Genomic DNA, 517,176 nt, shown 5'->3' with positions numbered 1-517,176 from the left:
GTGTTTGCAGAGACAAAAAAAATGAAACGTGTATAATCTGAGGCCTCTGTTGTATCCTGCCTGTTGCCTGGTTATCTGTCTTAGCTCCAGCTATAAGGAGGACAATGGTTGTGCTGTTGTCTAATCTCAGTTTCTATCTCCTGTCAAGACTGCTGTCATGTTTAATAGACTGGCAGGTTTGTTTCATTCAGAATTGTGTTGTGGTTTTTTTCATTCTGGGCTACAGTTCATTTTTCTTTGACTGCAATAATCCAGGTACAGTCATTTAAAGCAATTTTCAATCACTATGAAGTGTATAGTTTAATTATTTTTTTAAAGATTCTTTTTTGGGCTTTTATTTGATAGAATAGCTGACAACAGGGCAGCCTCTAGCTCACCTAGTAAGAGTGTTTGCCCCATGTTGGCTGAGTCCTGCAGCGGCGCAGGTTCAAATCTGACCTGCTTCCCTTTGCTGCGTGTCATCCTCCATCTCTCTCCCTTTTGTGTCTATCCATTGTCACTATAAGAAAGGGAAAAGCCCCAAAAATATAATCTTAAAAAAAAAAAAAAAAAAAGAATAGCTGAAGACAGAAAAACGGGGGGGGGGATGAACCCGAACCTGAGCCACTGTGGGAAGGATTGAGCTTTAGTATACGGGGTGCACGCTCAACCAGGTGAGCTACCAGGGCACCACTGTACTTTTATTCCAATAGATCTTTAGTTACTTTTATATAACAAAGAAATGAACTGACACTACTAACAGAAAAGTGTATTCTATGTTCAGCCTGTAAATAATTACAGTGTGGGATAAAAGAATAGAAATAAATAAAAAAACTCACTCCCAACAAAAAACTACAGTAATGCAATATACCAGAAAGATCATTGGAATTAGGAGGCCACATGTTTCTTTAGAGTTCACCAAAAACAAACCGTCATTTCCTTTTTTTTACTGTTCAGTTCTCTTCAGTTCAGAGTTGAGCCTGTTCATCACACCCTGTTGAGCAATGGATGAAGTCAGTCCCTATCATCACATCAATCATAGGGCATTGTGTGAAGGATACCCGCATGGGGCCCACTCTCCAATATGTTCAGGAGCAGCCCAACAGGTGCTTTTTCCAGCCTCCGAAATGAAGCTCTGGGCTGTCTGTTTTTGTTTTGTTTTTTACTGACAGGATGTGGCGTAACCTGCTATCCAATATGTCTGTCAAACTGTATTCCTCAGGCCTGGGTACAGTGATGCAACACACATACAGGGATGTAAAAGGTGAACAGGTGTTTAACGTAAATGAATAACAGAAAGCAGACAACACATTCAAAGAATCAAGTACCCAGTGCATTTGAAGAAAACCTATGATTGGTGTCACATACTCAAGACCATTAACCACAGGGTGTGGTATAAGTGACACAGTGATGTATCATTTACTAGATACAAGTTAATTAGTGTCCCTAATATGAAATGCCAGTGTTTAGTAACACTATGTTTTCAGGTGACATCACAAGTTCGTAGGGTTGGTGTGGCCAGGTTTGAACCTGAAAACATTTTGACCTGTTAATTTAGTACATTTTTAAGTAACTGGAAGTCTGTTTGACAATGAGAAATAATGTGTTTTGTTGATTTAACTCAATTCAGTAACTCTCTACATTTCAGAAATACTGTAGTTGTTACTCAACTACATACGAATGTGTCTCTAGCTTGAAACAAGCTAGCACAATTCGCTGATTAGCTTATAACGCTAGCCTTCGGGGCAGAGGGTAAAGTAAAAAGAAAGCTATTTCTATACCACTAACGAGGCTCAAAATAGCACCACACTTCCACAGTAGCATAATGAGGGTCCCTACATGTAAACCGAAGCATTGAGAACTTTGTAAGTGTACAGACAGTTTGATTAAAAGATAGATTATAAAGACTGTACCTTCACGTATACAAGCAGGCGCCATCTTGGGAAAACGAACGCCGTGCAACCAGTAACATACTTCAAACACGCTTGATAGTGTTTTAAGCCCCCAACGTCTCCTTCCAAGCAGCGCTGCGACCGTTGACTTCAAGGCACCTAATCCTAACCTTAACCCTAACCCTAACCATTGCCTAATCCTAGGGAAGGAGACGTTGGGGGCTTAAAACACAGATAAACCTCAAACACAGTGTTCGTCGTTTGACTGGTCGTGACTGTTTTCCCAAGATGGCGCCTGCTTATATACGTGAAGGTACAGTCTTTCTAAACTATGTTTTTAATAAACTGTCTGTACACTGAACACAAGTTCTCAATGCTTCGGTTTACATGTAGGGATCCTCATTATGCTACCGTGGAAGTGTGGTACTATTACTTGTAACCGAGTATATAACAAATTGTGGTATTTCTACTTAAGTTAGGGATTTGGGTAACACTTTGCTTTGACCCCCTTTTTAGCATTTATATATCATGTAATTAATAGGTTTTAATGCTATAAATGCTTGAAAATCTAATCTAATAAAGCAGGTTAAAATAAAGTGGTACTTCAATACTTCTCCCATCACGTTCTACATAATCCTATATATTATAAGGGCTGAGCAGTAATGCGATGGATGAATAAGTGTGATTACCATTATCTAAAATACTTCAGCAGTGGCAACCTAATTAACGAAATGACCTTTAAAGTTGTATTCAATATGATGCATCTATCACACACAACATTAGATGCATCTTAAAAAGATATATATGATACAATATGTCATAGTTTTTACAGATGACCATACAACACAGCACTATACTAGACTCAGCTGCTATACATTAGCTAAAAAGAAATGATGTGATAACAGTTTCTTATTTAGTGTTGTGTGGAGACGGCTGAGTATTTGTTATTGTCTCCAAGATTGCCTTCCTTCTTGTCATACGAGGTGTCTGGTTGCTCCTTTGTTTGAGTGTTAGGGACTTTTCAGTTTGGCTGAGTCACACCTCACTGCTCTGACCGACCAACAACAAAGCCTTCATGAACCACAGAACATGCTGAAGTGATGCAAGGATCTTATCAAGATATAGTAGATAAAAAGGTGGATTAATGGCTATAATCTCTATAAAGGGAACAAAAATCTAAGTATATCTTTCAGAAAAGTATTGATTTATTTTGTTATTTTTTTCATCACCCCACAGCGCTCTTCTTTCATTTTCAGTTGCAGATGAGCTGAAAACAAAAGCAGCAGCCAATATCTGTGACTGGTTAGAATAGAGCTCATACGCCTCTCATTTGTACATTATTTCCATTCCTTATTTTTGTTTTTATACTGTAAAAAAGAAGCACTGTAATAACAATTCTTTAACTAGATTGTTTAAATTAAGCTTCATAATAAAAATATTTGAAACAACAATAGAATAGAGCTCATATACGCTTAGAGCCCAATATGCTTTGGGCTGTTAAACTCCCCACTCTTTTTTATTTTTTATTTTTTTAACTTCTCCCCTTATTTTAACCTCACCAAACTCGCTGAACAAGATCTGAGGCAAGCTGCAACATGTGGATGCAGCGTCAGGGTGAAAACATGGATGTGGGCGCACTCAGCATTGATGAACTATAAGATTCATGGTTAACCCAGCGAAAGGTGGATACACCACTGAAATGTCACGGAAAGTAATTCAATGATAGACATGAGAGGCAGATAGTTTAAGTTGATTAAGAAGAGCAAAGTATTTTTTTATATATAAATATATTAGAATCAGAAAGGAGTTTATTGCCACAGTAAGTTACACCTACGTGGAATTTGCCTTGGTGAATGGTGCATACATAAACAAATATATTAAACATGAATAGGAAATAAACAATAAATACAGAAACAAATATATATACAAAACAGCAGTTTAGCATAAAAGGGAGGCTGAATGGGTTGAGTGCAAAATGCAAAACATATATAGTGATATATTAGTGATGTTATGTAGACATCACAGAACTGGCCAATTACATTTTTTTTTTTTAACAATCACTAAAATGATAGATTTGACTTTTTGTTAGGGGTGCTAAATTGGTTGTGTAATCAAAGTGCATTAGGAAGGATAAGTAGATTCCTGGAAAGGTGAAATCATAACATAATCACTGAGTGTAGTAAGGTTAAAGTCCACACTGAGGGGGAGCAGGAATATTATTACACAGTAACCAGTGTATCGCAACTGTGTCAACATGTGTCCCTACTGGTCTGGATCTGTTTCCAGATGACATCAGTCTTGGCACCCTTGGCTTCTTCGGATGGTAGTTGGGCTCACAGCCATGTATTAGCATTAGCTTTATTAGGACTAGAATCTGTTTGATAGCAGCTTAATTCTGGCAGCCAGCATAAGGCCCCTGTGTGTAATTGTGTGAAGGTGGTTTCAGCTGCCAGAGGGCCACACAAACTATCCTTGACTATACAGATAGTACAATGTGACCATGTAGCCTGCCTAATGGCTGTGTTTCTGCCCTCTGCTCCAGGACAAGTAGGGGGGCGGATGTGGCGTGCAACACTTTTAGTGTGTAACATATGGGAAGCAGTCGTATTGTGCAACTATTTCTCTTTATTTGTTGGTAACATGTCAAGGTAGAGACAATACAGGGAGAGAGAGAGAGAGAGAGAGAGAGAGAGAGAGAGAGAGAGATTTAATTACCTTTTGGGAAGCTTTTTTTTTTTTTAATTGCCATGTTTATTGTAAGTTTGTGATCACTGTAATGGGTCTTTAATGCAAGTTTGGGTGGTAGTTGTACTACTGCTCTTTGTCCAAGAGATGGCACAAAGTCTTTGTAAGCTTGTATAGAGGCTCATTACTGAGTCACATTCCTTAGTCATAATCCAGCACAGTACAGTAGCATTATGATGACCTCCTTCAATGTACTTTTTTTTTAATAAACTGTTTCCATTGATGATTTGCGTTTCTTTTTTAAATCAACAACAACAGTTTATCATGAGTGGTTGTCATAGTTAATATGATGATTTAATGAGGTAAAAATCATTCAGAGGACAGCTCTTGTATGCCCAAGGAGAGGTGTGGCATGTTGATTGCATAATGCTGGCAGTCTAGCATGTGTTATGATGCAGAGTGGCCTTATTTGACATTACCATCTGTTAGCTAGATCATCCTGAAATACAACATCAGCTCATGATACACACAGGATAAACTGAACAGACAAACTGCAGTCTGGATGAAACACCACTGACACATGCATAATGTTGTAGCCTACAGTAGCCTGCCATTACAGAGGCTATGGCTATACAAATTAAATGGCAGTTCCCCGGGGCTATGCAGATCTTGCACAGCTGAAAGAAATGCATGGCCTGTCTGTAAAATACTGACTGATGACCTGACTGGAGTATATGTGATAGTGGCGCAGTCCATGATTATGCAGAGGCATTTCCTTTCAAATTTTATTCACGTCCTAATCAGACTGCTCCCTCACTCAATAGAAAAGGTCATTTTGTTGTTTATGATACAAAAAAAATTCAAATTAACAGCCATTTGAAAATAACATTTGGAAAATAAATCAGAGCCTTGTTTCTTATGGGGTGTCATGTGGGCCCAGCAGCAGCATCAGAATAAATGATCAGTGCATAGATGACAACCTCGGACAAGGTTGCATCTGCTGTACTGTTGTGGCTCTGAATTGGAGACCTACTGACATTTAGTCATTTTAGAATTATAAGACTTTTGATGGCCAGTATAAGAGTTTACCTAATATCTGACAGAATTCTCACCTCGTTACACTCCATTTCAATCAGTCAGTCAACTCTGTGGAGTGGGTGGATTCAAAGGTCTGAACCTTAGACTGTAAAAAGTAGGGCTGGACTATAGACTGTATAAAGTAGGGCTGGACCACAGACTATTCTATTGTCTGGACCATTGCAACAACACAGAACCGAAAAGCATTGTTCTGCTATAGTCAGGCTTACATCACAACAAGTGATGGGTTATGTTCCAGTTCTAGCTGTTGTTGTTTGTAATGAGAAAGTAAAGTAATTTAGAAATGCAGTCCCAAACTCCAATTAAAAAATATTTTAGCATCAGTGTTTGTTTTATTAATATGTCCTTGGATGTGGTTCTACTTTTATGTAACTGTTTTACCCTTGTCTTTTAGCCTATGTGGAATATGTTTAATGGATGGGTGAAAGCCCAATGCAAATTTCCTACAATGTGGGACAATAAAGTAAATCGTGACAAAGGCACCAGAAGAACAATGTATGCTAAATCAGCTAATCCCAAATAGCAATGGCACAGTTACTAGTAATAGATATAGGCCTACTAGTAATTGGCTGTTCCTGGATGTGGCTTCCAATCGGGCTTTCGTCTTTCGCGGGAATTCCCCACGTGTGACTTCATGTGAAGGAGAACAGAACCGAATATGCTGAAGATGGAAGAGTCGTCTGAAATACAGGTCTGCAACCTCATACAATTTATACAACAAGGGGGAAATGCTTTTCTGTTACTATATTGTATTGATTACTTTGTGTAGGTAGGCTATACCATAAATAGAATTCGTCCTTTCTGAACGATAGGGAAATATTTTTATCATGGTTTTGATGACGCTAGGAAGAATTAACTTAATTCAACCGTAGGGGTATATTCCCGGCTACTGCTCTCAGAGGCGTCTTGTGTAATGAAACCAATCTATTTCCATGAAGTAATTATACGTATTTCCTCGACCAATAATTTATATGTGGTTTGTGTTTTACTAGGGGCAGAGTCGTGGGTAATTTATCTGTTGATGATTCTTGTCACCCCTTAAAAATAAACTAGTGGGTCATTCCGCTGAGAGGGGAAAGAGGTTCCTGTATCTTGCTATGACGCGCTCGCGCTGATGTTTGTGTGTGCTCACTGTGGCGAAGGAGAACCGAGGGGTCCACAGTACACAAAAGGAATAGCTGTCCGCAGACGCAACGTTAACGCTACTCTTCAAGATAACGGTGAGTTTCACAAAAGTGGTGTCTTGAAGGTGGCACCTTTATTTTGTTGGATACCTCGCTGTTTAACACAGCCAAATAACGGTCACGAATCAGCCAGACTAGAGTAACGTTACTCAGATGATGCCAGTGGGCTGCTAGCTTAACTTCTTGTTAGCAAGCATTTGTTTAACGGTATGTACATAGACACTCGGGTTACTTCAACTCCCTTGAGCCGAAATACCTTTCTACACACTTTAAGTCAATTAAACTGCCGACAAGAAGAAAAAATGCGTTATGGCCAAGGTTAACTGTATATGAATCCAACGAAATGAAAAGTTTAAGTGAAATCCGAGCCCTGTTATCGTTGTCATCTGGCTATTCTTCACTGTTGAGTGACAGACTGTTAACGCTAGTATTAATATAACGTATTATAGTGTTTTAACTTGCATTTCTTGGATTTGGAGCACTGAAAGCTTGTAAATAGGGATAATATAACCCCCAGAACAGTTAAAGAACTCTGTCAAATGTTGTTTCGCTGTGCTGCTTCTGGCTTAAAGGGCTTCATGTTCTTAAAAACCGCAGGCAACCAGAGCTCTCAATATGACTCAGAACTGTTATAACCCGCGCTCATTGACCTGTAGCATCCTTGAAATGATTATTGTGGCATGTCACAAGGCAGGGGTGAGAGCGTGTTTGGCTTTTGAAAACAGTTGCACTAAAAAATGTCTTTCTTTAAATTAATTAGTCTGTTTTTCTTTTCATTTTCATTTTGTGGCAAAGCTTTGTCCTTTATAGTTGTCATGGCCACTGGTGGAATTCATTTCCCCAAGGGAAGTCAACAACCTTGAAAACCTTTTTTATCAGCATTGATAAAGTAGGACAAGTTGCATTTTCTAGAGAAACATTAAACTTAACGTTACTATAGTCCCTAGTTTCTCAAATCCAATTAAAAGCATTCTAACGGTATAGGGTTGTATATTCTGATTAGTGGTTGACAAATGAGTGTTACAGATAGCACTACATTGTATCTTGCGGTATGATATTGCCACACTGACACTCATATTACTAAATGTTTTGTGGGGAAACCTACACCAGAGCAGATGTTTATCTTTCCTTTAGTCTTTAGTTGCTTCTGCTTTCTGACAGTTAAAGATTTTTGCCAGTTTATGGATGTTATACAGCTGACCAAATGTGTTTCCCACAGGTAGTTTTGGTTAATCTTGGGCTTTGGGTAGTTCACATACTGTAAAACCAGAATAGAGTTGCACACAGCAGTCATTTTTCTTTTCTCTACTCTCAATCTTTTGAAGTAAATCCTACTTTCCGTACATGCCACCTTTCATAAAACAAAGTCATCAATACTTGAACGGTCTTGAAATGTATGCTATTTTCCCATAGAGAAAACGTTGTTTTAAGATATGACTGCTAATGTTTGGATAGTTGTTTCTGTGCGTGGGTGTCATCAGATTGGGTTTAACACCATGGGATCAAATAGCATGTTGGCACAGTGATTAGTGAGAGACTGATCGTCCTGTTCATTCTGCTGTGTCAGCAGTTAGCTGTACCATTTCATCAGCTTGTCTGGTAATTTATCGATAACATATAGGACACTGCCTCTTTTACTGTATTCTGGAGCAGAAACAGTGTGTACCAAAATATATTCCCCCTCTGACACTACCGAAAATGCATTTTTAATAGGTTTATTTGAAAATGTTACCCAATTAACAAAAAAAGCTTGGTGGTTTGCAGTCTATTGGTGGTTTGCAGGTAGTTAGCCATGTGCCCTCTTTGGGGTGGCAGGGGCTCAGTCTGTAGGGCGTTGGGTTGGGAAGCGGAGGTTCAAGTCCCCATACGGACCTGGTAGCTGGGCACTGCCAAGGTGCTCTCGAACAAGGCACCGAACCCGCCTGTCCATCGACAGCCATTAGTGCATGTATAGGTATTGAGCATGTGTGTGTATTTCAGGCCTGTGTGTAATATGTATTCTAATAACAGAGTGAAAACATTGTAATTTCCCTTTGCGGTATTAATTATTATTATATTCACTGGCTGTTTTTTTCCCCAGAAGCACAATGGATGAAGAGGAGCAGTTTGTGAACATTGATCTGAATGATGACAATATCTGCAGTGTCTGCAAGCTAGAGACGGACACAGGGACCATGTCATTCTGCCATGTGTGCTTTGAACTCAGCATTGAAGGTAAGACACAGGATAAGGGGTGACTATTGCTTGTTTTGTTCATTAGAGTGAAGAGCAAACAAAGTGATGTTGAGGGCCTCTTCACATACAGCTCATATTGCTAATGTTTTAAAGCAACCCGCAGGTTACAGTATGCAGTGTAGCTTCTTACAGATTATTCTTTTATTTTTAACCACAGCATGACCTTTCCATACAGTATTTTTTATCTCCTGAACACCCACACTCAAAGATGTCCTTCTGATGGGATTAGGATTTAATATTCATCTCAATCTCCAGCAGTTTCACATAAAGCGTTTTTCCACTACATGGTACCTGCTCGACTCGCCTCGACTCTACTCGCCTTTTTAGGTTTTCCCTTATGATAAAAAGTCCCTGGTTCCTGCCGAAAGTCCTGGTTCCTTTTTTTAGTATCACCTCCGTCGAGGTTCCAAGCGAGCTGAGGTGATACCAAAAGGTGACGTGAAAACCTGCAGACTACTGATTGGTCTGAGAGAATCGTCACTAATCACTGCGTCATCATTGCTAGCGACAGACGGGGGTGTCCTGAACAAAACCGCCATTTTTAAATAGTTTAGCCAGCAGGGTTTTTTTTTTTGCTGCCTCCAGCTTCTTTTGAAACAAAATTTGTCTTCTGGCAAACAGCCACATGCCGAGAGTCAAAAACAACACACCTTCGACGTTGTGTGTGTGTGTGTGTGTGTGTGTGTGTGTGTGTGTGTGTCGCGTTAGGTCATGGCAGTTTCCTGCAGCGTCGTTATGACACTCCCCCAAAAGGATGCGGTACTAAATCTGCAATGGAAAAAGGAGGACGGGGCACCGCGGTCGAGCAGTGGGTAATTTGATGTGGATAGATCAGAGTCTCCAGCATTTGAATCACACAATAAATCAGTTTTGCAGAAACATCCAGATTCTTTTTGATCATCAGTTCACATGATAGCGAATATGCACTTGCCACAAGAGGTGCAATACAGCCCCAGAACCTTTCCGATTTGTTAATGTCTCATATGATTGCCCTCCACAAACACTTCTTTTATCTTCTCCAGCAACAACATATAGGATATTTGTAGGGGTAATAGGCCTGTAGGACCAAAGCCCTCTTTAAAGCAGGGCATTGTGGTTCTCCCGTTTGATGTGCCACTCTAACTCAAGAGCATGCGTTTGAAGTTTTTTCATCCCTTAATTAATGAGTGGCCTATTTGAAGAAGAATCTCATTTGGCACTCCTCTCATAGATCCACAAAGGCTCTTTTCTGCAAGAAGTGTGTGTGTGTGTGTGCATGATTGTGTACGACTGGTAAAACGCCGCAATATATCTGTCTAAGAGCTCCCAGAATGAGTATATAATTCTGTTGACAGCCTATGCATATGCATTATTTTGTTATGGTATAAGGGAACTGAGTATGAGGGGTATTGATTAATCACTCTGCTCTTTATGTGCTGTAAAAGAGTCTTCAGCCACAGTCTCATACAAGCGTTGTTAGAACAGTACTTAAAGTTGTGTTAGTAAGTGTTTGCAAGTTCATTAATCCCCATTCAGCAGAACAAATAATGTAAATAGGATGCAGCCTGGGTTTGCTAGCATGTACAGTACATACAGTAATGTCAAAAGCCTAATTATAACTGATATTATAAGACTTTCTAAAACAGCCTTAGTAGAGGAGTGATCAGTGTAATATGTAGCATGTTTCATTTGTTTACACATTTATCCCTGCTGTTGCATGTTTTAAAACTATATATTATAGTATATATATTTACTGTTTCAGCCAGGATGCTCTGTGCAGGTAGAAAAAAAGTCAGGTTCCCGGTTCCCTAAGCTTTACATTTTTCAGACAAAACAGAGGCACCCTAGGTACCAGTTGTGTCAGACAAGACTTCTCAAACTGCATCAATACCATTGTGTTCTTCTGGGGGTACAGGTTTTGATATGGCATGTATGTAACTATTAGTGTCTAGGGGAGAAGAGGGGGGGTTTGCAGACAAGCATGTGTTTCTGATGCAGCTCAGCATTTAATTGGTGGGAGGGGAGCTTGCCATCTGAATGTTGCTACTTTAGGCATGGCTCAGTGGAAACTAAGGCCAAGCCGTGTGCCCGCTGACTGCTCATGTAGACTTAATAGCCATAGTACTCATTCATCCTGTGCATCCTTCGTTAAAGGAGAAGAGAACAAAAGTCTACACAACGGTGTACAAAACATATGAAGGGGAGAAGATGGTCTTTATCTCCCACACAAACACACCTTCCTAATGCCTGCCTGTTCTTAACCACATCATGCTATCTCAAGGGTGAATTGCTTCTCCTGAATATTCATTGCCTTCTTGCTATATGCTTGTTTTGAATATTTAATAGAAATCTTGTTTTTTAGTTAGAATATACCAAGAGCTGTGAACTGTTATCAAGTCCATTTATTGCAGTAGTTTGGAAAATGTCATCTCCCTAAAGAACATCTACAATACTCTTTTTCTTTATTAATTGGTGTACAAAAGGCAGTACTTCTAGATACTTTAAATAATACTTAGATTAATCATACTTGTTGACTATTTGGTAAAAAAAAATTTGTTCCGGGTGTAAATGTATAAATATAGTACAGTACTGCTTTTCTGCCAAGTGGTGCTGAAGATGAGCCAACGTGATTGTCAAAATATGTCTGTTTAATGTAATCAGTATTGTTTGTAAAGAGAAACAAACGGTTCATGCGGGACATGCAATGAACTGGATTTCTCGAAGTGAACCAGGTAGGTAGTATTTGTTTTCACCCATTATTATAAGGAAAACCCACCCAAGCATATTTGATGCATTGCTGTTTTTATTAAAATCACATCAGATTCTGAATGTCCTTGTGAAAGGGGTACTCCAGTGATTTAGTATTGCACTTCCATAAATCAGTGGGATTTACAAGATACAGATTAACAAAGGAATGGTGACAATTGGAGCAGCAGAAGCAGAAATATCTTGTTTTTTAATCCCTGGGATCGAATGACATCATCAGGATTATTTTTTTCCAAACCTTCTCCTTCCAGAGTCACAAAACAACTGGTTTCACAGGTTGAGTAGCACCCTCAGTGGAGGGCCCCTGTTTTTTTGTTATTTTTAAAATAACTCTAAACGCATTGTTGTTGGTGCTGTGATGCTCACCAACCACTGGCCACTGCAACGGTGTAGCTTTGTCACGGGAGAGAGCAGGCCCAGTATGAGTTAATTGCTTAATCTTAAATATTCATTTCCACCCACATCCTCCCTCCGCTCTGCTTGGAGGCTTGCACGACATGGGGTTGTTCAGACATGTCTGTTTAAACGCTAGACACACAGTTTTCACAGTTAAAATGTACTTACTCAGTACTGTTCATCAACTTAAACACAAACAAGATCCACCAATAATCAAATAATTTGTCATCTTCAGATTTCAATAGATTATATACAGTCGTGAACAAATTAGGACACCCATGCTAAAGACTAAAAAGAGGAATAAAAAAATCATCTTTTGGAAATTGCTCTTAATGCCTTACTTAAAAAAAATGAGGAAAAATCCAATCTTTAAGGACACCAATTTTCTTTGTGAATGAATAATGTATCGTAAATACATAAATGTTTTTCCTTAAATTACAGGGGGCATAAGTAAGTACACCCCTATGTTAAATTCCCATAGAGGCAGGCAGATTTCTATTTTTAAAGGCCAGTTATTTCATGGATCCAGGATACTATGATCCTGATAAAGTTCCCTTGGCCTTTGGAATTAAAATAGCCCCCCCACATCATCACATCCCCTTCACCATACCTAGAGATTTTCATGGGGTACTTTCCATAAAATCATCTCTCAATGCAAATCAAACCAGCTGTTAGGCTAACTGAAATAAAACCATGCCAATCTCTAGATGGCATGTGATGATGTGGGGCTATTTTAATTCCAAAGGCCAAGGGAACTTTATCAGGATGCATAGTATCCTGGATCCATGAAATAACTGGCCTTTAAAAATAGAAATCTGCCTGCCTCTATGGGAATTTAACATAGGGGTGTACTGACTTATGCCCCCTGTATTTTAAGGAAGAACATTTATTTATTTACGATACATTATTCATTCACAAAGAAAATTGGTGTCCTTAAAGATTGGATTTTTCCTCATTTTGTTAATTAAGGCATTAAGATCAATTTCCTAAAGATTATTTTTTTATTCCTCTTTTTAGTCAACTTTAGCATGGGTGTCCTAATTTGTTCACATGACTGAATGCTATGTATGGGCTTGGAGCCAGGTGCTTGTGTTGACAGGGTGCAGAGTTGTTTATCAGCAAGGCTTCAGCCCACAGTATCACCAGGTGCAGATTGCAGAAGTATGTGAAGGCTGTTTGTGGCAAAAGCATGAGCACAGTTCGACGCAGGATGAATGTTCAGGAAGTGCGGTCTTTGTTGTAGCTCCAAGTGGTTGTTTCCTAAGGAAACTGCTTTGGCCTGTGTGTGCTGTTTCAATCAAAAAAATACTGAATAGAAATTGTGTCTATTTATATATTGCTCAACCTCTGCCTGACAGGGCATTTCTTCTTTCAGACCTTTCTTTTCTTTTTGCTTACTGCACCATCTGAGCTGTGGACTACACAGCCTTGAGTGTCAACACGGTACAACAGAAAACAAGAGAGCTAGTGCAGAGGCCATACCAAGAGCCAGTTCAGCCACTCTCCAATCATTGGTATTCTTCTTCACATGAGTAGGTACATGTGCAAAAGTCATTATAAAGAAATAGTGGGGCCCCTAAAATTAAATTAGCCTATTATCTATTTTTATTAGACGGCTTGGTTAAATACTTGATTCTTATTGGTCAATCACAGCATTCTGCGTCTGTTATTTCTCATACCACTGATCAGCAGATCACAAAGGGAGAGAGAGGGGGGAGGAAACTGGGCTCGCTAACACCGCTGATGGCATCAGTGCAAACGGAGCATTAGTTAGCTCCATGTTTAGCTCACTCACCTGGGCCACCTGGCTTCCAGTTGGTCCCTGCCTGCTGTTCTGGATATTGATAATTGTCAATAAAGATTCATTTGAAAGCTGCAAGGCATGTAAAAGTTTATTTGCTCAAAGAAGACGTATGTTTCATAGCAGAGGTCTGTTACCACTAAAGTTCACAATGCTAACAAGCTCTCTCTCTTCTAAGTTTTTAAACCATCAAAAATGGCCAAATTAATGACCGTATCACATATTCATCAGACTTTACTGTTTGAATCTGATTGCTCAGTGCAGCATATTTCAAACCAGGCAGGGCTTTTTGAACCGGCCTTATTGGATGTGACAAGCTGTGCTATGTAAACACCTGAGGGATTTGACACTAGTATTGTAACCTCCAGCCTCTCACACAGTCTTTTGGTCTTCTCTGGCTCCTTGTCAGACAAGATGTCTGCTGAGCTGCCAGGTTCAAGCCCAGCACCTTTAATCCTTTATCTGCTCACATAATACAGGCTGATTTTTTGCTGAGACCCGGTAGCATTACCAGCTGGGTTTGGAGTGAGAAAAACAGAAAATTCCAACAGGCAGAGGCTGAATAATGCAGCTGGTGCTGATTCTGGTTGCTGCTCTACAGGGGCTATTGTAGCTCATACATTGTTGGTGAACTCTTCACCCTGGGATGTACAGAGGACTAATTATGTTGCTGCCTGTGGTAGCTGTATGTTTGAGCACAGTTGGGGTCCAGAGATTTGCTGAACCTACTGCATGGTCCCGGTTATGTACATACTGCTTTCCGTGTGAATCTATCATTGGTTTGAATAAATAGCCCCATTTTCAAAGTGTATTCCCTTCATTAGCCTCACAAGTATGTTAATTGTCTCATGGGGTTGATATTTTTTATTGTTTATATGTGTTCTGTGTCTAAAATAATTAGCTCGTTCACCATAGGTTTGTGAAGCTCTAAACTAAGGCCGGGTTCACATAGCTTCGGGCTCTTCGGCGAAAATTCCTGTCCTGCCATTCTAAATGTAGGCGTAGTGCGGGGGGTTGTGGGGTTAGTGCATTGAGGCCGCGCCGGTGGGGGCTGCAGGATGTGCCGAAAAAACAAAATTTAGATAGAATCTACTTTTGGTAAAATGCAACCCGACGTCATGCTGCGGTGGCCAATTATGTAACCAGCAATCAGACGTGTTGGTCCGTTTTGAGGCAGTGCGCAACCCGTACAGTAAATAGTAATCATCCCTGCCAGAAGAAAGTCTTAAAAAAAAAATCACAAGCGCTTAACTGCTCAGGAGTTTGTGCAACAGCTAATTGTTTCCTGCAAAAAGCTCCAGCACAAAGCACAGTCCCTCCATCTCTTTTCTTTTTCTCTTTTTCCATGAAATGAAGCTGCCTTCAAGTGCGGTCAGAAAACAATAATTGTGAAATAAAGTTTACCTTTCTTCAATAAGACAACAGGACGTCACACCAATGGGCCATTTAAGTGACACTCCCACACCGCTTCACAACCCTGCGGCAAATCGCCGGAGCGCCTTAGGCTATATCAATGCAGCCTTACTCATTCACATCATCTAAACCACTGAATGTGATAGCAGAGCAACTACTTCTATAAAGACAATTATTTTCTGCCACCTTGGAGTGATGTACATTGAGGATGTGAATGTCAGACAGCATCCACCGCAAAGGTAGCCATGTACCATCTCTGTTACACTATCAGTTTACCAAAGGTTGACTGTATCTAGTCTACCCTGCAGAACACAAGCAGAGGACAAGGTAGCCTTAACGTATAAGCAAGCTCTTGTTTGTGGTTTAATGTGCGTCTGACTGAAATCAGTTTCATTGAACTGGCTTGTTGGTAGTAACAGCAGTGTTAAGATGCATTTTGCAGTAACCTGTGACTTGTAATACAGGGTTCTTCTATTTGCCAATGTCTATGTTAATAGAGCCTTTGCATAATTGTAACAGTCTGGACCTTGTATACAAGGTTTCCTACATTGTTTGCTATCATGACTAACAATTATGCCTTGATAACTCAAATGTATGATTTGACTTTAAAAAGGGAAATAGTTTACATTGCTCTTCCTTAAAGAATAAGTGTCACTGACACTTACTACTACTGTACACAGTTATACACCACATCTGAAGGTAGCTGCCAGTTGGGCTTTTACAAGTACAGAATATTACTTTTTTTCAAAGTTAATAAAACATACATTTGTTAGTATTTGAACACTGTATGCAGTGGCACTCATACGTTTATGAACCCATACTAAAGACTAAAAAGAGGAATAAAAAAAAAAAAAATCATCTTTTGGAAATTGATCTTAATGCCTTAATTAAAAAAATGAGAAAAAAATCCAATCTTTCTATCGTAAATAAATAAATGTTCTTCCTTAAAATACAGGGGGCATAAGTCAGTACACCCCTATGTTAAATTCCCATAGAGGCAGGCAGATGTTTATTTTTAAAGGCCAGTTATTTCATGGATCCAGGATACTATGATCCTGATACAGTTCCCTTGGCCTTTGGAATTAAAATAGCCCCCCCCCACATCATCACATCCCCTTCACCATAGACCACTAGAGATTGGCATGGGGTACTTTCCATAAAATCATCTCTCAATGCAAATCAAACCAGCTATTAGGCTAACTGAAATAAAACCATGCCATGGGTTCATAAACTTATGAGTGCCACTGTAAATCATGTTTGTTTCCATTCATAAGTGGCTGGAATTATTTACTTATTCCATAAAAGATGATTTCCATTGTAAAAGTATTAATTATGTTATGACAGGATTAGCCTGATTTATGATAATTACATTTTTAGATCAATTATATGTTGTTATGCTAAGTCTGTCATATAATGGTTAACTTTTGTTATCATTTTTTATGGGGAATCTCCTTTTCTAATAATTTATTAATAGCCTGTGGATTATTATGCTGTTGCAGTGTTTCCTCTATGTTGATTTGACCGTGGCGGCCCCCTACGGCAACATTTCTGCCCCCCACGGTATCAGAAATAGGGCTGCATTGTTAGAGTGCATGTCGGAGAATAGCGCGGATACACGAGGATAACTAGCCATTTGAGACTGTGTGTGTAAATCCTTGAGAAATGTAACTTATGTTGTCAGTGCATTTAAGCCTGGTCTTGCATTGTTTATATTCTTGACCTGCGAGCTAAATTTCACGTGGCTGTTGATTCGATAGCGATTGATCAACGCCCTCGCCCACGTTTGTATTTTAGGTGCATTATTTATATTATATTTATATTATTATTTATATATGGGTGCGGACCTGCCCCCACTGCTAAAACAAATCCTAAAGGAAACACTGTGTTGAGTTGGAAGAGTTTCTTTGGTTACTTTACAATTATTAGTATTATCCAACCTAACAGGCATCTTTCTACCTCTGAGTTTTAGTGCTGCTCCACCAGTTTCTAAACTTTTCCATACCAAAATTCTTACATTTCCTTTGAAATGAGATTTTTATATTTTTTTGTTTTCAGTTCACCTGGAATATAGCATAACCCTTAATTTGCAGATAAAACATAGTCAAAGATGCTCCCTGTTAAATCCCTGACTTAAGACGTAAGCATACTTATAACATTGTTTTCTTTTCATATCAGGAGTTTGATTTCTGATTTGATCAAGGCTCTGGCTCTTGTGATTTAAGTGGTGTATAATTATAATTATGTACATATGCTCTCTGAAACAACTGAAAACAATGAATAACACCAGGGTGTTTATATTTTAAGTCAAACCTAAGCATGCGTCTGTCATTTAGTGAAACGAGAGACAAAGCACAGACTTGACTCATTGGTCGCCAGTGTTGTTGTGCTTAATGTCTCTAGCTGTCACAGCTGAACAATGTGGATTCATCTCCTGTGTGTGTGTGTGTGTGTGTGTGTGTGTGTGTGTGTGTGTGTGTGTGTGTGTGTGTGTGTGTGTGTGTGTGTGTGTGTGTGTGTGTGTGTGTGTGTGTGTGTGTGTGCTGCCATGAAAGACCCTAGTGCTAAGCTGCTTAGCTGGAGTGAGGTCTTTGGCTGGTAGTGCACTGGCCTGGTTGTGGGCCAATGATTTTTCTGCTAGGCAAGTGGTAGTCAGTGTATTGTTATGGTAGTCTAAGGACTGAGACATAGATTATAACATGGCTGTTTCTCTTTGATAGCCAGAAAGCTCCTGCAGCTATTAGTAAAGCATCTGGAGGTTTATTGGCCAATCAACAGGTATATCTTCTCACACATGATGCCTTATAGTTCCCTTACAAGACTAATCTCTTGTAAAGATGTTTTTCAAGGCACTCAGGTCTGACCACAGATATGCAAAAGCTAAGAATAGACCTCTGTGTACACAGTTGTGTAATGGTCTAAAACCTTCCTATGTTCTGAGGCATATAAGATAAACCTACTGACCCACGTTAGGTATGGACTATTTGCTTTGATCCTGCAGGCATACAGCAACTTTTCAAAAGACATGTAGGGAAATGACATGGGACAGAAATATCACAAGACATTTGTCTTTACAACAAATTTGTACTTAAAGGAGGTTTTACATGTTTAATAAAGGCCCTGCAGACCACACTAAACATGAGGGCTCTGTGTAGTAATGTCCTTGTGCTAATGTTCCTGTGCTCATACGTCTGCTGGTGAAGCGCTGAGAGATGCATGCCAGCTAAACTTGCCCAAGTGAGCTCTTAAATCTATGGACAACAGTGATTAATCTCCTCACCCCAGGCTCCAACACAGACGTCTGTGTGCTGAGAAATGCAGGCTGTGAAAAGAAGGCCATCACTATCTCTTGCGCACACAGTTTTCACTTTCGTTCTCTTTCACCTTCAGCCTCCCTTTGTTTATCTAGATCTGGCCCATTTTACTCAGAGGTTAGTTCCTCTGTGCATGCTAAAATGGTTCCAATGTGACCTGTTTCTGACCAGATCCAGTAAGCACTTGTTCTTCCTGTAGAGGTACTTTCAAGGGATGTAGTCTTATATAAAACATCAGCCCACGTACTGAAGTTCTTATCCTGCTTCCTTTTAGACCAGAAAGGTCTGGGACCCAGGTTAAAACTGGCTCATATATAAATACTTAGGTCTTTTATATGTTTTCACACAAACAATTATTTTCATATAACAATAAGAAAATAATTTGCATCTTTCTTGTTGTTTGACAAGTACAGGTATATTAAAAAACTGATCATTTCATTTGAATGAAATGCTGCTTCATGTGGACAGAGACACTCGGTGCACCTTCCTTTCTTCCGTTGCCTAGTAAAAATGTTCAAAATATGCTTTATGTGTTTGCATTGAGACTGTGTTAATCTGTTATCCCTGCTATCTCAACGCTCTCCTGGCTAATCCACTGCACACTAAGCAGCTTTCACAGAGAGATTGCGATAGGTCAATCTGCTAGTTTAGCTTGCTTTCATACTGGTTTACTTTTGCTGTGGCAATAGGTCAGTACTGTTGTTGTTCACTTGTTGAGATCACTGCTTTATTTCTTGTCAACTATTTTATAATCAATCTTTTTATGGATAAAGGACCCTGCATCTTGGAGTTCACTGTAACACTCATAACATTGCCAAACGGTTTGTGTGGCTGTAGCCTTCAGTTGTATTGTACCTATTGGCTCATTGCTTTCTTTCTGTATGAATGCAGGTGTCTCCTCTGCTACCTTGTTGCACTCAAAGTCCTTGCGCGGCCACAGAGACTGCTTTGAGAAATGCCACCTCATCGCCAACCAGAAGCTGTCACGTTCCAAAGTCTCCCAAAGTGCCTACGAGGGCATGAAGCTGGCCTTCAGCCAGAAATTGAACCGCATCATCCAGTATGCCCAGAACAAAGACTCTGTCTCCTCCAACGGCCCCAGCAGACGAGGGGCCAAGCTTCTTTGTTACAGCCAGCAGAGTGACCGCAAGCTGCTGCCCCAGTCGGATGCCCAGGTGCCCCGCTACACGCCCTGCTGGGACAGGGGCAAGGCAACAGGGCTGCCTGATTACACCATGAGGATGTTGGAGTGCCACACAGTGGAAGAGCTGGGGCTGCTGCAGGAGTCACAATCCGATAGCTGGAAAGGTCTACACAGCAGGAACCAATTGTCAGGAGGAGGTCAGAGACAGCACAGGCACCTGGGCCACAGCAGAGAGGAATGTGAGCACATTTAAGTAGTAACTTCAGTTTTATCTGTGTGTAATTGAAGCAGCAGTGGAAGGTTTGATTTTTTTTAGTTTTTCTTCTTTTGAAGGAAGAATAGTGTCGACAGTATGTCTACAGAAATGTGTTCTCTGTGCCTTTCTTCTCTCTGACTCTCTTCTCTTAACTTAAATGTTCAGTGTGATTTCTAAAGCCTCTGAACATGTATTAGTTCAAAAGCAGCAGACAAATCCGTAAGACAGGAATAGAAAATTGATTCTTTTTTTATCTGAATGTATTTTATTGAGCCAAAGATTATTGTACAGACAGTACCATAGTCAAATCAGTGCTCATTTTTGTAGAAAAGTGGAAGTATATATAAAACATTTGGTACAAAATACATAATTTAAACAAACGGAGCAAAAAGAAACATAAAATAAACACAAGAGACCTTCATTTCCCCATACCCTTCCCATTCCTCAACCTACTAGTCTTACTCATCCAACTCACTAAAGAGATACAACATATGTATTCTACAACTTTCACTGTGACAGGTATGGCACAAAGAGCTGCCAAGCTAGTTTGTCCTTCAATAGAAAATACATTCTTACTAGGTCTGTCTCTTTGCTGAGACGATCACTCCAGAGTTAATTTTCCTATAACCTCGAGATAAAGTATGCCCTTGGCTTTCTCAAGTCTTGTCACTACTAAAGCTGCTTGTGACTTCAGACTGCAGAAATGTGAGAGAGTCTTCCACTGGTCCCTATTTAAAATGCTGTGCTTTTAAATTAAGGTATTTTACATGTATACAGTTTGCACATATTTGTTTGCATATCTTATATATCTTGCGCTTAGATATTCCTGTATACAGTATGCCGGTATTGGCTATTAACTTTAAACGTAATTTTTAATAATCACTCTCAGCAGTCATTGCCAAGCTGCCGAGCTACAGATGCAGAAAAAAATTACTTTACAATCACGGCAGCGTCGCACAAAATAAGTCAAAATACAGGTTATTAATGACAGCAGCTGTGCTGTGAGATCAGCTATATTGACCTTTTAAAATGACGGATGGCGAGAAGGTCATCACTCATTTAACAACTTTTATTATAAATGTGTCTGAAGACATATCCAGTGACTGAGCTCAGTCAGATGCATGTAGTCCTTACACTGTCTAATCAAAACGGTTTGTTTTTCTTTTAGTGACTAAAATGAGTGTGGACGAACTCCATCAGCTGAACTCCCAGCTACTGATGCAGATTCAAAGTATGTGTTTTTTTTTCTGGCATTCTGTTTTAAGTTGTGCAATACAGCAGATTGAAGGGAAAACAACCCTTGGCATAAAGTTCAAGCATTTTAATCATCAAAATTTTCTTTTTGTCTTTTTTTGTCATCTTATCTGCAATGATTATCTGTAATAAATCCCCATATTAGATTATTGTTGCCCTCTGGAAAATAGCTGTATTAGTAGAAAGTGTTATGACTTGCAGCATACACAGACTCAATAAAGCAGGGGCTAATATAGACTGGAAGGCTTCTAGAGTCAACACATTATCTCCTTCCATGTGACCAGCTGTGTTGAATGGGGCCCTTTGTTGTGTTTGCTCAGGCATTCCCTGACTGTCTGTCCACTCCAGTCTTTATCAGTTAGACCTATTGTTTGCTACACACAGTAACACACGTCTCTTCTCAAGCAAGTTTAAATTTGACCTCCGTATGGTCAAGTACCCACTAGACCATGGCGAGGCAAATGTAGCAGTGTCATAGAGAGTTCTGTTGTTAGTGATTAAATGAGCCAGGTTGTCTCTCTGGCCAATGTCAAGAGCGAAATGACATGAGCTGATGTGAGATGTCCTCCGATGAAGTGAAGTTTAGTGGGTGGCCTACACAGTCAGCAGTCAGTTCCACATATTTTCATGACTGTACTCAAAACAGATGGGGAGGTTATTGCTCCTATATTATTTAGGAGCAATGCCCAAGATTTGTATGATGTAAAGAATTATTTTCTATTAAAAATGTTTCCATGTCCATAAACCTGTTTTAAATTAGTGTTCCTCAGCTGACACACTGACATCCTTGACTGAAGGTCATTTTTTGGTCATGTTGTCTTTGCTCTCTGCTCCTTCAGTAATCAGTATTACTTAACTTTCTTTGTCTCACTTGTTTGCCACGGATTCCCATTTTTTGCATCGCTCTCTCTCTCTCTCTCTCTCTCTCTCTCTCTCTCTCTCTCTCTCTCTCTCTCTCCACAGAGGTCTTCGAGGAGCTGACTGGGGCAGTGCAGGAAAAAGACTCGTTGGCATCGGAGCTGCACGTGCGTCACATCGCCATCGAGCAGCTCTTTAAGAACTGTGCCAAACTGCCCTGGCTGCACATTAGCAGGGCTGGGGTCAAGGCCAGCAGCAGCAGCAGCAGCAGCAGCAGCGGCCCTGTGGAGTGAGGTGGAGCTTCTGTTCTGTCTCTGCAGCTGTCCAGGAAGCTAGACAAACACTTCAAAGAGCCTTTATGTATATTGAGTGACTTTTACGACACTAATGTGACGTTGAGTTCTTAGATCTGCTTTAGAGCAGCATTTAGGGCTGGGTTGACATGGCCTCTGTTCTCGTGGTTGCAGTGATGATGCAAGGATTAATGGTGGTTTGCAGTACAAAACTGATTGCTGGTCTGGCATGCGGCCTGAATCCCACCCATCTCATGTAGCCAGGATGCATGTTAATACCAAGTGGAATGGGGCTCAGAGTTTCCTGGCCCCGGTACACGGTGAGGACGTGTTCATATTGGGCATGATCCATATAGAACATCTCTTAAGATTTACCTTAATATAGACTGAACAACACTTTGATGGCATACTTTTACAGAAATGGTTGCGGTTTTTGTTTTATTTTGTTTAGTTTGCTGTTGAACATTTCTGTTTCAGTTGTTTTCATTTTCTGTAGATACATTTTGAAGTTTTTTTTTTTTTTTTTTACCTTCCCATGTCAGACGTGGATATTCAAATATTGGTTTTAGCACTGCTTAATACTCCTCTGTATGTCATCTGATGGTTCTCTGTAGAAAGTGGTGAAGTACAGTATTTTATAACCTGGCTTAGTGCAGAATACTTGATGCAGATTAGCTGGATGATGTCTGTCGTATTTATAGCACCAGCCACTGCCAGCAGTAGTGTCTAGTTACTGCTTTAGATTACTGCTTTAATGTAAAGCATGAATGAGGTTTTAGCTTTTTCTTGCAGCTGCACACTGGCAATATAATGGTATGAAACACCCGTTTTTGACTTGCCTTCAAAGTGCCCTAATATGACTTGATAGTTTATGAAAACTGTGGTGATCAGACCAATTCAACAGTAAAAAAAGGACAAAAAGTGCAAGACAACACCCTTAAGTACCCTATAGCATCTCTGCAACAAAGACCAATCAAAGTGTGAACGTTAAAAACAGGCTATACTAGCTTTGCAGGGTTTCATTTGTGTGGGTGATAACTATTTTGGAAGTGTCCATAAACCAATACTTTGTAACAGCTGGTTGGCAAGCAGCAAGTGGAAATATCAGTTAATATACCTGTGGCTTAAAGTGATAGGTATTTTGTTTTTAGTTCAACTTTTGGATTTCTAGTTACTATTATTGCTGGTGAGATTTACTTGATTTTTAGCACAGAGCTGTCTGTTATATAGCTGTAAAGCACAAGTCGTAGGTATGGCTATACACTGAATGAGGGCTATCGGAAGAAGAAAGGTTTAACTATTGGGGGAAAAAAAGAATCCAGCTGCCAAACCAAAGTCAGTATTTGTTCTGTATCACATGTGAAGTAAAAGCATTTGACTATTTTCCATTAGCAGAGGAAGATGCAATACCAAACTGATTTAAAATCTATGTTGCTTTTGTGGTTTACTCTTATGTTTGGTTCAGTGTGTGTAATAATGAACCATAGATTTTTTTTCTCTAACGGTGTTGATGTGGAAATGAATTGTTTTCAAGGACACACAGCGTATGTTATATGATTTGTTTTATTTACAGTTTTCCTTTTTCTTTAATGTGCAGTGTTAACTCTCCTGTACTGATGTGTGAGAGCTAAGTTGATGTTACAGCAATACAAACAGGATAGTTAGATTAACTGTGCCTCTGGAGGTCCCTGACTATTGAACAAAAGGAGACATAGGGGATGGTATTAACAGTCATGTTCAGGAACCCTATGCAAGAAAGAAACAAATAAATCCGAAGCCTTATTAAATAGGAAATATCTAAAAGAATATTGGTTATCTGAGTTTTCCTCAGAGGAGTCTGAGTTACTCGAGTATAATAAAGCTGGGGAAAGACAAGGTTATATTCAGATTAATGTTTAAAAAAACTCAGAATTGTCACCATCTCTTTTGCTCTCTTTGTAAGAGATTCAATGAATTCGACCCCTTTTAGGGTTTCAAGTTAAAGGTTTTAGCTCCATTTTAAGCTCATGTCTTGATTTCTTTGGATAACCGTATGCTTGTGCTTGAGTGTATTCAGGTTACTGGTCCTTAATGTAAGTCACTCAATCTTCAGTTGTATGTTTTTTTATTTATGTTTTAATTATGAATGCTGTGTCTTTTTGTATACTGTGGAAACATGCCTGGGCCTATGCCTCTGCACAGCAGAAAATCCAGACTGCCTGCCTGGATTTGGTTGGCTCATGATCTTTTACTGGAGATGTAAGCATACCTGTTACACTTCCCTTGCTCTTCCTTCATTTGTTTTCTAATGTTGAGCAAGGCTGCATTTGTGTTGTGTGATGAGTATTTATTGTGTGTGTTCATGGACCTTACACATGCTGTGTGATTTGTGCTTAAGTGACACTTTGTATCTTTTTGTAAAATATTTCAATAAAATTATTTTTACTACATACTGTGATATGCTGGAGTTTTCCCGATTGTGGCCTCGGCTGCGGGGATAAGAACGATGGTATGATTGATATTCACATTATTATAAAGGAATGTACCAGCCACTAAATGACTACTTCTCCACATGGCCGATTGACAAAAAAAAATGTAAAAGGAGAACAGCAGCAACTCCTCCGAATCAACTGCAACAATTTATGTTCAAAAATACTGAAGCATTTCAACATATCTTTGTCAAAAGCTTGAATAATGTAGCCACCCATATTTCAGTTCATTTATGATTGGCTGATTAGTACCAGGTGTGCTGACATCATGGATTTACTGGCATTGTAAACTGTATAAAGTGAAATGTTGGCCTTACAGTATATACAGTCATGCGTTACATTAACGCACACCTTTACTATCTCCTCACATGCACATATTCTTTGTACTTTATACTGTGAACATTTGCACAACCCCAGTCAATATTCTACACATTCCTGGACAAAACTGTACAGCTCTTCCAGCATTTCCTATATATATTTTTTACATTTTCTGTTGTAAATGTTTCTATTTTATATAATGTCTCTTGAATTTTGCACTGTTTATTGTTGTGCACCAAATCTCCAAGACAAATTCCTTGTATCTGCAAACCTACTTGGCAATAAAACCCTTTCTGATTATTGTGATGCACATTTAAGAATCAAACTGATACTATGATTGATAATATTGTAAACGGGCAACGCAAAACATGACTGCAGGCACAGAATACGTGCTAAATCCACCATCATTTAACCTGATTATGACCTAGTTGTTGACTTATTGGGTTTATATTTACAGATGGACTGCACAATTATAACTATAGACTGTTTACGGTGTATTGTGTGGTAGATGGAGGTTGGGTGCCCCCTTGTGGACTAAATGTGTTTATACGTGAGCCTAGTTGTAATGAGAGTTATTTCCGGGTAACTATGCACCCTGCTATGTGTTTAACTTTTAAGGATCCCATAGCCCAGCAGGGTGAACAGACTGTAGCTGTGGTGGGTGTTGTCTTTTAACATCTGTTGGACTCTGTGCAGGCCCCTCCCCTCACCAATACCACTGATATATTCTGATGTTGGTGTTGTTATATATATATATATATATATATATATATATATATATATATATATATATATATATATATATATGTGTGTGTGTGTGTGTGTGATGGCTGAGTGGCGGGGAGTGGAGATGGCATCCTATGTGGATCTGTTGGCTCTGTATGCAAACTGGTGAGGGTCCAACACAATGTTTCAAGTCCATTTTGTCAAAGGGACTTGAAACATTGCCTTGTTCTGACTATTATAATTGCAAGTTGCCAGTTGATATTAGGCTAGTTGTTATAAAAACTTTAGAATTAGTTGTAAAGGCTTAGCATAGTAATGAAAACGTGATAGTAGTTGTTATAAAAACTTGGGAATTAGTTGGAGGGACAAGTTATTTTTGTACCCTCAACTATTATCGTTACGTTGGCAGCACAATCCAGAAAGAGTTGTGAAAATAATAAATAATTCATGCAACTAGTTCACTCTTTTACGGTGGGTGAGTGCCACAGGGCAGTAGTCGTTTAGACTAGACACTGCAGACCTTTAGGGTACAAGGAGGATGGGGGCTGTCTTGAAGCAGGTGGGAACACTCTCCTGTGACAGCGATATGTTAAAAATGTCAGTGATGACATCAGCTAGCTAGTTGGCACATGTTCTACATGGCCAGGGATGTCATCAGGCCCAGCAGCTCTTTCCTCATATTCACTCTCATCAGGGGTTTACGCACATCCGCTGCTGATATATTGTTGGTTGTGGACATGTTGGATCTTAGGTAAATCGGTCCCATTGTAACCAGCAGTTAAACCAGAAAGGAGTTTGTTAAAAGTGGTATATCAGAATCAGATGTATTGCCAAGCAAGTTTGCACTTGCAAGGAATGTGCCTAGGTGTATAAGGTGCATACAGTAAACACTCAACATATTAAAAAGGGAATAAACAATAAAACAAAGTACTGCTACAGTCAAAACATAAGTGATGTGCAAAAGTTTTTTATTTTTTTATTTATATTATATTTATTTATATATATTTATATATATATATATATATATATATATATATATATATATATATATATATATATACATACATAATTGTACATCTTCAACAAACTAAAAACATGCTTGACGCTGTGAGTCATAACAGCAATGAGTATGACTCACGCCACGACGAGCTTATGCTCGACCAATAAATGCGCAATATTTGTCTGTTTGGAACCAATAAGAATGATCGGTGGGCGGGAGTTGTATTTATGTAAAAGGCGGGGTTAATAGCAGACCTCAAGGATTCTTGTGTTGACCAACTTCCCATTCTCCTTTTTTTTTTTTTACTCACACGCTGGAGGAGAGCACAAGGAACGGTAAGTCAAGATGCACACATCCTCTTGTCTCACCATAAAGTGTCTCTCAATGTGATGTTATGTAAATGTATCACCTTTTTAATGACAAGTTCTAACGTTAACTTTTACCACGATAAAGGGTTGCTGTGTTAGTTAGCCACATAAGGCTGTAAGCGTTAACTTAGCTAGTGCATTATAAAGCTAATGCTAATAGCCTTATGTGACTTTTGTGCACTCAGCATGAGGCTGGTTTCAAATGCATTTCGGCGCGATATAGCTAGACAACATGATGTTAGCTAGTACAGTTAGCCTAACTGACGTTAGCTAGCACGTTAGCCCATGCATGGCTGATAATCTCGAGCTCATGTTATGGGGTGGTGATGTGTGGATAACCGGAAAGTGTGCGTCACAGCCCGCCTTTCTGAGACCGCTATAATGGCTAGACCGTTAACTTAACTAAAGTCAACAGGTTCAGATCACTAAAGTGTATTAGTGTCATTTCTTTATTCATTCAATCCTTTTAAACAAAAATAATGTCGAAAACAACATTCGTTTCCAAGGTAACAGATTGTAGTGGATAGGCAAATCCATAGAAATAATTTCTATGGCCAAACCACTAAGAGTCTTAAGTGCAGTTAAACCTTGAGTCAGGGAGTTTCAGAGGTATTCAAATGTGTAATAATGTCAGTGCTACTTATCATCAGAGACACACAATGGGAAAAGAAAATGGTTGCATCTGGAACTAAACAAGACAACTAGCTACTGACTCTGACCTCACAAAGCAATTTGTTAATGTTTGACACTTAAAGAAACACGCCGACTTATTGGGACTTTAGCTTATTCTTAGCAGAGAGTTTGCCTGGAGTTCACTTAGGTGCGAGCAAATCACTCCGCCCAAGTAGCAGTGCTTCGCCTTTCTGAGAATATAGTTCCCAGTGTATATATACGGTTAGAAGATGGCTGTGTCTCATGTGACCTTGTTATTTGTACACGCTGTGACTATACAAATCACAACATGTAAATAGGAACATGTTGGCGTTATTTTGTCACTTATTGGGAGCAGTAGGCTAGATGGAGCCAGTTACCTCCAGGATCTGTGCTAAGCTAGGCTAGTAGTAGGGGCATCAGACAGAGTTACAACACGGACGGAGATGAGAAGGGTATGTATGGACTTATCTAACTCTGGGGGATAAGGTGAATAAGCTAAAGTCTCAATAAGTCAGCGTGTTCCTTTTAAATCAACTAACATTTTACTATAGTAGTGCTTGTCATACTTTGTGTCACTTGGTTACTGCTGCCCATCTGACTAAAGTTAATTTACTTACAGAGGCTGTAAGAACAATTATAAAACATATGTGAAATATGAGGAGAGAAATTGCAGCTGTGGTATTCCTCCTGAAGAGGCTTTTGAAAACGGGGGAGAAGTTGGAATCGCACAAGATCGATCTGTTTGTTGAGAGGTTGGCTGTTGCACTGCAGGAGAAGTTCAAGGGGCACTGGTACCCTGAAAACCCCATCAAAGGAGAAGCATACAGGTGCTGCTCTCTGTCCTTTTCCCATTTTTATTAGCCACTATTGCTATGCAACACAACGTTTTACGACTGTTTTCAATCCGGTTTGTGTGCTCTGCAGGTGCATCCGAGTGAACAGGTCCCAAAGGCAGGATCCTGAGCTCCTTCGGGCCTGCCAAGAGAGCGGGATTCAGTATAGTGACCTGGAACTGCCCCCTGAACTCACATTGTGGGTTGACCCTGGGTCGGTCTGTTGCAGGTGAGACTTTGAGTGAATTTGCTGTGGATAGTGGAAACATTTCAGAAGTTCTTAGTTCAACAAAAACGATAACAATGGTTTTGGCATTCAAAACTGGAGCACTTTAATAGTTTAAAAGTTTGAAGGACTCATTTGAAGTGTAGTGGTAGAAAGCTAAGAAAAGCAACCGGTATATTGTTAGAATAATTGTTGAAATTTGAATAGTATCTGCTAAGGGTGTCACGATTTTAAATTGAAATTGGGTCACAATCTCGAATTTCGGGGGGAAAAAAATTGAATCATCGATGCTGCCACGCCCCCATGTCACATCCGGTCGGCTTGCCAAGCAGAAAAAAAACCTTCTCGAGGTAGTCCATTTCCTGATTGATTCTACCACCATTCCAGTGGAGGCGCTAATGAGCTAGATTACTACACACACAGTAGCAGAAGAAGACCAGCTACACACAGTAGCAGAAGAAGACCAGCTACACACAACGGAGCATTCATCGATCGCACTCAGCCTGAGCAAAGCGCTGCTGGCACGAGTGAGGTAAAAAAACAGGAGTGAGTCAGTTCATTGTCCCGGTTCAGTGACACTACTCGGGTTAATTAACGGCTCTTCGGTCAGTTCGTCAGCACTAGTGTTAAAGTGCTGCGAGTCAGTCAACCTCCTCTGACTTGGCTACAGCCAGTCAAAAGAGAGCATGGCAACTGCAGCAGGAGACCCATCGACAGAACTTGAACCGCCTCCTCTTTCACTGAAGTCGCCGGTGTGGAAGTATTTTGGATTTCGAGTGAGTTATGTTGACAACGTTCGCGTTGTCGACAAAAAAGCCACAGTTTGCAAGCTGTGCTATGTGCGTGTACCATATTCTTCCACCGGCAGCACGACTAACGTGGCAGTTAATCTGTGTGGTATGTGTTCAACTGTTCAGAAATAGTTTGACACTTAATTGTTCAGAGAAGACTATGGACATGGCTAGGGCTGCACGATATTTAGTTTCATCGTCTACATCGCGATGTGCGCATGCGCGATAGTCACATTGCGACGTTGACGCTACAACTTCTTTGCTGCTTAATAAAAAAGTAAACTCTCACCGTTCTCCTTTTCCATGATTGTTACCGGCTGACCCTTCCCCTTTAAGACAGGTGGTCATGTGACGTAACGTTAGTCCAAGGGGGGGGTGTTATGGGAAGTGAGGCTCTCCCATGTATAGAAAAGTACCGTAAGCGGCCGCTGACACAGTGATGCACATGCTTTTCCATGTAGTGAAGCTACAGTAGTCAGTGTTTTATGTTCGCTGCAAAGACAAACTAAATCACCTGATTAATGCAACGTAATCGCGACGTCTCCTGGCCATTTTTCACCGCAGAGAGCTGCTACCAGCCATGCTAAAGCTAACATAGTTAGCCTAAAGAAACGAGGCTTCTGTCCCAACTAACATGGTTCTGAGCTGCGACGCTGGAAACGTAACACTAATCTACAACAGCAGTCTGTTTCTGATATAACGTCATTTACACTGATCTAAGTGCTCTTGGATACAGTTTGTTGAAGAGTGTGACATGCAGGCTCTGCATGCACAGCTAACCAACAATCATGATCAATTTTAATCAATTCATCAAACAACCAAAGCAGCCCCGCTAGTCGACCACAACCTGACATTTAGAGGAAGCAACATGCATGCATTATTAATATTCACTTTAGCCTGGATTGATATTATATGAATACAATGGTGTCATGTCAGTAAACCAGTGTATTTCTTCCTAATTTCCCTCTCCAAAATCACTTCAGAAGAGTAATCACAGCCTTACTTGCTTTGGTTTTTGTAAAGCATTAAAGTTCAACAAAGACTGGTTCACATAAGAACATTTCCTTTTTCATTTTTATTTTCTTTGTAGATGCACTCCTACAAAATCACCCCAGTAGTTGAGAATGATTTAGTATTTCTAAATAGGGCTATTTATGTCCTCTTGTAAAAATTAGTCTTTTTTTCATATCGCAGGGGGAAAAAATATTGCAATGTAAGTTTTTTTCCAATATCGTGCAGGCCTAGACATGTCTGTTTTTATTGTTTTTTGTTTGTTTTGTTGTGAACTTGAATGTCATCTTCTGTGAAGAAGACTGCAGTTACAAAAGAGAAACTAGATGACAGGTTATAGATATATAAGTTATTGTTACATTATGTTGTTAATAAATGTTTTAAATTTCACAATGTAGTGCGGTACATTGCGAATAAAGATCAGATATTATATTATTATTATTATTATAAAATGGCATAGCAACCTGTGCTTTAAAAAAATCGAGAATTGAATGGAACCGTGACCTTAGAATCAAAAATGTAATGTAATGGAGGATTTGGAGAATCGTGCCACCCCTAGTATCTGCAGCCATTGATGTCCATTGTCAGGTATTAATGGATGCAGCAAGACGTGAACCGTCCGATGTGCAGCGAATGTTCACTTGCTAAATAACATGTTTTTAAAACCATTATTTTATATTTGAATGCGTTTTACAATCAAAATCTAAAGTTTTTCTAAACAGTAACTCTGTTTCACTGGTTACACCTGAGGGTTTGACTAATACCTGGAACAATCCTTCCCATCCCATCAGGCCTGTATGCAATGCAAACTAGGTTCACTGCTTCAGTAAATATTACGGGCCTTAGATACGACTTGCCACCCTTAGCAACGGCAGATATTTATAGTCCGCTCGGCTCGTAGAACCCTTCAGCCCAGACAGCTACGAGCCCGAAAGCTAACGCTGTGCTAGCAAGATTCAAAGTCAATAACATTGTGTACGGTTGGCAATCGGTAAATATAATGTGACAGTATGTTTACCAACAAGACAAGCTAGCTATCCAGCCATGTCATTGTCCCCAAAACAATAGAACTATTTTCACGAACAAATGATCCACGATGTGTAACGTTACGGTCAGCCGCAGCCTGAAGTAGCGACCTGAACAGCGAACGGGATGTGAGCTAACATTATTCGCTGTGAAACAAAGTCAGTTCAGAGGGGCAGTGTAACTTACTTCCGACAGCTTGTGTGTTAGCGCCATCCTGTGGTGTTCAGAGGACGAGGCACTGAAGGACTACAGTGTTGGAAATAACAGATTCACTTTTTCTTTTAATGTAGCGCATTCATTTAGAACGGTAAACTGTCAGTTTCACCAGAACTCCTTTTAGTAGGTGTCCTATAACACTTCTTTTTTTATGGACACGTTGCAGCCAATCAGAATTGAGTATTCACCCAGACCATGGTATGAGAACAGAATAATCCCCCGCTAATTGCCACATTATATACTTTTTGTGTTGCTCCAATCCTGTACTTCTCAGGATCATTTTTGTTGCATAACAAAAATCAAATATAGTACAAAAAAAAATCAACTTAATCTTCTTCCAGCCCAACTATTTGAAGTTGTAAACAGATTCCCTGCTACGTGTGTTTACTCTCATGAAACTGTTGATGTGATTTCCCTCTATTCCCATTTTTAGGGTCGGAGAGCAAAATCCTTGCTTCTCAGTGGCCAGTTTCTCTAACGCAGAAGAGGAGGACAAGGATGTTGCAAAAGTGACTAGTGCTTTGGAGAGGGTGACGTCAGACTACCACTCGGGTTCTTCCTCTGATGAGGAGAGCACGCGCACTTCCCCCTTCACTATCCCCAACAGCCACTGTGCTTACCAGGTATTGCACAATACATTTTACAATTCCCATGACTAAATAACCTATGCAGGTTTAGAGAAGAATGGAAAGGTACTCTGGCGCCCAGTGGTTTATATTGTGTTCAGATGAAAGTCTTATCTTCAATGTCTGATGATTTCTTTTCTTTTTTTCTTCCAATAATTGGGAGTCAAATGCTTCATGGAGTCAAGGGCTAGGGTTGTTTGTATTGCAGTTGATGGCAGATTGTATTTATTTGTTTCCTTTTTAAGGCTACGTGGCATCCTAAGAAGATTCTACCAGGGAAAGCTTTCATCCATCCACGGCCTCACTACAGCTTCAGGCCTCGCAGCAGAGCGGCCCACACTTTAAGGCCTAATCTGTGGGTCGCTCCTGGCTACGGGAGAGGGCGTGGGTACTGGGACACAACACAAGATGTGGCACATTGTTACATTTAGGAATCATGGTGCTTATTGTTCATTAAACCTGAAGACAACTTTAAAATGACTAATGAATAATGTTGTTTTTTAAACATGAATTTTTTATAGATTACTTGTTGTTTTTGACAAAACTCTTTTTTTGCACTTTAGACTATTTGTTATACTTATAAATCACTTGTATTAAATTAGATATTGAAATTGCAATACACATTTTGAAGTACTGTATTTTTACAATGGGAGACGTTCATGTATGCCACCTACTTTGTCCTTTGTGATAAAATGTTTTATTTATTCATAGTGCAGAATTGTCCGATGTATAGACTCAAAATTATGGAGTTTTATTAAACACAATTTTCAAGCACCATGTTGCTTTGTGTATTATTTTGTTTAATGGGGTTAAAGTGCCCATATTACGAAAAAATCACTTTCTGGGATTTGGGGTGTTATTTTGTGTCTCTGGTGCTTCCACACGCATACAAACTTGAAAAATAATCCATCCATGCTGTTCTGAGTGAGATACGGTTTCTGAATGTGTCCTGCCTTCAATGTCCGGGTGAGCTGTTCAAAATCTGCACTGCTTTCAACGTCACTAGCCGAGACGAGAGGGCTAACTGTTAGCATGCTAGCTCGTTCTCAATTTCAAAACACTGCTGCAACACACAAATTCACCCTAATCTACAAAATAAATTGTATAGAACTACTTGCATGTCCCTGTTCTGCAGGTATTCCACGCAAAGTTGGAAGTGCGCCCTCGTTTAGAAGAAGTCTCCCGGCTAATCCTGCCTTGTACAGGCCGAAGTTGGAGCTAGCTCATGTAATCCTTACCTAGCTACTGCGCATGTGCGACTGACAACAGAGCTGTTACAGAAGTTAAGAGGTCTCACTCTGTAGCTCAAACAGAAACCTGACAGTGTGTGAAAGGAGGCGCTGCGGCAATGTGCAGTAGAACAAAAATATGGTGTTTTTTGAAAATTAAACCATGTAAATCTATTCTGGTACAACATGAAAATACAAATATGAACCCGAAAATGAGCATAATATGGCCACTTTAAAGTGTAACATTGGTGGGGTTTTTGTTTTTTCGGTTTTTCTTTTGGCATTTGCTAGCTGACAAAAGAGACCTAAGTATAACATGAGACGAAGGGAATCAAACCAGGGACGTTGTGGTTCTATGGTGTGTTTAGTGGTAATGTTTACTGTAGCTCAGAGGGTCAATTGACCCAAACCATTTTATCAGCAAAATCTAAAACTGCTTTGATCAGCAGATCAGAATTGTATCACACCTGTTTGTGTTGTGGCAGAGATCTTGTCAAATAAACTATCTTCATGGTTTGATATCACCAGTACCACCAATACTTTGTCTGTGGTATTTAAGCTATAATGTAGTTTCATCTATAAATAGGCCCTCTTGAGAGATTCAGTGTTAAGTTTAAGGTACAATGGATGCCTAACGGCTAAGACAGTTCCTTCAAAGGATTGGTCAACTACAATGTATAAAGGTGTTTTATCATCCATAGTGTTGTGAAATATTATTTATTGGAACAAATTAGAGGGGAGCTAACAGATGGGCTATGTTTGAATAACAATATGTGTAGTGTTTGTCTGGGAAACAGCCCTCTAAGGTGTTTTCACTGTTCTCTGTCCTGGCAGCAAATGAACAGTACTACCCGGGATTAGTTTAAATCCACAACAAGCATCACTACAATGGATTATGTGTAAACTGGATTTATATGGTCTACAGTTTTAAAAATCTAGCTTGATAAATAGGTTTTCCATTGATTTTCAAGACCAATATATTATTTAATAAATTAAAAGTGCATAGGCTGTGGCCGGGTTGGTTTGTGGGTAGAGCAGGCGCACATATACTGAGAGGTTTATGCCTCGACGCAGAGGTCCAGGGTTTGAATCTGACCTGTGATGATTTCCTGCATGTCTTCCCCCTCTCTCTCCCCTTTCTCACCTAGCTGTCCTGTCAAAAATGAAGGCGGAAAAGCCCAAAAAATAATCTTGAGGAAAAAAAAGTGCATAGGCCTACATAGAAAATGATTATCCATTTATACTCATATTTTTTAAACACAAGTTGTAAAACAATCTCTAAAAATGATTTACAATTGAACCTGGTCCTCCCAAGTTGCTTAATTGTCATGTATTGTCTTATATGCCAGTGACAAATTTCAATTTTATGCAGAACTAATGGACAGTAACATAATGTGAATCTGAACTGTTTTGAAATATAGCATCATCTCTCCCCTCGTGCTCTTGAAAAAAGAACACAAAATAAGCCTTAGTTAGATGCTTCAGTCTTTGCAGAACTACTCTCAAGTTGCTCAGATCATGACAGTTTGGGAAATAAATGGCTGGGAAATAGGTGAGAAACGTACTTACCCTTTTGCTGTTGTCCTGCGGTTTTTAGGGTGGGAGGGAAAACCACCCTGAAAGTTATACAGTGGACCCCATATGAGACGGACGAGAAAGTAGTATTTGGGTGGAATAAACCTTTAAAACTATAGGAATGTGGACAATAGATGTTACAGATGTCTAAAAACAAGGACTAGTAGATTTAGGAAAAGCTTCTTTCCCAAAGCAATAACAGTCTTAAATGAAGCTAAACTTTTTTAATGATTCAATTTGCAGTGTTACTCAGCACTTCACTAGTATTCACTAATATTCTATCCACATTAGAATATTTATTATCCACTTAGTGTGAGAGTGGGCAAGTTGTGTTTTTATGTTATGGTTAGGATGTGCTTGCAGGAAAGATGAGTGTTTGCTATGAATGATGGGTGAGATGTATTCGGTATGTGTGTGTGTGTGTGTGTGTGTGTGTGTGTGTGTGTGTGTGTGTGTGTTTGCAATGAATGTTGTGAGATGAGTTTATATATATATATATATATATACACAATTTGATGAAAGTGATGCTTTTGAAAACATGATATTTCTGACAATAACTGAAAGATTTTTGAAATGGCACGTCTGTTTTGTCGGAACAATACAATACAATACAATACAATGTGTAATCAAGTGATGACTGATTAACAGTAGTGTAAATGCTAAATGCCCTAATACCTGTTGATACTACAACAATGCAAAGTATAAGCTCTTAACCTTGCAGTTTTGCACCTATCATGTAAAACTCCATTTCTCCATTTCTTTGCACAAAACTCTCCAGAAAGTGCCATTTAATGGTTTATTTTTCAAGAAAACTTCGCGGGGGGGGGCATACCTCCGGACCCCCCCCCCCCTAGGGAGAGCCCCCCCACATAACAAATCCCAATTTAACCCCTGTATGATGTACAATGATGATGCACCTTACTAGAGTGGCTCTACAGTTTCATTGTACTTAAATGCAGTGACAATAAAGGCATTCATTCATTCATTCAAAGGTAGTATTTGGGTGGAATAAACCATTAAAACTATGTGTACTTGGACAGAATAGTATTTGGGTGGAATTAATATTTAAAACTATAAGTACATTGACAGAAAGTAGAATTTGGTCCTAGAAATGCGGTCCTGACATTGCAGTCTCCGGTACTGCAGGAACATACTATTGGACGAGAGACGCTCATAGGCACCACGAATCCTGGGAAGCTCCTTGTTCATACCGACAGAGGGCAACAATGGATCTCGTTAGGGAAAACCCGCCAGTCACGTGATAGCCTGCGGCGCGCTCCGCTGTGCACCTGCAGAGAGAAGAGGAGAAGGAGGAGTGGAGTTTGGATGCCTCGGTCGAGCTGGACTGCCGCTTTTCACTCGAACTCAGCATAAGTTCTCCAACCAAGTTTTACTGAAGAAGTCGTGGAATAGCTGGGACAGGAATGGAGCTTTCGTCAGGCCGGTTTTGCTGTGTACTGTTGAGCCTCCTTGCAGGTAAGTTTTCCGACACCAACAGTCGGTGAGCTTCTTTGATTCTAAAACGAAATACAGTCTGTGGTCAGCCGTGCGGCGTTACAGTAACGTTAACTGTTGACGTTAACACGGAAACTTGCCTGCTTCGATGAGTTAAACATGCTGAAAACTTTAGGTTACGTTGTAATACGTTAAAATATTAATGAATAATTAATAGTTAGTATGGTTACCATTTAACTGGCTCAGCGGTTAACCTAACCACATCTGAATCCACGTAGCTAACAGTTAAAAGAATGTGCTTCCAGTAACTCTGACCCAAGGTCAGTTTAGTTAGCTCGCACACCAGAACAAGCGTCCGTTTAACTACATCTACTTCAAGTTATTTGTAAACGTCAACAGATAATTAAAGTTTTGTAACGTTATTTTTTAATCTTTATCTGGCCTACACATTTTATCTCAATGTCCAAAAAAGTGGTAGTGGTTTGGTTTACATTTTTATCAGATAAACCCTCGACTACTAGCTAGCTAATTGGCTGTTTTGAGGTTATTTTTTAATTTTTATTTTGAATGAATATTTAAATTTAAAGCATTGTGTTTAAGGTTTCCACAGAAATTAGGTGGAAGATAATTTTTATGGATGTTTCTCGATGCCAAAACTGTGGGTGTATATATAGCCTATTTCCCTCTGGTGTTTCCGTGTGATATCTTTTGCTTTGTCGTGGTGGTTTAACACAATAGCTTGATCCGCTCTTAAACCTGTAGCTACGGGACTTCAAAGTGCGGCCTTCTTGTCTGCCATCTGCCAGCAGTGCTGAACCCCCCCCCCCCCCTTCCCCAGTCCGAAATCCTAGGTTATCACATATAACTTTAACCATATGTTTGCTCCTGTTGACAGCTTTGTGTATGTTGGTGTCATTTAGCCTACTTATTTAAACCTTTCGATGTAAAAGACCCTCGTTTGAGGAAAGTTAGGTCCTTACCTAAATGTCTTTGTTGTTTTGTTACTGTAGGTGGGTAGATAACAGTTGGGGCTGTGGAACCTTTGATCAAAGTGGTTACTTTTAAACCTTCCTTGCTTGTGCTAACTTATAGTCAGTGAATTAAGGGTGAAACTGAGATGTCCTTAATTTAGCTGGGAACCCCCAAAAAGGACATTAAGCCAAGTGATGCATTTTAACTCTAGTGTGGGTATCACTGGAAGCATTAGTCCGTAATAATGCAGTTGACGGGTCTGAATGAGAAATGGAATTCAAAGTAAAAACTTGGTGGTTTGCTCTGTTAGTGTGTCATCAGGGAAATAAATGTTGAAAACATTGCCAAGTTATTTATTGATCAAAACTATATGATAATAATTTGAATAGTTATTTATCTTAAATGTATATGAGTATTTATTTACCACAGTTGTTTTGTAAGTTGTAGCAAATGCACGACTCGATTGTATGCGTAGGAGTGTATCTTCTTTGGAATTTGTACTGTAACTAGCAGATCACTCCTCCCACTCCAAACAATAATGCAAAACTGTTCCTCTAATTCGAAAGGATCCTCTGTTGGCTTCAATCAGCGACATACCATGGCAGTTATTGAAATGTTTTGAGATTTTGATGGGAAGCCACAGAGCCATGGTCAGGGCAATGACATTCCAGTCTGCTGATTAGTGAGAAACCGTTTGCAATAAAGAAGTGTTTTGTTTAGGATCATCCAGCACATCTCTCTTACTCTATGTAAAAGCTGGGGCATTGAGTCTAATATAAGGTTTGTATATAGTGTGTTGTTTAGCCTTCTTTTGTCTCATGATTTACATTGTTTTGTACACTGGTTTGGGCTCATTACCATCTTAATGGCATCATGGCCTCGTCATTTGGCCGCTGTTCCACTTCAGCGGACAAGAACAGTATCTGCCAGACTCGTGGCATTCTTTTAACGTGGCTTAGTAATACACAATAATATGCTATCCTCTCTCAAATGGCAAGATAACAAATAGGGTCTTTCTGCTCCATTTTCTTTGCTCTATTTGCCCACAAAAACCACGTGGAATATACAATGTTGACAAAAGAAATACAATTGTAAGAAGAATCCTTGAAAGTGATTCAAAGTGAAGTCAGTGTTTCAAAGTGCAGACAGATTTCATCCAGCCTTCACACTTGATGCAAGGCAAGGAAAAGGAAAATACTTTCTGGGGTTGTGAAAATGCTTCTTTGATGGGGACCCCCCTTTTTTTTTATTCTTTGAGGCAATGCTTTTTTTTTTTAAATGACAATGTTATCAGAGACCAACTGCTGTGGGGTTGGCTGTTACTCTGAACAATTACACCAGATGCTTTTACACACACCAAAACACTGCACCATGCAGTCTGACAGGCTGACACACAGCAGTAGTTGTGCTTCTCACATTTTCAACGTATTTAAAGTTTATTTGAATGAAAAGAGTCCACCACCCCAGTTTTTAAAAGGAGGCAACATGCTCACTGCTCTAGTGACCCTGGTGCCAACTAATCTGTTTCTTACATCTATCATCAAAGAGCTTGTCCAAGAAACGTGTTTGTCGACCATTAGACACTGGTTAGCCTTGCATGGCATGTCTGTCCACTTCTTCCCTTTTATTAATAGACACCTCTTGACTTGTCCGTACTCTATACGAGTCCTCACATAGGACCTGAACATCAACCATCATTGAGCAGGTCATTTTCCCTGCTAAAGTGCTGCAGGACCTGTCCTGGTGCCCCATCCACTCCTGGCTGTTTGGGTCACTGACCTAGTGAACACTGTGAGCAGGCACAGAACACAGTTACCTGATAAGCCTACAATCAAAGGCCCTGGCCAGGAACTGGTTGCTTGGTTACCTTTTGAAAACAGACACTCAGATCCAGGGAGTGTGTGTGTGTGTGTGTGTGTGTGTGCGCGCGCGCACTGGTTGCTCTAGAAAACTACCCTCCCCCTCACTTGCATGGATGTGTTAGTTCTGTTTTTTTGGCCTTTTTTTCATCAGAAAAAAATGTCCTTATTTTTTTTGCACAATAGCTGTTGAAGATGTATTCAATATATTGATACAAAAAGAATCCATACGAAACGGTTTGATCAGTAAATCTTGTTAGGCAAACAACTATTGTCACTCTTACAGCTACGTTGTGTATTGATAATGTGTTGAGGCCTGTGAAGAAATACCTCCAACCATTAAAAAATGGGTGGAGGCATGTACACCACATCCTGGGCCATTTTCGTTGGCCCCAGGCAGACAGTAATGGCTGGAGGTCACATTCACTTGTCATGACCCAGCAGTTCAACGCCACTACTTGCCTCCTGTTGGCTGAAACATGTTGCGGCCACAGCTTCACCTTCAAGCAAGCAGCCGCCCACTCCGCCCAGAGCCCACTGTCCTTGGAAATGAAGCAGGAACATGTAGAATCAGATTACACTCCAGGGACACTGCTTTGTCCTCCACAATCTCGATGATGGGGACGACCGCGCATGAATATTCACAGCCACAAGCGTTAATATTTTAGCATGCCAGCGCTGCACAAGCCCTGTGCCAACTATTGTTCACCTACGTATATGAGAGTGTGAAACGCTGAACCCGCCTTTACCTCGCCACATTACCCTACCTCTTCCCACTTTTCCCCCTTCCATTTCATGTCTGAATTACTGAATGAAGAAATTGCTGCCTGCTTGAAAATGAGTGATTAATAGTGGTGCTTGTTTCTGAGTCCTATTAATGGCTGTGCAGCCACTCTGTATTCAGAGCTCGTTCTTTTTCACAGGTAGGGACTCAAACTGCCTTCTGGGCTGCTGCCAACGCATTCTTGTGGGAAGATATATTGGCAAGATTAAATGTGAACCCCTTGGTCATAAAGTCAATGTTACATTGACAGATATTTCAAGTTTGTATGTCTTCTAACTTCGATAACACTTTGGCCACAGTATTGGCTTACTGACATACCAGGTCCCTAGAGGCATGCAAATGATGTCCTTAATTTTTACAATAACTGAGCTCTGGGGCAGTTTTGCCTTAATGACACAAATTAGTAGCTGATTAGTTCATAAAGGTCATGCCAAGTGTGTCTGGGGGACCTAGGGGACCACAATATATTGGTCAGCTTTAGGGCTGCAGCTATCGATTATTTTAGTAATCGAGTATTCTACCAATTATTCCATCGATTAATCAAGTAATCGGATAAGAAATACTTTTATACGTACTTTATATGTTTTTTTAAAGACAACATTTTCTGAAATGACATCAACCTCACACTAAGGCATAGGCCTACATTAAACATACATAAACATTGTGTGCAACTTAACTTTCAGAACTACAAGATTCATCCTGAGACTGATCTGTATATAGGCCTATATGTATATGCAAATATGAATTATACTCAATCTATTTTAATTTATATATAATGTATAAATTAAAATAGATTGAGCTCTGTTACACTTATGCTAGTAGATCGCTGATCAGCTGTTTCTCCATGAAGAGAGAGAGTGAGAGAAAATGGTGCCCGACAATCAGCTGTTTTTTCGAAGGGATGGTCAACAAGTCGGCTCTTTAGATCAAATTGTGGTCACCGCTACGTATTTTTTTGTCTTTGGTTTTGGTAGTTGGTGTAGTTTCATCGCCCATACAACTCCGTGATTTACTTTTGTCGGGTCCGCTTCGTGGAATGGATGAGAAATGTTTTCTGTTGAGATGCTGAAGCATCGACGTTGTGTTATTATTGTGATAATCTAGTTCGGTTTTTCAGTAGACACACTGTTCAGAGTTGTCGTTTTCTCCAGCCTGTCTCTTCTCTTAGCCCCTCACTATTTATGCTCTGGCATGTGCCGCCCGCAGACTTAGCAGCGTCTGGTGTGCGACAATAATAATGATCCGTGTGGAAACACCGTCCGTCAGCAATACAACGTTGGTAACATTGATTTAACGAAGCTTTGAGGCAAATCATTTTGCATCGAGGATTTTTTGTAATCGAATTATTCGAGTTATTCGAGGAATCATTTCAGCCCTAGTCAGCTTGCATGCTTGGTCAATTTGCTTGATTTGTCCAACGAGCTGTCTATAACCCAAATGTATTACAATAATGTGAAAGCAGAGAAATGCAGCAAATTCTCTCATTTGGGAAGCTGAAAACAGCAGTTTGGATTTCTTATTTGATAACTAACTTAAATGATAATTTTGTGTTTTTTAAATAACAATTTTCTGCAGCAGTTTTAAAAATGTCAGCCCTCGTTGTCACTACAACATGTATTGGCAAAACTATTTGTCATGAATGCATGGCTTGGTAAGCAAGCATCAATATGTGGTGAGAGAGCAACATTTTAGTGATCAATTGACCAGCCACTATACTGTATTACGGTATTCCCTCAAATAGTGATTGTACAATTATTGCTTAGCATGCGCAACTAGGCATGGCAGCCCTGTCAAGGTTTGGATTTATTAACATACCAAAGTGGTGAGCATGTGGCTCTAGTTAGAGTGGTACCTGGTATCTAAAGAGTTTGGAGAGCAGAAGGAGCAGACGTGTAAGTAGAGATGGCCCGATACCATTTTTTGCTTCCCGATACCGATTCCGATACCTGAACTTGCGTATCGGCCGATACCGAGTACCAATCTGACACCAGTGTGTCATATATTTTATTATGTTTTAACAGCTGTATACTACTATCTCTGTATGGATGTGATATGATTTCTATCTTTGTTGGTCTGGCTCAGGTTAAACTCTTTGTGAAACATGAACAAACACAAACCATGAATGCCACAGAACGTTCTTTTATTATCCAGTTTGACAGTCAGTTATAACGGAAAAAGAACATAAATAAACTACTTCAACGTAGATTTTCTTATTTTTTTCGCTTTATTACGTGGTATCGGATCGGTACATAAACTCTAGTACTTCCCGATACCAGCGTTTTAGGCAGTATCGGAGCCGATACCGATACTGGTGGTATCGGAACATCTCTATGTGTAAGGAATGGATTAGACATCGGCTATGTACGAAATCATTCTCAAAGTAAGCGTCGGACAGAGATGGTACTAAGCAAGATACATTTCTTCTGCTATTCATGTAACCTATCTGTTCAAACAAGGTCGCTGCAGTGCTGATTGTCCCTGCTCTCTTGAGTCCATCGGTCATCATCACTGTGTCACGCTGATAGGGCGACACACACGGCCAAAGCTCATTCATCACATAGCCACTTGATGGCCAGCACTGCAGCACCCACAACACCCTCTGCTCCTAATGAGGAATAATGGGCCCTGTGACAAATAAGCTTTTCACCGTGATGATAATAAAGGTTTTAATGTAACTCGTATCTCAAATGAACATCGCCAGAATACATTTTTCTGTAGATAAACGGCATAGAAGCAGAGAAGATGCTGCACACCAGGCAGTGAAGGAGATTTGAAGGTTTTTTTTGTTGCAAAGTGCTGTATAATATTTGGAAAAAAATTATACTGGAATTCACTAAACCTTCAAAATAATGTGGGTGCTATGGTTAAGACACAGCTGTTTTGTAAACGAGGCTAAGCACTATTAAAAAAGAAATGTTTGGCATTTATTTCTTCATTGTAATTGTCATTGTTTTCAAATGGTAGATGTCTCTTACTGGATTTAACGGCTCAGACTAGAGCTGGGTGATATGGAGAAAATCAAATGTATAGAACAGAATAGTTTTGACCAAATACATTGATATTGCGACAATATTGTAGGGCTGACTATTGCTGCTTTCACAAAATATTCAAACAATGACATTTTTGATAAATTATCATTAGTAATGTGGAAATAATGACTTGGTGGATAAAGGCAAACACAGTTATAGAACAGGACAGTCTGGTAAGTTCAGAAAATGACATCACTTTACTGTAATGAATGAAATGCAAAGATTAATTGTCATATTACGATATCCAAAATTTATGACGAAATCTAGCCTCATATATCGATATAATATCGATATATTGCCCAGCCCTATCTCAGACTGTAGACAATGGCACACAATGCATTTTGCTTCTTGAATGGAGAGACTTATCCATTTAAACGGATGTATGTAATTATAAAACATTCCATAGCCAGTATCCAGGTCTGTGAAGCATTACTCTACTTCTGGTTCTTCCTCTTATGACTATGTATTGTGGTTGTTTTTGCATAATATTCTGACGGCATCTGAGCGAGCCATCTCAGTGTGAGGATACACAGTGTGGCAGGCAGGTCCCCAGGGTGCTGCATCTGCAGGTGCTGGTGTGCAGTCTGCTCCTGCTTACCTGCTAGGCAGGTGTCAGCTCAGCTCTACACATGCTTGAACCTCTGTTAGATTATCCTTTGTGCAATGTTAAGAAAGGGCTTAGTTGAAGGCTACACATGGGGAATAACTCACTTTATCATGTAAAACAGACCTGACAATTTATTCTGAAAACAAATCTATTGTTGCCACTTCTGACTTTATTGCATGCATCATTTTTGGTGATAAGCATTGCATATTGTGTTGTGCGTGTCACATTATTATCAGCTAATGTTCAGGCATTGTCTAACACAGAGCTGAGTTGTGGGGAGATGATTATATTTTGTCCCCCAGCAGTAATCCCCCACTCTCGCAGCTAAGAACATTAGAGTTAATTGTGTGTCTAATCTTGAAAAATATTATGGCTCAGGAAATAAGGGACATAAGCAGAAGGTGGGGGGAATTTTGTGAGGAGGAGGGGCAAAGCAGCTGTTGAATGAGCCATTTCTAGCACCTCTATCTCATTGAAAAACATTACACATTTTAGACTGCCGGTATAGTGAAAAAAGCAAATAAGTGTTTGTGTCTAAGGAAAGCCTCTTTCTTGATTCAGTCCCGCTCGATTTTGCTCCCTGTGGTATTGATATTCAAGTCAGGCTTTGTCTGTCTTAGTCTGATGTTTAATCATCATGTCAAATTATATAGTTATGCTAATAACTCCTGTCCATAGAAAACAAGGGATTTGTTATGTTGCCATGCACAAAATCCTAGTCTGAACAATTTTAAAGGGGTATGATTGCGTGCATTATAGATTTTGGAATTATATTAAAGCAGTTGTAGTGAAATGTTATGATGCCAGCCGAATCTTGTTAGGAACGTTAAAGGAGTATTGATACAAGGCGACATAGAATTAGACCCAGAAAATCCCATTTCTTGTAACATTTGTTGCTTCATAATCAACTTAGAATTTGGAATCTGCAAGGGGGTCAAATATTAAATATAGGTTAACCCAGACAGGTTATGCAACTGTATCTGTTACATCTGTCCATTCTTTATATAGCATCAAGGGAACCTCACCGTTTCGCTGATGTGAATACATTTCAGTGTTGGATAGTATAAGCTGCTATGGATATGTTTGCAGGTGTAGGAAGATGTAAAGAGAGGAAAGCTATTGTATACAAGCTGTAGCATTTTTGCAAAATATCATTAATCTCCTTTTGAAAATATGAATGCAAGGAAACACTTGTTTTTATGAAAAAGCATTATATAAGATTAGATGAGATGAAAGCTTTCCCCATTGGCCATTGCCGTAAAGTGATTAGAAAATATACCTCTCCCATTTTGGGCTAACTTGAAAAAATAATAATAAACAATGAGAGAATGCATTTGAAGTTTCATAATTAAATGGTCTTTGTTTCATAAGGGTTAATGCAGTGTTCTCATTTTCAAACTAGTCAAGTCAGCCAAAAAAGTCGGTGTTCTTTTATGTTGAGGCAAGTTGGGAGAAATTAATTTGAGTGGAGTGCAAATGTGTATTGCAGTATATACATTTGAACAGGTATTCACTACATTCAGATGGCTTCCATTTACTTACTATGGTTTTACAACCAGGTGTCCAAAACGATTGTGTGTCTGCCACCTCCCATCTCTCCCATTAACATTCATTAAAATGGTCTTTTCTCTAAAGTTATTACTCCTGGGTCGTTGTTAGATCTATAGGTATGATGGCCCGGCAATTACAGTTGGGTATAGAAAAGGCTCAGCGCCTGAACCGCAGCAAGGTCAGCAAGCCACAACAGACATTTAATTACCGTAGTGCATCTCGCCGCCATGTGAGGAAATCGGCAGCTGGCCCAGTCGCCCTCCAGAGAGATGAGATTGAACTGAAAATAGCTCTGTGACTGGCTGGTTTATGACGGTCCGAATGAACGCACGTTACTGCACAACCTTAATCACAAGTGCTGCTGTTTTAATAAGCCGGCACACAGGGGCAACCAGGCTGCAGTTGTTGGCGGTAAGTTCCTGAGGAACCAGCTGTTAGTGTCTTAATGGAGCCCATGTATAATTCATGGGCACACACAGAGCTGTGTGGCTGGCTGGCTGGCTTTCTCTGAGTTGTTGATAATTGGAAGGAGAAGAGTAAACCCTCACCCCATCTCCAGTCTCACTGCCACCCGCAGCACCCAGTTCTTTTCACACCTAGGTAAACATCTGCTCTATATTTAATTCCTCTGTGACGGCACATCTAAGTGATAGTAGTAAAGGGGTGATTTATCAGCAACAGCTAGAGCTGTAACACAACTCTACAGCTAGAGTTGTAGATGAATGACCTGTGGACGTATAGAAAAATCTTACTGCCTACAATGACTACGTTTACATGCACATAATACTCCGGATTTTGCCCTTATTCCGAAAAAGACGATATTCCAACTAAGCTGTTTACATGGCTGATGAAAGTGAATATTCCTCTAATATTTCCGTTTACATGCAGCCGTGCAAAACACGATTCTTTCAAAGTTTTCCAGTGGTGGCGGACTTATTGGACCGTGCGAACACAGCGTCCCTCTTTCATTCCTTCAACCAGCTTCTTGAAACGGTCGCAGTAGCAAGGTCAAGGCAGCTTTATTAATACCCGAAGGTAGATTTGGCTTACAGTGGGTGTTCAGTGGGTCACACACACATACACATACACATGCACATACAATCAGCAGCAGACTGTAGGATATAACGTGACAAAGGAGACATCATTGCTCATTACTAATGAAATACAATAAATCAATAGTTTCGCAGACACAAAGAAAAAATAAATAAATAAATATATGGGTTAATAAAAATAAATAAGGCAGCGGACCTGTATTGCTACTACTTATTTAATATACGTATAGCCACTGGGACAAAGCTGTTTCTGTATCGCTTAGTTTGTGCATATCCAAGTCTTTGATAAAAGTAGCTGGTTGGTTTTTGTACAGCAACCATAGCAACGCACGGAGCTGACCATAAGCCTGCAGTAAAAACCCTGATTGAGACGTATTCCAAATGTGCAGTATACATGTCTAAAGAATGCCTCTAAAACCTGAATAATACCGGAATATCCCATGTCTTAACTGGAAAATGCTATATTCGGAAAAAGGCCTTATTTGGAATATCCAACCGGAATATGCTGTTTTATGACCTGTATCAAATTGGGAATATTGTCATATTCAGAATAATAGTGGAATATTGGTGTGCATGTAAACGTACTCATTGTCACTTAGCATTTTATCTAAACTACAACATCTATCTTTAACGGTTATTAATCAGCCATTAGCGTGTTGGGTGGTACTGTAGCCAAGAGCTTAAAAGACCTTGTCAAAAAGATATGTGAATTTAGTTTGGACATGAAAAGTCCCTGCTAATCTATCTGCTGTACGATACAGTGTGGGGAAAAATGAGCTGGCTGCCCTTGACCTGGATCTAAGTGAACAGATATTAATGTAAGACCCTGTGGGATGTGTGTATCAAGTTGGACAAGAAATCGCGAGCTGCTATCAATACAAACCCAAAACATCACCACAGCACGCTTCCTACGTTGTCAGGTCGGGTCATGCAGTGCTTTCCCCCATCAGGATTCAACATTTTCAACCCGTATCAACAGGGAATCTTTTATTTTCATGTGAAAGCCACGTCCCGTAAGGTGAACAGTCTCCATTGTGCTGTGCCTCAGACTTTCACTGAGATTATATACTTGTCAGCCTGGTCCAGGATGCCATATAAGCAATATTTGCCTGCATGTCCAGACTACTCTGGGGTCAAACCTTTTTTAGATGTCATTAAAGCCATCAGGGAGTTGGCTTGTATGGCAGGTATTAGGCAAAAGCACTTTACTACTTCCACTAAACACGCAACCGCCAGACAACCTTGCTGATCTTTTTAAGGTGCCAGGCTATTTGTGAATGCCCTTTATTTTATTTTTTTACTTTTTGCCATATATGTTAAATCAAACATGATATTGTTTGGATAAGGCATTCATCCTCTCAGTCATTTATTAATGGAATATTTGACCTTGACTAATGTAATGATTTTACTGACAACAAAGGTGCTAGTTAAAAACTTAAAAACTTGCTTTTCTTGTTTGCTTCAGATAGCATTTCCATTCCCTCTCCAAGGATTATGGTGACTGTTGAATATCCACACAGTTTTATTGAATACATTATAATCCTTAAGATTTCCATGAAATCCAACCCCATTTTTGATACACTTTTTAGATCGTCCTGTATATACCAATGGGAATGTCTGACCAGTTTGATAATGTAACGAACAGCGTGCAGGAAAATTAGAGACCGTCTTTTACAGAAGTCTGACAAACACCGGCCGCTATTTATGTTGTGGTGCTAATTGGAGCACAGCTCTGCGATCAGCGGGTATAATAGTCAGGGTGACTGGTCAGAATGTGTTGGAATTTGTGTTTTGTTATTACATCAATCAATTACATCATCAACAGAAGGCTCATTTGGTTAGGTACACGCTCCGGTTTACCATGACATGGACTTATTGTGTTGCAATCTTATTACTACAAATTTGGGATGTTAATGATTAACCGTTAACCAACAATAAAATGTTTGGCCGATTAACACTAAGTTAAACAGTTAAGCAAAGATAAAAGAAAAATAGGCTATACAATATTTCTAGGGCTGTCAAAATAACGCATTCATTTCGATTAATTAATCTGAGAAAAAATAACGCGTTAAAAAAAATAACGCAGATTAATCTATTCCATATTGACATTTGACCCGGAGCCGTTCTAGCACCATTGGACTGTAAAATGAAGGAGGGAGACGAGAATGTTCTGCCTGGATCATTAATTGGAACATTTACTTGTAAAAATCTTCTTCCTGCCAACCCTGCTACCGAAATCTGGTGCCACTGATATGTCTGCGCTTCTCTCTGATGCTCTGAAGACGATACAGGCAACACAAACACCGCTGCACGTGACGCTAGTTAACACTATACTCGACAGCAGCTAACGTTAGCCTACCGCTAGCTAGTAGCTGGATTAAACACGGTTAAAATGCTAACAGCTAACGCTAAACGGTGTAAAGTTTGACTGTTTCACTGTAGAGGATTCAACACCGGGATGAAACAACACATACGGTGCGTTCAATGAAACTGGTAAACTACAGCCTCATGGTGCTTGAAGTTATTGTAAATGTCCTTTTCCCATCTGGTGGTTGTTTTTGTCGTTCAACAGCAATTTACTAGTGAAAGTTATTGTTATACATTATTATTAAATCATTTCATTTTGACCATATGGCCTTAGCAATAAACAAGCCGTTCTTTAATGTCACCAACTGTTGTTTAGTACCCTTTTCTTTTTTTCTTTTCTTTTTTTACTTTCTTAAAAAGTATCGGTTCAGGCATCGTTAATTATGTATGCGATTAATTTCGATTAATTAATCACAGAGTATGTAATTAATTAGATTACATTTTTTAATTGATTGACAGCCCTAAATATTTCTTAACTGCTAGTTATTATGCTAGTGCTAACTTTACACTATAGCTGCTAAAGCAGGTTGCGTTTTAAGCTGCTCGTTTTTTTTCAGCTTGAGGCTCTCTACTGGAGAAAGGAGAGCTATGTGACAGGACTGGCGGGTTAAATCGCCCTCCTACATACAGAGTATGCCTGGCAGACACACAGCTGACTACCTCGCAGGGGAATGTGGTGGAGATGGGCTCAGACCTACACGCCGCAGAGCGCTATGGACAAAAAAAAAGAAAAGTTTTAACTCATGTTGGTATATCATATTCCGTATGATCTCAACATTGAGAAATGTATGGTAGGCTGTGTGAACAGGATCAGGACCATATTTTAATTATTTTTTTTTTGTATAGCCAGCAATAGCAACCAGACATTAAGATATAAAACTTGAAGTGGAACAAAATGAGCTGGCTGCGTAAGGCCAATATAGTCATTGTCAATAGTGCCATTGTTGTGCTGGATTCAGATTGAGAGGGATTCACAGGGAAACCATGCAGTATCGCAATCTTATTTCATTGATATCAGCCTTACTGTTGCTGTTACCTGGACCGCTGTGGTAAGGCCATAAGGGTTGGGGCGCCCTGAGGTTACAACGTTAATGACTTAATTGCTCTCTTATTAAACTAAATGACAATATTACAAACATCGCAATACAACCTGTTGACATAAAGCTCATGTTAATTTGTTTCTTGTTGCCTTCATTAGAAATAGATGAGGGAAGATGTTGTATGTGCAATTGCTTTTAACTTGGCTTCTGCTCTTCGATTCAGAAGCAATTTCATGCTCTGGAGTCCAATTTAATGTGGATGTAACATATGTTGATGTACACTGTGCTTAATGTTTTCTAAAGGAATTTGTATCCAGTTTGCAGTGATCAGCTCTCTGAGGTTTATTTTATTTGTATTTATTTTTAACAGATGCTTAGGTTGTTGAGATCTAATTAGCCCACGAAGGCTATAGTCAAAACTCCTAGAATCTTGATTCCCCTTATGAATCTGAGCTCTGCGTCTTTAAATGGTTACTGCATGTATTTCTACTGTCTGGACTCGGCTCTGTTTTTTGTGTCTGACAGCCCCATCTCATGCACAGTGAAAGAACACAACCTGGAGAATAAATACTGTCCTCCTATGTCATAACCGAAATTGTAGAATTTCCTCCTTGTGCAGGAAAGCTAACCTAGTGCAGCGGAGTTATTTTTAACATTCCCAATCGCATCTTGTCATTTAACGTGGTATGTAGACCACGTTATGGTTGTTTGGAGCTTTCCCCTCATGTCTATGCTGAGAGTGTGAGCTGGAGGCACGAATAAACCCAGCACTGCCGGTTAAGCTGTAACAACCACTGACAGTCTTGGCCTGCAGCTTCCTACAGGGCTCAACACTCAGGTGCATTACAACACCTGCCTTCAAGAACCTCGGAGTGAAGAAGAGACAAGAGCATTGAAAAATCGGGCATGTTTCACTGCCTGTGTGCGCAGCGAGAAAAAGAGGAAAGAAAAAGGATTATCCATCTTGTTATCTTTTTAACAGCAGTCTTATCTTGATGTCCTGCTGTAGTGTCTCCCCCACACAGAGGACAGGAAGGGACTGTCTGTGTTGTTACACTTTCACAAAGACCTCATTCTGCCTGGACGGGAGTGCTTTGGACAGGATGAGAGGGTTTAGCGAGAAGGGATGTTATAAATGCATTTGAAAAGGAATTGATGTTTTAGCAGTTATTACTCAGTACTCAGTCAATACGTCATTTTGGTCCTCGGGGAGCTTTCAGTGGCAATCGGATATCTTTTTACTCAAATAACCCGTGTTTGGTCCTTCTTGGCGGCACACTCTGGGCATAGAGCACATATAGTCCTGTCTCCTGTGTATTTTCTCCAAAGTCCAGGAGACCAGCATCATGCAATGTCCTTCAGGCAGGGAACCTAATTTTAGACCAGAGCCTAGAGGAAACGGCGTGAGGGAGGCAGACTCATTGACTGCCTCCCAACCAATCTAGCTGACAGCCACACATGCCTCTGCACTACATTGAAAATAGGGTACTGTGTAAATCTACCATAGGCGGAGGTAATATTTTAATCTGCAGGACTTGGCCTTCTGCATCCTACACAAAACATGAGAAAATCAGCTGTAACAGCGGTTACTGCCTCATTTCGTAGCAATGTTTAACCAGAACACTAACTCAGATTCAAGCAAAATATGTCAGCTGAAATTGGTTACTTTTTCATTATTTATTTATTTATTTATTTATTTATTTTTTATCTTTTAAAGGCAGAGAACTTCAACAGGGGGTCCTCAGAGTTACTGCAGGGGGGCCACCAAATTATATTTTTTTTCCAAAAACGAAAATGTCTTATGAATCCAACAAATTATTAGCAAATATAAATCAGCCTATTTGTGGAAAAAAACAACCACTGATGCTAGGCTTACTGGCCTATAGGTAAGGAAATCACTAAGATAGTCACCCACAGATACAGTTCATCCTAAGGATTCACTGTGCCACATGTATGTTTGATAATAAAACACAAAAATCATGCCAACAATTATTATTTTAATAGCTTAGTATTGTTTACACTAAAAAGGTATGTATAAAGGCTTTAGGCTACCCTACATGTTATTGTAGGCCAAGTTTATCATGCAACTTCATTTTTTACAACATATGTAGTAGGGGGTCCCTGCTCCGTCTCTCTTTCAGTTAAGGGGTCCTTGGCTTAAAAAATGTTGACGACCCCTGTTCTAAGGATGATGTAGATTTTGATGAATCAGTTCGAAGTTATTTCAAATAGTGGGCAGGCTTTTTAAAATATGCTGCAGTCTATCTAAAGGAACAAGGCAGGAACCCAGGAATTCACTGCGAGGCGTTTTTTGTTGGAATTCTTGATACCTTTATACTTGCCTCTGTCTGCAGTCTGGCCCCACACGTTAATCCTTTTAGTGGTTTGGCAGTGAGCCATGAGAGTCTTTACCTCTCCGTAGGTGTTTACTTTACAAACATTGTATGCATATATGACTAGATTTACTACCTAGGTGACATTTGTTTTCTTTCTTTTTTAAAGTTGAGTGAAAAAGAGTCCTCAGTTGACTGGACGAGAGAGTTGTTGGTGTCAGTGATTAGTTTCAGATGCTATGATGAGAAAGTCGTTTGTTATGCCTGAGAAAGGCAAATCTGACTAAACCCGCCCTTTTTCATTCTCACAGCCACTATTTCAGTGAACATGGTGCAGGGAAACATTCAGCCCACCTCAGACTGAGCTGAAAAAATTGCTGAGCTCTGGAAATTCCAGAAATGTGAAGTTGTTTCCCCTCCTGAGGAGTTTCTGAGTTTACACTAATGAACTTGTTAGGAGCTCCAGAAAGAGCTTCTAATCCCTAATTTTCAAGGGGAATGTTCTAGCATGATATTCACGCTCTATTGCTTTAAGATGACTTCTTATGTGTTCACCTCTCTGACATGATTAAGCACAGTCGTGAGAAACCGTTGTTTGCGTCTGTAAACTCGCACATTTAGCTTGTCTTCTGCATTGCACATGTGAATTTGAGTTTGTATGTTTCTCTAAAACCCATATGATCTGGATCGACTCTCCAACATGTCCTGTCCCTCAGTTGAAACCACTCTGTGAGAGTCCATCGTCAGTCTGAATGAAGTAGCTGCACTCTGCGCCAATTGTGTCTCAGTGTGTGATCAGCGGCGCTGCCTCCTGATCAGTGTTGGCATTGTGCCTTGGGGCCCGGACAAAGGCTGGGGCTGGGGCGCCGGCAGGGGCCTGGTCTGTATCAGACACTTTATTTGTTTTGGACGATAGGGGGGATAGGACAGGCAGCAGCATGGCTGCCTCCCCCTCAGTGAGGAGAAACTCCTGTGTCGAGAGAGAGAGAGAGAGAGAGAGAGAGAGAGAGAGAGAGAGACCCTGTGACTACACCCCACTGAGACATTTGGCTTTCATTTTTTTGTTTCATAGTAAGCTGCTGGAAGCTTGGAACACGAATACACGTCTGTGATAGACATGATGTCTTTCAACAGCCTTACCCAGTCCTCATTTGTTTTGTATTTCATCAAAAATATTTAAAAAAAAAAACACCTAGTGTGACACCTCACCTATTTAAGGTCACTGCACTATTCGAATATTGTATACCCTATTATTTACCCGCTTTCTACTCTTTCTGCTCGACATTACATGCCTCCTGTGGGATCCTGTTATAACTAGAAGAAAAAAAAAAGAAAAAATAGCAAAAGGCCCTGTACTAAATGACTTTGATTTGCCAGACCACCTAGGAAGTGGTCAGAATGCATTGCATCACATCAGCAACATGTGATTGCAGCGTCTGATCCTCTGTGCAGATTATGTGAATCAAAACTTATCGTGAGTAGGGATGTAACGGTATGAAAATGTAACCTCACGGTTATAGTGACCAAAATTATTACGGTTTTCGGTATTATCGCGGTATTTTTAAAAGTGTGTTCAATATGTTCAGAAAGCACTGATAGGCCTACACAAGCTGAAATAGTTTCAAAAAGTGTAACAGTGTTTATTATATTACAAAAATATAGGCTATAGGCTTGTAAAAACTATTGAAAACTGACTACTGAAACACCGGCCCGCTGTAGGGGGTCCGGTAAGAACTTGAACCACAGATGTCTGATTTACAACTCCAACATGTAGTTAACTATGAAGTTGTATTTGACGTTACATGTGTTGGATGTGGTTCTGAAATATAAGCAAATAATAATGCACATTAATAAGCATCTGACTTACTATGAACATTATTTACCAAAACTAAATGTTATAGCCACCAGCATATAACAAGAAACAATATGTGGCTGCACAAGTAATATTAAACAATCTGCACATCTATCAGCTGTGCAATAAGAAACACAGCAACAGCAAGATTCTCTCTCTCTCTCTCTCTCTCTCTCTCGCTCTCTCTCGCTCTCTCTCTCGCTCTCGCTCTCGCTCTCGCTCTCTCGCTCTCTCTCTCTCTCTCTCTCTCTCTCTCTCTCTCTCTCTCTCTCTCTCTCTCTCTCTCTGACGAGGCAGTAAAACCCATCACCGTTTAGCAAGCTACAGAATAGTTTTAACTTACGTTCTGGGCTACACACATGACTTCAAGTCCGAAAACGGGAAAGGAATGATAAAGAAAAGTCCATTTACAGCCGTTGTTCTGTCCCCTTCTCCTGTCTGAGCGCAGGTGATTGGCAGGAGGTCAAAGCGATGACTCTCGTCACCGATTGGTCAATCATCTCAGGAGAGAGAACAAGTCTTACTATGGCCTTTTTTACAAGGCTGACAAATATCCTGAGCGCTGTCATCTCCTCCTTACCCCATGATTCCAACTTCAAGAGAAACACTGTAGGCCACGCAGTGTGCCTGCGCGGCGACTTCAGGAGACTCGGATGAAGCTGGGAACACGCGGTTTCCACACCGTGGTAATCCACCGGGACAATAATGATATTTTAAATGAAAACGGTAATTGTTATCTTCAACATTTTTACCGTGGTTTACCGTTATACCGGTAATCGTTACATCCCTAATTGTGCGCAGTGTCGACCAGGATATTGTGGCACGTCGGCTAGATTGGATTGTCTGATGTGTATGTAAAAAGTTAGATGTCTAATAGTTAAACATATTTGGATGCAATCTAATGATGATAGCTGTTGGGCCAACAAATACCTGACTGCTGTCTCACCCTCTGTTTTTACTTTGGCATAGTCTTTCTCCATTAATCAGCGGCTGATTAATGGAGCATATGAATGGATATATATAATGGAATATATGAACCTCTACTTGATCCACTGACCCTTTCTTCCTGTGATGGGGATTAAGTGGCAACAAATACACAAATGTGTGTATTTGTGAGGCATATTTCTGTTTTACAGCATTTTCAAGGCATGCAAACTGCTTTCACGTGTACACTAATTGCTTGCAGGGAATTGCTTTGTGTGTCCCCCCCCTTGCAAAGTGATGAGGGCATGATTTTATACTTACTCTGGCATCTCTGACTGGAGAAAACACTCCAGCTGTTTTATGTTTGTATCTCCTCTGTGTCACAACTACATAATCTTTTTGTTATAACAAGGCAAACCCTATGTATCTCTGAAACACGTCATGTTTGGCACCTTCTTGTCCTTTTGCCTCTTTTCTGTTTTCATTTCCTCCTCACATGACTATATTGGCACATTTGCTGTTGTTTCCGCGAGGGTGTTATCAGCCGGCTATCTGTGTGCTGCTCCTCGGACTGGCGTCTTGCCTATCGGCTTCACGGCACAGCCAGCCCCCACATTGTCACCATCTCACTTTGTCCCTGGGTTTTAAACCAATCTTGAGGGATACATGTGTGTGTGCGTGTGTGTGCGTGTGTGTGCGCGTGTGTGTGTGTGTGTGTGTGTTTCGGCAGGTCTCCGAGACACCGGGGGGTCTTATCTGACTCTTCAGGGTTCTTTAGATAAATTTGCCTCCACTCACAGGGATGGGGGAAGGGATGCATGCCATTTTTGGCCAGGGCTGCCTTTAGTGGCTTGTGTTTAGCTTTAGAACAATTAATGGTGGCACAGAGGTTAGACAAGCAGCATCTGCTTTAATCCACTCTCCTGCACCTTGTAAAATCCTAATTCTATAAATAAGAAGTACAAATCCCAGGGCCATGAGACAGAGTCTCTGTGATGAAGACTCTACCTTTTTGATTAACAGACCATTAAGGAACAAGCCACCATTATAAATTTCCTCTTTACTTCCTGTAATTCTTTTTCTTCCCTCAATTGCTTTAATTGAGACAATGTGGTGAGATTACAAAACTAATTTGAATGTACATGAAATGTATACTCACAGAGAGAGAGAGAGAACCCCCCCCCATAGGCTCGTATAAGAGCTGTCAAATGCTCAGGCTGTCGAGTTAAGTGCCTGTCATTCGTCACCCATTCATCATTTAATGTTAAATTATGTCAAAACAGCCTTTAGGTCATCTGCACTGGGAATTGATGGCACCTCTGTGTGGCAAGTGGAGCTTTCAGGCTGCATTACAGCACAATCAGTATGGTTCAACAGTCCCAGCCCTCTGCAACACTATATAAACCACGGCCAAGCTCGCTTTCGGGGTATACCACATTGCTTCAAATTGAATAGTTCCTGCGGGGGCACTGGGGCGAGCACCCAGAGTCTGCTTTCTGAGCAGCAACCAAAGTATGAAGTTATCCTTTGCTGTGCCCGAAATAATTGATGTTCTTCGGCATGGTCACAGGGGATTAGCTTGAGTGTTTGATGATGGGGGTCTGTGCTGTTTAATTTGCTCATTCCAGAGTGCCCCCCCCCCCAGACTGCTTATTATAATGAATCACTAATGTTCATCCCACCATCATTGCCCATCCAGGAAAATGTGCCACACTTTTCAAAAGCTCTGTCACTATTTTTTTGTGTGGTTGTTTGTTCTTATAAGTGAGAGTTAGGCTTTCTTCTCACTTGGTTGAAAAATAATACTACTTTCAAGATTGTTTACGGTGTGTTTTTATATTATCTCTAAAAGCAAGGAAACTGAACATATTTCCACTTGCTGTGTTTATGAGAAAAAGATGTAAAATCATACTGTGATATCTTGCTACTTTAGAGCCATACCGTGCGCACACACTCGTACATTTCTTTATTAGTAGCTATTTGGCTGAAATACTTCAAATTTGACTGAAATACTAAATCAATGTGTTCACTGCAGACTTGCATCAGACCGAATGCAAGTGTAACTGCATTGAGCAAACCTTAAAGAATGTAAACGTCATTCACCTCAGGCTTTTTCTTGTTGCTGTTGTTGCGTTGTGAGCCTGAAATAGCTGCTGCCTTTATCTCCCCATGGTAAGACTTGGCTTTTCAGACTTTACTTCCAAGGATGCTCAGTGAAGTCAAAGGGTGGAGAAAGAGGCTTACGATCCACTGTGACCCCTGCCAAGGCTCTGAGGGTCTTTAGCTGGCTAGCACAAGGGTCAGGAGAGGTTAGCTTGTTAAATTATCTCCTGGTTTCAGGGTTTATTGTCCTTACACTTACAGCGTAACATCATGTCTGCCTAGAAGACCTCTGACAAAACGTAAATGGTATTCATGTAATGTCACTGCGAAACTAATCCTCCTGGCTACAAACTAGAGCTACAGTAGACCGATGAATTGGCCAAGCTGATATTAGCTTACCGCAGATACGGTATATTGGTATCAGTGTAAATTAGGGATGGCCATGAGGACTCAAGTCCTCGATTTGGACGTCTGCAGTCCTTCAACCTATCTTTTTCATTCGAATGAAATGACATAACGTGAATAAGTGTGACTAAAAGTAACTTTGTCAAAAACTCAATTTGGACCCTATTCCTACGTTTAGAGCCATGTTGCTAGTACTAATTTAATTTGAGTACTCAAATATGGAAATTACTTAAATTGCTCATCCCTTGTGTATATGTCGGCTGGTAAGTAACGAGAAATTGCAGCACAGCTTAGTGCCAGCCTAGGTTTGAAATAATTTGGTAACGGTGACATCATTAGGTACACCAGAGAGCACTGACAAGTTAATGTTTCAACTGTTTAATGTGCAATTCCCCACAGTTAACAGATTTTTACTTTGTTTGGCTAAATGGTTATTAAGCTCATCATTTTAATCAGCAAAATAATTTCAAGCAAAAAATATGCCTGTGTTTACAACGTGCCTTGGTGTATGAAACCATGTGGATGTTTAGAAAGATGCTTCACCGCGACCTGTTTGAGCTGGAGTTCTTTTTAACTTCCACAAATGCGATTTAATGACGAAGTAACATTAACTTTCCTTTTCATAACTCTCCCTTTTGTCTCCACCTACTTAACCTCTTTCTCCCTCTCTGTCTATCTAGCCTTTCTCTCTCTCTCTCTCTCTCTCTCATGCCGTCTCTTAAGCGCCACGGCAACCTTCTCGGAGGGATTGGTTGCCAGGAGACAGGATTGGCTCCCCATTGTATGCCAACAAAGGTGGAGGGGGTGGGTGGTGGGGTTTACAATCAGCAGAACCTGAGAGAATTGGAGGCCTAGGGGACCAGCACTCCACAATCATGGGTGTGGAGAGGAGGACAGGCATGCAGGGAGGGATGGAGAGGTGGGTGGGTGGGAGGGTTAATGAGTGAATGGCAGTAGGGGTATTGGGTGGAGCATGCTGACACCCTAAATTCCTCTTGTTCATTCCCGGTCTCCCAGTAGCCACGCTGGGATGTGCTGTGTCAGACAGTGTGGTGGAGACTGGAGGGAAAGAGACGCTCACAGAGACACAGGCAGCCATGAATAGTTATTAAGACTTTTTAATTAGCCAGCGTGCCCTCCCCCACTGCTCGGTTCCCCTACGACGCAGACACACACACACACAATTTCGCATTTTCCGATTAAGACGTGGGATATGTTGGTATTATTCAGGTTTTAGAAGCATTTGTGGGACATGTACATGTATACAGCGCATTCGGAATCTGCGTCTCAATCAGGGTTTTTACCACAGTTTACTGCCTCTTGCCTGTTTTACGGCTCGCAGTCAGCTCTGTGTGTTGCTATGGTTGTTGTACACAAACCAACCAGCCGACAGTTTGCAGGGCTGCAGTAGAGTTGCATGGACAAAAGAAAAGAAGCCGACTTTTAAACATTATGGCAGGTTTTTGGATATGTACAAACATCGCAGCGCCGATTTTTTTCAAGAAGCTGGTTGAAAAATGAAAGAGGGACGCTGTGTCCGCATGGTTCAACAAGTCCGCCACCGCTGGAAAACTTTGAAAAACTCCTATTTTGCACGGCTGCATGTAAACAGGAATATTACCTTTCATTAGCCATGTAAACAGCTTAGTCGGAATATTGTCTTTTTCAGAATAAGGGCAAAAACTGGAATATTATGTGGATGTAAATGTAGTCATTGAGCTCAAGGAAGTTGCGTGTGGTGTATACGCTTGACTGCATGAACCAACAGTCTATTTGTCATTGTTTTCCTTGGACTGTAATGATGGTCTGTCTTATCAGCCGATTATATTACCTTGGAGGAAGAAGGCCAGTTTCCTTTAGCCCTGGTGCCATCAGTCACCCTTTATAAGCCAGTAATTATATGGAGCACTCGCCTACCGTGGCAGAGACTTTGAGCTCAGTAAGATAATTTCTGCTTTGAGTCACATGCTCCAGAGTTCATACACTGTATGTACAGTATGTGTTGATAGCTGATAGTTACTGATTAACACTGTGAGCTGCTTTTTACAGGTGACAGGGTTATTTGGGTTACTCCACTATGAGAACATAGTGGCAGGGGATGATTTTTTTTTCAGCCAGTTATGTTGAAATCCTTAATCACTCATTGAAATTGCCATATCTAGGTTAGTTTTTAATTAGGGCTATTATTTTTTGATAAATATCATGGTAATTTTGGATTTTAAAGGCCTGAAAACCAATTTCTCATTCTCTACATAAACCCACATTTCCTAAAGTGTGAACAGTTTGGGTTATTTTCTGTGAGAGATTTCCTGTATTTTGTATTTTCTCTGTGGTGTTTTCACTTATTAAAGTGGGCAGGAGTTGGGGGGGGTGATGTCATGTACTTGCATTCACCAATCAGGTTTCAGCAACATTTTAATCCATTGTTGTGGTTTGTTTGCTCATGTTACCATACCACTGCCAATCAAACCACACCCGCACAGTCCTGATGATGCAGATTAGCTTAGTTTTGGTGTTTTTAAACTTCAGTATTATTACCTAAGGATGTTTAACTTTGACGGTTGCACACTAAGGAAAAATATCCAATGCTGTAAAGAAATACTGAAGATTGGAAACCACGTTTTCAGGGGCTTCAAAATGAAAATAGCTTTAGGGTTTTGTGTGAATCAATCTTTGTCAGTTTACTCTTTCTTGGTTATTTCCCGTTTATTCCTAATGCAACGTTGTTGTTGTTGTTGTTTAGATAGCAGCCACTGATGTGCTGGGCTTACCTGGTCACATAATCTTCATCAGGACTCCTTTCCTTTCACTCTGCCCTGTTTAGAGGCCCTGCTTTTTATATTAAAATGATTATTTTTACTTCTATCGCCATTATAGTGATTTGTATTTCATGGAAAGGATGCCATCTGGTTGCTTATACATCAAGTGTAAAAATGTGGCACTTTTTTCCCCCTCACAAATGCCTTTTATTGTGAAGGATGAGGATCATACATAATTTAAGGGCTGGGACATGTTTGATGATGTTACTAGAAGGCTTTGTTGATGGTTATATGTTTGGGCTCGACTAACTTGTAATTAATCTTTACATATTTCTCTACAACCTTGAATATTCATGCCTTAATAAGCAACAATCAAAAAAAGAAACGTGCCTAGTTTTTATTTGTTGAGTTTCATGGTTTCAGGACTGTATGGGTGTGATTTGATCAGGTGTAACAGTGCTGGAAACAGAAGAAAACAGACACATAGTTCTCATCGCATTTTGATTCAAATGTTGCTAAGCCTTCCAACCAGTGAGGGGGAAAAACAAACACACAATCTCTCTTGAGAATTAACCCAAACTGTTCAGACTTTAGCAGAAAACATGGGTTTCTTTATCCGTCACTCATAGTAAAAATAGCTTTAGATTTTTCGGGCCTTGAACATCCGCTTGCTTTGCTATAATTGCAGAGTTGCTGTGACTTTAAATAAACTAACCTAATTATTTAATTTACGTTCACCACGACCTTATACGTGCAGTAGATGGATTAAACAGGTTTATAGATTTCTGTCTGTTGATTAAATGTGGAATGAACCTTTAGATCAAGGGTCTTCAACGTTTTTCAAGCCAAGGACCCCTAACTAAAATGGAGATGGAGCAGGGACCCTCCACTACATACGTATATTGTATACATTGAATTTGCATAATAAACTGGGCCTACAATACCGTTTAGGGGGACCTAAAGCCTTTTTTTTTTGTATAGAACATTAAGCTACTAATAATTGTATGCATGATTTTATAAATCATGTTTTAATGTTAAACATACAGGTGGCACAGTGAATCCTTAGGATTGACTGTATCTGTGGATGGCCTTAGTGACTACCTTACCTATAGGCCATCAAGAAGTGGGTTATATTTGGTCAAATATGGGGCGACCTCTAGCTCACCCAGTAAGAGCGTGCACCCCATGTAGGCTGAGTCCTTTGCAGCGGCCAGGGTTCAAATCCAACCTGCAGCCCTTTGCTGCGTGTCATCCCCCATCTCTCTCCCACCTTTTCTGTCTATCCACTGTCTCTCACTCTGAAATAAAGGGGAAAAAGCCCCCCCAAAAAACTTGGTCAAATATGTTGGATTAATGTTAAGACTTTTGAAAAAACTTTCAAAAATGAACAATAATTTGGAGGCCCCCATGCATTGACTCTGAGGACCACCTAGGGGTTCCGGACCCCCTGTTGAAGACCCCTGCCTTAGATTACACTCATGGTGTTCAATCATTTGCCTTGGCACTGCTATCACTGGAGCCACCACACAGGCAGGTTTATAAGCAAACAAATCTGTTTGCCAGTGGAAAGGATGATATCCTGAAATGGCACTTTTTCCCATTTGTGTGGTGCTGAATGGATGAGGCCTCTGGCTGAACTGTAATTTAAACAAATGCTGTCTGAGTCCTCAGAGGTCTGTCATTGATTTAACGGATACATCAGACAGTGTCCCTCATTACCCGTCAGAGAAGCCACCAGTCTCTCTGATCAACTCTTCCAGCTGAACACGTTCTTTTTCTCACAGAATGCAGTTTTCTCCCCTTTCTAAGCAACTTTGTGAAATGCCCAGGCTTCTTTAAGCGCTTGATGAATTGACACAGCTTTCCATCACGCAGATGCCAAGCTGTGTATCCGTTTTGACAGTGATAGACACATATCTCCGTTCTCTCTATATTGCTCCCTGTTTCTCTTGCTTCTGCTGAAGGCGATAGATCGCTCCCATCAAGGCCGTCTGTCAAAATCTGTGGGCTGAAACGACCAGCTGCAGCACCGACGGATAGGGAATAAAACTATGCTTGTGCTTTGCAACCATATCAAGTGCTTACAGGCTCTGGGCTTCAACAATAGTGTGTGTGACGCAGACTGTCACTCTCTATATGTGTGTGTAAGCCTCTGCGGTGTATTTTCATTCAGTTGTCTGCCACAGCACAAAGGGAAGTGAGGTTGGAGGCTGAAACAGAGCTGATGGACATGGGATGCGGCAGGGACCTACACCTGTAGCCCACACCCTTCTAACACGGAGGATCAGGGTCTAGAAACTTCCCTCACATAATCAGCTGGCAGCATCCTCTAAGTCTCAATATCCCAATCAAAAGGAATATTTCCATTTTCATGATTTAAGTTGCATATGTAACCCTATCTGTCAGGCCGCAAGCCCCAGCAAAGTCTCTGCTTTGTGTTTAATGGGATGTTGGATGTACCAGGGCATGTGGAAGGGACAGGGAAACAGGAGTCCAAATGGTGGTTCTTTACACATATATCCTGTCACCTCAACCTCGCCTCTACCGTTTGTAGATTTGTTTGTATACAGAGTTTACAAGGGGGATTATGGCCTTAGTACAAATGATCTGCACCACAGTACAGCATGCACTTTTATATCCCTTTGTGGTTGTGTAGATGCATGTACTCTTGCTTGTTTGTCTTTTATGGAAACCTTGTAATCAAAAGAGAAACCTTTCCAGGAAGAGAAAATAGGGCAACAAAGTGTTCACAGTTACCGTGTTTGGCTCCTTTTTAACCAATTATCTTTGAGTCAGCTCCATCTGCCAGTTGGTGTAAAAGCAGTGAAATGAGATGCAGATGTAGCTAAGGAAAACGCTATGGTTTTTATTTTTTTTAGATGGAGAAAAATTCTTTTATTATCAGCAGAAAATTTCAGTTACACATTTGGTGTAATTTGTGGGATGTGAAATTTTCACACACGCTTTTTAACCGCAACATACTGTGGTGATTTCATTTTTTATTTTTTTTTTAAGCCCCCCCTTTCCCCCCCCCAGTTGACTGGAAGGTGGCAGGCTGTCAGAAGGATTTTAATATGTCGAGGCAGCATGTGACAACTCCATTCTCTATGGACTGTGTTCCATGCTGCGGCTTAAATCTCTTATTGAATGGAGAATCTTAACCCAGTTGATGTCACCAGGAAATTATGTTTATTCGTTCTAAGAATAAATGCTTAAGAGTCTGCTCCAGTTTGATGATAGGCTACAGTTTCTTTTTTTATTATCACCCTTCCTTTAGCTAAGCTGTGTTCTGCTCTATTAGTGTCTCTTTTTTTCACTGTGTGATTTACACTATGCATATTTTAAGAGTTACTTCTCAAAAGACAGAGCCATATTTATTTCACGAGTGACACATTCCCTGAATCCAAACATTTGACTGCTGACTGAAAGGGTTTCTGTACAGCAAGTCACTACAAACAATTTTCATCAACTCATCTGTGGTCTTCTGTCAGTTGTTTTGCACAATGGAAAAAAAATAAAAAGGAACATTGTCATTCACCAAAAATAAAGAAGTAAAAAACTGAACCTGGCTGTGATTGTGTGATCTGGTGGTGTGTCAGTATTATCACAGGTATCTCTCTCTTTCCTGAAGCTCACTGCAGCTAACATTACTATTAATGGCCTTATGGTGGACAAACTTGTGAATAATGAATACGCTTCAAAACAGTTAAAGCAAAGGCTATGTATTGCTGCCAAGGCTAGAGAGGAAAACATGATCAGATTGCGTGAAATGTGCTGTCTGGTAAGATCATTCTGGCCAAAACTTTGCACTTACAAATTAAGCAGGACCAATTACCCGGGACCAAGCAGGACCAATGTGTGCCGTAACGTAAAAGTTATAGCACACATCATTGTCTCACAGAGTCAAAGTGATTTTAATATTCATATTGTCACCTCATATTGTCCTGAGCTGCATTAACGAATATGAGTGGAAAAGTTGTCTAAACATAATCAATCTATAACCCTTATCACTCCTCAATGAGATGAAAAACGATTTATTGAGAAACGTTTGAGTGCCTGCAGACTTAATAATCCTCACAGTCCAAGGCTAGTACAAATCCTAAGAGTATGCACTGCCTGAGGTCGTCTGAGCTCGCCCAGGTGTACCAACGTGTGTTCCACCACCTACTAAAGCCCTATTCACTGATGCTCACGGCTTCCCAGCTGCCCCGGGTCGATGAGTCTCTAGCTCTGTATTCGGGGTATCTTCCCGCCTTGAAAAGCATTTCATTCAGTTTCCTCCAAAAAGGCCTTCGGTTTCAAGTTATTAAAAAGTTAATTTAAAATGTAATGTGTCAATTGTAAAATGTTTAATGTCTGATGCAGGCTGTTGGCAGATGTTTCACACATAAACTGAAAGTGGGATTGTTGTGATAGTGTACTGTGCTGTAGAAGTCTGTTCAGTAGTTGTTTTTTTTTGGCGTTTCAGTCAGCATCATCAGACCTGTAGCAAGCTCCGTCACTACTGCTCTACATTAGCTAGGACGTTCATCATCTGACAATGGGCAAGTGTTGATTTCAGCCAAATCCGAAATAAACTTTTTAGTTGGTTGAGACATCCATCAATTTTCTGCCGCTCATCTGGATTAAGGTCACATTAATTGATTAATTATATTTTTTAGGAATTGTACCGTCCTAAACAACTTGTGTCTGCTAACAAAAATGTGATATAAATGTCATTAAATGAATGTCCTTAATAAATAATTGTTGGATTTATTATCCCTACTGGGTTTCCGTCATTCTTTTACCGGTATGATAGTGAAACCGGTATTAAATTGCATTTAATGTTTTATTATTATGCCTGTTGCAGTGCATTAATTCCCTCTCTTTCTGTGTCTCTGTCCAGGTTTGGCCTCTGGTCTAGAGATCACGTCTACGGCGCCAACATCCATAGAGAAGGCCAGCGGGCAGAGTGTGAAGCTGGACTGCCAGTTCACTCTGGCCCCGGAAGATTCTGGACCGCTGGATATTGAATGGAGCTTGTTGTCCTCTGACAACCAGAAAGAGGACAAAGTGGTACGTTTTTAGATGTTCCCCACAAACATTAGAAATACAGTTTTATTTTGAAGACGGCATATGAAAGTACATTTGGCATTTGTTCTCTGATCGACTTTTATTTAGCATATCCATTTTATTTATATGTTCAGTGAAGCTAAGCGTTGTTCTTGCCTTTTTGCTAGGTAGTTGATGGCATCTTTTCCAAACCTGGCCTTCTGTATGCCGCTTTAGAAATTCTTTCACAAACTCCTCAATAATGCCTTAAAAAACAGAAATCAGTGTTACTATTTTTTTTTTTTTCAAAGCTTTTAAAGACTTTAAAAGTCCCTCGTCATTTGTTTGCAGTGTGTGTGGTTTTGCACTTAACTGTTCACTTGTGGTGTGTCTGTGTGTTGAAATGCAATACAGGCTCTATGCTAGGTGTGCATTTCCTTGAGTTGTTGCAGTGAAACATAGGAAGTATTATACAAGACAAATGTAATTGGAGCCACATGTACTTGTATTGAGCATTTGTTGTCCGTAGTGTTCTCACAGACGCGTTGTGGGAGCGATGGGAGCTCTCTTTATCCCAGGCAGTGTCTTTCCTTTCCAGCATGGCCCTCAGCCATGGAAAGGCAGGACTACACTACTCAACAGGATCTATACACGCCCTCAGGGCTTTCACAGCCATAGAGACCAATTCTTGGTACAGATCGCTCCAGTGGTGGGAGTCTCTCCCATGGCTCTCTACTCTCCCACCTGTCACAAAGCCTTCTCCTTCACTCCCTTTTTTTGGCCCGAATGTTAGGCATTGGTTACAGGCTCATCATTAGGCTTCTCTGTTTCTGTCATCCACCCACTGTCTTCTGTCCACTGGCCCAACAGGTCCTCCTCTCACCCAGGTAGACCTCTGTACTCCTGCTTCTGGTCTTGTGCCATTACGGAGACACCAATTACCCCCGTTCTGTTATTTGACCTACTTTACTCTGAATCATTAACTGGACTAGTGAAGAAAAGGGAGGTGGAGTTAGCAGTTTATTCTCAATATATCAATGGTTCTTATGATGAAATATTGATTACAGAGCTTTTTAAATTCTTACATTTTTCAGTGTCTCAATAATGCTACAAGGGAGGACAGAATTCAGTGTGGGTGGTTCCCCGGTAGGGCCTCTTCCTCTTCATGTGCGATTGCAGCTGTAGAAATCTATCGAATGTTCCCAAATTGCATCTGGTTCCACAGTTTATTTACTTTATGTGCCATTTTGATGAGGTCAATCTGCAAACCCATTCATTTTAAAAACAGGCCAGACTCTCTCTGAACATATTTGTTCCCCTTGACCTATCAGATTTTGCTCGCTATATATACACACGCTCACATTCATAGCCTTTAACCAATATGAAGTCATGCTCAAGAGTAAACTCTTTGTAATTAGCGTCGTATTAATCCCAAGGGGCTGCTTTAATATATGTGACAGTATTAAATGGGATTAGGCCGATCTGAGAGGACCAACGCTACTAGGTCAGGCAAAGGAGATGAGAATGAAGGCTAAACTTTATAGCCAGAGGCTCCCAGATACTCAAAGACCATGGTGAACCTCTGCTCACATGCACATGAGCAAATCCAGGCTGCGCTTAAAGGAACAGCCACTATCAGATACTTACAACAAGTGCTAGAGAGAACTAGTCAACAGGATTGGTCCACAGGGTCATACAGCTGGGAACTCAAAGCGCTGTTTTAGCAAGCAGGGAGATGGGTTGTGTGGTGTGCCTGCCTGAGCACTTAGTTCATATTCTTGAACCATATTATTCCAGTTTTCTTTGCATTGATGCAATCAGAAGTAATGCTACAGCATTATCTATTCAATCCAGAATCTGCTGGGGAATGATGGCCTCCTTCATCTGACATATCCCACATATCATCAGGGTCTGGGTGGTGAACCATAGCTAATGCATGTTGCTTTGTTGGGCTTGAATGAGAGATGCCAGGCATGCCTACAGAAACAGTCATTAGCATTTGGCTCTCATTGCCTGGCTACAGATTAGCTGCAAGGAGGGTGTGCCCTGAGTGCTCACCACCACTGTGAGAACAACGAGGAAAACAAACATGAAAAGTAAATCTGAATAGTGTGAACAGGAGATATATGTGCTCAGAAGAAAAACATTAAAAATTGCATAGCCTTATCTTGTATCATACAAACTGTCTTATTTGTCCTTGGGCGCAGCGGCAGGGTCTTTTGTTTGCTGTACTTATTGCGGCAGGAATTTGTGCATGTTGACAAAGTAGGAGGAGCCTACCCTCTATAGCCTCCATGTTGAAGGACACTGGATCCGTTTTCAGGTGGGGATTCTGCTTTAACCTTGTGAAGCAGTTTGGAGCAGAGCTGTTGCTGTGAAAGCATGTGGCAGCAGCACTCCCGACTCATTCAAGTTAAACGCCTCTGTGGGAGCGCAAAGACTCGATGCTGCACTCCCTGAGCTCCGCAGGTTGTTTAGAGTACACAGGTGTTGCAGCTCTCTGCTTTGCCTCTCAAATGATCTGCAGCTCTTCCTCTTCCCTTCCTGAGCATCACATGACAATGACCTCATCTTTCTGTGTCAGATGAAACCTAAGCCCGGCCAATAGAGGACTGCTACCTCTGCAGCATGATCGGTCCACTGAGATTGGCGGGGCCAGGTGGCGATTGTATCACTGAATATCCTACCTGTTATGAAACGCAGCACACAGACAGTGGTGCTCTTCTGTCCTCTCCAGCCCCCGCCAGCTTGTCTAGTCATTTGCCCTTTTCATTTCCATTCCCCAGGCTCTTTATGGGATTTATTTTATTTTTTTTTTTTCATTGGATCATGATTCTCAAGGTTATTGCGCAGTTCAGATTATTTTTTTTTTTTTGTTAGAGGTGTGCATGTGTGTAAACAGTCCCATCTGTGTGCCTGTTAAGTGGTTGAGCACAAGTGAGCGTTCTTGTCTGGCTGAGCTTGGGGCAATTTAATTTCCTCCGTGCTCTCATCTCGCATATTGCTGTTATTACTGCTGATGTTCTGATCCTCAGTGAAGTTAGAAGGCTAGGTTTCCCTCCCCTGAGAGCCAGGTGGAATTCTAACTACATTACCGGTTTACATGTCAAATATGTACAAGATGAACGTGGCGGCCATTGCAAGCACGCTCCAGGAACTAGCCTTCCATTGGAAACATTGGATACATTGGAAATGTAGCAGAAAGGCAACTTGCTGTAGACACACCAGAACATCCCTGACTCTTTGTACCTTTTTTGTTTTGCTCGTCTCGTGCTTCCTTTAAGTGCTCTGCCTCCTCTGATGGGTTCATTATTCTTCCTCTCCTCCTGCCATCTTTAGTTTTTTTCCTCTCTCCTCCTCTCTACCCAGAGGTATTGCTGTGCGTATGCCTGGTGTTGATCGTGGCACAGAAAAGCCTGCCGATGACTGTCTCCATGGAAATGTGGAAGAATATGCCAGTGTCTATGAAAGAGAATGAAAACTCTTTTCATTGTTGTTTGCTTTTCTTTTCTTTTTTTAACCCTCCTCGTTGTTTTCCTTGTGTTTTTGTTCTTTCCCCTCCTCCATCACCGCAGCTACTAGCTATGAGGTTTCTTGTTGGCTCCACCTGGCCTTTATTTCTAGGCATTTCCTGTGTGTGTGTGTGTGTGTGTGTGTGTGTGTGTGTGTGTGTCTGGGTCTGGGTCTGGCAACAGAATTGGGGGGCTACTGCTCTTTGTTGACACAGCAGGTGTTGATTTGGCTCCACAGTAGTCGCTTTGTTTGTTCCACCTTCATTCTTGTTGAGCACAGAAAGGGCAGAACAGCGCAGGCTGCCAGGCTGAAGGGCATTGCCGAGATAAAACGGAGGCTGCTTTCTATCTTCCATATATTTAGTTTGGTTCAGTGAGCAAGGCCTTAGCTTTCAGAAAGCCCACAACTGTCATTTCAAGGCCTTTTGTTTTATTGGTTTTCTAGAAGGACTTTTATTTTCATAAACGGATAATTGCATCGCTCTATGTAGCTTTAGGCTAACTCAACCTCTCTTTCCTTCACTCCCTTTTCACATCCAGGTGATCCTGTACTCTGGCGACAGGTCCTACGAGGACTACTATGACCCAATGAAGGGTCGAGTCCACTTCAACTCGGCCGACCCCAAGAATGGCGACGCCTCCATCAACCTGACGGGGCTGAAGTCGTCCGACTCGGGCACCTACCAGTGTAAGGTGAAGAAGGCTCCCGGCATCCGCAGCAGGAAGATGCTGCTGATCGTCATGGGTGAGTGGAACCGAACTGAACACACTCTGGTGTGTTTGTTTTTTCCCCTCACAGGGTACATTCTCTCTCTCTACACATGCACCAAATCACACGGCCTTTGCCCTCCTTGGCTGTTTTGATGTAATCCCTTCCAAAATCGAGTGCATGACCTTCCCGGAGGCTGTGGAGCATTGCCCCCTTTGTGATACAATTCTGTATTCATCTTCGACGCTCTGATTATGTCTAAAATGATTTTTTCCACTTAATATTGCGGTCATGATTTACAGCTTGTATCTATATTTCTATTTAGTATTAGTCTTGGCGAACAAAATTATTTTATTGCTTTTTTTCGTCAATCACAGCTCCCATTTTAAATTGTTTTAATGTTCGTATGCAAATGATGCAGATATTTACACTATTAGCTATATTCTTAGACTATTAACTGTGAAAACTACAATAATATCAAATCATTACACATTATTCATTTTGAAACCTTACACACCCTAAATAGTACAGGCAAAGGCAATTAAACAATATGACATAACTTCCAAAGTGCACAATGTAATCCTGTCTTTAAAAATGTGGTCAAACCTCAGCAATGGCGTTGCACTCAGCTGGCTTTTTATTGCACAGGGTGAGATGGGTGACACGTCAGAGTTGCACAAGTCAGATGATTCACTCCCGAGGCAAACACACACTCACACAGAGTGGCCTTGCTGGTCGGTCAACTGACTAAATGATGTCGAAAGGGAATCGCCTCCCGAAACCCAGCCTGGTATTTGCATATGGGAAAAACAACCCACGTGCACTGCACTAGTGCGTTGTGGGAGAAGCTGCATATTGTGCTGTTTTCGGAGCCCTGTTATCGGAACGGTTTCTCCTTTCTAAAGTTAAGGCAAACTCCAGAAAATGGCTTGTTGACATGATATCATGTGTACAAAAATGACTGCACTGCACCAGAAAGACATGAGCGCTTGGGAAAACAAGCAGGCTCCTCAGTAGCTATGTTGTGGCACCACTAAGCAGTTATAAAGTGATAAAAGAAATGAATGGCCAGCCACAGATAATCTGACCATTAACTGTGACTACAGCTGACGCACGAGCCACTGATTAAGTCTTTGGAAGGCTACTTTTACATACATATCTGACAAGAAGCAACTTAAACAACGAATCACCGCTTAAGTCATTGCTGAGTCATACGTATGCTTGTACATTTCCGGTGACGGCTTCTCTTCCGTAGAACACCCTTCGCATTCCTCACCAGCGAGGAAGGATTCATCAGTTGTTTTCATGCCTATTTTTAAATGTCGGTTAATGTCATTGTTAAGTTTATCATTTCATCAAAGCCACCTAGTTAACAAATCCCATCTAAAATAGAAACAGCATCTAGGCTGAGGTTTGCTGCACAAGCAAATACCAGTTATATGGGCGCCCAGATAGCTCAGTTGGTACAGCAGGTGCTCATATATAGAGGTTTACTCCTCAACGCAGCGGGCCCGGGTTCGACTTCGCCCTGTGGCCCTTCACTGCATGTCATTCCCCCCCTCTCTCTCCCCTTTCATGTCTTCATCTGTCCTGTCAAAAATAAAGGCCGAAAATGCCCAAAAAATCTTAAAGAATTAAAAAAAAAAAAAAAAAACAGTTATATACATATATACAGTTTTACATTCTATTTAACATAGGGGTGTACTCACTTTTGTTGCCAGCGGTTTAGACATTAATGGCTGTGTGTTGAGTTATTTTGAGGGGACAGCACATTTACACTGTTATACAAGCTGTACACTTAATACTTTACATTGTAGCAAAGTGTAATTTCTTCAGTGTTGTCCCATTAAAAGATATAATGAAATATTTACTAAAATGTGAGGGGTGTACTCACTTTTGTGAGATACTGTATATCATATATGATCATTCCAGGGTTACTGTCGTATCTACTGTCGAGATGTTATTTCTGGTGGTTCTTGTGCTCTTTGTGTTGATTGTCTGTCTGGTTTCATTTGTCCATCGTATCCTGCTGTGGATAAGAGCATCAGCTAGGTGACTACAATGCAAATCCATCTTTCATTCTGGTTGTCTTTATCTATAGGGTGCATGAGAGAGAGGGATAGCTCTAGGCTACAGAAGCTGACAGGCTGCTAGCTATTGACCCCAGGGGCAGGGGTGTTCTTAGCAAAGAAACATTGACAAGGAGAGGGAAGGACATCCTGCCTGCTCTGCATTCCACCTTCAGGTCGATCTTGTCACAAGGTGGATGGTCCCGAGAACAGGGGAGACGTGCATGCATATGTGTGCACAAACATAAACACACCTCAATTTTATACACTGGGTGTTGCTGTGGCTTGTCACACGCGCACACACACACACGGCCATATGCAGGCATGCACACGTGCTGAAACCTGCAGTGTCCAGCTACTGTACAGTAGGTAGCATCCCTTGTTGTGTATTCTCCTCAGGTTGCACCAGGACATTGAAGTTAACAGGAGGAGAGTACCCACCTGCAGTCCGCCACTGCATGTCAGCAACTCTCACAACTGTTTGTGACACCCCCCCACCTGTACTCTCAACAGCCAATCATTTAGCTCTGTCTGCCACAAGTCCAGGCATTCCTAATCGCATCCAGGATCTCACTGAAAGCCCAACAGCCAATCTTTCATTCTTTCTGCCCAACTTTAGTGCCCACTAGTCGCTTATATTTCACTTTATCGTTCAACTATCAGTCGTCACTCCTCAAAGTTGTGCGCGTCTCAACTCCAATGAATACCACAATCTAGCGATCCCTTTCTACTTATCTTGGCCGCAAGATAGCCTTGTGCAACTCATAAATCTCAATTCATTGTTCGTTTAACGGAGCCAGGTTAGCCGCATCGCTCTGCCCTTTATCTCTCTGCGCTCTTCCAGCCTCTGTCACCTTCTTCTTTGACCTCATCTTTCAAACAAATAAATCTGCTCATCGGACAGCAGTCCTAATAAGAGGAGCTGTGTGTTACAGCCCTCAGACGTGTCGAGTTCACCTTTTAAAAAGATGCGCTCAAAATGTCATAGCTCTCTGACATTTACTGTGTGTTATGTGAATGTGTGTGTAGGTGCAACACAACAGCAGCAAAGAGCAGGCCGGTGAGTGAGGAGCTGCACAGCCTTGGCCCCCATCACTCCACCATCTGTCCATCAGCGCTCGCGTCATTTTTGCTCTCCCCAGCTCTCGGTTTTGCCCCCTCCGTCCTGACGCCCTGTGTGTTTTATTAAATTAGCAGAGCACTCAGTACCGTTAGTCTACTGTTAATCCTTACGGTTATGCCTGCTAAGCTCCCCCCCCTTTCGTCTGACACCTGGTTCAGATCTGGAGATCCCCGCTCCAGGGTTTTGTTCTTACAGAACCCATTATTACCACACCATGATGTCAGCGTTCTCTCACTGAACGCACAATACTTGGATTGTGGCCTCAAAAACATCACCTCTCATAGTTTCTCTTTTTCTCTCCCTCCCTTTTTACCCCCCACACCCCCACACCCCCCAATGCCTGGCTGACTGTGTGTCTGGGTTTCATTGGAGTTGGCCTGCTTTCAATTTGAAGCTCTGTTTGTTTTTGTATCCCCCATCTCATCTCCTGCCAGCGCTCTGACTGACCCGAGGAGTGTTTGCACACGTTTGGCTTTAAGACAGAAAGCTTAGCCTCCATCCATCCTAACCCTGAAAGCTACGTGCACATGTGTGTTTGTGTGTGTCCGATGGCAGGCGACTCCCTTCTTTTTTGTGATTATCCTGAGCGACAGCTCCTGTAATGACAGCAGCTGTATCAATTACTCTGATTACGCCTCTCATTACACCGATGACTGCTGCTTTGAGCAAGGGAGGAGGTGAACTTCAGGAATACACGATACACATGCACACAACTTGCCACAAGATTTAAAAATAATAGGGTTGTAGGCAGGAGGGATGTGTTGTTTCCGAGGCCACCTGGTTGCGTCTGTTGTTTTTCACCTCTCTCAATCACTTTTCTTTCGTTCTTTCTCTCCACAGTGAAGCCATCCAAGCCCAGGTGCTACACCGAAGGCCCCGCACAGGAAGGCAAAGACATTGTGCTGAGGTGTCTATCTAACGAGGGCACCAAACCCCTGCAATACAGCTGGGAGAAGACCAGTGACAGCAAGCTGCTGCCCAGCTCTGCTGTGATGGGTAATGGACCCTCTCACAAGCACTCCCAGACAAATGGAAATCAGTTTTTTAGGTCCCACACACAGGTCTTCTTTCTGTTTAACGCTGCCATCTCTTCATTGGTGTGTTCTTTGCCCTCCCTACAGATCCAGTGGGAGGCACCATTAACGTGAGGAACGCATCTGCCAGCACATCTGGCACCTACCGCTGCACTGTCAATAACCGTGTTGGCTCTGACGAATGTATTCTGTATCTCAACGTGACACCTCGTGAGTACCCAACCAACTTCACGTTGATGCACTAACCTGCAATATCCAAATAGTTGCTGATGAATTTTCAATTGACTAATCATTGTAGCCCTAGTTGAGATATTTAAGACTGGATTTAAGCGGTGGGCCGATCAACAGGCCGACCGTCGTTGCAATCCATGAAGCCATGCCACTAGAGTGGCTAGTAATCTACGTATGGGCTGCTGTACCTAAGTAACTGTACAAGTTCAGGCTAAATTAATACACTTTTTTTTTTTTTTTTTTACCCTATACTATCAAGAGGTGTGCATGTGGGATCCATTAGGTTATTGCACATTTGTGAAAAATTCACTTTTCATTAAAAAAAACCCAACTTTTCCTGTACCTGTACTGGTGGTACATTTGTCAGTGCTAGAACACATACAGACAAAGCTCAGTTGTGTTCAGTCTTTCCTCAACAGATCTGCCACTTTCTCACAACTAAACATAGCATTGAGAAGTGGAAAGTCCTACTGAAGATTCCAATGTATTGAGAAAGATAGTGTACATTTGATTTACGAGTGCCATGAAAAAGGTTTGAGGATTCAGTCAGCGTCTTGAGTAGTAGAAGCTGTGGTACCGCGGTGTATCTATCATACAGGCACAAGGATACTTTTACCTTTCTTTGGTCTTGTTACTGAGTACGGTTTATTGATCTCAGGGCCACTATTTTGTTAATGTGCTCATAAGCTGCTGTACTGCAGAATGTGCCAGATGTAATCATTCTTGCCCTGACACTCTTCTTTGACCCAGCTTCCGTTTTAAACTCACCCTTATACTCCGAAACGGGCCACAGTTCTGTTTACATTAGATATAGTGTCTGTGCATACACAGCAGTTAGCAGATGACGAAATGTGCATCACAGAGACCCCTTTGGCTATGTGGACGCAGAATGTTTAATGCACACTTTAGTGGTATGAAGATGTCTTGAGTGACATTGTTAATTGCACTGAAATGTTGAACTGTTTTCAATGTGATAAGCTGAAAAAAGGTGCAGGATGCAAAAAAACCCCCAAAAAACCTGTCACTCACTTATGGGTCATGAGCTCTCAAAGCCATGGTCAAAGCACCACTTGGCCTCAGATAATCCAGCACTATATTTTGAGGTCTTTGTTGGACGCAGACACTTAGTTATGTTTAAGTCACTGCTACCCAAATTACATTTACCAAACCTTCCAACCCTTTTCCTCCTTGTGTTGTGCAGCCCCCAACACTGCAGGCATCATCGCAGGAGCCATCATTACTGTACTCCTGATCCTCCTCATCATTGCCATCATCCTCTTCTGCTGTTGCCGTGCCCGTAACAAGAAGAAGTATGAGAAGGAAATCTGCAATGAGATAAGGTACATTCACTAAAACATCAATGACACTTGGCTCACAGATACCCAGCGCTCCCTTTTGATAGAAGAATATTTTGTTAAACTGTGTAGGTTTTGCTATATACTGGGAAATATGTCTCAGGTTGTATAATACTGGAAAAATGTTAGCATAAGAAATGCTAGAGGTTACATGTAATTATTACTCTCAGCTCCCTGTGGTCAACACACACACACACACACACACACACACACACACACACACACACACACACACACACACACACACACACACACACGTCACCAACAGCCACAACAACCATGAAAATGTTTTTTTCTCTATCAGCGTTTTTCTTTTTTTAACCCTCCTCAAATAAACAGCTGTGGTAATCAGTTTGAAAGCTTTGTTTGCTCTGTGGATCCTGTGTCATGTCTGCTGCTGGCTCGCCCCCCTCACCCCACCCTCCAGCCACCTACTCTAACCCCTCCACACATCATCCAGCTCTCCATCAGGCCCACAGGCTCTGTACAACCCCTGGGCTTACTATCCCTCTGCTGCGGACTGAATCTGTCTAAGACCACAATGTGACACTCGCACTGTAGGACAAAGCGGATTAGACCACTGGTCCTGTCTCGTAAACACAGACACACGCATTCGCTGAAAGACCACAGCATGCAGCTATAGACTAAACAAGCTGGAGCCCCTCAGGCTCCGTTTGATTGAGCATTTAACTGGATTATTGCTGCTTATTAGTTGTTAATGTGGTGGCAGAGGGAGTAGAGGGCATAGCTGTACTTGGTTGCTCAGCTCAATCTCTACAGGCTATTACACGGTCAGTGTGGCTGAGCAGTGAGCAGACACCGCCCTAACCATTCAAACGGGCCAACTCCAATTATTTGTCCCTCTTTTGTTGAGTCAAATCATGTTTCGCTCTTGAAATGACTCATGCGCTTAAGTATTTATTGTTTTCCTCACAGTGGGCCGCAAGTGCCAGACATTCCAGACTTGTGTCATCAAACTTCATTATGGTTTCATAGCACCTTAGAAAATCATTTTCAAAATTCCAAATCTCTGACTTGACACTCAGGTAAGCTAATAAAAGTGAGTTTGCAGTCTTGTTGTCTAAATGTGCTGCTGTCTCTGTCTTATCTCAGAGAGGACGTGCCCCCTCCTAAGAGCCGTGTTTCGATGGCGCGCAGCTTCACCGTGGGCAGCCAGCGCTCCTCGCTGGGCTCCATGTCACCCTCCAACCTGCATGAGTACGCCCTGAAGCCCCAGTACGACAAGATTCCCTCGTCGGAGGAGTTTGAGAGGCCTCCGAGCCACGCCCCTCTGCCCCCGCCCACCGCTGCCAGGATGGCTGGCCCCAACCTCAGCCGCATGGGGGGCATCCCGGTCATGATCCCTGCCCAGAACAAGGACGGCTCAATTGTCTAGCCTGTCCTCGAGAAGTGGCCGTGCAACGAGGGGATGGATTGGAGGACGGGAGTAGGACACAAGCCACTGAAGATGGAGCAAGAGCTGGGATAGGGCTGACTCGCCTGACGTTTAGCTCTTCAATATTTACAAATGGGAGTACACTCCTCTTATAAAGGCCTGGCTCTGCTTTGGGGGCTGAGAAGAGAAATTGAATTGTACTGGAAACACAATAGAGCACATTAACTTTTTATCAAATATAAATACAAAAAAAACTTTTATGAATTTTACTTCCTGGACTTTCTCACTGAAAAATGAATTGGGGTGGATATAAAGCAGAATGGTCAATATACAAATGATATTGTACATAACGTGAATGCATGTTTTTTTTTTGTTTTGTTTTTTTATTATATAGATGGCCCTTGCGGTAGAGATACTCTATGTTCAAAACAGATCCAGGCCCCTAATTGGCCAGCTTTACAGCTGTATGCATGTATGTATAAAATTGCAGCTGTAAGCATGTGTGTGAATAGAAGTGTATGTTTGTGAATGGGAGTTTTGGAAATGTATAGTTCATTTATCGTCTTTTAATGCCTACATGATGATCATTGGTCAGGAAATCCAGTCACTACTTGTTTTTCTGACATCTTTAATTCCATAAATGTATTGTATATGACCTTTGGGAAAATGGAAAGACAGACTTATTACAAGAAAATTCACCAATTTGAATTAGTCCTTCAACTGAGTTGAAAAAGGTCTGTTTAGGTCAGCCATTTTCTGTTGAACCGTTTTCTGTTTGAATTGGCTGAACAGGATTGGCTGGTGGTGAGGGGAGGGTCAGACCGCAACCTCTTGTGATTGGGTGGATTATTGCTTCTTCACTAAGCTTAAAAAACAAGAAGCGCCATCGCTCCTCCAGAGATCTTAGAGGAGGTAGTGTATAGGGAAATAAGGGAGGCAGCTGGACAGCAAGGTTCACTGAGCAATCCGCTTTGATTGTGTTTGACTGGCCCCTAAGCCCTGTGACCACCAGAACATCCTCCCTAACACACACACACGCACACACACCCATACACCCCATATTAGCAGGACAAGAGCACCCAGTCTTAATTCATCATCTGTAGTATCAGTCGTCACTCCCCCTCCCTCTCAGATGGCCAGCATATGTAATCCTCCTTATTTTTAGTCTCATTCCAAGGGGCCAATATCTTGATTAACCTTCTCTCTGTGGTCAATGTGCAAGCTTTCATGGCTTCTGTAGCATTAATTGGACCTTTTAATGAAGGATGTTAAGCCGGCCTACATGAAGAAAGGGCCCACAAAGAGGACCAAATGAGAAAAGCCTTAGTGTATTAGCCTTAGTGAATTGTACTGCTCTGCATTCATTTTACAACCCCTTTGGTTTGAGTTCATTGTGCAGTCTCAGTGCTGGATAATATAAATGTCCTTTCAGTCAGTCAGTGGATGTTTCTGTAGGTGAGTCCTTGCCGTTTGTGGGTTATTCTACTCTTAAATAATGCCCTTTCTTCCATTGTTTGCAAAACTGTTGGAAGCCCAATATCTAATCTCGTCTGCTACTTTACAAAGAAAACCAGTATGAATACTTGGAGTGTGTTTCTTTTTTGCTCCAGCGCCTTATTCTATTCCTTATTGTAGCCTTACCCACCTCCCCTCAGTTCACCTCTGCACAGCCCTCACAGCTACTTCTATTGTGCCTTGTTGCCCCAGTTGAGTTGTGTCGTAGCATATCCTCCAACGTGCGCTGTGCTATGTGCAGTAGCATCATCCCAAATGGCCATCGTAGCCCACGGCCTCTAGAACAACATAATAATCAGTCAGTACACAGTGAGCCTATTGATTGTTTTCTGTTGCCTCGATCAGGTCAAGTCTAGGATTTACACCCACTCACTGCATACAAATTCCCCCATAGCTTAACACAACTTTTATCATTGTCTCGAAGCTTGGGTTTTTTTATTCCATAAGGTGACCATTGTTTTTAAACTTTATTTAAGATAAATTGATGTGCTTTTTTTGGTTCTGGCTGTATGTATAAATATCCTGTCAAAGTAACCTTATATAATCACAACAGTTGAATGATATAAAGATGATGGCGTTTGTATGTATATGTGATGCTCTGCCGTGCTGTGCTTGGCAAATCTATATCTAAAACAAGAGGAGGGGCGGTGTGGGTCTTTTCATCACAGTTTAAATGTTCCATAGTATGATTGGAAATTTCTGGCAATGTGTGAGTGTTCTGTAACGTTCTGTGTGAATTCTGGGATCTGGGGACGTGACTGCTAAGACAAAGAAATTACATCTGTCAGTTTCTCTTAAGTGTGTGTGTGTGTGTGTGTGTGTGTGTGTGTGTGTGTGTGTGGTACATGAAGGGAGTTTGCTGTCAGGATGGGCCCCTGTAGAAGTCTAGTTAGATTTCCTGCTGACAAACTGTACAGAGCTCTAAGAGAGATGGTCCTGTTACTGTCCCTCTGTGTGCTCAGAAGATTAACTACTAACAACATTAACTGTAGCTCTGAAATTAGCGTACTAATATTGTATGAAGATCTCCTTTGAGGTTTGCACACTGTGTGAAAACCAGATTTTCTTTTTGAGTGTATTTTTTTGTGCTGTTATTTTTGAATAATAAAAGTCCATGAAATGAAGAAAGAATAGGCAGCCACGATTGTTTATTTACTGAAGCAGTAGCAGCTTGTTGACATGAGCGGGAATAAAACTCAATTTCTCTGCTCTCCAGCGGCGTGTGTTCTCTGGGGGACTAGGCTTCCTGCAGCTTTTTGACTGTGATTAATTTTAACCAGCCAACGAATTCCACCCCTTACACCAGGTGAGGTGACTTTCTAACCACTTAATGACTGTAATTAATCAATTAAGCGGGCAGGCACAATCGCCCTCTGCAGTCTCCAATGCTCACCATTCAGCTTTAGTGTAAACACACAAAGGTTCGTGACCTGCCTCGCCTACCAGCACCGTTTTACCACTCGCCCTGTAGGCTTCTTAATGACTCATTGCCACCCCCCCTCTCCCCCCACTGCACTGCATTGTCCGTAGCATCGTGGCCATTTGAGTCACCATTTGTGTAGCTTTTTTTTCAATTGCAGCCAATTTCCCCCCCTTTTAGTTAATGTGGTGGGTAACGACTTCCATTGCAAACCCAGCACTAATCAAAGTTGTACAAAACAAGCTTTCTAATGAAGTATGCTGAATGGTGTAAAATGCCTAGTTAATGACAGAGGGACAGATCGTGCTCATGCTGATGTAATATGTTTCTATTTTGACTCCTCACACTCTTTATACACTCGCCGACATGCTGGTGATCTCGACATGTGGATAGGTCGATAGCTGATTATTAGCCAACAGCTCCGCTGTCTGCAGGCTGTTGACAGGTAGTCAATAAAAAGACTAAAGCACTTAGTAGCAGTGCTAAGCGGACGTCCATTGCTATAATTGGATGTCAGTAATAGATAGGGCCCCAGAGCATTGATCTGGGGCTAGGCAAAGTCCCTCGTAATGGCTCCCCCAGCAGCTCTGCACATCAGGGGGTTCTCTTTTGCGCCGGGTGTGTTCAGCCGCAGTTATACCTGCACAATTGCAGCCGTCCTACAAATGGATGCGGCGGGACGTAATGGCACTTTTATGGCCGAGCATTTAAAAACATTCATTAAAATGACATTAGAGATGTGTCCTAGTGCACGTGTGCAGATTACATTTATGGACTAAAGGGCTGTTCTCATTGAATTAATGTTCAATGAGTCATACATCATCCCTCAGTGTCTTCCAGTCCAATATCCATTTGGGACATGGTTTTTTTTTAATTTTTTTTTTTTATACCTCATGTCCTCATTCACATAAGGGAGAGAGTGGGGTTGTGCTAAGCACCTGGGGATTTGTGCCTGCCTCCCACTTCCCCGGCTCCCTCCCTCCTGCCTGGATAAGGTATTAATTGTTTGCACGGATCAAGGAGGTTGGTATTGCAAAAAATAAATAAATAAAACCTCATTGGTTCTCCAGGAGGGTTTCCTTGGCAACCTTATCTGGTTGTACACAGTCTAAGCCGGCTGCTAGCGGAATGATTTATCTTGTAAAGAGTGATTCGCTCCCTGCTAACAAAAGAGGCCTCAAAAAGCATGAGGTCTCATCAAAGTCGCTCTCCTCCAGCATGACGTCTGCTCTCACAGGCGTTAAGCTTTCTGCCGTTTTTAGAAACCTCAGTCAGGTTGGGAGAGGGTTGCAGGGGGAATTCTGGGTAGGATAGTGGAATATGCATATGCATGAAGAGCGAGCTCCATCAACTCCGTTGGCACAGCAGTACATTAACATTTCGGCTCGGCGCTCTGAGCACTTTGGGTGTAAAATGACACAGATTGTGATGTTAATGTAAGCTTTTACAGCTACATTGAATAATTCACTGAGGAGCCATAGCCATTTTTGGACATGGTCCCTCTTGTTTTCGGTCGCAGCAGTATTTAGAGATGGATACAGGTTAACTCCAAAAAGCTCTGAAGTCCTATATTTGGACAATGCAACCAGTCTGTCTGAGACTACTCTTAAATTAAAGCTGACAGTCTGAACTTTAAATGCACAGTCATTGTGCCATGTGAAATGAAAAGGAATCGGAGAAGGAGGCACAGCATCAATGTGTCACCATGCAAACACTCACGGCACTCAACCGTATGTCGCCTTGAACAACCTGCATGTTGCGGCTGGAGACGGCGGAGGTTATTCTGCGGAGAGGCAGTCGGGTCCAAACCTGAGCCAATCATCCCACTCTGTCTGCTACGCCTGCAGACAGCCCAGATTTCTCAGGAGGCTTACCAAGCTGCTGTGCACTCATTTGTCAGTCTTCCTCATCTCCCAGTCTGGGAGGAGGAGAGCTCTGGCATCCGACAGCCCTCCCCACCTCTCCCGTCTTCCCTTTTGGTCGATATATTGAGTCATCTGTTAAGGGCCGACCTCTACGCCCGTTCGCATCTCAGCATCGTTTTGGGTCACTATTCAGACCCCACGCTGCTCCCATTTCTATGACTAATATGTGACTTTTGATGGATGACCTTCTCCCTCTCTGGGGAGAAGTGGGGAGAAGCGGCGGATGCATGCTGAGATTATAGGCCTACCTCCAGTCCAAGATATACATGTCATACCGAGATCCCCCTCTCTCTGGCGGGACTTTGCCTGGTAAACTTCATGGATCAGTGAGGTGATGCTCATCAGCAGATGTGACATTTTATTCACTGGCAGAAAGATTGCGTGTAGCATGAGCAAAATAGAGAGCAAGCACTTAAGCTCCTTATCAGAGGAGACACACCGCGTGTGGGGGGGAAATTAACGTCATCAGAGTTGCTTCTCGACCTTCTTCCATATGCCGCTGGACAAGAGAAGAGAGGAGGGAATACAAGAAGGCAGGACACCTGGTTTAATATCCTCTCCCAGTGTAGCTTCACACACACACACACACACACACACACACACACACACACTTTTTTATCTTTTGTCCCAACATTGTGCTCTGTTATCACATATCTTCCTTGAGTCAAGCTGAGAGATTGGAACCGGGGAAACACTGTGGTTTAAATCTCACAGACCAAGATGGAGGTTACACAGTGCAGCTCAACTCAGTCGTTTACAATTGGATTTGTACTTTTAATCTGCACCTCGGCTGGACTCTATTATAGGTGATCATCCTCCAATGCCATGTCATCAGGAGGGCACAATGGAGGCCGGCCATAAAATGTAGTCTTGGCAAGGGAATGGGGCTCAGTTTCCCTTTTTCTCCCTCTGATGATTGGGGTCATCTCTATTATTACCACAGCGATGTCAGTGATACACCAACATGCGCGTCTCTCAGCGTCGGCCCATGTATGTGTACATACGTGTTAGTGCTGGTCGCGTGTATTATCCGTGTGCAGTAGCATCACCCTGAATGGCCACAGAGAGGGCAAAGGTCAGGGTGGTGATTTAACAGGATGGGGCAACACCGCCCCCCCACCCTCCAGCTGCCACAGGTGTTAAATGAGACACAGTTCAACATAGAAATTTCATTCAAACTTCAAAATGTTCAGCTCATTGAGCATATCATCGAAATGACTTTTGGTGTTAGCATCGTTCATTCTTTCTGTCTAGCTTCAACCTACAACACAGGTGTTACTTACAAAGATGTAAACATGTTTAACCAGAACTATTTCAACAGTGCAGTTTAGCTCTGACAGTCCAGCAATGCTGCAGCTGCAGCTTTTCAGCGGCCAGCAATCCCGCAACTATTTCTTCAGAAATTGCATTCTCTTGCTGAAGAAGAATAATTGAAGAAGAATTGATGTGCTATTCTCATCAATCTGGATTCGTATGTGCAAGAATTTCAGTCTAAAAGAATTTATAGAATATTTCATAGTGACATTTCGTTGCCTCAGACATCTCCTGTTTCCCAATTCCTTCCTATATTCTTTTTTCTAGGAGGTTTCACAAATGGTGTTGCTTAGGGATACTGAGAAGGTTTCGCATGTAGGTACAGGGGGTAGACCGAATAACAGGAACACCTTACAATAATGTTATCCAATACTGCACTGCAAACTATATATACACACTTGCTATATAAAAATGACCATGATGTTTGAATAAAATATTAAATAGGCTATTATAAGCTTTGCAATTTATTGGTTGCCGGTCTACTATAAGACCTAAATTGTTCCTGTTCATTTTTCAAGCCCTGTATATTACGTTAATGATGGATCTAGGCCTGAGACACACTGGGTTTTTATAAGACCTCCAGCTGATCCTCAGAATAGATGGTTATGTCGGCCATCCTAATGATCTTGTCCTAGTTTACAACACAAGTCATCTCAGATGGATTTCATTGGACAAAAGTCCTTGACTAAAAATCTGTCTGAGCCCCAGCATTAAAACCACATAATATGATTTCTCTCTATATCTGCAATTAAACATGTTTTGTTTGTGCGTCCATGCACCAGCATTTGTTGGCTGCAGAGAGTTTAGGGTCCTGATAGGAAAGTGAATCCGATAGGGCCTACGTCATCACTAGCAGAGCAACAGAGTTGCAGTCAGGCAGACTATGTGGTCTACTGTCTAACAGCAAAGCTACTTTTTTCTTATTTTACGGTTGCGGACTTACAGAAATAATTATTAACTTAACAAACCATGCTAGTATTATACATACATACATACATACGTAGGCCTATACCCAACGCAAATGTTACGCGCGGTATATGAAACAACAGACACAAACATGCACGTTTTCCATGCTGTGGAGGCCCAGGTCCAACTTTCTCCGTCGAGATTCGGGGGACTCCACTTCCCTTCACCTTGGTAAGTGTTTGCTGCTTGCGCTTTAACATTATGTGTTGGCTGTTTGTCACTGCTTGTGTGCTATCATTATTGCTGCTGGGTATATTTCTGCTGTGACTCAGACTGCTGGAAATGTCGTAATTGCTGTCTGCTAGCTATGCTTTCTGCTGTAATTAGGGCCTGCAGGATTGGGCTCTACAAGAAGTAAGTTATTGTAGCGGTTGAGCTCGTTTTCTTTCTTTTTTTTTTTTTGACAGGTAGCCTGCATTGTGACGTTTTCATGCTGTTGGTAAATGTACGTCGGTGCTATAAATACATGGACTGAAATTAGTTTTGTGGCTTTAGTTGTTGGTTTGATAGGCTCTAACCCAATATTAATGGCTTAAGGTAGGTTGCATCTACCTTAATTAGCACCACCTGGCGAGCAAGGCTCATGGTGGATCCTCCGGCGGTGAGGCCTTTCAGTGGGACAGAGAGGCTGAGTGGACTGGTTATAGTGGGACAGAGAGGCTGAGCGGACTGGTTATAGTGGGACAGAGAGGCTGAGTGGACTGGTTATTTTATGCTTTAAGAATGAACAACCATATTGTTGAGGACTTGCAGAATACTGAACTTCAGACACTTGTTCTCCAGATGAGGTGTGTGAGAGAGTGTGTGAGCTATGCAGTCTCTCCTTTGCTGTAATATGTGTGTTTGTGGCAGCAACTGCTGTGGAGTTTACATTATACGTGTTGTCTGCCTGTGTCAGGTTATTTAGTTCATGTGGTTTAATAATGCTTGTTGCACCAGCTGCGGTGTCCACTGTCTACACTTTTTATTTATTGTCGGCCACTTTTTTTTTTTTTTAAAGTTGTCTGAGTTTTGTCTCTTTTCTGGTTAAATCTAGTGAAGCTTCACTGATGAAGCCAGTTGCATGTTTCTAATTGATAGAGGATTTTCACCATAGACTGTATATAGTATGGACCAACAGATCCCGTTGCTCTGGACGGAGACCAGTGAGACCGTTTACGTTTAATTACTAATGTTAACTAGCATTTTAGTTAGCAATAATTAGCCTGTGTCCGTGTTATCTCCTTACATATACCTACGCTCTCCATCTCTGCAAGATTGGGAATGATTGAGATTTCTCTTGGCACAGCTACCAGAAGACTTCCAACTTTCAGACAGGTTGCTCATGTCACATTTACGTCGTCTCTCTCAGTTGGAGGCTGCGCAGTAACGCTCAACGTTCACCGGAAAAGTGCTTCTAATATCCTTCACTGGTCTCCATCCAGAGACACGGGATCTGTTGGAGTATTGTGCACTTTGGATACTTTAATACTTTACGTCTAAACAACAGAAAAGCTCATCAAAACGCGTCCAAGATGCAAAGGCATGGAAGGACTTGGACCACAAAAAAGGCGCGATATTTTGAGAAATTACAGTTTACTGGCGGTGCAGATCCCTACAAGTTGGCTCCCTCTTCTTGGATCCATGGCGACCCGGTGATTCTTCCTTCAGTTGCATATCCCGATATAGTCAACTACCTGGTTTTCTCGCCGAGCCCATACACAGCGGAAGACCTTAAATCTTACAAATGTTTGGAGGCTTATAACCAGATGGTGTGTGGATGGGTGAGGGAGACGCAGTACCAAGTCATTAACGACCAATGTGTTGTGAAGGCCAAAGTAAGTAATGCAATAACGTCTTTAATCAACCTAACCTTAACTGTATGATATCATTGTGATACTCAAAGTGACTCTCAATCGTTTTTTTTTTCATTTCAAAGACCGAAACAAGACAGCGTTTTCCCTCGTAGATCCTGGTTGAGCTTTGCCAACCACAAGCGCCTCCTTTCCTCTGATAACTTCTGGCATTCCTCTCCCTGGTTTTTAATAACTTTTGGAAGTCGATAATATTCCAAATGTTTTTCTCGGTATGACCTATTGGTACAACCTAAAACACGGCAATAATTAACAATTTTCCTTGACGCCGTTCGGGATCTACTTCAGTGCCTGTGCTTTGTTGTGATGCGGAGTACCTCCAACATGGCGACTTCCAGTCTGATGACGCGTCGTGAAAACCCTCTATAGTCAGTTGTATTGTATTCACAGGCTACAAAGAGCCGTGAAAGGAATTTATTGTTGGTTTGGACACAGGGGCTTATGTTGCTCCACTGGTTGACATTTACCATGTCCATATTTATTTTGTAGCCTAAAGAGCATCATATACCACCATAACTTCCCCTTCCCTTTTTAAAAATGGAACGCAGTGATGTCTTTTACTTGAATACCATAGTCTAGTACTCTTTCCACCTGTGAATAATAGCTGGATCCTATTAGAGTGAGCCTTTCAGGACCTTGGTATTGTGCATGCTGGCTAGGGCTGTAACGATATGCGATATGAAACCAAATTCGCAACACTCAGACCCACAAACTTGTGTCACGGTGTGAGAAAGCAGAATCGCGACACACCCCTTCCAACTCCCAGAGTTATCCTTCCCGTCCAGATCCAATGCTACCACATCTTTAAATTACTATTAGTATTAGTTGTTTTGGTGCCTTTTCCCTCTTAAATTTAGTCTGTAAAACATTCAATTTAGCTAACTGTAAAGACAGCTAAACGCAAAGGGGGGGGGTGCGTGTGATGTCAAAATGACGTAGATCTCGCTGGCGCGCCAGGATTTTGAGTGTGCGAGCAGAGGGTGCGCACCACTCCATTTTTGTCAGCGGCGCACAGGAAGCCAGGACTCTCAGAGTGACTGCGAGTCTCTCTTGTAAACTTACTGGGTTAGGATGAGTTCTTTTATGGCGAATGAAAGGCTTGATCCGACGAAGTAGGTCATCGAATCAAATCAAAGCATTGACGTCAATGCTGCTGCCAGTTCTGCCGTTGTTTACCTTTTTCTTCTTCTTCTAGTCCATAGAAATAGCAAAGTCTAGTAGCCTGGTAGCCTTTCCTCATTAGTGCCACCTCTGTTCAGGAGAAGACTGCAACTAGTGTTGCGACCACCACGCGCGAGTATGAATAGTTATGGCGCTCCCATGACGTCACATTTGCGTGCGCCAGGTCGGCTGCGCCGAGTATACCGCACATTTAACGTTACGAATGGCCGCTGTTCTGACTCGGGTGCCTGGGTCTGTTTCCCGAGGTTTCAGTAAACTGCTGTTAGCGTCCTTAGCACCGGAGTTAAGTGGTGACCGGGTTTGGATTGCTGTAATGATAGTGGCTGGCTGCTAGCTGGCTGGGGGCTGACTGTGGATGTGTCCCTGGGCCGGGGCTGTTGTCAGCTCTCATCCCGACCGAAGCCTTGCAGCTGGGAGGAGGCCTCGGGGGAGACCCAGGACTAGGTGGAGGGATTATATCTCCAACCTGGCCTGGGAACGCCTCGGGATCCCCCAGTTGGAGCTGGTTAATGTGGCCCGGGAAAGGGAAGTTTGGGGTCCCCTGCTGGAGCTGCTACCCCCGCGACCCGATACCGGATAAGCGGATGAAGATGGATGGATGGATGGATGGATTTTTACAAATTTTGTAAAAATCGGATGAGCAATTCATGAGATATAAACTTTTTGTACTTGTAGCGCCCCCTAGTGACCAATTTTCATAAAATGCGTGAGCGACCTCCAGAGGGTCACGACAAACAAGAATCTAAAGTTTGGCGTTTATAGCATTTATTTTGGCCGAGATATGGCAAAGTTGGTGTTTTCATAGTTAGCTACACAAATTTGTTTGTGCGTAATATGCGCAATTTTCATCCTATCAAAATATTTTTTATTAACTTTTTGTCCGGCCCATCTGGAGATGCCAAATTTTGTGCAAATCAGTCGCACGGTCTAGGAGGAGATCGAAAAAGTAGGTTTTTGATAAATCGCGATTTTTCACACATTAAAAGTCTAGGTGGAAATGGATTCCAACTGAATCACGTGATTCAGTTGGATCCAGGGAACGCGTGGATACATGGTTTTAAAATGTCCAGTGTAGTCGGAGTTTTAGGCGGAGAAGAATAATGAAGAAGAAGATGATTAATCAGTAGAAAAACAATAGGGTTCCACAGCCCTGCTGTGCGAACGGCATAGCTTTGCTATTGCCGGTTCTTGCAGACTTGGGCTTGGACCCCTAATAATGATCTACTCACTTGTCTTGCCTGCTGCTGCATAATATTTTTTTAATTTCATGTATTTTTGTAAGGGATTATACTAAATGAACACCAACCTCATTATTCTGTGGGGTCGCGACTTGAAAAGATTGAGAACCACTGGTCTGAGGTACCTAGCAGGGGTATGGCCAATTGTTGTCCACTTGAATAGATCGTGCTCTGGATCTAATGTGCCTCACTCTGGGCTTGGGGGTGTGTGCTCCTGAGAAATGAGAAGGTCAGAGCTTAGACACCAAATATCTACTTTGTACTAGGGGTACTAGGGAGGGTAGGGTATTGAGAAATATTTGTGTTTCCAGACTTTCTACCATACGTTGTTCTCTAAAATATAAAGTTCAGCCAAAATGCTTAGACCAGGGAGATTTGCATTTTTAGCGAGGCAAAAGACGTACCACAATGCAATTTGGGGAAGCCTATGCTGTTTTAGCAAAGGGTGTTTTTTGCTTAGCTCTTCAGTTCACTACCAACAACATAGCAGGTTCCGTAGAGTAAATTGTTATGTTAGTTCGTTCAGAAATAGGCTACAGGCTATACTTACTTTGGTCTTTCTCGTATAGCTTTGTTACTGTGATAAAAAAATATGCATGAAGTGGGATGATTAGAGAAGTCTACGAGCAGTAATCTGACTTTAGCTCGTTGGGCTACACATGCGACATTACTTTTCATCTACGCAGACCTTAAAGCAAGGGTCTTCAACTACATACGTATATTGTATAGATTGAATTTGCATAATAAACTGAGCCTACAATAACGTATAAGGGGACCTAAAGCCTTTATACATACATTTTTTGTATAGAATATTAAGCTACTAATAATTGTATGCATGATTTTATAAATCATGTTTTAATGTTAAACATACATGTGGTACAGTGAACCCTTAGGATGACCTGTATCTGTGGATGGCCTTAGTGACTACCTTACCTATAGGCCAGTAAGAAGTGGGTTATATTTGGTCAAATATGTTGGATTCATGTTAAGACTTTTGAAAAAAACTTTCAAAAATTAACAATAATTTGGAGGCTCCCCCTTGCATTGACTCTGAGGACCCCCTAGGGGTCCTGGGCCCCCTGTTGAAGCAACACTAAATAACTTTTCCTGCTTCGGTCCCCCTACAGGTTGGAAGTGTGTGTGTGTGTGTGTGTGTGTGTGTGGTGCCTCAGTATTTAAGTGATAGGATATGCTTATGGCAGAAGGAGAGACAAACAAGAGACACAGAACGTTTGTGATTAAATACTTTACATGTTAATATAAGTTCTGTGTTAAGTTTAAAAACACATTATCTTAATATATGTAATTTTACTTTTTTTTAGTTTCTTACAACAAAGTGGTCAGCTCATTTGACTTTATTTTTAGTTTCTATAGTTCATAGTGAACAGTTTTCTGTTATGTCATGTTTGACTAATTTCAACCCTAATGCTAACAGTTAAATTGCACGGTTCATTGCTGTCTGAATAAAATTCTGTGCATTGAACACGTCTGGGTTTGGTTTAAATTGATTTGTATGAGCTATAGTAGTCTACCTACCCACAGGGGTGCTGCAGAAATGTTGGGCTGTACTTAATACTATGGTATGCCATGTGTTAACAGTTGGATTTTCAAAAAATTAATTTAAATAATTAAGTTATTATTTGCACGGTGACATCCACATAGTCTGGAAATATAAGTATGGAATTTTGAAATGGAAAATGTGTAGGAACCCAGTGCTTCTGTTTCACTCACCTCTGAGTCTGACTTGATGTCCCGCCCACAACACCATCTGACTATCTCTTACTGTGTATTATGTTGAAAGTTTGTAATTTATTAAATCATTTCTTAAAGGATTTAAACTAAGTTTTGTGTTGGAGTTTGTAACATTCAAAAATCTTAATTTAGACTTAAAGATTTTCATTTTCACTGTAAAAGCATATCGGTTATCGGTGTCCTTAACTACTAATTATCGGAATTGATATCGCCCCTCGAAAAACCAGTATCGGTCGATCCCTACTCTGTACATACTCTGTATTCACATTATAATGTGTTCCAGGTGAGTTGGCTGACTGAAATGTTGCGGTGCAGGACGAAGAACTGCAATAATTAGAGTTTGCCTGTCTGAATCTCACGGCCAACAGGGGCCTGCTCTCGGGTGTGTGAAGGTCCTCCTGGTGAAGATGAAATACAAAGAAGACTTTAGGATTAAGTTGAATTGTTTTGTGGTTTAATAATATCTGGGTCAGCATGATGCGCCTCGACTATGTTGTTTGAGAAGCAAGAATACATAACGAGTAGGAGTAGTAAAATGCAACATGTCTTTAGGACACCAGAGTGCCGAAAGGCTGTTGCCTTAATCAGCTGTGAAAAACAACAGCTACCCTCTTGAAGGTCACGGCTATGAGAACATTCCTGTTTTTATCCCCGCCTAACAGACAGGCAGCGCCTAAGTGTTTTTCTCTCCCGGCTTTATGTATTGAAGTACGTTTGACACACGGCTTCTTTAATGTATTTCCGGCCTCTTACTATAGCGCGCATCGTGACATCTTCAGATACTCCAGTTTTCCGTCAGTGCAGCAAGTTATCGCTCGTGGGCCTAAGGCATCCTCTCAATTACCTCAAATATCACACAACACGTGTACGGAATGGAGAGTGACTTGGGAGGATCAAAAGATTCTGTTGGAGTCACTAAAACAAATCTGTATTTTGGAAAGGGGCGTACAGCTGCAGTCAGCTTGAACCTGGTGTCAGACTACGTTTACATAGCGGTTTAAGCAAATATGCTATCTTACTTCTCACCTTCTTCTCAGAACGAGGCTATAACTGAGTAGCCTGACCAGCTCGTCTCATTCTAACCACTGCGAGCTGTCGGCATGAAAGATTATCGGATACATACGTCTAAAGAGTTATGCTAATGTCCTTGGGTTCAGCGGAGGGCTGGATCCACTGTGCACTAATACAGCGTTTCATATTTGAGGCCAGCTCTTGCTCTTTTGATCTCATCTGTTTCCAGAATTTAACATTAAACGATTCAACTAACGATGAACGAACAAAGTCTTGTTTGCGAGGCCTGAGCATCGGCTTAATCCCAGTAGAGGAACCGACAGCGGTACCGGTAGGCTTGTGTTTATAGTCTTTTTCTCAGGAGAGTGGAAACGCCAAGGGAGTTTTACCACTGCGAATGGGATGCCTTCCCATTAATAAACAGGAAAGTATTTTTAGGAGCGCCTGAGTGCATTTGTTTGGATGCGATTAGAACTGTTTTCAGCGGGGAGAAAAGACTATGAGCATTCCCACATAATTGCTTTTTTTATTCTCAGGAAAAACAGTGGTGTATTAGCCAGTGCATTGTGCAACATAAGATTATGGTGACGGAGGACATGTACAGTACATCGATTAGGAAGGGATAGTGAATATGTGCAGGTGTGCCCTAGCTAGTTGGGTTCCTCTTTTGGTATGTGATCCTCTGTGTTATGCATAACCCAGAGACTAGTCATTTCCCAGAGACAGGCTTTGTTTACAATAGCATTGAGGCGTCAAGATGTTCTTGTTTGCTGATATTATGTGAGCTCAGAGGCAGAGAGAGAGGGTGTGCCACCAGGTATGGGAGGAATTCCAGGCTCCAAGGTTCATACAGCTGACTAGTGAGGAGCGCAGCTTTATTTGCCTCTCAGCTCAACTCAAACACAAGAATGAAACGCCCAAGGATTGTCGGGTCTAGCCATGCTGCTCTTCCAGTTTGACAGGGTGTGTGATGACTGTGTTCCCTTCAATCTAAGTAAATGCCAAGCATGTGATGCTGGTCAGAGGAAGTCAACCTGCCAAACTGGTTCCCCTCTCAGGTCACTGTGTACTACCCGCTGTACAGCATCCATCCACCAAAACTGTTTTTGTTGGTTCTTTTGTCTCCCCTTACAGTGTAGGCGTGTACGCTGATGCCATCTTGTGTTCAGAAAGCGATTTACATGATTAGAAGTAGTACGTGGGTGTACAGGTGTCAAAGTAAATAGGGTTGTGATTAGGTTTTCAGGTTTTAATCAGGTCATGGTCTTTTGATAAAAAGATTAATAATTTATCTCAAATGTCTTTTTATTGAGCAGTTATTTTTCACATACAGCACATTACATTTGTACATTCAAAGCTCTTTTTCAGATAAAAGATTAATAATTTAGGTAAGCTTTCCAAGTGTGCATATATGCGGGTTTTCTTAGTCTTCTATGACTGCAAAATGAATACTTTTGGTGTTTGGACTGTTGGCGGGACAGAACAAGTCATTTGAAGATGTTACCTTGGGCTGTGGAAAAATGCGATGGCCGTTTTTTCATAATTTCTTAGACCAAAAAAAATCAAATCATAACAAGTCATTCCAAGACTCTTTACAGATGGAGTAGGTCTAGACCACACTCTATAATTTACAAAGACCCAACATGTCCAGTAATTCCCCAAAGAGCAAGCATTTGCGACAGTGGTGAGGAAAACTTCCTTTTAGGGAGAAACCTGGGACAGACCCAGGCTCTTGGTAGGCGGTGTCTGATGGTGCTGGTTGGGGCTGTGATGAACAGTGGCAATTATAGTAACAATAAGGATAATGGAACTATGACTAGAAATAGTAGTTGTAGTAGTTCATGGCGTAGCAGGGCACTGCAGGGTGTTACAGGGTGTAGCAGGGGCACTGCAGGGTGTAGCAGGGCACTGCAGGGTGTAGCAGGGCACAGCAGGATGTAGCAGGGCATAGCAGGGTGCAGAGCAGGACCACAGCTAGAGCTGCAACCATGATTTAGGTGCCACCCTAATTCAAGGAAAACTGCGGGGCGAGAAAACATAAGGACTCCGGGGAATAAGCTCCCCAGAGCTAAGTTAGTAACACACATTTCTGGGACACGGATGGAAAGAGAGAGGAGAGAGGAGCTCAGTGTGTCAAAGGAAGTCCCCCGGCAGTCTAAAACTATAACAGCATAACTAAGAGCTGGTCCAAGGCAAACCCGAGCCAGTTCTGTAAGGGTTGGCAGAGGAATCTGATGACGGTCTGAAGCAGAGAAGAGAGAGCCTCAATAAGATTTGTATTCCCTTTTCTCAAGTGCATTCGTACAGTACGGTCATCAGCTCAGAGACACAACACAGGGATAAATGTCATTCATTCTCAAAAGAGTATAGGGATGAATATTGACACGAACACCCAGAAAACAAATAAATATACATTATAAAGCAAACTCAACAGCAAAAACATGTAGCGTTCACATCTAAATAAGGACAAAAGAAGTCCAGAGGAATTGTTTCACTGTCTTAGATAACAGTTGAAAAAGTATGAAATAATTTAGTCAGGAATACGTCTGTTTTTAATTGTAATCTTGCGGTTATGTTTTCCACGTAGTTAACATCTTAGGAAGCCTCAATAACATTTAAAGTATCCTGGCCAAGAAAGGCAGTGAGAACAATGAGTTATAAACAACAAAAGACAGATAACACTAGACACAGTACACCCTCATTTTGGCATTAGAAATCATGAATACAATGTGTAATATACAAAAGACTACACAACCACCAAAATGGCATCTTAAAACAACCCAAGTTCTCTCTAAAACGATAACAATGAATAACACCCAATCTTAAACAATGTTTTCAAGATTCCAAAATGTCCAAAAGAAACATTGGCACCCTGAAGAGAGAACACCCACTTTTCTGCAGCAATGCTTTGAATTCACAGAATGTAGCAATGCATATCTAATTGCAGATAGGTTCCTCTAAAGAATTGACTAATGAATTAAGAAAGTAATTGGCCGTGATATTGCTAATAAATGATTATCTGTTTTGTAGTGCAGTTATCAGTTTAAAAAGTTAATTGCAAGTTTTTAATTGGATCAGTGTCAACTTTCATTCCATGAGAAAGCTCTGTATTCCATGGAGTAAAACCAACCGTCACTACTGAGTAGCTGACTGGCTTTGTTGTGTTTTTGTCTCATCAGTCCTCTCTGTTGTGGTTGTTGTTGTCAGTAGTCAGTGTGTTGTTTGATAAAGAAGTTGCATTCACAGGATCCCATTTGCACTGAAACCCCATCAGACACCGTGCTGTCAGACCTCATTAATCAGAAGCCTCTGTCTATCAGCACAGTGGATAGTCTCTCTCTCTCTCTCTCTCTCGCAGACTAATGCTTCTCTATTGCTTTCAGGCAGTAACTTCATGTGATTCTTGATAACGACTAAATCTGGCTGCAGTTTAGGGCAATTATAACCACTCTGGCTGATTGCGTAGCTTTGGGACAATTCAATTGGTGTGAATACACTGCCTGGATGCTCAATTTGTGCACCTTTTCCACAAAAATGATCAGAATTTTCCAGTAGTTATTTGAATCTCTGAGTTGGCTTCAAGTGCAACAATCCATCCATCCATCTTCATCCGCTTATCCGGTATCGGGTCGCGGGGGTAGCAGCTCCAGCAGGGGACCCCAAACTTCCCTTTCCCGGGCCACATTAACCAGCTCCGACTGGGGGATCCCGAGGCGTTCCCAGGCCAGGTTAGAGATATAATCCCTCCACCTAGTCCTGGGTCTCCCCCGAGGCCTCCTCCCAGCTGGACGTGCCTGGAACACCTCCCTAGGGAGGCGCCCAGGGGGCATCCTTACCAGATGCCCGAACCACCTCAACTGGCTCCTTTCGACGCAAAGGAGCAGCGGCTCTACTCCGAGCTCCTCACGGATAACTGAGCTTCTCACCCTATCTCTAAGGGAGACGCCAGCTACCCTCCTGAGGAAACCCATTTTGGCCGCTTGTACCCTGGATCTTGTTCTTTCGGTCATGACCCAGCCTTCAGTGCAACAATATCCACTGTATTTTTCGTGCACGGACATTTCTTAACGTTTGTTCACGAACATATCTCCAGCCCTCCGCTGTCTCTGCGATGTAGTCGAGGCACATCAAGGCAAGAAGCTTAAATACATTCAACCTGCAGCGGAGGCCGAAAAGCCAGGTTCTGTCCAGCGAGGAAGGATTTATTTTGTAGCAACATCCAAAAGCAGTTTACTCAGACAGTTTAGGATTTTGCTGGTCGGTGCTTAGATTAGGCGGTTCCAGAAATAGCTGCTAGAAGCAGGCAGCAGCTCTGACTGAAGGGAGAACACACTAGCTGTAGAGTTTGGATCACAAGATGACTAAGGTAAACGAAACGCCCACATGTAGTTTCTGAACTGCTGACCCGACTGGAAGAAGTTTTTTTTTTTTTTTTAAGTAATCACTTAATGATCTAAAGTCAACAGATGGTTTCTGGTTCCAGCTTCTGAAATGTGAAGATTTGCTACTTGCGTGGCCGGGTTAGCTCAGTTGGTAGAGCAGGCGCACATATATAGAGGTTTACTGCTCGACGCTCTTTATTTTCTATGATAGTAAACTGGTTTTAAACTGTTGGACATGACAAGCTAATTGAATATGTCAGCTTAACTCTGGGGACATTATAATCAGCATATTTACCCTTTACTGATTATTTATTGCCTAAATGTATTTTAATTATATAAATTATTGGCAGATTAATCGCTAATGGAAATTTGGGCTGCAACCAATGATTATTCTCATTATCCATTTACTGTAGCCTACTGAATATTTTCTTGATTAATTGATAAATAGTTTGGTCTGTAAATATATTCAAGTTCCCAGAGCCATTCAAATGTCTTGTTTTGTCCAAAAATCCAAAGATATTGAATTTACAGTGATATAAATAAGAGAAATGCAGCAAATCCTTTAAGAAGCTTCAACCAGACAATAATGGGAGCTTATTTATTGTCTATAATCAATAAAGAGTAAGACTACCAGAAAATATTCACATTTGAGAAGCTGGAATTGCTTAAAACCCCCCAAAAACAAATAGATTATTTAAATTGCTGCCGATCGACTAATCGATTGATCGGCTAATCGTTGCAGCTTTAATAAAAATAACTCTTACTTGCAGACCAAGGTTAGATTGTCATGTCGTCTCCAGTTGTCTTGTAGCAGCTGAGGGCCTTTGTGTTACAAATGTGTATTTCTAGCAGTTTGGCTCCCTCTCCTGGTCCACAGCCTGAGGTACAACACCCTGAACCACCAGAACTCTATACATGCCGGTCTGAAAGGAAAATTAGTGTTGGTCCCTGGAGCAGGAGGCATTTACTTGGCAGGAGGAAATGCAGGCAATCCACAATTCCCACCAGTGTCGGATTGAGCCAACATTTGATTGATGCGTGACCTGGGTGCTTCGGTGCTAAACATCAATCAGAGAAGGGTGCGCGAATGCTGCGGTTATTCAGTGTAATGGGAATGTCAATAACTCTCGCAGTCTCTGACGAATACACAAGTTCCGTGCCATAATTCACCAGCGAAGGCTGCTGATGTTTAAAGTACCGTTATCGAACCGAGCACAAGCCCTCACTTGTCCAAGTAGCTGATGATATTTCCATGGCTTTAACCGTTACCGAGCAACTTTCTAGTAAGTCGGCACCTGCCGGTGCTGCAGCAGGGCTGTGAGAAATGAGACATTTTCATCATGTGTCTCTTCAGGCGAATGATAGAAGTGAGCGCTATTTCTTAGTCTATGGCGAAAGACTTTTTTTGTGTTACCTCTACAAACATTTGAGGAGCTTTTTTTGGGCAAGAGTTTCCATTTAATATGTTGCTTTAAGTAGTTTTAGGTTGTTTACAACATCAAAAGAAATGTAGCCGTAACTGACTTCTCACTCAGTTTGCACTTGTTGATTTTGCTGACACAATAAAAGGAAACCTTAATTGTAAGATGACTCTGTAAGGAAAACAGGGCTACTCTTGGTTTTCTTTTGCGGTAGGGCACTACTGCTCTGTTGACCAGTGGGGCATCTCATAATGTAAATTTGTAATGTAAGATCTCAAACAAAAACACTGTGCTGAATATTGTAAAGGCATGTTTTTATTTTATTTCATATGTTGATAAACTATATTCTAAAGTGGGGACCCCTACTTCAGATATATGGCCTATTGTATAAAGTTAAGTTGCAGCTTAAACCGGGCCTACAATAACGCGTAGAGTGCCCTAAAGCCTTTATGCATACCCTTTTTGTGCATAGAATACTAAGCTATTAAAATATTAACTGTTGGCATAATTTTATTAATCATGTTTTAATGTTAAACACACATGTGGCACTGAGAGAAGGCACAGTATGTGTATACGGTGACTGTTGTGACAGTTGGGGGTGGCGGTAAGACTTTATTTTTATTTAGTTTTTTAATTTGTGTGTGTATATATGCGTGTGTATGTATGTGTGTGTATGTATATGTGTGTATATATATATATATATATATATTATTTTTTTTTCTCTTTTTTTTATGCTACCTTTTTATTTCTTTTTTTTCTTCTTTTTTTTCTTTAACTTTTTGGGGTAAGGACAGTTGTGAGCTACCTGCAGTCATTTTGGTTTGGATGGTGGTTTATCTTCCTTCCTGTTTTGATATTTTTATGAACACAGAGAGCACTTGTATGTTTGTTCTATTTCGATAAAAATTAATAAAATCTATATCTAAAAAAACATACATGTGCCACAGTGAATCCTTAGATGAACTGTACCTATCGTCAATGTGTTTTTTTTAAATCAATGGAGAGGCTTATGATAGACAGATGTGGATCAAATGTTTGCTTACACAAAACAATTGTTGTACAAGTGATGCCATATCAACAATAATGCACCTCACTCTGAAGCACCTTGAATGTCTTGTTGCATATGCCAGACTGCTTTTTGTTGATTTTAGTTCTGCCTTTAACTCAATCCAGCCAGATATCATGCTTAGGAAACTAGTTCAGTTAAATGTTAATCCCTTTTTAATCAGGTGGTATCACTCCTTTTTGTCAAATAGGCCACAGCAGGTGAAGTTTAACTCCGTCCTGTCTGATCCAGCAGTGTGCAGCACTGGCGCCCCCCAAGGGTGTGTCAGTTCACCTCTTTTGTTTACATTGTACACCAATGACTGCATCAGCTCTGAGCCAAACCAACATATAGTAACATTTTCAGATGACACTGTCCTTCTCAGTTTGCTTACTAAAGAAAGCAATATAAGCGTCCATCAAGTTGCTGTGGACAAGTTTGTCAACTGGTGTGATGCACACCAACTTCATATTAACACAAGCAAAACTGTGGAAATGCTGGTAGACCCCAGAACAGCTGGAGATCAGAGCCCTGTGGCCATCCATGGTTATGACATCAAGCAGGTGTCCTTTAAATATCTAGGAGTATATATTGATAATGACCTGAGCTGGCGCACACATGGAACAAATGTCTGTGCCAGAACTCATCAGCGTCTTCACTTTTTGCGCAGACTTGGAGTGTTTGGGGTCTGTAAAAATATGTTAATCTTCTATAGAGCAACAATAGAGTCAATTCTTTGGTATGGTATTACCAGCCGGTTTGGGAATTTGACCGTCAAATCCAAAACTCAGATTTTCGATCTGGTTAGACGGCAGGCTAAATTATGGGAACACCTGCACCTCTCAACCTGCAGGAGCTTTTTGATCAGGCAACACTCAGGCAGGCTAAGACCATTCTATCTGATAGCTCTCACGTGTTGTCCTCAGAGTTTGAGCTATTGAACTCAGGAAATAGGTACAGGGTTCCTTTGTGCAAATTTAAAAGGTATAAGCACTCATTTGTTCCTCTCTGTCAGCTCATTAATGACTATGACTTTTTAATGTAGATCTGTGACAATGTATGTATGGATATGAATGGAGGAATGAATGTTTATTTATGACTGAATGCATTGATGCTTATGGAAGTAGGAATGAGTGTTTGTAAGGCGTGTGGGAGAACAGAAGAATGCAGGAAGGATGGCTTCTTTGCACAAGTATAGAAAATGGTCATTTGCAATTTGCATAGCTCTTTGAGTAGCCCAAATGTTTACTGTACATTTGTCTTTTAATTGTTTTAACCCTGTGCTTGTTGTTTGTCTCTGTCGTAACTCTCGCAGCAATTTCTCTGTGTCCAAAACAAATTTCTCCTTAGGGAGACTAATAATGATACTTTGGTTTCTTCAGGCATAGTCAGGATGCGCGTCCAAGGGGCAGTATCAGCAAAATATATATATATATATATATATATATATATATATATATATATATATATATATATATATATATATATATATCTATATATATATCTATATATATATATATATATCTATATATATCTATATCGTGATAACTTTTTTTTTAATTAGAAGCGACTCTATCAGATGACACAACTTGTGTAGCAAACACCCAAGGTAGTTTATCCTCCACTGGAGTCTAATGTGGAAAGTCATTAACTGTGTAAGCTGGTGTCAAATAGAAATATATAGCCCGTCTACTCAGCTAAGTAGGTGGAGGAATAAAAGCCCCACAGACAGGGTTAGTACACATTTTTTAATAACATGGCACAATTTACATAACACAAGTTTAAATGAGGAGCATGCTGAAGATTCAGTCGCTTCATTTTTTTTCCTCATTTTTGTACACGATCTAGAAAGACTTTACTTTTTTCCCCTGTACACGGTTAACAGCAAAAAAAAAATCTCTCAACAATCTTTTTGCAATACGCATCGACTAACCACTATGGCTCCGGTGGACATTTTTACGTTGGATTGAAAAACACTGCACGACATGATATCACAGAGTTTGAAGCGCACAACTAAACCTTCAGTGGACTACTAAAATAGATCTCTGCTCATTAGAAACAAACTGTCCATAGTTTAGACTTGCTTTTTTGTCTTTTGATTTTGTAGTTTTTACAACAACTCAAGAAAGCACTTTAATACACTGTTTGACCAACAGAACCTATTTCCAAAACATGTACTTTACTTTGCTGTCACGGTGTTTAATGTGCCGCATTCTCCCCAGAACCAGACTGGTCAAGTGTGGGAAAAAAAGAGTTTGTGCTGCTAGCTCTCAACATTGAAAATCTTTAAAATGCATTTCTAGGATTGTCGCCACAATTGAAAAAGTAATTCTCAAAACATTACTTTTTTTGTTTAATCCGAATTGCTACCTACAACCCCCGCGCGGATCAGTTAAAGCTTGTATCTGTTTGCACGGATCCAACGCGCGTCTGAGTCGCGGAGAGAATACAGCCGTTTGTCCTTAATTGTTACACAGTCGGTAGTGGTGAGAAGGCCAGCTTTCAGAAAGGGAGCCCAGACATTTGTTGCATAGTTGAATACGGGGTCTCTGGTACAATGCTAATCGGCTGCGTCAACTGAAAAAAAAACGAAACAAAAAGGAAATGGCAAAAAGCACATTCTGAAGCACTGCTGTAATACTCTTCTATTTACGTGTGTTCAAAGTAAAGCTTTCCAAACACCCTTTTGCATATTTGTACCATGATTTTTAATCCATACAGGGTGAGCACAGCGACCGTATACACTTTGCTGTCTGTCAGTGCTAGAGTACCTGTACATTCCAAAATTGTTCATTCTTACTTTGCTATACCAGAGAAAGAATGCACACAAAAAGTTGGAGCAAACGGGGAAAAAAAAATCTTTTTGTTTTGTTCCACGATTATTTGTCTCTTTCTAGTTTTATACAAAAACAATTCATTGTGCGGGCACATCTCTGCCCCACATAAGTTATTCACAGCTATGTTACAGTCTTGCTTTGCCCAAAGCTAAGTGCTCGGTGCGAGTTCAGTGTTAGCGAGGCCGTCGAGTCAGAGCTCACCGCGCCTCGATGTCTTTGTGAGCCGCTCTGTCTCTGATATCTGCGGTCAGGGGAGTAGTCCGTCTGGGTGAGCCGGGCCTGGTGCCCAGTGTGGGGATGAGAGGGGGCGGGGCGCTCAGAGAGGCGGCAGGCGGCGTTTTGTTAAGGATACCGTTCTGATGGGCCGCAGCCGAGGGACTGACCCTCGAATAGTGCATGCCCGGGAGTCCAGGGGCCATGAGGCCCTGGGCGGGGTGCGGGAGGTGTCCGTCTAGGGCGGGATGGTGCATCGCGGGGTGGAGCCGCCCATGCTCATAGTCCTCCCTGAGCATGTTGAGGCGCTCGCGCTCCTCCAGATGGGCGCGCTCATGCTCCCTCCTCTGCTCCAGGGCCAGAGGGTGGATGTGATCACGATTAAAGTCGTGAGGCTCACGGTCCCTGTAGGAGCGCTCAGCCTCGTAGAGGCGAGGCGCCGCCAGCCGGTGCAGGGGGTCATTCCTTAGCAACAGGTCCCGTCTGTGAATGTCCAGGCCCCTGTAGGGGTCCCTCATGGGGTCCCAATGGAAGGCAGGGTAAGGGAACCTGTCAGCTCCCGGGATAGGGCTGATACCCATGAAGGGTGCCACCACTCGAGTTCTCTCCAGACTACTGATGCTGTTGATGGGGTGAACGCCAGCCATGCTCATGGGCATGGGCATCGAGGAGGGAGGGTGAAGGTTTGGTGTGGAGGGTGCATGCGTCGGGTGCTCGCTCGCCCTCTCTGTGGCTCCATCCTGCTCCTCCTTCCTCTCCTCCTTTACCTTCACCTCGCTGTTCTTCTTCTGGTGCTCGTACGGCAGCTCTACCTTTTTGTCCAGAACCTCCCTGCTCAGCCCGCCGTTGGGACGCTCAAGGCTGGTCTGCCGGACATAGGGTGACGGCGTCCCCCCGTTGGACGCTTTGTCCTCTGACGCTCGGCCGTCACGGACGATGGGCGCGTCCTTGTCGCCGTGCTTGCGGTCATCCGTGCCATTGTCTTTCCAGGAGTCTGGGTGCTCCCTCTCCCGGTCTTTGGCCTTGTTTTCCTTATCCCGCTGAGGCTCTCCAGAAGCGGGGGGCAGGTGGTTCCTGTGGTGCTCGGGGGGCCGGGCGTGGCCGAGGAGACCGATGGGGTTGACGGGAACCGGGGACGGATGGCTCGGATGGCGCTTTTCCACAGAGTCCCTAGAAGCATAAAGAAAGTCCCCCCCCCATCAGTACTAATAACTTTAAGTGACTATCAATTTTCCTAATTGAAATGAGCTGAACACGTGGAAGATTGTAAATATTTTATTAGATATTGTTTTGTTAAGTCTTGTCTGTCATATATATATAGTAGTGTGTGTGTATATTATATACACACACATCGCTCACCTAAATGATTATTAGGAACACCTGTTAAATTTCTCGTTAATGCAATTATCTAATCAACCAATCACATGGCAGCTGCTTCAATGCATTTAGGGGTGTGGTCCTGGTCAAGACAATCTCTAAACTGAATGTCGGAATAGGAAAGAGAGGTGATCTAAGCAACTTTGAGCGTTGCATGGTTGTTGGTGCCAAATGGGCTGGACTGAGTATTTCACAATCTGCTCAGTTACTGGGATTTTCACACACAACCATTTCTAGGATTTACAAAGAATGGTCTGAAAAAGGAAAAACATGCAGTATGCGGGAGTCCTGTGGGCGAAAATGCCTTGTTGATGCTAGAGGTCAGAGGAGAATGGGCCGAGTGATTCAAGGTGATAGAAAATCAACTTTGACTCAAATAACCACTCGTTATAACCGAGGTATGCAGCAAAGCATTTGTGAAGCCACGACACGCACAACCTTGAGGCGGATGGGCTACACCAGCAGAAGACCCCACTGGGTACCAGGTGCCTAGCGAGGTGTCCTGTCAGCGAGCGGAGGAGTTCCTCTTTGAGCCAAAGGCGAGATGGAAAATTACGATTGATATAAAACTATAAAAACTCACTTGCGCATTGCTGTGTTTCAAGGTAATACGATTAAGGTATGTGTCGAAATACGTATTAGGCCATGCTAAAGCTAAAATAATATAATTCAGTTTGAATTATAATCTTTTGATATGACCCGTGTGGGAAACGGCAGACAATTTCTTCTCTACCGAGGCCTAATTTCATAGATAGGCTCTAGTAGTTTAATGAACTAGTAAAGTGAAACCAGAAAAATAAAACAATTTTTATACGTTCTCGGGGAGAGATAATGGGACTCGACTAGAGCAGTCACTTTTGGCAACACCTACCTGTCTTTGTCGTCTTTACCGACCGAGTCCCGTTTGTCAGAGTCTCGGTCCCTCTCGTGCGAGCCGGCCGAGGCGCTCCTCTCAGAGTCTCCGGGTTTCAGCCAGGGCGGCGGCGTGGGGAAGGAGGGCGGCGTGCGGTGCAGGCGGTTCCACGGCTCCTGGTGGCCGCTGCCGTTGAAGTGCTGCTGCGTGTTGGGGCCATCTTTATGGCCGAACACCGAGTTGGCCGCTGTTAGGGATTCAACACGTGGAAAAACACAGGCAGGACGCAAGTTAAATGCGTATCTCGACAACTCGCGCGCCAAAACTGCATCGTTCCCAAAGTTAAAACTCACTTAGCGCCGGATTGCCCAGTCCCCCGAAGGCCGACGAACTGAGGGATCCCAGTCCTCCAAACGACGCGGGCCTACCGAAAGGTTCTGGAGGAAGACACCACATGTTACCACGCGTACATTGTAATAACGACATCTTCATTTTCCCATTTCAGGAGACGGAGAAGAATAGAAGCGAAGGGCGGTCTTACCCAAGTGAGATGCTGGGGCGAGGAAGTTTCCAGGATGGTGGGGCGGATGACCGAAAGGACCAGCCGACGGGTGCGCGGGACCTGAGGAGAGAGAGACGGAAGGCATCACACAAACATCCATTGACAAAACCATCTCTACTCAAAGCTTGTTGTAGGGAAATTTCGAATCGGTTTTATTTATTTACTTTTTCTAAACCCTTCAACTAGAGCCCGACCGACGCAGTACGACGAGACTAAGGGAAAGCTTAGACAACATGGGTCATTTACAGGTCAGAGGTCGGGGGACGAGAATAATATTTTGTCTCTCTACAGATTCAGGGAATTTCTTGTCTCAGGACTACCGTCTCCTTTTGGAGGTGGGATAGGCTGCGTTTGTAATTAGTTTTTCAACACGCCTTCCTTCACTTCCCCTCGGTATGGCATCACAGCGCACGGAGGCCATTTGGAGAGCAGAGGGAGAGCGGGCGGGGCAGGACCGGGGGAGCGAAATGGAACGCGCCTGCCCTCGTTCACTTTCAGCCCAAACTATACGGATCGACCGCCAGTTGTAGGCTTAGCGCTACTGCTATCCATTATTTTCTATGCATTCTATCCACGTCTGCTTACGTCACGCATTTTCCTTATTGTACAGTAGACCTATTTGTTGCACGAAAGGCGCAATACAAATATTTGTAAAAATTATCGTTACCGCATTTTGACGAGGCTTGGTAAATGAGCCGCACGAGTTTCAGATTTTGAAATTTTGATAAATGATAATGCTTGCATCTGGCAAAATCTGAATTTCTTTCATGTTGGAATTAAAGAAATCACACATAACTGAGCATAGTATCAAGCTAACAATGAGGAAGCTAAAACATTGAAATGTATTAATCTTGTGTTGAGCAACAGGTGTTTTAGCGGTTTTCACTGCCACCTAACCGCAGATGTATTTTCTTGCACAAAATGCATAACTGCAATGCATTGAAGCTCACATCCATCTTGGCCTCAGCCCTCCGAGGGTCGATCTCACAAAGTTCGTACATTAGTTAGCTCGTTAGCTTAGCTGGGAGCTTCACGGAGAAAGCTAAAGTTTGCGTTAGCTGCCCTACAGCTGTCAGAGTTAGCTTCGACTTGATATATTACCTTCTAGTAGCAAGAAACGGGTTGCTTATAAATCACTAAAATAGTAGCGACAGCACTGTTTTAGTTATTAATGTCTTTAGCGTCATTTGGTACTTGGTTTATGACAAATCGTTTCGGCTGCGCTTACTGAGCGCCGTTAGCCTTTACAACAGAGCGGTATCGCTACACGCGTTAATTCTCTGTTGATTTGCGGTTGTCCCTGCGGCGTTATTACGGAACCCACGGAACTTCTAGGTAAGGCCCGCCCAAGTAGTGTAGTACATATTTAACAGGCTGCTTTTGAGCATTAAAAAGTAAATAAAAAAAATATGAAATTTTCCATCAAAGTTTCCTTCACATAACCTGATAATCATTTGAATTAAAATAATGTTCTGCGCTCACCGCAATAATTCTATCAACAATCGGGTGACATGGAGAATGGATTACATGAAGCCTATGGGAAAGAGAGCGCAGCGCGATAAACGTTTGTCATTTGTCGTCAATGAACTTACCAAAGCCCTCAATAAGATTCCCAGCAACAAATCTCCCAGACCAGATGGATTACCAGCCCAATTTTACAAACACTTTTGGAACACATTATCACCGCTATTCAACAGAGTCATTATAGAAATAAAAACTTCCTCCACCACACATGAATACAGCAGCCAAAGACCCATCTCACCCCTCTAGCTACCGACCTCTCTCACTATTGAATACCGATTTGAAAATGATTACCAAAGCACTAGCAACCAGAACAGAAACACACTCCTTCATCCAGATCAGACAGGCTTGATACAAAATAGACATGCCACAGACTTTTCAACCTATTTATTATATCGCAAAAAAAAATTTTCGATCAGGTAAACTGGTCATTTTTATTCAGTACGCTTCACTGGTTTGGTTTTGGAGATTAAAACGCTGTTTTACCACTAACGGAATCACTTCACAGAGTTTCACACTGCATCGGGGTGCCTTCCCTCTTTGCCATTTTCATCGAACCTCTCACAGCGGCAATACCACAAAACGCCGTAATCAAAGGAATTCAGGTAGCCGACGTACGATGCAAAATCATTCGTTTATATGCAGATGATCTTTTACTTAATTTACAGAACCCACAGGTATTCAAGAAACTCAATATCGTCAACAGATTTTCCCATGTCTCACATTACACTATCAACTGGAATAAATCAATTTTGGAGCTCAGGACACTTCCCTCCACCTTCACATGGGCAACGTCAAGTACCTAGGGATTCAGATTTCCCCCAAGCTGTCAGAGTTTTTCACCCTCGACTATACTCCCCTCCTCGGTAATATCAAAGACGAATACAAACGCTGGTCGAAACGCCCACTCGCGCTCGTCGGAAGAATAGCTGCAGTCAAAAGGAAAACCCTACCCCAGATTAACTACCTTTTTTTCTATGATCCCCATCACTCCTACAGACAAATGATTCAAAACTTTCAATTCATTAACAACACAATTTGATTGGAAAAACTAAAAACCCAGAATATCACTCTCAACACAAAAATAAAATTAAAAAAAAATCACACGGTGGGCTTGAGGCACCAAACTTCCATCACTACTTCCTGGCAAATCAATTACAGTACTTGGTTAAACAGATCAATATACACAAGCACAATTACCCGTGGCTGGAACTGGAACAAAACCAATGTACAAACATCCCAATTGCAGATCACCCCTTGCTCTCACAATCAATCAAGAAATCCAACTTCTGCCAACGCATTACCATCTATTCAACTCTGACAGCCTGGTGGAAAACGAACCGAATCACAAAATCATCACTAGAATTAAAAAAGTTCACCCCACTCTGGCACAACAAAGTGTTCATGTTACAGAACAAACCTTTTTACTTCTCCATACGGGCACAAAAAGGAATCGCACACCTTCACCACCTATTCGAGAACAACCATTTCATGTCATTTAACACACTCACACAGAAATATGGGGTTGGGAGAGAACAATTCCTTCCATATAGACAACACGTTACATCCCTCTCAGCTTATAGAAGAACTTGTGAAAATTAATAACTTCAAAAAACTGACCTCCCGGCTATGATTTCCGAAATAAATACAACAATGACACTCCCGACGACCAAGTGGGAAGCTGACCTGTCCTTCTCTCCCAACCCTGATTACTGGGAACAAATCTGTAAGAATACATTTTCCGTGACCGCTAACACAAACCTGCAGCTTATACAATATAAAGTCATTCACAGAACTCGCATCACCCAAAGTAAAATGTTGCAAAATGGGCCTAGCAAACACTGGTTTCTGTTTACAGTGCACTTTAAGTAGCACAGACGACTACCTGCACGCCACGTGGCTCTGTCAACCAGTTTGCTCTTTCTGGATCCTTGGTGACATCTCCGAAATCCGCATCCCGCAAAAATTCTGAAATCAGTTTCTCATTTCTCTAGCTGTCGCTAAGAGAGTAGTCCTCCAAAACTGGAAATCAAAGAAATCTTGCCACATCAGTCACTGGACAAATTTAATCTCAGAATACATTTCAATGGAAAGACACAATGCACACAGAGGGAAGCAAATGTCAGCCTTTGAAGACACCTGGTCGTCATTTCTAACATTTCTAAATTCAACAAAAACGGCTGTGTACGTTACCAGACGTATACCTCCCTCCTCCATTCTGTTATACCCCGCCCTCCCTTTTGCATTTATATTATGTCCTTTCTTTTCCTTTTCCCTTCTTCTTTTGTTGCCCCTGCAGTTATCCACTTTACTCGTACACATAGGCACACGCTATTTGTCAACTGTCCGGTCCCGATATCGTCCCGTCTCACTTCCCTCTGTTGTCTCTCTGTCACCTTGTCGCGTTTTACGTGTTATGTGTTACGCTCCATACGTAGTGCTTTAATTCCCTCTGCCCTTATATGGATCCAGGGTCTCACTAAAACAGGGTGAATGGTTACAGTAGGACAACAGTAAATGTACTGAATGTAAATCTGAATGTAACATACTGTGTATATAAAAATATATCACTTTATAAAAAATAAAGTTGTCATCCGAAGAGGGGGGGTTGGTGGTGGTGGGCCAAAAAGAAGAAAAAAAGAGCCTGGGTCTGCCCAAAAGGAAGTTTTCCTCACCACTGTTGTTACTATAAATAAAATTGAATTTAGCTGAAAGTGAATTAAATGGCTTGATCATATTTACTGATACAGACAAATAGAACAGAATGTGTCTTATTTTATCAGTAATTATGATCAAACCGCTCAAAAGGTCAAACAAATGCTATGACAGAGAAACTGTAAAACATAATCTATGTATATATGTAAATCATTACATATACAACCAAATGGAAATGGCCAAAAACTGAAAACATGTCATTTCACTGAGTGACATGACATTTTATGCTACTGTACTGCAATTTATATGGAAGGAGAATACAAACAAACCATATGGTCCATCCTCCCTGTCATCTTCATCTGCATCCTCCTGATCGCTCCCTGCCTCTGTCCCTCTCTCTGAATCTGAAGCCTCCTCTTCATCCCTCACAGTCGATTCTTCCTTTCCCCCTTCTCTTTCACTTATTTCTGCATCTCCTTCTGTGGTCTTCTCCTGCTCTGACCCGCCTGGTCTCTCCAGTTTTTTTTTACAAGCACAGTTTTTTGAACACCAAAGTTAGGGGGGCAGCTGGGGGGGCAAGGCCCTATAGTGGGGGGTCAGCCGCCCCCCCTTTCGATCCATCTCTGCTCTGTTGTACCCCTGAGATCTTGCTGCTCACTTTCGCTATCCTGGATAGTGCGTTTTTAACGGCTTATGCTTAAAATCGATACTCGTATCCTTAATTTTTGTCGCACCCCAGAGTCGTCTGCGAACCCTGAGGGGCCCCTGTGGATGAACTTAATTCTCCCGATGCACACGATTGCTGGATATACCAAACTTACTTTCCTGGAGCACGTGCAGAAACACTTTAGCCGAAAGGAACGTCGCGACCGTTGGGCTAAAAACGACTGTACCTCGAATGATGAAAAAAACAATTGCGCTTTCACGTGGCTCTTTGTAATATGGTTTATTTAAAGCTAATGTACTTACGCTTACTTCTTGCCGTTTGTACCTTCGAGGTTGAAAGCACTTGACTGAAAGTTGCTTTGGGTAAAAGTGTCAGCTAAATGACACGTAATGTCACGTGATGTAATGTAGATCTGACACACACTCACCTGTGGCGGAGAAGAGCGTGGCAGGCCGCGCCAAATCGCTGGGGTGATGGATGGCGCCGAAGAGGCTGGGGCCCGGAGGTCGACTCAGGAACTCGGGCTTGAGGCCAAAGTCTAGTTTGTGAGGGTCGACCTGCATCTGCTGCTGGAAGACGGCAGAGTGACATAGAGAAACATATGTAAAACCATTTAACACGCTGTTTATTTAAAGTAAACTACTGTAAGCGAGCAACTAGATGGTTGTCTTATCCGAGGACACCGTTTGAGGTGTTTCGGGGATGAGAGTCCCAGTCCTGGTTGCCAGGCTACACTGAATCTAAGAAAAGCTCTCCTTTTCCAAATGATTGGAAGTGATTATGGTTATGACTGCTGATGCCATACATACCTTTTTTATTATTTGAACAGGCTTTTGTAAAGGGATTTATAGTCAGTGAGTTACTTTCAAAATATCTTACGGGTACAACATTTTGCCTTTGTCTTTAACATTAATTTGATCACAGAATTACCATTTACTGACAATATGCTGAACAAAAAATAAAACGGCCTACCACCGCTTTACGAAGAGAAGTGCTAATAGTGATTTTTCCAGAGGAGAAACACTAGAACTGTGTTCCAAATCCATACTGCACACTAATTCTTAGCAACTTTTGAGTGTGAGGGGGGAAAAGTGACAGAACAAAGTTTAACTGTCGGTATGGATACTAACAAATAACCGATTTCAGTGTGATTTCAGTCTATTTTCCTACAATTCATTGCATGAAAGAAATGGAGGAGCTTCTCAAAGCTGGAAAAAAAAACTAATTGTGGAGAAAGAGCTCCAGGAACACCTCAGAAAACAACTATTTATTGAAAACGGTAGCCGTCTCTTAAGTTTAACTGGCACGGCCGTTCTAAAGTTGCAGTTTGATGGCCTTTGCACCATTTCAAGTACAAAACTGTAAAGATTAGTATAGAAATGGGGCACAGTTAACACTAGCTTTGGTGTAAAGCATAGAGAGAGGAATCCTCACCTTTACTTTCTGTTGGTGGTGGTATATCTGCCAGGCGATGTGGACGTGCATGGCGCACCACTTCCCTGGTTTCTGTAGGTACAAGACAAAAACATGGTGCACAACATTAGTCTTTAACGAGCACGGCAATACTACGGCCAATTAACATATTCAACGGTTCATTTTGTGGTGGTGTGTAGGTTTTTACATCTAAAATAAATAAAAAAAACTCTAAAAGCTCTGGTATATCCACAGTAGTGCTTAATAATATGAAAGTGCCTGAAAACGCAAACAAATATGGATCACATCGGTCCTGTTGTACAAGGTAATTAGATTATTTAATGGATATAGTGCTATTTTGTCAATGTGCATCGTACAACCATCGTGAATAGTCAAATGACACGAACACAGCATGCCCATCTCATTTATTTACAGTCAGATCACCTGAAAATGACATACTGATAAATTAAATATGGTACACGTGGAACCGTTAATCACATATTACTTCAAGGTATGGTCTGTGATGGCGATAGGGCATGTGACAGAGGAATACATAGTAATTATAGCTGTGATTTGAATGCATCTCTACGTTCTCCAAAATGAGCTCTGTTGTGGTATAAACGAGACTCGCGCTAACACTGCTGCCTCCACTGATCCGCTGATTTAATTAAAGACACTATCTACTGCATTAGCAAAAGCCCTTCAAGGCATTGTGGCTATTAGTGTGTGTGTGTGTGTGTGTACGCGAGTGTGCGGGAGACTGAGACGCTGCAGGGAGCGAGCACTCACCCTGAGAACGGGCCGAAATGGATCTGTTAGCTACAGGAGGGAGAGGGAATAAAAGAGTTTGAGTTATTTTGCTGTCAATCAAATCACTTATAATTAGTGTGTGTGTGTGTGTGTGTGGCATTGATTATGAACCAAATTAAAATTTTAACATGTCCCATTATTAAATGAAGGTATTGTAGGAGTAATTAACACATATGGGTTACTCCTGTGTGCCCCTCTGCATACAGACGGATACGGCAGCTGAGAGGAAGGCAGTCTGTGTTGCCTATAATCTAACTGCATGTGAATTCTGTACGATGACATCGTTTGGTGTTGAAAACCTCCATCTGGTGACTCAAAGACTTAGGCAACATGTACAGAGGATCTAAAGGTTACCTCTACACTGTGAGCGTTGTCTGTCAGTGTGTGTGCTCTTACCCTGGGGTCCTTCTGCAAGAATGTGTGTGGGACGCCTCCAGGTCTTGTGGCCACATCGAGTGGATTAGAGGTCTAGAGAGCACCAGACACACATCGAAAAAACAACAATCTCTGTAAATAACTAATTTTCTGTGTGTGTGTGTGTGTGTGTGTGTGTGTACGGTGGTGTCCCTGTGTAACTTACCTTGGGCTGAAAGGCGCCCTGCAGCGAGCCGAAGGGTCCGGTCGGGGGGATGACGGGAGGAAGGCCAGACATGGCCGGTGGGTAGGAGTGAAAGAGCTGAGGGAGAAAAAAAAAGAGGAGGCGGTGTGAGGATGGTTGGGTTTGTCAGGGAAATGCAGGACAACAGCTTCACGAGGCCGTGGAGATGGATCAGGTTATTGTGACGTATGAACCTCATCAACATTCAATCTTTTTCCATTTTCCAAGACTGCTTAGATTGGGAAAGTTACAAATGATTGCCTACATGTTTCACAAACTGAGTGTTTATCAAATATTCCCTGCTCATTCCCAGTGGATTTAAATAAGGGAAAACACTCCTTTGATGTGAAAACTAGAATGTCGTAATTCAAGCAAAACACACGGAAACCAAACAAGTGCTCAAGGCTTCCAGTAAACTATCCTGTGGAGAAACATGTAATCAACCACTCGCTGTAATTGTTCTTGTCAATCATGTTAGCCTTAGTGGAATTAGAGTATGTTTTTCATGTTTATGAACTTGCATGCTTGCATTGCTTTAATTATGGTTGCATAATGGATGGTGCAGAATTATTCAAACTTGGGTTGCCAGGATAAGTTACTAGAAGCGCTTGAGGAGATGCTGTGAGGTTTTAAATGCAACTTGTGTTTCTATGTGCATCGTGTTTTGAGACGTTAGTATGTTTTATAGAGAGGAAATGGCTTCGGGGTATTTGCTGCTACCATAATAACAGCGAGGAAATGCTAAGAATCCAAAATGAAGCACTTAAAAACAAACTAGCAACATTCTGCAACATCTGTTTGACCCAGGGTAGGCCTAAAGTCAAATACATGATTTTTTCTAATATTAAAATCCTCCTTGTAGCTCAGTGTGTAGTAGAAAAAGCACACTTGCGCAGGTACACGCAGCAGGTGTCTGGACGCTTCAGCAAACATGGTTGGAGAGTGGGGTCCAATGTTTCAAATACGTGTAAAATAACTTTAGGGAGTAATAATCATGAGCAAGCCACTGCTGTTAGCAGACAAATACAAATGAATAGTAGTAAGCGAGACAAAGATATAGTATTCCTCTGGCGGTAATGCCAGCTACTGTCTCTTTCTGTATTAATTTGTATGCACAAAATTTTTACCGTTGCATGCGTGCACAATAAATCTTGTGCTCCGAGATCTAAGAGTCCAGCACCATTTCATTAATCACAACATTTGCCGGGGCTGAAGGGTGAAATTGTACAGCTAGGATGCTTACAGTGTCCATTAAGAAGCAGATGAGCGATTGCATGGAAGTCACACACACACACACACACACACACACACACACACACACACACACACACACACACACACACACACACACACACACAGCTATAACACAAACTCGCATGGGCTGGAATGGCAAAATGGGGAAGTAACTGCTCTGCAGGCAGTAGGGAAACTCACACTGTGTCTGTAGAAGGGGTCAACTTTTGTTGGGTATTTTTCAAACTGTAGGAGAAATGAAGTACAAAGATGTAGAAAAAACATGAGAACCTTCACATATTTGCTGTAGCAGGGTTGACATTGGCCTCTTTAAGGGTCATTTCAGGCCAACGCAAAATGCATCACAAAGTGTATTTCAAGACTATAAACATGCTTACAGATTGAAATTATGATTTAAGATCTAAAATGTCAACTGAGATTCAAAGTTCAACCACTTCCCCAACCAGACTGTTTTCATCCTCCCCTTTTCGTGACATCTGAAGACCTTTTAAACTAGCGTGGGTTCTGTGTCTCATTTGGTCTCCTATTAGCGGTGCAGCGCAGGCTCAGGGCGAACAGTTCCCTCGTCGAGACTAAACACTGCAGCCGTAAAGAGCCTTTTTATGGCCTCATTAGCTGTCAGAGGCCTCGCATTGCTGCCTTTAAAGTATCATCAGAGCCAAGCGAACCCTCTATGGGCCAGGCAGTTACGAATGTGTGCGTTTGTATGAGTTTTAGGTCCAGCCACCCATTGCCTGTGGTTACCCCAACAAACAGCGGGGCTCTTAACGCAAGGCATTTGCCAGTAATGAAAACCCCCAAATGGGACCAAATGATGTCATTAAATTCAGAATGAATTAAGTGTATTATGTTCTGAGAGCTGGCTCTGAAGTTAACATGCTTTGGGCGAGTTATTGCCAATTTAGAAAATAATAGGCGACTCAAGTCTGGAGTCCTAGAGTATGCCAGAGAAAACACTAGAAAGGCTTTCTGGGAGAATAAAGGCATGATTGTAGCGTGGATGGACACACGCGGTCATCGTTGAGAGGCCGCCACAGAAACCCGCGGGCTACAGGGTGCTGCTCGCACACACGTGTCCAACTGTGGACAAGTCTTCACTCTCACAACCACATGGTAAAAAAACATTTCAGTGCCATGTCCGCTTTCTTCACATGTAAAACTCATTTTTTAGAAGACGTGAATTTTCTGCTACCTCGTTGACCCACTCCACCCTCTCCAACCCATACAGGTGTGTTCTACTTATCCTCACATTTCTGGCAGGGGTACGCACCATGGGCGGTGCTGGGGTGGGCATGATGGCGTGGGGGAAGGGCGTGAAGGTGTGCTGGTGGGTGTGCTGGTGGGTGTGTTGGTGCTGATGCTGGTGCTGATGCTGATGTTGGTGCTGGTGGAACTCTGTGCGCAGGTAGGGCGGAGGGCCCAGCGAGGCGCCACGGTCGGCGTTCTGGGAGGCCAGGAAACGGGTGTTGAGCTCCTGGCGCAGAAGGTCTTGCTCTGGAGAAAAGCGAGAGGGAAGGGAGGATTAGGACGGGGTTTGTTAATGAGTGGAAGGGTTTCTCAAGCTTTTTGACGCAACAGACTCTGAACGTGCTCAATAACGGCCACTCGCACCTTTGTGAAAGGTTTTCTCCCAGGGACGTCCATATGGTAAGAACGTTGTAGTGGTTGATTAAGATGTTCATTTATTTACAGTGAAAGCCCTTCAGAGACGCCCGGAGAGCCCTGGACTCCAATGCGAGAGCGACGTACGTCATTGAAAAGGAAGCCGTGTCAAAGTTAGAAAAAAACTAAACAACCAGGAAATGGCTGCGATTATCAGCATGTCATTTTAAATTTAAGCGCGGCTCGAGATTATTCAAACTGTCTGGAACTGTCGAATGCCGTGATTTGATACACTACGGCCCCACTGAGACGACATCTGTTGTTCTAATAACCTCTGCACAGCCTGTGGAGAAAGAATGGATTTCAAGTAATCGCTGGCTGGCTTTTCTTCTAAATTCAACAAAACGTGCCACGAGAGATTATATCTCCTCCAGAGTAACCTTATCTTTCCTATTCCACAGTGACTCTCTAAAATATTTTCTGCATTTATTTTAACCTTTATTGGGCTGGGAGTAGGGGTGGAATTTTCTCTTCATAAAAATGTCATTAGTATCTTTAGAAGAAAATCCAGCTCGCTCCGTTCCATATTGACCAAATTGATTTCTTGCACGTGAACGGTATTCAAGGTGAAAATGGAAGTTCTGGGAACACTGCTAAAGGTGAAGCCCCCCCTTCTCTTCACACACTGACCCTGACATTTAGCTTGACGGCACTGGGGGGAAATGTGCACGGGGTCTGTAAATCGCTTTTGCAATGTGGCCTGACATGCTGGTGGATATTACTGGAGAGTCCATCAATCACGGCGTGACAGAAAGAGTGTGAACTTGAACTGTCCACACGCCTATAAACACACACGACCCCGGGCGTGGAGTACATGTGGATTATCTTGGACTCAGTTACTTGTTGCTTTAAATAATTACAGGGTAACATACTGTCTGTCTCTGCATCTCAAATGCTTTCCAATCAAACGCTGCTGAAATCATTCCTCGTGTCCTTCTCATATGTCTCAACCGGCAGGCAACCTGACGCACCACCTGGCTAAAATAAGAGTCGGCTTTTTTCGTCAGCTGAATGTGCGATCCTCTGCGGGATGTTTCCGAGCAGCTCTTTTACCTGAGTAGGCGCTCCCAGCAGCAGGATGTCCGGGGACTGGCAGGGTGCTAGACGTAAGTGGTGGTGGTGGAGGCAAGGCCGCTGGAGGAGCGAACATATTGGGGTGGTGTGGGTGCGGCGAGGACTGCAAGGCAGGGGGGAAGCTGTTGGGGGTGTTCTGGTTAGCCGCCAAGGGCAGCGGGAAGGTGGAGGCTGCTGCTGCTGCTGCTGCTGCGGCAGCAGGAGGAGGCGGGTGGTGGGGAAGGTGTAAAGAGGGAGCAGGGGGCCCGTGGGGCTTGGTGCCTGGGGTGCTGCTCCTGCTGCTGCTGTAAAGAGAGAGAACAAAAAGAGAAAGATGAAGGAGCCAGGTTAAGCCAGGCCTGATCAGTCAGAATTAACACTTGTTCCTCCACATCCCCTCATCTCCATCTGCTCCGACGTTCAATTCCCAGCACAGTGTTTTCACACCTCAACTGTCCTCCATTTACAAACGCCTCCCTGCCTCTCCCTTGTGCTTCACAGAATCCAGGGCAAACACGATCTGTTAAAACGCCACGTTCACAACACCCTCGGATGCAAATAAACCACTGCTGGCAAGCAGAACCGAGTGCGCGTCTTTGAACAGCTTCTGTTAAAGGCACTTCCTCCAGAGCCAGGTAGTGAACATGTGCATCGGAAATGGGATGAGAGGGAGAGAGAGTGTGTATGCTTGTGTAAGCAAACAGTCTTTTGTAGTGTGTGTGGGTTTTCCTTGGGGACAGTCACAGAGCTTGCGTCTCCACAGCTCCGCGCGCTAAGCCTAAAAGCTCATTTGCAGTGCCCGCTCTTTGCTGTGGGCCCCGGCTGTGATTATTCACAGCGGGTGCCAGTCTCTGTTTGCGCACTGGCAGACTGACAGGCCTGGCGCAGGAAGACGGAGGCAAAGCCAAGTCCTGAGAGCCTGCAAGGCAGAGCTGTTGTTGGGACTGAGTGGATTCTGAAGGAGCTATCCTGGAGTCTTAAATTAATGTAGAGAGCCTCCTAGGCCTTAGTGCCTCTCAACAGAGATGGGACAGAACAGACCAGCTCATTGTTGTTATTTTTATTAATATATAAAAAATAACTGTGATCATGGTATATTTCATCAGACAAAGTGGAATTCTGCTGAGGAATTATTTAAAACTTAACAAGAATTGACAGTCCTCTGAAGTATTTAAGATTTTTCTAGGTCCATTTTCCTCCTGTTCTCATGCACAAACAACCTCTCATCATTACAATTCAAGGTTGTACTAAACTATTGCACACACAGCCGGTATAATTAGTGAGGGCTGGAATCTCTACAGAGCCCCCGGTGACGTGGGTGGCTAATAAATCACAAGCACTCTGGGCACAGTTTAACCCTTTTATTCAGCTGTTAATAATCAGTGCTTGTGTTTGGCTCGGAACCATCAAGCTCTCCCTGATAGCAATTTACATACTGATCGGGCATTGTGCGTTCCAGCTCATGAGATATTCTAGTATTTTCAAGTGTGTGTGAATATGGAGGTTTCGTCTGTACTGCACTGTACATAATTATCAGAGCGCACGCGGACATGTGAATGTTTTTCATAATGAACTGATGTGTCGATGTGCGAGGGTGTCTGCTTTTAGCCTTACCTGTGACCGTTGAGGTGGAGGCCGTTGTAGGCAGAAAGGGGCCGGGGGTGGCAGCGCGACGGGGGCCGGTGGGGCCCGGCCTGACTCGGGTGCTGTTGGTGAGGGTGATGGGTGGGGAGGGCAGGCGATGGCGGGTGGGGGTGAAGGCTGGCCGTTGGCTGAGGCCGGGGGTGGGACAGCAGTTCAGGCTGGTGCTGGGGCCGGGGAGGGGGGGGCGGCGACGGCTCTTGGCCCTGGGCGAGAGGCAGGGCTGCGGGCGTCTGAGGCCTGGGGAGAGCCTCTGAGCGTGGGGGCAGGTTTGTGGAGGCCGGAGCCTGGGTAGGGCAGTTTGTCTGGGTCCGATGAGGGGACAGGGGCTGTGGGACGGACGGCTGGGGCAGGGCTTTAGGGGGCAGAGGCTGACTGCGGGTGCTGGATGCAAGGGGTTGGGGGTCCCTGCAGGCCTCCTGGCTCCTCTCCTGACTGCGCTCTAGGCCTGACACCTTGAGGAGGCCTGGGCCATGAGGCTCCTGGCTGTCATTGGTGGAGAGCACATGGATGCCAAAATCTGGAACTGTGTAAAACAGAGAGAAAAAAATATTTTTAGTTTCCGAGCTGACAATCCATTTGTCAACAAAAATTTTAAAAACAGTAGGAATGTACATTCACTGACACGAGACCCAACAAGAGCATGGCTTTCAGTGTACATACACCAAGCAAAGATGCTCGGCTCTGTGTATACACCATAATGACCTCCTTTCCTCAGGTAAAAACACTGCAGTTGAACATCTCCAGCCCTCACAAAGAGAGAGAGTGTGTGTGTGTGTGTGTGTGTGTGTGTGTGTGTGTGTGTAGAGCATTGTCTATCTAACTGCCACCTCCCCTGCCATGCTTAGTGTGTGTGCTTTGAGCTGACAAACAGCCACACAAACTGACACCATTTTTTCTTACTCTTCCTTCTCATACTGACACACCCTGCCGGGGTTTGCAGCTGTGCCAGCACAAGCACCAATTCCCGAGCCCTTTCACGCAGCCTTTAACACTGTCCCTGGGGACAAACTACACGGCTGAAAGATGTTTTTCTTGTTCAGGCTAAATCAGTTCGTATCATACACAAAACTACATCACCTTCATTTCAAGGTTGCTGTTTTTTTGTTGTTTTGCCTGGATGGCAGAGCTACAATTTGCTGGACAAATTTAATGTATTCTAGTCAGATTTGTTAATGAAGAACAAATTTTTGCATGTACCTAACACTGGCTGACAGAACTGAGATATATTGTGTATAGAAACCAACTGTAGCTGAATTGTGCAAACAGGAAACAGGTTTGCATGGACATTTCAATATTCATCTTTACCACATGCAAACAGGCTTGCGGCTGATGACTGTTAGAGCATATTAACACGGCAGGATAACAACCCTGCATTCATTAATTCACTTTCACACAGAGCGTGAAGGACGGGTGTGCATTTAGCTTGCTTGGTGAGGACTCATTTGATGGACTTTCAGTAATTGCCAAAAACCAACCATTACTTGCCATTAGAAGCCCTGCTGGGCTCCATTATGTACAAAGTGTGAATTAATCCAGAGAATGAATAATAACCGCTGTACAATGTTGGAGTCGCACAGAACAATAGCTAATAAGCTCTGTCCAGGGTATTCCTCTGCAGGGACCTCCTACAGAACAAAGTGCTCAGACATCAGCAGTCGGCTCAGCTGCTCCAGAGGCAAAGAGGCTCATGGGGGATGACGGTGTATACGTAAACTGTAATTAACTCTCCCCAGGCCTTAGGGGGGTTTAGGGGCAGGAGTGAGGGCGCCTCCTCCCCCTTAGGGAAGCCAGTTAAATCCTGCCAAAGAGGTGTAGATGGGAGCCAGTTCTCCTGGGCTGAGACCGCAGCAGCCTGTCACAGCAGGCTGCCATCTCCCTGACACACTACTCCCTCCAGACCAACTCCACCGGGAGCCGGCTCTACGAGAACCTTTACGCATTAGCATTGAAAGGCAAAGGGAGGTATTAGCAACGGCAGGTGCACGTTATGTCTTAGTTTTTTTTTTTTTTATTTATTTATTTATTTATTCGGGACAGTGCACATTAATGAACAATCTAACATTTCTGTACAGACTGGAAATGAGCCAGGTTATAGCATAAATGCTAATTTTCACCTGTAGTCCCGAGGCAGGAAGACAACCACATACAAGATAATACAACACAAAAGAATATGACAATATACAATATCAAGCAAGTTAAGGGTCAGGGGAGGTAATTCCTGGTACAAAATTACAATCGATATACGCAATAACAGCTATTGACTCCTGCTCTCTGTGTGGGACAGCTTACTGGGACATCAGCCCGCCTGTCATGAGACAAAAGGCACACTTCCAGGTTGAAGTGTTTTGGTAATAGTCTCTGTAAGTCGTCTTTGGGCAAGCACAAATAAGAGATGCCTCTTTTCAATGCCAACTTATCCTTCCAGAGAAACTATATCTCTTGAAAGGCAATCTGCACACATCCCTGTTCCACACACATGTGCATCAATGAACAAGAAAGCCCAGCAGCCCTTAAATCCATCTCCCTCGCCATGTCAATCTTCTTCACTTACAGACGCTATTACTGGTCAAGAGAGACTGCTGCTGGCAAACAACTTCACCGCAGCAGATGGGGAGAGGAGAAATTCCCAATTCTCATGGCTCCTGCTGCACCTCTCAGTCCCTGAGGTCCACGGCTTGTTTTGAGAATGTGCTAACACGCTAAAAAAAGAGGGTGTCTATTCTGGTCATAATGAAGACTCCAGGGCCGGGCGGAGCGGGGAAGAAGAGAAAAGAAGGATATACGCCAGCTTTCCTCCCACGAGGGTTCATTTGTCAGTCTTCTTCATCCCTGGAAACAAATAGCACAATTCCCGCTTGGGTTCCTCAAAATGTGGAGCCCTTCTGTTTCTCAATGTTTCAGTAGTATTGCGGTTTCTAACTAGTGTGCGTTGCTCGGTGAAAAATAACAGAGAATGAGGCCTGTGGTTGTGTCGGTTAGTCGGGGATGCGAAAGCTAGAGGCCAGATTTAAGAGGTGTGTGTGTGTGTGTGTGTGTGTGTGTGTGTGTAGGAAAGCCATTCATTAAGGCTGGATGTCATGGGACCCAGCGAGGGGCTTAGGGGGATAACTCATTATCCCAGCATGAGCCATCTCCAACTGTTCACACACACACACACACACACACACACACACACACCCACACCCACACCCACACACACACACACACACACACACACACCACCTCTCCTGATTTGTATCTCCCTCCATGGTTAATGTACACTGCAGCATGTAATCATTAGATTGGCTACAACTCTGATCTGGCTGAATATAATGTGAGAACATGAAATTGTAACATAGTATGAAAAAATGTGGATGAAAAACCTCCTCCATCCCTTGACATTGTGAATAAGAACTGCCATAAGACATGATATAACAGATCATTGGTATGCAGGCCTCTTTCAAGCTCGGTTTTTCATCTCACCTTTGTTGTTACTGTCCTGCAGTGGACCGCAGCTCATTAGCGCCATGCAGCTGGATTTATTGTTAGCATTTTTTAATGTGCTGCTAATATCACATTGAGCCTGCAGGGATAACAGGCCTGTGTATTAGTTGCTTAATGGACCTTCATCAGCAAGGTACTTGGATTGGTACAGCCATGTGCAAGACAAATGGCTCAGATCTTTGAGTGTACTGCGCTAAGAGCTACAGAGGGAGTGACAGGAGGCCTGGCAAAGTGAGATGCAGAACATTAGGAGGTTTATTATGGTGTTAGGTCATTACTGCGGAACTTAAGGGGATTTATTTAGCATACTATATTTCAATGTCATCCCTGGATACAACCTGGCCCCGTATAAATGATTAACAAACAAGCGCCAACAACATCATCTTTTTAAAGCTTGACTGGCAGACCAGCACCTGTCCTATTGAGAAATACATTAGCGCCCAACTCTTGCCAAAATCACTTTGCTAATCTCCCTCTCTCTCTTTCATGTGAGTGGATATGACAGCCTACACCCGGGCCTGGAGACATCCTGACAAATTGATGGCTGTTGAGACCTCTGCGACATCCCGAGCCTCTGCCCCTTGCCATCACCCCTTCCATCTCATCCTCCTCGAAATAGCACCGCGACGGCATTCTAAACCTTCACACTCATTTATGGGATTTCATCCAGGCCGTGGTCGCATAGCTCCAATTACACAAAACGTGTGTGTGTGTGTGTGTTCTGAGCAGAGGCAAAATGCAGAGAGGGCTGAGCCTGAAGCTGAGACCATGCCACTGTTGGTCAAACTACCAGAATACAGCATCAATCAAATATGCTAAGCCGCAGAATATGGACGGATGGATGGAAAATGTCTTGCAATCAGAATTGTATGTAAGCATGTAAGTACCACCTAGAAAATATACTTTAAGTATCAAAAGTAAAAGTGTATTTTATCGATGCATTCATGTTTAAACAGCATTTTGCTACAGCCAATTTTAATAACTTTCTATACAGTTAGGTAGTAAAAGTTATAACACTGCAATATGTTCTATGAGGAAATTACAGTTTTTTGTCAATACGTTGTCTGCCTTGTGATGATCGCCAATTTCAGGTAATCACCTACCAGTCTTTAATGTAGCAACACATCAGTGCCTGTGACCTTAGTGTTATTAAACTGAAGACACAACAGCACCCAAAATAGTAGCAGAACAATAGCCAACTTTGACTGCTGACATCTAGACGGCCATAAAGAGAAGGCAGGTCAGAGGCTGTGACAGCTGTGTAGCTGCTGACAGCATCTAGGAAACAGGTGCTAACAGGGAGGGGGGGAGCAGCCTGCTCTGCATTATGGCCTCAGGGGCACCAGATGATGCAACGACAGGTAACCTCTGACTGCAGGTCTATCCTGTCCCAGTGCCGTGCTGCAACACTAGCTGTTACTGCTGTCATTATCGTGTGCTGGGGACCGGGGTTTGTTCTTGTAACCAGCAACCAGACTAAGAGCCTACAGCTAGTGAGGCTGTACATATTCACAGTGGTTCTTTGTTCCAAATTCTAATGTCAGCATGCTAACATGCTGATGTTTAGCAGGTGTATTGTTGACCATGTTCACCATCTTATTTAGCATGTTAATATGCTAACATGTATTAATTAGCACTAAACACAAAGTACAGCTGAGGCAATATGTCATTAGTTTTTGGTCACACACAAGTAGTGGATTCCTTAAAAACCTGACCTGATGATGTTGCTTGACGAAAAAGATAAGGGATCAACGGAGTTATTACAGTTCATATTGAGGGGAACATAACATATATCATGACAATACATCTAATATTTGTCGAGACATTTCACTCAAAACCACAAATGTCAACTTCACATGGTGGCGCTAGAGGAAATGTCAGGGGATGACCTCAGTCGTTAGGATCCATCATTAAGGAATCATGAATGTCTGTACCAAATTTCATGGCAATCCATCCAGTAGTTTTTGAGATGTTTCAGTTTGGACCAAAGTGCAACAATGCTGTTATAGCGTAGCTAGAAAACAACAGAGGTGAGAACACAGGAACATTTTGTATATCATATTAAACATATGGATTTTATTTTTTTATTTGCTATTTTGACTGGCAAGCCAAAATATGTACTTTAGCAGCGTTTAGCTTGGTGTGAACGGGGATGGAAAATGTAGCCTGTAGGCACTGGATCTACAGCCTGGAATAAAAAAAAAAATAAAAAAAAGTATTTCTAAGGAGAAGCGCTGACATCTCCAAAACCCAGAGCTGTCTGTCACAGCTGACAGAGACTTTCGAAACTGCACTCACTCACTGTCGCCCCTGCAACTCTTTTTCTCTATCTGCGTCTGCTATTCTCCATTCTGTTCCCTGCTGTGCGGCAGTAAGCAGAATCATGCCCAAACCTCTCACAGATCACATCGCTCTTCCAGAGGCAACAATTTTACCACAGTCTAGCCGACACAGTGCATTTGTAGAAAACAAACGCACCACGATACCGGTGAATTGTGACAAACTATTTAATTTGGTCCAGAGACATTCTTCTAAAAACTGTGTGGGCTGGTGAGGATGGACTTGCAACAGCAGGTAAACAATGGCGGGGTTGTTGGCAGGAGGCTACAATTTTCTGCCCTTCATTTTGTCCTCTTCCCTCCGCACACATCATCATCACCCTGCATCTCCTCAGAAAACAGACAATACACAGTAAATACACAGAGGGAGACAGACTGTTTGCTCAATTGAATCAATTAAAGTGCACACTGTGCTGAACAAGGATTTGTGGCCCTCATTAAAAATTCCATCTTGCATTGGTATGTCTCAGTAAACATTAATTACAATCAGGATCTCTGTGCTGAGCTGAGCTTTCAGAAAGCTGGCAGAATAAAATCCCCCTTAAAAATATTCACAGTCCCCAGTTATGCACAATGTTTAAAAAGACAGTTTCCCTCAGGCCTTAGTCTGGAAACCATTTAGTCCCTGAAAAAAAGAAAGGAAAACACCGCAAACTCGCTCCACTTCTATCTCCATATTTAGTTTGACAACAGAATTAGAGTTGTAATTGAGCAGCAAGTGTTGACAGCGGTCTGACCTCAGGAGTGGTTTAGACAGCATATGTCTAAACCACTCCAGCGGGACCAGGCTGTTTATTTGTTCTTAATGAAGCCTGCAGTCGCATTAATGGCAGACAACTTTAACAGATCTCCCTCCCACACAGAAGAGACCAACAAACAGCAGGCCGCTCGTTTCTGTCAGAGCTCGCTCTCAATCCATCGTGTCCTCGCTACATAACACACTGCCCTTCCTTTTTGTGTCTGTCTTTGAAACAACTTGCCAGTTCATTAAGTACCACTACACATTGTAATGCAGTGCAATACAACTGCCCTTTAATGAGTACTACCTGTGTGAAACTTGCAATGACCACACACTCAGGGCAGGCTGTCTTTCTCCAGTTTGTCTCTTTCTTCTCTGGAAGTTCAGTGGATTATACCCTGGAGTTTGCATTAGTAGACGACATCTGAGCTCAACTGTCACGTCTGTGGGACTGGAAGACGTTCTAATACTCCTCTCTGGTACCCGAAATGGAGACAATCCATGTCGCCCAAGTCTGCACATTAACCAAGGGATTATATCCTCTACTGCAGAGACACTGCCCCACAATGCACCTCTGCAGCGGTATTACGTGACTGTCAGTTTGGAGTCTTGCTTAGAAGGTGGTTAATTGGTTAAAAGCTATAGGCAAATGTTTACAAATGTAATGTTGAGTAGAAGAGCTAAGACTTGCACTTTGGTCTAGTATCAGTTCACAGAGAAGATGTGTCGGTAACCTTAGCTGGGGAGGCTTTCTCCCTGATCTCATAGCCAAAGCCTCCAGAGGATCTCCAGTCTATTAGCTCCTTATCCCTCCCTTCTTCAGCTCGGAAGACTAACAGCATTAGCTGCTCTGAGACCAGTAACACCACACTGTGTGATACCCTCTCGTGTCTCCAGAGTGTCGGAGCACCTCGCAGCAATGAGTTCACAGCTCGCAGGCATGCATGTTGGACATGCCCCAGATGGGAGCTCAGGGCACTGGGGCCTGACAATGATGGACGCTCCCCTGCTGGCCCTCCCAGACTCTCTCTGTCAAGTCAGCAGCTCTCTAAAGCTAGAGCCCAGAGAGGGGTGTTGGGTTACACTGCCTGGGCTTCCCGCCGTGTGGAGGGTCTTGGACTGGAGCTGTTTTATTAGTGCTAGACTCCCAGGGGTGGCTGGGGAAGGGGAGTGGGAAGCTAAACAGAAATAAAGGTGGGGTTAGGTGAACAGGCCAACTATTCTGGCTGCGAGAGCATGATCAGTGAGATTCAGTGAGAACACCACAGCGTGCCGATATCCCATCGCAGTAACTCAAACCGCCACTTTAACAAGCAGTGATTGAGCAAAAGGCCATAAGGAGGCGGGAGGCAGGGGGAGAGTCGTTAAGTCGCCCCTTTTAACATCTATATTTGATGCCTGTCTCGTTTGGTTTATGAATGTTTTAAACAATGAATGTATTACAAGTTGTGAAGTCAAAGCAAGAGCGAACCTAAATATAAATAGTGTGTGTATATGCAGTGATGTCAGAGAGCGTGGTGCGCGCTTAACCCAGACATAAACCCCTGACTTCTCTTCGAAGATAGACTGTATGTGACTGTGATCCTCTGTGAAATTGTAGCAATCTGGGGGTAATTGGGCTTAGTAAGCCACTGAATGTTCTGACAGATGCAAGGCCATAGAAGAGCGGCTGCCAGACCACCGAGAACACACAATTACACATGTTTACAGTACAACCGAGTGCAAGAGAGAAAGGGAGGAGGAGGGTAACACAAGTGACAGAAAAGACTAGAAAGGGAAAGAAACTTGCTCTGTCCTGTCTCCTACCTTCGCTAGTATCCATCCGTGCTCCATTCATACTCTGTCTGGTAGAGCCAATGTGCTCTGTCTCGTCTCTCTTGTCATAATAAAGCCATTTACTAACAGAGAGCTGCAGCGGCGGCACTCTTCCACCCACAGTAGCTCCGATTACAGCTGCTCCTGTAATGGCTCCTAACAGGTTTCGCTCTCACCCTACCAGCATGTGGAGAATCTGCTGCCTTAGACAGCTCATGAGGCCTCAATGTTTGGACACCTTGCCTCCCCCCCAAAAAATAAAAAAAAACACCATCACCATCTTTTACATGAGGATGTATCGGTGGGATCAGTGGCAGCAGGGTGTCCCATTTCCAGCTCGCCTTTAGAGAACACATCTTTATATATCCCTGAGGGTATGAGGCCAGGCTGGAGGGAACGTAATGGGAGAAGTGTTGGGTCAGGGACTCGACGACGGGCATGCTGGCACAGGTGACCACCAGAATGGGTTGGGTGCAAAGCCGGCCAAGGGGCCAGACTCCACCTGCCCAGGCCTGTGCAGGGCATCCCTCAGGGGGGCACTGGTTGCCCGCGGCTGACAGATCCTCTGCGGGTTCGGCTGTCGTGCCCAGGCTCACTGAGGCTTTAAAATAACAGCAGCGTGTCATGAGGATCCATCCAGTCCACAGCAATTGGTGGTGTAAAACTACACCGAGAGACAAGGCAGCTGTGGAGCGAGTCACAACCATTTGACCTCAAACATGTCACATGTACGTAGGCCGGCTGATGGGACCTCTCACAGGGCCTGATAGCTCTACTAGTGAGGAGTGAGAAATGGTAGGTCTTCATTCTTTGTGTGTGTGTTGTTCCCTGGAGAGAGGCACAGAAGTCCCTGGTTGAGGATGTGAGACGCTTGCTGACATGTACTGTGGGCCTCTCAGCAGCCCCTACACTCACCCCTGACAGTTCAACATCATAGCAGTGTGCACGTTTGACCAATAACAAAGTATCACTGTGGATTCAGCCAGTATGCTAAAGTGCTCACCAGGTTTTAGAGTGTGCACATCTTCAGTGATTGTTCTCCCCAGACTAAAACACATTGTGTGTATCCTTGAGTTCTAACAAACATGCCGATTGTACTGTATTCCCCTCCTCATGAAACAATGTTTTTGAAATAGATTTCAAATCAATCATTGTTTACATCCCTGTTTGCTACAGTAGCTTGCAGTCTTCATCTTTACTGCCCTCATGGGCCAATATATGTCGATCAGCAGAATGGCATGAACCCGGCAGTAACCGAGGCCTCATAAAAACATCGCTCCATAACCCTAGCAGTGATCAAAAACTCACTTACACAGGGTACCTTTAAGAGGTAGTATTTGCTACCTGAAGTAAAGAGTGTAGAGTGCCCACATCCTAAAAAAAATTCTACAATACAGGTGTTGGGTAAAAAAATAAATCACTGAAATCATTGGTACAATGATTTGGTTGTTTGGCAAATGGATGTACCGTGCACCCTGTAACCCTGTGTGTGAGGGGTGGGTGGGAATAGGGTATTAATCTTGTTAAAAATCAATAAAACATACATACTGAAGGCACATCGCTGTGAAATAACAAAGATCTGTTTGATCAAAACTTGATTAAATGTATATGCTGGGAGGTACAGTAGCAGTACAGTGCAGATCCTGCGAAGTGCAGACTTGTGCAAACAACCAAACAACTGTTCTACAACTTGTTTATAATTTTAAATCCCTCATCCTCACATCATTCTATGTGCAGACATTTACAGCTGAAAGCCATTGCAGACTACCCTGGAAATCCAGAGTTCTCACGAGAGCACAATTTGAATTGGCTCAGCGAGTCACTCTGGCATTCAGTAATGATGCTCATTAACTATGCCCTTGTAGCCAAGTTGCACCAATCACATCGGTGTATCTGATATAGGTGGGCCAGAGGCGAGCTAAACAGATGACGACAGTTTAATTAACAGTTAGCTCCGCTGGTAGCTAAGCGTATGGGGCTCTGGATACGTCACCCTGTGTATTGTTGTGATTGGTTGTAGTGTTATCCAACTGCGTGCAGTGAGATTTTCAAATGCATGCTTGGTGCCGTCCCTCGAGTTGGGCGACTTTCATTACTCAATGCCAGATCTTAATCCTTTCGGATTTGGGTCTGGATTTCCAGGCTAATTGCAGACCACAACTCAAGGCATAAACCATCATTGACTCCCGCTCGAAAATAAAGGCGCTTAGCATGCTTTGTTGCCATTGCACAGCCCAGCTGCTTTGATTTGCATTTCTGCTCCAGGCTGGACAATAGAACTGTGTCTGTCTCTTTCTTATTTTTGTGTTGAATTTCACCAAGGTGACTAGCCAATCTCGGCCTATCCCTTCAATAAAACAGGGTGCTTTGGAAATTCAAGCAGAATTAGGCGACGGGCAAAAAGCTTTGACTAGAGGTTGGTATGTGATGGGAATTCTAAGACAATGCTGTTATGATCCAACATTGACTTGCGCTCCTGGCCTAAACACAACTTCATATCCTGCAGTATCAAATACACTCACCACAGGCATCATGTCACCCAACGGGTGCAATGCACAGGCACCTTTTCAGCACAGTGTCGGAACAATGTTAATTAAACTATCGTGTCAAATCACTAACCCAGAGCAAAAAAGAAATGAGTCAGAAAACAACCACCAGAATATCAGAATACTGAAAGTTCAGCACAACTTAAGCATGTCACAACAGACTGGCTGGCACTGCAACATGTGTTTCTTGTCAGTCACTGTGGCAGCTCAGAGGAACAATAGACAATCGCCTATTGAGCCAACAAACTTCACAGACATGCTTAAATCTCAATTACAGTCATATGCTCATAAAAACCCACACCCACTCATAAACACTTTCTCTCACTCTTTTTCTCTCTCTCTCTCACACACACACACACACACACACACACACACACACACACACACACACACAAACTCTACCAGTCAACAGGTCCAACGTGACTCTGGTTGAGGCTCATTGTACTGCAGCTCTACTGTATGTCTGCTACCTGGATGTTTTCTAGTGTTGGCCTGTCCTCCATGAAGCCCTGTCAGCCTGTCAGCTAAGCCCAACGGACTGTACCAAACCAGCCCATGGGGGTAGGGGGTGATCGGTTAATTGTACAGCTGGCTCCTCTGAGGTGATAGACAGCCTTGGCTCTATCCTTTTTCCTTTTGAGACTCTCCAATTGCATCAATGGGTGTTGATGCTCTGCTCACCCATTATAGTGTCAAGTGTAGAAAAAGCCCTCTTTCTTTCTTTCTCTCTTGCTCCTGTCCCCCCCCTTCAGCCAGGAGGCAGAGTATGAGAGTAACTGGCTTGCAGCAATAAGGAGAGTGACAGCTCGAGCTGACACGCTGACACCACCATGATTTCACCGGGGAGAGAGGCGTGGAGGGCTGGAAAGAGAAATCTGTCCCCAGAGAGTCATCAGTCTTGGCCTCTTTCACTTTCTTTCAAATGGGGCCAACTGGTTTTACACACATACACGGCTGCTTGCAAGGATCAGATTCAATACAGCCTACCCTGAGTGTTCAAACGGTAAAAGAAAAACTCATTCCAGAGGGGAAAGAAGAATGCATGGATCAGATGTCTTAAAATCTGGTGAAGTATAAATTTGCATGTAGCCTTTTCTCTTCTTAAATCTTCTCCAGCATTACAGGAGCGGCTGATGCGTCTCCGTGCATGTGAGTGTGAGCGTGTCAAGTGCTGTCTCATTACCCCCTTGCTCAGGTTTCACTGCAGTTGGATTAGCAGGACACCCGGGGCAGAAACGAAGCTGTTAATGGCCGTCTCTCCTCTCCTATCCACTTGTACCCCCCCCCCCCCCCTTTAGCCTAGAAATGCTGTGTGGTCTGTTGATGTGGTGGTAAACCTAGCCATCGCTCACAAAAGGGGAAGCGGGGAGATGTAACCAGGGCTAAATTCTCACCCTCTTATCTTTGCTCGCAGCCCCCTTTTTCAGGAAACCTCAGTGCAGCCACATCAACATGCTTTTCAAAATAACACCACATATTAGCTGAGAGCTGTTGGCAGGCTTCAGGGTGATGAGCTATGGCTGTGGGGCTGCAATACTTGGCGGGTTAGTGTAGGGGAGGCAGGTTGGGATTTGAGCTGTTTATTTGAACTGCACCGTCGTCCAAACAGTCAGCTGCCTCTCTGCTCCCTCGTCAAGCCTCGGAGCTTAAGCTGGGATTGTGTTGTTGGTGGGGAGAGAACAATTTGATATCCCCCTTTGGGCATCGGCCGCCCTGAGCTTGGGTTACTTTAAGGGAACAATGCGGCCTCTGTCCACGGCCTCCTACTCGGCGAAGACGGGGGCTCAGACAGGCTCGCTAGTGTCAGGCATGGCCAGGGGGTTCATACATCACATCACCACACTGAACACTAACTGAGCGTACGGTTTAGGGAAAAAGCTTCCAAACACGGCTTCCCAGCTTTGAGCCTCTAAATGGCCCAGCAGAGCCCCCGTCTCAGCAAGCTAAGAGCTAAACCAGACGTTTGCTCTTGGCTTGAAAGGCCTGAAAAGCAATCCCTTCTGAGATTTTGGTTTTTGTACAACAGTGTTTACAGTAAAACCTGACACGTGGAATAAAGAGGGGATGCTGGAACCCTGAAATCAAACAGCCCCCTCCAGGAGCAGCTTAATCTGTAACAGATGGTGACAGTCCGATGGACGTTGATGGTTTTGGGCAGCCTTCTAAGAACAGTGGCCAAAAGCCAGAGATGATGCACCAAAGAATAGAGATAAAATTGAACATTATGTTACACTTTGTTTATATCAAATGCACATGTTTTCAAATGTCTTTTCCAGGATATGACTTTACCCACCACAAATTAACCATGTCCTCTCCACCTGCTATACTAAAAGTCTCAACCTAGCTTGAGATCACACCTAACACCAGGGGGCGATGTTGCACTAAAGGTCGGCCCCATCACATCTTCCCAGCACTCCTAGTCGTAGTTAGTAGCCTGTGGAAATGGGGTGAGACAAATGAAAGCCAGGCAATGTGTGTGCAGAGCAGAAACACATGCAAGGGATCTGAAAACGTCTGCTAACAAACCAGGATCCTGCTCTATAGTCCTCTCTAATCTGCCCTGCGGCTCATCGGGGCTTTTTTTCTGCCCTGCATATTTATGAGGCTCAGAGACGGTGAGAGGGGAAAAAAAATAACCTCTTTTCTTGTGGGAGCAATTAAAGCCTTGCTATCATCAATCCTGCTCAGAGTCCTCATGCTCTGTCTCTGCTTTTTGTGTTTACACTTTCATTTCCACAGTACTGACCCTTGTATGGCACTGCAGGAGTGGAGAAGGAAACAGACTCCTTTTCCCAACCTCTTCCCTTTTTTAAAAAAACAAAACAAACACTGCAGCTTTAAGACGGCAGACACAAAGTCAGATTTTAAGAATCCTTATACACGATTCCTACACTAACAGTTGAGGATTACACAGATTACAGCACTGGTCATTTATTTGATGCAGGAAAAACATAAACCTTAAACATGATGGCAACGCCTTGCAGTGTCTGTAGAATCCAAAAAATTATTTAATGCTTAACATTGAAACATCGGTGGCCTTCTGGCATCGGTGGCCATATCATCCTCCATCCTCCATATCATCCAAAATGGGTGGTGCTATAAACTTTGCTCATCAGGGGTATTTATTATTATTTTGACCAAATCCTACTTCATGCTGCTCAAAGCAACACCAACACCTCTAGGGTGAATCGTTTCCCAGTGAACAGTTACGTTTTATCTGCTGTGTTAATCCCATCTCCTTTTTAGTGCATGTGTCTGCAAAGCTGCTATGCTGCATTTCTGGGACACAGGCCCTCAAGTTATTCACCAGAACCAAAATGTATTTGCTACAATGAGGCAGCAACGGTTACTTTAAAACACTGAGATTTGGAGAGGCGGCGAGGTGGAAATGACTGGGGGGGGGGACCTTGAGAAGGGGAAAGGCAGATAGAAGAGTAGATGGTTCCAGACCAGCACTCCTGCTGTTATGCATGCACACATGTGCTCACACACTAATGTGCACATACACCTCTAAGCCACCATGAGGCCTCATACAGTGGTCTGCTCTCTCTCCCTCTTTGGCAATGTCACCTCTACCACAGGGACTAAAGACTGACACAGGCATAATTGGCCTGAACACACTAACAGTGCACTGGGAATGGCTGAGTCTTGATGTATGTGTGTGTGTGTGTGTGTGTGTGTGTGTGTGTGTGTGTGTGTGTGTGTGTGTGTGTGTGTGTGTTCGGCTGGTGTTTTGACCCTGTTAATGCTGCAAAGTTGGCAGGAGAGTGGCTGTTGTCACTTTGGATCAGTGGATGCTGGTGAAGGACCTCTCCTGGGAAGAGACTGGTGCTTTCAACACCTCCATCCACTTTCACTGGTCCATCGTCAACATATGTCAAGGACATGGTGCCAGTAAAACACCTAAAAAAATGCATGATGCTTGCTTTCAAAAAATACTTACTAAAATACAAACTAGTATTTATCTGTTTGTCTACAGGACCTGCAGCTTTGTCACAACCCTTCATTTGAAAAACTGCATGTAGTAGAAGCCAAAACATCACAGTAAAAACTGGGTTTTTTTAATCAGCAAAGACAAGCAAGACAAGAAATATTGTGTCTTTATCATTATAATCCTCAATATTGTCTTGGTAGCCAAGCCAGATTCAATAAACTGAGCATGCTTACATAAATCCTTCTACTTTACCTAGAACAACAAAAAATATGCCACAGAGCGTTCCATAGAGACGTGAGAGAAACAGACATGTACAGTATACAGATGCTCGCCATTCAACCTTGACTGGCTGCTAAATCGCCACATATCTCAGTGTGGCAGACACAAGGGGGCCAGCAGGAAAACTAAGACCTTTCACTTTGATCTCTGGAGTGCAGCCCATTTAAATGTTTGTGTTTGAGATGTAGACCTTTAATTTTGGCCTGATGGGTTCCAGGCTCTTTGGGTTTAGCGTGGCATGTCGGATATCAGAGTGTTTACACAGTCTCCCTCCAGCTCTCCTGGTGCTGAAATAAGTGCATTAAGATGGATGGATTTACTTAGTCTCTAACCTCGCAACTCGGGGAACAAACTCTGAATGACCTCTTTGTGTTGCTGGAGTGGAGGGCAGGAGACTGACCCACACTGCTGTATGTGTGTGCACCAACAGACCCATTCACAACATCTCCTTAAAAGTGATCCTCAATCAACAAGCTTCTGCCAAGTGGGCACCAACTAGACCCGTGGTCTCACATTCAGCATTTACGTGACCGAGGTATCTGCCACATATTCCAGAATAGGACCTGATTGCATATGCTATGACTGTAACAGGTGACGGAGGAGAAAAAGACAACACCAATTGTGGTAAAAGAAAATATTAATCAGGATACACGGTGGTCTGATTGTGCTCTTTCTTGGCAACAAACCTGACTGACAAATCTCTTTGTCACAGAATCACTAAGTAGAGTCTATTTGTTAGGCTAAAACTAAACAAAGAAGTCTAGAAGACCAACTCTTTGCAGCTTAGACCAGGAGTAATGGGATCAATACGTTTAAATGTGATTTTTAAATATGTACAGTTGGAAATGTTGCCATATTTCTCTGCCTGCGGGCAGACAGTAAATGTGAGCTGTAGACATGGGGGCTGGGCCGTTGTTTGCCACAGCGAGGCAGTAAATCAGCCAGGGCTATCCTTGATTTGTTAACCTTTGTTTGGCTGTGTCAGCAGATGAGGCATGGCTGGAGCGGCCCCTTTCATGCTCATGAAATACAGCCTCTCTCTCTGTGTTTACAGCCAGGAAGGGGGGGGGGGGGTCAGGCCTTCACTCTGTGCAGCACAGGATATTGAGCTTCCTTTACCCCTTAGAGAAACATTAGATGCTCCTAGCAGGGGATGAGTAACCAACAGAAGCAAAGACCACTGGGGGAACGCCTGGAGTCTGCTTCAGTGATGCATCATTCAGACTCAAATCCTTCAGATCCCTGTCTTATTTCTAAAAACATGCAGGGTTATTAAATATCAAAAGAGCATTTTTGATTTGAATTAAAGCTTGTGTTTGAGCCAAAACAACACAGCTTTATTCCAGCAGTTGTGTCTGGAGGGAGGAGGCAGCGACCTCTCTGGCCTCCCGGCTCCTGGCGGGGAAAAAAAGACCGTCCTTGACTGCACCAGTTCATCAGGACGAATGAAAGGCCAATGGTAGTCAGGTCATCTTTCCACTGTGCATAAGGTCAAGTTCCACAGGCCGCCCTGATTCCCTGACACACAAACCCACACAGACGGCCGAGGTCAGCACGGGGGCAGTGCAGGGAGCTTGGGGCAGAAATCCAACACTGGTGCTGTGAAAGGCCAACCTTCTCTTTCCAGTCCGCTGAATGATTTAGGGAGCTGCCTGGGTGATTTGTGCCGTGATTGTTGCTCTCTATATCACTTGAAATTACAGCAGGTGGCGGTCCAACAGCCTGGAAGTACACACAGCTCCATCACCAGTCCACCTCTCAGGAAACATAGAGAGAATGAGGCGGAGAAAAAAACAAGCTCTCAGCTCCCTCCCACACAGAAGTATTACACTCACAGGCAATTTCGCTGCCAGCGGAGCTCTCTATGACAATCCGGGGAGCTCTTCAGCTCTGATATCTGCCAGAAAAGTTCACCTCCGCTTTTCTCTTTACACTATTTTCTTTTAACAATGCCATCAGCACTGCCAATTACACCTTCCGCATCGCACATTATTCTCTCCCCTGGTGACAGACGCACTCAAGCCCAACACACTTCACAGGCGGTACTCTTCACGCTGGCACCAGCCCTGGGTCTCGCTGTAGCACCGCTTCATTTTCACATTAACTCCAGTAAAGCATGGTGAAATCAGCATTATGCAGGGGGTTTGAGAATCACTACACTGTGCACCTCAATTCACCCCCGCACTGTACATCTGAGACACAGCTGCAGGAGATGTCTCATGAGGGACTAGCTTCTCCAATATATCTACCAAATGAAAATCTACAGTGCTCATTCGCTACACCCTGAAACTGAAAAATGTCAAATCGTGAACGCGGTTTGAATGTGACTTTGATAATATGTAATTAAAAATGCTTAAAGATTGTAGCATTACTTAATCCATTGTCTAGTTTTTTGCAGTTTTAGTCCAAAACATCTTTTCTATTCTAAGTAGATTCCACACACCAGACTCCACAGTTCACCGATTAGAACATTTTCAAGCCTACTCTTGATAAATGCCACTGCGGAGCTTTTTAAATGTCATCCAGCATTATCTTAATCTTCGCTCAACAAACAATGCGCAGTGAGCTTAGTCTATGCTCTCCAATGACTGCACTAAGTCCCTGGGACAGCTTGTGGATTGACAATATCATAAAGGATGGGAATGTACCCGGGTGACAAGATATTACTGCCCTGGGACACAGCTTTAATCATTTGATAGATCTGTCTGCGGGCCTTTGTGGTGACACGGTTTGTCATCCTCAGTATCTGCGCAGCCCAGCACTACAATCCACTCCCTGGACAGCAGTCACAGCCTTAATAAGGCTTGGTTACCAATTTCTACCTGTGGCGCCTTGGAAACAGCTAAGCCTTTATTTCACTGGTGGCAAATAGACTACTCCACGTCTTTTTTTTTGACTGGTGCTTACTCTCCTGCAGAGCAAATGAATCAGGTTAGCTGGCTGACACCTGCGGGCACATTGACAAGCGCGGTAATTAGAGCTAACATTTAATGACTCTTAGTTAATGGAATCCATTCCTGGCTAAACTGAACCCAGAGTGAGCAGGAAGCAGGGAGAAAAACAGCAGTGAGTGATGGTGACTTCAAGCTCCACATTAGACAACTATGCAGAGTTGACACTGACGGGGCCCGAGGTGCAGCCGACACAAGAGGGGAAGAAAACAAATCAACGTTTGATAACACAAAAGCCACATTCTCATCAGATGGATTTTCTTTTTAAAATGCAGTGTAGGCCTCAGGCGGAAAGGGAAAAAAAAACATCATGGCTCTTGAGCATGAAAAAATACACTGTAATTACTGAGTAGGTGAGAAGGATGTGAGATTAAAAGATGAGGAACCAGCACTAAATCTTCTAAGAGACCTGAGATTGCCCTGGGCTTGTTTCTAGTCTTGCTGCAGAGAATAAAAGCCAACTGTCAGTCATTACCAAAGCTACACATCAGCAGCTGAATTACAATGGCCTTCTCATACCTTGGCTTAAGGTATCTTCATGTGTCTAACTTTTGTCCCAATCAGCCACAATGGGAGAGGCTGAACCCTACAGCCCAAAGAGCACTTTATGCGTATCAACAAGAAAGCACACACATAGTCAAACAAACGGATTCTTTTTGCATATGCCTTTTGGCAAATATTGACACTCCTCATCCCATAAACGAGCCTCTCTCCCCATATCTGTTGGCGCTGTTGCTTGTTCTGGGGTTGGATTGCATGGGAGTAATGGTAAACCTCTCCAACAAATACCCACCCGACTCTTTGAATTTCAACACCACTCTCCATTAAAATACCAGTGGTCCCGCTTCTCCCTGCACCTGGATTCTTTTACTGGCCTTTAGCAATAGCGGCAAGCATTAGCATATGGCAGGAGAGGAGGAGGGGACAGAGATGGTAAAAGGAAAGAAAAGAGGCGCTATTTAAATGGGGATAGGGGTGAGAGTGGACTATCATGCAGCAGAGAGAAAGCGTATTTTGTGTACTGTTTCCCCAGTCAGGTCCTTTCATAGAGGGCAAGAGAGGGGGGCCCTCTGTTGATTTAGGCTGCACAAAGGGGGCCTTAATCCTTTCAAGGGAACCAAATCAGTCCACAGAGAAGCACGTTCAAAAGGAAACCTCCCTGTCAAGCATGGCCATTGAGCCCTCCCAATGGACGCCACAAATCAAGCCCTGGAGGGAATCAAAGGCCAGAATGTGGGAAATGTGTTTGGAGGTCTGTGTGGTGGAGAGTGCAGGGCTACGAGGAAGAGAGAGAGAGAGAGGGGTGGGGGGACCTCTCATCAGCAATCGTCCCTGTTCCTGCCACAGCCCTGAAGGGATCATAACCCTTGTCTGCTAGCCTCCCTCCTGCCCTGCATGGTAACTCACCCCCATTACAGAGGAATGTCCATTCACGCGGGGCACCTCCATTATCCCTAAGCCAGAGAAAATGGGGCTGCTTTTAACAGCAAATTAGTGACTTGATAATGAGGTCACATGTGGTGTTGGCACACAGAGGCCATAAACAGATGCCTCTCCTGCACTTACTTCAGTCCCTGCAGCATTAGTACATCCTCCTCCTCCTCTGGCTGCAGCACAAGCCCTGGTGCATCTCAGCACATTTGCAACAAAGTGTCACCAAAAACATCTTACATATATGTAACGACAACAGCCTAAATTACCTTTTGAGTTTGCACATTTTAATGATTCCATCTCATGAAACACTGGCAGAGAGATTTTCACGTCTGCTTGGCGAGAACTATATATATATATATATCATACTGTATATACTGTATATCATATATCATACTGTGCACCTTAGGTAAATTGAATCAGCTTTGTGGGTGTGATGTGTTATTGCTGTTGCATTATCTTAAACCACCGTACATAAACATGACAATCGCCACACTGGGACAATGCACACCAGTTTCAACATGGTAATACCACCAGGGGAATAGCAATACACCTGCAGCGTTGTATTGACATTTCAGCACGGTAAAACGAAAAAATGTCTGTACCTTTAACTGCAGCTGTGCTGAAAAATTTCTCTGAGCTGGCATCGGAGACCTGGAAAAGAGGAGATTGGAATTAAAAATATAACACAGTACTATATCATTTTCCACCAGAATGTCCAAACCCGCTGCTAGATAGCATGTCTGGGGACAGTGCAGAGCAACGACTGCTCACTGAGAGGATAGTATCAGGTTATGGTAAATAATTATTACACTTACGTCACCAAACTTTCCTTTTAAGGGGTAGGTAAAATTTATGATGTGGTTTAAATATAGGCTATATCTTATGATTTGTACTTGATCTGTGCTCTCAATTTTAACAATCTTCAAGATCAAAATTTAATTCATTTTAGGCCAAGACATATCCAGGGTCGGTATCCTGTCATGGTTAAAATTATCTCTATCATTTTTTGGGTAACCAGGGCATCATGATCAAACCCAGTCTGAAACTAAACAAGCGGCTCTTCATATTCCCGCCACTTGGTGGCACTGTTGCTCCGTGACAACACAGCTCCATCCTCTGCACAGCACCAACGGCATCACTCAAAGGTGCCGTGATGGGATTTATACATGAATAACAAAAGGCTTATATAGGTGAAAATACTGAGTCGCAGATTAAATATATTTCACGACATTTAGGTGAAAGATTAATGTATTACAAAGTGACGAAAGAAACAGGACAATACCCGCTGAGCTGCACATGACACAGGTTTCTCTGAATAAAATGAATGTCTAAGAACTGGCTATGTGGATTTCCTCACCTCGGATTTTTTTTTTTATGCTAAATTCGGGTAGCAGGGTTCCATTTCCTTGTGATATAATAACCTTAAGCGTCCAGTGATAGCTTAAGTATGCGACTCATGTCTGTTATCCCGACGTCTGTCTGTTATTTAAGGCTGCAGAAGACGCGAAGTATTGTAATAACACAAATACAACTAAAAAAAGTGCTAATGAACATTTAAATGCATGTTGTTTTATTGTTAGATAAGCAACCTTGTCATGAAGCTCATCAAGGTTCACTCACTAATGCAACACTGACAGCATGTAAACAATGAAAGCTGCAGAATAAATGACAGCATAAGAGAGGTGGCACGGAAATGGTTATCATTCTGAAAATTCCACTAAGACCATTCTGCTCACGATCACACACAAATATGAATATTATAAGCGCCTCAGAGCCGGCGCGCATACCTTAGATGTGGCAAGGTTAGCAAGAAGGCAAATAAGTCGGGATATTACTTCTCAGTCTGGTAAATATGGCCGCGTCTCACATTCTGCTTTTCAAATAATATAATCCACACAAGAGGCGGCGAAGTCTACTCCGTTCAAATTGAGGACAGCCATGCGGAGAGAGAAGAAACCTTTCCAAGAAAAACACAAAAAATCCAAAGCCGACCACAAAGCTACTGCGCCTTTTGGACAAAGGGAACCATGTGTCTCGCCACGGAGAGCTTCTGCAACAGCACTGAGGCGGCGAGAGAGAGAAAAAAAATCCCCTGATCCACCTTTTTTTCCTTCCTCGGGACACAGTGTGATTTTGTGCACGAATATTCTCCTGTCGGAAACATCCGTCAGAGGTAACCAACAGGATCCGGGAGGTTTTGTGTGTCGGTGCGCAGGGAGAGAGAGGGGCTGCGTCCGACGGAGCGAACCAATCCAACAAAGCGCACGGCCAGTTTCCTCTGTAGAGACAGAGACGGAACCAAATCACACAAGCTGTGAGCAAAACTTCACAAGGTATAAGCCCGCTGTCGATGTGTGTTCAGCTGCAGAGCCTGTCTTCCGTGCTCTCTCTGAAGGATCCCGGGTCGTGGGCACACAAGAGCCTCTCCCCATCCGCTACCAAGCACCAGACAAACTCCCATTCATCCAGCGACTGGCTGCCTGAGTGCTGCTGCTGCTGCTGGCTTCACGGTCGGGTCCTCCCACTTCCTGATTTACAGGCGGACTTGGATATAACCTCAGTCGAGCTCCTTCAGAAGACAAACACACGTATGTCTTTTGGGGTTCTGGACCACTTGGAGTTCGGCTGCAGAGGCGCACATCTGCGCTTTTACCTTTTGCGTAAATGGCGCGCAAAAGGAGAGACAGCAGCGCACCAGAGCCAGATAAGAGGGAGAGGAAGGAAGAGAGCGAGAGCGAGAGAGAGAGCGAGAGAGAGCGAGAGAAGAAGAGAAAGGAGGGAGGGAGGGGAGAGCGGAGGCAGAAACATATTCTGTCTTCCACTCTGTACTGAGTGAGATGATGTCAGCCCCTAATGAATTCCCCAGTAGGGTGCTGCTTCTATGAGGGGAGGAAAAACAAAACGCTCCTCTATGAGCAGCATGCACCTCCTCACAGCCCACAGGCTGGTCTTCCTGTTGGATCAACTCCCACTGCACTGGCCTGAAGGGAGGTCAGCTGGTAATATAAAAAGCACTTTGGGTTCAGCCTTCAATTTGAGCTTTGAGCTCTCTGTGGCCCACCCTGACAGACCTAACAAGCCACTTCCACTGACCACTGACACTGCCGACATAAATCATGACTACCACGTTTATAATTTTGTGATCACTTTACCAAGATTTTTTTTTTCTTAGTTTGCCCACCCAGGGTCACAAAAAAACAGCTGTGCAGGAGCTGGCAGGGCTCAGCGTCTTGCTCTCAGGGTCTCCTACTAGTTGTTTCCCAGTATTAATGCCACAGAGTGTGTATTTAAAAGGGATCACACAGATTTAAGGTGGAACACTATCCTGTTAAGATTCACACTGCAGGCCTGAAAGTAACATTAACCCGAGAAGCAACAGCGCTCATCGTTCTTTGCTTCGATTTCTCATATTGGGCGAAACCTGATCCAATGCTGGAAATTCCTGGAAAATCCTCTTAATAGCGCAAACCCTCGCATCGTTTGTCTAATGAGCATTAACCCACTGGCTGGGAGGTCAATGAATGTACAATGAAAAGTCTTTCCTTGACAGTTCAGCCCAAGCAACCACAGAGCAGGAAACAGACTTAGCTCATAGCTAATCCGTCCCTCGGTAACAGAGAGACAGAGGGTCCGTTGGCGGGCTGGGACCGGCCAAACAAACATGAAGTCATGGGAATGGCATATACAGTCGCCTGTGACTCAGAGTGGCAAAACAAATCCTCACACATCAACACAACAGCACTTTCCTCCAAACTGCAGTTAGATGCTCACGCTGGTTAAACTGACAAGTTAACATTTGGTGGGAAATGATTTATCCACATCAAGTTACAATGGGCTTGGCATAGCTATTCGTGGACACACTGATGACATACAGAACAAAAAAATGTTAAGTACCATCAGGGGGGTGGGAGGGATTGGCCTCAGGTGGCTGGTAAGTCTAGCAGCCACTTGGTTCAGTTACAGAGGATAAAGGCTGTGGTCACAAAGGGCCTGGGAGAAAGAGCAGCCTGCATTACCATGTGTTCATCAAGTTAGATGTTCCTGCTATGCACCCTTGTATGTTTCACAGATGTATGCATTGAACAACTTCAACTAATAAAGTACTTAACCTCTGGCTTACTGTTGCTCATAGGCTGTGGGAAAACATCTTTGATAACTACATTATGTAGAGTGCCACGGTTCATGCAACAGAAACGCAGTAAATCATGTCTAAAATTAGTTGCAAATGTACCAACTGTGGGTACATGTAATTAGATCAAAGGGATTCTTATGTTTGAAGCGGTGATTGTGATGAAACATTAAGAGCTTGTCGTGGTTCGGCTTCAAAAGCATGACATGGCTGGCTTCAAGATACTGTATGTATTTATACGACTGCCGGGCGACAGAAAATGGCTACCAGTCGTTTTCAGGGGCCTGTGCAAGAGCGGCCATGAACGAGCCGCTGTTCTCCATTTTAAATGATCATTATCAGATTCGAGAGAACCACAAGTCTGGGATTACAGCCACACTGCCAAACAATCGGCGTCCGGATCTCTCACGGCACATTATTTTTAATTCAAATGAACCGAGGACAGAGATGAACTCAGAAAAAAAAAAGAAAAAAAGAGAGAACTCTGCACAGCTTCTCGTGGAAAAACATCGTCTGTGCAAGAGAATGAAGCACCGAGATCAAACACCATGTCTTGATGTGTGCTATGTATCTCAGTAATTGCTGTCTGGGCACGTAAATTCTGTCTATAGACCATCAGCCTCACATTGACATTTTGTCATCTTTTATTCCTTTTTTTGGACGCTGATTCTCCACTTCAAAGAAACCAGAGGCATGTTTGTCTCTCCCCACACAGCCATGGTTTAATTTTACAGGAACTCTCTCTTCGATTACAATCACAGGGGACCGACTCGCTTTTATGAGCCTTCCTGCCATTATGCCAAATCTAGCCTCGCTTAAAATATTACTGGTAAGTGTAACATGAGTAGTGGCAATGTAATATGTTAAAAGCTCTTATTACGTTTGCCTGTTGACTCAGAGCACTGTCTTTGCTTGACACGATTCAAACAAGGATAGGATGCAGAGGCCAGGAAATGGAAAGGGAATGTTCTGAATGACACTGAACAATGTCGTCATAAGTGGTGAACAGCAGTCATCTCAGGTGGGTGAGTATTTCAGAAACAGTTTCACCTTAGTAACATCTTTGTGAGAATGAAATACTGTAACTCCGGAGCCAGACAAAGCACTACAGGGTACGGAGGGGAACATGGATGTGTGTATCAAACATCATGGTGAATCACCCTCTAATTGTTGAGACTTTTCACTCAAAACCACAAATGTGAACCTCATGGTGGCGGTAGGGGAAACATCAGGGGGTCACCGAAACCATTGTGATTCATCTTCTGGGGACCACGAATATCTGTATTAAATGTAATGGCAATCCATTCAATAGTTGTGGAGACATTTCACTAAAAATATAAATTGTCAACCTAATGGTTGCGCCAGATAAAATTGAATACGTGTTGAGATATTACAGTCTGGACAAAAAACACATTTTCCATATTGGTTTTTTTCCATTATTAGTAAAAACACTAGGAATTTACAGATACATCCAAAGTCTCTTAAAATGTCTTCTATCATTCATATTGTATTATTTTACCAAATGGTTATACACCAGACACATCATTTGATCTAACACCTTAAAGACTTGGTTATAATATGGTTACATAATGGCCACTTAGCAATACATATTTGATCAATTTTCAAGTTTCATGTGGGAATTTTAGTACAGGTACACCATAAACATAATAACTGGCAGTATATCCCAGGCAGGCAAACAGTGAAAGATCATGTTTCATTATGTTTCAGTGGAAATTTACACACAATAATCAGACTATTGGAATTCACAAAATAATGCTTGTATTAAATAAACATGTACTGCACACAGTTCAAATGAAATAAAACCTGTTTTACATAGATTTAAAAAAATAAAGAGGAGGGGTTGGGATTAGATCACACCCTCCTTGTTGCTGAAAACATGCAAAATGTTGCAGTGCAATCTAAGAACTGTGAAATATTTCCCATTGCACACACATAAACCCCCACACATGGAAATGCCAACTTTTCCTCTTCTCAGTGCCTTTCGAGGGCAGAGTGAGGATGTTTTTTTTGAAATTATTATAATTATAATTTTTTTTTTTTTTTTACAGTCATTACATCCAACCTTATCTCTCAGAGCCTGCACTGGGTTGTCAATGACAAATGGCTCTAATCTCTACCCCCTCCTGACGAGCAGCACTGACAGGCCCTTTCTTCCCAATTCCTCAGACACGTAGCCAGACATAAATTAATCTGTCACTCATTGCTGGGGATGACACACGGCTGTGCATGCAAACACACACAAACTTACACACACACAGAGACAAAGACAAGCATTAAAAAACGTTATACAAACTGGGACACCATAGCATGCCAAAAGTGGAAAAAGCCTTTGGAAAAGCGGACAGTGTTTTCTCTTAAACGGCATCAATCAAATATCCTGACAGAGAATGAGGGATTTAAGGACTTGAGAATTTCCATCAGCAATGCCACAGACATGCTTTTCAATATTAAACCTGTAAATAACAATGGCAAACATGAATCTCTACTTTGCATATCTTTGCCCACTCAATTCACCCAGTGCTTAGCAGACAGGACCTGATTGGCATTCTGGGAAAATTTCGGAAGATTGACGGACGCAGGGATGAAAGCGTCTATCTGATCCGATGACGATACCTCTAAAAGCAGATCCTTTTTGTTATAATAAAGCTTCCTGAGCTGAGAGATATGAAACTCACATCATATGTCAGCCGGGGAAGGAGCGGAAAAGTATTCCTTCCGGTTGTTAAAAGCCTGTAGAGACTATGTTATCTGCTTATCTCCCCCTGGTCTCTGAAAGCAGGCCGGGGCCATAGAAGTTCTAGATAAATGGCCTGATCAATGGCAGACATTATCTGGATCTGGTAGGCAATAATCAGATCCAGTTGACATTGCGGGCGCAGAAATAACTGGCCTGTCAGCGGTAACAGACCTACTTCACCGGCCATCAGTCTAATGTCGCTGCCGTGGGACTCACTTTGGAAAACAATGCAGACAAGAAAATTGGTTTAACCTTCCATGCCTCAAATGCTTTAGTTACATCCCTAATGCAACCCCCTCCAACACACACACACCCTCACCACTACTCTGCACAGTCACAAGAGAAATGGGAGACCCTTTTGCCTAAATTACAGACATTGCCATGGAATGTGGGCTGTGGACTGCGATGCCGTGGATAATTTCAGACCAGTCAATCACTCCCTCCCCTTCCAACAGAAAGGAGCATATGTGCTCCCCGCCTCAAAACACACACACACACACACACACACACACACACACGTTACTAGTTGTTACAACAGCATGTGAAAAAAACTACAAGGTTTGCTACGCTAAAAAGAACGTTAATCTTGCGATAAAAAAATGTATGCCGTTAAAATAGGTTTCGTTAACGCCTTTAATAACGCGTTTAACTGACAGCACTAATTTTAAGAGATTATTTGTTTGTGATGTTAACTTTCATCTCTACATTACATCAATGTCCGTGTAAACCAGATTCAGTGATGCTTGTCATACAAATGCATTGATAGGCTTATTTAATATAACCTCAACAAGCTGCAGTGTCATTTGAACTCAATGACAAAAAAGGAGGATTATAAGCCTCTTTTAATTTGACCCCCATTTTCTCTCTGAAGCTTTACAGTGGAGCCATATCCCAGACAGACAAAACATTCCTAACCCGCTGCATGACGAACCCCCAGCTTTAATTTTTCTCCCTAATCTGCATGTCTTTATATTTTTATATTTGCGGATACCCAGCAGACATCTACAACCAAAGAACCGTGGCGCTGGAACCCCCCATGAGGCCTCGACTTAATACTAAGCAAAAGCAACTGCGCTGGCAGGGATAATATTTTCCCTTTTTGTTTCTTTCTTCTTAGTGGCACAATGGGAGCGAGGACACTAGGGGAGGCAGGGAGATAAAGAAGGAAGAACTAGAGAGGAAGAGAGTGGGAGAAGAAAACAAAACAGGAGGAGACGGGGAGACAGACAAGACGAAGAGGGGGAAGGAACCAAACAAGGAGGGGAGAGAAACAGCCTGCTGTGTTATTTAAAAGAAATGAGTATAGGAAAGCACTGAGAAAATCACCACTAAGGCGTTGTATTAAAACCTGTCTGACCCTCTGCAGACCCCCCGAGCGATTCGCCTGGCTGGAGGAGTATGGTTGGAGGGATTAGGCCTCTAAAACGCTCCGTCAAGACCATTCTGTCAGGCACCAACAGAGACAGCCCCAGTCATCCACCCGCACCCCCCACACTCCACTCAAATATGCCTCTCCAAGGCTCTCTCTGTGCTCAACAGCTCCGGAGTGAGGGCCTGATTATAGGCTCTCTAGGGGGACACAAGATGGGCCTAGAACATCAAAAGCCAGCAGGGTGACAGACAGCAGGGAGGTCTCTGCCCGCCTTCCCCCAGCCTTCCCTTTTTGCCGCTGTCCGTTTCCCTCTTTCTCATCCCAGGCCCCGTCTAGCCATTGAGGGGTTTCTAATTGCATTTTGCAGGGCCTGAGCGTCACAAGTGAGGGAGAGGATCAGCGACCCATCTCAATTAAAATAGAATGCTGATTTGGTTTTTAGTTGACAGGTGATCTGTACTGTGTGCCCTCAAGAGTTCCTCAAAATAGGTTCACGCTCTGCAAAAAAACCTGAATGCCAGGAGCCTTCCATACTTCGAGTATCTCTGTGTAAAAGGGGGCCTTGTGGTTGGAGAAGGCTGTGTGTGTGTGAGCATTTGTGCTGTAGGGATCTGAGCGTCTATCATGCGACAGTGTTTTAACATGTCAGACTCCACTGAGACAGCGCTGGGAAATCCTCCCTGACCTCGCTGCCCCTCTGCTACTCATCTCCCCCTCTGTGTAACACTAGAACATGGGAGAATGGTTGAACAAGAGGAAGACTGACTGTGCGTGTCCATGTGAGTGGTGTGTTTGGAGACAGGAGAAATTTCATCTGTGAATCCCCTCCATACCGCAGTAGAGTGAGCTGGTGGTTTGTAACCTACATGTGGAGCAGGTTGAGGGCCAGATACTGGGGCCATGACTGGCCCACAGGGGGTCTGTCTGTTGACAAGAACAGGTAGCCTCTTCCGCTTTGAAGCCCTGTATATTTAAATATTTCATGACCCCCTCATCTCAAGCCCCTTTTATCAGAATTGCGTTCTGGCTCGTGGCTGCCTTTCATTTATAGCACAGCAAGAGGAGTTAGTGTCGCTCTAATGACCCCATCAGCGAGGCAGATCTGAGGGTGTCTATCCCATACTCAGGCCCTTTTGGCTCTCTGCATATCTGCAAAACGATCTTGTTAAACGCTAGTAACAATTACACCAATTACAGATAAGCCTAAGTGTGTCAAAGCCACAACATGATGTTTACAATGATTACCATGCGGCCTTATCAGCAGGGATGGCAATCAACGCTAGTGCCTGGTGCTTCACAAGATCACAGGGCTCTTTATCTGTCACTATCGATAAAAAGGCCACCGGCTGCAGTCAGACCTGAGCGTAGCTGTCATGTTTGGCACCAGATCACGCTGCTGGTACCCAGCCTCAGTTAAAGTAAACCAGGTTTGACAGAAGACTTTACAAGATGTCACAGAAACAGAACAATGATATCACAAGGCTTGAGCTAACTTTTTTCCCCCAAGGAGCATGTGTGCACCTAAGTTGAAAAATTTAGGAGTGTATAAATAACTTTAGGGGCACAATGAAAATGTATCAACTGTGTTTTTCCTTGCATGTAAACATGGCCTACTTATAATGCATAAATAAGTTACTAAAATTTGCAAGAAATATCTCTATATAACCATAAAATGATATTCCAATATATCATATTGGAATATTCGCCCACCTCTAATTCGCATATGTGCTCCTAAATCGCAAATGCGAGTGAAACACTCGCACTGTAGAGCCCTGTATGAATAAAACAACATCACAGCTCGCCACATCCTTATTTCTGTTGATTATCATTAAAGGCATCACGGAGAAACCCTCTTAGGATCTCACTGAAGCACTCATGACTCTACTCTTGCAGTAAACAATCCTGGTTATCAAATCAGCTGAACGATGTGTGTTTCCAGCAGTGAAGTGGAGCGCAGCGTGGGCCAGTAGATTTCCACGAGGGCGCGTGCTGGCATGGCGCAGGGCACCAGTCTGGAAATATGTCTCTGAGGCTGGTGACCATGACATAAGGCCCCACTTGTCTGCTTGTAATAGAGATGCCTTTGAGAGAGGCCTGCATCTGCCCGCGGGACACATTCCACGCTTTCCTCCATAAACTCTGCACCGCCGTCAGGCTCTGGGTCCTAAATGTGCACATTGTAAGGCTGCCCCGCTGGCTGCCTGACAACAGCACATTCACCATGGGGTTATTTGAGTGGACCCAGGCTCCCAGGGTGCAGATAGAGCGTGTTCTCTCTCTGGAAGTGTCTGTGATCCTTTGTGAACGGGTGTGTTGTTTGTGTTTATGTAATTGTGCTAAATGGTCCACCTTAATTATGTTTTTGCAATTAAAGCGACACCAGGAGAGGCATAAAGAGGTGCCATTGTGTGTGTGATGAAAGAGTGACGTGGACTTAGATCTGCAGTTTCAGCATGTGTGTGAGTTTGTGTTTGTGGCCTGGTGTCGGTCAGGGCCACAGGGGACTATTAGGACTAAGGGCCACCCAGGCAACAGCCAGTACTAAGCCCAATCATCACTGCCTGTCTCAGCTGGGCTTATCATGTAGTGTGTTTACCAACACCAAGCTTCAAGATGATCTGGGGCAGCGTTCTCTCTCTCTCTCTTGCTGACACACACACACACACACACACACACACACACACAAACAAACACACACAGCCTATAAGAGGATTTGCACTAGCGACAGGGACTGGCTGTGTTGCTTATCCAGAGAGAAAGCTGCAGCAGCACCACATACACAGCTTGAACGCTCCTCACATGCCTGAATACACAGGTAAACATACACACCATTTCCTGAAGGAAACGGCGCTGTGGCTCGGCCTTTGCTGAGCCCACTGACATAGGGGTAAACAGTTTGTTTTATAATAAAGTTTTTAATTCACTTTGGCTGAATGAACAATACTGCGGTCCACATTGATCAGACAATTTTAGGCAAACTAAATGCTCTAAACTCAACAGTAAAACAGCAAACCCTTATTACCACTGTAATTAGACTGTTTAGTTGAAATAATTCGGCTATTTATTTATGTATGCACACAGACTTTGCACGATGAAAGACATATCAAGCTTCTAACTCACTGTCTGCTTTTCTAAATTCATTGCTGCCTGGATTGCATATGAAACCAATAAACATCACATTTTTTACGATGGGTTTTTATTGCGTTGTCATTTGAAAGCCTGTTTGCAAGCTTCGACAATGAGGTTTTTGAATGGCATTGTTAATAGAAGCAGACCTGGCTGAGTTTTCCTCTGCTGTCTACTGATTAGTCTGCTTCGATGGCCAGATTGTTACGTGTTAACAGAGGGCGGTTGGCTGGCTGGCCCTGAGGAGGCCATTTGGAGTGAGTTCACTGACTCTCTGACCAGGGATATTAGAGGAGCGTCTTTTAGTCCAGGCTCTGACTCCACTAAAGCCTCTGGTCTGCAGGGGAATCTAACAGGGCCAGAGAAGCCTGCAAACACCTGTCATCCACTAACGCTCCAGGCACAATAACACCTGACAATGCCCATGACTTCACGCATGGAGGGGCACACCTACAGCACATACATGACATACCAACCAGCGGGTTCTCCTATGTAGAGCCACTCGCTGTTGATCTGCATGTAGCACTGAAAATATACACAACTGACACATGCGATACGCACAGTGTTGGGGAGTAACGGAATACATGCGTTACGTATTCAGAATACAAATTATGAGTAACTGTATTCCGTTACAGTTACAATTTAAATAGTTGGTATTTAGAATACAGTTACATTGTTGAAATCAATGGATTACATGACGATACTTCTCTGTTTCACGAGTTTATTCACTCTCGCAATTGCATTTCCCAGAAGCCCCAATATGAAAACGAAAAAGTGAGCTATTTGCGTGATCACTGATAGAGGTAGAGATGGAGCCGGAACCGGCACAACAGAGCCAGGGCAGGAATGCATTTCTATCTTGGAAATTCAAACAGCATTTCACATTAAAGAAAGAGAAGAGAGAATGAAATATAACTGTGCAGTGCAACCTCTGCTTGCCAGCAACCAACTTCTTTTCAGCGTCCACATTCCTCCACCTCCAACCTGAAGAAGCATCTTAAAGTTAAAAGTTTTTTTTTTTATTAGCCAAGGGTAGTCGTCTGCTGTAGTTTTACTGGTCACGCTATTTTGTAGTTGACGTGCGACTTTACATTCTCCTATATGCTGATTTACTAGCCCCAGATCCGTTGAAAGACTGACTATCCCCGTTTGACATGCTAGCTAACGTTAGCTAAAATTAGCTCGTGGTAGCTTAGACTGCGGTTAGATTTTTGTAGTATGCAGTTCGGGACTACAAATACAACAATCTATCTGCTTGTTTAGGTACACATTCAGCCAGTTGGAACAGAAGAACACACCAGAATAGGCCTGTTTAGTAAGCTGTATGTGATGGCCACATTCCTACACTTATAAAATGCAATTCAATGTGGAAGTAATCCAAGTATTCAGAATACGTTACTCAGATTGAGTAACGTAACGGAATACGTTACAAATTACATTTTTGGGCATGTATTCTGTATTCTGTAACGGAATACGTTTTGAAAGTATCCTTCCCAAAACTGGATATGCAATTAATCACACCATCGCAAACACACACACATAATCACTGCCTGCGGGAGGTGTTCTCCTGAGACCCCTGAGGTGACAGATGTGTCAAAACAACATATTGGTTTCGCTCCTCTTTGCTGTGGTGTTGCTTTGTTCCTTTACCCTAAAAAAAAAATACATTGGATCTGATTTGCTCTGCATACTCCTGATGCATTTTTCACGAGTTACTCTAAAACACCATGTACCTTGACATTAAAAAGCAATTTAGCACTCTCAGGATTAAAAGCGCATGTTAAATTGAAGGCTACACTTGGTGTGGGCATGAAAAATTGAGTGGCTCCTTATATTAACCGGGTTGAGCGCTGCACACAGCATTTAGACAGACGAAATGGAATCTTTTAGCATTACTAATTCATCCACAGGAAAGCTGTGGCTGAGACATTGTGCACGACACCACGGTAACACTGCTGAATACAAACATTAGCCAGCTTGCGGTTGAAGCTGTGCTCTGTCGTGTGAATACCAAGGTGGATGTCTACTTTGCTCAGTTCTCTTTCATTTCAATTAAGCTATGCTTCTTCTGTTCCCTTAGACAAGCTGTGAACTGTCCTTCAACCTTTATTCCACAAATTCACATACTGTCTATACTTTTATACTTTGCTGACAGAAGTAGAAAAACACTCATATTCTACTATCAAAATCTGTAATCTCCTTCCAAACTGATTTGAACCACAGCAGGGTGAAGGGCTTTTGTGAGACCTGGTTAAAAATGAATGAAGGAGCGGTTGGCCTGTGGGAAAAAGCAGACTAGACACCCCTGTTTAAATTGGCCCTGATTCCTCAACGTCCTCTAATGTTTCCTCTCACTACACTGAGAAAGCAATGGAAAAGAGCAGATAAAAAGAGCAGGATGGACACCCGTTTAGTGGACCATGGCCCCACTTAAACATAATGATGGATGCTAATGATGCCCATAATTACCGTTTCTAAAATGGTGATAATTAGAATTCTTTCATAGCTCTTTAACCGCAGCCGATCTTCATAATGATTGTCAGAGTGATAAACAGTGATTGCCAGTGTTTGACCTTTTAAAGCACCAACAGAACACATAAAGCACTCCTGGACGAGTGCTTGTAACTAGGACTTGCACAATAAACACATTGCGAAAGACACTAAGGAATATTTTTGGTAGTTGAAAGATAATCAGTAGAAAACTGCACTTTAAAATGTAACTATCATTCTTTTTTTAAATGGTGCTTGTTGTGTTTAGTTCAATGTTAAATTTGTTCAGAAGAGGAATGTTGAAAATAATTTCCCTTCAGTTTTTTAATTCAACAAGCAATTTGTGGTGTCTTAGCAATATACTGAAAGCAGCAAAAAGGCAGAACTGAGTACATTTTAATATCTGTTTATCGAAAGAAATATCATTATTGCTATATTCAACAACGTTGTGGCATTTTTTCCTCATATCGTGCAGTCCTACTTGTAACAATTACTCTAAATAGTGAGAAAAGTCATCTACAGATGCTTGTATATAATCTCATTACATAATACAAAAGGACTGATTGAATATCTATGTTCGACATACTTGAACCTACATGAACTGATTTTAGGATACTTGGGAACAGGGGAAACAAGTTGTACAAGCACAACAATGATTCTACAAGACTAGTAAAACAAAATGTCACTTCAGTCAGAACTATCTCCAGTGTAGTAGATTTAGTAAATTACATTAGAATCTGCACAGGGAGCAAATCAAGCCCAGACCTGATATCCACGTCCACTCTCCCTCCATCCAGCCCAGTGCTGTAATGCTGGCCTGGCTTCACTGTTACATGGCACAGATTACGCCTGTGTTACACCAAATGCCTGATAATGCAATCAAGCAGCTTTGAAGCTTGGTGATTCTCCAGTGCCTGTTGTAATGAGGGGAAAATGAAACCGTTCCCTCAGTGTCTGACTAACCCTCTGATGAGACCTTCATCAGACACAGACAGACAGAGAAAGAGGATTTCAAATGAACTCATCCATCTTCAGCCATGACCCCAAACAGGCTGAGGGGACAGAGCAGAACACCACTTTTGGAACCACATATGGCTTTTTGTGCACATGTAGTGTATCAATCCAGGTGGGATATTATGAAATTTTGTGTTTTCTTTGTCATCACTGGGCAGTGTTGGGTGTAACGCGTTACAGTAACGTAACTACTTTTTCAGGTAAAAAGTAGTGTAACGCGCTACTACTGAAAATTTGGTAACGAAACGTAGTTCCTTTTTCAATTCGGCGCAACGTTACTTTTCACAGGAACAGATTTGACAGCGACACTGCCTTCTCAGCTGCGCGCTCACAAGCTCCACACGGGACGTGACAGAGGCTGGTAGCAGAGCAATCATGGCAAGCGAGAAGCAGCTAACTTTTGAGAGCTTTTTAAGCCTTGTGGCTTTTTGCTGGACGGCACCAGGCAGACACAAAGCTGACAACCTCACAGATGGATGCGGTGGAGATGGCCTCATACATACATGCAGTGGATCGCTGTGGAGTTGTGTCAGTTGCACTGACACGCAAGGTTTTCCAGAAAAGAGGCTGTATGTGTCTACGACGACACGCTGTGCGAACGGTACAAGTCGATACAGACATTACATAGTATACACTAACACGTGTAACGCCGATGACCTGCTGATGTGCATTCAACCCGCGCTGGACTCGTTCATAATGAATCAGCCATCACTCTGTGAGTAGAGAATCCAGTCTGCAATGGAGTTCAGACACTTCACTGATAAACCAGAGATTGGCTTTATGGTCAAATATAGTTTTTGTATATTTAACTTCAGTCTCTGCCAGAGACGCCTGCTTTTAAAAGTAACGTAAAAGTAACGAGTAAAGTAAAAAGTTACTTTCCATAGGGGGTAACTAAGTAAAGTAACGGATTACTTTTTTAAGAAGTAACAAGTAACGAGCAAACACTACTTTTTAAAAGTAACTTCCCCAACACTGTTACTGGGACAGAAAGTTTGCATAGCCGGCAGTGATGATATATACTGTATAATGCTAAACCTGGCATTTCATACCTTTACATTATATTTTAAAGTGGTGCTTCTACTGTATGCACTAAATATGTAGTAATATGCTATGAGCAGTTTGTCCAGTTGCTATTATGAACCAATCTCGGAATCCATTGACTATCAGTCTGATAATGATTTAGCCTCTGGGGGCAACGACCAATATTTCGGTGGTTCGGGTGTAGCTAGCGGATATTCGGGCCAAGACTTCCTCTTCCATGTGCCGGTCATTGTTTACAGTCCGAATTGATACTAGTTCTCAGGTCTCAGGTCCAGATGCCGTTTTGGCTAATCTCTAAAAAAGCTAATAAAAAGCTGCATACGATAGCCAATGGGTTCTGAGATTGAATTTCATCCAATGCGTTCCGCCTTTTTTGCTCTCCACACGGACTGTTTACCAGCATGCAACAAAAGCCTGTTCAAACGTGATTGGTCAGTACTAATGGGATTACAAACGGACTACCAACAGAAACCAGAACACCTCTGATATCAAAATCTTGTGCCTGCCTACAGATTCTGCATTCATATACTATATATATACTGTATCTGTTTATAGAGATTAAAAGTAACTAACCAGCCAAGTAACCTAGTGTTAGTGTATTCTACATGGAAAAGACCAGGGTGGCTTATCAACTAGGGAGCCACAAAGCTTGTACAAACTAATTGTAGAAACCATATAATGAGTTCTATATTGCACTGGAAGATTGTAGTACATTTTTAACATGCAGTGTGTGCCCATTTGAGGGCCTCTGCCGTGTCTTTATGTGCTCATGTTACTCAGAGAGAGAGAGATGGAGGTGACTGCTGCCTTCTGCCTGCAGCTCAAACTGCCAGCTACAGTCATAACCTTTGACCATGGGACAGATGTGTGCATCCACCATCTAGACTTCTATTTCTTTCATCACTCTCCACTTCCTTAATGCAACATACTCGGTGGCTCTAATGCCTCGTCCTTCCAAGAGAATACTCATTTTATTACATGAATAACTCTCAGTCTGCACTTGACCTCGTCTTTCATTTGAACCACTCTGGAAATAAAGATGTACGCTTTATGGGCAGAGATGGGCACAGTAGATTTCACGAAGAAGACCATTTGGATTTTAGAAATTACGCTTCCTACTGGGAAATATACAATGCAATGAGCAACTTCCAGGTTTCACATTTGAATGAAATAGAGCGTAAACTTGATTATGGGGAGTGTGGAGGCGAGTGTCCGAGAGCTTAATATGGGCAATGTTTTTTTTTTTGTGTAGCCATAGCTGGGGAGGGAGAGCAGAGCAATATGTCTGCTAGGCTGCATTAAACATGTTAAAGGTCTGTGTTGGGAAACAAATATGAGCCAGCGGAAGTCTGTGATGCCTTCAGGTGGCTCCTCATCCAGGTGTTTGCAACTCATCAGAAGCATGAGCTGATCTGTGCTATTTACTTAAAACATTCAAAGCAACTGATTGCCTTAAAGAATCTAAGTAATTGTTAACGGAGGAACTAATTTGTTTGAGTGAAATTGACTACAGATTGAAAGTAACAAATTCAGTTTGAAACACAAAAAAGACAACTTATTTCTACTTAAAGTCTGCAGTAAAATAATCATTTTAAATTACAATGACTAGATTTTCCACTTAGAGTTCTTTATTATTCATGTATACCGAATTATACAGAATTTGGGGATCAATAAAGGTTATTTAAGTTTATTACCTTTAAGTTTGATTTAAGTTATGACGACTCAAAATGTGCATTGTGCACTAAAACACACAAAATGCAGTACATTTATAAAAAATGTTGGTCCATATTTGTCCAAAAATGGTGAAAAAAAGTTAAAGAGAGAAATTGGCGATGGTTTTTACGCTGATATTTCGGCTTCGACAAATTATCCACTTCTGATAAGGCCTGTGATCAGTGGCGGCTTATCAATAGAGAGTGCTAGGGCGCCGCCCACATCAAATTCCAGAAATATAAATGTATACAAAAATGATATAAAAATGAAATAAAAACAAAAAATAAAATAAAATAGTTTACTCATACGATGGTAGTAAGAGCCTCAGCATTTAATAAAAACTGGCTTAATCAGTTAACTCTTTTCTATGTTTCAATTAGGGTTGCACGATATTGACAATGTGATATTGCGATATCGATTATGAATATTGTGATATCGATACTAATTTCAGTATTTTTAAACATTAAAACAACAAACAACAAATTTCAAAAGTTACGGGAAAACACATAAAAATAGATTCATAACAAATTAAACAAGTTTTCTTACAACACAAGGTTTATTTCAACTGATGGTCATATTGGACTGGTCCAACATGAATAAATAAATAAGGACCATGTCTACAGAACAGGACATGTTCTACTGGTTGGACAGTATAAAATATATAAATAAGGACCATGTCTACAGAACAGGACATGTTCTACTGGTTGGACAGTATAAAATATATAAATAAGGACCATGTCTACAGAACAGGACATGTTCTACTGGTTGGACAGTATGAAATGTATAAATAAGGACCATGTCTACAGAACAGGACATGTTCTACTGGTTGGACAGTATGAAATATATAAATAAGGACCATGTCTACAGAACAGGACATGTTCTACTGGTTGGACAGGATGAAATATATAAATAAGGACCATGTCTACAGAACAGGACATGTTCTACTGGTTGGACAGTATGAAATGTATAAATAAGGACCATGTCTACAGAACAGGACATGTTCTACTGGTTGGACAGTATGAAATGTATAAATAAGGACCATGTCTACAGAACAGGACATGTTCTACTGGTTGGACAGTATGAAATGTATAAATAAGGACCATGTCTACAGAACAGGACATGTTCTACCGTTTTGTAGTCTCCATTTCTTCACTTACTCTGTCACTCTGTTGAAATACACACACGTGGTATGCTCCATAGGGTTTGTCACGTAGTGGACCCATACTGTCCAGGATAATAGACTGTGTGACATTTTGTGGTGCGGACAAAAACAACGTGCAGAAAAGATTTTTTGAGTTCATCCCTCTGCAGTCAGCTACAGCTGAGTCCATTGCTACTGCACTATCAATACTGTTTTTGAGCACAGAGAGGATCTCATTCACTGTTTTGCGAGCATACAAGACTCAGGTGACTTTGACCCCAAATACTGTCAGAGAAGCAGGAGCCCTGGCCATGCTACTGGAGGATCAGGATTTTAAGTTCTTTCTGGAACTGTATCACCACATCATGCCACATGTAGACTTCCTCTATGCCAAGCTCCAGAAGAAGAACATTGATTCGGTCCATATCAAAGGGAACATCCAACAGTTCCAACAGAAAACTGTAACAGGTAACTGTATTCCTGTAATATGATCATTATTTACTTTCTCTCATTATTAACTCTCTTTCTCTTTTGCCAATATTATAATAAATTATCTTTGTCCATTGCAGAAACTCTCTCCATTCCATTGGTGAGCAAAGCAGTGGTTCTCGGCCAACAAAGAGGCATCGGGCGCTCAGTCCAGAAGACCGTGAAAGGATTGCAGCAGAGGTGAGTTTGTTATAGAAATCAGTCAAAATACCATTTTACATTATTGTTGTGCTGCAGAGATGTCCTGCCCATATATCATATTCTACAGACTCAAGAATGTTTTGTTTGTTTGGTATAAGTCCTTACAAAAATCATAATTTTACTATTATACAACAGCATCCTGAAATGAATAAATTGGCAACATAAAAATAAATAATCAAATGAAATATGAAGTCATAAACTACCCACCAAAAATAAATAAATAAATATATATATATAAATTATCTCTATAGGTCTGTGACACCGGTTTCTCCTTCACAGACCACCTGGTCTGTTCCACCTTGTTGTCATTACCACACCCATGACCAGATGTGCTTCTCAACCTTTAAAAGAATAAAAACTTTTCTCAGAAACACCATGACCCAGAAGAGGCTGAATGCACTGGCCATGCTGTCCATAGAAAAGACACTTGTTACTGAGATGACTGACTTTAATCAGAGAGTCATTGAGAAATTTGCTGGCCTGAAGGAAAGGAGAGCAACATTTATGTTCAAGTAGTTAACATGCTTTTTGGTAGTGGGTGGGAGGATATAGTTAAAAAAAAACTCAGTCAGAGTCAATATCTTCTGTTTGTAACTTGAATCTTGTATCATATTGTCTTACTCTTCTTAAATACAAAATACATAGTTGTTTAAATAAAGTAGCGCTGGCTGTTTTGCCCAGTTTCAAAGTACTGCTATGTATTTATTTAAAAAAAGCCCCCCCCCCCACCAAAATAATTATCACCAGCCGCCACTGCCTGTGATACAGACCGACAATGTAAAAAATGGTGAAGAAAGCATGGTTGGTTTCGTTGTCATAAAACAAGCCTTGATCATGCCCAGATAAGTTGAGTGAAATGCCAATTAGAAGCTGGCAGGGCTGCAGTGCTGATGAGGGGATGTGGTCCTGGCTAAAAATGGATGTATTTAAAGCCCCCTCCAGCCTTCATGTTTAATGGTTGATGTACTTTCTCAAACAGAGAAGGGCTGTGTGAATAATAACCATGCCAACCAGATTGCAGCTACAGCATCTCAGAAAACAGCGATATGGCACTTAATTTGATGAATTTACTGTTTAATAGACCACAAATGAGACAAGGATTAGCCTAACACAGAGAGTCTCTCTCTCACACTCGTCTCCTTCTAGCGAGGTGGCTGTTTGGTTGCTGCTGGCCTTTCAGACAAAATGTGGTTTGAGCTTCACTTGCCGCTTGGGTAGCCTGACAAGCCAGACCCACATCCAGATGTTGGGTCTGGGAACTCACCATTGGCAGGGCTCAATCCGAGGGGCGGGATAAACGGTTGTTTTTCAAATTTCCTCTGCACGCAATAGGATAGAGCTACAACTAGGCAGAGCAATGCTAGTTGATAGATTAAACCTTTGCCGTATCCGTAAAATTCTGAACACATCTTCCTTTTTTAAGAATGACTTCAGTGCCGTTCTTTGTTCTTTTCTCAAAGAAAAGATTAACTCCAAGTCTTCCAGAGTCGCGGCCAAAGCCGATTCCAAAGACCGCTGTTAGCCAGCAGCAGCCATCTTCTTTGTTCTCAAGTAGCAGGGAATCCACGCGGAACCGTCGCAACTCTGCCGTCATTATGTTAAGCCCGCCCACCTACTCTATACACAATGTGATTGGCCCAACAAGAATTTGGTTTTTCCACCTCGCAAGCCAATGGAGAGTTGCTAGACCCCCTGGCTGCAAATTACATTTTCTGCCACTAGGGTGCGTCTAGATTTCTAGGCTAGTCTTTGGGCACAGCGACAAAGACTGGCGGCGGAACGCTACTGCTGCGCCTGTGCTTTGCTCGACGCAGCAAAGCGGTGTTGTGGCGTGGTGCAAGCTACTGGAAACAATGGGTTTCAGAGTGCAGCGGCGCTATTGCTGCCTTTAGTCTGAAAGGCAAAGCCATTTTTTGACAAAGACATGGTTGGCCTGCGATGTGATGAGATAACACTGAACAATCATTCTTTCATTTCATTCAGCGCCAAACCAGCCATCACAGACACATCCTGCCAGGTATTGGATTACATTATATCCTAAAGTGTTCCTGCTACTGTGTGCATCCCTCGTATATAGTGTATATAATGGATATAAAATCTATTATCTTAAGCCTTATTTTGTATCGACACCAGTATTGTCAAATTTTTTATTGCTAGGATGCTAAAAGCTTATTTTCTGTGTCAAAGTCTGACCGTTCAGTCCAGATCACTCCAGGGTAATAACGCCCCTCTGTAGCTGCGAGGCCTGATATCACCCATCTAAGCAGGGATAGCTATCATTGTTGCTGATATAACCACACAGTATTTAACCACCTACACACACACACACACACACACAACTTGAAGTCACATCATGAGCTATCCTCTTCTCTGTCTGTCTGTCTGTCTGTCTCTCTCTCTCTCTCTCTCTCTCTCTCTCTCTCTCTCTCCATTCGGCAGATGATTCATGACTGCTGATCGATGGCAGCTCCTGTGTCATTTCTAACAACTGTTAACTTGTGATTATTTTGCTGACACCTGACAGGAGGCAGCCCCCGGGGGAGGAGGAATTTGGACGTGGAAGAGCAAGGAGGACACTGGCTGCCTCCCACATGAAAAGCCAAGAACAAAGCTGGCAGTCTGCCCTTCAACTGAATCAAATGTTTGACCTCAAACTCCCACTGAATACAGAGCTAACGGCCATATACTCATTATCGTTGCACAAGTGAATGTAATTGAGGAGCTTACAACTCCTACTGGAGGCAGGAAGAAACTTTAATCACACATGCACGCACACACACACACACACACACACACACACACACACACACACACACACACAGGTTGGAGTAGCCACTTTCATCAACCTTATATGAGTGATATGACGACTGTGAAATGAAGGCTTTAATCAGTAAAAAAGACCAGAGTAGGCCTTTCTAATGCAGATCTTGTTGACTTGCCAAACCTATGTGTAATAACATTAATAATGGCTGTGTTCCCAAGACTATTTGTTCTGGGTGATGGGTCAATCCTAAGCAGGATGGACAAGCACAAAAGACTAGTTTACTGATAGCCAGAAAGATTCTTTAAGAGGATGGAAGAATGAAGGGGCGCCTTCAATCTAGGAGTGGGCTTGTGTGATGGCTAGGGTGGCGGCGTTTGAAAATATGTCATAGTAACGGTTTGTCAGGTGGGATGTCTACACTAGAAAATGGGGAAAGTACCTGAACTTTCTGGAGCGCTCCTAAGAAGCTTTGTGCTGGGGTGAGGCGTATACTATGTGCTTACTATTGTGTCACATATACAGTCATGTGAAAAAATTAGGACACCCATGCTAAAGTTGACTAAAAAGGAGGAATAAAAAAATCATCTTTATGAAATTGATCTTAATGCCTTAATTAAAAAAAATGAGGAAAAATCCAATCTTTAAGGACACCAATTTTCTTTGTGAATGAATAATGTATCGTAAATAAATAAATGTTCTTCCTTAAAATACAGGGGGCATAACTAAGTACACCCCTATGTTAAATTCCCATAGAGGCAGGCAGATTTCTATTTTTAAAGGCCAGTTATTTCATGGATCCAGGATACTATGATCCTGATAAAGTTCCCTTGGCCTTTGGAATTAAAACAGCCCCCCCACATCATCACATCCCCTTCACCATACCTAGAGATTGGCATGGGGTACTTTCCATAAAATCATCTCTCAATGCAAATCAAACCAGCTATTAGGCTAACTGAAATAAAACCATGCCAATCTCTAGATGGCATGTGATGATGTGGGGCTATTTTAATTCCAAAGGCCAAGGGAACTTTATCAGGATCATAGTATCCTGGATCCATGAAATAACTGGCCTTTAAAAATAGAAATCTGCCTGCCTCTATGGGAATTTAACATAGGGGTGTACTGACTTATGCCCCCTGTATTTTAAGGAAGAACATTTATTTATTTACGATACATTATTCATTCACAAAGAAAATGGTGTCCTTTTTCCTCATTTTTTTAATTAAGACATTAAGATCAATTTCCTAAAGATGATTTTTTTATTCCTCTTTTTAGTCAACGTTAGCATGGGTGTCCTAATTTGTTCACATGACTGTACATATGTTTATTTGGTTTACAGTATGCTGTCTATTGTGTTGTCTTGAATGTTATGGTTACTATGTCATCTTTTCTTGATTTTTTTTTTCTGGGTGGGTGGTGATGACGAATGGGGGGTTCTGGGGGGAGCAGGAGATGTGTTTATGTTGTAAATTGTATGTTTTGTATACCGTTAAAGGTCCCATGGCATGAAAATGTCACTTTATGAGGTTTTTTAACATTAATATGTGTTCCCCCAGCCTGCCTATGGTCCCCCAGTGGCTGGAAATGGTGATAGGTGTAAACTGAGCCCTGGGTATCCTGCTCTGCCTTTGAGAAAATGAAAGCTCAGATGGGCCGATCTGGACTCTTGCTCCTTATGATGTCATAAGGGGAAAGGTTACCTCCCCTTTCTCTGCTTTGCCCGCCCAGAGAATTTGGCCCACCCATGAGAGAGAGGCATCATGGCTTTCAAACGAGCAAAGTGGCAGTTGGTCAAGGCCACACCCCCACCCTCCACCTTGCCCCCCCTCTCTCCTCCTCAATATGTACAGACACAGAAATGGTACATACTAAGGAAAGCTCATTGTGGGACTGGCTCTAGTGGCTGTAATTCTGCACCAAGGCTAAATTTCGGGAAAGAGACTTCAGATACAGTATTAGGGGACCACTAAGGTCTATATAAAAGAGACTTCAGATACAGGATTAGGGGACCACTAAGGTCTATATAAAAGAGACTTCAGATACAGTATTAGGGGATCACTAAGGCCTATATAAAAGAGACTTCAGATACAGTATTAGGGGACCACTAAGGTCTATATAAAAGAGACTTCAGATACAGTATTAGGGGGACCACTAAGGCCTATATAAAAGAGACTTCAGATACAGTATTAGGGGACCACTAAGGTCTATATAAAAGAGACTTCAGATACAGTATTAGGGGACCACTAAGGCCTATATAAAAGCATCCAAAGAGCACCATGGCATGGGACCTTTAAACAATTTTTTTAGCTGCTTTAATTTTCCTATGAAAAAGGACTAGCAAGCTTTTGGATCATAATGAAGCCTTTTAGTAGCCATACTTACAGTACCTAATTCATCATACTAACCTCCCCGATAATTACATTTCCAGCAACATATTATTATATTTTATTTCCTGTTGTTGTTTTTTAGACTCATACTGCCATACAGTTTTCCACAATATTTCTGTCCTCTTTCAGATTAAGTTCTGTAAATCAGTTTTCTTAGCTTGTCATCTTGATTTTATTGTTTCTTTGTTTGTTTTCTGCTTCATTTTGCTTTGTTTTGGGATGAAATGTTTTTATTCCCCGCAGGATAAACTCATCTGCACAGCAACAATTAACAAGCTGCACAGCGTCTGTGTTTTTTTTTTTTTTCATCATCGTATTTTTTTATTACACCGTTTTCTTTTATCACTTTGATTCTGTTTTATCACTCTGCAATTGAACAAAAAATGAATTATACATGTGCTGCAACCAGAAACTGTGTATAGATTAGGTACATGAAAGGTATATAATATAATAAACCGGCCTAGAAACATAGAAGTATGACTATGGCAATGGTTCTGAAATAATACTTCTTTCTTTTTTTCCTCACACTTTTTCAAGACTGAACCATTGCGTAGGTTAATTTTACAATCATTTATTAAAATGCAAGCAGAGCAGGCGAACAGGTGTCACACATACAGCTCTCTACTACAAGTAGAGGGGCTCATTCTACACTTACATAAAATTATGATAGCTTCAGACAAAGCTACTGCATACTGTGCATACCTTACAATAACCATATCACTTTAAACATCATACTGTACTGTAGCTGCAATGCAGCCTTTTATCCTGTTTGCTTTACTCACATCCGGTCTCAGATGTTGAGGCTTGAACAGTCCAGCTCCAAAATCCTCTTAATTAAGACTAAAAACAATAGTAAAGTTTTGAAGGGTTTGATCAAGGCTGTCAATCTGTGCAGCTACATCACATAAAACAGAGCTGCTTTGTAACACAAGAGTTTAAATGGCTTCAATCTCCACAGAAGTCCTGAAGAGGAATGGCGTTAATTCTAATACATCTAAGCTATCAAGTGACTACTGTTCATTCAACGTGGTTCCCCTTTGCCACCGGTGAGCACCACTCCACTGCACCGCACTTCATTAAGAGGCCAGAGCTTATATCAGCCAGAAAAGAAACGGCAAATAAATGCAAGCGCTGGGTGTTGAAAACAAAAAGAAGCACGGCTCAATGTCCCTTTACTTCAGACGGATGCAATTAAGTTTCCATTTAGAGGGATGACAAATTGATCAGAGCAGAGAAGTCACATGCCAGCATTAAAATCAGCGACTAAACACTCCTAATCTGATGCTCCATCTCTCCATCTCCCAACACTCACACACAGGCACTTGACTGGCCAATCATTTCTACTGGTACATCTACTGTATATCTCTGGGTATAGAAAAGACTGCTGGGTATAAATGGAACCTTTGTTTTCAGGAGGGAAAAAAGAACTGTATTTAAAGTTATTATTCCACATTAACAGCACAGAGTAAAGTGAAGCTTTGCATTGTTTTGCAGACAGAAGTTGGGGCCGGGGGAGGTGCTGAGTTGGGAGTCTCATGTCGTTAGAGCTTGAAATAATGACGACAAAATCTCTCAGCAGAAATGATTTGATTAGTGTGTTCAGGTCTGAAAAGGAAACTGGATGCGTACCAAATGACTGTGGAGAGGGAAGGTGCGACAGAGCTCTTAATTGCTGGAACTGCAACGAGAGACTTGATGATTTGTGACATCTTATCCGGTGCTCTGCGCTAACACTAATAACTGTTAATTAACTGCAGCAAGGATGCCAGAGAGGAGGAACCAAGGGAGGGGATGCGCACACACACACACACACACACACACACACACACACACACACACACACACACACACACACACACACACACACGGCCTTGTGTGTTCTCTAGATTAAAGGAAAAAGCATCAGGGATGTTTATGAAATGGAGCGAAGATGTTGTGGAGGTCAGGGTGCTAGCTGTTCTGTAATGCTAATGGGCACAATGGAGCCACACTGCTATCAAACGAGAGAAATAACAGCGATGCAGTTATTGTTTTCACATTGTAAATCTGTTAGTCCTAATTGGCCCACGAAGATGGAAAACAAAGTCAATGTTCCGTTCCAAGGCCAGCTTCAATTTCCAAAGCAGATGTTCACAGATGTCGTTTTTGTCATCGAAAGCGTCGGCATCTGCAATCAAGCTCTTTAGTGCGATGACAGGGGAACGCATGTGTTCAGTGCTATCCTCATTAAAAGCAAAGTGCCTGGTGTGGTCTCTCTCCCTCCCCCCGTGTGGCTGTGCATGTGGAGGAGCCATCCTCCACTGGAAACAGCACCGGCATGCACGGCCCTGTGAAATGTTTGTTTCGAAAGCCAGGCCACATTCATGGTGATTAATGATAACTCATACTGGGGTCTCATGAGTCATTAGATTAGAAAATGACACAACATGCTAATGCCAGCTAATGCTAATAGTGCTCAACACTGTTCCCAACTGCCTACTGACCCATTTCGTTCATTCTAACTTTACAGGCCTTTAGGGTTATTAAGTACAGAACAGTAACACTGTTGGCAAACAACAATGGGCCACAAAATATCTAATAGGTTTTTTAGATGAAGATGCATCTTTCAAGTATTGATCTAGAGTTCTGCCTGGAATCCAAACCTAACCCATACCCAAAGCTATATTTTTTGCTTTATTTCAACTATTTATGCTGCTGCCTGTCTTGGCCAGGTCCCCCTTGAAAAAAGAGATTCTTAATCTCAATGGGACCCTACCAGTTAATTGAAAAAAATGTTTGTGACCATTAGCTTATGAGACATACGTGATTATGAGAAAATTGACAACCCTACAATTAAAAATGTATAATTCTAAAAGTCCAGCTGAAATGATTAGATGATTAAAAACCTAGTTAAAGCGACTATATGTAACTTTTTAATGTTTCTGAAGCTTTGTAATTTTTCATACATGAAATGTATGAATAATTTTTCATACTCAAACAAGACTGAACAGTGAAAAGAAAGCGATTTTTATATTGTTTTTAGTAAAGCCTCTGCCCGGGTCCGATTTTTTCAGCAAAGTCACACAATGATTTATGGCAGGTAGACGGCGCTACAGTAACACATTCTGATGGGTCACAGATTTCTTTGTAACACCGGACAAGCCTGTGTTATTGTATCCAGCCAGGTAAAAGGAAACAGGAGATTTCTTTATATAGGCCTAATTGTATTTTATACTGGGGCAGGACCATCAACAGATGGAGACAATTACGGGATTGAAAATGATTCAAAAATCGACCCCGAATTGGCCTTCAGGTATGTAATAAGTCTATTTCATTCATAAAATAAATTCAGATTGCGTGATGTGGTTATATGTCAGTAGCCGACATTACATTACGTCGTCCTTCCATTTAGCGCGGACGTTTTATTCCTTTTAGTCCGGGTTTGTGTTGGCCTACTATTTTCTTTTTCCTTGTTCCCCTATACTTGTGTAAAGCGTCCGTGGGTTTTACGAAATGCAATATATTAATCTAAGTTATTATTACGTTTGTTGCTACAACAATCTTCTAATGTTATGGCTCGTGACACAGTGAGAGTGACACTGATGCATCTGTAACTTATTCTTTTATTGTAAATGAATGATTTTCTGTCTGAGCAAAATATTCATTGACCTCCCAGTAACGCTAACTCAGTAATCTACATTGTGTATTCAGCACCATAAAGAAAAGACAGCAGGTGTGGTAAAAACCCTAGCGCTTTTGTCCAAAGCGGACAAATAGTTTGATAGTTTCCAGTTTCTAAAATGGGAGGATTTTATTATGCATTGAGTACTTTTACTTTTAATACTTTAAGTATATTCTCCTGGTGAAACTGATATACTTTTACTTAAGTAATATATGCAATGCAGGACTTTTACTTGCAACAGAGTATTTTTACAGTGTGGTATTTACTTTTAGTAGTTAGTACTTTTATTAGTATTAGTACTATATTATTAGTGGCTATTGCGGCTACTGTTAACTGATCACACTAAATTCATAAGGAGGCTTTTACACATTTGCTGCTGAAAAACCACAACTTTGACCTCTACTTGTGTAGCTTTTCATCTGTAGCAACTAACTAGCTAGCAATGCCTTGCCACAGTCAAGAGTTTGCTGTGCACATCTACAGTTTAAAGACATACACATTTTACATTGAAACGGCATAACAAAGTGTATGTCAAGTTCTTTAGGAGTGAGGTTGAAGGCTGATTCTCTATTTTCTTCCCCATCTAAACAGCTGTCATGTTTCATGAATCCAGCAATGCCCTCGCCTGGAGAGCTGGAGCTGTCTTGATAAACAAACACGACCCCACTGTTATTACCACGTTTCCATCCCTCCTCCAGTGCTTACTGCTCTGGTAACAGCTACACAAAGAGACATGAAGAGCGTGGCCCTGGAGTAGATAAACAAAGAATGCCATTGCATGTCACTACTGCTTGGACTGATGCACTGGCTGGAAATTGAGGGAGTTGGAGGGATGGCTGGGAGGCACAGACACACTTATACATACACACATACACACACACACACACAAAGGCATGTCTCCAGTAATAGCTTTTCATTTGTCCCTGACATGCCTCGGTCGAGCCATCGCCTTCAGATGTCCTGTGTTAAATACCTAGGGCGAGCAAGGTTACACATTCTGATGGGCAAATTCACATTTTCAATTGAGACCTCTACAGTCTATTAAGCTCCAGGATACAGTGCGGCCTAGAGTGACGGAGAATAGAGGACAGGAAATGGAGGGAATAGACTGACAAGAAGGCAAGTCGCTCATTGTTATTTTACTGGGGCCTCGGTGTGCGCTTGTCACGGTGTTAAGCCTCAGTGAAGGACATGGAAGATCACACTGCTGTCTGCTAATCAGAGGAGGGCAACTGTGTGTTTTGTTTGGTTCTGTGGTACCTCACGTCTATCACACATCAAGGCAAGACCCTGGAGCGCTGTTTGAGCTATGCAGGTGGGCAGCAATTCTGCTTCCCACGTTTCAATTTGACAACACAAGCGCTCCAGGGCCTTCGAAAAATTGTGGATACTGTCATTGTTTCAATAACATCAGCAGATAAGCCATGTGATGAATGGAAACATGACTATATTCAGAGCTTGGGGTCCTTTAGAGATTACAAGCCAAAAGAAAGAAGAAGAAGAAAAAACTTTTCCAAGGAACATGGCACAGTTGTGTTTACCTAAAATCTAATTTCCTTGAAACAGCACTGTGACAGGCCTTTCTGCTGCAGTGTGATCTGGAGTGTTTGTACACAGTGTTGAACAACTTTCTGGCATGTGTCCCTTTCATTTTTGCGATCAGGCTGACGCTTTGACAGATGAGCGGTGCCGTTATGCAGCCTGTCTGCAAACCAAGCAGCTCAGAGAGATGGGGAGATTATTCCTTACAAAGCCAATTAAAGAATATTTAATGAAGATAGGCTACACCTATCCTCCTCTCCGTGCTTTTGACAAAGCACTTTAATATGAAAGAGTAGTTGTCAATTTGGATGAAAGGAGTCTATCAAAGAACTGGTGTCTAAAATAATAGATTTTATAGAGTAAAAAAAAGGTGTTAACACATTCTTGACACCCTACTGTTGTCTTGCCATTTGTATCTAATGCCGGAGTCATGAGAAACTAATTGAGGACTGTCAAGATTCCATTAAATGTCACTTTAAACACCCCACTCATTGTGTCAACGTGATGTTATATTGATCTACACTACATTGCCTCCAGCTGTACTCCAGGAAATATCCACAGTCCAAAAACTCCTTTCTTGAGAGCAGCCAAAGTAAGAATAACAATGGCTTGCTTTTGTTTTTCTCCCAGGCAATGTCTTTCAAGAGTGAAGCACAACTGTGACAAAACCCGAAGAGAAGCGGCCAGATGTGCTCATTGTTCAAGAACCAAAAAAAGTCCAAGGTAAGTAACCTCAAGAGGGTCTGTGTCTGAGGGGAGGGCTTCTCTCGTCAATCTTCCTCTCTCTCATCTTTAGCCCCTCTCTTCCTTTCATAGCGTCTATCCTGTGTGACCTCTCGGTGAGGAGGGTGACCTAAGTCTTACGTATAGACCTGACAACCACTGACAGACGACTAACCCCTGAAAGGTCAGCGCAGACGAGGCCGGGAACACCTGCTTCTCAACAGAACTAACACTTCCCTAAGTGCTCAGAGGAACTGTGGGAGCATGGATCAAGTGTTGTGGATGGGCAGAAACACCGGAGAGCAAATCAAAGTTGTTGTCAGTCAAAAAGAAGTTGAAAGTAGCAGTTAGGAAGATAAACACGTAGATGGAAATTCCTTTGCTGGGCCAGCAGGAGATAAGACTGGATGGGGTCACAGGGGTCAGTTTTAGCATGCCAAGGTCTGGTGTGCTACCAGTAGTTTGAGATCTAATCTTGTATTATTAATATTTATAGTGGAAAAGTACAAGGAGGCAGAACTAGTTTTGAAGCTTCTATCTAAATCTGAAAGTGTATATGATATCTTTGGAATAAACTAAAGCTTGTTGACCTACTATATCGCTTGAAGCTAGGTTAGGTCATCACATCCCACAGTAGTATCTGGTCAGCCATCATTCATTGCTCTATCATCGCCAGTCTATTTATATAAGTGTTTTTTAGGAATGGATATAAGCTGCAGGCTTTGAAATATTCAGTGTCCCAAGGTTGGGTACACACAAAGCAAACCAGACACAGCTAAAACTACAAGCAAAATGAATGGATGATGTACTAAACCGGTATTAATCTGTGTTCCTGTTAGTATAAAACTGAACTCAGGAAAATACTATGAGCTTAAAAGGAAAAGCCACACATTCCATGCTAACATGCCAGCTTATATCTGGCTCAATGCAGGCACAAGTTTCTAATCTTCAAAAGCCGGTTTTATAAGTGCGTAATGAGTGAGACCACAATAGAAAAACAAACCATTTATTTTCCTCCCCCGGAGAGTAAGTGGAACCATATGGAACAGTGCGGAGCCAGACCCCAACATCTGGGCGGCATGGGAGAATCAAAGCCAAGTGGTGCTGTGGACCCCAGTGAACCACAGCAACCCTTGCCTGCCCTGACAGAACTTTACTCAATGGAAACACAGGTTGGAACCATGTTCTCCTGTGCGCCTGAGTTTCCCCTCGCCTTTTTTCAGGATAATTGCTAATCAAAAGGGGACCGTTAGCGAAGCTCCGGGCACGGTCCACAGCAGTAATCATTGGCAGCTGGGAGAAAACAGCTGGAACAGGCCATGGCAAATTCCTGTGAAACACTTTCTTTAATATTGGTTGGAGGTCACAGACAGTGTCATCCTGGGAGGGGATTTGTATTGTCGGAGTAAGACATACCTTTAGGTAGCTGTTTCGGAATATTACCATGAGAGTGCACAAAACAATATTTATTGGTTTGTTTGACTGCTGAACACTATTCAGACTGTGTTACTGTTCTGAATGCACAACAGGGTGATGGAATCTACTGATTAACAACACTCAGGCAAAGCTTGGTTTAATAGCCTTTAGCTAGTCTGCATTACTCTCCAACCAACAACAAAGAAACACTCTTATCAGAGCAGGCAGGCTGAGGTTAAGAAGCTGTACCACCTGAGGGCTATGTATTTTAGCTGGGGATTTAACGTCTTATACTAAGCCACCTTCCTTCTTGCTCTCATTCTCCTTTCTCAAGGGATCCCTTTCTCCCTTGGATCACATTCAGCCACCAAACAAACAGGAGGAAAATGGCTCTGGAGACAAAAAAAATTTTTTTTACGAGATCAACTATGCTTATTAACTTACAAACAATATCTTGCTTTGGAATGGTTCAGCTGCAGAGTTTATGATCTATGAATACTGGGTGGATGGCAGGATGAACACACACAAAGGACAGATTGTGTGCATGCCCTGGAGGTGCAATCATGTATTTTAATACTCAACAAAGATAAGGTTGAGCACTGAGTATACTTGTCCTCTGGGAGGGATGAGGGGTGGAGCCGCCTCCCTCATGTCCAAACACATTATGCCAGAAGGTTTGTGGCCATGCTAATTTATTCCTGAGTGGTCCTTAGGGAGAGTGTCTAGTCATAAAGACTCTGTCAGCCCCTCCCCTCAGTGGGCACCACAGTCTGCAGACAGAGCCTCTTGGAGCGGTGGGCCCTGCAGGCATATTCTACAAAGGGATAATGCCACTCTCAGCTGTTTGGGCACCTTGAAGTTTTAAGCCCAGTGCAGAAAAGGTTGGCATGACTTGACACATGACATAATCCATGTTCAGGTGGGGTTAAGGCTGCAAATGGAGGATGGATGCCTGGCTCTGTCCTTCCATTTCCTCTTTTACCAATGCTGACTGTGTAATGGCTGCTACACAGTATAGGCTCTAATCCTGGGAGGGAGACAGTTCCTCATTACAGCAGCCCTAGGAGGGAGTTGCTGGCTTGTCAACATGGAGCCATGGAGGAGGAAGGCTGCTTGCTCCATTCAGCCGCACTAGAATAATGTCAAATGAACTAACTGCTGGGAGCCTATGAGACACCCAAGGAACCACTTTATCTTCTTCATTAAAACCAGTTTAGAGAGAAAGTGGGGAGGAAAAAAAAATCCATTTTCCTTAAAAGTCTCCAGAACAGACGGAACTAAATTAATTGCACCATTAGGCCCCCAATAGACAATGCTGGTGTGGTTGTCCTTCGCAGATGCATGTGTGCCTACACACTGTCCTAAAAAGGCAATTATGGCATAATTTTACATAAAAAAATAAATGGGCAATAAACACAGGTAGGAGACTGCATTACACCAAAGAACCAGAACTTTTTCACAATTTAGGGGCACAATTGTAAGCGCGTTTGTGTCTTGAACATGGCTAATTTTCTCTAAGGGTAGAACATGGCTCATCACAGGTACAGCACATCAATATAACCTCGATATGAAACATGATTGAAAAACACTACAGGGGAATAAAATGAACACTGCAGTATTCTGTGCTTTATAACTAATTGCCAATGAGCAATAAAAAATAAAATGTGCACGACAACTAAGAGAGCAGATTGGCTTGCGAAAGCCTTTACATTACCTGTTATTTCCCCTTAAATAATTGTACTTGTTTGCCTTTGACAAGTAATAAATGGGCTTTCATCTGGTGATTAAGTGCTACTAATGTACCTTACAAGAGATCTATACATGAGAGCTGCACCGTTTCAGCCTGCAAGGCCCCCTGCACAATACTGACTCACTTATCCACTCTGTTCTGATAGAACGTAACGTGAGGTACTTTCACTGGGCACTCATGGGAGCGGTCAAAGGTAGGTAGTCCCACGATAACTTGTCATTTAAGGGGATGTAGCAGCGATATATTTTTCCACTTGTCTCATGTGCATAGGATAATGTCAGATGCAGTGCAGTGAGAACATTGGCAGCATGTGTGGGTTACATTGGGATTACTCTGAGATCAACCAGCATGGTAGGCTTTGGAGAGGGTATCACATCTTGCACTAGGAAACCTTTGCTACAGAATTATGTTGATCGATGGACCTGTCTGATTGGAGCTTAGTACCCTGGTGCCTCACCAATGAGAAAACATATCTTCCTCCCCAATCTTCAACCTCCCTCCCCCAGCCCCAGTGCTCTAAGCCATGTGCACCCACTGACCAGAATCCCAGCGTGTGATCTGAGGGAGACTGAATCGTACTGAAAGATTAAGGAGATGTAGGTGCATGGGGGGTAGGGCCTGCTGGGCACAATAGCAGTAAGGGCTCCCCAGGCCATTAGCACAGGTCCCCAGGACACGGCGGTATTGTAGGCCCCTGCAGAGGAGAGCTCAGCTGGAGCTTCACATCTCACTGCTTCACAGCCAAAGACCCCCCCGCCCCCTCCCATTAGAGTAGATAAGGTTCCTGTCGGCAAGTAGCACATAAACACACTCACATTCACATTCAAGTGTATGTTCGAGCCACACAGAGTAATGTCTTTGCCAGGAGTCATGGGGCGGCTGCAGACACACTTCAGTATCTGGAGTTGTTGTGGTTGTTTTGTCAACAGTTTCACTTTCTTTGAGAGAGCATTGTTTGTGATTTATAGCCAGCAGCAAAGCAGAAATATTAAACAGAGTTATATTGATTTCTTTTTTTTACTGTCTCTGTGCATCATAACTTTTTCCTGGTTCCACACAAAATGTGAAAATTAATACAAACTGTAAAGTGACTTCGATTTGAACTCTACTCTTGCTTGTTATTGCTTGCTTTTTTCATAAGCAACCCCACTGGCCTCCAAAACTAAAAAGGCATTTGGGGAATCATATCATCATTTCCCAAGATGATGATATTTCCCAAGATGGCGCCGCAGAATGGTGACACGGTGTGTTGGTCCGCTCTGTTTTGTTTTGTTTTGTGTTTTAACTTTGCTTCTTGCGATGGTACCCGTATCTCATTCACCAGTGAAGAGCTCGTGAACTTCAGGGGAACAACACCATCGGACTTATTTCCCACTTTTCTTCTCCCTTCACTGGAAATTTTAGACATTCTGGTCAAAGGTGCGCTCACCTTTGCTCACGCAGCGAAATGCCGGAGGAGAGGGAAACGGGCCGGTGCGCTTGTGCGTCTCCGCCAGCTAGGATTACGCACACCGTTCCCGGGAATATTCCTCTCTAACGTGCGTTCACTGCCCAACAAACTGGAGGAATTACAACTACTGTTGGTGAGAAACCGGGACTTTTCTTCATCTGCTGTTTTGTGCTTCACGGAGACGTGGCTCTGTGGATTAATACTGGACTCTGCGCTGCAGCTGGCAGGCTTCCAGCTTTTCAGAGCGGACAGAGACACGGACCTCTCCGGCAAAACTAAAGGTGGAGGAATCTGTTTTTACATCAACAGTGGCTGGTGCAACGACGTGACAGTGATCACTCATGAACTCCCTAAATATAGACAGCATATTAAATGCCCGACCAGAGAGGAGAACATTCTGGATCACTGTTACACCACAGTCAGGGATGCTTATCACGCAGTCCCCCGTGCTGCACTGGGTTTCTCTGACCACGTCATGGTTCACCTGATCCCCGCGTACAGGCAGAAACTAAAGCTCTGCAAACCTGTAGTGAGGACATCAAGGAAGTGGACCAGTGAGGCTGTGGAGGATCTCCAGTCGTGTTTGGATTCTACTGACTGGGATGTGTTCAGGACTGCTACCAACAGTCTGGATGAGTACACAGAGGCTGTGACGTCATACATCAGCTTCTGTGAGGACTGCTGTGTTCCATCAAGCACCAGGGTGAGTTACAACAATGACAAACCCTGGTTCACAGCCAAACTCAGAAGGTTAAGGCTGACTAAGGAAGAGGCGTTCAGGAGTGGGGACAAAGGCAGATTTAAAGAGTCGAAGTACAAGTTTAGCAAGGCAGTAAAGGAGGCTAAACGACGGTACTCTGAGAAGCTCCAACGCCAGTTTTCAGCGAACGACTCTGCGACTGTCTGGAAAGGACAGATCAACCACCTATAAGCCTAAAACCCCCCACTCCTTCAATGACCGACACCTAGCCAACGACCTGAACGAGTTCTACTGTCGATTTGAAAGACAAAAGGACAGTCCTGACACCTCCCTACAGCTACAGCCACTGTGCTTCACCTCCACCTCCCCGACCTCAGCAGGGTCCTGGGCCTCCCCACCAATGCCCTCCATAAAGGTTCCCCCCTCCACCCCCCACCCACCTCAGTGACGACTCTCTCCATCCATGAGAGGGACGTCAACAGACTCTTTAGGAGACAGAACCCCAGGAAAGCTGCTGGACCGGATGCTGTCTCCCCATCCAGCTTGAAGCACTGCGCTGATCAGCTGTCTCCAGTGTTCACAGACATTTTTAACACCTCACTGGAGACATGCCACGTGCCAGCCTGTTTCAAGACCTCAACCATAATCCCTGTCCCCAAGAAGCCAATTAATGACTTCAGACCCGTCGTCCTGACCTCTGTGGTTATGAAGTCCTTTGAGCGCCTTGTGCTTTCACACCTCAAAGACATCACCGACCCCCTCCTGGACCCCCTGCAGTTTGCCTACAGAGCCAATAGGTCTGTAGACGATGCAGTCAACCTGGCCCTCCACTACATCCTCCAGCACCTGGACTCCGCAGGAACCTACGCCAGGATCCTGTTTGTGGACTTCAGCTTTGCCTTTAACACCATCATCCCGGCTCTCCCAGCTTGGTGTGCCTGACTCCACCTGCAGGTGGATCACTGACTTCCTGTCTGACAGGAAGCAGCATGTGAAGCTAGGGAAACACGTCTCCGACTCACAGACCATCAGCACCGGATCGCCCCAGGGCTGTGTTCTTTCCCCCCTGCTCTTCTCCCTGTACACCAACAGCTGCACCTCCAGTCACCAGTCTGTCAAGCTTCTGAAGTTTGCGGACGACACCTCCCTCATCGGACTCATCTCTGATGGTGACGAGTCCGCCTACAGGTGGGAGGCTGACCACCTGGTGACCTGGTGCAATCAAAACAATCTAGAGCTCAACGCTCTAAAGACAGTGGAGATGGTTGTGGACTTCAGGAAGAACCCAACCTGCCAAAGACAATGATGGTGCACTTCTACACAGCCATCATTGAGTCCATCCTCACATCCTCCATCACCATCTGGTACGCTGCTAGCACTGCCAAGGACAAGGGCAGACTGCAGCGTGTCATTCGGTCAGCAGAGAAGGTGATTGGCTGCAATCTGCCACCGCTCCAGGACCTTTACGCCAACAGGAAAGATTGTGGCCGACCCCTCCCACCCCGGACACAAACTCTTTGAGACACTCCCCTCTGGCAGGAGGCTGAGGTCCATCAGGACCAAAACCTCACGTCACATGAACAGCTTTTTTTCCTATACTTATATTGTTTCATATTCATGTGTAACGTGCACCAACAACACCAAAACAAATTCCTTGTATGTGTTAAAAAACGTACTTGCCAATAAAACCCTTTCTGATTCTGATTCTGATAAAAGATGCTATAATGGATTTTGACCACAGATTTCTTTCCCTCTGTCTAAACCAGACTTGGGCGAATACAACAATTATGAAAACACTGCATGGGCCTCTATTTTTTAAAGAGGTAGTTTCACTAGACAGCACTTCCTTAGGAAGAAAATGGGCCCATTCCTCCTCCTTCTTTAGTCTGTCTCCCTCCTTCCTCCCTCCCTCTCTTTCTCTCCAGCACTCTCTGGATCCCTCCCATGGCCCTGCACGCTCCTTTAATGAGTAGCTGGAAATGACAGCTTTAATCACTGCCTGTGGCCACGGCGAAGGGCCCGTTAATGATAGAAAAGAACAGAGGGCCATTTGCATCAATCAGTCCTAAATCACTTTTTATGATAATGCTGTAGAGAGGGAGGAGAGGCTATCCAGATGACTCCTGCATGATGATGATGAGGCTCTTCTCTCCCTACCCTTGTACCCATGGAGATTTCTTAAAGGGATACACCAGCAGTAGTACTAGACTGCTCCTCCAGTACAGTATGCTCTGGCATGGCTATCAGGAAACCTATACTACACAGTACTTGGGCCATCCTCCGCAGATACTGATCCAAGATGGCAAGGACCACCAACTTGGACTGTTTTAGAAAAAGATTAAATACTTGCTGTAGGCAAGAAAACAGCCTGACAGGTTCAAAACAGGTTAGGAATGTGTCTTTGAGCTGTACAGGCCAGATTAGCCAAAATACTTACTATGCAAATCAACCAAGATGGTAAGTAGTGATAAATAGAAGCGGTGACATTTTTAATTGTTGCTTTGGGGTGTAAAGCTCTACCAGAAAGCCTAAAGGGCAAAAGTGACATTGTATGCTTTTTTGCTGATGTGATATAGGTGCTCATCACTTACAGCTATACAAAAGCTCATGTCTAAAGGGCAAATGTTACTCAGAGTAGTTGAAAAAAAAGGAATATACTTGCAAAGGTAGTACATATTATTAATGATATTTCGGTGAACATTTTCATCTGTATAGAGTCTAGTTTTAAAGTCTTACTTAAAAGTGTTTTAGTTATTGTTCAGTGTGTTGCTGTCCAGCACAGCGTTGTTTTTCATATTACCACTGTGGGGAACACAAGATATATTCTAATTCTACACATAGTGGCTTTAAAGCTCCATTGTGTAATTTTTTTATTTGATTCTTAGCAAAAACCCCTTTGTTCTTTCACAAATATAAAAAAAACTAATCAAAGTATTCTCGTACGCGTAGACTCTGCCATTCAGATTCATTCAGCATACATACCAGTGACTCGCTCGAATGCGGCCGCCATGTTGCGCCTCCATCTTTAAAATACATTAGCCAAAGAGGGACATACCTCCGCCTTTCGCGCTTTTCACTCAGTGAGCCTGACTGTGACGAACACCAGGGAGGGGGAGAAGACTGCCGGCCGATTTGAAAGCCTGTTGAAAATGGAGGATTGCGCCTATTCTCTAGGACATGTAACAGAGTCGCCAAGGAAGTTAAAAAGAGAATTAAAACGACAACGCCACAGGCAAAGCAACAAGACCAAAGTTAATATTGGGGTGGCTTTTCCAAGATGGAAAGAGATCATAAGGAGCAAGGATTTTAAAAGCAGGCAACAAAGTTTGAAGTTTCTTCTCGACAGGTAATTCTGCCTATTTGTGTAAATTCAAAGTCTTATAGTTGCTACTTGCTTGGCTAACTATAGCATGGTTGTGCATAACGCTAGAACGAAGTCTAGGATACTTTTCCTCACGTCGATGAAAAAGGATTGTCTACCTTGTAACATGATTTCCCTGGCAGACAACTCATGTAATGGAGTTGTAACACAAACTAGCTACAGCTAGAACAGCTGAGTGTAAACGATGGAGGTACTAAGAGCTAATTTTGGTTTCATTGACATTGTTCATACTGCTCAGAGAAATATATTAAAAACACAAACCTCCGTTGCTTCTCTCCTACGCTGTAAACATTGCCTTACACTATTAATCTCGTACAATATACAGAATAACGATAGCACTGATACTTTATTAACATTAGCTTGCATATGTTTGGCAACCTGATAGCTGATGTTAGCAAGGAAATGGTACCAAAACAACGTAAAACTATTATTACACTGGAAGGAACACTCACGGACGAAGTCGTACTGCTTGGAATAATACGGCCACCGTAGGAGTTAAAATGTGCTCGGAATGGGGAGGGCTAGAAAGTAATATTCAGTCATATACAATTTCACTGCTAGATGGGAGAAATTCTTACACAATGTAGCTTTAAGGATACAAAACAACAACTTTAAAAGAAACATGTTTTGTATTGGGTTACTGTTGATTCTCCATAGTTGTGTTGAATTTACAGTCTTGTAGATATTGCAAAAATAGGATTTTAAATGCATTTTGTCGGGGGTATTATTTTCTAATGCAATTGAAAACAATCCTGCATTCTGTGCTGCTGTAACATTGTTTTGGTATGTAATATATTTCTAATTGTTTGTGTACAACACAATAATCAAAATCTATTTGGTCACAGAAATGTTATTAAAGAAATGGACTTAAATAAGAAGAAAAATAGTAACATTAGAATATTTTTTTTCAGTGAAATAAATAGTGACAATATTTCGGTTAAGAATAAAGACATAACAATTGACATAATAAACTACAATAAGGGTATTTCATTGGGCACGACATGTCACTAAGTGGGTTAAGTAATTGAATGAATCCAAGACTTCTGTTCTTTAAACAAGATGGAACAACTGTGCAACAGCTGACACCTCTCTGTGTGGGTTCAATCAAACCATGACTGCTTTCAGAGCAGATAAAGCAGGCTGACATTTGACAGACTATACACTCCACACAACCTGCAGAGAAGTACTGATATACTTCACATACTGGAATGAGTAAAACAAGCATTGCTATCTTTTTCATTTAGTCAACAAGCTATCTACTGTTTAATTACAAGTGATGTGACGTTCTGTGTTTCTATAATTAATTCAGAAGTGCTCTGATTAAATGCAATCAATTTGATTGTTAACACAGCAGGGCTTTCTGAACAAAGATCATCTGTGGAAATATAATGAATGCAATCAAATGACATAACATCTCATTTGCATGCTGTTGTATTGACACACAAGGAGGATATATAAAGCCTGATTAAACCATATGCTTTCTATGTATGTATAGTCATCTGCTTCAGGAAAATAGGCATTTCAAATGTTACTTAATAATGACACTGCATAAGGAGCTGCGTGTTAATAAACACTGGATTCACAAAGCCATCAGGGGAAAGTTTTCTTCACCTGATGCTTGCCTCATACAAGCCAGAGTATTTCCATCAGATCCAGTGAAAGATGATTCAAAACAATGATGAAAGAAAGTGTACACTTACCTCAGACACCACTAAACCCAGTCTGAGTAATGCTAATCCTGGCCTCTGTGCCGAAGACAAGGTGAAATGAATATCAAGGCGATACTCCAGAAAGACATAAACAAAGTAAGACTTCCCTTGGAAAAAATAAATAATAATAATTCAAATGTCCATGAATGCTTGAATAATTGGCTGAAAGGCTTGCCAGTGCCTGGCAGTTTAAAATGGCAGAACAAAACATACCAATTTGTCACAAAAGGAGACTCTGACAAGCGCAGAATCCTCACCAACACACAGACAGGCATGACAATGCCCCTTCAGGCTATTGCCTACTTCTGCTCTCTCTCTTTCTCTCTCTCTCACTCTCTCACCTACTCTCTCTCCACCACAGATGGTTTCTTGTGAGTGCAGGGGAGGGCATGGCTGTTCCACAGTAATCCCCAGCCACACAGACGGAAAGCTTGTTAGAGCACTTGCTGATCACCACAGAAAGTCAAACCCGAGCCAGGGAAAGGTCACCAGGAATTAGGCTATGTTCAAACTCCAAAGGCTTGCCTAATTCCCCTGATAAGCCCCTTTGAAACTCAACCTGTTCTGGCTGTGCCATGGGCTCAGCCTTGCCTAAAACTAAATCCCTCTACTAAATCTAGCTCGAACTCATTTACACAGAGGAGCACACACACATACCCACACAGGCTCACAGCTGCACACACCACTGACGGAACAGGCAAGGCTTTTCCCGATGACTAGACTAGAACAATCGACCAAAGAATCAATGATTCCCAACGTGTGTGAATGGAATTGAAGCTGCCTAGACGCAGCACCGGGGCTTTAACACTGAGCTCCTTTGGACATGAGGAAGCTTTGAAGCTGGAATGGGTCTGGGTTTGGACTTCATGCCGCTGTTGTTGTCAATTATCCACTTTAAAAAGGACACCAGAGAAAAAAAGTGAAACTAGCAGAGAGTGAAAACAGACGTGTGGGGCATGAACAGTTGAGTTATGTGGAATGTCTGAATTTAATCGGTCCTTAGCTTCAGCTGTTCTGAACCAAAACACATTAAACAATATGTGCTGGATTTTTAGAAAATACAAGCGCTCAGGCAAACAAATGTAAACTGTCTAACCATACTCTTTCCTCTCTTTCGCTTTCTCTGTAACACATGTACTCAAGAGGTAAATAAGAAATCCTCCGGAGGAAATTTGAAGTAATTTAACAAAAAAAGAGGACTGCTGTTTACATTTAAAGAGTGCTCTTGGCTTTATTCTCATAGAAAAAGCTCTTAAATGTGACACTGAAAAAGGAAAGTGGAAAGGCCTCGACAGTCCAACGGCTGATCGCATTGGCATGCTAGTCCACTTGTCTTTTATTTCCTAAGCATGCCTAAGGGTGTTTTTATATTAGGTACCATTGCTTCGTAGCATACCCGAGTACGATTTTTCCACTCCCCCGCCGCTCAGCTTTCACATTAGTAATGTTGTCCCGTACACGAGTACAGTTGCACGCACATCTTCAACGTGAGATTTGTTTATGTTGTCGTCAGCGTAGAAAAATGCACCAATGGCAAGATCCCAAGTCCATACAATGGAATCAACCTTCGTATTATGCCGACTATTGTTTATATTTTGGAGACAATGTCAAGAACGACCCTCCCGCCTGCCTTCCTATGCTCAGAGGATGAGATCCCCGCGTATGCAGATTTCGGAGGAGATGGGCGGAGTTGAAAAAATGCCTTTGAAACTCTACTCGCAGACTGCTACTCGTGTTAAATAGCAGTCCACTCCCGTGTTTTAGTGCAGATGGGTTTTACTCCTGTTGCTAACGTGCACAAGAACCAAACTGAAGACCACCTTTTCAAGTGGACCCGGGATCGGCAAACTGTGCCTGGGTACCTTACAGTGTTCACACTAATCAAACGGATTTGGACTTTGGGGTCAAGTGTACTCAGATCCCGGCCCGGTTCCCCGATGTGAAAACCTCCAAACAGTGTTATTGCCATTTTCATCTTCTAAAAATTCCTCCATTTCCAGCACTGCAAAAAAGTGAACTGAAATACAAAGAGTGAATTGTTGCATTCTTTATCATTTCACATCTGAAACTAACACCTATTTCTGTCAACATCTTAATTATATACTACAAACCCAACACTTTGCTCAAGTGTGGAGTTTACTGATGGCTATGGCACTGACAGCCAATAATCTGGCTGTTGTGATGGTGTGACGTGCAAGCTGTTTGTCCCTTGGCGCCTATCTATGGAATGATGAGAATACTTGTTTTTATTGTCATTGTAGTGAAGTATCTCTCCCCCTGTTGTGTCAAACTTGATATTAATCACCAGCATGGCCATCAGCTTTGCCACCAACTGACATAACAGTTGTGACAAGAATGCAGCATGCAGCCCATGAGCATGGCACACACTGGATTTACTTTATCGCCTGTTCCATAGCATAGATTTGCTGTTCCCATGTTTATTTACCAAAAAGTGTAAAAAAAAAATCTGCCTACATTCTAATTCTACATCCACATTTGGGTTTTTCACTGGAAAAACAACAAATCCACTACATGCACTTTAGACCCTTTGGCAGTTCATCCATACAAACTCATATGGTGCAGCCTATTATTGTTCAAACCCAAGGGACATTTGAATTTCAACTAAAGATCCAAAAGTATCAAAAGATACCAAATTTGGTCTGTCAAGAATTTGTCAAAGAAAGTCAACTCTAGGAAAAAGTGCACAACATGTTGAACAAGACATCTGGAATATACAGTATATATATATAATGCATCCAAAACATAAGTTGCTCTCAACACAACATAATGTAGTGTAACAGAGTTGCTCTCTCAACCAGCGTAGAAAGTGTGGCCTCAGGTGTTACGTGATTGTCCTTAACCCAAGGTGTTACTAAACCCTGGCCCTTCTTTTTTCTGTGCTTCAATTGGCACACTGTTATGGTGTTTACTCAGCTTTAAGTGCTGCCACACTTTGCCACCGTGCAAATGAAGTGATAGGAACTCCAGTGCTAAGTGAGCATCAGCCTCTCCATAACACAAAAGCTGTTTGGCGTAGGCTGGTGAGGCAAAGGGAAAGGCTGGTGATTGCATTTCAAAGTCAGAGAGGATGAGAAATACACAGTAAAAGGTGAGGTAATAGACAAATAATATCAAGAGGAGAATGAGGCAGCGCAGTGAACTGGGGATGTTTGTTTGCACTTGTGAGTGGGTATTGGGGGGAAACTATCAAATGAAAGCAATGTTATTTGATATTATCAGAAACAAAAATCTGGTGCAAAGGCAAGCATCTTTAAACTAAAATTAGGTATAAATAGTACTTATAGCTTCACACATCACTGCAAACCTGAAATTATCTAGACATTACCCGATGGCGCTGTACGTGAGAACACAAATGTCTGAATCATTTGGATCGGACATCAAACGGTCTTTACCATGCCAGCTCCCGAGTACAAAGTCTGTGTATTCTCCGATTGAGCCCAAAGTGTGAGAATTTACAGTGAGCGAATGGGCGTGTTGATGACATTTCATGCGGCTCGCTCAAACTGGAAGAAAACAATCATCCGACGGTGAAGACAAAGACGGCAACACCATTTCTACAAATTTCGACAAATTCTAAAAACGGCAAGCGTCATGTCCTGACTGCTGCATGCTCTACCCAGACGCCAACCCTCCTCTAAACCAAAGTATTTCCAGTAAGTCAGATTGCGTCTAAAAGACAATCTCCTGTTGTGTGCTACATGTGTGAAAGGGAAACTCCGAACTATGTCTGGACCTGATTCCTCGGACATTGTCCGGAGTTCACAGGTGAAAACGGCTTTAAAGTGTGATTTGGTGAGATTACAGTGAGCAGACCTAGCTATGCAAAAGAAGGAGCGGGGCATCCTCACTGAATCCTGCAGCCCCTCGTTTCCAGCCAGTGGCAGTTATGGCTTTGCATAACAGTTAGCCATTGGGGCTAAGGCTTCAGGCACCTGTGCCAACGTGGAAAGAGAGAACGTGCTCACAGCTTTGCTGCAACCTGCCCTTTCCGTCACACGGCCAACAGGTTCAGCAGACACCTCTTTCCTGGCCAAGTGCAGGTGAAGCACACAGTGATGGCTGGCCATTATGGTAATAGGGGAGTAGTCTGCCAGGGACATGTCAATAGCAAAGAACAGAGGTCTCCTGCATGAGGTTGTGTGAGGTTAGCCAACCAAACATAAGCATATCACCTGGGAAATGGCTTATTAAAATATGCTGCTCTATGTTATGCTCTGAGGAGTGTAAATATGCTGTCGCTGTCAAAAAACAGCCAGATTTAATTTGCAACTAGCATCGTTTCATTGTTAGTAAATGGTGTGTATACATATGTAACTAAATGTGTCAGCATGTTTGTATATGTACAGTATGTATGTCCGTTTGCAAGAGATAAAGCGCTGCGGTGGCTGATGGCGGCAGGCCTAGGCCAGGGCCTTTCTTCAATGCTCCTCATTAACAGCTCATAATGGCTGGCAACGTCCTCGCGCCACCCTGGCTCACTCTCATTAGCAGCTGGCAGCGAGGCAGGGAGATGAGTGGACGTTGGCATCAACCCATCGGCACTCAAGTACAGCATGGGAGCGAAGCAGGGAATGGGGAACGAGGAGGAAAATAGGTGGCACGAGAGGGAAAAATCCTCATCTCAGTAGATTTAATTAAAACTGGGGTGAACAGATGGGGAAGATGGTGTGAAGTCCAACAGGAGACAGCTTATCTGTCTGGGTTTCCACATTTCTCTTTCCATCCCTCTATTTCTCCCCATCCGACTCCCTCACTCTCTTATCTCTGCACTGGCTTCAAGAATGTCCCAATTCAAAACATCCACACTGGCAGTGTGACAGATGAGAAAAACAAGGGAGAATAAAAAAATCTGAGGGCTCTTGAAGAAACGTGGGCCTTTATTTTACTGTGGATAATTATGGGCTGGGCTAGTGCCGGCCAGCCCAGCACTGGGCCCGGGATGTTGTGCTTAGAGTGGTTAAGCCCTTATTAAAAGGTAATCCAGGCAATCCCTGTGTAAAATAAAAGAGCTATTTGTTTAAAATAGAGAACCACCAACCACAGATCCAGCCAGACAGAGGGGAAGGTCACTCAGTGTAGGGTTTTAGATCAGAAAAAAAGATCAAGCCTGCCTGTGGCTCTTTTTTCTGCTCTGTCCCAGAAGAAGTCGCTTTTCATTCAAATGTAATTATCACCGCGCAGTAATATGACCTTCATGGCTGCATGTTAAAAGGAGCAGAAACAAAGCATCCAGCTCCTTCAGTCCCTGTGGCCATCCCAGAGTATACAGAGGGATCATAGAGACAAGTGAAAAAAAACACTAAATGAATTTTAAAGCATTGTATAATAATGGCCCTTTCACTCTGCAGAGAAATGTAAATGCACATGCAGTGCATGTGTGTTAATCGCTGCTGCCATTTCTGCTATTTTTACACCGTGTTTGACATACTGTATCTTTGATTGACATTTGCTGCTGAAGCATCACATAATATCCTAGCAACCACAGTAGGAATTACACAAACATAAATCACACAAGGGAAAAAAAATCCTCACATCCACCTCGTGTAACAATGCCACTAGTTTTGCATTTTCTTCTGAAATTTTTCTGCCTTAGCTCAATTCCCCGCTACATTAACCTCATTATCCTTTGAACCTTTTCACTGTTAATGCCAAATGCAATTTGTATTCTGAGGCCAGGCAAAAAGCTCTAAACTGATTATCCCAATTTGAACCGTGGCAGTCTTAGATATTGTTGAGTCTGAAAGGGCCATCTAGCTGGTGAATGGGCTTCTCATATGCCTTCTGAGTTTCATGACACAATGTTGCGTCTGCTTTGCAAGGGATAAATTAAGCGTGTGAAAGTCTAAGCAAAGCCCTCATTTTCCAGTTAATCAAATCTTCCCCTAATCAAATTAGCGCACATAATTTCTCTGGATGCGTGGTACAAAAACAGCATTATCCCCCTCTCCGGAGCTGAAAGGCAGGGAATCAGCGTGGTGCCTCTCTCTCCTCTGCATGAGCGGACCTCAATGGAAGAGGAGGGCCAGGGTGAGGTGGGGGGTGGAGGAGACCAGGGGCGAAAGGGGAAGGCACGGCTCTTCCCAGTGGCCTAACAGAGAAAGGCAAGGCCGGGGTAAACTTTGGCAGCGTTTAAGTTCCCAGCTCATTAAAAAGCCTGGCTCAGTGGCCACCTCCAGGGAGCACTGGAGCGTTGGCTAATGAGGTACTTGTTTAATTTTCTTTCAAAGGGCTGGACATCTGTGACACCCCCCCACACTCCCTCCCATTTCTCCCCTCAGCCTTCAACCCCCATGCCTCATCTTTTTTCTTAAAACCCCACACAAAGCCCATCTATCAATAGGCCGCAGGGCTCTCTCTGGTTTGATGAAGTGTCTCTCATTGAATAAGGCAGATAATACATTTGGAGGAGTGCAGAACAATCGCCATTAACTCTGATCTCTCCCTCTGAACAGTCAAAGCCCATCATGGAAATTCAATAGTGGTCAAGCTAAATGGATAAATGTTCACAGTCCACCGTAACATTCTAATTGATTTCCCTTCATGAGATAATCCACTCTCCTCAATAGTGGTCCTCGCCACTCCCTTTCACCCCTGCCACCCCTCTGTGGAGATACTGCAAATACCTCAGGGCGGAGAAAAAAGGGGAATCGCTGATATGTATTCATCTATTTGAGAAGTGGCAGGTTCATCTCGCCATTTTGATGTAGAGAGGCTTGAGTTCATTTTCGTGACCTGCCAACCTCTGCCACACTGACCTTTATGTGAGGCTCGGTCTCCATATCTAAGCCCCATAACACCTCAATAGACATTCAAAGGCACCTCTCTCTCTCTCTCTCTCTCTCTCTGTAATTGGAATTCAAAGCAGCTAGTGCCATGTCTCTCTTCATTGGTCACTTCCACTTATTTCATAATGCGTCTCGATTCTTTCATTATGAGAGCTGTCTGACTCATATTTGCACCTTGATGCCCTCATAATGTCTAAGAACATGGGTAGAATACAAATGTGCGCCTCCTCTAAATTTCCTTCCATGTGATCCCATGTTCAGCTAACAACGTATTTAAAAAAAAAAAAAGGATATGAACTAGTTACAGAAGAAGTAAGAAAGGGAGAGGAAAATGATGGAGCGAGCATGTCAGAAACATGTTGGGAGCCAGTTAAAAGGCCTCATGAAAACATTTGTCAATTTGCACGATGTAAACAGGCCGTAACAATGTGTCTAGGGGTCAGCAGGTCAAACCCATGGATCATGCATCAGCTGGCGCGTGGTTATTGTTCCACTCAGCCTGTCAAAGCAGGGGCACAGGGTGTGAGCTTGAGTGTGTGTGACAGAGGGAAGATGTGGAGAAGAGGCGCAAAGGCCTTTGGGGTGATCAGAACTAAACCACCGTGCTATTATTAGAATGCCACTAGAAAGCACCATCTGGGTTGTTTAATGAGCCTTTACCACCATGTTAAAAAGAGCCTCAGGTTAATTTCCTGAAACAATATGCTTATAAAAGACTAGGGCAGGTTGTAAACCAAAAGCATTGTGCATTAATAAAGCACTGCTATTTCTAAAAGTCACAATGTAGCAGCATATAGCTTTCATGAATATCATCCAGCAGGCAGCACTGTCGTGCACATTTCACTTTAACTGTCAGGAACTTTGGTGGGTTAGAATGAATTGTGTTTTTCACTTTTTTTAAATAGATAGCAGCTGCAAATTCACAACAGGACATGTGACTGTCATGTACAGTATGTTGGGAGGACTGGACTGAATGTAAGAAAACACTAAGAAGCATTCAGCTACAGTACCACTGATATGACCGAATTATTTGTGTATTAGATCAACTGTTTTGTATGATTGAAACTGTTTAATCATCAACCAAAAGAGTGGGTGTAAAATACAAATGATACGATCTAACATAATAGCCAGCTATGTCAGCACGTAGCGGAGTCCTTAGCCAGTGGCCAGAGTTGGTAATGTGGTGCAAACCAAATGCGACAAGGTCTTGACAGTGAGGGTGTTGTACATGTCTACTGTACTGGCTCATAGTGACCCTTGGCCCCGGGTTTCACCATGCAACCTGATTCACCAAATGGCTGTGTGAAGTGGCAGCAGATGCTGCCCGTGGAGCTGGAGGTCAGCACCGGGGTGATGGTTGTCAGGGCAAGAGTATGGGGGTGATGTTATCTATCGCCCTCCGACAGCCTACAGGCTTTCCATCAAATGGGTTGGCCCATATGGGTCAGACTGTAGGGGAGCTGTTCCAAAACACTTCAGAGGAGCCACAGTTACACACATTATCTATGGACGAGGTTAGGATGAGAGATCAGACAAGACGACAGTTTAACCCACAGGGAGGAAAAATCTTGAGTGGCTGATCGATGTCTGCACAACTACCTATTACACGTGTCAAACAGTAAGCATACTCAATGTGACTTTGGGCAAGGAAAAACACTCATCCACCATGTTTCTGAGTATATCAGATGGAGTTGTCAGCAATTATATTGTGTTGAGAAAGAATAAACCCGTCAGTCAACAGGTCAGGAGCTCCCAGACGGCATTGTGAGCCGGGGATGTTAGACCACTACCATGCTTGATCAGGGCATTGCCTTCAGCTACACTGCTGCCCAGAGCCAACCTTGATGGTGGGAGGAGATCAGTTTGTGTTTTCGGGGGGCTTGATGGGTGGTAAAATAGTCTTCTGGATACCTGCCAACCCTTCGACTGACTCCTCAGCAAGCACCCAGGAGGAGACCTTAAGACAGACAGAGCCTTCTTCCTCTCATGCCTCAGATCAGAGAGTTTAGCCATGTAAGATTGTTTTCTTGCGTTTTATTGCCTAGGCTTTCCAAAACTCCTGTAGGCATCATGTAGGCAATCATACATGACACAGCCTGAGGCAGCCACGTGGGTCCAGCACTGAACCATAAGCCCTTGGAATCCATGTCTCTATTTGAGCAGACTTTATTGGACCAAACAGCATAGGAAAGCCTTGTCAGATACCTCAAAACAAAAAAAAGATGCCGCATGAAAACAAAACACAGTCCAAAACAAAGCTAACCACTTGCGCAGAGATGTATTAAAGATGCATCACAGTAACATTGTGGTTGAGAAGTTGGCAAGAGAAGGAGCAAAAGCCACAATGCTGAGTTTCAGAAAATATGTCCTCAATTATGTCCAACCAAAGCCAATCATCAAACAACCTCAAACACGTCATTTCATATTTGTCTTTCTTGATGCTGAGTGACAGGCAGAACAATCAAATTAAGTTCCTCTCAGCAAACCCACAAGTGTAATTATGCACTAAGTAGGAACAAATCAACACACACACAGTGTAGTTGTATAGTAATATTGACACACAGTACTTACCAAAGAGAGAGTGAATAGAACATAATAGACTCTGAAAAGAGCAGTTGTCTTTTCCACTGTCAGTTTCAATTAGTAATTTAAGGAACAAGCCTCTTTTCATGAATAAGAATGAATATTAAAAACTGTTAACTATAATATGAAAAGAACACAGCTTTGGTTTCTATTCTGAATTGAGAGTTTACATTTCCTTTGTAAGGACCCTTTCTTTCTCATTTAGTCATACCTCATTTCAATTTTCATGTTGGTATTTGTACTGTTTGTAGTTTAGTGCTAATGATATACTGTATCTGAAAAGTGGTAGATGGAGAGATAAGGATTATGACCAGTACATATACCACATTGTGCCCAGAACATGGTGGTAATTGCAGCAGCTGCAGTTATGTTTCAAATGCTGTAGTAGCCCTACACTCAAAAACTCAACCATAGGTAATGCCACAGAGAGACACAGGAAGTGGGTCTAGCTAACATCCACAGTGCCCAGCTCCAACCCAAGGAACACTTAAAGGACAATTCCGGCGCAAAATGAACCTAGGGGTTAATAACAGATGTGTACCCACTCTGTCGCTCTCTGGGACATGTTTTCATGCTAATCGAATGTGTTTGTAGCTTGAAAGAAGCTAGCACGGAGCGCTGATTAGCTTACAACGCTAGTATTCGGGGCACTGGGAAAGTAAAAATAAATCGCTCTTTTGTACCACTAAAAAGGCTCAAAATATCACAAAACTTAAACGGTAGCATAATGAGGGTCCCTACATGTTAACCGAAGCATTGAGAACTTTGTAAGTGTACAGGCAGTTTATTGAACGAAGAGCTGCGGGAGCGCCGTGAAAGGGCTACGAGAGAGAGAGAGAGAGAGAGAGAGAGAGAGAGAGCTACCGGTAGTAGTAGTAGCTAGGTAAGTACAGCCCTGTTTATCAGAGAGGGGAAATCTTCAGACTACAAAACACTGCATCTCTTGGGTGTTGCGACGCAACAGGTCCCACTCCGTGCAACACAGACACTCCTGTTCGGTGGCCATAGCTTCACAATGTCTGCAGGTACACCACCAGTTTCCCGAAGTACGAGGCTGTGTTGCGGCATTGACTACCGGTAGCTCTCTCTCTCTCTCTTGTAGCCCTTTCACGGAGCTCCTGCAACTCTTCGTTCAATAAACTGTCTGTACACTTACAAAGTTCTCAATGCTTTGGTTAACATGTAGGGACCCTCATTATGCTTCCATTGAAGTTTGGTGATATTTTGAGCCTTTTTAGTGGTACGAAATAGCGATTTATTTTTACTTTCCCTGTGCCCCGAATACTAGCGTTGTAAGCTAATCAGCGGTCTGCGCTAGCTTCTTTCAAGCTACAAACACATTTGATTAGCATGAAAACATGTACCAGAGAGCGATCGAGTGTGACACATCTGTTATTAACCCCTAGGTTCGTTTTACGCCGGAATTGTCCTTTAAATTGGTGAAGCAAGATGATGTGTGTGTGTGTGTTTAACATGTTTTTATATACAGACAGCAATGTAAGAACAGTAAAGAAGCTGTACAGTTAAATGAGCAGAGAGTAACTGCCCATTCATAAAGCTCCAAACAGTGTTATTCAATCTAGCCAAGAGACAGAGCCAACTGAAACCCCTTGAAATCCATTGTAACTAATATGATTGCATGCTGACCACAGCCACACGGGTCAGAGAAGGACAAAAAATAAAAACGGTTTGATAATCAGATTGATTTTGGATCTGTATCAAACTGAAGCGTAATAGTTACGTGAGTTTTAAAGACTACTGTAAGGGCCAGATCATACCAGAGAAGAAGTGGTTTGAATGGTGTGTTGTTTATAAGGCGTGTTGTTTGTTGCCCATACCTGATGCAAATGTCCACAATGGAAGGCAGGGTAAAATGCCAGACGTCATAGAGAGGGGGGAGATGGGATATTGTTTAAATATGGGGATAATGACATCTTTACAGACAGTCACTCTTGGAAGACTTTTACAGTGTTGAACTTACACAAAAAGTCTCACAAAGAGTTGTGTAAGTAACCTGCATATAATAAGTTCATATTTGCATTTGTTTGGAAGGTTTGACTCTTTTATAGTGAATGGAAGCATTTCTAATGTTCGATATGTCTCATTATTAGGACTAAAGTTCACACCAAGTCCAAGTCCATCTACTGCAGCAGTCGATATGAAAAACAACACGATTTGGAGAAAATCACTAAATAAACATGGCAGAGATTAGTTCCATGTCAATAAATACACACCTTGTAAAACGCAAAGTTTAGGTCAATGTTTTTGAAACACCGACCCACCATGTGTACCTGACGGGCTCAGAGGGTGTCAGCGGCTTCTCAGCAGGATCATTTGCCATCTGTACAGGAATGCGTTGCGTTGCTGTGTTGTTCCTGCTGTTTAACACAGCCACTAATTGCAATGACACTGAGTTCTGAGGGTCTCTTCAAGTACTGCTGTACACCAGGAAGAAGACTTGTGACATATTTCAAATGTTATCTCCATGAGTTCAAAGTAAAATTGTTAGGCAGAGCCTACTGTTGTGACACAGATCACTGTGAGCATATGTTCAGATATGCAGCTGTATTTACTATATAAATACCGCATGCTAATTGCTTGAGCTTCTAAGTACAGTGTGTTTACACACACTACTAACTGGCAACGATAGGGACATAATAGGAGCATGTAACATTATATTTAAGTATAAGCACTGGGATTTTAGCCACTTATCATACATTTTAGACTATTTGTACCTTAAGAATATATATATTTTAAATGGTAATTTCTGCTTCAGTCCAAACATATTATACAGATGATATAATTGCAGTTTATAACTGTCTCACCTACATCGAAAGGTGGCCACAGTGACAGGGTAGGGTAGTGACGTGATGAATCAAACGGCGGGTGCAATCATTGGAAAATTCCCCTGGCAGATGTGGTTGTGTGCGCATCTTTGATTAACTTCATTAATATACATGCCTCGCTCTGATACACAGGCAGTGGCATATGGTAAAAAGCAGGAACAGGAAATAAGTGATTTGCTGTTTGCTCTGGAAAACAAACAAGCCAACAGGTCCTAGCAGATGGTGCTGTGTGCAATGCTGGTGGGAGGCAATGTGCTGCACCGGCGCTGCCGCCAAGCAGGAGCTCTCCTGTGGATGAAGAGAAGTCTGATGCCCTCGGCCCGCCGCATGGTAAACAAATAAAGCAACCTTCTGCTTTCCTGTGTGTTGAGCTTTTTATCCTGCGTTGATCTTACCTCCTGATTTCAAAGCACAAAAAAGAGCTTGTTTTTGGCAAGTTTAAGTGCTCTAGGCTTGATGCTCCTCAGAAAAGCAGCTTAAAGAAGAAATGTGTTTATTAATGGCTTGTTTGTGTGCAGCTCTCATTTCCCTCTGCTCCCCTCGTCTTCCCTCAGCATGCCTGCAAGCGCACTTTCCACTTTGTTCCCATTTAAATAGGAAAGTTGGCGGCTCATTTACATTGATAATAGATGTTGGTTATGCATCAGCAAGAAACCACAGTTCAAACAGGGTTGTACCTTTCCCTTTTATACCACATGTATCACACAAGGAACTAACAAAACTAATAAGAATATGCAGGAAATTAGAAAGTAAAATAAATAAGTATGCAAAAGATCAAATGTATACTTAAAGAGATGGTGCATTTGCCATCTGGTTACATCGACCCTATAGCTAGCTATTTAGCTGGCTAGGTAGAAACTACGAAGAGAAATCTACCTTCATATCTTGTTGAAGCACCGCCACCAAAGTCTAATTTTATGTTGGCCACTTTATGATCAGTGACCACAGCATCAGGCATAGTGTTCTCTACCTCAATCTTACCAAACAATATATGACAAGTTTCCTTGTGGAAGAAATCTTTCATCAGAAATCCACTATTTGTGGCCGAAAGCTCTATTAAGTCACAGTGGTTTTCAGTGTGGCTCACTCAAACAATCACTGTGCAACATTAGTTCATATCAGTGATCCTTTACCAACCAAACCAGGATTCATAAAAATATCACAAACTATTCAGTCATTAACCCTGTATAGTACAGCACACTGCACTCCTACAATACGATTCAAAGCTCAGAGTACAAGTTCCATTAAACATATTTTGATTCAACTATGTTTCACCTTTGCTATCCAGAGCAGAGGATGGGCCAGGTATGTGAAAGAATCAGAGGGGAAAGGGGGTGGCAAGAGAGAATGAAGTGCTTAGTTGGCCGGTTGTTCAAGTGTGACCATTATCATTAGTCCCAGGTCTGTAGAGCCTGAGGCCCAGTCCTCTAATGCTCTCCCCTGCTTGCCGACCTGCATATACCTTGCCCCAAGCCAAAACGTTCCTATAGAGCACAGGATGCCAGGACTGATGTGCTGAATAATTCAAAGAATGGAGAAGATGGTCAAATGAGCTGATTGTGGTCCTAACAGGAGTGGGTATCTTTACTCTGCGTTGGAGGTGTCACCATCTGTCACAATGACATCACATCAAGGACACAAAAAAGGCCAATAGGGCAGAAGATAAGTGGTAGCAAGGTAGCGACCTATTGGTAGACATGTTATCAAAAGGAAAAGTATTTGGCTGAACAGACAATATTAGAACATGGTAGACAAAATTATGGAAGCACTTATTGAAACGGATCCCGATTAACTTTGAAGTGAATTAAAATGCAAACAATGCTAAAAAAAGGTGAGTCGCATGAATGCCTACTATAACTTGAACTATATACAGAGCAGACTATAATTCACACTTTTGTTTTGTATCTGCTACCTATGTACTTCAGCCCTCTGGATTTCCAACAAATCATGACTATGTATTAAACTGCTGCCTTTCAGCCTGAATGTAAGGGGTGTTTACATCCATATTGTTTAGGAATTGCAGGCCTATCATGGCCAAAAAATCTGGGGACTATGTGTGATCTCTAGAAACAGATACAGTACTTGAGTATGAATGCAGAATCTGCAGGCAAAGGGACAAGGTTTTGGCTTACGTTTATAGTCCAAGTAGTATTGATGAATCACATTTGACTGGGCTTTGGATGCCTGCAGGTACATCTGGTCGTAGACGTCGTCTTTCAACTCCAACTCCATTCTCGAGTTTCAAGTTGCTAATCAACTGTAAAGAATGACCGACGCACGGAAGAGGAATAAAATCTGAGGGAGAATTCCACTGTAAGTATATGCAGTATGTGTGCTTGTGCATGTGTAGATTACTAGTGTATCGGTCAATGCATGTCTGTATATATACTCGTATTTAGAAACATTGTGTGTGGATAGATCTGTATATTAAGTTTGTAATTATTAGGCAGGGCAAATAGGAGGATCTTTAATCTTGGGCTCAAGCATGCATGAAATCAGGTTCTTCTGCAGCCAATTTTTTCTGAGAATCAGAATCAGTAAGTAGTACTTACAAGGAATATGCCTTGGTTTTTGGTGCATACATAAACATATTCAACATACTAATGCAATAAACAAAAATAAATTTACTATTTAACATTAGAAAAAAGAGGCTAGTTAATAGGAATAGTAAACTAGTTAGTTGATTTCTAATCTTGTTTATGCTGATGACTGCAATACATGCAGAAGTGAAGGTTAACCGATTCATTGCAATATTATCTTCTAGTATTGACCACATGTAAAAGAAGTAACGGATGGGGATTAATGGGAAGTGTGTTATTCCCTCCTGACTCAGCAGCTACTCCATGTGTAAAGTGTGTACAGTGTATTAATCAGCTGTGTTAAAGGACAGTGGGTTTTGTTTGTGACTATCACCACAGCTAATGAACAACTGGACACCTCATTTTCTCATCATGGGTTGTTCATGCAATTTAATGGTTTGGTAAACTCCTCCATATACAGTATGTTGTAAATGAATGTGTGAACAATCTACACATTTTTTTTTTCCTTTCTCTGAACTCCATTTCAAGTTGAAATACATGAAATAATGATCTCTTCTTGAGATAAATGTGGTTTTCTACAAAATAAATGTATAAACCATCTTCTTCTCATGGGATGTAAGTGGTTTTGTTTTATGTGTGGTGGGGTGGGATTAATGCATAAGAAGAAGCTTTCGGAGGCTTTTATGTTTCCTGTGTGTTCGATATCCAAGGCTGCGATTAAGATACGGTTGCTTTTGTCTAGAGCCTTGGTAGTGTTAATTTCATCATTTGCACTTAAGATTGCCTATCATCACCTTGCACTATGTATCAATTAACATACATCGTTTGCTGATGTTAATGATTAAGAAAGTTGCAGGCGCTGATTAAAATATTTCCCCTTGATTAGTGAACGGTAAACAACTTAGTGCGGCCCATTGCTGATGAACGTGTTGCTGCAATCAGTTGCTGACAGAGGAGGAGAGAGAGATAGAGAGAAAAAAAACAGAGGGAGTGAGGAGAAAAAAAAAGAGCAGGAGCCACAAAACTGAAGGTTTGGAGTCCATAATTAGGCAGCAGTTTTTTCCTTTCTAACCATTTTCCCAAAAGAGAAGAAGCCTGACTACTTAATTGGAGGAATCAAATTTAGTCAAGCGCCCCGTCGGCTCAAACCTACATCATTAAAGTTGCCAGCTAACAAACATCAAACACGAGGCAGCATTAATGAAGCAGATGTATTAATTTTCCATTTATGAGCAGCTAAGCAACTCACTGCCGCTCCCCGCACTCCCCCTTTCTCCCTCTCTTTCTCTGACAGCACTATTAATGATCTTTAATGCCCCACAGGCAGTAATAGGCCCCACTGGGAGAGCCGAAACACTGCGATTTGTATTGAGGATTTAGACATAACGGGGGGGGGGGAGGGAAAAGAGTGAGATCTTGGGGACAGCTCAGAGGCGCTTGATCAGGCCCAGGCCTCACAGGGGCGGCTGCCGCTCCAGAATAATAAATGACAGCCTCACGATTAAATCAAACCTTCTGCTCAAAAGGGCCAGAGCGGCTGATTGTCACTAACAATCGAGCTGCTTTTTTAAACACCTCTGGGAAAATAAATCAAAAGCAGACAGCATGGAAAAAAACTTCAACGGCAGTTTGGCTCTCGACACCTGACAGTTAACGCGCATAGGGAGAGACAGACCAGAGCCGATGAAGACCAGTCCAGGGAATGAAGACCTGTCACTGGCAAATCTCAGACCAAACTCATTATGGCACTACCCAAAATGCACTAGCTGGAACCTATGATTCTACATCATGCATCATTAGCATTATGCATATAATAAGCAAATACATTTTCCAGTCTAAGTGGCTATTTGTTTAGGATTTGCAGCACAATATCACAACCTTTATTAGATTCTCAGCTTTGCAAGTATGACATTCAATGTCAGCAAATGAAATAATAATGAAAGCCAACCATGGCAATCTCCCTTTAATATAAGTCTAATGTTCAAATATGGACAGCGACTCTACAACAGGCTCCCTTGACATTAAAGGACAGAAACAATAAAAGTTACAAATGCCAGACACAAGCAAGGCCTCTGTCGACATTGTCCCTAATGCTGCATGTGCACATCTCATTATTTGGAGCGGAGGATAACCCAGATAAATAAGCCTGCACCGACATTAACCTACAAATTAGATATGCTATGCTTTCCAGACGTGATCTGAGGCTCACCCCTAAAGCAGTTTGTTTGTTTCTTCATTAAGCTCGTTTACAGCTCTCTAGAGACTCAACTGGATTGAATCTTGTTACTAGTATGTGTTTGTGAGAGAGACCAAATGCTGATGAATTCATTATACGTATACTGTAAATAATCAGCTTTGCCTACTGCATAGAGTCCAGTATGTAAACCACCGCTCCATCTCACTTAAGCTGTTTCCCATATGAACTCTGAACAATGTCAGGAGAATCACGTGTGGACATACTCCGGAGTTTCCCTTTCTCACATGTAGCACACAAGAGGAGATTCTTCAACAAATGCGTTCTCAATTATCTCAATCTGGAAATACTCCCTTTGGTTTATACGAGTTGTGGGCTCGATGGTGTTTTAAGCCCCCAACGTCTCCTTCCAGGCAGCGCTGCGACCGTTGAGTTCAAGGCACCTAACCCTGACCTTAACCCTAACCCTAACCATAGCCTAATCCTAGTCCTAGAGACGTTGGGCGCTTAAAACACCGATAAACGAGTTGTGGCGCCAGGGTAGAGCATGCAGGTCAATCATGGTGGAGGCTTGGCAATGCTAACCATGGCACTGTGTACATTAAAATAGCCGTGGACTTGATTTTAGTGTTTCCCATGCTTTCATCTTAACCTTTGACCCTCTCACCGTGTGTTTTCACTTCATCAAAGTTAATTGCAACATTTTGGTCGTCTAAAAATGTCTGGTTCAGCATTCTGCCAGTCAAGGTAGTTAGCTGGTAACTTAAGGGAAAGTTTGCCGGTTATGTACCTGAAGGTCCGCGATTACCTGCCAGCAAAACTCAGTTGGATGACTCGCGTCTGCCGTTAGCTTTTAGCTTAGCGCAGCACCATTGAAACCATACACCACACTGGCTTAGCAGCGTCATCCTCCCCAGCTCCACCCTCTCGTTTTAAAACAGCAGATTTTGTGGGATATGATTTACTTCTGAGTCAATGTTCAGTACCAATGCAGGAAGTAGTACAAAGTTTAAGTAGTGTGGAAAAAAAGTCATTATTTTGCAAGTGAAGGACAAGCGTGTTCGATTTTGATGCCAGAAACAGGGTTTTTCATTCAGCTGATGCTGCTGGTCCTCTCAGAAGGCAATTAGAATGCTGACCAGGCCTGTATTTGTTTGTTGTCGATGTAAGGTCAGATACACGTTACACGCTGCGTGATTAAGTCACATACTTGCACTCCAGATTATCAAGACTGAGAATAATAATAATAATAATATATATAATAACATTAAGTTACTTATAACAATATATTGTAAAACCATAAGAGTTAATTCTACAGACTGTAAGGCACCTGTGCCAAAACCCTGCCACCTAGCAAAACACTTGCAGCCACATAGGTGCTTCGGTGTCTATCTTTCTTTCCTCTCCCTCTCTATTCAGACAGCAGCATCATCATTTCCTCCCTGCTTTACTGTGGCAGGCAGCAGCGGGGTTAAGCTGCCAGCGATGCGATGATAGTGAGACGGGGACTGCAGCTGGGGGTTGCAGATAGCACATTCTGTCAAATAGCGTCAGGCTGCCTGCATAATGAAGTGAAGAGAACGACGGTGGGAGAGAAAAAAAATAGGAAAAGGGGTATGGTTTCATTTGTTATAGCTGAAACTGAAATGGCTGCACCACAGTCTGAAAAGCAGCAGGAGCCTATAGGCAGGAAGAGATGAAACATTAAGTTGTGGCCTAATTATTTATCAGTGCAACACACACCACTTTTTTTCGCCCTGTAATGTGTGTATATGGGTTATGGTCTCTATTGCATTTAATAGAGACCCAGTCTACACTGTGTAACACATTTGTGTTACTGACGTTTGTGGTGCCTATTCACAAAGTGCACAGCCCAAAATCCAATCACATCATTTTGTAGGTGTGGCCATCATTCCCTTTAGTTATGATAACATTGTACTCACTAAAGTAAATGCTAAAATCTGGGAACAAAAACTCAGATTACAGGAGTAGTCACACAAACAGTTCAGCCAGATTATGGAAACTAATAAATTTGGAGATAAAACCAAAAGTTAATGTTCCCAAAATGTCCCGTCTGCGCATACAACTACTGCAAGCATGGTAGGTCAAAGATTAAGCAGAAGTTAACCTGCACCCTGATATTTACAATGGACAGTTTGGGCCATGATTTCACCATTCCCCTTTGTTTATGTATAAAAAATTTGTTTGATGACTGCTCTCGCTTTCTTAGCATTGAGATTTTCCTGAGTTCACGGACGTTATTGAATCAGAAATGGAGAAAAACATTGTAGCCATCTGTGGGCAATGAAATTCACCAAGCTGTGTGCACCTCTGTATGATGTAATGAACCCAGACACGACAGCACTTGGTTTTCTGGCGTATCTGGGACCTCCACGACTGGTACAAAACAGCAATGCTTGTTATTTTGGCAATGGTTGCTGACAGTAAGAAATGGTTGTTGTTGTTGGTATCTACATGGAGCCCCTCGTCCTCACCGGTGCGTCATGTGCCAGTAACTCAAATAACCACAACTGATCCTGCAGTCAAACTCACGGGAGTAACGCAAGGCAAAATTTGACGTCATAAGTGTTCACAATGCTGAGTTTCTAAAATTAAACCACTATACCAGTGACTTTGCATGATTTATAGCTTACACAATGTATGGTTGACTGACAAAAACATGCAAGAGAATTGGTATGTTCCTTTAAAACAATTTAATAAAGGTGTAAACTGAAAAAATTATTACAAAGCATTAATTCAATTGAAACCTATCGACCAAGTAATGCCCACGTGAGCCAGCTACTCTCATTCAAGGCAACCTTGAGGACACGCTGGCTGATAGTACTGAATCACATTACTGTTGCTTTAGGCTGTTTATCTCAAGAGCTGTGGCATTTGTCATCATTTGACTCCCCTTGATCAATGCCTTCTTTATCATGATATGTTTCTAAAGTGACTCCCCCCCACCACAACCACACGCACAAATGCCGTCACGCACACCTCCCCTCAACACCCATTTCATATTAGGATTGATGGGGCTCTTCTGAGGGATATAAATCAATTTGAGAACACTTTTCTAAACCTCAGCCTCAACCTGCAATGGAGCCATCAAGCAGAGGGGTTACTGAGGGGCAAGAGGTTGGAACAGCTACATCATTGGTTTGCTTTTGCTGGGGGGAGAGGGGGCAGGGTGCACAAGTATTTTTGACTTCAGGGTTAATGATCGAAAGAGTTCCCCCTTCGAGCTCTATCTATCCCCCCTAGAAAGCTCCCTGTCTAACCTCTCTCCTCTCCCACAACCACCTTTCCTTTCATCCCCAGTGCCTTCCATCCATCCTTCCATACCGCCATGATTTACAACTAGTACTCACGCACTTCCTGGGAATTGATTTCCAGGGAACTGCGCCTTGTGCCCATCCTTTCTGTGGGGGCCATAACGATCAGGCTGTGGATCATTAGTCTGGACCACTGTTTTCCACTGCTCTGCTGGCCGGGTGCCATACATCTCCTCCTTCTGAGTCACAGCCGCTGTTAAATTGCCTGTCCCCTTTCCTCCTCTTCCTTCTCTTCTACCCCCACCTCCCCAGCACCAGTCACACCTCATGATCCTCATCTGTCCTCCTTTGCACCACAGCATTTATTGAAAAGCAAGCTGCGCTGGAGCCAAAGCCAGTGGTGAGTGTTTATAGGCCATTGAGGTCTGAGGAAATCCCCCTCATGTTTCTCCCATCCTCACATGCTGCACCTTTACCTCAGCAGACAGACATATGACACATCCTTCATGTTATTTGTGAAAGAAGTCACCAAATGACAAACAGCGTTGCCACATCACCACAGATGGCTTTTCGTGACAGACACTGACTCGGGTAATATGAGTAAGAAAGTCTGTCACCAAGAGGGCATTAGGGGCATTAGGGGAGCAGTGGAGCTCATGGTTGAAATGCCCTTATTACGATCCCTGAGGAACAATATGCTCTGATTTGTTGCATTTGCTTCTTGACAATGTGCCAGAAATGAAGGCCTGATTGAGCTTCCAGGGGTATTTTGAAAGACCAAAGCCAGTATTTTTACTTGAGTGCTCAGCAAGCAGCCATTTTTTCCTCCTTTTTCTCACACTGCAATCTTGAATTTCACAGAACAATACAGTAACACTCGGGTTCAACTCTAGTGCTAATAGCGCTCATTCAGTGTCAGGACCACAATAACGCAGCCAATGTTCTGCCACATTCACACTGAACACTTCAATTGTTTCTTAAATGACAGATCTGGATTGACAACAACAGCACCCTGGTATTAATAAATGTTTCCGTGCCTCGATGTTGAAGTCATCGTTACTCACGTCTTTAGAAATTACAGCTCGGAGACAGAAATCATCTCCAGCTGCTGTCCGTGGTTTCAACTTCTATTCAACAGGATCAGCTTTCTCAAACTCACTCACGTCTCATAGCTGCTTGATTAATTGCATTTTCATCTCAGAAATGAATCCAAAACTAAAACAACCATTTTGCTGTATAAAGAGGCCGAGGTAAAACAAACAGCAGCACAGACCAACAGCCTCAGCTGCCTCTAGTGGCTCTACACTGTGCTCTGGCATTGGCAGCGAAAGCTTCTCGAACTCGAGCCTGGGCCTGGCAGAATGCACTGGCAGCGATGATTTACAACAGCATTTAAGTGAATCTAATAAGCAGAGTGAATGCTTCCCGTCGCTTTGGCATGGCCCGTGCCTGGGCCCTAATCATTCAAATATTTTGGCAAAAGGCAATGCCCCGCTCCTCTCCAAAAGAGAATAATGAGACATGGAGCTCTTAATCACAGCAGATCAGTTCAAATAAATGAAAAGAGAATCAAAAGCATTCTATGCCGAGGCAGCCTCTCTTTCCGTCCAAATGAGCTGACGGAGGGCCAGATCTAGGAGATGGAGATTTTCCCAGGAGAATTTTTCATGACTCTTGAAGCAGTGTCTTACTCTGGCAGACTAGAAAGTAGTTCTGGAAGAAACAAGGCACAGCTTTTTTTTCAACTCAGATGTTCAGACATACAAACACAAATATTCTGACTAGCCCAAGAAAACGATGCCCCGTAATCTCAGCAGCTTTTTAATCAAGCACTTTTCCACACTTGTTCTCCTATCACACTTCAGACGCTTTCTGGAAACCCACGCAAGGCAAACCGCGGTAGCTCTGACACCTCATCCAAACTCAATAATTCACCAAGCCTTCACTTGCCAATTCTTCCCTCTGCCAATCTGAAAGCCTTCCACGTACTCCCCTTGCTGAGACAGCGCTCTAACAAACGATGCTGTCAGTTAACAAGATGGAAAAACATTCTGTTAATTTTTTCTCTCCCTTCGTCCCTCCCCTCCTCGGCGAGGAGTCTTGATGTGCAGAGACGAGGGCTGGATCACAGCTTGCCTGGGGGAAGCCTAACACAAGACAGACTGCCGCTGACATGATGAGCCTCGAGACTGCTGGCAAATTCTTGTGATGTCACTTCCCGCTCTCGACAGCTCTGACACCCTGGCGTGGGGTACTGGGAAGGCGAGGAATAGAGGGGAGATGCTGGAGTGCTGGTGGAGGTGGTGTTTAGGAAGGGGAGGCAGCGGGTGGAGGCTTGATGAGAAGAAACATTGGTGCATCGACTTCTCGGCTCTTCTGTTTTCTTTAATGTTCCCGCTTTTATCAGCAGTCGGAGCTGTCAGCGGTAATCACGCTTGTAGTGAAGAGCTTCAGAGATGATAAGCCCGGCCTGTCAGCGCCGCATCCACCACGGCAGACATATGCTGCTGCCGCTCTCCGTGTCTATCTTTATGCATGATGGCATTCTCCCCAGAGAGAGGAGAGAAAAAAACGCTCAGAAAGAGGTCAATCATCCTCCCTGGGAAGATGGAGGAAAAACTATCATATCTTCCCTAAACTGAGGTGTGTGTGTGTTATTTGTAACAGTAAAGTGATTCTATGATACATGGCAGAAGGATACTTCACACATATCACATCATAGGCACCCATATGTCCCTTACGGCAGTATTATTTGAATATTACAGTAGTGAAATAGGAGTTAGAACATCAACAATAGGAGTTAGAACATCTTTGTTAAAAGAAAAGGAAGAAGAAACCTCGTCCAAAACAGTTAAACCAGAAAGACATTAAGCCGAAAGGCACACATACCGTATTTTCCGGACTATAAGTCACACTTTTTTCATACTTTGGCTGGTCCTGCGACTTATAGTCAGGTGCGACTTATATATCAAAATATATATAATTTAACATGTTTTAAATGTTATTTCATGCTGAAAACATTACCGTCTACAGCCACAAGAGGCGCTCTAGGCTTGTGACAACTATATGCTGCTCCTAAAGACAACTGAGAAAGAAAAGAAACTGCAGGCGACTGCAGTTAGTAAAATACGCAGCCGAAAACGGTAATCGAGCAGCAGAACGAAAGTTTGGAGTGAGTGAGAAACTTGTGAGGGACTGGAGAAAAGGTTAGTCTTACTGCAATGAAGAAAACAAAGAAAGCTAGTCACGCTGAAATCCAGATGGCCAGAGCTGGAGGAACAAGTCCACAGATGGGCGCTTGAACAACGTGCTGCTGGGAGAGGCTCGTCAACAGTGCAGTTACGTCTCCACGCCCTGGTAGTTGTTCTGTATTCTATTGTATAGTTGAATAACTGTTAATGTGTTACGTTAACATACCGGACACCTACCGTGTTCAGCCCCTTGTTCTGTGTGCTATTGTGGAGTTTAATAACTTGCCTTTCCAGATTAAATGTCTGTTCTTGGTCTTGGATTTTGTGAAATAAATTTCTAAATATATGCGACTTATAGTCCAGTGCGACTTATATATGTTTTTTTTCCTCTTCATGACGTATTTTTTGACTGATGCGACTTCGGAGCGACTTATAGTCCGGAAAATACGGTAATAAGAATTAAACTGAGGCTGTGATGTTATAGTTTGGTTTTTTTTCCTGTGGCAGCTGCATGTGAGGAGACTGGTGTGTCACTAATAACTGTCACATCAATCTACAGAGAGGATGACAAATGTGGTCTTGTGTCAAAGCTGGTGCAGTCTATTTTATGGCTACATGGCATGATCATTACAGACATGAATAGTAATTACACATGTAGAAAAACATGGGGATGTTGCGGTTGCACCATATGCGTGACAGGTGCCGTGCGACATAAATAATACAACGCGTGGCAGTCAAAAGTCGCCAGGCATTTGGTTACCAATTATCCTTGTTTTGTGAGCATTAAAGCGCTGTGCATTGTTTACCGTTAACAGATGTAATTAAATAATAATGCCCTGGCCCCACCTGTTCCCTGTGTATGAGAGATAGCTCTTTGGTTGGAATAAATGAGCTGTGCTCTGCCTCTTCCTCCCTCCTCCTCTCCCTCTGACTGAAAGGCTTGCCCTCGCAATGGCCATTAAAATAATGTGGCCTAACCTGAGCAGGGGTTAACCAGCTAATGTCCTCAGTGGACATGAATAATGCAGATCAGGTTCCTAAACAAGCTCACAAATGAATCTATAAATCACCCAGGTCAGGGCAATCTTATTAGCCCCCCACCTCCCCAACCACCTCCTTCCCATCCCTGGATCGGATTCGTCCCTGTCAGGCTCCTGCTGAGGGAGCTTCCTTGTATAAACATGCAGTTAAATGTCCTGTTAGTTTAATAGGTAGGGTGCGGACTAACAACACAGAGAAACTGCCAGGCAGAATTGAACGCGTTATGCAGTAGCTTACCCGTTCCCTTTTCATACCACGGTGTTTAAAAGTACAACATTGTTAAACAATCAGTTGATGTCACTGTAAAAATAAATTCTGGCTCATGTCTGAACATGGTGAGTAAGCAATTTGCCTCTCGTCTTTTATTAAAATCAGTATGACATATCTTATCATATCGCGCAGGGTGGGTAGAATGTCATTGTAGCGTAATCATAATACATATGTATTAGATTTGTATTAGACATATGTATTAGATATTATTTTGAAATGTAGTCTTATCAACGAACTTTAGGAATGAATATAATTATTTGCACTCTACACACAATTTTAGGGAACCACTTCCTTTACAGCGGAAGAAACTCAATAACTTGAGAATAGATTCAACTTTAATCACAGATATGATTTTAAACACAAGTATAACATTTTAATCAGTCACAATCGAAAGCCATGAAAACTTTGACGACAGCAGTGATCCAGTTTCTACTTAGAAGTAACAATACAGACAGACAACGGCTTAAAAAATTAACAGAATAGAGTAGAATAACATAGCTAGAATAACTCAATAACAGTAAAATGAATGAGATGTTAACACAGACAACCTATTGGATTGAGACTATTAGTGATGGCGGTTGCGACATAATGAAAAGCAATATAAACACATTTCTTCTCATATCCTAGAGGTGTTGTGTCAACTTTCTGGTCATTTGTTAAAGCCAGATTTTGTGATGTTGATCGGTTTGCATTATGTTTAAAAAAAAATTTAATATTTTACTTTCCGTCTAATTTCCTGGTTCTTTATAAAAAACTAAACATTGTATTCCAGGGCTTCTCTAATGGATTCCATTATTCTACATGGTGTTCTTGTTACTGTGTCCTTTTCCTCTACATGCAATGAAATGCAAGACAATATCTTACCATTTGTGTGGATATTTCTCTAAAATCATTTCTTGGCATACTCTGTATTACCAGTCCAGAACCAATTTTAAAAGAGAGAAAGACTTTTTAAAGCATTGATTGTTATTGTAAACACATGCTGAACTAATGTTTTACCACAATCGCACTTGTGGTTTTTCTAATCCTCCTGGAATTGAAGCATAACCAGCAAATCATAATCGATGTGTGGCGCAACGCTGTGTGGACAATGCAAATAGAAAACGGGGAAATGTCAGTTAATTAAAATAATGACAAATAGGAAATAAACCTCAGCAGTTTACTTCCCAGATGTTGCTGAAGTAAACCGAGGAAAAGAGATAGATATGGGGTAAAGAACGCTCTACAGTGTCTCTGTAAACAGTGAGAGTGGATCAATATGGATTTCATGTATAGTCGCAGATGATTTACGGGAAAAAGGTCCAACCAACAAAACAGCCATGCACTTACAAGTTTCTGAGGCCCCCACTTAGGCTCTTGCTCCCTAGTCATGGCTGAATAACTTCCGGAGGGATCATCATGAGTTTTACTATTAAGCCCAAGATTTAGGAGGTTACATCTCACATCCAACCCCAACCAGTCAATTTCAACACTATTATCCCCTAAAGCCCGACCCCCCCATTTAAAGAGAATATGAACAGACTCATGGGAGTTGAGTCACTGCCGGACACAAGAAAGGGAGGATGGTGTTTGTGTGTGTGTGTGTGTGTGTGTGTGTGTGTGTGTGTGTGTGTGTATGTAGTGATCAAGGAAGCACAGCAGTTTAGTTCGCATAGACAACTAACCCTGTTTCATTTGTCAAATCGAGTATGCGCTCCTCCATACTCCATCAAACAAAGCCACTGCTAGCTCGCAGAGTCATTTCCCTCTCTCCCAGTTACAAATGAGTCCATTAGTGTGTCTGCAGTGAGCCCTGTGCTGTCTCCCAGTAATGGCTTGTGAGATTTCCATCATAATCATAATGGCTCCCAGAGCAGCCATGAGTGCAGATGGAAGGTCGCTCATAGGTAATGAGCTATCTCACCACCCAAAGGGCACGTCTTTTTGCTTTGTTATTTAGAACTGTATGCCTGGCACACATGTGCTTGTCATGACACGTTTCTATGTAGGAGGATGAGGAGGCGGATTTAGCAGAGGGAGGATAGACATGGGCTGGAGGATGCCTGGCACTGATTAACGTCATTAAATTGGTGTCTGGGCTGATGCTAAATACTGTAACGTAACTGAAGCAGACACATGCCAGCTAACACAGAATGCCACCCTCACATTAGTTTGCACGCTGACATTCTTTCTGCCTTCATCCCCTGGTTATGTAGCTGTGCCAAGCAGAAATATCATTATGGCCAACAGTGTCAGTATGACTCACCTCCACTTGCCATTCGAAACACATCATATTCTTTTCTCTGGCCTTGGCGCATGGCAGCCAGCACATCTGCATCTTCCGCCAATTATTCTCTGAATGTTGGTCTTGGTAACACTTTCAGAGTCTGTGTGCTCACTGTACTATTGAGCTGGCTGTCTGCGTAGCCACGGGGCATGTGGGACTGGTTGGAAGGGGCTGATACAATGCTCGCTCTGCCCATGCTTAATTGACCAGAGTTGTTGTGTTGCGGGTCATATCAATGAGGTGACCCGCCATTTTCATGTATGATTCCTGGTTTCCTAAAGGCCTGTGTTTGTCTGACGCTTCAGTTTCTGCTTGTACAAACTTTCATAGCAGCAATCAATGAAAGACGATCACAGAGGGCAACATTGGTCTCCAGAGTATTGCAGAGAAAGATCTGACCTAATTGTGTGCTGCCTGCTGGAGCTATGTATAGAGACATATAATGATGCACAGCAAAAGCTATTGGTAGCCTTGACATGTGCCTGTATGGTATTCACTTTATTCCTGTAATGCGTTTTTTCTAACCAGCTTACATAGTGTAGTCAATCATTTTCCACATAAAAGAAAGGCACAGCTAAAAGTATAGAAAACAGATTTCTCAAAAATAGTCCTTGGTGATCCACCATCTTACAACATAATATGCTCAATTATTAATGGTGGTAAGAATAATCCGTTGGCACAGCTATTGAATTGGACCTGCCCCCACAGTCGGGATATTCAAAGACAGCCAACATCCCACTGTGCTGAATCAAAAGGAATGGAGTATTTACTACTTATGCAGCCTTTTGTACATTAGCCATTAGGGTGTTCTACTGATAGAGAAATATACATAAGGGTCAGCCACAGTTCTATACTTAGGTCCATCCGCCCCCGGGGGGTCTCACATCTCCCTCTGCTTTAATTTGAAATCACTCAGAGGCAAAATGGTAGCCGTTTGATTTATCCCTTATTACATTGCTTCTTAAGAATCTGTCAGGCGGCCTCATGAATTCATTCATCTCCATAAGCTTTCTCAGCGCCACTTAGGCCTTGTGTAATCTGGGTGAGACCCCTTATCACTTCATTTGCACAAGCAGGAGACTATCAATTCCTGTCCAGTATCTGGGCCAGGGGAATTAGAGCAGAGGTGTTTGGATGTGTCCGGACCGAGCTGCAGTGACAAGAAACTGATTACACACTGAAACACCATGCAGGTGTTCCATTCCACACTCTATATTTACAATATTAGTGAGCAGTAGTTAAATATATTTACTGCTTACACTCTTTTCAGCATAGATCACAATAGACAGGCAATTTTCCACCACGAGTCACTGATGTATTGCCACTGTGAAAAGAGAGACACTTACAAGCATTTAGCTGGTACCTAGCTCCACACAGCAGACTCATAAAGGCAGACAATGGCTGAGCTTAATAATAAACAGAATAGATCCCATGAGTGTGGAGGACCCATCAAGCTGGGGAATTTCATTTAATTTCCCCGGGGCCGTCTATGTCTTGTACACATAATTAGAGCCCAACATGCAATGCTCCTTGTGCTTTGTCAATAATTCCCCAAGGAGCAATCAGGACAAGGGTTGGACATGCCTCTGTGACCTGGGCTACTTGCAACAAGCTCAGCCATCTAATTACACTGCATCTAACAAGCAGTGTGGTGGTGGTGGTGGTTGTAAGAGAAGGATGTGGGGGGGGGAAGGGGACCGGCCTGAGCCCAGGAGCCGACAGTGTACAGCCCCTTCTCAGAGCCCCTGATGTCATTAGGATTGTTTGTGGCTGCCGCCATGCATGCTGGGGCAGCATTGTCATTCTGAACAAGCCTGTTCTCCATTTCCCTCATTTAGGATCCTCTGCTGTAGTAACTCACAGCCTCTGGTGGCTTACACAGCAGGCGATTAGGAATATGGTCCTCTACAGCAGTTAGTATACATTTCTGTGGTGTATAATAATCTATCTTATATCCATGACTACAAACATTGCTAGAAGACTATTTTAGCCAATGCAAAAGATGATTTACGTCACAAAGTCAAGTAACTAGGACTACCATTGAAAATTAGCCGACTGGCTAACACGTATTTACAGAAATGTTGATTGTCCTGATAAATAAAAACAAATCTTACAATTTTACGTGAGCCAGTTTTCACATTATCTTCACATACTGTACTGTTCAGTTAGAGTTGTTGCTGTATAATTCCCTGGAAATACCTCCTTTTTTTTTTTTTTAGCTCAATAGGACCATCTAATAGGATCTAATGACCATTGCTGATTGATTGCTGACTTATCAAGCAGAAGGTAAAAATACACATCGAATCAAACATACACGTGAGAATGTAAGAGCTTGCGCATAAAAGCAAGAAAACTATGTCACAGGGTGAGATTTCTACTAAATTTGTAATCAGTGATCATATGTCCTACATTATCTCTACCATAGACTGCATTGCAGTCTGCAACCCTGTTAATTTAGTATCATTTACAGTCTTTGTGTTGAGTGCACGGGGTTTGCTTTTGCCATTTGACAAATGGCAGATAGAGAAATCCTTCCTTATTCCCTGGCTGCAGGGATAAAGCCATTGTCTGTGGGTGAGATGAGGTTGCTGTGGAGAGTGGAAAGACAGAGAGACAGTCAATTCTGAACCAAGTTGCCTGCAGAAATCATTGGCTTGACAAAAGGGCAATGAGGGGGCAGAGGGTTTGTGTGAGAGTCACTGGCCCAGTTGCTGGGAGGGCTTATGTGCAGGTGAGCTAGGCCTTGACTGACATCCGCCGAGCGCAGTGAGAAAGTTTAACCTTGGCGTGTCGGAGAACTCACTCTCAGCAGGGAGAGAGGGCAGATATAAAGACAGTGAGGGAGGAAGAGAGAGTGCGTGAGAGAAAAGAGATAGGCGCTGCAAAGGGCTTACTGCATAACAACAACCATTTTTTTTTTTTTTTTTATAAGCAGGCCTGTTTCCGGAGACACTAGTTTGAACCCAAGGTCTTACGGCATGTATTATTAAAGACCGGTAACTGGAAACACTGCCTCATAAATAGAGATGAGGACAGACACCCGAGGAGCCGGGGTGCTGCTCAATCTTGATCGGCCACAAATCCACCGGCCTAACATGACCCAGAGGGTTCTACATGTACACAGTGTGCCACAGCACACTCTTCTACCCAGCAGCCCTCCGTTTGGTTTCTGTCATTGCACCTGACAAACTGCACCACATGAAGTAAATTCATTAATGCGCACGTCAATTGCATAAAAAATATACGTAATTTAGTTTGACTCAACATGTTTGGCAGCATGGGTGTTATTTTTGGCTTAGAGGTTAGGCCAATTTCAACAGTGCTGCTAAAACAACTTAGTGACATTATTAGAAATATGGGGAGAGCTAATGATGTGCTTAACAGATGGCTATGAACATAGTTCAATCAGTTACCAAGAATAATATGCCATGCCTTCTATATCCTATTGATAAAAGAGTCTCGCTGCAAGAAGACTAATTGTTATATCATGTGTGCACAACTTCAACAGCGGAAAACATCTGCCACATTCTCCTTTCTCATTTCTTAGATACAGGACATAACATTTCTTAACTGTTTTGTTTTATCTCCAAAACCTCTCTGTATGTGGCCAATCTCATAAAGGCTTTGATATATGTACACAATTTGCCTGAGACATTTTTCTTTTCCAGGTCAGGAAAGATGGAAATGGATTTTTTTCCACAGGAGTGAGCATCTCAGTCAAACAGCATATTTATGGTTTCTTTTGTTGCTGATTGAATTATTTTCCATTCCCTGTGTTCTCAGCTTGCGCTGGGAATTGAATCATTGCCTTTGAAACATGATTCACTGCTGCAACTGTTTTTTTCCCCCACCATTCAATTTCAAGGACCTGGCAACCTTGTCCTATTCAAACGTGTGCATTATTACCTTTTATTGTTGGCCATAAATGAATGGTGAGGCTGAGCACTCCAGAGGCAAGTGTAACACCTTAGGGCTTATATAATATCACGTCTCAAGCTAAGAGTCAACCTTCTACAATCCTGTGTCTCAACATCAGAACGGCCATGCCCAAAGCTATCAGAAAGCATCACAAGGTAATCTAAAAAGCAATAGCAATGCTTATTGTGGATACAAAAAAGTTTTTGATTGCATTCCACAAGCTTTTGAATAAAGGTGCCTTTGAGTGTCTGCACCTTTACAAAAAGAATAATCACGGTACTGCTGGGTCAATGTAATCAGCATGGGTCCAAATACTTCAACCACAACTTTAATAACTTGGCTTCTTTTGACCATTCAACAAATATTTAACAGACCAACACATTTAACATACCAGAGTTTACACATTCCTGCCGTGCCTGGGAAAGGTCTCATATAAACTCAGACACGTTTGATAAATACAGAGCAGCAGGATGCCTTTTTAAACTGTAGACACCTTATCAGACTTTAACCGTTCCTGCAAGCAGATTGAATGCCAATTGTAAGCAATTGCGTAAATATTGAGTTTAGTGTTTCAGCAAATTGAAAGGTTTTCATCTCAAAGGACGTTGATTGGCTGTGCTGATGGGGGAAATGTGAGCGCAGGACTGAATTGCCAGCACTGTCCTTTCTGGGTAACTTGCACTGCTGGCAATCTGTTGGTGGACATTTGAAGTAGTGAGTGAAACTTAAGGGTTAAGGGTTCCCACATTCACTTTGGTAAAAAGTTTGTGTTTGGTAATTTAAAACCCCAGAGGTGTGATATTCTTACTCATTTACACATTTTTGATACTAGGACACAAAGAGGGCCAGAAAACTGGGACGCTTTCATGATAGAATTATAAACTTTGAAGGCTATTCACCAACTTCCTAAAAGCTTTCAAGGCCGCCTTTTATTTTTATCATACCAAATGAAATTAAAGACCTTACTTTAGGTGTTGGTTTTCTTCATCTTTCTCCGGTTGGTGACATGGTTACACAACATTAATGGCATGTTGATTACTGTCCACATCTGATGCTGTGAGTGTTAGCAAGTGGTGATGAACTGTGACAGAATTAAGAAATTACCTGCTGGGACAATGAGGGGTTGCTACTGTAAATGGGTCACAGTGAACGTAGAGGAGGATGGAGGAGGGACAGAGCCCCAGAGGCAAGCAAGCCTGCTCAGTCTCAAGTATTGTCTAATGCAACACTTGCTATGCTAGTGAAACAACACAAGCTAGTGTTTGTTGTGAATGTGTTGTGTGCTTGAAGATTTATCGCACTTAAGTTACTTAGAGCAGTGTTATATTCAAGAAACCAGGTGAGGAAAACCAGCAAAATGATCAAACCAAAAGGTTAACTAAATTTCACCTACAGTTAACACCTCAAAATAAGTCTGTGAAGTCTAAATACAAATGACATCCACAGTTTATCAACACGTAAGGGCACATTCCCAGCAATGGTGTAAATTAAGACTAACAAAATACAATCTGTTGCCAGGGAAACATTACACATATAAATAACCTGTGTAGAGCATTGACAGGCTGACATCTTCACCTCGTGTCACCATCTTATTTCAGAAGAAAAAAGGCACATGGAAATTTGTGTCAATTAGCCGCTTCCATTTAATTAGCAGTCAAAGGTCAATCAGTCAAAGGGTGAAATGTCTCTCCTCTGACCTTTTCTCCTGTGGCCTTACACTCCACAGTGTCATTACTGTACCACTGGGTGGGGGGCGGGATGAGTTGCACTAAGAGGGAGGTTGGGAGGGGGGGGAAGGAGAAGGGGAGGTTACAGGGGGAGGACAGGCGTGTGGGTGTGTGCATGTTTGTGTATGTGTGGGACTGTCTAGGGAGTGGTGCTGCCTGCTGACCTGGTCATCCATCAGACGGGGTCCATCCATTCATCCACCCCCACCCCCTCCCCTATCCCCACCCAGGGCCCATCAGTGCGGCTCTCTGCCAGGCCTGGAATCTCCACATTAATTTCTCATCTGTGGCACCCTAATGAGCTCCGCCTGCTCGTCCACCTCTGAGACCCTACTGATTATCAGACAGGGGGGCGACCATTTGTCAATGGCAAGAGGTGGCATTTACATGGCTGACCTTGCTGCCAAGGAGAGAGGAATCAGAAAATGGAGAAGCGAGGGGAGTAGGAAATAATAGAAAAGAAATCAACAGCTGTGGAGCTCCACGCTGTTTGCCATCATGAGGCCTGTGTAAGACCATCCTTATTAATGGTAGTGAAGGTGGGGTGGATTTAAGCTTTACATTTTAAGTGTCCAAACGTCAATCTATTTATCTGTCTGTCCTTCTTTGGTGAAAACAGGTTGAGGCGGCAAACCTCGAGAAATAATTCACAGGAACTTGCTAAATGACTTGTCAAAGGGGAATATGCTTGTTCCTTTTCTTTTTATCTCTGTTTGAGTGTGTTTGAGCCTGTGTGCACGCGCCTCAGAGGGAGCAGGGATTTGCCAGTTATTGGATGGAGGAGAGCGGTGTAGGTCTGTGACACCCGCTAACCTTGGCCAGGGCTACTGGGACTCCGGGGGTATCCATCACTGTGGCAGCCCCGAGACCCAGACCGGGGGAAAAGCCACAGAAGTTGCCGGGGGAGGGAAAAAAGCAAGTAAAAATTTAATGCACTCCGCAGAGCGGTCATGTCATACTTGGTTATGGAAAATAATCCCAGATGCCTGCAGTGCTAAAATGGAGCTGTAATGTGTTCGCCTCCTAACCCAGCCTGACAGCCATGATGTACGACTACTATTACCGGAAAATATCACTTCAACTAACCCGTGATCCGGCTCCGCTAAGGGTCATATTATCCATGAGGAACAAATTACACTCCCCCAAAGTAAATACAAATTTCCTACACTGACTGGGTACAAAGCGCAGAGGGGGGAGGGGGCAGGCGGGAACGTTACCTATGACAACGCTCTGCAGAGTGACAAGGATGATAAAATACATGACAAATCACTGGCTGACAGGGTACTCTAGCGCAATCAGCCTCAGCCTCGGCCTAGTGAGCACCCACTCAAGCCTGTAAACACTACTCTCTTCCTTTGGAGGGGGCAAAACACATAATCTTTTAACGCTGACAAGTTGGTCTCTCCTTTTTATTACTCATCCTTCCCACTGCGGTGGAAAGAGGGAGGGTTTTGGGGAGGGGGGGAGGGGGAGGATATAAAATGGTTTTATGTACAGTGCTGCCAAGTGATTGAGAAACTCGACTCTTCTGCTGTAATTGCCTGAGGGGAAACGCAGCAAAACAATAAAGGAAGAGAAACAGCAAATATATTACCAGTTCAGATCTTTATTTTATGTCAAGGACAAACAGGTTCTCTCGGCTGCTCTAAAGCACCCATTTAGATCCCTCGCCTCCAATAAGAGCAAAGCACAGCAAATTACAGCACTCCGTTGCATGGCCATTAATAAGACGCAAAATGGCATTTGCAGCTTGTGGCTGCTGATAGAGCGAGTAAATAACACTTAAAGGTGTGGTCTCTATAAAAAAAAAAAGCCCAGAGGCAAGGGAAAGAGAAATAAAAAAAAGCAATAAAGTGATAAAGTCCTGCAGATTACAGCACAGAGTCATTGTCTTCACAAAAGGCCTAAGTAACACGACTGATGAACAGTTAAGCTGGAGAAAGCACTTCAGCACTAGCAGATATTCATACTAAACTGTTTGACTGGCAGTTTGAAGGTGCCACTTACTAGCAAAAAATCACTTAAGCATTAGCAAGTCCAGACAGAGTGAGTACCTGAGTGCTCTTGACAATATTACAAAGACTGCTAAGACGAGGTGCAGACATGGGCCGAAAAAAAATATTGTTTAGAAAATGTTCAGTGCATACATTTTTGAAAAGTAAAATTAAAGAGGCAGGGTTGCATTTACTGTACATTCATAAAGTATTGTAGTAGTGTGTTACTTAGCTGGATCATACACATGTTGAGGCTAAGGGGATGTTTCACAGCCCTCCTAAAAGATCTCAGATGGTGGAAAACCTGTTGGTTTTAACTACACCATGAAACGAGGCAATGCTAACGTGGCTTTGGTGGATGCACATGTAAGACACCTGAGGCTATGGGGCTCTTTTCAGTGTGTCCTGCCAGTAAAGTGGAGCATCCTAACTGGGAACAAGCTGCTCCAAATGAACAGGCCGGTCCTGCCTAGACTTAATAAAAACGACCACCTGATCCTGCCTGGATCCACCAAAAAGGGTAGTGTGGAGAGGATGAATTCAAGAGCAAATTTTGCTGACTGACTGGGTTTCAGGAGAGGAAGATGGGCCGGGCCAAGCCACACGACAGCAACAACGTCAAACGATGACAACGACAAACGTGGACAATCCTTGCCAGAAAAAGCTTTGAGAGGTTTTTGGCCCCTCAGCAGGTGTTTTTTCTTGCATCCTAGATGCTAGCCAATTTAGAAACCACATGATTCCTAAGTGGCCCAGTGTACAGTATAGGATGAAAAGAAGGCAAATCATCCCATTTTACACTTGCAACATAATATGAATGAGCAGTAAACAGTGAGGAACAAATATATATTTTTTGTGCAGATGAGGAATCAGACATGTAGAGACATGCACTCAATCAGACACATTGTCAACCACATTAAATACTGAACACACATACAAAAGTATTTCTGTCATATTGTCCACGTATAGCCTATACCTTCAAAGCAGAAGTATTCACCTTTCCCTTCTCATAATCTGAGTTTTGATTGGACTGCTTGATCCTGGCAGAGAGAAAGGAAGAACAGTGGTAATGGCGGCCTTAGCACAGATGCTAATGATAACACATATAGAGGTAATAATACCAGTGTTGTGTGACAAGTGACTGCAGTAAGCCTGCCTCCTGCCTGTGTCACACTACGCCATTAACAGGTCATGTTGGTGAGGGCCCATCCTACGGGTCACTTTATAATGAGCAAATGCTCCGAGAGTTTCACTCACACACTCGCACACAAACACACAAGCAGGATTGTGTGCACACATACTTTGAGATGCGAATAGCTGTCTCTTATCAGAGTCTGGCAGCTCCCACCGACACGGCAGAGGCCTTCTACACCAGGCAGAACATGATTTCTCCTGGGAACACTTTTTCCATTTCCTGCTTTTGAAGGGAAACTAAATAAGCAACATTGGTCCTCATCTGAATACATTTGACCCATTAAAAATGACTCTGCGCTCCTGCCCTTTTCTCTGCTGCAGTGTTAAAGTAGACCGTGTCGCCCACGGAATGCAAATGACAACAGTGGCAGTGGGCCTAGCGTGCCCGGCGCCTGGCAGGTGCAGATAGCGGCGGAGATGATGTGGACTGAGGAGGGGGTAAAAGTGTTGAGTGGGAGCTCCAATTAGTCCCTCACATTGAGGAAGCACACACGAGTCAGCCCCTGTCATAGGGATCCCCTATTTACTAATTCACTCCTCTGTTACTTTAACACAATTAATCAATGACAGGAAGGTGTAGTCAGAGCTGTTCATCAGGAGCGTAACATGAGCCAGGGTGAATTAATACAGTCACTGGGGGGATTACAGCTTACCGTGCTCTCTCTCTCTTCTTGAAACAAAAAGGAAAGCCACCGAGACAGGAGCAATTTAAATCGACAACACTGAGTAATGGCTCAATTTGCTGCACAGTCTAAACACCACAAGCAAATGGCATTACTAAATCATGAGAGTGGATCTAGGTCTCTGGTTAGAAGTTGTTGGATGATATCGCTGCTCTTAGAATCTATGAGGTACCTTCAAACACTGAATACCTGGATATTATAAATGGAGCTGCACCGAATACTTATACTTAATACTAAACAGTACCAGGGATGGACTGGGACCAAAAATTGGCCCTGGCATTTTGGCCCAGACCGGCCCACCACATAAGATCACAAATACCACCCGTCCTTGCGCTCCCCTGAATATGTATACCAACTCCTACTCCTTAAAACTACTAACGCCATGTAATGAGTAAGCAAGAATCAGTGAGAGTTGACACATTAAATATTTTTTTTAAAGTGCCATTTATTAATACAATAACACGGTATACTCCTCATTGTTTTATGAAAACAAAAATATATACTGTATATATATTTTTATCATTTCAGGACTGAAGAGGCCTTGTGCTTTAATTTGAAGAGGTCTATCATGAGTTTTTGTCTGCCAATGCAGATAGAAAAGCTACAATTCTCGTTAAGAAAGTTTGCATGATGTGCAACGTTTATCTAGGCTACTTTAAGGACACAAATGCACAAGCTTAAGGTTTGATGAACCTTAAGGTGGTGTTTTGCTTATTATTAAGATATAGGCTACGTTTGTTGAATGAAAGGTAGCCTAATAATAATAAAACGGTGAGAACATCATCAGTCAAGACTCAGATACCCGCACACTTAGCCAAACTAATGCAATCATACAGTAGCATGCCTACTTATTTTATTGTTGTAGTGTTATCATCAACAGTTAGTCCACCACTTGTTTTTGGCTCAGTTTTATCAAGGGGCAAAGTGTTTTAAGGGGAGTTCTGCTTACCGCAGGTTCTACCCTCACTCCCTCATCTCTGTCCCTTTCCTCCTGAGTCTCCTCACTGTGCATGTTACTGCCGCCAACACCGACACCACCACCACTATCATCAGCCACGGGAGCTGAAGAAGGTCCTGCTACTGCCGAAAACATGTCTGTCAATTTGACACATTTGGCAGCGTCTAGCTGAAGGGGCTGTTTCTTTTTCTCACGCAGCTTCTCTGCACCTCTATTGCAGCAGTGATGCAGCATGATCTCTGTCACTATTCTAGCCTGGCAGATGCACACTGAAACTGCATGCAGTTGTCCTGTTACCGTGTGTTTATCTTTCGTGCCGCGCACCGTTACGGACTAGTACATTTCATTGTGAAAGTAGGGGGTGTTTGTGTAGGGACAGAAAACCTCTATGTGATATTTTTTACTTTGGGCCCAGTGTCAATTGAAAAAACAATGGGCCGCCGATCTAGGCCTAGCACTTTTATGGGCCGGACAAAAAAAAGTGTCGGCGGTCGGCCCAAAAACCACGTCGGCCCACCGGGAAAGTGCCGGTATGCCAGATGGCCAGTCCGCCCTTGGTAGGTACTTACAAGCACTTGGATATTATAATACATAAACTTTGCTTTGACCACATGTGGCAGCCATTATTAAAACGGTACAGCTGCAGTTTTTAAGACCAACAATGCAGGTACAAATACAGAATGCCATGATGTCTTATGGTTGTTTTTAAACGTGCTATATAAATGAAATTGAACTGAACTGAACTTATACATCTATTTTTTCTCTATTTCCATAGCTATCTAGTTTGAGAGTAATTTGATCTTGCTAAAGATTTGATAGCCTTGTTGTAGTGGCCCATAAAGTAATTGAGGTGAATCAGGCTTAACTTGACATCTTCAAGAGAAAATGCCAATAATGGACGAGGTTTTAGTTAAGCCATGAATATTCTGTATTAGCATTCACTATTTTAGCTTTGAATGTTTTCTTGCTCCGCTCTCTTTAGATTTTTAACCTTGTTTATCCTTTTGTATTATATTATTATGGCCCGAGCAGTGAAACTGCAAGGACCCTATTGTTTTTGATCAGATTATTATTTTTACCAATTCCTCGTCGCATTTTTGAGGGGGTTGGAATGCTGGAAAACTCACAAAAATTGCACACGTCACAACTGGTGAAAATTGCAAAGATTAAAAAAATAACTCATATCCACCACTAGGTGGCGCTATTGCACAAACATTTTGGCCCTATAACTCCCAAACCGTACATCGCACATTCAAAAACCATATATTTTCACGTTCCCTGGATCCAGCTGAATCTCCTGACATAGGCCACGGCCATTTCCGCCTAGACTTTTATGCGTGAAAAATCGCGATTTATCAAAAACCTACTTTGCCGAACTCCTCCTAGACCGTGTGACCAATCTGCACGAAACCTGGTAAATAGCATGTCCAGATGGACCTGACCAAAAGTTATCAAAAGAATATTGCTACGTTAAAGTATGCGCATTTGACGACCAAACAAATTTTCGTAGCTAGCTACCACACACATATATCTCCGCCAAATTAAATGTTATCAGCAAAGAACTTGAAATCATTGTTCAACATCCCACTACAATGCTCTGTACCAAATCTGCCAAAGATTGGTCATTAGGGGGCGCTATAATCAACGTTTATTTGTTTTGGCCAATAACTCAATGCATTTAAATGGGGAATTTGCAATTGCAATATCTCTGCCAGAGACACATATAGGTCATATACGACGCCAAACGTCACTTCTGATTCATAACTTAATAACTTTATAATTATAACTAGTAGAAACTTAGTCTTTTGGAGCTAAAAGCAAACAGTCACCGCGTTCTGCTGATGTTGTCTTCCTAGCCCTTACAGAAGGTTTTGTATCCAGCCTAAAAGTCTTTGTGCCATTAATCCATACTGTTACATCCAAGATTGATACATTGTATGTAAGAAATGTAAATAGTTTGTCCTTTATATGACTTATAATGTTCAATATGTTTATTTTTGAACTGGATGACTCCAAATATATAGAACTGTTTTAGAGAACACAAATGTTTGTGGGGCATTGCTGTGTGTGTGATATCAATATATATCTGTGAGATTCATGTTCCGTTCTATTTATTTATTTATTTGTCTTTATGGGCCTACAACCTTTTTAATATTCAAGTTACCTCACTGCAGCACAAATATTCTAATAACCCAGTTTTTCCTGAAAAAAAAAAATTGTGTTCATAGATTGACTGTGGACAACAGGGTTTGATGTTTTTTATAGAAAATAAAACCAGATGGACCAGAGGTTGTCAAAAATCCTTAAGGGCTCTGGGATATTTGCAATGGCAGACCTTGCGGCTCACACCTCTTAATATTTCCTGACGTTTGCCTCCCCACCGTTACACTTTGGGTTCCACTTTCGCACGCTCCCCGGGTCATCGGGGCGACTGGTGCCTGGTGGCGGGAGGCTTGGACCCAGTCATAACTGCTTGCAGTTCTAGTTAGGGCCAGAGCACAAAAGTGCGAAGGAACCTATTGTTTGTCTAAAAGTATTCCAATTTACATGAAACTTAGAATGTGTGGTCTACATGTGATATTGCATCTTATTATTTTTACCAATTCCTCGTCGCATTTTTGAGGGGGTTAGCATGCACGAAAACTCACAAAAATTTGCACACATGTCACAACTGGTGAAAATTGCAAAGTTCTGTAGTGATTGGGCTCAGGCGTTGCCAGGGGGCCCCCTAACGTGCGCCTTAAATTGGACAAAAGTAATAAGTTAATATACCAACTTTTGAGGGAACATAGGTCTCCATGGTGCTATTTTTAGAAAAAAATTACAAAATTCTATAATTTCCGAAATATTGCTTTTCGTGTAAAAATCTTCATTTTCTGAACACTTGTTTGAGGACTTTAGGATGCACAAAAACTCTCAAGATTTTGTAGCCATGTGCACAATAGTAAACTCTTTCATCTGAATTCACATTTAGGGAGTGGTATGGTTGCTCTATAGCGCCTCCTAATTGGTTTTAGCACTTGGGCACATTTTTGACGGCCTCAATATATACGAGAAAATACAAAAATTGGTGCCCACATAAACACCTGGGCGCTTTGCAAGACCGTACAGCGATTTGGCCCAAATCTGTAAGTGAGCTCCATAGAGCCCCTTAATGCCTGGAAGGCCTTAACTTGGACATAGTTGCTCCGATCTTCACCAGATTTAATACCCATATTGCTCTAATCATTGCAGATATATTTCCCATTTACCTTCATTAGCTCCGCACAACTGGAAGGCGGACATTTTTAATTATGCATTTTTCATGTGTTTTACATTCTTTCAAACTCGTCCTAGGCCGTGATTTCAATCTTCTTGAATCTTTGCAGGTAGTATCTGTTGACCCTCAATGACGAAAAGTCATCCAGAGAATTTTGATAGTTGAAAAAATGCTTACAGCAACTTCCTGTCTAAAGAGGAAGTTGCGTTATCTTGGCCACAATTATTCCGATTGCCCCCGAACCTTGACATGGTTGTTCGTCATGGCCAGTTTAGCATCTGTGCCAAACTTGGCGTCAATCGGCCATTAGATGGCGCTGTTTTCATTTATTTAATTAATTAGCAAATTCACTTTGAGTGAAACCTACTTTTTTTTAACTCCTCCTGTGCCGTGAGTCCAATCTGCACGAAAACTTGGATATAGACTCGGTGGACCCTCGTGACTAAAAGTCATCAAAAGAATTTTGATAGCTAAAACAATGCGCAAGTTATGGAGGACCAACTTCATTGGCCCGTTCATTGCTGCTTGCAGCTTTAATTATTATTGTATATGTAATATTTGCACACTTACACTGCCAGTATGTGTCATTTTGTCCTGCTTATGACCATGTGTCTCTAAAACAAATTTTCTGATTGGCCTGAAATCTGGTGTGTGATTTCACAGTCCCAAGATGACAACGAAGATGAACGAGCAATATAGGCTGAATCTCAGTTCTCTTAAACGGTTTCTTTACTTGCTTCCCTTTCTCGGGTCTTAGTCTGTTCCACCGAGGAAGATCCCTCAGAGATCCCTCCTCCATCCTCGGGGCAGGAATAAGAGCTTAGAGACGGCCTTCACGAAGTAGGGCCAGAACAACTTCCGGTTCAAGCGAGGAGCGAGGAGATATCAAATAAGAGAACTGAAATTCAGCCCTAGGGGACACTATAACCTCACCTCAAGCATCAGCCCAAACTTTTGACTTTCAAATCAGTAAACTACTGTACTGGAGATTTTTTGGAGTTAGCATTACAAGGCTAATTTGACCATTTCAAGTGAAAATTTAAGATTTGTTTTTAAATCTGTAGAACTTGTTTGTTGGTGGCCGATTGTGTTTCCCTGCATATATTTTGTTTATTTATTTTTTGGAATACTGCAACAAAAGTGAGAGAACAAGACCATAAACTTCTCAGCACATATAAGACGGTATTACACCACAGGAAGATGCTATAGATCTTGACAGTTGAAGATGTTATAATTGCATATAAATAATGCAATTAAGTGATTGTGTTACTTCTTATTAGCAAAAGAGTGTCTCAAAAACAGACAGATGGGTAAAAAGATAGATGATAGACCGATAGATAGATATACTGTACAAACACAAACACTGTACTTAATACTTTGATATGCTAGTCAGTGCTAGGTTTTAAGCAAAAGAAAGCCTGCACCCTCAGCCCTGGCTGCCACAGCAGTCTCATTTCAATCCTAAAAACCCAGAACAGTTTGATTTAGATTTTGCACATCATTAAGTCATTTATAATTAATGCGCAGCTAATTAAGGCTTTCGCATAGTTATTAACAGGATGTTTAATTCTAATTACATTAAATTCTCTGCCTTAAAGAGAGTCTAATATTTGAATTTTATGAAACCCGATAAAGGATGCCTGAAATGATCCAAGCACATTTAGTAGTATATGAAAATCACAGTGACTTACCTTGTCGTCTTGGTCACTCTCTGTGTCACACTGCGAAAACAAAGAAAAAGAAAGACACAGCTGAAAATGAGGAATAATACATCTACATTCTTGTTTTATATTTGTCACTGATTAGATTGTATTCCATTTCAACACACGTGAGTGCCATGATCTAATTTACCTTGCAAATGGCATATCTTATCAGCTGTTTAATGACAAATGTATCACTCTTATATTCAGTGTGTGAATATCATCAGATCACTTCATTAGCTGACACAAGCACTGGAATGTGAAACAAAAAGCATTTCTCATGAGCAGCCGTGCCCTTGTTAACATCGAAACCTATGCAAAACTCAGACAGAGCTGGAATCTCAAACACTAACCGCCACTAGAATTATAATTCCATGATGATGTGGGCTCCTGCTTGAGGCTGGGGCTGGAGAAATGACAGGAAGAGGAAGGAAACTTTGTAATGGAGGGAGGAAAAAGTGGTTGGATTTCATTTTTTCTTTCCAATTTCAATTTCAAGGTCCACTTAATTCTTTATCAACTAATTAGTGTGATGCTGGGTGACTGGCGGCCCTCAACGTTGTGCATATGGCTGAGGTGCAGAGAAGCACTGGAGTCGGTAATGAAGAAGGCACTGGGGGGGAATATGGGCAGGGGTTGGCACAGCGTGTGTGTGTGTGTGTGTGTGTGTGTGTGTGTGTGTGTAGGCAGGGGGACGGGGAGTGCAGGGAGGGGTTGGTGGGTGTCGATTAAAGTAGGGAGGGAGTGAAGGAAGGGGGTAAAATGATTGACAGCCCAGGGATTGAGCGACAGAAGGCCGTTTTTTTCTATTGCTCCCTTTTTTTTTTGCTTCCATCTCTTGTTTTTTGCTGATCTGGAGCCCTGCAGAGCTCAAAGGTAGCTGGCTGGGCTCGTGGCTGGTCTGATTCTGAGGCTGGATGGTAAAAAAAAATGGGCCTTTGCAAGCTCAGCAGGAGCATAGCATCCAATTTACAGGCCTGTCCCACGCGGCCCCAGGGGCCGCCCGCGGCACACTGCCATGATGGTCAGCTCCAGCAGCTCATAAATTATGCAGAGGCAATAAACGCATTGGGCAAACACTCCTCAGACATTTTCCTGCTCTCCATTTCTCTCCCACTGTCTTTCTCCACCACCCACAACATTCCATCCCCCAGTTTAATACAGCCAGCAGCCCCATAGATTGTCAACTGGAAGAATAAATAAGGGTAATGAAAGATGAGTGTATGTATGACACGTGAATGTCTGTGTAATGCAAAAAGCTGCACACTGTGTGCATTTATGCACATCTATTCTAGCTTGTGTTGGCCAAGTATCGCTCTCTCTCTCTTGCGGCCTCCCGCACAGCACTGACTGATGCAGCAGCAGACAAGATCTGATGAACAGTATTAGCCATCTCGACTGCTTCCATGTATTCAGGCCTCTCAGAATGTGAAAACAGTAACGCGACTGAGCACTCATTAGCTGCTTCCGTGCCTATGCACACTACACACCCGGGAACACAGGCATGCAAGTGGTTCAAATAATGGACGTCATTTGAGTTTTTCCATTGTGTTGTGATCCATGAAAAAACATTACCAGCCTTTCTTTCTTGTGTTCCCCTTTTTTTCTCTCTCCCTCCTTTCCCTGTTCGCTGGCTGTGCAGCCAATTGCTTTGATTGCCAAGATAGAAGCCGGCTGGAATGACTTGCCCTTGCTTGTGAAGCAAATGGAACATGCTAATGGAACTCATCGTATTACCCGATGCAAAAGTGCCATAGCTCATTACTTTAAGATAAAAGGATATCATTGTAGACGGCAAGCAGAATTGACTTTCTGTGCTGCGACTTGATGATGATTTAATCAACTGCTCTCTTTCACTTCTCATCCCTACGCCTGTCGCTTTCGCAGGTGCCACTAAGCGAGGCACTCACACGGCTAGTGGGGGAGAGAAAAGAAAAGAAATTGCTGTCATTATTTTTTTCTCGGAATAGAGGTATGCAAATTTCCCAGACCGTCAAAGGGTGGAAAAAAGGGAAAACTTCATAAAATGGAAATACCTTTATAATGAGCAAAGTAAAAAATCCTGAGATCAGGCCTGACAGGCAAGGGCAGGCAATTTGATCGTCCTTACAGTGCAGGCGCCAAATCTCCTTTGAACTCGCTGAGCAAAAAGTAACAAATAATAACATCTCTAAAAGATTAAAAACACATCTCAGGCATACAAACAAGTCAGAGCTGTCACTCACTGATAAGTGATCATAGTAAAACTAATGCGTTGCCTCATGCATAAAGCAACCTGAGGCGGGGGAGAAGAATCCCTGCGTATCTGGAATTTCTTCCCTCCTTGTATTTCTACCTACTGACTCTTACATTGGAAACGGAGACGGAAAGCTAGAAAGTCTTGGCTTTGCACTTGTACACGTTATGAATTATTGCTACACCTCATCATTAATAACTGAGGCATGGTATAGTTTTAGGAGGTAAGCATAAGCTCAAAAATTCTGTTATTGCTACCGATGGGTGAGCATATAAATCTGCAGAGCTATGGTTAACTGTAATGTCAAAAACACTTTATACCAATCCTGAGAAGCCATGTATAATGAAAAGACATATGCCAGAGGGTTAAAATGAATAGATTATCCAGAAGAGAGAAAAAACACAACAACAATGGTGCTATTGAGATCAGTGGAGTAAGCTCCCTGACAGGCGGTAGGAAAGGGGTCTTATTTAAAGCAACATTCATGCACAATAAGGAAACCATTAGTCCTGGGAGGGGGCTGACAAAGAAAAGTGATACTCTATCCAGGCCGACTGCTATTTACACAGGGCCAGCATTATACTGTACAGCTCGACCCCAATGTTAAGTTTAAGTAACACAGGAATGTCAAACATTAGCATCAGCTCTAAGAGCTGTTGATGTTGGCCTGTATCCGGAGCACTTCTGATTGCCCCGCTGCTCTCACTCGGGCCTCTCTTTTGGCTGAGTGCTCTTACAAATTTCCCTGCGCTCAGTCCAAGCATCAAGCCTTTTGTTTATATTGGTCTGAAAGCAGGAGTAAATTATTCTTGTCCTAAATCCTCTCCAGCTGAGAGTAATACTGGCTCAATACAAGGGGAACATAAGGAGCCATGGGCCGAATGCTAAATGCTGCAGCTATGCTATCGTTCATAGTAGCGAGGCACACCAAAGTCTCCTCCTCGAGCTACCCGCAGAAAAATGTCTGTACTAAAGAGGTTACCACATCACACATGGATGCGTGCAAGGCAACTATGCCATGTTCCTTTTTCCAACATAACCTTCTGGAAATCCACTGGTCCACAAATACTAACAGATGTTAAATCGATCAAGAAAAAAATGGCATGCATAACTGATAATTCTGAAGGCAAACAGTGTGTGTAACAGGCTTATTATAATTTTGTATGTCTCCAGTGTTACAAGTCGTCTCTAATCTAATATTTTCGAAAATGGCATCTCATTGAGTCTGGATCTGTGATGGATGCGTATGGTCACCCCTATGACTGACATTAGCCTCAGGTTGTGCTGGTTTCTATCCATGGCCTTAGAATTAATTATGGTTGATATGGGCTTCATTAAAGCGCCCCGTTGCACAGAGGATAGTGTCTGTTTATCAGCCTGAGCCAGGTTGTCCTGCAGGATGGCTGAATGGGTTAAAGCCCAGGGAAGATGCCAACTTGCCTTCATGCCTGGGAGCTGGAAAGACAGCATGAAGGATGGCAGCCATTGCCAGGGTCAGCTATGACAGTGCCAATGTGATGTGCTGTCGTCAAGGGCTCCTCATTCCCCCCTCCCAACAGCTCCTTCCTGATATAGCTGCGCGTCCTGATGGTTTTTTGATGCAAACAGTCACATGGCAAAATGGTTTTCTCCCCTCCCGCCGCATCCTCCTCCATCTGCTGCTGGGCCAGAGTGCCGCCGACTGCCCGCCTGTCACAGCGTGCGTGGAAATTAGCTGGGGAGGAGGTGCTCGCTTGTGCTAATTACATTTTAATCATTGGAAATGTGTTGGCAAATCAAGCCTTGATTGCCATCTTGGAGCCCAGTGTTCCTCTCTGCAGGTTGGGGAGGGGGGTGGGGGTTTGTGGGGATAGGATGTGGCTGAGCCCAGACACGCCAAACTGGACACCTCACTCTCCACCACAACTTGATATGGCGGCATGCCTGGCCTCCCACTGGGTAGGGGCTGTGCCACATTATTCATGGGGAATATAGGAAGACCGGCATGGCGAAATGGGGATCTGTGCCATGCTTATTCTCAAATCCCCCACTCACACCTCCCGTACCCCTCTCTCTTTCTCACCCACACATTACACAGTCTGCCAGTCCCGCCACTGTGGATTGAGGAACAACAAATAGAGCAAGGCAGGAGGAGACTGATGAGCTCAGGGTTTGCTACACAGCACGTGCATTGGCGCACAAAGCTGGAGCAGCAGGCCCCGTCACAATATGCTCACAAATTACTTTCTTATAAAACAGAAATAAAAACGAGAAACTGACTTGGCTACATCAAATTTAGACTTTTTCAGAAACAAATAATCTTAAGGTTGGCAACATAAGTATGGTTGATACATGTTGATGACTGGAGATGCAGATATGCTCCAGTTTGTTAAGCTGTACCAGACACACCAACATGGCCATTATGCTCAACTGCCGGCTTCATGCAGCTCCTTCACCCGTTGTGACTTGTGATATTAATGATGATCTTGCCGGAACAGACCTTCTGTTACAAAGCCCCTTTTCCTTGGTCAGTGTTAACCACTGCTACACTGGCACTGTTTTTTTGGTTCATTACGAGTGTGAATCAAAACACACATACGCCCAAACGTACACTGTAACCAAGTGGCTTCACACTGGAGTGAACCTCAAATAAACTAGAAATAAGACCAGCAGACACACACTTCATAAAACGATATCCATACTGTAAAAGTACAGTTAAGTAAATGTACCTAAAAGTTCAGTGAGTGAAAGGGGAAATTCAACATGACATGCCTGACTGGGACATATCATTAAAATAAGGAGAGTTCTGAGGTGATGACATCGAACATCTAATTTCCACAGCATCTGCTTGATGTCGAACAGTCATATAAAAGTATGGTAGGAAAGAGTAGACCTAAATCAGAAGGAAAAGAAAACAGCACAGCTTGAGTGTTTGAGACAGTCTATATGGTCACATAAGGCAAACGCCTCTTTCATTAGCCAAGAATGTTTCGTCAGGGAGGACCAGACGTCTGTCTGGACTAATATAGCCAGGACTGATCCACATGTGTAGCACTGGCCAAATGCAGCAGGCCAACATCTGAATGCAATTTCCCTTCAAATGTTAAACTTTATCCAGTAGATATTCAATTTGACCGCAGACTCTGGATCCCACTCACTGGGGCAGGGGAGCTAAAGGAGGGACGATGGTGGAGGAGGGCAGAAAAATGAAGCCTTCCATAAAATAATAACAACTTTATAGTCTTTGACCTCTGTTTCAATACTCTGGAGTACATTCTTTTTATGTTTTATTTTAGTGGACTGTGCCAAAAATTACTAAAAGAATATTTGAAAAAATGTCTAAACCTGACTCTTCTTATTACAGATTCCATATTGCTAAATCTCTAACGGTTTACATTATAATAGCACCAATAAAGTCACATCAGAGAGTTGGCTGTGCAATATCTGCAAAAGGACCCTATGTTGAGGTGTGGGCACAGAAGTGACAAAAGCCCCGTCTGAAACGCAGATACACAGACACGTTCACACACTTCTGGCTGCCTGGGATGAAAATATATGTTCAGAAGGCATACAGGTGGTGTATGTGTATGGTGCTTTCTGTTTGAGTGTGGAGGAAGGTAGGATATTTAACTCAACCGGAGATGTGGCAGCGTGCTACTGAAGTGATGCTTGGCAGAAACAGATGTTGCCGCAGGGTAAACCTCTCTGTTGATCAGTCCCATCCACCCACCCAACATGCACACACCTGACAAGGACCAGGGTAGGGAGGGAGGAACACAGAGGTGCAGCACTTTGCTTTTTTAAAAATCCATTTGTTACACAAGCAAGTTCAGTATCTCTCCTTCTAGAAGCATCTCAACACGGATCTCCCGGCAACAGGCGCCTGAAGGTGGGAAGTGTTTACTGGTTATCTGATAGAAAGGGAAAAACATAAGACACGGCTGCAGCACACAAGTGTGGGCGCATACAAAAACACCCACAAACACACACTTTAGCTCATCCCAACCCGGCACTGTTTCCATAAACCAATAGGGAACTGAGGCACGAAGCAGGTGGTAGATTAATCAAAGATTAATAGAAGGATTTTGAGATAATTACATACATCAAGTAGCATTGTTTGTGCAGTTATGGTGACTCCCCTGAGATGAGTCCTCTTGGTGTGTATTTTAAGTACCCCACATGCTAGACATTAACAATGATGGGATTTTGCATCTTCATTACATCAATCTGGCCATACACATAAAAAAATCAATTTGTGGATTGCTCCTAAAGAAGCACAATTCCCTGTGTATATTAAAGACAAACTGGATTTCTGTACCAGAAAAAGTGCCATGATGGAATCAGTGAAATTCAGGATTGTGTATTGAACCTCAATAGTTTTAGTATCGACTGAAATGTGTCCGTAGCACCAAACGTTGAAAACTGCCAAACATAAAAAGCTGGCACTGAATGCTCGCTCAAATTCACACTTACTCAATTTCTGAGTTACATCAATCAATTTAGACTTTTATTTTAGACAAGATTGGTGTGTTTTAATATTAGTATTGACAACTGACACCATCGTATTTTATATTGTATCCTATCAGCAGTTAATATATATATATATATATATATATACACACATATATGTATATATATATATACACACACACACACACACACACACACACACACACACACATTAGGCTAACTGAAATAAAACCATGCCAATCTCTAGGTATGGTGAAGGGTATGTGATGATGTGGGGCTATTTTAATTCCAAAGGCCAAGGGAACTTTATCAGGATGCAAAGATTGGATGTTTCCTCATTTTTTTAATTAAGGCATTAAGATCAATTTCCTAAAGATGATTTTTTATTCCTCTTTTTAGTCAACTTTAGCATGGGTGTCCTAATTTGTTCACATGACTGTATATACATACACACATACATATATAAGAACAAAGGACCCATTATATAGAAAATAATCTCTGTCGGCCACCTCTAGTATTATTTGTAACAATCATAGCTTGCATGTTCTTGGATGTATGCTTAACTACAGGCAGCAACCCTCTGTTGTCAAGAGATATAAACCTCATCTGCTTCCCTCAACTCCCACTTGCAGCCCTCCCTCCCTCCACACTGACTCATAGCTGAGGGGGGAGAAAAACATCAGGATTAGGTTCTGTGCCTCTAATCACTTAACTCCTCACACCTGATGGCACACTATTAACTTTGACTGTCTCCAGTGACCCCGTGGGTCGTTGCCCATCACATCAAGTTTTTATTAGGGAATTTTCCTCATCATTAGCCATGTCCTGGAAACGAGCCATTAATATTCATAGTGGCAAACCAAAATGAGGTCCCACTGATTTTCCATCATCCAAGCTATCTGCGCAGCTGCCGCCGTTAACAATCACCCCGGTGCTGCGCATTCGCCACGTATCATTATGGGGTTCCATAAAGCTCTCTCTCTGGGTCTGCCATGATGAGAAGGAGAGCAAGGTGTAGGAGGAGAAGGAGAAAAGTGTGAGGCTTGCAGCCAGCTGATGCCCGTCTGAAAGAAACTGCCCAGCTCTGCCAAAAATCTGCCTGGAAGTCTCATGCATAAAGGCCAGCACTGTCAATGCTAACAACCCCTGCAAGCTCTGCCAGGGACACAGCTGAGATACTGAGTTCCCTCAGTGCTCTCACATCAGAGCACACAATGTTCATCAGTCTGTAATAGCAGCTAGGAATGCATCGCTTTGGAAAGGTTTAAAATCACTTCCACAAGAATTCTCTATTAGATATAATATATAATTCTCGTTATTTTCCAATGAATACTAAATGAAAAACCCAATTACCATTGTGTCATTTACATAGCAATACATCCTGAAAAAAATACAATATTTAGATTTTCCAGGAATTCGTTCTGATATCTCTTCAAAGTAAGAGGCATTTAACTCGGCAGGATATCAGAACACCAGGAGTCTGAGTAAACACGTCCCATTGATCCAAAATGGCTGCTCGTGTTTCCACAGATTGCAGCTCGTCATCAAAACGATCCACCCAGCTTGTGTCTCTGCTTCTCTGTTACCAGAGGAGGGCATCTCACATCTTGGATGCCAGCAAGAGCAGGTGCTCAGGCTCCACACAGTGTGTGTGTACACACAGGCCTGATAAGGTGCCTCAGAGCAACAATGTCCCAGGCATCTCCTGCTGATAAGACTCCTCTCTCTTCCCTACTCACCCGAGCTGAGACTAGCTTTCCCCGATGCAAGGTAAGGCCTCCTATGTGTCACGGGTGGGAGCAGCAAATTAAGAGGCAACACCCTGACAGGTAGATATAAACGTCCCCCTTTTGCTCTTACGCTAGGCTACGTCACACGGATGTGAGGTCAGTGCTCCTCACTGAATTCAATATGAAAATGATAACTGCACATCAGTTATGTGAGCTTATATGTGAGAGTCAGTCTGACAGGTAATTTAGTTTACATATTATATTTCTGGTGAATGCTAGATGTTATTAGTTGGGAACTGTTAAGTTGCCTGGGAATGAAAATGGTGTCTTGATTTTAAAACAGATTGCAAATTCAACAACTTTCAGTAGAACGAGGACATAAGGTGAGACACCAGAACAGATGCAGCCGCTTCAGCACCGTCTTCCAAATAATTAGAGCTGCGGTGACAAAAACACTTTGTTATTCTCCTACTATGATTTGCTCGCTGTCGCAGTGTACATCTGAGTTGCCTCATTATACAGAAAGTAGTCAAATAAAAGCCGACACCACACACTCCTGTCAGGATTCTGTCTACCACACATGCAAACAAGCGCAAATGAATAAACATTAGCTGTTGTTGAGGGCTGGTCTTTGAGCCGCGAGGCTCACAAAGATCCGCTTTGTACAAAATAAAAATATTTAATTTGAAAGACTGATGCAAGGCAAAATGAAATTAAAAGGAACCCATGCTAACTGCTAAAACAAATTACTTGCAGCGCGCTAAATTACATTTGCTCCTCCATCAGCGAGATCAAACGAGCCTAGTTTGACTCCCCTGCGCTAATGATTTCCTGCACTCACCTCCTTTTTCATCCCAGGGGTGTTAATAAACACTCAGTCTGGTTTTTTGTGTTTGTTTGTTTGGTTTATTTATACATTTCCCAGCTCTACGTCTCATCTTGCTCCCTCCCTCTCTCGTACACTTTGCCCACGCCGGTGGCAGACTGGGTGAATTAGTGGGATCTAATGTAATCCCAGGGACAGCGGGCTTCTGAAAAACGTGCTCAATTAAAGCAGGATGAGCCCAGTGGGAGCCTCCCTGGCAGAGCGTGGGGTGACTGACGCAGCCCTTTGGTTGGGTTTAATTAGCATGCTAAGTGGTAGAGCACGATAGCAGGCTGAAAGCCACGGACCAGCCATCTGACATCCACCACCTCCCACAATACCAGCAGTACAGTCACGGATCCAACCAGTCCAGCCCCCCCACTGGCCCTTAAAGCCTGATTTAACCTCCTGACAAAAACATACAGGTAGCACAATTTTAGTTTATTTTGAACATTTAAAAAAAAAAAAATTTGAAAAGTTCAAAAAAACTAAAATTTCGTAACCTGTATGCCTTTGTCCGGAGGGCCAGTGGTGGGGCTGGACTGGTTGGAACTGTGACTGTACTGCTGGTATTGTCACAGGTATGGACTGAAGCCAACGACGAGGGGACTAAGAATGGCTGGGGAAGAGCATCCAGCTCAGAACATGTTCCATATCTGCACATCTTTGGTTGAGAAAATTACAAGTAAAATATCTTAAACTTTGTCTTGTTGATGTTTTTGCAGGCTCCTCAATCAACTTTTTAAAAATTGTTTGCTTTTCAGCAGTAAACAGCCTGTCAAAGAGTGGGACCAAATATCGATACGGCAATATATCGTTCTTTGTGCGATACGATAATCGGGTGCCAAATATCAATATTTTAATGAATAAAATAAGGTGCTCTAAATAGATTTCCCTGCTCCCAGCGTTGCTATGTAATGGCTCTTTGAGGTGGCGCTCAACACATGAATGAGGAAAACTTGAACAGAAGTTATCTAGCCAAAGAGGAAGATGTTTTCAACGAGATGGCGGACAGCAGTTTGAGGAAAATAACAGATGCCCCAGCCACGTCTGGACACATAGTTGCTCTATAGTTGTCATTTTAATTTACAGACTGAAAAACTTGTGCTGCAGAATTGTGCTGTTTTCTAACAGTTTGGACTTGCAGTGAATAACGAGTGAAAACCTGCACTTAACCTTTTCACTGGCATTTTGTATTCATAATTAGACCGATATTGTGATGTATCATTATGGGATTGTCTAGCAATATATTAATTATTGCAGAATTGCTGTATCGTGATATTTTCGGTATCGTGAGCCATGCACGTTTGTATCATGTATCGTAAGGTACCCTGTGATTCCCACCTCTAGTCAACAGGCTGGATCGTACCACATCAGCACACCATCGCTGATCTGAAGGATAGCTCCAGGACAGCAGAGTTGATCAAAGATAAGTGCATTAAAATGAATGCAGTCTTGTTTTGCTCCTTGAAACCATTAGCAGTATGCGAACATTCGGTGAGTGAGTGAGTGGAGCTGTGCTCTCACAGACTTTCCAGACATTTGTCAAACTGTAATGTTTTGCAGTGCTTCATGTGTTTTCTGTTTGATTTATGTACAGCACAATACCACAGCGCTCAGGCCCCAAGGCTCTATGCTCATATTGACTGCCCCAGCGGTGGACTTCAGAATGAAAGACAAACCAGGGATAAAAATGTTTGCCCACCAACCAGTAACATGCGAAAACAACACAACGGCAACATCTGCATTAAATTCACATATCTGACTCAAAGGTTCTTCTTCTATTCTTTAGCTGGAATGATTTCTACATTGTTTACTGCAATGCCAACACTTACACAAATATCTGACTGCACAGTATTCTTTGTAGGGGTGCAACGGTTTGTATATTTGTGCCGAGTCATTGTACAGGGGGTCATGGTCCTGTGCACACAGCTGCATGCAGAATACACCGTAGGTAGATAGATGCACTTAATGCGAAACTAAAGTTCACAAGCACGCCAGGAAACGTTTAGCCGTACGCCGTTAGCAACATGTGCTTAGGTTAGCACAACAAGCTGATTGGCGTGTGAGTCAGTAACACTATGGCGAGCGTAAATCAAACGCCGGAGCTGGAAGACCCGGTCAGCTACAACAGCAACAGAGAAAGAGAGCTGTGTATAAGACAAGGACGGTGTTTCAGCGTTGGAAACACATCCAACATGCTAATGCACATCGTAATTCTTTGCCAATGCCTCTTTTTTTACTTTGCTCTGTAGCTGAAATTTCAGGGTCAGCTCCTCCAACAAAAATGCTTAGTGAATTACTGGTTAGGGTTCTGTAGAGCTTGACAAAAGAAAAACTCTGCTAATTGTTATCAGTGACAAGAGAATAGACTCAATCCATCTAAAGTTGAAAGAGTTCGAGCACACAGCTTTTTGGGAGACGGTGTCTTGTCAGTGAGCGAGGGTCAGCTGTCATGTGGTGTACTGGTGTTTTTCCAGGCCACTGGTTACTGCTCCCCTCGTGTGTTGTTATAGTGTCTCTGAATAAGTGATCATGCTCCAATAAAAACTGACCTACCCTTAGCTCCACTCAAGAGCTTTCAAGCCAACTCAGCACACAATATCGCACATAGTTTATGACAACTCCTCTCTTGGCTTTCTTACAGCCCAAAGACAATGGGAAGGAGAGAGGGAGAGAAAATCACTGGAGTGTTTTGTCAGCCGTAATTACTCTCCAATTATATGGTCAAAATATGGCATTACAGGGCACTTTGTTGTCCAGGCAGCCTGGCTTTGATCAAGTTGTGGCAGAATGTGTTTCATATTAGAGGCCCCACCATGATGTTTCCTGTCACGACAAGGATAACAGCGAGGTCAGCAGAGCATGGACCCCCCCCACCCCCCCTCCCCTGCTGGGAGCAATAGCAGTACCACATCCATCCCTGATGCATACTCCGCTTCTCTCCAGCTAGTGAGTAAAAAGGATGGTGTGGATAGGGAGAAACAAAGCATAAAAAAGAACAGGGATGAGAGAAGTGAGTGACTCACAGAAATGGTTAACAATATAGAGATATCTTATAATAGATGCAAACCATGCTTTTTGCCACAGGTCATAACTATAATCACCCACCTGTTGTCACGAGAAGGACACAGTTTGACATTGCAAAGAAAAGCCAACATAGGAGTGATGGATTCAGTTTTACTGAGAAAAAATTAAATTTGCTCCACTTAAAGTGCAGCTACCTTTTTCTGTTTTTCTCACCAACCCAGAGGTTAAAAAGTAGCCTTTGGCGTCTTTGTTGTAAACAAGCACTATCTATTCACATCCAGCATGTCTCACCATAATGTGATTGCATGTATCCTAAAGTCTGTAAAATATGATTTTACAAAGCATTTCCGCACAGCTTTTTTAAATGTTTTCTCTTCTATTACTGGCACACTGCTACTTTTTTACTTTTACTAAGCGTTGAAGTCCTCTGTAGTCATTGTGAGATTGTGTTCAGTAAAGCACAGCTCTACAGCGCCACAAGTGGTCCAAATCTTCCCTGCATACATTTAAAAAAAATTTTTTTAGAATAGTGTGAGTGCAGGATATGTTAAACGTGATGTTATCTGTGGGTAATGTCATGGTGGAAGTGAACCCTGAGGTCAGCTTCAGTGGTGTGAAGATGATGGACCATTCATCACTTTATCACACAGCCAAGGTAAGAGGCTGTTGCACTGGAGCCCTGCAGCTGACATTATGTATTAACACTGAGTGTTCAAGGAAAATTACAATGACTTTGAATGTGCTCATTTTCATCCAACACATTCTCTCTTGGGTTGACAGTGCTCTGACACAACCCACTTATCAAAGACGCCCATGTGGGTAAAGAAAAACATTTCACTACAGCATCTCTGAGCTGAGCAGAGCTTGCCAGGCTCTTGCTGGTCATCTGCTGAGGGCCAGTGAGAGCTCTTCCTGAGGGATATCAGTGGCATCCCAGGCCAGGCATGGCATGTGCTCTCTCCAGGCTCCCCCCCCCCCACCCAGGCCCTGCTGCATGCTGGCCTACGCTGCGGACACCGCCATCTGTGCTGCCCCCCGACGGTAAGTTGGCAAACGAGGCTGCACAAGCAGTCCTCCCCTAATTTGGGCGTTCGGCCCAGGGGTTGGAGGAGGAGGGTGGCTTTGGTGTGGTGAGGGATGCTCCTTGGTGTTTCAGAGAGCCACTCCATAACACTTTTCTCATGAGCGCTCCTCCGGAGGGCTGCTGGAACGTCTCAGAGCCATCTGGGGAGAAGTGGAGCGTGGCAGGGAGCAGCTGGACGCTTACAGCTGCTATTTAAGCCCTGGCAGCAGAGCTCCACATCAGTCAGTCACAAGGAAATGCAAGAAGCACAGCAAAGCAGAACCCAGCAGAGGAGAGCTCACACAACACAGCAATCCGGCTCCACACTCCTGACATGCACTTGTTCTGTCCTTTCTCACTAAATTACAGAGGAAAAAAAGCTGCAAATAATTCTGCTAGTGAGTACAGAATCTGTACAGTTCAATGGTGGTGGTGGCCAAAAACTGTTTTTGCAGTAGACAACATAGGTATTTCCAATTAAAGTCACAAAAAATATATTTAAAAAAAATTGTGATTTTACATTTACAGAAGTTGAACATAAAGACATTGGGTATATATATATATATATATTTTTTTTAAGGATGTATTGTATATAAACTTGTGTTAAGAGGAGAGTACAATTACAGAGCCAGGAGCATGTCATGGTATCTTAAATTAAAGATGTGAAATGTGGTTTGTGGAGCAGTGTACATGAGATGTTATCTCTTGGCAAAGACAAGTGTGAACAGGGTCTAGTCAGATAAAGTGAGGCAGGTCACATTACACTCTGGGAATCTGCCTCGGCTTACAGCAGCACTTTACTACAAGTAAACACTCTTGAGTAGCTTAATGAAAGCAAATAGAGACGGAGGGAGCTTGATGACTAACAGACTTCCTCCAAACATATGCACTCTAATAATTCAATTACATCCAGAGTAAGGCAATACTTATATTTTTTGCAACTGTAAGCACCCTAGACATGTTATTTCAGTCCTTTTCAAGTAAGAATCTCGAAGATTTTCATCAAATTGAATCTCTGTTAAGTCACTATCTATTGCCGAATAAGATAACAATGGCGACTGAGTAAGTGGGCTGTGTTTTTAAACATATTGCAATATATTTATATTTTATTGCTACAAAATGTGATTGTCAAGCAGACAAACTGACCAAATTCTCATGTGCAATTTATTTAATAAAAAATTGATACTTGGCGTCCGTCTATCGATACAGTATTGCCACAGAAAATATTGCGATACTATGCTGTATCGATTTTCCCCCCCACCCCTAGTATCTGTGCTGACATTCCCAGGAAAAATCACAATAGGCAATAGTGGAGAGGGTAGGCGGAGCTAACGGAACAGACCACTCACTTGTGTGTGAAGCGGCATACTGTTTTTTCCAGTTGCGAGTACAGTTGAGGTTACTATGGCCGAACAAACAAAGAAAAGCGATTACTACAGACAATAAAACTTCTAAAACAAGTGAAAGTACACCAATAAAAAATAAACCAAACCACACCTCCCGTATCTTTTTTTACGACAACAGTACCAAGTTTTCTGTAGAGCTGCCACACATTCATGAAATCATATAAACTTTACTGAGGAAATAAGGCAATCTCAAACAATGGCCCTAATTGGAATATTGACACTCACCAAGTTATCTGTAAAACATACTGATGATGAATTTTCAAGTCTATGACACATATTATGAAAGAATTACATCATATGTTTTGGACCGTCCGCACAGATGACCACAGAGAAAATGCTTACTCATAAGATGTTTAAGGAAAAACGTCCGAAGCTCAGAACAAAAGCACAATTAATGTTTGGAAAATATTGCAGCACTTATAGCTACAGTCTTCATTACTTTGAAATGTACCTGACAGCATCACGAGAGACTTACAGGCAAAACACAGATACACAGAAAGTGGACAAGCTCATAGTCAGAGACACAGGCAGAAAAATGTGCACTAACAATTAACACAAAAAAAGAAAGAACTGGATCCTCAGCACATGTTGATTGGTCACTGGAGACTGCATGGGAGATATTCTCACTAAGCTGTACAAGTCTTGATTCTTGTGTGGATCCCAAGAGCCCAAACCCCCCCCAAAATAAAAACTGCTTGTCACGACAACATTAATTATAGTGTTAAAGGTAAAAAAAAGTATTGACTTCCTCTCTTCTGCAACCTCCCAAACCACTAGCAGCCAGCAAACCCCACCGCCCCCCGAGGTAAAGTCTTCTACTAGCTCAGGCCCAGGAGCTAACTGGAAAAAAAAGCCCCACTAAGACCAATTAAGGCCTTCACTAGGAGACTGAAAGGAAGACAAATGGAGGCAGAAGGCCCGATTACAAGAAACCTTTGTACAGATGTAAAGCAATTAGAGCAGTCTCAGGGGCCAGACAGTGCGGTACCTGTGAGTCATGGATCCTACAGCCAGTCGAAAGTTGGAACAATCCCTCTTTTCTGTTTAGGGCCCCAGTCAGCCTGTGTATTAGTGTCATATATCAGCCGATAGGCCTGGTATTGGTTTCTCTAGTGCAGGGAAGAGGCAGTAGTCTGCCAAAGAGGATCACTCCACCCTCCATTATCCGTCTGTTGGGAGAACAGGGGCTCTATTATCCATTCAGGCGGGGCCTTTTCGATAAAACAAGGCTAGATAGGAAGTGTGGAAGCTCTCAGGTGTCTCCTTCCACCAGGGAAGTTTGTCAGCGAGGTCATTCTGATAAAAGCTGGGGTAATTATACTGCACAGCACCACCGATTACCAGTCAGAGCACATTTAACCAGGGCAGCACTGTGACCTCTACCTCACAATGGCGTGGCAGCGAACCCACACTGACGTAGCTTCAGTCTGAAGACCATCGGTGGAAAAATCTATATGTAACATCTATAGTAAATATAGCGAGGTGTGAATTTCTTAGTTGTTTGCCTAATGGCTACTGTCAGCATTTTACTTAAATGCAACATGCAAGATTTCCTACAGTCGCCGTTGCAGTGTGTCTCCACTTGTCTACGTCTGTCATTAATGGCCAAAATAAAGAGCAGATAGGGTCAGAATCTGCAGAGAGTAACAAACGATTGCTAATGAAAATTTATGTTCAGTGGTCCGATCTACAATTAGCTAAAGCAAAAACCCTCCTCGTGACCTGAGATTATGAAATAATTTTGACAAATGGAGGCCGGGTTTATAATTACCTTTTTCCCTTCCTCCAAGACGAGGCTAGCTGCAGCCCTCATTATTTATGGTTGGCTTTAAAAAGCGGGTATAGGAGAATGAATGTGCGGCTGTCATTGTGCGTAATGGAGCTAATAATGGTGTCCTGTGCACCGCATAATGAACCCCACTCCCATAGAAAAGCTATCTCCTCTCCTCTGCCAGTTTGATGAGCAGAACATTCTTCAGCATTCTCCTGCTTTAAAATGACCAGTCTGCACGTGGCAGTGTGGCCCGTAGAAACTCAAGAGGTAGAGTCAGAGCTAGTAAAGGTATCTTTGGGAAATGACTATTGCAGCCGTTTCAGCTATTTGTCTGCACCCTCATTTGCAGATACTTAACACTTACCATCAAACTAACACACAGATTTCCTGTCTGCTAACTGTTATTCCTAGCAGTGACCTAACAGTGATTTAGAAGGATTCAAAAGAGACTACTTTGTCTAATTTAACTATAAAGTCATTTTAACCACATAAAAACAGCCCTGGGAAAACCTCATTAAGTGCAAATCCCAAAAATGCAACTATGTACTGCATTATAAAATATGTGTGTGATTGCTTGGAATTGCCAGTGCAGTAAATCTGCACAGCAGTGCCTAGCTTGATTTGGGAGCTGAAGAAAACCATTTGACTTCACAGTTCAAGCTTGATGAAGTCCCTGGACGCTGCTGGTTAAAGACTTAAGCAGATGGCCCAATACTTGGCGCAAGAAAAGAGCTGCACTGAATATTTTTTGGCAAATCTACAGGCATATGGCAAAAGTTCATGCCAAACACTCCATTTCACAAAAAAAGATCCAGCCTGTGGAAAAGCAAAAGCATATTAGGAAAGAAATAATAAGAGACAGAGAAATGAGAATGACAGAAAGATGTTAAAATGCCAGAAATATGATACTGTTTGGTCTATACACATCTAATTTACTGTGAGCCCATCTAGATCTTCCCAGTCTTAAACAATCACTGTCATAATAACGCAGAGTGGAAGGGATGAACAGGGTTCTGCTTTGGATCAAGGCAGAATCTACAGCTCCGAGGGGCCGAGTGAGGTAGAACAAGCCCTCGGCACTCTGGAAAAATCAGACTTCACTATCCTGGATTGGCCAGTGCTCACATCCTTTTGTCTGCTGCCAAAAGATTAGGCGTGAGGACATTTTGCGGTGAATGGATACACATTTAAGATCTAAGAAGATGACTTGCGGGATTTGGTATCAATAAAGACACAGATAGCTGAAGACGATAATCCACAAGGCAGAAAATCAAATGAAAAGCTCATATCCTGTGTAACCCCACTCAGTATAACAGTTAGGCATCAACTGTACGATCCTCGATTCAGTTGTCTGAGACTTTGTATGAATAAGAAAGTCGCGTGCGCTTTTGAAGCAAAGACACATTGAGGAAAAATAGCAGAGCTGAAAGCTTGGAGCTCAGTAACCACTGGAAGACAAAGGATGATTGGCAGCAGACACAACATTAGTGGGAGGAAGATCTCTCTCAAGAGCTTGACAGGCAGAGAGAGAGTATCAATCATTCTGCTGCAGAAGGTGCCTTCAACAATGCAATCCTCAATCACTTGCTTTTGTTCTACTTGTGGTCCTGTTCCATCGTGCTCCACAACACACGTTTGTTTGATCTGGGACAACAGCTTCAAACGTCCCAGCATTGTCAACGCAATATCCAATTTTTCTTCTCTTATCCATGCGAGGCCTTGATAACGTCATTGCCAAAATATGAGCTCCTTCAAAAATAGATTTTGACATTCTTTCAACTCCTGTTACAGAGACACACCTTGTTTTAAGGGTATTTATTTGTTGTTGAATAGATTTAGGATAACAGGAAACTATGATTTTTTTTTATCTTCCTCCGTTGTGGTCTGCCCTTTGCCTCATGGCAACGACCCTTTACGGGACTAGCTCTGATATTCTGTTAGCTGACAGTTTTTGCAGGTCCCCGACAAAAGCCCTGTCTTGGAGGCAAATCAGCATTGGCTTGGCGTTCACATGCACACGCTCGAGCGTGATGTGTGAACTTTTCAAAAACAAGTGACGAAAGGCTCGCTGGTACCTCGCAGACACATACCAGGCTAAATTTCTGGGACAGGGACTCTGTCATCGAGCTACAGCCAATGAGAGTGCAGGACATGGGCTGAGGGGAAACCAGGGGGAGAGGTCGCCTTTACTTTACTGGATGTGTTGCATTTGCAACCAAAGTTGTTGTTGCACTAGAGAAAAACAGGCTGTAAATAGTGAAGATGTGTGGAAACAGGCTACTGTGTGAAAACATGTGCCAAGGACAGCACCCCATAAAAGCGCTACGTCTGATCTTTCTTTTTCTTCTTTGTTTTTTCGCTGCAAATCAGCCATCAACAACTTGAAGCGCTTGTTTCAGGTGAATATCCAAAAATCCCATTTTGCGTACAGTATTACATCATGTCCCGTGTCACTTGGCACTGGAGTGTGTTTTCGTGACAAAAACGTAGTCTGGTCTGGTTCCTCCTGGTGAAAGATATAGCATTGTGTGAGCCCCTGTCGCAGTCAGTCAGGTAGTGTGAAAACAAAACAGCAAGTTGTGTAGTGTGAATAGTACTATAAGACTTTGAAAGTCTTGTAGTGGGAACGTAGCTCTAATCAGCCTTTAATGTAAAGATGTAGAGCAATGGAGCTTAAAATACAGTACTGTATTGTTTGAGGCATAAAAATAAAAGCTGACAAATGTTGCCTTTTTATTCACAAAAAGCTTATAAAACAGTAACAGCACCTGAAGAAAAAAATTTCTGTGAACCTGACATGTAAGTGAGGCCAAGGACGTTGTATCCCAAGCGTTAGATTGCTTTTACTTCAGATGATTAGCCTCATCCGTGTTAATTACAGTGAATGGAAACTAATTAAGAGAAACTATGTGTCAGCTAATGAGGATTTGGGGCTGTGTCCATCTTATAATATAATTTGCACTGCACTGCCGGCTACTTCTACTCTCTATAAAACATCTTCTCTAACTCAGAGAGACCTTTTATATCCAAACTGAGCAGATAAGTCATCATTTGTTCGTCAGTCACAAACTAGCAGTAATAGGATGAGCAATTAAAACCCCAGTAAGAAGAACATGGGTCATCATCTATTATGACAACTACCCAGAGAAGAGTTTTCATTCAAATCAAGAGAGCATGAATCGAAGCACTGTCTTTGGGTACTGATGGTTCCCTTTTGCAAAACCCTTCAGTTCTCCTGCTTACCTTTGTGGTATGTCCTAATGATGTGCATACTGCTGGCGTCAAGTTAATAAGCAGCTCGAGCAGGACGGGGAAACTCTCGCTCGAAAAGCTCGCCAATTACCTCTGCGCAGCTTCTTTCTGCCAGGCCTGTCTCTACCTGACAATGCCTGAAGATAGGAGGGGGAGGTCGTCCAGGGCAGGACCTCAGACTTAAATCTGTTTCCATCTGGCCTGATTGGGACTTTTCTCATCCAGGAAGGCATACAGAAAAGACGTGGTTAATGCGAGCTGCTAAGCAACAGTGAAAACAGCAAGCCAGGGACCCCTTCTAGAAACTACTGCCACACTGACCTGACTGACGTGGCTTAACTGAGACTTTTCTAATAACTGTACTTACTGTAGGACCAACTACAAACACTGAGGATGAGCATCAGCTTGTCCGAGTGACAGCTCGTGGCTTCAGTGTTCAGCGGTAATGACTGAATAAACCACAAGTGTCGAGGAAGCCTTTGAAATACGGTGTCATCATGTGGGGCGTTATAAAGCTAGCTTATTAGTGATGCTAATACAAAGCTCCAGCTTGACAAATTCCCTCTTCTAGATTAATCCCTATCTAATACCAATGATCTGAAAGCAAGCATGCTGTTCCTCTTCAGCCAGAGCCAGTCCTTGACGTTTTCATTACGGCAGCAGTTGCTTAGCCAGCTGCAGGTTTAACTCCCAGGTATTTACTGCCTCATCTCAGTACTCTCTGTTTGGGTGGCAAATACACCTCAGCAAATTCACTTTGCATTTTGAATGAATGAAAGGGGATGGTTGATGTCAATCATGAGGCAAACAGCAGTGAGCTATGAATGCAGCACACTAGGCCACAGAAGCTTGTTTGAACACACATACTGTAAATCCAAATGCACATGCCTAAGCTCTGCCTGGCTTCACAAGGGAGCTCAGGCTTATAATTAGGCACACGAGCTGCAATCAGAGCCCAATGACAATACTTCTCCGATGGCTTGTTTTCCTAACCTCTGCGAGACCTCAGGCAGAGGTCCACTTACCCCGCCAGAACCAGCCCACCGCTGGAATCAAAACACTAAAATCACTTCATTCCACTGCAGCGCCACTGATTAAATGTGCAGAGTGTAGAGTGCAATTTGCTAAATTACAAGTATTTTGCACATGTAAATATAGTTTAATTACAGCAATTAAAGAAGATTATGGGAGATTGGCAGATGGGGAATGTAATGTTGTTTTAATTAGAGTCTGAATGCACTGTAACACAAACAGAATGTTAACCCCCTCAGAACAGAATGGGCTGTTAGGCCCTGACAAATTGTATCCTGATGCAGCTTTCTCAAAGCTTATAATCACCTACAGCTACACCGTGTGTGTAACAGAAAGAAAGAGAGGCTGGAAAATAAACAAAGACAGAGAAAATTATGGCTGGGAGATGGAAAAAGTGAGAGGCATAGACAGAGACAATGAAAAACAGATGTAATGTTCCTTGACTGTGCTGTTCTAGGAGTGGCATGCTGAATTACCATGACAAGTACAAATATTGTGACAACAGTTAATATGGCATTAGAGGCAATTAAATCAGATTTAGACCCTGAGATCAATCACAGAAAATTAGAAACAGCTCATGTGCTTGGATGAGAAGAACCTTGGAAATTAAGACTAACAAAAGGTCTTGGAGCAACATCAAAGCTTAGCCAAGAAAAAGACTGAGCTAAGCTGACACAGAGTTAAGAAATATCATGACCACAAATAAAAGGATACAAGGATCAAAAGGCTTTGCTGAAATCACCATAGATTACAAAGGTGGGCCGACGTAATGCTGTTTAAAGTAAACACCTTCACATCTAGCAATTACAATAAGAACCATGTGAACTCACAGAGAGAAAACACATGTTCAACTCAATCACCACACACACATCAGGTGACTGTGGTGAATGTTTGTATATCTCACTCTGAGGGATCGTGGGGTCATGTACCCTGGATCCAAAACAAAATCCCCTCTTAGGATCTATAAAGCTGTGTAGCAACATTTAATACATTCCAGTCAATAGCCTATTAGAAATTCTAATTGAAGGTTCAATGCCCTTCCTTTAGGGCTTGCAATACAGATTGCCTTTGGAAAGCCATTTAAAGGATTAATCTCTTTATCATGCAGTATTTGGAAACCTAACTTTGTTCTTGTTAGGCAGATCAATTGCATTCATTTACAAAACTGGGGGAAATGTCACCCTTCATCCTTTAAATCTCAGCTGGGTGAAGGAGGAGCACTAAAGAGAGGCACTACTGCTTTCCCCCTATATCAATAGAAATAGGTATCAAAAGAGACTTGACCTACACATTTTAATTACCACATGAAATATTCAGTCTCTGAGATGAATCACAACATCCAGAGACCAAGCAAAGCCAGTCTCTGCCAGTTAACCCTTTCAGAGAGAGCTTAACATTTCCACACATACATTTAGATGCACACACAGATGATACTAAATCATGTAGATGAAGCTAGAACTACATATCATCCACAGTCCGTGGCAAAATGGAACTTCAGAGGAATTTCTTATTTTGAATTGTTGTTTTGCATTTAAACACATAATTCAGCAGATGTTAAGCAGTGGAATAAACTTTGAATATAGTGCATCATTTGCAGCTGATAATCAGCATCTGATCACTAAACCAGACACTGGCCCCAACAAAAACATTGCAATGAGTGGTTTGTTGGGAAAACCAACTTAATATCCGGCCTGTACCACGTTGGTTGCTATGGTAACAGTCATGCTTATAACCTCTTTATGAGGCAAAATTGGAAAAGACAGGCATACTGTATGTGTGATGGCTATCGTTCATTTGTTTTCCCCAGAAGGTGAGCCACGTTTGTATTACTAAGTGACTTCATAAAAACTCATCAACCTGGATGTGTTAGATATTCATACTATTTTAGTGGACATTCCTGTGTAAATTCACTCAACTCTTTTTGCAGGTTTGGCTGACCTCCTAGAAGTCATTCGCTCACACTATTTCCAAAAATCCATTAGAAACTGCTCAGAGACGTGCTGCTGCACTGATGAACATGATAGCTATGGTAATTCTCCCTAATATGACGTTACAATACACCTAATTCTTACATTTCTAATGGGGACAATTTTACTTTTTCCATTTGGCTGTCCAGGAATAACTGGAACAGGGTTTTGAGTTTATGTTACATATTCATGAGGTGAGTCTTCATGTATAATGAATTATAAAGTAGATTGTTGCTGCGTTTGGCATCATATTTATTCACTATAACATTGCATTGTAGCAGCGTTCAAATAACCTCCTGTGTGTTGATGTTTGCACAGTATGCCAGTTCCGTTCGGTAACTACGATCTAGCATCAACCAAACTCTACCCTACTGTCATGGCTGCCATCATCTCGTGTCAGCAATGATAAGCTCCGCCCATCGTCCCGCTCCCATGCTGTGATTGGACAGTTGATTGTTATTTATCTTGGCTTTGACAATTCATTTTCATTTAAAAAAAAAAAAAAAAAAAGTATTGGAAGGTCTATGCTGCCCTCTGACACACGACACTGAAATACAATACACCACTTCACTTTGTTTTTTGTGTTTTCATATTAATGTAGCATGAACAATTTAAGAAATGGGTATTGTATTTCATTTGTTTTTTTTGGGGCATTTTAAATATCCCATAGAGTGCTGGGCATTATTTAAACCTTAAACTCCTAACATTGTTTCACAGTATACTGTATATATATACTATATATATATATATATATACTGTACTGTATATACCTTACCTTGGCTCTGTGTTCATTTCATTTCAGACATAATAGCTTTTAACAGTTCACTGCACCTCCATTGTGTGTGGCTCTTGTTCTGCATGTGCATCAGGGACAGTTCTATGGTTAGCCAGTAATAATGAATCAAAAGCCAGAGAGGGACAAGGCTCTGTGGAGATGATCTACATTTCATGTGTGTGAGGTCGCTGTATCCATGTCAAGATGCTTGAATACTTGCTCCTCAATAACTGTTATTAACTGTCTCATTGATGCATATGGAGAATGAGGGGGAGAAGCCTAATCTCAATTTTAAGGCTTGGCACAGAATTATAGAATGATGTAACTGTGGGAACATTACTGGTATTGTGTGCATTCATCACTTTGAAATGTATTGAAATTAATAAAGTGTTCATGATTTTTTGTTTACAGTATGTTTTGGAATAAATTTGGTTATGAGACCTAAATGTGATGTTAAACTATATTCTAAGGCTGTAAAGGGTTTGTCTATACAAAGATTGTAATTGTAACCAGAATGTATTAAATGATGATCCTCAAGTCACAATGTGATTATCTGCTATTGTAAAATCTTACTTTGCCTATCTCATCAGTGCATGCAAGGCTCTGAGACATGTCAACCTCGTCAGGGATCAGACCATGTTTTCCTATAAACTGTCGAAAATCCGAAGAAGCCAAGAGTCACATTTGGCTCGCTGTGTAGTGAGTCCAGTCGATCAGTGCTGCTGAATAATGCATACCTTGTGTGGAAATGGACACATTTGCGGGCACTAACTGGGGATCCTTATCCAACCTTCTCTCCTCCTCTCGTTCTTGCACAGAATTAAAGTCATCTGGGCCTCTTCAGAGTGCCCTGGTCATCTTTGAGGAGCTCCCGCCAGGGAGCCCTCTCGGCAGCTTTTAACTCTCCTCTTTTTGTAGGATCATGTGAGAATGACAGACAGATCACAGTGCAGGACAAAAGATCCATTCAGGTGTCGGTGGGTTAAGGAAACTTTAACATCCAAAGTCTTTAAATTGTCACATAAGTCAGCGGCTTTCAGACAAATTGAAGAAAATGGACCCTTTCAGAAGCCCCAGCGAAAGTAGCATGTCAGCTCTGGGCACAAAGGGGGCCCCTGCTAGAGAGAGTCTGAATGGCTGCATTATCTTCTCCCTGGCTGCCCAGTCCAAAGGCCCATTTCACATCTACTGCCACCTGCTATTAGCTTTCTTACAATTCTTATGGGAGGCTGCTGATGGATTCCATTGCTTTAACAAAAAAACTAAACAGGCGTGGTAATGCTGGTTGAAGACAAAAGACAGTCACCCTCCCCAACCTCTGCTCTGCTTTCTCCTGATCGACAACCGTTCCAGCAATTTGCCTTGTGAGCAGGAGGGCGAGAATTGTGAGAGCCCAAAGCATGCAGTCACTGGGGAACAAATCAAACTTTCCTTTCAAATCTGCCTTTTTCTACCATCACACTCTTGATTCCTGGGTAGTCACCACACACAAAGGATGAGGGATTGTGAGTATGACATGTAAGCATGTATAGAGTAGGAGTATATACACAGCAAGCTTTTAAAAAGCAGCAAAAACATCCTTCAAAAGCAAGTCAATAACACAGTAATTATAGCATAGAGCACCTACACAATTAAAGGTCCAGAACAAGAACATTTTGTATGGACCAACAGCAAAAGGCCCATATGATCAAAACATTTCAGCTCTGCTGGCATTTTAGGCCAAGCAAGAGGTGCATATCACTACAAAGCAGAAACAAAAAGAGCAAAAATACCACAAAACATCAACATTATATTCAATATATCATTTAAACAACACAAGCTGTTAAGGAGCACATTTGAATTTATTTATTTATTTAAAGGCCTATTCTGCACTATAGCAAAGGAGCGCCGGATTCACTTGAGAAGTGGGAGGACCAAATTACGCAATTTGTCCATAGAAATTCTGTTGGCCTGAAAAAATGTAACAGCTAACTCACTAATGGTTAACTATAAATCAGCACAAAAAGTAACATTTGCATTTTTGCACATAAAAGTTAACACAACACTGCATTATGAGAAACGTGGGCCATTGCTACACACATGCTGGCCAGAGCGGTGCTGTGCATCCAGCAACAAGCGCTTCCAGTGAGCACGCATTCAACTCAGCTGGTTGGTGCTCAGAGCGCGTCAAAATAGGTTAAATCCTGGAACTGTTTTGCTGCGATTCAATATTAAAGAACACCATTTGGAATAATTTGTCTGTTTAATTTAGCTACTGTTGCCTATATCTTCCCACTACTGTGAAAAAGACTACTAGAAAGACTACTTCCAGCGCCCATGCTGATCACCTATGACCCTTGAGTCAAGCTGCTGCTTAACACGAATACTAAAAGGCCTTACATTATGAGGGCTGTCAAATAAAAGAATGTAGTGAAATGAGTGCTGCATGGTGTGCTAATACTCAAGATGTACTCAACTTGTGAGTTTCTGTATAACTACAGTACAGAGGCATTTTAAATGAAATCCATATATTTTGTAATTTGCAATTGCTACTTTACCGAAGTGAGTGTTTGTGTTGTGAGCCGCAGTGGCGTGTGGTTCTACAGACACAAACTGTTCATTGTTCTCATTTTGTACATACTGCTAAGACCAGACAGAGAGATATGCCAAAGTCATATGACGTTTTTGTATTTATGTATTTATTCGTTTTAACTGCAAGGGTTATGGAAACCAAGTGTTTTGTGTTTATGTGCTTTAACTGTAAGTTTTGTGTTAGCATTATCCTTATGAACGAATAAATGGTGGATTCCCTCTCCAGCAGGCTGTTGCCAGAAACAGCTGAAAAGAGTAGGCTATGCCTGCAGCTATGCGTATTGACGTAGAAGAGTGAGACTGCGGCATCATAACTTTGCGGTTTACTGAAAAAATAAGCCGCACCCTGGCCAATCATTTTCTCCATGTCCGTGGTATAACTGCAAAAAATGTCTCCACAATAAAATATTATGAGCCATTAAGCTTTAAGCCTAAACTGGTCTTCAAGCTTGTGGCTGAGTTTACCCATGAGGTCTAGGATGTCTCAAATTATTCTTTTCTTAACTCAAGGTGATTTCTTGTTCTTAACAAGGGCCCCTTCATGGCTTTTTAATGTGATTATGCTGCTGTATGTAGCATGGTGGACCTTTTTTCCTCCCCCAGTCCTCCCATCAGACACCAGCTAATTGAATCCCCAGCTAAATTTAAAAAAAAATTAGTCATGTGTGTAATTGAAATGATTTATCATGTCCACTTAACCAAAACGGATTTTAAAAACATTACACATCTCCAGTTGACTCAAGCTTATTTTTAGGCACTTACTTCTGCTCTCCCCTCGAAAACATAGACATACTGAAAATGATGACAGCGGGTGGAGGCCATAATGAAAACTGCATCGATGGAAACAAGTTGGAACTACAGAATTACTGAAGAGAGAAATATATGGTCAATCGAGAGAAATAAACGGACACACAAATGTTAGTTAGCCAATTACTTGATGAAAAACAGCCCTTCATCAGAATACATTTTAGGCTTTCAGAGCATAATGTATTTGATAAATTAATAAATAAATAAATAGGCAGAAGATGTTATATATCATATTTTAGGATATACAGCGGTGTTTTGCCCATTTTAGATGGGCCAAATGTTTGGCATGACACAGAAATAAAAACTAACAACATGGTTCTTCCAGCTCCGACAACAGGATAGGAGTCAAAATTGAGAATATGTGCTGTATCAAAGCAAAAGTGTACACTATCATTTACTTCATGGATGTGGCAAAACATGTATGGCTGTCATGTCAATATTCAGTTCTCAGAATTCTTGAGAAATTCCACATTGATGACTACCGGGAATTTGGCAGCATGTCAAAATAAATCCCCAGCGTGGCTGTCTCCTGGCCTGGTCTGCCCAGCAGGCAGGCTGTTCATGTGAATCAGCCTCACCGTGACAGCAGAGCTCAGAGATGAACAGGGGATGACGGGGGGGGTCCTTATCTAGCAGGAATCACTCTCTGGCCGCCAGGGCCATGGAACCTGCTTTCAACTTCAAACCACGGAGATCAAGGTCTAGCCATGGGCCACGTACACAGAGGCTTTTCTTTAGGTATGGGGGTGAGGGGTGGTGAGTTTTCACCTGGTCGCTCCTCCTGAGTTTTTCTTTCAAAAAATCATCTCTGAGCCTGCATTCTCCTTTCTCGCCTAATGTTAGGAGTCCTAACATCAGGCGGTATATTGAGGCTATTTACAAGTATGCTAATAATCAGAGAATAGGAATGATACCCTTCACTGGCTTGTTGTAGTGGAAGTGGTATGGCTTCCACTCATTTCTGTATCGTAGGCTTTTATCCTTTCAACTATGTGTGAGGGCTGCGGTACACAAGGGGCTGTATCCATGGAAATGGCAGCACAGTAGACAATCATTATTCAATGACCCTCAAGAATCAGAGGGCTGAAAGAGTTAACCTTACATCCAGCTCGATTCCTCTGAATAAAAGATAAAAAAAAATAATCCAGGGAGTAGGTGATAAATCTCTCCTCTCTGGCTTTTGTCTGTGGCTATGAATTATGCTGACACCCAGGCCACAAGGGGAGGCCAAGTTGATGTGAACCACGTCCAGTGCCACTTTGTAGGGGCAAGTACCGGCAAAAGCATCAAGTAGTGTCTCAATGTCCACTCAAATGTACAAAAATCTTGTGGGTAAGACATCACAAACTTACACTGTGTTGCACCACCCGACCGATTTGATGCCTCTCTCCATCTTAAGTAACATGAAATGTGTACATGTTAAAATTGCAAGTAAGCTGTGTGCCATATGTGCACTGTGTCTGTCTACATATGCGTAGGCACATGCTGGGTGAATTTTCCAGCCGTGCTGCATTAGAGAAACAATCACACAAACAGACAGCTGTACTCTCAAGGGAGTCTGCAATCAGGCTGTGCCGAAACTGCCTCTGTCCTTCAACAGGCAATTAACACTGAGTCCATTATAGCTCCCAGGGGAGCTACTGGCCAGGGAGGCCGGGAAAGGCATCATCTGAAAGGTCAGCGCCTGGAGAGGAAACAGGAGGGGCAGAGTATGACGGAGGCTCAAGGATGGAAGACAGGGAGGAGGGTGTGAGCTGCCTCAGACCAAATGGAGTGTGAAGCAGGAGCTATTTGTCACCTGCAAGCTATGCACTGGGGGAGGCTGCAGTATTTTCCACTGGACAGAAGTATGCGTCAGCAGCAAGGGGTATAAATTAAGGAAACCACTGAGGTTCCTGGTCTAATCGTAGCCTTTCCAAGCATCTGGGGAGCCAGCAGATCCACTTCAAGTTCTACAATTAGATCAGGGATGTTTTTCCCCAGGTCAGATCCTTCGCAACTCATAAATGTTTCAAGGCCCCTTCATCCTGTTTCTTTTGATTCCAGTGTAAACTGAGCACCATTTCTTCACAATATGCAATGCAATAGCCAGTTCCTCTATGGGGACTTTACATTCAGCATGTGTTCAGGACCCTGCTAATTTATATTTTCTCACCACCTCTCCAGGAGCTCCGCTGGTTTTAATAAGGCAAAGGACTAGTATGTATTCTTATTATCAACATAATGTCAAGTCTTCCCCATACACTAAAAGAAAATATATCACTTAAGATGATTAGAAGAGTCATGGCTTCATCTATAGTCTATATCGACGACGTTTCATTTCCGGGATTGTTCAGGTGCCGACGGAAATTTCGCCAGATTTCCCTCATTTCAGCCGGATGTCCGTTACCTTCCGCTTTATTTGTGTTGGCGTTCTAAACTCCGGTGGATTTGTGAGGACTATGGTTAACTGCTCCTCAGGTCTCTGCAGGGTAAATCCAGACAGCTAGCTAGACTATCTGTCCAATCTGAGTTTTCTGTTGCACGACTAAAACTACTTTTGAACGTACACACCAAAACAAGTTCCTTCCCGAGGCTATTTTGCAAAGACACCACTGTTCCGTCCGGTGCGTAGTGTCGCCCAAGACGATTGTGATTGGTTTATTCAATTCAAACTGAATTTAATTGAATTACATTGAACTGAATTGAATTGAATGGTTTAAAGAAATGCCAATAAACCAGAGCACATCTTTTTCTCCCATCCCGGAATGCTGTGTGGACTAGCCAGACCCTCCTCTGCAGCTCTGTGGAGGAAGGTCTGGCAATGCGAGACTACTTCATCTATGACAAGAAAGGACAAAAAGCTCAGTGATTCCTCTCTTGGCATTTTTAGTACAGAGTGAAAGACAGTGCAGAGCTCAGATGGGCAACAACGAGGAGCTTAACTACTTCACCATCAGGGCACCAGGGAAAATCCATTCTTGGCAGCGGAGAATGCCACTGCTAAGCCTGCATTTTAAAATGTGAATCTGCACTTAGTCTTTTGGAATCTCCCCCAAGCTGATCATTAAGCAGGTCATTAAATCAAAAGTTGTGAGGCTTGGAAAAGAAAGAGATGAAGTGAGTAGATGAGAAAAATGAATACATGATAGGAGATGGTGAGATAATTATTCATCTGTCCCCATGTGCACTAGAAGGGCATTGGAGAGGAAATCCGTATCCAGGGAGGATATTGAGGAGTTGACAACTTCATCCTCTGAATCACATGCTGCTGTTGCTGGTGGCATAGATTTTGAGTTAAATGTTAATTAATAATTACATATTCCTACGAGTTGATTGAGCAGTAAACAAAGTTATAGTTTGTAGCTAATCTAATTACATGTCCCTAATACCATAAATAATTATGTACGTTTCATTTGTTTTTACTATAATTTATCAGCCTCTATTAATGCTCTCTACTGGATTATTATATACTAAGAATAATCTGTAGAATGTTATAAACATGTACATTATGTAAAACCTGTTCTACAAGATATTGCACCCATTGTGAGACGGAAACGAAAGGCTGTATTATTTTCCCTCAACGTCCAGGACCAGCCATGGGTAGAGCCTAGGGCTGTAGGGAAGTGAGGCAAAGGAGTCAAAGGTGATGGCCAGGAAAAAGAGGCCAAACAGGTATGTTGAAGGCTTGTGGATTTAAAAAAGGTTAAGGGTTGAGTTTCAAAAATAGTTTGAACTAACCTGAACAAACTGGAACTTTCCTGCACATGGTCTGGGAGTGTGAACAGGTGCATGAGTTCTGGAATAAAACAACATTAATAATATCTGATGTGATGCGCACCGTCTGCCATTACCTGTCACACGTTGTGTAACTTGTTTTGTATATCTGAAGGTGCCAATAAAAAAAAAAAATAATTGATCACAAAAAACAAATAGTTTGAGCTGACAAAAAGTGATGTCTTCATGGACCAAAAAGACAACAAGGAAAGTTCCTTATATGGCTTTTAAACTGTATAAGCCTCCAGCACATGGCCTATTCCCCATTTACACTATTCATGAGAAATTTGAAAACAATACCTAATGTTGATGACTTAATACTCAGCAGAATCAAGGGTGCTGTGTAGTAGGCCCGAGCCGAGGCGCCCTTGAGCAAGGCAACTGACCCCCCAACTGCTTGGGGCGCCTGTCCATGGGCAGCCCAGTCGCTCTGACATCTCTCCATTAATGAATGTGTATAGGTCCTTTTTGTGCATGTGTGTGTGTGTGTGTTTTGAGCCTGTGTGTGTGTGTGTGTGTGTGTGTAAAAGCGTGAAAAAGTTGAATTTCCCCTGGAGGGACTAATAAAGGCATGCTTTCCTTCTTTCCTCCTTTCTTAAGATAGTTAGCAGCTTTGAGTTTGAACTCTGAAGCTGCGTTTGAATATTTCAAAAGGCACTTTAAACACAATTCAATGGAAAAACTGAAATTTTAAAGCTTTGCCAGTCAAACAAGGAACAACACTTACTGTCAAACTATGCAGTGCACCGTATATTTCATCCAACAGGATATCTTCATAGTAAAACACGGGTCTGTCTAGGGATTAGATATTCAGGCTACGTTCAGACCCACTTCAGCTCTGCACAGAAAAACTCAGCCACCACCTCCACTTGAATAGGACTATGCTGCTGACGTGAGGCTTTGGCAAAAAAAGCAGGGTTGTCGGGAAAAAAAGTGTAACCTTGCTCAACTAATGCTGGATCATGTGGTAAGGCACTGCGTTGGCCAATCATACACATGCAAGTTCACATTCCTGATTGATTTCTTTGTGACGTGAATACTGGATTTCTGCTATATATATATATATATATATATATATATATATATATATATATATATACTGTTTATATCAATGATGATTCTCCGTCAACAATTCTAAGATACTGTATCTAGGAGTTTTAAGTCAATTGCAACTGGATAGCAAGTCCTATTATTACTGAATGATTGCTACATACTGTACATACTGTAGAGGGACATAGCTCATGAATCAGTTTACTGTACTGTACATTGTAATGTAGGACCAAGTTGAGGGCCACACAGCCTCACCTATTTCAAGTCAGCAGTCAGGGTGTGGACCAGATACTTGTTCTTAAAAAGAAATATACCATAACTTTATTTAGTTTTCCCCTTAAGTCAGATGTTTTCAACTGTAAAGGTTATAGCAAACATCTGTCAGAATGAAAACCGATAAAGATTAACTCTATGCATTACATTGCCATCCCCCTGTACAACTGTTTCTGTATATTGCGAGGCTGTGTTTACAGCTGCCTCGTGAAGCTTCGTGATAAAAATGTACTCTACAATGGCACTGAAAAGGTTTTATTGCAAAGCAGCACAAGGTGGACAGTTTTGCAAGGTAATACAGTGAGAAATGCGATGTGTGTGTATCACGTGGTGTCCACTGCAGGGATTTGCTCAAGTCCTGAAACCTTCATCTCAACACAATTTCTGTGATGTTCTTGTTTGTTGTTTGCTGATACACATTGTTTTTTGCAACAACACGTTCATGTTTGTTCAATATTTTATACACATGTGCTGCAAGACATTTTTTAGTTGTTTCCATTAGTGTCCAAGTGTTGCCAGGTGTTAGATGCTACCTATGATACAACTTCCCAGGAGTATTCACAGCAGCCTTCATGAACTTCCCACTTTGAAGAACATCCTAGTTGTCTCAGTGGCCCTGGTCCATAAAAACACAAAGCCAAAGCAGCCCCTGCTACCCTCCAGCTGCTCCCTGTTGTCCCCTGCATCCCTCCACTTCCACATATTCCTTTGCACACCACAGCCACCATCAGCCTCACACACGTAGACACAGTTGAGTAGATAAAGACTATTGTTATGCTTCCCAGTCTGCTATCCAAGCATTTTGTCCCTCGCAATAAATGGCAGACACACATACTAACAACCTAATGGAGCTTGTCTGACATGAAGTGGAGCCTTTGTTTCCTGAGAGACTATTTCCTGCACCACTGTGCAGCTTCCTCTTGGTGTCTCTCTCCCTGATCTGTCAATGGCTATGAGAGACAGCAGAATATAGTTTAAAAGCATTTGGGTCAATGTTACTTATCTCCATTCTCAATGTTGACCCCACTGCAACCTGAACAACCTCAAGGTTGCTATCCTCTCCTAATGTCTGGGATTGTAGTGCAGTCTATGTTCACAATGCACCTTACTCGTTCATTCAATACAATTCCCCAGCATTGAGCTCACTTGTTAGTGACCCCCATTTGACCCTGTAAAGGGGAATGTTTGCTGTATGCGAGTCCAGCTGAATTAATCCATTTATCGCTGTGTTAGGGCCTTGAAAGCACTGACATAATTGCTTAAAAAGCTTTGATCTAATCTATTTAAGTAATTAAACAAATGTTGCCAGCTGGAACTTTATAACCCCACAGCCCACTCAATACATTTGGGCCCAGGGAGGAAGAGCAAGGGCCCCCCCCCCGGCTGCGATTATTAGAGTGGAGTGTGCAGGGCCATGTACAAAATCTTTAATCTTTTTTTTAAAGCTGGTTGACAGCAACTTATTTCCTGATCAATCCTCGCTGGGTGCCAAGCCATCGATATGTAAACCCCGGAGGAGACAGACAGTGAGGCACTCCATCGCTCATATAGGACAGGTCTGAAACCGAGCCAAGTAGCTGCTCAGAGGCAGGGAGGATCGTCGGGACACATTGACGAGAGAGAGAGAGAGAGAGAGAGAGATGCCAAACGGTGACGGCCATCCTGGGCTTCATTAGCAGCAGCCCCTGACATTAAAAAGTGACTCGGTTACTGAACACAACGGAGGAAGTAGGAGGCCTAAGAGCATCAGTTGATTTAGTCAAGCATCTTTAGGCCTTTAACATGCTGCTTGGCTTCTAAACAACACAACCAAACAAAGAGGTGCATTGATTATATGTGGGCATGAGGCGAATGAGAGCATGGGATCAATGGAATCAATTAATGAATGGACAAACAAATGAGTGTGTAGGTGTGTGAATTAGTATGTACCAGCCAAGAAAAATTAGAAACAAGCAAAGGGAGTGAAAGGACAAAGTGCTGAGGGTGTGATAAAACAAGTAGGTGATGAAGAGAAAATGTATTAATGAGTGAAGGAAGGCATGTAGAACTTAGCAGAGATTAATAATATTAGTATGTCATTAGCCAAGTGATTAAAAACAGGGGTAGAGGCAGGTAATCAGCACAGGCATTGGTCCAGAACTAATTACATTTAGAGTATCTCATGCCTATCAATGTATGGACACTTGTGGATATTATAAACAATTACATAAAAATACACTGATCAGTGTTTCCCCTAGGATTTTTTTTTCGGGCGGGGGGGGAAGTTGTTGAGCGGTGATTTAAACATCACACAACTATTTATGAGGGTGTCCAAACACACTGTGTGACCACAAGCACAATTGTGTTTTAGTGCACATACTTTTTGAAATATAGATAAAAACAAGATTGATTTACACATCACACAACTATTAAGGTTGTGCGACTTTGGCTACATTGAACGCATAACGTATGCGGACCGTTAGCGGCGCATATGTTTTTTGGAGCTGGCACAGCGCTGTGAAAACGTCAATTTACTGTGTCAGTTGTTATCAGAGGATGCAGGTGAGGAAAACTAAATAAAAACAGAAACTGCTGGGGGGCAGTGCATTGCAAAGACGGTCAATATAACAGCATCCACAGCAGATAAAGGAATAAGAGAGCTTCGCTGTGTGTGCACGTTTCTGTTTTTGTAGTGCAGCATAAGATTTGTCATCAAAATCACATTTGCTTAAACATCACATTTGCTTAAACATCACTATTGCGGACATGGGCTACCTGATTCTATAGCAACAGGAATATGAGGCTATATGTAACAGCAGACACACAGAGAACACTGTTTGTGGAAGCAGAGAGCTATTCCCTGTGGTTTCTTTGACAATAATATGGCCTGGCTTGCACAGGGGAAGCTTTTTCTCATTTTATGAATTATGGAGAGACAGACACCCCTGCTGAGTGGTGCATCCTTAGTGGTGAAATATGTCCTCTGTCTTTGTCATGGCGGGGTGAGGATTGTAAAATAATGATATAGAATTCATTTCATCTCAACATGCCCTGGCTACATACATCAACCACGTCCTAGAGCAGGACTTAGAGTTGAGGAAAATAAGACAAGTGGTGAGACGGGGTGGAAAACCACAAGCTGCTATAAGGCACCTGCTCTATATATCTCCCAGCCTCCTTTTTCACGTCCCTCTTCCAGCGCTTGGACCATCATTCTCTCACCTCATATTCTGTTTGCCTTTCTCCGCCGTGGCATGCTTCAACACATCCATCCTCTTTTCCTCCATCTTTCTGACTCGCCCTCCCTCCCACAAAACCCTTCCTCCCTCCCTGTCTCTCTTTCTCCCAGGAGGTGAGCACAATCTCATTAGCCACTGCTGGATGAGGCGTCCTCTCCTCTCAGGTTCAAGGTGATGGAAGATTAGGCCGTTTGGCCTCAACTCATTCTGTATTCACATGGCGTTACTTGCTGCCCGTGAACACCAAATTACATTGAACCTGGGGAGTCTAACTCCATTAATTTTAAATGGAAGATTAATTTAACAATATGCAGCAGATATTTGTTACAAACCCATCATGTAAAAGTGACATTTGGCTATAAATTTGCAGGAGGCTCAGTCTGGCTGCTGGGGCCGCGGCAAAAATAAATCACAGCCATTTATAGCTAATCTCTATTTTGGTGACACACGTGTCCAAAGTATGCACATATTGTAGATGCACACACAGAAACACATTATATGCAGTAGGACAAAATAAAAATGTTAACCTCTTCCAAGAATTCCTGCACGTTATTTTGAAATACATTAGTATAATAGGTCGTTGGTAGATGGCTATACCAGTAATGCAATGTCTAGTGTTACAACTGAGTGTGGAAATCAAATATGATTTGGAACTGTACATATTTACATAGATATTTATGAACATTTGGATTGCAATTATCTTCACTTCAAAATGCTAACTAATGACACAGTATCCCTTTGTTTCGCATTCTTTGCAACATAAATAACAGGCTCTGTCAACCTAAGCCATGCATAGTATATGCTGTACATCTGACTATTTCAGAGCTGCCAAGCACACAGACTCAGAGAAGTGACAAAGACAGAAGGCAGGCATCCATTTCATCTAAAAAGGCCAATATTCCTCGCTGGCAGCTGACTGAAGCTCCCCTGAAACGCCACATAAAGCTTACCCAAATGGCCTCGCTGCGGCCTCAACATGTCAGCCTGAGATATGCACATCAGTGCTCTGTGACAGTAACTCCTGATCGTATTACACACCTCAGCAGTGCTCATGTCCCATTACCGCCACCCAGCCCTGCCCGCCTGTGATTACCCCTCCTGCACACACACATCTGCTGATAGCTATAATGTGTAAGTGAAACAGTCATCTTCAAGGGGAGAGGGTGCGGTGGTGGCGGCAAGGGTTAGGGTGGGGGGTGTTGTATTAGAATGGGAGCTAGGTGGTTGTGGAAGTACAATGATTTCATGCTAATCCTCCCAGATGGGGTGAGACTTTGAATTTTAGCTCCAAATCACCCCCCCCAATCCCCAACAACCTCTTGCAAGAGAGCGTCCCTTGCCTCCGACTCATCTTTTGGCTCTTTAATGTGAAATTTCTTCGGGGAGCATGCAGCCTAATTAGAGGAATTGATAACCTCGCCGCTTATTAACGAGGCCAATACATTTCAAAGTCATTAAAGATAACCATGGCAATAAGTCTGGCTATAAGCATCACTAGGTTTCACAGCCGGCGTGTCGACGTTATAAAAAGAGGATAAGAAGAGAGGGTAGAGGACAGAGGGGGTTGGTGTGGGTGGAGCAGTTCTTGCTCAGTCAACTGTAAATGCTTGGTTATTGGAATCTTTAAAAAAGCCAGTGAGGAGAAAATTACATGACCAAATCTCCTTTTTCCTCCGAGTTAATGAAGAATTAGGGTTCCCATTTTCCGCATTAAATGGTTCACGGGAGGTTTGGGCATTGCGAAAAGTGTGTTTGACAATGGTGTCAATTTAGCCACAGCACAGCTCACAGGCCCGTGGCAGAACATCATTCACAACTGTCACAACCACTTATCTTTCTCATTGTCACAAAACCAACAGAATTCAGGTCAAGAACTTTTTCCCCTCACTTGCCTTTCTTCATTATGATTTTCCACACTTTGCTGGAGCCAAATGGCTGTGGAGACAGCCTATTCCTTAAGAGCATAAATCTTGACAGATTTTTCACTACTTTCTGCTTCATTGATGTTAAATCCATGCATTGAGTCACAGTAAAATAATTTAACTAGCTGTCCACATACTGTAGGGAATATATGGATTGATAATCTATCCTGTGATATTAATACTGTCCTCTATCATTTCTATTAATGCCATTCACATATTGCAGAAATGGATTTCCAATATAGTTAGCCTTCACACATTTACAATATAACCATATTTACTCAGTGCATATCATCACATAGTGGAATGCACACATGTTACATTAAAATGAGGTTTAGTCTTTCAAACAAAAAGACCATAATGGCTACAGAAAATCACCCTAACCAGTCATATTGAGGTGTTCAGCTAAATGCTTGCCTGGGGAGCTCAAAAAAGCTTTGCAGAAAATCAGAAAGGTGGCCAGGCACTATAACAATCCCATTACTCATGGCTCTCCAAGTTGGGGCACGAGAGTGTAACAAAGCACAGATTTATACAGCTGAGAGTGACGTGCCAGCTGTAATGCGCTGCATGCTGCTGGGCTCAGCCAGGGGAAGTGATGAGGGCCTGTACCAACACCAGCACGGCTAATGACCCAGGCATCTAACACTATCGTCTTGGTGATGTGGAATAAAACCCTCAACCTAAAAGAAACGCCATGACGCATTCCATCCTACCATGCCACTCAAGCATACACACATGCACGGTAGCTCATCAGGACCCGATCAAGTCTGGTGGTATTAATGTGAAAACCGTGTCACTGCCACCTAAATATTACAGAGAATTATTTTCAAATAAACTATGTGTCAGCTAAATTATTAGTCCAATTAAAGGTCCCATGACATGGTGCTCTTTGGATGCTTTTATATAGACCTTAGTGGTGCCCTAATACTGTATCTGAAGTCTCTTTTAAAAAAGGCCTTAGTGGTCCCCTAATACTGTATCTGAAGTCTCTTTTAAAAAAGGCCTTAGTGGTCCCCTAATACTGTATCTGAAGTCTCTTTTATGACCAACTGCCACTTTGCTCGTTTGAAAGCCATGATGCCTCTCTCTCATGGGTGGGCCAAATTCTCTGGGCGGGCAAAGCAGAGAAAGGGGAGGTAACCTTGCTCCTTATGACCTCATAAGGAACAAGAGTCCAGATCGGCCCATCTGAGCTTTCATTTTCTCAAAGGCAGAGCAGGATACCCAGGGCTCGGTTTACACCTATCACCATTTCCAGCCACCGGGGGACCATAGGCAGGCTGGGGGAACACATATTAATGTTAAAAAACCTCATAAAGTGAAATTTTCATGCCATGGGACCTTTAAGGAGTTTCTAGAAGAAAGATGTGCTATTTTTTAGCCAGTCATATGTAAACGCAAAAATCTTGCAGGCAAATATCCTCTCTGTAGAGAAATAAATAAGGGCCTGATTTGTTAACTTACGTGATAAAGCGATGTGATCGCCCAACTAAATGGCACTTTACCTGAATCCAAAGAGCAGATGTGGACGATTTTGCCGTAATCCTTCAGTATTCTCCTGGCTGCAAATCCTTTGCCACTTCACCAGTTAGCTGCAGTGCTTCTCATTCCCTGCCATTCGAGCAGGCTGTAAGAGCACCACTGAGTGTGTTGTAATTAATTAAAGCAATCAAAAGAAAGGCCTGTCTGGACTGGACATCCACAATGGATAATTAGCCTTATTAGGCTGAGCCACTACAGGGCTTTAATACATTACTTTAACAGAAAGTTCTTTCTCCTTTAATTAACTGCAATACAAAACTGAGATAAGTCAACAAAGTGAAAATGTTTTGTAGCTGAGGAGTAAAATGTCAAGGTACGCTAGCTGCAGTTACTCAATTTATTCATTATGGCAACTGTTTTATTTGGGGGATGTTGTTCTTGCTCACGTTGAAAGGGAAAGGATGAGTAGAATATAAAAAGGCAACATTAAAGGAGAAGATGGTATTCAAGAAGAATTATTCATCAAAGGAATCCGTGTAATATTTAGGTAACCACATTTTCTTTAAAAAAAAAAGGAACTAAGGACTGCTGCACAACTACATTCAATACAACTGTTCAAGCTGCAGGTAAAGTTTTTTCGTATACAGAATTAATCAAAGCATATTACCAGACCATCTTTCACCAGATTACTTGGCTGATGCACAATAACTTCAGTCATAGGCATTACAGCTTTAACTTTAACCGTGTTGAACATCCAGGCCCATTACACACAGTTACTGTAGATCACTTTCTCTACTGTAGATCATATGTGGCTTTCAGTGACCCAGCCCCACCTTCCTGCTAACTCCCCTGATTCTGACAGATACTGGGTGTCTAACAGAATCACAGTGTGACTGACACAGTGGATTTACTGCTATGTCAAGCCACAGACCAACAGGCAGTGAGAAAACTAATGTTGACAAAGTACATCAGCTCTGCCAAATCAAATCACCGTCTGCAGCTCAACCAGGGTAAGTTGCTAAACAAGAAAACATTGGTGCTGTTTATGACATAATTACACATATTATAACAAGTTGTCAATATATTTTATTGAAGGAAATTACACCACACTCAAGTGAATAGAAGATGTTAGCGGGAGTGAAGTGTTTTATATTGATGAGATAAAGCGTTAAACGTTTGTGTGTGATATTTCCCATGCTGTACAATTCAAGCCAACCATTAAAAGGGCTCCTAGTTTGATATTACAAATAGATTTAACATAGTAGACTGTTTTAAATTGTCTGTAGGTATGATTAATAATGACATTATTAGAAGTTAACCTTTGGGTAAGTGCCTTTTTTAGTATCATCTATAACAAATACAAAGATTTATATATTAATGTGAGTTATGATGATATAAACCAAGTCAAGGACATATATTCATTAACTTGTGAATGCTTTGGTGCTCATAGCACATTTAAAGGAACTTTTTGTTGGGACTAATACATGAAAAAATGGTTTCCCTCTGAAGTCTTCCTCCACTGAGTGCCAATTAGCTGCAATTCAAAAAGGCACAGCTTTCCACAAATTGGGGAATAATATGCCTTTCGCCAAAGGTTTGGCCCTAACTGGGTCTCTGGAGGCTCCATGGATCCCCCCCCCCATCCATAACTCAACACCTTCTAAGACTGGCACTAGAATTTTTTTAACCTCCGAGCTCATTATCAGAAGTCTCTAGGGCGCACTGCGAACCAGAGACAGGGATTAGGATTCGCTCGGAACACTTGCAACCAGAAATGAATGATACCAGGCGGATAGATCAGTAGCTCAAGAAGCCCATGGGAATACAGCAACTTGCAGAGTAAGGCACTTTTTAATTTAAATTTAGCATTGCACCTGCTACGTTTTAGTCTGCTGAGGTGCAGTATGGAGGGTGCAGCTCTCGTCTTTGGCAGTCATTTGAAATGATGAAGCTGTGCCTCTATGGATTGATGCTATCGCCATCTGACAATGAGTGGTGGAGCCCGGTACCTCCAGCAAGCTGTGCACCTGTGCAAGAATCCTCGAGATTGGAGAGTTGGCTTTGAAGTCGCAAAATCAAAATAGGCGCTCAGAGATGCCGCACAATTGCTGATTATAGAGAAATATCTAGACGTAAAGCTTTACATAAAAGGGAAGTGATCCGTTATCATTAAGGTAATGTTGGAGACAGGCTGTGGAACATGGTGGAAATTAGTGTTACCTGTCACTGAAATTGTAGTGGCTCCTGTGGAGTTAAAGGAACACGCCGACTTATTGGGACTTTAGCTTATTCACCGTAACCCCCAGAGTTAGATAAGTACAAATCACAACATGTAAATAGGAACATGTTGGCATTATTTTGTCACTTATTGGGAGCAGTAGGCTAGTTGGAACCGATTATCTTCAGGATCCGTGCTAGGATAAGCTACCGGTGGGTGAATTACAACTCGCACGAGATGAGAAGTATGTATGGACTTATCTAACTCTGGGGGATATGGTGAATAAGCTAAAGTCCCAATAAGTCGTCGTGTTCCTTTAACTCAATATACCTGCTTTTCACAAGAGCAACACTCATTATAAGTTGACCATGAGGCTGAAAATAATTAACCCCGGTTCAGAACAGCTTCAAAGGGTCTATGTTCATTTTTAGAGCCAAGCAAGAAGGACACAATGGTCTTACATGTCTGGAGGTGAAACACAAAGCTCTCTAAATCTTTCACTCTTGAATAACTTGTCAGAAGTCCCAGAGTAGCCTCTCCTCTCTTGGTTTCTCCTACACAGTACAACCCAGAATTTGCTTTCTCGACAAAAACTGTTACGATGGTGGGAGTCGGGGGTGGGGTCATTATGTGAAATGATGAATTGTCTTCTATAGCCAAACCATGATTCCTTCAATAAATTAACATTCTGAAGCTCTAACACCACGGTGAATTAGTGGGAAATACCACAAAGAGGGTTATAATCCACTGAGCCAACTTTGCTTCCCTGCTAGTGGGGCTGATTAAGCCATTCACTTTTGCCACCAGCAGATATTTTCTTCATCTTGCAGTAACATCTTTTTTATCTTCACAAGTTTAGCTGTTTGGATAGATGTGAGCGAATGAGAATATTACAGAACAGAAATTAAAGCAAGAAAAGTGTGCAGAAGTTCACCTTAAGGAGTCTGAACATTAATACAAGCCATTCAGTATGGCTTCTAAAGGAAACCTTTTCAGCTGTATTCAGTACCTTCAGGTTAGAATGCTGTGCCTAAAGTTGGCTCAAACTAACCTTCAGAGTTGCTGTAGTTATTTTATTTTTTATGTTGACTTGCTTAATATACAGATGGTGAGATTAGGCAGACTTGTGTTAAGACTTGGGTTTTCTATGGCATGCTAAAGAGCTCTTGTTGGTTCTTTTTGGCTTTGTTTTTAGCCATGCTTGTCTTTCTGGTCAAATATCTCAACATCTACTGGATGGATTAACACAAAACTTTATACATACATGCATTGTTTCCACAGGATGAATTCTATTAACTTTGGTGATCACTTCACTTTTAATATAGCACCATTATTCGGTCAACATTTCAATTTGTCCAATACTTTGGTTTATGACCAAATACCTGCAAAACTAATGGCATATATGCCATAAATCTGTGTATGGCACATACACATACACAGTAGTAAATACCAAGTGCATGCTAAAACGTTAAACTGAGATGGTGAACATAGTAAACATTACCTGCTAAATATCAGCATGTTAGCAATATCATTGTAAGTATGTTGGCATACTGACATTAGCATTTAGCTCAAAGCACTGCTTGCTACTCCCCGTGCACTGATGATTTTGTGGACTCTTCAGGGGACAAAATGTTTTCATACCAAATGTCAATCTGGCAAGTGGTTGTCAAGATATCTAGCTTTTGACCAATGTTTTGGACAATAGGACACATGGATAGAATAATAGTTAGCTAGCAATTGTAACAGTGACCTAAAATGCGGCATAAACAGCTGGACAAATTGATTATGCACTTTGCTGTAGTAAAGGTATTGGAGGATGTACGGATGAGAACTTTGCAAATAGATGATTAGCTTACTGGGAATCCCCACTGGAAGCGAGACGTGAGCGAGATGTGAGTGGACACTGACTCCGTCTTCCGTATAGTTCTCGTTAAGCCGTCAGTCAGCAGCAGCTCCAGGGGAGCTGAATGGACAGCGGCCAGCTAACCTGCCTTCACCAGGCCGACTGACAGCAGAAATTTACTGAACCAAAATAATATTCATGTTGACTCCATCGGGAAGAAATCAACAGTGTTTATGTATTGATTCATTGTTTTTATTTCCCCGTCCACAGTAGGGAGTAAGGGACATCTGTCTGTAGTGAAACAGACAAGCTCACAGACAGAGCCTTGATTAATCACTATAGATAGTTAATAAATCCAAAATACATTATTATATATGATTACGCTTCACTAAACGCAACAAAAACGGACTTGATGCGTAAAAAAATGTGGGGGGTCTCTGTGAGATGCCTGTCTCAATAATATTGATACATTTAATAAAATGGAAGCATATCTGTTCCATTGAAACGTGCGAGTAAAGGACGTTAAAAATGCCTTTTAAAAACGCTCTGTGTGATTTGGCCGTGACACCTCTATACAGTATGTTTAACCTGTCTCCCATATGCACCATGTTATATGTTTACATCAGAGTGTAAAATAAGGTATCATCACATTCACAGCATGTTATATAAAAACACTGAATAAAAGTTTTCCAAAGGGCCGCAGCTCTGTAAAGCATGTTGTTGTCTAGCCTGAACGCATCCAATGGCCTCTCCCTAGAGCGACGTTAGTGGCAGCTAAATAAATAATTAAAAAGACAAATAAAGCAAGAGGCAAATGAGTATGAGGGTGAGAGCCTCGGAGGGGAGATCTGCTCAGATTTCCATCTTTGAATGTTGCAAATTAAATTCCCTCGTCAAGACTCTAATCATTCACAGCAGATGGGGGCTTACGCTCTGTTTTAGATCTGCGGGAACTCTAATGGTTATTGTTTCGGTTTAAATAGGGAGATTATTGCATTTTAATAAGTCCTCCTTGGGACTTGCTGGAACAATGGAGTGCCGTGAATTACTGTAGATAGCTGTTACTGCATGCAGGGGGAGAAATCAAGTTACTAAGTGTGACAAGTTGCTCTTCCTCTCTCTCCACCCGCTCCCACCCACCCTTCCGGAGATGGCTGCCAGTGTATTTACCACCAAATTAAGAATGTGCCATGGGAATAATATTTTTATCCGACAGAGGGGAAGGGGAAAGGAGCTTGGCTGTGGATTTTCATTAAAATGACACATCTGTTCAGCAATTTCAGCAAAGTAATTCTGCTGAAAGTTTTATCAGCTAATTTTAATTATTCACTCCACTGACTTGAATACAGGATTCATCATGTTGAATTAATACATTCAACGAGATTATTTTTCTTTCCTTTTCGCTCCCAAATAGACGAAGAGAGGAGGGCGGAGGGAGGGGGACAATCAACAAATTGAATTGTCATGCACTGCGGATTAAATTGTGATTTGTTAATTACAAAAACTATATGAGCTTCTATATTTTGAAGAATTAAGAGGCTCAGGAAATCAGCGGGAGGGATTCAATATTACAACTGCTTGTAGGTGTGGTGTGTCGATCACTTACTATGCTGACATTTTTGTCTTTTATGGACAGAACACAATCATAATAAAATGTTTTTGTCACAATGTTGATTCTTTTTTTTTGAGATTTGTCATATTTCATGAGGTAGTCCACTCTTTTCGTGACTGGAAAAGTAAAACGCTATTCAGGCACAACACTACCTAATGAGCATTTCAAACATGAAGATTATCCTTCCATAAACATAAACAAGTGCCATCAGAGAATACTGGCAATGGGAGCTGTTACTCCTCCAGCATATAGAGCCTGCCGTGCTGATAACAGCAGAGGAGCACAGGAGAATCACAGAGCCCTCACATGTCAAAGACCTCTTATTCAAGCAGAGCACATTCAAAAGAACCCAGCCATTCAAAGCCAACCCATTCAAGGACCTCTGGCTCTGCAGTCAAGTTTCTGCCGGGGTACTGCTAAACTGCTGCTACTGGGTTTTGCAGAAACACAAAGATCCACAAAGATCCAGACCCCCCGCCCCTCCCTCTCCCTTTACAGTCTTATCTCCTCAGGTAACTTTCCTTTGCAACTCGTCCCTGGAGACTATCACCTTGCCCTGGAGCCCTGATGCACATCAGCACACAGAACAAATGAGACGCCAGAGCCGGGAGACGGGCAGATTGCAAAGTGATACCTCTAAAGTATGGCTTTGTGGCTATGTTTCTCTCTCCCTCCTCCTTTCTGAGTTGTGTGAAGTGTCACTGAGGAGCCCTCTGAGGACTGAGAGGGCAGGAAGCTTTTCCTGGATAAAGGGAGGAAACTGAGAACAACACCGATGTATTAAATAATAGCCTGGGGGAGCGAATACTTGAGGTAGCCTTTTTGCTTGCCTGACACCAAACAGTGCCTGTCAGCTTATCAATTAGCTTACTTCCTCTTTACCATAAGGCCAGCCCAGGGGAAGCTCAGTAGTCCCTCATAGACAACAAGTATGGCAAAGATGCTTCTGGTCTATACAAATAATTTCTAATTGTTGACTCGCTTCTACATATTTCAACCACTTTGAAAAACAAATCTGAATAGATTTGGCTGATAGAGTTCAGGAGTAACATCCTTGAGCTATTTACAAGGGATCTGAAAAAATATTGCGAAGTATACTAGGGAGCGAATGTTAAGCCTTTTAATAAAGTGTTTTAAGTCTGAGAGAAATGAGAGTAGCATCACATAAATGAAGGCAGTGGTTGGACCCAGTGATGCCTAACATCAGACTGAATACTGAAAACGATCGGGAGGCTGTCTTTGACAGATCTCCACCATATTCTCTACTTCCTTCCAAATGACACGCAGCAGAATGTTTCTGCCTCTCTGGAGGCCTGTACCGGTTATCAAATTTTAAAAATAAAGCAAGTGAAATCTGTCTACTCTTCATCTTCCCTGCTCTCCTAGGATTTGCTCGAGCTGGCAAATTACCATTTTCAGGCACAATATTCCCAAGACGCTGTGGTGCTTTTCTCCTCTTCCTGATGGAATCAGATCAGTGCAGTCAGGGGACTCATTGCTATCCACTTGCAAGTATCCAGCAAAAAAAAGGGGAAAAAAATGCGACAGCAGGCTCTGACAGCTCCTCATATGAGAATCAATGGCAGGTGGGGGCTGGGAGGGCGGCGCTAAACGTGGACACTTTTACGTTGCTGTTGAAAAGAATCTCATTTATTAAATAAAATTGCACTAGTAGTAAAAAAAAAAAAATAGCTTTGCACACAGTGCACAAACAATAAAAGGTGCAGATTCAACCAAAACGTTTCCTTCATTCTAGGCAAAGAGAGACTTAATAACCAAGAATTAAATGATATAGGGAAAAACGACACATCCCTCTCTATCACACTCATATTTCTTCACGAGCATATGAACCCTTCATTTGACTCAGCAATGTCAAGCAGCTATTTCACAGATTTCAGACCAAAACAACAGAGAGAGGAACACTGAGTCCCTGTGAGCCTCTGTTAAATGCATTCACACAACACAGCGGCGACACATGGAGTGGCCAAATTACTGCATAACTCATGATTTGATTGTAAGAAATGAGACATCCATTATCCAAGCAGAGATTTCTGGAGAGGGGGCATTTCAAGAAGCATTTGAGATTTCCAAGCATGACAACTGAATGAACTCAAAGCAAAGTTACACAAACAGGGAGACTGAGGAGAAAGAAATTCAATTTCATTTGGATAATGTATTTCTAACGTTATGATGCTAAAAGTGGAAGGCAAACGAATAAGCACCAGAGGACACTGATTTTATTACAGAACTAAACTGAATATGTATGTAGGCAGAAATATGTAGAATGTCCAATTTGTAACACCAACATCATCTAGCAGAATTACTCTTGGAAGAGTACTCCAGGTATTCAGTTTTGTACTTTCATTAAGTTGAGGACTCACAGGAGATAGATTCAATGAAAGAATGGTCAAAAACAACCCAGCAGGAGTTTTTGTCTGCAGTATGGTTTGAGCTAGCAGCGCTAATCATTTAGCAGTGGTGCTGTGCTGCTGTTGAATAGGGGATACACTGCAATAGTCTGTGGTGGATGTGAAGCGTCCATATTTGTTTGGTTTTTAGGTACTTCCATTTTAGTAAGTGGCAAGTTGGATTTATCAGAGCTTACAGAAACGTTTTCAGTAGCTTTTTTATGAGTAATTACGACTTGAAAGTTGAAGTGAACACTATTCACAAGATACTTCTAATTCTGATAACTCTGATATGACCGTATGAACGTGGCATTAGACCTTCCCTGCCTGGTAAACTCTATCCTTCAGTTTGTAATCAGGCATTTTTTTTTTTTAAACTGCAGTTTCAACACGAGATTACCCAGATGACATCATCATAGGGGGTTTTCACAGACTTTAGAAAGCTCCCTCCAGAGCCACAGAAGATGTTAAACAACCGACGAGTATGACCTGTAGCCTAATTTCGATGTGTAAACTCTCCTTGAAACAATGAAACATGTTATGCAGTCTGTGTAGGCCTTTAGACACAATGACAGATAGAGGAGCCAAAACATGCATGAATAAAATATAAAACATACTGATAGGTAGGAAAAGTAGTTTCACGCTTAATTATTTAAAAGTAGTGGAACTTTTGCTATCACATCATGCTGTGAATATGACTACTTTAGCCTTGGGCTCAGTGGCTTAACGGTTCCAGGGAACGCCTAGCAGCAGGATCCTATAAGCTTCACCTGGTGCACTGGAAATTGGGATAGGAGGTTACTCACTTGCAATCCAATCCAAGAGGATAATTGGGCACAGACCCAATCCAATACAGTCCCCTAAACTGCATGTAATCCACTCAGCCAAACTGTCACACCAACAATGAACCCTCCCCCTCTACCCCTAGGGCCCACCGAGGCTATCTCAGGAACACTTCAATAGCTTGTACCTGGCCTGCTGCTGGGCCCATTATGCACTAATCCACACCCAAGCGGAACGTTTAAGTAGTTCTAAAAGGATTGGGGAGAGCAGCAAAGCTTTCACTGGAGCCATGCAATTAAGGCCAAAGAAATGATCACACAATTTAGATCCTATTCTCCTCCCTGAGCATGGAAGGGGGTTGAGAGGACTAACAATGTGGAAATTTGTGTTGCCAAACAAATTTATCACAAACATACCAGCAGCAAATACTCTATGCAAGGTTGGTGCTTTAAATCAGCTCAGGTGATCTGGCACCAGAATACCAGAATATACAGTATAATGCTGGAAGTCCAGAGGTTGGGAACTGTAATGACAAGCCTTATTAGCCAGTCAGTTAATCAAGAGGAAAAAATCAAATTTCTGTTGCACTGAAAACTTCCCAAAATACATCTGAGGATTCCTCTCTACAAGATTACGTGGTCAAAATGAGAACAGAGGGAATGAGGCAGACAGATTTAATAACACAGCTGTAAAGGGGCATTACTTGAAGACTTTACTTAACTGAAATATTTTCTTAAACGTATTAAATGTCATTAAAATGTATCAGTAATCATGTGTAATACAAGTCTAAAACTAAGGATTTGTAATAGTGCTGAGAAGCAATATCCTAACCAAGCTAATTGCTTTACATACTTTAAATAATCATTATTTGACAGCAAGCATGTGACCCAAAATGTGTGAGAATCAATGCAATTTGATGATCAACTGTTATGCATGCAATGCTATGAGACAGAAAAACATCAACTCTGATTCTGTAATTAATCCAAGATGATCTCAGTTTTACAAAAAACTAAATTCTAAAGTCTTAATTTTTTCTTATAACTACAATGCTGGCTGACAATTTTAGGAACATGTTCTCTTCACTTTGATAATGGATGCAACAAACCCTCAGTGAATGTTGATAAAATATAGTTTTTTTTATTAGAATTTTAAGGATCCACCTGACTTCTTTTTATTAAAATTGTGTTTTTCCATCATACAAACCCTTGAATGTTACTTTAGGCTTGGAGCCTTGTTATTTTGGGGGTCTTAAATATTCCAAAATATAGAAAGTACATGACAGTTTCACAGCTGATATAATCAAATCCTTGATGCTTCGTATCTCAGAGCTGCACTCCATCCACACAGAACCTTATGATTCCAAGCTCGTGAAATGAGACTGCTGTCTGCGAATCAGATGTTTGGAGTTAAACTGATTAGAAATGTAGTTTGGCACGATGAGACTATTTTTCAGAAGATCCCTGTTAGAGAATGAGTTCTGGTTTTTATAATGAAATCAAGTTTGGGTATTTGAAGGGGATGTGAGTCTTTATGCTTCAATAATAACAGCATATGAAACAGTAACATAATCTGTGCTTGTCTTCATGTTTTTGCATACAGACATACTTCTAAAGGTATGTTTTACATTAAAGTAGGAATACATACTATATATTTAGTGTTGAGGGGCCAAGTAGGAAACGTCACATGTGGTGTACACACACATACTCACAAATTCCAAATGATTTTTGTTTTGGTGCCTTGCTATAATAAAAGCCATTTTAACCTTTACATAAGTCTGCACTTTGCCAAAAGACTGCAAATGGAAATCATTCCTCTTTCTAAATTCAAGGTGAAGCTTAGACTGGTATCGTTGTTAGAAAATGAGCTATATTAATGTGTGTTAAGTGTCCAGCTTATCTGTAGTGTGTATCAGTGCTCTTTGGAAGTAGGTCGGGGTATTGTTTAAAAACTGATGATACCAGTACTAATACCAGTACCCTAAAAGTGATTCTGATAACAATAGAGTACTTCATTTGATACCTTTTTGTTCTACTTCAATCGATACCCATTTTGTGAATGGAAGGATTCAGTTTCGTCAAATCACATTACATTAACGTTACATTAAATTAAAGAATGCTTGCAGTGATTGGCTGCCAGCAAAACCATACAAATTGTCTTTTATTCTATATCTGGGTACAAAACTGATCAAATGAAGGTATTGTATAATTGTAACTTGTACATTAATGAAGAGTATAGATGTTCTGGAAATGGATAGGAGAGTACAGACTGCCATCTTGAGTGGTGGGCCGTAAACCAGACAGAAAAGACAGGCTGTGTCTGCCTCTCTCTCCCTCCCACCTTCTCTCTGTCTGTGGTCCCCAGAAGCTATAATATCCATCCTTGGTGGTTCACTTGACATTTACTTGCCCCGCTTCTCCTGTAGCATTCCCCTTTCTAACTGCCAGTGCTGCGACTCTCCAGGGCTCGCCGACCGGGTGAACAGATAACAAACCTGTCAAAGCGGCTTTAGGGGGGGAATAAATCCAGAGCTGGGACTGAGGTGGATGATGTGTTCTAGAGGGTTACTCAGGGAGGGGGAGCTGACATGAGAAGCCCTGTGAGGCCTGGACCCGGGAGAGGCTGCTCGTTGTAATGTTGCGGTGCTCCTTTAAAAAGAGGCACAGCCACTGCAACCTGATTAGATCTCAGTGCAGACATTTCAAATGGCTGGCCCCCTTTTTACCCTCCATTTCACCTATTCTTTACAAGCCAGGCCCCTCCCCGTACCATCAAAGGAGCTGTCAGGGGCTCTTTCTTCAGGCTGGCAGACAGGTCAGGGGTGGAAGGTTGAGGTGGGGTGTGCCCTTTGAGGCACGGGCTGAGAGTGCCTACCAGGGATGTATGGGGGCTGAGGGCTGTCTTTAAGGTGCTGATAACATTCATGGTGATGTGTTCCCAAGAGGTGCACAAATGTCAACACTCTCCTGCTATGGGCATATAATTCTACGAATAGAAAGGACAAAGAGCCAGAGCAAAAGAGATGCAGCACACTCCATTTATCAAGCAGTATCCCAGTGAATTATACATTAGCATGTTTTAGCTTCTCCATGCTTCAAGTCATGTTTTCTCCTTAAAATATTAGGCAGAAAAACAAAGGTATTTGGACTGAACAGATCTCCTTCTGACCCTCTAATGGAATTATTCTTACCAATCCCTCACAAAACCAATTAGACTAAATGGGAAGATCCTGATTGATCTCTTACCAATCCATAGAAAAAGCTATGGTAAGTACCTGATGAATGGCCTACTTAACAGTCATATTCTATATTTACACCCCACCAGAATTCTTTACCCTTACAGCAATAATACATTGGCTAACATTGTACTGACTACGTAAAAGACACTGGCAATACACCATCAGAGACTCAATCCAATTACTCTCCAGGCACTAAACTGAAGGCATGATAAGGGTATGATGGACTGCTACAGTGAAATTTATTAACTTGGAGAATTGGCAAAAATGTCCTTCATTTAGGACAGAGTACATCAAGCGTTTTGGGAAAAACCAAGTGAGGCATGCCCGTTAGAAATTGGAGGGATGGAGACGTCCCATGCTGGTGCTAAAAACTGCACATCAATTATGTGAAGCACTGGGGCCTGTCCGCTCTATCCACATCTGAGTTGTGCCTATAAGGAAGCAAAATGTCAGCTAGCTATCTAGATATCATTGTTGGAGGCAATTCAGAGGAGGAGGACAAATCTGGTATACTATATACTTGGGCATTGCTTTCATGGATGCAGTAGTAAATTCCAAACTAGTGGAGTAAGCTGGCACTGATCTGCAGTAAACAGCCTTGCGAGGCTTAGCAAGCAGCCTGTGTTAGACTAAGCCATGTTTATTATCAAGCGCAAACCTCAGTCTCATCAATGCTTAGAGAAAGGCACGGATGAATAAATGCATATTGTTTAGCTTAGGGTTAGCAAGAGCTGGAGCCACAAATGAAAAAAATGAATTTAAAGCAGATGGAAAAATCCAATAAGAAAAACAGAAGGAGGGAGAGGCAAACAGAGAGACAGAGCTACAGAATGAGACACAGAGAGAGAGAGGAGACATAACAATGAAAAGAAAAACCCAAGCACACTGGCTGCCTTTTCACTCCTGATTTTCAAAAAGCTGTAAAGCTAACAGAGAGAGGGAGAGAAAATACAAAGGCCTATGTTCTCATTTTCTGTCTGAGAGCCCCACCAGGACCACTGAAACTTGCTTGATTTCCCCAGTCCAATTATATCTCTGTGCTCAATCCTTCCAGAATAGTAACATCACACCAAGGGACGCTGTCTGCCTAAGCGCAGCGTGCCTAATGGAGTCCCAGAAGTTGACTCCATTTCATTGCTCCTAACTAATGGGCTGTGATATTTTCCCAAACTGACTGCAGCTCTGCCCCCTGGAAGCTAATCTAGTCAGTGCTGTACCGGACCCAGCCCAGCAGCATGCCAGCCCACTGCCTCCCTTCCTAACAACCCCCTCCAATCCTACCCACCACTGCTGCTGTCTGCGTGCAATCCGCCAACGCCCCCACCTCCCCTCCCAGCGCTCATTAGTGCTCTCTAGCCGGGCGCTGATTGTCAGAGGGCCCCTGTGATGCCAGCTCTCCCTGTGCAGCCGGCCTGCTGTGGTGAATTTAAGAGGACTTTAATCTAACTGGGCTGAGAAGAGGAGGATCAGCCAGGGACAGGTGGGAGGGGGGCAAGTGCAGGGTAGTAGTGGTGGATGTACAATCGCCGGACCACAGCTGAGGACGGACACTCTTTCAGGGCTTCCTATTGCTCTCCAATGGATACTCGTGCCCAGAACACAAGCATGGGAAGAAATAGCCGAACATAAATTCAACAGAATGGGTCCCTCTCTGGCCATATTGTGGGCACAGAACGGTCCTCCAGATGGCTAAGGGACACATCAGTGCTGCAATACAATCACTGGCATGGCAGAACTATCAGGAATACATATGAAGAGCTTTATAAAGGCTCAGCCAGCAAAGACCTTTTCTATCAAAACTTCCATTTGATGACACATTTTAAAATCAAGCCACTCTTTCCAGGTATAACTACTTACTGTAAAGTTTTGGTTAATGGCAGCTGTCTGTCATCAATATGTTACTAGTCTTAAAAAGAGAATACAATACGTTTGAATTTTAGAATTATTTATGTGAGGTTTGAAATCTAGACATTAAAGTATTTTCTTAAAGCTGTTATGAACAGGAGTTATTCAATGAGGGAACATGAATAAGAGGATAAAACAATTTCACATCAGAAAATCAGCCATCTCAATTTCAAGAATTGCAGGTAGAGAGCAAAACTGTCTGCTTTTATGGCACACAGAGGTTAATTATTTTCATAATTACACCTCCAAACGTCAAACATTTGTTTTTCCCCCTAATTGACAAGAAAATTAACAGTGGACTATATTAACTGTGCAGGGTTGTTCTTAACCAAAATGCCTAAAAGTGCCTTTCATATGCAATACATATAAAAAGCAATTACACAGTTTTTTTCCCACTCTTCTACCTTTTAGCCAGTGTAATCTGCTGGGTAGATAAACCAAGGATAAGAGGTAAAACTGTAATTATGCACATTATTCATCTTCCTAAGTGCAGTACTTGAACACAAAAAGCCAAGACGCCTAAATGCACTACACCAAGTTGTCCTCATGCAAAGTGCAGGTCAGGCTCCAGCAGGCGCAGGGAGCTAATGGCAGTGAGTGGTGCTCCTAACACATGCTCTGGCTCTTTCAGGGACATAGGGGAGTTAAGTGCCTTGCTCCCTGCTGCTGATTATCGCACCTTCGCCAGCCTGCCAGGTCTCCCTGCCCTCCATGCATTGATCTCATTTGGCCAGCAGATAAGGCAGTAATTGGATGAGGGCTTGGAATCAGATGGCCCTACCTGGCTTGGCTAATTCCACTCTTCCTGGCCCATCTGGGCCTGGGGCCAAAGGGGCAGGCCAAGGTTAATCCCATCCAATCCCCTGTACTATGTGGCCCTGTGCTGCCCTCTGACCTCTCACCGCTACCCAAACACAGCTGATGTGACTCCCTTTAAACAGGTCAGATCCAATCATCTAATGAGTTTACAGAAGATTTTACATCCGTGCACTACAACAAACTGTACTGTCAAATATACCGGTGTGCATCTGAAGACAAAGGGAGACAAAAAGCAAAAGAGCAAAACGCCTGCTCTTGAGGGCTCGGATCTGCAATATTTAATGGCAGGGGTCGACTGTTATGCAATGCAAAGTGGAGCGAATTTGCAATTATGCAAAATTTTTTCAATAAAAAGCGTAGTGCAATTTCATCCCTGCTTTACTGCTGTTCCACTTAAGATGGCCAGCAGATTAATCTTCGTCCATCTTTTCTATTTAGACATTATGTAGTCAGAGATAGGATTTGCCTGTATTAAACGAGTCTCTCAAAAGGCTCAGTGAGCCTCATCAGCAAGGAATGCAGCAGGGGGATGCACGCCTCTTGGGAAACACTAATCTTCTCATTGCGTACATTTATTCAAGTTCAGTGTCAATATCAACCATAATCAGAATGGGCCATGTGACAAGTGCTTTATGTGCTGGCTGACAGTGGACGACAGGAAGTAGACGTAATCACCTGGGAGTACATCTCCGCTGACAGCTCTGGATCAAAGCTTTGCTCCTGCAGATTAATCATGAATTGTAAAGCACAATATAAATAACTTCAATAGGGAGCCAACGTATATAGAAACACAATCATTGATCAGACATCTCACAGAAGTGGACAGCTGCAGTTTACGAAGTGGTAAGTAATCCCCTAATAATCCCCTGGATATCTCTTTGAAACCAGATAACACTTAACCGGGATGATACAGCATGATCATTTATCCAGGTGCATGTACACTATTGTCAGACATGCACAACAGTACAGTAGCCCAAATATGAAAAGACAAAGATATCAAGTGATAGTGAAGATAAAGCAAGGCGCACAATGCATGTGACAAGTTAAGACAATCTTGACACCACAAACAAAGCAAGAGTCGATTGTGACACATTGTTACCTCAGGCAAACTGGGCTCCAAAACACAAAACAAAGAGAAACACAATGGGACAGTGCTGGCAAAAAAAAATCTACTAAAACTGATACCATGTGCCAATCTCTGATCCCATACTTGATTTATTATCTTGCAGTGGAACAAATAATACTGTACCTCTACTAGCTTGTGCACGGGAAAATGACAATCTCAGAAGCCAGGATGGAATTTTTTATTTCAATTCACAGCAAAGCTCAATATAAAAATCCTGAATTCCAAAGTGTACTGTAGCATCAGCTGGTGGCTCTTAACAAAGGGAGTAAAAAAAAAGAAAAAAAAAAAAGGGGAAGACCACATATAGGACTGAATCACCACTGGAAATGGGACACTAACAGAGACAATTGGAGGCGAGACGAGGCCAACACTTGTGTGCCATGAAGACGACAGTCAAATGGCCATCCTGTGGATTCCTGAGGCCTGACATCTAGATTGCAGATGGATAAGTGCACGTTAAAACAATATCCCACCAACCAAAAAAATCATTTCTCATAGCTGTCTCTATTTACTGAAAGGCTCCTTGTCTCCCACTGGGGCAGAAACAAATGAAAATGTTATTTCTCTACTCATGAACTCCTACCTAGTCTGGTTTTTCACTGCTGGCAATTTCATTTCTCTTCCAAATTTGACTTAAGCCCACGACTTGGGGGAAATAATGTCTCTGGAATAATCTTCGGCAACTGTAATTCCAGCGGCACTATCTCTCTGTCTTTCTTGGTATATCTGTGTGTCTGTCTGTCCAGCTATCTACAGTATATATCTATTTGGTTTTTGTTGGCGCTGTTGCTTTGTGGTTTAAGGAAAATTGCACTTGCTACTGAAATAGAAGTGATGTGACATCCAATGCCTCACAGTAATCTTGTTCGACGCACAGGCCTTGAATAAGACAGAACATGCCCTTCTCCAGCACAAGGGAAAAGAATGGCTATGATGCACAGCATTGTACAGTGTAGTCTGTCAAAAAGAAAAACATGGGCTCAATTCAAAGCACATGCAAAACATAATAATAGCAATATGTTCTCAGATTGTGAGTGTGGCATCACTCGGCTGTTCTGTGTAACGCTTAGTCACACAATTCACTGTTTCCCATGCTTATTATCACTATACAGTATTTTCCCCTAGTTTCCCATTTGAAAGCAGTGCTTTACAATGTTATGCATGTAAGCCGGTTTTAAAACACATCCTGATGTGCACATAACTGAGGTTTTAACTGCCAAAGTAACTTTGGCATCATTGGCAATATCACAGTTTTACCATCCGGCATTTACCTACTAAGTCTGGTGTTTATCTGCACTTTGAAGCTTACATGCTTTTTACCCTGCAACTTGCACTGGCCACTTTATTAGGTACATTTGTGCAATATCATGGAATAAATTCTACCTTTACAAAGTTTATCATCCTCAGTTTTTGTTCATTCTTGGAGCCATAGTTGTGTTGTTGTATTGGACTGCATTATATTCAGTTTCTAATTTTCTGGCTCCCTCCGTTGGTTTGGTTATGTTGCTTTAGTCCATCTGTATGCTTTGTCTGCACTTTACACTCACACATCCATCACTCATGCACATTTACACCACTGGCTATACTGACAACACCACCCCACACCTTAATAATCCTTTCATTTGGTCTAATTTGGTTTGATTTGGTTTAATAAAGTATGTGTTTGTAAAACTTTATCATGGTGTGTCTCCTATTTGTTGTGGCCTAAGAGCCGGGTCATAACAAGTATTTTAGTGCACAAAAATTGTGGAACACTTAAATTTGGGAAACAGATTTTGTCTGACACATTTCTTTGTAGCATTGTAGATCATTGTACAATTCCTTGTTATATATCAAATAGGTTTTTTAGTGACATAAATTAAGACTTATGATTTTGTGACATTTTTTACGGCCATATGAGAAGTCACCTCAACAAAGCTGATGAAAAGCTTGATCGCACATATTGCTGCATAACTAAAAGGCATTTTGTTTGTGGAGAGCGGCAGAGCTCTCTAGATTCTCTAGGTACCTTATGATTCCATTTCATTTTTTAGTTCAGCTGTCAAAAACAGCAGGATCACACGCATGAGAGAAGATGTATATTAAACTGCTGTGTTTGGCCTATAGACATGACAGATCGGGTTCGTGAATCAGCAGGCCTTCCTGTGTAATCCCAGTACAGCATTCTCAGCCCCTTGTGCATAACAAAACTAAACAAGACTAGACACAACACACACACACAAAACTCAACCCTCCCACACAGCTTCTTATCCCCGCAGCTAAACTCTGTGGTATAAACATACACACACCAGGGACTCACATATATAAAACACACACATGAACACAAACATATGGTCCTTGGAGAGGTTTGCATCACCCCTCGGATATTTATGTGGACTGAATGCTAAGGGGTTAAAGAATTACAACATCTTACACAGATATTTCCGTCATTTCTTTGTTTATAGTGGCTGTGATGAGCCAGGAGAGAGGGTAAGGATGATTTGTTGGCTTAGGAGAGGTAAGCGATATGTAGCAGTGAATGGCCAGTAATCATGTTTATGAGGGGGAGATGGTTCTGGACTCCCAGAGTGTCTGATTGTGTTTTCTCTGGCTCCCAGCTTGGGCCCGAGTACACCCCTACCAGGCCATTGTGATTGAAGTATGCAGTCTAGCTCAGCTTCTCCTTGGGGGGTAAAAAGGTGCGTGTAATACCGTTTGTGTGCCCTTGTGTATTTGTGTTTATGTGTGTGTTGGCTAGTGTGTATTCATAAAGAGGAATGTCAGTCGATGAAGACCTCCCATCACAAAAGAAAGCACCACTTCCCCTTTCTCCTTCATGCAGCCAGTTCCCACATTGCTCTCATTGCTATGGCAACCGGCGCTCTCTCCTTGGGCTCTGCTGCATCCAATCAGAGTGAGACCTTTGTAGAGACTCCTCCGGGCTCCACTTATTCAACTTACCCCACCGGAACAGGCTCCACGCTGAAAAGGCTGGAACAAAGAGCAGAGAGACTCCCTCGCCAAAGCCCAGTATGACATCAAAAATTGGGGCTACAGGGTTTGGGTTACAGGGAATGCGGACATGATACGTAGCCAAGAGCTGCGAGACGCACAGCAAAAGCAAAAACAGGGTGGCAGCGCTTGGCCATGGCCAATTTCAGTGGAAATTATGTGGAATAGGATTTGTTATTGGAAGCCTCAGAGCCTGAATACTTGGCAAGTATCGCGTGGCTCTGGCACTGGTTTAAGCTTGATAAGTCAAAATGGATTCCGGCTGAGCCTATTTATGTCATTCCTGAAAACATATGGATAGGATTCAGGCGCTCAATACTTTCAACCTTCAACAATGACATTCAACACCACTTCTCCAGTCCATTAATCTTCCATGAGAATAGATTTATCATCCACAGCACTGAGGGATTGCATTGAGTCAGCATCACCATGAACAGTATTTACCCCACCAACCTCGCTCTGTATCAATTTCAACAATTAAAGAGCCTTATTTTGCTGGGTGTACAGTAACATAACAACAGTAAAGGTCACAATGCTCCTCTGATTCCTCCTATTTTATTTTGTGTTCAAGGCCTTTGGGTGTGGTAAATAATTAGCAGAGATAAACTAGTGCCATGTATTCTCAACCTGGGGGCTGCTCAGAGGTCACTGCACACAATCACACTGTGCTTCTCTCATTCTAATTAGATTTCTGGAGAGGAGATGCAGCCGAGTCTGAGTTAAACACTTGTGAACGTAGATAGAGCGCAAGGCGTGCCCCAAGCAGTTGTAGAGACAAGCCGTCCAGGAGGACGTCTCACAGGCCCCTGACGGACATCCGGCTGTTGGGGTACTGGCAGGGCAATGGAGGCGCAGCATAATTTTGCCCGACTGCCATGTCACAAAGTGTCACAATCTGTCTCTGACATCCGACTGCAGGCGATGTAAGAGAAAATGGGAAAGAGAAATAAAAGAGAGAAAAGGGGGCTTGATTTGGAGTGCCAGAGGTGGTAATAAGCATGTCTGGCCACTTCCTAGGAGACAGCCTATTCATCAGGTTGATTTAGAGTCGAAGGTGTAGGCAATTCAAGTGATCTCGTCTCTGGATCCTCTGGCAAGCTGACTGTGCAGTGAACAACAGAACCTGGCATAATGAATGAGAAAAAATAAGGTGGAAATATTGTGGACATGATCTCTTCAGCACACAGGAAATTGAGATAAAGTTAAGGTAGCTAGTGGGAAGAAAATGTTCTACTATGCGTACCAGGTGTTCCTTATGAATTAATAGGAACGCCAGATGGCATGAATCAAAGAGTGAGTCATCCTGTCAAAACCTTGTGCTTTAAATGGGTTCATGTATGATCACAGAAGTGGATGATTTTGAGATTTTAGCGGTAAAACACACTTACTTCTCCTATTAGATACCAGTCAATTTGATCTCTCAGGACTCCTCAGCTGGCCTCTTCATTGTTTAAAGTATTAGATCAAAAGCTGGTAAAACTACCTTCAGCTATTACATGCATGCAGTCATCTGCTTTTTGTCTATATGATGTGTAGTTTTGTAGGGTTAACCAGTTGACTGCCATTCTGTCCCTGCTATGTACATCTGAACACCAGTATAGGATACTAAATACTGTACTATATCTGTATTGTCTTTAGTCCTTTAATCTGTCCTGACTTATTTACATCACTGCCGAAAGCCCATTAAACAGTCAAAAAGACTATCAAGTATCCCCGCACTGCATCTGCTGCTCATTTCACACTGTCACTATGCACACACTGGAGCCTCAGCAGTACGATGCAATGATAATGAGCTAATTATACGTACAGCATTCCTACTTCCATATCTAAATGCTTGTCTCTAATAGGAAACATTTCAAATGATTGAAAGGCAGAGAGAGAAAGAGACGGATAATTGATGCAAGCAATTACAAGTTCTATGTTGGAGCAAATTGGCCAGCATATCTGGACATGTAGGGAGACTGCGACCTCATTTACATCAGAGTGTCAGGAAATAATTGGAGAATGTACTGAGGAGGTGGGATTACATAAGCAGTTCACTTGGACAGTGAGATTCAGTTCAGACAAGAAGCTTACGGAAAAGACTGTACTCGGAGGTCAAGGACAAAACATTATGTGCACTCTTGGTATGCTCCAGCACATTTAATCATAATAGTGATTTTTACAACAACAAATATACTTTATGACATTAATCGGTTTCCAAAAGCTGTAATTTGAGTATTTGAAATGGTTTCACCACATGCACACAGGATTCTGAATAGGCTGTCATGTTTTCAGCGGAAAGCCAGTAATAACTGAGTGCAGTTTTACCAGCCATAAGAGAGACTTTAGCTGTGTTTGGGCTGAAACCGCTTCAAAAGCACAGGAAGACGATGTGCTTGACTTTTAACAATATCACTTCCAGATGTTTCATTACAAAACAACTTTCCAAGACCTCACCGCAAGAAAACCTTCTCTTGTGAGAGGAGCCAGGACACACAAGTATGGATTTCAGGAACCCACAATTTTCACATTTTCATTTCAATCTGAAAAAAACAGCATGCAAAACTGTCTGGACTAACACCAATAAAGTGCTAGTATTAATAATAATGTTACAATCTGTCTAACCAGGCCAACACACAAACCATTACCCGATGTTACAGGGGGGTATTCCACACAATGTACTATATGAAGGTGTTGTCCAAAAACATTAGACAGCATTGCATCTGTTTCAATTCAACTGGCAGAATGTACTCAGTAGAACAGCTAAAGCAGAATACAACAGGAAGCTTTGGCTTATGATTAAAATGCCCACTGAAATATAGGGGTGCATTCATTATAGTCTGCCTCTTGTGCCTCTCATCAGGCTGGCCAACACTGACTGGCGGGCTCTGACCCAGTACTCCAGAGCTTCTCTCTAATGCACCCGCCTCACATCAAGAGCCTTGGGTGGAAAAAAAGGAGTAACATGCTGTTTACTTGCAATCCCAGGCCCGTAATTGCCAATTTATTTGATAGGCAGCCGGGTAATGATGGCATTTCACCCCTTGCCGCAGAGACTAAACGGGAGTGATTCATCCCAAGCTCCGTGCCCTCCCTGATCCAGCAGACTCCCTCTGCTCAGGACTGCTGCCTGCCACCCAGACTGAAGGGGTGGGGCGGGGGAGGTGGGGATGGCTACAATGTCGGCTTCAAACAAACCCAAAAGGGAACCCGGCGCTTCAGAGCAAATGCGGCTAAGCCTGCCAATTTAGCTGGGGTTTGGGGTTGAGGCAAAGACAGCCGAGCTGATGTGCCATTTGTAGACCTTAATGAGCTGGCAGGACGGAGTGAGGAGGGAAGGCGAGCGGGAGAGAGGAGGCTGCCAGGCCTAACCTCCTCTGGCCTCTTTCTCCCTTCCAGCTAGTGCCAGGTCGGCAAACTCAGTTCATCTGCTTCATCGGAGCGTGGTGCTCCGTGCTCCGTGAGGGGAAGGGAGTGCTACAGCAAATACCATTAGCAAACTGTTGAGTCTAACGAACAGTTTGGGTCAAAGGTAGCTCCTGTCTCACACCGCTCCCTGGTACTAACCAGTGACTTACATTTAGCTTTTTTTTTCTTTGTTTTTGCACTGTGAGGGAGCATCTGTGCAGCTGAACCACACAAGCAGTCCAGGTATTGTGCAATGTTACAATCACAACACTTTGAACATTTGAGTGGAATGAGCACATTGACCTCCATCGCAGAGAAAAAGCTACAGGCTTTCATAAATCACCAGGGGTCTCATTTATAAAACTGTGCGTAGGATCCTTATACTATAAGTGTACGTATGCCCAAAAGCTCAAAATGGCGTACGCAAAAAAAAGTCAGATTTATAAAACCATGTGTACCCACACCTGTAAGCAATGTTTCTTTATAAATCAGAGATTACTGACGATTTTTTAACCATAAATAGTCAATGCAAAACACCCCATGAATGCTGATCAGTATATGAATGACACTGGCAGTTGTGACACTGAGTCATGATGACTGGCGGAGAAAAAGCAAAAAAACTTCTCTGACGTTCAGGAATTGCTGCAAATTGAGTTATAATTTTGGTCTGTTCTTGCACAGTGTAGGGAAATCTGATCTATAACTACATGTCTTAATATGTCCAAAACAGCAGGCATTACGGCACTCAGGGACAGCTTCGATATACCAGACGTATATAATAAGATTTAACAAAACTATATATTATATCCAAACAAGCCTTAGTGATAAAGTTGAAGATTGGAAAACAGCCGGTTTCCCCCAGAGTGGCGAGGACCTGTATTTGGACCGGGATGGCACGGTTCCGGTGCGTTGCCCTCTCTACTGGACCCAATTCAGTACTACATAGATCCAAGAGCTCAGCTTTAGGGAATTTAAATCGGCATATTAGCCAGTCATCGTCATGGTCCCTGAAGTCTCTCTTTCTCCTGATTCTTCCATTAGCGTAGTCCTCCTGCAGGGCCAGCAGTACCATCATGCAGCATTACGCTCGGGGGTCACCGCAGCATTTATATGTTACACCTTGCCAAAATCACAGCATTAACTAGTGGTATATCCCCCACCCCACCCCGAGATACAATCTGAAGACGAAGGAAAGTGTAATAGGCACACACACTTTTCTTCATGCAGGTTTTGTCACGGACAGTATTAAAGTTTTGACCGATAACGAGGACGTTAAGTGTAACGTTTGCGTGAGAGCTTAATGGCTGTATTTCCAGACTTTGACATTTGATGATATATGCGCAGTATTAAAGACATATATTTAGTTATTTAGGCTACACTGTGTTCTGCCGTTATCTAATGCTAGGGTATTTAAATGTAAAATCATGTATTCCATGCAGTTGGGCCATCCCCTCCTCCTACGCTCCGTAGCAGACAATGTGACGGTGAGACTGCGCCAATTAAACATTAAGAACTAATTTTTATTTAAGATTTGAGTTGGAGGTGTTTATGTAACAATTATCACTCAGTACAAGTGCAAATAACACTGCTGGATTTAATCTTCATGATAACGTGGATAATATGGAGTGAAAAAGTGTGCGTGAAAATATTACAAGTAATTGTTATTCCTATTTACTTTCTGCAGTCTGACTTCAGTTCACCACCTCACCATCTGCATTGTCAATTCCTATTTTGTCTCCAAAATGTGCGTACGCATGGGTCAGAGTTTGCGTGGAGGACCGCACATTCTCCTGTCAAGTTTGTTTTTTATAAATCACAACCTTTGCGTGGGAAGTGGTGTACGCACATTTTCAGCCCCATTTTGTGCGTACGCCACGTTTATAATTGAGACCCCTGGACATACAGTATCTCACAAAAGTGAGTACACCCCTCACATTTTAGTAAATATTTCATTATATCTTTTAATGGGACAACACTGAAGAAATTACACTTTGAAATTACACAATGTAAAGTATTAAGTGTACAGCTTATATAACAGTGTAAATGTGCTGTCTCCTCAAAATAACTCAACACACAGCCATTAATGTCTAAACCGCTGGCAACAAAAGTGAGTACACCCCTATGTTAAATTCCCATAGAGGCAGGCAGATGTTTATTTTTAAAGGCCAGTTATTTCATGGATCCAGGATACTATGCATCCTGATCTGGTTTTATTTCAGTTAGCCTAAGCTGGTTTGATTTGCATTGAGAGATGATTTTATGGAAAGTACCCCATGCCAATCTCTAGGTATGGTGAAGGGGATGTGATGATGTGGGGGGGCTATTTTAATTCCAAAGGCCAAGGGAACTTTATCAGGATGCATAGTATCCTGGATCCATGAAATAACTGGCCTTTAAAAATAAACATCTGCCTGCCTCTATGGTTTAGACATTAATGGCTGTGTGTTGAGTTATTTTGAGGGGACAGCACATTTACACTGTTATACAAGCTGTACACTTAATACTTTACATTGTAGCAAAGTGTAATTTTTTCAGTGTTGTCCCATTAAAAATACTAAAATACTAAATGTGAGGGGTGTACTTACTTTTGTGAGATACTGTACATCTACCTTCATCTGGAACAAGTACAACAGTAAAATAAACAAAACCCAAAGAATCTTAGTGCCAAGCAAAACTGTTTTTTTCTTTTTATACTCTCTCCATGTTCTTGTTCCCCCTCCTTTCAGTTTGAGGAACAGACCTCTGCTACAAAAGCTACGACTTGCACCTCTTGCGATGTGTGAAGTGGGTTTTTACAGCACGGCTAGAGGGGACTTGTTAAGACACTTGTGGGGACCTGAGACGAAGCCTTACACATTGTGACCATCTAAGGTGACATGGGGGTCTAAAAAGTCTGTCTTCATGCTGCTCAGCTTCCAGCAGCTCTTCTGAAGACATGCTCAGTCTCCTGTGGGGTGTCTTGACCAGACAAAGCAGTTGGAACCAGGGCTGCTGTTCCTTCTATCCTCCAGAGTGTTCTGAGTGGCTGAAATGCCAGCTCAGGTGAATGTGATTAGAGAAGTGGCGATAGATGCTTCCTGAGAACAAGTCGGGAGTGGGGAACGTAGAGAGTTTCTGCTTAAGGGAAACCTGACATTTTTATAGAATGACTCAAAGTAAACACATTGGCTGGTGCTGTAAATTCTATTCCTTTGAGGGACTGATTTCACAGACAATATTAAAACCAAAATAAGCAACAGTTATGGTGAGAGTAATAGGGGCAGACCATAACATGATGTAACTGTTTAAACAGGTTTCATTAGTGTGCAAAGAGTCCAAATCATCAAAGCGATGTAATCTAAATGGAGGGAAATGGTTGGCTAGGGCTAAGGCAGATTATACCATTGCCAATTCAGACAAAGGATCATGAAATTTCAAACTGATTAAAGAAACTTCAAAAGGCCTCTAAAACACATTTCAGAATAGTTACATGCAAACGGATGAATTCTTGCATGTCCCTTTAAGATAACAATATCAAGCTCAGTTTAGCAACCAAATGTAACCCCTTTATCAAAATCTGCTCTGCAGCACCAAAGATAGTTGTTCCAACTGCCTGAAGGCGATCAACATAATGCTGATACATGACTTGCAATATTCTACAATTTTTTGTAAAAAACAAACAGAATAACACTTGAATTATTCGACCATGGTAATCAAATTTAGATAAAACCGAAACCCGTTTCTCACACATTAAGCATGAACCATTAAATATAATTATACTGTTTTTCATAATGCATTGTTGCATTATACCCATGTTGTAGTAGTAGCATTTGGTTAACGTTAAGAGATCATGGCCCAACAGATGACAAATTGAAGGCTTATCATCCTGTATGACAGTGAAGCATCCATGCATAGGTTAAATGTCAAACCTTCATCATTTCAGCAACATTTGTCTTGGTATACTGCTGCACAGTAAACCCAGTGCAGTACAGACAGAAATCAGCGAGTATCATTTCAATTTCTGTTGTCAACATCAAATTACTTATTTCATTTCATGCCCAGTCAAGAATCGTAAAGCTACACGCAGAATCAGTTTTGCTTCAGTTGTTCGGCTGTGTCTTTCTCAAAGACTAGCTCGCTTCCACGCTGACAGCTTTAATTATGGCCAGATATCTGACTGCTTCACTGTGGATTCTCCACACAAATCAAAGAGCAAGGGCTGGGCGTCTGGCAGCAAGGTCCCTCGAGCCTGCTCATTTTACATCTTGGAATATGTCACAGGGTGCGGGGACACATAGCCGCTCTTTCTTCTGTCAGTTAATGCTTGCCTTCAGCTCTTCCACAAGCAACAAGGACCTGGGTAAGTAGTGCCTTTTTATACCAGTCATAAAGAGCCTCTGGGAGAGAGAGAGAAAAAGTGTGTGTGTGTGTGTGTGTGTGTGTGTGTGTGTGTGTGTGTGTGTGTGCTGAATTGTATCGGTTCAACACCAAAAGAAATTTTGACAAAATTGATTACATCACATTTACAACTTACCTTTTGTCTGTGGGATACCGAAGGTGCAAGGCCACATATACATGGTACATGATGACTCTTGAATTATGAAACTGGAGTACAATTTATTATTTATATCATTTTTTTATTTTATTGCTGAAAGAACATGCACTAATTTGGACTACCAACCTGATTCTCTAGCTATATAGTGTAGAACAGCTCTAAAAGGCTTGTACTGTTACGTGTAAGTAGGAAGTGTCCACATCAAACTGTTTCTTGTTAAGGCAAATGTTGCAAGCAATGAAACTAAAGAACTCCAGGAGATTATTTTGATGATAAATTAGTAAATTTTCTTTATTTCCTCATGTAAACTATAGCACGATCACTTTTAAATAATTTGTTTTAAAGCAATGAAATATGTAACATTTGTACCAAACAGTAGAACTTTTACCACTTGTAATACTTCCTCTCTAACCTTTACATATCACTCATGTCCAGAAGTTACTGGGTTGTTAACTATAAGGAGTCAGCTGCCACAACTCTTATGTCTTTCTGATATCTTCGTATAAGAATGGTTGTTAAAGGTAACCTGTGGAGTTTTTGACCTCTGGTAGCACTATGGAGCATATTTTCTATGAGTGGGTCCCTGTTTTGTTTGTACGTGCACGCGTACAAGGACACATGTGCACACATGTGCATGCAGGTGACGCGACACAAGCAATAATGTTTTTTGCAAGAACTCCCCAGGGCACCTTAAAGTACTGCTGAAATACTAGTTTTGTCCAATCTTGTCGTCTTTGTTTTTTGTCTCTTTGAAATGCTGAACCCATGTGCTAGGTAAACTAAATACAAAAGTACAAACTGGTAATGACCTCTGATTTATGAATATTAAATTAGCTTTAAGGTTGAAATAGGTCCTGTGAAGTATGAGCTGTCAGGTAGTGATCTTGCATGTTAATGTACTCACATCTGTCAGCCTGCCTCTGGAGCTGCTCCTGATGGAAGGCTTGGACTCTCCACTTACACTCTCGCTGTCGCTGTCCTTACAGTTGTTCTGCCCTGGCTTCAGCTGCCAAACACAACACACAAGGAGACCAAGGGTTAACAACATGAAGCAAAACTGTTAACACTGCAGTTTAGAGCTTTACATGGATATCGCTGGCTAGGGAAGGCGTCCCACAGAAATCGCCTCATGAATATGTGAAAACTGGCAGGAGCTGCGGCGCTGTCTCTGTAAATCTGTCATGTTTCTGAGCCTATTCAGCGACCATCACTCCGCTTGCCAATGATAGACGCCATCTGATCTCGCAGTATGAAACTCCTCTCAGCCCACGAAATAGAGAACAGGGACAAAGACCTCTTCAGAACCTTCAAATGGAGCCTTTCCAAGCAGACACCACATGCCGAGACAGCAGGAGCTCAGCAAGTGTCATCCTTTATACACTCTGTTCGAGATGCAGCAAAATGACAAGAATAAAGAGGAAGATGTGCCAATCCGAGAGCATCTGAGGCCCTTCAAAATCTGTAGAACAATAAAAGACTCTTGGGAGTGCGGAGCCGAGTGGAAGGAGGTGGGGTGTGTACTCCTTGCCCAAGTCTGTGATTGATGTCCTCTGAAGCTCCCATGCTGCTCCTTCCAGACCAGACATGGGACAGTGCAGTAACTGGCTGCTCTGCCAACTAATAGGAAAAGCAGAGCGTGGTGCTGCACACACAAAGGACTTGGACTAGAAGATGATGGCACTCTCCTTTCCCCTACCTCTCCTGCTCTGGAGGGAAGATATACAGTACATGTTTTTTTTAACCTCTCCTTCAGTATTCTCATTTCAGGTATCTGCCATCATTTAGAGCGATGAAAGGGCACAAGGTGTGGGAATACCAAAAGAACCCTTGAGTTGAGCGGGTAATTAAAATTAAAATGTTCCCTTTTCTGTAGCCATTAGGGGTGTGAAAGGAATCCTATTCCTTGGGAGAATTGCATGATGGGTGGAAGGCGGGTGGATTGGCCAGAGTGCTGAATGTGATAAGAGAGTTTGAGCACTGGGAATGCCTGATGGGCCTGTTTGACTCCGTGGGTGCACGTGTGTGTACATGTGTGCATCAGTGCGTGTCTATGCTGAGACAAGAGCATGCAAGAACCAAATGTGGCACATGCACAGACACACGCACACCAATGCCCTGCGCTGTGATAGCATTAATTACATCCAACACGTTTTATTCCCACAAAAACCAGGGGCACTTTTTCTAAATTTTTCTGGTAAATGCCAGTTCGTCTGAAGGGAGTTTACATATTTTTGGAGAGAAAAGGGAATAATATCTCATCCACACTGGCCAGTGAACTGATCCTTGAAGAAAAGACGAGGGACGCTGTTTACGCCCCGGTCTGTGGCTCCTTCGTCAAAACATGTTGACCTATAATATTTATGAACCAGCCTGTGTCCCTGCCGACAACACCGGGCAGCGCACGGGAGCATATTCATGCATTTATGAAAAAAAAGGCAGACCTTACTGAAAGCTGCTGCTCACATATTTTCAGCCCAAAACCAAACTCATGTTAGCTAAAAATAACATAATCAGGCACGTGTGGGATAAATGTAGAGATTTGTCTTTTATTAATCAGTAGTGAAACCACATAATCCCACTGTCTGTATCCTGGCTTATCAGTGGGAAAGTACTCCATGAAATCCGAAATCTTGCACAAATTTAAATCTGTGTAATGTCTGAAGAACATGTCTAATAAAGACATTCCAATAAAGAGTAGCTCATCTTTCAGGGCTATTACATAGCTCGGGACCTGATTACACAGCTATTTGAAAACGTATCCCTCAGCTTGTTCCCTTTAATTTCCCCTTGAGCTCCCTTAAATTACTTCAGAGATGGGTTTTTTCATCCGCTCTTCCCTTTCTGAGGTACAGATGATGGATTCATTTCTTTTTATGGCGTGATTAATGGATGTCTTAAGCAAATTGAGGCAATGCTAGTGGTCAGTGCCATCAAAAAGTGAAGTTGAAATTTAATGGCCTGCTGTCTGATAATAAATCTAAACGAGAAGCCTATGTGTGTGGGTGCAGGGAGGAGGGGGCAGTCTCTGTGACCTCTGCTATAGCAACGCTGATCTGATCACTCCAACTTGTTACAGCGTGCAAGTCATTCTCTATATTTTTATAGCCTTTTAAACCCAGCTTCAGTTTCCTGTAATGAAACCCAGAGCATTGCATTCAGCCGAGATCTAAGGCAAGGAGATGAGATGTGTGTGTGTGTGTGTGTGTGTGTGTGTGTGTGTGTGTGTGTGTGTGTGTGTGCGTGCATGTGTTTGTGTGTGTTTAGATGCCACAGACTGGTGCGTACTAATGCAATAGCATAAAGACATTAATTAAGATGCAGGTTGAGGCATACGGATACATTTATTTAATGACCTCACTGTATCAGCACAGCCTGGGTAAGAACTGGCCCTGTAGGAAGATAACAGACAGATGGTTTGAATATTCCAGAGGCTAATTTCACAACAATTAAAGACACAGCGAGACATTAGCATCTAATGAAACATTTAAACTACTAGTAAGTGCATCTGCCATCAATTCCCACACAGTGAGGTCTTGTTTTCCTGCAATCTGTTCTGTGTTAAGGGATGACATTTTTTTTCTTGTCTCTCTTACCAGTCTGAATTTACTGAAGTAGAGAATCAACAACTGTTTTCAATCAGCAGTCAGCATGAGGCTTCAGAAAAAAGCAGCCCAAAACTCAGCATGAAACAGTTCATCCCGCAAGTATGAGAAATTATTTAACATTTCTTATAATTCATTCTTTTAAAAAAAAAAAAACATAAACGCTTGTACTTATGTTACTTGCAACTATTCAAACTGTTCCTGCCATACTTTATTTGGATAGTCCAGTGCTGACAACTGAACATCCTCAAACCCTTAATGAGTCAGTAATGTCTGAGTTTCAAGAAATACTCATAACTGAGTGAAAAGTAGATGAAGTGTTATATTGTCTGTGGAGACAAGAGTTTTTACTTGATAGCTACAAGTGTCAGCATTTACATGCAAATATTACTGCAGTAGTACTATCACTGAACACTTGGATTTATCCACCAGTTATTTAGTGCATTTATGTACGAGCAAGTGGAGGAATTTTAAAGCACATCCTCTTTATGTTTTGTCTTTTTGTCATAAGTCAGTCCTGTAAATTCCCCAGGATATATGAATTCAGAGATATGCTTGGTCTAATAAGCTGCAGATTTTGAGACGAGGCTCAAGACAACACAAGACAAATCATAATGTGTTTTAGTTAAGGGCAGCCCTTATTAAACATGCTCTAAGCGATGTCACGCGTTTTTTAGGCTACAACATATTTTGTCACATACAGCAAACATCTCCTGAGTATCCACGAGCTGCCTGTCCCCTGAACACACTGTAAAAAAAACGCGGTCTCTGTAGACAGCCCAGGCTCCACAAACGGCAACAAAAACAAACTGGGCCAACCTGCACCACCAAACATAAACAGTGTTCCAGTCAATAACCGACAAGAAGGAGTTGAGCCATCACCGCAGCAGCGTTACTTCCACAATGCGCATTCGTGATTGTTTCAGGAAGCACGGAAGGGAGGGAGAGGGGACGGGATGAGGAGCGAGCTAGCCTCGTTTTGTTTGACAATACTTCGAACGTCAACAAGAAGTGACATCACCATTGCTCAACATTGCTTAGAGCACCTTTAAGGGTGTGAATACACAACAGAGCCGCATTGTCTCAACTGTCTAACATAGCTAATCAAAGCAACCGTATTATCTGGAAGAATAAAACATGTCAACAGCCAGAGAAGATAGCTCACCCTCCCTATAGATCATTGAGTGAAGGTCTCCTCACTATACCTAGAATCCATTCTAAATCAGCTTATGGTGCCTTCAGTCATTAGGCTTCTACTCTCTGGAATTCTCTACCACATGAACAACAGTATCTTCTTTTAAAAGCAGACTAAAACAAAACATATCTTTTCTCATAAGCTTTTAGTTTAGTAAAACGTCTGTGTGGTTAACGGGTAAATGTTTGATCATAGAATCAATATTTTTATCATTATTATTAGGGCTGTCAGCGTTAACGCGTTAATCGTGATGCGATTAAGGGCCGACGCGATGCGATTAATTTTTTTTTAGTCGCATTAATCGCATGCCGGCATTTATTAATTTATTTTACACTTCACTCGGCTTTGCGTCGTGCCTAACAGGCTACTATTTTGACCCTTTGCAGCACCGTTACTTATCATCAAGCTGCTACTTCCTCGTAACACATCCTGCTGCTGGATGCTGCAGGCATGACGGAGAAAGACAGCAGCAATGAAATCCTGAATGGCGCTTTTTATTTTCCAAAACTCCCGGACGGCTCGTAGACAAGTCGAAAGCCATATGCACATTGTGTAAAGCCAAATTAAAATATCACTGAAGCACGTCAAGCTTGAGCTACCACCTACGGAGCTAAGCATAGTAGTACAGTTCACACCGCGAGCGGGTACGCGCGACACACGGCGGAAAAATTGAGAGAAAGGAAAAAAGAAACGGTGCTGTCACGTCCGTGTGTGCGTCCTTAAGAACTGTAACTTGTAGAACTTATGTTGTCAGTTAATTGTAGCATTGACTGGCATGCCACTTGGCGACCTGTGGATGAAACCAAATCCCCAAAAATGACTACAGCTCTTGCGAAACGGGTGGCAACTAACTGCAGACCTGTCAGCATCGTAGAGGACTCGGGTCTTAAAGACGTACTACGGTTGGCATGTTCTGACCTGTCTCGTTGCCGTCGAGGGAGACAGTAGTTTTCACGGATACACAGCCTGTATGACACGGAGAAAGCAGCTAAACTGGAACAGCTGCAAAGTGCTGCAAACGCTGTCTCATTAACCGGTGATCACTGGACGTCAGTGAGTAATCAACATTATTTAGGAGTTACTAAACACTATATTGACTCTAGTAAGGATAGGGATTTGTAGTTTTTTAGTTAGGTACTTGGAGGAATTGTGCAATAATGACAGATTCACACATTTTTCTTTTGTTTACAGTAAATAAATAATTACAAATCTTAAAATCAAGTTCATATCATAATCATAATAATCATTCTTTCTTTGCATTCATTTGATTCCCAATCAAGATACACTGGTAACAATTGCTTTCAATTGTTAATATGTACTTAAAAACTGTTCTGAAATGCTAAATAATAGAATTTTAATCAAGTGATTAAAATATGCGATTAATCACGATTAACTATAGAATTTCAGTGATTAATCGCGATTAACAAAAATTAATCGTTTGACAACCCTAATTATTATTCTTTTTTTAAATAATAATAATACATATATCATACATACTTATCTTATTCCATTTTTAGTGTAATACTATTTTCTCTTTTTTTTTTTACCTTGTTTTTATCTTATCTGAAATGCTTCCATATATGTAATAACTCCTTATCTTATGTTATCGTGTATGTTTTTGTCGTGCATGATTTTTGCCTATTTATTGCCTATGAATGAAATGTGCTATATAAATAAACCTGACTTGACTATCTGAATAGATAATATAGAAGCAAATAAGCTGTAAATGACTTCCTCTTCAAAGGTCTACCATAGTATGGATTTCCAATATTGTGTCTTGTCATTTCTTGACGAGCCTTGACCAAAAAGCTAGGTTCTTCTAATAGAACCTACTGTTTATTCAATGACAATACTTCAATGTCAACAAGAAGTGACATCACCATTGCTCAACATTGCTTAGAGCACCTTTAAGGGTGTGAATACACAACAGAGCCGCATTGTCTCAACTGTCTAACATAGCTAATCAAAGCAACCGTATTATCTGGAAGAATAAAACATGTCAACAGCCAGAGAAGATAGCTCACCCTCCCTATAGATCATTGAGTGAAGGTCTCTCACTATACCTAGAATCCATTCTAAATCAGCTTATGGTGCCTTCAGTCATTAGGCTTCTACTCTCTGGAATTCTCTACCACATGAACAACAGTATTTCTTTTAAAAGCAGACTAAAAACAAAACATATCTTTTCTCATAAGCTTTTTAGTTTAGTAAAACGCCTGTGTGGTTAACGGGTAAATGTTTGATCATAGAATCAATATTTTTATCATTATTATTAGGCTGTCAGCGTTAACGCTGCTAATCGTGATGCGATTATAGGGCCGAGCGATGCGATTAATTTTTTTTTAGTCGCATTAATCGCATGCCGGCATTTATTAATTTATTTTACACTTCACTGCTTTAGCGTCGTGCCTAACAGGCTACTATTTTGACCCTTTGCAGCACCGTTATTTATCATCAAGCTGCTACTTCCTCGTAACACATCCTGCTGCTGGATGCTGCAGGCATGACGGAGAAAGACAGCAGCAATGAAATCCTGAATGGCGCTTTTATTTTCCAAAACTCCCGGACGGCTCGTGAGACAAGTCGAAAGCCATATGCACATTGTGTAAAGCCAAATTAAAATATCACTGAAGCACGCCAAGCTTGAGCTACCACCTATGGAGCTAAGCATAGTAGTACAGTTCACACCGCGAGCGGGTACGCGCGACACACGGCGGAAAAATTGAGAGAAAGGAAAAAAGAAACGGTGCTGTCACGTCCGTGTGTGCGTCCTTAAGAACTGTAACTTGTAGAACTTATGTTGTCAGTTAATTGTAGCATTGACTGGCATGCCACTTGGCGACCTGTGGATGAAACCAAATCCCCAAAAATGACTACAGCTCTTGCGAAACGGGTGGCAACTAACTGCAGACCTGTCAGCATCGTAGAGGACTCGGGTCTTAAAGACGTACTACGGTTGGCATGTTCTGACCTGTCTCGTTGCCGTCGAGGGGAGACAGTAGTTTTCACGGATACACAGCCTGTATGACACGGAGAAAGCAGCCCAACTGGAACAGCTGCAAAGTGCTGCAAACGCTGTCTCATTAACCGGTGATCACTGGACGTCAGTGAGTAATCAACATTATTTAGGAGTTACTAAACACTATATTGACTCTAGTAAGGATAGGGATTTGTAGTTTTTTAGTTAGGTACTTGGAGGAATTGTGCAATAATGACAGATTCACACATTTTTCTTTTGTTTACAGTAAATAAATAATTACAAATCTTAAAATCAAGTTCATATCATAATCATAATAATCATTCTTTCTTTGCATTCATTTGATTCCCAATCAAGATACACTGGTAACAATTGCTTTCAATTGTTAATATGTACTTAAAAACTGTTCTGAAATGCTAAATAATAGAATTTTAATCAAGTGATTAAAATATGCGATTAATCACGATTAACTATAGAATTTCAGTGATTAATCGCGATTAACAAAAATTAATCGTTTGACAACCCTAATTATTATTCTTTTTTTAAATAATAATAATACATATATCATACATACTTATCTTATTCCATTTTTAGTGTAATACTATTTTCTCTTTTTTTTTTTACCTTGTTTTTATCTTATCTGAAATGCTTCCATATATGTAATAACTCCTTATCTTATATGTTATCTTGTATGTTTTTGTCGTGCATGATTTTTGCCTATTTATTGCCTATGAATGAAATGTGCTATATAAATAAACCTGACTTGACTATCTGAATAGATAATATAGAAGCAAATAAGCTGTAAATGACTTCCTCTTCAAAGGTCTACCATAGTATGGATTTCCAATATTGTGTCTTGTCATTTCTTGACGAGCCTTGACCAAAAAGCTAGGTTCTTCTAATAGAACCTACTGTTTATTCAATAATACACTCTCCACACTCCGGAATTTCAATCAGTCCTAACGTACAAGAGGTTATAGCAGAAGGACCTTGCTTTTCAACATGTCTATTGAAAGTCTGGCTGAAATAAACAAGTGTCTTTACAGAAAAACCTCAGTAGCATTATTGGAGCTGCCAAATGAAATAGCAAAGTTGCTGTTGAATGTCACGTATGCCTCATAAATACCTACAAGATGCCAGTCTTTATACTACAAAACATGTCATTACAAAGACTAAATCAATATGTAATGTTTTAATTTCAGTATTGTTGTTTGTTGGCAGCGGCGTGGCAATAAAACAGGATTCAGAGTTCACAGTGCACACTACAGGACATTCCCAGATCAGAGTGCAGTGAAGAATTATGAAATATCTCATTTAACACTGTTCCCCTGAAAAGTACGCTCAAAAAGCTATTACAACATTGTCTTGAACATGTGGAGTCAATTATTTTCTCACTAACTGAAAAGTGCTCACCGTTGCCACAGTGGAATTTTACAAGTGTATTGACCTATTCTCAAGGGCCGCACTACAGACTCCATGCAATCAAGCACAAAAGTAGGCCTGCTAACATTTCTAACCACAAAGGCCTTTTTAAACAGAGCCATACACAACCGGCCTGCCCCAGCAACTCCACCCCTAGCCCCCATCCCTCATCCCACAAAAAGAAAAAAAGACAGAGAGAGAACTGGGCTCAGTTTTCTGTACCGGCCTCAGTGGGATAGCCATCAGCTCCTGGTTTCCCTTAGTTACGCACAACAGCAGCTGCGGAGCTCGGCGGTAATAAAAACGGGAACAATTTAACGGCTTTTATTGTTCTTCTGCGGCTTTGAGAACAGCTAACCTGTCCTCTCAGGATCTGGCAGAGAGAATCCCACTAGGGCAGCAATGAAAGAGGATCTCATTTACCTAAAAGCGCTTATAAATTTTTAATTTGCTTTAACAAGTAAATTAACAAGTCCCTCATTTGGGAAGTTGTATGGCTGCTTGCCACTAAGGGAGGACCATGAAAGTTTTATAGATAATCCACTACCTAGGCTGTGTTGCTGATAATAAATTGTCTATTTCCTGCGGCACTGTCAAATCCCCTTGGTTTCCACTGACTACACTTTGAATATTTCCTTTATGCTACCTTCAGAGGTCTATATACCAGGGCTATTAAAGTGCTGGGGAGCTTCACGACTCAGCAGTTAAAATGAACAACTTGAAGAATTTCTTTAGACTTTATACAGGCGCTCTCGTATATCCTTAGGAGACGCCATTACCAAACATTAGACCACATTAAGCATCGCTAATTATGTCTATACCAGCCTCTATATCACATCAGCCTCACAGTGAGCCCATCTTGTAAAACCACCGTGGGCTGGCTGACAGCAGCAGTTGGAAAGTGCTGGGCTTGTTTAACGCAGCCGGCTTTATCTGACGAGACTCGTATGTAAAAAGAGGAGCTGACGGTTGGTCAGGGGATGTGAGGGGGCGACCACGTGCCCTATGTCATCTTTTGACAGTGGCTGTGTGGGCGAGCCCAACGGCGTGGCCAGGCACTGACCCAGTGCTTGGCTCTGAGGCCCAGCTGCTTTAACTGCCACAGACAGGAGCCCCCCCTTGCCCTGTCGTCACCCATAACCCCCTCTGCCACCCTAGCTCACAGCCTGTCACTGAGCATCAGCACTTGGCTTCCATTGCCCCAGATTTGTTTACTGTTAGCTCTATGTGTGTCAAAGAAGTCACGGTCATCATACAGTGTGGAAATAACCTTTTTATCTTTGTTATGACTAAATGACTAAGTGAAAATAACCTTTTTATCTTTGTTGTGCCTAAATTACATATTAAAAATACTAGGCATGTTTATCCTTAAACTACTGTTTGCCTGTGGATAAGATGTCACTCGCAGCCAGTGGAGCAGTCTGTATTAGTACCTAGTTATGTAACCATGAAGAAGCTCCATTTCCTTTCAATCCTCTAGCATAATTGAGCGGCAGTGATCTCTGGCGACCTTGTCAGACAAAATATTTCTAGCGTGGGGTGAGATCAGTGAGGCTGAATGCACCTACTCTGACCACTCTCAGGCCACAGAGGAGGCTTTCCTAGACTCTGTGCTGGAATGTGAAGCCAAAGCAAAGATATGGAGCCATGAAGGACTAATCACAGCTGCCGCAGGGTGAGAGCATCCTGAGAGGAGGAGTGGGAAATGGAGGCTCGAGGGAGGAAGGGGGGATGAGAGGAGGGGAGTAAACGTGGTTGAGAGCACTGTCTTGATCTCATCAGTCATCCTAAGGACTCCATTTCCTCCACCGCAGGCTGGAGGCTACTAGAGCTTGTGGCTGCATTTATATATTGCCATAAATCTCTGATCTATGACGACATTACAGACAAATCAATATGCTTTTAACATCCATCCTCTGCCCTGCGTCGCAATCACCCATCTCCCTTCTCACAAATGGTCATATAATGCTGTAGTCTGGTGGATTGAGTTATGGGGACAATTCCCAGATTTAATAATGAACTGAGCAGGTGGAGAAATAGTGTGCGGTGGTGGGGGGGAGAATATAAGAGCAGCGGGAGACCTCTACTTTCTCAGATCATATCTGAACATCTTGTTATAGTAGCCCCGCGTGGCAGTAAAATAACCTTCCTGCACACTTTACGCACCTCCAATTTCCTGAGCTCCAACATTCCCCATGTGCAGCGGGCAAAAAGCAGACCTAGAGAATACTGTTACTCGATTCATTCCCAGAATGCATTGGGAAATGGAGGGAGGAGGGTGCTGTGGCTGGGGGGAGGTAAAAAAGACCCCTCTAGCTGCCCAGTTGAGCGCTCATCACCAAATAACTACTCATCAAAGAAATTTGCGTGCAATTAATTACATGATTCCCCAGTTCTTCAATCTGTGCTACTGAGTCATTACTTCAATATTGGCTTTCAGGGACCCATCCAACTAAAGCCACAGTTAGTGTGCCAAATCGCAGCTCCCTGAGCTGGGCAGCCTCAATAAAGAGAGGTATGGAAAAAAAAAAAAAAGACAGAAGAGAAAGAGCCCTCTCCTATCGGCTTGCAGGGGCTATCATTTCTCTTTTTTATTGCCATTTATTTTCCTCCAGGAATTCACTGCCAGTATATTGGCAGGCCTTCCAGTAGATGGAAGCAATGAAATTTAGCGCAGACACTTAACACTGGGTCAAGCCTTGTGTGTGGCTCATGTGTGGTGGTAATATGATAGACAAACGCTTCTACTTTAAGGAAAGAGGGCTTTTTTATGTTACAGGAACATCATCAGAGTGCTCTGTATGAAACACGCAGCTGCAGAAAAAAGGGAAAATGCATAACCAGAGCCTTTCAGAAGGAGGGAAAAGATACACACGTGTAAAATGGCAGAGCACTGTAGCCCCACTGTGGCTATTAAAGAGAGACAACCTAAATAGGTCAAAGCTATGTCATTATGCTAACCCTGAGGCGTGGAAGCACTACTGGCTGGAAAGTAATGCAGTACATAAAGCTAGAAAACATGTCAACTAATTGAGATTAATTAAAAAACATTCCACTTAAATCCTTAAAAGAAAAAGGCCACTCCATAAACATGTGATTTAAATTAATTTACAACCACTCTGGAACAACACAAGAATGACTGGGATTGCATTTCACGCACATTAGTGCCAATTGTAGCAAATCAGACACATGCTGTACTAACTGACTAATGTACGTATGTTAACATTTAAAGGTTACATGTGCTAATAATCATTTCTGTTCATTTTGGGAAACATCATTCACTCATACCAGTCACCTTTCCTGTGAATACCAATGTTCATAACTTCAAGCTTATTGTGATCAACTGTTTGCATTACTGCAATGGGTACTCATCCAATTAGTGGTTAATAACCCGGTGGACGTCAAAAGTGCAGGTTCTAAGCTGATCTCTGGTCAGCAGGTGGATATTTCCATTGAGTTAACAGACTGCCTATCTGTGTACCACTGTGCTGTGGCTTGCATGCTGGTGTAAACCAACAAGATAGCATCTCACCTGCATTTGGCTCCATCTGCACTGCTATTCAGGGGATTAGAGGGGGCTGTAAAATCTGATGGCAGGATATACATTTACTATTTGGCTGACCCAGGGTGTCCGCCCGGGGCCGGTGCTGTTATCACTAATCCCTGCTGTAAACGTCCTCATTTAGCCACCTTCCTGAAATTCACATTGGCCATTATCAAGTCATAAAACAAGACAGTGCTACGCTCCCACCATATTAATAGCAGCCTGAGTTTGCCTGCTTCGTGACGAGTATGCTAGAAAACATCTGCTCTGGCTGCTCTAACAGACTGGTAATGGAACACAGCACAAAGCCAAGGACAACAAAACTACAGCGAAACAATTAGAGATGGTCCGATACCATTTTTTGCTTCCCGATACCGATTCCGATACCTGAACTTGCGTATCGGCCGATACCAGTGTGTCATATATTTTATTATGTTTTAACATAATAATATGTATAGTATACTACTATCCCTGTATGGATGTGATATGATTTCTATCTTTGTTGGTCTGGCTCAGGTTAAACTCTTTGTGAAACATGAACAAACACAAACAATGAATACCACAGAACTTTCTTTTATTATCCAGTTTGACAGTCAGTTGTAACGGAAAAAGAAAAACTACTTTAACGTAGATTTTCTTTAGGGCTTTATTACGTGGTATCGGATCGGTGCATAAACTCCAGTACTTCCCGATACCGATACCACAGTACAGTACCGATACAGATCAGTATCGGAACATCTCTACAAACAATATGACTGTAATTGAAATAATCAGGACTGCAGAGACAAAACGCGACTCACATATAATACAACAACATCATACTGTACTTTTTTGATGCAAGATGTTACACAAAGCCATGATGGTGGCAGAATATTGTCCATTAACATTTTAGTGGAACCACATTGACGGTGTACTTGACTCCCTTTCATCTGACTGGTCATTAAAATGCAGCTGGCCATAAAGGGCAGGTCCCTCAGCAGACAGGCTCTGAACTCTCTGCATTGTCTCAGTGGTGCCTTCATGTGATGTTGGGAATACTGTTGTTATGAGTTGAGCACATGTGAATGATCCAAACACAGTTGGGAAAGAGTGAAATATTTTCAATAGACCCCTAACCCACAATGAAACAACTGAAAATAAAACCACTAAATTACACTACGTCATTCAATATTCTCTGTTAATAATTTACTTTTCAGGTTCCATTTTCCCTTAATAATTTAGAATATGTCTTTTTAAATGTGATTGTGTTGTTAAAGAATTAGTCAAAAAAACGTTTGATTTCTGTTACTATCTGTTTTGGGCACAGTCTGAACTATAAACTGCCCAATAATTCTCCCTTCAGAGTTCAGATTTACTCCGTATATATATTACTGAGCTTAAAAAGTAGAATATACAAAGTGGTGTCATTATGTGTAAAATTGAACATACAAAAAACGAAATATTGGAAGTAGATAGGAAATAAATTTTGGGATGATGACCTTAACACGATTGCTACAGTAATGTTGTGCTGTGCATTATATTAATGTTTCAAATACTCCCGTTAACATTTATCAATGTGGCTTTGCAGACTACTGTCACACTAATAACGCAGTTTGCTCTTACTTGTACCACACAGTCATCATTACTGCACAGTATACTGGCATGAACATTAACTTTACTACTGGTGGAGAATTTCCTCCCCATTTTCAAACCTAAATAACCAAGCTGGCCAGAAACTGCATCTGTAATTGGGCACATGCACTTAGATGTCATAATCATAATATAATCAGTGCTGGCAAAGATAATGACAAACAAGTTTTCTACAAAGAAAGCTAGCAACCTTAAGAACCTTCGCTAATCAACTTCTGATTGAAGTGTCACTAGTTGAGGAGGAGAGAGAAAATTAAGTTAAATTTGGAATTAACTATACACTACCTTTATTAAACTGAAGGGCAAAATCAAAACTCAAGTGGGTGATGTGGATTGGTTGAAGGAGCATGGAGCGAACAGAAGGATTAGAAAATTTACACTTTAGGCCTCGAAAAAGGACATTTCACAATTATGGGAGAAATATCTACATACGTTTTTTTAGCTGGAAAACTGTTTCAGCAACAACACTTAATAACATAAAGTTTGAATAACTTTGGAAAGTTGTAGCTACTTTAAAAGCCTCTGTGCAGCAGCAGTAGCTCGGGCACATACTTGTAACAGTAGTTCAATGAATGATAGTTTTACACAAGATGGAACATTGTCATCTTACTATTTTTTATTAAACTTCTCATAACTCCAACTGTGGAAAATAAACACTGATTTCTTTATCCAATCTCCCAGCTTTACTGTGGAAATAAAAGAAGTCAGATGTGTTCCAGCGCTATGATTCAGGCCTACACTGCACTGAGAATAGCTCTCTGCCACGCCAGCCCTGACAGCATCCAGCAATGACGACGCTGCTTGTAGAAATAGCTTCCCCACATGTGTGTAAGGCATATTACAACACACAGGGGACCTGTTACATTTCAGCCTAGTTCCACATCACTTGGTTTAAAGAGAGACTATTTAGGTGGTTTAGTGCTCTTATTTATGTTGAAAATTAAAGTGAGATCGAAATCTTGTCAGTTTTTTCCTCCTCTGACAAGTAGTGTTTTCAGCAGCTATCAGCGATCTTGGCAGAGCAAAAGAGTTACTCCATGACCCTCTTTGCAAGCCGTGCCCTTACTCTGTTTGTGTTTTGGTCTGGGCTTCCTGTAGCGAGTAATGGACTTCCTTCAACTCATAAATCACACTTGTACACCCCTTTTTTTCTCTTTTCCTCCAACATGTTTTGTTAAGTGTACCATATCGTTGTTCACATGAAGCTATTTTCTGTCACAAAAAGCAGCCAGACAATGCTGACCCTCTTTCTCCTGTTCTTGGAAAGGCACTTTTACAGGCACTGAGGGCCACAAATGTCAACCACAGGAAGGCAATTATGAGAGTAAAATTACTTCCTTACTGTTATCAATCCACACTCTGAACCCAGGGAATGGTTAAAAGCCACCATGAAATAGGGCACAGTTAGAGTTTTCTCCTGGGTCCCAGCCAAGGCTGCTAACCTTGCTATTAAAGGGCCCGACAAGCTTTGTCAATGCAATCTGCTGAATGCCTTGAGTGACACGCGATCGATATTCTCCTCTCTCCCGGGTCATCACCAGTGACAGAGGCCTAAGTAATAATACAGCTCTAGCTGCCTCTCTAACTTAAATGCTTCCACTGCCACAATATTTCTTTTTTTGTCTCAGGGCTTGTGAGCAAAATCTTCTGCGCTGATCGAAAGAAGAGCTATGGAAGGTGGGAGGGAACGGAAGGTTGGGATGTGTCTGGATTGATGGTGGTGAGTGTGGCCGGCTGAGGGGGGGGGCTCTGATAAATCGAAAATGACTGGCTGCCGAGTTGTAATCTGCCAGCGTCGAGCCCCCTGTAGCAACAAGCCAAATGAAAAAGCACGCTGACAGGCCGGAGAGATGGAGGGCCTGCGGTAGATTGCGGGGAGGAGATGGCGCAAGGGGAAAAGAGAGCGAGGAGGAGGAGGGAGGGAGAGCAGAAGGGGGAGGGAAAACAGGCCGAGCAGCCAGGAATTGTGGGGGAGACGCTTATTCCAGTGCACAGAGGTGTCAGGACGCGGTGAGGGAAAGGCAGTGTGTGGTTTCAGGCAGTAAATAAAGCTTGTGTATACTCGCGTACACACACACACACACACACACACACACACACACACACCTATTACCAGTTGAAAACATAAGAGTCCCATTACAATTTCTAACAGGTCCAATGTAAACACGAACAGTTGGCAGTGTTGTACAGCCCATCAAGAGCTGTCAATTAGCTCTACACTGAAAATGTGTTTTATGTGTTTATATGAGGGCATGTGTGTCTATACAGAGGGCTTGTAAATCTCTTGTTATGTGCTATCTTTGCATTTTGCATAAATGCTATCTAAAAGGGATGTACACGCGCACACACACACACACACACACACACACACACACACACACAGCTGTGTCGTGTCCTTCACGAGCAGGTGAATCATCAAGCTCCAACATCCAACACAAGAGCTCCACCTACTGCAAGTGCCTCCTCTGTGCCTCGTCCTCTGTTGTTTAGACAGCCAGGCGAGCTCTGGGAAAACAGCAGCAGCAGACGGCTGTCCATGTACAGCATGCAGCTTATTTCTACCCATTCCATTAAAACCCAAAAGAACCTTTCTCGTTGAACATTAGTGTCAGACTGAGGAAAAGCCAATCCAGAAAGGGCTAATACAGCAGCAGCAGCAGTCCAGCCTGGTCTGTGTGCCTAATACTACGTCAGCTGCGATGAGAGCTAAAGGCCGCTCTCCACTCCCAAGTGTTAAGTGTGTCAGCCTGATGCCTGTTAAGCAGGGTCTTGCAGGAGCCGGGCTGAAGGAGGGAGTCCGTCTGCCTCGCTGTCTGCCTGCCTAACAGGTCTGCAGGACCTGAATACACAACAGCAGAAATGCAAGGTCAATACAGCAGCAGAGGTGAGCCCAAGACACAAGGACCAGCATTGTAATTGGGAACTCAATAAAGCTTATGTGGAAAACAATGTAAGATGAGGCTGGCAGATCCCACCCTCCAGGACCATAGGAGCCCAGAGCAAACAATCTGTCTGCACAGCCATCCATAACTCTACACAGAGTTTGCACATGTACATTACAGCTGCATACATTTAGAAATCACTAGTGGCAGAGCAAGGGGCCTGATGAATTCACAAACAGCAGGAAATAGCGCCACTGTATTTTCAACAGAATTATCTGCAGCTCTGTTTAGCCATTGCTGCTTTTTTCCCTCTGCCTCGCCGCAGCAGCAGACATGCCCAGTAAGGCAACAAGGGCCTTGAATGTGTAAAGGCTGCATTCCCTCCTCCCCCTGTTTCAATTGCAGACCCGTGGCTCACAGTCGGACTGTCACAGAGAAAAGCCATCTCCCTCACAGCATGGCTGCTGTTTCAGGGCAACGCCGATCTGCTGCATGCACCCCAACTCCCCGCGCTCCCACTGTGCTATTCAGGAAATCACGGCTGATACTGAGCCGTTTGTCTCCCTTTTGTGCTCACCCCTGTTCGCGCCGCAGCAAAAAAAGAAGAAAAAAATGGAAGTATAGCTTTTTTTTTTGTCCCCCCTGAGGAAACACTGAAAATTATTTCTGTAACCCTCAGTGTGGCAATTCTGGTGAAAAGCACACAAAAAATGAATAAAACTCAATTTAAAAGGCAGATGCTGCAGGAGTGGAAGTCTGCCTGTGGCTTTCTGAGTTTGCTGTGGAAAATTGGTTACTCAGCCCAAATGTTTATCACTTGAAACTTCAGGCATTTTCTGAAACAAAACTGGTGTAATCATTTCAAATAGGCCAGTATGAAATGAAGACTTTATATAAGCAGCATAATAATCCACTGAGGTCTAATCAAAGAAATACTGAAGGAAGTAATGTGGGAGTTAATCTTTGCATGTCTGTGCCTTTCCACTCTGGCGGCTTTTGTGTGAAATGGCTTTGAACCACATTGGCTGTAGATAGCATGAGCACTACATAAACAACCCAGGAACCAGAGATCATAGACTCAGTGCAGATTTGCTAGCGCTGGCTGCAGCACACATATTCCTCAGCCATAATCAATTATACTGCCAAAAAAAGGCCAAAGAGGCAGCTCTCACATAATTATGGCTAATGAGCAATAAAAAGGGGGGAAACCTGTATCACAAGACCTTGCCCATCATGCCGGCTGATAAGATTAAGTGTGACTTCAGAGCAAAGTTACTTGCTGTTTGGAAATAGATGTGAGCAGTGTTTTCAGTGTCTTACTGATAAGAGCATGGGATTTTGTTTGGGTCAACTAATGTTTTTCAGGGTGACTTATGACCTGCTCTGCTTTACTGCAGGCTTACCTGCCTCCATAACAACACTGATGTAACCTTGTAGCTAATCCACGTTTCTCAGATAAGCTTCTATCACACTCTGAGAAAGACAAAACATACAACCACGGCCTGAAACAAAAACTTGTGAAATCTGGAAGAGTTGGAACATCAGTGACTTCCCCACCCAGTCACAATGGTGATGAGTTTCTGCTGAGAACAACATCAAAGTTGGTCAAGGTTGTGACATATTGTGCCATAATAAATGATTCCTGATGGTCTTATGCACCTGCAGACGTCTCATTCCCAAAACTGCTTTTAGTGAGAAACTACAATTTCAACAGAATCAAGTCGGTTCACAAAAACACCACCTTAGCTTGTGTCTACAAACAGCAGCTGTACCTTAACAAAGTGAAAACACTCCCAGACAGCATCACAGTTTCAAACAGTGTAAAGGTACTTGTATTATACATTATGGAGAAGCATAGTGAATGCAAATGAGAACTATACAAGGCTCATTTTCATTCCGAAAGACAAAGAAGATAAGTGAGGCAGAGACAACATGCAAAGCTGGGTACAATCTTAAAAGTAAAAGGAAGCGTTGGGGGGGGGGTGGGGGGGGGGGATGAGATGATTATATTATACTTCCCTGCATGCAGTCTCACAGGAGAGCACAATGTGAGCAAAAGATCAAGGCTAAAACAAGCCTCCACTGCATTTAAAAGCACTCTTCCAACAATGCTTTTTATGAAAACTTTTTTTCCCCTGATAACTCTTTATTTACAATTGTCTGTATACACTACACTTTATGAAAGGACGCCAAGCTTTTGTAGGCCAGAAAGACTCAATTGCAGGCTCCGAAGAGCTAATGTAAAAATTCCCCCGAGCCGCCTTCTAAACACAGGAGTGAATAATTCAGCACGGCCTGAACAAAGACTCAATCTGAGAGAGAGAGTTGGGTTCTCTGGTGTACGCTGCACTTTCTATCCCCGTCCCACAAGAAGGAACAATGACACGGGCACTCCTCTCTCTGTTCGTGACTGAGAATATTTCTACCTTATTTCTTTAGCTTACACAGTTGATTTTCAACAGGCAACCATAGCTACTGCTGCGGCTTCAGTCAGACCTGTGTGTCTTTCTTCCCTGACGAAGAGCTGCAGCACACCAGCCTGTCACCCTCCTGATGACCTGTGGGTGGTGCTACATGACAACACATCAGGAGGAGTGGGAGGAAGAGGCCAGCAGAATAGACTGGAAAAAAACACATACTAGTATTAGACAATAAGGGTGTTTATACTGTAGTCTGCGATGAAACTATGTTGTTTTAAAAAAACCGTGTATCACATTACACTTTAAACATTTCTCACACACACACACCCTACTCTACCTTACAACATTCGATCAAGGAGGCATCAAACAAAACATAGAATACTTGAAACAAACATCATTATCCTCTCCTTCAGGGAGAAAACTCTACTCTACTGCTCTGTCTCCTCTGGTGTGGAAGTTTAACCTCGCTGTGGGAGGGAGCCATTTAACTCAATTCACCCCCAGCCTGTGGCCAACGGGTTTTGCTTATTTGTCGCTGTGTGTGTTCCAACAGTGGACATATTTAAAGCAGCAGGTTTATAACCTCAAGTCTTCCAAAGATCAGGGAGATGTACACTATAAAGATGTGTGTTTGTTACTAAAGCTCTGGTTCAGACTCAGTGAGTGAATAGTTGAGCCAAGGTAGCAGGACAGCTTCACGCTCATTTTCAACGCAGGACAATTCAAGGAGAAACATAGAAAGAGGGCAGAAGATCACAAGAGCTGTCAGGAAAAGTGTCAAGAAAAGTATTTGATGTAACAGATAATTTTCTCACCTCTGTTTGACTTTTGACTTAAACACTAGAATTGCCTTGTGTTTGTATGTCTTCACCAACCAGTAAAGTTGCAGTTTACATCCATGTCTGTCCAGACTCATATAATATGTAGTGAAGACTTTGAAGGAATTAACTACAAGGTAATAGGTGTATCTTTTGTGAAATGCAAGTGATCACTACATTATATTGACATGTATGATTCCAGTGAATAATTTCCATTGAAAAACATGCTGTGTTCAGAGACTATTTTTACAGAGGACCTATAGAGAGCTTGGACATGTGCTGCAACAGCAATCACCTGAAGCTCAATATCAGCAAAACCAAATAGCTTGTGGTGGCCTACCAGAGGAACAGGACATGACACGAAGTTACAGCCATGAGGGTAGACAATGCTTCCAATATGGATGTTGCTGCAAAGAAGCTACAAATTCTAAAACATGGATGCTTCACACACATCTTCGATCCGGCAGCAGAGAAAAGATCTGTACAATCACCACCGCTTCAAGATTAGTGTCACCAATTCAGTATCTGACCAAATGTCTCCCCTTCTGTTCCTGGGTACAGTGGGGCAAAAAAGTATTTAGTCAGCCACCAATTGTGCAAGTTCTCCCACTTAAAAAGATGAGAGAGGCCTGTAATTTTCATCATAGGTACACTTCAACTATGAGAGACAAAATGAGAAAAGAAAATCCAGAAAATCACATTGTAGGATTTTTAATGAATTTATTTGCAAATTATGGTGGAAAATATAAAAGTATTTGGTCAATAACAAAAGTTCATCTCAATATTTTGTTATATACCCTTTGTTAGCAATGACAGAGGTCAAACGTTTTCTGTAAGTCTTCACAAGGTCTTCACACACTGTTGCTGGTATTTTGGCCCATTCCTCCATGCAGATCTCCTCTAGAGCAGTGATATTTTGGGGCTGTCGCTGGGCAACACGGACTTTCAACTCCCTCCAAAGATTTTATATGGGGTTGAGATCTGGAGACTGGCTAGGCCACTCCAGGACCTTGAAATGCTTCTTACGAAGCCACTCCTTTGTTGCCCGGGCGGTGTGTTTGGGATCATTGTCATGCTGAAAGACTCCAGCCATGTTTCATCTTCAATGCCCTTGCTGATGGAAGGAGGTTTTCACTCAAAATCTCACGATACATGGCCCCATTCATTCTTTTCTTTACACGGATCAGTCGTCCTGGTCCCTTTGCAGAAAAACAGCCCCAAAGCATGATGTTTCCACCCCCATGCTTCACAGTAGGTATGGTGTTCTTTGGATGCAACTCAGCATTCCTTCCCCTCCAAACACGACGAGTTGAGTTTTTACCAAAAAGTTTTATTTTGGTTTCATCTGACCATATGACAGTCTCCCAATCCTCTTCTGGATCATCCAAATGCTCTCTAGCAAACTCCAGACGGGCCTGGACATGTACTGGCTTAAGCAGGGGGACACGTCTGGCACTGCAGGATTTGAGTCCCTGGCGGCGTAGTGTGTTACTGATGGTAGCCTTTGTTACTTTGGTCCCAGCTCTCTGCAGGTCATTCACTAGGTACCCCCGTGTGGTTCTGGGATTTTTGCTCACCGTTCTTGTGATCATTTTGACCCTACGGGGTGAGATCTCGCGTGGAGCCCCAGATTGAGGGAGATTATTAGTGGTCTTGTATGTCTTCCATTTTCTTATAATTGCTCCCACAGTTGATTTCTTCACACCAAGCTGCTTACCTATTGCAGATTCAGTCTTCCCAGCCTGGTGCAGGTCTACAATTTTGTTTCTGGTGTCCTTTGACAGCTCTTTAGTCTTGGCCATAGTGGAGTTTGGAGTGTGACTGTTTGAGGTTGTGGACAGGTGTCTTTTATACTGATAACAAGTTCAAACAGGTGTCATTAATACAGGTAACGAGTGGAGGACAGAGGAGCCTCTTAAAGAAGAAGTTACAGGTCTGTGAGAGCCAGAAATCTTGCTTGTTTGTAGGTGACCAAATACTTATTTTCCCGAGGAATTTGCAAATAAATTCATTAAAAATCCTACAATGTGATTTTCTGGATTTTTTTTTCTCATTTTGTCTCTCATAGTTGAAGTGTATCTATGATGAATTACAGGCCTCTCTCATCTTTTTAAGTGGGAGAACTTGCACAATTGGTGGCTGACTAAATACTTTTTTGCCCCACTGTATAGCATTGAATAATGCTATAGAACTTTATGATGTCACAGTGAAGTTGACCTTTGGCCTTTGGGATATACAATGTCATCACTTTATCATTTAACCTGTTAGACATTTGTGTAAAATGTCATAATTTGCGTAGGAATTCTTGAGTTATGGCCAAAAACGTGCTATGTGAGGTCACAGTGAGATATCACGTTCATAAGAATGGGCCGGATGGCCGGATGGACGGATGGACAGACGGAATACCCAAAAACATAATGCCTCCGCCTGCGACTATCGCCGGCATGGGGCCATAAAAACATAAAAGTAAATTCCACATAACTTGTTAAAAGGGGAACCACCTATTTTACACATCAAAATCTGTTTCCATGTGTTGGGGAGTACTACTGCATGTTAAAAAAAAGTTGTATAAAGCACTTTGGGGCCGTGTGAAGCCTGATAAATGTCCTCAAGTGATATCACTTAAGTCAGCATCTTAAGTGATGCAGCAGGGTCTGAAGACTACAAGTCTGAAAATGGAAAAAAAAACCTGGGGTTAGAAAGAAGTGAGCTCACCAGACCACTGTATTCTGCTCCTCATCTCTGCTTGAGGCTAACATCTCGAGGCTACATTAGCCGCTACTAGCAGAACACATCTGAATCTGTACAGTCGAGTGAATCGAGCCAAGTTGCATTCTTGGGTAATGTAGGCGCAAGGTATTAAAGAACACATTGAACACACACACACACACACACACACACACACACACACACACACACACACACCCCTAATTAAATGTTTAATACTACACATCGTGTTAACAGCGCAGAGGAAAACATTGAGTCCAGCTCAGTATATCATATGGTAGAAACCAGTGGTGGAAGAAGTATTCAGATGCTATACTTAAGTAAAAGTACTAATACCACAATGTAAAAATACTCTGTTACAAGTAAAAGTCCTGCATTGAAAATGTTACTTAAATAAAAGTATGTAAGTATCATCAGGAAAACGTACTTTAAGTATTAAAAGTAAAAATCCTCACATTTTAGAAACTGCAAACAATCAGACAGTTCTGTCAATCAACTACGTTTTTAATGGTCTAATCATTTCAGCTGCACTTTTAGGATTATATATTGTTGGGTAGTTTAATGTATAATAAAACATTGTATTTGAAATGTAGTGGAGTAGAAGCAGAAAGTGGCATGAAAAGAGAAGACTAACTAAAGTACAAGTACCTCAACATTTGTACTTAAGTACATTAGTTTATTAGAGTAAATGCACTTTGTTACATTTCCCCACTGGTAAAAACTCTCGGTCTCTTTCTGTGTTTTCCTGCTTGTGTTTTTCTTGCTTCCTGAAGACAACACCTACATTTGTGAAGAGAGTCAGCCCTCGCTCGCCGTCTCTTTGTAACACAGTTGCAGACTTGGCAGAGGTAACTCTGCTTGTAGCCCCGGGCAGGGAGTCAGTTCAAAGATTCCTTATATAACTCTGATTAAAAATACACAATGGATCTTTTTAACTTCCAAGGCTAATAATTGATGAACACAAAGGCCCTCTTGAATTTTCCATGTGAAAGAGGAGCTGACATTGGAAAGGTTCACTGAATCTGAGCTTGTAGCCCTTCATCCCTCCCTCCTCCCTCTCCATCTCTTCCTGCTCTCCATCTCCTTGTAGCTGCGGGCTAATTGCAGCGATTTTAGACGATTGTTATTAAAAACAGGCGAGCGGCGGTGCTTTGCGAGCCGATTCCCCTACAGGAGAGGCCCCGTCACACCGGGAGCGCCTGTGCATCCTAATGACTGCAATCAGGGCCTGCAAGAGAGCAAGGACGCCTTTGTTTTCTCCGATGCTGTGAAGGAGGCGAAGAGATATGCACACACAACAACACACTCCAACGCTCTTCAGGATGAATAAACCTGAAGAGAACAACACCAACAACAACAGCGGCGGTTCTCTCGTCGACAGCGCTGCAGTATACACGCCTGAGCGGCCATTCAAGGAGGCACCCGGACAATGAAATGACACAAAACAGCAACACATGCAGTCACTTGCACAGACACAAACACACCATTTTTTATTTACATTTGAGGTATATACTGCGTGTCAAGAGGCTTCATTAAGCACGAAAGAGGAAGTTTAAATTCCTGTACTGCCAACACTGGTAGCAACACAATGCAAAATGCCAAAAAGGACAAACTAACGGTGTCCTATAGTGGAAGTACAGACGCAAACACACAAACCATGTTAGCCTACACAATTTTAACTGTTAACTAGAAGGTACTTTCAAAGTGCTCCACATTACTTCTAGCACTTATTTAAGTTATTTTATTAAACTTGGAAACATTATCTCTGCAAAGGTTACAAACTATCTCTGTGTTTCAAAGTTACAGTAAATGAAACATGATCTGATCATCACTGATCTGAATCACAATTCTCAATCACAAAACTCTATCTCTGACATATCTTACTCTCATTCAGAGACAAGCAAACACTTTTAAATTGTATTGTTTGCTGCTGATATTTTATTGATAGGGTTGAGTTATGTTACATATATTTCAGGCCCAGTTGATCAAAAAATTTATGAAATGGCTTTGGTTTATGCAGCTCTGTTCATATCTGTAAATGGTTTGTGTACACACGTGCACGCGCGCGCACACACACAGCGAGCAGTATGAGTCTGCAGTAAGTGCCAACGATTTAACAGTGTGATTAATTAAATTGTAACTAAATCAATTCTAATTATCCAGCAGGGTTGGTTCTGATGCAAGGCAGTGGGTAGTACAATGATCAACCACACAAGCAGTTATCTGATACAATTACAACTCACAAATTACAACACACAGCAATCAGCAGAAAAAATAATGAGACAAACGGTACTCACTTGCAACAAGTTAAAGGAGGACGGCCTGGGACCAACTAGTAATCGATATCAGGGCTATCTGCTGAGTTTGGACTTATGATAATTGAGGCAGGAGTAGAGGAATGAGGAAATACATACATTAAGAGGGCAGCTCAGAGCGTTGACTTCATGAGCTGCAGTTTGTGAAAATACAAGAACTACATGTACAGGCATGACTCAGTCAGTGATCAATCAATCACGGAGGGGAATAGGCCAACAGGGGGCTGTACTTTGACTTCAATCAGCACCCCTGCCGGCAAGAGAAGAAAATGCTTGTGTTTTAAGCAAGACAGACAGAGAGGCTTTACTCAGACGTTCAGAACTCTTTCCACCATCATATTGTCCACATCCTGTCACTGATGGTTTTTTACCTTTTGTACAGAGGCTAGGGTTCTGACTGTTCCAGTGACTCAGTGACAGTGAACAGATAGAAACTGCAGACTATGGCGGCATTATGAGCAAGAAGTTTAATAAAGTGAGAAACTAGATGTCTCACTGCACTTACAGCCCTTGCTCCATCAGCAAACATATCTGGGTACAGCATGTTGGCGACACAAAGACCTGTCCGCCTCTGTCAGACAGCCAAAACCCTCAGTGGCCCGGGTATGTTGTTTGTTGTCCGATGCTCCATCGCTTTCCTGTAGCAGCAGCGAGGCCTGGTAGCAAGTGGATTTTACAGCATGGCTGAATACAAATCAACTCCAACACAGACACACAGACAAGCACACACACAGAAAAAAAAAAAACACAGGACCTGTGGGCAGAGGACCCTCCATAACACTGTAGCCCCCTCCCGATCCATGCATAATGTATGAGAACATGTAAATACGCTATTCCTTGCATGCATTAATGATCATGGAGAAACTCGCAGTCTAAGCACAAGGGCAATTAATAAAAGATGGTGCGCAGATAAAGGCCCATACCTCCCCCGTCTCCTAACCTCCCACCCACTCTCCCCCACCACTTGATCCGCAGAGACACATTTCATGCCAATTCTTAACCTTGTTTTATTTCTGTGCTGCTCGGGGGTGTGGTGCAGCTGGAGCACAGCTGAATAATGAATGGAGGCTATCAGAGCAACCGACTACTGTAGAAAAACTCTGCTCCACAGAAGATACAGCAAGGATTCTCACACACACACACACACACACACACACACACACACACACACAAACACAAACACACACACACACACACAAACTGCAGTCCTTATTCAGTGCTCTAGGGAGGAAATGAGGGGTTAATCGGTCTCTGGGAAGCTGTAAAATGAGGACTTCATAGCCTGGAGATGATGCATAAAACATCAACTCCAAACACGAAGACACAAACTTGTTCATCTCGCAAAGCACAAACAGTGCAAATAGAGACTTTTCACTGCCTCATTCCTCGTGTTGAGCTACAACAAGAAAGGAGGACTGTAAGGCTGATAGTATTGCAAACGATAATCGAAAATCAAAACTGCCATTTTCTCACATTCGATATTGTGCGATTGCCAATGGAACAGAAACTCCAGTGCGTACTGTAGGTCTCCAGTTACAACTTCCATTACACCATCCAGATGCACTGTCACATGTCATTTGTTTTTACATATAGTTTTTATTATTTCCATCTTGACTAGATGGACAGATTTTAACATCAAGATGATTAAAAACAAGGCAACTTAGGAAAGAGATCCACCTTCTGATGAGCTCCTCAAATGCAACAGGGATGTAACGAGAATATTGCTGAAAATTTAACTGCAGATATTTATCTTCTTAAGAACTTGTTGTTATGTACCTTATCAGGGAGAATCAATTAACATATGGAAAGGCCTGATTTATCATGGCTGGACCACTTTATTAAAGAATAGCAGAAAGCAGCAGGTGTGTATCAATAATTTCCTTTGGGATTAATAAAGTTCTATTTTATCTGTTCTCAGAATCTTTCAGGTAGATTGGAGTTAAGCTAATAAAGTTTAGCATGAACAGATCCAGCAATTATCATATGTCTGAACCTAAATTACGACCCATAAAATACAGAAGAAACCAAAATGTAGCAGTTCATTTGTGACTAATTATGCTTTTTGAAGATGGTTGGTTAATGAAAGTGGTCAATCGTTTTGTAAGATCATCCAAACTGGCAAACACAAGTTCAACTCCTCATCAAACTGTTGAGGAGTTTTTTCTGTTGAAAAAAGTCTTCCTTCCTTCATGAACAAACCACATTTTTTATGAAGATAAAAATGATTCCAGGCCCAGATCCAACTAATTTTCTCCCTCCAGTAAAATTATGTAACAGCCACAATTGGAATGCCTTTAGTTTGAATTTCATCTCACCTCATCGCCATCACTGATACTCCTAACCTCAGCCTCATGGCATGCCATGGACGGATGCACTGTGAGTATAAGTACTGGCATTTGCACTTACTGTAATACCGTTTTCAAAAGCCTCAGCTTATATGTCAGGCAGAGAGATAGAGAGGTAGATGGTCCGGGAAAGTGAAAGCTCTGCCTTGTCTATTCTTTGTTCCACAGAGTATGAGCTGGCCAGGATGACAGCTTGTCAATCTAAGCGACCGAAGGGAAGATCGGGAGATGACAGCAAACTCTCTCTCTCTCTTTCTCGCTCTGTGTCTCTGATAGCTCTTTCTCTCTCTGTCATTCCATCACTTGTGTGCAACCACAAGCTGACCTTTCACCACCACCAGCCTTCTCCTGTCTGTCAAGCACAAACCAGGCGAGAGTAGGGAAAAGGAGAAAAAAAAACCTCCCCCTGTAGCTAGCGGCCCCCTCCGCCCTGTCAATGTGCTGATTTTAAGTGACAGTAATCACTGTTTATTAGCTCACTTTGCCCTTGTCATGTCCAAGAGCAGCAGTCACATATTACAGTAATTAAACAATTAGGACCATTACAGTATTATACTGGCCAATGTCACACATTACACTGTGGATAGAGGGAGTAGACAGAAACTCTCTCGCTTTCCCTCCATTACAGACATTTCAACAGCTCTAAGCTGTCAGAAAATGGGCTTAATGATTGCAGCTAGTGTGCACCACTGGCCTATTTAGAAATAGACTGCATTTTCTGTTCAAATTAACATGGGGGGGGGGGGTGCCACAAAAGGGGAATAGACTGTGAGAGAGAGAAAAAGACCTGACGTAAGGCGGCTTCGATGCAACACTAATTAACACAAGGCCCGTGCTCATTTCCTAAAAATTTACTTAACACAATTGACACCGCTTCATTTATCTGAGCAAATGAGCGGAGAGATGTGTATCTACTTAAGCTGCAGCAGGTCAATTACTAAAGCTAAATAATTCACAGAATCTAATATTTAGGTCCCACAAAAATCCTATTCTAAAAAAAATCCGTCTACACTGAGTAAATGCTATCCTAATTAGTTTAATTAAAGAATATCATGTATTAATTATAACATGATAATTCCAGTGGAGCTACTTTACTTCTGTGTGTGCCTACTTGTGAGAGAGTCTTTGTTCTTGCTGAGCGCAACAGAAATGCAAATGAACAAATTAAGCAGCGAGGGAGAAGACTAAAGAATCTCTCCAATAACAAGTCATGGCAAATTAAAACAAGTCAAACAGTAAGGTGACCATCACTCTGCTGGGAGAGGAGAGGAGAGGAGGAGAGAGGGGGAGAGAAAGAAGAGGAGAGGAGAGAAAGGAGAGAAAGGAGAGGAGAGGAGAGAAAGAAGAGGAGAGAAAGAAAAGAGGAAAAAGATTAGAGGAGAGGAGGAAGAGGAAGAAGAGAGGAGAGGAAGACGAGAGGAGAAGAGAGGAGAGGAAGATGAGGGGAGATGAGAGAAAGAAGAGAGGAAGAGAAGAAGATTAGAGGAGAGCCAGCATCTGGAGACTGTGAGACATCACAGCACTCTGATGGTCAACCTCTTCTCTTGCAGGAGTAAAAAGGGAGGGAAATCTGTTTCCTGTCATCTTCCATCTTGTCAGTCTTTGTTCATACATCCTGCATCTCCTCCACCAGCTGTTTGCTGCCTGTGCTGACAGATGGCTGCTTCTCTTTGATATGCACTCTCCTCTGGCCCGCTCTCCCTCACACTCTGCCCCCCGCCCCTCGCTGGGTAAAACTTTCAGGGAAAAAGTCAACTTGGGTTTTTGCTGAATGCAGAGAAGGCTAGTTGGCCACACTAAGAAACTGTTGACCATATGCAGAACATAATGGTGTATAATAAACAGACTTTTACCCAATGTCCTGATGGAAAGTAACGATCTAGACATTATACATTTGAATGTGGGAGCGGGTCCACGTGTGTGTACAGATCTGTTCTGCAGAGCTAGCCAAGTTAGAAAGATTTTGAGCCAAGCCTCACTCAGAGGGACGCTGCAGAAAGAAAAGCATAGGATTGTTTCTTTGGACCACGCCAGCATAGACTGGTATTGCCAGACAGTTACACAAGTTTACGTTCAGACAAAAAGCAATTGTTGGGCTTTGTTCTGCAGCAGTCTGTGAGCATGTGATCCATCCTTCCACAAATCTGTGACATTCCCATAGCTCACATTGCCAGGCTGCCTCTCTTTGTATGTGTATGTGTGTCTGTGAAGCGACCCAAGCCTGCATGTGAGCGTGCGCACAGGACAACAGAGGGCTCTTTGAGCCAGGGTACCAGGGTCTGCCCATGCGGCTCAGGCAGCTCAACTATGGGAACCATCCCCGTGCCCGGTCAACCAGCAGGCTGAAACCAGAGCTGCTCATGGAGCGGGCAACAGACGGCAGGCGGGATCTGGCATTCCAGTGGGAATTTAACTGGGGCTAATGAGCTCTGGGAGGGCTCCTCTGGGGAGAAAAATAAGGCACACATTCACTGTGCAGCTCTACACACACCTGTACTCAGTGCCATGAGTGTGGACACATCTTTGTCATGACATATTGTCATGCATAACCCAAAATACAAACACATTAAGCTCCAAGCCCAAGGATATGATTTTGGGAACCTGAAAGAAATATTTTGACAATTTTTCGCTCTCTAGCAATGAGTTAGATGAGGAGATGTAGACCACTCTAATTGACCATTAAATATTAGGCTACAGCCAGCACCTGGTTAGCTTAGCCTAGCACAAAGGCTGGAAACATGGGGAAACAGCTAGCCTGGCTCTGTCCAAACTATGATAACAAAATCTGCCTACCAGCACAATTAAAGTTCACTAATTAACACGTCATACCTTATTTGTTTAATCTGTACAGAAATCGATCTTTGCCATTTTACGGAGGGTTATGTGCTGCACTATTTCCGTAAAATTATTGCAAAATAAGAAAGAAGATTGAGAGTTGTATCAATCTTCCACTCCAAATGTGGAGCTATCCCGTTAAAGCTATTGTCCTTAAGGTTTCATTCCTGGATGATTTGGCGATGCCTGACTTTACTAGTGGCAACAACAAATGCTTTTTATAATACTGGGTAGGCAAATTGAATATTGTGCGGAAAATGGAAACACCACCTGTTACAAATAAAACTATAATGTAGAGAGATAATTACAATGTCTCAATACATTGATGAAAAGATCCCAGCCATAAAGAGATTTAAAAAAGGCGTTATAAAAATCTTAAGGAATAAAACCTTAAATGGAACTGCTGATTTGACACCAAACTGTCTAAACTGTAGATGAAAGTAAATAAAACCTGTGAGAGCGAAACATGTGATTAGAGAAGCTGATTTTATAAATCCACCTACTGTAAGTGGCATAATTTCTAGTTGAATAACCCCTTATTATACTATATACCATTTGACAACATGTTGTAGAAATTAAAATTAGGTCAGCACCACCTACAGTGTGTGTGTGTGTATATATATATATATATACACACACACACACACACACACACACACACACACACACACACACACACACATACTGGTAAGGTTATGGACACACATCCTGTTTTCTACCTTTAGGTTGTGTATAAGAAATGGGGATAAAAGGCGACAGGCAAAAGCATACAGGCTGTGTGGGTGAAAGTTGTCTTTCCAGTTGGCTAGGCATCCAGTCATTCGCTCCACCCATCTGTCAGGCCTGTCCCTAGTGGCTACACTGAGGGCTCGCTCTCTCTCCTGCTCTCTCTCTGGCCTGCAATTGTTCAGTGATCCAGACACTGGTCAGCCGCTCCCTTTCTTCATTCTGTCTTCCACTGAGGAGGCTGGAGACCAGAGACTCAGAGGCAGGCACTGCCTTGTTGCAGCCCACTCACTGTGTTTACATCCAGCAAATTAACACAAGCATGCCAGGGGGATATGAGATCCTGCCTGGGACCTGAACCCAGCAGCAGCAGCAGCAGCACACACACACACACACACACACACACACACACACACACACACACAAAAGAAACTGCTCCTGTGACTTCAGAACTCACCAGCACTACAGAGGCTCTGTCTATTACAAGGGACTGCTACAATCATTTCAATTAAGCACAATTTCTTTAATGATGCTGTACATAAAAAAAAATGAAATAAAAACTAAAATCTTTAATTTTGAGTCTGAGGATCTCTTTTGGTGATCAACCAAGGAAAGCTCTGGGTTTAGAGATACTTGGAAGATAAGATGTGCAAAATCATAGTCCTGCCTCCTCATCTGTTTAACCGCCAACTATTTCAGTTATACTGTACACTAGTCCACTATGAAGCTTAGCATACACAGGCACACAAGACACCCCACAAAACCACTTAGCTCTTCATGAACAAACATATCTAACAGAGTGACAATCTGACTAGTCAAGCTACTTTACTCCCTCTAAGCTTCTGTTGTCTCCTCTGTGGCGGAGGCTTTTGTCTGACAGATGTTTACAGGGGATGGGCGATGTTTTCTTACTGCGTGCTGCCTGGGAAAACATCTGGAGTTTGCAGGGATTTACCAGTAATCCCTTCGGCAAGCTGTGGAGTGCTCTCCTAGAATTTCAATGTGTCTGTAAAGTAAGCAAGCCTTTCTGGAAAGAAAAAAACTGACAGGGCCCGCTTTGCGACAAGCACTGCCAGGGTTAACAGTTCCGTAAGCCTCTTACCACTGCAGCTTTTAAGCATAAATAAATTAAACTGGCTTGGCTAAAATGGCTCCAATAAACTCTCATTAAAATCCTCCCAGCGTGGATGGATGGGCAGAGGGATAAAACTTCCATGACGATCAAAAGAAAAAGGATGAAAACTAACCGCTTTTGCACACAAGAGGAACCCTCTCAAAGCAGCGGACACAATTAGACGCAAGCTACTAAACCTAGAAGCAAACCAGTCAACAATAGTCTCCCAACAGTCATATAATAGAGGATTATGTTCCTCAAGAATATCCCTGTGCAGAACGGTCCACAGGAATGTATAGCATTGGTTTCAACCTTCTCCCTGAGTTTATGTTTGAAATAGGCGATACCACCCAAGAGAGGTTTCCACACCACGTGTCTCTCATATAACATACTGTGGCATCAGCAGAGACTGCAATATGCCTCCCTTAATGATAACCCACACCCCACTCTCTGGTTTTCACAGTCATTATAGTCATTACAGTCACCCCCTACCATTCAACAGACCAAGCCTGGCACAAAGGGTCAGTAAATACAGAGTCTCTCTCTCTCTCTCTCTCTCTCTCTCTCTCTCTCTCTCTCTCTCTCTCTCTATGTGGGAACATGTAGAGAGGGGCCACATCTTACAAAGCACAGTTTGGACAATCTGCTCCAACCAGTAACCAGTGTCACATCTGGAACCTGGGATTTAGAGAACATTAGTCATCATATTTCAGATCAAGTCACTTTTATTTATAACACAATATCACCAATCACAAATTGTCCAAAAGGGGCTTTACTATCTGTACAGCGTCGTTATACCATGAAAATCAAAAGAGACCTCAGCCCAATTTATTTGCTCAGTATTTTAGAATGTTAGCATTTTAGCTTCCAATATGAATTTGATGAATAGTACATTTCTTCGGTTGATTATTCATACATAATTAGTCACTACTACTACGTTTCAAAGAAATTAGGACTACGATACTGAATACAAAAAAAGGCAACAGATACTTAGCAGCTGGGGTTAAGCAGCGGAGAATGATCCCCATTATGGAGAAACAGATGCACATTGTAACTAAGCGGGTGTTTTGTAAATCATATACTGTATATTGCATATAAACCTGCCAAGGTTAAGAAAGCCATACTTTGCTTGAAGGTTTGAATGTAACCCAGGAGCCTTGAATGTGTCATTTTCTAGAAAGGTCTGAATGAAATTTGATATTAAATAAATACAGCAGGCAGATAAATATTGTGCTGTGTGTGGGAAACTTATACTATGTATAAACTCCAAAAAATCTGCTAAACGCATCAATGCACTGTATGTCTATACTATTCATCAGTATACCGCACACATACTCAGGACAATAAACAACAGAAGTCAGCCACAGAAACTGTCACTCGCTGCCAAATGTGAGCTCTGCCACAAATCTTTCCTAAAGCGTACTCAAGCTTGGTGTGTGTTGGTAATGTGATTCTCATAAGGTTTGGCTAAAAGGCTTATCTGCTCATCTGTAACTACCTGTTAGTGATTGGTGGTGGAAAGTAATTAAGTACATTTAGTCAAGGATTGTACTAGGTACAATTTTGAGATTGAGAGACTTGAGTATTTTTATTTTCTGCTACTTTCTGCTTCGGAAATATTCTACTTTTATTTGACTGATATAGTTACTGGTTACTTATCAGATCAATAGCTTGCATAAGAAACAACATTGTCCCTAGAAATTACATTTATATACAAGGAAATATATAAAAGGAAACCTAATGCCGACCAGACTGCATGAGGAAATGTTAAATAACGTATCTGTCAAGTCGCACAAATGTTGAAACTGAATGCATCAGTGAATTGTTCACTCACAACGAACGTACGTTTCCTAGCAATATAATATATACGCTTGTAGTGACTACCGCATTATTAAAGTTCTGTATGGTTATGTTTAGGCACTGGCAGCACTTACGGTTAGGAAAATATCATGGTCTGGTTTTATACAGAAAAGGTCTGCAGTTAATTGAGACACAATGTGTTTATTAACATTTAACCAAAACCACAATACTTTCCCTAACATGAACCAAAGTGTTTTTGTTTGCCATAAAATGTAACGCAGGGCTAAAGGTTAAACCAATGGCTTGCAACCTTGTTGGCCTGTGACCCCAAACAAAAATGCAGTGTGTAGTTGGGGTCCCTTGTCATGTTTCAGATATCTGAGTTTAAAGTGTACGCAGTTCTGCCATTCTGTGGAATTTCACAAACATTCTTTTATTGAACAAACTGAACATTAAACTGAACACAAAAGGCACCAATAAAAAAGAATGATAGTTACATTTTAAAGTTCAGTTTTCTATGGATACTCAACTCCAAACATCCCTTAGTGCAGTATCGCAGTCTTCCATGATGTCTTTATGGTGCAAGTTTACATCAAAATGACGATTAAAACAATATATTGTTCAGCCCTAAACTCTTTGTAACCAACTATTTGTGTGAGCTTACGAAACAACAATGGAAAATGAGAATGTAAAGGCATCAGTCAAATATCCTAAAATGTAAATCTATCTCTCCATGAGCAGCCATCTGGCCATGGGAGAGGCCAGAGTTAACACGGGAATCACAGGGCACTCAGTGTGTGTTAAATTGAATTAGTCCAGTGTGAGTCAGGTTGCTGTTCGCCCTCTGTGGGTCTGCGGCCCACTGGGGGGTCCTGGCACTGGCTTAGAGGACAAAGAGCTGCGAGCAGACACACAGAGCAGGACTTCAGTGTTGTGTTCTCTTTCCACTCGGAGGAATGTAACCCACCTCCAGTCTCTACCTCCCTCTCACTTCAGGACATGAGCCCACACACGGGGGTGGCAATTACCCTTTCCCCAGACGTGGATGACCCTGGGTTCTTGACCCAGAAGTCACCATGCTTCATGCCCTTCTCACCTTTTGGTGGGTGGCGCGCGCCGAAAGGAAAAGACAGCCACACCATCAAAAATGGCAGCACTTGTTTAAGGTCACTTCCTACTGGCATGCTGCTGAAAGGTTGCCTGTCAATCATGTGTAATCACATGGAGGCTGGCTGCTCCTGAGGCGAGACAGCTGGGAGCAGGAAAAGCCGACGGCTGCATATGCCCTTCTTCTCCTCAGACACGGCCCCAGACCCCCATAAGCACTGACACACACATCCTGTTCTTGTGTCCACTTTCTTCTAACTGGGAACGCAGACATGGAGGAAAATAGAAAAAGTATAGGAAAGCCAGGCCACCTAGGAGTGTAGCCAGACATACAGCACCAGCTGATGAATTTCTCGTATTTTTGTTGTAAAAATACAGTTTGGAGCTTCTTCAATCTAGTCAGCGCAAATTAGAGATATTTCTGATTTAATGAGGCTGACGACTTTTTTTTTTTTGGGAGGGGGATGCAGGAAATGTAAAGTGAAAATGCTCTTAATTTTGAGCATTCAGTATATTTGTGTTCATAGTTAAGATGTTTTATCTTCTATAATATAGGTTTTATATTAAAAGCCATATTTTTGGACCAATGGTGAAATATCATTTGACAGGCTGAAAAGAGGAATTGTTCAAATAGATCTGGTTCTAAAAGATGAAAAGAGCGGCCATCTTCTCACTTCTCCACCTCAAGACAGCTCAAGTACAAAATGGCAGACCAGATGGAAACAGAGCACTTCGGGCACCAACAGATGCTCCCATGAGGCCACTTGGCACCCCTCTCACTTATCTACGATAATAAGCCTGATGATAGCAAAGCCAGTCCAACACATGTACGCTGCTTCTATATTTTTATAGCGGCCTGCTTCTTCATGTTTGATGTAATGAGATAGCTTTATTGATCCCACAGTGCAGACACCTGATGCTAAGTGGAGAACTTGATCAGCATAAGGGATCACCACCAAAACCGTTGTCATGACACAAAGAGAGGCGAGGCATAAACAGGAGCTAACTGACTAGATGGTCACTGGTGGCTGACGTCTGGCTGATTGACTGCCTTGCTGGCTAACTCACTGCTCAACTGAGTGAAGGTAATTGTAACACTAGCTGTTTTCATTAGCGTAGCTGCAAACATTTGGGGAAAGTGCTCGCTGCTGACCCAAAGCTTGGCTTTCACAGTGTAATGCCATCCCCGCACGCACATGCACACACACGCACGCGCGCGCGCGCGCGCACACACACACACACACACACACACACACACACACACACACAGGTTTCACACTGAGGACTATGCACAAGCTATAGGTTCTAAGGTCCAGACGGTGATATCACTGACTGCATCAAAACTTTATAACATTACAAGACACAGTCATGCCCTCATCATACATTAAAGTTTCTACAACAGGTTTTCTGTTTAAACTGTTTCACTTTTAATGTATCTTCTTTTACACTACATTTGTTTATATTTGAATGAGATGCATTGCATTTAACATGCTATTAAGGCATGGCGCAAAATACATTTTCATTAAATGCATACACCAAACCTTTGATATTATGCATGCTACAGGTAGGATAAGTCTTGTTGATTTGTAAGAAAACTAAATCAGGGATGTTCTTGAGACTACAGAAGCTCCTTCACACTTTAGCAACTAGAGTACTTAATGTAAAAATCTGCACCTCTTTAAAACAACAGTATAAAGGTTTTTGCAATGGCTTAAATTACATTTTCAAGGATAAGCTCTCACTTAAATGAAATACTTTTTACCACAGACCTACACAGTCCCACTGTGAATTTAAAACAGCCACTAAGGGAAGATAAAATATGTCTGGAAAGAGTATTTATACACAGCTCAATAATTCAACATTTACACGGACAATCAATATCATATGTTTAGATATTTGCCAGGACACTGAGTAGAGGAATCGGGCTAGAAAAAAAAAGAAAAAAAAGAAAATCAACTTATGTACTTACCTTCTCGTTGTATTTGAACTTGACATAAAACCAACTGGACTTGATCATCCTTCTGTCTTGTGTTTCTGACTGATTCAGTGTGCTGAGGTCTGCGTCTCCTCCAAAGACTGATGTTGATTGTGTAGTGCGGTGACACAGAATTGTTTCTGCTACTTTATCCTGCTGGTCTTTGTGCTTGTTCTTTCTCGCTCCGTCTCTGACTGCAAGTCTCTAAGCCTGCTATGGTTTCTTTCACTCCCTCGCCTCCGTGGTGTAGTGTGGTGTGTGCAGTGTGGTGTGGTGGGCTTGGAAGGCTGACAGAAGAGCTCCTCAGATGGGCTTCAGCTGTGTTCAGCAGTGGTGGCAGATGCCAGCAGAGGAGAATGTGGGTAAATTCTGAAGACTGAAGCACCAGCCTCCTTTCCCTCTCTCCTTCTTCAAACTTTCTATCTCACCATCTATCCTACATGCTCCATCTCTCTCTCTCTCTCTCGCTTGCTCCTTTTTTTTTTTTAAATGTTCCCTTTTTTAGCCCTTTGCTCACTCAATGTCTCCCCCCAGTGCTTCCTATTGCCCTCTTTTATGTACCGATATGCTCTTTCACTCTGACCTCGTTTAACCCCCTTTCTGTATCTATTTCAATGTTGCTTTCTCTGCCCTCTGTAAAGTAACACTGTCTGCTTTATTATTTCTACAGACAGCAGCCCCTGATGTTGGTCTGACCCCGAAGGCGCAGCGTTCCCACAAGCCAAATAAACTCTGACGGCTGAACAAATGTGCCTAGAAAATGCTCTGTCAAATGCAGTTATGTCGAGATCAGCCTGGGTACAGCTCAACTCTGCATGATAGCTTCAAATATTAACAAGTATTGCAAAAAAGATTATTGTTACTTTGCCATATGGTATGCCCATTTCCTAAAATGCCAACCATTGGCTCACTTCCCTGCAATTTAGCTTTTAAAGATCTGATCCAGAATTTGAACCAATTTGGTGCATTCTTGGTTTTCTTAAAATACAATTCATTTTAAATATTAAATATATATATATATATATATATATATATATATATATATATATATATATATATATATATATATATACCACAGGGCCCACATTTCCCAAAAAGAAATCTATTAAAATTCAATTCCAGACGTTATTAGTGTTTTCTAAGAGCATCTCTACTCTTTCTACTCTACATTTTACCTTAGAGCACATCAACTTGCAGTAATGGGGGCAGTGCATCAAGCTAGAAAAGCAACTTTTTTATATTATCAGCCTATATAGAGTTGATACTGCGAACATGTTAGCAAACAGTAGCTACACATCAAGCACACAGAGCAACTTTGTCTGTCTGCTGTCTGGTGCTGAGCAGGTCATGTCCAGTGAGTTTATCTGTTTGTTTTTCACTAGTCTGGATCAACAGAAGTACATTTCCAGGATAATTGCCTGACATCCGGAGCGCGAGTCCCTCACCTTCCGCTCTCTGTGTGTTGCCGTTCTCAAACTCCCTTTGCTTCGGGAAACAACAATACAATTTGAGCTAGCAAGCGAAATGCTGAAAATTGCAAGTTTTGAAGAAAATTTGGATCGTGCAACAAGGCAGGCCTGCTTGGTTCTTTTGGGGAATGATTGTAAAGATTTAACTGGGAGGTTTTGGGACTGATTGGTGGGATTGTTGTCCAAAAGGACCAAAGTAAACATGGTGATACAGTGGTAAGAGCAAATGAGGTTTAACCATGTATCAGCTAAATCACATTACTGTATTGTGTGAAAAGTTAACTTCATTTAATATTGTATTTGGCATTTTATTTTTGCAGGGTGCAAATGTTCCACCAAAACAAGTTCCTTCCTGAAACTATTCAACAGAGCCACCGCCGCTGCGTCTGGAACTTAGCGCCGCCCCAGACGATTGTGATTGGTTTAAAGAAATGCAAACAAGCCAGTGTTTTTTCTCCTATCCCAGAATGCATCTGCGCTGTGGAGATAGGTCTGGCAATGTGAGACTAGTTGTTCACTGAAAACAGTCATCTGTCACGTGACGTAACCAAACAGTCAGAGCTTCCAGCTTGCTGTGCTTTAAAAAATACTAAATAAATAACATATCACTGACTGGGTGAAAGTTTGTTTAAGAAATTAAACTTACCTTTTGAGGCAGATATTGAAATTAACCATAAATTAACTTAAATCAAGTGCTGATGCTTCACATATGCTTCCTGCCATCAACAATCAATGCAGGTGATGTTATCCTGTCATTGAATTAAGATTCAAAAATAAAAAAAGCAACAGGAAATATCAAAAAGACCTACAAAAACATTAGAATTAAAGCAAGAATTTACTGAAGTCAGAAAAGCTCACATTGTTTCACAGTGTCATTTTGGCCTGATGAGATCAGTACAGTATTAGAGATTATATAACACACTGTAGTACTGGCATTATGTTTTGAAAGCAGCCTATTGCAGGATTACAGTCGCAGGCTTTCAGCAGGGGGAAGCAAACTGACACTGAATCATCGGACTCATCTCTGATGGAGACGAGTCCGCCTACAGGTGGGAGGCTGACCACCTGGTGACCTGGTGCAATCAAAACAATCTAGAGCTCAACGCTCTAAAGACAGTGGAGATGGTTGTGGACTTCAGGAAGAACCCAGCCCCACCTGCCCCCATCACCCTCTGTGGCTCCACAATTAACATTGTGGAGTCTTTCCGCTTCCTGGGAACTACCATCTCCCAGGACCTCAAGTGGGAGCTGAACATCTGCTCCCTCGTCAAGAAAGCACAACAGAGGATGTACTTCCTGCGGCAGCTGAAGAAATTCAACCTGCCACAGACAATGATGGTGCACATCTACACAGCCATCACTGAGTCCATCCTCACATCCTCCATCACCATCTGGTACGCTGCTGCCACAGCCAAGGACAAGGGCAGACTGCAGCCTGTCCAGCTGAGAAGGTGATTGACTGCAATCTGCCGCCGCTCCAGGACCTTTACGCCACCAGGACTCTGAAGCGTGCTGGAAAGATTGTGGCTGACCCCTCCCACCCCGGACACAAACTCTTTGAGACACTCCCCTCTGGCAGGAGGCTGAGGTCCATCAGGACCAAAACCTCATGTCACAAGGATAGTTTTTTCCCCTCTGCCACTAGCCTTATCAACAAGGCCCGGAAACCACCCTGACTCTCTCCACACCCCCCCTCTGGCTCTACATGCCACTGTACTTAATCTGCTCTTTTTATCTTAACTATTACTCTCTTATTTTTAACACATTCTGTGTGTGTGTGTGTATATATATACATACACACACACACACACACACACACACACACACACACACACACATATTTATACTTATATTGTTAGTTCTGTTTATCCTGCTTTTTTATCTTATTTTAGAGAATGTATGACGTGCACCTACAACACCAAAACAAATTCCTTGTATGTGTAAAAAACGTACTTGGCAATAAAGCTATTCTGATTCTGATTCTGAACTCGACTGGAGCTTTAAAAAGCCTTTGCCTACTGTAAAGGCTTAAGGACTAAAAAGGCCACAGTCAGAGCAGAGACTGGGCCACCCAGCCAATGTTTACATTCTGCCACTCCCCTCGGCGCACAGGGTCCAGATCCCATACACACAACAACGCTGTGTATATAATCATGTCACCTTTGACTATTGCTTGAGATGTCTGCCAGCTAGATTGGACTCCTGTATCCCACAGGATTTAGCCAAATTTGGCAGCCCCCGAGTTACACTAAGGCAACCCCTTTATCACAGGACAGCAGTGGGTTATAAACAAAAGCAATCAGACTCAGCAGTGTCAATAGCTGTGTTAGCATCCATGGAAACATAGCCTCCCATGGCCAGACCTTTGCACCCAACGCTTTGTGCCAGCGCAGGACAAAAGGCTGGCAGAACCCATTATTATTGTGGGACAACAGGGAAAGCGAACATTTTTGTTTGACTGCATCTCTTACACAAGTCATGTTCAGTCAGTTTGGGTGGCAAGACATATATGTGACAGACAATATGTACATAAGAGACAGGTGTTGTAAAAATGGAGAAATCCCTGCCATAAATCTATGCAAGACAAGGCTGCCCATGATGTTAGCTGACTACTGTTAAAAGGCTTTCTTAAGATTATTGATATATCTATTCTATTTGGAGAATCTGTAACATGAAAATGTGTTTCTCTGGTATTATTCCCTTGAGCAGACTAATAAAATATTCCTGACAAGAAGACAATTAAAAAGTAAGCTACTACAAAGGCCATGCATGCCCCTATATCAAAGCCAAATGCAGCAGTGTAGAACATTGTTACCAAAATCTGAAACAACTTTTATCCAAACAAGAAAGTAACAAAACAACCATGAAAACTAAACATGAAAACATGAGGAGGTTACCTTGTCAAAGTTACAGATTTGTCTTTTGGAAAAGGGAAATTATTTGGCAGAATGACTTAGAAAGAAATGACAACAAACGTGGTTTTTAAATGTGTTGGTAGGCAAAGTTAGTATGTCAATGACAACAGGCAGGGTTATGCATGACTGCGTTAAAAAGAAACGAACAAGAACGTTAGCGTCGTTCAATCTCGCGACGTGTCTTGCGGCACCCGAGAATTTATGGCACCCGGCATGGCGGTGTTATGCCGAATGGTGCGTTCATGCCACCTGGGAATATCAGGGACCGCCCCCGTGATTACGTTGTTTTTCCGACTGCCAGCGTTCACATGGTCGAAATCATAGACAGTAAAGTAAATGGACCAACAGATCTCATTGCTCTGGACGGAGACCAGTGAAGGATAATATGGCGCGTTCATGCCACCTCAGAATGACAGGGCCCCGCCCCCGTGATTACGTTGTTTTTCCGACTACCAGCGTTCACAAGTCGGGATGCGTGTTCTTCTTCTTCTGTTATACTGGCGTTTGGCTTAACAACTTGTTGCATGACTGCCACCAACTAGAGCATCAGGTGTGTGAAAACCTGGTGAAAACATGGAGGCCACAATAATTTGCTGCTGTTTTCTTATGCGAGCATACAAACAGCACATCGTCAGGTGTTTGTGTTATCTTCAGAACAACGAACGGGAAAGGACACGGATTGTTTTTTTTATACATAGGCCTATTTATGAATAATTTGAAACATGTTATGTCTGTGTATGTTTCTCAGCAGAGGCGTTTGTCCACAATAAATAAGTTTATTGTCATTGAAATATGTTCAGTGAACCAAATTCGCCTACATCAAACGTCAGTTGACAACAACACGTCACCAACTGGGAAACTCGGTTAGCAAAATCTGGCCCGAGTTTCCCACCTCTGATTCCCACAGGAAGGGATGTGAATGATGAAAACGTTTTTCCGATGTCCATGAACACACGGGAAGACTGTTTCCCTGTCGATATGTGTTTCCCCCTACCTAAATCTAAACCATACCCTAACCGCAGAGGGGGCAGCTACAGTTAACATTTTAACAGGAGGGAAACGATTCTACCGGGGGAACCAGACCAGGCCAAACACCAGCCACATCGGCACCAAATTTAAAAACAACACATCTAGTACCTGAAGAAGCTTCGGACCACTCTCTGAGTAGCTTAATTTAAAAGAAAAAAAATGTAAGAAATCAATGTAAATTAATTTTTGGGGACTGTGAACTTAGTTTTTAAATAATGAACTATGCCTTTAACTAGTTCATTTTAATCTGTGTAAACTCAACTTTAAACTAGCTCTTGTTTAAGTGTAAACTTGCACAACACAGATGAGGTGACATGTATTACTACATAATTACAACTACATTTGCTGTTGATGGCCGAGTGAGGGAAACTAATCATTTTTAGAATTGACAGGCTGTTGTGAAGTAGAGAACAGAGAGAGAAGCCTTATTTGCAGCCCACCAGATGAACATGATGAACTGACTATTTTTGTCTTCCCTACCCAGGCATCTTAAGCCCTTCTCTTTACCTCTTAGCATCCTTTCACTTTGGATTCTCTTTTCAGAGGCCAGCAGTAAAGTCTTGTCAGGAAAGCTCATCTTCAGCGGTTGGTCTAATCAAAAGAAAAACAAACAGCAGGTTTCCCAGACTTGGAGTTGCTTGGGGCCGGGTAGGTGTTTTGGTATGTGGGCTGCTTTATATCGTTTGCTCCACTCCTGTTTTCTCCCTCTCACTCTTCTTCTTTTTCTCGTCTTCTCACTTTCCACTCTCCTCATGTCACCCACGGGGAGTCTGTAGTGCTGTAATGCTAAGTGACAGCCTGCCTGCCTGCTCACTTCCCACACACTTGCCTACGCTTGGCCAAATCCCTTATGGCCATCGCTGTGCCCGGATAACAGAGCTGCAAGAGCTCAGAGAGAAACAAGAAGCTCAGGGTATCTTTCCACACCGTTGTGTAGTTAGACACAACAAGGCTGAAAAGACGAAGTCATTGCTCTGGTGATAATGTGTTAAGGACTATAATGCACACTTGCTGGAGATTATAGGGTTATCTTGGATCCTTTTGGATCTCTAGTTAAACAATAGCGTGCAAAAGATCATATCAAAACAATCAACTTCAGGGGCAGCAGAGTGGAATAACAGGAGGTTAAGGAGTATTGTTTCTGCATGGCTTTATCAGCAGGCAGGAGGGGCCAAGTAGGAAGAAATGGGTTTTCATGCTCAAATTTTGGGATAACTATTTAACACAATGATATGTCTCAAAGGTGCGTGTGGTTTGATGATATGTTTCCTTTTGATTTCCCCCTTGTTGAATCACTTCTTCCCACAGGGCCAAACATGGAAGCAGCTTTAGAAGCCTACAGAGGCCCTGGAGCTGCCTGCCTGCACATGTTTCTCCTGGGGGTTAACACACAAGTGTGTGTGTGTGTGTGTGTGTGTGTGTGTGTGTGTGTGTGTGTGTGTGTGTGTACTTGACATTGGTGGCTGTAAATGCTCATCCAAGTGTGTCCTTGTGCATGACACATGTAGGCATGTGAAACAGAGTACATTTCTATTTGTTTGTCTGGGTTCTAGCAAGCAGTAGACTGACTCATCTCCCCCTCTCTATCCCAGCTACAGCAGCCCAGATGTTCAACCCCCCAGGGCTACAAAGCCTCAGCTCTGCTCCAATTTTGCATTAAACTTGCTGGAACCAAAAAGAGTGAGTATGAAGGAGAAAACAGCGAGCCCTCCTGCAAAAACTTCCTATCCACTTCCTTAAATGCTCTTAGAGGTTACTTTCATCTTTAGGCTCCTGGGGGCTAACACAGCTCTATACTGTTAAATGCAACACGGGCGTCTAACAAAATCAAATGTAAGGTTAGAGAAGAGACAAAAGGAAAGGCTAGGGGAGAGAAGGTAGAGCAATATATCTTTGTGTGTCAGACCCCGGTTAGCCTCTACCTAGAGTAAGAATGGTTAGTGAGGGAGGGAAAAAGTTACAACAACTGATTTGGTCTGCTCTGTAATACTGCTGCACGCAACGAGAAGCAGTGGCCCGACATGGCACGACACAGTGCACGTTTCCTCTCTTCCTGTCCGCGGGCTGTATTGGCCAGCAACACAAGAGGCCATTTCCTACTCTCCACACACACAGATATTAGAGTTGAAGCTGACTCTTTCTGATGGCCAGATAATACAGGCCCGAGTCCCATCTCGGCCACAGCCAGGAAATCATGTTAGCATCCTCATCCTGCTAATACTGGGGATTATGGCACCAGGTTGCCTCAGCACAAATGACAACTGCTGTAAAGCAGTGAGTCTACTTACAAGTATTATACAGTATATATTATATTAAGGTCCATGAGGTGCAGTACTAACCCGAGTTTCCTCTTTTGGGAGGGCTGCGAGCTGAAATGTACAGCAGTGTTGTAGTCGAGTCACCAACTGTCGAGTCAGAGTCGAGTCTCGAGTCCCCGGTGTTCGAGTCCGAGTCACCAAAGAAGATTCCGAGTCGAGTTTGAGTCGAGTCTCGAGTCTCCAGTGTCGAGTCCAAGTCGAGTCTGTGTTGAATTCCAAGACTGCCTATATTTGTCCACTCTGGCACCCTTAAAGAGCTGATATAATAATAAAAGAGTGGGTGTACATTAAACAAAAATGACACCACTGTTACGATTGCAAAGGGAGTTTATTTACTGACTTTTTTCTAAACACATTTAGCGGTGCTCTTTCCAGCATTGGGATGTCAAATCCGTGTAGGGGAACTTCACGACATGGGGCGCATCTCTCTGCATTTTCCAAATGTGAACATGTAGTAGGGAGCCCACAAATCATGCACTACAGTTGCATATATCAATATCAATTCCTTTGTTACGAGGGTAGTGAAAGTAAGAGTGAGAATGCAGCATTAAGTGAGTGACATCAGTGAGTGTGTTGTCAAGCAAGGAGAGTGAGCAGTAGCGGTGTCTGGCTGAGAAGTGTATGTGTGGCTGTGAGAAAAAAGAGATCCCAAAGACGATGTAAAGTGAGTTAACAGTTAACAATAAACAAGCTTCTCAAGACATGGTGGCTTCATCTTTTGTTAATACTGTCGGCAAAGTAAAGGGTGTTACCCCCAATAGATCAGCCCTGGATGGAACATCTCCCCAGCTGCTTCCCGGCCGGTCTTGGAGCACAAAACAGGAAAAGTGTAACATCTTATATCAAATTTTTATAACCTATTTAGTCAGAAACTTCATCCAACGTCAGAGTCCTTTTTCATGAATGTTCAAGTCCAATTTTAAATATCCGAGTCCAAGTCAAGTCACGAGTCCAGAGAATAGAGTCTCGATCTGGACTTGAGTCCAGAGAGTCAGACTTGAGTCCAGGACTTGAGTGCTCCATCACTGATGTACAGTATATGTTTTTTACGTGTGTAGTGTGATTTAATAAGAGCATAAAGATGAAATACTCCACTTTATGGTTTAACAAGAGGAATAATTGATTATGTGTGCATACTAATGATGTAATGCCTCTTAAATACCAGCTGCAAAACCAATTGAGCAAAATCTAACAATGTCAAGAAAAAATATGATGGTGGAGGAAAGAAAGGCTGTAAAGAAAGGTTGTTTCATACATGTTTCGCCACCAGTGGTTGCATTTAACAATGTAAATGTAGTTTTTCTAAACTGTGGCCCAAATTATTATTATTATAATTAGTTCACAATGTGTTCACTATAATCGTCGGGCAAATGACCCCTGCCACGCCAGAAACATCGTATTTACAATGCCAAAAACAACACCAAATTCCATACAGTGTTTTCCCTATACATGTATTCATTCTGCAGCGGCACACCGTTGTAAGTCCATGAACGAGCCATGTGTTGTCTATGGTTATTTTCTTTTTAAGTGCTGTGCGGGGGATCTAATTTATGCCGATGTAAAGAGTGGTTCATGTGGATTTGAAAGTGTGGCAGTCGGGTTGGGTATTGTTTGGGTTTTTTCCAATACCGCTGGCCTTATGGTCAAATTTAAATGATTTATTTAAAATATAATAACACCAATCAATTGCTGTTAAACCACAAAAAGAAGAACCACTAGATGGCAGAGGGGAACTTTACAACAACACTGAATGCATCATGAGCTTGCGAGGTGCAACTGAATACACCATTAAGTCCCATCTGTGTTGTTTTTCTGACAGCACCAGTGGCCATGGGGCAGCTAGTCTACTCTGTGTCTTTAGCTGCAGACTGTTGGATGTCCCAGTGATGGAAGCTTTCCAGTGAAATACCCCGTTTAGCTGTCAGCATTTTAACCATGTGTAAGCCAGCTACTAGCTAACGTAGGCTAACTAAAGTGTAGTGTTAACCAGCGTCAGCACCAGAGAGCAGCGTAGGCATTTAAGTGGCACCAAGAGGAGGCACAGAAATCTGCGTTGTTATTCGGTCTGGTAGATACTGGTCGTTTAGGAACCAGTGCCAATATTCGGTACCCAACCCTATGTGGCGGTAGCACGCCCCCCTCCCCCTAGTCAGTAGGATCCCTCTCCCTTAGAGGCCAGGAAAATCTGTATAACATTTTATGGCAATCCATCCAATAGTCGTCGAGATATCACAGGAGGTGGACCAACTGACCGACAGACTAACATTGCTTTTCATAAAGCCATGCCACTAGCATCGCTCAAAACTGCCTGCTATTCTGAAAAGAACAAAGGCAGACGTCAGACAGAGATCAGAGAGTGGATGAATGAATCCTTGCTTGTGTGATTTATAACTGTTAATTAAAATCTCCCTACAGCCAACCAAAGGAACATCACGGTCACATAAGGACGCTGCCGGTGCATTGTCATACTTTGAAGCATGTTGCTCAATGCTTTACATAGTAAGGAGCTTGTAAGACGTTTTGTATAAACTAAATACCTATAAGAGCAAAGTGCCAGGATGTAGTGTGTTTACAAGAAACCATGACCTTGTAAAAGCCTAGAGAGATAACTACAGGTGGATACCAGCATGTAAAAACACACTGTGCGCGAGCACACACACACACACACACACACACACACGGTCTGTCTGAGTGCAGAGCCAGGATTTCATTTGGAACTCATTTCCAAACACAAGTCAGCAGGCGATTTGGACAGGGGTCTGGTTGAGGAGGGTAAAAAAACTAGGCTCCAGAGAGAAATACACAAAAGAAATAGGAGGGGAAATGATTCCATGTTCCAATGACTTTCAGATGTATGAGCCAATGCCAGCTCCATGATGTTTCAGTTCACCTCCACCCTGCCTGAACGCCTTCGCACGAATTCACCCTCTCCTCTCAGACCCAGCTGTCCCAGCATCGGTTGGTGGACGGATCAGATGAGAGCAGGAAACAGAGATAAACACAGATTAATTGCTCACAGACAGGAGAGACTTAGGACAGGGCGAGTGGGTGGGTGGGTAGGGGGGAGTGATTGTGAGTTGTAAGGCAAAAGTTCAAAAACAGGATGGCTTGAACTGCTGCTGGGTTGGCTGATGCTGAAATATTCTACATGTGCACCCTGGACGACAACACTTCCGAATGGGGGGAGTTTGAAAGGAGGAAAAACTAAGATGAATATCTCAGAGTGAGTCAAGAGAAAATAAGTGAAGGAACCTGCTGGCAGCCAGAGAAAGAAAGTTGTTTAATCACAACATGGATTTCACATCCATAGCATCTTTCTAGTGTTCACTTCAGACACAAGATAAGAAAGTAGCTCTACAAGGTTAGAAGAATAGTGAATGCCATAAAAAAGACAATGAATCCATTGGTGGGAGAAAACAATCTCTTTTAACATCAGAACACTTACATTACATTTTAAGCAGATTCTTCGTTGGTTTTGTAACATATTGAAAAGTTTAGAAGGTTAACTATCTGATATGAAGAAACACATGTAAGGCTCTACGCTTACATTTAGGGGCACATACAATACTTTAGGGGCACAGTTACCTTTATAAAGAAATAACATCAGTCAATTGTTTTTTACCATTAAACATTTCGTACCAGTGTTGTATCACAGTGAGTCTGATGGAGTTTTGACTGTCACCAGAAGCACACGTATGTCCACTGTGTGGGTACCTGTGTTATAGCTGGGCAAGCGGCTCCACTATGAGAGTTTCTCTGGTGTTTGTGTGTGTGTGTGTGTGTGTGTGTGTGTGTGTGTGTGTGTCTCAGCACATAGCCTTAGCCCTGCTGTCATTGCGGTTAACGTTACTAGCGCAAGCTTTATACTGCTTATGAGGTAATCCTTTAGCAACGAAGCATTCCAGAGGACTATGCTCACATGGGTGCCTGAATACACACATTGACAGACACTTGTTCCAGCTTAATTCTTCTACAACAAACTCTGGTGGACTGGGAGTATAAACTAAGCCACATGTGTATAACAGTCTAGTGTGTTGAGGCAGCTGTGACAAGCTGAGTGGCGACAGGACATGGAAAGTGGACTCACTCAGGTCAGTTATAGCTCAAACACTAGACATGTCCTCATGTAATACTCATTTACATCACTGAGGGGGAAGAAAATCCAATGCGCTCTTGAAACTTTTACAATGTATGTGATAAAGGCTGTAAAACAGTATCTCCAGAGTGTAATCTTCCATTATAAATGGCCTTCAAGTAAAATAAAAAATATAATAAAATTAAAAACAAATAAAAAAAATGGCCTTCAGTAACTCTACGACATTACATTATACTCAACCAGAACATGACCCACCTCTGTTAATCCTCACCTGATGTGTGCGTTATGCGTGCGTGCATGAGTGTCCTTATGTGTCTCTTGAAGCCAGCCACAAATAGAGGGGATTAAGCACTAGCTGCTGAACAAATCTACTGGAGCAAAGAACAAAAAAATAAAAATGCAATATCGTAATTACAAGATTAAGTGGGTGGGATAAGTAATGAACGAGCTAACAATCCCAGAGAGAGATTTCTCTCTACCCAGAATGCCCTTCTGCACTGTAAACTCCAACTGGGCTTTTGACTTCATCATGGTTGAGAGAGCTCTAGCATATGGGTCTTTTATTTAGCAATTACTTAATTTAATGATAAAGACAATGACTAATGCTGTGCACTGGCGGCAGAATTCTGTTCACATGCTGTTTTTACATCACGGCTGCTATTCTCAATCAGACCTTCTTAATACATAGGGGTGTCACAATTTCGATTTAAATTAAATATCGAATGGAATTAGCTATCGATTTCGACAATTAAAATCAGAAGCAGGATTGGCGATTTCCACAGTATTGTTTCTCCCTTCAACCTCGCCTACTTGCGCACATCAGAAGAAGAAAAAAACAGACAGCTTAACTTACCGGCTGGTAGCATACAGCTAAAGACAACAGGTAACTTTAGCTTACCAGTAGCCTGCAGCTTGACTTTCCAGTCGGAGATGACAGAGAGAGTAGAAACCGAACTAGAAAATCCTCCTGCTTCCCTGAAGTCCGGGGGTGGCAACATTTTGCCTTCACAGTAAGTTACGTAAACAAACAACAAAGGTAAAGCATGTGGGCTCCGACAGGACTTAATGGTGCATTCAGTTGCACCTCGTAAACTAGAGGTGCATTAAATTGCACCTCATAAACTCTGAGAAACTCAGGCCACGTCCACACGTACCAAAACGATCTTTTTTTAACTTTTTTTTTTACCCTTCTTCCCTGGATTCGTTTCAAGAATAGTTGCGTCCAAACGAAACCATTTGTAAAAGACTCAACACGCTACTTCATATTCCAGGCCTATAGGCGGCGCCATTTCTGCTACAGAAATTCACCAAAAAACAGAGAAGAGCATAGTTAACTTCCACTTCCCATCATAATATGACTAGCTAGACTAACGTTCTCTTAATACATCCATGGACTATAATAACTTTTACCACTGCTCATTTTATAAAGGCCGCCGCAAGAAAACGGGTCTTTGTTTACATTGTATAATTTGCTGTTGGATTGCTTTTTATTTTGCAATTCTGTCTGCCATCAGACATGATGGCAGGGCCCGCTAGCTAGCAGCGCTAACGTTAGCTCTGCTAGCTAACATCGACAGTCAAACAAACATCAATGAACCAATGTCTTTTTGATAATCTACAAGTTTTCTTGTGGTAGCCTTTCTACAATAAGCCGTGGTAAAAGTTACTATAATCCGTTCAAGGAGTTGATAAGCAGACAGATTAGCTAGCTAGTTTATAAATTGTCTACTTCCACTTTATAAACAGCTAACCATAGCAGCTAACGTTAACGTCACGTCACTGCTGTAGCGGTCAGTTACTTTAGCGATGTTTAATGTTAGCTACATAACGTTAGCAATATATCTTGTGTAGAATCCAGGACCGGCAGAGGGAAGTGTCAGGGAGCAGAGACAAACTATTTAGCTAGATGAAGTGAGCTGGTTTGACCATGGAGATGGGATATGCTCGCTTAGCTTCACCGCAGTGAGTGAAGTCGTGTGTGGCCGTGCACTAGAGGTCGAGGGGTGTGGCGATGACATCATCGATACGGACGTATTCGTATTTGCCATCCAAACGAAGCCAAACGAGAGCCGTTTTTTGAATTTTTTCACCCTGAGACCAGGTTTCAAAAAAGTGAGTTTTCAGGCAGTACGTTTACAGAATTCCTTTGGACGGTCGGCCCAAACAATGCAAAACATGCGTTTGCATCAAAAAGCGTCTCCGTGTGGATGGCCCCTCAAACTGTTGTTGCAAAGCAACCTTCTGTTATCTAGTGGCTCTTATTGTGGCAATTGTGACCTTAAAATCGAAAGACAATTGGAATGGTGGATTTAGAGAATCGTGACACTGCTTATTAATTCACATTAGCAAGCTGAAATAATGCTGCCGCTGCAAATATCTCTTACTTTATTTCATGTGTAAATACTCAGTTAAGGAAACATAATGAGTTCTAGCTTACTGCCCTGACAGTTGCACTCCTGGACTGTCTCGTATTCTCATAGTAAAGGAGGGTGAGGGGGGGGCACAAGAGACATATATCATTAAATGGTGGGAATTTGGCACCTATCAGAAAAATGAACACTGGTAAGCACTGCATTTGCTTGATGCAGGAAATCTGTTGGATTTCTTTGCCACGCAAACACACGTTGCTAGGTTGTTGCTACTAGTTAAAACTAATTTAGAACAGGTTTAGGCTGAGACAGTGAAAATGCTTGAGGGTGATACCATAGATGGAGAAGGGAGAGAGGTGGAAATATTGTCCTTGCAACATAATAATGTTACAATTGGTGTGAGATAGCGCCTTCCAATTTTCTCTAACCAATGTAACCATGTCCCTTATTTGTCGCAATTACAACATATAATGCTAATTTGACAACGGTGTAATGAATAAATGTGTACATGTATAACCTTTAAAAGGTCACAATGTCTATTTGCCCTTCACCAATTTTGCCATACTTGCCATGTAAGGATGGGAAATTAAATTAATTTTGTGGACCTTTATTGTGTGTCTTTATTTCCCATGACAAGAGTATGGAGAGGATGCCTGCTTACTCTGCTGCCTATTACCACAATCCACACAGGGGCTCTTATGTGGGAGTGGCTCCATTAAAAACTTTGAAACATGCCTGAAAAATAGACTGCATCCCATTAGGATCCCTCCTTAGCAACAGCCATTACTGTGCATTGGTGGTTGGGCCAGGGAGGGGTGGAGAGTACAAATTATTGATCGTAACCTGTGAACTACATATGTAGCATTGACAGGGGAAATGCATCGGGGGGGGCTCTTACATCGCTCACTTCCAGAAAACAACAAAACATGACAACATGCACACACAAACACGTTCTGTACATGTGTGCTCTGCATTCTCTCTGACACACATTACACCCTCCCCGCTGCTTGACTTGTTTCTCTCCACCATTTCTTCAGACAGTCTTGTGTGTAAGTGTATTGTATAGCTGGAGGCAAGTCAGAGAAGCAGCAGATGCAGCGTAAAGGCTTCAAAGCAGCCATCTCCACCACAGCTCTTAGCGGGTCAACTCAAAGAGATAGCAGTGAGCCAAAGACACTTGAATCAAAGTTAACGGAGCAGCACAGCTTGGAATGGCAGGGCTATCAAAGTGATGTAAAGCACAGTTAATGGGAATAAAGGTAGATCCTATTAGAACTGCCATATTGATCTGTGTGAACCTAACCTTCTGTTTAAAGGCGAATCGGTATTTGAAAAATAATGGTGGTTGCTCTTAACCTTAATCCTTCAAAAGGCTTAGTGAGGACTGTGTATTATTTTATTGCATCACATTGTATCATGGTTAAAGCACAAAGAAGAGCTGAAGACCACACTGGATCTCTTTACACTGTATTCACACATGAACTGCATGTTCTGGTAAATGCATCTCACTCAGACAGAGGTACTACTGTAGGCAGCAGAATTATAATGCAAGTTTCCTGGTGAAATAAATTTATCAATGGAATATAATGACAGTTTACTATAAGTTGGGAAGTTCAATTGATATTAGGGCTGGGCGATACAGTATGGCTCAGACATCCTCTCTGTAATTCTAGGCTGAATGGCAAAACACAATATATATCTCGGTATTTTCTACTAAGTGGGCACAAGTGAGTCATGTCACAAGCACTTTTATTTAAAAATAGACTAATCAAATAAAATGCAATGACAAGGTTCCCTTCCCTGTTTGAAAATCTATAGCTGCAAAACATCTAAATAAAAAATGATCTAAAATAAATAGCCTATATTAAATAAAAAAAGTTTTTTTTTAACTTAACATTGAACCCTACACTGTTCATATACAGCTTGGGTGTTAATTCCTTCTCTGCTCCGATAGCCAACAGCTGTCCACCGTCTCTCTCACACACAGCAGGCTATTCCCCAAAGGAGCTACGCTACTCTTATAACACGGGTCATCATTCTCAACCCAGTCATGTTTTACTCCAAGACGCAATGAAAATTTTGCATTTAACTTGTATGTTGTTTTACGATTGAGCACCATTTCATCTGTAAATAGCGTCTTTGCGCTGAGAGCAGAGGGAAGTCAGTAGAGCAGACACACACCGCTCAATCACTTTTTCAAGCACTGGCCTGATCTGGCAACTAGCTGATTTAATGTACTTGTACCATGTATCTTTATACTGGCACTGGGGCATCGGGCATTCCTTATTGTTAAAACCTTTTGTGAGCGAGTGAGCCGGGCTGACGCAGCGCGAGTGGTTACGCAGAGGGTGTGAGAAATGGGTAATGTAACGCAACATCAGGAATATCGATATTTAAAAAGTTGATACACCACCCGGCCTAATTGATATTACACAATACGTAAGCACATTCTGAAATGATTTGCACAGTTCAGCATAAGTCTTCGTGCAGCTTTTATTTATATGTGTCACATTTTGTTAAATCATGCCAGATTTTTCAATTCACTTCAGTATATTCAAACATTTTCCTTAAAATGTGAAACTGAAAATTCTAATTTAACTGATAATTTAATATGACTGTCTGTTGACTAAGTAGAATAATATCATGACAATATAATTTCACAAAATTGCCAAATTAATTACTATTTCTTATAATCATCAAAAAAACACTCATTCAAGGCCTAAATTCTATATTTCATTGATAATTGAACTTTCTTAAATTCTATTTTTAAAGCATTTTAACTTGTACACTCTTTTTTCTCTCTTGTATTAATTAGTTTATAATATTGTGGACAGTCCCCCTTAATTAACTGTACAGTAAAGGGAGCAGCTTTAGCCTCTATGGCTAGTTTCCAGCTGTAGTCCCCATGTGTTATTTTAATTCATGTTTTTATCTTGTGTTTGCCCAGACAATTCAAGTGATTGCTTAATTGGTTTGTTCCTCTCTCCTCTCTAAGTCCTCTCTACAACTGTGTGCCTAAAAATTATATATTAACTAAAAATAACATAAATTGCTGAGTTTTCCATAATATCTTGTCAATAACCTCTGCAGGGATAATGTTCTGCAAACAGTGGCTCTATGCAGGAATGATAGTATTCTGATACAATAAACTGAAAGGAGCTGAGAGGCCAGCAAACAATGAAGCTTCTGCATATTTCATTTACAAACTCCATACTGTGCAAAGTGGATATAAATAAATAAATAAAATATAGCCCTTTAAAGAAAGTAAGTCATTACTGAAATCCTTTTTCTCACGTTAAAAAATGTGACTGATCTTAATGACATATTTTTGAAGATGTGAAGCATCTGTTCTGACCCTGTACATACCACACTGCGTGTCAACAATAACATTTCTGACGACAATCAAAAGAATTTAGTTTTCCGCTGCAACATGTTTTGCTCATTATACACAGTTAGCTCTGAAGTGTGACATTCAGACACGAGATATCTGCTTTACACAGAAGAGACAGCCTCGGCTACACACAGAGTACACATGGCGCTTCAGCCTTCTACACTAACAAGGCTGTGTCCCTGCAAGTTGATCTCTGCAGAATGGCATATTTTTGCTGGAGAAATGACTGCTATGTGGAGGGAGCCCTGCATGCTTCCAATGTGCCACTGTATAATAAGCTCTGGTTATTTTAGCTTCATTATCGCCAACCAGTTCCCGTGCATCATAGAACATTACAGAAAACTGACTCTGAGATAGACAGTAATAAGAGAGTAAGAGAGACAGGGACTGAGTGTGTGTGTGTGTGTGTGTGTGTGTGTGTGAGAGACTATCAGCATGCGTGTGCCACTGTGCCTACATTAAATGAAGCACACGGAAAACCCATAGGGGTAAAACCCAGAGGTGTGTACCTTAATAAAAATGCTACTTTGATCTGGGCATGGCCTTTAAACATTTACCATTTGCGGGTAATGTTTCATTTGTAAAAATTGATCTACATGCCTCTACAAGTGTCTCTTACTGCCCCTTTCTACATTAAAGCTACTTAACATTGAATCAGTCACACTGCCTTTGACCTGTGGAACTGGACAAAGATCAACCTTGCTGCAAGATTTTAAGAAACCACAGTCTAAGCAGCAGCCGGAAAAAAAGAGCACATCTAAAATGATATCATGTAGATAAAAGTGGTTCAAAGCAATATCCTTAGCTAGCAGCAGAGGGTGCCAGCACACCACAAAGGTACCCCAGCATGCTACACAACTTCAGTCCAGTTTACTCCTCGAAATATACCAGACAGAGAGAGAGAGAGAGAGAGAGAGAGAGAGAGAGAGAGACTGGACCTATTGTTGGTGTATCGCTTTTTCTTTCCTGCTCAGGATTCAATTATTTCATCTTTCCTGGCAGCCACTGAGGGCCATGTCTGGGAGGGGACATGGTCTAGACACGCTGTGTTTATTCCAGGAAACCATATAATGGCGTTTCACGTGGAAACTTAATATCATAAACTCAAGCTCGCTGACAAAGCATTCGAGGCAAGATGAAACTTTACCTGAGGGTAATTGAGGTGGCTTCTACATTAAAAGAAAGTTAAATGAAATGTGTCTGAGCTTAGAGTGTACGGACTATCAGCTTAGGTTTGCATGCGGCACAATTATTTCAAGAGCATTACACTGTACTTTACAGAGAAGTGACATATACATATATATATGAGTATACACAGAGGCAAATAGATGCCTTTGTCAAATCTTTGTTCAAGCAGAGATTTGAAGCGCTCTTAGATATATAGATGTTTTCAGGAAGATTTAATGTTTCTCCTCCCCTTGCCCGTGGCAGACGATGCCCAGAGTCTGGGTGAATCACAGATGGCTATTTCTCTCTCCCTGCCCTGGGGCGACAGGAAAACCAGGCTGAGACTGCCACCTCCTCAGCCCGCGGTGGCAAAGAGCTGGCACTGTCAAGAGAACAGGGAAAGGAAAGAGGAGGATGGAGTCTGGCCTTCCCTGCGAGATTCCTTGGAGAAACTGTCTCCATCTGCTCATCTGGGCCAAATCTGACAGTGAACAGTTTTCACTATTTCCTTTTGCACTCTACTGTATGTAAATATGAGTATGCACCAGGGATACAGCCTGTGTTTTTGCTCACAGGATACAGAATATTGTCATATTTGCATTCAGTGTGTGTACAACACTTAGCCATCACCACATTCACGTATGCACTGAACACCAGAAATTTGGCAGTGTGAGAATTTTTTCTCTTTCTGAAGCACATCCAGTTTTTCTGACAGTACATTGTAACTTTCACCTGAAGCTCTATTCCTGCCTATCCATTGGCCTGTAAGGTGAGAGGATCAATACCTCTTTATTGCCCTGGATCTCTGCCCATGTGCCAGGTTAGGAGGAGTTTCCAAACAGGTCCGGTCAAGACGGAGGCTTCGCTCAAAGAAAGAGCAGTAGAGGCAGTGGAGGCTGAGCTCAGGGTCAAAGGACAATAAGTGTTATCCCCTTCCCACTTGAGATCCGTCTAGATGCAGCACTGAGTTTACAGAACATGTAATGAGCTGTGAAAAAAATTGAATAATCGGAACTTGCTGCAGGGTGTTTGCATTTCGAGTGTATGTAATGCATTGAAATGGAAAGAATGTGTCCTGATGTTATCGGCCAGATGTCAGGCTCTCATATCTGGCTCAACTCTCCGCATCCTAACAGCTTGTTCAGTCCCACCATGAAATTGGAACAGTAGAACAGGCTCTGGTCTTTTTGTCCATCTTTTCTTTTTACCATGCTGCTGTTGCCATGGTTCCATGGTCATACTCAAGAGGGAAACACAGAGCAGTTTGTCAATATGTCAAAATCAGACTACATTCCTCTGTAGATACGTAAATGTCAATTCTCAAACTCATGTTCATGCTTTATTGAGCACAACTGAAGTGATAAAATGTTAAAACGTCTGCAACTGTAAAACTTAGACATCACATTACCTGTGATGTTTTACACATCAGCAATCCTCTTCACATACTCAGAACAAGACATTTATGTATAATTTATTCTATAATTTACTTTGCAAGTCCAGTGAGAGCTAAGAGATTTTTCCCGAATGCACCATATACACCTGAATATCTGATTACATGATAGAGTAACCTGGTTTACAATAAACCTGAGCCTATTGTAAACAATACGTTTACAATAGGCTAACTTTATTGCTGTCTGGAGTAGTTACGCTTCTTTGTTGCGTCCAATCATGTTAATTTCTGATGGTTTTGATGATGGTTTTGCAAGTATCAAGTTTGTGGTGTTAAAACTTCCAGGCTTAGTTCTGCCCGTCTAAACACTCACATTGCACACTTGTTTTCCAAGACATGTTTCTATTTACATAAGGTCACAGAGAGATTGGCTATGTATTTATATGGTGTTTCAGGGTCAACAGCTTGTCAACAGTTAGACTGCAAACTGTGTTTTCCTTATACTCAATTTAGAGTTTTGGCTAGCATTGAGCCAATACTAATATTGTGTACAAGATACATCTCTAGCACAAGCCCTCTGTTTTCCGATGCAAACTTTATTTGTTGTGTTATGTTTGCTATTCCCAGCTATTGCTCCAGACTTGATAGCTCAATTTAAAGTAGAGGCTGTTAGTGGAATGAGTAAACCAGGCTGCTCTCTTCTGACGATGTTTGCTTTTCTCTCCACCTTTATTTATTCATTTATAAGATGTGTGTGTATGCATGCGTGTCTCAGAGGGAGTTAACACTACTCAGGCTATATGATGGAAAATAAACCTGAACCTGTAATCTGAAAACACCTGATTTAACTAAAGACTTAAAGTTATTTGCATGTACTGTCGATGTGACAAAAACTTGGGAGTGTGTCTCACTTTGGATACTTCCATGAGTACACTGACATGTAGTACACTTTGTACTCACTTGTGTAGTGCATAAATTATGACAGGGTAGTGTTGTCTCAAATCACGCGCGGTCATTATGCACTGACCAGAAATGACTCCTCTTCTTCTTCTTTTTCTGTTTAAATGGTAAATTGCAGCCGGGCCGAGCATTAAACCACGTATTGTCATCCGCCAAAACATAACCCGGCTTGTTTTGCGTGACATTTGACATGTATATATTACATTTGTGTTTCGCAGTTGCAATAGTAACCACTGCAGCTTCCTCGGCCGGCACATCCACAAGTTTGAAAAGACATTTGTGGTCCCAAAGCTTCCGCTCTGTAGCAAAAATGGCAACCATTGAGTGCGAGTAGTGTCCATCAGTCCACACTCAACATTTTGACCACTTAGAGTGCAGCATCTGTGTACTCGTAGTGGACTGCAGTTGGCCAAACTTCGTCAGTGTGAATGCACTATGTACTCAAAATAGCAAGTGTTAAGTACATGGTGTGCAATTTGACACATAGCATTGAAGTACATTTAAAACAGATAACAAATGTGTGATTCATTTGCGATTAATCGTGAGTTAACTACGGACAATCACGCGATTACATATTTTAATCGATTAACAGTCCCAATAAGAAGCCAAAAGGATAGGCCCTTCACTTATTAAAAACCAACAAAGACAGATATGGGAGTAGTCTGGAAGCGTGTAGTTCTGTATATTCTCTGCCTCTGGTTTTGTATTGGTACATGACCTGTTGTCAGATGATAGGGTAACTAGGGATGACATTACAGACAAATAGCTGGGACATGGCATGTAGTTATTATACAATAGTCAAGAGAGTGCCCTTATCAGAAGCAGCATACCAAAAATCCTGTGAACATTATCCTCCATTATTACAGTCAATTTCATGGCGCTAAGTTAAGTTACATCACCAGTGTAAAAAGCAAAACTCCTACAGTACATAGAAAAATGACTAAGAGGATATAGTCTAATATGTTATCAAAAGCAGGGAAATGAGGCAGAATGGAAGGTAGGGAAATTGATTTTCTTTTAACCCCGACAGGGAATGTGGATCTGATGAAAAATTAAAAAAGATAAGAACTTTCTAGCAATGACTCAACACTTGCAAATATAAGCTTTAGATATTCATCCTCCCCCCTGCAGCCTTTGCTTGCCATAGTCATTAAAGCCTCGCTCTCATTTCCAGCATGATGAAGGACCACTTATGCTGAATTCAAGTACTCATCATCAGCTCGTACTTCCACATTTGGGAGTCATAAATAGGACTTGTCAGCCATTTAAGTGGTTTTGGTTGGAAATTATAAAGATCAGATATGTAAAAGATGCCATGATTATTCTACTGAAAATAAAAAGAATTACTACTCGAACAAAACAGGAAAGGTTAGAGTTCTTTGCTGAACATTTTCATGACTTGATTTACATTTAATCAACCACAGAACATTTTTAGCACTAAATGCCAGGCGCTCACTCCAGTGCATTCCCTGGCAGTAAGGTGAATGACAGCAACAGTGTCTGATCAAATGTCAAAATGCAAACCAGAAATCATATTATTTTGATTAATAAGTGGGGCTTCTTTGGGGGCCTTGAGGCCATTCTTTCAGTTTATAGTACACAGGACAATGCAGAGTTCTTGTTGGGTTTTTAAATCACACAGCAGTGATATTGATTATCTTGTCATCCTACTTATCAGCCAAACAACTGTCACTCTCCTTGCCTTGAAGGATACAAGTAATGCTGATGTGGAGATTAGGACTGATCTGTTTGCTGAAAATCAAGCCTTCATACCAGTCATACAGTCCACTTCTGATATCATGAAGGTATCTAGTCCAAATCAATCTATGGACTAAATCACCACAATCACACCTGCCCTATTTAAAGGTCATTGGGTTTGAAAGGATGGTCCACATAAAAATCTAAATCCTGGCCATTTCCTTCGACCCAACAATAAAAATACTTCAAGCGTTGGGGAGATCAAATTAAATACAATTGGGTATCATGTTTTTGTTATTCTAAAACCCATTATAGTCTAATCCAGGTGGATTGGATAATTAACTGTAGTTTTGTAGCTGTAGAGAAAAACACAAGCGAAGTTCGGCCAAGTAAAAGTAGTTCATTAAAAGGCAAAAGTAGGAGCAGTTCGCAAAACTGGGGCAGAATACAGTAGACTGAATTTTAAAAAGGTTCAATGAAAAGGGAGGGGAAATAATAGCTCACTAAATTGCTTTTAAGTTTGCTTTATACTGTATCTTACCCAAAAACTGCTCATTAAATTTCCACAAGTATCTGGATATGATCCAAGTAAGATAATACTGTTTTTTGAACCCTCTGCTAGCTTTAATGACTTCTAACATTTACTATTAAAGGATGATTAAACTGCATGTAGTACTGTGGTAACACATTACAGAGAGGCTCAGTGTTGAGTGAGTGGGAGTCTGTATTGTCTGAAGCACTGGGAACAGAAGTTTACTTTTACTTCTGTTTATTTCATTTGACACCTGTACTTGTCAGAAGTCAAGAAAACATAACTGAGTACATTTAGTAAAAATCTAAGATTGAGTTGTTGTGAGGGGATGCACTCCCCAACTACATAAAAACTCCCTCCCGAGAGTACATTTAGGAGAAATAGGGACATTGGGAAAAGGAGATAAGTTCATGGGATTCCCTCTGGATTTATTTCCAAAACGCTATGCATGTTAGGCTGAGTGACATCTCAGTCACCACTCAGGCGTAGTGAGTGGGGGAGAATGTCTGCAGACGGTCATGGATGAGGCAGGACTGGAACAAAGTCATTGTGTGGGGCACATGCTGGGTAAATACCAACCCCTACTATGTCCTTTTCTTAAACTGGACACACTTTAACAGTCAGGGTTGCCCCCACATGGAAATATTTCACTTCACGAGCCTTTGGTGGTGCTCCCATAAATACTCCACTTTCCCAGCCAGCACCTGCTCCCTGACTTCCTCTTTTACAGAGGGCAACAAAGTGTAGCAAAGGTAAGACAGAGAGGAGGAGGAGAAAGTGCATGTCTGCAGAGCTCTTTACAGGCTCCCACCATCCACATACATTATACATTGCATATAGACCACTATTCTACGTTCGAGGCTTAGCTGAAATTCAGGATATGCCTAATTGATATTTACAGAGCAATTGCCTCTGCAGAGTGCAGGCTACATCAAAGAGCAGCAGGAGAAGCAGGTTCCAGCAATTATACACCTTATTAAAGCCTATTAGTGTGCAGCAACACAGTGTGTGTGCATGTGTGAACGAGTTAGTATTTGTGTGTATATTAAGTGTGTGGCTACATCCCAGGTGGTCTATTATGTTGGGAATTTACACATGGCTGAAATGTTCATATTAGGACTTATCGACCATTAAGGCCAAAACACATTAGAATAAGATTATGCACACCACAAGCAGTCATAATTGGCATGCTAAAGTTAAAGTTGTGCTTGTGGTGCTGCTTTTTCTTCTTCTTCATTAGATATTTTTTTGACTTGATTTGAACATGTTATTCACGGCCGCAGCCCAGTTAAACTGCAGTCCAGCACACCTGCCGCCCCACGTTAAACTTCTACAGTATAACAGCCAACATGTCAACTCTCAGGCTTTGCCTACATTCATGGTTTAGTGTCTTTGATCATCATCTGTGATGTGAAAACAGATTTCCACACAATGTGTCCTAGTCAAAGTTCAGAAATTATTATCCTGCATTGTGTAAAATCAATGATGCAGTTAAAGAAAAAAGCAATCATTCAGCTGACAAGATTACGTTTGACTAGAGGGCTTCTCGACGTTTAGTGGAAAAAAACAGTACTAGTACAGTAATACTGTATATGGAGGATGTGTATTTGGTCATTCAATTTAAAGGATAGAGCATGACTGTATTCAGGAAATATCACAGTAACCCACATTTCAGATTTGGATGTACAATTGGAAATTGTAGCCTCATTGTGACACCAAAGGGGAAGATCACAGGGTGACCAAAATCCTCACAAATGATCTTCTGCATGTTATGAACATCTACCTATAGTTTTTCAGTCCCTGCATCATGTCATGAACTTAAATGCATGGTGTCCCAAGATAAAAAAAAAAGTCACAGTGTTACAAGAATCTTTTGGAATTCGGCCTCCAGGAACCATAACTGACTGTACCAAATATCATGGGAATCCATCCAGGATCCAGACCACCAGGGCTGCCAGATGGACTGGCTGGCTGACATTGTCATTCCTGGAGCCCTAATCTGGCAAAAGTATGTTTGTGTGTCTTTGATAGTGGACATAAGTGTGATAAAGTTTAAGCAGTTTAGACAGAGGTGTTGGGTGTGTGCATGCCCCCCCAACACACACACACACACACACACACACACAAACTGAAAAACTGTTTTCATTCACCAATGGATACTCTAACTCTGGTTTAAAAAAAAAAGAAGAAAAAAAAAGAGGATATTTTCCAAATCCAGATGGTCTTGAACTATCTTGAGCCTTTATCTGTGGGCCTGTGTGTTGTAATTGGTAGCAGACAGGATTAGACGAGACGTGTCACTGCTGCGCTGGAGTGGTCTGCCTGTGACAGGGGCTGGACAGCCATGATAAAAGCTTCTTCAAACACCTCGGGCCCACTGCCCAGCTCTGACTGACAGCTGAGATGGGCCCGGGCTTTAGGTGGGGCGACACTTTGGTTTTAAAGTGCAGCCACTTCAAACTTCACAAATTGACGGCGAGGGCTGTTAAGAGTTAGAGCCAGTGTCAAGTTGGACTAGCATGTCTCTCATTTCACTGCTCTGCCTTCCTACAGCAGCTACAGAGTCTTCATCGCAAAAGTGCAATGAAATGACTGCTCAACAGTCATGCAAGCGGGCAGTCCAACCCCCTGCCCTCCTCCTGCCTGTCCTCCTTTAGAGAAAACTAACACTTCAAAAGAAAAGCTTTTTCAATGCAGGACAAGCAGGAAGAAAGTTAAAAACGTTTTTAAAGAAATGTTGGCCTAGACTTGTCAAACAGCATCAGGGGCTCGTGCTAGAGAAAGGCGGTTGGCAGAGGGGACATGGTAAACACACAAGTCTTCAGTAGGAGATGCAGACAAGGCAGGTGGATGTTAGAGTTGCGGGGGTGTGAATGTTTTGTCAGAGGGCCCCAAGCAGGAGGAGGCCCGCTGGATTTCTAGCAGCACACGGTATCAGAGTTACACACTAATGTGCAACCATGAAGCTGTGCAGAGATGCACGAGTCAGCAGTGAAGCTGACACAGGCATGTTGCCGTAGTAACATCTTGTGTCACCATTATGTTCCACACACCTTTATTGCATTTATGCATAAACCATATAGTGCTGTAAAAACCCTTCTACATGCTAATTACACGCAGCCTTGTCAAGCGCCCAGAATGCATTAAAATGTTAACAGATTGTCGTCATTTGTGTTACAAAGACACAAAGCTCTCAAAACAAGCCGTCATGATTGGATTTGATTAGATCCAGTGCTATAAACCGCCACTGTCACAGCAACAATTATTATCCCCACAACCGAGGCCCCCACCAGAATGGATTTATCATCTTATCTGACAATCAGGACATTGCTTTTCTTCGAATCTCTTATTGGCTTAGTGGATAAGCTTATTAAGGGTGACCCGCGAAGCTGTAAGAGCTGAACATTATATTACAGATTCACTGCAAATTGAAAAGCATGTAAGCCTTCCCCCGTCCTGACAAAATCAGGGCTTCAGTCCAAATATTTACACACACACACACACACACACACACACACACACACACACACACACACGCACACACAGAGTGCTGAATGATAATCAGCCTCTGATAGGACTAAGGCAGGGCAAGTGGAGTTAGGATCTACCCAGTGAGATGATTCAGGGAGCCAGAGGCCAGAGCCCAGAGCCCTCCGGTTGACCTGGTTAGAGCTTCTCAAGGAAGCCTCTTCAAACCCCGGGGCTAGACAGCGCTCAGCAGTCTCCACAGCAATTACTCCTTACCGCTGGGACAAAAGACCAAAGCTCTTTTATTCACGTTTTAGATGTGACTGACAAAGTGGTGTCAGGCTTTTACTTTATCTTTTAAATAAAAGAACTCAGATGGACAATCTGTAGAAATACTGCCATGTCAGTCCTATGCAGCAGATATCCAGCATCATTAGTCACATCACCACCATATTCCATGTCTTCACATGGGCTTTGCATTGTTCTAATGTGAGACTGGTGGTAAAAGTGTATGTGTGTAAAAAGGTAATTCTTAATCCCAGATAATTATTCAAAAAAGGCTCATAAAAGAGTCTCAGTTCCGAGAACTACCACCAGTGATGCCAGGGTGGTCTGCCCAACAACTGTGCCTGTGATTCCTATTACACTAAACTGCTTTATAATGAGCCAATATAACACCACGACCAGTTGACAGCACCCAATGCAAGAATCTCACTTAATCCACGGTTTGTTTAATAGGCTGGGGAGGTTTACACAAGGATATCATGATGCAACATACTTAAAATAAGAGTAAACTGATCACACATTTGTGTATTGCCTTGTACATTTGTGAGAGCATTTTAGAAAATATATATTACAAACAATACAAAAAAGGCAAAGAATTACAATACAACTCACGATGTGGCGCCATGTACAGAGGCTCGGTCCTCACTGCAGTGGCAGCGGCTTCGGTGCCGACCTGCGGACCTTTGCTGCATGTCATTCCCTCTCTTTCTGCCCTTTCACATCTGAGCTGTCCTAAATAAAGGCCTAACATGCCAAAAACAATCTTTAAAAAAAAAACGTTTATGATGCTCTGGTTGCCAGGCAATCTGGTGGAAGAGTTTTGATTTGTTACTTGTGAAAGTCTTCTTCTGTGTTTACAGCAAAAGATACAACTTTGTATGTAAATACAGAGGACTATGCAATAAAAAGGAATTGATTTCAGAAACTTGCTATGGCTTTTCTTTTTTGGGAAAGAGTACGTCAGCTATGCATGTAGCTATGCTCAACTACGGTGGCTACTTGCACAGTCTCTCTAGCTGTGCCGTAATGAATCCAGCTTGGACTCCTGCTGTGGATGGCTGAATGGTCGGGGGACAGGAATTTTCTGATGACGCTTTCTTGGCATTGATATTTTCATCAAATTTGTTTTTACATTGAATATGCTTGCCAAATACCGTAGAAGCTTCTGACTGTCATCACTGTCAGCAGACTGTGCGCAAAACTTTTTTGTGGTACAAGCACAGCGTTTTTGTCAGAACGAGGTGGATGCATTTTTTTTGGGGGGCTTTTCCGCATTTATTCGATAGGACAGCTAGGTGAGAAAGGGGAGAGAGAGGGGGAAGACATGCAGGAAATCTTCACAGGTCAGATTCGAACCCTGGACCTCTGCGTCGAGGCATAAACCTCCAAGTATATGTGCGACTGCTCTACCCACTGAGCCAACCCGGCCACGATACAGACACATTTCTGTTGTCATTTCACTCCTCGGTCTGTCATGCACAGATTTATTCAATAGTATATTGATGTTCTGCCCCTCTCTTTCTGGGCACAGCTTGTCAGGTGGAGTAACACACACCTGTCATTTGTTGATGCAGCTTGGGAAACTGGGAGTGTTTGGTTTGATGTAAAGGATACAAACATGGCAGATGTCACATAAAATGAGATTGCATAAAGGGATGAATTGAGATTATGATTATAATACAGCCCTAAGAAAGTTATACTAGGAGTGCAAAAAGTGGTAGTAGTAGTAGACGTAAATAGCAGAACTTTGTCCCAATTGATTCACAAATGGATTCAGCTGTTTTTGCTGCATTTTATGTCCTGTTTCAAACATGTTTTTAGTCACTTTGGTTATATTGGAGAGGGCTGACAACATGGAGCACATAACATACAGATAATGCACTATATTTTACGTAGAAAAACTCAATCAGTATTTCAACTGACAAGAGGGTGAACCTCACCAAATTTTCATAGATAGGCAAACCACTACAGTGCCTGACGTCTTGTCGCTCTAAGTTGTAGGAACAACAAATAATAACTTGATTCAATGAAATTGAGTTTTATCATTGAAATTCAATGATAAAACTCAATGAATGAAAGACTTTATTTTGGTATAATAAGCATAATCCAGAAGCCTTTGCCTTTCATATAAGCCATTTCTGATTCCAATTGAAGTCAAGTTATTATTTGTTGTTCCTACAACTTAGATAAGCGACAAGACTTTTGTCAGGGGCTGTATTCCTTCCAGAGTCCAGTCCAATATAAATCATTGCTTCCAAATCTCTGAGAAACAGACAGCCAGACGGACAGGCAGGTGTTTGGACAGAGATGTGGGGGATCAGAGACTCCCCACTCCCCCAGTGCCAGAGAGCAGATGGGCCTCACAGCACGCCCCTCTGTTCACCAGAGCTGCTGTACAAAGCAGCACACACCACAGGCCACAAATCTAACATCAGTGAGCTGAACAGAGCCTTACAAGAACATAATCCCCCCCCCCCAAAAAAAAATAAAAATAAAAATGCATCCTACCTGTCTGAGATGTACAGTAATAGAAGTATGTGACCTGTAGATGCAGCATCACCACTGGCCCAGCCAGTGTAATATTTAAATGGTGGTGATGTAACATTTCCTCAAGTTTTGTCAACATCTGCTGTGAGATATTACTTGGGAAACATGAATAAACAAGCAAGCAAACAGACACAAAATGTTTTTCCTTTCAGGTTTGTTGATGTTTTACTACTTTGTGAAGCGGGTAAAAGTCTACATTCTAGCTGAGCTCCTGAAAAAATCTTAAAACCGCAGTCAGATGCAATGAATATGTCAAACAGGTTCTAATGTTTCACAACAATGGTTGTTCTAATGGTTCACAATGTTTGTTTAGAAAACCCCTGCATCATGTATTTACAATTAAACGGCGCTGAACAAACGGCGGCCAGCCATTTTAATCGTTTTTTTCAAAGTATATACATCTCATTCATCTAAAATGCATGTATCATGCTTTAATACCTCGTTAATAACACTTTCAATAACGTTAGACTAGAGACCTAATTTACTTGTTGGGTCACAGACTAAAGAAAATTACAGCGGAGAGATGTTGCTGTTGGGAAGATTTGATTTATCAGAGACGTAAGCAAAACAACACAGTACATAAAATAAGCAGAGCACAAACGTCAGATAGGTCGGGCTAACGTTTTTAACTAGATATCTTTAAACGTTACCGTTACAGCTGAAAATGACAGCAGAAATAAACAAGTTTGCAGATTTCACATATCTCCGCAATTCAAATCAACTGCCATTTGCCTACCTGGAAGTCATTTTTGTGTTAGTGCGACTTCCCAGTGTTTAGCTCCAAAATCCTACATGAGATTGAATTGTAACATTCAGTTTATGTTTGAGAAACACTTTTCTGAACTGAAGAATTTCCATGACAAGTGGAATTGAAAGCCAACTGTAAACGCTATAATTAATAGATCATAATTAATTTAAAGTAAACCTGGCACATCCATGGTACATTGTCTAAAAAGCCAGCTAGCTAACGTTAGCTGCAGCTTGGAGAGTCTGCCTGTTGTTACCATAGCAACCACCTACATTCCAAGGCTTCCCAATTGTTTATCCTTATTCTATGGTTTAAACAGTTTCGTTTTAATCAGAAGAGAAGATACATTAAACACACACAACTAGCTCTGTTACTATTTCTTTCTTTTAACATACATTTGAATATTTTTCATAACAAAACATATTTTGATCAAACTTGGCTGGACGGGCTTGTGAGTAAAGTGGGCGGGCCAGTGCTGCCCTGGCACATTACTGACTATACGAGACACACACACACACACACACACACACACACACACACACACACACACACACACACACACACAGCCTTAAGCTGACTGACTACAGAAAGCAATGGTTTGTTCAATACGCCTTGACCCTAAAAGTCTCTGGTTAAGTTTTTGAAGCTAAAACGCAGAAAATGTAGCCTTAAATCAAATACTCAAAATCTGGATTATGCCATTATGGCACAAGTGACAATTAAGCAACTACATACCAGTAAAAAAAAAAGCGTTAGACAGTCATATAATTTGTGGCTTTCTACTGTACTCTCATACATCCCTGCTGAAGCTTCCACTATCTGGGCTCTTTTTCCACTGTGAGGCGATATGTCAGAGGCGCCTTTAAACATTTTCCCCCCTTGAGTTTACAATATCTCATAGTTCAGTACATTGGGTCAGTGCCACCGATCGAAAACATTTGCTGCAATCTGCGAGCTCGGCTGGAAGAGGAACAAAACAAAAGTGGGGGAAAAAAAAAACACCTCTTGCTTTATTCAACAACAAATTCTCTCTCTCTCTCTCTCTCCCTCATTCTGCTTTAAAGAGCTAACAAAAAATGGCTGATAACGGGCACTCTCTCACCAGACTGTAGCATTTCTAAATGGAGAATTAAACCATGAGATGGACCTCTCAGATTTAAAATGTAACCTTGTGCGAGGACAATGCCTTAACATGTATTTATAGTGAAGCCAAAGAAAAGATAATAGTTCTGCTAGATAACTCTGCAGCTTGTTTCTCTGCAGAGGACAAAAAGGGGCGGGCGTAGGGCGCAGATGATGATCTTTTCAATTATGCATAGCGTGACAGATTAGGGTGTTATTGAGCACCAAAGTTGATAGGTGCATCTTGTAGGGAACAAAACCTATTTTTCATTATTGAGAACGGTGACTGTGTAACAGTCTGGGCTTTAGCTGCTCTCAAATCCAAACACATCAGGTTAGCATAATCATTAGTAATATTATCATTAAAATCATTTTTGATAATTAAATGACTAAAAAGGAGCCATTGTAATTTAGAGAGCTCTCATTGGTGACTAAGCCAATGCGCCTTGCATTTAACCCATCAGTGTGGTTGCCACATGTCACAGCCACCATGGTGTGTGTGGAGAGTTATGGCAACGCATGCTGAGTTCATGTTTATGTGTGCAAGCACATATGTGGGTGAAAGGGTGAGAAAGAGAGTGGGTGAGAATGTAGTGAATGTGTTTGCTTGTGTGAGCTTGCATGTGCGTGAGTGCATCTGTGAGCATTTGTATGGGCTGAGGAGATTATGGTTGGAATTCCTCTGCCAACAGCCTAAACACCACTCATGCCCGAAACACACAACCACAGCGCCCTGCCAAAGTATCCAACACACACACACACACACACACACACACACACACACACACACACACACACACACAACAAGACCCATTTGAAATCAAGGTGCAGATGATCACAGATTTATTAACGCACACATACACATGCCTCCATGCAGTTATATCTGGACTGTCGCACAGCCATCACAGCAGTATAAGACAACCTTGAAACTGGCAGGTAGCACCATCTGTCCATTAGCCAGGACAGGGACAGACATGACACAAGGGCAGCAGGGGTCTGCTACAAAGGCTACTGTACCCTGCATTCACACGACTACTGTCCTGTACATCCTATGCCATGCGACTTGTTAAAATAAGGAGCCTTTCAAAGCAGTTGGGACACCAACCCACCTTAGTCATGACTACAAGCTGAGTGGAGGATAAACAGAAACACAACCGCTAAACTGCCTTATACAAAACACCTAGCATAAAATAGCAGGATTATACGAGCTCGCTTGAGTGTACTGTAAATAGTGAAGGTATCTCGTATTTAAAAATGTCTGAGAATTTTGTGAAATTTCATACATCGGTATGAACCTAAAAATCTACAAGCTTTTAATCAAAATTTCCCTTAAAAGCAAACAGATATTTGGCCAATATTGTGAATGAATGTCTCAGCTGCAGCAAAGTTATCAAATCAATTGATTTGTTGTACTACAGTCAGCACAACTACAAGTATGTGGCCAACAGGACAAAGGTAGACAGAAATCAAAAAATACCATTACACTCCTGCTCCTACAAACCACTGTGGAGTCAACAGTTTACAGTATATAAAGCAAATGCTGTTCCAGCTAACCTGTGTCTTTGTTTTCCCTCATGTCCGCTTGTCCTGCAGCGACCCACACAAACATGTCTATGAATCTGCAGCTCCAGAAGACTGGCCCCTCCCAGAAAAATGGCAGAGCATAACCTCAGAGTCTCTACTTGTGTGTGTGTATAAACAGTAGGTAGTGCTGTGACAGATGTACACACACCACTGCATCATTATAGCATAACTATATTGATTAGTGACCTTGTCATCTTGTTACCCACAAACATATGTTCCGCAATACAGTACACTCATATATACTCACATATCCTGGATGCTATATTTTACTCAAGTAGAGCATTTTGACTTCATGAACTTAACTCTTCAAAAGTTAAACAGTATAACACTAATCATCGGTGTGTTGCACATGCATGTAATGTCACTTACAGTAATCTGGCATACATAAATAAATAGAGAAATATGATCCAGATTGTAACAAAAACAGCCACTGCATGGAGTTTGACAAACCTTGCGAGAAATGTTAGACTGACTCACTCCCAAAAGCCAACAGCAGAGCCGATGCTTCATTAAACCTGCACCAGAGCTGTAAACACTGATAAGGTGTGTACTTGCTGCTACAACAGGACACTGCTACAGTGACTCTGTTCTACTGGAGTGGTTCAATTGACACGCTCTACACATCATTGGCATCATTGTTACTTCTTGCCAATGCCATCATATATCATATAATATGTAAGTAAATGGGTAACACTTTATATAAAGGGGTGTACATAAGACTGACATGACACTGTCATTATTATGACATGACACCTGTCATGAACATGAAGGAGTCATTTTGAGTGTTCATGAATGTAAAAACCAACCTCCTAATGACAGTTTAATGTAATGTTAACACATAAAGCTAAAGAGTGTATTAAAGTTTGATAATTGAGCCTGTCATGACATATTTATGACAGGTTATGTTGTCTAGGTTAATGTCAAGTTGTCATAACACAGAGATTGTTGTCTTCGTTAAAGTCAAGCTGACAAAGACATCTCGGACAATGCTAACTTTGCATTAAAAGTGTCATAATTTACCGAATGACACTTAATGACAACAGTCATGAAGACTCAAAATGACTTCATGTTCATGACAGGTGTCATGTCATAATAATGACGGTGTCATGTCAGTCTTAAGGCTGTTTTATGGTCGTGCGTAGAATCTACGGCGTACCCCCGCAGACCGCTGTGCGTCTATGCCAGACCCTACGCCGTAGCCTGACATGCACCTCTCGAAAAATTTTACTACAGGTCGCAGCGACGCACGTCGCTCGGCCGTGGCTTGGTAGCGTTGCATTTCCCCCGACTCATTTCCTGGGGCCTGTTTCACAAAAGCAGAATATATACATCCAGGATAACTGATAAAGCGAGGCTTCACCTAGTCTAATCTGTGCATCCTGGCTTGGTGTGTTTCACGAAGGCCAAGCCAGGCTGAGGAGGAGCGACTAGGATGAGCCAGGATGAAGTAATTCGGATAGATGCGCGTAAACAGCTTTCCTCAAAAGACCGCGAGGTCGATCACAGATTTACTGATGCCAAAATGGAGAATACGCATTGTACATACTTTATACAGAATGAGCAGCAGCTTCTTGTGGAAGTATGATGACGTGAAACACATTATTTGTATAAAAAGAAAAGAAACACGTCCGCTGTAATGAAACAGCGAGAGAAAGCGTAGCAGACGATCACGGACCGACCGCGTAAGCAGCCTAAATATATACATTAACTGACCACTGCTCTGAATTGAAACAATGACAGTGACTCATTGAATGGTTTCAGTTAAGAGCAGTAGTTATACAGTTATACATAAATGTATATTTTTAGACTATCATTCAGTCTGTCCGCTATTATCTGCCACGCGTTTTCTTGCGTTTTTTAGAGTTTGATGAGTTTCCTTCTCTACATATTATATGCCTTGCTCACTTGTATAAATGGACATAGAAAATAAAGACACTGAAGAAATTGGACTCTAAAATCTAGAAACTATAAAGATAATTAAGTGATAAATCCCATGCACACTGTAAACATGAATGGAACAGAGTATATTCATCAGTTATTTCCCCCCCAGCAAAATATAAGGTCAAAAACCATTGAGGTGTCCTCTCCCTGTTGTTAAATGAATGTACAGTAGCCTACTACACTAGATAGTTACTGGTCCAGTAAACTAAGACTATAATTTGGGAGGATTGTACAATTAGGATATGTTCTTTAAATTGTACAATCCTCCCAAATTATAGTCCCAGTTTACTGGACAACACAATTTGTGTGCTAAGAATGCCAAATACAACGCACATGGAAGCTGAACAAACATGATCCTTATTGTTAAAGAATTACAAAAAAAAATGAATCAACTAAAATAATTCAAGGTGCATTGGTCAACAGAAATGTACAGCTTTGTTTGTATTGCCCTTAGTAACAGACTTCATTTAAAACGCATATAATTATCTCAACAACTGCCATAATATATTCATCAAACTTCTATCAACAATATGAACAGCAGTCTTCATACAGCATTATAACAGTAACAATGACTGTCACATGAATAATTATTTAAAAAAAATAATGGTCACAACTTTAAATAATAACAGTACTTAAATGAACAGCAATATGCACCTGTTGTATTTTAATCCAGGCTGATAACAATGGGGTAAAACCACTGCTGGGTGATCAGAAAAGGCTCCAGGATTAAATAGATCCTGGCTGTTAGCCTGGTGGGGAGCTGGCTAGCTGTTAGCCTGGCTGTTAGCCTGGTGGGGAGCTGGCTAGCTGTTAGCCTGGCTGTTAGCCTGGTCGGGAGCAGGCTAGCTGCACAGAATAAATCTCCATGGTGATTTATGTGCCTCCACTTTCGTGAAACCGAGTCAAGGCTTAAATCATCCAGGATAACTGATAAATCCCGGCTTAATCCCTTATCTTGGTTTTGTGAAACAGGCCCCTGGTTCTCCTTCTCCATAAACAACATGAAATCAAGGAGAGGGTTAACTTTTCCTGCTACAGATTTCCCACCGTGGTCAGAAAAAACAGGGGAGACACTTTGTTTCTCTCACTATGACACTAGAGTCACTACTTGCTCCGAAGACAATTGCTGTCACTCTCTCACTTTCTCCCTCGCTCTATCACCCACTCCCCCCCCCCCCGACCACACACATGCCGGCTAGAGGCACACGCCAACGCACAAGTAAACAGAGTACTGTTATAGAGGTTATTTAGATTTGCTGTAATTGATGTTGATGAGACATTTACAGCTGAGCAGGGTTCTTTCTTATGTAAAGTGACCAGAGATAAAGTAGCTTAGATACAGTGCTAACTCAGTTTAAAGAACATCAAGGCCAGGCTCTGGAAAACTGTGAGAACAGCAGCATACAGTATGGTCAATGAAAGCCTTACAACCTTTCTGGAAGCACATTCACTGAGAGACTAAAAACTTTTTTTTTAGCCAAACATCTCCAGACATTTCACCTACAGTGCCTGTGTGCGAAACAATGAAATGCACAAACGCCCCTCCAGAAGAATGCATTAAAGAATATAGTTGTTTTACATCTGCCCTGATTGCAGATTTGATTTAACAGCACACACACTTGGTGCATGGACACAAAGCGACCACTGAGCCAAGAGGGAAAAAAGCAACTGCAGCATTATTTTTTCTATACTTGAACTCACTGGGTTGACAACTGATTTCAAAATGACCATGAATCATTATCATGAAAGAGTATGGTAAGGTAAGGTTATACAAGAAGCTGTGCTGAACCCCTGTTAAAGGCATCTGATTGCATTTCAGAGAAAGTCTCTCCTATATTAATGTGACCATTCTCATTGCATTTGGTTCTCATTTTCTGAGCATAAGTACACTGAAATGACAGAATGTCAAAAAGGCTGTAACCATATGTATCACAGCTCAAAACGAAAATGTAGTACTCGCCTTCATTTGCAATTCACAATTTATTGCAGAGATAAATCAATAAAAGATCTTAAACTCACCGTTGTGTGTTTCTTGTTCAGGTGTTTCTTCTTCCTCTTGCCTTGTGTGTGCGCCAGGCGGGGGTTGTTCTCCTGGTCGGAAGCCTGCTGGTGGTGGTGATTGTTCTTGCAGGGCTCCAGGCTCAGGCCGTTGGGGACCCTGGCAGCCTTTTTCTTGTGCAGGGGCCCTGCCTGGTTGTCTCGGCACTCCTGGGGCTTCAGTGTCAAGTTCTTCTTCAGAGGAAACAGCACAAGAGAAAGCTTAAATTAGTACAAAACAAATATTTATGGTAATGTGTTGTTGTACAGCATGTATGAACTTTTGAGGACTCTGCAATCATACGGCCCATCAACAGTCAAATACATGTTTCATTACATATACAGTACCTGAGAAAATCTGTTCATTAGCACACTAGAGAGGTTGATAAAAAGGAGCTCAATAAAAGATGGTTTTGACAGATAGAAAAAATCTCCACTCTACAATAAGCAGTGCAGTGAATTTGCTCCAAATTGAGGGGCAATGGTGCAGAAAGGCTTTAGATACAATGTATTATCACAATATTTTCTTCACAAGGAACAGCACAACAACCAGTGTTTTTTAGTTAGATTTCTTTTTTTTCCATTTGGTTTTATTTAAAAGTCCACAGCAGAGAGGGCAACAGGAATAATGAGGATAGAGAGAGTGAAATGGAACCTCATCTGGATTTAAACCAGCGACGAGAGGAATTTTGTATTAGTTGCTTTATCACTACTTTGTTTTTTTTTGTAAACATGCTGGTTCACCACTTTGGTCCAGACTGACCAGCAGTGTGAGATCTCAACATCTAGCGATGGATCAGCACACAATTGTGTAAGGACATTCATGGTTCCCTGATGATTCAATCTAATGACTTTGATGATCACCTTATTTTGTTCTAGTGTCATTATGAGGTTGCTATTTATGGTTGCTATTGGATCGACCGGACTTTTGGTACAGATATCCATTGTCCTAACAGGATGAATTGTAATGATTCAGTGAGCCCTTAACTTTTCATCAAGTGCAATCATCAGGTCACATCTGAATTTCCAATAGGTTATGACCAAATAAATGCAAAACTACTGACATTCCCATCAGCCTCAGCTGCACTTTGTGTTTAGTGCTAATTAGCTAATGCATGTTAACATGCTAAAATATGATCGTGAACATGCTAGTATACAGTATCTGCTAAACATCAGCATTTTAGCAAAAGATTTTAGCTCAAAGCACTTCTGCTTACTGCACGTACAGCCTCAGAGCTGCTAGCATGGCTGTAGACTCTCTGGTCTTGTTTGCAGAATGACATCACATTACAAGACTCTAAATTACATTCAAGCTTGGTCTGAAGTGGAGTAGCAGGGGGAAAGATGAAGCTGAGCAGAAACTTTGATTGAGCTTGTATTTACCTGTAAGGCACATTTCTGAGCAGGAAACAGATCAGCAAAAGCACAGCGAGAAACATCAAAACATGTAAGTTCAGTTTGCCTGTCAACACATAAAAACTGCATTAGAAGACTTTTTTTTCATGAAGAAAACTGGATTCTGAACACATTCCAATAAGCTACAACTCCAAAATTGCAGGGTCCACACATGGGGTTATACAGTTTGGCCGGGCTATTCAATAGAACCACTCATCTGCTGCTGTGAGACTGTGTAATGGATTACAGCCGCTCACAGTAAAACCTATGGAACAAATCAGCTTTGTTATTTGAAGGAGTGACCTATTTTTGCTCCAGTGTGGACCAAAGAGCTGTTGGTGTTAACACCCCCCGGGGAGACATCTTAGCTGGTGAAGCAGCCATCAGAGTGGAGGCTGACTGTTGAAGGGGAAGTGGAAAGCTGCGCTAATGACATGTCGATAGATTTTAACAGCGAGGCCGGAGAGAGAAGGTTCTAAGTATCTAGTGGCATTAGCAACAATGACGTATGATGTGTTAGCTTAAATGACTTATTCTCTGGGAGCATGTGTACTGTTATTATTTTACCATGATAATGAGATCCCCTTTGCTGTGTTTACAGTATTATTGCCATGTCATATTTCATCTTATGCTTTCTAAATCCTCCCTACCTGCACTATTTGAAAAGTACAAAATGACAGAGATTATCCTCATTTATGTGGTATCACAAGACTAAATTAACACTCTGGACACTTTGCAGTGGTGGAAAGCAAGTATAATTACTCAACTATGGTACTTGAGTACAATTTTCAGGTATATGTACTTTCCATTTAATTTCCGAAGACCTACAGTGGTTGAAACATGTTGGCTTTTTAATGATTAAGTCACTACAATAAAGTAGGGCTGGGACGATTCATCAACGTAAGCGATGCCATCAATTACAAAAATACGTCGATTTGCATAACATGCGTCCAATCGTCGGAATAGAGGAACATGGCAGCGCCTGTAAGCATGGATTCATCTGAAGAAGCTGCAGCTAAAAACTGCAGCTAAAAACTTCAACGGTCAATAATCATTAGGGACAGCCCTACAATAAAGGCTTTTAAATAATTCCTTCCTCGTTCTTATCACTCCTCTGCATTTGTTTGACAGCTATGTTACTAGTTACTTTAAAGATCAATGTTTTACATCCAAATAAATACAGGTTATCAGTTATAAAATATGATGTAGTTACAGATTAAGCAACCAAATTAGCTTTACTTCAACCAGCTACAACATAAAATGCTGCATGCATGGTAACGCATTTATAATAATCAAATACTATTATTAGACAATCACACTGATGGTGTTTTTCTCATGCCAGTCAAGTACTTTTACTATTGATACTTTAAGAATATTTTGCTGCTAATACGTCTGCAGTTTTACTGCATTAAAATGTTGAATGCAGGACTTTTACTTGCAGTGCAGTAAGGCTGCAGTAACACCTTTAGGGGTGGTTTAAATTTGTTGAACAGCATTCAAGCTGGACTCCACAACCCTGCTTCAGTCCAGGATTTATCCCGCAGCCCACAGAAACCACATTGTGACTCATATTTGGTGTACAGTGCATATGAGGAATGAAAGCAAGGCAGATTTTCCACAACCTACTGGTGAGAAAAACAATCCAGCACATCTCAAGCAGCAGCAGTTACTCTGTGAAGGACCACCACGGAGCAACCTTAGCGTGCCTGTAGACAATTACATCACCAGTGTTACAGATACACACTGCTGTCAGAATGAGTTTGATGGGTGTGCTACTGGCACTGACTCACCAAACCATCTCTAAAGGCCATAATTCACTCGTAGAAAAAACAAGTGCATGCATCAACTAATCTTGTTTGCCTTTCCCGCCCACACTCATCCAAGGCAAATAATGCAACATGACATGCATTGTCAGTGCACAGAATAAATGACAAAGTTATGATGGGGCTGAGAGAGGTTCCATTGTGCCAGCTTTCTGCTTGCTGTTAGGCCTCCAAACAGTCTGATTGTCTGGAATAAATTATGCACATTATGTTTTGCCTGCCCACCCAACAATAGCAAGAAAGCATTCCATATTTTAGCGCTTTAGGATGACATTGAAAAGAAGTAATTGCTCAATATGGCTCACTCTCCCCTAGCTTTCATTTCTGTGATTGTCTGGAAGTGTACAAAGTAATTACATTGTGGCATTTAGTGGCAACGCATGTCTGCAGGTGTCCTTACAACAGTTTACAATATGGAAGGCAGCTATTTTAATTTACTTTTAAATGTTTCACATCTAATGTGAGATTTAAAAAAAAAAGTAGTTACTTTTAAATATCCTGCATCTGATATTTTACTTTTTACTTAAAGTCCTCTTCCACTCAAAAATGTGTTTTGCGTATTGTTCCCTCACGTTTGAGCCTCACTGTGCAGAACGATGTATGTGCAGAGTTTTCACATTCATCTGCTGAAGGGGAACCTTTTGCGTTGCTCATCTTAAGTTTGAGAGTTTAACGCATATGTAAGAGGAGGATTTTGTGGCATCACATCTAGTTTGGAAGCCTATCCTGATCCAGTATGCAACTTATATATCCACAATGCAACTTTTCAGTGAAGTAGGAGACAGCTTGTGTTCTGCATTTAAACTTTTAAAATAAAAAAGATTAGCATATTTATAGATTATGGTTTTGTTTCAATAAGGATATAATAGGGTATCATCATTTTAAATTGAGAAATGAACTTTTTTGTAGAAATACTATCACTACATATTATTTAAAGCAAAGCATTTTCACGTCTTAAAATGTGTCCAATCAAAAACTGTCATTTGTGTGCTTGCTTTAAACTCTTCATTGTCTATGTTTGGTATTCTTGATCATCAAGTAGTAGAAAATCTACTCAGCATTGGTCGATATTTTTAATATAGAGATCCCTAAGGTTGGTTGCTTTGTTGGGAGCCACTCCTGATGGTTTTGATCGGAGGGATGATATATACTTTCTACAAATCCTTCTTGCTGTAGCCATTAAGGGTGCCACTGTAAATTGGCTGAAGCCCACTGTTCCAACATTTCAGTGGTGGAAGGAGCGGGTGTTGGAGTTCTACAGAATGGAAGACATAACTCACAACTTGAGGCTCCAGAGGGATAAACTTACTAAAAATGTTTTGAAGGAAGAGAGCGATCATCCCTGATCTCCCCCCTTTATTTTTTTATCTTTATTTTTTATTTTATTTATTTTTTATGTTTTCACTTTATTCATTTATTTTATTTATATATTTATTATTTAAATTGTTTTGGTCCGATCAGATACTTCTTTATCTTACCATGTGTGTCTGTGCTGACTGTCTACGATAAATAGGCTAAGTTAAAAAAAATTACTTTCAGTAGAAAATAGTAATATTCATGTATTGTATGAAACTCTATTGTTTTGACACTATTGTACTTACAGTAACACATAGCTTACATAGTTTACTTTGGGATTTATCTGATGAAGGGTTTAGCAGAGTCCTTTAGACAACCAATTATCTTGTTTATTTATGTATACTCTCAGATTTTAGTGGTTTGATTTTTATCCGACGCATTCTTGGAGAACCTTTGCTGTCCCTCCTCTGTGAGCAGGATGAGAACTCTGAACCCAACGTCTACTGTGGTAGATTAAACCAGCTGGACCTTCTCTGGTCTTTATGGACATTTGAGCCACCAAAGAGACAAGCCTGTGAGAGGCTGATCAAAGAGTCTGATCAACTTGTCTTACTGAGACGATTTAATTAGTTTAGAGAAACTGGGCTTCCAGCAGAGAGGAAAAGAGTGAGGGATGAAAGGTGGCAGCAAACAGAACAGACAGAGATGGTGAGAGACAGAGAGCTACCTTAACAGCTACCTAGTTAAGTTGAGCAGAATTGTCTTTCATTCTTTAGGGAGTGCTTGCCCCGGTTGTCACCAGCACCAACAATTTCAATTGTTCCCAATGAGGGCGATCGCTTGGAGCGCTTCTAAAAGGAAAGGCGCTGGCGTCCTCACGGTCGATCCTTTTCAGGCAATTATCACAACAAAGACAGGAAAGCTGAATGAACACTAAAATTAGTCACATTGACTATGATTGAAAGACTATTTAAATCATTGAAGACTACATATTAGTGCTGTCAAACAATTAAAGTATTTAATTGCAATTAATCGCATTAATGTCATAGTTAACTCGCAATTAATCGCACATTTTTATCTATTCTAAATGTCCCTCGATTTCTTTTTGTCCCATTATTTTTTCTCATTTTAATGCTCTTATCAACATGGAAAAGTGGATCAGCTTGCTTTGTGCAAATGTTTTTTATTGCAAACATTGGCATATACTGTAATATTCAATTCCACACTAACATTCTCACTTGGAGCAGTCATTCACACTTGGAGCAAATAATCTCACACACAATGTAACACTGTACATCAATAAAAGGGTGAAAAAAGGGCGATACAAAATAAAATTACAAAGTGCACATGTAAGGTAAACTAGGACTCAGCCTATAGTGCAGTTAAACCATGGCTTAATACTTTCTTTTTCTCAAGTTTGCTTTGAACATAGCAGTCAGGCTACTGCTCTTTATTCACTAGAGGCTCATCAACCCAGCCTCTTATTTCAGAAAGAATGAACAGTAACGGTTAGCAATAAAAGGTAAGCCTACAACTTCTTTGATTTGAGCCCGTTACTCAAACAGACAAGCCTGTTGACATTTTCAGACAAGAGGGAAGCTCGCTTCTTTTGTACAACATGCCCAGACAGTGAAAACAACCTTTGACAAGGTACTGATGTGGCCGGTGTTGCTATGTACTTGCGTGCAAGGCGGGCCATTTCACTGTGTGCCCCTTCTTGTGTGGTCCACCATTCCTGGGGACAGTCATCCATGCCAAGAGGCTCTGCCTTGTAGCGCTCCAGACATTGCTCAATACTGTAAGCCCTAACAAGTGTGTGTGGCGTGCCTGTTGTTTTGTTTCCGGTCTAGCTAGATCCGGTGTGGTGTTGTAGTTTTTCTAATGTTACTAGTTGTTGCAACAGCATGTGAAAAAAACTACAAAGTTTGCTAGGCCAAAAAGAACTTTAATCTCGCGATAAAAAAATTGACGCCGTTAAAATGGGTTTGCGTTAACGCCGTTAATAACGCGTTTAACTGACAGCACTACTAAATATTCTTTATTTAGTCAGAAAAAAAGGAATATTAAGACGTCATCTTGGGCTCTGAGATATTGTGATTAGAAATGTTGTACATTAAATGATTCATCAAGAATATAATCAGCAGAAAACAATCAATAGTTGCAGCCCTTAAATACATTTTTCAAAGACTATATTTCATGAAGCCTAGTAATAACCAAGTATTTACCGTCAAACAGGATTTAAATCAGTTGTAGAAGTTTTTCAAAAAATCAGCATGTCAATGTTTATAATTATCTTTCACTGTGGAGGTTGTTGCTCCAATTACCATCCAAGAAGGCAGCCAAGGAAGGAGATCATTATACACAGTGAAAAAATAGAACTATAAAATTCAGGCTTTGTACTTTGAGTAAATGGTTTTGCTTATATTCATATACTCTTTCTACAGAACTGACTATGACAGAGCCATAGGGCCAAAATACAGTGATGACCCAGTAAATGCATGGAAAATGGAGCTTGTATTACAAGGGTTAATTCAATTCTTGTGTTATGATGGAACAAACTACTGTATCAGCTTTATGTTCCAGATGGCTCTCTACAAAATATTTTCTTAAGATTAAAGACAGCTGGAATAACAACTCTGAGCTAAAGTCAGACACAGAAAAGTACTGTTTGACCAGGCTTAGCATCAAATAGTTGCGAACAAATAACTTCATGTTTGTCAGATGCCTCTTTGGCAGTTTTAATTGTTTGTTCTAAACCCACAATCATGGGTAAATAAGAAATAAGTAGCCTTCTGTAAAGTCCTTCTGTAGCATACGTCAAAGTCAGAATGCCCCGATCGACTGAGGCACATAAAAAAAAAAAACACCTATAATTCTTATTTGTGGTAATGTAGCACAACTTTATGGATTTTAACAACTGGTTGAAGCACATTTAAAACAATGATTTGTGTTAAAACAGAGTACTTCTGACAAACACACAACTTTCTTTGAATTACAGACAAAACTAGAGTCAACCGCAAGTTGACCTGCAGATTAGAGACATTACACAGGACCAAAAGAGCCGAGAGCTGCTGGAAAAGACAGCAGCTCCTGAATACAGACAAAGGAAGGAAAAGTTAAAGGGTAGAAGACAGAATTTTATCATTTCATTTTGAGTAGTGATAGAACTAAAAATGTAAGGTTGACTTCTGACCACTTTCAGGCTGATTTAATAGCCTGAAATAGAACTTCAAAATCAGCTTAGAACTAATAAAACACTGCATTTAAAGCCAGATTTTCTATGTAGGTGAGCAAGCCTTTGAGAAAATCTTAAAAAAAAAAAAAAAAAAAATTAAGGCAGAATATCCCTGCTTGACAATGTAAATGAATTCCAACTTAATTGCAGCTATGGAAATATGGAGTGAAGTGTCAGTTCAGGGAGGTTAACTGCATTTACTCGATGGTACAGGACTCTAAATACTGTATCACACGGCACGTAGTGTGATACGATAGTGCACGTAAAATTTGAGCTGTGCACGTAATTCTCAGCTCTATATGCAGTAGGTGCGCGTAAATGTTCAGGGCTGCCAACTCTCACGCATTGACTGTGAGACTCACACACTCTGGCTTGCATTTTCTCACGCAGTGAAAAACTAATTTCTAACTGAATGGCGCAGCGCGAAAAGGAGGCCAACACAGACAGACAAGACAGAGCAGCGCAGCAGCACTGTAAAACACTGTGGTCAAGTGAGCCGCCGTTTCCAAAAACCCGGTCACGCCAGCTGCCGCTTGGATTTTGATGCACGTCTATTTGTGTTGTTATGGTAACTTGCAGGCACCCTAAAGTGAACACATGAAAACCATCATCACTTTCCCAGAGTCCCTATGCTGTTTAAATACTAGTTCACATACTGAACATATTTGTTTTATCCATTATATTCCTGTCTCCAGGAAGACTAACGGTTCGGACTGCGGATCGGCTCCGCTGCGCATCAGCTCCGTGCTCCGCCGTCCTTCGATACCCACCAGGTCCGTATTTGTTGCGGAACGGCTGCAGCCATGACTGGCAGCTGAAGTCACTAGGACCCACGAGATCTCGCGAATTCACGTATGATTGTGAGATATAACAGGATGTAGTTTCTATAAACAGAACCACAAAACCAACAACAGTTTGTTTCAGGCCTGTCTCCGCCCATTGTGACGTTTTCAAGGTGTAGTGCAGGGAAATATGATCCGCCGTGAGCACGGTGTATTTTATTTTGAAAATTAACTGGATGTTTTATTTTGTTTCTGTGCTCGACTTCCTGTCCCGCACTATCTGCCGTGTGCTGAATTGCTGTGGAGCTCTCCGACGTCCGGCAAAAATAGAAGCTCTGCGTATCTGCTCCGGAGGGCTGTGAATCGCCGGAGCTGGGACGGAGTCGGAACGCAGCCTTCCGCAGTCAGTGGAAATACACACATTGGCTTTTGGTGGAAATTGGGGGTAACTGTGAATTCAGTTTCTATTAGACACACTAGCGCCACCATGAGGTTGATATTTCTGGTTTTTGAGCAAATGACTTGACAGATATTGGATGGATTGTCAGGAAATGTGGTTCACACATTCATGTTCATTCTTTCCTTTCATCATCATGGTCAAATATGACCACATCAAATTTACTGACATTCCCGACAGCCTTAACTGTACTTTGTGTTTAGAGCTAGAACATGTTAGCATGCTAATGCTAAACTAAGATGGTGAAACATTATACCTAACATCAGCATGCTAGTCATTGTGAGCATGTTAGCGTGTGCAGTGAGTGCAAAGCACCGCTGTGACTAATGCCAGGATCAGACTACTACATTTTCTTTTCTTTCAGGACAGTCACTATGTCAGAATAGACAGACAGTGGTGTATTGCGGGATTTGTTGAATATGGTAGGCAGCAAGTACAGATAATAGTAATGACTTTTTCAAGTGAACACATTGATGTCATCTCAATCAGGGATGATGGTGCCTTGCTTTGTCTGAGCCACTGGGAATGGTTTACAGAGAACTCCCTCAATCACGTCAAAAAAAAAAAAAACCCATTAAACTAATGGAGAGTGAGAATTGAGAGCACCGCAGCATTATTAGGAGAAGGCAGATTTATCACATCATAGCTATATACTGTGCTATAGAGTCGGAGCAAATTGGAAATGTATGGCAGGAAACCCAAAGTCAAAACTTGAACCCCTCCCAGCTGCACTCTTCCCTCCTAAAACTATAGTCTGAAAGTCTGTCTACCTTCTGTGGTGTCTCAGAATAGATGAAGGTGCTCAGACAAACACACACACACACACACACACACACACACACACACAGCTACTGAGAATTGTCAGGTGCAGATGCATTATACACAGAAGCGAGTGGCAGGAGTTGTCTGAGGCTGAGTAGAGCTTTTCAGGTATGCAGTAAATGATTCCCCTAACATACATAACCATCTACAAGATGTTTGTATGCCTTCTTTCTCATGATGACACCCTCACAACAATAGCGGGGCCTGACAAAACAGTGTCCACTTAAAAAATGCGCTCACAGACAAAGACACCTAGCAAATTTCCTGGCTCTAATCTCATCATAGCTGAGGCTTTTTTCCCCATTTGGGTCAGAAGGGTGCATGAAAAAAAGACAAGGGGATATCCTGCGTTTGACGATCTGATTTCCTGTTAGGTTGTGTCTGGCTGTTAAATAAATACACATCCTTTTTTCTTTGTGGGAGGGCAGACGGGACCGAGGGGAGCTGAAGTAATCGGAGATCTCAGCAACCTGGTTCCATTTGTATCATCCAGTCTTATCAGGGGTCCGGAAAGAAACTCAACAACTTAGATTCCTAAATAAAACAAACCGGTGCGGGCCACACATATTGTGTCAGAGACAGCGATCAAATGGCTCCATTGTGGCCACAATAACCATACTCGGAAAAAGAGAAATGCCCAGAGTGACAATGTAACAACAGGCCTGTAGTGGGTGGGAGGTTGGAGTTATTCCTAAAAGTACAGTTGCTAAAAGGATCTTACAACATTGTCCATACTGGCAACAACAGATCTCACTAAGCACCAAAGTCAACAAATCTTTATTCACGTGTGTTTGTATTCATAACGCTGCATATGTGTGTGTGCATATATGTGTTTTCAGTATGCATCTTGACAGGAGGGAAACCAGGCCTTCTGCAGAACAGAAGACGTAATGAAAAACAAACATATTCCATATGAGCCACAAGAACCCACAACATTTACCCTGAACTGATTAAATAAACATGAGCAGCAGATCCAGCCGGGCTTTTTTCATGTTAATCACTGAGTAAGCAGAGCAGGCAGAGTGGCCCTTTAATGGGTGCAGAAAGATGTAAACCAACAGTGTCTGTGTAACTGAATCAGAGCACTGGATTCTTTTTTTGGTGAAAGCCTACGAAGACTATTTCATGCACAGACATCAGCTGGTAGGTCGTGTCTTGTGTGTAGAAGAATATTAACAGAGGGATTTCAGTGTAAAGCAAACAAGACCAAGATAACATGCACACTCGCAAAGTGGTGACAACCTGAATAAGCAAAGCATACTGCGAAATGAGACGAGGTGCAGACTGTCCTGATCAAATGAAAACAAACAACAAGGAGGAAAATAATGCTGTGCTGAGAACAATCCCAGCCGGAGCGGCATTGTGCGATAGATTTTACCCTTTGAAGCTGCCCTTGTTGGCTTAAATAATTACACCTAATTGCTGACAGCTGTAAGGGCAAATGAACCGTTTGCTTAAACAGGCACACAGATTGCTTACGGTGACTGCACTGGGTCACAGCTTTTATAGGATTCTGCCACTCACCATTACTAAAGAAAATTCACTTTCTGCGGAATGGGCCAATTTGTTTAGCGGTCTACAACTGACAACTCACTCATTGTTAAAAAATCATTTCATGGCTGGGGATAATGAGTTATTTATAATCTGCAAGAGACAAGATAAGTACCCTGGAGCTAGTCTGGCTCCGCCCTCCTACGTACTTCCGCTCAATTTTCATTTTCCTTCAGTACTCCGTCTGGGTTTGCGGTATATTCTTGGGTTTTCGCCAACCAAATAGTTGGCGGTCCAATAAGCGAACAGAGGGAGTGGCTGAGAACTATGATGTTGAGGTTGTGACGTGCAATAGTTTGAGTTGTAGTTCCATAATGGCGGCGGAGAAAGATGAGGTCTGTTGTGGCAACATTGCCGAATATCCAGAAGTTAAAGCCTGAGCAAAAACAATCTTTGCTGAGTTTTGTTGGTGGCCATGATGTTATGGCCCTCCTCCCCACGGTGTCCGGGAAACGTTAGATTTTCCAGCTCGCTCCATTAGTGGTGAAGGAGTTGGCTAAGGCTAACGCTAGCGACGCTAAGCTGATAGTTGTTGTCGTCTCCCCTCGTTAGCCTGGTCCTACCAGATAGTACGTAGGAGGGCGGAGCCAGGCTACCAGAGTGGCTCTGGGCAGGTCTAATAGTTTTAAACTTCAACAGAGTACCCGCCTTCAAGGACGTTAACACTCTTGTCAATGGAGAGCGGCCAGACTCTCTGTACAAATGAAATGTACGAGAGTCTGGTAACACTTTTATTTGGAGAATTATTTGAGTGAAAGAAGGTCACTTTGTCACTTGTAACTTGGTGCAGTTTTGTAAGTTTATTTAAGTGTTTCCCCTATCATTGTTTTGGGGGGGAGGGCCCACCGTGTCATTATTTCTTTTAAATTAAACTACCGATATACAGGAAACGACTTAATGACTGTGAATGAGTGTGTTGGCAGTTTCATTTTGAGAGTTTCTGTTTTTATTTCTTGTTGACCTCACCTGCTCCAAAAAACTGAACAACAACAACAACAATCGCAAAAGCAAAAGCTCTCTGTCTCGCCTGTGACTCACACAATCCTACACCCTGTTGCGCAGCTGGTGTAGCCAGTTAAAACATACATTCCACGGCACATACGCTCCGCTAACGGTCCGCAAACGTTGCGCGTAATCTAACCTGTCTATTGAACTGTCCAATAATCATGTCTAAGCCCCTGGAGCTACATGATCAGTAGACAAAATTTGTTCTGAAAAAAAGATTTGTGTCTGTGCCTCCAGAGAGTGCCTCAAAGGAAAACATCTGAGCATGAGACATGAGCACAACCAATAGACACCAACCAACATCATCACATCTGTTGGATCAGGTTGGATTAGAAATAGTAACAGCATTATTGTAATGTAAGCAAAGGGGATAGCATGAATGCATGGCTTATTGCAGCACTTAAAACCTTTGTAAGCAATTGAAATGCACTGCTTGCATGCAATAGAGAATAAAACAAAGCTAAATTATACTGCACATAGAACATTACAAAAACAAACAGGGTCTCAGAAATGACCACTTTAATCCTGCAGAGATTTTCAATGAATAACATGGAATTTCTATAAATATATACAGAAAGCATCAACTGCAACAAAAAGTGCAATTGTGACGGGTCCTCTCAGCAGTTTACCAAGCCCATTTGTTGTCCACTGTTGTCTTCGAAAAAGCTTTGTTTTCTGTGATTTCTGTGTGCGGTAGAGCCAGAACAATAACCACAGAAGGAAAAGCAGCCCTCTCCTGGGATTTGGGGAGAAGGGAAACAGCAATGCTTGATTTCGCTCAAGCTGTGGCTTTGTAGCAACAGCTCTCACTCCCTCTTATTTCTCTCTTTTTTTCCTCCAACTCTATGATTCACAGCAGAAAATTGACTCAGGGAGGGAGTGAATAGTGGGTGGCGCCAAATCCTTCCTGTACTGGACGTACTTTTTTTCCTGCTCGCTGCCAAAACCAGACTGCTGTCAGGCTCTGAAGCAGTGGTTTTCACAGGGAGAAACTTACAGCAGTAGGTTTAATTTGCTCCTTTTTTCTTTCCATACTACACTGATGTTTGGTTAAGGGCATATGGACAAAAGGGTCCCCCTACATGGGCTCTCCAGCCGAACCATGGTTGTTAGATTAGCCCAGCAGGCTTACACCATGGGCTCCAGGCTTAACTACTCTAACAGTCGCATCTTCATGCTTCCACCACCAAGCAGGAGGCAATTAACTCTCATATCATCACACCTGGTTTGCATAGAAACATTTGCTTTAAATCATACACAGGTGCTACTGGCAACATGTGGGCACCTTGGGAGGGTCAGCATGCAGAAAATAAGACTCCTGGTTAAACCCCCCATGGCCTTGCATTCCCTGCTATCATTCCTCCACTCAGACCAATGAAGTGATGTTTCTTTTGGGACGCCATGGCTTCAGGCAGAACAGTGCAGGTTGCTTAGCAACTGGGAACAGAAAGAAGATCATTAAATTGCACTAAAGCTCACTCAGTCCTTATTTATGTATCTGAGAACTTGTTGCTCCAACCCGCAGTGAATAAGAATCTTCCCTCGGATGAACTCAGATGTTTCAAAAGTGCAGCGCAGCACCAGACGGTAGTGATGACGCCTCATGTGATTCAAAATACATTTTGCAGCTACAATACACAAAAAGATTATAAATGAGCGTCTGAGTGGGTGACGAGGCAATGGTAAATGTTCAATCTTTCATATCACAGCAGCTTGCTTACTGTAGTTTTCTGTTAAAAATCATGATTTTTTTTTACACATTTGACCATAAAAGGATAGTGTCGGCTGAAATCAAGTATGAAAATGATTTACCAGCCAACCCAGCACCTCATATTAATATTCAGCAAACCAATATGATAATCAGTTAGTATCCACAATGCAAATACTGCACCGTACACTTCACACCATATTTACTGTCTTCAGGTTATTTGAGGAGAACGTTACACTTTACCATGCTATATCTCATTTCCCCCCTAGGATGAAAATGGGTCTATTTGGTTCTCTCCATAAGGAAACTGCATTGCATAAACACAGCTTACTTCAGCTCAGTTAACATTAAGTTAAATCAATGGAGCACACTGTTTGTGCATGCAGAGCTTCATTTCCTGTTCAAGACTGTGAGCAGAGGCTGCTGCTCACCAGCGAGCCAACACCTGCACTATTTATAGCCCACGGACATTAAAGCTAACAGTGTAACAAGAGACCGCAGACTTGGCCCTAGACTGGTAATTAGAAACCCAGTGAAAGCTCACCATCTCCACAATGGAGGAAAAAGATGGTGCCAGAAAAGACACACTGGGGATGAGCCAGAATACACTGCCAGAGCTGTTGCTATGCTGAAGCTAAGCTTGTGTAACGATTACGGTTTCCATGCAACAACTTATTTAAGTTCTCAACTGTCTAATGCAGCCCATTGTTGCACTTACTGTAAGCCATGTGTGAAGAATACTTGGCGAGGCATTTATAACAATAATCTCTATTTACTACAGCTTACTATGCAATTAAACGAGAAAAACGTGAAGACCCTGTAGATGGAGTGGACACAGCACACTGCCGATTACAGCGACAATTCTGGCATTGACTGATTTTCAAGATCAGCAATTAGAAAGAGGAGCCAGCAGAGATGACGTCGCAGCCTGTGAGGGTTCAGGACTCAAGTGTTTTGCCTCCCGATATGCTTTACAATTATTTTTAAGCTCAAGACCAAATCCACTTTTTTGTATGTACTCCTGTCATTTGAGTCCTAGTATTAGCATCTTAAGTCAAGGGAGACCTGAAACAGCTAATTACAATTTTTTCAAGTCTGTCTTATAACAATAGTCAGGTGCCCATATGGACTTAGAAACAGGTTTTTCCTGCTGTTATCATTCCTCCTGTTCATAATGGTCATTAAAAGATCCCATCATAATACACCTATAATGTAAGAGATGGGGGACAAACCCTTTAGGATTGAATGTGTAAAAAGTTGAATACAGAGAGCTCTCCAGCCAAAAGTATTAGAGGGCTGATATGAGCGCTTAGGAACACATTAAATCATGTCAAAAGCAAGTCAAAACCTTTTTAAAGTCTTCATTTGTTTAAAACGTTGTGCTTCAAGTGTGAGATCAAGCAGCGCGAGCGCGCGCACACACACACACACACACGTAGTTAATGCATTCATCAACTGTAAATGAATATGCTGTTTTATTCATTACATTAAGTACCACTTGACTAGCACATACTTATTACACCACTATGAGTAAAGTCCAGTGGCGATTTCTTTAAGACTGCAAGGGAAGCTCGGCTTCCCCTAAAATGTCTAAAATGTAATGGTCAAATATGTACTATTGTGTTAACATTTTATTGACTAAAAATGCATTAGAATACGTTCATCTCGAAGACGAGTTCGTTCAGAATCAACTGACTCAATTTCCTTCTCATACATTCCCGTAGCATCACAGTGCATTTCCTTGTTGAAGCCTAGCGTCCATTGACTTCAATGGGACTGCTTTGAGCAGTTTTTTTTCAGTGCTTCAAAACTAGACGGTCATGGGATAAATGCTGCGATTATGTCCCGCCCACAGACGCTCAGCGTCTCTGGGAGTCAATGGAGCAGTGGGCTGGCCTGGACGCTGGGCTTCTGCTTGATGATTGAAGGGTCTGTCAAAAGGCTGCATCTCCTTTTGATTGACAGCGATTTTGTACTATAAAAAGTCGCCGAAGCTGTTCAAGCAGAGCTCAGCTCAGTCCCATCGCGGATTTTGCAAGTGTTGTTGAAAGACGAACTGCTGCAACCTATTTCTTGGTATGTGCTTTGCGAAATTGCTAGCCAATTTTCATCATACATTTCATTCAAGTATACACCACATTCCTTGTTTCAGTTTAACCTAATTCCCACATTTCCTCCTTCGAGTTTAATATCGTTTTGTTAGATCGTTCATTCATTCATTCATACAGTAGGCTAGGCTAGTGTTGTAGGGGTGAACTAGCCAGCTAGCAAACTGCACACAATGGCAGACAATGCTAATATTGTCAACCTGATTTTGGCAAAGCCATTTGAAAGTCTTCCTTACGAGGAGAAACTTAGAATTAACCAGCAGGGTTAGATCAACACTTAAGATTGATTTAGTGCAAAAGAATGGACAAAGTAACAGGTCTTTTCAGCTCTCCTGGTATGACAAAGTCAGCTGGCTGACTGGAAGTGCTGTGACAAAGAAAATGTACTGCTGGCCATACCCATGTCTCTTGATGAAACCTTCCAACGGATATACAAAATTATTATAATAATTATTAGATTATTATTGTATTATATTATTATCATTATATAATATATATTATATTATTATTATTTGAAAGACCAGCAGCCGCCACTGGTAAAGTCTCTATAGCCATCACCTGTATTTGGCTTTTTCTCTGCCAACAGCAGCACCTGACTGTACGGGACTCGCATGTCTGACTTCATCAGACAAAATTACAAATCAAGTGCGCACACACACACACACACACACACACACACACACACACACACACACACACACGTTTGCCAGAAGTACAGTTTTTTGAATTGATTCCCTCAATTAACCTTACACAGCTACTTTAATTAAATTCTATTCTGGACTGGCTGTGTTCAGGTATTTTGAATTTCCATCCTGCTGCGCTCATTATGCCCCACTTCATCAGATCTATTAAATACAATCATACAACAAATCACTATATGAAAAATCCCACACTGAACTGCTACTGGTGTGAATCATGAAAACAGTTGAGAAAATAAATCAGACTTTAACAGTATCAATTAAACAAACTGTGAAAATATGATACATTGTCACTGAAAGGTTTCCAGCAAAGGTGGAAAAAGGAGCAGTTCTACAGAGTGGGAGGCTTCCTGTCTGATTGTGAGCCATATGTAACAGGAGCAGCTGAGGCTATGAAGGCACGCAGGGATACACAAATGGGCAATTAAAACATTTATTGCAAGCATCTGGTGATCCAAGACTGATAATAATATGCTTCATCTTTTGTGTTGAGAGCGCGCCAGAGTCATTACGAGCGTGCACAAGTCAGTTTGTACACAGCTCAACTGAAGTGCCTTCATTTCCACATTAACTGACAAGCTCCTTGATTTAACAGCACAGACAAGCGTTTGTCCAACAGTGTTAACACATAAAGCAGAGTTATTGGTCACTGATGGTATTTTATACATGTCCCACTCTTGAGCGCAAAATACAGTAGGCATCGGAGAAGAGATCTCCAGCAGAGAAAAACTCATTACTGCCTCCTCCTCCCTGACAGCTCCATGCTCAGTTACAATACATTGACATGCTCAATGTGAAACCACTGCTGTGTGTTTTACTTCTACTGAAAGGTTACCTATATATCCTGAATTGCAAAAGGAACATTTCAACTGAAAAAGAGAATTTCAAGCTTTGAAAAAAAAAAAAAGTTAGCTTAGCTTAGCTTACCATAGACTACTACTAGGCGGTTGAGCTGCATTGTGGGTAATGTAGACACCAGGTTTTAACAAGTAGAATAGAATAAGAAAGACAATATCTCTGGTTCTGCTGTATCGATTTGGATCCTTTTTGTTTTAAACTGGCCATCATGAGTCCGAAAGTGTTATAGGATTAATGCATGCATGATCATCACTTAATATAGACTGAACAAGGGAACTTTGATCAATTGTCTGAGAAATGTAAGAATCCATAGAGTAGATGTACAGTACTTAAATGTGATTGCATTTCCACATAAAAATATATTTCTCTTTTTGATGAAAATCCTGTTTATGTATGTGCAAAAGTGTGCATCTGGATTAGTTCTGTAACCAAAGTAGCTCCTGTTCTTGGTCTACTGTGAACTACAAGCCTGAAACCTGCTTCAAACTTGTCGAGGAAGTCCTTGAGGAGGAAGAGAAATGATTACGACTGATATGATGGTCTACAATTCAAAGCTAAAAGAGTTAAGTAAAATAAATTGGAATTTAATTGGATTCTGGCATAGCCGGACTTTTCTCTACTTCATTTCACTAATTCAACTCTGTTACAGCTAAAGAAATGAAGAGTCTGAAGTCATCAGTCTCCTTGGATAAAGGCTGGAATTTACGGAGCCCCCCTGGGGTCAGCCGATACAAAAACCGAAACCTTGCACGCAGAATACAAATCTGTTCCCTCGGTTTTATAAACTGTACGCACAGATTCATTATCTGTGCTCTCGGTTTTATAAACGTAAACAAAATTAGAAAGTTATTCACAGATTCGAACTTCTGGGATTAATTCTTTATAGCAAAATGTTATTAAATCACAAACTACGCATCTTTCCTAACGTAGTAAGGTTAACAACGAGCTACAAACTCATTTTCATCTAAACGAGCCGTCCTCCGACCTGGAGAAATAACATTATTGGTCTCTATGAGCAGCCGGCGGTGAGACAGCAGTCAGTCAGACCAGACGTGTTTAGGGACCATCTACAAACTACAACACCGACACAAAAATATCTATTAATTTAATGATTAAATAAGGTAGTGTCTCCAAACGTATTTTTTAAAAGTAAGTGCTGTAGTACAACTACAAGGAGACAAGTTATAACTGAGATACGTTTGGAGACACCACCTTATTTAAACATAATTAAATTAAATTAATAGATAGTTTTGTGTCGGTGTTGTAGTTTGTAGATGGTCCCTAAACACTTGTTTTACTACAGTCTCACCGCCAGCTGTCCATCACAAGAGAAGAAAAATTAAACCCAAAACAACCAAAAAGTATGCAAAAATCTAAGCAAGCCACCCTGGATGAGTACCAGGCCCAAGCACAGGATCCCAATGGGGGATGCATTCATCTATGCCTGGGGGCCCATTGTCTCATAATCTGTCCACGCACATCACGGATAGCTTTTTGTTAAACATTGTAGTAATTTGGGGTGGATTTCTTCTTTACATAACAGAGAGAAGGAGCAGAAATCTGAAATGTGTAAAAGCCATCTTAATCTGGAAATCTGGAGGAATGTGTTTACTGCTCAACTGCAGCTCTCACTATGAAGCACTGCCCACAACATTTAATCACACAATTACCAGCATTTTATTGGTTTAATAGTTGATTACCATCAGGTGTTTGAAAATAGTTAAACAGAATCACTCTGCACTGCAGCTGTTCACCAGGGCTTACAGAGTGATATGAATAATTATGCAATGCATTCACACTATTCCTGTAAAGTATGACAATCCACCCTAACTGCTTGGTATTCGCCACCTACACTATCCTGTCCACTCCTCCTACTCCCTCCAAATTAATCCTAATAAATGTTACCTCCCAAGGTGGCAGAGAGGATTATAAAGAGGACATCAGAAGCAATTTGAGGTTGTTCATGTAAGGTTACATCATTTGAGTTTTATCACTGAACCACAATATAAATTCTTTTGTAAAATTTAAATCTGCACTTGATTCCCCTTGCTGTCATTATTAGATAAGATGAATAGGTAGAACATAGGGGTGGTACAGTTCACAAAACCCACGGTTCGGTTCGTATCACGGTTTTAGGGTCACGGTTTTCGGTTCTGTACGGTTCTTGTTATTTTTTCTTTTAATCTTTAACACTCAAGAAATATACTTCAGCATATGATATATAGCTTAATTATCCACAATGTAGGATAGAGTATTAAATAATGATATAATTATATCATGTAATCATGCACAAACTGAATTTGACTTGACTTTAAGCCCATTACTGGGACCATCTCTGAGGAAAGCTAGCTGAGATGTTGATACAGCGAGAGGGAAGACATTGATGATTTCAACATGCTTTTCATTTATTTGGCAAAAAAAGGAGAATGTATATTGCCATCTACAGGAACTCATGTGCCTTTTTAGCACATGAAGATTGAAATATTACAAAATATCAATTGAAATAACTTGCATTTATCAAACTGCCAACTTCAGTGTAGCTCTTACAAAAATGTATCCTTTAAAAGAAAAAGAGAGGAACTCTTAAAGCTCCGTCTTTTGAATAAGTCAGAATACGTTAAACATAAAAACAGTTTACATTGTTAGTTAATTTCCTATCCTGGGCTGGGACACACATATACGGTTTACAGTTTGATACTTATTGGACTTAACATTGCACTTACAATAACGAGCGTAGCTGTCAGGTCCTCCTGTATATGTCTCATCTCCATTTTTTCCTGCATCCACCGTGTGTGTTTGTGTGGGCGCGTCAGTCGCGGGGAGAACTGAGCAGCCCCACCCGCTGCAGAGACCCGACAACTGCAGCCGCTTCAGCGACTTTAGAGTGAAAAAAACGTTACAGTACATTGATGTTTACAGGTTGGCAGGACGATCTGAAATGTTTTGCACAGTCTTTAGCTGTACGTTTTGTTGGTAACTTGTCCACACCTCTTCTTTCGCGCGAAAGGGAAACACACTGTCTGAGGTCACATACGGGTACCTGACGGGCACGAGGCTACATTGCGCATGCGTCGAACCGTGTGGCACACACATGCTCCGAACCAAGACAAGCGGACTGAGCGGTTCGGATGTTTTTTTTATGAACCGTACCACCCCTAGTAGAACATACGTGTCCAACTGTCTGATTTATTTTTCAAGGAGTTTTGAGACCATGTCAAAGTGAGAGTAGATGAAAATAAGTTCTATATCAAAGGAAGGTCCCATCAGGATCTATTACAATTTTTTTTTTTTTTTCATTCACAATTCTCTTAAAAAAAAAAAAAAAAAAACTTTTACATCTGTACCATCTGAACTGAACATACTGTATGGAATACCTTAATCTTGAAGTTGATAGTTTGTTAACATTTACAGTGGTGTGAAAAAAGTGTTTGCCCCCCTTCCTCATTTCCTGTTCCTTTGCATGTTTGTCACACTTAAGTGTTTGAACATCAAACCAATTTAAACAATAGTCAAGGACAACACAAGTAAACACAAAATGCAATTTGTAAATGAAGGTGTTAATTATTAAAGGTGAAAAAAAAATCCAAACCATCATGGCCCTGTGTGAAAAAGTGATTGCCCCCTAAACCTAATAACTGGTTGGGCCACCCTTAGCAGCAACAACTGCAACCAAGCGTTTGCGATAACGTGCAATGAGGCTTTTACAGCGTCCTGGAGGAATTTTGGCCCACTCATCTTTGCAGAATTGTCCTAATTCAGTTACATTAGAGGGTTTTCGAGCATGAGCGGCCTTTTTAAGGTCATACCACAACATCTCAATAGGATTCAGGTCAGGACTTTGGCTAGGCCACTCCAAAGTCTTCATTTAGTTTTTCTTCAGCCATTCGGTGGTGGACTTGCTGGTGTGTTTAGGATCATTGTCCTGCTGCAGAACCCAAGTTCGTTTCAGCTTGAGTACACGAACAGATGGTCGGACATTCTCCTTCAGGATCTCTTGGTAGACAGCAGAATTCATAGTTCCTTTTATCACGGCAAGTCTTCCAGGTCCTGAAGCAGCAAAACAGCCCCAGACCATCACACTACCACCACCATATTTTACAGTTGGTATAATGTTCTTTTTATGAAATGCAGTGTTCCTTCACGCCAGATATACTTGGACACACACCTTCCAAAGAGTTCCACTTTTGTCTCATCGGTCCACAGAATGTTGTCCCAAAAGTCTTGGGGATCATCAAGATGTGTTCTGGAGAAAGTGAGACAAGCTTTGATGTTCTTTTTGCTCAGCAGTGGTTTTCTCCTTGGAACTCTGCCATGCAGGCCATTTTTGCCCAGTCTTTTCCTGATGGTGGAGGCATGAGCGCTGACCTTAACTGAGGCAAGTGAGGCCTGCAGTTCTTTGGACGTTGTTGTGGGGTCTTTTGTGACCTCTTGGATGAGTCGTCGCTGCGCTCTTGGGGGTAATTTTGGGCGGCCGGCCACTCCTGGGAAGGTTCACCACTGTTCCATGTCTTCGCCATTTGTGGATAATGGCTCTCACTGTGGTTAGCTGGATTCCCAAAGCTTTGGAAATGGCTTTATAACCCTTTCCAGACTGATAGATCTCAATTACTTTCTTTCTCAATTGTTCCTGAATTTCTTTGGGTCTCGGCATGATGTGTAGCTTTTAAGGATCTTCTGGTGGACCTTACTGTGTCAAGCAGCTCCTATTTAAGTGATGCCTTGATTGTGAACAGGTGTGGCAATAATCAGGCCTGGGTGTGGCTAGAGAAATTGAACTCAGGTGTGGACAACCACAGTTATAGTATGTTTTAACAAGGGGGCAATCACTTTTTTCACACAGGGCCATGATGGTTTGGATTTTTTTTCTCCTTTAATAATAAACACCTTCATTTACAAATTGCATTTTGTGTTTACTTGTGTTGTCCTTGACTTTTGTTTAAGTGGTTTGATGTTCGAAACACTTAAGTGTGACAAACATGCAAAGGAACAGGAAATGAGGAAGGGGGCAAACACTTTTTCACACCACTGTAAGCTTACAACATATGACTCTTGTCTTTCACAAACTTTGGAGACTTGGGACATGCCTGCTGTACAGTATATGTGGCTAGACATCCTGAATACGTTGTCATGTTAACTTAAATACTACAGGACTTTGCACAACATAAACCGAAACACAATGAACCATCTTTTAGTCCTCTAGGTAATATTAAACACATTGAGTATTGAACCTTTGGCTACATCCACACTAATACGTTTTCATTTATAAAATACAACTTTTGCTATGTTTACGCCTGGCGTACACAATACTCCGGTGTTTTCGGACCACCAAAATGGAGACTTTCAAAAACGCTTCTGACCCTGTTTTAGTTTGAAATCTTTGGGATTGCGTTTTAGTCTGGACGGGATTTTCCAGAATAAAACACATGACATCAACCTTGACTACAGAAGATTATTTTAGGCAGGGTGCTTCAACATTTGTGTGGACGGAAAATTGTTTTCGTTTTAAAACGCTGTGTTAAAATGAAAACATATTCGTGTGGACGTACTCTTTGCAGCTCACATGGGAGCTGCTCTTAGGTCTGTTTTCATGCTCAGTCAGCCCACCCACTCTCACTTAACAACAGAGGGTATGTCAACAGAAATAAATCACTGAAGCACTGCTAAGGTTAGCAGATGTGAACATTAGTTAACAGCGTGTATAATTATGTTATCTCAGCCAGCCATTGTATTCCAGTCCCTTGGGACTGCGTTCAGGCAGAGCCTTTTACTCATCATCACAATCTGACAGAATGCAATTACCAGAACACAAAATGTAGCCTACTGAATATTGAAAATAGATTGATATTTCACGTCTATCTTAGCAGAATAGAAATATATGCCACAATTAAGTGATCAATCTCTTCCACACCGCTTAGCATTCATTCAATCAAAATCAAAACAGTCTGCTGCTTGAACAAGGAGTGAGGCTGAGCAACAGCTGAAAAATCTCAACAGAGTAAAGCATCTGTGTTAAGGTACCAAAAAAGCTACTTTTTAATTAGCCTGGCTAATGAAATATTATAGATGAGGAAATATCTTTATGCAACTCCCCTGTTTCTTTATTACATGGCACAGTTTCTCCTGTCCCTGCCCTTAATCAGGCAAATCAATTACTTTGACAGGTTTTGCAGAGTCAGGGATGTGTATTATATTCATATCTACACAGACTGCAGACACAGTCTGGGAGATCGTCCAGAAATACGGTGAGAGAGACAGAGTGTGTGAGAGAAATGAAAAGACAAAGAAAAAAAACAAAGAGAGAAGGCCTATTCTGTGGGCCTCACAAGGATGTTATCCATTTTTCTCTCAAGGCCATTTAGTTTACAGTAAAGCTTAAAATAACATATAGCATCACCACTATAAAAAAACCTAGTGTCTCCAGCTCGAACAATGATTGCATGGATCTCCACTGAATAAAATTTTAGCTCATTTCCCATAGACCTGCACAGACAGCCTATTGGTAATTGTCTAAATGGCAAGTACTTGTACCCGCATGGCCATCATGTGGAGGACATTTCAAATGCTCCTGTACAACATCACCAAGCACACTATAAAACATTCTCAGTGGAAACATGAAAGATCCACTTACTAAATGGCTAGAATAAACAGCAGAAAGAAAAGAAAAATGAAACACAATGGCTCTTATCTTCAATGGTCTCATATTGGCTTGATCTTTATCTCGAGTAGACCACAGAGTATTATTGGGGGGTAGGGGGTGGCGGGCAGACCGCTCCTCAGTAACCATTCAAAGTCCTGCATGCACTAACCATAGCCCTGCCTCTGGCTCTGCCATTCATGCCTGGCTGCTTGATTTAGCTCAAAGCACTTATGTTCATGGGAGTGCGCTCACAGGATAAAGCAAGCTGAGCAGCACAGAGGAAATGACAGCTTTTACTGCTTGTAAAAAACTGCTGGAAAACGCACTACAGGCTTGACATACAGTACACTGCCAGGGGATATGGCTTTTGCAGCTTTTTACAACCAATATCCTGTGGGTTGTGCCTCTGCGTCTTCAGGGAAGTGGAATCGGAGACGTTTTAAGGAGCTGTCACTCTGTTGCGTTTGCACATCTGAGGCTGCCCTGCAGCACGGCTCTCTCCCTGTCCCCTGGGAGGATAGGCTGTGCGACCAAAATATTTCATGGGCTCTGTGACCCTGATGACAGGCCATTCTGCCTCCTCCACCTGTCTGTCAGGCTACCCTCGGGCCACCGCTAAACAGAGATGGCAGCTATCACCACAGTGAGAGGCTGGAAGAGCTGCGATGTGTCAACTTGGGATAAACGTGCCTCCCCTACAGTTTGGTGTTATCAAATTATCAAAGCAAATGCATGCAGCTGATGATGTCAGTGCTTTGTGTCTGAGCATAACTAATGGCTTGTCAGCACACTGATTTCCCCCATACATCAGCCAGGAGAGTGGAGCTTTGCAGTGGTGACACCCTGTCTTGGTGAAATCTGTGCCACCTGTCAGACACCCATTGCACAGAAAAAGTCTCAGAAAGTGTGTGCTGAGTAAGTCTGAGAAAGTGGGAAAGGAAAGGATATAGAAAACAGGACAAGGTAGAAGAAAGAAGAGGGATAGTTGGCTGCTAAAAGACAGGCCTAGGAGGCTATGTGACTGAAAGAAAGAAACAGCAGAAGCAAGTGATTATCACTGCACTACTGCAATTACACAAAAGGTCCTTAGTGTGGAACCAAGCAAGGGCCGCTTGCTTTTGCTTCAGAAAGCAGCACTTTAGCAGAGGTAGATAAGAGTGAGAAAATCTTGAAGTGAGGAAGCTAAGTGGAAAACACTGTATGCCAACACTGTTATTTTGCACTTCAAGTCCACAGCTTTAGAAAAAGGAAACAAAGGAGTAAGACCATTTATGTATAAAAAACAAAGTGTGAATAAGCAGGACAAACAGAACAGACCATACGTCTGAGAAGAGTTCAGTGTCTCAGCAGACACTTGACATTTCATGGTCAAAGAAACTAATGAGATCAGTAACATATAAAAGTGCACAGCAGCTCCGGGTCGCCACGACCACCAGACAGGTGCTCCTTTTGCTTACTTCACTGTTGATTTAGTTTGCAGTGTCATATTTCCTGTCCGTCAGTCAACATTGTCGACAAAACAATGTTCAGGGGAGGGAAAATGTTTCCTTTGAGGTAATGGGGGAGAGAAACATGACATGAACCCTCACTTCGCTTAAAGCACTGACAGAGACGAGCCTATGGACTCAGGGCAAGAAAATACACATATAGTACGATGTATGACAGTTTTTACAAGAACAGATAAAAACAAGTTACGCCTGACATACTGGTCTTTACCAATATAGCCCAACACAAGCTGCCTAAATTGAGGCAACCATGTCTTAGACATAAGCCTGAGGGATCCATTTGAGTCATGGCTACACCTCTTACACAAGACTCCACAGCAGCTCAGCTAGCTTGCTCCAACATGGCTTCCGGTCAACTTCAACTGCAAGACTTTATAACCGTGTGATTTAGGGATGGGGAAAAAATCAATACAGCATAGTATCGCGATATTTTCCGTGGCTTCTTTTATTACTTAAATTGCAGATGAGAATTTAACATTTTGGTTTTAGAATTATAAAATCTATTGCTTTTTCAGTCCACTAGATTGTGCAGTTGAGTTTACATTTTTAATTGACATGAACAAGCAGAGACATTTATCTTTTTAGATAAAAAAAGATGTTGACAAAGTTTTTCTTGGAAAGTTGGAAAAAGGCAATCAATTGAAATATATGGCAATATGTTGAAAATCGCAATAACATCGTATCGTGCCATAAGTATCGTAATGATATCGCATCGTGGGGCCTCTGGTGATTCTCACCCCCAATGTGATTATTTATTTGCAACAATGAACATTTAAATCCTAAACTGAATCACGCCTATCAAGATCAAAACATTTACTGACTCATTTTTAGCCATGCTAGCAAAATGGCTGCAGGGGTGGCAATGCCGGTCTGTTGGTAGGTCAATATAATCTGTGGTCCAGAATAAATTATTTCAACAACTACTAAAGGAATTTCCATGATATTTTGTACATACATCAATGTCCTCAGATGATGAATCATACTGACTTTGGTGACCCCCTGACTTTATGTAGTGTCACTAGTAGGTTGACATGTTTGGTTTTTCATAAATATCTCAACAACTAGTGGATGAAGTGCTATGCCATTTGGTACAGATATCCATTGTGCCCAGAAGGTCAATCCTTATAACTTTAGTGATCCCCTATTTGTTCAACCAGCACCACCAGCAGAGTCAAAGTTTTCACTTATCCTGTGAAATAGATCATCAGCTACCGGAGGTATTGGCACAGAATTGTGTACAGACGTTGTGGATCCCCTGACATTTCTTGGTTTTGTGGTTGAAATTTGTGGCTGTTGAGTGAAATATCTCAACAATTGTAGGGATAGCCATGAAGTTTGGTCAACACAATTATGATCTACACAGGATGAATTTTAATAACTTTGGTGATCCCAACTTTTCATCTAGCTCCATCCTCTGGTAAAAGTTTATGTTGTCCGATACTTAGGTATAAGCACCATTGTGCTTTAATACAGCCTCACAGAGCCCCTAGTGTGGCTGTAGACTCTTAGTCTACTCACCTTGAATGGAATTTTATTTGAATTGCTGTGTGTAAGGCAGTGATGGAGTACTCAAGTCCTGGACTTATAGTCGCTATTCTCTGGACTCATGACTCTACCTTGTACTAGTAATGGTGACTCGACCTCGACTCAGACTCTTCTTTGGTGACTTGCACTCGAACACCGGGGACTCAAAACTTGACTCGGACTTGACAGTTGGTGACTCGACTACAACACTGGTGTACGGTTTTACCATGACTGCAGCGGGTCCCCACTATTTTAAAAACAAAGGATACATAAAAAAGCTCATCCCATTCAGACATTACACAAATGTCTCTACCTATGATGAGGACTGAGGAAACAACAATGAACATTATTTGCCTTACCCGGCTGGTAATTCAAACAAAAGAAAACACATCACTCCACTGAAACATTTGTAATCAAACAGATAATTTTAAATATCTAGTAACTGTTTTGTATGCAGCCAATGCGTTTGCTCCCATGTTGACAGATGAATGATGGAGCCTTTCAAGCAACAGACACACACACACACACACACACACACACACACACACACACACACACACAAGGCTTCCGTGTGAAGATCAAAGTCAGTGAAAGGACCATGAAAGCAGTGAACACTGGAAAGGAGACAATTGTGATGTAGGAGGTTCTTGAAACACAAAACACTTGAAAGCCCAGTCGCTCAAAGTGTTTCATGTAGGAAGAAGGAGGACGAAACATTGTCCCTGCATGTCAGACATAACAGGATGCACACTGGTAGTTGGGAACACACACACTCCATGGCGACTCCGTCCCAGGCTAAGCTCTGCAGTGCCTGGCACATTGAAGTCCCCCACTCGTGTGTGTTTGAGTGCACACAGCTGTACAGCACTCGCTGTAGGGGTGAGTGAAACAATAGGTCTGACAAAAAAAAAAAAGAAGGCCTTCTCTGCACGCACGCAAGCACGCATTATATAATTAAATTTTATATATATATACACATACAGCTCTAACTGGTACCATCTGTAGAGATGTCACACTAACATTTCCATCCACTTTCTTTAATGATTCTTTACACATAAATGAAGAACATGAACAAAATGTATGTCTGGGTGTGTTCTTCTCTCAGTTTTTCACCAATTCAACACTTTTAATATGAAGCAGCCGCGGCTGTCGGAGAGTGAACAATAAGCAGTAAGGCTGATCAACTAGATACAGTTGTGCTGGATTACATGCTGCATTTTCCATTGAGTGCCTCATGCTAAGGTAGGCAATCTGAATCTAGCGCAGGAATGGCAGAGTCCACCACATAAAAAATATATATAGAAAGGTAATTACTAAATGTTAATACGTTGAATGGCTAGTTGTGAAAGCATGACCATGAATAGCATCAAAAATGGGGTTTGATTTCATGAAGGATCATAATTTTAATGTCATAAAAATAAGTGGAATTGTTGGGTCTTTGCAAATTATAGAGTGTGGTCTAGACCTACTTTATCTGTAAAGTGTCTTGAGATAACTATTGTTATGATTTAATACTATAAATACAATTGAATTCAGCCGATTCTTTGTATAAACATAGTGATGTATACATTTGTGTAACCGATTAATTTCACAGTATACAACTCGCAATGAAACAAACGCTTAATAAGTGCCCCAATGCTGAGCATTAACTGACTCATTTAATTAAGCACATTGTTCTAATATCAATTGTGAAAGAAATTATATTTTACTGGATACATTTGGATACACAACACTAGGTCTGAACAGAGCCTCATAGTTCTTTGTTACTACGTTCATGTACAGGTGCTCAGTAGCCTCCCTGCTCCTCTGAAGAGTCCCACTGGTCAAAGACGAGCCCTCTGCAGGGTCATTACCATTTTAACAGTTCTGCTTCAGGAGCTAGACCGGCCTATTAGCCTTAGAGCTCTGCAGGAGAAAAGACTACAATGTGCAGAGTGGATTTGGATTCAGTACTGCAATTTTTCTCTACAGACACAGCCAATAATAAAGCAGTAATCATATCCATACCCAAGCAACAATAACACTCCTCTCGTTATTATTTTGGTTTTTGATGATTTTCACTAGAAAAAACAAACAACACATACAAGTTATCGTATTTACGTAAGCTGCATGCGTTTGGACTGTGGGCAGAAACCAGAGCACACACAGAGAGAACATGCACACTCCACACAGGAGGCAAGATAATATGGTTTACATTGGCAGTAAACAGGGTCCTTTGGTGACGAGGACAGCTCAGAATATACTTCCTCAGAGAAAACTCAAAGAGCAGCTGATTATGTTGCAGATCAAAACATCACTTGAAGTGATTAAAAACAACAATCAAGACTGAAACTACAAAAGGTTTACACTGCAAGTGGTTCTTTGGTTTTCTCATTTCTCTAAATATTGTTTTTTACATAAAAAGCAACAATAGGCTTCAGTTATTCTGTAAGACAAGCCAGTTACCAGAAACTGAAGGCCGTTCAGTCTTCCAAAAGCTCATGTTTCTATTGAAGAGAAATTGTTGATATAAAATAGAGATGTTCTGATACTCGGCTCCGATACTGCCTAAAACGCTGGTATCAGGAAGTACTGGAGTTTATGCACCGATCCGATACCACGTAATAAAGCCCTAAAGAAAAAATACGTTAAAAGTAGTTTATTTATGTTCTTTTTCCGTTATAACTGACTGTCAAACTGGATAATAAAAGAAAGTTCTGTGGCATTCATGGTTTGTGTTTGTTCATGTTTCACAAAGAGTTTAACCTGAGCCAGACCAACAACAAAGATAGAAATCATATCACATCCATACAGGGATAGTAGTATACAGTTGTTAAAACATAATAAAATATATGACACACTGGTGTCAGATCAGTACTCGGTATCGGCCGATACGCAAGTTCAGGTATCAGAATCGGTATCGGGAAGCAAAAAATGGTATCGGACCATCTCTAATATAAAGTATTGATGCATTTGAATAATACTCCATTGCCAAAAGCGTATTTCCTGCACAAAGAGAAAATGGACTTATAAGCTGGCAGAGAGTTGGAATTTAACAAGTAAATGGATTGGGGAGCAGGAACACTAAGCCTGGCTGACAAACAGATTGAAAACAGAGGGAGAAATCAATCAGTGAATGTGCAGGCTCAACAATGCATCAGTGCTTTTACTAAGGGCAGACACGAGCAAAAAATGAACCAGAGAGAGAGAGAGAGAGAGAGAGAGAGAGAGAGAGAGAGCGAGCGAGAGAGAGAGAGAGACCTATCTAGCAGCCATTTTCATCAGTAATAATTTCCCCTCTGCCCTGTGATGGACTGATCGATGTCTTAAGGGTGGATTAACTGCAGAATCCCCCATCAGCTGAAGCCATTCAAACACTATTGCAGCCACTGAAAGCACACACAAAAGGAAGTGAGTCGGAACAGCGACACAGACCATGTCTCTGCTTTCGGCTAGATCTAGCTCATTACCTGTGTTTGTCTTGGAACGGAGTGCAATTTACATCCAGCCAGGCCTGTAAAATCTCTTGAACCTGAGCAGTGGAGAGTTCACCCGCCAGAGCCGACGGAAGCAAACACAAAAGAGGACATTTTAATGGGAAGGATTCACATCGGCAGCGGCTCTCAGAGGGATAGAGCAGCAGAACAAACACACACGTTCAGCAGCCTGGTATTTCTTTTTAGTCTCCATGCAGTCAGCAGGTCCTGACCTTAGCGGAGGGATAATGATACTCGGTAGGCTGATGGGCTCTAAAGTATGTGTGCCAACACACACATACTAAAAAAAAAAAAAACACCACACGCCTGCAAGAATGTGCACAGCCATAAGGATAAAGGAGATGCTACATATACATATCACAAGCAGCCAAACTTAAGTCACGTCAGGTTGATTTGTGAAGCCCAATATCACACAGCTATAGCCTCTTTTTATTCCTTCAGTGGCTGCAAAAGTCTACTCAAGTGCGAAAACAATTAGTCGATTAATCAATTAGTTAAGAGAAATTTATTCATCTATAAGTTTGATGATTGTTTCAGTAAACTATAAAGCAAAAAATGCCAAACATGGTGGTTCCAGCTTCCTAAATGTGAGGATCTGCTGCTGTTCTCCGTTTTATATAATTGCATACTGAATATATTTGGCTATACTAAGTTTTGACATTTTACAGACTTAATGATTAATTGGATCATCCAAAAAAAAACAAAAAAAAAAAAACTGTCTGAATACCGACAATAATTGCAGCCTGGTGGTCTACTTTTACATTCAATTGAAACCCTGTTTTAAAGTCCTGTTATGTTCAACAGCTTGTGAAAACATTCAAAATAAAAAAGACTTTAAAGTAATTTTGGTTTGCAGCAATTCATTTGAATCTATCTATCTATGATCACATAAACACACACTGCTCTAAGTAGCTATAAGGCTCCATCGGTTGTCAGTTTGTGTTAAAAATCACTGCATTCTATCCTTTTTATTTGAGTCAGTTGCGACTGTTCTGTGGCTTGAGCTCTGCCCACTACAATCAAAAACAGCATCATGTTTTTCCATCAGTTGCGGCGTTTTCTGACATTTTACACGAAAGAGTCAGCCAGGTTTTTCCTCTTAAAGTAAACCACCAAAGAGTTCCATCTCTGAAGTATGCTTATCCGGTTCCCTTGGACCCTTTGAAGCCCGTCTCGCTGGCTGTTTACCACTGCTTTGTTGAGCAGTAATGAGAAAAGGATCTCTAATGTGTGATGCCACAATAATGAACCACTCTACAGAGATTTGAATGGAATAGATAGAAACAGTAACAACCCACACACATGTTGGCATACAAAGACATCTCCTAGTTTGCAAATCAAGGTGCTGTTCAAATGTAACAGGCATTTTATTTTAAGATGCTCCCATATAAGTGGGGAAACATGAAACATGAGTGATGAAAAAAAGATGAAATGGATCCAAGCATAATTTGATTATAGCAGTATAGGTGGCATCATTCATCACATATATCACTTGTAGTCTGGATCAACGGAAGTACATTACATCCCGCATGTCAGGCAATTATCTGTCCCTGTGTGTGTTGCCGTTCTCAAACTCTGTTCGCTTCAGGAAACAACAAACTTTTGAAGAAAATTTGGATCATGGCAAGACAGGCCTGTTTGGTTCTTTCAAGGAATGATTGTAAAGATTTACAAAGAATATGTTTACGACATCTACTATTTAACTGGGACGTTTTGGGACCGATTGGTGGGATTACTGTGGACAAAGTACACACGATGATACACTGGTAAGAGCAAATTATGTTTAATCATGTATCCAGCTAATTAAAATAGCTCATGTTACTGTATTGTGTGAACAGTTAACTTAAAATTTTCTTTTGTGGGTGCAAATATTCCACCAAAAGAAGTTCCTTCCCAAGAGAGAGAGAGCAGAGCTTAGCGCCGCCCAAGACGACTATGATCTGTTTAAAGAAATGCAAACAACCCAGAGTGTTGTTTTTTTCTCCTATCCCAGACCGTACTCCACAGCGCTGGGGAAATGCGAGACCATATCACTTATAACTGTTAAATAACTCCCTGGGCTTCAGTGGGTATGGTTTATCATTGTCAATCCCAATCATTTGAACTGCATCATGGTACAACACAACACATTTGGATTGTGTAGCTTGTTGTGTCTACACATACATAAAAGGCTGTCCAAGGCCATAAGATTACCAGATGTGAAATCTCTAATTACGCGATATTGCCCTTTTAATTCAACTTCACTTCTGCAGCAATCCCTTCTCATTATTTGGGCTCAGTCCTGGATGAAGACAAATGAAAGGCCCTCCTGCAAATCCAGACAGTCGTGTCCCATCAGCCTGCAGCAGAGAGCTGTCAGCCAAGGTAAACACAAACACTTGCCACCGCAGAACAAGATCTGCCAGCCAACGGGGCTGTGCAAGCTCGCTACATTTGACAAAACACAGCAACACAAGAAACGGCTACGAAGCATGCGCAAGGATGTAGGCTTATACAATAAGAGGAGGCCATATTCATGAAGTGCCTGTTTGGGTAAGTTTAGGTATTTTCATCACACATTCTACATTATTAGTGATGCACCGATGTGAAAATTGTGGCCGATACCGATAACCGATAGTAATATTGCTGTTATGGCCGATACCAATATTTACCGATGTCGATATCTCTGTATAGAAAACACATTTTTAAGATAATCAAATAAAGAATATTTTCCAAAACACATTTTCTTTTTTACTTTTGTGATTTATTTTCAGTAATGACTGATATTGGGCACCTTTACCTGTGTGCAAAATATGACTGTCATCAGATTTTCAAAAGAAAAAATAAATATTTATATAATTATATATAATTTGACATCGAACCGATACCGATTTGTAAAAAAAAATGACCATATCGGCCGATATTATATCGGCGGCCGATATATCGTGCACCACTATACATTATCATATCATTATCATCTCAGGTTGTGTTATTGTGAGCAATAGTTATAAAGAACTGAAAACCTCAACCTCTGACTCAGCAGCAAAGTCTGTTGAGCTGTGGACAACCTTTCAGCAGACACGCTCAGCAGGAAATGAACAGATTCCTGCTCACAAGTTGATCACAGTACACAGTATGAACACATGGTCAGGTTTACATGATGTGCAAAGAGCATTCACATTCTTACAAAACATTACACCAACCAGCTTTGTAAACCATTTTGAACTAATATCAGAGACAGATTTGGGTCCCAGTTTAAGAAAATGATGCAGTAAGCAGTGATGGATGACTACAGCAGTTTGGCACTTTATTTATAAAGTTGTTCAGCACTGGTGAAGGCAGATATATATATATATATATACACACACATACACACACACGAACTGAAATTATTCTTCAGTCAAAATATTTGGTGAGAACTATGTTATATAATTTTGACATTAACTCTGGATATTGGTAAACATTTCATACTCTTGTTGGGCCAATTAGCTGTGAAGTCTAAGTGCCAGCCAGGATATTATGCGCTGATTTGGTATGTTAGTTATCAAATATATGCAGACTTAAGAAAAATGATCTCAGCACAGCACAACACAGCCATTTCAGTATCAGCTGACCAGGAACAGTAAAAGACAAGACAAAACGAGCAAATAAAATGAGATATAGCCCCTCGCCCACTAACATTATCAACCCATATTTTCTATGTCTCTTTGTGTCTCTATCATTGTTATCTGAGCAGATCTTAAACACTGTTCTCTCCCCTCAATGAAGCTGTCAGCAGAGCAACTGGCAGCTTGATTGATTCTCAATGTGCAAAAGTCGTCATGTGGCGATCCCTTCCACAACATGCTGCAGTGCTGCTTATGTCCACGGAGGCTTTTATTTGATGTTACGACACAGTGTACAAACTCTGAGTGCTATTTAAGGATACAAATAAAAGGCACATTAGCTTAAAGGAGATCAAATGATGTGATGAAATTTGATCTAAGGTCAGTGAAAGCTTACAGAGCACCACGGTGCACCAGTACATTGCATTACTGCTTATACACAGCAGGACACCTCTAAAACACAGCACTCTGTGGGCCTTTAGCTTGTGTCATTATATGATACAGCAATGTATACTGGTCAGCCATAAACAGCCATGTGCACTGTTGGAGTGTCTAATGGCCAAGTGGTATAAAGTGCATTATTTATGCGTTTCTGCTCTTTGTATCCAAGATGAATGAAGAGGAAGATGAAACGCTCTGTTGTGACTGCCAAGGGTGAAGGGCTCAGGAATGAAAAATCTGCAGAGGATGGCCACACACACACACACACACACACACACACACAAGCAAGCCCCCCCAATTCCCTTGCCATCTCCTAGCCTATTTGAAGGTGACATGTAGGAGGAGATGGATGTGTGCTTTGCAGCCATTAAAATGTCCCCATGAGGCGAAAGAGCTGTTTGTGTCTTTAAAAGAGTTACAGAGCCCGGGGTGAGACAGAAACAGGAGACTCACGCCGCTGAGCTGTTTTCATCATAACAGGACGACCCTTTGTCACCGCTGAGAGGGAACACAGCTGCCGTATCAAATACAGTCGCCACATGACGGGAAAAAAGAAGAAGGTATGGCAGCTTGATGGCATCTTCAGCTGGCAGGCCCTCTTCCAAAAACAGTCATTAAAACAGAGCACACAGGCTGAGTCAGTCTGGGAAGTGAATTTGGTTTTCCGACACTCGCTGTGAACTACAAGAACAAGCTTTATTCAATACTGTCTCTAACATTTCACATCACATCATCACAGCAGGTCTCCTAGTATGTTCAAATTGGGAAAGGGAAGAACCAAAATGTCACTTTAATTCAAAATAACTAGAGGGGTTAGGAATCCTGATCAGAAGATACCAGTCCTCTCTTTGTAGCAAATTTAAAATCTATGTACTGTAGCATTACCTCACTGCATGGAACTCTGTGTGATCCTTCCTATGCAAATGAACGTAAGGCTACAAGTGCAACACTTAATACATGTAGAGGCATTCATACACTATCATTCTTTTTAGATATGTACACGTGTTATTGACATTGCTCTGGACAGTTTATGTGATGGTGTTTAAAATCGATCAAATTGATAACCTGAGCTCAGACACGCCATCACATTCATTCTGTGTGATACATGTACTGTACAGTAACACTGTAGGATTACTGGTGTACTGGTGTGTTACTGGTCTGTACAGACACATATCCTACAAACAGCACTGAGCTACCATGACTAAACTAATTTATAGGAGCTAAACTAGCATTGCTCAAGTCTCTAGAAGAACATCGTTTATAAGCTACAATGTCCCTCCACCTAGTTTAGTCTAGTGGTTCCAAAACCAAGTGCCAGACCCCCTCCAAAGGGTCACCAGATAAATCTGAGGTCATGAGAGGATTAGTGGATACACACATTTTCTTCTCTAATCTGTTATTGTTTTGTGAAATATTGGATAATTTGGACAGTTACTGAAATAAAAAAACAAAACATGAAAGGGAGGAAATGTCTCTTTGGTGAAACTGCTTTCAACTCTAAGGCTGCGTTCACACTGCCTGCGTCGGCCATCCGACAATCCAGCAAAAATGCAGGTGTTTCCATTCATTTTGAACGGGGGTAGTGTAGTGTGGGGACAGTCAAAACAACGCAGCGGGCCTGCAGCGAAAAGTTGAGACCGACTCAACTTTTGGAGACACGCAACCCCACGTCACGCTGTGGTGGCCAATCATGTAACAGGAGATCAGACTTGTCTGTGTTTTGAACTATGGTTCGAGGCAGTGTGAGAGTCCCGTACAGGAAACACGAAACATACTAACAGAATTCCCTCTGAAATATGTGGAGTAGAAGTAATAACTAGCATAAAATGGAAATACTCAAGTAAAGTACAAAGTACTAAAATCAACCTTTACTTTATCCATGCAATGGATCATAATTAGCTCATTGCAGCAAATGAACGAATCAAAAATATTAAAATAAGTTATGTGGAACGGTCACATTTAGCCTATACCTGAGCCGCTTTATAAGGTCAGTGTCGGGGCTGATCCCCATCCCTAAATGGGTTGCTGTGTGCAGACAAAGTCTGCTGCAGTTTAATATGAGTACAAATGAATGGCTCAGCTAATGAAAATTCCTTCTTTCTCTCCCAAGATACAGCATATTCAGTCAATAAAGGCAGTTTATCTTTATTGGATGAGGAGATAAGAAGAGCAAGTGAACAGAGGTATGCGGTTGTATGCTTCTGCCAAGATTCTTCAGCAGCTGCAGAGAAAAGGTCCGTCACCCACTTTGGGCCAATGCTTGACGCACTTACAGTCCTTCAGTTCTCCTCCTAAAAACAATGAACATTAAATGTATGCTGCCACAGTGTGAATGCAGTCATCTTCACAACTTTAGAGGCTAAAATGAGTGATGGCAAGAGAGAGACAGGATGGCCCATCCATTGCTCCGCTCCTTGCAGGCGTAATTAAACTAATACGTCCACACAGAGACACACACTCATATCTGTGCTGCAGTATGTGAAGAAAACACAGCTGCAATGTAATGAGGCAAACCAAATGCTTATCATAAAAAGCAATGGTTACTCAGGGATTATGAGCTCTTAATGATTGCAGTGCTGCCAATTAATGCAATATAATCTTAGTGGCTTGTTTGCACTGCCAGCACACTGCCTGATGGGAGCAGTAAGAGAGAGGGAGATGGTGAGAGATGGGAAAAATGTGAGAAGAGAGAGAAAAGACAGCTTAGTACTGGTGGCAAGGCAGCACTGTCCTTGGGAGCATGTCAACTGAGTGTTGAGGAACGACAGTATGGTGAGCTGATGGATGGCTGGCATTAACACTGCCCCTCTGGCTGAGCACAGCAGCCGCAAACACGAGACAAGTCAGAGCCTTTCTGCATCTGAATGGGCCTGCATCAGCCAAGTTTGACCAAAATGACGAATGTGAGGGTGTCTATGTGTTGGCATCTGTCCATGGCAACTGAATTACATTGAGAGCCTTTTTCTTTTCCTGCTAAAGCCAAACTGTTGACATAAATATTCTACTTTGAAGCTTATGTCTACACAGTGATGACTGATTCACGTATTGCTTTGACAGTAGCATAATCACAACATTTGTAATTACCAGTGTCAACATAAAGGAAATGACCTGTTAATCCAGCCATGAATCGTTTGCAGTAGCACTGCAATTACAGATTTGTTAATACCTGAGGTCGCTGTGATTATAAAAGACAGTTTGATGTCTGAAACACTGACTGGACTCGCTGTGTAATAGTTTTAGTTGCTTGGAGAAGCAAAAGATAATAAGTTTTGAGAAGCAGAAACATTACACTTGTCAATACTGCTAGAAATGAACTTTTTAAGTGCACTCATCTTGATCCAACCTGAATGTAGCAAAGTGAATTAGGAGGATAAAATAGCAATGATTGTACCCGCTTATTACTTCATAAATATAACTAATATGAGCCTAATGATAGTACATTAGTTTATCATATGTACTCTGAACCCATACTAAACAATGCTAATAACTATCATGTTTGTGTGATAAACTGGATGTTTTTTTGTCACGGGAAAGCATCATCAGCCTCAGCAGTGTAGCAATATGGCAATTCAGAAAGTTTGGGAAGTCTCCTTTCTGTATTAAACCGAGCCTATGTGAGAAAAGAAATAACACATTCCTTCTTACACAAAAGTTGAATTTATAAGCAATAAAGAACACCCATGTTTAGTTCAGTAATTTCAGTGGTTTTGCTGTGATAGTCTTACTTGACTACGTACACAAGACCTAACGACATGTTGCTGTGTAAATTATTATTACTTGTACTACTATTGTGGTACAATTTATCCTGCCAAAGTCAATGTCAATGATTTGATCACATGAGTAAAAGAAGAAGTAAATACGCTGTATCTCCCTAGAAAACATTTCTGGTTTCCTGCTTTCCACCCACTCTGTCACCGAAGGATGGCAACATCAAAGCAGCTGACTCAAAAGGATCTTGAGAAATGTAGAGACATTTGGTGTGCTGTTACCCAGTAATTACTACTTGTGGCCAGTGGCTTTACAAAGACTTACTTTAAAAAAAGAGCATACATAAGACTGTATTGTGACAAACACACTACAGATGGTTGGAAATTATGTGGATCAAAAACAAATGTTTGCATTTGTCCTCTGTATTTGTATCTGCTATACCAACCAAAGTCATTAATCATGTTCTCAAGTGGGGAGCAAGTGGGCATACTGTATGAGTCAGTCTGTGAAAATGCCTTATACTGTAAATGGCATATGAAACTCTGTATGTAGTTACGTAACATTAGAGATCAATTCCATTTAATCAATTAGCCCATATACCGTATACTTAGAGTAGCATGGGCATATTGGTTGTGTGAGCCTCTGCCTGTGTTTAACCTGTGGGTGAATTTCTTAATTGTGACTGTGACTGAGCAGCAGTCCCATAGTTTATGGAATAAAAATCACAGTCCATATGGGAACTGCTCTGTCTCCAACTGTGTAAGTCACACCACAAGTGAGACGACGTGTGTCCCCCTGCAGGGCAAGAGTCCACATTTCAACAGAGTCCTTGAGGACGCCAGTGCAACGAAGGTCTCACTTCCAAAGAGATGTAAAGCTTAGTGTTGCTGTTATAGAGGAAGTTCAGAAGCACCCTTATTACAGGACATGCACCATAGATCAGATATTCTCAGTATGCAAATTGCTTTAATAAACTGTTAAAAATCCAGGAGACAGTTACAGAGCCAAAGGCCTAGTCATACAGCATTAATAAGATAACACTAAAGGCCAGGTGTGACAATTCACGGTGGTTAGCATAAAAGCAAAAGCAGCTAACATGTTTCCATCCATCACCAGATAAATAGACGTGTAAATATCTGTGAAAGGTCACAAGATACATAGGACACATCGCAGGTTTAGCCTGGGGTTAAATTACTGAGAAGTTTTACAAAGCTCAAAGATGACCTCAAACATCTGAGGTCCTTGCCAGCAATGGTCTCAGTCCACATTACCATTATCACAAAAATTAACATCACACCCCCCATAAACTTTTTGAAGTCAATGCTACCTCTAGTTCCTCTGGTAGATTACTGGTCTAAGCTCTACTTGTTAAATATGCTTCAGAAGTGTCTACTCTAAATTAGCTGGAGGCTGGGCTTGTCCTAATTTAGGGGTCTGAGCCTCTAAATTACAGATACCAGAACATTTTACTTACAGGCATAACAACCAACCAACTAATAATAATAATAATTATGTGATTAGCAGGCAAGCATTTTATTAGTAAAATATGGGAAAGCAAAGAGTACTGACAAGCAAGTCTCTTTTGTTTTACTTTAGACCAAGGTAGAGCTTGTAAAGCTGCCAAAGGTTCCATGGTGGTCAGATCCAAAGGAACACCAAAATACTAATACAGGAGTGTGCTAGAATAGTGTCCTATATTTCTGACCAATTTCCTTCCAGAAAATAGGAATGAAAGCATGTCTTCACTAGAGAGGGAACTGGACTGGGATGCAACATGTCTTGGGACAAATATTTATATGAAGTTCTGTCACAGATCTTACTCGACTCCCATGGTATGACATCAGATGGGGCTTGTACCTTGCCGTACTACACTTTCTGCCACCATTGTTCCATGGGGCAATGAGAATATGAAAGTCTCAAAAATAAATATTTAATAGAGCATGTTGATCTCCTTTGATCTTAAAACATGTAACACCTCTATATAAAGCTGACTGCCACAGGAATAATAGCACCCCATGGAACCTCATGGAAAGAAAACCATAGAACCTGTGCACTGAGAGCACTCCGAAATACTTTCATTTTATTGTATCCCATTACTCATGAGAAAGGTAAAACGTGCCAGTGGAGAGCAGTTAGGCTGCCTCATTTCAAGCCACTTGTGTCCATGCTCCACGGACAGTGCTGTTTTGTTTGTTGTGCAGTGGCTTTTTTTTCCAGCAAAACCCCAGATTATGTAAATCCTGTAAAGCCATTGCAGCCAACTCCCTCTAAATTGGGTGACTCTTATTAGTTTTGTCGGGGCATCATTTATCGTCTAAAATAATGAGTGAAGATTTCAATTTAGTGAAACTAACAAGAGAAGCAAATAAGATCATGTGTTCCAGTAAGACTTGTGTTGCCTAAGCTCAGCAGGGCCCCATAAAGACTTAAGTGTCCCGGTAGACCTCCGCTGGGACCTTGAGAAAACACAGCAACATTCTAAATTGGTGAAAAAAGTCAATACAGCAAAGTGGTGCCATTATGATCACATATGAATGGGGTTAAGCTCTTTTCCTCAAAGGACTCTTTCCTCATAGCAGACACTAGTACATACTGCTTGCAACAAATCACTTCCATCTCTCAACGTTAACATTTCTCTGACCCATTTTTCAGAAGAGAAATTAAACAGGATAATATAATGGGCTAATGCTTGCCCTATTCCCTGTGGAGGTCTGGGTAAGAAAAAAAAGCTGTCCAGTTAAAATGGGAGGGCCTAAACTGACTACACACATATGCTGCATGCATTACGCATGTCATAAACCATCTGTTACTGTATGAGACATCATTACAGTTAAACCATGTGTGGCCTAATTCCTGTGTAATCAGCAACACAATTTGCAGCTTATTATACATGTTTATCACCAACAACTTGTAGGCCTGTGTTTTCCCTCTGTTGTCCCTCCCCTCCCAGTGATGACAGAAGCCATTTGATGGGAATTGTCTCATGGGGGAAGTGGGAGAGAAGGAACCCTGCTCTGATGGACGCTGGGTGATGAAAGCAATGAATCACACATCTGAAATTCTAATCAGAAGAACGCTTGGACACTTGGCAGGGCAGTGGCAGTAACACTCGCTGTGCTGCTTGGGTTGCTGTCAAATTTACAAGCTAAACTGCACACGCACATACAATTCACACCTCTCAGAAATAACTACACCTCGGTTGAAACGGATACCGCAATTACCTGGAAGGCTCGACAGGCTCCAGTGCAGAGAGGGCTTGTGTCTCCCCCTGTAAAAGCAATGCATGCGCTGTGTGTGTGTGTCTGTGTGTGTGTGTGTGTGTGTGTGTGTGTGTGTGTGTGTGTGCGCGTGCGTGCACGTATGGGAATGCACGACCACGTCATGATTTAGGCCATAAAACGCAGTAAGGCAGCCCAATTCAGTGCAAGCAATTCTAGCAATTTGGAATTTAGCCAGGTTGATGAACTTTTCGTGCATTTTGCAAAAGTTGTTTGCAAAAATTCACCCACAATTAAATTGAAATGGGAGGATTAAGAAGAAAAAAAATAATATATATATATACACATTTTTATTATATTTTTGCACAGAGGATAATCAGGCCACATCTAAATGTTAAAAAGAAAAAAGGATATTGAGATGACAGACTGATATCGTGAAATAGAAGTGAACTTTTACCTCCTGAAACGGAAAACAGAAGATGCTCAATGTAAAAGCCTAAATGCAAAACCGGAGGACATGACTGACCCTGCAGCTGCTGTGAGCCGAGAGAGACAAAATCACAATTAATACCAGCTGGTAACTAGCCAACACCTCACAGCCATTTTGACACCACAGTGATATTTTCACTAGATCATAATTACACAGTTGTCATGGTACATTTCTTCAACTTAAAGCTAGTATAGCTAACTTAGGCTAAGATTTATCTATGACCTGCTGCTTTATTGAATAACTAGCAACTTGATTTGCTTTCCATATTTACATCTGCTTTTTCTCTTATTGACAAAATATACTCAATTAAATAACTGAATTTCAAACTAAAATCCATCTGATAAATGTTACTGTCTGTGTCTCTAAGATTTTTCCTTACCCTAATTGATCACAATTTCCCCAAGCAAGTTAGCCAGGTGTAGTATGCTTGATTGCAGCACCAGTTTCTCATTTAGTTATCAAATGTCTCATTACATTACATGTCATTTAGCTGACGCTATTATCCAAAGCGACTTACAATTGCTATGTATGTCAGAAGTCACATGCAACTAGGGGTTAAGTGCCTTGCTCAGGGGCACATTGGTTGATGTATCACATTTTTCTGATAAGGACCAATAGTCATGATAAGGAAGTTTTCTTTAACTATAATGAGGTCAACAGGATAATGTCCATCAGGTGAATTGAGAAATTCACCTGAAGAAGAATTCACTAGAAATTTAGTGATTTCATGAATTTGTAATTTGAATATAAACGTGGGGTATTTCTCAATTAAGGAAGGAATCATCAAGCTGTCAGTGCCACATGATGCAAGCAACTTCAATCAAACCCTTGTAATGTAAATGTAAGAGAAAAGCAGATGTGAATAGCAAAGTGAATGGCTAATTGTTTAATACATTATTTAAGTTAGCTCCAGAGCCTCTACGTTGAGGGGTACAGAAGATTGTTTTATTGTGAGCTGACATTCTTCTTTGATTTGTCTGCAGATGAGATGAAAAGGCACCTGACATGTTTCTCTCTACCCCTCTATTTTTTTGTGTTTGATAGCACTGGGAATGAGCTGTCCATCTTCACCAACTGTGCCCGAGCGTGCCGAGACGAGCCCAGAGCTCGACTGATTGTCACGAGTGTCGGTTAGTTTGTCTGCCTTTCTCTGTATGTTTTTCTTGTCAGTCAGCCTCTGCCTTCCTTCCCACCTCTAGTTGTACGTCCGTCCACGGTCTCCTCTCTCTGCTGACTGGGCCTTCCTTCTTTCCCACACACAGAGCCTCTTTGGTAAACAAACATCAGTCCTTTCCTCCTCTCCGAGTGTGCCTGGGAGCCTCCTTGCATAAAGCAAATAATGTCATGCGCTACCACAGCAAACTACCCCCCCCCCCCTTTCCTCCTCATCATCATTCCTCCCTTCCTCTCCTCCCTCTGGATCCTGTCAGCACACTACAATCTCTCCTCACCACAACACACTCAAACAGACATGACCACAAGAAAATAGTAAACCTTATCAGGAATCACACAAGCCAGGACAGAGTCATTTAGAACTGAGTACAAAATGCTGCTTCCATACAAACAAACACTATATCACCTTTTTGTCTCACCAACCTTTTTTACGCTCCATACATTAACCCCCACCAAGCAACAGAGAGTTACTTATTACTTTGTTAAATCCAATCGCAATTAGGAGGGATTGTGTGATTCAGAGCTCAGGGGGCACGTTTCCCCTGATTTACCACAATCCGTTCAATTAGAAGCAGATTAGTACCTGAGGGCTGACAAAGAGGTGATTTAATTAACCTCAGCCTATTAGTGGGAGAACATTGCTTTTGTTTCTGAGCAATTCAACAAGCCACAATAAACTTCCATCTTTAATGTTTCACATTAGATGATGCAGTTACTGTGAGCACAGATGAGCGGGGGCTCAGAAAAATACTAAAACAATTATATTTGTTGCACATTTCTATTATTTTAAAATACAAATGGAACATGAAACAATACATAATATTGTTGTCTACTTCATCAGTCAGAATTCTACTTCTACTACTTTCTGAAATATTTAGTAATTTATAAGATCTACTCTGATGGACATAACATCCTGAACATTAAGTTTGTACGTTTATTTGATTAGGACAATGCACATTAATCAACATTTCTGTAAATGCGCCAGTGTTAGCCAGTCGGCAAATTTTCAACTGTAGTCCTAATTACCTAGCATGCATGTCTTTATGGTGGGAAGAAACCGGAGCAGCCGGAGGAAACCCACGCAAACACGGGGAGAACATGCAAACTCCACACAGAAAGGCCCGGAAGGACCTGGATTCGAACCCATCTTGCTGTGAGGCAGAAGTGCTAACCACTGAGCCACCGTGCTGAACATTTGCTACATGAATTGAACTTGTGGGTTAAGCTGATCGAAGTGCATATAGGGCTGGGAATCTTTGGAATTATCACAATTTCTTTCTGATTCTTGGTTTCACAATTTAACTCAAATTCAATTCTTCATTCCGTATCAGCACCAGGTGCTGTGTGCCAAACACTTCACTCATGTTTGTAGTCCACTGAATTGAAATATGAATCATAGTTGGCACTTACTGTAAGCGAACTGGTCTTAAAGGCCACTGTCTGACCAAACAGAAAAAAAGCTAATTAATTGTAATTGTGTTACCCATTACAAAAAAGTAATGGATGCTATAATAATTTGGAAGCATGTAAAAGAGAGGACAGGTGAGGACAAAGAAAAGGAAAAATAAAATGAAAATGAAGAGTTGGCTTCTGAAGTGTTTCAGAAACAGACATATTCCAACCACAAAAACACAACATTATATAACCGGTCCCTTTTCCCCAGTGGCTGCAAAAACCGGGAAAGGTTGATTTGATCCAAATAAACCTTTTCTGAACTACAAAAAGATGTGGTAACTATACATTATTCACTGGCCTATGTCCTCTCCATCCTCAGAGCATGAGTGGAACCAATTACCCCTGTGGTTAAAGCCACAGTGAATGATCCCGACTCATCCTCCAGTTGATCAACTTGCAAGATGAGATGAATCTGTTGAGCTAGCCTTTGCCTTGGTTCCTGAATTCCCCCACACTCAAATTATCAGCTGCTAATGATGGGGCCAAACTGGAAATAAGTCAATACCGTAAGCAACGGAGCGCACTAATTCATTTGCCTTTACATTCATTTGGAGGGCAAATTGAGAATGGGGGGTGTTGTTTAACACAGGCTTGGAGCAGACTGATTAACCCATACTTGGAACCTGTGTGTGAAAAACAGATCAACAACATGAGCATGCTTCACAGTGAGCAACAGAGCACCCTCTCAATTTACATGCTGGATTGGAGTGAAAGCAACATACGCTGACTGCTCAGAGAGGCAGAGGAGATTTACAACACCATTACTTTACTAGAAAGCCAATTTAAAAAGGTGAAAATAAACAGAAAACATCTTTAAACATACACATGCGTGTGGCTGATTATGTATTCACTATTAGGCACACATGTGCAGCAATTCTTAAAAAAACAAACAAACAAATAAACTGAAATTCCACCACTGCTGGAGAGGGATCAGAATTTCTAATGAACTATTGATTGAAACTGCACATAGGTGATTGTAGGAGGGCACATCAAGACCACTTCATCCATCAGGCCTGTCAGAGCTCCCCAGCAGGAGTGTGACGCAACAACACATCATTAAAGACGGCGGGTACTTATTCACACATAACTCACACTATTCTGAACCGCTAAACCCACAGCCGTGCCCTAAGTCTGGCTGTGATTTAGCAGCACTTCCTGCAGCAGGCATCAATATCAATTACTGTTGCTAAAAGATGTATTTAGGGAAGGGAGGAAAAAATCTGCCAGACACTCATTTAGTTTACAACCCTGGTCTCGTAGCAATCTAATTACACCAACAGTCTTGAATGGAGCATGCAGATGCAATTCAGTATATGGAAGAAAAAAGTAACTGACCTGGTGGGGATTGAATTCACATAATAAAGTCTGTCACCCAATATTATAATTTAGCTGACCACTTTTCACTCCTTTTTTTGCATGCATGCATGCCTCCAGATTAGTTTTGCAAATCTCTCTAGCATCAGCTGACTTGGGGATTTAATAATGTAGAATTTAGGCTTTTATTCAAGAGGGATGTGTTAAGTAGACCCCATAAAGTTATACTACAACTGATTTTGATACTGTACTATATGGATGGTAGCTACAAGACATGCTTTGAATTCATAAGATTTAACAATACAGTGTTAGGGACAGATCAGAGGTCCAGAGACTTGAGACTTGACTTGGACTCGTGGCAAAAGACTTGAGACTTGACTTGAACTTGCCCCTCAAAGACTTTAGACTTGACTTGGACTCGAGCTCAAAGACTTGAGACTCGACTTGGACTTCCAAAAAATGACTTGTGAACGTCTCTGCTGTGAGTTAAAATACTACTATATAGAAGTTAAACTAAGTTAACTAAGATAAACTAAGTAAAGGCAGGATATCCAGTAAAATTATTCTGAACAGTGCCTCTAAAATAGGCCTCACTGTGTGCAAACAGAGACAAATTCGTCACGACCAACAGAGCTATTTGAATAGTGTACGGTAGGAACAAGAAAAACATCTTCTGATAAGAAGGTAAGCCTTTTGTGTTGTTATTGCTTCTTCTATCAATGCATTTCTCCCCTCACATTCTGAAATATCTTTGTCCACATTGTTTACATTCCTGCTGCTGTGCGTCTCTCTTACACCACCTCGTTTGATCAGCCACCACCACTGATGATTGGAACATCCACTTTGTGGTCAGACTTCGAGCCCCAGATCGGGGATCAAGTCCAGACATTTCCTACTAGAATTATGGGTGGCTTAATGTTTATATACAGCTTACTTTATAGCAAATAATAAACTACACGGAGGAGGATGGGTCTCAGGTTTATACACATGAACTCAATGATCTAATCTTAGGCAGTCATGGCAGATTTTTTCCCTTTCCCAGAGACCATCAGGCTCCACAGTCCTCCAGTACATCATCACACTGGTGGAGTCTCAAGAGGTTTGGTGTATGAAGGAATTAACCCGTATGAACTAGCATTAGCCTTGCTAAGAAGCACTAGTAAAGGCTAAATCATGATCCAAGGTCTATGAGCAGATTGTTTAAAGATATAGAAAGTCTAGAAAACTAGATCTGAAACCGTGTTTTTTACAGATGTAATAACACTAAAATCCATTTCGGAGTATTTCACTACTTACTGCTTTATACTGATTCAATTACATATAAACCTTACACTTGTCAAGCTAGCACTTCCATGAAAATTCTCCTTTAATACTGTATTCATTTAATATGGCTTAATGTTGGTGTAACCACATGTAGTAATTTGTGCTTTACTGTAATAATACACTCACCACTACAAATGACAATAGGCAGTAATGCTGTATTTCTACTGCTTTCTTTTAATATTGTGAGAGGCGTACAGAATATTTACGATAGTGACAGCATACAGAATGTGGGCTGGCAGACTGTAGGCAAGCCAACTCCTTCCAACTCTGGCATCTCTGATTATATTTTACAGATCTGTCTGCCAAAACCCAATTTCCCTTGCAAAGCAGCTCTTTCTTGACACCCAGAGATGAAAGACCAGGCAATGACAAGAAGCACATTCAACAACTCAGGCTTTCAGGCTCCAGCTTTGCCGGATTTGACATCCACACAACATCAACTACAAGTGTGTACATACATATAGAGTTGTACAATATGCAGACAAATTTGCAAGCAGCCCCAGAGACACAGACAGACACAAAAATCCGTCAGTGTCTGGAGATGGCTCACAAAGTGTCCTGGAAATTAATGTATAGTTGGAAAAAAAGGTTTGTTTTTGTCAGTTTCAAAATCTCTGCAAAGAATTGATCCACTCAGCTTGCCTGTAGAGTGACAAGTCTGTACAGCTCCCCCTCTCACATAAAGCTCTGCTAAGCATAATCGTTAAAGAGTTCTCATTCAAATATGAAATACTCTTCCCATGTCATTCACATAACGCTACAATGAGAGCTGAATACAGTAAAACAGTGTGGATTTCAGTATAAACTGGGCAAAAAAGCACTGAAACTAAAGCACATGGATGGCTGTGACACAAAAAAGATTTTTCAGGAGTCGGTTATTCGTAGCAGACTTTACTGGCCTTCCACAGCGAATATTCACACTGGCACTTTCAGCCTTGTAACTGCAATACATGGTCCTAATATTGATGAAAACTGCTTAACAAACTAAATATACTATAGAAATACTGGTATCTTAGAACTGCACAAATCTACAATTTGTACAACCCTAAAACAGAATCTGGAATGATGTCATCAGCATCATTAAAAGGTGCTGTAGGTAGGATTGTGACGATCCAGGATTTAGCCAAACAATTTTAACATCGACAACTTCTCAGTCCCTCCCCCCTTTCTGCTTAAGCCCAAAACGGTCTCCTAAGCCCCTCCCCCCACAAGGGAGAATGAATGTGTGTGCATGAGCAGTGACTGACACGCAGTTAGACACCCCCCCTGGCCCTGATTGGTGCATCTGAACAGGGAGTGGTGGATTTTTGCAAACCACACTACAGGCTGTAGGTGGTGCCAGAGGAGCCGGATTTTTTAATTTTTTTTTAATTACCTGCTTCATGTAGTTCTACTCGAAGATAGGATTAGTTTCAGCAATTATGACAGAAAGTTAGTTTTACAAGTCTTACCTACTGCACCTTTAAAGGTCAAGTCTTGGAGGTGTTGTACTGATAGTGAACTATAGTGAAGTAGTGATACTGTTGATAGAGAAAGCAATACTTGATAAAAGCAGCTCGTAAACGTCGGTTCATCATCTTGTGAAGCCATCTGACCTGATTAACTCCAGGGAATGCACGTTAAACAAGTGCTCAAAAAGCTGAGACTGCAGCTGTTGCAGTGAGTTAACCACCATTACACATCCAGTCAGTCACGTAAATGTAAATCTATCCAAGAACAATTCAAGACGGACTGAAATCCAATTTGTCAAACCACCCTGGAGACCATTTGAAATGCATTCTAGACTAAAAAAGTGTAAATCTATCCATCTCTCCAAGACACATATGTAACTACAGTATGTAAAAATGCTTCACTCTTCCCAAGTGTAACTACATCAGTAAGTTCTCTCTGTGGAAAGTAGCCTCTACAGCAGGGGTGACCACACTTTTTCAGCTTGCGAGCTACTTTTAAAATGACCAAGTCAAAATGATCTAGCTACTATAAAAATGAAAATTCTTTATATGTACAATATAAGTTTGTGTACCTTGCATAACTGCATGAACCCATATTGCACAATACAACTCTGTACATTTTTTGTCATCACCTCACTCTGATGACTTGCACCGAATGGAATCAGCCAGGGATGCATAGTCCGGACAGTAGCTGCTGACAGCCAGCTTCAAGCACATTTCCAAATGATCATCACTCATGGTGGAACGGTATTTGGACTTAATAATCTTCATGTGGGAAAAGTATGACTCACATAAATAAGTGGAGCCGAATAACGCAGTCACATTCATACTCTTTTTAGTCTAATCAAGTTTCAGTCGACTAAAAGTCTGAGCATTTTAGTCTTATTTTAGTCAGAATTATCCATGACTATTTTAGTCTAGTTTTAGTCAACGAAAACTGATGACATTTAGTCTAGTTTTAGTTAATGAAAATTGTATTTTTGTCTCTTTTTAGTAATGCAATTCTATTTAATCCAGTCAATATAGTATAAGTACCTAGTAGTATAGACAAAACCAAAATGTTGGCCAACAAGGGATGCTTAGTACACATAGATTCAGTAAGGTGGGAACTAAGAACCCACACACTCTCTCACACAAACAAATACACACAAACAAATACACACACACACACACACACACACGCGTCATTTTCAGCTCCAGTGGCTAACGTCTAAAGCTAACATTAAAATGAAACACATTAACCACAGCCTCATGAGTTGGCATTAGCTTTCGAAAATAGAAACTAACATTACGTTAATGTCTTGACTTACCTCAATGTCATTATGGAATGGCTTGAGATGTCTCTTAAGGTTCGTGGTGTTTTTTCCTGTGATTTTGTGGCCGCATTTCTCTACATCTTTTTCCACAACACATTCAGTTTTCTTTTCCACTTCTATGTAATGAAAGTTTTTCCAAATGTCGTTTATTCTTGTTATCCCAAGACTTTCTGACACAGAGAAATGTAAATGTAATGTAATGTAAATGTTACGTTATTTCGTCTCGTCCAACGAAAATGAAGAGACATTTTAGCATAGTTTTTATTTTGTAAATCCCATTTAGTCTCGTTTTTATTCGTCAACAATATTGCATTATACATTTAATTAGTTCTTTCTCCTTCTGAGTTCGCTTTTCGGAGGGAAGTCAGTGTCGTAGCTTTTATGAACAGTCCCAAAATGCCGCTCCACATTTCCCTTCTTCGGAATAGCAATGGTAGATTTGCAGATGAGGCAAACACACTTCGAATAGGACACAAATGTCTGCCTCCCATTCTGTATGGAAGTGGTAGGTTTTTGGCTTCTTACTTGGTCCAGCTCCCCCACTCATTTTTATACCCTTTCTTTTTAGTTTTGTAGTTTAGTAGAAATAAATTAGGCTAACTGGGCAACTCAAAACTGTTACTTTTAACTTTCCTGTATAATAAATGAAAGAAAGAAACTCGCTAGCTTGCTGGAATTTTGCAGTAGTCTAACTGCTGCTGTTGTACGCACGTGTGTGCTGACCCGTGTGTCAGAAAAGATCAGATGTTAAGACTGGTTGTCTTGTATGTCAATCAAGTGACAAATGTCATAGTGAGGATGGATGATATGCTGATGTCTATTATTTTTTTAATGCCATGCGATCTACCCACACTACCTTTGCGATCGACCGGTTGATCGCGATCAACGTAACGGGCACCCCTGCTCTACAGGGTCAATCCCCTGTGATAATGGCAGCTAAACACAGACTGAAATTAGCCTTTGGTCACCCTGTCTCATAAAAGCAACATGAAAAGGCAGCTCCAGCAATTTCATCACATATGACCATACAGAAGGCACACTGAGCTGTTTTACTGTGCATCTGTTCCAGGCGTGAGTTAGAGCCTGTGTAGACTGTTGGTATAAAGTCTGCCAGTTCAGATGGCATTCTTCTCCCCTTCCACTATCTCTGCTATCTGTCTTACAAGGACACCGTTGCTGCATCCGTGGCTTAGTGCCACCCAAGACTATTGTTATTGGTTTAAAGAAATACAAACAAGCCAGAGCGTTTTTTTCCCCTTTACCAGAATGACAAGTGGTTCAGCCAGACTTTTCTCCAGCGCTGTAGAGATAGGTCTGGCAATGCGAGACTAGAGCCTGTGAGGACGAAGAAACTTTTGTCTTCATAAATGCAATTTGTGTGTGTGTGTGTGTGTGTGTGTGTGTGTGTGTGTGTGTGTGTTAGTTCATGGTAGTTGTTAGCAAGCTAAAGCTAGTTTGACTGTGCACAATGTATTGTCTTCTATGAAGTGACGTTTTGGGCAGTTACCAACAGCTTCCTGTGCATTACCAACACCCTAGGGACTACAGTAGGACCACCCCTGACTTTCATGTAAAAAGTGTCTAAATGTAAAGTCAAGTGCAAATGGGGCCATAGCCTCTAATCTACCGATGCAGTTTTGGAGTTACACTCATCTACAGTCATGCCACTAATATGTTCTTGTACTGGATCAACACAATCTGTAATAACAACATTTCCAACAATAACATTGGTAACTCTTTTTAGCTTTAGATTAAAACAAATGTTTTGATCTTACTCGCTCGCTGAATTCCTGGACAGCTAATGAAAATTGTCTAACAGTACCACTCAGTGCTGAACTAATTGCTCAGTGGGGCTTTCAATCTGGCCAACACTTGCACCAAATAACAATTCCCCTACACACAAATCCACACATGCATGCACACACACACACACACACACACACACACACACACACACACACACACAAGCTGACAGTGGGACAAGAGGCTTAAGTTTCAGACAAAGAGGAGGGTGAGGGTGACTCAATGCTTGTTAGTTCATGTAGTGCGATAGTTATCGAGCTTGCCAAGCAGACTAAGGATCTTCAGTTTGAAACCAAGTCTGCCTTTTCACTCCTAAGGTATGTTTTTCTGAGATAAATTTAAAGAGGACAGTTGGTGTAAAAAAAACATTTTTGTTAAATAGTGTTTTAAAGAGATTTTACATGACCAGCAACCGCGATGGATGCAGAAAGCTAGAGCTCCCTACCCACCTCCGCATTTCATTGAAAAGCCAGGTCTATTCCTTTTTCTTTGACGCCAACTCGTTTCTGTTATACAATGACTCAGTGAAACGCCTGCAGGCGCGGAAAAGTAGGTCTCGTTGTCGTCTAAACTATCTACTCGGACAGAGAAATTTGCTAACATAGCAACTGATGCTAGCGCAGTCTCAAACATGGAGGACTTTATCACTCAGGTCTTGGAAAAGCAACGAAGTGTGCTTGAATCAGGGATCTACAACGCAGTGAAGAGAGTGCAAACTGAAATTATTGCCTCGCTGCAACACATCGTGGCAGAGTCTGAGGTGCAGGAAACTACGGTACGTGATCCGATGCAACCGGACTGCGGCTCTTTCACGATCCAACGGCCTCGGGAGCTTGAAGAGACGCAACACGAGCTACATGTTAAAAGGCACCTCAAACTAGCTTATCTACGCAGCCACCCTGAAAACAACCCACATAGGGAGAGAGTTCATCTGCACTACAGCCACAGATGCAGACATTTTTTATCGGGAGTTGGATATGGAGGACGACGCAACACCCACACGAGCCGCTCCGCACAGCGGCCTGTTGCCGACAACGGAACCAGAAGATGGCGGGGGAACTACGCGGCTGGTGCTGGGGCCGACGGTGAGGCAGAGGCTGGCGGACGCAGCGGCTGTGGACTAATGGTATCTGGGCTACTGTACCGGGTTTGAGGACGCTGTATGTAGGTTTTGGAGCCAAGCTTTGAAGGAACATTTAACCAGACTGTAAGAACATAATGAATGCTGGCTACTCAGTTTATAATCTCTGTTTTGTTGACATTTAACCGGGCTGAAAAGAGCATGATAAATGCTGAGGACACTATATGTAAGTTTTGGAGCCAAACTTGTACATGATAAATACTGGCTGGTCAGTTTACAGTCTATGTTTGTTAACATTTAGCCAGACTGAAAGAACATGATGGATGCTGTCTGTTCAGTTTATACATTGGCGTTTCCCAATACCAAGAATGCAAAGAACAGACTTGTGTTCTTGGAGAGAACGTTCTTGCTAGTTGTATCTGGAAGAATGAACTCGCAAGTTCACAAGCACAGAAAACACTGTTAAGAGTTTGAGACGATGCGTTCTTCCTGTTATTGCTCAACACCCCCAGCACAGAGGCTAAAATAACAGCTAGAAATAAAAACCACAACAATATAACCACTTTGTATTAAAACAATCTCCGGACAAGAAAACCTCATAATGCTACAACTATTGCAGTAATATTGAAAAATAAAACTTATTGAGCTTTAATTTTATTGTTTATGGTTTAGCTCAAACACCCCTTACTTATTCAAAAGAGTGGAACGCGATCCCTACTATTATAAGTGTATAAGTCAGTTTAAATTAAAAAAATAAGTATGCCTATGCACTAGTGTGTCCTATGTGTTCATGATCATGACCGTGATCGTGATCATTTCTATATTATTGTAGTGCACTGTATATGCCCAGGGAGATGGAAATTAGCAATTCAAATTATAAAGCTTGGTGTCTCCCCTTTAGTCTACATAACATGTCATACCATGTTACCACTTTATGTACAACTGTTCATTTATCATACTGACTGAAACTCAACTTCTAATAAATCAGAAAACAAATACACCAAAAAAAATATGAACTAAATACTAAATCGGGAAGAGAAAAGAGAAGAGAAACGAGTATCTCTCTCTCCCCCGCCTTTGCCTGCTGCGCTGTGTGTCTGTGTGTGTGTGTGTGTGTGTGTGTGTGTGTGTGTGTGTGTGTGTAAAGCTGCGGTGTGTGTGTGTGTGTGTGTGTGTGTGTGTGTGTGTGTATGTGCTTGCTTGTGGAGTTTAACTCCGAAAAGACAGTTAACCACAGGTTCCCGTTAATCTTATGATGGACATGTGTTGTGATATTTAAACAAACGATCCGTCAACGGCGAAATAAAAACCTCTTATTTACGGGACCGGTCTAAAAGACCTCCGGCTTCCAGCAGGGTCTCTGAGCGTGACTATCCGAGCAACGAGCTAGCGCCCCCGGCAGGCGCAAGCTGGCGGCCGCCTCACTTCATGGAGCTCCGAAAACTCCTCAAACTTTGGAGCAAATTGTCAATTCGGCAAAGATTTCCGCAAGACTGCCTATATACGAAATCTAAACCGTTAATTTCTCGCCTAAAATGTTCTCAGAAGTGAATTTAGTGATGAATAAGATGGCGAAAATTGTTAAATTGTCGTTTTTGGGCTGTCTATGTACCGGAAACCCGACCATCATTGAATGCCGAAATGAATGTTGGGATACGGGTGCTGCGAAGTTCATACAAGTTACCAACCAATTGTCAGTACCCGATCCACACCGCCTGTACGATCCGTTCTGTGCATGCTGCGCACGTTGAAACGCTTTATAACCAAACATCACAACTTTTTTATTAAATCTTTATTATACAATAGTCATAGCTACAAACAATCAAGACTTGTCACTGATCCAAAACCGTGTAGCGACGTCGTCGTTGTGTTGTTTATGTTAATGTTTTTACTTTTAATACTTCGTCTTGACTAATAACCATAGACTGTCTATTATTAATGCGATTAAGTGTAAACGTACATAAGTGTCCTTTTGAAGACAGGATGACAGCTCTTCCAGCCACCACTGCTGTATACTACTATAGTAGCTACATGCTAACGGCAGTAAACATGTCATCTTAGCTGGCAATGTTGTTAAATTCTCCCCAATTCCGGGTCACATTCCTGCTGAAACATGTCCGATTGTATAGTGTTTGGTTCAGAAGCCTTTATCTGCGATTTTTGACGTTAGAAAGTGCTGCTTCGTTCCACTACAATTTAACGTTAGCATACTCATAGCTAACTATTATAGCTGCATGCTAACGCGACATAGCGGAGCATATATAGCTTGCTATATATGTACATATGTACAAAGAATTTCTAATAAGGGAAGAAGTTCCACTCTCTCGTTACTTCCGGCTTCTGAACTGGTTGCAGTTCCACCAGAGTTCCGTATGGGGGCGCTCACAGGCCAGTGCAGAATGAATGGGACTCTATGGAGCTATACCTCTCAAAATCCACTTTCCTCAGGATATCATTTTTTGTCTAGTAATTTCAATGTTGCATTCGAAAGGGGAGGCTAAGAAAATACACACTGCTGGGTGTTAGATTTTTTTAAAGTGGCTTTTTTGTTCTAAAAAGCCTTTTAAAATGTCGTCATACACCTATACGGCCAGAGAGACTGCTTTACGCCAAGCTCTGAGTCGCTTCCTTTGTTCTCTCGAAGCATCGCCAACACAGCTGACAGGTTAGCCTCTCCCTGTTAATACACGTCCTAGAAAGAGGTTTGCTAATGTTTTAAAGACCACGCCGAAATATTCACTCTGACATTCTGGTTCTGCTTTGGATGCCGTCAAGCGGGATCGCCGATCGTAATCAGTCCTTCACTGACCAATCAGCATTCATTAGCAGAATGCTAGCGTGTTATGGGCAACAACGACTCAACCTGTAACAAATCGAAAGGACACAAGTACTCATTCATTCAACTTTTGACCTATAATCTATGTTGAACTTGCAAAAACTACAATCCAATCTGAGATTTCTCAACGACAATCAGGCGAAAGAAACAAATTGAGGCATCTAGCTCCATAGAGTCCCATTCATTTAGCACTGGACCGCGATCACCCCCAGTGGAACTCTGGTGGAACTGCAACCAAATTCGGTACAATGGGGCTGAATAGGGAGTGGAACGGCTTTCCGTAGACGGGCTTTGGTATGTAGCAGGACTTTGTACCGTAAAAAATCACCAATAAAGGCTTCTAAACCAAATACTAAACAAATACAAATACAGTAAAGTGACCGGAATTTGGGGTGAAATGTCCAGCATTGAGCTACATAGTAGTTTGCTAGGAATTTGCTGGTCTCTCACAGAGATTTCATTTGTAGCCCTGTTTTTACCTGATACTTTCACACATGAAGTGAGAGGTATACACATGCTTAAACTTTATTTAAAGCATGATTAACCTGAAGCAGGACGGAGTCATGACTTAAAACACCAAAGCAAGGCTTCTAGCTCAGGCTAGCTAGCGTTAGCAAATTACCTTCAAAGTTGCAAAGAAATGATGAAACGTAAAATTTGAAGCCTTTATTTAATTTGCTACATGGTGTTGTACTGGACAGATACTTTAGGCAACTCCAGCAAACACCTTGTAAACTTCATCTCTGCCATAAACGGTCTACTGTCACTGTCTAATGTTTTCTTCTGGTAACCAGAAATGTCCAAACATCCTTACGCCAATGCGTGCATAGAGCTGTGAAGTTTGCCGGTGTTCGCGCAAGCGTAGAACTGATCAGGCAGTGTCGTAAAACACGTTGAGTTTCTGCGCATGCGCTGAATTGTGCGCATGCGCAGAACGGATCTTACAGGCGTTACGGATCGGGTACTGACACCAATGCATCCTCGGTAAAATGGGCGTGTCAAGAACATTTCCGGGAATCTTAACTGTTCTTGGTAAAATGCGAAATGCGTATTCGGACAGTACTTTGGCAACATGAGATGACGTTTCACAGGGACACAAGAACACAAGTCAACAGAAGAACACAGATTGAGAAACGGTCTCTGTTTGTTACTCCAACTAGATTAGTGTGTTTTTCACATAGCTTATTTCAGAATTTCATAGCTGGTTACGACCTAGTTCTAGGGTTTTTGTAACACCGTTCATATTTAGCAAAATAAGTTTATCAGACCTGTTTCAATGTACCTGTGGCTTTAAACAGGAGGGGGATTGTGGGCTGGAGTTTACGCGTGTTGTGTTTGATGTGGCCAAGTACCTTACAGATAGGGGTTGGGGTCTGCGGTCTCAGAGGGTTAGGGGATTTATTAATGTTGATGATGATTTATGTTTTACCACACTTTGCTCAGAGCTAACAGTTCACCCTTTGCTACAAATCTATCAGCGAATTCCGGTAGGGTACTCGAGACATTTATGCGTGTAAATTTTGAAGATGGCTGAGCTTTCAGTCCTTTCAGTTAACATCAGGGGACTAAACGGGCCGATCAAACGAGCTAAATTCCTGGACTATTTAAGAAGGAAAAACATAGACGTGGCGCTTATTCAAGAGTCACATTTACGTAAAAGAGAGGTTCAAGGTTGCAGCCTCATCTAGTGATGACACCAAAACCAAGGGCTCCATTGTGTTGCTGTCGCGGAAATGCACACTTACCGTAGACAAAAGTAGTAAAGACCTATCAGGCAGGATATCTTATGTATGTACCACGATAAGGAGTAGGAAAATAGCCTTTGTTTCGGTATATGCACCGTCTACATATGATGAAAGTTTTTTCCCCGCGCCTAACCAATGAGTTGCTTTCTCTTAATGAATATTCACTAATTATAGGGGGAGACATGAATGCAGTACTAGATTTAAATCAGGATAGATCAGGGGTCAAACACACAAAAGCCCCAAAACATATATCAGACATGTTTAAAGCAGTTGTGGAATCCCACCATCTAACAGATATATGGAGGATGCACAATCCTACTAGCAAGGATTACACCATTTTTTCCACACGTCACCTCACCCACTCCCGCATTGATTATATTTTGTGCTCCAGTGAGCTTAAGACAATGTTCCACACAATAGCAATAGAACCAGCAATTCTGTCTGATCACAATGCGCTGATAACCACATTCCGTTGTGATATGTTAGGAGAAAGATCTAGGAGATGGCAAGCAACTAAAGGATTTATTAGAGATTTCATATCCTCCTTCACGGTCAACTTGAAGTGGAAAGGAGAGGCAAGGATTGTGGAGTTGGAAGAACGCTGTAAATCGTTAGAGCAGTCTCTTAACACTTGTTTTTCTGGTCACAAGTCGAACAGAGCTAAATGATCTGCTAAGAAGGAGAGCTGAGTTCATAATGCACAAGAGTGAGGTAAAATTACTATTTTAATGGCTGTAAACCAAGCAAATTGCCTGCTCTGAAATTAAAACAAAGCAAATCCAGAGCTACTATCAACAGCATCCACTTAGACTGAGGTATCTCAACAAATCCCAGAACTGACACAATGCCAGAAGTTCCTAAACAAACTAAACCTGCCTCTTCTTGACCCAGAGGAGGCAGAAGAACTGGGTCAACCTATAATGTTAGAAGAACTTAAATCAGCATTAAAAAAAAAAAAAAAATGGGAAAATGCCAGGGTTGGATGGAATTCCATCAAAACTTCTTCTACAGTATTTTGACATATTAGGACCTACCATTTTACAATCTTTAACTTCAGCCATAGAGAATGGTACTTTTCACCAACACTGCACTAATTTCTGTTATAACCAAAAAGGGTAAAGATCTTAAAGAGTGCTCAAATTACAGACCCATCAGCCTCATTGGGACTGATATTAAGCTTTATTCCAAAGTCTTGGCATAGCGCTTAGAACAATTTATTGAGAAGCTAGTCCACCCCGACCAATCAGGTTTTATACCCAAGCGCAGACAATGTACACAGACTATTTCATGTAATAGAAGAAGCCAAAAACCTTCCAACAACGGCAGCAGTTTTATCACTGGACGCGGAAAAGGCTTTCGACCGCCTAGAGTGGAACTACTTGTGGCAAGTAATGGAGAGGCTTGGTTTGGGAGCCAAATTCATTGACATGGTACGTACTTTATATGCGAATCCCACGGCCATAGTCTCAACCAATGGCTTGCATTCTCAGCCATTTCCCATCGAGCAGAGCTCACTACAGGGATGCCCGCTTTCCCCCATGCTATTTGCAATCTCTCTTGAACCGTAGCCCAAGCCATAAGGCAAAATAAAATCTGTAATGTCCAGATTAAATCCAATAGTATACTGCTAATATCATTATTTGCAGATGATATTTTATTGTACATTCTGATCTTGAGGACTCTATTCAAAAAATTCTTAAGATTTTATACGAATTTGGCTCAATCTCCGGCTATAAAATGAACTGGAATAAATCGAATCTTCTTTTATTGAACAACAGGCATGTGGCATCAGCCATTAGTGTTACAATACCAACCCAAAGCAAAATTACATATTTGGGCATTACCATACACACATCGCTACAGCGAGTTGTCCAGGACAACTATGAAACTATATTAAGTAGTGTTCAAAAGGGATCTGGCTACGGTCCAGGATTGCTGTTGTTAAAATTAACCTATTTCCTTGTGTGAATTTCTTAAGTTCAATGATCCCCTTACCCCCACCAATACATTTCTGGAAGAAACTTGATACCTTAATTCGGCAGTATATTTGGAACAATAAACAACCTACTATACTCTACCCTGCAATGTACCACAAACAACCTACTATACTCTACCCTGCAATGTACCACAAACACGGGAGGCTTGGCCCTCCCCGACCTGTGTATCACAGAGCCTTTCAGCTACGGGCCCTCAGTGTGGATGGACCCCTCATCTACAGTTCCATGGAGAGAAATAGAGCAAAACCTCACTGGAAGTCTAAGACTGCAAGACCTTGCCTTCGTAGGTGTTTCTCCAAAAAAGTGTATGCTAACCTATGGCCCCATTATCACCAACACATTTACCAACTTTAAACAGGTGGAGGAGCACATGCGCTACACCAATAAGTGGCACGTGAATACCCAATATGGCACAATACACACTTAATGTCTGGTAACAAACCTTTTGCTTGTAAGCAGTGGAGGGATAGGGGTATTTATACTCTAGACCAGTTATTCAATGAGAAAGGTATGTTGAGTTTTGAAGATATGAGAGCTAGTTTTGAGGTCCCCAGGACATCCTTTTACTTCTATCTTTGCTTAAGATCAGTCCTAAAATGTTATGGAGTGCCATGGGGAAAACAGTCTTGAGGCGCACCCAGTCATTAAATGTTTTTTTGATTTCCCTGTGAGAGGAGTAGTGTCCAAGATTTATGCTAAGCTGTTGCAAATATCCATAGGAGAACTCCCAATAGTAAAGAAATGGGAACGAGAGCTGAGTCCTGAGGGGAACACAATTAACTGAGAGTTTGGGACAACATTTCCCACTGTTCCAAGAACCCAAATCACTAGCAGATCCACTTCAACATATGCCATAGGACATATTGGACTCCTCAGAAGAGATGCGTCTCGAAAGCCATTCCCACTCCCTATTGTACGTTCTGTCAACCTGAACAAACTAGATCTTTCCTGCATATGGTCTGGGAGTGTGAACAGGTGCATGAGTTTTGGAATAAAACAACATCAATAATATCTGATGTGATAGAATATATAATTCCTACTGACCCGATTGTTTTGTTACTTAATGATGACTCTAAATTATACCTGCTCAAGAGACAGAGAAAGATTTGGCTAGCCGGCTCAACTGCAACCAAGAAAATGATAGCGCAACGCTGGCTCCCCCCCACCCCCCCACAACTCGCTTTGTATAAAACAGTGGTTAGCGTATCTTTTAGACATAGTGATGCTTGAGCTCTCTACAGCAAGGATTAACAAAGCCAAATCATCAACTATCAGCCTATGGAAAGCGCAGCAGCACAAATCTCAGACTTAATGACCTCAGCCGCACAAGAAGTAGAGGAGAGTGACTAGGCAAGGTGTGATTTCTGTTTGTTTGTTTTGTTTTCCTCGAGACCACAGAGTGTGGGGGGTGGCAGAGTGTTTTTGTTCTTGTTCAATTTGTGTTTCTCTGTTCTGTGCACCATCTGATTACCTGGCACATATTGTGGAATTTGTTATGTATGTCTGAATGATAAATGGTGCTAATAACAGTAAAAAATGTATCTTAAAAAAAAAAAGAAAGAATGAAATTAAGGTTAAAATGAAGCACACCTGGTAGAGCATACGCCCCATGTACAAAGGATCAGTCCTCGTCGCAGCCTTTGCTGCATGTCATTCCCCCTCTCCCCCTTTTCACATCTTCAGCTGTCCTATATAATAAAGGCCTAAAATGCCCAAAAAATGATCTAAAAAAAAACATTGGTACTGGTATAATTACATTTTCATACCTAAAGTTTTTACTTAGCATCCAATAACCTATGTGACCTTTTGCAGTCTGTGTGAGTATGTGTAGGTGTATGTTTTTCTTTCCACAGGGCATACCATAAACCAATTTAGAGACATGTCCGGGGGAGCTATATGTCCTCCCACTGGACCACTCTGAAGCGAGCTATTAACCAAACTGTTGGCTGGCATTCAGCAGTGTGCCACAGTAAACTATTCATCACTTCTAATGAACAGAATAGCAAGTGGAACTGTAATAACAATTGGATGCAAATACAATAATTAAATCATGATCTTGTTGGCCTTGTCTTATGGATACAACACACATGACACAACTGTTCACAGTTCATTACGTGCTAACAAATAGCAATTCTTATGAAAAAAAAAAATGTAATCCCAATTAATCCTGATAATGACTACTAAGGTCCTTTTACATTCATTTTCATAAGCACATTTCATCCCCTTGATGATTCTCATTACATTCATGATGGGCGAATAGGTAGCAGTCTTATTTCTCAAAACTCCATCAGATTGAAAATATATCAGTGCTTGCCTGAGGTTAAAACCACACCAGGAAACAGAGATGTTCTGTAATTTATTAGCAGCAGCAGGACTTTTCTAATCGGTAATGGAACTTATATAGCAGAGCATAGCTAAATGGAGGCAGCCACGCTGGGCTGGATGTGTGAGCAATTAGATACCTTTTTCCTCTACTTCCTCTCTACCCAGTGTTTGAAAATTATATTTTGATCAATCTGCCAAGAACCAGTACACTATCACACAGTTTGGCCCTGCTCTCATGCAGGACCATGATATTCTGGGTCAGCACGGTTATCCCCAGCTGTAAGACCACAGTGCAAATGCATATCATCACGGTTCTGAGCCCAAGAGAGCACCTTAAATGTGCTACAGTTTACTGGGACCAGTAGAAAGTGTGCACTGCAGTTACAGCCAGCCAATCACAGGCATTCCTGATACAGAGCCATTGTTTTGTTTTGACTTATTCATAATCAGACAGTGTCTGGTGGCCTGCTGGGAAAAAGTTTGAGAATAGACCAAAGGCTGTACATATCAAGGAATACAACTGTTATTATTATATTATTGTTATAAGTAATTTAAATGGCCTAATATCGGGCAAATAGCCTATATAGGTTTGTCTAACCTTTTGGGGGGATTGTGCAGAGCAATATTATTATGTTTTATGCTCCGTCTGCATAACGGTCTGCACAGGGGCAATCAATGCTTCATTTCACAGGAGTCCCTCTGAGGGAGAGGCAGCTCAGAGTAGGAAGAGAGACGGCTGAGTGGCAGCGAGATAGATAGCCGCAACGATAGACAGCACCAGTCTCCAGTGCGAGCTGAAGCCTGAGCCCTGTGGGAGAGTCGGGATGACGACGGCCCCGCAGACACTGAGGAGCTGTTGACTAGCAGGAGCCCCCACCACCAACCTCCCCCCCAACCCTCCTGTTCCCAGTACTGCGGTTACAAGACCATTTGTGCAGCACGGAGAACAGGGCCACCACAGAGAGAAGCATTCCACTGTGACACTGTATTGTAATGTACAGGCCGCGGGAGACGTGATGAGCAACGGTGCATTTACGCCGACACTGTACTCTATATGTGCTCTACTGTGGATTTTTTATAGGCTGCAGAGGCAGCAGTAAATCACTTTCACTGCACATGGAGCTGTGCCAGCTGCCTTATCTAATGTCAAGTGTTTCGAGGGCACGGAACCAAACAGTTTCCACTCAGTAGGGAACATGAAGTTACAGGGACACAGACTAAGCACTTTTAAAGAAGTCAAATATTAAACATGAACCAAGTCTGACATAAATATCAAGTATGCATGAAAGCCTATGGTGGAGATATTCATAAACAGTGCGGACACACCGATGTGAAGTATGTACAAACATCAAAGTTTGGAAACGGCACATTTCTAGTTTCCACTTGACAAGAGATAGTGAAGATGTGTACAATACAATGTGTTGTGTACATTAACTCAAATTATGGTGTACAGGCAGGTTTGGCTGTCTGGTAAACCCAATGATGCTGAAGCATAAAGACAGGCCTGGATAAATGGCTTAAAACACTGGAGTTGGAACAACCGAGCGGATTGATCCATTTAACTGATGCTTTGTCTCCTGTTGAAAGTGGGAAAAGACTGGCAGCCAACAAATCACCAGTGTGTCTATGTGTTGTTTAGAGGTGGAGGAACATCAAATCAACCTGAGAAATCCTTTATACTGAAGAGAAGCAATTCTATTAAACAAAATTACAATCAAAATGACTTATTCAATTCTGTAATTATAACATATTTAAATGTGATCCCAACTCTCCGTAGTTGATAAGCATCCTTTACCTTTTTGAAATACAGTGACATCAGGCAGCTTCACTTTATAAACAAGTATTACGTGTCCTAAATATAATCAGTTTATCTTAAAATATCAGTTTATCAGTGGTCTTATCATTATAAGATTTTCTCAGCTCATTTGTATCAGAATAATCCATGCTGATGAATCAGAGACAAAGCTAGAAAGGCTGAAGTTCTGTGCCATACGCTGCCAATATCATTTGATCACCCAAACAGACAATAAGCTACAGTATATAAACGGCACCCCTCCCTGACAGACTGATCTGGGAGTCTCTCTCTACTGCTGATAGTTTTGCTGCCTCACATAGCAACAACAATGACAATACATTTCTGTGTAAGCCAATCTTCAGCAGCGGTAGCCTGCCATACAGAAAGCTGATTGTTTCATCTCAGAGCTGAAATGGAAGCTAAGCAGGGCAACGTTATGCAGCTCCAAACTGAAAGACAAAAAAACACAAACCAACACATTTCCCAATAGTGTGGTCTAAATTTTAAGAAGAAAAAAAATACTGCAAATCTTGTGGTTTTGGAAAACCAAAACTCACACAGTGCGATTGTAGAGTATTTATTATAGAGCTACAACAAATAGTCAAATAATTGCTTAGTCGATTGACATAAAAATAATCAGCCAACTATTTTGATTATTATTTTTGATATTTGATTATTTCAATTTCCTGCTTTTTTCTATTTCATGTCATAGGAAATTCAGTTTCTTCAAAATATGTACAGTTGGTCAGGCAAAACAAGACATTTGAAGATGTGGTAGAGGTGATGACATTGGATAGAGCATACGATTAATTGAGAAAATATTCAGCACTATAATTCCTAATGAAAATAATCGTTAGCTGCAGCCCTAAAGCCTTGTTTGTCAAATAAAGGAGTACATTAGTGTATGTGTAGGTAAAACTGGCCATGAACCACTTGAGCGCAATCAGGAATATTTGGACTGTCCTGTGTCTACATATCTTAGAATTAGGGTTGTCAAACGATTAATTTTTGTTAATCGCGATTAATCACTGAAATTCTATAGTTAATCGCGATTAATCGCATATTTTAATCACATGATTAAAATTCTATTATTTAGCATTTCAGAACAGTTTTTAAGTACATATTAACAATTGAAAGCAATTTTTACCAGTGTATCTTGATTGGGAATCAAATGAATGCAAAGAAAGTGACTTTATGAACTTGATTTTAAGATTTGTAATTATTTATTTACTGTAAACAAAAGAAAAATGTGTGAATCTGTCATTATTGCACAATTCCTCCAAGTACCTAACTAAAAAACTACAAATCCCTATCCTTACTAGAGTCAATATAGTGTTTAGTAACTCCTAAATAATGTTGATTACTCACTGACGTCCAGTGATCACCGGTTAATGAGACAGCGTTTGCAGCACTTTGCAGCTGTTCCAGTTTAGCTGCTTTCTCCGTGTCATACAGGCTGTGTATCCGTGAAAACTACTGTCTCCCTCGACGGCAACAAAACGGGTCAGAACATGCCAACCGTAGTACGTCTTTAAGACCCGAGTCCTCTACGATGCTGACAGGTCTGCAGTTAGTTGCCACCCGTTTCGCAAGAGCTGTAGTCATTTTTGGGGATTTGGTTTCATCCACAGGTCGCCAAGTAGCACGTTATGCTAGCGGGTAGCATCACGTTAACTGTACTACTATGCTTAGCTCCGTAGGTGGTAGCTCAAGCTTGACGTGCTTCGGTGATATTTTAATTTGGCTTTACACAATGTGCATATGGCTTTCGACTTGTCTACGAGCCGTCCGGGAGTTTTGGAAAATAAAAAGCGCCATTCAGGATTTCATTGCTGCTGTCTTTCTCCATCATGCCTGCAGCATGCAGCAGCAGGATGTGTTACGAGGAAGAAGCAGCTTGATGATAAGTAACGGTGCTGCAAAGGGTCAAAATAGTAGCCTGTTAGGCACAACGCAAAGCCGAGTGAAGTGTAAAATAAATTAATAAATGCCGGCCTGCGATTAAAAAAATGTATTGCAGCACGTCGCCCCTTAATCGCATTGCAATTAACGCATTAACGCTGACAGCCCTACTTATAATACATTAACATATATAATACATCAAAACCAACTCAAGGGATCCACTAAAGTACGAAAGGAATTACAATATTAAGTATTATTTTTCCATCATCAGATTTTTCTCATGATGCTGGCAGAGTCCTCCTTCAGAGAGAGTTCAACCAGGAATGATCCTGCAGAACAGATAAATGAAGAGGGTGCAAGATAACTGTGCTCTAAAATTCACAGAGCGTGGAAATCTTGTAAATGAAACGTGGCGTGGGCCCAGACATCCAGGCTTCTGGGAATCACTCACTGTCACTCCGACTACTGAATCACCACCAGCATTTCAGGCTTAAGCACCAGTAGCAAACTCAGTCTGTGTAATTGGCAGCCTTGGGTTATTACAGCATGCACTACGGAAAAACTGCACAAACAGGAGAAACACAGCAGACTATTGTGAAAAACATAATACCTTATCATGGGGTCTGCTTGCGGAGTGATAAGGCCTGTGTGCCTAGCCTACGGGCTAGTTCCACTCACTGCTTACAGTACAGCTGATACCCTATTAGCTGGCAAAACTAAATCCATCCTAAAACCCTGTCTTGCTAGAGAGTGAGTCTCAGTGTTTGTTAGTGTGTGTGTGTGTGTGTGTGTGTGTGTGTGTGTGTGTGTGTGTGTGTGTTTCACGCACACCCTGGGATGATGTGCTAAATCAACAAAAAACATGCTGCCATTTACATAAGAGCACCTTTTGTCCCAGTGTAAAGCCCCAATTTACAAATCTCCAGCACATGTTTAAGGAAAACACACCAATGGGGCACTGAAGCCATATAGATGGAATGCAAGCAGGTTCAGGTGAGCGATACCCCAGAGCCCTGGAGGGTCATACAGACAGTCCATCAATTGCCCTGCTACCCTGACCTGCCTCGGGTGTGATGAGAAGTGTCAGGAGACTCAGGCAGGACTTAACAGTGTGTCTAAAGCAGTACAGCAGAAGAAAGACCAGGTAACTCCCTGCTGAACACGACACACCAAGGTTCACCTAAAATTAAATATGCTTTCATCAAATATTCTCACAGTCTGGGAAATATTGAATTGGCTGGCTGCTTTTTCATGTTTACTAATTAGCCCAAGCTTATCTAGTTCAGCATAAACATTTCCTTTTTTGCCAGTAGCACACTGTTCATAACAATTATGCTAATTCCAGGCCATGCTAAAATGTAATTTATCCAGGATTCCACTGCTGTTCTGTTTTTGCAAATGCAACCAAATGCAATTGCTTTTTTAATTAAATCAATGGGTTTCTTTATCTTAAGAAATAACAGGACGTTTTTACATAAATAAATGTTGATTTTGCTACTCTGTCATATGAAAAACTGGATTTTTTATTTTAATTTTATATTTAACCTTTATTTAACCAGGTAGGCCGTTGAGAACAGGTTCTCATTTGCAACGGCGACCTGGCCAAGAAAAGCGTAGGCGTGGAAGACAACAAATAGTTTCACATTCAATACAGTACAAGAATACAGAATACAATATGCTACATAAAGTGCAGAATAAGTGGGCATTACAAATGCCAGCACGTAGCGAGGTGTAAGTAAGTCCATGGATATGCAATATACATGAACAGAGAGTCTATATCACTGCTGAGATGGTGAAAAGAGTCGATGGTGTAAAGAGTCAGTAATCAATTAGTCTAGTGGTCTAGTTAGTGAAGTTGATCAGTTATAACACAATTAATATGAATAGACAGTCTATATAAATGCTGAATGTAGACAAGAGACAATATACAGTTAGTGCAAATGGTGGTCTAGGTATCATCAGAATCAGCTTTATTTGCCAGGTATGAGGTCACATACGAGGAATTTTGCTTTGGATTATACATTGCTCACAATGTGCTTACTCATACAAATAATAATGATGTATATCAGTAATAATACAATATGCAAGAATAGACAGTCTGTATAAATGCTGGGATGTAGTAAAGAGTCAGAGTACAGTTAGTGCAAAGTGTGGTCTAGGTAGTGATGAAGATCAGTAATAACACAGTATACAAGAATAGACAGACTATATAAATGTTGAAATGTAGTAAAGAATGGATTTATTTTGTCCGACATTATTTCTCATGTTTTCTTCTCACATGATCAACATTATTTACTGATCTCGATATTAGAAACTGTCATTTCGTTTGAACACAAAGTAAGCATTCCCTGATTGTAAAAAAAAAAAATTAGGAAATAGTTTTACAGTAATTGGAAAACAGCTTATCACAAAATTACAATGTGACCACGTTTACACTTGGTTTTTAAAATGCGTTTGATAATCCGAACACAAATGGACAGCTGAGACAAATTGCCGTTCACACCCGTGTCTATCATGAGTCTCCAGCTGACCATTTGTGTTCAGATTTCCTTACAGCCTACGTCATTACCGCTAGTAGTCAAAGGGCCCTGCGCACAGTTATTATGCCCACACTCTCGTCAGCGAGATATCGCTGTCAGCAGAATCCAAAACATCTCCTTGCACTGCGTGCAATCAGACTAGCCTGTGGAGCCACATGCTTAGCTATTAAAAGGTGTATTACACTGTTTGCTCCGTTATGGATATGTGTGCTGCAATAGATGCGGCTTATTCTCAGTTTATGTTACTGAGCAATATGTTACATTTATGTTAATTATTACATAGAAATGAATGTAATTCTTAGTATTGTTTCTTGTTATATGCTGGTGGCTATAACATTTAGTTTTGGTAAATAATGTTCATAGTAAGTCAGATGCTTATTAATGTGCATTATTATTTGCTTATATTTCAGAACCACATCCAACACACGTAACGTCAAATACAACTTCATAGTTAACTACATGTTGGAGTTGTAAATCAGACATCTGTGGTTCAAGTTCTTACCGGACCCCCTACAGCGGGCCGGTGTTTCAGTAGTCAGTTTTCAATAGTTTTTACAAGCCTATAGCCTATATTTTTGTAATATAATAAACACTGTTACACTTTTTGAAACTATTTCAGCTTGTGTAGGCCTATCAGTGCTTTCTGAACATATTGAACACACTTTTAAAAATACCGCGATAATACCGAAAACCGTAATAATTTTGGTCACTATAACCGTGAGGTTACATTTTCATACCGTTACATCCCTAATCGCAACACTTTCACACCTGTCACCAAAACAACAACAACCACATCCTGCCTCAATGATGTATTTTCCTGTTACATCCTTGTCGAGGGCCATCAGGGAGCATTAGCCTTTACACTACAAAAGATACGTGGTCAGATGCATCCCAGACTACCTCTTCAAGTGGTTTGAGTGATCGTATCACAATGCGTCTTGGTGGTTTTTTACAACTGTATTTAAAAACAAGTGTAAACAGGGTCTAAGGTATGTCGCGATTAGAAAATAACAAGAATCTAATCATAAAATAATTGTTATACAAACTCATTATGTTGACCTATGAAATAAATATTGTGTGATCAAGACAAAAACATGTTTGCTCATGTCATCTGCAGTATGTACTACCATCACCAACAAGAGTAATTCAAGCTACAGCCAGGCCTATAGAGGTGCTTTACTGAGTAACTACCATTACTATGAAACAGGATGCGATGCATATTACATATTCAGCTGCAGCAACTGTGATAAACTGCTTTAAAAATAGAGAACTAAAGATGCTGTCAAAACATATTGTCAATAAAGTCTATATATATATATATATATATATATATATATATATATATATATATATATATATAAAAACAGCTGTCAGATGATAACTTGTAAAGGAACTAATGCACATAATGCAAATCTGTTCATGTTTTTGTGGGAGACTACAGCACTCAACAAGTCTGCAGTTGTAATGAAATCAGAAGCAAAGCCCTCCTTGGGCAAACACTTATCCACTGTGGCTTTTTCTTAAGATGTGTTGTTTATGGATGTGATGTTGTGGGATCTAGCTTTCTTTTCTTTTTTCCCTACAGCAGAAGGCACATGAGCTGAATAGCACTTCTTGAAAACAATACAAGCCCATGTTTTCTTTTGGGGTAGAGAGCTCCAGATCCATTTGGCTTTCTGGAGCGTAGCCGTCCTCGCTGCACACACTTACACACACATTTTTTTCTCTGTCACACACCATGATGTATATTTTCCAACTCTCCAACACAGTCTCTCTGTCGCTCACTCTCTCTCTCACACACTCACACGTACTGGGCTTACACAAATTATAGACACTGAATAAATAACAGTTATCCACAATTAGTCGTGCAAACCAAACTCCCCAGTCAAACAATGGATGTCCTTTCAAGGAACTTCACTGATCGATTATGGATTAATTAACAATCAATAGGCAATTCATTGTTTATTAATAAAACAAGTGTTTTTAAACAACTGGCATGGCCCATATCCGTAAATTAGGTATTTGAGCAATACACATCAATCAACAAAAATATCAATTTCAATTATGACAAAGTCTTTAATTTAAAATAAAGTGAATTAAGACTTTAGTATTACTTGTTTTACCGAAGATAAGCCTATGCTATGTGATTGACATTATGCCATTTATTCACTGTAACAAACCCTTTTATTCAATTCTTAAATATTTCACTTCTAGCTGAAAATTGGTTTTATACCTAAAAAAGGTGGAATTTCCCTTAGGAAGTTCATGAGTTTTGTTTTGATGATTTTGGATAGTACGGTTTGTCCTGAACGTTAGCATAGCAGCAGAGCAAGTGGTGCCTATTTGACACACTGCTGGCTAAAGCACTAATAGTTAAATATCAGCAATATATAATATATTAATGAGACTGAGACCTGTGTGTTGTCATCATTTTAGCTCAGATGCCTTTCAAGCCAAACTTTTTTGGCAATAAATGCTTTGCTTTAAATGCTGCCAGAGGTTGAATCTAATCATTTTCAAATAAAACACACACCCCCTTTGGCAGTAACATAATTATTCACCCTGGCATCATGCATACAGCATTTATGGATTCATCCTCAGTTATGACATAAATAGCAACTCTCCCATTTGCAGAATAACAAGATGATGAATGACAGGCCTAACCCATTATCCATTAAGCATTTTTACACTCACACATACCCAACATAAGCACACAGCTCGAGACACTCGCAGCTCTCCCTTCACTATTCCACCAAACCTTGTCAGAAATTCCCAGAAAGAGCATTTGTCACAGGATTCACAGCTTTCAAATACAGTACTACTGTCATCCTCGCTTCTTCCTCCTAAGCCCAAACTTTCATGCTTAATATTCCTGCCATGTAAACATGAAGACTAGGTATAGCCTGTACCATCATATTCATTACTAGGAAATACATTTTATAGGCACTAACTGAAGGACATCTAAATACATGTCTACATAGGTGCTTTAAATATCACTGTAGATCGAATCAATTACATAAACATAGAGAGTGTTGTTTACTACCTGGAACCGATAACATCCTTATAAGGCTCTCTAGACCTGCAGTGGACATCTTAATTCTCTTTCCATGCACATATTATAGCTCAATTCATTAAAGAACATACTATGAAAAGCTCTTTAACTTGTCAATTATTATACCACAAGCCCTGAAGTTGCATAGAGCAGAGATTCCAACCAGGAGAACTTCAGCAGTTGAAAGGGTGTACGTGGAAAGATTATACTATAGAGTAGCTCAACTACATTTTGATTAGAAAAAAATAATCCAATATTGAGTCAGATGTACACATGAACACTAAGTGCTGGGATTGAGAGTGAGTAAAAACTAAAACAGTAAACGGCTAATAGCTAAAAGTAATAAACAGTCAATTGTTTGCTAGAAGTATAGCTGGGGCGCCTGGGTAGCTCACCTGGTAGCGCGCGCGCCCATATATAGAGGTTTACTCCTCAACGCAGCGGCCGCGGGTTCGACTCTGACCTGCGGCCCTTTGCTGCATGTCATTCCCCCTCTCTCTCCCCTTTCATGTCTTCTGCTGTCCTATAAAAATAAAGGCCTAAAATGCCCCAAAAATAATCTTAAAAAAAAAAAGAAGTATAGCTGAATGGTTGAAATGTCTAGATTCTGTAGTACAGATGCAAAATTGACCAAACAGACCTAAACATTAGTTTCACTGTATGAAAACAGTTTTACTTTATTTAATATTGTTAAATAACATCCAGTTCAAAATCAACTCAAATTAACACATTTGGAATGATGGGTGGTGCAGATAAAGCGCGGGGGACTATTGGTGTACATCAGACTAAAAAGTTTGGGAACCCCTGATTTAGTCGATGTGAAAGCTAAAACTACAAAGCTGGATTTAACAGGTTCTAGTTGGACTATATGCCTCGACTCCCAGTGGGTAAAATTTTGAATGCCACTTCCAAAAGCCAAATGTTTCCATCTGCTTCAAAAGTGATCAAACATAAAGCAGACGGCCCAAAACCATTTTCACAGTGGATGCTTAACGTGAACATAACATGGCAAACTGAAACTCTGTATCTAATGGACCTGAGTGGCTCTCATCTGAAGCAGTTTCAGTCCACATAAACCCTCCTACTGAGCATCTAGAGCAGTTAGCTCCACAGGCAAAGGCAGGGGGGTGACATCATACTGAGACACAGCCATGGAGCCTTTAATTAGTATTTAAATATCAGTTGACCTGGAAGAGATGGAACTGCATTCTGCGCTACATAACCAATCCTGGAGAGGGATAACCAAGGTGCTGTGAGCAAAGCAAATTGTTTGGTATTAGCTGCAATGATATATGCCAATTTTCTAAATATTGCAAAAAGCATGTGATTTTGGATTAAGGTCTGGCATTCAGGTTAGTGTAAACAATTATTTTAAAAAAAGAACTGAAGCAGTGCAGTTTTTGAGCAAAGCTTATCTTAGTGGAGGAATGGAAGCAGATGGAAATGGAAACAGGGGTAGGTTGGCCCGGTTTGAAAGAAGGATCAGAGAAGAGACGGGGGATCAAAGGTTCAAAGCTGCAGGTAGAGATCTCAACACGCCTGTGTCCGTAAGTCCACACAGGCCCCGCGGTACAAAGATGAGCGAGCGCACGCACACACACACACACACACACACACACACACACACACACACACACACACACACACACACCTAACTGCACCACCATTAGTATGCACTGTGAAGTTAAGCATGAAAAGGGTCTTCCCCTTAAGTAGAAAAAAAAATGTGTCCAAATGCATCATCATAGGGCCATTGCACACAAAAGAGAGTGCGACTGAGGCCACGGCTCTACTTCAGAGGTGGCATTTTACAAATCGGCCTCCACAAACATTTATCTTTTTCCCCACCTTAGGTCTTAAAGAGGTGGAACCATTAATCCAATGTTCTTCAGCCACTCCAGGTGTGCCATTAGCCAAAGATTAGCCGTTAATGTAGACATAAGCTGATGGAAGACTTGCATGTTCCTCCTTTCTGACCTCAGAGAATACATTACCATTTCAACTGTTTCCCAGCTGTCAATGCAGAAACAAGAACCTTTAGGCAATACACAAACTGAACAGAAACTACACTTTAAGATGGACAGGAAAGCATATTGTCACGTAGCATTCTTGTGCATACTTGACATTTTAATAATTTAACATACCAAACAATTCTTAAATTCAGCATTGTAAAAACACATACTCTAGATTCTCAGCACGTCCCACAGCTACAAAGTCAACACAGTTCACTGTAGCTACAAAGTATGGCTAAAATAAACAAGAATATCATTATAAAATGTGTTTACACAGTTTTAAGAAGAGACTGATCACCCTCCCGCCTCGCTCCAACATCCCACAGTCCCATTGCTTTTGTCTGTCAACTCTTAACATTGCTGCTGCTTGTTGCACATTTCCCCTGCTGCTGAACTATTTGTACTGCCTGAGTTCATACGAATGCACCGGTGTCAGTTTCTCCCTTAATGAGTAAGGTGCCGGTGTTGGGCACGTGACTCAAGTGCTTATGAGCTGAACTGTGCATCATGACATCAATCAAAACCTTTTCACTTTACATTTCATATGCAAGTTGTTTCTCAATATGGTGTAGCTGGGTTACATATAAATAAAAACAGCTCTTTTAGCTATAAACGATGACTGCTTCTTTTCTTTCCTCACTTTTCTTCTTCAGATCAAGTTTAATAAAACTGTTCATTTCTGTTTTCCCAGCTGCTATATGTGCCTAAATGTATCTGTAAACGGTCTCCTACTTTGGGTGATGCAGATTTTAAAGGGCGTGATGGGTGGATTACCACCTGAGTTTCATGGCCTGTTGCTCTATGCAGTTAGAGTCCAATCACCCTGGATACATGTTAGCGACAGATGGAAAGGCTGTCAAAGCACCAACTGAGGCAGGGGAATGATAAATCTGCTTGGAAAGATAATGTCTGTGTTGTAAAGAACGTAACATGGCACCACAATACAGACACGTTTTACAAATTAATCTGCATCTGTGGTTAAAATGCCACTAGCCCAGGCAAAGGAACAGTACAATAGACTAGCTCCTTGAGTGGTGGATGAGACAGCTAAATGGTAGAAACCAACAAGGCTTTAAACAGGGCCCTGGCTCAGGTTGTGTCCCAATGAAAGGCCTCATCTTCTGGAAATGACTGCACACTTACAGAGGAATGATTACTGAATTTGATGAGTATCTAAATGTTAATGAACACATCCAGAAATCCAAAACAACCCCGATTATCTAATCTGGTGTGGAGGGGTTTAACATCCAGAGATGACATCTTATTCCATTAATGTGTCAGTCACAGGGCTGTCGCAGCATATTAATGCCTACCATACATCACTCTCTGACACCTCCAAAATGCAGCCAAATGAATATCTGCCATTACTGCCAGGAGACTGGAATAAATACATGGAAGGTGGAAAATTAATTAAAAGCCTGGAAAAGTGGTATAATTCACTAGACAAAAATATCTGCCAAGGCAGCGTGGCACAAGGAGAGCCGTCAAGAAAAGAAAAAGGCTCTCGCCAAAAGTGTCCTTGTTCATCAACCTGCATTCTCGCAGGAACAAAGCAGTAAGAAAACGTGGCTTGATACCTGTGTCTTAATTGTTTGAAATGTCATTTTTTTCCTAGTCCTTTGGAAACAAGATGTCAATACATTTGATTTCACATTAGCCTCTTTCTTACAATAAAGTACCAATCAATGTGTTCTTCTCTGCCTGCACTTACAAGTCCTCCTCCAGGCAGACTTCTGAGGGCTGTGCCAAAGAAAATCAATTGTTTTTAAAATGCTGGCAAGCCGACAGCCTCATCCCACGTACGGCATACAAGAAGAGAAAAATGCCAACTGTTAAACTGCAATTCATCATCTTCATTTGGCCATATACGAGAGGAATACCCTTTGTTCACATCATTTCTGCCGTTGATCCTCTCAGCTCAGGCCGGGGACCTGTCCTTTAACTCCTGCTCCCCTTTAAATGTCAATGGCCTTTAATTAGCTAGCCGTTATTTGTTATTGGAAGGTTTGACAACTTATCAATGGACCTATTACCATTTTGTTGAACTGCTCGCTACATATCACATCCAGCCTCCACCACACACACGCACTGATGACTCAACTTAATCCATCAACTATGATGCTCCACTGTGCCACTGGGCTTAAATGTGTCACATCTGCAAGGCCAGTGTGGGTGTGACAGATGGGTGTGAAGCTGGTGCCTAAAATTAAAAAAACTGTGTGGTTTGTGCTGTTTTCAGCAGCACAAACCATAAATAGAAATTGGCACTTAATTGGAAACAACAAGGTCCTGGTGATCCTTCAGTGGTAGTGAAATAAAATAAACGGCAGGAAAAGCACAGGCATTGGATTTCCACAGCTCTCATGAAAACATTTCTCCTCCAGCAGACACATGGTTATACAGTACATATCCCGGCTATGGACACTTTGTCAGTGTGATGTAAAGCCTGCAGAGAAAAGCTCTTTGTAATCGATTGACTATCTCCTCGCTCAGCTAGTATTGTCTGTTGTTTGGTGCACTTAGGCATGACATGTCAAATCCAGTGCTCGTGTGCAACCTGATGCAATGTCTTACAACAGCCAAAAACTGGTTTAGCACTTATTTTCTTCTGTCCCGATCTAGGCTGCAAAAGGAGGGATGTTTTTCAGGTAATTATCCCAGGGAAACTGACATCTGTCATTTTAGTAATTGTATATCTCTTGCTGAAATAAAGCTACTGAAACACAAAAGAACAACATAGAACAGATAAACTCTTGGTGACTGTTTTCAGTATACAACTAATACACTACACTGCTGATGGTCTAGACGTTATACACACTACACTGCTAATGTGTATATCAGTACACACAGTTATATATATATATATATACACACATACATACATACATACATACACACACACACACACACATATATACACATACATACACATACACAAATCAAAAATGTTTAATCAATAATAATGGTTAATGACAATTACAATTTTGTTATTGATCATTTTTCTTTACTATTCCAAGTAATAAAAAGAACAATTCTACACTGCAGGCCCCAAACTGCTTGTGTCAGCTCTACACGTCTATCCCAATACTAGGCTGCTCTCCCAGTCCAACACCATATGTGGTGTTATGCAGTTATGTGCCCAGTGCCATGCTCTACACTGTTTGTGCATTAGGTGAATCCATTGTCTTCTGTTTTTATGGTGTGTAACAAATTAAGTTAGAGGGGAAAGATGTTTATAGAAACAACAAAACCTGCAGGAACTCAGTGGGGCATTGGGAATTAGGAAGTCTTTCCAGACCTTTAAAAGGCAAAAACAGTCTAAAGCAGACACTGCAAATGTACTAATTTACACAGTGCTGCTTTTGTGCTGTTCATGGTATTATCACAGGCAGTCAATCATGTAATAGACTGCGGTTAACGTACTGAGCAGGAAGATGAGGTGGTGTTATTCTAGTAAAAAAAACAGTCTAGCCTTTAGGCAAAACAACCAACAGCAGTGAAGGTTGGAAAAGCAAAAAGTGTGATTGGACAGGAGCCCGATCAAGCCTGTATTAGGCAGTAGATGCAGAGATGCAGGTTGAGGAGAATTTATCTTTGCATGCATGTGTACAAAAAAACATAGAAACATCTGTGACTACTAACTATTTGGAAATAATGAACAGTGGGTTAACTAAGGCAACATTTTAAAATCAATTCTGGTCAGAAGGGGCATGCTGAGGTTAGTTACACATTTTAAGTGAAATGGGTGAAACAGCAAAGGTTTTAGAGGAGAAGGCACTCAATAATTTAGTAATTTCTTCAAGTGCTTTAATAGGTTGCTACTCAGGCCTCTCTCAAGAAAATCTGTCTCAAACCAACTCCTTTAAATCCTTAAATCCTCCTTTGATCTCAGTGCAGTAAATGAACACTCCTCAATACTTTTTAATTTCTTGCTCAATTTAAAGCGAAAAGGTTTAGGTTTGGGAAAATGAGCACACTGAGACAAAACCAGAATTACTGCCTCGCAGTTGTATACCTCCGCCAACCAGTCAAGTTGCAGTTTACATCCGTGTCTGTCCAGACTCATATAGTGAGGATTATGAAGGAATTTAATAAAAGCAAAATAGAAGTTATCACTAAATTGACATATAAGTGCTTTCCATGAATTAATACCTAGACTGTGGCGGCCCACATTTTTACACTCATAAATAAAAAAGATCTCTAACGTTTTTCAACAGTGATCAAATTGTCAATTGTAGCACACTTTTATAGTACCCTAACACTACAGTATTACACTAATAAGCTCAAAATAAATGCATACAGTATGTGCTCTGTACTAGTGCTGTCAAACGATTAAAACATTTAATCGCGATTAATCGCATTAATGTCATAGTTAACTCGCAATTAATCGCACATTTTTATCTATTCTAAATGTCCCCAGATTTCTTTTTGTCCCATTATTTTTTCTCATTTTAATGATCTTATCAACATGGAAAAGTGGATTGGCTTGCTTTGTGCTTTTGCGATGATAGCTGAGTTCACAACGACAAAACACACAGATCACCTTGGTCTTGTCAATGGAACCATTTGGCAACTATTTAAAAGTAAACTTTCCATTCAGAATCTTATTGGCATCCATTTCGGCGTCTCACGCTCGCCATCCACTCAAAACGTAACGTTAGCCTACTACTCTTTGGCCGGCTCGCAAGCCCAAACAAGTGTGTGTGGCGTGCCTGTTGTTTTGTTTCCGGTCTAGCTAGATCCAGTGTGGTGTTGTAGTTTTTCTAACGTTACTAGTTGTTGCAACAGCATGTGAAAAAAACTACAAAGTTTGCTATGACAAAAAGAACGTTAATCTCACGATAAAAAAAATGTACGCCGTTAAAATGGGTTTGAGTTAACGCCGTTAATAACGCGTTTAACTGACAGCACTACTCTGCACATTAAATCTGCAATGCACCTAGAGGAAACTACACAGCATGAAACTACATGGTGCTTCTCCACTCAATACAAGAATATCAAAATGCCTTAGAGCTATACCTGACATGAATACAGCTATATGATCATAGTCGATTCATTCAATGCTAAACGGTTATTCTGTAGCGTTGCTTTGTGCTATCATTTTCAATCCAATTCTATACGAGTAAGAATCGCCTAATTGAGTTCTAATGTTTTCAACAGTTCAAGGGATATACAGCAGAAAGTTTTCCTTGGTCATGATCGCAGAAATTACAGCTAGGATGGTGGATTTTACTAAGGGCTTGTTTAAAAATACACAATCATTAGCTTGCACAGTGTGTATTTTAGAAGCCCATCCTGTATCCTGCATGAGTGGAAAGCAAATCATGGTTATATTGAGACTTGGTTGTAGGTCAAGGCTGTCTGATGCTGATCAGAAAGACAGCAGCCAAGAAACACCAAGGAGCAGTAATGTGCTTTCTGATGGTCATGTTTTATTGTAACAGCAGCTTCCTATTCAGCTGCTCTTAACAATAGTCGGGCAAGTTCACTCCAAACTGCAACAACCAGCAAACAGCCCAGTAATCACGACAACAATATGTTGTAGAACATCTACCGAAAGCAACTTGAGTATCTAAAGAGCCTCATCATGAACGCTTCAGCCCTGAGACTGCAAAAAAGAAACGCAAAGCTAACATATCAGCATGCACATGAGAAGCAGGCCTGGGAGCAGTGTTGCTCCAGCACTGGGGTGACAGATGGAGAGCACTAGCATATACCTCCAGGGGTCTGACCTCATCAGAATTTAACTTTACCCAGACCGAATAAGAGGCACTGGTGCTGTGGTATGCCTGTGCATAGTTCCATATATAGTCTTTTAACAGTGTCAGGTAATAACACAGAAGTAAACAACGCTCTCTATTGCAAAGAAAGGGTTGTAAAAGGAAATTTACCTTAATATTACATACAAGAGGGATGTAACTGAAATATAATTAGTAGAGATGCACCGATTACAATTTTCTAGGCCGATTCCGATTTTCTTTAGGGAGTTAGGCCAGCCGATACAGATTTTAGCCGATTCCGATTTCATTTTTTCTAACCTCTTTACAGCACACACAAATATTTATTTTCTATCTTTTCTTTAATAGAACATTTTGCACAGAACATAGAACATTTTTTGAACAGATAATGGATCACTATAAAATAGAACTATATAACTTACTCCTGGTGTGGGAAATTCACACACATCTAAAAGGTCAATGTTAGAACCATTTCCTTCTTTTCACATCCAATATCCAACTAAAAAAATATGTTTTTGGTGTCGTCCCTCCACGCCCTACTTTTTCCTTGCAGGTGTTGCATATTGCAAACTTGTTAACTTCTGCACACACGCTGAAGAATCTCCAAACAGTTGACATGTTGCAGGTTAATTCACGAGGGTCCCTACATGTGCGAGAATAGCGCGGGTACGTGTGACACATGTCGGAAAAGTTGAGAGAGAGGAAAAAGAGACTGTGCTGTTGCGTCCGTATGTGCGTGCGTCCTTGAAAACTGTAACACATATAACTTATGTTGTCAGTTAATTGTAGCACTGACCAGCATGAAATCGGCATATGTCAGACTGACCTGCTGGTCGCCGGTCATGGCCGAGCACGTGAAAACCGGCCAATTCCGGTCACCGGCCGGTCTATCGGTGCATCTCTAATAATTAGTATAATAGACTGAAAAGTATGGGATAAGATATTGGATAATCAAAAATGATTTAAGCTATGGAGGCAGTGAAATGCAAGAAAAGCTCTGACAAGTCTGATCCATAAGATTAAAGAGAAGACAAATCATTCTCCAACTACCTTGTAAAATGTATTGTAGATTGTACATCTTTCTGTTATAAAGCTCTTCAATAAATGGTCATCTCGAAGTCATTACAGGGGGACAAACAAGTGTTTCAAGATTTCTTATAGGAGCATTTAACCTTTATTAAACCTGGCAAATTTTACTTATTTCTGTCTGTATCAGCAACTTCCTGATTAACCCTCAGTCATCATTTTAACACCGTCACATCAGAGAGCTGCCATTTAAAATATGCCTTCTACCATTGGCCTGTGAACAACTTAATGAAAAGTAAGTGGGGGGGTCAAGTGGCTCGCTCAGGGGCACTTCAGAGGTAATAACTGGACTGGGATTTCATTCTTATTCTTGGCCTACATCAGATTGATCCAGACAACTATTTGCGAGGAAAGATTAATCGCAATTTTTCAAGTACAAATGCCAAACATACTCGGATTCCAGCTTCTCCAATGTGAGAACTTGCGGCTTTTCTCTATTTGATGTCATTGTAAACTAAACATCTTTGAGTTGTGGGCTGTTCATTGGACAAAACAAGACATCTGAAGACGTCACCTTGTAATTTAAGTAATTTAACATTATTATCTGCGATTTTATAGATCAAACAGTCAGTTAATCAAGGATATAATCAGCAGACTAATGAAGCATAGAGCACAGCTTGGTCCTTGGATCCACATGAAACTAAACAAACTTTACTGTACTACAACATGGTGGAAGGGGCTTTGCGGACACATGGTCACAGTCCAGATCCGACTTTCACTGTTTGTGTACGTACAGAAATATGAATCATTACATTTGGGACACTGGGCAACAAACTGCTATTTTTAAAGCTCTCCAACAACTGTAAGAAGTAATACAATACAATATTGCCATCTCCCTTCACTTCTGTGTTAGATGATACTGTATTATTAAGTTCTGTCACAATCTCACAAAAACACTCCTGTGTGTACACATTTGCACTCACACACAAGCAAGTTGAATTTATTTTTCTCTTGCTTGTACTTGAACTCTGCATTTGTATTACTCAGTAAACCACTCTGTGACAAGATTGTTTTGTAAGAAGTGCCTTCTAAATAACTGTGATTTGATATTTATGTAATTTGATACTGCAATATTTTGATTCATTAGTTTGTTTTTCATTCCGCTGACTGCAGTAAAAGGCTGAAACAATGTTGATTAAGGTAATAAAATGTCTAATATTCACTACGATATACATAAAACTGTAAATCTGTTATAATCAGGTTTTCGGAGGCAACCATATTATTTCCACTTTCATTTGAATTTATGAAATGTTTATTAATTGATAGAACATATTGTAATGTATGTTTTGATTAAATACTGACTAAAATATCTTAGTGCCAGTCGAACATGTACTGACGGGGAGCGGGGATTACTTTTATATTATGTAATTTATTAGATTCATGTAAGTACAGATAACACCTCATTGCTTGTATGTGCGAATCTTAACAATGTTACTTTGATTTAAACAGAGATTATGATTAAGAAACGGAAAACAACATAGGTCAACAATGAAAATGAATTGATTAAAATCAATGTACTGTATCTTTGAAGCTTAGTTATTTTACTCAAGAGCTATTCACTTTAAAATGTTCCCAACTGGATTTCTGAGTTGTCATGTAATAGACACTCACACTGAACAGCCGTGCTTTAGCAGAAAACATCAACGGAAAGAACAACAAAAAGAAGGTCAAACAAAACAAGAAGAAAGAGAAAGGACATGCAGGCACAAGACCGTCAAATAGAGTCATTCTGAATAACATGACATTGTTGTTGTGAAAGGTGTTGGTCTGACTAACAAAAGGATACAGTGAGGACAAGTGCTACTGTACATATCCTTGAGATGGGTCACACCAGCGAACAAGAGATTGGTATCACACTGCATATATTAGAAAGTGCAAGTCAGGCTTGCGAGACCGGCCTTGTGAAGATACAAACTATTTTCACTATTTCTCCTGCTGAATCCAGATCATCATAATACTAAAGAGAAGCTAGACAATGTATGCTGAAATATTTCATGTAAAATTAACAGTTGTGCTTTGGTAATATTTCCTGTGAAATTAACAGTTGTGCTTTGGTAATATTTCCTGTGAAATTAACAATGCCTTACAGCCACAAATCCAGACGATTTTAAAGAAACACCTGAAATAACGAGAAAACACACTAATGAAGTCTCTGAATGGTTTGATAAGTAGAAAAGAGTACGCAGAGAGCAGGAAAATGATGTGAATCACATGGTATGGTCCGTTGCAGTCACCTAATGAACACCTACGGGAGAGTTTGGACCGATGTGTTAGACAGCGCTCTCCACTAGCATATTCCATGCCACCAAACTTAAAGCATCTATAACGGCTGTTCTGAAGGCCCAACACCTTACTAAAACACTTTTTCATTTGTCACCCATCTGTAAGTTACCATTATAGAAAGATATGGCAGTTGTGCTATATAAAATGCTTGCTGGTGTAAATCATAATTCAGAACTATGTCGTTGGAAGGCAGCCTGGGCCCAGTTTGCAGTCCAAGGAAAATGGATAGCCAGTGCACAATAAATGACTCCCACTCTAAATAAACTGTTGTAACATTGATCAAATTGCTCTTTACTCGGAAGCATACAGAGGCACAACAGCCACTACAGCCAGAGCTGAATATCCCTTTTCTGGTGGACGGCTTTGCAGAGCAGTGCACACAACAACAACAGCCTCTCCGTGACACAGATAGTAATCTCTGGCTGCAGCGCTACATTTAAAGCTACATCTGTTTAACTCCAGCTCACACAACAGCCAAATATGCAGGAAGGAGCCAAAACCCTGGGCCAGCCCAGTCAGAGAGCCACACAATAATAAACACATCTTTACACAGCGGTAAGAGATGTTGACTGAATTGTCATGCAAAAGAACAACACACACACACACACACACACACACACACACACACACACACACAGGTTGAAGGGAGTTGAAAGGGCTACCCCTACGGTGTACTCACCTCCAGAGCCTCCAGGGTCACGAAGCCCGTGATGGAGAAGCCGTCGATGACGTCCTCTTCAGCAGAAGTAGACTCCTTTCGCTTTCTTCGCGGGGGTCGAGGGCGGGATGAGGAGGGCTCCCTGTCACCCTCCCGCTCTGAGTCGGAGGAGAAGCGAGAGACGGAGCCCTTGACATGGTTGTTCCTTATCCCATTTGATCTCCGGTCCCGATCCCTCACTGACCTTGACTTCCTCTTTTTGCGGAGGCCACTGGATCGAGGGCCATCCATGTCCTTCATGGGAAACATCCAGATAAACCCACCTCTTACAGAGAATCACACTCTTCAAGGGCCAAACACTGGCACTGCTTGACCTCCACTCGTGTAAAAATCCCTGAGGAGAATCTCCGCAATATCCAAGCGAATGTTCTTAATCTATTAGATCCAAGGTAACCATGTAATATCCAACAGATGAAACCTTTTTTTTGGATACGCAAAACTGCATTGAGTCACTGAACCAGCTAGGTTCCAAGCAAAGATCCCCAAAGGCAGTCCATCAAATCCTATGACAAGAGGTGTAAAATGATATATTAAAACACGTTATCACCAAGCTGTTAATTCTGCCAGAGGAAGGGCTTTTCAAGTTAAAGCAAATATCTGCTCAGTGAACATGTCCCGCCACGGTGAGTTGAGCAGGTGACGCCACATCTTTCTTCTCCAGGAACCTACTCGTCTTACCCAAGGTCAGCAAACTCCCTCCTGCAAGATGAAGACACACAGAAAGAAAGAGCACGCATTTGCAATATGTTCACTCAGCAAGTTCAACTTTGCATTTAGTCAATGAGCCATTTTCCAAAAGGTGCAGTATACCATACAGATGGATGGATGTTGCCATTCTACATAATGTAAGATAAATGTTTCATTTGTGTGGATACAGTCTCATCTGCTAAGCATAATGTGTTTTCTTACCCTGCCCGATCATTAAGCCCTGAGTTGAGTCGATAATGCATTGTAAGTGCTCTTTTACTAGTGCCTCTGAAGCTTTTGCCAAGCTTGTACCAAAAACTCTTTTTAATGATTCAATTTCTTTAATTAATAATGTGACAGAATGTCTACTTTGCTACTTGTTGTCTTAAGCCTCTCAACATGTAAGTGTTGTTTTTGGCACTGTCACTGCTAATTTTATGTAACATACAGAGAATATGTATATCTGTACAAATGGGAAAACTAAGTGTGACAATGTATCAGTTACAGAGTACACTGGTCCTACTAGAATAATTAAACAGATTGCTCTTGAGCCTGAAATAAAGCCTTGATTAATTAAAATGTTGTATTAACAACAATTAACTGTCAGTACAATCCACTTTGTGTTTGCTAAATGCATTAATTTATAAAAAAAAAAAAATAAAAAAAAAAGGGTACAGTACATTTCAGTGGCATTCATATCCCTATTCCATTATCTGTCTAAATTTACAAATTCATTGAATTATTTTAAAATATCACCTTGGACTTAACATCTCACTCACATATTCCACAAATCAAAACCAGCAATATTTCTCTCTCTTTCATGAATGAAGGCAGATCTAATTCAACAGGGAGATGTCCTTAAGGTTTTACACACACACAAGACCTTTTGATAATGCCATCCTGCACTTCACTCTATACTTTAGCATGGCATACCTTCACTGTCTGACACTGAAGGCATCTGGCTGCTTTATGATATTAGGATGCAACATTCAACAGCTTGCAGTCTTATTCTGGATCATTTTCAAAACCTAGCCTACAGTCTAGGCCTAAAGCCACTGAAAGTCACTCTGGCATTGTAGTCTAAAACACATATGGCTTCCCTATGTGTCCAGAATATTAATTCTTAGCCATTACATCACAGCCATGGTATTCCATGTGGAAGAATGACTGAATCAACAAACTGCATTTTTTTACTGAGCATTTCTCTGAAAAATCATGCCTTCAAATGCTGGTGGACATTTCAAACACTGTTTCTGCATCACCACACCAACAAAAAGCAATCTGCCACAGTCAACCACCATCTTCAACTTTACATTGTCTCCTTGGACACAGGTTGTCATGTACTGTAGCTCATATGGATTCTGCAGCATACATGTAGTCCCCCAAATGATCTGCTACACCCTGCAAAGTCACAATTGTTTTTAACATGCACAATAGGACCATTTACAAAATAAATGGCTATTAATTATATGGAAACATAACAAAGGCAAATCCAACAAGGCAACTATGCAGCAACCATTCAAAAATATCCCTTCCAAACATATGTTCTGCCTTCTAACATCCCATGTAAAGGTAAATCAACCTTTACTATAATAACGGTCCTAAACCTTTCCCCCCCAAGCACCTATGCCTTTAACCTGATGCCCCATGCCAGCACTCATCTAATGAGACACACACACACACACACACACACACACACACACACACACACACAGCACTATTAGCGCCCAAAATATCGCTTATTGAAAAAAAAAAAACTATATTTTAGCACTCGCCCTATCTTTTCTAGCTCAGTAAAAGACTCTTTCCCTTGTCTTCGCTCACAGTCCCTTTTTGTCTGCCTGTGCTGTCATTAGAGATCTTGCTCTGTAATCCAGTCCAGCCCACAACAGCAGCAGCGGACTGGCACTGCCTCCTGCTCCGGCTCTCCAAGCTTCATTTTCCACTGTAAGACACACAACAAAAGCAAGCCTCTCTCTCTCTCTCTCTCTCTCTCTCTCTCTCTCTGCTCCAAGACACGTCATGCAAAACGAAGAAATGCAAACCCTTGCGAGTGGGGAGGGGCCGTCCGGACAAGTTGCCGGCCTTCGGTCACTATTAAAAGATAACGCACAAGAAGATTTGGAGCTGACAAAATAAATCCCGCAAAGGAAAACCATAGGGTATCTCCTCTCTCCAGATCCGAGCTTCAGGATCCCGGAGAAGGGGGACCGGGGCGCAGTGATACGGCGATGCCGCAGTGCCGCTTTACAGGCTGCACGCTTCCTCCTCGGCGCAAATAGTGCTGTCTCTGGACATTCGACAGGCTCAGAGTTACATTAAATAATACAATATAGACGATATAACCGGGAACCTAGTGGAACCTAAGCCAGACAAAGCCAGTTTGCACACCTTTTTTTTACCTTCCTAATCAATTTCAAACGCATTATTTTTGCGTTGCATTTGTATGGCAAAACAATCATTGTGAATACAAGTGTACAAGTACAGTAATAAGTTTGTGTATGGAATGTCAACGCTAGCTGTGAATAAAAATTAACACTTTGCGATAGTGGTTGGTCGTTACTTAATGAACCTCGGCGGTATCATAAAAGCTGTTTATTAAAAATAGGCATTTATTAACATTAATTAGCCTACTGAAACAAACAGGAAATTGAAAAGTATGCTAATAACACCTACAAAGCTGTTGAATATGCTGCATTAAACTGGTGAATAATTATTTATTGAAGGCAACAAGTGAGTAAAAGCACGTCTTTTATTTACATGTGTTCAGGGATTCAGTTCACCACCGTAGTCAGTTATTATCCAAGTCATTTAGTTAAATATACATGAGCCTCTGTAGGCTATATGCGCTAGCTCAGGTGGCTTATGAAAGCGTTTGCTTCAGGGACACCGGGGGCCAACCAACACGTATCTCCATTCAACAAACACTTACAGAAAATCTGACCTAAGAGTACTGTAGCAATGAATATTGAAACACTAAATAAGCAGAGTATATTTTCGCTGTATGTACGGTAAAATATTTACCTTAGAAAGACGGTTCTCTGCGTTGTTTGTAGGCTATTCAAGCCCTGTCAATCAGTCAATTAGTTGCAGCTGTGGGGTTCCGCGTGTCACTGCGTGTTTGCAGTGCCCAATGCACTGCAACATTGCAACCCTATACTGTAGTACATCAAAGACATAGCCGGAGTGCTAGTCTTGCTGGATAAAGTGACTGGTTAAATGACTGCTCAATAATTTATTGTATTGACATGGTGTTGCCCTTGAAAGAGAAACATGATTATGTAAGAGTGCAGTTACTCAAAATCCATAGAATAATTGGCCAGGAATAAATGTGTTCACACCATGACACTGAGCTGTTTAGCAGGTTGGCTAGTGTCATTCTTGAAAAATACTGTTGGTTCAAAGGATAGCATGAGATGAACAAAACTATGAGTGCTGGAGTGACAGTTGGCTTTCTATTGTTATGCAAATGCATAGGCTACATACAATTTGCTTGAGTAACACACTTGCATAAACAAATTATTATAAGATTAACCAATTAGTTGATAAAAAAGGAAGTTGACAGATGTAACACTGCATTAGTCACGTTTGAGTTTGGTGGTCAGACACACACAAACAAGCTATTTAGAGACACATTTGGCCCTTGGAAGATGTGATAAGCATTTTTCCTGAATTTCACAATCTTAACGATGAATTGAAAAATAGTTGTGAGATTAATTGATGATAAAAGATAATCAGTTTGCAGGCATACATGTTTAGTTTCACAGTACATACAGCATGGGCTCTGTCATCAGTGCTGCCTTGTGGCAGATGTCACACCAGCTTTACACATATTGATTTTTATGTCCATGAATGCCCATGGGATGAGCATTAACAACAATTTATACAGAACAACAGTGTGAATTTGTATGGTAGTAGTGTCATCAATACTGATCATATGAATCAGTGGGTGAAAGAGAAGGGCACTTAATAATAGCTTGTTGAGCATACCGTTACTGCATTGCCACAGCCTCATAACACTGATCAAATTTAAAGAGGGAGTGAAAAATGATGGTGTCACACCTCTCATGAACAGGAGTCAGCGATTGTCTCAGTGTGCCAATGAACTGGTCCTCTGCGAACAGGGGACATATGGGTGGGCTGTGTATTTTTAGCCTCGTTTAATGATGCAGAGGCTGAGTGGTGTGGCTCAGAGCTTACTGAAGTGCTTCAATTCCCAAGGCCTGGTGGAACAGGGACCCCACCGGCCTTTAAGAATAATGCCAGGGGATACACGTGCACTTGAACCCGTCTCATCTTCCAGGAGGAGTGTCCTTGTGACAAAGTGGCATGGCCAGGGAGAGACGACAGCAAGGCAGCTTATTCAGCTCTCCCAGCCACCACTCATTAGGTAGGGGAAGACAAATGTGCTGCCCTATCCTCCCCTCTCCCTCACCATAATCAGCTTAAATTACACATTCCCCTACTGTAACTTTCTCTGCCTCCAAAATTTCCATCACTGTCACACAACACTCTGGATCTGGGGATTTGAGAAAGTGAAAACGGGACTGGCATTTTGGCTACAAGAGAAACATATGATTTCTAACATATTTTCTGGCAGCACTTAGCACTTTGAATAATGATGACAGTGAAGTGATCAGGTCGTTAACAGTACCTTCCAGCTTCCACAACTCTCAAAACAACAAAGGGGTCAAAGCTAATCCCTTCCACATGTGGCTTTTCCAACCTGCTATAATAATGCTCCATTGACCCCCATCTGTGACTGGGGTTAAAGGTCAATTACTCAGCTTTCAACAATGAAAAACAGAAACTGAGGAACAAGAACTGAAGAACAAATAAAGCATATTTGCTGGAGTTACAAATGTGTTCAGAAATACACTTACCTACGTTTTTATCCCCGGTAATCCAAAAAGTCCAATCAGGCTTTCATAAAGATTGACAGATTTTTTATGGTGCATGTATTTTCCTCATACCATGCAAGCCTGAAGAGAGCTCATAATAGGATGAAGCCCTCGGGAGAAGTCAATCACAGGCCAACCATTCTGCAACTGCTGTTACCTTGAAAAGAAACAAAATGCACGTCTCCCGTTACAGTACTTACTTATCTTTATTTGCCAAGTCAGAACGCAACGCTTCACTCCCTCTCTTCCTCTTCAGCGTTTAACTCAGACAACAGATGGTTGGTAATTAGAGAATCAGATTCACAAAAATAGAAACATACACATACACAATATTATCTCACACCTGCCTGTTAACATCCTTTACCTTTATCTTATTTGTGTTCATCTTCATTATTATTAACTCTACTTGACAGGAGGGAGACTTAAGTGGGATGTAATGACACTATGAACGTAATGCAAGTTGAATTGCTGGGTACTTATAGCTACAAAGAGATTCTCAATACAAGAATGAGCTCATTTTCCTCCCCCTACAGGTCTGCCTACAAGCCCTATAATAGCCCTTATTACTTGCACTGTGAGTGCAGAACAATAGTCCTTACTAAGATATTCCCCTCTGTAGCTGTGCAGTGTTAGAGTCACTTTGTTCTTTCCTATTATCTTGGCAAATATGATTTCTCAATGCTATTAATCAAAGGTATAGTAGGGACTCCAGTGGCTCGAACACATGCGTGGGAGGTTTAATATTCATCAACACGTGGTTAATACCCTTAAAGTGCATGTTAATACATGACAAGCACATGGCATAGTCACTACTAAATTGTGGCACATGACCCCCTGTTCGAGAGCTGACCTAAATTATGAATAGTGTCAACGTGTCCCCACTGTCAGATCAAAGAAAGAAGCAGCATGTACAGCGCTACAGAATAATGGGAGAATACATTTCACCGGAGAGATGTCCTTAAAGCATAGATGTGAATTAGAGTGATTGATCATATAAGATCAAAATGACTGAGGCTTGTACCTGTAATAATGACAGTATGGACTGAAAACACTCACTGGTCTTAATATATGGGGGCTGTCAAAAATCCTCTTAGCTCATGGTTCTTCCACTGGCTCACAACATCAATCACTGGAAACTATCTGAGTATTAGATAAGACTCACATTTACCATCAGAGAAATGAGGAACGGACATTAATTAAAGTAAAAATAAATACTGATTATGTATGATGATTAAATCCATTGCAATCTGATCATCACACAGCAGTTGCTATGTGGATGCCACTATGATAACATATGAAGTTTGACTTAAATATGGAATAAGACATTATATCTACCACACCGGCAGGTATGAAGAGCTAAAAAAACACAAGGGGATATTTCACAAGATTGTTTTCATGTACGAGGACACATCAGACTGACTCTGGAATAAATGTCATATGCTTTTTCCACAGAAGACATTTTGACACATCACAGTAGGAAAAGCCAGTGGTGGAAAGTAGCTAATCAAGTACTGTATGTTGAGGTATTTGTACTTTACACTAAAATTAAAAAAAGAACAAATGATAAGCGCATAAAATACAATGTCATGTTTAAGATTAATATTATCGTTGCTTTATTTTTTACATGCTGCCTTTTAAAATTGTTGTATTTTGTATGACTGTAGTATATGTTTTTTATTTAATCATCTCACAACCACCCAGGTTTATCTTGTGACCCCCCCGTATATAAAAACACTAGCTCCAACAGCTCTTGACCTGCTACAACAGTAAAATGCTATTTACACAACCATGCATCAGTATTAACAAACTAATGGCATATTTAATAATATATCTATCAAAGGGTTCTTTTTTTGCAGAATATGTACTTTGTATCCTTTATTATAAGTACATTAATATAATCTGTACTTTTACTTAGGTATAATGAATCCATTTTTACTTCTAATAGAGTATTTTTACATTGTTGTACAGGTATTTTTACTTAAGTACAGGACATACTGTAAGCACAGGTGTAAATAACACATTATTACTGGTAATGTGCATGCTAGTTTACTGAGGCACTTGAGTAGAAGTGAGCCATCATTAATGCTAATGTGTTGTTCGTAGCAATATGAAAATCCGTATATCTGCTGTAACAAAAGGCCTATTGAAGAAGTGAACAAACAAATATCTACTAGTTGGCTCTCACAAGGTCTTTCAGTCTTAGAACTGTAGCACAAGAGTATTCAATTTATTCTGTTCAACAGCTTAATTGTTCAGTTTTAAATACATGCCAGGTTTTGATGGCAGTTGTTAGGATGGTCTCTTTATAAACTCCCCTTCATTTGTAATGCCAAGGATGACCTTTCACTGGATGTTTTAGCTCTAAGAGGAGATAATTTACTCCTGTACTTTTTATGTCAGTGGATGAGTTGATGCACTTAAACTGTTGTTCTTTTTCTCTTCTCCCGGCTCAGAGAAGTACTGTAATTTTCCATATCCGTCATCTGTGTAAATAAACCAAAATCGCTTCCAAATATGGAAAAGATAAAAAAAGGAGATGGAATCAGAAAATAACACAAAGCCGACATGCCGCTATGTGTAACTTTAGCAATGTGGAAACAAAAGACAACGCTGCTGATAAGTTCTTTGAATGACAAGACAGAATATTGAAAATGATAGCTGACCTACTAAAACAACACAACAATATATCTTAAACCAACAATGTTGTCAGATATGTATGCACCGCAAACAAAACACAGTAATCGCTTCATTTGAGCAGCACATCTACAGCTCAATTACAGAAACATTCACTCTAACTAATTCATGAGACGACAAGTTCAACATCAAGTTCAGCCACTTGAGATAAAAGAGAATGCTTTCAGCTTGCTTTACTCGTGTGAAGTACAACCCAGGCCTGATAGAAGCATGTGGTTTCAATTCCAACATAATGAAGTCATGCAGGGTCTTCAGAGGGACTGAGGTCGGGGGATGTGTTGCAGTATTTCTGCTATTACAATGTCAAATTCATGAATAATGGAGGTTACAAATTAAAGCTATGGCCTCACACTCTTACAGCCTGGTGTGTAAATTATTCCTTGGCCATGGATCACTTGTTCTGCCTTCTGTTCTTATTTCCAAAGCTTGCACTGTAAATATGAACAACACAACCATGTTTACATTAACATCACCAATGGCAAGAAGGTAATCATTTACTTGTTTCTTTATTCTCATAGCTATTTGGATTTTTGCTGGAATGTCACTGACATGAGTCCTATTACTCTTAGGCATAGCTGTAACCAATGTCCACTGATCCTTTCCACCCTCTCCCCTGATCCCTAATATACAGCAATGTAATAATATATCTTCTGCCCTTTTGTTTACCTTGGTATCCTGTCCTCCTTCTCCACATACAGATGCAGACTACTGAAATTAGACTGTGTTGTTTTCTCTTTTTTAAACATTAAAATGAAAAACTGTGTATTTCATCTTGCAGGAGAGAGAGTGGTTGGTTAAGCCATGTAGAGGGGATGGTGGTGGTGTGTGTGTGTGTGTGTGTGTGTGTGTGTGTGTGTGTGTGTGTGTGTGTGTGTGTGTGTGTGTGTGTGCGCGTGCGTGCGTGTGTGCACGCGTGCAAGAGAGAGTTTGAGTGTGTGTAGGGAGGGGCTCTCTCTGGAAGGGGAGGCAGGGATATTTTCCAATTACTCTGCCCCTTCTCCCTCCCATCTCACAGGGCAGGGGAGGCAAAGTCGAGCTCGTTTATTTGTATTAGGGGCTGTTCCCTCCTCCCAGGCAGCCCTCCCCCCTCTCTCCCCTGGAGCAACCGTGCAATGCACACAAGATCACCGTAATAGAATTTGTAAGCCTCCAAATGAAGTGGACGGTAAAAGACAAAATGACATGAGAATTTTGTTTTTTTTGGAGGTGGGGGTTCCTGCGGGGAGCAATGGATGAGCAGAGGTGGTAAAGTGACAGAAAAAAGAAAGAGTAGGAGGGAGGTGAATACACTTTGACTCCATTTGATTCTCATTTCTCTCCTACTGCAACGAGTTGCCGGCTTGCATTATTGGCGATGAGTCGTTTTACAGTCATTAATTTACTGGCCCACCTACTGCAGCAGTCCATTATGGAAGGAGCTAGCGTCATCAGAATGGAACCTCAGGGGTGACTGTGCTTTTACAACGTGTGTTTCATTAGGTGCCCATAAACACACAATGTAACATAAATATGGAAACCGTAATCTGTGATAAAAACAAACCCAATGGGCTATGCAACAACTATGTCCCCACGAATATCGCAGACTAGCAAGGAGCCCCCGGGGATAAAACTTGTAAAGCAAATGTTTTCTATTTCCATAATGGAGAGGCAATGTTCCCAAGGATTTGGGCAGATTATGAGGATCAGAAGGATGATCTCTTTACAGTATACTCTCCTTTTTTATTTGGTGCCAGAATAATACAGTATGTCATCAAAAGGACAGCAAATGTCAAAAAAAAGCAATGTAAATAGAAACAATATGAAAAGATGCTTATCAGACCAGTGTGGTAGTAAGTACAATGGTCACAATCAGCAGCCATTGCCATGTATTTACAGTACACATCTTTCACACTGAATAAATGTATGCTAGCTCAAAAGAATACCATGCATCTATAGCCTATACAATTTCAGCTCCTTGTACACGTTTGCTGTTAAGAAACTTGCTATTCCCTTTATGAAAAAAAGAGCACAGTGTAATCCACAACAAAGTTACGCTTCTTAATAGTAGTAAAACAGTTAAAATAGTTAGGTAAAAGTAATGGATAAACAGATAAAATAATTAGCTAAAAGTATTTGATAAACAGTTGAAATAGCTAAAAGTAATGAAAAATGGTTGTGTTGGTTACATAAAAAAATATTGCTACATCCACTTTTATATAACTAACAGTGTTAAATAACATCCCTAGTTATGATCCATTCATGAAAGAAAATTTGAGTGATACAAATGAAAAGTGGCTTGGGCTTATCTGATGGGGGTACGCCAGACAGAAAAGGTTGGGAACCACTCGTGCATACCTTTCAGTGAGCTGTTTCCACATGCGTGACAGCTAAACTAGAACATGTGGGAAAAGGTGGAAACCATGTTCCTGTTTAACCTCTCTGTCCTCTGTGACAAGCTGACATTATCCAAATGGACAACAAACAACTTGCACACCCCAAAATGCCAAATAATGCCAAAGCAACTTTCCTAAATTGTGTTAATTCTAAGTTTCAAAATGAACATACAAAAAAGCAAATGATTCATCTTCCCACTCATACTCGTAACTAAAACCTCCACAATTAAAAACGGATTATTAAGCGTGACACTTGCTTGGTTCCAGCGAAATTTTTATTCCACCCCAAGCCGTTTCTCTCCACTCAGATCCCCATGAGACTGTGCAGAATGCGTGCTGTTGATGAACAACGAGAAGCTCCATCTGTACTGGCTCAGCCTGCCTCCGCCTCGATCTCCTCCATATGCCAGCTGCTGAAAATATCTCTCTGTTGACAGAGCTGGTTCACTGTGATCTGCAGTTTAGATGAGCAACTTTTAAGGCACACTTTCTTCTTTATTGAGATAAATGACAACTCTGTGATGCATTTACAACTCCAGCTCCTTCCTGATGCTGCAGCGTGCCAATGGCTGTCAGCCGATGGCAGACAGTGGAATTGGTGCTTGTCTAATTCTAAATCAAATTCATTTGAATCTAAATTTTTAAGTTTGATTTGGCTAATATGAAGCGACTGACCTCTCCACACAAATTACATTTGGACTGTGTTGCATGGAGGTCAGATGAGGCTAAATGGTTGATGGAGAGCTATCACTTTCCAGGCATACTGTAGGTATCTTATCAAGATAAGAAGTATTAATCATCACCTGACAAAGCAAAAAGGTAAAGGAGTAAGACAAAGTGACTCACTTTGATGACAGCAAGTTTGGGTGGTGTCATTTTCTTTAGTCTGTGGCCCAACAGGTAAATTAGCTCTCCAAGCTAACGTTAGTCAAAGTGTTGACATATGAAAGCATTAAACATGCACAAGGAGAAGTTATTATAAACAATCGATGTGACTGGGTCTATAATCAGATGGATTTCAATCGGACTGACGATCATGTTATCCTGACATTTAGCATATTAAAGGTTTCAGAAGAGCTGCAACATCAAATCAACTCATGTGAACAGACAAAACCTGGCAAGGAAACACTTGTTTCTATCCATCAAGGCAGAAAGGATGGAGTTGATTATTCTGAAGGTGAGGCACCTTAGAGTTAAGCTGTAAGGGAGTCAAGTTTCTTTGGCCTTGCTGTCTGTGTGAGTGAACTGGTACACAGCTCACAGGTTGTTGTTTTTTTTGCTGGCTAGGTGTAATGCTTCAAAAGCCTCTCTGCACTGAATCAAGTTTGAAATTCTGAAATCAAATGAAAAATAACTTCATCTGCTCAAATGCACCACACAAGGTTAAAACGGCTGACGATGCACCATACAGCAAGTGCTTCACTCATGATAATGGCCTTAGCCTGAGAAAACAAGGCAAGGAGCAGTGACACCCACTCAAGCAAAACAAGAATACACAATTGGTGTGAATTGGACTTTTGTTAAAGCAAGTGAAAAAATACAGTTTTATTTCCTACAAATGTTTCTTTTGATAATACATTATGCGTAATGCACATACACATGTAAAAGGACAACATCTCCAGGGCATAAATGCTTATCTGACAACATCTGTTAGCATGCCCACTGCCGCTGCACTGAAAACATGCACTGAGATCAGTTTTAATAGTGATTCTAATAAACTCCATTAACATCTAGCAGGTCTGGCTTTCTGAATTTGCACAGGGCAAATTTGAATATTATGTTACAAGGCAAATTAAGGTTTGTGAAGCAGTTGTGACTCCTTAAAACATACTGAGGGTTGTCATGGTGATCTGCCTCAGATCTTATGTAAAGTACAGTACATGTCTTTTTGCTCTTTATCTCCGAGCTTGCAGGTTGTGATCACACACAGCGTGTAATTATATGCAGACCTCTCACAGGCCCAGAGGTAATGGGATACTTCTGAAGGCTTTGATGGGCTTGTATGACACAATGAATACACTGACAGCATTGATTGTCGGCCTACTATATCTTGACACTTACATTAGAACACTATTTGACAGTAGGGCTGGAAACAGCAGCGTGCTCTGAATGGCAGGCTACAAAACAAATTGATAGACTGCTTGTGACAGATGGATAGTAAAGTTGTCCAAGCTGGCAAATACTAGACTAGAAATACTGCAAGTTGTCTTTTGCCTGCCAGATTCAAGGATGAAGAACCCTGTGTGACAGTTTCAATAAGCCATCCGTCATTAACTATATCGGTTTCTTTTTGAGAAAATGATGTTGAGAATTATTAGCTTCCATCAAATCTCTTGCCTACAGTTCCAAATTCAGCTCTCTTACCTTTGTGACTGAATATCATCGAGGGAAATTGTATAATACCCTGCAGCCTGCTCTGTATCCATTTGATATCCTGTAACACCATGTAAAAGTCATTTGAACTGATGTGTGAAATCTCGATGGGTATGTCCACCCAGATGTACAATAGGGAGGGCCAATCATTTGAGCTCAGCATTGAACAATGGATCTCAGGAGGAGAGTCGAAGACAAAGCTTGCGCCGGTTGCTTAACATATTAATGAGAACCATGCTTAAATACTGTGAGCATACCATTAGTCACACACATTATAATTCTCCCAACCACATTTATCGGAGCCAACGGAAATCTAAACCCCGCTGTTCTTTTAATTGCTCTAGTCAAAGAGATGCCTCCAACTCACTTGTAAGGTCAGCAGCACAGCTGTTGGAGAGAGTTTAGGGTGATTTAAGCAAATCACGTTTCAGAGCCAAGCAGTCAGAAAGGTGGAGTATTTTGTCATTTACATTAAGAGGTTTTTAAGTAATAACAATATATTATAATACAACATATTAGTGTCACACAAACAGAAATGTGAGCAACAACCTTTGTTTACGGAACAAAACATTTGTGCAGAAAGAGTTTTACACTGCAGTCACTGCATCCTGACGTGAAACCAACAATATTGATAAAACACAACAATTCAAACGACACATAGGAGTGTATTCCGATCAGCAGGATGACATCATTTGTCCGTGCCTTCAAATGCTGTTACATCACTAAAAATGAATCTGACAATGCTATGGTTAAGGTTTGGTTGGGTGCAAAAACCACTGGGTTAGGTTTAGGGTAGTCTCGCTTTGTCAGACCATCCACACGCTGCGGAGCGGAGGAGTCTGGCTAGTCCACACAGCTTTCTGCGATGGGAGAAAAAAGTGCTCTGGTTTATTGACATTTCTTTAAACCAATCACAATCGTAATGGGCGCCGCTAAGCTCCGCACAGCCGCTGTAAAATAGTCGTGCGAGAGAAAACTCAGATTGGACAGATAGTCTAGCTAGCTGTCTGGATTTACCCTGCAGAGATCTGAGGAGCAGTTAACCATAGTCCTCAGAAATCCACCACAGTTTAAAATTCCAACACAAAGGAAATGGAAGGAAACAGATCTGGCACATCAAGGATATAGACTAGGTTTAGGGAAAAAGGGTGGTACATGCTTTGGGTTAAAATGACTACTAAGGTTAGGAATTGTCATCATAGTTAGAGTAATAAATACGTGGTTAATGTTCGGGAAAGTGATCATGCTATTCACTATTACAAGTTTCTGTTCCAATTTCAGCCAGCAGTATAGGGTTGTCAGCATAAAACTAACGACAACACATAACTGTTATTGAACCGATTCAAATTTAAATAGTAAAGACTTTACTATAAATGTTTAAGTTAGAGTGGCTTGAAATATTTAACAATACGCTGTTGTATACTATATCATATTCATACATTCATACTGTATGATTGTAATTTACTGTAATAAGAAAAGTATAACCCTAAACAAAACTGCCTTATAGCTACAAGTGTGTTTTTCTTTTAATACTTCAGCAAAACTTGGGGGGGGACCCTTGATAAGCCTTTTAGGTGCTTAGCCTCCCTTGTATATTCTGTTTTTATATAGTTCTATTAATGTTCTTTTTGTATGTGCTATTAAATAAATGAAATGAAAATACTCTCACATGTAGACTATTTACGTACATGTATTGTTGTTAAATTTGGACAGGCCTAATAATTGCTTTATTAAAACTGGTTAAAGTCAGTGTTTGTTGTTTTCCACGTTCCATGATGTGGTCCTACTTTTTGTTGTAGTTGACATATAGACAATAGTCTGTTCTGGCAATAGCTTTTACAACTTTACACGGAAATGTCTTTTGAGATGGGTCTCACTACTGTCTACTTTAAGTGAACCTTTTATTCAGACTGAACACATCCACCTGTATGTATGTATGTATGTATGTATGTATGTATGTATCCACCTGTATGTATGTATGTATGTATGTATCCACCTGTATCCACCTGTATCCACACTGAATTTCTTCCCTATAGGTTATAACTTTAGTTCCATGTGATTGCAGCCGTGTAGCTGGTGTAAAGCCATATACCATGCCACTTTAGCGGAGAATGTGTTAAAGACTTTCTGTCTGATGTATGATGTATCTAAAGTGCTGTCATTTTATTTTAAAATAAACAAGTGAGTGACTACTAAGAGCAGATAGCATGATGAAGTCAGCGATAGAAGGGTTGGGGATGGAAGGAAAAGAATGATCAACAAGGGAAAAGATCAGTGTTGGATTAAGATCATAAGAAGATTACAGTGTGATTACCAATACATTAGGTATTACTATTAACAGGGTGCTGACAAGGCAGGGCAATTGCCTGAGTAATCAGAGGATCTACAGTTTTAATGTATTAGCTTAAGAAACCACTGATCAGTGAGATAAAAGAAGGGTGGTAGCTGGTAGAGCAGTGTAATGAACTCTTTGCACTCTCTGTCACATTGAGTGCTTACTGTAGCTTGAAATCTTTTCACATGAGACACAGGTACAGCCTGAAATATACGTTCAGGATTCCTCTTTGGCTTCCTCTATGTGCACTGCACATATGCATTTTCTACCCCATCCATCCTGACAAATAAACAGAGGTGAGTTTGTCTACTTCCCTTCCCATTATCAGCCCCTTCTCTCTGAGATGACAAGATGTCAGTCATGTTTTATTCAGTTTCATCCGTGTCCTAGAGCAGAGCAGACAGAAACACAAGCGAGACGGCTTCATTTTGCTCAAAAAAAGAGAGAGAGAAAAGGACAAGATGAAATGTAGGTAGATTTGGCTGGTATGCAGTGCTTATTCTTTTAGTCCTTGAGCAACGAAGCACTGGCATTGTTTAAATAAGGCATTCGCATAGACCTGCGAGTGATGAATTGCGCTGTCAGTCTCGATTAAATGAGAATTGAAACCTCTCGCTGAAAAACAATATCTACCACTATGGCACACAAGCATTAAGTCCTCCTGTGCTGAAATGTCTTGATGTTGATTATAATCCTCTATCACAGAGGATTTAATAGAAGAAGAAATGTTTGGACAAAGTATGACAGAGCTTACAAACTAAGTCTGTAAGAACATGGGTAATGCTGTTAAGAGGTTGGCTTCTGCATCTTGTTTGTATGCAGTGTGTCTCTGTTTGTGTGTGTGTGTGTGTGTGTGTGTGTGTGTGTGTGTGTGTGTGTGTGTGTGTGTGTGTGTCAGTCAGTGTAAGGATTTAGGGAGAATGAGAGAATTGGAAGGTATCATAACCAAGCGGCTGTCAAATTATCTCTTCATTGCAATTACACTGTCATGCATTTCACCGCTTGTCTGTTAAGCAACAACCCGCTGTCTGCTGTCAAACCTTTGCCCGTCCCCCTGACAGCACAACAGCTATAGTTGCAGGTGTGTATGCCCATACTGTGTGTGTATGCTAACTCGCAGCCCTGCTAATGTAATGAGCTATGTCAGAGAAAGATAGCAGCAGAGAGAGAAAGGTGGGAGGAGTGACAAAGCAGCAGGAAGGAGGCCAGGTTTCTCACCATAATGAAGCTGCTGGTGCATATTGTTGGTAGATGTTGCATCACTTCTGAACAGAAGAAGAAGAATAGCATCTTTATAGCTGTCAAAGCAAGAGCTTTGTTTGAGACTTGATGGCTTTTAAATCTATTCTGCAAAGCACAATGGGGGGATTTCAACACACAAGTAGAAACCCACTTCACTGGGAGCCATTTATTTGACTCAACTCAGTGTTGCGTAGCATGTCATTGGGGCAGTCAAACAGTTTCATAAACACCTCTGACTGCACATCTGGGCAGTAATAGAAAAGGACAACCACTGTGTACCTCCCTGCCAAGCTAACCATGTGTCAAGTAGCGCCTGTCCTTTTTTGCAGAGCTCATTCTCTGATTCATGTCAACAACCAGCTGGGAGCTGAATGGAAAGGTGGCTGCTGCTCTTGTCTATTCTGCGTAGTGCTTTCTTCTTTGATCGGGTGAAACTGACAACCCTTTTTGTCCGTTATCAAGGAAAAAAAGTGAAAAAGACGTTGACCCTGGACACATCAAGTGCTGTGAGAATGAAATATAAACTAGAGATAAATGTCAGCGATCAAAGAAGAAAAATAAAGACGTAAACTAGATGAAAGATGAGATGAGCATTTAGCTGAGCAACACACACACACACACACACACACACACACACACACACACACACACACAGATAATAACTCAATACATTGTTTTATCTCGAGGCGTTCTATCTAGCTTCCTGCAGAGCAGCAAACCACAGAGAAGTGTCAGTCTGTAACAGCACTCTTCAACAGAGTGGTTAAAAGAGATGGGAAAAGTGAAGTGCAGTAAAAAACTCCATTATCAAGAGAGATAAAAAAAACACTATCTATTTGGTTCAATCCAATGCTCTTTTGAGTTGTATAACCTGCAGTGTAAAACCTAAAAGGCGTGAAACAAATGCTGACATACTGTAATCAATTTCAGCATTTGTCATTTTGGCAAGTAAACTAAATGGTAAATATAATCACGGAGCAAATTTATTAAATGATCACATTTTGTCTAATGAATGAACGACAATAAGTCCCCTCAGCATTTCTATTTGTCTCTCCATCTCTCCCGTGCGCAGTGTGCTGTTCAGTTCAGCAGTCAACACAAAACCCGCCATCTGATCGCGCACAACCACACCAACCTATAAAAATAATACAGTTGTAAAATAAAAACAGTTGTGTTTCGTTCAAATGAGTCACATAAATAACATTCCTGATATTACTATAGCGTATAGAGCACACACGGGACTCCAGTGTCGGGACACAACTTTTATAGTCAGACAGACTACTTTTTACTTTAGATCTGAATACTTCTTCCACTACTGACAACATCACTGGACACATTTAAATCTTGATCTGAATTTGAATATTTTAATTGAATTTTGAAGTTTTGTATCCAATTTCATAGCTATTAATCCAATAGTTGCAGAGACATTTTACCCAAAACTAAAAATGTCAGCCTCATGATGGCGCTAAAGGAAAAGCGGATCATCACAGTCGTTACAATTCATCATCTGGACACCATGAATGTATGTACAAAATGTCATGATAATCCAGCCAGTGGTTGTTGAGATATTTCAACAACCAAAGTGGTGGACTGACTGACCAACAGACCCAGCCACCTCCAGAGCCACACTGCTAGCTAAAAATAAAAACTGGTAACCATAGTGATAAGTAAGAACTATAATACACACCCTCTGACTCTTAACCACAAATTTACACAAGAGGTACAAAGGCAGACAACATCACAGCAAAACCTGTCATAAAAAATTTATTCTATTTCGCCACTGAAAGAACAGATGGAACTGAAAAGACAATCCCAGCAGGAACCTCTGTCCTCATGAAGTTCACTGTTTAAAATGATGTTATCATGTATCCACGTTAAAAAGCCTGGAGTTAATTCATCAAAAACAAACACTGCCAAATGTTACCTCATTTTATTCTGAGGAGGAGAAATTAATGTGTACACCGTAGAGAATGACAACAGCAATCCCATTATGTTGACTCAGAGTCAATTGTTATCCATGTTGAGCTGAAACCGTACCAGTGCACACGTTGCCAACCTGTCTGTAAAACCTCCCGCTGTGATCACAGACAGTTTTCTGTCACACATATTTTTCACACATCTAGATTATTATTTTTTCAGCTTAAATACAGAAAAATCCCAGGACAATCTCAAAGTGCCAAATAAACCCAGAATGCTTGGGTATCCCCCTGATGGTGTGTCTAACAGAATTAACACTTTGGAAAGTAATCATCCTACCCTTGAGTGCAATCAAAACCCATCTCATGTAAGCATGTTGATCTGGTATTTCCAGACTGATGCATCTGTAAGTGCCTGTGCATCTGTATGGATCAATGGAGCTGCAGCACATGAATAGCTTTGCATACATTTACTGTGTTGAGATAGTAGTTCCGTGTAGCTGGGCCCGCATTCACATATCTCACTATTTTTTTTCTCTCTTTGCCTCCACTTGTCAAAAAAAGAAAGAAAGAAAAGAAACTCCTTTGGGATGATTTCCACCTGCATCAGGATACAATCTAACTAGATCATATCAAAGTTTTTTTCTTGAGAGCAAAATGCTGCAGAGTAACATCTTAATCTTGTTTTCAAGTTGGGAACCAATCGTTCTTTGGAAGTGTTGTAGAGTTCTGCTTTTGGCTGTCTGTACAATCTTTTCAGTGGTTGCCACTTCCAGCAGAAGTGTGCATAGATCTACAGCCCAGAAGAGTGTATACAAAGGAAGCATACTGTATGTGTGATATACATACAAGCAGCATGAGCAATCTCATGGTGCAACAATGTGCCTAATTATAGCCCCATAAAGTTTACAGTATCAGTGATTTTATTTTCTGCAGGTACATGAATGTTGTTTGAGATTCAGCTTTCTTGGGTCATATAACTATTATATCCTCTATCATTTAATGTGTTTTCCAGAGTACTGTACAAGAGACTTGAGTAAAATCCCGAGATACTGTGTGCTGACTTTAACAGGGATTTTTAGTATGATGCATTTAGTTTATGGGTTTGTATACATTTCATTTTATGTGGGATACAAAGAGATTTTAGTAACTGCAACAATGCAAATGTAGCTATATCTGGACCTGAGAAAGGAACCAGAACACAGACATGTAAGCACTGCCCTGACAGTCATTATGGTTAACACCAGGAAGTGACAGTTCTATTCTTGAACTGTAGTTTTGAAAAAGATGAAATACTCAAGATTCTTACACTCATAACATTAGTACTACTCTGCGAGAAAATACTGTAACGGACGGAGAATGCCAGTTCCGTCATTCAGGCATAATGATCCTCTGTCAGTCATCGTCTTAAACCCGCCCCACCGCTTGTGATTGGTTCGTCCAGATTCTGGACAGCTGGAAATCTGTCTAAAGGTGAACTTTTTCCACACATCAAAGTCTGTTTTCAGGTCTTGGGGAGTACTAATGCTTATATGAAAAAAAGTGTACAAAGCCTTTTGTGGCTCCAGATGGGCCTGTGTACGGTATGTTGCCTTAAAAAATTGATTGAAAGTTGAAAATGAAATGAATCTAGGGGTGTGAAGTTAGAAAAAAGTGAGCTCACCAGATTTGTGTAGCCTTTTCCTCATCTCTGCTTGAGGCTAGTGACTTAGGGCTACATTAGCCTAGACTATTATGAAACAATTAGATCACGATTGTTTTGTGGTTCGTATTTTATCATCTACTGACTTGACCTCTGTGAGTTAATTCTGAAAGCAGTTACGAGATCTCGGAGAACAAGCGACACGAAGCAGGTTTCAGTTCACAATGTTCTAAAGGTTTAATGAGACACAAGAATATATACAGTTTCTAACAATCACTCCATTCACTGTCCATGATGACATGAGAGTAGATAAATAAGAAAGAGGCTCAATAGAAAAGGAGGATTGGTTCAAGGTAGGTTCACGCAGATAAATCTTCAGGAAGGGAAACAGTGTTACAATTTATGATACCAATTAAATCAGATGAGAAGGCTTTCTTCAGAGTTTTAACAGAATGGAATGTAACAGATTCAAAAAAACACCCGAATCGCAGACCGAACTGTTGGTGGTTGAGTAGTATTGTGGGTAATGTAGGCGCCAGGTTTTGACAAGGGAGAACATGTGCAATAAACCCTGGTTCTGCTGCATCAATTCTGATCTTTGTAACTGTCCATTGTGAGACTGACAACGTTATATGATGCAATGTAAATTAAGCAATATACCTTAAAAAATAAATCACCTATTTGTCACACAGTCTATATAGTAATGCATGTTGAACATGTCTGTTGTGGGTCTTATTATGAAAATAGGAGAACATACATATGAAACTGATCTAATGAAATGATATAGCATAATTTGTTTCTTTTTATTGCCAAGCAGTCATGTACAATAATAGAGTAGAAGTCCTTTGAGGCTTGCCATTCTCAGGAGAAGTCAAGACCATTATACAATCAGTTAGTAAGCTTTGAGTAAATAATTTGTGTAGTGCAGTATGTATTTAATAGGCCAAAGCACTTGTGCTGCCTGGCCTACCGAACAGTTAACGGGACCAGTCTGGAGAGCAAAATGTCCCAATGAGGCCATCCAATTCACACAGAGGTAATGAACCTAAAAACTGATCCAATTCTGCTAACGGCTTTGACTGACCCTGGGCATAATGTGTTGTTGCTTGTTTAATGGCATATTCCACAACTTGCATTGGGATTTGATGCTCAGATCAGGTCCTGAGTGAATCATTAGGGATGATAGGGAGACACAGAGGAGGACAAGGCTGTAAAAGCTAAAAGACCCGAGGCAGACTGCTATCAGTCTTCCATTGTGAGCTCATGCATACTAAACATCTGCACAGCTCTAGGTGATGCATCTGAAGCATATGGCTCTCACGGCATCAGCCTGTTAATATTAGGCTGCTGTATTACTGCTGGGCAAGCTGATCTCAATCAAATTGCTACTGACTTTGAGGAGAGGACACTGGCGGTGGGGATGATGACACTGTAAAGAACAGTGACAGTGTAGAGGAAGATGTACAGTGTAAGGGGTATTGTGGATTCTGGTGTCTGGATCATAGTCTGGATAGTGTCCTGAACTTTTGAATTTTGAATGTAAACAACCCTATTAAAACCCTGTTTAGCACATTCTGAACATTGTTTAGAGGATCTTTGCAGGATCTTCTTTAGATTAGAAAAGGTTATGTGGTCTATTACTTTATTTGTGGTTCCTTTACTTGTTCTAACTGCAAAATGAAGTTTTGTTTGTTGTTTAACCATACTGTAGAAACGCACAGCGCTCTGGGATCAGAATGAGGATGGGGTATATTATTGATTCGTTGTTGCTTATGGGAACAATTCATGAATTATTGATAAGGTCTCCAGCCTCGTGGTTATTTGCATTTCTGTTGTCGTTTAATGAGACGCTTGGGCTTTTATTCTGTTAGATGGATGATGTGTCAATCTTTTCTTTAGGCATCTGTGCAATTTTTCTGAATTTTATTAACTTCATAGCTCCTGTATTGACACGGGACATTTTGGGTCGGCATTACAGAGCTGCAATCTACCTGAAGAAAAAGAGCGAAAAGGAAAGAGAGAAATAACCAGAAGCAAAGTACATGAAAATAAATCACCACTGCACCGCCCTGGGCTCAGATCACAACCATGCCTTGCTTAAACGTGCAAAGATGAATAGTTAGCTTTTGCTCACATGGCTCCCACCTTAGGGAACTATTTGCAGTAGAATCTCTCACCAATTTCCCAGGTTATCTCCTGGAGCATCAACACAGCACCTCGCTCCTAATTTATTCACATTTCAGGAACCATCCGCACCATCTCTGGGGGGAGATGATGGGGCCTGTGTACCCACCTTCCTGTCTGCCTCCCTCCCTCCCTAGAAACACATTAAAGAGCTCAGAGTTTAAATATTCTTCCAGGAGATCACTCAGAGCTCCCTGTCGACGCCTGTGAAGCTTCACACAGATCGTGGTGCCGGCAGGCTATCCCCACAATACAGCAGCGAGCTGACAGTGCGCCCAGCCCAACAAACAGAGAGACAGAAAATGAGAGACTGAGACAGAGAGAAGGAGAAACATGAGCCTGTCACTGTAAATAAACCCTCGTCACTGGTTGAAAGAGGATGCAAAGAGCCCATTTGCCTTCTTGAACTTGCATCTTAAAGTTGAAAGTCATATGCTTGTATGTTCTGAGGGACATGCGGAGAGATAATGCTTTCTGCTATACTGTATTTCTCTCATTGTATTGTGTGGTATCCCAAAGCGTGTCTGTGTTACAGTTGCAATGCATTTAAGTGAGAGCTAGACTAGATGATACAGTAGGTTTGGATGTGAGGCAGTGCAATCCTCTAAAGCCTAAAAACAAAAAACAGTAAGATTAAAGTAGAGACAAAGCATGAGGTTGTGTTTGTTCCATCTTGATCAATCCTAAAACAACCATTCAACTTCTCCCCTAATCAGCCTGAAATAACATCTATTGTTGGAGCTACAGCATGCACTGCCAAAACATTCTCTGACACTTGGTTTAAACAGTGTATAATGATCATTAGCGTATGAAAGCAAAACACTGTTTATGAACCATAAATGCCAGAGTTACAACTCAGCCTAATAGCTAAACAGATGATTTGCAATAAAGGCTTTAAAGCACTCTGGGTTAAATTACAATTGGGAGGGAGCTGCATTCACAGCAGAAACATGAGCCTGCTGCATCGCTTGCATATTATATTTCAGGGCCTGTAATGTACTGTTAGGTTGGAACAGTGTGCAAATGAGCTTCCACCATCACAGTTTCTCTCTGGCTACCAGATAACAGAGAGCGGGTAGTGTTTAATGCACTAACAAGAACACATGTCAAGGGGTTTTAAACGTCCCCTAGAGTGCTTCTTAAAAAAGTCTTATCAATGTCATCTACTTCTTTTCCTAATAAGTGTTTAGTCTTTGCCTAAGGAGCTTTCACTCTTCTTCAGAAATGGAGGATAGCAGCCGATCAGTTCATTTGCACAGGCATTGCCAGCATGTTCACAAATGTGACTGTACAGATGTACTGCATGTTGTTCCTCTGCCCTCAGGTCAGCCGCAGAGCTTCTGGGTGGGTGTTGTTTTTTTCTGCTGCTGTATATCTGAGTTGTGCCTGTACCGGGTCTTTGGGCACTGTCAGTAAATAAATGAAATGTCAGAATGATTTGTCATTACATTCTGACAGTATTACTCATCCCATACTGACTGTGGGCTGATGGAGTCTGTCTAGGATGATCTCTAAAGAATAGAGACAATTCTGCTAAAAGCGAGACAGGCTTTGCCAGGCTAAAGAAGCATGTACTGCATGAGTGAGACAGACCATGAAACAGCTGTAAATTAACTTTGGTGACCACTATGGTTAAATCATGTTGTAGGGTACGGTCACAAAGACAGTGTTTAGCCATGCTAGAAGCATGACTCTAGGAATGGTGATGTCGGTCTGACGGTCGATTAACCACTTTTGTCTGGACTGAAATATCTAGAGATCTTGTATTTAATTAAAAGTAGCGATGCCACTGTAAAGAAATACAAGTCCTGCATTCAAACTCTTACTTAAAGGACAATTTCGGCGCAAAATGAACCTAGGGGTTAATAACATATGTGTACCGAGTCGAATGTTCTCTGGGATCTGTTTTCATGCTAATCGAATGAGTCTGTAGCTTTAAACAAGCTACCGCAAACCGGTGTTTAGCTGCTAACGCTAGCTTTCAGGGCACAGGGTAAATCACTATTTCTACACCACTAACAAGGCTCAAAATAGCACCACACTTCAACGGTATTCATCTTTGCATCACGAAAGCTGTGTTTGAGCTATGTTACTGGTTACTGGTTGCACGGCGTTCGTTGTTCGACTGGTCATGACTGTTATCCAAGATGGCGGCTGTATGTAAACATTAACGCTACTGTCTTTATAATCTATCTTTGTAATAAACTGACTGTACGCTTACAAAGTTCTCAATGCTTCGGTTTGCATGTAGGGACCCTCATTATGCTACCGTTGAAGTGTGGTGCTATTTTGAGCCTTGTTTCACTCTTTGTTTTGAGTGGTGTAGAAATAGTGATTTACCCTGTGCCCTGAAAGCTAGCGTTAGCAGCTAAACACCGGTTTGCGGTAGCTTGTTTCAAGCTACAGGCACATTTGATTAGAATGAAAACAGATCCCAGAGAACGTTTGACTCGGTAAACATATGTTATTAACCCCTAGGTTCATTTTGCGCCGGAATTGTCCTTTAAGTAAAAGTACAAAAGTATCAGCATAAAAATGTAGTACTGTATTACAATTACTGAAGCATTAACGTACGTATCACTTAATGTTGCAGCTGGTAGAAGTTGGAGCTCATTTTTAACTACTTTATATACTCCTGGGCAGCTTAACCTGTGATAAGCTTTTATTAGTTGGTTTATATTTTGTATTAATAATCTGAATCTGCAAAGTAACTACAGCTGCAAACAAATGTAGTGGAATAAACCATAAAATGGAAATACTTAAGTAAACTGCAAGTACTTCAAAATTGTACTTGAGTCCAGTACTTAAGTAAATGTACTGAGTTACATCCCACCACTCAAAATAACAATTGTTGTCAGCATACATACCGATGGCAAGATATTGCTCGATAATGGATATCACGAAGCCAGTTTGATGACGTCCTTTGCTTTTGCTACCTTTGCTGTTTTAGCATGAAACAACAAATTATCCCATAATTGTCACTTTGTTCCCAGAGGTAAATTTGGTTTATTTAGTGTTTACGGTGCTCACTTACATCAAAACAGCAGCTTTTACAAGCTCTCAAACTGCTTTTTTTGGTGTTGGTAAGCTGTCATTCAATCTAAGTGAAGTCATTAGGCAGTCACTCAAAACTGAATTATTCTCACCCTCTAACTCAACCAAAAAATGGGGAATGTGCTTTTCTCATTAGCACTGTCAAATCAAAGGTGAGAATCGCACATTCTCATGCCGGAAAAATATCAAAACATGCAGCCTTGTTTTGTACAAACAGTGGTCCAATATGGCATTTCTGACATCCTAAAATATAAATGTAGTTATGCATCAACAGCAGGAATTAGTGAATATTGCTGAAAGGACGTTTCTCTCAGGGACTAGAGAAAGTGATTCTTAAATAAAATGTTATATTCAGTGGTTTAAAATCATAGCTTACGGTTGGCTACTGCAGTTCAATTATAAAACGTCTTTATCCACTTCAAAAACGACATAGCAAAGGCCATTCATCAGCGGATCTTAACATTTACCATAAAAACTCCTGAGACACTGTGGCTCTGAATTATATTTCCATTCACTTTGGTAGGCTTTTACTGTCACTTATTAGCTCTGGCCATTATGGAGATGGCAGCGAGCAGAGGTAAGAGATGAAAGAGCCGTTCCTCTTTTCTTCCCTCGCCCCACCCTGTGCTACATCCCCCCCGCCCCCCATCCTCGCCCACTCCTTCATCTCTTAAGGGCTTCTCTTTGAAACATGGCTGGGAGAAAGGAAAGCACAATAGGTGTGCTATCAAGTGACAGGTGCCCTTGTTGTGCCTTTAGCTCACAGTGTGAACAAGCCCTCGGCCGTCACCCTCATAAAACATGAAAGGACTTGACATGTGTCCAGACTTCTTCAACAGAGTTACAGGCGCAGCCCTAAGCAGACAAGGACACATGCAGCTACAACCTCACGCAGACACACACAAACAAGCTTTCTCTTCAGGTTACAAGGCACATGCCTGAGGAAAGTGAACACTAGGAGCTCACATTAGGAGATTGGCATATTAAATGCATTGCTAGGGTTTTGTTATACTGCTTAATGTGAAAGGAGAAAGACGGCACAGTTATTCTTGTGAAGCCTCTCTGCCGGCGAGGAGAATCGATAAGCTGCTATAGATTTAATTGCACGAGAGACAGCTTTGTTTATTTTCAGTGCTGCAGTATGAACGGTATGTCAGTGGAAATCAATGGGGAATTTGGTGTCACAATTCTGCTATCAAGTGGTGATTGTGCTTGTCTGATAACTGTTTGCCAGCTCAATGGCAGCCTGGTTCAATTATTACATTTATTGCGATTGATGTCGCATTAGCTTTCTTCACTCTGCTGCTTGCCAAGCATCTATTATGCAAACCATTCACTACATCAGCAGCTGTGTGTCTGATATATGTGTTGAGCTACATTGAATTTAACAAAGTTGACAGAAGACTAAATCAAATCGAGTTTTGCTCATGGGTCCTTGAAGACGTGAGAGATATGCTGGCAGACGAGGTTGGTAAACTGGATTCATTCTGAATTGTCCTTCTGTCACTACACTGTCAGTTCCCCTTTTAAATTATTCACTCTTGCTTTTTGCCCTCCATCTGCCACATATTGCTGTGTAAACTCTCCCTGACCTTTGGCAATCCCCTGCGCATTCATTCATTAAATGCATTATTTATACTAGCACAACCACCACCACATCAAAGATATTGTTTACATTCAGCTGTAAAATCATTCAGCGTGCCATAGAGCTGGAGCTAAAGGTTCATGTGTTCTCCTACTACTCCTACAGTAATAGAATATGGAAGGGAAGAAAACATATGTGTGAATATCACTCAGATAGCCTACAGCAAGAGTACATCTACATGGCCCCAGTGCTGGAGGGATTTAACCCCCTGCTTTTATACACAGCAGCATGACAACATCAACATCCACTAAATGAAGAGGATTCATACACATCTCTGTGAGAACAACAGCTGTTTCTTGCATATGTTAAATGTGTGTCTGGTACTGTAAGAAATCTGTAAATACTAAAAGGTGTCATGTCGCTAGCATCCTCCTACTCTGCACTGAAGGAGGTTTTGCACTCAAAATGCATGGACATTTTTGATCCACTTAATTCCTGGTGCTTAGGTTTGAGAGACACAATCCTGCTGGATAACAGTCGTCAAGTCAAGAGGAACTTCAGACTGTAAACACAGATTTTTCAGCCACATTGCTTCGAGAAAGTTCCTTTTACTATTTCGTCTGACATTGTGCATTCATGATACAGGTAATAGGTAAGATAAAAGCTGTAAAGAGGGTTCAACATGTTCTAATAAGACATGGCTACTACTGGAATTTCACTGAGCATCATAGACATTACAAAAATCTAAATCGAACACTAAAGTAGATCAACCTAATTAGAACTTAAATAAGGACCACACGACTAGCTGGTGGTGTTCTTTGCCTCCAACGGTGCCTTCCAGGCAGCTAACCCTAACCTTAACCCTAAACATAACCATTGCTGCACTGCCTGGAGACGTTAAAAAAAACCCACCAAAGACCACACGACTAACCACGTCTCCAAACAGAATGTAAGGCAAATTTTACAGGCGCAATTATATACACAGTCAATGGAAAGACACGATTGGCCATGAATTAACACGCCACAACATAATAAGAAAAAACTTTCAACTTGAGCAAAACATTAAGCTTGAGCTGAACACGGCCTCACAGAGAGACATACTCCCATACACCACGATCAGTGCCTCCATTTCTAGGTAGCTTGCAGCTAACGTCTGTATATTTGGTACATTGGTTGGTTGGGGGAAATCAACATGGACTGCACAATCGGTCCAGCAGTCAAATTTGCGCAGATGACAAGAGATGGAAATTTGCTTTACTTTCTATTTGAACACGTCCTTACAGCACTACAAAAATCCACTTCTACAAACACGCACAATCAAAAATTAACCTTCAATCTCAAGCAAAATATTGTAACATTTTTGAGAATAGTAAAATAAAATGCCAGAGTGAGTGCAATTAAAAAAATACTTGACTTGGCTCACTCTTACACCTTGTTTAAACATTTTCATTTTTGGTAGTACTACTACAGTGATCTGCAAAGTACATCTATATTTTTAAGTACATATGAGATTATTTCAATATAGTTTTGACAGTGAAGACCTTTAACCAATTCAAGAAAAAAAAAAAAAATCAAGGCCAGGTACCTTGACAGAGACATTTTACAATATAGTGTTATACAAATGGTGCCTGACAAGACTATTTATCTTGGGTTAGAAATCTAGATTTGATAATTGTTAAATAATATCTTGACTTTTTAGAATTGCCCTTTTTGCCAGGTACAATCACTGCACACAGTGATGAGATTACAGAAAGAATATTTAAGAGGTACTTTGAATTCAGCCTAGCTCAAGGGAACTTGGGAAATCAATGAGCCACAAGTGAGTGTGGCAAGATTAAAGGCAAGATTTAAAAGGTTGTTTCACATAAACAATATCCCACATCAACCCCCCACCTCTGCAGGGATCAGCAGTTTTATTCCTAACCATTTGTTTGTTTCACGGTGAGAGCACAGCTGTTGGCCTGTTGTCAAATGTAATACTGTGAACATAACAATGATAAGTGTTGCTGTGTGTGTAGCTGTTATAATGTAAATGTTCAAAAATGAAATGACGTCAGAGGAGAGGAGTGAAATAATATTTTACTGAGAGCTTCAGCGACATTGTGTTACTTTAAATAAGATACATACAGTACATACTATATAAATTAAATGTATTTATAAGTGTGTTTCATTTAAAGCTGGGGACCCTTAGTTTGATAGTATGTAACTAACTGCTTTCATTTCCTGTTTGTCTGACACAACTTGATGATTCAGAGCAGCAGGTGCCAAAGGGGTCAGTACTGCAGTCAGCAGGAACAAGGCAGAGCTTAATGTACAGCGCCTAAAGGTACACTCCGTCATTATAACAGTCATTTCAACATGCAACCTAAAGACATTTCAGAAGCTACTGTGCAGATGAAAGCAGTGCTGCTAATTTTTTTTTTTATATTACAGCTTTTTTTTTTTTTTGCCAAAGCTGGAAGGAAGACACGATAATTAATATGTGATGAGTCTCCTAATGATAAACATACCCCATGCCTATTAAACCGACAAGACTTAATTAGGTTTCATAAATTCTTCACAATCCACAGATGCTAGATATTCATATATTAGCCTAATCTTGTTCAGTATGTGTGTTCATCAACTGGTAACTATGACATGAAGGAAGATTTGATGAAGCTAACCAATCATTATGAAGCCAACCAAAGTACAGGAGATTTCTAACATAACATACTGGATGTAGAAGTGGGGTTATCTTATTGTTTCATTAGATTTTTCTTTTTACAGGCTGTGATGCTTTTTATCAGCATCACAGCCTGTGATGCTGATTAATGCATGTTTTCCCAATTTCTTTTGTCCTCCTTTCAAAATGTTGCAATGATGACAGGAACCTGGCATCCAATGTATGTCCATCTAAGTGATGTTGACAAGTGAATCAGGCAGATACCCAATACAGATGACCCCAGCACTGACCCCACCCAGCCAACTACTGCAGGCTAGCATAGCTCTGACAAGTGCAGATTTCTATGCTGCATAAAAGGCCTTGCATGCTCGCTCTCCTCAACCTCTTGAACATCTGCTGGCACAAAGACTTCTGCTCATTTTGACTGTTAAAATAGGTAGATTTAATAATCAAAATGTGAATTTTCCCTTTCAGTTACAATTCCTATTCAATGCAACTGTTGTCCATGTAAGCTTTAGATAAACATAATAAATAGCACAAAACACATGGCAATGAGAGTTATGATGTAGTCAGATGAAACCTTTATTTACTAGCTCCCCTCAAAATAAACTGGCACATAGCCCCTTAACACTCCTCCATTCCAGTTACACATCCTCCTGCCTGAGCCATCTGATTTGCACATCCATACCACACAGAACAAACAGCTTCGCTCTCATCCCATTTCCTGCATAGCAGCTATAATGAATCTTTTATGATTTCATAATAGATCCAATTATTCCACCCCTGTTAAAATCACAGTGCACCACCTGGAACCACTTTGGCTTCCCTCTCTTCTAATTTCCCTGCCTCATTTGCTTGCATATTCTCGCCATATATGTAAATGAAAATTACCAATCTCACAAAGCCAATAGAGAATACTTAAGGCTTCTTCTTCAGAAGACGGGGCTGATCCTGCCCAAACACTTGGGAGAACACTGGGGAGTGCTCTTTGTTATGATAACACCTGCTAATTTAACCCAGGCAGTATTGCTAATTTTGATCAGATAGTCACCAATCACATTTTGCTTGTGCCATTTCTGTGTTTATTGAGAGAACTGAGACTGAGACTGAGGGAAGAGAGAGGCCAAGCTGCTGCAGCAGGCCCACATTTGGTATGGGCTTCTCCATAAATGAACTGATGGATTAAACCTGTCTGTTTGGGCAGTTGCTTCACAATAAAACACATACAGCAGCAGGAGGAAGCATGACAACAGAGACTGTAGACTGCCATTCTGCCTGCTGCACAACAGCTCTGTTGAATGTTAAAGTCACATTTATTCTGACTAATACAAATTGCTTTTCATGTTGCATTGCTCTGCACTGTTTCTGCTTGTATGATGTTTTCTCACCAACTGCAGTATCATCATGTAATCAGTACATCACTGCTATTTTCTGGACTTATTACAGAACATTCAGCATCCAAGGATTGCACGAGGGAATAATTAATAGGGCTGGGTATAGTTCCAAAATTACCGGTACTGGTACCGTGAATGAGCTAATTCCTGAACGATACTTTTTTCAATACCAATTTTATGAAATCCATTTAACAAAAATAAATTACAACATTACAGTACAAATCTTTTTTTTTTTGTTTAAGCTCCTTTACACCTACTGTATGAGATGCACACTGTAGTCAAGCCTCTCAAAACACAACAACACACACACGAGCCCTGTGTCTGTGCGTAGGGTGCTGTTTTTCCTGCATGCATCTACAACGTGTAACATTAGACTGCCAATCACAAGCAGTATTAGATCTTGGTCTTAGATCTGTCTTGCTGCATGCCTATTGGCTCACTGACGCTGGTGAGATTTATATAGGTATTGAAAATTTGTATTGAATGACGATGCATTTTTAGATACTCGATACTATGGAGGCAATTCCGTCGATGCTCAAAAGATGCAGGTTATTAAATTAACATTTTTTACATTCTTCACAAATGATCACTTAACAAGCAGATTTTTGCTATGCTCTTTTTGTTTCTTTTGACTGGAAACTGATTTATACAAAAAAAGTTAAAATATATATTTTTTACCTATGTAAGAAATGATATAAATTTCACTAAAATCATTATTTTGAATAATAAGCTTGTTACACAATTATAAGCCCATGCCATGGAAAGCTGGACTGTTTGTAATTAGGTAACTAACCACAGCAGCACACTGTGACTCTGTGTTTTGGATGAAGAAATATTGTATAAACACAATTTAAATGCCCACACTTGTTCTCTACTTCTGTTATGATATAATATTGATATATATGTACACATAATAAAAAGAATGCATTCTGTCCAATGGCCATGACTCCTATATCAGTAACACGACCAGCTGATCTAACAGATCTAATTAATGCCGCTACGGTGGATGATGACTGTCGTGGAAGAAAGCATCTCATTTTCTTCCAGGCTGGCTACAGTGGCAGTCCTTCACGTTCCATGGTAAAACTGGTTAGATATTTGTTAAAATGCAGGTCAGGGTGCAGCACAGGCCAGATGTATAAACCATACGTACGTTCAAAAAACATACACACGCCATTTCCCACATATATATTAGGAACTGCTACATTCTAGGACACCTACAGTAAACCAAAGTCACTCTAGTTGCCATATGTTAGCTGTTTGAAAAGGTAAAGCATGTGATAAATGTGAAAAGGTTACCTGACCTTTGCAAATGGTGTGCAAGAACCATGAAAATGGTGTGGCCATGGTAATTTATGCTTTTGTGGCGGAGGAATGTAACGTTCACAGCATTAATCAGGTCCACAACATGTACTCTGTGCTTCAAGTCGATGCCCATTTCACAGACATTTTGCCTTGCACTGAGGCAATCACACACTCAATTCAGCAGCATATGGTTTGCTTCTCATGCTTATTGTGTTATTATTCAGACTGCAGACTGTTAACTAAACCAGTGGTTTCCAAAGTGGGATCTGGGGACCCCCAGGGGTCCTTAAGGATGTTCGAGGGGGTCCCCAGCAAAAAGCAGAATCATTTAATTTCACTATAATTCCATCCATATGTAACACAATGACAGAATGTATGACTGTTTTGGTCATGGGTTTTATACACTTTACGTAACAAAAACATCTAAAAGCAGAAATCCTATTAGATTAGGGACCCGACAGGGTTGGTGGTCTAAAATTGTGTCAGTTTAGGGGTCCTTCACGTGACAAAGTTTGGAAACCACTGAACTAGATGATCTATTCTTGGTATTGTATTTAACACAATGAGAAGGGGAGTGACCATACAGATCTTGTTTAGTAATATCTATCCACAGACAACGTTAGTGACAATAAGGCTCTCCGGCACCAGTGCTCCATATCCCAATTGCATGTCCTTTACATCTTGTTTGTTATAGTGTACAATTGTAGTGGTCCACATAACAGAAAAAGCCCAACCTAGATTGGCATTAATCAAAGTGTTGGCTTAACCTATTAGGTGTCGCAGGAAAACCACAACATTTAGCAGTTTCTTTAAAATACAACCTCAAGCAATTCTTTACTAAAAATTGCTTCTGTTGCTGAGCCATTTTATAATTGGGAGAATGAACTTGTGGTGGTGCTCGCCCCTTGGGCAATTTACCTTTGCATGGTAAATTTAGAAACGCTAGCTTCCTTGTTCACTTTGCATTACATGTGATAGCTTCCCTTCTCCCCAAGGAGTGCCAGCAAGGCTGTTCACAGGTACTCATGCTCTGCCAGGATATGCTGTTTGTTTTCTTAAGGTCTCGGTCATCAGTCACACAGCTGAGTTAGATCATTGTTTCGCAATAAACTATGGAAGGATAAGTAAAGCTTGTACAGCTGGCTGAAGCGACCTCATTAAGATGGATTTAAAGAGAACACTGGGATAAACTCCCAAGTGAAACATTTTTACATCACAAAAGTATTGTCTGTAAATATCCAATTAGAGATTACATCAAATGTCCCAAGAGAATATTTTCTTTCCTTCTGTACTCTCCCTCTCTCTTAGAGACCTGAGCAATATAAATGACATACTGCATTTAATCATATTGGATCTACCTGCTTCCATTAATAACGCTATTATCAGGAGGGGTGTTTATCTACACAGTAAATAGGCCTTCAGAGGCTGCACAGTGCTCACATGCTTCCTAGTTACACCATCAAGTGTCTGCTAGTTTTTGCGTACCTGAGGGCTGATTTGGCCATGTGACTCATTCAGTCTGAGAGCAGGGGGGGGGGGGTGGGGGGTGTCACTGGGAGTCGTTTGTCACTGTGTCTGCTGGGCAGATTACCTGTCAGATTAGAAAACGCCCCTGTCAGCTGCTCAGACAGGTGGCCGGCCCAGATACATTAAGATGGCGCACACACACACACACACACAGTTTAAAAACGCATAGCATATGAAAGTGCCTTCATAACAAGGGACATGTGTGCATGTTGCCAAATGGGTCTACAGGATAAAGACTATCTTGTTGTTACTTGCAGGCAAACCACATGTACTCTCAACACTAAACATGAAACCATTATTCATTCATATGGTTATTTTTATGGTAATTACACTTAGCTGCTTTTAATAAAGCAGCTGATTACAACAGATCTAATAAACCAACTGCACATGTGGTGTAGAGATGCCATCAATACAGAATGGTTTCTCTTCTGCTAGTTTTTTTTCTGGCATACACAAACTAATTATGTTTGTAATAGCAGTTTTCTCCAGTTCTTTTGCGCTTTCAGTCTTTCTTCCTGCGTTTCACAATCCAAGCTTTCTGAATGTGCATTCGACCAATATCCTCCATGCATTGTTTTGCTATGAATTCAAAATGGCCATGTCAGAATTCAACTGATGGCAATAAAAAAAGAAGGTGAAGATCTTAGCTGACCAATTCCAAACAATGTTTGACTTTATCTCTGAAGATTCCTCTCAGTCACACACTTGTCTCTGGGAAAATTAAAATGTATCTACTGATATCACAAGCTTTATTGTCTCACTCAGTGAGACATTATGAAGTCAACTTACAGTTTTGTCTACAGATGGAGCATTAAATATACAAACAGCAATTCCACACAGAAAAAATATTACCCTTTTCTCTCTCATGTTTAGCCCCACTAGAGGTATGGCTCTAGGGATGGCTCTGTCTGTCTGTCTGTCTGTCTGTCTGTCTGTCTGTCTGTCTGTCTGTCTGTCTGTCTGTCCGTCCGTCCTCCACTTTGGTCCAGACCGAAACATATTTTAAACAATTATTCAATGGATTGCCATGAAATTTTATACAGACATTCATGGTTCCAAGAAAATGCATCCTACTGACTTTGGTGACCCCCTGACTTTTTATCATCATCAGGTCTTAATTGGTCCAATACTTTGGTTTATGACTAAGTATCTGCAAAAACTAAAGGCATGCTGATCAGCCTCAGCTTTACTTTGTGTTTAACGCTAATAGCAAATGCTTGCTAACACTCCAAACTAAAATGGTGAACATGGTAAACATTACTTAACATCAGCATGTTAGCATTGTCACTTAGAGCATGTTAGCATACTTACTTGACACTTTGCTCAAAGTGTTGTGTCTAAGGGTATTTTCACACCTGCAGTTCATTTGCTCTGGTCTCAGTCAGTTGATGAGTAAGTTTGAAAACATTAAGCATTTTCCCTTCAGTTCAGTTTTGTTTCACACAGAGAAAAATCCAAGCGAACCAAAATGCATCACTACAAACCATGCAAGAACGTTTACTTTGCTTATTAGTCAGATGTGTCTGGGGCGGGAGTAAGAAAGTAAATACAGGAAGAAGATCCTGTGTTCTGGACTAGTGCATATTTCTCTCATCTCCATGGTCAAACCAGCTTATTTCATTTAAATAATTTTCCAGACATTGTTTTGCAAGCAACAGTACTAGTGTCTGGCTCCAAATTAGTGGAGATGTGAGTGACAGCGATCTTGATGGCAGTATATTTCTGCAAGCTGCTACCGTTTCATGCTCTGCCGCTTCGCAGATTGCAAAGCACACAGGAGCCGTTTAAATCAAACTTAAGGTCGGATTGAGATGTGATCCTGTTCTCACAACAAACAAACCATACCTAAGAGTACCAGAGTTTGTAACCAAACCGGTCTGGTTGTTTTGGTCCGCATCCGAGTGCGATTGCTGTGTTCGCACCTGCCCAAACGAACTGCAACAAGGGGGTAAACGCTCCAGGCTTCGATTCAACTGAACTAAACAAGGTTGGTGTGAAAACACCCTAAGTACGGTTTTAGAAGACCTTCAAAGTCCTCTAAATATTTAAAGCCTGAGCTGACAAAATAGTGCAGCCTGTGTTACAGTATCTGCAGGCCATCCAGGATAAAGACTATTCTCCTTTCTGCTTCTGATCTAAAATGAATAATCAATGTGGCCTATCTGAGCCAATTCAAAGCCTTTTCTCACTGTTTACAGTGTAATGTACTATGATGTCCCGCAGCAGCTGTTTAAACAAAAGTAAATCAAATGTATATTCTTTCACTTTGTGTGGACTTCCGTAATCATTACTCTACATTTCCATGGCTTTGCTCTCTGGACACCTGTGAGACACATATCTCCCCTCTGTACTAGGAACAGTCAGTGTTTCACCTCCTCCTGTTGAAACCAACACCTGGGAGCTCTCTGTGGAAGATTAATGATGCCCTTCATGCTCTGACTCAACCACATGATAGGAGGCCGGGCTGATGGAGCCTCAAAGAGAAAACTGCGTCCAAAGGAGAGAAAGATCAAACAGATCTGTGACTCAGTCATCACAGACAGGATGGCCACAGATTACAGATCATCTGCAGCACTCGGTAGCTACTGGTGCAGACACAGACACAAAGATGTGATCTGTATCAACAGAGGAGGTGAGAGCCAATACTAAATGGACACTATTTAGTGCCTATTATATGAGTGAGGGGATATAAGAATGGGAACATGCAATATGTATTTTCATCAATGTCCCCATTGTAAGGGACAGTGAGGTAAGACCCCAAACAAGTTGTTTTTGTTGGATTGTGTCAGTATTACTATTGAAACTTTTAATGCAGCTGCACTGCCCTTGGGAGTAGAGACAGGTGCATACAGTAGGTGGATGGAAATATTGTTTTGTCCCTTTATTTCTCTGCAGACAGTCTTGAGTGTGAGAATATATGAGTATAAATACAAAGTGTTTGTCTAGCATTGTGAGTTTGACATTTTTTTTTAACATGAGCACTATTTATTCTCTCCTGCTCCTGTCTGAGAATTTGACAGCTGGTATGTGGCAGCATTCTCACCATGATTTGGAGAAAAGAGCAACATATTTGTTTGCAGGAGTTACGTCACTTTACAAAATTTATTTTATAGTTTTTATAATTATGGTATGCACATACTGTATACACATAATATAAATGAGTGTGTCTGTTTTGAGGGCTTCTTATGCTGATGAAATCAAACATTATGGATAGGCATAGCTCTTATCTTAATCTTGACTTGGTCTCAGGTCCAGTCAGACTTTGTGAGTCCTGAGGCCTGTAATATGAAGCAAGACTTGGCGTAACTTCAGGTTCAACCCAGGGTTTTGTGTATCACGACGGTGGGTCAGTTGTTACCGGGTTAAATCGCCGTGGTAATTTATGCTGAACACCTAACCTGGTCGGGAGCAGGTTATGTTGGAGATTAGAGATCAACCGGTGTAAAAGCACCGCCTACTGACCAATCAATACTCCGTTGATAACGGCGTCACCGTTCTTAGAAGATCAGGTGGAGCTCGGTGCGCAGGGAGAGAGAGAGAGAGAGGGGGGGGGGGGGGAGAGAGAGGGAGAGAGAGAGAGAGAGAGAGAGAGAGAGAGAGAGAGAGAGAGAGGGGGGGGGGAGAGAGAGAGAGAGAGAGAGAGAGAGAGAGACAGAGAGAGAGAGAGAGAGAGAGAGAGAGAGAGAGAGAGAGAGAGAGAGAGAGAGAGACAGAGAGAGAGAGAGAGAGAGAGAGAGAGAGAGAGAGAGAAAGAGAGACAGAGAGACAGAGAGAGAGAGACAGAGACAGAGAGGGGGAGAGAGAGAGAGAGAGACAGAGAGGGGGAGAGAGAGAGAGAGAGAGAGAGAGAGAGAGGTGCGCTCAGAAAACCCCGTTAACATTCCCTGATGGGTATTTTTATGAAATATATAGATTTTAGGGAATTACGTATAGGCTATTTATCGGCTTGTTGAGCCGTGTGTTGCCAATGCGCACACCGGTTTGAATTATGTTTTTATATATTTTATTTGCTCTCACGATCGCTTACCACTGCCAGGGTTGCAACTGAAATAATAGGCTAAAGCAACGACAGTTTATGGAAAGTACAAGTGTAATTATGGTCAGATCTTGTGTCTGACTGATGGGGAAGTAATATTGATAAGCGTTGTGATTTACACATCTATAGTGTCGGCTATTTTTGTTGCCAGCTTTCCTCCTGTTTTAGGAAGCAGCGACTGTATTGCGTTTTGCCTGTAAAACCGTGTCTGTGTTCTTCATATTTATGTAGAATTATAGTTTGCTCTTCTTATGTAAAATATGCAGCTCTGGTAGATGTTTGTGATTGGTCGTGCTGTGCAAACACCACCTCTTTTATGTGAACGTGCGAGCCACTGGATTGGGAAACCCTGGGTCGATTGAACTAGTTGATAACCACCGTCGAGACACAGGTTATGCAGGACCGCGGTTGTTAGGTTAGGTGAAGCCGGGTAACTGAAATCAATCCAGGGTATGTTGATCTTGCTTCGTAGTACAGGCCTCTGGTGTTTGACACAAAAAAACAAAAAAAAACATGTCCATGCAATTTCCCACACTTGATATTTATGAAAGATGTATGCACCTTAAGCATTCTTCAGATCATAGTGTTCAAGAGATAGCTGCAAAGTCTGTTTTAATAAGCGCTATAAATCAATCATTGATCATCTTTCCGTTGTTGTTATCTGAGGGTCAATTCAATAGTGAACTCAATGAACCAACAAAATGTGCTCCTTGACATTTGCAATGCTTGCTGTTTCTCATTACCACAGATCTGGTTGGGGTTAAGGTTCCTGTTGACAAAAGACACCATCTGTTTGAGCTGCTTCTTTGTCTGCTTTTGGAAGCCAACACTGTGCTAGTTCATAATCTCTCACATAAACACAGGATGGGTTTTTTAAACCCACACCAAAAGACAACAACAGTGGGATTTAATGATGTTATGCCACAGATATCTCTCTGTGATGTATCTAAATATTACAGCAAACTTCCACAGCATCGTTTCCACTGTCGCTCTGCCAAGAGATGACTAAATAGCTTTCTTTGCTTTTTTTCCATCTAAATACAGATACACTCTCATTTCCTTTGGGATCGCATTTGTCTCACAACACCTCTCTCTCTCTCTCTCTCTCTCTCTCTCTCTCTCCCCCTGTTTTCTGTTCTTGAATTTCAGCTCACGCTTACATTATTTTTCAGAGCAATTCATTCAAGTGCAGCTTGGATCATTTTCCTAGCAGGAGGTTTGGCTAGAGGCATTGAGAAGTACTGTAGAAACTACTGGCATGGAGTAGCGTGGATACCAGCTTACAAGCAGTCTAATTGCCATTGAACTAACAGTCACTAATTAATTGGTCTTTTCCACCCTCTGGGGGCAGCAGGATGTGATGGGTGGTCTGATGCGTTATTGTGGCTACCTGCACCTCTGTCATCAATATTACACCACATCTAGGCAGCACATTATCTCCCTTGTTGAAGGGTTCATTAGCTCCTATTACAGTGTCATTGCACCACACTTGTCTGCATGCCAAGAGCCACGGCAGGGAAAAAAGTTTTTTTTTTTTCCTACCCTCAGCCTGCTACTTACACCAGGAAATATCCTGTTTACCCTTTCAATGACTTCTAGCAATTTTTGTGTTACCATTTTGTTTTTGCATTGGGTTGTCTGAGAGTAATTTGTCTGGCACTGTAAGGGCAATCATTTATCAGAAATTGAAATAGTTTTTTAAAGAAGTAGGCATGCAAATGCCAGGGAAATGAGAGAGCACCTTGTGGCAGCTCTGCAGCATGAATAAGTTAATAGGTTCATCTGAGTACAGATACATTTCAGTGGTGAATTTAAGTGCTCAAGAGAACTTGGTTTGGGGGAAAACATTTCTTGGCTTTACTAATTTCCTATCTCTCAGTTATTGTCTCTCACAGACAAATTAAGCACACACTCTTTCCAACATGACATAATGTCGTCTTCCCCCTTTTTCATGTTTGTATAAAATGAACAATGTGGCATCTTTTATCACCAGGCGTGTGATATAGCCTCTTACCAGCCGAGGAGCTACACACATACACACACACACACAGACACACAGTAGTGTACAAGGCCTGTGAAAGCCGCTTATCTCAGTAACTCATTGGGGGGGTTGTAGGGGCGTGAGACGGTCCACTGACTGTGGCAGACGTAGGAATTCATTGCAGGCTCTGCCATTCATACTTGACTGAGCTCTCTAGCAGTCTGAGCAGCATCGCTGTGACATCTGTATGACACGCTAAGTACATGATGTCGGCTACAGCTCAAGAGATCTGTCTCCTCAATGAGGACGGGCAGAGTCTGTGTTTGAGTGTGTGTGTGTGTGTGTGTGTGTCCATTTCCTGTATGTTTCAATGTTTTTTTTTAAGAAGCCTGTCAAATGGTGTGCACGAGAGCTTGTCAGTAGCTATGTGTCAGTGTGTGGCTATGTTGAGATGTGTACGTGTTTTTTATGTGTGTCACACTATAGGGAGTCATATCGAAGAAATAAATTGAGTGTGACACACTTTTATCTCCATCCGGGGATGCAAATATGGACTCCATTAATTAGATGTTACTGGAAAGCTAAAGTGCTGTTGTCATGAAGGGCTAAAACAGCGGGTCCCATTAATATTGGCATAGTGATTGAAGAATTCCATTACACCTTTACACACACACACACACACACACACACACACACACACACACACACACACACACACAGTAGTTGTTACATGTAAGCATTACATTTTCATAAAAATAAATGCTGATTTTTGTCAATCTGACTGACACAGTAGTTATACAAACTGTTACCAGTTATAAGAGCTTCTATATTTCCTCACTAAACAAACCACTGATATACAGGAAGAGATGTGTAGCAGCTATAGTAGATAAACACAAGAAGAACTAGGTGGCTAAGCGTCCAGTCTTATGGTAGTGATATAAATGTTGATGTTCGTTACCATGTTCATCATTTTCTAATTGACACAGTTAACACAAAGTACAGCTGAGGCTGATGGGAATGTCTTCAGTGTTGCAGGTGTTTGGTCATAAACTAAAGTATTGGACACATTAAAATCCATTAAATCCTGATGATGATGTTAGATGAAAAGAGACCACCAAAGTGATTAGAAATGAGGTGGACATGAACTTCTGAAACAAATTTCATGGCAATAGACCTTTTTCACTGCAGACACGTTGACATGTCATATACCCCGTTTACACGTACATGGTTATTTTGAAAAACAGACATTTCCCTTTGTTTGTGCCCTTCGTTTACATGCAAACGGAGAATTTTCCTGTGAAAACGATTCTTTCTAAAAACTCTGGCCAGAGTGGAGATTTAGGAAAACTTAGTTTGAACGTTTGCATGTAAACTGAGACAAACGGAGGTTTAGGCAGCCAAGGAAGTGAGGAAGACAAGAGAGAGGAAGTGATTCGTTGCTGTTGTTGCTTTTTTCGGGATTCTGATTGGCTAACGTGGGCTTGAGCTTCTCGTTACACTGCCATCTACAGGTTTGGCATGCCCTTGACGGCATTGACGGCATATATACACGAGTACGTGTAAACGAACACTTTTCTGAAAACTATAACGATGTTATTTTGGAAAACGGAGAGGTTTAAATGTCCGTTTATGAAAATAAAAAAAATAAACGTAGCAATAGTAGGAAAAGCACAGATGTATTCAAAACCATTAATGATGGCTGCATTCCACTTAGGACAGGCCCTGGTATTGTGCATGCTGACTCACTGAAATAGCTTGGGACACTTGATGGAATGGAGCCATCGTTTATCAATTTATCAAAAATAAGGTTATCAATTTCAGCTGTGCTTTTCCTACTATGACAAGTCAAAATGTCTGCTGTGAAAAAGGTCCATTCATCCAATAGATGCTCAGACTCAAAACCACAAATGTCAGCCTTATGGTGGTGCTCGAGAAAAAGTCATGGTATCACAGTGAGTAGGATTCATCCTCTGGAAACCATGATTGTCTCTACAAACTTTTGTGTCAACCTGCACAATATTGAGATATTTTACTCATGAACGAAGTAGTAGTAGTAGATTTTTGACAGATGTCAATGAATTAATGAAACAATTGCAAAGCAGCACTTTCATCAAACCAGTTCAGTCCAAATACCAACAAAAAGTAACAATCTTACCCCTTGTTTTTATTTACTGAGAATGAAAAAACAAGTTATTTCGTAAAGCCTTTTGCAATGTTTCAGTGAAAAGAGGGATTGATGATGTCATGGCTCACTGTAATAACCAATGTATAGGAAGCAAGAGGAAACAGCATGGATGAATGTGGGGCAGAAGAAAGGGTGATTTGATGCAGCCATAGCCCCCGGAGAAGATGAGGTCAGGGGAGAGGATGAGAAGACAAAACAGACAAGCCCTGAACAGGTATTAATGATAGTGAACTAATGTTCTGAGAAAATGTCATCACACCAGGAGGTTGAAATAAGATCAGTGTATGCACGGCCTCAAATTGCATGTAGAGTGTATGTGAGAGAGAGTGGAAGTACAGAGAGACGTGAAGGAAATGTGTCAGAGTGAAGAAATAATGAGGGAACAATTACAAAAACAATCCAAATGGACTCTGACATCCTTATTTATAACCTGTATGTATTCTGACATTCACAGTAATTGATGCTGCATCTGAGTCAGCCCTTTCACGTTACAACATTCAAGCAGTCCAAAATGTATTACCTTGCAAGTTTAACACATTTGGGTATCAGTCCTTCCCTGTCAGAATAACCTAAACATTACACCTGTTTTTTTCCTCATTATATTACAGGCGAAGATCTTTATTTCCCCGGGACACTTCCCTCTAATCATCTTCCAACCATTTCAAATACAGACTTATTGAAACGCTGCATTGTGCCATTCACCCACTTGGCAGATTAGTGGCGCGAGGGGAAGCCATGTTTAAACAGTGGCTAATCCGTTAATTAAATGCAGATTTATTCAAGCCCTGCGCTTGGACTAGATTTAACACACTCTGCTGGGAGCATTTGTATGTGTGTGTGTGTGTGTGTGTGTGTGTGAGTGGGGAGGGGGGGGCCTGCCAGTGTGGGATAGACCAGGCTGCTGCATATTGAAAATTGATTCTCATCCCTTTTTAGGAAACCACTGTCATTTAAGTGTCACATTAATTCCTGCCCCGCTGTCCCGGTGAGCGACGCTGGGATTAACCTCACATGGTTCTGCTGTCAGTGCGCTATAACATCCTCCTGACTAAATTTATAATAACCTTCTATATCACTTTGGCTGTGTAAATGAATGTCACATTCAGGCAATCAAATGATCCATCAGTCAATTATATCAGGTTTCCATCACTGTTATAGTCAGAGATTATAGTGCTCATCCTTACAGCCTGAGGCAGTACGCAGTATGCTCTTACAGTACAAGGCTTCATTATCATGCTGCTACTGCTCAGATATGTTTATGATGATGGCAGGCACGCCTGAGGTGATGCCACCTCAGTGGTGAGTGTGTTTTATGTGCTGGATCCTGATAAGAGAGCTGCAGAATTATACTCAGTAAGTGCAGAACCAGTGTGCATTACTTTAAGTTCAAGGTTGTAAAACACAGTGTGTCAGGGTTTGATTGCATTTATGAATTGTATCGAGAGAGAAATAAAACATGAAGTGAGTGGTTTGTCCTGAGTTGTATCTCAGAGTGTGTGAACGGGCTCAGAGTTGTTGCAGGCCAACACACAATTTTTGAGTCACAAGAAGTGACAGGAAACAAATGTAATTGTGGTCAATTTGTACGGTGGCCCTGAGAGCTTAATGTACTGAAGCACTAAAGAACATGTTAATAGACAAAGCACAATCAAATAAAGAAAACCTCTTTACCTATTTGGCAACACATATGCTGCATAAAAAAAGCCCTTCAAATATAAAGATCACAACACGGAGCAAATTCCAACAACACAATCAAATTTAGCTACAGAAACGCTGCGAGAAATAAGTTACAAAACAAGTAATACTAAAGACTGATGAACACACCTAGGCACACAAGTTGTTGCCATGGTTTGTGGTAATTACTTACTCTGTGACTTAACATGATACAGACTATCTTAGCTTGTACATGACATAACATGCTATACACTAGGAGATATCTAAATCATGCAAACCGAATGGTAAAACTGAAATGAACTTAAATCCTTAGCTCATTTTTTAACACCACTGACAACATAGTCAACATTAGTGTGTTTCTGTTTTCAGTTATGCTGCATATTAGTTGCAATTTGGTAAATGTGTTTCTCAATTCACCCGTATATCTCTTCTTGCAGCTTTTTTTCTAAATGCCACCATACATTTGAATAAAATGTGCAGGCACACTTAGCGCACAACCTTTTAAAACTGAGGGTAAAATAATTCTATTTAACATGTCAGTGGTTATCTAAACTACACATACAGTAGGCTACTGTAACGTTTGCAAACCCCAGTGATGTGTGTTTAGTGTAGCGATTGATTTCCACTGCGGCCATGAAGCTGATAGGGTGACACATTTTAGATGTAAGTTAGCTAAATGGACAGTTTAAGTTTGCATTAATTTCTTCCAACTCATTTTCCACCAGGCCTTGTGACCCTGCACCCATTAGTGGTAATTCTTCTGGCGACAAGTCTCTTTTCTACAGATTTGGCCTCTGACCAGGATTTTACAGCAAGCTGCTTTTTTATTGGTCGAGCAAATAAAAGAGCTCATAATAGCTTTTATAGGACCAATATAAGTAATAACCAATATTACACATTTGGTTATTTAAATATCCAACTGCTGTAAAATGGATAATTCAGCTCCTATTTCCAATGTATTCAGATGGTTCGCTTTTTAAAGTAGCACATAGCCTATATGTATCAACATAACTGTAATATTACATTTAACAGTACTACTGTTCCTTACTCTGTCAAAATGTATGTAATACTTTAAGTATTGCAGTCAATGTGACTGTATTTAATAGTTTTTGTGTGAAACATCTATTAAAAAATTCAGACAATGAGACTTGTTTAGCTCAGAATATAAAAACACATTCACATCCATGACACAACCTTCTCCCAGTGCATTTGTGTTACTCAGAACCAGCAGGGTGCATTAACATCTAAAGGCCCGGACACACAGAGCAGATAATCGGCCGTTGGACAGTCTGGCGAGGTCGGTGACTCGAGTCTGTTCGGTGTGTTCCGTGCCGTCGTCTGTCTGAGGGCCGTCGTCCTTCATTTTGGCCGATTTGACATGTATAATCGGTTGGGCGGGCACTGCCGGCAGTCAGACTCAAATGACCCATCTGATTGGTAGAGTGCTAACCCGGAAACGGGGAGCGGAATGAGCGTGACTAGAGTCTCTCAAAATCTGACAAATCTTTTAAACTGACCTTTGTCGATCTGAAATGAAGACAGATTCAGCAACTGCACGGCCTATTTCTCGCTTAAAATGTTTTCAGAAACACGTTTCGGTGAACTATTTTAGTACAATATGAGATCGTATTCTGAACGAGCCGCCATGACAGTCTGTCTTTGAATTTCCAGCAAAACCAGACCCACGTGACACGTTCGTCCAATCAGCTGCCCGTTTTCATTTTTGGGCGACAATACAGATTAGCGCCGCCTGCTGTTATGGAGACGTATTACGTCTCGTCGTCGGGGGACACTGATCAGGCCAACTGCCTTTTCTGCCGAGGGTCGGCCGTCTGGTCTGTGTGTCTGCCGCTTTAGACAGAGAGTCAAATTTCAGTAGTCTCTCTTTCTCTTACTTCATCCTTTCACCACTGTTGGAGCTTTAAGATACTGTACAGTATATGCACTGGGAGAAAAACAAATTAAAAGATAAATTAAAGAAAGAGAAGAAAAAACATTGTCTTGATCTACTCCCATGCAAAGACAGAAAGCAGTTTCAGCTTGTATCAGTGACTTATGTCCCAGACTGCCATGTTGTTTTTTTTACACTTGTATGTATAATATAAAGTGTCAGAACTTGGGAATTGGAAATGGTGTGTACGTCCACTGTCCGCATCTAATTTACCTTTGCAGGCGAGATCATTTTCCCAGCCGACAGTGTCGGAGGTCCAATAGCACAAACTCCCAGCTCCTCTGAAGTATCACAGTATTAATCATGTATTTTAATTTGCTAGCGTCCCCATGTTGCTCTTTTACTGCTTATGAGGCCTGTTAACCTGTGTTTGTGTATAGTCTGCAACACATTGCATTAATATGCTGCTGTGATTCTAGACCAAGTTAGCACAGCACAATGATTAAAACCGTCCTCATCAGCAAGTAATACACGGGGGGATGCCAAAGTCATTAAAAGCTCTAATACTCTATCATTTCCTCCAGATAATCAAACTGAATAATGGAGTGGTGGTAAATGCCTTGGGCTGTGCTCTTATTAATCAGCTACTGAGGGCATGTATGTGTGTGTTTGTGTGTGTCCGCTCACATGTGTGCAGCTCTGCCTGCATGTTATAGCTAGTTTCTTGTTAGAAAAGTACAGTGACTGATCTAATCTAATCTTACATATGTTTCTGAATGTGTTGTCTGAATGAAGTAATAATTGATCATTTAAAAAATACAGTATTTCTAAAGAAAAATATTACACCTTGTAGTATTACACCACAGGTATTTCACAGGATTAGTGAAAACTTAGACCTGCTGGGGTCGCTACAGGAAAAGTCAGGAGATCACCAAAGTCACCAGGTTCATCCTCTGTGCACAGTTGATACAGTATATGTACCAAATGCCATAACAATCAATCTAATAGTTGTTAACACATATATATAAAACCAATATAAAACCAAAAATGTCACCACAGTCGGTAGGATTCATCCCCAGGGGACCATGAAAGTCAATGTCGAAATTTCATCTTAATCTGTCCAATAGTTTTGGAGTTATTTAGCTTACTTATTTAGTTATATAGCTCATTGTGTCATTTATACAGTAAAGCCAGGCAATGTGTTCCCCCTTGGAATCAAGGCCTTGCTTTATCAATGGTTTTCCTCTGTTTGCATTTAAGTCATTGTCTTTCCACTTGAGAGGCCAAATTTGAGTGTATTGCTCGTTCATCTACAGTAACTGTCATTTGTCCAGTAAAGCGATACATTTCCTGGAGTTTTCAACTGTATTACAGCAATTCATTTTTTGTGAGTTTCATTGTTTGATAGTAGCTCTCTCAGTTTACTCTAGGTGTCATTAATCCTGATAGAAGATTTCAGCACTGGATAATGACCGGATGATCCCACTCCTGGAAAAAACATTCTTTGAGTGGCGGACTGCATTTTACATGCAGAGTTCTCATGGGACGCAGCTGATGCCTGCCTGCAGCTCTTCATGTGTTTCACATGACAGACAGCGAAAAGAGCATCTTTTTCTAACAGATTCATTAGGATCGCATGTAAAAAGGAGGCCAAGTATTGCATTTAGATAGATCAATTGTTTTATATCTATTCCTGCTTCTCCTTGCCACCATCTCACACACACACACACACACACACACACACACACACACACACACACACACACACACACACTTCTATTCCTTACCCATTTAAGCCATCACATTTAGCTACAGAACTAGTCTATATCGACGACGTTTCATTTACGGGATTGTTGTGGTGCCGCCAGAGGTTCTGCCAGTTGTCCCTCATTTTCGTCCGGATATCCCTCACCCTCCGCTTTCTTTTTATTGGCATTCTAAACTCTGGTTGATTCGGAAAACATCCTCCATGCTAGAACCGACAATGAAATTATATTTATATTAATTATATTTACTTTTTTTGAGTAAAATTCTCATCACACACTCAACAGCCAATTTAATTCCAGAGCTCGCCTCCCTACATGCACATGTTCCTCCAAAACAAGTTCCTTCCCGAGGCTATTTTGCAGAGGCACCGTTGCTCTGCCTGGCGCTCAGTTGTGTGGACTAGCTCAGACCTTCCTCTGCAGCACTGTGGAGATAGGTCTGGCAATGCGAGACACAACTAACCATTCATACGCGTCACTTCCTCTAACAACTTGCCCAGGCTGCTTCCATTGTCTCCAGACATGATCAGAGCAGTGCTGCTCTATTGTTTGTGAGCCAGCCATTCATATCCCAGGAGTGACCACCATTAGCTGATCTTTAAACCTCCAAACCCAGAAGAGTAAGTAACGTAAGTTTCTAGGATCATTTTCTAATTACTATTTCAAGGCATAAGATTCAAGAGAACAAAACGACTGAAAATTGATTTGACTAAACTTATTGGGTCAGAGAGAAGCTTAGTCAAGGAAGTGTGCTTTGTTCTTTAAATTATTACAATTATTATTTTTATTAAAAAATGTTTGGTCTGGTCAAGGCTTTGTGCAGTGTTATTCATGTCATTGCAATGGGCAACATCTGTAAGCAGAAGGCTATTTCCAAGGACACAATCTGTTGTATTAATATTACTCAAATTGCTATCCTACAGGTAAATAGTACGATGAGAGCATGATATCACCTACTGACCATATACTATAAAGATCTGTGAATGCAGATGAGCTGCTAACAGTTACCTATTGGTGTATGTTCGGTGGATTTTGAGTAAGAAAAGGAGTTTGAGTTTCATTAAAGACAATTTAGAAAAGAGCATGGCACGTGCTGGCTTTTATTTTCCTCATAAATAGGTTCTCATGATTGAGTAAGAGTCATAGGACAAAAGGTGTTTCTACATTATTTACAGACGCCATGCTGAACAGGCACTGGAGACAGCTCAAATGTTAAAAAACATGGCACACCTGAACATGTGAGAATCGTACAATAGCAATGATCAATAGAAGTGATTATCTCGGCCTCTACCTCTTTGATTTTGACCGTTCTTTTTTTTTAATTGTGAGTTCCTCAACTTAATGGAAGTGCAACACTAAATTGCTGGAGTAGTTTTAAAATTAAACTAATTTTGTCCTTTTTGTGTGAATATGTTGAATTAATCACTGAATTGGAATATTTATTGATTGTATTTGGCTGTATTATTTTGCTGCGCCAAAAGATTTATGGTGAACCCTGTTAGTGTAAACAAACACAATGATGTCACCAAAGCTGAGATGCTTTGTGGTTGTCTAATCCAAGCAAATCCTCCTACAGTATGTACGTCAGCCTGGCTCTCTGTGATAGGATTTCACCCTGTTGCACAGCACCAGCCCAGACCTTTGTTGAAGTGCAGTGACAGAAGTAGTAACTGGTGTCAGGAGGATAGTGCTGTGAAGTGGAAAGTGTCATTGCCGTTTTAAAAAGAATTCATCTATAAAAGTCAAAATGGGGCAAAACAGAATAATCAGAGCTGGGTATTTCACCTTTCTAGTCTTTTCAGTGTGTCAGACAACTACCATATCTCTCCATCAGGTTTCTGCACAGACAATAGATCTTTTTAGCCCCATTCTCTCTCAGCTTAGGCAGATTTTGATCCATCGTACATGAGAAAAAACTGCAGCAAGACCTTTAAGAGCCAAGAATCCTCTCTTATCCTTTGGGGTTAGGACAAATCAAAATCAAATGTTAGCCTCAGTTACTCTAACCGGAGTGAAGTGTTGATATGACATTGTTTCATTTGAAGTGGAGCTCAGCCATAACTAGAAAAGTCCTCAGTGAATATAGTTGACCTACAGTCAACACTCCCTTACCTTCATCTATACTTCCACTGATAGAGCTGGTCAAACCTCTTTCTGACATGTTTTAGCAGCTGTACGATTTGCTGCCTCAAACCGTGACACCACATCTGTGGAAGGTGAAACTCAATGAGACTTACACTTCATCTGATAAGAAGCTGATCTAATTCTCGCAACAAATGTAACAGGATGGCTTGCCAGGGTCTGTCGAGGAAAAGAAAACTTGATAGAGAACTGAGGATGAAAGTCATTAGGAAACTCAGGCCCATTTTCTTCCTCCTTTTAGATTGTGTGTGTGTAGAGAGAGAGGGATATGCTTTTGGGATTCCTTGTCAATGCATAAGTAGAGGATTATGGCATATAAGTGAGGTTGGTGCAGGATTATTCCTAGTAGTGCTGTACCCTTGCTCATAGCCTCAGAAAAGAAAAGGAAATGGGCCTTAGGGAGAGTGCAAAAGAACAGCCTTTATATAACAAGTTTTAGCCTAGATGACAAGCATTTATCTACCAGTGTAGTTTAATGAAGAAAATAGAAGAGGAAAATGGCAGGATAAATGGATGACAAAATCTGCTTTCTCACCATGCTGTACATGTACTTCTGTAGCAGATGATTACAATTATGACGTGAAATTTGATTTCTTGTCATATCGCCCATGAAAAAAGAGACAATAGCATGCTGTCACCTTTTCCGGGTGTTTGACAAGAGCCAACTCTCAAGGCTTGGGATAGAAAATCTGCCATCTGTTAGAGAGGGGGAAAGTACCTGGTGTGACATGCTTTTGCTCTACATCTGCTGTGTCGCAAAAGCGCCATCATTCTTCTCCACACAAGCACTATACATCACATCTCTGTCTTAGGAGAGAGGTGTTGCCCGGGGCCAAAGAACAGAGGATAGAGGGAAAGAGACAGGGGACATCAAGCAACGACAGCAGGAGAGATGAGACATCAGTACAGGAAAAATGGGTGTTGACTAGAAGATAATCCCAGGGTGACTCTTCACTGTGAATACTGATTGGCAAAAACTGAGGATCATCTGTTGGCTTAACCACCCAACCTTGAGGTCTGAATGAAGAAAACATAATAAGTTTTCTGAAATAGCTCACTATTCATTCCATCACTTCTACAGCAAGAAATGTGGCAACAACACAGATAGTGTGTTCATGCACTGAATCTTAACCAGATACCTAACTAACATTGCTTGTGTCAGTGCATGTTAATGTCAAAAGTGAAATTCAGAATAAACAGGCTACTGTGCCACAGTAACATCTTATTATTTTGACATCTGGTGTTAATGTCAAACTCAGACTGCTATAGCATTCTCAAATGTAAGATTTTCCCTATTTACACTTAGTCACTTAATGCTTCTTGGGCAGATTAGATAGCTATCTGATCTCAAAAACAGCTAAGTAGAAATGCATCCAAGAAGCATTCAAGGTTTGGACGCATTCTAGCCAGATTTTAAAAAGGTGTCAATGCATCCGTCTCTCCGAGACACATACGTAATCTTTACTCAGACCTTCCTCAGAAGCTGAGTGAGCGTGTAAGAATGAGACTAGTGAGGCCACTATGAGACATGTGACATCTCTGAAGTTCCAAGCTTCAGTGGCTGATATTGGAGAGACTGTTCATAGTTCAACTGTTGCCAGTTGCTTTGCCAGTTGCAGCTTCATAGAAAGAGAAAGTCACTCACAAAATCTCAGATGACTTTCACGCTACAATTTGCCAGAAGGAACATGGAACATTCTCTAAGAAGTTATATGGTCTGATCAGACCAACTGAGCTTTTTGACCATCAGACTAAACACCATGTTACAGTGCATATCACCATAAGCATTCCGTCCTCACTGAAGCATTGTGGTGGCATCATCAAGCTATGGGGATGCTTCTCTGCAGCAGGGCATGGAAGACTAAAATGAATGTAGTTAAATACAGGGAAATCCTGATGCATTCTGCAAAAAACCTGCCACTTGCAAGGAGATTTGTTCTCTAGCAAGACAATGAGCACAAGCATTAAGCCAAGGCTATACAAGAAAGGCTCAAAAACCACAACGCCAATGTCCTGGAGTGGCGAATTCACAGTTCGGATCTATTTTTTTAGCAGCCACCAAAACCATCTCACACTTTTTTGCAGATGTGACATTCTGTCCTTGTGCAGGACACACAAGTAGACAACACATCATACTCTGTTGATTTATTCATGCAAACAGAGGTCAGGCGTCCATGTAAACAGCATAAACTACTCCTGTATGTAACCTTAGCTAGAGTCTGGCCAACAGACAGGTCAGCACATGTAAATGTAACCACTGATGTATTTCTCACTTAAGTAAATGAAAGTCAGTCTGGGTGTGAAATCCAGACAAATTTGGTACAAATGACTGAACACACAGACACACTACATGCTGCAGCATTGATGCTCCAGCCAGGCCAGTGCAGTGCTGTTATTGTGTCCTTTGCTGGGGAAGCTTGCAGCTGACTGGTGCTCCTGCTCCCAGCAGAGTTCCGTGTGTTAAGAAGAAAGCTCCTGGAGGATGAATAAGCCAAGGGCTCCCTGCAGGCTGTTGCTTATTAAATGGTAAGTGTTATGGCTTGGCCCGCTGGGCTATAAATATAGGCATTACCCCAGAATGCTGCGTGTTGTCTAGAACTCATCACACTGTCACTTCCTCTTAACCACAACCCAAGTCTATAATCAGCAGGTTTGTACTCAGCTGGTTCAAGGCAGCAGGGATGAGAGGGAAGTACACAGCACTGCCAAACAACCGAGGCAGGAACAGGAAGTAGGTTACACTGGTGGAGTGTGTCTCTATCAGCATACAAACTGGGATCATGTGTAGAAAAACATGGCTCCTCTTCTCCTCCTCTTAGTCCTTAAACTAAGATATTTACTATTTTTTAATAGAAATAAGGGATTTTTTCTTTCCTGTAAAATTGTGATTCCGGTCCCAGAACTGAAACGATTGGTCAATGAATTGATAAGTTCATATACAGAGAATTAATTAGCAATATTTTGACTGCTTAAGTCATTTTTTCAAGCAAACATCTACAACATGTGATGGTTCCAGCTTCTAAAATGTGGAAATGTGCGTGTTTTCTTTGTCTTACATTATCTAATTTTGGGTTCTAGGAAATTGGGATGGAGCTGGTAATCTCTTAAATCACTAAGGTCTAAAATATGATTCTCTTATACTCAGCTATCCAATATTCTAATCCAGACAGGATAGAAAAGCAAGGCTAATCGTATTAGTGTAATCACGCTGACCACATGAGGGCTAGCGGCTTAGCTTTGATTGGATTTCTGGACGCAGGTGCTCTGCAATGTGGCATTACATCCCCTAAGCCTTGTAGGGTGAGACATAAACATAGATCTGTTTCCATTACACAGTTTCTTGAACCCCCCCCTACCCTTGACATCTCTGCACCACAGGACGGGGGTAACAATCAGAATACTGAACCCTGATTGGCCAACAACAACTGAGTCAAATGAGGTAATCTCACTGCAGCGCAGCAGAACTTCAGTTATTACCTAATAAGGATGGCCAGTCATGAAGTGACGTACTGACTGGAGTTGGTCCCTGCAAAAACTCTTTAAATGTAATCTCTTTCATGTGTTCACTAAGAAAAAAATAAACATCTGTGTTAAACATGTGCGATCATAAATACATGGAAGTTTAAACTCCAAGTAAGGTTTTTTCCTTTTGGCAAGGCAATGTCTGCCAATCTGATCATGAGGTTAAAAATAACAACTGTGGAATATCGGTCACACTTTATGCTGCACTGCATAATTAATCTGGTGAACACACCACAATGTTCTACACCTCCGTGTTTTTTGGTTCTAACTATTTGTTTACATTCTGTCACATCTGCCTCAGTAACATGTCCTGTTGCTTTGGCTGCTAGCAGTTCCTGTTCACACTGTATAGACAACAAGCATCTGATGATGATGATGATAATGATGACGATGATGATGTGTCTTTAGATTTGACTGAGTTAATACTTTGAAAAGTGATGTTCAGTTTGTGGTAAATTGTATCAATCGGGTGACAGGCAGGGGCGGGTCTAGAGGGGGGGCCCGGGGTGGCACCCGCCCCCCTGAAATATGATTGCCTCCCCTTGTGCCCCCCCAATCCATTGGGCTAGAATGGTGTCAATCTGACAAATTTGATTTCCATTGGATCAGAGTACTGTCACTTTGCTGCCTGTTCTGCCAATCGCTGCCTTTCCATTTGGTAAATGGATACATACTTGGAACACACATTGTATGGCAACTGTGTACTTTGTTGACATTTTGAGGCCAGTTTAGAAGTAGACACATATTGAACTCACTGTAGAGCACCTGTTGCTGTAAGAAATAAATTGTGTGTTGCACTTTATTTCTGTTCTGTTTCCTATTATCTGAAAACTTTGTACAGCAAGGTTTTCTTTGTTGAAGTTTGAGGCAGGTTTACTGTAAGTGTATTGCACTTTATTTTTTTTACGGTTCTGTAAAGAATAAATCTTCCCAGCCCTTGTCACGTGACCAATTAATGTTTCCATGATGACTATCCAACTTTTTGCCTTAAGAGTCCATAGAAATGTGTATCGTATTTGGATACACAATTTGTTGAAAATAAAAACAAGTGAAATTAATAATGAATGTGATGTGTTTTATTTAGCAAAATGACATTGTGTTGTTCGATCCTATCCAATATTTCCTATATTCTTGAGAAGATTTCCTATGCTGTATTCAGATAAAATCCACTGGGCCCCCCCTGACTGATTATTGGTCCCCACTTCGCCCCTGGTGAAAGGTCAATGGGGCGAGGAGGGGAGGGTCTGTCTAAAGTGCATTATCTGTGCATATCCAAATTATATATGGCCTAAACATGATTTCATATTCATTTACACCCCTACTGTCAAATGTAATAATGTCTTGCTGAATATGGATACATTTCCACACACACTGGCATTGCCAAAAGCCGTTGGTAAGCGTTTCCTCTTTTCATAAAAAATCCTTACAGATGCATATATTTTAAAATGACTACAATGATTACTGTACAGCTTTTGACTGCTGAGAGAATTACAGGCATGGAGGGATGGTAGGAATGAGAATAAAACTGGGTGTGTAAGCTGTATAGTAACTTAAATCATGTGCTTTGCAACAGCAATTCAAATGTGGAGTGGTTATGAATGTGTCAGCAAGGAGCTTACTTTTCCCATTTACAATTTCCTTCTGTACAAGGTGACAGACTGGAGTTGACAGCTGTAAAATGGAGTTATGCTACAAGTCATGTGAGTAAAATCACTATGTAAGCACTCACACAGCAGAAATGTACATTTGTGAATAGTAGGCTGCCCCCCCCCTCCCCCCCAGCGGGGTGAGAGTGGTGGGGGAGCTTGTTAGTTCACATACTGTGTACATGCAGTCCTTATGTCAAGCACAAACCCAGTAACTGATGTGTTCCTGTATTCAGCTGTGCACAACCTGGAGATTGGGTTTAAACAAAAATAGTAAGAAATAGTAGGATGTAGCTGATTTCTGTGCTAATTTTGATTAAACACCTCATGTGCAATCATTTTTTCTCTCTCTCTCTCTCTCTCTCTCTCTCTGCATCAGAGGTGTTCATTTACACTACGCATGCTTACATTATCGACAAACAAGATAATCAAAGAACAGAAAAACCTAGAGTACTTAATGATGAGGGATTTGTCCCCTTCACGTCTCATTTCCGCAGGAATTCATTAAAAATGTGTTTACAAGAGAAAGGGTGTTTTATTTTCTTCTCACTCTCTTTAATTAGTGTCAGCCTCAAGGTTGTTATATATTCAGAAACAATATTAGCATAGATAAGCAAGAACAAAGAATTCAGGGGTTTGGGAATTAAGAGAGCTGTGATAAGTGAGCCAGCATTGCAACAAGACATGCAGGAGGATGCATGGCATCGTCAGAGAGAGAAGTGAGGAATTAGCAGAGGTACTTGTCAACTACTCCTCCTCTTCTTTTAACTCTCTGCATTACATTTTCTTCCTGCTCCTTTTTTCTCACCGTTTATCTCACACAAAGTGAATCCCTGGCACTTTCAAACTAATTACCATTAACCCAGCCCACTAACACATCATCCACAGTAGGTGCAGAAATTTCTCACACCAGCTGGGTCTGTTTTCTCTCCTGTGCTGGCTCACCAGTCTACATGCATGAGGGGAGAGCAACAGGGGCAGAGCCTGACACTTCATCATGGCAAGGTGGAAAGCTATTGGAGATGACAGTGGTGGGGAGGGGTGGGGGCGGAGGAGTGCGTCTTGGCAGGGTTGTTTCATGCAGACTCACTGCAGAGACCACTGTGTGTTGAGGGAAACTAGAACAGAGCTGCTCAGATAACCGTAACCACTGATGTTAGGAAAAGGATGTCCTAACTAGTTCAGCACTATCTAATTATGATAATAATATGATAATAACCCTAATGCATCTTGCATGCAGACACACTTGCAAAGGTTGACCGTGTTAAAGGTGGCTCGGGATAACAGTGCTACAGTTTCTGCTTACGATTTGTATCTGTGTTTCATCTTCAGTTCTTCATTAACTGATTCTCTGTTAAAGCAAATATAATTATCATGCCTATACTAATGATTTAACATGATTATAGGAATTTAACATGACTATAATTTGAGTAAATTATATTAGCTTTTAGTAACAATAAAACAATTAATTATGTGGTTGGTTAACTCCAACAATTTCAACGATAGATTAAGGCCCTGAATACCCGTTTTCTAAATATATTTACTCAACATTTTCTGCCAAAGTTAGAACACATGTTTTGGTTCATGAGAGATATCTGTATGTCTGTACATGTTTTTGTCTGTGCCTTTCTCACTGGTGGGCTTCGTTGGGAAAAGGTGAAGTCACATACTGATAGATAGATAGATAGATAGATACTGTATTGATCCCCAAAGGGAAATTCAAGGTCCCAGTAGCTTACAGACATCACACACAACATACACATACATCATAACAGGATGACAAAATAACAGGATCACCAAAGTCATTATAATTCTTTCTATAGGAAACATGAATGTCTCTACCAAATGGCATGGCAATCCATCCATCCAATAGTTGGGGAATGTCCCTCTGAACCAGAAATATCAACCTGTTGGTGGTGCAAGAGGAAATGTCAGGGGTTACCAAAGTCAGTATTGTTCATCTTCTGGGCATGAGCATGAATTTATGTACAGAATTCCATGGCAATCCATGCAATAGTTTCAGTGTAGATCAAAGAAGTGGACTGACTGACAGACGAGCATTGCGGTCCCTTGGATCACGCCTCTAGTGTGGCTAAAAGGAAGCAATGTGAAGATGTCACTTTGGGCTCTGGAAAACTGTGATGGGCATTTTTCACTATTTACTCACAAACAGATAAAGGCTTATTTATCAAAAACTAATCAGATTAAATAATAATGAAAATATTGTTTAGTTGCAGCCCTGGTAGAAATAATGCAAAATAAATAAACTAACCCTACATCACTGAGTGATCTGGAATCTCTGCTTATATCCTTTCTTGCATGAAAAATGAAATGTATCCAAAGCCAGATAGATAAGGACAGAGAGAGAGGGAGGGGTATATATTTGCATATATTTGAAGCACCTTTATGAAGGCAGCCGTTCTGGAGGGTGAAACTTCTTTCACACAGATAAACACTGCTGGGCTTTGATAAACACGCCTAAAAGACTGTTTAAATTCAGCAGCTGTAGCAGTGGTTGCAAATCTGTGCTGACCAAAATTACTTTTCAGTGTACAAAGCAACAGACATTCTCAGATAAATGTAATTACAACATTCCCCACTGTCTGTTCAAATGTTCCTGCTTTGAGTGAAATAAATGGATCCAATCTGCATTTAAACAATACAACTTATCTGGCACAATTGGTATGCAGCTAAACTTTTCTCAAATGGGAAATAAGCAGGGTTAAATAAGGGAATAGCAGCAGAAACATGTTGGTTTGCAAAACTGTCTTGCAGTGCAGCAGTACATGTGTTATTCTGCTGGATGGATCTTTAGACAAAGTCAAATATTTCTCACAATGACTTTGTATGAAAATAGTCCATGATATAATCACAGAAAGCCTGCAGCAGCAATAACATAAGATGACACAATCAAAAGAGATAATCTTGGAGGTGCATCAGTCTAAACATTAATCAGAGAAGAACAGGCGCAGGCTTCCTGTAGGTTTCTACAGGCGGGGGGGGGGAACCTCTGTGATAGATGACAAGCTCAGTGCAGGAGATTCATCACTTGCTTTCCGATGGCCTATGCATGCTCACATTTCATTAGCATCATAAATTATGTCCCCCGAGGGAAGCCAGGTGGCCTCAGACAGAGACCTCAGCCCTGTGACAGTGAGAATGGCCACTGAGGGTCTGTCAGTGTGTTCATGTCCCTGCCATGCACACAGAAATCATTGCAAGCTGTTTCGTAGGCAGCTGAACAACAAAGGCTGAGAGTGAAGTGAGTTGACAGCCAAAGGAAAATACTCAGCTGGTACAACTGGGGCAGCGCACAGGCGACAAAAAGACTTTTTTTTTTACTGTCATAACTGGGAGTTGTAGGACTCTATTTTAGCAAACCAGAGGGCTCTCCAGATAATCTGTAAAATTAGAAGAATTAGAGGTACAACAGTACAGATATTGATGACTGAATACTGCATTTTTAGGGGGATGTACTACAGCTATACTCAGGACCGGCTCTAGCCCTTTGGTTGCCCTAGGCGAGATTGAGTTTTGCCCCCCCAGTCTCGCATTGCCAGATCTCCACAGTGCTGTGTCAGCGATAGAGTAGCAATGTATGTTCATTTTAGTTTCTATCTTGCATGTACAGTTGTGTTCAGAATAATAGCAGTGTGTTTAAAAAATAATGCTCAAAATCCTTAGAACAGCTTTTAATTCCATAATATCAATGCATTGGGAACACTGCACATTCAATTCCAAATCAAAACATGACCAAAATTGATCATGTTTGTGTTATACCTTTACAGAAAGTGAAGAAAAAGGAATATTAGGCTGTTTTATTTGCATTTTTCTTTACAAACTCAAACATTTACTGTATAAACTGAAAAATGTCTCAAGGGTTTGCTTTACTTTGAATCACTGCACTAATATTTAGTTGCATAACCATTATTTCTGAGAACTGCTTCACATAGCTGTGTTGCATGGAGTCGACAAACTTCTGGCACCTGTGAACAGGTATTCCAGCCCAGGACGATTGAAATACATTCCACAATTCCTCTGCATTACTGGGTTTTGCCTCAGAAACAGCATTTTTCACCCCACAAGTTTTCTATGGGATTGAGGTCTGGGGATTGAGCTGGCCACTCCATAACATCAATCGTGTTCATCTGGAACCAAGACTTTGCTCGCTTACTGGTGTGTTTTGGGTCATTGTCTTGTTGAAAGACCCATTTCAAAGGCATTTCCTCTTCAGCATAAGGCAACATGACCTCTTCAAGTATTTTGATGTATTGAAACTGATCCATGATCCCTGGTATGCGATAAATAGGCCCAACACCACAGTATGAGAAACATCCTCATAACATGATTTTTGCACCACCATGCTTTACTGTCTTCACAGTGTACTGTGGCTTGAATTCAGTGCATGGGGGTCGTCGGACAAACTGTCTGCGACCCAAAAAGAACAATTTTGCTCTCATCAGTCCACCGAATGTTGCCCCATTTCTCCTTTGGCCAGTCAATGTGTCCTTTGGCAAATTTCAACCTATTCAGTACATGTCTTTTTTTCAGCAATGGGACTTTGCGGGGGCTTCTAGCTGATAGCTTTGCTTCACATAGCCTTCTTCTGATCGTAACAGTACTCACAGGTAACTTTAAGTCTTCTTTGATTTTCCTGGAGCTGATCATTGGTTGAGCCTTTGCCATTTTGGCTATTCTTCGATCCATTCGAATGGTAGTTGACCATTTCTTCCCATGTCGTTCAAGCTTTGGATGCCATTTCAAGGCATTTGAAATCATTTTGGCTGAGCAGCCTATAATTTTCTGCACTTCTCTGTATCTTTTCCCCTCTCCAATCAACTTTTTAATCAAAATTCGCTGTTCCTCAGAGCAATATCTGGAACGACCCATTATGCTGAGTATTTCAGTGTGAAATGCACTATAACCAGCATGCACATTTGCTTCCTTCCTTCCTTAAATATGGGCCATAATTGACACCTGTTTCTTCACAGAATCAATCACCTCACTAACTGAACACAACACTGCTATTACGGCATTGAACACTTCATTTCCTGCATTCAGGTGAATTCTTATGCACCTATTTCTACCTTTTTCTGAATCAATTTATGCTGGAAATGTCTTTATGTAAAGGGAAACAGATTATAATTCAAATATAAAAACATAATGGAATATATTGCAGTAAGGCTCTCAGGCATTCTGTATTGCTTTCAACTATTTATTCCCCTGTAGATCGACTTTTCTAATTATATCTGAGTCACCACACATGTAGCCTAGGCACAGAAAACCTAGCAAACTATGGCAGAAATTCATGCTGCCTCATACTACAGCTCTTCAACATACAGTTTAGCATTTTATTGACAGTGATGGTCAGCTGCCCTTTTCACATGGAGTCCCCATGTTATTTTGTAATATTAAAACAATTCAGAGCCAATGAAAATGCAAAATGTGGGTGTGTGAGGTGTCCATTAGGTGTTCTGATTTCCTAAAAAAATTGCATCTCTGGAAGGTCTCTAAAGGACATTAATGATGCAGTGATTTGTGAGGGACAACCAGTGGGCGATTTAAAAAGGGTTGAGGGAGTAATACAGGTTTATGTATGAAGAGATGAGATGAAACTTTAATGATCCGCACAGGGAAATTGCATGGTTGCAGCAGCAGAAGTGCAGAATAAAGAACATCAAATAAATCAAAGACTGGAATATTGATAGTGATGGCAAGAAGCAGAGAGTAAGCTGCAGATAGCAAGACAATAAACAAAGTTCCTTCAATAAAAAAAAACGGTTACGCCTGTATCGAGAAGTTTGTTTAATGTCCAGTCAGCAAGGTGTGCAAACGTAAATATGCAAATGTCCATCAAGAACTTCATTTCCAACTTACAGGTGTGAGCACATATGAGTAGAATGTGACAATATGTTAAGGGACTTCATCCCTAGTAGGTAAAGATGATCAACATCACTGTATGAACAGCACAGGGTTTACACAGTTTACATTGTGCAACTAGAATGGCACTCAGAGAGTGCGATCCTCCGATAATGCATTCATGTGCCCCATGAATGGTCTCATTTCACGAGTTGGGAAGTAGTTCCTCCAACTTCGGTGTGTTCATGAGCTTTAAGTCGTAATGTGGAAAACAACATGGAAATATAGATACAAAGGAAATGTGTTGTATTTTGTTGCTCAGAGCGTTTAAACAACACTTTGATAGCATTGTCGGGTAGTTTTGTGACAACAAAGAGCAAAGGAAACGGATCTGGTGAGCCATTAAATATGATCATGAACTAATTTTTCCAATTATTCCGACACCACATGAAGCTTAGTGTAAGTTCAGCCAGGAAGACTATCATATGTAGTATCGCATTGCCAGACCTTCCTCCACAGTGCTGCACAGGAGGGTCTGGCTAGTCCACACAGCAATAAACAAAACAACATTTGGTAAGACCCAAACCAGAAAAAGGTAGGTACATATTGGGCAATGATTCCTCGTTGCTGATTGGATGCACTGCCTGTCAGTCTGTGACAACAAAGTTCTTCTTTTTCGTTTGGATTTAAGGGTAGACTGGGTGCCTTGTCAACATAATAACACATTTTACAATTTACACAATTTATCCAGAACTTATATATATATATATATACACACACACACACACACATATATATATATTTATTTATTAGGGCTGTCAGCGTTAACGCGTTAATCGCGATGCGATTTAGGGCCGACGCAATGCGATTCATTTTTTTTAAATCGCATGCCGGCATGCGATTAATTTATTTTACACTTCACTCGGCTTTGCATCGTGCTACTATTTTGACCCTTTGGCGCTGCCGTACTTCTTCATAACACATCTTCTGCTGCAGAATGCAGGCAGGCTGCCGGCATGGAGAAAGACAGCAGCAACACACTTCTGATGGCGCTTTTCTTTTAAAAAAACTCCCGGACGGCTCGTAGACAAGTCGAAAGCCATGTGCACATTGTGTAAAGCCGAATTAAAATATCACCGAAGCACGTCAAGCTTGAGCTACCACCTACGGAGCTAAGCATATTAACGTGACGCAGTTTGATGCTAGCGGGTTCAGGCAAAGCATTATTTTGGAGAGTGCTACTTGCCGACCTGTGGATGAAACCAAATCCAAAAAAATGACTACAGCTCTTGCAAAATGGGTGGCAACTAACTGCAGACCTGTCAGCATCGTAGAGGACTCGGGTCTTAAAGAAGTGCTACAGTTGGCATGTTCTGACCTGTCTCGTTGCCGTCGAGGGGGGACAGTAGTTTCACCATACACAGCCTTTATGACACAGAGAAAGCAGCTAAACTGGAAATGCTGCCAAGTGCAAACGCTGTCTCATTAACTGGTGATCACTGGACGTCAGTGAGTAATCAACATTATTTAGGAGTTAATAAACACTATATTGACTCTGGCTGGACTTTGCACTCGTCTGCCTTAACGGTGGTCGTTAGTGTTCCATCTCAGTCAATTGTTCTCAATCCTTGTTAAAAATGTAAAGGTTAAATGTCCTGCTGTGTCATCTGGTTTTTGTTTGTACTGTATAAGCAAAGTGTTAGTGTTACATCTCAGTTAGGTTAGGTACTTGTAGGAACTGTGCAATAAAGACAGATTCACACATTTGTTTACAGTAAATAAATAATAGTCAAGTTCATAAAGTCACTTTCTTTGCATTCATTTGATTCCCAATCAAGATAAACTGGTAAGAATTGCTTTCCATTGTTATGTTCTTAAAAACAGTTCTGAAATGCAAAATAATCAAATTTTAATTTTGATAAAACAGGCGATTAATCACGATTAACTGCAGAACTTCAGCGATTTATCGCGATTAAAAATGTTTAATCGTTTGACAGCCCTAATATATATATATATATGTGTGTGTATATATATATATATATATATATATATATATACATACACATACATATACATACATATATATATATACACACAGTTGTGTTCAAAATAGCAGTAGTCCACTAACCTCATAAATCAAATTTTTTGGTAGAAGTGATATTTCTACATATAAAATTATATATGAATATAATATATAAAAATATAATTTTTATTTAATTATTTATGTTTTTATATTTGGATTGTAATCTATGTTTACCTTTACATAAAGACACTCCCAGCATAAATTGATTGAAATCACAATGCACACAAATCTGGAAACACTGGCCTTTGGGTTGCCAGACCAGTTATGATTAGACCAAATGTTGGTGCCATCGAACTTACTGTATATATATATATATATATATATATATATATATATATATGGATATATTCACTTAGAAGACAGAGTTACCAATTCCTAGCTATGTATTCGGCAATAAACACCGATTCACTGCCCAGGCCATCCATCCCGACCAGGGTCTCAGTCATGGTAACACCAATAAATGTACAGTAGATAAACATGAACACTAAATTAACCACACAAAACTAAAACCCAGATAACATAAGTGCACACCAAAAACATTAACAAAACATTATTAAAACACATGTCAACTACAACAGGAACAGTTCAGAACTGCTTAAGTGCAGAACAGTCAATTTAGGGCGCAAGGTGTCCTGCCAGCCTACTATAGCCTACTATATTGCAGTTCGGAGTTCACAACAACCCATAAAATCCTTTTGTTTTTGCAAGCGTCATAAACTAGTTTATCAGGCACCGTTGCTGCAGACATGCTGCAACAATGGATTAATGCTTATAATATAAATAATTTCAACCAAAATCGCCACAGAAAATAACAAAAGTAAGTAAATCAGTCGGAAGGCAATTCAATATTTGTTGTGCATAGCTGCTTTTTATTGGACAAAAAGTTTTTGCTTCATTTTATTAAATCCCGGCAGCGTCTAAACCCAGCTGGAATGATATTGTGATACATCCGAAGCCTCTGAAGTGCCGCGTCAGAGCTCAGTGCCGTTACGCACATACAGACCCTTACACACATCAGACTGGTCGGTAATAACTCAATATTCAGCTTTTTTGTGAAGGACACATCCAGTTACCAAGGCTCATCGTAGCCTCTTTTCCAACTTTCTCTTTAGCAAAACACAGTGTAGTGAAAACGTTGTGTTAATTAATTACTGGTACTATGTGACCATGTACACGTATGAGCTGAGATATATTTGAGTTATTACTTAATAGCGCCGATCCGATCACCAATTTCTTTTTATTTATAATGGAAAATCATTCATCTTTGGGTGCAGATTTGAGGGGATTTGTGTTCATATCGTTACTCCGAACCATCCAGACTTTTTCTGAGGTAAATGTTTTCGTTTGTTGAGCTGTCGTCATCTCGTATAACTGATTGGCACGTCTGTTTCATAGCTATAAGACAAGTGATGTGACGGAGAGTATTTAATAATCCCCACACCAGCAGATCTACAGTATATTCACCTTCACCCAGCCCGTTTGCATGTTGCTACACATATGTGAACTAAACTAAAAGGTGCACATGGAGACTCCCAGTCCATGGCCTAACCACCCTGTGCTAAGCATGTAATAAGGGTGCAACATTTTAAAATGATGCATGCAATGCATGTCTTTTCAGCCGAGCCAGTTCCCCTTCCCAACATTTGAACTGCTGAACAGCAATTTAACGTTTTACTTGATTTTATCATCCCGATCACCGACTTTTAAGGTCCCATGGCATGAAAATTTCACTTTATGAGGTTTTTTAACATTCATGTGAGTTCCCCCAGCCTGCCTATGGTCCCCCAGTGGCTGGAAATGGAGATGGGTGTAAACCGAACCCTGGGTATCCTGCTCTGCCTTTGAGAAAATGAAAGCTCAGATGGGCTGATCTGGAATCTCCTCCTTATGACGTCATAAGGAGCAAGGTTACCTCCCCTTTCTCTGCTTTGCCCGCCCAGAGAATTTGGCCCACCCATGAGAGAGAGACATCATGGCTTTCAAACGAGCAAAGTGGCAGTTGGTCAAGGCCACACCCCCACTCTCCACCTTGCCCCCCCCCCCCTCTCCTCCTCAATAGCATTTAAAGTTACAGACACAGAAATGGCACATTCTAAGGAAAGTTCATTGTGGGACTGGCTCTAGTGGCTGTAATTCTGCACCAAGGCTGAATTTCGGGAAAGAGACTTCAGATACAGTATTAGGGGACCACTAAGGTCTATATAAAAGAGACTTCAGATACAGTATTAGGGGACCACTAAGGCCTATATAAAAGAGACTTCAGATACAGTATTAGGGGGACCACTAAGGCCTATATAAAAGAGACTTCAGATACAGTATTAGGGGACCACTAAGGCCTATATAAAAGAGAATTCAGATACAGTATTAGGGGACCACTAAGGCCTATATAAAAGAGACTTCAGATACAGTATTAGGGGGACCACTAAGGTCTATATAAAAGAGACTTCAGATACAGTATTAGGGGACCACTAAGGTCTATATAAAAGAGACTTCAGATACAGTATTAGGGGACCACTAAGGTCTATATAAAAGAGACTTCAGATACAGTATTAGGGGACCACTAAGGCCTATATAAAAGCATCCAAAGAGCACCATGTCATGGGACCTTTAAAGGGCAGACTCAGTGCCTTGCAGCGCATTGCTGTCTTACAGATCGGAGGAAAAAGAAGAACTTTCTCACAGAAGAACGTTTGGAACAGACTGACAGCCTGTGGATCCAATCAGCAACGAGGAATCATTGTCCAATATGTACCTACCTTTTTCCGGTTTGGGTCTTACCAAATGTCGTTTGGTTTTTTGCTTTTGCTGTTGTGTTTTATGAAATGCTGAAGTATTTAGCGAAATGTTGTTTTGTTTTGTGAGATTTTATTTTGTTTTATGAAATGTTGAAGTGTTTTCTGAAATGCTGAGGTGTTTTGACCTTCAGGGCCACCGTACATTTCAGCGTGAATCGTCATGACCTTCCTCCTCCCCGTTCACCTCCAGTTCATCATTTCAGCACCCAGGTCTGTGCTCAGCAGAGCTCGCTCCTCTTTTCATCCATCCAGATCTCAACATCCTCTTCAGTCATCACCATCACCACTAGTGTCCAGACTCCATCAGATGGGTATCCTACATATTCACGGCTTCTTGATAGTCTTCCCTTTGAATATGATGACATCACGATGGGAATTTGAAGATGTCACGATGAAGTCTAATTGCCAAAGACTTATCATTTATCATTTTTATTGTGCACACGTCAATAAATAATTGTTCACTCAAAATGAGGTCTCTCCTGTTTAAAATAAATTCAGCAAACATTTCCTATCTCGCAACATCCGCCCCATGATTTGGTTCTGCTCCAAAATGCAATGGGGCTAGTAGTTTTTCCATAATCCTGCTGACAAACAAACATACAAACCCAGCCGAAAACATAACCTTCTTGGCTGAGGTAACTGCAACTGTGGAGCAGATGTCTATAATACAGAATATGTGGAGAAATATACAGAGTATGTTCCTGTATAGCAATGCCATATGGGGTCATTGATCTAGATAGGTACTCAAGTACTAAGCAAAAGAACAGGACAATATAATGTATGCTGAAAGCCTTGTGCTCAGCAACACTGAATAACCTCCTCTGAATAAATCAGAAAACAAGCTTTCTCTAAGCTGTTTGTGAGCATTGCATCAGTGGATTTATGGGCAGAAGCATTGTGTAGGTATTAGCTCAATTTTAAAAACAACTATGTGCATCTCTGCTGGCACTCAGTGGCACTTTATGAACAATGAAAGTATAAAGAGATGAAAGTGGAGCCGATGGAAATAAATGGTACATTATCATCCCGAGGAACAGGATCAATATATAATGAGGTTTAATGGGCCAGAAAAATGTCTAATAGAAATGATGGCTGCAACAGCATCACCATGCAAACATAATGAAGCCAGATAAATCTCTTTCCTTGAGAGCACTTTGCCCTGAGCACAAATGACTCAGGAGGGCTGCTTTTATGACCCATGTTCATGTAAATATGTAGCCTGCAGTCTGTTTGCCTTATTATGCAACTGTGGCTCAGTATAGGATTTTTCTTGCCGAGGGAAACGGCTGTGTTTAACTTCGTCTCACTTGCAGTGGGTCATATTTTGTAGACTATGTGAATGACTGACATTCCCCAGTGTGCACATGGGAAAGTTCAGACAGGGGACAGGCATGATTTGCATCAATCGTTACATTACCATGGGAGTCAGTGATGGAGTGGCGTTTGTCTCTGTAGCAACAACAAAACACTATCACACAAATAAAAAAGAAATAGTTGTACAAAGAAACAAAGCGTATGTTTTTTTCTGTTGCAAAGTGGTGTTTGCTCATTTAATATAAGCATAAAAAGGACAAATGGATAACGCTGGGATTTATAGTACATCAACACAAATTTAACTTATAATTACTGTATGCTAAGAAACTAGAACATTATTTAAACAGAGTTTTGTTCTGCTTGCCTGTGTTGTTGTTTACATATGCTGTCTGCTAGACTTTTCCCTGGAAAAATCCTCTGGTGTTTCCTGTTTCCAGTAGGCTTGGGTGAAATGGCTAAAATCAATATTACATTAATAATACTATTCCCAAGATTGATATTGCATTATAGAAAATGTATGTGTATGTATATTATTATTATTATTATTAAAATAGTGAAACTAATATTTATTGCAGTGTTCCAATCAATTTTTTTTGTCACATGAAATAGCAAGGGTTACAATTCCAGTGAAATGTTATCCCATCAAACTTGTGCATGATCACATAAAAAAGGAGTCACCAGGTTGAATGTTGCTGGCCTCCAGGTTCCAGCCAAGACTGGGTGAAAGGACACCACAGCACTGTTAAGCATTACATTAATCAAAACTCAGAATGACTCATTTTGTTAGTTTTTAATTAAAATTTGCTCACAATTATTACAATAAAGAAATGAAAGTCAATAATCTTGAATTATTGCCCAGTCCTAGTTCCAAGCAGCTACCACAGTTTACTTGCAATAACAGACAGAATACATTGTTAAATTACAGGTAAGTTTGTCTGTGGTTACAGCAGTCCAACATGCTGCCATAGATAAGAAAACAATGATTATTATTAATGTATGTTTGATGAATCCATGATGTAGCACCATAGTGAAACCACTGCACTGAATTTAATGTACTTTAATTTATACTTGAGTGATCACAGAACCAATCGAGGTAGACATGAACTTTGAGATGGGGCTGATTGAGAATGAAATCTCTGCCAGCCCCATTGCCCAACATCACACACACACACACACACACACACACACACACACACACACACACACACACACACACACACACACACACACACACACACACACAGGATATATGGTGGTGTTCCAGCTCTTGCTTCCATGAATCACTCTTCTCTCTTGGTTGCTGCCATGCAGGACAGTTTAAAGTGAACATTCACCATAAAACCACCATATATTGTTCCGTGGATTTGGGCAATAACGTCGATATCCACGCAAACAACTGTCTCTCTAAGTTTGTCTAGACTTAAATCAATGGTGCCATCTGATGACACTGTATGGAGTTGGTCCATTTGAAATGAATTAGTCAGTAACACTGTGGGCTCTGTGGAAGTTTCTATTGCAACCAAATTAATTGTATTTTAGTGCAAGGCTTATTGCAGTGAATTAGAAGATGTGGCTATATTCCAGTAAAATATTCACAATGCTGTCAGGGGACTTGAGAGACTTTCATTATTTACTGTCTAGAGAGCAGCTGCAGGATTTGTTTGTTGATGATGTCATCACTACAGTCTGCCTGCTCTTAAGCTTAAGCAGAGGCCGGTGCATATTGAAAGTATACAATATCATTGGTACGATGGTAATTGTATTTTAAGGTGTATTTTCCCATAACATGGTATCTTGATGCCTATACAGTATATTCTCCACAGGGGGCAGGGCCTGAGGCTCCACTCCACTCTACCTCTCTCACTTACAGGTTGTGTGCAAAAGCTCAGGCACTGTGGAAACAAAGTTATGAAGAGTTCAGTCTTCAGTGCATAAATATTTAAAGGGGTGATAGAATGCAAAACCCATTTTACCTTGTCATAGTTGAATAACAACAGTTTGGTGGCTAATTAGGACATACATAGAACCTCAAAATCCCATTGACACCTCTTTCCTCTGCAAATCTCACAATTAGAAACTGCCTCTGAAAAATCTCAACGAACCACTAAGTTGACGTAAACTCGGTGGCTCCTCCTCATTTGGCTCTAGTCTCTACCTTTGTCACGCCCCAACATTTACATAGGCTACACCACTGATCTGAGATCAGGTAGTCTTCTGAATAGGTCACGCAGATCTCAGAAATTGTATACATTGTTTGTCTGCTATTTCATCACTAAATTCACTTCTGAGACTTTTTTATGTGAGAAATCAACTATGTAGAGGTCAAATGTGGGCCGTTTTACGAAAATGTATGGCTAATTGCAAATTTTGTCTGACTGTGTGTCGGAGTTCAGCGGCCGGTGCTGCCTGGGTGGCTGCCTCGCCACCCAGCCTGTTCTCCTTCACAGACCCCGGCCCGCTCTGAGCTAGATGGAGCTCCGTCACAGCCGGCAGCCCGCGGTGCTCCACACCCGCGCCAAGTCACCGTTTCTGGGTTACTGGACTACCAAACGCCGCTGCCCTGACAGAGCTGGGGCCTGCAGCTTGCTGTTCTCCCTCCCCTCTTCCTGCTAAATGGCCGGTGTGTGTGAGTGAGAGCGCGGTCAGCGAGCTTGTTAAGCCCGCAATCTCTTACCACAGGTTCCAGTTAATCTTATAATGGATATGTGTGTTGAGTTATTTAAACAAATGACAGGAGAAATAAACGCCGCGAGTGAGCTGGATGGAGCTGTATCAATGAGCGCTAGCTTGCCTCCTCCTAACGAGACCTCTGAAATTCACAAAAATGCATTAAATTGAAATCGGACAAAAGTGTTACCTTAGCTTTGTAAGACCTTAGGGTAGCTGTGATATACATGCTGTGACGAAATTCAAACTGTAAATATACTATAGTTATGCCGAAAGTGTAGTGGCGATCTTTTCCCATAGGATTGAATGGGACACAAAGCCTAGCTAGCAGCTCCTCCTAACGAGACCCCTCAAATTCACAAAAATGCATTATATTGAAATTGGACAAAAGTGTTAGCTTTGTAAGACCTAAGTGTAGCTGTGATATACATACCTTGACGAAATTCAAACTGTAAATAGATAGATAGTTATGCCGGCAGCTGGCATCTGCCGCCCCTAGCCATAAAACGGCCCATATTTGAGGTTTATATAGTTGATTTCTCGCATAAAAAAGTCTCAGAAGTGAATTTAGTAACTAAATAGCAGACAATGTATAACATTGCAGTGTCTGAAATATGAGACCTGCTGTCTCGTCTCCAATGTATGTGTATGTGGTTCGCTCAACCAATCAGCGCGCAGCTCATCTAAATATTCATGAGCATACCATATTTGGAAGAAAACCTCTTGTTCCAACTAGGGCCATATTCACAAGGTAGTTTAGGCCCCATAGAATAGCACTCGGGCCATTTTCAGCCCAACCGATGTTACATACCCTATTAGGAGACCTTAAGGAACAGTGTGAAATACCCTATATAATCATTCTATCACCCCTTTAAGTCCTTTAAGACTGGGAAAGATACAATCCTAAAAGTTAACAGTTCTTTTGTAGGTGCCTCCCTAAATCAGAGGCCTGAGAGTGCATCCACACATCATAAACACCTGGGGCCGCCATATTGATTTCTGCTCCACCTTATCACCGAGGTGATTACACAGATCAGCTTGGAGCCAAAGACTGGGACAAACAAAGAATCTTGCAAAGGGCTTAATGTGTTGACTCTATAGCTCTGACATCTACTACACACTGCTCGCAGTGGGCTTAATTTGTGGTCTCTGTTTATTCACAAGACATTCATTTAACTGCTCATCTCGTATGGGCATCAGGGTTATATCGGCATGGGCTTGAGACTTCAAATTGTTTACAAAAAACTATTAAACATTAAAGGGTAATTCCAGCGATTGAGTAGTGTGCTTCAAATACGTTGGGCAACTCACAAGGATAAAAACCTGTACAGCAGAGGGCAAGCTATCCTGAGTCCCTTGTACGAGTCAAGGTTCCAAAACACTGGTTCCTACATCACCCATAATGCAATTTGCAGTAGACACCCTTGCCTCTTAAATGTCCACTTCTTTCAAATCCTACACCTCCAGTTTGTAATGCAATTATCATTATTTTTTAAATGTTGAATAGCTTCCCCAGAGCCACAGAAGACATTGTACAATTGTTTTCGCTGGTTAAGTAGAACTCCCCATGACGATTTAACTGAACTTTATGTGTTAAATCTCAAAAAAAAAAAACTTGAGTCAGATTTTTAAACATGAAAGTGAGTAAATACACCCAGATCCTAATCTTCTACAATAGGTGCTGGACATAATCCAAAAATAGCAAATTGTAAAATGCAAGTTCACACACTGTATTCTGTTCCCATAATATGCTATAAAATATGTATAAATATGATTTATGACTTTGCTATGATTTTGAATTTCTGAGTGAGATGGTAATTATCAATGCATCAATTAAAACTGACTGTTTGCGTTCCTATTTATATTGGGCCGATTAGAGTGTGTTGCTCCATTCTCCGAGGAATGTTTTCTAACCAACATACGATGCTGGCTTTCATTTGGAAAGAATGCTTTTATTTTATTACAATAACAAATTCTTCAGCCTCCTGTGACTCACAATTTAGTCTAATTTGCACATTACTCCATGTCTGTCTTCAAATTCGGTCTCTTTATCTCACACACATACACAAACATACTTAACCTCACTCCATTTACTGCCAAGTCAATTTCTCATGCCCTTCTGCCAAGTACTGCCAATATGTTCAAGAGGCAAACATGATGAGAATGCTTCACTGGTTGTTCACGGCACTGATGGCCAATCAAGGGCACTCCTCATGGCAGGCAGTGCCGATTGATGATTTTAATGCTTATTTCTAAACCAGCTCAAATACAAGATCAGATTCAGCATGCCACATCAATAACTCATCATTTAAAGTAACATTTTCCTACTTAAAATGTGTGCGTGTGTGAGTGATAGGAAAAACCAGCGGTGAGAAGGACATCAAGAGAGACTAAAGGCAGAAACCGATGAACAGTATAAATATGTAGGAAACAGATACAGTATACTTTTCTACTCTGGATGTGTAATGTGGATTTGCTAATTGAGTGTGTCTAAGAAGATTTTAGCATACCATACTCTACCATAAACACTACCACTTTCTTTCTACCAACTTTATTAAGGATCTGAAGTTAAAGAAAACTTCAGATCTATAAAGTATCAAACTATAAAGTATCATCCCAGCATAAACTTCCATGAATGTGGTGATGAACTGGGTCAGTAGGTCAGTACATGCAATATTTCCTTGGCTTGAAACATCTGGATCCGTTTCTCACTGGCTGCAGAGAGATTTAAAATCCTGACCATATCCATCATGACCCATTCATCCAGATGACACTTACAACCTGCGAGACATTGGCAGAGGTTTTTCTGTATCATGATGAGCAGGGTCAGTTCATATGGGGCTCTATGGCACAGCTTGAACATATATCTTGCAACATGTCTTTAATCACAGTTTCTATGCTGTCATGACATTTATTGTACAGCTTCAGCCAAGCTTTTTCAGAGAAATATGTTCTCAATGGCAGATCGTATCTCTTATTGAGCACTCTCACCATTTATTTGAAACCATTCTCTTGCATGTAAGACGTGTTGTTCTTTTCGAGGCCGTTTTCTTTTTCATCTACCTCAGCTGGCTGTGCACTTCTCATTTAAGTAAAAAAACCATGCAAGTTGATGAAGAAATTCCTGTTTCATCCAATGTTATCTGATGACGAATGACTGTAAATTACGTGATATTGTTGTGCCCTCACAACACACACAGCATCCGTTCTTTTGGTGCTAAACCAAATCTATTTGCATTTCTGTCTTTTTCTTGTCATGGTCCATTTACTGTCTTAAAGAAAACATTCAGTTTTTTAAATTATTTTGTATTATTTTACTGGCCAAATTTAACAGCAGTTACTATCTTTCTAATACTTTTGAGCTATACTAGCAGCGTAGCTCTAACCTCTAGGAACAGTAATGTCAGTCTGTTGGACGGTCAATCTACCACTTTGGTCCCGACTGAAATATCTCCACAACCATGGAATAGATTGTCATGATATTTTGTACTGACATGCATGTTTCCTGGAAGGTGAAGCCTACTGTCTTTGGTGATCCTGTGACTTCGATGTTGACATTTGCGGTTTTGAGTGGAATGTCAACTATTAGATTGTTATCAAATTGTAATAACTTTTTAATCTCAAGCAACCATCAGGTCACAAATGTGTCCAATAGTATTAATTAGTAGCCTGCTAATCCGCTTAAAGCTATAGTGCGTAGTTTCTGTCTCCCCCATGATGAATTCTAAGTAATGATAACAACACTGTCGGCGCGTCCACATGATACAAGCCTTCCGTGACCCGTACACCACTCCCACCCCTCCTCCACGCAGGTGCTAGTATGCAAGGAGGACACGGAGGATTAAAAAAACATGATGGACTCTTCAGAAGAGGTCATTATCTTCACTCGAGTTTCTGCGCGGGAAAGTCACCGGACGCCACAATCTTCTGAACATAGTCATACTGAGAAATACAGACAGAGTTGTGTGGAGCTGATAGTCTTAATCAGCTTTGTAGCAACTCATTTGGCAATGGCTTGAATGTAACGACGTTCATTAATATCAAAAAGTTACGCACTAAAGCTTTAACGTGAACATGGTAAACATTATATCTACAGTACTAAAACCAGCATCATTGTCATGTCTGTGACAATGAGCATGGTGTTAGCCTTGTTGTGCTATATCTAGCTACAATAAGACTAGTTTGAGCCGTTTGTTATATAATTGGAAATTTTACACATAGCA

General features: G+C 41.6%; 4 protein-coding genes and 1 long non-coding RNA gene across 7 annotated transcripts; 4 read left to right on the top strand and 1 right to left on the bottom strand.

The window, feature by feature from the left end:
* The first annotated feature begins 6,301 nt into the window (after positions 1-6,301).
* On the top strand, positions 6,302-24,973 carry c13h21orf91 (chromosome 13 C21orf91 homolog). Of its 2 annotated transcripts, none has more exons than XM_078265732.1 (6): positions 6,302-6,345; positions 6,708-6,874; positions 8,922-9,052; positions 19,631-20,122; positions 21,308-21,370; positions 22,357-24,973. In XM_078265732.1, the coding sequence occupies exons 3-6, from the start codon at positions 8,926-8,928 to the stop codon at positions 22,542-22,544; spliced, it is 870 nt and encodes a 289-aa protein (XP_078121858.1). In that variant the 5' UTR covers positions 6,302-6,345; positions 6,708-6,874; positions 8,922-8,925; the 3' UTR covers positions 22,545-24,973. The 2 variants fall into 2 exon arrangements, with proteins under 2 accessions (XP_078121858.1, XP_078121857.1); XM_078265731.1 differs by having other exon boundaries at positions 6,305-6,345; positions 8,919-9,052.
* A 2,327-nt stretch (positions 24,974-27,300) lies between these two features.
* On the top strand, positions 27,301-33,581 carry btg3 (B-cell translocation gene 3). Its single transcript, XM_078266376.1, has 5 exons — positions 27,301-27,391; positions 28,698-28,905; positions 29,003-29,140; positions 32,615-32,804; positions 33,053-33,581. The coding sequence occupies exons 2-5, from the start codon at positions 28,733-28,735 to the stop codon at positions 33,236-33,238; spliced, it is 687 nt and encodes a 228-aa protein (XP_078122502.1). The 5' UTR covers positions 27,301-27,391; positions 28,698-28,732; the 3' UTR covers positions 33,239-33,581.
* Positions 33,582-36,905: 3,324 nt separating this feature from the next.
* Positions 36,906-79,809, top strand: cxadr (CXADR Ig-like cell adhesion molecule). The gene is made up of 7 exons (XM_078265362.1): positions 36,906-37,087; positions 65,589-65,758; positions 69,787-69,991; positions 73,988-74,143; positions 74,269-74,391; positions 75,614-75,752; positions 76,881-79,809. Exons 1-7 carry the CDS (start codon positions 37,036-37,038, stop codon positions 77,161-77,163), a joined length of 1,128 nt encoding a protein of 375 aa, XP_078121488.1. The 5' UTR covers positions 36,906-37,035; the 3' UTR covers positions 77,164-79,809.
* Positions 79,810-99,914: 20,105 nt separating this feature from the next.
* On the bottom strand, positions 99,915-446,414 carry auts2a (activator of transcription and developmental regulator AUTS2 a). Its single transcript, XM_078265538.1, has 19 exons — positions 446,252-446,414; positions 443,481-444,218; positions 360,236-360,448; positions 286,659-286,760; positions 220,224-220,253; positions 137,429-137,477; positions 117,277-117,829; positions 115,663-115,967; positions 114,197-114,441; positions 113,128-113,172; positions 111,676-111,771; positions 111,492-111,563; positions 111,075-111,104; positions 110,307-110,378; positions 109,300-109,441; positions 104,009-104,089; positions 103,821-103,904; positions 103,486-103,714; positions 99,915-102,407 (listed from the first exon to the last, which is right to left on the bottom strand). The coding sequence occupies exons 2-19, from the start codon at positions 443,766-443,768 to the stop codon at positions 101,222-101,224; spliced, it is 3,822 nt and encodes a 1,273-aa protein (XP_078121664.1). The 5' UTR covers positions 443,769-444,218; positions 446,252-446,414; the 3' UTR covers positions 99,915-101,221.
* Positions 446,415-479,089: 32,675 nt separating this feature from the next.
* LOC144528034 (uncharacterized) lies at positions 479,090-514,674 on the top strand. Of its 2 annotated transcripts, none has more exons than XR_013502868.1 (3): positions 479,090-479,379; positions 479,747-480,024; positions 513,882-514,674. It is a non-coding gene; the product is annotated as an uncharacterized LOC144528034 (long non-coding RNA). The 2 variants fall into 2 exon arrangements; XR_013502867.1 differs by lacking the exon at positions 513,882-514,674 and adding an exon at positions 509,104-509,326.
* Positions 514,675-517,176: the final 2,502 nt, after the last annotated feature.

The sequence above is a fragment of the Sander vitreus genome, chromosome 13, assembly GCF_031162955.1.
Source record: "Sander vitreus isolate 19-12246 chromosome 13, sanVit1, whole genome shotgun sequence".
Classification (NCBI taxonomy): Eukaryota; Metazoa; Chordata; class Actinopteri; order Perciformes; family Percidae; genus Sander; species Sander vitreus.
Note: the sequence above shows the minus strand (reverse complement) of the source record. Positions and strands in the feature narration are given on the sequence as shown.

Bases quoted from the DNA above. Each gene is read 5' to 3' on its own strand.
- c13h21orf91 (XM_078265732.1), top strand. From the start codon at position 8,926: ATGGATGAAGAGGAGCAGTTTGTGAACATTGATCTGAATGATGACAAT. The intron at 9,053-19,630 runs GTAAGACACAGG...GTATGAATGCAG, and splicing joins CTTTGAACTCAGCATTGAAG to GTGTCTCCTCTGCTACCTTG. The intron at 20,123-21,307 runs GTGAGCACATTT...TTTTTCTTTTAG, and splicing joins GGGCCACAGCAGAGAGGAAT to TGACTAAAATGAGTGTGGAC.
- btg3 (XM_078266376.1), top strand. From the start codon at position 28,733: ATGAGGAGAGAAATTGCAGCTGTGGTATTCCTCCTGAAGAGGCTTTTG. The intron at 29,141-32,614 runs GTGAGACTTTGA...TCCCATTTTTAG, and splicing joins CCTGGGTCGGTCTGTTGCAG to GGTCGGAGAGCAAAATCCTT. The intron at 32,805-33,052 runs GTATTGCACAAT...TTCCTTTTTAAG, and splicing joins ACAGCCACTGTGCTTACCAG to GCTACGTGGCATCCTAAGAA.
- cxadr (XM_078265362.1), top strand. From the start codon at position 37,036: ATGGAGCTTTCGTCAGGCCGGTTTTGCTGTGTACTGTTGAGCCTCCTT. The intron at 37,088-65,588 runs GTAAGTTTTCCG...GTCTCTGTCCAG, and splicing joins ACTGTTGAGCCTCCTTGCAG to GTTTGGCCTCTGGTCTAGAG. The intron at 74,144-74,268 runs GTAATGGACCCT...CCCTCCCTACAG, and splicing joins GCCCAGCTCTGCTGTGATGG to ATCCAGTGGGAGGCACCATT.
- auts2a (XM_078265538.1), bottom strand. From the start codon at position 443,768: ATGTTTCCCATGAAGGACATGGATGGCCCTCGATCCAGTGGCCTCCGC. The intron at 137,478-220,223 runs GTAAGTCACTGT...CCTCTTTTCCAG, and splicing joins AGAGTGACCAAGACGACAAG to GTCTCCGATGCCAGCTCAGA. The intron at 103,715-103,820 runs GTGAGTTTTAAC...AATCCCTAACAG, and splicing joins ACTGGGCAATCCGGCGCTAA to CGGCCAACTCGGTGTTCGGC.